This window comes from Cervus elaphus, chromosome 18, assembly GCF_910594005.1.
Source record: "Cervus elaphus chromosome 18, mCerEla1.1, whole genome shotgun sequence".
Classification (NCBI taxonomy): Eukaryota; Metazoa; Chordata; class Mammalia; order Artiodactyla; family Cervidae; genus Cervus; species Cervus elaphus.
In genome coordinates this window covers 74891249-75467964 of record NC_057832.1, presented here as the reverse complement: position 1 = coordinate 75467964, position 576716 = coordinate 74891249, and the positions used below count along the sequence as shown (strand labels likewise).

At 40.6% G+C, this 576716-nt stretch overlaps 1 protein-coding gene and 2 pseudogenes across 4 annotated transcripts; 2 read left to right on the top strand and 1 right to left on the bottom strand.

The window, feature by feature from the left end:
• Positions 1-100547: 100547 nt before the first annotated feature.
• On the top strand, positions 100548-531488 carry CREB5 (cAMP responsive element binding protein 5). 4 transcript variants are annotated; one of them, XM_043872729.1, is made up of 11 exons: positions 100548-100674; positions 177273-177344; positions 183240-183333; positions 195627-195748; positions 267842-268014; positions 424378-424504; positions 430648-430758; positions 511253-511576; positions 516020-516250; positions 523970-524078; positions 524974-531488. In XM_043872729.1, the coding sequence occupies exons 2-11, from the start codon at positions 177291-177293 to the stop codon at positions 525135-525137; spliced, it is 1509 nt and encodes a 502-aa protein (XP_043728664.1). In that variant the 5' UTR covers positions 100548-100674; positions 177273-177290; the 3' UTR covers positions 525138-531488. The 4 variants fall into 4 exon arrangements, with proteins under 4 accessions (XP_043728664.1, XP_043728663.1, XP_043728662.1 ...); XM_043872728.1 differs by lacking the exon at positions 100548-100674 and adding an exon at positions 159471-159593 and having other exon boundaries at positions 516023-516250; XM_043872727.1 differs by lacking the exon at positions 100548-100674 and adding an exon at positions 159471-159593.
• LOC122674425 lies at positions 267889-324883 on the top strand (annotated as a pseudogene).
• On the bottom strand, positions 322479-323798 carry LOC122674639 (annotated as a pseudogene).
• Positions 531489-576716: the final 45228 nt, after the last annotated feature.

Genomic DNA, 576716 nt, shown 5'->3' with positions numbered 1-576716 from the left:
TTCTCTGAGTGTCCTCAGACAACATTCCAAAAAAACATGCTTTCCCTCTACTGAACAAAATCTGGAAGACAACCCTGTGCTTCTTTTAATATCAGGGCAGATATCAAAGTAACCAGCTGCAACCTGCGAATTTCCTTTGTAGTTCAGTGAAGCTGCCCAAGCAGTTTTGAGAAGGCATGGGTACTCAACCCAAAGCTGTTGTCTTCCCTTCGGGCTTTCTTGGTGTGATGCAGGGGAGAGTATAACCACAGGAATGGACTTGCTGACACTTCAAGGCCTCCTGAAGTGACGTCATTGAATTTTTGGTGACTCATTCATTCATATCTTCCAATAGCAACACTTTCCCATCCTTTACTGACTTCTTTAGTGTTAGCCTTCATGGTGAATATCACCTATTTCTTGACTTATTTTAAAACTTCATTATTTTATTCATATATGAAATCACACTATCACAATGAAAAAGTCAATTAAAACAAAATAATGAAATTATTATGTATATAGATACACACACACACCTAGGGGTCTTCATCATTTTTCTGGCACAGAGCTCCCAAAACTCTTGGAATTTTCTAAGTGGTGAGAGTGATAAGAGAGTCTTCTGTAATACTAATGACATGACCTTTGGAAAGTCCCTAGATCACCTGAGGGTGGGCCTGGCTGTCAGAGGAGCCAATCTTGTGATAGAAATTTGGGACTTCCAGTCCCATCTCCTGACCTCCAAGGAGGAAAGAGGGGTTTCCTCCAATGACCAGTAATTTAATCAATGCCTAAGTAATGAAGCCTCCTTGTTTATTTGTTGTTGTTCGGCTGCTAAGTCGTGTCCCACTCTTTGCAACCCCATGGACTGTAGCCTGCCAGGCTCCTCTGCCCATGGGATTCTCCAGGCAAGAATACTGGAATGGGTTGTCATTCCCTTCTTCAGGGGATCTTCCTGACCCAGGGATCAGATCTGTCACCTGCTTTGGCAGGTGGATTCTTTATCACTAAGCCACCAGGGAAGCCTATAATGAAGCCTCTATAAAAGCCCAAATAAACGTGGTTCAGAGAGTTTCTGGGTTAGTGAGCAGGTGGAGATTTGGGGAGGCTCATCCAATCGGAGGGAACATGGAAGCTCAGGGCCTTTTCCCCATTCGTTGCCCCATTCGTATCTCTTCTATCTGGATCTTCCTGAGTGATACTCTTTTATAGTAAACTGGCAATCTAGTAAATACAATACTTCTTTGAGTTCTGTGAGCCAGTCTAGCAAATTAATTGAACTCAAGGAGGGGTTGTTGGAACTTCCAGTCTATAGTCTGCAGGTCAAAAAAGCACAAGCAACAACCAGACTTGCAATTGGAATCTTAAGGGTGGGGGCTGTCTTGTAGGATTGATCCCTTAACCTATGGGATCTGAAGATATATCTAGGTAGATAGTTTCATATTTGAGTTGAATAGTAGAACACCTAGCTGGTGTTGGAGAATTGCTTGGTGGTGTGGGAAAAAACATTGGAATTGGGTGCAGAACCATTATTCATTCATTCATTCATTTATTGGTTGATTGACTGATGAGGTAATATGCTACTTTTTCAACTAATTTAAATGATACAAAAGTATATAAGCTTTTCTTAGAAGACACAATTAACGTTATGTGGGAATCTGTCTAGATATTTGTCTGCACATCCAAAACACTATATATGTATGCATGTTTTCCTGAATTTTTGCATAAATGGACACAATTTTTTTCAAAAAAAATTTTTTTTCTTGATCCTTTTGTTTTTCTATAACTTGCTTTTATTTAGTCATTCTGGTGCTGATAGCAATATAGGTTAACTGCAGTTTCTCATTATTACAAGTAATGTTGTAGTGAATATCCCTATATGATACTTTTGTGCCACCTGTTTGAGAAAGCCAGATTCCTTTCTAGGGTCTGGGTATAGCCAGTCAAAGTGTAATAAACTGTAGCTGTTGCTGTTTATACCTATAGACAGCAGAAACCCACCATCTGTCAAACTGGATAGCAGTAGTAGTAGTGTAAGTCGCTCAGTCGTGTCTTACTCTTTGCGACACCATGGACTGTAGCCCACCAGGCTCCTCTGTCCATGAAATTCTCCAGGCAAGAATACTGGAGTGGATTTCCATTCCCTTCATGGAATCTTCCCCACCCAGGTATTAAACCGGTATCTCTTGCATTGGCAAGCGGATGTTTTACCATCTGAGTCATCAGGGAAGCCTGTCAAACTGGATACTAGTTATCACATAGTTATCATTTACTAAGTGGTTTATATGTGCCTACTCTTATTCTTTTGTATGTCCTCATTTTTCAGAAAAAGACACTGAGGCTGGGAAGGGATATGAGCTGGCCCTTATAGGTATCCTCAGGCCCAGCCCCACCAGCTCCTGGGTTAATTCTCTCCTAACCATGGCAGGAATCACATCATAACCTGCATCTTCATCCAAATGTAAGGCCTATCATTAGTTTTCCAGTTCCTGAAGTTAGCTGAGACTTTTTCTTAATCTTCAAAGTCGTTTAGATGGTTAATTTTATGAGTCAACTTGGGTTGACTGCTGCTGCTGCTGCTAAGTTGCTTCAGTCGTGTCCGACTCTGTGCGACCCCACAGATGGTAGGCTGACTGGGGCCCCAAATATCTGGGGCTACCAGATATTTGGTTAACCATTATTCTGGATATTCCTTTGAGTGTGTTTTGAGGTGAGATTAACATTTAAATCAGTGGACTTTGAGTAAAAAAAAAAATGCCCTCTGTAATTGGATGAGTGGGCTTCACCCAATACGTTGAAGACCTGAATAGAACAGTAACAAAAAACTAGAACTCTGAGCAAGAGGGAATCTTACAGTGTCTAGACTGCCTTGGACTCAGACTGGAATATCAGATCTCTCGAGTCTGCAGACTGCCAGCCTGTGGTGCAGGTTTTGGACTTGCAGCCTCCACAACTGTGTGAGTCAATTCCGTATAATAAATCTTCCTCTCTCTATATACACACATCCTATGGTTCTATTCTTCTGGAGAAGGGAGGCGAATACATGCCTAGCATTTGCTCAGAGTACACGTTCAATAAATATTAGTGGCATTAACAAGCTTGGGGGTGCCTGCCCATAGAGCCTTAGCCTCCAGGTATCCTCTTTTCTGCTAGTTCCACCACACATGCCTACCTTGTTTGCCTGGCCTTGGGCCTTGTGTTCCTAATTCACGCCTAATGCCTTCTGCCAGGGTAGAGGCTTGTCCTCTCCCAGGCCTCTTAGCTGGCATCCTGTTTAACCCTCTCCAACTTCTCTGGCCTGGTTGGTATTGCCCTGGCACCCAATCACTGAGCTACCCGATTGGATTTTGCCAATGCCACAAGAGCCCACGGGCAAGCCTTTCTAGTTCTGAGGCTGGCTCCTCTTGGATCCTGACTCTTCATGTTAAGAAACATTCAGGCTTCCTTATACCCATTGGAAATCACATTTGGATTTTGGGCCAAAGCTCTACCTCCTTTGTGTGCCACTTCTAGAGCAAGCCATACTCCTGGTGATCGTTTCTGGCTCTATGTGGACCTCTTTGGTCCTGGCTCCTTCCTTTCCCCTCTGACTTCTGCCACTTCAGTCTCATATGCCTGACCTGAGGCCATAGAAGAGTAGGATATACATGTACCTAACCAGGAAGAAGGAAGGCCATGCGGACTACAACAGAGGCTCAGACCAATGACTGAGGGTATCCAGAACACTTTCCACTGGAGAAGGGAGAAGGACTTTATGGAAGTGGCTGAATTCTGCTGGGCTTCCTAAACCAGATTTCAACAGGATGAGCTAGACCATGGAGATTGGACACAGACACCTCAACAATGGAGCATGAGCTCAGAGCAACAAAGGATGCAAAGAGGCTGGACAATAGAGAGCCCTGGGGAATGAGGAAAGGATGGAACAGAGAGAGGGGTGAGTAAGTCTAGGAAGAATGTTAGAGGCTCATTTAATACAAAATTTTACCCAGAACAAGAAAGGAAGTGTTCCTTTGTCTCCTGACCAGATTCACTTCTGCAAAATAATCACAGCAAGGTAACTTGTCCCAGTGTTTATAACACAAAGACTTGAAAGCAATGTTTTCACAGTTTTGGGGATGGCTGTTTGGTGTAGGAGCTTTGGCCTGAGAGTCTGAAGGACCAGATTCCAGTCCTGACAGAACCACTAAAGAATTGGAAGAACTTTGGAGGGATCTCAGCTCCCTCATCTGGGAAACAGGGATGGGTGGAGTGAACTGGATAAGGTCTAACATTTTTTTCATAATTGAAACTTTAAGAGTTTGATATAAATTTTTGCTCTCAGGAGTAATTATGAGAGCAGAGTTACATGTTTACATATATATTTGTATAAGGATTTTTTAATTATAAAGTTTCCAACATACACAAAAGTATATTTACCCAGTTGTTAAGATCTTACTATATTTTCTTCATCTATTCCTCCCCCAATTCCTTTCTTTTTGGTTGAATTACTTTAAAACACTGACATCATATCATTTCACCTCCAGACCCAGATGCTTCTAAAATATTTAGACATTAAAAAACTACAAAGTCATTATAACATTTAGCAAAAAGAAAAAACTTTGTATCATGTAAAATTCAGATCATAAAAAAATTTTCCCATTGTCTTAAAAATAAATGTTTACTGTTGTTTTATTTGAATCAGGATACACAGGTGACATTTGGTTGCTACATCTCTTTAACCTGTTTTAAAGAACAGATATTTTAAAATGCAGACAAAAGTATTCTTGTGAAAAGATCCCAAATAGCCAAAGCAATCTTGAGAAAGAAAAATGGAGCTGGAGGAATCATGCTCCCTGACTTCAGACTATATAACAAAGCTTCAGTAATCAAAGCAGTATAATTCTGGCACAGAAAAGGACACATAGATCAATCAAACAGGATAGAAAGCCCAGAAATAAACCCATACACCTACAGTCAATTAATTTACAACAAAGGAGGTAAGAATATACAATGGAGAATAAACAGTCTCTTCAACAAGTTGTGCTGGGAAAATTGGACAGCTACATGTAAAAGAATGAAATTAGAACATTTTCTAACACCATATATAAAAATAAACTCAAAATGGATCAAAGACATAAAACTAAGACCAGACACCATAAAACTCCCAGGGGAAAACATAGGCAGACTCTTTGACATAAATTGCAGTAATATCTTTTTGCATCAGTCTCCTAGAGTAACAGAAATAAAAACAAAACAAACAAATGGGACCTAATTAAACTTAAAAGCTTTGGCATAGCAAAGGAAACCACAAACAAAATGAAAAGACCATCTACAGAATTGTAAATGATGTGACTGATGAGATTAATTTCCAAAATATCCAAACGGCTCATATAGCTCAATATAAAAAAAAAAACAACAACAACAACCCAATGAAAAAATGGGCAGAAGATCTAAATACACTTTTCTCCAAAGAAGACACACAGATGGCCAAGAGGCACATGAAAAAGTGCTTAACATCACTAATTATTAGAGAAATGCAAATGAAAACTACAATGAAGTATTACCTCACACTGTCAGTTATGATCATCATCAAAAAGTGTACAAATAATAAAGGCTGGAGAGGGTGTGGAGAAAAGGGAACCCTCCTACACTGTTGGTGGGAATGTAAACTGGTGTAGCCAATATTGAGAACAGTATGAAGGTTCCTTAAAAAACAAAAAAGTAGAGTTACCATATGATCCAACAAATCCACTCCTAGGTATATAATTCAAAAAGATACACATACACAATGTTCACTGTAGTACTATTTATAATAGCCAAGACATAGAAACAACCTACACGTCCTTAGACATATGAACAGATGAGGAAGATGTTGTGTGTGTGTGTGTATAATAGATATTACTCAGCCATAAAAAAGAACGAAATAATGCTGTTTGCAGCAACATGGATGGATCTGGAGAGTATCATACTTGGTGAAGTAAGCCAGATAAATATCAAATGAAACTGCTTATATGTAGAATCTGAAAAAAAATGATACCAATGAACTTATCTACAAAATAGAAAAAGACCCATAGAAAACAAACTTATTGTTACCAAAGGGGAAAGTGGGGAGGGATAAACTAGGAGTTTGGGATTAACATATACACACTCCCCATAAAACACGCAAACTAGGCAGCCTGGTGGTCTCCCGCTCCCGGGCAGTCACCATATTGATGCTGAACTTAGTGCAGACACCCGATTGGCATAATGCACTGCAGCCCAGAACTCCTGAGCTCAAGTGATCCTCCAAACTCAGCCTCCGGAGTAGCTGAGATTATAGGTGCGCCACCATGCCCTGCACTGCATATAAAATGCATAAACAACAAAGACCTACTGTATAGCACATGGAACTATACTCAATATCTTGTAGTAACCTATAATGGAAAGGAATCTGAATTGCTTTGTTGTACACCTGAAACTAACACGACATAGGAAATCAACTATAGTTAAAAAAACAAAAAGTGTTCTTTTTAAAATAAAAAAGTGAGATCAGTGAGGGTGAGGTTAAGCAGCATTTAAGGAGACACTACACATAGCATTGTGACCAGGCACTCCTCGGTTGGTTTCCCACCTGTGGAAGGCAGGTACAGATTCTCTCTCTCGGTTCTTTTTCATGGGCTCGTGGGCCCTTAGGACTTATTTGCAAAGAAATATACAGAGTTTTAGCTGTGGCTACATCTAAATCAAGCAGTTAAAACGTCATGCAGTTCTTTGAAAATATCTCTGTGGTCCTCTTGTCACTCGTCTTTGGAACAGTGATAAGAAACAGTGCTTTGGAACTGTCTTCCTTTTAAATTAAACATTTTTTTTCATTATCACATAGAATGCACTTTATATTCTACTCCAGTAAATGGGTGTAGACACTGAAATGCTTGTTCTCTTTCTTAAATTTTCTTCAGTTTCCCACTGACTCTGACTCAGTTCCATGTCAAAGCACATTCCTTTAGAAAAACAGGAGGTCAGGAGCCCTGGGGGCTGGTTCTAGCTCTGACATACCTGCTCAGCATGATCTTGGGTAAGTTACATCACCTATCTGGACTTTCGCTGCTTGTAATTAAAGATCCTGACTCAAACAACCAAAGCAGGTTGGAACTGACCAGAACCCTCTCCTTAGCAAAGTCCTGGAGTGGCAGGCTTTGCCTTTGCTGTCCTCACCTTTCCCATTTCAGTGACGGTTTTCTTTCTTGTGTGGTCCTTCCACAGGCCTTCTGTACTTCCTTTGGGGTTCTGGGCTGTTTTCTCCATCCTTCCACCTCCTTCAAAGCCAGTCCTACTTGGAAGGACTCAGTGCTCTGTACCTCTTTCTTCCTCTACCTCACACAGAGACCTCTTTAAGGTTGAAAAGATCTATTTAGTGAATTTAGACTCTGAGATGTCACTGACTGTTTACCAACTTAATGTGCTCCTCCTTGGGGCCACTTTCATTTTAGGAGATGAAAATATGTATAATTAAGAGAATAGGAGAATTTTAGTTACCAGTGTCCAGTTGGTTTATAAGAGCCTTCTGGTCACCCTCATATCACAACCCAAAGGCAGTCTCTTATTTTACTCATGGAGGGTGGGTTTGAGGGCAGCCAACTGAAAGCATCTTTGTGAGGGAATAAAACACCCAGCACCAGAATTTCATACAGGGCAGGGTACGGAGAGCTGCAAGACATGGTGGGCGTGAGTTGGGGGCTGCTGTGATAAGACCTGTGCACCCAGCGGGCAGCATGGTGGCTTGGCGGACTACCTGCACCTGGAAGGTCTCTGAAGTGGGAAGGGGGAGTAAAGTGCATGAGAGAGAAAGAATGTGTGTGTTGAGACTCGGGCTTGAATCCCAGTTCAGGCATTTCACCCTGGAGGAGGGCATGGCAACCCACTCCAGTATTCTTGCCTGGAGACAGAGGAGCCTGACGGGCCTACAGTCCATGAGGTTGCAAAGAGTCGGACACAACTGAGCAACTTTCACTTTCAGACATTTCATGGCTCTGTGAAAATGGACAAGTCACTTAACCACTTCAAGCCTCAGTTTTCATCTGTAAAAATGAGGATGTGAGCAATACATATCTCATAAGATTTTTGAGGTCTAAATTAGATAATTATATGAAAGTACCTGGTAAAAGGTAGGTCTGGGACCCTATCTCTAGAGATTCTGGGTGGTATTTAAAAAAGCTCCTTGGCCATTTGAATGTCAGGATTTACAACAGCTGTGATAATACATTTCAGCTCTTTTACATAATTCAGAGTGTTGCCCAGGGGTCAGGCATGAGTGTTGGTAGACCTTTGGTTCCTCATTTCCAAAAAGGAAATAGTGCAGTCCAAAGGAACTTATTAGACTCATGAAATTACAGGGTTGAATGGCCATCCAGTCTAGTCAGTCATCTGCCAGTTGTATCCTCTATGTATTATTCTTGCCAAACCGTAGTTTAGGCTAGTTTTTACAACTGTAGCAGGTATCAGAGTTATCTGGAAGGTCTGTTAAAACTCAGACTTCTGAGCTTCAAGACAAGAGTCTCTGATTCCATAGGTCTGGATGGGTCCTGGGAATTTTCACCTCTGAAATATTCCCAGGTGATGGTGATGTTGCTGGTCTGGGGGCCACACTTTTGAGAACTGCTGATCTAGACAATACTTGAAAATCTCCAGGGACAAAGAACTTCCTACCTCATGAACTTGTTCACCTATCTTTTGATAGACTGTTAACACTGACACACAATCTGCTAGAAAGTTCTTTCTGATATTAACCTGAAATCTGTCTTCCTGTCCTTATACTGAAAGGCTTTTTGTTTTGCCTCTTTGACAGAGTTTAAAATGATTTATTTTAGACTTAACAAAAAGTTTTTTTTTATTAGTTTTGGTTTGTGATTCACTATTCTGAGGGTAAAAAAGAACCTGACTGTATTGATATTCTGGAGACATGGTAAAAGCTTTCAGCCATTTGAAGGGGAAAAATAACTGGTCTTCTATTTCTGGGATAACAATTTCAATTGAACAAACATATTTTGAGTGCCCAGTGTTTCACGGAGAAGGCAATGGCACCCCACTCCAGTACTCTTGCCTGGAAAATCCCATGGACAGAGGAGCCTGGTAGGCTGCAGTCCATGGGGTCGCTAGGAGTCAGACACGACGGAGCGACTTCACTTTCGCTTTTCACTTTCATGCACTGGAGAAGGAAATGGCAACCCACTCCAGTGTTCCTGCCTGGAGGATCCCAGGGACGGGGGAGCCTGGTGGGATGCCATCTATGGGGTCACACAGAGTCGGACACGACTCAAGCGACTTAGCAGCAATGTGTTTCAGGAGCAGGAGATACACAGGTGAACCGCCACTTCAGGACTTCCTTTGGAAGGCTGGAATAGCTACTCCCAAGTGATGGATATAGATTTTCAGTGATGGACAAATCAGTGCTCCTTGATGGTTCTACCACAGCTTTGTGGACTTATGACCATCCTAGCAATTAAATGCATAGTTTGGCACCCATGCAACTTGCTCAAGAAATAAAATTTTAATAGACATATATTTGAAAGTTTCTAGCACTTGAGGGAGATTTTGAGATTTATTTTAGCATACCATACAATGAGTTTTATTGGAAACTGCAAAAATATATAATTTTAATAGGAATAGGTAAGCACAAAACCTTGACACCACTGAAAAAATACTGACCAAGCCAGAGCAACCCCCATAAAAGTTTGCAGAATGTTTCAGAAAAGAATTATTAGGGGTTGATTTTTTTTAGTGGAGCTTCAACCAGGGACTTATTTTTAAGGAAACACCTATGTCTCCAAGGAAAGAGTAGGTATTTGCTGTCTTTGAAGTGAGACTATCTATCCTGCTGCTTCTTGCAGATATGTGATGAAAGACCATAGATTGTTTCATGCTTATTTGGTGAAAAATCCTAATTAATAATTAGATGTACAATAGCTTTGTTAGACATGTTTTAGGAAAATACTTTAAGGTGAAATGACAGTGCTCTTTTGCATTCAAAGGATGGAAATTTAAGTATCAGGCAACTAGGCATTTTTCTCTTGGACATGGAGCTGTCCTCACTTCTCATTGTGACACTTGGCCCAAGATGGTTGATTTCTTGTCGTTGATTGTAGGGTGTGAATCTTTGTCCTTTAGGTATAAAGCTCTGAAGCACCACTCCTTTGAGACCTTAACATCTCTGAGCTTCATTTTCATTGTTCTTCAAAATCGGCAAGTAATAACTGCCCCAAAGATTATGAGATATAATGTGATGCTATACTTTACACACTCAGCATACTCAGCCTGGTGACCAACAAACGGCTCTGTAGCAGTTCATGCACTTTGAGGGAAGGGTCAATGAGCAGGGATATATTTTCCCAAGGAAAAGAGAAGTAGATAATCACTTTCTGAAAAGGTATTTTGTTCCAGGTCTCCACCATCTCTTCACTAAGAGCCAATAGCAGTTCTTCCCAAACTCCATTTCCTGGATCACTGGGGTCCAAGTAAATCTTAAGAAGTATGTTGTGAAGAAAAAGGGCTCTAGGGTAGATACATTTGGCAATTGCTGCTAACGAGCATATTAGCATATTAAGGTTTGTGAAGAGCCCAACAGTAATGAAACCTGTTCCACTTTGTTTAAGGAAGCATTTTCTAAACTTATTCCAGTGGTAGGAACTTATTTTCTTGAGGAAATTATTAACACTTTGTGTGACACTTGTACCCCTCAGGGCACAGTTTGGGAGCTGCTTATAAAAACTAAGATCATGCATCCGGTCCCATCACTTCATGGCAAATAGATGGGGAAACAATGGAAATAGTGACAGACTTTATTTTCTTTGGCTCCAAAATTACTGCAGATGGTGGCTGCAGCCATGAAATTAAAAGATGCTTGCTCCTTGGAAGAAAAGCTATGACCAACCTAGACATCATATTATAAAGCAGAGACATTACTTTGCTGACAAATGTCTGTCTAGTCAAAGCTATGATTTTTCCAGTAGTCATGTATGGATGTGAGAGTTGGACTATAAAAAAAGCTAAGTGCCGAAGAATTGATGCTTTTGAACTGTGGTGTTGGAGAAGACTTCTGAGAGTCCCTTGGACTGCAAGGAGATCCAACCAGTCAATCCCAAAGGAAATCAGTCCTGAATATTCATTGGAAGGACTGATGCTGAAGCTGAAACTCCAATACTTTGGCTACCTGATGTGAAAAACTGACTCACTGGAAAAGACCGTGATGCTGGGAAAGATTGAAGGTGGGAGGAGGAGGGGACAACAGAGGATGAGGTGGTTGGATGGCTTCTCTCTCGATGGACATGAGTTTGAGCAATTTCTGGGAGTTGACGATGGACAGGGAAGCCTGGCATGCTGCAGTCCGTGGGGTTGCAAAGAGTTGGATACAACTGAGCAACTGAACTGAACTGAACTATAGAAGATAGGAAAAACTTTGTCTTGGTGCATTGCGAGGTCCCAGTCCCTAGTAGATATGGAAATATGTGGTTTGTATGTATATGTCAATTTACTGATGATTCTTGCCAAAACAGTGACTTCCTGGGCCACAATTTGTTTGCCCTGTCACCATGAACAAGGAGTACAATGCAAATCTCCCCCCATAAGCTCCTGTTCTTACAATGCTGCCAGGTAAAAGAACTTCATTGAACAAACTTTGGGCTCACCAGGGTCTCAATCTGACCAATCCTTCTGCAGAAGTCACTACAAGGGCTGTTCAACCCAGTTGTCCAAACCTGAGGTGACTGCCTTTTGTTTATCACTCCCCTAGGTCAGACCTGAGTGGTATCCGGGTGCCAGAGAATAATGATGAACAAGATGCTTCCAGTGGGGCTCTGCAAAGAAATTGTTCACCAAAGGCAGACAGGAGACACTGAATAAAGAGTTCTGTTCTCCAACAACAGATTTCATCACTGCGAGGTTCACATGGGGTGTGTTTTTATTTTATTTTCCCCTGCAGTTTCAATCCTGTTTCCTTTGAGAAAGGAATCTTTTGTGTTTGGCCTTGTCTGGAGGCTTTGGTAAACTTCCTGCCTTTGCCAGCTCCTGATTCACGTTCATGTGTGGACTTGACATGGCAAGGGCAAGCTCACGAGTTTTCCCTCCCTGGGCTCTGCACATCGCCCGGCTACACATCTTCAAACATGTTCCCTTCTGAGGAGAAATGGGCTGTTGCCAGAGACGGGCTCTGTGACATGGAGGGCTGGCTAATTGGCTGGCTGCCCCGAATGATAATCTGGAAGTGATCAGTGGAGGAAAAAGATAACACAGCTGTGATTTTCAGGGAGACAGGTCCCGGTTTTTCTACCTGCCAACCACGTTTCCTCTGAGGAGTTTTTCCGAGAGTGCTATAAAAGAGACCTTTTAATCTTGTTTCAAAAGCCGGGAGACCCAACTCTTTCCAGATCTTGGGAAGAAAGCAGGCCAGGGAAACGTGTGTTGCTGAGGAGTCCGGGTTTATAAGGAAACATAGTGGAGGGAGGGCAGTCCGGCAGGATGCCATTGCAATTCTGTGTCTTAGCTCATGCATGTGCACGAGAGGACTTGGTGCACTTGGCCTCCAAGTGCTTTCACCCACAAGCACTACATGGTTTTGGGGTGGGGGTGGAGGGTGGTTTAGAGGTTGATGAACATAAATCTGTCAGTGGGTGATTTTCAGACATCTGCCTGGAGCAGTGGAAGACAAATACAAGAGTTAATGGAACCACGGATAAGCCGGATAATGCCTGGAAAAACCTGAACTGAACAGATCACCTGGGAGACTGCTGGACTGGGGAATAAAGGCTGTCAGTAATATATAGTTTATTATTTAACTTTGAATCTCAAAGCTGAGAAAAATAAGGGTGGGGGAGAGGAAAATCAATCAGGATCAGGAGCTTGAGAGTTAAATACTGCTTTTATCAGCAGTCAATGAATGTTACAGAGACACAGAGCCAGATTCCAGCAGTGTTTGTGTACACGGGGCATCTCAAATTGCTCCTGCCACACCAGGCTGGCTTCAGCTTAGCAACAAGACCTGAGAAGTGCCCAGGATGTGGTTTCATAGGTTTCCTCATCTAGGGCATTTCACTGTTCTTAGGAGGTAACTGGCAGAATTACTTACTATTTTATAGCAGACATTTCTGCTGCTTAGTACAGCATGGATGATTCAACAGCTGTTGCTGTGGTTACATTTAAAAATACTTTAAAATTCTTGTTGATTCACAGTGTAGAATGCTTGTGGTAGAAGGCAGCTGGGTGCCTGGGGCTTCTCCAAGCCTCAATACCCTAATCTTCAAAATGGGGATAAAAATACTTGTCTTGCAAAGTTGTTGAAAGAGCTGGCCCACAGTAGGGCCAGCAATAAATTATGATTTTGCCTCTCATCTAGTGCCAACTTTTCATTCTGAAGATCAGCCATGATTTAAGAGGCTGGCATGCTTATGGAGTTGACATCTATATAGGTATTTGGTAGGAACATAAGAAGACCTCGTGTTTTAATAAGACCCACTCCTTCTTCTCCTTTGACAGTATTTATCTGGTGATTATCTGGTCTCTGCCACTTATGTCTATGCTTCAGTTTTCCCCTCCCTGTCGTTGCATAGTGCTAAATTGCCATCTCACAGGAAGATTGAGAAATGCTGTGAGCAGGGTTCAGATTATCCTATGAGACTGTCACGTGGAGAAATCCCCACCAGCATGAAACCAGAGTGGGCACGGCAGTGATGACCTTTGAATCAGAGATGGATTTCTGCTGTTTCCCATGTGTCAGAGAGCAAACAGCTCGCTCCTCCCTTATTCCACTTGGGGCATCCCATAAACTTCAAATTTTAAAACACAAAACTTCAAACTTCAAAACACACTTTGGGTGGGCAAGGGGAAGAGGCATCTTCCTAATATCCTTGACTTCCTGCCTCTTTGAACTTCTGCAGCACTGACAGTTTATGCTGCGCTATGTGTGTTAGGGGGCAGAACACAGGAGCTAAAAGCAATGGCTTTGTTCTTATTCAGGCAGACATGTTCAAAGCTCAGCTTTACAAGCAACAGGGATGTGGTGTGGGGCATATTCATTTACTTTCCTTCTTACGAGTTTCCTTATCCTAGTTAGTTCAGTTCAGTTGCTCAGTCGTGTCCGACTCTTTGCGACCCCATGAGTTGCAGTGCTCCAGGCCTCCCTGTCCATCACCAACTCCCGGAGTCCACCCAAACCCATGTCTATCGAGTCGGTGATGCCATCCAGTCATCTCATCCTCTGTCATCCCCTTCTCTTCCTGCCCCCAATCCCTCCCAACATTAGGGTATTTTCCATTGAGTCAACTCTTTGCATGAGGTGGCCAAAGTATTGGAGTTTCAGCTTCAACATCAGTCCTTCCAATGAACACCCAGGACTGATCTCCTTTAGGATGGACTGGTTGGATCTTCTTGCAGTCCAAGGGACTCTCAAGAGTCTTCTCCAACACCACAGTTCAAAAGCATCAATTTTTCAGCTCTCAGCTTTCTTCACAGTCCAACTCTCACATCCATACATGACCATTGGAAAAACCATAGCCTTGACTAGATGGACCTTTGTTGGCAAAGTAATGTCTCTGCTTTTTAATATGCTATCTAGGTTGGTCATAACTTTCCTTCCAAGGAGTAAGCGTCTTAATTTCATGGCTGCAGTCACCATCTGCAGTGATTTTGGAGCCCCCCAAAATAAAGTCTGACACTGTTTCCACTGTTTCCCCATCTATTTGCCATGAAGTGATGGGACCGGATGCCGTGATCTTAGTTTTCTGAATGTCAAGCTTTAAGCCAACTTTTTCACTCTCCTTCACTTTCATCAAGAGGCTTTTCAGTTCATCTTCAGTACATGTAAATATTTTGCACAGTGCATTGCAGATTAGTAACTCTTTGATACATGTCTATTAGTAATAATGTACAGTGTGTTTTAGATCATTGTTTGGTATATGTCACATTAATTTCTTTGTTTCAGTTTTAAGTACCTTTAAGGGAATTTCATCTCAGATTTCTTGAGTCCCACATGGGGTTACCGTAGCACTGACTGAACACACAATGTAGATGGTCATTTAACCTTTGGTCTCTAATGACAAGGCAAAGTCAACCATTAGCAAAGAAAGATGCACCCAGAACCTACTTAAGACTTTTTAAGCCATTTTTTTGAAACTGGAGCCTATTATACAGAGTGAAGTAAGCCAGAAAGAAAAACACCAATACAGTATACTAACACATATATATGGAATTTAGAAAGATGGTAACGATAACCCTGTATGTGAGACAGCAAAAGAGACACAGTTGCATTGAACAGTCTTTTGGACTCTGTGGGAGAGGGCGTGGGCAGGATGATATGGGAGAGTGGCATTGAAACATGTAAATTATCATATGTGAAACGAATCGCCAGTCCAGGTTCGATGCAACCGGATGCTCGGGGCTGGTGCACTGGGATGACCCAGAGGGATGGGATAGGGAGGGAAGTGGGGGGGGGGGGCGTTCAGGATGGGGAATACATGTACACCCATGGCAGATTCAAGTCAATGTATGGCAAAACCAATACAATGTTGTAAAGTAAAATAAATTAATTAATTAATTTAAAAAAAGAAAATAAAAAAGTTAAAACCTAAAAAAAAAAATTCCGAACACATTTCTGGAATTTGCCAGTGATACTGTAACAGTGGCATTTTCTAGTAAATCCTTAATATTTCCAGCCAATTTTTCCAGATAAATGAAGTTATCTCGTTTTAAAACCTGCCAGACATTCCTAGTATTTATCCCTAGGATTTTAAAGTTTGGAATGGTTCTGACATTTGCAATTACCACAGTCTAGGTTTATTTTCTATAAATTCTTATATTAAGCTCACTCCCGCAGTTCAGAACCACAGAGGGGTGTTCAATATGAAACATAAAGGTTGTTTCACTGATAGAGCCAATCTGCAATCTATTGGTTCCAAGAACAGGCGGCAATAATGATGCCACAGTAAACAAGGTACAGATGTTCTAGCAAAAGCTGTTCCAGCAAAAAGTGAATTGCAAAAATAAGCACTATTTGTAGGAGTATGTGAAATGTCTTTCTAAGTCTAAAACTAGACATATTGCACACCTTGAGGTATCAGTGGGATAAAAAGAAAATGGAGGTACTATTTACTTTAAAAAATGTATTATTAACAATACACACATTTTTCAACCCTACTGACTCTCTGTAAGGCTTCATTTTCAGACTTGCCCCAGAGAAGAGCTGGACCACTTGACTTGGCCCTAGGGGGCATGTGTGGCTGGAAGAGACTGAGAGGCAGGGCCAGTTTCTGTTCCAGGGATTGTACCAAAAAATGTCCTGTATTTAATTGCACAGAGTTAAATATTAGACTCTTAGAAGAGACACATGATACCATTCTAAATTCTAAGCTGCTATGTTGGAAAGGGGGCAATTTCGTAGTTCATGAAAATCTAATTGCTTTGGTTTTTGCAGATTGATAATATAACATCTTGAAATGATTATGTGGGGAAGAAAACTGAAAAGTGTGAGACAAGTCCTCCCAGTTGGAATCCTCTACTCAATTGATTCCAATTCTGGGCTGATATTCTTATCTGCAGTATTTCAATCAATTCAACTAAAGGAAGCAGCTTATCTGTGTGAAAAAATGTGCTAATTCAGATGGTGGACTGACAGATAAGGTCACTCCTATTCTCTTTTTCTAGTTTCTTTGAAATCAGGGGCTAGAACATACTCCAAGACCTGGGCTCTAACTTGGGAACGACAAGGAGCCATAGGCTAAAAGCTCAGAGGAGAAAAGGGAAAAAAGGCACCCCTGTTAAGTCTGCCATATTATCTGAACCATAGAGAAGGCAAAGGGCAACTGAACAACGAATCATTGGATTTTGCTCATTATTGAGGCAAAGGTGGCTTGTGTCTCTTACAGATTAATCCCTCTATGCCTTATGTATTCTTCTCTTTTACACTCATTTCATAGGATACTGCTGCTGCTAAATCGCTTCAGCTGTGTCTGACTCTGTGTGACCCCATAGACGGCAGCCCACCAGGCTCCCCCATCCTTGGGATTCTCCAAGCAAGAACACTGGAGTGGGTTGCCATTTCCTTCTCCAATGCATGAAAGTGAAAAGTGAAAGTGAAGTCGCTCAGTCGTGTCCAACTCTTAGTGACCCCATGGACTGCAGCCTACCAGGCTCCTCTGTCCATGGGAGTTTCTAGGCAAGAGCACTGGAGTAGGTTGCCATTGCCTTCTCCACATTTCATAGGATACCTTTACCCATAAGTTGGAAAGTTGGAGTATTTTTACCAATATTAGTAAGTTACCGGGTAGTCTTGGATAATGAAGGTATGTTACCTTGTGATTCTCAATATTCCTAGTGGAAGGTGCATGGCATTTATTTATTTATTTATTTTTAAATTTTTGTTGCTCTCTGGACAAAGGACAAAGAGGAAGCTGGACTTTTAGTCCTTCATAGGAATGCCACTTTCACCTCGATCTGAGTATCCATTTGGAGTTAACAGAGGTGGATATGGTTGAAGCCTCTATCTGATCCTTTTCCACTGCCCAACCCACCCTACTTAGAAACACCCCACAATTTCCTCACCAAGCCCAGGATTAGCCCCATAAAGGTAGAAGTGAGCACACTGTTTGCTTCTTCATTTATTACTTACATAGTCTGCTTCAAGTATTATTCCATGTGTTTGGAGATTTAACTGGTCATAGTTTTTGGGTGGCAGGGGCCTAGTAATATATTAATAGCTATATTTTAAAATATTTATTCTAATGGAAATAATTCCCCTCTATAAGTTTTTACTACATTTTTTCTCTTTAATCTCAATGTAACACCAACCTCATATTATAGAGATTATGGAGAGTGTCATGTGTCATGTCTGATGAGGAAATGATTCTCTTCTCAAAGAGAAGGAAATTCCATAACAGGAAATCCAGAGACCTAAACCCTAGAGGGTCCCAGGAAAGCTGGTGGTTGCAGAGATAAAAGCTAGTAGTCCGGGAAAAAACATACAAAAACATTGGCCACAAAGGAGTCTATTACCATGGACTTCCTTGTCAGGGTTCCCTTCCCCTCTGCTGAATTAGAGCTCCAGATCCTGTCCGAGTCCTAATGGCCTGATTTGCATAAAGGTCCTGTCTCATGTGAATAACTAGTTCCAGAATTTAGTTAACATGGTGGCTACTGTTCTACATTAAGGTTTCAGGACAACTGTAGGCCCATATCCTCAGCAGATATAATTTATTGGTGAGTGAATAAAATATGCATGCCTATACTTGCAAAGATAACATTTGAAATATCAGAACTCTCACTTCACATTAGAGTCAAGATTATTTAACACTTGAATTTGTGTGGGTTACTATAGCTGAAGACAATCCTTACATTAAGTAGTAAATAATTAAATAAGGTTTTGTGTGTAAGAGGGGAAACAGAAGCAAAGTGAATTTATATTCTGAAAGTTCTAATAAAAATAACATCTTTCAAGGTTAATAAAGATACAAGTATAAGTATATATAATTGATAAAAAATACAGAGAGGTGGAATGGGAAAGGTTTGGAGAATACAGACTCTGGAGCAAGACTAGTTGGGTATGAATCCTCACATTGCCACTTACCACCTGGGAGACCTGGGGCAAATTACTTAACCTCTCTGGGCCTCACTTTCACCTCATCTGTAAAATGTAGCAACTATGCCTCTTGAGAAATCTATATGCAGGTCAGGAAACAACAGTTAGAACTGGACATGGAACAACAGACTGGTTCCAAATAGGAAAAGGAGTACGTCAAGGCTGTATATTGTCACCCTGCTTGTTTAACTTATATGCAGAGTACATCATGAGAAACGCTGGGCTGGAAGAAGCACAAGCTGGAAGCAAGACTGCCAGGAGAAATATCAATAACCTCAGATATGTAGATGACACCACCCTTATGGCAGAAAGTGAAGAGGAACTAAAGGGCCTCTTGATGAAAGTGAAAGAGGAGAGTGAAAAAGTTGGCTTAAAGCTCAACATTCAGAAAACTAAGATCATGGCATCCAGTCCCATCACTTCATGGCAAATAGATGGAGAAACAGTGGAAACAGTAGCTGACTTTATTTTTTTGGGCTCCAAAATCACTGCAGATGGCAACTGTAGCCAAGAAATTAAAAGACACTTACTCTTTGGAGGGAAAGTTATGACCAACCTAGATAGCATATTAAAAAGGAGAGACATTACTTTGCCAACAAAGGTCTGTCTAGTCAAGGCTATGGTTTTTCCAGTAGTCATGTATGGATGTGAGAGTTGGACTGTGAAGAAAGCTGAGTACCGAAAAATTGATGTTTTTGAACTGTGGTGTTGGAGAAGACTCTTGAGAGTCCCTTGGACTGCAAGGAGATCCAACCAGTCCATCCTAAAGGAGATCAGTCCTGGGTGTTCATTGGAAGGACTGATGCTGAAGCTGAAACTCCAATACTTTGGCCACCTCATGCGAAGAGTTGCCTCATTTGAAAAGACCCTGATGCTGGGAGGGATTGCAGGCAGGAGGACAAGGGGACGACAGAGGATGTCGTATCACTGGCTCGATGGACATGAGTTTGAGTAAACTCTGGGAGTTGGTGATGGACAGGGAGGCCTGGTGTGCTGCGATTCATGGGGTTGCAAAGAGTCGGACACGACTGAGCAACGGAACTGAACTGATAGTACTTATCTTGAAGGACTATTGAGAGCTTTAAATAAAGTGCTTGGAACACTGCCTTACGGTTAGTGCTATAAAAGTATTAACTTTTTAGTAAAAGCACTCTTTTTGTCTTCCTCTTTTTTTCTTGTCCCTTCCCTTCCCTTTTTCTTTTTCTTCAGTATCATTATCATCCATATGAAATGGCAAGGGCTGCCATTTAATTTGCAGGAACAGTATAAAATGAAATTTCAGGGTCTCTTGTCCAAAATCAGGAAAAAAGCTTTTTCCTTTCTTTCGTGGTCTCTCTCTCTCACCTATCATGGTGCTGTTTATTCACCACCTAATGACATAGCTCTTTTCAAGAACAAGGCTATTCCTATGGTCAGTGCAGACCCTCACAAAAGCCTGGGGATCCTCCCTATAACCTAGTGACTAACCCTTATGCTTGTGTCCAGCCTCTCCCCAGGGGTGGCAGTTGACAGAGGTCACTGGGCAGGAGTGGGGGAGTGAGATGGAATAGATCCTTTTCTGAGGAGGCAGGGAGGTGGTAGGAGGAGGGACTACACAGAAGCAGAGGCCCAAAACCCTGGCAAATGCATCATTGTCTCATTGGCCTTCACCTATAAAAAACACATTCAAGGATAAAATTATTAAGAAATTTCAGGACAGGGATCACAGAACATTAAAGCCGTAAGTGTGGGCCCCATTCTGAACATGGGTCCCTGTGTGACATGTCCATGAAGTCAGCCCAGAGGATAACTGAACAGATGTGAAATTCCTTAGCAGTCAATTAAAACTCCATTTTGATTATCAAGAGATTGGTTTAAGATGGACAAAGTGGAATTTGTTCCCAGTTTTGGTAAGGCCAACACAAACAGTTCAATCAATTTATCCATTTATGAAACTTATGGTGAAGGGGCAAAAGGTATGTATGTATGTATTAACCAACTGGTCTGCTACAGAGATCTAGTTATAAAGTAAATTTTACAAAAATCTCTGTGCTTTCCTAACCAAAAGCATTAGGTCAGCATTTTCCAACATGTAATACCTGAGAAAACGGTTCTGAAGGGAAAAATTGAGTTACTGGGTAACACAAAATTAATTGAGTTTAAAAATAAAATCGTATCAACACTTCTTACTTAATAGGACTAAATGTGTTTTGCCTTTTCATTGTGTTCATGGGGTTCTCAAGGCATAGAAAAAGCAAGGAAATTTTAAAAAAATCTACTTCTGCTGCATTGACTATGCTAAAGCCTTTGACTGTGTGGATCACAACAAGCTATGGAAAACTCTTAAAGAGATGGGAATACCAGACCATCTTATCTGTCTCCTGAAAAACCTGTGCACAGGACGAGAAGCAACAGTTAGAACCAGACATGGAACAATAGACAAGTTCAAAATTGGGAAAGGAGTACATCAAGGCTGTATATTGCCATCCTGCTTATTTAACTTCTATGCAGAGTACATCATGCAAAATGGCAGGCTGGATGACTCAGAAGCTGGAATAAAGATTGCCAGGAGAAATACCAACAATCTCAGGTATGCAGATGATACCATTTTAATGGCAGAAAGTGAAGAGGAACTAAAGAGACTCTTGATGAAGGTGAAAGAGGAGAGTGAAATTAAAAAAAAATGAAGCTCATGTCATCTGGTCCCATCAATTCATAGCAAATAGATGGGGAAAAAGTGGAAACAATGACAGACTTAAATTTCTTGGTCTCCAAAATCACTGCAGACAACAGTGACTACAGCCGTGAAATTAAAAGACGATTGCTTCTTGGAAGAAAAGCTATGACCAACCTAGACAGCATTTTAAAAAGCAGAGACATCACTTTGCCAATAAAGATCCATATAGTCAAAGCTATGGTTTTGCCAGTGGTCATATATGGATGTGAGAGCTGGACCATGAAGAAGGCTGAACGCCGAAGAAATGATGTTTTCAAACTGTGGTATTGGAAAAGATTCTTGAGAGTCCCTTGGACAGCAAGGAGATCAAACCAGCCAATTATAAAGGAAATCAATCCTGAATATTCATTGAAAGGATTGATGCTGAAGCTCCAATACTCTGGCCAGCTGATTTGAAGAGCCAACTCATTAGAAAACACCCTGAGGCTGGGAAAGATTGAGCAAGAGGAGAAGGGGGTGACAGAGGATGAGCTAGTTGGATGGCATCACTGACTCACTGGACATGAGTTAGAGCAAACTCTGGGAGATGGTGAAGGACAGGGAAGCCTGGTATGCTGCAGTTCATAGGGTCACAAAGTGTCCGACACGACTTAGCGGCTGCACACCAACTTTTTATTTTTACCTTATGTTTTCTATTTTACCTGATTATTTACCTTATATTTTACTCTTTTCTAATTATTATTTTTAGACTTTGGAAGGAGCAGAGAAACATGAAAAAAAAAAAAAGAAGCAGTCCATTTAGAAGACAGATGTTATCAAATTTAAGAACGAATTTATCTTATAATTAAACTTGGTCTCACAGTTATTCAACCAATGATCTATTCTTTCACCTTCCATGGCTATTCACTGCCAAGACTATATTTCTGACCCTCCCCTTTCTTCTCCTTGGCTCAGCGGTAAAGAATTCACCTGCAGTGCAGGAGACAAAGGAGACCCAGGTTTGATCCCTGGGTCATGGCAACCCACTCCAGTATTCTTGCCTGGAGAATCCCATGGACAGAGGAGTCTGGTGGACTACAGGGTCACAAAGAGTTGGACTTGATGAAGGGATTGAATACTTTAGTATTCACTAGAAATTTATTGACCTTGCTGAGTTTTCTAAACCATTGACTATCACTTTGAATCACCTCCACTATTGCCCTCACTTCCCTCCATCTCCAGGTTAAATGTCATATTTCATCATTATGGATATTACTAATATCCTTAATTCTTGCATACTCAACCCCCCTGAGTAATCCTGGTTAAAACTGTTAGAACCTACTGTGTGCTGGCACTTGGCTGGAGAAAACTCACATCTGTGCTGTTTTCACTTTGAATTCTTGGTCTCAAATTGTAAATGGACATTTAGCAAAGCAGCAATCATATTTATTTTGCTTTCCCAGTCTTCTAAGTTACTATTTTATGCCTTCTCCTCACCCACTCCCTATTCTTATCTTGTGATCCTGTCTCACTCTTCATTGGGAAAATATCAATAGAAGTGGCCAGGTAGGAATTCTTTTTTTTTTTTTTTTCATCAGTTAATATATACATCCTCTTTCCCTTCCCACCTTTTATCATAATAGTGTCCTTGCTTCATCTTATCTGAGACTGATTTGTACTCTGTAGCTGTCCCCTTACTTTTCAATTAACTCTTGCAAATCTCTTCTTCTGTATCACTGTGTCACAAATGTTCCTACTCTCTAGGGGGTACACAACTAGCACCAAAAAAAAAAAAAAAAAAGGAATACCTCCCAATATCTCCCATCTAAATAACAAAATGAAAAAAAACAACCCTCCTTGGTTTCATTTATCTTTCTAGTCTGCTGCACTTCTCTGCTTCCCCTCCTAGCAAATCTTTTTCTTAAAGAGTTGCCTACAACTTTTGTCTCCACTTTCTTGTCTCACATTCTTTGCTTGACTCACTCCAACTGGGTTTCTGTCCCTATTACTCCTACTGACATGCTCTTGTCAAGGGCACCATTATTTCCAAGTTACCAAACCCAGTGGTCTTACATGATATGATAGCTCTTAATTTTTTAAATCACTTAAAAAAATCTTGACTTCTATGATGCTACATACTCCTGGTCTTCCTCTTCATTTCAGTTCAGTTCAGTCACTCAGTCATTTCTGATTCTTTGCGACCCCATGAATTGTAGCACGCCAGGCCTCCCTGTCCATCACCAACTCCAGGAGTTTACTCAAACTCATGTCCATCGAGTCAGTGATGCCATCCAACCATCCCATCCTCTTGTCGTCCCATTCTCCTCCTGCCCCCAATCCCTCCCAGCATCAGGGTCTTTTCCAGTGAGTCAACTCTTCTTGTCAGGTGGCCAAAGTATTGGAGTTTCAGCTTCAGCATCAGTCCTTCCAATGAACACCCAGGACTGATCTCCTTTAGGATGGACTGGTTGGATCTTCTTGCAGTCCAAAGGACTCTCAAGAGTATATTCCAACACCACAGTTCAAAAGCATCAATTTTTTGGCACTCAGCCTTCTTCACAGTCCAACTCTCACATCCATAAATGACCACTGGAAAAACCATAGCCTTGACTAGATGGACCTTTGCTGGCAAAGTTCCTCTTACCTTGTTGGCTATTCTTTCTCTGTCTCCTTTGCTGTCTCCTCTTCCCTGCTAGATTGATGATCTCTAAGAGCTGGAGATTTCTGGAGTAGTTTCTTGGATCCTCGTTTAATCTTAAGCAATATTTTTTTTTCCTGTGGGTGATCTCATCTAACTTTAAGGTCTTCAATCTAACCTACATTTCAATTATTACCAAAACTGTATCAGTAGCCCTGACCTTTACTTAGAATTTCAGATTTTCTATAATGAACTGTCTATATGACATCATCACATGGATATTTGATAAAAAGCTATCATGTCCATTGGAACTGTTGATATTTTTCTTACTCCCCCAATCTGCTTCTCTCTAAATCATTCCATGTCAGTTTTGACATTCACTTAGCTGCTGAAGCCAAAAATCTAGGAATTATCTTGATTTTCTCTTTTCTTTACTATTCCATGTCAAATCTATCAGCAAGAACTGTCAACACTTTCTTTAGAATACATCCCTAAACTGCCCACTTTTTCCACTTCCAATACCAACACTCTAACTCATGCCATCATCATCTCTAGACTGATAAACTGCAATAACTCCCCAGTTAATTTTTTTGCCCCCACTCTTATACCATTATAATCCTTTCTCTGTATAGCAATCAGAGAGATGTCTTCTTAAAAAATCTAAATCAGAGCATGCTTAAAACATGTTGAAGTCTTCCTATGACACTGGGAATAAAACTCAACTTTCTTGTGCTGGTTATAAACTCTATCTGCTCTAGAGCCTATCAATGCCTCCATCTATCTCATATAACTCTTTATGTGCCCACTATCTATACTTCAGCCATGCTGGCCTTCTCTGTTCCTCAAATGTGCCAAGGTCATATTAGTCAAGAAATCCTTCTCGTAGTTGTTCCCACTACCCAGAATTCTTATGACTCTTTTCATTCAGAGGTTTCTTTTTTTCACTCAAATATTAGCTTAAGTATCACTTGTTATTTATATCACTATGGAATCACAAATTCCTATCTTATTCAATGTGCTATAATCAATTACTAGAATTTTTCATTGTGCTGCTCAAATTGTTCTAGACTTGACCATTAAGAATCCCTTCAAATTGCCTCCTGTGACCTTTTGAGAAGTCTCTGTTCTTCTTTGAGTACTTTATTATGTGCTGGCACAAAAGGGTATTTCAGGCTCATTTTATACTTTCTTTTGAATCAGCCATTTCTCTGAGGAAATTTGATTGTTTTTAGTGGAGATTGATATTTAGTAGCCAAGATATGGGCTCTAGGTATGTTCATTGTTATTCATGTATTATTATTATTAAGCCTTCTCTGTAGACAGACCTAGGATATACATATATCTATCTATCATCTATTTATCTAATCATGAGTTCACATTGATACCCACAATTCCAGTCTAACACTACATACTTTATTCTAGCCAATCCCTTTTCTTTATTTGAAGTTCTCTTTTTCAACAATGAGAAACCCATTGTGTTTGATATAGTTACTTGCTCAATCCTACTGTACGTAGTTACTACTACTAGGTAGCTACTAATAGGTAGCTAATACCTACTGTATTTTCTTCAAGAAAATTAGAGATACCAAGGGAATATTTCATGCAAAGGTGGGCACAATAAAGGACACAAATGGTATGGACCTAACAGAAGCAGAAGATATTAAGAAGAGGTGGTAAGAATACACAGAACTATACAAAAAAGATCTTCATGACCCAGATAACTATGATGGTGTGATCACTCACCTAGAGCCAGACATCCTGGAATGTGAAGTCAAGTGGGCTGTAGGAAGCATCACTGTGAACAAAGCTAGTGGAGGTGATGGAATTCCAGTTGAGGTATTTCAAATCCTAAAAGATCATGTTGTTAAAGTGCTCCACTCAATATGCCAGCAGATTTGGAAAACTCAGCAGTTGCCACAGGACTGGAAAAGGTCAGTTTTCATTCCAATCCCAAAGAAAGGCAATGCCAAAGAAGTTCAGACTACCGCACAATTGCGCTCATTTCACACACTAGCAAAGTAATCCTCAAAATTCTCCAGGCCAGGCTTCAATAGTACAAGAATTGTGAACTTCCAGATGTTCAAGCTGGTTTTAGAAAAGGCAGAGGAACCAGAGATCAAATTGCCAACATCCACTGGATCATACAAAAAGCAAGAGAATTCCAGAAAAACATCTACTTCTGCTTTATTGATTACACCAAAGCCTTTGACTGTATGGATCACAACAAACTGTGGAAAATTCTTCAAGAGATGGGAATACCAGACCACCTGACTGGCCTCCTGAGAAATCTGGATGCAGATCAAAAAACAACAGTTAGAACCAGACATAGAACAATAGACAGGTTCAAAATTGGGAAAGGAGTACATCAAGGCTATATATTGTCACCCTGTCTATTTAACTTATATGCAAAGTACATCATGTGAAACTCAGGCTGGATGAAGCACAAGCTGGAATGAAGATTGCAGGGAGAAATTTTCAATAACCTCAGACATGCAGATGACACCACCCTTATGACAGAAAGTAAAGAAGAACTAAAGAGCCTCTTGATGAAAGTGAAAGAAGAGAGTGAAAAAGTTGGCTTAAAACTCAACATTCAAAATACTAAGATCATGGCATCCGGTCCCATCACTCCACAGCAAATAGATGGAAAAACAATGGAAACAGTGACAGACTTTATTTTCTTGGGCTTCAAAATCACTGCAGATGGTGACTGCAGCCATGAAATTAAAAGACTCTTGTTCCTTGGATGAAAAGCTATGACCAACCTAGACACCTTATTAAAAAGCAGAGACATTGCTGACAAAGGTCCGTCTAGTCAAAGCTATGGTTTCTCAATTAGTCATGTGTGGATTGGAGAGTTGGATTATAAAGAAAGCTGAATGCTGAAGAAGTGATGCTTTTGAACTGTGGCATTGGAGAAGATTCTTGAGAGTCCCTTGGATTTCAAGGACATCAAACCAGTCAATCCTAAAGGAAATCAGTCCCGAATATTCATTGGAAGGACTGCCGCTGAAGCTGCAACTCCAATACTCTGGCCACCTGATGTGAAGAACTGACTCATTGGAAAAGACCCTGATGCTGGAGGAAAAGATTGAAGGCAGGAGGAGAAAGGAACCATGGAGGATGTCATGGTTGGATGGCATCACTGACTCGATGGACATGAGTTTGAGCAAGCTCTGGGAGTTGGTGATGTACTGGGAAGCCTGGTGTGCTGCAGTTCATGGGTTGCAAAGAGTTGGACACGACTGAGCCACTGAACTGAACTGTATGTAGCTAATCTTCTGGCACACAGACTCTCCCCTTGATCACATTAAAATTCATGCAAGTTGAGAACCCATGCTCCTAGCCCTACTGTTGTTATAAATTACTCACTTATAACTTTCCAGTATGTATTTATTCATTCAGTCATTTTTTCATTTGTCCATTTAGCAAATGTTTACTGAGTATCTAGCCTATGTTAGGCACGATGTTGAATGCTGTATATACCACAATGACCAAGGCAGCCAGAATATTTGACCTCATGGCTATTACCCTAGACTGTGTGTCTCTGCTCTAAACATATTTGCTTTTATTGAACTTAAAGTTTGTTGTACATAAGTGTACCAATATACCTATATTATGTTTAATTCTTATTCTAGAATTAGGGCTCAGCCATGCTGCATATATCTTTTTGCAGCCTCCATGCAGTCCCAAGTTAAAGAACGTTCTAGGTAGATACATGTGAATAAACATATGGACATCTTATTTGGTAATCTTTACCTGACCCTGATTCTGAAACACAGAATAGGCATAACCAAGTAAGCAATGCTTATTCCTCCCTCGTATGTTATGTGTTAACCACACCCAAGAGTTTATACATTTTGGCTCCAAGAAATGCTACAAATCTGTAAATCTGCATTTTGTCACATGTCTCAGAGTTACTTAATGACCTGTTTCATTATAATTAAAAAAATATGCTTTTAAAAAGGAAATGAAATTTAAACATATGACCCTAAAACTCATCTGAAAGTCATTAGTGTCCCTTGAACATAGTAGGTTTTTTTTTTAAATAACAACTAGTTACCTTAATTATAAGTTTTATATATAGGGAATTCCCTGGTGGTCCAGTGGTTAAGACTCAATGGTTCCAATGCAAGGGGACTGGGTTCCATCCCTGGTCACAGAGCTAGATTCCACATGATGCAACTAAAAGAACCCTTATGGCACAATTAAGACCCAACACTGCCAAATAAATAAATACATATTTTTAAAAAGCTTTGTTTTATATATATAATGTATGTGTTGATTATGACACATTAACAGTTATTTCTTCCTCATTTCCTCCTTTCCCGCTTCTCCCACAGTTTAGCATTTCTGCTGCTTTGTAATCCAACCCTTCGAGAACTTTTAACTATTTCTTCCATTTTTCTATTTTCTGTGGGCACACATCCTGCTGAAGAGTCTTGGCAAAAATATTCTTCCAATTTAACATCTGTTAATATAGGTTTTCAGAATTTCAGTGGAATAATTTGTATATTTCCCCTTGAGAGAGAAAATGCTAACACAGATATTAGAAATTGTTTATGAGGCCAGATTTGTGGAAGATAAGATGGCTTCTTAGAGACTCGATTTGGGGATAAGTGAGTTACTTTAGATCTCATTTCCTTTAAAAAAAAAAAAACCAACAAATCTGGTTTTGTTCAGACCCCTTATTACATCTAGCTTCTGTTCTCATAATCCATCAAAATTACCAGCTGAAAGATCAAAAAATAAATATAAGCATTTCTGTTTTAAAGCATACTGTTTAAATAACTGCAACACCCCTCAAACATGTGGGCCCATCTCCTATTTGCTTCTTGGATTTCCTGTAAACTAGAGTTAGTCGTCTGCTACATCCAGCAAACTCTGAGGAGTGGATGAGAGCAAGCCACTCATTTTGGATGGCAGCTCTCTGTAACTGTATTCAATCTGAGCCTGAAGTCCTCATTGGTTTCAGCTTCCCTTTTTAGTAAAATTCAATTTATCAACTTTATTTTCATTACATGTTATGCGTGTGGTTGTTAGCCACAAAAAAGGAACTAAGAAACACAGCAACTGAGACAGACAGACGTGAAGACTGTGCGACCACTGTCATTTTTGGTGAGGTACAGACCTCACTTTCAAATGGTTTCAGTATCTTCAGCAAGAGAAAAGTCTTCAACCAAGGTCTGAGAATACCCGAGTGCTCTATACTTTCAAGGTGTGGCTGGGTTTCCACCTGGCATTTTTTCTAATGCATGAAGATGCCCTTACTGTCAAAAGGCTCCTAAATGCTCATTTGAAATGATGATAGCAAAAAGATTTGCTGAGCACTTATTGTCTATACAGCTTCCCAGGTAGCTCAAACAGTAAAGAATCTGTCTGCAATGCAGGCGATCTGGATTCAATCCCTGGGCTGGGAAGATCCAATGGAGAAGGGAATGACTAACCATTCCAGTATTCTTGCCTGGAGAATTCCATGGACAGAAGGGTCTGGGCTACAGTTCATGGGTCTCAAAGAGTCTGACACAACTGAGCAACTAACACTTTCACTGTATTGTCTGTATAGATTCTTCCAAATTGAGATGGAGTCCCTCTAAATGTACCACATATACTACCAGCAGAGGTTCTGCTTTTGGAAGTGCTCCTCAAAGTTTACCAAAATTAATCACTTGGGAGAGTGCTTAAAATGCAGATCCAGGTCACCACCAGATGGTTTGCGTGTTTAGAATGGGGCTCAGTAATTTGCATTTTTCACAAGCTCTGTTGTATATGGTATAATTCTGTTGTGATGGACCTTACCTAGAAAAACATTGTTTAGGGTATTGAGGGGACTCTTGGCTGTCACCATCTGCATCTTCATGTGACAAATAACATCCCTGGAAAGCTATCTGCAAATACATTCTTGGTAAAGCTAGTAGAATTCTGTCTGTGACTGACATTATCCTTTCTGTGAAGCATCTCTGATTTGATGTTTGTTAACAGCGGTTGAATATAAACAGCAAAGCTCTCTATTCAAAGCAGTATCTTAGTGGTTTATTCTGTATGGTTAAGAATACATTTCTTACCTGAATACATAATCACCCTCTAATGAATTCATATAGATTAGCAAATGCGAGATTTCTCGGAAAGGGAGCAATCATTCTCTTATCACAAGACAATGACAACTGCTGGATTCTACCAGTCGAAATCACCGTCTCCCATTTTCCTGTGTTACTTTCTGTTCTTCATCATAAATATGGTTACAGTTGTGCTGCTAATGGGTCATAGCTGGGGTGGGGGCTGTGTTTGTGTTAGTGTTTCCAGAAGCCTTGGTCTATGGGGAGTTCACCCTTATACTTGCCTTCCAGCTACAAGATGGGGGTGACACTGGGGAGAAGAGTCTTTGAATTGGGGCTGTTGATTTTCAGGCTGGCTCTGGGCCCAAGGCGCTTGCACTCAGAAAACAAACCCAGATTCAAATTTTAAACATTCATAAAAATCAGAATGGTGATATTTTTGACCTGCTGCCAACATGTTTAACCTTTTTTCTTTCTTCCTTTTCTTTTTTTAAATCAAATTGCTAGAATATGGTGTGTGAGATTTTTAGAGCCAACATTTTTTCCTTTCTCCTGCTGGAAAAAAAGTTCCTCAGAGTGAGAAATTTTGTGTCAGGTGTTAGTCATGAAAGGGTGCAGCTCTTTCTTTGTCAATGATAAAACTGCAATTCTCTGTACATAATGGGACGATTTATGCCCTTGGCATCCTATGGTGTTAACAGGGCTGAGGGGTATAAATTCTCCCCAGGTTAAGACAGGAGTAGACCTCACAACTTTGGCTGTGCCATCCCATGTGGCCCTGGTCAGAGAAGTAAAACCAAACCAAACACATTCAATAAGAGCAGATGCTTAAGTACTTTTTAAACCGATGGCTTTGTGGAACTGTTTTCGCTTAAGGAAAGAATAATTTGAAACACCTTTCCCACTAGTTCATCCATTCAGGCAGCGGCTAAGCAGCTCCATGGGGCCTCTCCTGTTCTCAGCGCCGGCAAGGTTAGGTCCAGTGAAGGGCTAGCGTGGCCTAAGCCGCCCTCACTTGGCCACAGGTTTCAGAAGACATCTGCAAATCATTGTGCAAAACCAAAAAGTACAAATTCACCACAGCCCGACTCTCTCGAGTTGAGTCTGATATTTCCTGTTTTGAAGGTTTCCTTGGTATCTTACATATTGACTGTGAAACACCAGCTGCTTTAAGTGACTTGAATTTATAAACCCTTTGATCAATTATCTTACCAGTTCCTGGATAATTGAGAAGAGGGTTGAACCATCCCCTTAAGTAAATACAAGACTTAATTTAAAAACATCCAGCCTTTAGGAAGTGCTATAGATAGAGCCTAGCCTTTGTTTTTCTTATTTAATTTACTTTAGCAGTGGAGTCTTATCTCTCTGATGATATTAACCCCCTCGCTAGTGCTTTGTCGCTAAAGCAAACTGGAAAAGTTGCCAATGGCAGGCTGAAAACAATATAGTGTGCCTATCTCAGACTCTCACTCTTTGCTAATTCACTGAATTTGTAGTATCTTTAGAATCGAGTTTTTTTTCCCCCCCAAAATAGAATAATGAAAGTAAAGTAGCAAAAGAAAAGAAACAACCCCAGATGATGAGCTAGGTCTCCCAGCTGAAGAGCAAGTTGAAAGCAGCACAACCAGTTTTCATTAGGCTGCTGTACTTTCCTTCTTGGTAGAAATTTTAAAGTGATGGTTAGGGCTTACATATGGTCATCAACATTCAGACTAGCAGTAATTGGACTTGGTTTGTCTAGAAGCCAAAGCAGCTGAGCAAATACACAATGGGGTTCATGGTATTGTTACATTTTTGTGTCAGTACTGATGAAGCTTAGCAAATATTTCTGTACCAGTTTTGACATTTATCAACTGAAAATCCTCACTTGGCCACGACTTTACTATTTCTAAGGATATGGGCAGACCTAGTTCACTAATAGCCAGTTATGTTTGTAGAATTCTTCTCCTCACCAGTGAGGCCAAATTTGTCTCCTTAAAGCCTCGTTCATCTGGTCATTTAATGAATTAGCAGTCACTTCTTCTACACGTTGATGGTTATGAGGTGGTCTTTGGTTTTGAGGAGGTTCTGTTCAACTCTTTTTCATTATTATTCCTTCAGAATCCCTTTTAGACATTTTTTCCTAGTTGCCATCCCCTCATGAAATTTCATTTTTTTAATTTGTCAAACTATTTTATTTCATTTATTGCAAACATAAACTAATGAAATTTTAATATTACAGATATACTGTATATCTGATTATACACTATATGTATATTTGTGTTTTTGCAATAAAAAGTAATGGGTTTTTTGCTCTTCAAGAATGAATTTCTGCTCCATGAGGGGAACAGCACCCCAACTAAGAATGTATAGTCTGAGTTGGTATAGAATGTATAGTCTTAGGCCAAACAGTTCCATATTTTACATTTTCATATTTAGAAACATGCATTTTAAAAAAGTAAAATGACCTTGTGGAGACTGCAGATATACGAGCAAATAGCTAAACCCTAATTTATCCACCAAAGCATGCTCTCCTCTGCCTTATTTTCTGCCCTCTCTTGTACTCACACCTTGCACAGACTTCTAGAAAGACTGTATATTTCATTTTAAGTATGTGTTTAACCATTCCTAGTGGGTTGGATAATTACTTCCCCCTGCTCAACACAAAAGGATGAACCTACCAGAAACCTGTGAATGTAACCTTATTTGGAAAAAAGGGTCTTTGCAGATGTAATTAAGTTCAGGATTTCAGGATGAGATCATCCAAGATCGTTTGGATGGGCCCTAAATCCAATGATAAGTGTCCTTATGAGAGAAAGGCAGACAGATTTGACCCAGGCACACAACAGAAGGCCACAGCAGATGGAGACAGATACTGGAGTGATGTAGCTACAAACCCAGGAATGCCACCAGCCACAAGAAGCTGGGAAAGAGTCTGCCCTCAAGCCTCTGCAGGGGGTATGACCTGTCCAAAACTTGGACTTTCGACTTCTGGCCCTCAGAACTTGAGAGAATAAATTTCTGTTGTTTGTACCCTCAGCAAACAAATAAGCCATCTTTCCTCCTCCTCCAGGCATACACACAGTCTTGCTCACCTGTGTGGTCCTAGTGCATAGGCTGGTGATGGACACAGAGCTTGTGCTCAGCTCATATTGCATGGTAGGAACAGTGAGTGCCAAGCAACTCCAAGCTCACTGCTTCCTCTGCCAGATGGAAGTTCTGGAGGGCTACAGCGACGCATTCCCTCCCTTCCTCCTGCTTTCCCCAACAATCTTGTCCTGTGTAGGCCAAACAGTCCCATATCTTACATTTACATGCATTTAAAAAATGTAAAAATGGGACTTTCCTGGTAGTTTGGTGGTTAAGAATCTGCCTGCCAGTGCAGGGAACGTGAGTTTGATCCCTGGCCTGGGAAGATTCCATGTGCCTCAGAGCCACTAAGCCATCGCACCACAACTACTGCAGCCCTAAGGTAGTTAGGACACTCTAAGGTCCGCGAGCCACAGCTACAGAGCCTGTGCACCACCACTGCTGAGCCCACACACCCAGAGCTTGTGCTGTGCAACAAGAGAAGCTACTGCAATGAGAGGCTCGCACACCACAATTAGAGAGTCGCCTCCGCTTGCCACAATTAGGAAAACGCTGCACGCAGTAACGAAGACCCAGCGCAGCCAAAAATAAAACAAATTTTAAAATGTAAAAATGTTAAAAAATATAGACACACATAGCTTCATATAAACTGGATAATATTATACAGGTTCTCCTGTAACTGCCTTTTCTTCTCGTTAAATAACATGTCATGGGCATCTTTCCATGTTAGTAAATGTAGCTACCCATTTTAATAGCTACCTGGGTTTCCATTGTATGGATTACTATAATTTATTTAAGCAATCTCCTATTGATGGATGCTAATGTCTCTTAAAATGGAATGTCTGTTTTGACATAGGGTACTGTAAATCTGGCGATACTAATAGAGTGGAACCATTATTGCTTTTGACTTAAACATTACACTTATTCTAATGTGGCAGATCGTTTCATTAGCTTTGTGAGCTAGTTGCTACTTTTTTTTTTTTGATAACATATTGCTATCTTCTTTTGACCCTGTGATTAATTAAAGTCCCTATGTCTTTCAACCTAAATAGTTATGAAGTGAAGTGTTCCTAAATTTGTATTTGAGCAATTGATTATATATATTTTAAAATAATCCATGTGGGAGTTTTACATACACTTAATCATAGTCCTTTGGACAGCAAGGAGATCAAATCAGTCAATTTTAAAGGAAATCAATCCTGAATATTCATTGGAAAGACTGATGCTGAAGTTGAAGCTCCAACACTTTGCCCACTTCAGCAAAGAGCCTACTCATTGGAAAAGACTCTGATGTTGGGAAAGATTGAAGGTAAAAGAAGAAGGGGAAGGCAGAGGATGAGATGGTTAGATGGCACTGATGACTCAAGAATTTGAGAAAACTCCAGGAGATAGTGGAGGACAGAGGAGATTGGTGTGCTATAGTTCAGGGGCTGCAAAATGTTGGATACAACTTAGCAACTGAACAACAACAACAAATCATAGTTTATGCATGGTCTTATTTCTTCTTTTATTTTTTATTTTTATTTTTTTCGTTTATTTTTATTAGTTGGAGGCTAATTACTTCACAACATTGCAGTGGGTTTTGTCATACATTGACATGAATCAGCCATGGAGTTACATGTATTCCCCATCCCGATCCCCCCTCCCACCTCCCTCTCCACCCTATTTCTTCTTTTAAATTGAACTCTATGTTGCAAACATTTTTTAATACACTACTGACTTTAAATTTTTGAAGATTTTACATTTCTGTTTATTATTGAGAAAAACAGATTTTATCCTATCATTTCAGACCACTGAGATAACTCTGGAGCAACATTTTGTGCTCCATTATACCAGTGATTCCATCCCCAGTAGCACTAGCGGTAAGAATTCGACTGCCAGTGCAGAAGACATAAGAGATGCAGGTTCAATTCCTGGGTCAGGAAGATCCCCTGGAGGTGGGCATGGCAACCCAATCCAGTATTCTTGCCTTGAGAATCCCCATAGACAGAGGAGGTTGGTGGGCTACAGTCCATAGGGTTGCAAAGAGTTGGATACAACTGAAGTGGCTGAGCACACACATACACACACACTCATCATTCACACATAATAAGCAGGTACAGGCATACCTCTGAGATATTTTGGATTTAGTTTCAGATCATTGCAATAAAGCAAATATCATAATGAAGTGAGTCACATAAATTTTTTTGGTTTCCCAGTGCATATAAAATTATGTTTATACTGTACTACAGTCTATTAGATCAAATTGTCAATATCCCTTGGATCATAGAAAAGGCAAGAGAATTCCAGGAAAACATTTGCTTCTGCTTCATTGACTACAGTAAAGCCTTTGACTGTGTGGATCACAACAAACTGTGGAAAATTCTTAGAGAGATAGGAATACCAATCATCTTACCTGCTTCCTGCGAAACCTACATGCAGGTCAAGAAGCAACAGTTAGAACCAGACATGGAACAATGGACTGGTTACAAATTGGGAAAGGAGTATGACAAGGCTGTATATTGTCACCCTGCTTATTTAACTTATATGCAGAGTACATCATGAGAAATGCTGGGCTGGATGAAGCACAAGCTGGAATCAAGATTGCTGGGAGAAATACCAATAACCTCAGATATGCAGATGACACCACCCTTATGTCAGAAAGCAAAGAGGAACTAAAGAGCCTCTTGATGAAGGTGAAAGAGGAGAGTGAAAAAGCTGGCTTAAGACTCAACATTTATAAAACGAAGATCATGGCATCTGGTCCTATCACTTCATGGCAAATCAAAGGGGAAAAGGTGGAAGCAGTAACAGATTTTATTTCCTTGGGGTCCAAAATCACTGTGGACCAAGACTGGAGTCATGAAAGTAAAAGATGTCTGCATCTTAGAAAGAAAGCTCTGACAAACCTAGATAGCATATTAAAAAGCAGACATATCACTTTGCCAACAAAGGTCTGTATAGTCAGAGCTATGGTTTTTCCAGTAGTAATGTACAAATATGAGTGTTGGGCCATAAAGAAGGCTGAGTGTTGAAGAACTGATGCTTTTGAGCTGTGATGTTGGAAAAGACTCTTGAGAGGCCCTTGAATTACAAAGGAGATCAAACCAATCAATTCAAGAGACGAAGACCCTGATGAGCTGCCTCAATAAAAAAGACCCCGATGCTGGGAAAGATAGAAGTCAGAAGGAGAAGGGGATGACAGAGGATGTGATGGTTGGATGGCATCTCTGATTCAACAGACATGAGTTTGAGTAAGCTCTGGGAGATAGTAAAGGACAGGGAAGGTTGGTGTGCTGTAGTCCATGGGGTTGCAAAGAATCGGACATGACTGAGTGACTGAACAACAACAAATATTCTATTGAGGTCTATTAAGTGTGCAATAGCATTATGTCTTTAAAAAACAATGTATATAACTTAATTTTAAAATATTTTAATGCTAAAAAATGCTAACCATCATAGGAAACTTCAACAAAATTGATAGCAGCATCAAAGGTAACTGATCACAGATCACTACAATAAATATAGTAGAAAAGTTTGAATGATTGTAGGAATTACCAAAATGTGACACAGAGGCGTGAGCAAATGCTGTTAGAAGAATGTCACTGACAGGCCTGCTTGACGTGCTGTGCACTTAGTGGCTCGGTCGTGTCCACCTCTTTGTGATCATATGGACTGCAGCCCGTCAGGCGCCTCTGTCCATGGAGTTTCTTCAGGCAAGAATCCTGGAGTGGGTTGCCATGCCCTCCTCCACAGGATCTTCCCAACCCAGGAATCAAACCCAGGCCTCTTGCATTGGAGGCAGATTCTTTACCATGTGAGCCACAAACTTGACATGGGGTGGCCACAAAACTTAAATTTGTAAAAAATGCAGTACCTCCTAAGTGCAATAAAATGAGGTATACCTGTATTTTATTTTTTCCTCTATCTTTGGGATTGCAGTGTTGAGTAGTACTAGGTAAGAGGCAGAACTTTGACTCTTCCCTCAAAAGGCTTCCTTCCTAGTTGTTATTCAACTCCTAGTGAACATCTTGTCTTCCATTATTCTCCTCCCTTACAATATCTCTATAAGATTATAGGGGCTTTAGTCTTCGCCCATTCAGGACAGGACTTGCGTCTCTTTGTCTTGCATTTTCTATAATACTTAGTACAGGGCCTGATGTGGAACATAAGAGATGTCCATTAACATTTGTTGTTTTAAACTGAATGGTCCCCAAGATTATAATGAATTCCATGTGGTGGATCCATACAGCCTCCTAGCAATCAGCACTTTCTCTTGCACTTGCTCATTAATCATCTATTCAATAATCCATTTCTGGAATTCACAAGGGATTGATGCCAAGCTCACTGGATTATATCCACTTTTACTCCTTTCTTGAAAGTCAGGAGCTGGGAAAGCTTTATGCAGGAAGTGGGGCTTCAAGTTGGCGTTGACGGACAGGTATGATATGAGTAGAGGGAAGAGAAGGAGAGGCCATTTGGAGATCAGAGTCTCTACGTGGTAAATGTGGTTGGAAGACAGAATTGTTCACAGACACAGAATATAGTTTTATGTTAGGGAAATCTTGGTTAAGATAGCACTAGGATAACCTTGAAAAAGTGAATGTAGTTGTGGAAGCAAAGAATGGCCTATGCCCCCAGGGACCTAGATGGAGAGGCAGTGGGAGCCCAGTCATTCTCTGCTTCCTGTACCACACTCCCTTTGCAAGGTGGTTCTGATGCTTTCTCAGCCAAAATTTCACTAATCCCATCATCTTTAAAAGTAAAACCTCTGTGAAACAGATCACCAGCCCAGGTGGGATGCATGAGACAAGTGCTCGGGCCTGGTGCACTGGGAAGACCCAGAGGAATCGGGTGGAGAGGGAGGTGGGAGGGGGGATCGGGATGGGGAATACGTGTAAATCTATGGCTGATTCATATCAATGTATGACAAAACCCACTGGAAAAAAAAAAAAAAGTAAAACCTCAAATATGCAAAATATACTTATTATTACCATTGTATCCTATTTCATTTCTAGATGCGGTGCCTAGCCATGATGTAAAATGATAGAAGGGGGTGAATAGGAAGACCAACGTGGTACCCTTTTTGTCATGAGCTGGGAGTGATTAAGAAAGTAACTATTTTGGAGATAAAGCTCACTGATTCAGACTAATTAGTGCTAATACAAGTAGAAGTGCAAAGTATGAATTACTGAATCCTTAGGAAAAGAAAAGTGAGTTGTAGGTATTGAGTCACTCTAAAATGCTTGCCTCTGCAACACTGCTCATTATGCGGCATTGGAGGTGCTGAGCTAAAATGGCAAGGTCACAAAATTTAAGATTTCTTGAGTTTCAAACTTCTATAAAGTTGTAAGGGCCAAAAAAGAACTGCTCATTACTGCTCAATATCACCCCATGTATATATCTGCAACCTCTCTCCCTGTCCTTTCTTCTGCCAGGCCTGTGAGCCCTGGCAGTCACAGGTTATAGCAGGAACCAAACAGTATCTGAGTTTCAGTTTTCACTTTTAAGGTTGCATTGAGCTCTCAGTGTCACTTGTTGCGTAACAGGGTTTGTTGTGATGGGTCAAGTGGTGCTGGAAGGAGGTAGGCTTGGTCTCAGCTCATTCTTTAGAGTAGAACAGGCCCTTGCGAGGGGAGGTGTTGGGGGGGCGTGTCCTGCTCATTGCAGAGGCTCAGCCCAGTGGTTGAACTAAATACACATAGTGGTTCAAGGGGACAGGAGGTAGAAGTAGCCTGTCTTGAACTGGGCGGATGCTCAGCAAGGGGTCAGTGGGGAAGTGAAGGAGTTGCCAATTGGCAGGTGGGAACCACTGATGTGCCACATATATCTAGCAATTGACCAAGGGCTGCTGAAGCAGTGGAACACAGACCATCTCAGTATGGTGCTCCAAGCAGAAGACCAGCCATGCAAACTGCAAACTCAAGATTTAGATACAGACAACACCTTACCAGAAGGGGGCCTCTGAGGAATGCATGTCACAGGGTGACTTCCCCAGGAAGCAGATTCTGAGACTAAAATCAGCTTGCAGGCATTAATTTGAAAATGCTCTCGGGATCAACATCTGTGGAAGGACAGGATGGGAACTGGGATTGAAAGGAGAGAGAGATTAGCTGAGATGATGTCCCAGTAAAGGCCTTGGCTGACCTCATGGGAAAACTTGGGGGAACTCCTCGGCCTGGGTTGGAGGGAGAGACCCAAGGGGGTCAGGCCTTTCTACTCCCACACTGCTCAGTCATTAGGTGCCAGCTGCCACTGGGAGGAGGTGTGGTTTGGGCCACTTTTCTTCAACAGAAGCAATTCTTAGAAATGGCTAACAGCTGACGGCCATCTTCTGGCTACACTCCCAGCAACTGGGGGAATAAGTCCTTCCTTCCTCCTTTTGGGGGGCACATCATAACATCCATCTCAGTAAGTTACAGCCTGGGGGATAACAGTGCCCAATAGCCATGAATGATAGAATGGGGATATTCGAACTTTGATCAGCATGAAAGGAAAACCTTACATTAAATCTCATTAAATTGACGCTGATGGGAGGCCAGGGTAAGGGAGGGGTTATGAAAGATGAGAGGGACTGTCCTTTACTATTTGCATACTTACCGTCTCTGCACCCAGTTGCTCTGGACCCTGGGATGGGATGTAGGGGAGAGGAGGGCAATGGTGGCCAAGTTTATATAGGTTAAGGGCTCAGTGATTCCAGCTATGAGAAGCTGAGGAAGACAGAGATGGGGAAATAAAAGGGGCCTCTGTGGATATCTGTGGGACATCTCTCCCCATTAATTCTAGCAAATCTTGTACATCATGACCCTGGGGCTTATAATGCCATAAAAATGTCCAAATAGTCAAATCCAGTCACCATGTGCAAACATGCAATTTTAATTTTAAGAAGTATTTGTCAAAGCATCAATGCAATTCTCTTCCTTAGACCCAAATTAATATTCTCTTATTGTTAGATTTCCATTGTGTTGTTCCAGTCATTTTGTGTTTCAAGAGCAGAGCAGGAGATTTTCTATTAATTAATTTATTTTTAGAGAGACTCATCTCCTCCCTGCAGAGCTCAGAGTAGTCTTTGATTTAATACCACTTGGAAAGTAGGGCTGAGGGAAAAATTGTTTAGATTGAGTCCAAGAATAGAAAATTCTTATACCAAAAAAACTTTCCCCTTAAAAAAAAAATGAAGTGAGTAAGCAGTGGGGAACTCATATTAGAGCATGTTTCAGTGTCAGTATTTCATGTGTCACAACATTTGGCTCATCTTGGCAAATTACGAAATTTTTCTAATTCCTAAGGTATCTTTAAACAGCTGTTGTTTCTTTTCTAAATAATATTAACTCTGCCCCCTCCCCAAGCAGGATGGTCTAGGTTTCAATAGCCTGAATTTTCAATGCAATGGTGTCAATTTCACTTTGGAATCTTGTCACAGATTATGGACGTCCACTTCTTATGTGGGGGTGTGACTCCACAAGAAATGGTCAGGAGTCTGCTCTTCGTGAAAAGGCTCAGCTGCAGCGGCATCTGGACAACACACTTTTAAAATGGGGTTATTTCATAATTGCATCAACTCTGTCCAAGAAAAGAGAACACATTCAAATTCCCTTTAATTCAAACCATTTGTGAGTGAAGCTCTCTGTCTTGAGCTAGAGAGGACTGGTATCCTTGAAGACTGTTGTGTTCCAAACTGTCCACATCCACCTGGTTTAAAAATCTCATTTTGGACTTGGTGCTCTGACTAGGGAAGTTATTTGAAGGGATGCTTTGCAAGTGAGAAGGGAAGAAATACTGTCCTGGATTGGGCACAGACTGTCCATGTGCTGAGATTTGTGTTAGTCATCCAAACACTCTCACTGGTCAGTCCAGAAGTTTTGTGCTCATAGGATCACCAGTTATTTGTGTGACTTCCTATTGCACATGGGCAGAAGTTGGCGGTGTCAGGAGACAGTGTGACTTAGGGAGAAAAACAAGAACTTCGGGGCCTGAAGGAAGCTAGGTCTGTGTCTCATTGCTGGCACATTTCTAGCCTTAAGCAAGCCATTTAATTTCTCTGAACATCAGCTTCCTTGTTTATAAAATGATCAAACACACACACACTCTCATTCACCTTACATAGTAATGGTAAGAATTAGAGACAATATATCTAAGATGCTCAGCATACTACCTGGCCCATAATAGATACCCAATACCTAGAAATTAGGGCTTCCCTCATAACTTAGTTGGTAAATCATCTGCCTGCAATGCAGGAGACCCACATTCAATTCCTGGGTTGGGAAGATCCCCTGGAGAAGGAAACGCAACCCACTCCAGTATTATCCCATGGACAGAGAAGCGTGACAGGCTACAGTCCACGGGATTACAAGAGTCAGACACGACCTAGTGACCAAACCACCACCACCTAGAAATTATTATAATTGATAGCTATAACTAAATAAAATCTATGAAAAGGCTCTTTCTGTATAATCTAAATCCCCATTATGATCATCTTATGCCCAATCTGGCAGTAAAAAAGGGCATGCTGACACCATCCATCTTTCCATTCCCAAGACACATGAAATATATGGCTTTCTTCCTAATGGGTTCCCAAAGGTCTGCTAGGTTTCCTGGCAATGAGTCAGCAATTCAAGCCGGTCCAGGTACAGAATAAAGCTGTGCCAATAGCCACATTCCATGCACAGAACACTCCCCAACTGGGCCTTACACACAGCGGCCGCATATGCCAGCCTCTCAGGCCTGGCTCACCAGGCAGCTGCATAAATTGCTTCGAACATGAGATTATTTATGGCCTAACCAACTCTGCCTTTGGCCTAGCTCTTGTTCTCATTTTTTAAATGATAGTATTAGTGCCGGGGTAAGACACACAGTGTAGGAAACTGAATTCCACAGACAAACGTTGCCAGGTGCAGACTCACTCACTCTGATTGTGCCGGACCTTGTCAGTTTATTGCTGGCTCTACAATTCCCAGCTCCAGGGTGGCAAGAACTGCCCTAAGTGAAGACAGTCCATAGCACATCAGTGACAGCTAGGCAGAGAGCAACAATCTGACTTTTCTATAATTTTTAAGCTGTGAGCACTCTCAGCAGGGTACCCTGACAGTGGTTATAACCTTAGAAGTAAAGCGAAAAGAAAAAAAAATATATACAGGAGTACCTAGGACTATTTCCAGTTTTTTGGCCTCTTATTTCACCCTTCATCTGAAGAAACTTAGATAAAATGATCTTTTTATTCTTATCTTTCCCCAATTTTCAAGTCAAATTCACAACATATTGGAGCCACACTTCAAATGTAATGGGTTTTACAGATTATTCTGATCCAAATTCTCCCCATCCCTAGTCTATCTAGTATCTTTTTGTGGTAGGAAAAGGGAGAGAGGGGTGTAAGTCTTGGCATTGATTTTGGGAGAAAGGGCCAATAGGAAAGGTGTGAACTTTTACAATTTTGCTTTTGCTCCAAGTCCTTACCCCTTATGGACCAACTGAGAAAGTAGGCCCATAATTGGCTCAGTGGGACTTAAATCAAATATTATTTAAAGCCGTGTCAGTGTGATGGTCATCTGCTTCATCAGGGACTGTAAGCTCAGGGATGGAGGGATGCCAGGAGATGATGTACAGCCTGGGACTCTGACCAAGTCCCTTTTTACTTTGATACCTGCATTTGTACCTTAATCATTCATTCAAGTAAAGAAATATCTGTTCCAATATTTGTTCACATTCTACTATGTGACATACACTGTACCAAACACTGGAGAAATAGCTGTGAATTTTGTTTCCCGTGTGGTGGCTCTGGAGCAGGGTGCTGTGATGCCCACCAAAAAATCGTCAGTTCTTATTTTATTTGCAGGTGAATCACCTAATGAAATTATTGCTGTTGGCTCTAGTCAAGGCCTTTTAAATCATATACTGGATGTTATACAGAGGCAATAAGAGAGGAAAGTTAACACCCTTGAATTTCCCTTATGGATACCAGCATTCAACCATCGATGGTGGGTTGCAGGACAAGTGCTGACTTTTGTCCTCCATAGTCACAAAGGTTAATCTAAGGAGTATACTACTATATCTATATCCATCTTCATATCCATATGTAATATATATATCTACATCTTTTTAAGGATACTTCATTGTCTTCTTATCTGACACCCTCCAAAGTGTTACATTGTATTATATCTCTGAGATGGAAAACAGTAGCTACTTGTTGAGTGTAAGCTACCCAAGTAGATGTAATGTTACTGCTTAACACACTTTGCTTCTCCTCCTGGTTTAGAGTCCTTCAAATTTCCTTTGAGAAAGGTCCCTTCCATTTCTGCCATGTGATGTGGGTGGCATTTAAACTCCCTTAAAATTCCATGGGAGGGGACTTCCCTGGTGGTCCAGTGGTTAAGAATCTGCCTTCCAATGCAAGGGACACAGGTTCAATCCCTGGTCACGGAACTAAGATCCCATATGCCATGAGGCAACTAGAAAGCCTGCATGCTGCAACTACTGAAGCTTTGCACTCTAGAGCCCTTGCGCTGCAACAAAGTGCCCGCACACCACAACAGAGATCCAGCTCAAAGTAAATTACTTCTAAAATTTCATAGGATTGTCTTAATTGGCTTAAAGCAATCACTCTGTTTCTTCACAATATTGCTTCAGGGAGAGACCATTAATCCAGTAATATCCATTGAGATGAGAGAAAACCTTTGCTAGAATTTTCTAGAAAAGAGAGATTGGATTCCTTTCTTTCCTCCATAGAATCCACTAGATTGTATGGTGTAGTTTGTAAGAATGGAGACATTTATTTTGCCATCCCAGGGAAAGCCCTTAGCTTCAGGGGTGACACAGGGAGAAAAGGACACTGTGGAGAGGTTGAGGGTATAGAAGGAATAGCTGAAAAATGGAGAGAAGCCTAATCCTTTGTGATATTGGTTGTTTTAAAATTGAAGAACAGTTGATTTACAACATTATATTAACTTCAAGTTTACAACCCAGTGATTCGATTATTTTTATAGATTATACTCAATTTAAAGTTATTAAAAAATAATGATTAATCACAAGCTAGGATCAAGATTTCCAGGAGAAATATCAACAACCTCAGATACACAGATGATACTACTCTAATGGCAGAAAGTGAAGAGGAACTAAAGAGCCTCTTAATCCAAGTGAAAGAGGAGAGTGAAAAAGCTGGCTTAAAAATTCAGCATTGAGAAAACTAAGATCATGGCATCTGGTCCCATCACTTCATGGCAAATAGATAAGGAAAAAGTGGAAATAGTGACAGATATCTTTTCCCCCTTGGGTTCCAAAATCACTGCAAATGGTGACTGCAGTCATGAATTTAAAAGACACTTGCTCCTTGGAAGGAAAGCTATGCCAAACTTAGTGTATTAAAAAGCAGAGATATCACTTTGCTGACAAAGTCCCATATAGTCAAAGCTGTGGTTTCCAATAGTTGTGTATGGATGTGAGAGTTGGACCATAAAGAAGGCCGAGAACCAAAGACTTAATGCTTTCAAATTGTGGTGCTGGAGAAGATTCTTGAGAGTCCTTTGGAAAGCAAGGAGATCAAACCTGTCAATCCTAAAGGAAATCAAACCTGAATATTCATTGGAAGGACTGAAGCTGAAGCTCCAAAACTTTGGCCACCTGATGTGAAGCACTGACTCACTGGAAAAGACCTTGATGCTGGGACAGATTGAAGGCAGAGGAGAAGAGGAAGACAGGATGAGATGGTTGGATGGCATCACTGACTCAATGGACATGAGTTTGAGCAAGCTCTGGGAGTTGGTGATGGGCAGGGAGGCATGGCATGCTGCAGTTCATGGGGTTGCAAAGAGTGGGACGTGACTGAGAGATTGAACTTAACTGAGGTGATATCTCGTTGTGGTTTTGATTTGTATTTCTCTGTTAATTAGCAATGTTGAGCATGTTTCACGTGCCTGTTAGCCATTAATTCTGTTTGAGTTTCTAGACCAAGCCTTACCCCAGTTAGAATTATCACTGGACTTTCCAATCACATGAGCCAATACATTTCCTTTTTCGCTTTTATCCATTTGAATTGGACTCTGTATCAGTTATGACACTTCAGTTCAGTTCAGTTCAGTCACTCAGTTGTGTCCAGCTCTTTTAGACCCCATGGACTGCAGCAAGTCTGGCCTCCCTGTCCATCACCAACTCCTGGAGTTTACTCAAACTCATGTCCATTGAGTCAGTGATGCCATCTATGACACATGGACACACACATGACATAAAGAGTCCCAATAGGTACCATGGATTTTGAACTCTTCCTGAATTTCCATCAGATAACTTTATATAATGATAGAAGTAAAGTGCATTCCCTAGGCATTCATAAATGCAATCCAGAAGTAGATTATATACATCTCTGCTCATACAAATTAAGAGCTAACTGTGATAAGTGGCTGGGGTGGCAGGGAGAAGTAGGAACATTTGGGATTGTTCAAAGCATTTGAGATTTGGGGAGGTGGGTAACATGATTTTCTGGAATAGCCTCCACCCTCCTAAATATGTTCATGAAACATATCTCCTAGAAGAACAATCCCAGGACTAGACAGTTACTAATATTACGTTTCTCAATGTGTTTCATGCTCTTTCCCACTCATAGGAATTAGGTCCCTTTCAGGACACACCTCCAAGGAGGTGCAGGTCCCCTGCTGGGGTGCATGATGGAGGAAGAAAGATGTTTATGAAGGAGTCAGGAAGAAGACAGGTTGCCTGTGCCAAGAATGGAGTGTCTTTTATGTTCTTTGATAACTCTGAGATTTCCCTTTCCTATTCCTTTCTCCTCATCTATTAATGAGCATGAACTACATCCTGGCCTTTAATCATTGATATCATTTCATATACACTTTTTCATTATCCTCATCTCTTTTTTGCTCCTTCGAACATCTGTTTCCCAGACCCACTCTTTAGAATTGAGTGTATACATGGCAGCTTTCCCCATCTCTGAGCCATTGAGCTAAATTTCCTATGCACCTTCAAGCATTAAATTGAAAATTAAGCTAAATGTACCATATTTTGTTATAATTACAGTTTAGAAGAAAATCCTTGTTAATTAGGTATCCAAGAAAGTTATGTGGTCCATATGCTATGTAGGAATTTATAGTCCAGAGTAATAAAGTTTGGTAATAAAGGAATAGTGATGAGTGAAAGGGACAAATGTAAATTAACATTCCCCCAAATAAATCAAACAGTTTAGAGAACTGGGCCATTCATGGCAACCACATGCAACTAGTTATAATTGCTAGTTTCCAAGTGTCTGATTTTAGTTTCCTTAAAAAAATTTTTTTTAAAAAAAAAACAAATAGACATGATTTGAAGCTTAACATTCTGGTATCATTTGACAGTCACAGAGCTGCTGAGACTGCTGCAAAAATTATTCTAATTATTCGAATAGAGTCTTTGGCACTGGCCTAGATAATGATAGGAATTAGTGAGTTTTACCCAGACAAGGTCCCTTCCTTTGAGGAATTTATCCTCTACAACTATCTGCCCTGGCCTGAGCTACACTGGGATCAGTTTCTCTTCACTGACCCAGAAGAGTCCCTTGGCTGATGATGATGACTGACATCATGTTTCAAGAGCTTTTTCTGAGCCAGGTCCTACACTGAGTTCTTTATATGCATTCTTTTCATTCTCATAGTCTTTAAAGGGAGGGTATATCATAAGTTTTTTTTCAGTTGTAAGGACAAAAAATGTCAACCAGAAATGACCTCCTAAGTGATTTAAAAAACAAAAACCAATAAATTGTCTCTAGGGAAAAAAGTTCTAAAGGTAGAGCAGCTTAAGGATTGGTGAATTTATCACTTGACACCATTAAGAATCTGGATTCTTGTCTCTGCTCAACTGCTTGCAGTGTGTGACACTGTCTTTGGGTTGGCCCCCTTCAGGGTCACGAGATGACTACCACAATCTCAGGGGTTGCATTCTTCATGTCAACTCTCAGAGGAATCAGAAAAGACCCAGTTTTCCTTGCATCTCATTTATTTAGAGCCAGCTTCTGCCTTTTGCAGAAGATTTTTATGGTATGGCATGGACGGGGGTGGAGACAAATGTTGAGTAGACAGTCGATTATATATACTATAGGTAGACCTTACCATTATCCCCGTTTTATGGATAAGGAAACTGAAACAGAAAAGTTATGTAACACACCTAGCCTCTCTCTGCTAATAAGTGGTAAAACTGGGGTTTGAACTAAGACAGTTTGACTTTATAGTACATGTTCTTACCCACTGCACTAAACTGCTTGGCCATGGTAAATAGTTTCCTAACTCTGAATGGGGACTTGGAGTCGGTTTAAGTGAAAGAAATAGGTAAAAGCTGTTTTTCATTTTTCTCATTTTTATTTTTTCCCTTAGAAGTGCCTCTCCTCAGGGTCCAGTCCTGGATCCCACGTGTACAGGACTCTAGGAGAGTCTATGAAAGGGTCAATGAACTTGCCCTTGGAGCCAGGGTAGCTTCCCAGAAGTGTTACAGGATTTCTATTGAGATCTGAAGAACACAGAAGATTAACTTTATAAAATAACTCATGGGGTTGTAATGTACAGTATTGTGAACTACAGTTTATAATACTGTATTGTATATTTAAAAGTTGCTAAGGGAATAGATCTTAAAAGTTCTCACGAGATTAAAAAAAAGTGTAACTGTGTGTGGTGATGAATGTTTATAAGATTTATTTCATAATATATGCATATATTGAATCATTATGTTGTATACTGTAAACTAATGTAATATTTTATGTCAATTATATCTTAAAAAAGAAAAATTATCTGGGTGGAAAAGTATGTGTGTGCATATCTGTTGGATAAAGTGTTTCAGGGAGAGGGAGCAGCATAAAAAATGGGAGAATGGGGCACAATTGGAAAACTTAAAGTATTGGGTTGGCCAAAAAGTTCATTTGGGCTTTTAGTGGGAAAACCCAAATAAACTTTTGGCCAACCTAATAGCTCAGAATAACCTGTGTCAAACACAAAGCCTGGTATAGTTGAGAGATAAGACTCTAGAGGTAAAAAGAAGTGAACCATTAAAGATATTATTAAGCACATTAAGGAGTTTGAACTATATCCTGATCTCAATGGTGACTGATTAAGAATTTTTATCAGAAGAAGGACTTTATCAGAATAAAATTTTGGCAAGATCTCACTGACTGCAGGGTGGAGAGTGGATTCCTCTAGTTATTAAGGTGGTGTTAACACAGGAGGAGGAAGGCCAATAGTTGGCTAATTTAAGTACCCCACCCTTGAGTACTACCTGGGGCCCTACTGTGGCTGACTCTGTTGGCTGAGTCATCAGCCATTCCCAGTTCCCTTGTCCACCTCCCACTTTAGAGATTGAAAAATTCAGATGCTTACTTTTCCAGCCATTCATCTACAGGTGGTCATGTGACCCAGTTTGACTATGGGATTCTGGAAGAGTTTACCTTCTTGCCTGGAGACATCTTTTGAATTCTGAAGAGACATGACTAAGGATGAATGCCTACACTAAGCAGAAGGATGGAAGGGGCCTAGGGCCTTGATAACATCACAAATTCTTCAAACCAAAGAGGCTACCTTGTTCAGCAAGCAATTAATGTGCTTATGGCTTAAGTCACTTTTGGCGACCTCTTCTATTACCCACGGCAAAAATCATTCCTAGGAAAGTGGCACGCATTAACCCAGTACAATGGATTTTCAATTCTCTATTTCATTTTGATTGTGTATACACTTTTTGAATTCTTTACTCAAGAGAAAGAAGTTTCAAGAGTGTGCTCATTACACTGATAGTTTGGAAGTTAGAAGTCTACAACACTTGCACTCCCTTTAGGATAAAACGTGCGTGTGCAGTGCAGTACCTGTTGGCCAGTTTGGAGAAGGCCCAGTCAGCTCCTTCAGCTGTGGCTCCATTTCTTGCTGCCCACTGTTGGCATGGCACTGCAATGAAGGCCATTTGGCCTGTGACTGGACCTAAGGGACCACGAGCAATAGTAGTGAGGATCATGAAGTTTTTTTTTTTTTCAAAGCATCTTGAAATTTTAATAAGGCTTTGTGTTTGGAAAAAAATATTACTTACAACATGCTTTTCCTTTAAGCAATTTATGTTAATAGAAAAGTGTCCTAAAGAAAAATTAGACACAGCGGTGGGGCATGTTATATTTTTCTCAAACAGACACAGCACTTTTATTAGAATCCTAATGAAATGTATACCCATAAAAAGTGCGTTCCCTGCCCCCCACCCCCACAAGTTAAATATGGCTGACAGTCATGTATAGAGAATACCCGAGCCAACTCCACTGAATAACGTGTCGTCTGAGGTCTGCCATCACCTGACAGGATAAAGCTAATCCGAATCGACTGCATGCCATGTTTTTATGACATGGAGCTATTGAAAAGTACAGGAATAATTAACTGGAAATGTAATGGAGGAAGCGCTCTCTGAGCTTGGGCTGTCACAGAGCGTAACACCTGATATGGCTTCCCTGAACACCAGACCCACTGCAATAACACTTTTTATGCTACTTTCTAAAGAAACTGGTGACTCAAGTCGTCCATCAGTGCAATTTGTTCTGAAGAGAGCATGACAGCTGTGGCAGGTACCAAACAGAGGTGCCTTGTTCCTCTGAGTGACACTAATTATGGGTAAGGGCTTTGTAAACATGCCTCTCTGTTCCAGGGAAGTGAACAACATACAGTAAAGCACCAGCATAACCAAAATGACGTCCATAAATAAATAGAAAATAACGGCACTTTTCTAATTGAATGCAGATAGGTAAATAAATCAGGGGGCACTTAAGCCTGCTTTGGATACAATGAGTCATTTTCTACTCCTTGACAAAGTGAAAAAGGCAATTGGCTCTTGGAGTTTACCCAGATGTGGCATGCTGGAAAGAAGGCTTTCCACCTCTACAGCTGCTATCTCAATGAAAAGTGTGTATATGGTTACAACATACATAGCTGTGTGCTTATATGGGTTTGTGTGCAAGTCTCCCTCAACTTATCAATAAATTTTACATTACGACATTCTTTTTGTCAATGGGTTGACATTCTGGCATTTAACTAGAGAAGTGATAAACATGATGATTATTTACCTAGCCTACCAAAGCTAGCCTACCAAAGATAAGCTGAACTTGAACACAAATAAACCCAATGGGCAATTAATAGGCTTGTGGACATTAGTTAACCTGAGAAGATACACTCATCTATTGTAGGTAGTTAGACTTGCATTCAGCTGTGAGAGAAAAACCAAGATAACAGCTTGGACTGATAAAAATTCCTTCCTCTCTCCTGTGAAAATACAGGCAGATGGTTCAGGGCACCTATGATGCTCAGGGGGTCAGGTAGCCAGACTTTCTGTCCTGTGGTGTGTCACCACGGATGGTCCACACCCCAGGGTCATCACAGTGAGTGCTGTGTTTCAGCAACAGGATGGAGAACTCCTGACAAGGGCACACCTGCATGTTTCTTGGTCAGATTCCTGGAAGCTGCCACGTGACACTTGGCCAGAGCCAAGTCATACGGCTATATCTAGCTGCAAAGGGCTAATGATGTGTCTCTATCCCTGGAGGCAAAGAATGTTACTACTATAAAGAAATGAACATGGATACTGAGAGAACTACTGGTAAGCTCTGCATCCATGTTCCTAGTGAGGAAGAAAGCTGTTTTGTAGCTTGTAATAGATAAAACCTCCTGCTTCCCTGGAACATTCCCATTTTCCTCATTCTTTCCCTAAATCCCACACTAAAACCACAGAAACAGATACTTGATGCCGGCCAAGAAACAAATTCTAAATGGAAGAATTTTTCTTACTCTCCAGAGAGGGGTGATGGGAAGGCTGCACTGCTAGTTCTTTCTTTCCAAACCTTACTTTGCTGATGTCCAAATTCCATCACACGCCTCTCTTCAGTGTGAGTCTAGATCAAAAAGCAATTTCCTCTAGGAATAATTTTCAATGTCTATCAGCTTTTTACACTTTAATTTGAATGGGTTTTCCGAGTTTCCTATCTATTCTTGAGAGCAGAAGTCTTTACTAGTAGAAAATGAGGTTGGGACTGCCTATCTAATTTATTGGAGATGAAGGGAGGTATATTAAATTTGATATTTGTATGAATTTTTTTAGGATTTGGTTATTCGCAGTCTTTGGTTAAGAATTTTATTAACCTGGATTTTTTTCTTTTTTTAAGGAACACTTTTTTCCATGGGGTCTTTTTTCACTTAAGCAATTAAATGATAAAGTAGAAAATATTACCCTAAACCTTCTCTTCCTTTCCTGCGGAGTTTTTCTTTCTCTGTTTAGAGATGCATGAGTTTGTTTGTGTGAGTATATATCAGTTAGGAAATGCACTTTGAGGGCATGGAGTGTATGCATTAGAATTATTCTATGTATGACAAGAGCTAAGTAAATACAGTATTGTGCCAGGAGTTCATTGCGGAAGCAATTGCTTGGAACAGCATTTAGTGCCACTCTATCCAAGTCAGAGCTTTCATTGAAGAATTCTCGGAAGCGTCTATAGCTCATAAAAGGGAGGAAAGATTTCTAAAATGAAAGGAGAGGGCATTTTGGGGAGTGATGAGCTGAGCAGGGTGGATGAGCAGAATTCAAGCTCACATTACCATATTCAGTGTGTGCTGACTGACAGCAGAGGAAGCCAGGTGAAGGAAACCCATGTTGGATTCTACAGTAAAGGAACTGATAGCCTTTTACTGAACACCTGCTGTATGGCATATATTCTCCTAGGTGTCTCAGAAACAGACCTTCATTTAGGCTTCACACAAGCACAATTATCTAGTTTCACAGATGAAAAAACTGAGACTAAAAGAAATGAGAGAGAAAGTAAAAACTGGGGCTTGAAAACAGTCTGCTGACTTCACAGGCTCTGTCTACTATACCTCACAGGGTTTGACACAAGAGAGGCAGAAAAGACGAGCTGGTCAAGTGGTTTAATGTAGGGCTCCTGCTCACAGCCCTCACATCTCCCACTCCCAGGAGTTACACTTTGAACAAAACTGGACCAGCTGCTGTGTCTCCAGGACTTGACATGGCCTTTAGCAGCTGGGGAGGCCAGTGATGATGCATGGCAAGCGGCAGGATCTTTAGTGGTTCTTGGATATCAATGCTGGTCACCACTTCCTAGCAGATGGGACAAGGCCTAGGAGCTCTAGTGGTTAACCAAGGCCTGTCATTTTCTTTTTAGGCATTGTCTTGGTTCCCAATTAGCCAGGAGATTTGTTTTGCTTTTAAGTCACGAACATACCAGCTGTCAAAGTCTTTCCTTACCAAACATCTGCAGCCATCCTGCCTTGGGCCATGAACTCATCTGATCTCTTACTCCAAGCTGCCTCAAATTTGACCTGGACTTGGCCATGAGAACTTCAATGAAAGGCTAAGTGGTAAAGTGGTATTTGTGAGTCAGTCTTCCCTCTGAGTCAGAAATAAAACAATGCCTCAGCATGTTAGAGGGAATATGGGGCCAACCTGTGATGAAACCCAAAGGACTCTTCCCCCTTCATTCTTCTGGGATCTGAAGTGACTTGTAATGTATATTGAGAGTCTGTTTTTGGTGAGAGTAAGAATGAAACTCCGGAGCAGCCAGATAAAGTCATTTTCCCTTCTTTCTTCCCTCGCTCCCTTCTTCCTTTCTTTCCTTCCTTCATTCTTTTTGACTTTTCACTTGTTCCAAAATAGTAAAACTTAATCATTCAAGAAGAATTTATATTTCTCCTTAACAGTTTGATCAAGGAACTTTTTCCTAATATCAATTCTATTGTTTAGTAAAACTGGGTAGAATGGAAAAAAAATACTGGGTTAGAAGCAAATAAACTGAAAACCAAACAAACCAAAAACCAAACAAACTCAAAAGGTTTTTGAGTGGTGACTTGACAAATGGAGAACTGAAAGCTCTCAGGCAAGTCACAAAGTTGATGAAACTTCATTTCCCCAAAGGAAACACAAAGACAGCTGAACTTGTTGCACCTCCTCTATAGGAGTGTTATCAGACACTTGTGAAATAATCTGTGTGAAAATACTTGGTAAACTAAAGTGTGCCAAGAGCATGGTTGGCAGCTTAGGTTCTGCCTTCAGACGGGTCTGGGAGCAATCCTTATGTGGCGTGACTTGGGAAACTGATCTTAGTGGTTCTCAATTTGGGGCAATTTTATGCTGTCCCAGCTATCTTTAGCTACGTCTGGAGACATTTTTGGTTGTTGCACCTTGGAAGGCAGGATGCTGTAGCATCTAATGTGCAGAGGCTAGGATTGCTGCTGGACATACTACAGTGCCCAGGACAGCCTCCATAACAAAGATTATCTGACTTCAATATCAACAGTGCCCACATTAAAAAAAAAAACAACCCTACTTTCTCCTTAAAAACCTCAGTTTTTATTTCATCTTAAAGTAAGACAGAAATAATAGAGTATTTATTGCACAGAGTTGTCATGCAAGTTGAATAAAGTAACACAACTAAATCATAGCTGAGTGCCTAGCATATGTTAAGTGCTCATGGAAGCTATTCTGTGCTCAAAGTCCCTGTAGTTGCTCTCCCCAGAATCTTTTCTCCTTGTTTGCAACCCTTAACTATCGATCCTTCCTAAACTTACATCAGTGAATTTTCATATAGCTGTGGCTGCCTAGTATTCATCGCCCCTCTTTAAGACCACACTACTTTCCTTTTCGAGAACTTCTTTTTCTCAATTATACGAGTTCCTGGTGGGAATATTAAACTAGACATTTCTCTCCTAAAGATGTGAAAGAGGCTATATTCTTCTCCCTGTCCTTGCACAGCTGGAGAGTGGTCATGTGACCTGACCTTGGCCAATCAACCAATCTCTTCCAGTTTGACTCCTAAGCTTAAGAAGTGATGAAAAACTGTAGCAGTATGCTGGTCTTGGGGTTTCTGCTGCTATACGTATGTCTGCTTCCCCATTCCAGAGTCCCTTGGTTCCTGTCTTTTCCAGTGACTGTTCTTCAGCCTCTGGGGGACCCACTAGTGTTCCCACAGCCTTCCAATACATTTCCAGAACTGGTTCTTTTTGTGACTGATCACTTATCCACCAATGACCCAATGAAGAGAACCATAGGAGTGTATGTATTATGTCTGTTGGTAGAGGAGATAAGGATGGGGGCATGGGTCAGAAGCCTAGATGGTAGCAAAACAGGGAAGAGCTTCTAAATGTAATTTCCCAGTAGCATTGTAACAATACTCAGTTTCAAGTTCTAGAGCTCACATTCTTTATCAAAGTAAAAGCTGAATCTTCCTCCTTCAGCCAAGCCCTTATCAATAAACATAAATTAGCAAAGTGTATTAACTCTGTCCTGTGGTGAACCCTTTACATTTGGCTGTAAGAATTGGGCAACAATATGACTTAAAATATTGATTTAAGCAAATTCTCAGAAGTACATGGTACATTTATTGTAAAATACACATTTGAAACTGTCCTTTTTCTTCCCCATTTTATCTTTTGTGTTTGCCAGACCCTATTTTAATATCTGTATAGAACTGAGACTTACATTTTGTGTCCATTTGGGAATAGTGCAGCCAAGCAATGACACTGGCTAGTGATAAGTATTAGGAAGAACAATTAACATATTCATTAACTGTTGTCCTTAGGTTGTTTGTCTGGACTAGAAGTGTGACTGTTTGAGAAAAAAAAAATCCAATGAGCTTAATTTTCTGTTTTGAAACAATAGCTTAACAGCTTATATTTGTTCAGTGGTTTAAAATTTGTAAGGCTTTTTTTTTTTAAAGAAAGAAATAGAAAATTTTATTTGAGTCAATCTGAGGACTGAGCATTTTTCAGTTTGCAAAAAATATTGTGCATGTATATCTTTTCTCATTGGAAATTCGAATGAGAAGTCTAAGGAGCTTTGATTTTCTTATGGTAGAAAAGACAATATTTGAAACAAAAATTCAGAGCTGCAGTTCTTGAATTTGTCATTCATCCTCAGTACTAACAGTTATTCCAAGTTTAGGTTGGATAGCAAGATCATATTTATATGTATTTGTAAAGTCAAATTATGCATTTACATATGCCCATGGTAGCAGTTTCCATCTGCATGATCACTGAGTAGAGGCATAAAAATGAAAACTGGATAAATAAACTTCACAAATTTTTAAAAATTTACATTTTTAATTGAAGTAAAGAAGGTTTATAATGTGTTATTTTCAGGTGCACAGCAAAGTGATTCAGTTATATATACATATATAACTATGTTATATGTTATATATATGTGTTATATATATATGTTGTGTTATATGTTATATATATGTTATATACATAACATATATACATATACACACACATATATATCTCTTTTTCAAATTCTTTCCCTTATAGATAATCACAAGATATTGAGTACAGTTCTCTTCATGCAAATTAGAAAATAAGATCATTAAGTCTCTGAGGAAGCCAGTTAGAAGTTCAACTGAGCCCTGAGGCTCAGTTTTCCTGTCTCTAAAGTGGGGACAATAATAGTAATTATTTCAGCTGGTTGTTTGATTAAATGAGACCATGTGTGTAAGGAGTTTCAAATTTATTTGAAAGGTTTGGTTATAGACAATGATTTTATAATTTCTGATACTGGGGGAGAAGGTATTTTGTCAGTTAAGACGCTTTGCTAAGAAAAAACTCAACTAAGCATTAGAAACAACCACTGTATATCACTCTGGGTCAATTAAAAGAGAAAACATGTTATGAATAACAACTTAGAGTAGCCACATATTTCAGAAGGAAATCAAAGACTGGAGAGACCTTGGTCTTTGCCAATATTCATAGCATAATGAAGACATCTAGCTCTTTCCACTTCTCTATCCCCTCTCTCTCCCTCCCCAACATGGCAACACAAAGCAGATGCTTTTGGTTTTAGGATATGAAAGCAAACACATAATTTTCCATCAATCAGCTTGGATGCAGTCAAAGAAAACTGGCTAGTGGCCTAAGTTTGGGCTACTGTGCATGCATGCTAAGTCGCTTCAGTCATGTCCAACTCTTTGCGACCCCATGGACTGTAGCCGGCCAGGCTCCTCTGACTGTGGGATTCTCCAGGCAAGAATACTGGAGTGGGTTGCCATTTCCTTCTACATTGGGCTACTGTAGTCTTTTCTAATTCTCCAAGAAGCTTTGAACTCATCCATAGGAGAATGGGTTTAAGGTTCTTTTATGGAACTTACAGTGGGTCTGAACTTCCACTAGGTTATAAACACCCAGATGATGTGAACCATGCCATACTTATTTTCATATCCTCTCTATTCTCAACATAATGTCTCACACAGAGTAGCACTGTGGCATTGAAGGAAGAAGAGCCCGGACTTTGGAGGCCACAAAAGCTGGCATCTTACTGTTTAGTCATGTTACCCCCAGAATGTTATTTACTCTCTCTAAATGCCTTTTTTTAATCTGTGAAAAAAAAGCTTATCTAACAGGATTTCAAAGTAAGAATTATTCTAGGTCTCAAATATTAATTTTTTTCCTTCATATTCCCTTGATATGCATTATTTCTGATTTAACTGATTTGCACAAAAAAGGTTTTGACTCTATATTTAAAAGAACAGGGTTTGTAGTAAAGGCATAAAAAAAGTAAAAGGCATGAAAAACTGTGAACCAAATGAGGCTTAGCTCTAAAGTTTAAGTAAGTTGAATGGAAAAGTGGAAATCTATCTAACTGCTTATTTCTCTAATATTTGCTTTCAGTCTCAATAATGAATGGTTTAATGATTGGTATTTTTAGTTTATCTCATAGTGAATTTGTTGTTGATGCTCAGTTGCTCAGTCATGTCCGACTATTTGAGACTCTATGAACTTTAGACCACCAGGCTTCTCTGTACATGGAATTCTCTAGGAAAGAATACTAGAGTGGGTATCCATTCATTTCTCCAGGGGAGCTTCCCAACCTAGGAACTTCTGCATTGCAGGCAGATTCTTTACCATCTAAGCCACCAGGGAAGCCTACAAGTACTTGAAACTCAACATTAAAAACTAAGAACATAGCATCTGGGCCCATCACTTCATGGCAAATAGAAGGGGAAAAAATGAAAACAGTTGCAGATTTTATTTTTTTGGGCTCCAAAATCATGGTGGACAGTGACTGCAGCCATGAAATTAAAAGATACTCCTTAGAAGGAGAGCTATGACACAGCATATTAAAAAGCAGAGACATCACTTTGTGGACAAAAGTCCATATAATCAAAGCTATGGTTTTTCCAGTAGTCATGTATGGATGTGAGAGCTGGACCATAAAGATGGCTGAGTAACGAATAATTGATGCCTTCAAACTGTGGTGCTGGAGAAGACTCTTGAGAGTCCTGTGGACAGCAGGGAGATCACACTAGCCAATCCTAAAGGAAATCAACCCTGAATATTCACTGGAAGGACTGAAGCTGAAGCTCCAATACTTGGCCACCTGATGTGAAGAGCTGACTTATTGGAAAAGACCCTGATGCTGGGAAGGATTGAAGAAAAGAGAAGAAGGGGGTGGCAGAGGATGAGATGGTTAAATAGCATCACCAACTCAATGGACATCAATTTGAGCAAACTCCAGGAGACAGTGAAGGACAGAGGAACCTGGTGTACTGCAGTCCATGGGGTCACAGAGGGTCACATGCAACTTAGTGATTGAATAAGAACAACAAATAGCTTCACAGCTTTCTATATGGGAAATATGGAAGGATTTGAGTGTATACTTGCCCTTGCATCTTCTAGCTAAGTCCTCTGGACTTCAGAATGCACTGATAGCATGCTTTGCCAAGAGGGAAAATTCCATCCCTGGTATTTCCAGCAGAAGCACAAATTTCCCCAGCCATCCATCATCATTCAGATTCCTTCCTAAGTCCTTGTATTGCTCATGCTCCTGCTCTCAGTCTGTCATCAGCAAACTTCCTTGAATCCTCAACCTCTTCACTGAATCACCCTTGGCCCTCTTGCTGTACCTGCATCTACCTCCCTGACATTTTTCTCAAGTGGTGGTTACTTTCTTTCTCAAGTTCCATATACTTTGGGGCATTGACATAAGACAGATGTTCTGTTCTATTTACCCATTACTCACTAGAAACTATTTGTCTTCCTTAAGCTTTCAGAAACCATAATCTTATAAAGCTCATAACATATTACTATTCTATCCAACATTCTATTACAGCCTTCTTTTTTTAGCCTCCCAGTTAATCCCTTGTTTATAAGACTGGCACCTGATTCACTGTCTTCTTCATTCTACTTCTGTTCTTCTCGATGACTTTGATATCCATGTGAGTGATATATCCAATATCCTGGGTCTTCAATGACTTAACTCTATCACCCCTAATTACCCTTTCCTCTACTCGACCTCGTCATCAATTCCCTTGATCAAACCAGTAACTGTTATCTCTTCTAAAATATCGGTTTCAAACACCCTTCTCTCCAGTGCTTCCTATTCTTCTATCTCATTTATTCTATTATCTTCACTCCAATAATTTTTTGGCCTTATCAACATACCCAATCCCTTGATGCAATAGCATTTTTCACATCTGTCACCCTCTTCATCTATAAATATAACAGCACTGACTTCTATCCCCATCTCTTCTGCCTTCTTTGCTATGACAGAGGAAGTTATATCGGTGTTTCACTGTGCTCCAGAATTCTCTCACATTTGCTTCTAGTATCTCCTTCCTCTCATGCACTATCAGTTTTTTCTTCTCTACTTGATTCTTCCCATCTGCATTCAAACACATTCTAGTATCTCCTTTCTATAGCTATCTTCTCTCAATTCCCCCTCCTCCTTCCAGTTTACTAATCCCTTTCTCTGCTCTCCTTCACAGGAACACTTATTCACAGTTGTCTTTATTTGCAGTCTCTATTTCCTCACCTTCCATTCTCATTTCAACCCACCCCAACTAGGATTCTAGCTCCTTCTCTATACTGAACCTGCTCCAGTCAAGGTGGTCAGTGTCTGTGGCCAGTCCAGTTGCATTTTCATGTTATTCCCCAGAGCATTCATACAGCTGACCACTCCCTCTCTGAACTCTTTTTTCTCTTGGATTACACGTATCATTTTCAAACACTTTTATTCATATAGCCCCTAAACATTTTCAGTAAAATTTTGTAGACCCTTGTACTTTTTAGAATTGACATCTATATTTTTCATCATAAGTTAAAACAGTTGCTAGAGAGACTGCCTAGTATGCTATAAATATTGACATCTTAAAATAAAACTGTTATATTGCTCTTATTGAATGTGTCCAGTAGAATCTAAATCCCATAGAAATTTGATATTCACTATCAACCATTTAGAAAATACATAAGCTTTTTTTTTTAAAAGTTGCTGTGTTGTGCTAAGTCACTTCAGTCATATCCAACTCTTTGTGACACTATGGACTGTAGCCTGACAGGCTCCTCTGTCCAAGGGATTCTCCAGGCACAAATACTGGAGTGGGTTACCATGCCCTTCTCCAGGGAATCTTCCTGACCCAGGGATAGAACCTGCATCTCTTACATCTCGTGTATTGGTGGGCGGATTCTTTACCATTAGTGCCATCTGGGAAGCCCTTTTAACAAATATTTTACATTGTTCCCATTTCCTTTTGAATTTACATTTCCATTAAGCTTGCTGCACAAAAAGTTTTCCCAATATATTTTATCACTCTATCAATTTTGTAACTAAATTATGTATATAAATTGATAATAAAGAACTTTAAAATTTTACTACTATAAGTTCTAAAAAATAAAACATTTCTTTTAGATTCAGTTGTCATTACAATTATTTATTTATACACTTGATAAAAATAATGTAAGCATTGTATATTACATGTTTTGATGAAAAAGTATTAACCTAAAAAGAAAATTTTATTATAAACATAAATTTTTATGAGTTGACTAGGGCTTATTTTTTCCAATTAGTTCATATTTCCAGAGATACTACAACTTAGTGTTATAATGAAACATAATTCAACATGCCCATGTTTTAAGATCTGGGAGAGAAAGGAGAGGGAGACAAGTGACTGAAAGGAAATGGCTGGAGAAGCTTTTACTTTCAGTTGGCACATTCTCAGGCAGGTGAATTTTTGGAGAGAGTGAATATGAAGTTAAGGATCTGGAAATCACTTTCCACAGAACTATCTATGCTTGTATTCCCCTTAAATATTTGCATACTCCAAAGACCTATGGTTTTCCTCCTAACTCAGTAGCCTTGCCTTCTCAGTCCCTTGGCTGGCTGTTTCTCCTCTGCTTACCTCCAGATGTTTGAGGGCCCTGGCCATCATTCCTGGGCTCCCTTCATTCCCTGCTGCAGGCATGTCTTCCCTTAATGATCTTAGCCCCAGTGCTTCCAGTGCTGTCAATAAACTGAAGCTCCTAAACATACATCTCTGATCCTGATTCCTTCATGCCCTATCAGTTTTTCTTAGAAAAACTTTTTTCTTGGAGTAAACTCTGGGAGTTGGTGATGGACAGGGATGCCTGGCATGCTGCAGTCCATGGGGTCGCAAAGAGTCGGACACGACTGAGTGACTGAACTGAACTGAACTCAATGCCTCAAAAAGTAACATGTGCATGAATCTACATCTCAAGCTCTGTTTCTATGGAACTTGGTTAGGGCAGTGGTTATCACCTTTTGTTCTATGAGAAGGTATTTATGGAGTTTATAACCTGGTAGCTAATTTTTTTATAGTAATGCCAAGTCCATTAGTTATATTTACTTGCTCATAGTAGGAGCCTTATTTAAAACAGAATTATCATGATGTCTTTACATTAGTCTAATGATGATTGGAGGAGCCACTCAGTTTTAGAATAAGAAAGAATAAAAAGGAGAAGTCATTACATTTCTCATTAAAGGAGTACTAGGCAAAGCCTGAGAGCTGAAAAGTTAGGCCTTTCTATTTTCTAATGAGCTATGGTTTTTCCAGTAGTCATGTATGATGTGAGAGTTGGACTATAAAGAAAGCTGAGCGCTGAAGAATTGATGCTTTTGAACGGTGATGTTGCAGAAGACTCTTGAGAGTCCCTTGGACTGCAAGGAGACCCAACCAATCCATCCTAAAGGAAATCAGCCCTGAATATTCATTGGAAGGACTGATGCTGAAGCTGAAGCTTCAATACTTTGGCCACCTGATTCGAAGAACTGACTCACTGGCAAAGACCCTGATGCTGGGACAGATTGAAGGCGGGAGGAGAAGGGGATGACAGAGGATGAGATGGTTGGATGGCATCACCGACTTGATGGACATGAGTTTGAGCAAGCTCTGGAAATTGGTGATGGACAGGGAAGCCTGGCGTGCTGCAGTCCATGGGGTTGCAAAGAGTCAGACACAACCGAGTGACTGAACTGAACTGATCTTCAAATGACATCTAAGGTAGCAGGAGGCAGATCTTCTGGAAAAGGGAATGGCAGCCCACTCCAGTACTCTTGCCTGGAGAATTCCAGGGACAGAGGGGTCTGGTGGGCTACAGTTCATGGGGTCACAAAAGAGTCAGATACGACTGAGCAACTAAACAACAACAACAAGAAAGTGCCATAGTCTGAGCCTCAGAAATCCTGCATTAAAGAGGCTACTGCCACTCAGAGCTAGACTGTGAGGCCTGGGGAGAAATACTCAACGTCTCCTGCCTCATTTTTGTCAATTGTAAAATGAGGGGAAAAAAAAAATACAGAGCTGTTGAAAGAAGTAAACGAAATCTCGTATGTGAAAGAGCTTGGTAATTATAAAACACATCATAAAGGTAGGGTGTTTGAGGTTGAAAAGTGACATTCTGGTTAGTTCAGGAATTGCAAGTGAAGGCATTGTGATACTGCACAAATGAGAGCCTCTTTAAGTGTGTAGAAACAGGGTGAAATGTGTTGGTCATATGCATTGTGTTTTAAAGAATTACTTTTGTGGAAAACATATTTCTCATACTCAAAAACAGTAAGATAGAAGTACTTTGTAAATGATAAAATACACAGATATACTACAGCTCCTGTGACTTCGGAGAACTATTTAGTGGTGTTAAATTAACAATATTACGTAGAATTTATTAGCCATAAAAAGTCCCCCAGAGCTGCCTACATAAGGCTTTAATTATTCAAAGGCTGCACTTTGGCACCTCAAACATCATCAAACCCAGAAATAAGAAAAATGAACACTTTTCTTGGTGGCAACAAGAGACATTTTGTACAGGAGGCAGTCATGAAATTGGGAACCCCAGAGTTCAAGGAACCCACAACTTGAAGGTAACTTAGAACCTTGGGAATGAGTTATTCCCCAGAGAAAAGGAAGGAAGCACTTTGAAGAGATTGGGGCAAAGCCAAGAAGCCAAAAACAAAAACCAAAAAATGACGGGGGACAGAAAAGATAAGAAAAGCAAAGAAAGCAGGAGCAGAAAGGTTAAGAAAGTGGCAGTGATAACTGAGGAAACGAGAAGAGGCAGAGGGAGCTGGCAAGAGCAAAACATTCAATAAAAACCAAGAAATGAAAAAAAACAAAAAAACAAAAAAACCAAGAAATGCTGAGACCAGGCGGGAAGCTGGTACAGGTCCTCCATTTCTGTAGACCACACACTCCTCAGCGCCCCCTGCAGGCAGCATGGTGCCGGTAAAATGTCTTCTGCTCTCACCCTCTCCAGGTGCCACACATGGTAATAGCCCGGTTTCTCTATTTTCATTAGAGAAAATAAAAGGTTTATTATCATTACTTTGCGTCTGGGACTTGGAACAGCCTCCCCAGGCACAGTCTTCAACATTCAGAGCAAAGGGTGCTATTTCCAGTACCTTTGCTGGCCTCCAGACAGAGTTGTAAGTCCCTCTTCTCTGCATCTGCACTTGTCTCCTCACTCTGGTCCTAAGACACGGTACTCAAGTGTTCCTCCAGTATTCACTGATGGGCTCTTTGAGGGAAGGCCATCTTTTCAAACTCAGTGCTTAAGGCTTGGTCTGGGATACACCATTTCTAACTAAAATCTGCTTAAGAAGGTAGGGAGAATCTTCCTCTGAGACTGTACAATTTTAATGGCTCAGTACTTAGATGATTAAGACAACAGATATTTCAAGGACCCACACTTCCATCTGTTTTTGAGTGTGCCAAACTCTGTTCTGGGCAGTGGTGAGCATTTAAAGTCAATATCAAAGATGATGCTAACAAAGGGTTCTATCAGGTCATGACTGCTCTGTGCCAGGAGCTGTGCCAAGTGCCTTACATATATTGTTAGTTAATCCTCACAGCAAACTCTGCCCTTAAGAAAGTCAGATGAATGATTTAATGAGAAGCAGATAAACATATTACTAATAAACAATAAATACATTATAATACAATGCAGCAGGTAATACTAAGTATGGGAATTGGGGGTTAGGGGATAACATTTCTGCATATGGTAAGGAACAGCTAGGCTCTTCTAGCGGCTCAGATGGTAGAGTATCTGCCTGAAATATGGGAAGACCCGAGTTCGATCCCTGGGTCAGGAAGATCCCCTGGAGAAGGAAATAGCAGCCCATTCCAGTATTCTTGCCTGGAGAATTCCATAGACAAAGGAACCTGGTAGGTTCCATGGGGTCACAAACAGTAGGACATGATTTAGCAACTAACATTCTCTCATATATTCCTATTATTTTAAAGTTATTTCTTTCTTAAGGATACAAATAGTCCAAATAGACCAGGAAAAGTCCTTCCCTGAGTGTTAGCCTTGCACAAAGAAAAAACAAACAAACAAAATAAAGCTCAGCAATATATTTTATCCCATTGAAAAGCAAAAGCTCCACATTACAATCTTATTATTTGGGAAGGATATATGAATTGCTTAAAAGTGTAAATATTATTTATGGTGCTTATATTTAACTAGGACGATAGTAAGTATTATTGCTCTTATTTCTCCTGCTTATTATAGATTGGTATTAAGGCATGACTATAAAGCTCTTTGAATAAATCATTTTAATTGCCTAGTAATATGAGTGTTCATGTTGATTAAGCAGATATTTTGCACATGGCTAAGAGAATTCTTCTGAGCTTTTTCTTTGGAAAGACAGCCTCATAAAGTGCCCTTTGTGGAATAAATGACTTTCCCATTATCAAGCTGAGTACCATGCAACTATTTTAAAAATTGTATCTAAGCATTTGATCTTCATATAGAGAGATGCCTAGCAGAAAGTGGGCTCCAAAGTAGCTAGAATATATAAGGTTGAATTATGCTCCATGAAGCAGCATGGTGAAGTGAGAGGTGCTTATGTGGGGTAAAGATTCACCAACTTTTAAGTCCTGCTGAATAGTTGGTTGTAGGAATTGGTCTGTTCTCTGGGCTCCAGTTTCCCCAGTTGTTAATTCCAGGATTGGGGCTCTAACTAGGACCTGATTCCTATTTTCTATCATAGAGTCAGTCTAGACTCATGATTTCCCTTCTGAATGGATCATCATGATAGTAGAGGTATGCTCCTCCTAAGACAGTCAAGATAGTAGGAAAAAAGACATGACTTCAGAGATTTCAACAGGAAAGTTACTCTTTGTTATCTTGGAACTTAGAAGCATATTAGAAAGTGATGTTTTTAGAAAGCTGTATTTTTAAAAAATGATGCCCATTATGTTAAAAAAAAATGTACAGAAGTGCTGCTGCTAAGTCGCTTCAATCATGTCCGACTCTGTGCAACCCCATAGACGGCAGCTCACCAGGCTCCCCATCCCTGGTATTCTCCAGGCAAGAACAGTGGAGCAGGTTGCCATTTCCTTCTCCAATGCATGAAAGTGAAAAGTGAAAGTGAAGTTGCTCAGTCATGTCCGACTCTTAGCGACTCTTAGTGATCCCATGGACTGCCGCCTACCAGGCTCCTCTGTCCTTGGGATTTTCCAAGCAAGAGTACTGGAGTGGGGTGCCATTGCCTTCTCCAGTACAGAAGTGATCAAATGTTAAAAGGTGATTTGCTCTGGGTAGTAAGACAATGGTTCATTCAAATTTTCTTCTAAGTACTTTATATATTTTCCAAACTTTTTGTTCGTAATGAATATATATCATATGCATATACATAGTCATATATTCACAAAAAATAAAAGCACATAAAAATAGTGTCCCTAACGTTTATAAAGTGTCATCAGTGAACCAAACTCTACCAAAACCTTGTGTTTTCATTCTATGCATAATTTTAATTTTATTGACACTAAAATAATTGACAGGAACAGATCAGCACCTCAGGTAAAAAGAGTGAATTCCAGGCTACCAGGGTTACTGTTTGTTATTCATCCAACTAGTGAGAGGCATAACTGTGGCCTGAATTCAAGAAGTCAGCCCCAGAGCTCATCCTCTCTCCCCATCCCTTTTCTAGCTTCTCTAGATTGCAGTTGTACATGGATTACAAAAACCCTGGGGCAGGCTCCTTGAACACTGGTTGATTATTCAATTTGGTTCAGAGTGCCAGTCATCAGCTGTTGCAGACCTTGAGGACTGGCACTGTGACTGGTTAAATGTAAGTAAATGGCCTTTCTTTGTGGATTGCTTTCTCTTTTGAATAGCACCTTGAGATTCTCTTCAGAGAAGTACCTTTATGTTCTTAACATAGTTAATACTTGATTTTTCTGTTAATGAGCTTAATGCAGAACTAGAACTAAGGTGAACTAGGTGCATGAGCACAAAAATTAAGTGAGTATGTTAGACACATGTTTGGGTGGGTTATTTCCAGACTGAGCTTAGCTCAGTGATGTGATAATAGTCTTTCTTCAGCTGCATATCAGAGCCTGAGCCAGGCATATGGGCTGTCTTCATGGATAACTTAGGCTGCAGCTCCACAACAGAAGGGGCAGAGGCAAATTAGCTCTGTAGCTATGACCTGGCATGTATTTGCATAACTATATTGGCAAGATCTTCTTAGGAAAGGCTGGCTGCCCACTTGTCCCAGAATATCATAAAATTGGTGGTTCAAATTGGGTGGTTCAATGCCCAAACCTGACAGTCATAGAATTATAGCCTCAGAATGAGAATGAACTTCAGTATTATCCATCCCAGCTCCTGCCCTGTGTAAAAATGCCTAAATAACCCCTGACAGGTGGTCACCTAGTTTGAGTTAGAACATACCCAATGACACAGACCTCAGCATTCTATGAGAGGACTCATTCCATTTGGAGGGCAGTACTATTAGAAAGACCTCCCTCTGTGACATCTCTTAACTGACTGTCATCTGCCCTGGGAAGCTAAAGAGTTGTGCAGTCCAAAATAGTAGCCACTAGTCACATATGGCGATGGAGAACTTGAAATGTGGCCTATGCTAATTGAAATGTGCTGTAAATGTAAAATATACATATTTCAAAAATTCAATATGAAAAAGTTTTACACTGATTACACATCAAAATGATAGTGTCTTAGAATATTGGGTTAAATATAACACATTATTAAAATTAACTTCACCTGTTTCTTTTTACTTTTTTACTTTAAAATGTGGTGATTAGAAAATTTGCAATTACATATGTGATGAACATTTTATTTCTACTGGATAGCACTGCTGTCGAGTATTTTAAGTCTGTAGCCTCTTACTAAAAGGCAGCCTTCAGATTTTCGAAAACTGCTATTATGTTTCCTCTATTTTTTTTTTTTAAGTAAATGTCTCAAGCTCCTTCAGTGCTCTTTACTTAAGATAATTTCTAGACCTTTCACCATTTATATATTCCAGTTTTTTGGTTTCTACATTCAGTGGAATACTGTAAACTGAAGACTATTAAGTAGGATGTAACAAGCCCTTTGGGGCTGTTATCTCCATTGTTTTGATGTTACACTTTTCACACAGCTTGCTGAAGTTTTTGTGTGGCCCAATTATGCTATTCAAGGATTCTTAAGTCTGTGACCCCTGGTGGTCACAGATGGACTCCAACTGAAATTGTAAACAAAATTTTATGACCAAGGGCATTCATCTATGAGACAGTCTTTAGCGTTCACTGACTGGAAAAAAAAACAAAACAAAAAACTACACAAGCTAAAAGTTGCAAGTTATATTTTATTCAGGGAGTTAACTGAGTAGTACAGCCTGGGAAACAGCCTCTCAGATAGCCCCGAGATACTGTTCCAAAGAGGTAAGGGAGGAGCCAGAACATATAGAAGTTTCTGTTGAAAACAAATAAACACGTATTTGAACATCACAAGAGTACAGCTCATCACAAAAAAGACATCTTGAGTTAATGACTTTAGTGCTTTTCTATGTATGAAAAGATGCAAAAAGTCTGAGCCCATTGAAATTATTCCTTAGATATGTATCTTAACTATCTAGGGCCAGTATTCTGTTTTTCTACATCCTGAGTTCCTCTGAGGGTGCACCATCTGGGTGGGGGGCGGTCAGCTGCAGTGGTTGATGGCTTGATGATAGGCAACATTTCTTGTTTACTGAAATGGCAGGCAACACTTTTTTTTGTCCATGCTTTTGTAGATTTTCCAGAGATCTAAGATCTACTGGCAGGTGTTAAGGCTATAAACAATTAAAAGTCCTGGGATGTCTTCTCACAAAACCACTTTTTATCACAACCTTCCATACTCCCATATTTTGCATTTGAATTTTTTAATGGATGATTTTACATTTATCCCTATTAAGTTTATTCTTATTCATGTCAGCCTGTTCTTTTAGTTTATTAAGACCTTTTGTCTCTCTTGGTTTCATTTGACATTTAGTGAATTAGGCTTCTCTCTCAGCTTTGTCACACCTGCAGTTTTGATAAGCATGTCTTTTGTGTCTTCATCCATCATTAACTGAAATTTTGGACTGGATAAACTATAGATAGCACTTGGGAGTCTGTCACTGTGACTTCCTTTCGAGTAGGCAGTGATTCATTAAGCTGCCGACATTCTTTGGATGAAGTTGTTCAATCAGCTACAAATCTACTCAACTGTACTGTCATTCACGTCATTCCTGTCCACAGGATGTCACATTCTTTGCTGAAATTAAGATATATATTTTTGTCTGTGATATTCCCGTGATCTCCATGACCTGTAAGTGTGTCAAAAAGGGAAATGTGACTGGTTTGGTGAAAGACTGATTTGGGGAACCTTTACTGGTTCCCAGCAATTAGTTCTCACAAGTTTTAAAATAGTTTGTTGGAGAATTTTGCTAGAGGTTTGACATCAAACCCACAGGGCTGTAGTTCTTGGAAGCTACATCCCTCATTCTCTAACATCTTTCTGAAAATTGGAACAATTGTCTTAACTAAAGTATGCTTGAAAATTAAGCTTACATTGGATTGAAAATGAGAAATAACAGGTTTTTAAGTAAGCTGAGCCACAGTAATAAAAGGTGATGATGAATAATGATGCATGAAGTTAAAGGATAAATTTGTGTGATGCCAGGGGCCTGGATAAAGACATAATCTACCCCTTAAATATGTTCTGTCCACCAATTTAAGCCATTTGCTCCCCCAAAGCAACGGAATTTGTTTATTACATTTTGTTCTCTGTTGACTCTTAATGTTCTGTAAGGTTCTGGAAGCTATTATCTTTGAGATATCCACAGTTTATTTTGTCTTCAAGTCTAGAACTTAATGCGTTTCCACTAAGAATCATAAATATTTTCTCTTCTGTTAGGAAAAGCAGATGTCAGAATGCTTCCTCTGCTCAACCCTTAGGGGTTATCAAGCAGGACAAGGCTTGGCTCTCAAAGATCCCAAGCCAATGGCTCCCAAGCTGGAATTACCTGTAAGTTTTAAAACCCTGGTCTCCAGATCACGTCCTCAGAAATTTGGATTACTGGCTTGGGTGTGGATGGGTGTCAGTATTTTTTAAAGCTCTACAGGGGATTCTAATATATAGCCAATAATTCTGAAAGTGGAGTTCAGCAGCATCAGTATCACCTGGAACTTGTTAAAATGCAAATTTTCACTCCACTTCCCCCAATCCTGCTGCCTCCAATCTGCTGCAATCCACAGAATCAGAAACTGCAAAGGAGGAGCTCAGGAAACTGTTTTAACAAGCCCTCCAGGTGAATTGGATATATACCAAGATTTGAGAACTTAGGTTGAAAGCCTGTTCTAGGCTTTCCTTTCTCCTGGAAAAAAGATTGCCCTGTCAAGTGCTATTGACCCTGAAAACGTCTGGTCTGAGGCCAATTAAAGCTCTCTAAAGCTGCAGGAGCTGGCAGGTAAGCTACACAGAAAGCTTTGAGCTCTCTATTCTGTCTTAGCCATGAAATCACAGTTTTGTCTTTAGTTAATGAGGCCTTAGCAAAACTATGGAGCAGAATGTTTGTTTGTAGAGCCTCATCTGATCCTGGTTCTAGAAACTTCCTTTTTCCCCCATGGCATCCTTCTCCTTTACCTAAAATCTTGGTCTCTTTTTACTCTTTTGATATTCATTTCTACTTACCAATCAGTTGGAAGAGAGGAACAAGCTAATCAAGATTAGGGTGTACATGTCTTAGAACTCCTTCATGTGTTAGAGTTTTCAGAATGAGATGCAATTTAACAGTACTGGAAGATCCATTAACCCTCAGGAAGAAAGGGAACTTACACATATTAAGTGCCTTCAGAAAGGCAGTTTACTTTCCTCTTAATGTTCATTTAATCCTCAGAAGAGGTGCTGCTATCACTCCATTTTAAGGATAAGGAAATCAATGGTGGAATTTAAGAAATTCTGTCTGACTGAAGGGAAGGGGAATATTTTTCCCAGAGCCCCCCTTAACATCACATAGAAAAAAAAGAAGAAAAACATCACATAGGTTTCAGACTTTGATTTCCCATAGAATTATATAGATTCTCAGCAGAATTGAACAGAAAAAAAAAAATGTTTGTTTTCAAATCCATGCTCTCTGCCTAGTTGCAGGGCCATACAACTATTGGGACCATTTCTCTACTCATGGTTGAAAAAAAACATAAATACCACAGCAGGGTGAGCCACATGGGTCTGCTGACTGGTCAATCCCTAATAAAATTTGACATTTTAAAAGCTGCCAATAACCTATTATTAAATAATAATTACTCCTAAGTACAAAACAGAAGTGTATGGAGGTGGGTATTTTCTCCCAGGAGGAAGTCAGTAGTGGTTAAATTTGCTTACCTCTTGTCACAGGCGAAGCCCACTGAGGCCTCCAGGAAAAATAAGACAGAATCCAGGTGATAACGTAAAACACCAAGTTTCACTTGCTCACAGGGTGCTGCGTGCAGAGGCCTCGCGCAAAGCCCTTCAGACCATAGTTCCTGGCATCAAACAGCACCACTTGACACCTCCGCTTGGGGACTGTGTGCAGAAGCTTCTCACAAGATGCTGTGATTCAAGATGGCAGCGGTTTGGAGACGCTGCGTTCAGCCTGTCCGTCTCGCGAGAACTCTACCCTCTTTCCCCAGAAGGGGAACTCTAAGAAGCCGCACCAACCACAACCTGTCCTGGAGGGGAGAGAGTGTGTGCTCTTGTGTGTGAGTCCATACCTCTTCATCCTCTGACCAAAGAACAAAACATGGTTTTGCTTCTGAACTAACTTGGTCTCATTCTATTGGTGCAAGTGACACAGGGCGGGAGGATCTTTGTTAGGGCCTGACTTGAAAGGGTGGATAACATTATCACGTTATCTGCATGAACATTAATAGAGTCTACATCACATATTGTTCTAGAAAACAGCTCTCCGACTTCCCCAGTGGTTCAGTGGTGAAGACTCCACACTCCCACTACAGGGGGGCACAGGTTCAATCCCTGGTTTGGGAACTAAGATCCCACACACCTCATAGCAAAATGAAAAAAACAAAAAGAAATGTCTGTACTCAAAATGACAACTCATTTTTCTATTATCTCCTACTCACCAAAGCCTTTCCTATCGTGCCCTCACCTGAAGATCTTTTAGCCCCTTCTTGGCATGTTCACAGAACTCATTTGCAATCGTATCTAAAACCCCAGCTAGCTTTTGTATTTGTCTCCCCATCCCCCATCCCCACAAAGCTATATATTTGTCAAAGGGGTCAGTGTCTGATTCAGTTTTGTTCCTTTCTCCTGAGTTACCAAGAAAAGAGGAAATTGAATTTTATGAATCCATGGAAATTGCCTGGCCATCTGAAAGAAGGAGGGAATGTGGAGAGGCGTGGGGAGTGAAGCTGGATAGTCAGGCCTTGAAAACTAAGTAGAAGGATTTACGCTTGTGGTGGAAGCAACAGGGAGCTGTGTAGAGGTAGAGTGAGTGGTGTGGAAGTGTAAGCAGAAAGAGATGCAGACTGGATAGAATGAATCTACGCTCCAACCTGTGAGCCAGCCGCTGCAGACAGAGCTGTGTTAGGCGCATGCATATTAATGCTGAGAAACAGGGGCCCCAAAGAAAACGCGGATGAGATGAGAATGTCTTCTAAGGGCTGAATCAGAGGGAGGAAAAATATCACTCCAAAGCTTATAGATCAGATAATTAGCAGAAGAATGGAAAAGTTAATTGGAAGAGGGTAGCAATCTGGGGAGTAGAGAAGCTGGAAGGATGTTAGGATACATTTCATTAGCTGAATTTCTCTTTCTTTGAAGGGTCAAGTGGGCACACAGATCTCTTTAAGATTTAAATTCTGCTTTTTCCTAGAAATATAACTTAAGGGTGAAATAACCTCATCACTCTTCACATTTTAAAGCATTTTTGTTTTATATGCTATCAATGTAGGTTTTAATTCTCTTTGGAAAATGAATACTTTTCTGGGTCCCATGGGAGCTTTCCTTGTGGCACTTGCACAGACGACCATCTGAGTTGAGTGCTTGTTAGATGGGATGAAATATCGTCTAGGGTTAGCAGGGAGACATCACAGGCCACCCACTGGACACCCTGGGAATGAAAAAGAGGCCAAAGGTCTCATGTCTTTAACGGGAAAAGTACAATTTCAAGATTAACAATGGCAACCCCAGTGTGCATTACTGCTAGTGGAAACAAGCGTATGATATCATAACAGAGGAAGAAAAGGCAGCAAATCTGCTTTCAAAGCCCACAGTGTGACAGCTTTACAATCATCTTTTGAATGGTGTCTGTATTGGTTTCCTATTGCTGCTATAACAGATTACCACAAATTTAGTGGTTTAAAATTATGCTGCCTATCCAAGTATTCCAGCATTATGCTTCCAATCAGAGCTTTCATCCTTACCCTACAGATAACGAGGTATGAACAAGCATTAGGATCTTCATACTCGCAAACAGATAATTTCATTTTAAAAAGAACCCGAACTCAGAGTAGTTACCTCTCCTAACCTCAAAAACAAAAGATTAATTGAATAATTATTCATTTAATAATTATATCAGGAACATAAGAATGAACATCTGTTCTGTTTACTAGTTGCAGTGTAACAAGGAGTTACATTTAGCAATCACTGGAGTGACACAACATATTTAATGCAAACAGAAAAGCAGGACATTAAAACAAGCCCAGTTCAGAAGTACTTTCAGCTTTTTATTTTTCCTACTGAAGTAAATTAAAAGAATTAATCTGAGTTCCTGTGAAACCCTTTGCCATTGAATGCTGTGATTGACTGAAACACAAATATTGTTAACTTCTTTATTAAAACTAAAATAATTATATATGAAAGACTCAAATTGTACCTCTTTTTATCTTAATTGAGATCTCTTTTAATTGGCAAGTATAACTGACATAAAATAAAAAAAAAACATGCTTACACTTGGTAAGTTTGATATAATATAAATTCGGCACATTGACTTATGAAATCATCACCATGATCAAGATAACAAATGTGTGTACTGTCTCCAAAAGTTTCATTTGACTTAAAATATTATTGGAGTGTAGTTGCTTTACAATGTTGTGTGAGTTTCTGCTGAATAGCAAAGTGAATCAACCATACATATACATATATCCCCTCTTTTTTGGATTTCCTTCCCACTAATCTAGAGATCTTTAATATTTCAAATTTATTGAAAAATACAAAACCAGAGCTTATGTAATGAAGATTTCTCTTTAAAAAAAAAAAAAACAAAAGTAGGAACATTAGTTTTCTTTGAGGAGATGGGTCTTTCACTGATTATATGCACCTGTATTTTTAAAAATAAATATAACTCAGAGTTTAGAAGAAACAATGATAAAATAGCACTACAGCAAATACACACACACTTAGTTCACTTTTAAACTGCATTATCTGTTAAATAGTTGAAAGATAAAGAGTATTGATGTTCTCTGAAAGAAATTCTTGCCTGGCAGCAGAGTTGTGTTTTTAAGTCAGACTTAAAAAAAAAAAATCAAGAATCTTGCTCATGGATCATTGCCTTTCCTAGTGAACCCAGTGACCACATACACAATTCCCGTGAAGCTCTGTTAAACTAAATTGTCCTCCTTTAAAGTCAATGGTAGAAGCCCTGTGCATGAGGATGAAAAAAGAGTTAGAGTAGATGGTTTTTAATAACCATTTTTAGAATAAAAATATGAATATTACAAAAACCAAAATAACAGATACAGAATGGTATCTGTAACAATGTTCTCCCATAACAGATACAGAATGTAGCACTGCAACAGATATAATACAGTCTACTGAGTTTCCAGCTCATTCTTTAGAGCCCTGTGTCTTCATGGTCAAAGCTCCTGGGTGAACCCTAGCTGGTAGGAATCACCTGCCTTCACATCCACCAGAAGAGCTCCATTCAAAATGATTTATAGTACATTTATATATCTGTGTATCTGCTTACTCTGATCATTCCCCTTGTATCTAATAATACTGTTGTCCACTATTTTGGGGCCACCTTTTTCTAGTATTCTGACTTAAACATGGGGCTTCCTCAGTGGCTCAGTGGTAAAGAATCCTCCTGCCAACACAGGAGACCCAGGTTTGATTCCTGGTCTAAGAAGATCCCCTGGAGAAGGAAATGGCAACCCACTTCAGTATTCTTGCCTGGGAAGTCCCATGGACAGAGGAGCCTGATGGGCTACAAGTCCATGGGGTTGCAAAAGAGTTGGACAGGACTTAGCAACTAAATAACAACAACAAGTACAGAAATCTCTTACATATTAATATTATACAGTCAATGTTTATTTAGATTCATCCCATTTATTTGCATTCTCTTTCTCTATCTTCTTTTCTCAGAGCCTATCTCAGAACTTCCTCCTATGTTCATTATCATTTCTGGAGTTTAACCTTCAAATTTCCTCGATTGAGGGTCTCCCAGACACACATGGCATCACTTTTAGAAATGTCTTTATTTCACTCTTACATTTTTGCTATATGTAAAATTCTAGGTTGATTGTTTCTCTAAACATTTTGTAGATTTTATTTCACTGTAGTCTGGTTGTTGTTGTAGCTGTTGAAAAGTCTGCTGCTAGTTTAACTATCCTTTGATGGATAATCTGTCTTTTTTCCTTTAAATGTTTTCAATATTGTCTTTATGTCTTTGGTGGTTTGTATCTTTACTGTGATGGGTCTTCATATGAGTTTTTTAAAAATTATATATCCTCCTTGGGATTTGTGCTTTCTGAATCTGAACATTCACGTCTTGCATCTATTCTAAAAAATTCTATGCCATTATTACTGGCATTTTCTTTGAAAACATCATGAACTTCAGTTACATATTTATCAAGTGTCTTATTCTACCCTCACTTCTCATAAATATCCTTTCTCAGTTACCATTTCTTTGCCCCTCTCTCTTTCCTGTGTTTTGGTTAATTTCCTGAGTGTTATCATCCATTTTGCCAATTAGTTTTTCAATTATGACTAACCTCATGAAGTTATCCATTGTGCTTTTAAATTACATTTTTAGTTCTTTTAGATAAATGACTCTTTTCCAAATCGGCCTAGTGTTTTAAAGTATCACTACTTTCTTGAGTTTATTTCATTCATTTCATTCTGTATTTATTTCATTAATACTTTATGCCTGGTTATTTTATGTTCTGTATTATCCATTCCAATATTCAAAATTCTTGGTGGTCTAAGTCAGCTTTTATTGTTTCTTCTGACTCTCATCCATGAGACATGTTTCCTCATATACTTCATAATTTCGGATTTTGACTGCCTTTCAGCTTTATCTGTATGAAACCTGCAAGACCTGAGTTGAGGGTGAGGCCCTCATAGGGAATCTGTGTTTATCTCTGCCAGGTACTGCAGCTTACTACTCACCTGGGTTCACACTGGGTTAACCTCTTGAACTCAGGTTTTCTGGATTCCATTGCTGCTGCTGACAAGTCCTCAGTCATGTCCAACTCTTTGCAACCCCATGGACTGTAGCCGGCCAGGCTCCTTCTATAGAATTTTTCTAGGCAAGAATACTGGATTGGGTTACCATTTCCTACTCCAGGGGATCTTCCTGACTATCAATTTAACCCCAAACCTTCATGGGACTGGCTTGGGGTTACACATTTTCAGGGAAAATATATTATTCCAACCTGGAGCCTAGGCTGAGAGAGAAGACTTCCTTGTTATTTCCCTTCACATAGTTAACTTTGGAAGGTGCATCTCTTTATTATTCTGGCTTTACATGAGGGCTCAGTTCCAATTCCTCATCTTACTTAGGTCCCGTGTGGCCACTAAAATCTAAGCCTCTTGCTTATAAAGATTGGCAGGATAGCCTCAGATTCAGCTAACACCTGTTTTCTAGCTCTCTTCAATTCAACTATTTGTTTACCCTTCCTTACTTAATAGTTAACTATTAAAGAGATATTCACACTATTTCATCAAGCACTTCTAGGTATCCAGTTATAAATATTTCTCCAGACAGGAGTTTCTTATTTTTTCTGATGGAGAAACTAAGACCTGGAGAAGTTCATTGACTATAAAAAGGTGCAGCCAAGTGGAAACTCAAACTGATTCTCCAACCTCCTTTTTCACGTCTTCATGGGTCACACAAAATACAGTATCTCTCCACTCTTAAAGCTGACATTTGTGGTGTCACTCCTAGTAACTCTCGAAATAACTCTGAAATCAGAAGTCCATTTTCCCCAAATTGTGATAACTTGCTAAAATAAGGTGAGATTAAATCACTGTCAAATTCATTTGATGTATTACAACTGTGAGATAAGAAGCCTATGTGTCTGACTTCCAAGGCTATAGTAACAAGAGTAGAAATTTTAGTTGTAACAATTTCTTAAACCAAGTTCTAGCTTCTAAATCTGGATTTGAAACCAGCTTTGAAACTGGAGGGAAAGGATCCATAGTTATGAAACAGGTACATTTTTAGGATCCATACAGGTATCTCGTCTTCCTAGACAAAACTGGCCCACTGGAGAAGGGAATGGCAAACCACTCCAGTATTCTTGCCTCAAGAACCCCATGAACAGTATGAAAAGGCAAAAAGATATGACACTGGAAGATGAGCCTCCCAGGTCAGTAGGTGTCCAATATGCGGCTGCAGAAGAGCAGAAAATTGGTTCAGAAAGAAGGAAGAGCCTGAGCCAAAGTGGAAACGATGCTCAGTTGTGGTTATATCTGGTGGTGAAAGTAAAGTCTGATGCTATAAAGAACAATATTGCATAGGAATCTGTAACATTAGGTCCATGGTAAACTGGATGTAGTCAAGCAGGAGAAGGCAAGAGTGAACATTGACATTTTAGGAATCAGTGAACTAAAATGGACAGGAATGGGTGGATTCAATTCAGATGACCATTATATCTATTACCCTGGACAAGAATCCCTTAGAAGAAACGGAGTAGCCCTCATGGTCACAAAAGAGTCTGAAATGCAGTACTTGGGTACAGTCTCAAAAATGACAGAATGATCTCAGTTTGTTTTCAAGGCAAACCATTTGATATCATAGTAATCCAAGACTATGTCCCAACCACTAATGCTGAGGAAGCTGAAGTTGAACATTCTGTGAAGACCTACAAGACCTTCTAGAGCAAACACCTAAAAAAAAAAAGATGTTCTTTTTATCATAGGGGATTGGAATGCAAAAGTAGGCAGTCAAGAGATACCTGGAGTAACAGGCAAGTTTGGCCTTGGAGAACAAAATGAAGTAGGACAACAGCTAACAGAGTTTTGCCAAGAGAGCATGCTAGTTAAAGCAAACACCCTTCAATGAGAGATGACTCTACACATGGACATAACCAGATAATACCCAAATCAGAGTATATTCTTTTGCAGCTGAAGGTGGAGAAGCTCTATACAGTCAGCAAAAACAAGACCTGAAGCTGACTGTGACTCAGATCATCAACTCCTTATTGCAAAATTCAGGCTTAAATTGAAGAAAGGAGGGAAAACCACTAGGCCATTCAAGTATAACCTAAATCAAATCCCTTATGATTATATAGTGGAAGTGACAAATAGATTCAAGGGATTAGATCTGGTAGACAGGGTGCCTGAAGAATTATGAGGTTCATAACGGTGTACAGGAGGTGGTGACAAAAACTATCCCAAAGAAAAACAAGTGTAAGCAGGCAAAGTGGTTGTCTGAGGAGGCTTTACAAGTAACTGAGAAAAGAAGAGAAGCCAAAGGCAAAGGAGAAAGAAAAAGATACACTGAACTGAATGCAGAGTTCCACAGAATAGCAAGGAGAGATAAGAAAGCCTTCTTAAGTGATCAGTGCAAAGAAACAGAGGGAAACAATAGAATGGGAAAGACTAGTGATCGCTTCAAGAAAACTGGAGATTCTAAGGGAACATTTCATGCAAAGGTGGGCACAATAAAGGACAGAAACAGCCAGGACCTAACAGAAGCAGATGAGATTAAGAAGAGCTGGCAAGAATACACAGAAGAATTATACAAAAAGTCAACGGGGCCTTAGGAGGTATTACTATGAACAAAGCTAGTGGAGGTGATGGAATTCCAGCTGAGCTATTTCAAATCCTTAAAAGATGATGCTGGGAAAGTGCTGCACTCAATATGCCAGCAAATTTGGGAAATTCACCAGTGGCCACACTACTGGAAAAGGTCAACAGTTTTCATTCCAGTCCCAAAGAAGGGCAATGTTAAAGAATGTTCAAACTACTGCACAATTGCGCTCATTTCACATGCTAGCAAGGTAATGCTAAAAATCCTTCAAGCTAGGCTTCCGCAGTACATCAACCAAAAACTTCCAGATGTACAAGCTGGATTTAGAAAAGGCAGAGGAACCAGAGATCAACGTACCAACATCTGTTGGATCATAGAAAAGCAAGGGAATTCCAGGAAAATCATCTACTTCCGATTCACTGACCAGGGAAAAGCCTTCGACTGTGTGGATCACAACAAACCGTGGAAAATTTAGAGACAGGAATACCAGACCACCTTACCTATCTTTTGAGAAACCTGTATGCTGGTCAAGAAGCAACAGTTAGAACCAGACGTGGAACAACAGACTGGTTCCAAATCGGGAAAGGAGTACGTCAAGGCTGTATATTGTCACCCTGCTTATTTAACTTATATGCAGAATACATCATGTGAAATGCCGGGCTGGATGAATCATAAGCGGGAATCAAGATTTTCAGGAGAAATATCAACAACCTCAGATATGCAGATGATACCACTCAAATAGCAGGAAGTGAAGAGCAAATAAAAAACACTTGATAATGGTGAATAGGAGAGTGAAAAAACTGACTTAAAATTCAACATTCAAAACACAAAGATCATGGCATCTGGTCCCATTACTTCATGGCAAATAGATGGGGAAAAAGTGGAAACAGTGACAGATTTTATTCTCTTGGGCTCCAAAATCACTGTGGACCGTGACTGCAACCATGAACTTTAAAAGACACTTGCTCCATGGAAGAAAAGCTATGACAAACGTAGACAGCATATTAAAAAGCAGAGACATCACTTTGCTGACAAAGGTCCATATAGTCAGAGCTATGGTTTTTCCAGTAGTCATGTATGGCTGTGAGAGTTGGATCATAGAAAAGGCTGAGCACAAAAGACTTGATGCTTTCAAATTGTGGTGCTGGAGAAGACTCTTGAGAGTCCCTTGGACAGCAAGGACATCAAACCAGTCAATCCTAAAGGAAATCAACCCTTAAAATTCATTGGAAGATCTGATGCTGAAGCTGAAGCTCCAATACTTTGGCCACCTGATGCAAAGAGTTAACTCTCTGGAAAAGACCCTGATGATGGGAAAGATTGAGGGCAAGAGGAGAAGGGGCATCACAGAATAAGATGGATGAATGGCATCACTGACTCAATGGACATGAGTGTGAGCAAACTCTGGGATATAGTGAAGGACAGGGAAGCCTGGCATGCTGTAGTTCATGGGGTTGCCGAGAGTTGGACACAACTTAGCGATTGAACAACCACATCAACAACAGGCATATCTTATAAGTATCAGGACTTTCTCACATGTGAAATCCCAAGTGAAGCATCTTTACTTCGTATTAAGAAAATAAGCATATTTTGAAAGATATGTACATTATTTATGCATTCTCAAAAAAGTAAACTCTATTAAATTGAATCTGAGTAATACTGTAGAATACTGTAACTAGCAAATCTTTGAATAGGGAAAGCAATATGTTTCTGAAGTGAAGTGAAAGTCACTCGGTCATGTCTGACTCTGGGATCCCATGGACTATACAGTCCATGGAATTCTCCAGGCCAGAATACTGGAGTGGGTAGCCTTTCCCTTCTCCAGGGGATCTTCCCAACCCAGGGATCAAACTCACGTCTCCCGCATTGCAGGTGGATTCTTTACCAGCTGAGCCACTAGGGAAGCCCAAGAATACTGGAGAGGGTAACCTATCCCTTCTCCAGTGAATCTCCCCAGCCCAGGAATTGAACCGGGGTCTCCTGCATTGCAGGCAGATTCTTTATCAGCTGAGCTACCAGAGGATCCCCAATGTTTTTGAAGAAATGGCATTCAGAATTTCAGTGTTCCTGTCTCAAATGACTGCATGTTAACAAACCACCACCACCACCACTGCCAAAAAATATATATGCACACACCAAGATAAAATGACCTACAGCTATCAGCTGTGGTTTTGCATTGTTTCATGCCAAATTCATAAATCTCCATGAAATGGAGATGCCATCCAAATTTCACATTTTTCTTAAATTTTATCAATTTTATTCAATTTTCATCTTGTTCTCAGATGGTGTTTACCTTGCTTAGCCTTTTTTAAAATTTAGGAAAACTTGTTGAGGTTTTGAAACTTCCTGTAGAGGGCGCTATTGATATGGTCAACTATACTAAACATTTAAAAAAAAAAAAAAAGTACATGGTTAATAAACTATAGACTCTGCTTAGAAGTCATTAGGTTGATATTTGGGAGAGTTGAATTAAACCAAAACCGTAAGCAGACTAATAACTCTTAAGCTGTTTAATACTTGTGAAACCGGGCATTCCTCTGGCTTTTAACGCTGGAGTCTGAAGTTTCTCTCCCCTCCCCCTTTATTATTTAATGAACAATTCCTCTTCTGGTCTGTATTAACAATGGTGCTTGGAACTCGGCATCGATAACACACTGTATGCCCTGTTGTGCTACATGTTGAATGATTTGTGTGTCTTTGAGAAAGTCCAGCTTCTCTTCTTAATCTGGTATCGTGGAGGCTCTGTAATTTACTCCCACAGTTCCCTGCCATAACATATTTCATGTCAAGGGGGAGGTTTCTTTTCCTTTTTTTTTTCTTTAAAAACTCTTAATAGAGATACTTCCAAACAAAGACAGAGGGCAAAGAGGATCCTCTTCAGATATTAAATGAGAACATAACCATAGCTTATTTTTCTTTTGTATTATTATGAGGCAATTGATGATTGCCTGGGGCTTTGTGGATGAATCAGACTTTTAATAAGTTTCAGTGAGAACAGTGTTCACAGAGATAAGTTAATTAATTGCTCTGCTGTGTGAAAGCTCATGCAGATAGAGTTTTATTCTACTATGAGAATTTTCTTAAAAAGGCACACAATTTTTACATGAATGCTTATCAGCCAACCTTCACAGAAAATATTACTTTGCTCTTCTTTTTTAAAAAAAGAAATTGTTAATAACCTTATTAAACTGAAATAAAAGACATTACTGATCATTCTCCAGAACGGGAACTGAAAAGACATCTTTTCTTTCCGAGGTTCTGATGTCTTGCATCTATTGTTTACAAAACTCTTCTGGATGCTGACAGATACCTCTCTCTTGGTTACTTTTAATCTTGGAATTTTTGGCAAAGTGCTTCTTTTTTCCTCTGCATCACTTGGGTGATTTCAAACCAGAAGAATTCTTTGTCCTATCTTTACCCTGTCTCTGTGGCAGCAATGTAAGGGACTGTAAGAAAATGACTCTGAAAGCATCACTGGCTAATACAGTGAGTTTTTCTCCTGATGGCTACAATTTACATGCCAGGGGCCCCCTAAGCCCTCCAGCGTTTTCCTGATGCTAGGAAGAGGAAAAAAAAAATCAAAGTTTCTTAGAGTCTGGAATGCTTTCCCTGGCAATTGACAACAGAGTTCAAGTCAAGTTTATGATTTGGATTCTAACTTAGACTTTCCTTATGCATTTTTAACTCTTTGAAAGATGGGTTGAAGATTACATAGTATGTGTTACATGCCTCCTGCTATATTTGTTTTATTATTGATTGAATTTTTAAAAGTCTTTGTTGATAATTTTGTTTTTTAGATTTTTTTTTTTAAATAGAAGAAAGCAATCCACTTAGAGTCTCATCTATCACCTTAATGCCTTTGCTGTTAATCTTTTTCAGGTAAAAATTATATACTGGATAGAAGTATATTTGTATTATCACTGTTTTCTGTTCTACTTTGATAGTCTGTTCAAATTTAGTATTATATCATAATTTTATCAAAACATTTTTCATAACTGTCGGTGTGGTCTTCAGACCTCTTACAGATTTCTGTAAGTGCAATTTACACATGGCCTCAGGAATTAGGCACTGTTTTCTCATGTAAGAACAATCACACCTGTCTCAAAGGACAATGCCAAGATTAAATAACTCCATCTGAATAGCCTAGCAGAGTGCCTGACATATAAGCCCTCAACAGTGTTTCTCCTTTTTCTCCCTCTTCTTTCCCTGATCTTGATTGGCTTTCATTTGTCACCACTAATATGCCATTACATGTTGTAGAATGAATCTCTTGGAACATAATTAAAGTATTTTCATGCTTTCCAATATAATTACAACATGAAAAAAATCAAGTCAGATCAACTGGCCATTGAAGAATTGCCCAGAGAAGGCTCTGTGCCATCCGGAGCTTTGCTGTGCTCCAATTCCGATGGGCCATCAGCTGGTGGCCCGCAGTGCCCTCCTTGGTGACAGCTGCCTAAAGACACTCTTTTACCTCACCAAGTATTTCTGTGGCCTCAGGAGTGATTGACTGTGGTTTTTCTAACACCAGAACAACAAATGAATCTCCCATCTCTGTTTCCTTTAAGTTTTTCTACTTCTGTATCTCTACTCTGGTGTTCTTAGCACTCACCTTCCCTGTCCTAGGGAGCAATTTTATTTTCTGTCTTTTTGGGGTGTGTTGTTCAGTAACCTTTGCATTTCTAGCCAGGGTCCATCCAGGAGGTATGCTTCTTTTCCTAAAGTGGCTGTTTTAGGAATATCCAGAGAACTCTCTTGTTCTTCCCATTCTCCATCAGAGGGACTGCGCTGAGGTTCAGGAGATTCTGGCTTCTGGGACTCCCTGCTGGAGTTGCCTCTTTGATTCTTGAGTGGAGGGTTTATTCTACACACCATGCCCTTGCTTTTGGTAGCCTTGGGTTACATGTGACTGTATTTGGTGGGTTATGTAATATTTCTCTTGCAAGGTTTCACCCTTGGGTCTTTTTAAAACACTCTTGTCCTTTATTGATTAGAGATTGATATTTCCACTGTGCATCTAACCCTTCATAGACTCTTAGAATTTCAGTACAGAGCAATCTTATAGTTTATCTAGTCATATCCTCATCTTCAAAGGTGCAGGAAAGGAGGCTAGGAGTGGCCAAGACATTTTCTAAACGCAGGTGACACTTAGCTCATAACTCAGACTTTGTCTGTCTCATGACACTATTTCAGCTTCGGTGAGTTTGGGCTTGATGCTGTTTCTTTTTTTTCATTTGTTCTTTTTAAGTACAAAAATCTTCCTCAACCCATAAAGTAGCCAGGCTTTTTAGCCAAGAAGCATCAAATATTTCTACTGGATCTAACTCTCCTCTCAGAAACCTTATTTCCTCAGACTCTGTATTTCATAAAGAAAGCAACAAAGTTTTAGATTTTCAAACATCTCTCCTCCTTTCCCTTCTCTCTGCTACATTTCCACCCATCTCCCTACTTGTTTCAACTTTTCTTGGTTACTTTGATATTCTGATGATGGACCATGGATTCTGGTCTCATTACCTTGCCTGTTAGATCTTAATGACCCTTTTTCTGGTCTCTTCTGGTCTTGTAAATGTGATATAAATTAAGGTCAACTTTCAGCTTCCAATCCAGTATATGAAGAGATTGGAAGTCATCAGTCTCTTCCTAACAACTGAAAATGAACAATCATCTAACAGAAAATAATTTGTTCAAAATAATAATAGCAACAACACATTGAGTAATTATAGCTTATGGTTGAGAGAAAGGAAAAGAAAGTTATAAGGAATGGGAAGGAGGAATTTTCTATTATAACATGCCTGGACTATGACTACCCATGAAGCAGTATAATGTTAACACAGACTTGAATTAAGATGTAAATGTATATTGCAAATTCTAGGGAAGCTACTAAAATTTTATTTTAAAAGTATAATTGATATGCTAAAGAGAAAAGAGAAAATGGGATCATAAAATTCTCAATTAAAAGCAGAAAAAGCAGGAAGAGTGGAAGACCAAAAAATAAACAAAGAACAAGCAACAAATATAAAATAGTTGCAAATATGGTAGATAGAATTCCAACTACATCAATAATCACTTTAAATGTGAATGGCCCAATTAAAAGACAGAGACTGTCAGAGCAGATAAAAGAGATAAGACCTCACCCTATTTTGTCTACAAGAAATGTATGTTAAATATAAGGACAGATATAGATTAAAAATAAGGAGATCGGGGAAAGATGTATCATGCTGTGTGTGTGCTCAGTTGCTTGAGTCATGCCTGACTCTTTCCAACTCAGTGGACTGTAGCCCTCCAGGCTCCTCTGTCCCTGGGATTCTCCAGGCAAGAATACTGGAGTGGGTAGCCATTTCCTTCTCCAGGGATCTTCCCGACCCAGGGATCAAACCTGGGTCTCCTGCATTGCAGGTGGATTTCTTACCGACTGAGCCACAAGGGAAGCCCCCATATCATGCTAACACTAGTTAAAAGAAAAGAGTGGAGTAGGTATTTCAGATAAATTAGTTCTTAACATAAGTAATGAAGTCAGGTATGCTTTAGAAGTCTTCGTTTTCTTCTCATAGAATTCATATTAAGAGAGAGTCCCCCATCTTTCAACATTCGACACAAGTTCCACCTGCATTTGATTGTGTCCTTTGGGCTTCACTGGTGGCTCAGACGGTAAAGAATCTGCCTGCAATGTGGGACCTGGGCTCGATGCCCGGGTTGGGAAGATCCCCTGGAGGAGGGCATGGCAACGCACTCCAGCTTTCTTGCCTGGAGAATTCTATGGACAGAGGAACCTTGGCAATTACAGGAGTAAGAATAATTCTTTTGGCTTCCCTGGTGGCTCAGACAGTAAAGAGTCTTCCTGCAGTGTTGGAGATCCAGGTTCAATCCCTGGGTCAGGAAAATCCCTTGGAGAAGGAAATGGCAACCCACTCCAGTATTCTTGCCTGGAAAATTCCATGGACAGAGGAGCCTGACAGGCTACAGTCCATGGGGTTGCAGAGTTGGACCCGATTGAACAACTTCACTTTCTTTCTGTAATTCAGTGATATACCATGTATGTTGAGTGTTCTGGTCTGATTTGGCTTCATGATGGATCAAGCATTATTGCTCAAAATTTTATCATGAAAAGAAGCCTTTTGAATATTCATCTTCTAACCCATGCACTTTGATTTAGGTAGAGAAAGAATAAAAGAATTATCATCCATTCCTGTTTTGTTTTAGCATACTTGTTGGTTTTATGTCTTCTTTGAATTGGAATGACTTTTATGTATTTGGAAATGTTCATCAAAGTTATCTGCCTTCCTATTTTGAAAGGCTAGAGATTTTCTCTCTTTGAAAGAGTAAAAGGACCGCAATTACTTCCCTGGGGAGACGGTGTTAAGAGGAAACCATTTGGAGGCTTTTAGGTGAAATTCACCATGTACCTGGGAACATTGTCTAAATTTTCTTTGGCAAAGGGCCTATATTAGGCTTTTCTCATGGAAGATAAACACAAACCCTTTTAAATGATGTCTGTTGATCTCATCATAATCTCAGATTCCAAGATTCAACTATCTTGTGGGTACTCACCTCCTCTCCAGGGGAACAAGCCCACTCTGAGGCAGGATATAACCATTTCCATTAGTGGTCAAGGGCAGTTTCTCTCCACACTGGCTGTGCAGTATGAACTTCCCTTTTATATAGTCTTCAGTCAAGTGACATGATTTAGAGTGGGTGAACATGAACATTTGTTAGGAACAAAGTAAAGAGAGAAGGAGAGGCCCTGTCTTCTTACTGATCTTCCTGATGTTTTTGTTTTCAGTTTTCCTTCATGCTATAGCCCTGGTGCGTGTCAGGACAAGGTTGATGTTAACCCAGGTTCCCCCCACCCTTTTCTTTTTCCAACTGGCTCCGTTGGGTAGCAAATATCTGACTTGCACTCCAGGTTGCAACAGGTTGGTCGACATTGTACACTACATGCAGTGGGATGTGCTCCAATTACAGAGAACATCCTAAACAACACTTCATTTCAATAAAGACATAAAATCCCTTTTCCTTACTGGGGCCAAGAATGTCAAGCCAAAGGAGGTATTCTATGAAATGGTCTGTAAAGTAGGGCGAGGAGTTCCTTTCCCATTTTTTCTTTTTTCCTGTAACAACTCTAGGCAAATTCCTCAGAAATCAGATTGGCAAGGGCAGACAAGGGGTGGGCTGGAACTCCGGAATCTGGGCTTGCTGAATGCATGCCATTCCCTTGCCATGTAGCACAAATTGATGCCAACTGCAGAAAATAAAGACCTAAGTCAGAAGAGCAATACAGGCACAAGGCAATCATCAGCTCAATTAAACTGGTTATTCCACAAATAACCTAGAAACAGCAGGATTGCCAAACAATCTCCAGCCCCTGAAACATTTGCAAATGAGCATGACAACTGAGATTTTTTTCTTTCTTTGTAGCCATACACTGTCACATTTTAATGATGGATTATAGACATGGGCTTTTGGCAGCAGACTGTAGCAAACATGATTCTACACTTATTTTCTTTTAATCAGAAGATACAAAGGCTTATAGATCCATGGCACTGTGCCAGAGTTAGATAAAGCCCTAGAAAGAGAAATGTAGGATGATGGGAATATACATACACTTTCCCTTCTTTTCGGATACAAGGCAGATATGTTTTTCTTGTCATAAGATACATTATCTTTTGTTTTACTTTAGGTGGTATTTTTGCACCTATTGGAGATGTTTATATTAAAATATATAACTAGATAGTATAGCATATGTATCTAATCCTATAAAATATATTAATCCATATCAGTATCATTTAAAAATGGCAAGTTGAACATATTTTTTCATAAACTAGTAATATAATCTCTTGATGTCATAAATATGAAAGTAACATGTTATTTCTATAGGCATGATGTCAGGAAGATATTATTTAAGCATTTAATGGGATCAGAGTCTTAGTGTACAAAAAATATACTGTTTCTATAGGTTTCCTGTTTCTGTTCTACTTAGTTCAATCATTTTAACTGCATTTTCTTTTTATTTTTAAAACAGGACCGTAACTCTTGGATGCTATTGATTCTTTTTATTTTGGTAAGCTGAAGAATACCAGGTAACATTGTAAGAATGAAGCCACAACTTCTGTATTCTTTTATTTTGTCCCTGTCTTGGTCTATACCTGTCTCCTTTTTCCTTTTCCTCTTCTTTATATTCTTGATTATTTACCTTTATTCATTTCACTGGGCTGTGAGTACAAAAAGAGGAAAAACTCTGGGTCTTATATATATATATATTTGAAGAATTTTCTTGTTTGGGAGACTGCCTTGGATCAGAGGGTTAAATAATATATGGAACATGGTTTCCTAAAAATAACTCATTCTTAAACAGTAATGTAATAAATTGAAAATATAGAGAAAAATCTAAAATGTGGATTGGAAAAAAGTCCTTAGCTTTGATTTAGGTCCCGTATGTGTAGATGTGTGACATCCATCAATGGGTAAACAGTACCTGGTGGTTGATTTACAGAGTGGGATTCCTCTCCAAAAAGGCACCCATTTACCCCTTGACAATACTCTGAGTGATGGATGTTGTATTCCAGATGGATCTATTTGGAGAAGCAAAATTTAGGCTAGGGTGGGACCAATATAACGAGATGGGGGAAGACATAAGGACTGCATCTGTCTGGACCTCTTGGGTTGGAGCCAGCCTCTGGAGGATTCATCAGCTCCTTCTTCCAGTTTGTGAGATATTGAGGATCTGCACCAAGGAGACCCATACCTGCCACAACTGCCCCTTTGGCCCGTCTATTTGGATTAGTGAATTAGAGTAGAAATGGTTCCTTTCTTTTTTGGTTTAAGTTCATTCATCAGCCTCACACAAGACCCTGGTCTTCATGTTTAGCAATTAGAATGACCAAGGGTGGGTTCAGTACTGGCAAGTCGGCAATGCTAAGGCTTGACTCAGGCCCTCACAATCCCATCTTGGCCATAGAGCCTCCCCTTATTCTGGAAAGGGTCTACGTCTGCAACTCCTGTACCATACAAGACCTTACTTAGGACAAGAAAACACTACAATCTGGGTTTGCTTCAAAATCGCAGAACCAGTTAAAGCAGTTAGACTCTGGTATATAAGCCTTGGACTTTAACCTCAGGTTTCATGAATTGAAATTCCAGTTCCAGGGTAAGAGGAAATGAGGACTTATTGTCTAGTATATACCGAGTTTCCATTTAGGATGGTGAAACAGTTCTGAAAATAGATAAACAGTGGTGATCATTATACAGTGTGAATGTACTTAGTGACATCAAATTGAAAACTTAAAAATTACTAAAAAGGTAATTTATTTTATGTTCTATATATTTACCACAATAAATGTTGGCAAGGATGTGGAGAAAAGGGAATCCTCCTACACTGTTAGTGGAAATGTAAATTGGTGCAGCCACTATGGAAAACAAAATGGAGATTTCTTGAAGAACTGAAAACAGAACTACCATAAGATCCAGCAATTCCACTTTTAAGTATTTATTCAACCCACCTCCAAAACCAGAAACACTAATTTGAAAAGGTACATGACCCCAAAATTCATAGCAGCATTGTCTACACTTGTCAAAATATGGAAGCAATGTACATGTCCATCAGCAGATAAATGGATAAAGAAGATTATATATTTACACACATATACACAGAGGAATATTACTCAGCCATAACAATGAAAAATTGCCATTTTAAATAACATGGGTGGACTTTGAGGGTATTATACTAAGTGAAATACATCAGACAGAGACAGACAAATACCATATGTTATCACTTATAGGTGGAATCTAAAAAATAAAACAAACTAGTGAATATAAAAAAAACAGAAACAGACTCACAGATATAGAGAACAAATTAGTGGTTACTAGTGGGGAGACCGCGGCAGGGAGAGGCGAGACAAAGGTAGGGAATTAAAAGGTACAAACTACTAGGTTTAAAATAAAGAAGCTACAAGGATATATAGTACAACATAGGAAACAGAGTCAAAATTTTATAATAACTATAAATGGAGTATAAAACCTTACAAATTGTGAATCTGTTTTGTACACCTGAAACATATATTATTACACATCAACTATATATCAATTAAGGGCTTCCCTCATAGCTCAGTTGGTAAATCATCTGCCTGCAATGCAGGAGACCTGGGTTCAAATCCTAGGTCAAGAAGATCCCCTGGAGAAGGAAATGGCAACCCACTCCAGTATTCTTGCCTGGGGAATCCCATGGACAGAGGAGCCTGGCAGGCTATAGTCCACAGGATTGCAAGGGTCGGACACAACTTAGTGACTAAACCACCACCACCATATATCAATTAACAAAATGAAAAAAATGAATCCCAGTTTCCCCTCTTGTCAGACATTTAGGCAAGTTGCTATACCTCTATATAATCCAGTTTCCTCCAGAATGGAAGAGGAGGATAGAAATGATACTAGCTGGGTTATCTTAAATGAATGAGATGTGTGGGAAAGACTTACACTAATTCCTAACAATCAAAGTTAGCTGTTGTTTGATGATTTACAAGTGTGAATTCCGTTGTCAAAATGTCTTGCATTTGGATTCTCTGTAGAAACCACCAATTTCAATTTTGCTTATAAGACAGACTAACATCTGTTTGAGATCTCAGGTAAGACTTTACTCTTAAAAGATGCCCCTGCTGATAAGAATGTGGGGACAGGGGGCACTCTTGCTTCTTGTAGGCTGGACGCTAATTGGTGCTACCATTCTGAAGGGCTATCAAGCAATATGTAACAACATTTAAAACAGGCATAACCTGTGGCCCTACAATACCATTTCTATGAAAATTAATCACAATATGTATGCACAAGTAACAGGTATTCACTGTAGCACTGTTTATAATAGCAGTAAATTGGAAACTATATAGATATCCATTCACAGTGAATGGATTAACTAAACCCAAAAGATAAAATCTTACATAACCATGAAAAAGGATGATGCCATATTATAACATTCCTGGACAGATGTCACAATAAATTGTAAAATTTAAAACTAAATTGTAGGAAAAGGCAGTCTGAGAACAATTTATGTTTACATGTATAGTACAATTTCTAGAAGCATATTCATCCAACTTTTACAGTAGTTATCTCCAGATGGGATTGTATGGAGAAATTTACTTTCTATTTTAAACACTTTTTTGTTACTTGAGGCTTTTACAAGTATGTATTACTTTTCTAACCTGCAGAAACAATAAAAATATTTTCATTAAAAAAAAATTGAGAGAGAGACCATAAGGGATATGCTTGGATCACCCACGATAGCCAGGATCTTGCTAGTCCAGGGTCCTCTGTTCTTCATCTAACAGGTCTACTGCTTCCTGAACACAGGATTCAGCCTCTGAAAGGATTCAGCTTCCACAAAATGATCACGGAGAGACAGAGCAGCTTTCAACCTTTTGCGTGAGTGTGTGTGTGTGTGTGTGAGGGGGGTGGGTTGCTCAACAAAACAAAATAATGTTAAGCAAGAGAGTGAAAGGAGAGATGGAACATCTCGAAATAAAAGCCACTGCAGAAGGATGCAATGGGCAATGGGGATTCTGGAGTCAGAACTAGGTTCAAAACCCAGCTGTCTTACTTATTCGCTGTGTGACCTTGGTGAAATTACTTAGCCTCTCTGAGTTTTAATACACCCATCAATAAAACAGGAGTAGCAACATCTTCCACCCAGAGTTGTCAGGATTCAATGAGATAAAATATATAACTTGAACCACAGTTAGTGCTCACAAATAATCCTCTTCTCTCCTTCCCCTCAGACTTTAGCATTGCACTGAACAGACATAGCAGTCTTGAAAATAGATGGTTTTTCTAAACAGCACAATGTTCCAGTGTACTGCTTGTACTGCATTCTCTTTAAGTGTCAAGTTAGGGCACTGTTGTGAAAGCTATAGACAGAATATTTTAAAACTAGCATGAGGAAGGGGGATGGGGAAGTTTTATATTTTCTGACCCCTTCAGTGGGCAATTTTCATGATTCAAGTGAGGTTGAAAATAACTTTCCAGGTTTTAAATATTCTGTATCATGTAAGAATGAGGAGGAATCACTGATCAATTAGGTTTAAAAGCTACTGAAATTCTCTAGAACCATTTAAATAAGGTACTTATAAATAAATGCCCCTGAAGAGATGAGAGTAACCTTCCACGTCAGCAGTACATGAGTTAAACATGTGGTTAACGATAATATAAAAAGAGGTGGTATGTGAAATATCAGTTCATGTGAGGCGACACTCAATATTAATTTATGTGATATCAATACTGTTTTAGTCTAAATGAACCTTCCCCATATAAAACACTCCTAATTATTGTAAAACCGTTACTTTCCACTTACCATTGATCTTAAGGAAATGACTAAAACTTTTCCAGTGTGCTGACACAGCACTATTATTCTGGGTCATTATTCAGAGCAGGTGTCAATCTCTGTCACTTAATCCCAATGCAGGGGAAAAAAAGGAAGAGTAGTTTTTCATTTAATCAAGTCTCTCTTTTAAAAGATAAAAGAGGAACACATTAAGTTAAGTGTAACTTTCATAGGGATGTTAACACTCTAATGATACTCTTTAGGACAAGTGAACACTTTTGATTTTCAGCCCAGTTCAAGAGAAAATATTAAATTTTATAATATGGGGGATACAGTAATTCCCTAAAGGAATAGGTCAAGGCAATCAGTAACTGATACTCTTCCAAATGAAGTCGTCCAAGCTTGAACCAAGTGACCAGGCTGTCCTTTGTTAAACAACATTTCAGAGTTGACACGCACACCCACCTCCAATGCAAGAGTATGGTATCTTTTGAGCTACACCTTTTAGGATTTTAAGAAGTGATTACAGAAAATCTAAACCACACAAGAGTTAATAATTGTAAAACTGGTGGTTTAAGAAGGCATTTGTATGTTAAGGAAGGGAAAATTGTGATGGTTTCAATCAGAACATCAGCCTGTGTAAAATTGCTCTGTTGCCCACAAACTCAAGGCAGATTTGTTCATCTAACTACCCTTCAAATACAAGTGGCTTATCTGAAGGCCATTAATTTGAGGACGAATGGGATTGATTCCTCCATTCTAATCCATAGAACTTCAGGATTAGAGTTTACATGCAATTTTATGTAATGAACATTTGCTGAGCATATTCTAAATTACATAACTAGTTGCTAAGCACTTGACATGGATCATTTTATGAAATTCTTCACCAAATCTTGTTAGGGCATAAGGGTTTCGAACATTTTTCCAGTAATTATTATGTGCCAGGCATTGTTTTATGCACCTTATGTACATTAAGTCTTTGAATCCTTGCAATATCCTGAGAGATAGATGCTAACATTAGCTCCACTTTACAGATGAAGGATCTGAAGTTTAGAGAGGTTAAAAAACAGCCAGGGCCACACATTAAGTGACAGAAGGCTGTGAGACTCCTGATTTGCTTGCCCTTACTCTGCACATGGGGAGCATGGGTCTGGGGGCACAGCAGATTGCTTCCATCATTTTTCTGTAGGTAGTTGGTTACAGGGCTTCCCAGGTGGTGCTAGTGGTAAAGAACCCACCTGCCAATGCAGGAGACATAAGAGATGTGAGTTCGATCCCTGGGTTGGGAAGATCCCCTGGAGGAGGGCATGGCAAACCACTCCAATATTCTTGCCTGGAGAATCCCCATGGAAAGAGGAGACTGGCGGGCTACGGTCCATGGGGTTGGAAAGAGTCAGACATGACTTAAGCAATTTAGAGCACTTGCAGGTCTGGCTACATAATTCTTGGACCCAGCCTAACTGAAAATGCAGGGCCCCTTGTTCAAAAGACTGGGGAAAAATGTCATTAAAGTTATTAAATAGAAAGGTTTTCCTCTCTCCCATAGTCAGTCTCTCCACTTGTCATGGTGTTTTTAATCTGCTATTTAATGTCATTCAAAGTAACAAAAAATTAAAATATTAAATTATTAACACTCATTTTACCATTTATATTATACAATGCCAGTTTTGAATGTAATATGTTCACTTGTATATGGAATCACTGAATTCACACAATTCCTATGTGTATATGAATTTTGTTCTTACCTGCACAGTGGAAATGCTGCATAAAAATGAAGTCAACTGTATTTCACTTCTTGAAGTGTACACATTCTGCAAATATTCTGCCTTCTGTTTACTTATAAGGAAAGACTGAAGAGAAGAGAAGTAAGGGCAGCTCTGTCTTTCCCTTTCCATCTATGTCATCATTTTCAGTGTAAGAGATTAGTTGCCCAACACAGAGACTAACAGAAGTTAAGACAGTCTTCCTAAGTCTTTTGGGGTGTCTTAGAGAGCCTTTGGGCTTCCCAGGTGGCATGAGTGATAAAGAACCCACCTGCCAGTGCAGAAGATGTAAGAAAGAAGGGTTCAGATCCCTGGGTCGGGAAGATTCCCTGGAGGAGGGCATGGCAACCCACTCCAGTATTCTTGCCTGGAGAATCCCAGGGACAGAGGAGCCTGGAGGGCTATAGTCCATAGGGTCACAGAGAGTCGGACACAACGAAGTGACTTAGCACAGCACAAAGCACCTTTGCCTTTTTTCTGAGTTCCAAGAAAGTTCCAGTTTGAAAGGAAAACATGCCCTCTCAGGGCCGACAGTGTCCACTTCACCCCCATTCCACCGACAGCAAAGGAAAAAGGCTTACCTGCTGGTTACTTAGCGTCTCACAGACTCCCATGCACCACAGGTCCACCAGAATTGTGCGCATGAGCAGTGCTCCATGCAAATGAAGTGGGAGGGAACAGTGGACACTGGACAGCCCGAGAGCCTGTGTTCTGGCGCATGCTCTGTGGTCCAAGGGTCTTCCCGGAGGCGCTTGTACTAGCTCTAAAGTGGTCTGGGTCCCTCATTTCTCTTGGCCTTGACCCAGCTGCATAATCTTTGGCAAGGTGCTCACTGCTTTAAGATTTGATCTCTTCACTGCAAATGAGAACGGGTTCAACAACCTCGTAGGATTATTGTGAGGAGTAACTGAAAGAACGCACATAAAGCTCTGAGCATAAGCCTTGGCAAAGAGTAAATGCTTGGTGTTAGCCAGCAGTTCTGTGGTTATTTCTGTCTTTGGATGAATTTTCCAGTTCTGTTTATTTGAACATCTTTATCCCTTCAAATAAGATAGTGAAGATTCATCTTAAAAGAGATGGAAACTTCCCACTGGTTCATAGCAAGGTGTTGAACCACAAAGCCAGCCACAATCTTCCTATTACCACTGTTAATACTGTTAAGAAAAGACTTGAATGCAAAAAGAAACGGTAAAACTCCCTCTGAGTGGTGTATGTGGAAGGGACAAGAGGAATCCTTCTCTAGGATTATGGGAAGCAGTAGAGGATTGATTTTAAGCAAGAGCCTGTTTTGTTTTGTTTTTAATTTTAAAATTTTTTTAGTGCTGCAGGCTGCAGACTCTTCTTGTTTCATCCCTGGCGTTTTCCCAGGTAACTGCCTATCTATGAATTCACTAGACAAGAATCACTCGAAGTGGGGTCTCCAGAAACTTGCATTGGAATCACAAATGCAGAATCCTGGGCCCAATGCCAGATCCTTGAACAGAAATCCTCTGGGGATGCCTGACCCAAGAAACTGTCTTTAACAAGTTACCTAAGTGCTGCTTATGCCATTAAGTTTGAGAACTTCTGTTGGAGTCTAGGAGAGAGCTGACACTATTTTCCTCCCCAGTACTGGGCAGACGTATTGTCTTTGTTGAATGTTGGAGAAATGACTGAATCCAAAAAATCCAAAGCATGCACAAAAGGGCTTCTTACCCTCTGAGGACCCTCATGATGGTTCTACTCTGACCTCATATTCAGTGCATAAGTACTGGTAAGGCTGTAAGTTTGTTAAGATATTGAAATTCTTCCCTCAGTTCAGTTCAGTCGCTCAGTCGTGTTCAACTCTTTGTGACCCCATGAACCACAGCACACCAGGCCTCCCTGTCCATCACCAAGTCCTAGAGTCCACCCAAACCCATGTTCATATAGTTGGTGATGCCATCCAACCATCTTATCCTCTGTCATCCCCTTCTCCTCCTGCCCTCAATCTTTCCAAGCATCAGGGTCTTTTCCAATGAGTCAGCTCTTCACATCAGGTGGCCAATGTATTGGAGTTTCAGCTTCAACATCAGTCCTTCCAATGAACACCCAGAACTGATCTCCCTTAGAATGGACTGGTTGGATCTCCTTGCAGTCCAAGGGACTCTCGGGACCAACACCACAGTTCAAAAGCATCAATTCTTCGGTCCTCAGCTTTCTTTCTAGTCCAACTCTCACATCTATACATGACTACTGGAAAAACCATAGCCTTGAAGCACAAGCTGGAATCAAGATTGCTGGGAGAAATATCAATAACCTCAGATATGCAGATGATACCACCCTTATGGCAGAAAGTGAAGAGAAACTAAAAAGCCTCTTGATGAAAGTGAAAGAGGAGAGTGAAAAAGTTGGCTTACAGCTCAACATTCAGAAAACTAAGATCATGGCATCTGGTCCCATCACTTCATGGGAAATAGATGGGGAAACAGCAGAAACAGTGTCAGACTTTATTTTTGGGGGGCTCCAAAATCACTGCAGATGGTGATTGCAGCCATGAAATTAAAAGACGCTTACTCCTTGGAAGGAAAGTTATGACCAACCTAGACAGCATATTAAAAAGCAGAGACATTACTTTGCCAACAAAGGTCTGTCTAGTCAAGGCTATGGTTTTTCCAATGGTCATGTATGGATGTGAGAGTTGGACTGTGAAGAAAGCTGAGTGCTGAAGAACTGATGCTTTTGAACTGTGGTGTTGGAGAAGACTCTTGAGAGTCCCTTGGACTGCAAGGAGATCCAACCAGTCCATCCTAAAGGAGATCAGTCCTGGGTGTTCATTGGAAGGACTGACACTGGAGCTGAAACTCCAATACTTTGGCCACCTCATGCGAAGAGTTGACTCATTGGAAAAGACCCTAATGCTGGGAGGGATTGGGGGCAGGAGGAGAAGGGAATGACAGAGGATGAGATGGCTGGATGGCATCACTGACTCGATGGACATGAGTTTGAGTAAACTCCGGGAGTTGGTGATGGACAGGGAGGCCTGGTGTGCTGCGATTCATGGGGTCGCAAAGAGTCAGACACGACTGAGTGACTGAACTGAACTGAACTGACTAGATGGACCTTTGTTGGCAAGTAATGTCTCTGCTTTTTAATATGCTGTCTAGGTTGGTCATAACTTTCCTTCCAAGGAGTAAGCATCTTTTAATTTCATGGCTGCAATCACCATCTACAGTGATTTTGGAGCCCAAAAAAATAAAGTCTGACACTGTTTCCCCATCTATTTGCATGAAGTGATGGGACCAGATGCCATGATCTTAGTTTTCTGAATGTTGAGCTTTAAGCCAACTTTTTCACTCTCCTCTTTCACTTTCATCAAGAGGCTTTTTAGTTCTTCTTCACTTTCTGCCATAAGGGTGGTATCATCTGCATATCTGCATATCTGAGGTTATCGATATTTCTCCCGGCAATCTTGATTCCAGCTTGTGCTTCTTCCAGACCAGCATTTCTCATGATGTGCTCTGTGTATAAGTTAAATAAGCAGAGTGACAATATACAGCCTTGACGTACTCCTTTCCCTATTTGGAACCAGTCTGTTGTCCCATGCCCAGTTCTAACTGTTGCTTCCTGACCTGCATACAGGTTTCTCAAGAGGCAGGTCAGGTGGTCTGGTATTCCCATCTCTTGAAGAATTTTCTACAGTTTATTGTGATCCACAGAGTCAAAGGCTTTGGCATAGTCAATAAAGCAGAAATAGATGTTTTTCTGGAAATCTCTTGCTTTTTTGATGATCCAGTGGATGTTGGCAATTTGTTCTCTGGTTCCTCTGCCTTTTCTAAAACCAGCCTGAACATCTGGAAGTTCACGGTTCATGTATTGCTGAAGCCTGACTTGGGGAGAATTTTGAGCATTACTTTACTAGCGTGTGAGATGAGTGCAATTGTGCAGTAGTCTGAGCATTCTTTGGCATTGCCTTTCTTTGGGACTAGAATGAAAACTGACCTTCTCCAGTCCTGTGGCCACTGCTGAGTTTTCCAAATTTGCTGGCATGTTGAGTGCAGCACTTTCACAGCATCATCTTTGAGGATTTCAAATAGCTCAACTGGAATTCCATCACCTCCACTAGCTTTGTTTGTAGTGATGCTTCCTAAGGCCCACTTAACTTCACATTCCAGAATGTCTGGCTCTAGGTGAGTGATCACACACACCATTGTGATTATCTGGGTTGTGCACATCTTTTTTTTGTACAATTCTTCTGTGTATTCTTGCCACCTCTTCTTAATATCTTCTGCTTCTGTTAGGTCCCTATCATTTCTGTCCTTTATTGAGCCCATCTTTGCATGAAATGTTCCCTTGGTATCTCTAATTTTCTTGAAGAGATCTCTAGTCTTTCCCATTCTATTGTTTTCCTCTATTTCTTTGCATTGATCCCTGAGGAAGGCTAGTAAATACCCACTGCTCTGACCTCTGTGCTACCCCCACTGACCCAGCTGCCCAGGCCTCATTCTTGAACTGCCCTGTGATCCAGCAACTAAAGGGTTAACCTGTGGTCTAACAGGCATCTCCTCTATTCTCATTGGTCAGTGTAGGTGCCGAGCCAGCTTTTCATAGGTTCAGTGAATGTGGGGATGTGGTGCCTTATGGGCAGAACTGTGCCCTGCCTATGCCCCTACCCTTGGAGGTTGTGGGGGAGGACCCTGGGTGGGTAGTACCTCAGCCAATTTACCTTGACTCTAGTGTAAGGGTCCTTGTCTCCACATATCTCCTAGGCCATAATGGGTAGAGTCCTAGCAGGTGAAGTGGCATTCTTGAAGGTGGTGGTGGCACCCCAGCAGGAGATTGCCACAGGTTATGGCTGTCACCAGTGGAGGGACCCCTAGAGATGCTCTTGCATGGCTGCTTCTGGGAACTGCAGCCTCCATGGGACTGTGGCTCTGATAGATCCTGAAAGAGATAGGGTGAGCACAAGGCGTGTAGAAATTTGAGTCCATAAACACAAGGGCTCTGTTGGCATGCTTTGACACAGGAGAGCCTGCTTGGTATAGATGGTGGGTGCAGGGGTTAATGTGGGGCTGGGAAAAGTATGGGGAGACAGGGTGTCCTTTCACTTGTTTGGTCAAGTTTGCCAAAATCACTGAATATCTTCCTGTCATGGCATTAGTGGCATTATTTTTGCTAATAAAAATGAGGGCGAATATTTATGTAGTATTTGTCCTGTGCCAAACACAATTCTTAACTCATTTGAGTTATTATAATTATCACCACCAGTCCCATTACATGGATGAGGAAACTAAGACCCAAAGATTAAAGTTCAAGTAGCAGAGCCACAATCTGAACTCTGCCAGCCTGACATTAGAGTCCACACTTATAAACACTACTTCTCTTCTTCAGTTTACATTAAAAATAATTGTGTGTGTGTGTGTGACTTACTTGGTCACAGAGATCTATAATATATAGAAAACTGCAATGCAATGGCTTAGAAATATTGTGAGTGAAATTGCTATCAGTTCAGCAGAAGCAGAGATATGAGTCAGCACCATGAACAATATTGCTGATGTGGAGAAATTATCTGCCCATTGAAATTCCAATTAACCTAATGATTATTAAGTTATTGGAGAGAGCATTGGAAAAGTTCCATGTGTATTTCTATGTCAACCATGGCTTGGAGGGGGGCAGGCATTGTTTACCTGGTAACAGCATATTAAACAAAGGATCAGCAACAATTTTTAAAGACTGACAACTGATTTAAATAGTATTAGAAACTGATGAAATACCTGCTTAAAACTCACATAATATGCTTCTGATTAGAGAATACTGTTTAGAGAATACTGGGAAGTAAATGTTTTAAATTTAGATGATGATTAATTACTTACAAGTTTTTAAATATTTTGGTTATCATCTCAGCTTTGCTTATTCAATTCTCCATCATGTACCTTTGATCCACACCTATTAGCTGGGAAAAAAGATGAGCTCTCAGACTTAGTACTGCTTTGTCAAGCTGCATCCCTTTCCTGCCTCAAGTTTGCTCCTGATCTGGCTCACGCCTTTTCTTTTGAGAGAGGAGGTAGATACCTGCTTTACTGGTAAAGGATGTCCTGATAATTGAGTGGGAATGTGGGCAAGGTGGCTGTTTCTTCCTTCTGTCAACCCAAGTAATTGAGCTGTCATATTTAAAGTTTTATTGGTTAAGATTCAAGTTAGGACTGGAGCCTTTCTTTTGCAATTCCTTTAGGGCCACATGTGGAAGACAGCAAATAGGAAACTCAGTTAAGAGTTCTGAATAAGGCTGTGAGAAACAAAGTCAGCAGTCCCTGTGGTCTCAAGAAACACTAAAGGGAAGAGAGTTAAACACTTAAAACCAGAGAGGAAACACAAAGTTCTTCCATTTAGTGTATCAAAACCAGTTCAGAAGTATGTGACAATCCAGGCAAAGCATTACAATTTCTAGCCAGTCCAGTCACGATTCTCTCGCAAACTCCACAGTCATGGTTGTGATGCATTGGGATGAGAGGTGCTATATAAATGTCAGATGTTACATAAATGTCAGGAATGATTATTGTTTGTTGTGTGTGTGTTAGTTACTCAGTCCTGTCCGACTCTTTGTGACCCCATGGACTCTTTCATTCATTTCTTTCGCTCTCCAGGCTCTTTCATTCATGGGATTTTCCAGGCAAGAAAACTGGAGTGGGTTGCCATTTCCTTCTCCAGGAGATCTTCCCAATCCAGGGATTGAACCTGGGTCTCCCACATTGCAGGCAGACTCTTTACCTCTGAGCCACCAGGGAAGCTCAATTGTTTGTTAATGGGGGCTAAATTGTTCCTAAGCAAAGCTCCAATCCTTAGCAAAGGCTCTAACCACCAATAACCCGTGATAAGGGAAAACAGCCTTGGCTCTAGAAAGAGCCCAGTTGGGATCTGAGGTTTGAAAACAGGGGTTGGGGTGGGGCCAGTGCCACCACTTACTCAAGCAGCTTCAGGCCAGCTCCCTAACCTTCTGGAGTTTGCCTTAGCTCACCTATAAAATGGGGATAATGATAACGCCTGCCCTCCTTGTGCTGGTTGTTGTGAGAATCAAGAGAGTTCCACGTGGGTGTGAAAGCTTTGTACAGCGTGAGCTGCTGCAGGGATGACAGTGGTGGTCTGGGATGGCTAAGATCCGCTGGAAATTACTCTATGCCTTCCCTTTGAGTCCGGCTCACTGAGAGAACATCTGAAAGGAAGTCCAGCCGAGGATAGTGATGGTGACGGTGTCTCGGCTGATGCTGAAAGCTTCAGGCTCCTTCTCTCACGGAGCTGTGAGGAAGACGCTGCAGACCAGGGGCTCCTACCCTACCACTTGTCAGCCGGGAGCTTGGGCGAGTTACAGACGAGGCTCTGGAAGTGATCGCCAATGGCCCTTCCGGCTCTGACGCTGAGTCTAAATCAGGCTCATCACTTGGCTCTAGCCGTGATACACCTTTCCCTTCCAGGAGCAACTCTTTTTCCAGCTCTCAGACTCGAGAAGCAGGGGTCTTGGAAAGGGTGGGGGCAGTGTATTCCACATGAGTGTGCACAATAAAGAAGTTATTCCCTTGGAAGTGAGCTGGAGAGGGGCGGGGGCGGGAGGTGAAAGGGGGTGTCCAGTGAGTGCTCTGAGAAGCCAGGATGCAGGGAACACTGTAATGAGGTCACGACTGTCGCAGCAAAACGGAGCTGGACATCTGCTGGTGGGGGAAGGGGGAGCGTCCCGCATTTCTGTTTGGAGAAAGTCTTCCCTGCACTCTTTGGCACCCCTCCCCACCTCGCCCCATCCCCACACCTTTTAAATGCTACCAGACCCTACTCACGGGAGAGCCTAGGTCCCTGCCTCCTCCGTGGTCCTGTCTGAAACCATGAGGATTGTTTCCAAGCTGACTCACACCACTCATGTCAGGGAGCCGTGGCACACGGCGCTGGGCTCTGCAAGCTGTTGCTTGCGCGGTCGCCGCTGCCGCCGCCGATTCCCCGCGGGTGCACCGGGGTCCGCTCGTGGGGCGGGGATGGGGCGGGGCCGGGGCGGAGCCCGCCCCCTCGGCGCGACGGCCCCGCCCCTCCCTTCCTCCCTCCCCCCACGGACCGCAATGATTTAGAAGTTCAGGAATCCCACGTGACGTCACCGGGGGGGTGATGTAATGCACTCTAAATAGAATGTATTGTAATCTTTGCTCAGTCCAACGTGGTCCCTTCACCCGGGCTCCGCTCTTGCCTTCTCCACACTTGTTTGGTAAGTTCCTAAAAATACGGCTAGGCCACTTCTGGGGCTTTTGCATTTAGTCACTTTTGTTGCACTTGCCGCGGGAGCCGTCTCGGGAGCGTACTTGTTTGCAGGGGTTGGTTCTCGGCAGCAGCCGCGAGGTTACTTGGTCCAGTGGGCAGGTCGCAGGGCAAGGAGTAGGGAAGATGCGATGCATTTTCTTTTTGGAGGATGATCTGTGTTTGTAAACACTTTGACGGACCAGAGGGAAGTCAGGCCCCAAATACTGGTGGACTGTGGAATCGGCCGTGTCCTGAGGCTACCCCAGAGACCCCACGCCGTGTCCGTCCCGGAGCGCGTCTTGGTGGCCGCCGCGCCGTGCGACTGGAGGGATGCTAACGTGGAGCGAGCGCCGTGTCCGCCCCAGCGTGCGTGCGTGTGTAGGAGCGCGCGTGTGTTTCCCTGACACGGGGAACAGTTATGAATCGGGGGTGTGTGTTTGCCTCCAGAGACCTGGCAAGGTGCGGAACCCTCCAGAAGTGCGGTCAAGCGGCGGCAGAGGCGGCAGCAGCGGAGACGGCGAGACAGGAACCTCCCCCCCGCGTCCCCAACTTCCCGGTGATGCGGCGGAACCCCCGGAGAAAGTTTGCAAACTTCCAGCGGGCGCGGCGAGGACGCCGGGTCACCTAGGGGGCGGACGGGCGGGCGCACTGGGGGCTAGCTCCCTCCCGGGCCCCAAGCCTGCTGCTGCCACCTCTTGCAGGGCTGCCCACCGCAGGTGGTGGGCGCGCGCGCCAGGGAATGAGGGGGCATCGCCCTCGGAGGGCACTTGGCTTTCACTGCAGGCGTGGAAGGCTCGACAGTGGCGAGGCTCTCCTCGTCTTCACTCCTGCAGCCGCCTCTTGCCTCCGTCCGGTTTTCGCTGGCATCATTACCTCTTCCCCACCGCTGCCCCAAATGACAGCTCCCGCCTTCGTCGAGGCTGCAGTTCTCAGGACACGGCGGCGGAGCCTTCCTCTCCACCAGATTCTCCACGGAATAGCTCAAAACTTTTCAGGACGTTCTTAGAGGGGCAAGACTCACGAAGGAACCAAGGAGATGTTTTCTCCTGGCGGCTGCATCCCGTTTTTCCTTTGCCATAGATTTATTTCGGGGGTGGGGAGGGGGTGAGTATCTGGTAGATAAAGATCTTGTCCACCCCAACTTTCCCTGAACAAGTGCCGCCCCCACTTGAGACTTGTTCAAGGCCGGGAACTGAAGTGGGCTACTTGTATATTTCGTTGTCAGAGTCTACAGAGTGTTTGATTTTTATTTTTCCCTCCTTCTCTGACATGTGTCAAGGAATAAAGGCTGGATACAGGTCCATTACGTCATTCTGCAGACCAATAAGTGTTTGATTAACAGCTTCAGATACTCAAGGGTTGGGGGCCTTAGAAGTGCTGACAAGGCAAGGCTTTCCATCTCCAACCCCCAACATACTCGTACAATCGCCGATTCCCTGGGCATCGTTATTGCCCTCTCCTCCCGGATCCCTCTTTCTCCACCCGCTCTACCGCCCACACCGTTATCACTCTGGCCCCGCCTCCGCCTTTGACTGCTTTCCCTGGGGCGATCACAGTCCCTGGAGTGTGGGTAAGAGCTTCTGGTGGCTGAGGGAGCGCAGTACCTGATGGACGCACACACAATCTGCTCTTCTCTATTATTTAAGAAAGGCACCAGTGAACCCTCTTCTCCAGGGCAAACTGCTCAACTCTGATAGAAAAGGCGTCTCAGGAAATGTTCAGAGACACTGTGATAGTACTTTGTCCCTGTGGTGACTTAGGAAAACAACACACTCCCTGCAAGCAAAGTACTTAACTTTACACAGCGCCTTCCTCAGACGGTTATCCGAAGAGGGAAGGCTGAGGATGCTGACTAAATCAAATTTAGCTGGAAGGCTCGAGATTAAACGTTTCATTTCCAAAGTGAGGGAATGTAAGTCATTGAAAGCAAAATATCTTACAATAAAGTGGTGCGTGTGTTAACTTTTTTTCTCTTAACATTAACTTTCTGTATTTAAACAGAAAGTTAAATACGTAAGTCATTGAATTGAGTCAGAATCCCCATATCTGGCAGTTGAATAAAAATACTGTATATGACATGTTAAAGGGATAAAAGTAAAAAGAACTCCGGGTGGGGGGGTGGGGGTGGGGCTGCAGTGTGTAGCAGAAATTAAATAAAAGATTTCTTAACAGGCTTTTGAATAGAGGGGGTGCAGAAGAGCTGAGTGCTCTCTGATTTGAAACTGGTGAAAGCTAAATAAAGGAAAATTTATATTCTGAGTATGTGGGAATTTCTTGAAGAACACATGTTTTGTTATAATCAGATCTACTTTCTTCAGAGTGAAAGCCATGCTGTAGAGTAGGCATTTGTGAAACTCATGTCTGGGGTCTAATTGACATCATTCCCCAAGTTTGTGGCAGTATTTATTATTTATTCACATCTAGAGATGAAATAGTATGACCCCACACACAATACATGTGCATCTGAAATGTGAAAACTTCTTGTTTGTGATGCATACGTAGACCTAAAGGGGAAAATGGCCCAGGTCACCAGCACTGGAGAGTGTGATTAATGATCAGTGATTTAGTGATCAGTGATTAGTGGTTTTATTCAAACTGTTACCTCTGACCAGAAGCACACATCAGAGGATTAACAGGCTCTTTAGATAAATGCTCATTAGTGGAAGGGGAAAAGCACAGATAATAGGCATGCACCCAGGGACAACTTTCGAAGAAAATCATTCCCCGTCTTCAGAATAATAAGCTCTATTAACAGAAAGCCCTTTTAATTTAAAACTTGCTTTTATCTTGTAAATCAAAGTTAGATGTAAAAGTTTGTAGTGCCATTATAACCTAAATTTTCCCATATCCACTAGATGTGGATTATCTCAGTAGCGATATTTTTTTTTTATTTAAATAAACAATTGGACCTTTAGAGCAGCTGAACCCTGACAAGTCCTTAAGTCCCAGAGTTTGAAGGTGTCCCCCCTTTTAGAATGGAGAGTGCAGCTTGCTAACTAGATGGCGCAGTGTTATTTGGTCTTCTGTGCTGTGTCGTGCAGGAGTCTAAAGGAGCAAGTAGCTGCTTGCGAAGTGTTCTTCAACACTTACAACAAAGTTGATTCTGTGTAGGGTTGGAGGCTAGACAGTTCTACAAGTTTTTAGTCACATTTTCCATGTCAGTTAAATCTGGGGAGTTCAAGGCTTCTGGAAAAATTAGTCTCATTACTAAAAGAAACTTAGAACCAGAAAGGAGAGGAGGTACGGGAGTCCAGGAGGTACCTGTGGATTGCAGAAGTGATTGTAAAATACCAGACCTGTTCTTTTTTTTTTCTTTTTTTTCTTTTACTAAGAGCTGGTTTCTCAGTGTTGTGGTCTGAATTACTGAAGCAAATACTTAAAGCTTAATTTTCTTCCTAATCTTGCTGGTGAGAAAGAATTTACTAGAAAGAAAGGAAGGAAAAACTTGATTTGGTGGCTGCAGGAAGCAACACGTTGTTGATTTTATTCTACAGATAATGGTAAGATGATGTTTATTACGCTATTAAGGAGAAAGGGAACTTTGTAGTTGGTTCCAGGAGAACCATCTTGTATTTTCATAGATGAGATTTGTAAGTGGAATTCTTATTTTACACTGACTTTTAATGTTGCTGTTGTAGTTTCCTGAGACTTGATAACATTTGATTGGAAGGTTTTGTGTGTGTTTGTGTGTGTGAATAAGACCATTATTTCCTGGGTAAAATAATGTTCGTGAGCATGGGAACTGCAGTAGGGGAGCTACGAGACATGTGAAATGATATGCCAGGTAAGAATTCTCTTTTCCCCCAAGCTTTCGTGAATCACTTCAGTAGCTACTTAAGTTTTGATTAAAAAAGAAACCTAAAAATTAGAAATAGAAAAAAAAAAATCCTAGATGAGTATTCCCTGAAGAAGGATGCTGTTGATGGAATATCAGTTATTACTTTAGTTATAAAACTTAAAAAGAAAGCAATTAAAGAACTCCTTTCTTTATTGTGCTTCCCTATAAGTTTTCTCATTTTCTTTTGCTTGTAGCATGTTATATAAATGTTATATTTAAATCCTGTCTGATTCATAGTGATTTTTATTTTTTAACTTTACCCAGACTAAACATGTTTACTCAGTTGATCATATCTTGAAGCCAACTGGTTTTGAATTTAAATGGCTGATACCCCCATATTGCCTATCAATGAAAAGTCAGTTGTGACCTTATATAGTTTATATATGAGCAGATAGTTAATTAGGACATTCCCACAAAAAAATAAACAGTGCTTTTATTTTTATGTCTTTCTGGTGTCGCAGCTTTTATTTGAACAAGAGGTTCAGTGAATGGTAGGTTGTTAGATTTTTCTTGTATGACTTTTCAGTTACAGTAAGTTGAAGATTTTGGTTACAGTTATTTGTCAGTTTCCCACACCTGTGGATTCAAAACCAATCAATCGTGGACTTTCCATGGCTGTTTGTACTAATGTCAGGTTCTTGGTCTCCTGATTTCTTACTATAATTTGCTTTTTTGGCAATGATGCATCGTCATCCTATAGTGTTCCCTTTAGCTTTCCTTTACTTTTTATTAAGCTGAAAATTATTTTGTGGGGGTGTGATGTTTGCTGGATCACCAAGATGTGAACTTTGTGTCTGTAGTTGGTTTTCTTCCGGTTATGCTATTAGAATAAATTGGGGATTTGAGTAGACTTATTATTTTTGTCATCTTTTTTCCCCCTTCTTCTTTACTTCAAAGCAGTGCTGTTAGCCACAAAATTAATGTGATCATGGCTGGTGTTTCCCATCTATATGCTTCTTTTGCTTCTTACAAATTGGATTTCCACAGCAATTTAAGATCTTTTTTTAGAGGCAGCTTTCTTGGATGAAGATGGAACAATGATCTCAGTCAATTCATTATCTTGTCCAGTTTGACTACCAGCTGTATTATGGGAATCAACCCATGCTTTTATAAATTAGTGTTTAAAAATTTAAATCTGGGACTATTTCTCTGAATCCTATTTAAGAAAATTATACAGTTGAGATAAGGTAATAAACTTGGAGAGGGGGGCAATGGCCACACATATTTAAAGGTGAGAAAGAAGCACTTTCAGATATGCTAAGCAGACTTAAAGAACTTTTTTGTATTGCTATTTGTAAACTATATAAGCTATCTACTTTATGGCATTGCTTTAAATAGAAACTCTGGCACTTTAAAAATGACATCATGTTTAATGTTTTCAATAAAGGGTTCTTACATTTTGTAATTAGGAAAAAAATGGACAATTAGTGCTTTTTGAGGATCCATTAGTATTCCATTGTTGGGAATCGCAAATCATGGATTTAATGTAAGAAAAGAGAAGAGAGAGAAGGCTTCTGGAAGTTTCCAGGTAATACTGATGATACTATTATAGAAACAAAAGTAAAAATTTTGAAACTCTTATTGAGACTCTGGGAGCTTCAAAATAAAACTTTAAAAGTTTAGGATAAATTCCTGAATGTATACTATTTACAGTGACATTTCCATATTTCTTACCTCCAAGCTCACTCTGTTGCCCATTTAGGTTTTCTGAGAAATAGATCAGAATCAACTTTAACATTTTAAAAATACATATTTTAGTTGCTTCCTTCTACTTCCTCTAGGTTCACATTTGTAATCTCTACCCTAAAATTAACAAGGATTGAAAACTGCCATGTTGGCATTTGGCTTCCCACTCCAGTATTCTTGCCTGGAGAATCCACATGGACAGAGGAGCCTGGCAGGCCTCAGTCCATGGGTTTGCAAAGAACCAGATACAACTGAGCGACTAAGCGCACACAAAAGTTCCTTTTGGCTTAGGTGTTCAGATGTGAGAAAGGCTTTCATGATAGCATTTGGCAGAGCTGGAACTGGTGGGGCAGGGGGTGTCTTCTCGCTGATGGACCAACTTCATCCCTTTGCAGAAGACGGCCTCCGGCCTGGTGGTTCTTCTGACTTATCCAAGGCCCAGAGTTGGAGAGTGCCAAACCCAGCCTAGAAGCAGGGTCCTTACCTCCAGGTCAGGTGGTCTTTCCATGCGTCAAGCTGCCATAAATGCCCTTGTCCCGTGGCTTCGAATGCTTTGCTCTTTTCCAGCCTTTTGATTACTAACCTTTCAAATTTTTATCAGATCTTTTGAATGAATACCTTGACCATGTAAACTGTAGTTTTTGTTCTGGTTATTCTTATATATATCTGCAGTGTTAATTTTTCTGATATTGATTTCGTTATTTGAAGGCCACTCATCTTCACCATTGTAATTAGACATGCCCTGTAAAACTACATCATCCAGACTTCATTTGAGACTAAAAACCAGGCATAACTAAAAACGGTCTATAGGATCATCTCAGTAAAGGCAGTAACTTTCTTTACTTTCTTGTCCTTTTCCTTTCATAAATTTCCTGTCCTTTCTTTTTCATCTCTGAGGAAGGAATCCCAAAAAATTTCTTAAATTTAAAATACCTTTGTCTTTCTTTTTGTTGAATAGAGTAACAAGTGCTATTTTCACTCTGGCAGATACATTTTTGCCTAAGATCTGTCTGTAATATATTATCTTTACAGGATGGTGTATTTGAGATTGTTTATAGGTGAATATTACTACACAAGGAGTGAGTTGGACCTGGAAGTATGATCTTTGAGGTTTGACTGGCAAAATTTCACTGATCACAGCAAATAGAAATCATGCATGCAACATAGGGGGCTCCAGAGCACCAAACATTTGATTTAAGATGATGTTTTGGTTTTGCTGTATTTAGGATGGAGCACAAGAATATCTCAACAGAAATCTTGAATGCATCTACTGTATGTGTTGTTTGGCTTGACCCATAGTTTTCCTTTCCAGCTCTTTGCATGAACACTTTATATCAGAATTCAGGTCTCTTTTATTCTTTGATTACACTGAGGAGCCCCTGTGTTGCACGATTTCTCAAATATAACACATTTCAGCCAGTTTTATGCAATTCTCTCTCTGTTGGCTTCCCAAGGGGGGAAAACCACATGGAACCAAAAACATCTCTGTTTTTGTTTGAATTAGCTGATTATTAGAAGAAATACATTTTATCTCCTTTTGCCAAATCTGGTGGGACCACTTTACGTTATCAAAACAAGATTTTCTTCTTTAAGTCAACTGCGATGCTATTTGACTTTGGAATGACCAAGTACTAATCCATGCAGCAGAGATAGAAGGTTTTGAGGATAAAGTCCACTTCTAGAAAGGTACCTAGGTGTGATGAGGTGTGCCATTAGGAAGAGCCTGATTTGCCTCACTGAGTACCAACAGAGTCCAGAAAAACATTGCCTTTGAGAGGAAAGAAAATATTACAGGCTCAGGCTTCTACATTCTGAGCAGAGACTGGGATGCTGTGCTGAGGATGAACTTTGCAATGCTGAGGGTCTCCAGGGTTATTTATTAAACTGCAACAGGGTAAAACATTCACGGGATAGCACTTGACCATCTACATCTTAAAAGCCTTAATAGTCTTCTTCATTTATTTTCTTCATTTCCCTTATGCTAATGTTTTTCTAGATTTATTTTTAACATCCATTCTTGTGACTGGGCTTTCATGAGTAACCCTACAATAACAAATCACAAGTGTGTGCACAGCAGAGAGGGGACGTTTTTTCATAAGGGAAATAGATTTCCATATCAAATCTTAGAGGAAACAACCAGCAAGATAAAAGAAAGAAAGGTTTGAAATCCCAATGGTGGCTTCCTGGGCTCTGCCATTCCTAGCTCTGCAACAGTGAGCTTTAAGGTAACGGGACAAGCCTGAGGCCAGAAGAGAATTTAAGATTCCAAAGTGCTGCCTTGAACTCATTATGCTCTCTGCCTCAGTTTCTTCTTTTGTAATTAGAGTGTTGGTCTTGACCAGCACAGTCCAATGGCAGGAACCACAAATGCAAGCTGCATATGTAATTTAAAGTGGTCCAATAGCCACATTAAAAATATTTTTTAAAAGGTGATGTCAATTTTAATAATTTTATTTAACCCAGTATATCTGAAATACTATCAGTATACAATCAATATTAAAATGTTGATGAGATACTTTGTGATTTGGGGAGGTAGTAGATCTTTGAAATCCTGTATGTGTTTACAATTATGCCATATTTCAATTCAGATTAGTCAGATTTCAAATGCTCACATGTCACATTTCATGTACCGGTGACTATGGTATTGGGCAATGTAAATCTATAGGCTATATCAATGGTTCTAATCCTGGCAGCCCTATAAAACCACCTATGGAGTTTATTTTTTAAAAACTGCTAATACTTATCCTGTCCCCTCCGTTCTGACTTAATTTGTTTGGGGTGGGGACCTGGGCCTCTATATTTTTTAAAATTTCCAGAAATGCTTGTAAACTTTAGCCAGGGTTGAGAACGGCAATTCTAACTGATCGCTGAGGAATCTTCTACTCTAATATTCCATGATTCTATTTAAGGAAAGAGATTGCAGTGGAGCATTCAGAGTTCAAAGGGCAGCAAGTGGTTTTATTGGTGTGCTGCTGCACGCTACAAAACATGTTTAAGAAGATGTCATTAATACAAATTAAAACGTGAAGATTTTAGAAGATAATTCTTTGAACCACAGATGAGTTAGCTCCTTTTTGTGTAAGTTTCGGTGCGGATTGTTTTAAGTGGTTGGCTTCCAGAGAAATCTTAAGGTAGGATTTGGTTTCCACGCAGACTCTCAGAAAGCTTCCATTTTGGAAAAGGGCAAGATCACCACATTTCAGGTATTTTGCTAGCTTGCTTCTTTGCCCTAGATGCTCCCTGCTTTTAGCTGGTTTTGAAGAGATGCTCTGACTGTTTGAGACATCTGGATACCCTTGTGTTTCTGCCCTCTAAACTTTTAACAAGCTTTGTGTCAGACCAAACTTGCTCTCTGCTCATGTCAAAGTGTCAGTTACAAACCCCTAGAGTTAAAGTGTTCATTCTATTTGTCATCCTTTAAGTATTAGAAAAATCAGTATTTCTAAGTACACATCAGAATGTTTTCCTTTAATGATTTTTTGAACAACATTCCAGCCTGTACTTTTGGTAAATGATGTGACGAATCCCCCAAAACAAAAAATAATAATTTCCAAACTCCTCACCCATCTTCTTTTGAAGTCAACACACTGTATTGTTTGTGGAGGGGAGGAGAGACCTCAGGGACAGTCCTTTGTGACTTCATGTTGCCTAGAGCCCCTGCATTCCCGAGTTCGTGAGTCATTTCACCCTGAATCTCTCTCCTTATCCCCTGCATAGCAACTTGGTTCCAAGTACATGTTTCTCTGGCCGTGTTCTTTCAAAACGTGACTTTAAACTGCTTTTAGGTTCAAAACTATACCTTTCTCTAAATTTCATGGTGATAACATTTGTGTTTTCTGTAATTTCATTCACTGGGAGAATTTTAACCTCCACTCATTAACACACAGCACGATTTCCTATTGTATAGGTGGGGAAACTGAGAGATTGACACTGTGTTCCTTAATTAGGAGGGTGGTCAGTGTGAGCAAAAAGCTCACATTTATTAGTGCCTAAATATAAGCATTCCGGATGACTTCCAGGTGGGGCATTCCCAATTGTGTATATTATTGCATTCGTCTTTGAATTTATAAATAATATTGTTTCTGATACTTTTCCATGCATTATTTGCACATCAGTTAGTGCCTAAATAAAAGCACTGGTCTGGATGGCTTCCAGGTGGGGAGTTCCCAATTGTGTATATTATTGCATTTGTCTTTGAATTTATAAATAATGTTTTTCTGATACTTTTTCATGCATTATTTGCACATCGATGACTTCTCTGCTAATAACTCTTACTTCCCAGCTTCAGGCTGCATGTACAGACCTGGATTGATTAACAAATACATATGGGTTTATCAGCCTCTTAACATGGAATCTGTTCTGAAAGTTTCATGGAGACATCTGTTGCAGACCTGTGTTTTTGGTGGTATCTAGGGAAACTTTCTTCAGGCTCCTTTGTGATGGACTGTCAGAGAACTTTGTGGAGAGACAATGAGATTAAAAATGTGAGTTGTTTTAGGTATTCATTTGTTGAGCAAGACAGACTCTAGTCCTAGCTCCTAAATTGTCTTTAATAAAACATTTTAACTCTTGTTTTACCAATGTTCTGTCTTCACACTTGACCTGGAGTCATCTTCTTTGGAGTATTTGGTTTTTGTTTTCTCCTAGTAATGACTAGAGTTGGATTTAGTCATTTGTAGTCTTTGCCTACACCTCTGTTTCTTCAATGGGGGAGATACAAGCTGGGATTAATAGCACGATCTGTTACCAGTGCCAGGGAGGGGTCACTTTGGTTCCTTTTCCAAGCATTATACTAACGTTAAAGCAATCTTAATATCTACACAAATATGTGGTTAAACATATATAAACAAGAACCTCAGCCAATGAAGACCAGACTGTTACTAACATATATGCTTGTAAATGTGATTATCTTTTTTAGGATGCCTGTGGATAATTATTCCTCCTTTTGAGCAAGTATCTATTTGTCACATTGATTTAGATACACAATTGGTGATTAAGGGTTTTCTAGGCATTGCTAGGAGTAAAGAACCCACCTGCCAATGCAGGAGATGCAGGTTTGATCCCTGGGTCAGGAAGATCCCCTGTGGGAGGGCATGGCAACCCACTCCAGTATTCTTGTCTGGAGAATCCCATGGACAGAGGAACCTGGAAAGCTACAGTCTATAGGGTCACAAAGAGTTGGACACAACTGAAACAACTTAGCAAGCACACATGCCTTGATGATTAAAAGATATTGCTAGATTAGAAAAAAACTGAAATTATCTTTTAGACACTCTTCTAATAAGGCCTGTCTAAGCACACATTGTTTACAATTTCATCTTCCAGTTTTTAAAGGCAAGATGACTAACAACCACCATTCTTAGTACTGTGTTGGTAGACGTCATCAAAGATGATGGTGCAGTGTTTTGGCACCACAAAGCAGCGTGTAATTTGAAATTGTACTTTTTGCTAAATACCCGTGCTAATCTCCAAACCATTCAAGATGTTAAAAAAAAAAAAAAATAGAACGGTGATGTCTCTCCATCGGATGGATAGAGCCCTGGCAAAGAAGCACAATTCTTTTTTCATGGGCCTCAGAAGCACTCGCAAAAATCAGGGAGGAAAAAAATTACATGGAATTGCTTGATCTGCCCTTAGGAAGGGACATTCTTAGGACAGACAAGTTAACCCTTTAATCCAAGATTCATTTTTACTTCTTCCAGGAAATAAACTTTTTTTTAAATCCTTAAGCACAAAAATGATACTATCTTTAAAAAGAAGGCTATAAATGGATGCTTAATCTTTTTTTAAGTTAATTTGTTTTTTAATTGAAGGATAATTGCTTTACAGAATTTTGTTGTTTTCTGTCAAACCTCAACATGAATCAACCATAGGTATATATATATCCTCTCCCTCTTGCTTAATCTTTATTTAACATTTAGCAGGTATTTAAGGAGGTATATTTAGGAACTTTTACATTCCTTTACATAGTTCTAGTTATTTAATGTTTGTTGAAAAAATAGGTGATTCTGGAGATTGGTTGCACAACTGTGACTACATGGAACACTACTGAACTATGTACTTAAAAATTGTTAACATAGGGAATTTTATTATGTGTAATTTATAATTTTTTCTTTAAAAAGGAGGGATAAAAGTTGCTCATACCCATTTGGAGGATGGAGAAATAGAATGCATAAACCACTTGTTCTAAGCTGTTGTGAACACTAAGCCTTAGTGTGTTAATGGGAGGAACAAAAGTATAAAGAGGACTTTTGAATTTCAGGCAAATGAAGAGAGGTGACGGGTGTGTAATGTGATTCTGACATGTTGGATGATCCAGGGAGGACAGCAGCTGGGCACAGGGCGCAAAGTGCCTCTTTTCTGGAGACCAGCTCAGATCTAGATGGATTCTGTGGATAGAAAGTTGTGTCATGTAATTTGAAAATCACATACCATTTGGCATTATTTGAATATCTTTGTTTGTACTGACTTGATTGCTTTTCTCAGTGCAAGGATGTGCTCAACTGAGAGCAAGGAAGAACCATGGCCTTTAGTTTATGAAGTGAAGTGAAGTGAAAGTCGTTTAGAGGTCCAACTCTTTGCGACCTCATGGAGAATCCAGTCCATGGAATTCTATAGGCCAGAATCCTGGAGTGGGTAGCCTTTCCCTTCTCTTGGGGATCTTCCCAACCCAGGGATTGAACCCAGGTCTCCCGAATTGCAGGCGAATTCTTTACCAGCTGAACCACAAGGGAAGCCCAAGAATACTGGAGTGGGTAGCCTATCCATTCTTTGGTGGATCTTCCCAACCCAGGAATTGAACCAGGGTCTTCCACATTGCAGGTGGATTCTTTACCAACTGAGCTATCAAGGGAAATAGTTTATGAAAGGGAGTAAAACCTACATATCACTTCCACCTCCCCCTCCTTTCCTTCCTTCCTTCGTCAGCCATTTGTCAAGCATCTATGTGCCCGGTAGCAGGGATACATGATCAAAAACCAACACAGTCCCTCTCCTCCCAGATCTTACTGGTAGGAGAGACACCAGATAGGTCATTGCAACAGAATGTTGTGGGAGGGTGAGGGAGTGTAGGTCTGGAGGTGGAAAGTCCAGTGAGGGTGCTAGTGTGGTTGTCCAGGCAAGAGATGATAGTGGCTTGGGCTATGGTGGTGCCAGATTCAAAAGCCATTTAAGAAGTAGGATTAATACGACTGGAGGATTGATTAACTGAAGATAAGAAAGGGAGAGGATTTACTCATTGTCAGGGAAGAGGGAGCTAGGCAGGAGAAGCCTGACCCAGTTAGGAGGTCTGGATTGTCCTTTGTGGTGGTATAAGAGGGGAGGGTTTCTGGCCCAGTGCCCCATGCACGGGCTTGTGTCAGAATCCTTGGAAGAGAACAGAAAATGACTGTGAACAAAAACTCAAAGAGCAGCTATAACTAAAAACTGCAAGTGTAGTTGTTGGGTTGCAAGGCAATGCAGTTTTGGTCTTTCGTGTCAGAGGGAGAGGCACTCACCTCCAAAGGCAGCCACAGCTCTGGCACTCAGGAGGAAGTCCACTGCCAGACGTGTTAGTTTCCTAGGGCTGCTGTAATCAAGTACCATACACTTGGTGGCTTAAGCAACAGAAACTTATTTTCTCACAGTTTTGGAGGCTGAAACCAAAAAGTGTTAGTCACTCAGCTGTGTCCGACTCTTTGTGACCCTAAGGATTATAGCCCTCCAGGCTCCTCTGTCTATGAAATTCTCAGGCAAGAATGCTGGAGTGGGTTGCCATTCCCTTCTCCAGGGCTCTTCCTGACCTAAGGACTGAACCTGGGTCTCCCACATTGTAGGCAGATTCATTACCAACTGAGCAACCAGGGAAACCCTAGAAGTCCCAGATCAAGGTGTCAGCAGGGTTAGTTCCTTCTAAGGTCTGTGAGGGAAAATTGTTCCATGTCTCTCTCTTTAGCTTTTAAATGGCTGTCTTCTCCCTGTGTCTCTCTTCTCCATGTCTTCCTTCTGTATGAGTTTGTCTCTGTGTTCAAAGTTCCCCTTTTTATAAAGACACCAGTCATACTAGATTAGGGTCCACCCTAAGGACCTCATCTTACTCTGACCACCTCTGTAATAGGTGGTCCTATTAAAGTCACATTCTAGAGTGCTGAAGATTTGGGAGATGCAGTTCAGCCCATAACAATAAGTATGCCCATACTACTAGCCCCAGGACAAGTAGTATGGGACCCTATAGGAGCTGGCAGGTTGGGAGTTGTGTGAATCATAACCTGACAATTTTTAAAGCAGGTGTTTAAAATAAACTTTTATGGACCCCCAGAAAAATTCAGAACAAGTCTTCAGAGATGGGGATCTATACGTTATCAGGAATGGACAAAACCAACAAAACAAGTCTATACATTAAAATAGATGTATATATATTACACTGGTGAGTGAATTTGCTGATGTAGTCATTGTCCTTGGTTTGGCCTTGAATTTGTCTTCAGAGTTTGTGAAAAAGAAATGTCAAAAGGGCAGCACCAACTTTTGACCTTGAGAACAAAGAATGAAATGCAGCTGTAGTTTGTCACCCTGCCAGGCTTAACAGCCATTGTTTTGATGTGCTAATATTTATTGACAAGGACAAAAGCCATCAGTTCCTATAAACAACAGACACACCAAGTTGAACATAGATGTTTCAAGCAGGAAGAAAAGTAATTCTGCTTTTCTAATAGTTGATGGATAATTTATGCCTATGTGCTACCTCTGTTTTACACAGTGTTTAGATCACAGTTCTGTGATCTAAAAACGTATCATCATAAAAAGACAAATAGCCAATTTAAAAATGGGCAAAGAATCTGAATAGACAGTTTTACAAAGATGATATACAAATGGCCAATAAGCACATGAAAAGATGTCCAGCCTCACTAGCTATCAGGGAAATGCAAATCAAAACCACAGTGAGATTCTACTTCATACCTATTAGGATGACTATAAAAAAGAAGACCGACAGTAGCCAGTGTCGATGAGGATTGAAGAAGTAGGAGCCCTCATACATTGCTGGTGGGACTGTCAAATGCTATAGTCACTTTGGAACACAGTCTGGCAGTTCCTCAAAAAATTAAACATAAACATTATGACCCATCAATTCCACTCCTCAGTACACATCCAAGAGATTTGAAAACATGTCCACACAAAAGCTTGAATATAAATGCCCACAGCAGGGTTATTCACAATAGCGCAAACATGGAAGTAACCCAAAGTCCATCTACTGATGAGTGGATAAGCAAAATGTGGTATATCTATATATTGGAAAATTATTTGGCCCTAAAAGTAAATGAAATAATGCTGCATACTACAGCATACATGAATCTTGAAAACATTGTGCTGAGAAACAGAAGCCAGATACAAAGAACTCTATATTGTATGATTAATTTATATGGAAGGTCCAGAATAGCCAAATCTATGGAGAGAAAATGTAGATTAGTGGTTGCCTAAGACTTAGGGTGGGGCTGGGGACTTGGGAGTGACTACTGAGGGAAAAAGGTGTTTTCTTCTTTAGATGATGAAAATCTTCCAAAATTGATTGTGGTGATGGTTGTACAGATCTGTGAATATTCTAAGGCCATTGAATTATAAACTTTAAGTGGGTGAATTGTATGGCATGTGAATTATGTACTTCTAAGCTGTTAAAAAAAAACACATCATGGAGAAAACTATACAATGCTAAATTTAGTTAGAATATATGCCAAGTAGGGTTTTTGGTCCAGCAACTTCTCTGTACATTTGGGCTATATAAAGATGAGCTGTAGAGAAGGGTAGATAGGAGCATTATAGACATTGGTAATAGGAACAGTCAACTACTAAAAATCTTACAGTGTATACCATGGGTCTCCAGCCCATACTTTTTTTTTTTTTTTTCCAGCCCATACTTTTATCCCAGGCCATCAATCTTGACTTCCAACTTCACCTTGGCTATTTTTGCTAGATGGACTGCTGCTGTTCCTTAGTTTTTAAATTGTTCAAACACAAACCAAGTCCATACCATTTCTCCTTCTGTCTTACCCATTTCACTGGGGGCCATGATCATCCCCTGAGCTCTTGGCTTGAACCTTCATGACAGTTGCTGACTTTGCCTTTTCCCTTGGCCATCATGATCATGTCACTGCCCAGTCTGCTAGGTCCCATATGAACCATGTCCTGTGATCTGCATCCTTTTGCTCTGTTTTCTCTATCAGTTCCTTCTCGGAACTGGAAATTGAGAGGGACAAAATGATTTATTGAGTCTTTACGGAAGCTCCTCTCTTGTTCTACCATGTAAACCTTCCTAACAAGCCTATCAAGGAGCTGGAGTTATCCCTTTTTATAGATAAGGAAAGTGAAGCTCAGAGGTTAGGTGACAAACCAGATAATGTGGCAAAACCAGTACATGGAGGAGTTGGAGTTTGGAACCATTTTGTTTGTCCCTGAGCTCGGACTCTTTCCGGCTACTAAACGAATTTTTCTACTCTATGGCTCTGAACTTCTCATTTTTCTGCTCAAGAGCCTTTATGAGCGTTTGTTCTAAGGCCTTTCGGCCAACCCTAGCCACAATCCCTGTGAGTATACCCAATATTTACGCCAGGTGGTAGTGGGTGGTTTAGTCACTAAGTCGTGTCCAACTCTTGCAACCCCATGGACTGTAGCCTGCCAGGCTTCTCTGTCTATGGAATTCTCAAGGAAAGAATCCTGGAGTGGGTTTCTGTTCCCTTCTCCAGGGGGTCTTCCTGACCCAGGGATCATACCCGAGTCTCCTGAATAGCAGGTAGATTCTTCCCTACCAGGGAAGCCCTATTTAAGCCACACCCATAATCAGCCCTTATTTTGTTGAGTACCTCTCTGCCATGTTCAGAGTCTCATCTTCCTGGAACATCTGCTCTTGTCCCCTAAGTCCTCACCTGTGGAAACACTCATCTCTGGATCTCTCAAAGCAAAGACTGAATGCAAAACTAGTTAATTCCTCAGTGCTATGTTAATATTTTTTCCTCAGGATTAAAAGTCTTATATTGTGGTTGTTTGGAGTTTGTCATAAATTCCTTCTCCTGGATCATCAGCCCCATCACAGCAAGAGTTGACTCTTGCTCAGTTTTGATTTCCCTCATAGAACCTAGCATATAGTCCCTTATATAGAGTTAGTTAATCCTGAGTCAATTGATTATAGGGATACTCAAGCATTGTTCTTTGTCATGAATTTCCTGTTACCAGCATGAGATGTTTGATGTCTGGGAGTGTCTTTGGGAGGATCAGCATAGGGAGGTTCTTTAGGTATATTGATGGATGTTCCCATGGGGCTTCCCCAGTGGCTCAGACAGTAAAGAATCTGCCTGCAATGTAGGAGACCTGGTTCGATCCGTGGATTGGGAAGATCCCCTGAAGAAGGGTATGGCTCCAGTATTCTTGCCTAGAGAATTCCATGGACAGAGAAGGGTGACAGACTACAGCTCATGGAGTTGCAAGCAGTCAGAAACGATTGAGCGACTAATGTGCCCATAACTTGAAAACTGAAATAGTATTTTGAACTCCAAAAATGTAAGGAGATGAGTAAATCAGTGAGGTTTTCACCACTCTAGGGAATCACTGATTTTTCATTTGTCCAGAAATTAACATAATTTTAAAATAGTTTGAATCAGAACATAGACATAGTTTAAAATTCTGCTTCCTTCACTTAAAACTATACCACAGACATTTTTTCATGTTGCTACATAGTTTTCAAAACTATGATTATGCATCATATTCCATTGAGTTGCTATACCATAATTTCCAAACCATCCCCTATTGTTTGCCATTTAAGTTTGCTGTGGATTTTTTTTTTTTCATGATTTTAAAAAAACACATGAGTAATCTTTTGGCAAGAGAAATATGTGCTCAGAAGACCTTAATCTCCTTCCCCTTATGCTGGTTGAAAACTCAGTTGCGCATAGGCAAGATTCTGGAGAAGGATATGGCAACCCGCTCCAGTATTCTTGTTTGGAGAATTCCATGGACAGAGGAGCCTGGCAAGCTGCAGTCCATGGTATTGCAAAGAGTCTGACACGACTGAAGTGACTGAGCACGCACGCACATAGGCAAGATGATGACATAGGCCTTCTCTTCTTTCTCTAGAACCTCGATCTTAGTGAGATATTAGACACAATCAATTTCCTAAGAGTTTGTAATTTTATGTGATCTAGAAATGACCATGTGGTAGCCCAGCAAAGTACATCATTAAAGCTACCTTCTTTAACTGGAACTCTTCAAGTTCTAAGGGCATGGCAGTGCATCAACAGACAACATTTCTTTAGAAGTAGAGATGCATCATACAGCATTTAAGTGCTAAAAAGAAAGTTGGTGGGTATGGTGTGCTCTTTTATCTCTCCAGATGGAATAGTCAGGGAATGCCATTTTGAGAGCTTTTGACACGAGCGAGCAATTCCTGGGGGGATCTAGAGAAAAATCTTTCAGGCAGAGGGAGCTGCTCATACTAAGGCCCTGGTGTATAAGCAGGGATGGAGACAGTAAGGAGGTAGTGGGTGGCTAGATCATGTAGGGCTTGCAAACCATGTTCTGAATGTTGGGTATTAATCTCAGCAATAAAGCAAGCCATTGGAGAGTTCTGAGAAGAGAATTCATCACTTCTAAAAACCTCCCTTGTTATGGTTGAAGAACAGACTATCTAGCAGGTGGGGGGCAGCAGGGAGACCTGTTAGAAGGAACAGACCATGGTGGCTTGAACTAGATGATTGAGAGAAGGAGTTTGGCTTATTTTAGAGGTTAAGGCTGAAATGATTTGCTGATAGATTGGGTGTGTGGCTAAGCAGGAAGTCAGGGAGGTTGCTGAGGTTTTTGACCTGAGACCCTGGGAGGATGGATTTGCCATCAACTGAAATGGAGAAGATGACACGTGGAACGTTTGGTGGGAAAGACAAAGAACTTGACTTTGAGCTTTGATGGTATGTGTGAGGAGACGTCTAGGAGTCAGTGGGATGATGCCTCTCAGAGAAGGGTTTGGGGCTACAGATAAGGAGTCAGGATTGGCATCATCTAGGCCAGCCTCCTCTTAACAACACACAACCCCAAACACACTGGAATTTCAGGTGCTTAAAAGCACCAAGTCCTGTTAACTCCGGGGCTTTTGCATGTGCTGTGCCCTCTGCCTAGATCATTCTAAACTGGATAACTGCTACTTTTCCCTTGTTCCCTAATCTAAATCACGTGTCTGACTCTTTGTGACCCCATGGACTATAGACATCCAGGCTCCTCTGTCTGTGGGATTTTCCAGTCAAAAATATTGCAGTAGGTTGCTATCTCCTTCTCCTGGGGATCTTCCAGAACCAGGGATTGAACCCATGTCTCCTGCATTGCCAGGCAGATTCTTTACCACCTAGCTATCCAGGAACCTCAATCTAAATTAGGTCCACCAATGAAATATTCAGGTTACCCTGAACTTTTCCTTCATTCATCCATTTTCAAATGTATATTTCTTTAAGTGATTTTTAAATTTTAAAACATAAAAATCTATATGTCTCACTGGAATCTAAATTCTGAAATGTCGAGGGTTATGCATGATTAGTTCATCAACATTTTCCCCACATCTAGTGCTGGCACATTGCAGGCACTTACTCAAAATTTGCTGAATGAGTGGATAACTATTACTACTTTATTATCTTATATGTGATATGTTGGAGTTCCTCCATTTGTAATCAAACAATTCCAAGGGTAATTGTACCTAATGATTTTATCTTCTTAAAATGTAGACTAATTTATTATTTAATGGCTCCGTGTGTTTTTTGTGAGCAAGCACTTTTTTATCAGGTGGTACTGAGTAGAGATTGGCCTGTGATTGAAAACTGAATGGGTAACTTGACTGTGAACGTTTGAAAAGAAAAGGAATTTAAGGCTTATACAAACTTCCCAATTGAAATCCCTCCACCTCCTGTTTCCTTGTCAGCATTTTTGTTGCATTTCTATGGACTCCTCTATCCAGCATTGCCTGAGGTTATTTTATAGTGACCTTTGACAAGACCTATTACTTCCTACTCACCATGTTTATGGGGGGACAGAGGCCAGGCATGGCCAGGAAGGGGTGAGAGTGTTGTGGGAGATGACGGGGTCTGAGTTGGCTGATGACCTCCTTTGGTGACTCTCAGAAAGGTCTGTTATTTCCAGCCTCATCCTGGAAGATTATAGGAAATGATATGTGAGGGAAGAGATTTGATTTACCAAGAAAGGGTTGTTTGCTCTGAGTTTCTGTTTTTGGTGGTGTCAAACTGTATGAAAAACAGGACTAAATTGGGGATTTATCTCTTTATTGTCTTTAAAGCTAGAGTGAACTTTCAGAGGAGCCTGTGTTGTTTGGGAAACACATATATTGGTTCCATGAATATATATTTGTGTGTTACACAGATATACATAGAAATTGATTGGTTGATTGATTAATATATGTCCATTGGAGTACTTCATGAAAAAAGTCACTATCTTTATCTATAATATTGTTGTGGGAGACATCTACCCAACAAATACATGTTGAGTGCTAGACCTTGGAAAAAAGTGCTGAACAAGTTAGACAAGGTCCTTGCCTTCATGCAAGTCATGAAATCTACTGAGTCTCATTCTCCTCATCCGTAAGATAGAGATCATATTAATACCTACTTCAAAACCTTTTTAAGAGGAGTAAATGCCCCTGAATATGAAAATACCAGTTGAATTTTAAAATGCTGTGTAAATTATGAGTGTCAACTATGATTGATATACCAAATATAGTTATTATTACCTTTCAGAACAAATCTGGATTAATTGTTGACACTTCTGAATATCTTACATCCCCATACAACCTAATTTTTTCCTTATAATTTGGGGAGCTAAATTTCCTTTCATTACAGTCCTAACTATAAGAAAAGAAAATGTCACAATATAGTTTGTGTTTTAAACTGTTGTATTAGTTAGCTATTGCTGTGTAACAAACTAACTCCCCCCGCCACCCTGCCACATACTTATGAAGTCAGAGTTTCTGTGCGTCAAGAATCTGGGTATGGCTTAGCTGGGTCCTCTGGCTTAAGGTCTCACAAGGCTGTAATCAAGATGTTGACCAGGGCTGCAGTCATCTTGAGTCTCAGCTGAGAGAGGATCTACTTCTAAATTCACATGTCTGTTACATGCTTCTGAAACTCCACATGCAGGCTTATTTATCTGACTTTTGGCAGGGTAAGAGTAAACAAGGGTTCTAAGAGTGAGAAAGTGAGAGATGGAAATCACAGTCCTTTTTGGCAATCTAACTTTAGATATAACATCCCATTAAGTTTGCCATATTCTTTTAAAAATATTTATTTATTTGTTTTTGGTTCTTCCACATGACTTGTAGGATCTTAGTTCCATGAGCAGGAATTGAACGTGGGCCTCCAGCAGTGAAAACAAGACCCAGCCACTGGATTGCCAGGGAATTCTAACATTTTCCATATTCCCTTTGTTAGAAACAAGTTAGTAGGCCTCTTCTGTACTTAGGGGATGAGATTACACATGTGTATACAAGATTGCGTTGATTAGGAGACATCTCAAAGACTGACTGAAATAGTGGTACTTGTAAATAATGCTATGAGTTAATGCTAGAGCTATGGTATTAAAAATCTTACACCTTTTTAAAGGAAAGAAATAGGAACATAAGCACTATCATTTCCTTAAGGCACAATAATTAGGACGAATAGGGGAGATTGATGTTGGAGCCTTCTAGATTTTGAATTGTGACCAGTAACAAATCCTGGTTCATTCATTTGCTTCTGCCTTTAGCTCATGCCTAGACATTTATAACCTCTGTGTTTTTTAGGAAAGCATTTGAAAGGTACCAGGTAAATACTGGATGAAAACAAAGGTCAGTCTTTCCTAAGCAAGAATACCAAATTAAAAAATGTTATTTGCCATTTCACATGATTAAGTCACGCATTCACTTGATTACTTTTTAGAAGATTAATTTATTAACGTATAGGTGATTTACAATGTTGTGTTAATTTCTGCTGTATAGCAAAGTAACTCAGTTATACATATATATATCCTTTTTCATAGTCTTTTCCATTATGGTTTATCACAGGATATTGAATATAGCTCCCTGTGCTCTACCGTAGGACCTTCCTGTTTCCATTCTATAGAAATAATTTGTAGCTGCTGGTCCCAGTCTCCCAGTCCATCCCTCCTATATGCCTGCTCCCTCTTGGCCGCCACCAGTCTGTTCTCTATGTCTGTGGGTCTGCTTCTACTTCATAGTTAAGTTCACTTGTGTCATATATTAGATTCCACATGTAAGTGATATCATGTGATATTTGTTTTTCTGACTTACTTAATATGATAATCTCTGGGTCCATCCATATTACTGCAAATGGCACTATTTCATTCTTTTTTATGGTGAGTAGTATTCCATTGTATATATGTACCACATCTTCTTTATCCATTGATCTGTCAATGGACATTTTAGATGTTTCCATTGTTTACTTGTTTACTGTTAACCCTGACTTGAAAACAAAGCTGGTCTAATCATTTGGAGATTATAAAAAAGAATATTCTCTTAAGATGTAGACAAGACCTAGTGCTATGGAAGTAAGCTTGCCAGGATTGAGAAACAGAATAAAAGACTAGTATGTCCACAATATAGTAAGCAAGGGATTAAATGCTACAAGATGACCCAGGAGGTGAGGTGTATTAAGCCAGGTTAGGAGTTTGGATTATAATCTAAATGCAGTGGAGAGCCTTTGCAGAGTTTGGGAGGATGGCAAACAGCAATAATTTCGTGTGTGTGTGATTTTAGCTGTTTTAGAAAGAAAGATTCTGAAATCTATTAACTAAAAGCCATGCTTGGGCAAAGATAAAACAAGCACTGAAACTTTATAATAGGATGTTTGAATTAGGCAATGTGTTTAACACAGAGTTGAAGTGTTGTGTATTTCAACCAGCCAATGGCAAAATCAACGTGGTAGATGCATTTGGAATGAGGTCCTCGTATCATAGGGATTCCTAGTATTACATTAGTTTCATGTGACAGAACCTACAAGAAATTCATTCAGAAAAACATGCAGTGTAGGAGTCCTTTTGGCATATTCTGTGCATATTTTCTCAAACAAGCAGCAATCATTTTTCGGTTGTGTCATTTATGGCTGGTGCCTGTATGTAGTCCCGGGGCTCTTTTCTAAGCCGGCAGGCACCGTGAGGCAGCTTGGCAATGTCATCTGGAACTGTAAAATTAGAGCACTCTGTTTAAAATAGTGGTCTCGCTAACTTCTCTTTCCTCCAAATTTCCCCTGAAGCTGGCCTTGTGAGAAAAATACCCTGAAGAGGAACAATGGGGCATCTTTTTTTCCTGAAAGGGTAACTAGGAAAGGAAAGTTTCAAAGTTTTAACATTGGAAATCAGCCCATCCTAATGCTAGAATCTACTTACTAGTGTGCTCCTTTCTGAGTCAAGACAAATTTTAGCTGGCTTGAAAAAAAATGGTGAAAAAATTTCAATTAGATCTGAAGTTCAAAGATTCTCTTACTTGGCTTTTAAAAAAAATTTAGAGATAAATGTGCTGTTTTCTGATTTAAGAAAAAAACAGAAAAGACAAAAACATGTAAAGAAGAAAATTCTAACTGAAAATAATCACTGTTGGTGATTTTGATGTGTATCCTTCATATAATCTGTGTCTATCCATCCGTATCTGATAGCTATAATTCATAAAGTATTTGCATTTTTGTGTTTGGGTTTGTTTTCTATATTATATTTTTTTGTGGTCATTTCCCCAAAGTCATGATATATTTTTTGAAAATATGATTTTAATGACTGTACTGTCTTCTGTTTTCCTTAATTTACTTAAGCTATTCTACTTATTATTAGGTGCTCAGTCCATTTGGAATTTTTCCTTGGTAATGCATAGTATTTTATGACTCTTCTTACACATAACTCTTCATCTGCATCTCTCATTTTCCCAAAGGAATTAATCCAACAAATGGATTCTGATACATTTTATTAAATTGCTTTCAAACAGCCTGGACCAATTGCCTCATCATCATCAAGGCTATGCAGAGTGCCTATCAAACTTGACCTCTAACCAGCATTTAGATAGTCACTAAAAAAAAAGAGATATTTGCCAGTTTATTAGGTCAAAATTGTTTTAATTTGCTTTTATTTGATTAAAAGGGATGTTGAGCATTATTTCCGTTTATTTGCTGGCAGTTTGTCAATTGTCTGTTGGTGTCTGTCTGGGCCTTTTGGCCATTTTTCTTTTAGACTATTACTGTTTTTGCTTATTGAAATTTACATTTATTAATATGGCAAGGGTATGCACTCTTTTATCTTAAAAATTTAGAGACATAAATATAGCCATAGACATCTAGCGTATAAAAAGGTTTAAAAAATTTTTTGTGGTTTTTAATTCCTGCTACAGTGGTTTATATATGAGTTGGTAAAATATGTAAACAGTTTACTTTTAGAATAATGTTACTTCTGCTTGTTATATGTTCAGTTACATGAATCTTCCTTATATATTTCTGCCTGTTTCCCTCTCCCTTCTCCTGTAATAAATTTTTTTTTTTTTTTTTTTTAAGATTCAGACTTCTACTTATCTCACTTTATTCAACTACACTTTTAGGTGGCAGCTTGCCAAGGAAACCAAATCTGAAAAGAATCTCACGGGAGTACTGAAGGGGGTCCGGGGTCGGTAGCTCTAGCGAGAGGAATAGTCCATGAGAGAGAAAAGACAGCTTCTTGTTTATGCCATGGACAGAATGAACTTCCTGATGCCAGCTCAGAATGAGCAGGCTTAGTGCGGAGGCCTCCGGGCTCAGGAATTTCAGGTATCTGTCAGCCCGCTCTCTTTTTCTGCCTGTGGCCAGAGGCAACCGGTTCATCCCGGCTCCATCTCCGCTCCTCGTTTTATAATGGAGATAATAATACCTCAAAGGTATGCTCTAATTAATTCTTCTTAGAGCCTCTGAAAATATAATTGCTAATTATGACAACTATTAGATCATTAATTCTTCATTCCTTTTATGGAATTTCAATCAAATGCCCAAAATTCAACACCCAGATTTAGTTAGCGGTGACTTTTGTTGCCTTGCTGTTTCAGGGCTTCTTTATGTTTATTTTGCCCTATGCTAAATGAAGTCTTCAAAATGTAGCAATTTGAAAGGCTGTTGAAAATATTTAGAAATTTTGAAGTTCCTAGGAGAGGGAATGCCAAAAAATTTTATGAAATTAAAAAATTTAAATTACAAAGTTTTATATTAGTATCCCCACAGATCATTGTAACTCACTAATAAAAATATTAAGAACTAAATATTTGAGACTGTTGTTTTTAAACCATGTTAAATTCTTTTTTCTTCAAGGTGAGACATTTTAACCTGGTCATTGGTAAATAATTGTATCTAAGACTATTACAGTTACCTAGATATTGAAGAAGAGAATCATGTGGGCATAAATAATTTAACAAATGACATATTCTGACCAGTGGCCCTGGTTCTTACTGTGCAGCTTCAAGTTTGAAACTTTGTGTTGACTGATTAAGAATCTTTTTGTTAATTCCGTAAATTCAGAAAATGAATGTGGTTTTGAGTTGGAAAGGGTGAAAAGGGTATATGCTTAGCATTGGCGATTTTTCTTCAATTGCCCTGTTTGATTTAGTGTGTAATCGTCTTATTTTTCTAATTAAGTCATATGCACCTTAAGAGTAGAGACCATGTGTTGTACTTCCTCTGAAAGCAGAGGGATTGAATGAATGCTGGAATTATCACCTGGGCCACCTGGCTTTTTTCACCCAACTCAACCTGTCATCAGCTGTGAGTCTTTGAACACTTGGGTAACTGCTTGCCGCCTCAGTTTCCCAATGTCTAAATTGGAAAATCATACCTTCTTTAATTTACAAGGCTGTTGTGAAGTGATCAGGAGCTTTGTGTGGGCTAGTAAAAAATCAGTGTCATTTTGTAAGGTTGTTTTATTTCCAGATGTATGATTGTCAGTGGAGACATGTGTTTTGACCTCTTCCCCTCCATTTCTGCCTGAGAGATTTTTGCATACTGATAAGAGCTGAGAGTTGATTTAGCAGAGTTATTATCTGATGTTTCCGGCTCTCATGGCCTCTAGCTTCTCCTGGGCTGGCCTTCATATGAACGAGGGCCGTACAATCAGCCTCTTAAATTTATGTGTCAGCGGCATCGTCTTCGTCAGGAGAAACATCTCAAACATTTATTTTCATTGCAGAAAGCGAGTTTTAGTGGGGGAGCCAATTTATTTCTGAAACGATCTCATTTACCTGAATGAGGAGTGCATATTTATTTTCAGGGTAAGTGGCGAGGGTGTATAATTCTCCTGTGACAGATGATCCAAACACTCTGCTGTAAATTACATTTGGCTGGAAGAAGATGCTCTGGTATGAAACCACATTTCTGCCTTGCTTTCTTGCTCTTCTTGGGTTGGGGCTGAGAGCTGGAAGATGGGTGAGTCTTTACCTAGAAAATGGAAACTGTTCTTTAGAGAAACCTGAAAGGGGTGAGTAATCCCATCTATACTTATTTATATGAAAAAGAGGATTTGTGAATGTGACCTGAGTCCAGCCTTTCTCTTGCCAAGAGACTAAAAGTGTCACAGAACATGTCTAAAGGGCTTGTGGCATTACAGTTTATTTTCAAAGGCCTTTTGATAACACAATTAAGCCTTTCCCTTTGTTTCATTTTTTTAATTACTGTAGCCAGTGTGTTGCCCTTACCGGCTACATTAATGTGCCACAAAGTGGGAATTTTTTCCTTGTTGTTTCTGTGAGCCTTCAGTCTCATAAAAATTAAATGTGTGCATTCCTGTAACCCGATATGCCCTCTCCAGTGAAAATCAATGCTTCGTGCCCTTGCTGCTCAAGCTGCAGAGGTCTTATTATGTAGCCTGTGTCCGCTGTATGCATTTGCACATTTGGCCTTTCATCACCCCATGTTTTCTGATGTTTCTGAAACATATCAGATCATACTGAGATCTCAACCCCACTACAAACAATCTGTCTGCTTATGTTTAGCCTCTCTGTGTATATGATCAGAACAGCAGAGGGTGGTTTTTTTTTTTTTTCTCCTAGTATTTGCCCTGGGGAGTGGGTGCAGAAAAGCACCGCTTTGTTACTCATCTATGTATTATTTTGGTTCAGGGTAGCAAGAACATCTGAAGAAGATGGATTTCTGGAGGGATAGCAGCATTGAAAACCATTTAGTTCGCCTTCAGACTTGAATTATGTTTTTTTGAATAGGCCAAGTACAAAGAGTCTGAGACTCGTGATGGCCAATTATTTGCCTTTGCTTCGATGCGCTTATTTTTCTTTGCCCAGTGGAGTTTCCATTGCAGGTTTCTTCTAGGAAATAATCAAATGTTGAATTTTAGGATTAGGCTCCAAAGTGGAGGAAAGATTCTGGAAGTCTCAGATTCTCCTTGAACTAATCATTGCCTTGGATAAATGGGATCAACCTTGCTGGTCACAGCATTTGACTGTGGAATTTAAGGATGTGTTACCAAAATGATGGCATTTGGGGAAAGAGACTGCATTTATTCTGCTCTGTAAAAGTCCCTGAGTTGAATTGTATACTATGCTGGTGAGGTATAGTGATAGTGTTAGAGCAGATGGTGAACTGTCCCCAGTTGCCCTTCCCCCAGTTTTAAAAGGAGAGCAAGCATCAGAAGGTCTTTGGTTTGGTGCAGTCCAGTTATGATTTTGTCTGATGTCACTGAATCAGTAGGACAGCATCCCTCAGAGGTCTCAGCTCTTACTCACAAGGTCCCACTTGTATGATCAATAGAAAGGATTCTTAGGGGCATGGCTAAAGACTTATTACTACTTTTGTTATTCATCAATTAATATGATCAGTGCCTACTATATGCTAAGCATTGTGTTCAATACTTTACTTACATTGTTTTATTTAGTAGGTGTTACTGTTATCTCTGTTTTGATGAAAAAACTGAAGTTCAGTGAGACTGAAAATTTACCCAAAATCACAAAGCTATTAAGTGGCAGAGCCAGCATTCACTGTCTGTCGTGGGTGCTTCCTTTCCTTGTATAGTATTAGAGGCATAAGGAAAGGTTTGTAAAGCTTCCCCAGAGAGATCACCATTCCATTTTCTTCAGATGAAGCTCTCTGTACAGCCAAAATACCACTGATGTTTTGAATCCACAGATCTTCCTTCCATCACCTTCTACCAATACAACATGCTTTTTAGTTCTGTCACCAAATATTTTACTGAGTGCCTACAGAATCTTAACTTTAAGTGGTCATTGATTTAAAAAAATACAATAAAATCATAGTTCATGTCATCTAACAACACAAAAATTAAGGTGCAGTTGGTATTACAGTCTAAGTGAAATTGCAAGCGATGTTACTAGTATCTTAATAGTTGTGTTTAAAGATATACTCCTGTTAACTATGATCAATGTAATATCATGCCACTGCTTAAATGCAGTCACTCAATGATTAATAAGTTCAGTAGTCTTTGTATGACTGTTTTTGGAATTATGGTCCTAAATCTGTTCTGGAACAGAGAGTATAGACATTTATGGGATTAGAATCTGGTAACTTTCAGGCCCAGGGCGAATTTACACACACTGGCATTCATCCCTGCATGATATTTCCCAGTTATCCAAAAAGGCTTTTATTCAGGAACCATTTGTGGTCAGGATGCATTGTGATGCATCATTTATGCAGTGCCTTAAGTGTTTACTGAGTAGAGTGTGCAACAGACAAAGCATCAGAACCCTGCCTAAAGCCCTAACTAACTAGAGACACATTTACTGTTATGTAATAAAATTTCATCGGTGAGTAGATATTGTTTAACTCATTCATTTCCTGAGAGTTGAAGTTCAGGGTTTCCTTTCACATTTAGATAACCCCCAACATGCTGCTTACTATTTTCCCTTCCAAGAGACAGTCATGCCAAAGAGTATGTTTTGCACTTTAAAGATGAGCAGGAGGTGGGATGGGAAAGAAGGTGTTAACAGAACCAGCAAGTTATTGTTAAGAGGGTGTTGGGAGAGGGTAGCTGAGGGTGGACTAGAGATCTCTGATCCCCAGCTTTACACCATAAAGGGTCTCTTTGTTTTTTCTTACTTTTATATTTGAAAGTTTTTTTCCTACTCCATAAGTATTAATTAATCAGTTTTCTTTAAAACTAAGGACTTTCACAGTTGTCAGTCCAAAACTGTAATAATCATCAGCTGACTGATGTTACCACACTGAATCAAAGAGTTTCCAGCGAGAAGTAAAACTGGTATTTTTTTCCTTGGCATGTAAGAGCTTTTTTGGTAAATTACTAAATGTTTAAATACATGTTAAGCTTTTGGATATTCTGGAAAAAGAAGTCATCTCTGTTACTACTTTCATAGACTCCTTAGGAATCCAGAGACCCCCAAGTGGGGAGCAATTGTATTTAGTAGTTGTTGTAAATTCTCTTCAACTTCTCACATTCTGTGATTTGGGAACACCATTAGAGCTAACAAAATAGACTAGTTGCAAATGTAATCCCAACAACGTTTCGAAATCCAGGTCTGACATTTTGTGGGGTGGAGGGTGAAGAGAAATTAGGTGTGCCCCACCCCCCCGAATTTGGAGAGCAAGGTAAATATGTGTCAATGGCTATGCTTTGGGTGTGCCCCACAGTTTTCCTTGGTAAGCAACCAGAAATAGCAGTGTCTACTTTGTCACCCTCGACCACAGTCAGTTCTACTTGTGATTGAAACAAACAACCAAACAAAACCAAACCCTTTACATCTGGAGTGGACCTTACACAATTCTTTAGCCCAGGCCCCACAATGCGGACAGAATGATGTGGAAAACCAAAGCCGACTACATCAAAACCCCTGTTGGGTCTCGACTACCCATGGAGATAAAATCTAACCTCCTTAGCTTGATGTAGAAGGTCTTTGACAATATGACCCTAATCTATCCCTGGTTCATCTCCACACAGGCATTATGAACCTGCTAATGCTGAATTTTTCATCATACTTGCAACTACCAGATCTTTCATTAACCATTACCTTTACACATGCTATTTGGCTAACTGGAAGATTTTTTTGCTGCTCAATCTTTGTTGAATAAGTTCCTACAATATCTGGCTCAGATAACAGTAATTATTATGTGCCAGTCACTCATTTAATCTTTACAATGAGGTGGTTGACATTATCAGTACTCTTTTGCAGAGGAGGAACCTGGCCCAGAGAGGTTAAGTAAACTTCCCAAAGTCACATAGCCAATATGTGGTGGAGCCAGGATTTGAACCTGTACAGCCCATCACTTCTGTACCTGTACCCTCAACCCCTGTACCACACTCCCCCTTCTCTAAGCTGCATGTACAAAGTTGACAATGTTCCTAAATTCCTCAAGTGGAGTAACCTCTTTCATTCTTAGGATTTCCAAAGTGCTTTCTAAAGCAGTCTAGTAGTAGAATCTAGCAAGTTGAATTATTATTTTGGTTTTTCTGTGCCTTTGTGATTTGTGAGTAATTCTGAGCGTCATTCAGTTTTGTGTGCCCAGGGCCTGGCAAATTGCCTGCCACCAGGTAAACACTTAATAGATTTATTTCTTCAATGAAAGAATGAAGAGTGAATGAACAAACACAGAAGTACTTGTATGTACTCAGGTGGGTCAGGATTGTCTTTCCTTCTGTGACATGCTTCTGGGATATCAGTTGAAAAACACTTTCTTCCAACAGACTTTACCTGTCTCATGGGTGTAGAACATTCCAACAGGAAAACTTAGAGCTGTCATCTTCACATGACAGTAAATCATTTCCAAATCCTGCAAAGATGCCCATGAATTCTGCTGAGCAGCCATGTAGCACTCCAGTCTGACAACGTTGATTTATTTAAGTATAGGTTTGGTGCTCTGTGAGAGCTCACCATCTGCTTAAGTTGTGTTTACTTTAAGTACCAGTCAGCGTTTTCCTGATGCATTATAGAAAAATGGTAGTTCGACTTAATTTTTAAGCGAAGTCTGTTTAGGAATAATTTGTTAATTACTAGTTGGTTGATCTCGTTTCCTTAAATTAAGGGCTTCAGTTAATATCACATGTTTATTGCCAGCTTGCTAGAAGCTGCTACAGTGATGCCCATAGTTGCATGATATACCCTAGTCCTGTTTCTCTGTGCCATCCTCTGTCCCAGCTTTTAAATTCATCTTTAGCTAATTTTACAAACCTGGAGAGTAAGCTGATGGTTTCCTAGCTTTAGGGTTGCAAGTTGGAAGCTTAATTTAATAGCCACTTATAAAACCGTTTAGGCAGAAATTGGTTATTAGGCCTTCAATATGATAGGCACACAGAGCCATTTCATCAAGGCTGATAATTCGAAATACAGGAGAATTGGAGTTCACAGTATTTGGGCTGAAGGTGTTTCATCAACCACACACAAGACAGGATCCAAACCTTGCTGTGGGTTGATTTGGAGTCCAGAGAACTTTTTGGCAAGAAAGGAAATATTTGGCAGCCTGTTACTGGGGAGGTCCAGGGAGGCTGGCCCTGGCTATTAAAGAGAACACACTGAGGTTGGGTGAATCTGGATGTGTAATGGTTTTGTAAATGTTTTGGTTTCAATAAAATCCCAAATGTATTTTATCAATGCATTTCCCCCTGTAATTTTCAGACCTTTGTGTATTTCAAGGGAAATTTCGTCCATATGTTTTTGATTCATTTATACTTAACTCATCAAAATGTTGTTCTCTAAGAGTTATTTGATGTTCAAGAAGATTTTAGAGCTTGATTTAAGTACCTTCTAGTGTTTTTTCCCTTTCTTTTTTAAAAATAGAAAGTCATCTACTTTTGGCAAAACCTAAATGCACACACACCAAAAGGCTGCATTTGGTTGAAAGCTCGAAGCCCGTAAGGCTGTTAAGCTGGGCCAAATGAATTCTCCAGCTACTAGTAATGTGTGAGCTCTGTTCCTCAAGAGTATAAAGAGATCTTTACCTTTTGATAATCTCTGGTGGCTGTGCACATGGAAAGAAACTCTAAAAAATAAAATGCCTGATATTTGCTAGCTCTTTGAACTTGGGAAAGCCACTTCACCTCCCTTCACTTTACTTTCCCCATCTGTAAAGTTGTCATCTTTGTCCTGCTTCCCTCCCAGAATTACTGAGAGGATTAAAAGAGCTCATATGAAAATACTTTGGAAAACACAAATAGCTCCACAAGTAGAATCACATCTCTTTTCTTGATGTTATTATTCCTTGAATAAAATAATAGATACTCAACCTTTAGTCAGTGTTGATCATGTGCCAGGTACTGTTAGATATTTTACAAATTGCTATATTGTTTAATCTTCATAGTATCTGGTAAAGAGCAGATACTTTACATTTCTACATTTTGGAGGGTAAAACTCTTCTACATCATTTACCCAAGGTCTTATAGTTTGTGAAAGAGCTGGAATGTAAATCTAGCCCTTTATGAGTTTTAGCCATTAAGTTGTACAGTATATGGTTTAAGTCATATTAATCATTGTCATGTTGACGTAATGTCAAAGTTTATCTTGAATTATAACTAAGCCTGTCCATGTGGTTGGACTTCCCAGGTGGCTCACTGGTAAAGAATCTGCCTGTCAATATGGGAGACATAGGAGACACAGGTTCAATTCCTGTGTTGGGATGATCCCCTGGAGGAAGAAATGGCAATCTGCTCTAGTATTCTTGCCTAGAAAATTCCATGGACAGAGGAGTCTGGCAGGCTACAGTCCACAAGGTCACAGAGAGGCGGATACGACTGAGTGATGGGAACACGCACAGACATACACTCACACACGTAGTTGAGGCCACTTATATTTTCTGTTACATTCTCTTATTGAATAGAGTGAGTGCATATATATAATATGCTGTTTGATTAGGTACATATTAAATGATCATTCATTACATGGTTTAGCAGAGAAGCTAATTTTAACTGAATACCAACTTTGGACTAGACACTGCAGAGTTCTTTATGTGTTCGTTGCCTTTATCCTCACAACAACTCTTTGAGGTAGAGACTGTTATTATCAAGAGCTGTGAAGATCTGAGATTTTACCCTACTTGCAGGCTAGCAAACTAGCCTCCTGTTTCATGGATGCTGGAAGAAGTTATGAAACTCCTGAATCAGAAATGAAGTTATTACTAACAGCCAGCAGACAGCATCAGCCTCATCTCTGCATCAGTTTCCCCTGGCCCCCAGGTCCTACTAGGCTGATGTGCATTGGCCCATGTGGGTCAATATTATGGCTGAGGAGATAACCCCAAGCTCAGAAGTCCATCTCTTTTAATACTGTGGTAAGAAACCTTGCCTGACCCTTGCCCCAGACACAGACATTATCTTTATTATATTGGACAGTAAGCAGACCTGCCCTGTGCTCCAGATGGACATGCTGCATCTGTCTCACTGTTCCCTATACAAATATGTTAGAAAGGTACCAGCCATCAGTGCCTCTGCTTCTAAGACATACATTATCTCAAGAGACTTATCTCCATTTCACAGACAAGGAATCTGGGCTTAGAGAGCTTTAGTCATTCATTCATTCCTGAAATATGTATTGAGCACCTGTATGTGTTAAGGTGACACAGCCAAAAAATGGAGGAGGGGGGCAGCCAACACAGGCTCTAAGTCATTAACTTGTCCCCTGACCCACTTACTTCTCACCTTCTCAGTCATTATCCATTTTGCCTCCCCACCTAATGACCAATGATATAAAATGGTGATTAACATAAGGTGATAATGACCCTTTGGGACACATATGTTTCCTGCCATCAGATGCTCCCTCTGCAGCTTGACCCAACCCTAGATACCCAGATGTAGCAGGGTTGCCTAAGATGTGAGCATGGTATTAGCAACCCCCAAGGAAGCCAGAGGTCATATTTAGCATCACATGAAAGTCAATGGTGCTAGGTGATTAGACAGTTAAATTTGAATCATTTTGTAATGAAAAATTTAGTTTTGAAACTTTTGAATAATTTGGTCTCTGTATAAAATTGAGAAGGTTCTTTTTCCTTATTGCTCCCTCTCCCAGTTCATCAGCATTATTTTATGTTTGTATAATGATGCCATGAAATGACTCCATGTTTTGGTAGTGCCCATGCTAGCTTGTGGGATTCCTCTTGCCATGTTTCTGAATCAATCCTTCAGGAAATATTAAGTGATTATGAAATTGGAATCTGGGGAGAAGAAAAAAGTCTTGACAATAATCTGACCAGAAGCATCATTTCCAAACAAAGAGGTCTCCACTCCATGGGAAGGTGTCCCAGGGTGTTACTTTTCTATAACAGGCTCCCCTAAGATAGCTAGTTTGCCAGTTTTCCTAGGAAAAGAATGTGGGATGGGCCCAAGTGGGGAAAAGAGGGGTAAGAAGAATTAGAAGGTTGGGGTTGACATATGTACTGTTGATACTATCTATAAAACATAACTAATGAGAACCTACTGTAAGCACAGGGAACTCTCCTCAGTACTCCGTGTGTGTGTGTGCTCAGATGTGCAGTCATATCCGACTCTTTGTGACCCTGTGGACTGTATGTGGCCAGGCTCCTCTGACCATGGGATTCTCCAGGCAAGAATACTGGAGTGGCTTGCCATTTCCTCCTCCAGGGGATCTTCCCTGACCCAGGGATCGAACCCACATCTCCTGCGTTTCCTGAATTAGCAGGTGGATTCTTTACCACTGAGCCACCTGGGAAGCCCACTCAGGTTCTGAGGTGACATAAATGGGAAGGAAATCCAAAACAGGGGGGGATATATGTATACATATAGCTGATTCGCTTTCCTGTGCAGCTGAAACTAACACAACGTTGTAAAGCAAATATGTTGTTGTTGTTCAGTCGCTAAGTCGTGTCCAACTCTTTGGGACACCAGGACTGTAGCCCGCCAGGATCCTCTGTCTGTGAGATTTCCCAGGCAAGAATGCTGGAGTGGCTTGCCATTTCCTTCTCCAAGGGATCTTCCTGACCCAAGGATCGAACCTGTGTCTCCTACATTGGCAGGCAGTTTCTTTACCACTGAGCCACCAGGGAAGTCTAAAGCAACTACACTCCGCTAAAAATTAAAAATGAAAAAGAATGGTGGGCACTGGACAATGAAGAGGGCTGGTGTTGAACAAATAAAGTGAAACTGAACTGGTCAACCTTTGCCTCTTTCAACCAAGAGACCTTAGGGCAAGCATTCTTCTGCTGGCATCTCTCCACCAGAGGGGAAACTGTACCTTAAATAAAAATGAAAGAAAGATGCCTGCCTTGATGTTCACTTAGCCCTGCCACTGTGTTCATGGATTAGCATAACACAGTGAGCAATTCTCTCCTGCTGGCCTACTCCTCAGCACCTGAAGCTATTGGCCCTGTTTCCTGAGCTTGTTTCAACTCCCTTTGATGCCAGAGAAAATCTAATTAGTGAAGAATTTGAAAGAAGGAATTTTGGAGAGAACTCTGCCACCTCAAAACCTCAGCAGAGTGGGACCATGACTTCCTTGTGAGACCCTCACTGTCAGGGGTCACTTCCTAATCTTAAAAGTTAAGAAAGAAAGTTTATGCACAGACTCTGTGATGGAGCTGGGCCTCGTTCTGAGCAGAGGATTCTAGAACCACTTATTTTGCAAATGGAGTCTCTCCTTCAGACAGACTCTATCTGATTCTAGACTAGGCTTGCAGAGAGAGGAAATTACCTTATGCACCTCAGCAGCAAAGTCAATTGGAAGAGAAAAATAGGAATCTTTGGAACTGAGTTTTGCTTAAGAATGAAAGTGGGCCTCAGGAGCTAATGTTCTCTAAGTATATGTGATGGGGGTGAAGAAAAAAAAAATGTTTGTTGCTTTGCTCCGAATAGCTGAGGCCTGTTCAAGGCAGTGGCAAAACAACCTTAATAAAGAAAACCAGACAAAAGCTCAACAATGGCTGACGTGTTACTTTCCTAATTACTTGATTCTGCTCCTTCCTCCCCCAACCCCAGCCCCTTAGAGCAGCCAGGCCACCTTTCCTTGATGGAGCCATGCAAGATGTCCTTGCATTGGCTCCAAGGGAACCTTCAGTGCAGACCATCTTCCCTGCCTCCTTTGTTTCTGTTGATAGGCCCACCCACAGTTTCCTTGTTGTTGTTTTTGGTTGATCTGTTTGTTTTGGGTCCCTCCCCCCACCCCCCAGCTCCAGGAATCTGTACACACACTGGAGCATTTGGAGCTGACTTGGCAGGATAACGTGACTGCTGGCAGCTTCTAAAATATGACACCAGAGAAAATATGAAGCAAATGTTTCTTGTGCACTGGGGTGTGAAGTCTTCATCACGCCTCGCTCTGAGAGCAGAGAGCACGAAAGAACCAGACCGTTTTGGGTCTTGATCTGGCTGTGTCTCTTAATTGCTGGGTGGTATCTTTGAACACAATTCTTTATTATAAAATAGCAGTTGACTTACTTGCTTCATAAAGGTGCCATTGGGATCAAACAAAGTCATTTATTGAGTGCCTATTACATGGCAGAGAGTGTGGTGAAGTAGCACCTCTACTGAAACCTGAGTTCCTCAAAGGCAGGACCATTTCTTACTCCCACTGGGCTGGATGTGTCGAGTCTGACCCACTGGGCTTGGATCCTGATGCTGTCCCTTGCTGGTTCTGTGACTTTGGGTAAGTTACTAACCTTTCACCTGGAAAGCACCTACCTCAGAGAGTTCTCTTAGGAACTAAACAGGCTTTTATGCATAGTCCAAGGCTTGGCAGTCGCTCTGTGAATGTCAGCAATGGTTGTTACTTGTAAGCCCAGTGCCTGGCACATATCTGTCTTTTGAAATATAGTAAACAGTAAGTGCTCAGCAAATGCTAGTTCCATTTTCCACAATCCGTCTTCAGCAAGTCTTTCCTTTCACATCTGGCAGATTACCATGGTGTGTCTCATTGGGGTTGATCCCAAGACAGGAAGATAGGAGTTTTCCAGAGGGAGTTTAATGGTGAAGGTTCTCTTCATACGCATTTGTTATTTCAGCCATTATAAACCTATGAAGGGAGAAATAATGGACCAACTAACTCAGTGTCTTAGGGCGTTTGTCCCTTCATATAGCCATTTGTTTCAGTTGAGCCCAGGCTCAGTGATCCTTAGCCATATTGGTGGTAGAGAGAAAGCAGAGAATGTTCACTCAGCAAATCACTGGGACAGGGACCCCCCACCGGCACCTGCTGGGGGAGGGAGTGGTGGTTATGTGTGTTTGTGGCAGAGGTTGGGGGTGATTGCTGGGTTTACAGCTTGGAGAGCTAAATGAAGAAGTTAATGATTCAAGGGGCTTTTCTTATCACAAGCATTTCTGAAAGGTGGCTTCTGATTATGTAAATAGTCCGCATTTCTTGCCAACTTGAGGTACACCTCAGGCCTTCTCTTCTTCCCACTGGCTTCTTCCTTTGACTTGGAGCAGATGTTTATAAAGATCAGAATCTACTTCCACTTTTACAAGGTGCCTAAAATAGTCAAATTCATAGAGTGAGAAAAGACATTAGTAGAAACCAGGGGCTGGGGTGGGGAGAGGAATTGGGGACTTAGTGTTTAATGGGGACTTAGCTTCAGTTTAGGAAGGTGAAAAATTTGGGAGATGGTGAGAGTCATACAACAGTGTGAATGTACTCAGTACCACTGAAATGTACAGTTAAAATAATGGTTAAAATAGTGTATTTTATTATTATGTGACTTTCACCAAAATAAAAACATTAAAAAAATTGGAATCTACTAAAGAAAGAGACAAGAAGCAGGAAGAAACCACTTCAGTGAGTGAACTTTTTTTTTGGAGGGGTCTATATGTGTGGTTTCATTCTTACTGCTTGCAATTTCTTTTTTTAGATCTTAATTTATCATTGGACACCTCAGAGTTCATTTGGCTCTGACAAGGTCTCTAATCCCAACAACTTCATTATCCAAACTACACTTTGCTTCAAGACCCAAGAACCCTCATTGTTAGTGGCATGGTGCTGGTGGGTTTATCTGCCGGATTTTGCCACCATCTTTGTGTGTCTTCTGGGGGACTTCTCAGATACTGAAGTGAGCCTTTAACCTGCTAAATTCTTTGGATGGCTTGACGGGTTGCTGGCTGTGACTTCCAAATCATGCGTTCCCTGAAATCTTTAGTCCCTGGGGGTTGACAGATCTGGGTGTAGAGGTGGGGCGGGGGAAGAATTGGTAAATCAGTAGGGCTTATTGCTGCATTTACGCTCAAATAAACAAAACAAAACAAACTTCCAACAAACAACGTGTGAAGTGCTACTTTCATAATTATTTGGGTTTTGTTTTCAGGATTCGAACGCAAATCCAGTTATATGGACCCCGTGAGCAGGGAGCATTTGAGATGATTCAGTCTAACCTTCCCATTTTACAGATGTGGGAACTGAGGCCCAAGTGGGGGTCACATAACTTGCTTCTGGTCACAGTGCCAGGAGCAGAGTCACAGCTGGGTTTCAGGCCTTGTGATGCCTTCTTTCAGGGTTCTTTCTTTTCTCTTCCACGTGCATACCTATCCTTGACTGAGGTAGAAACTCTGACTTCTTATCCAATTTTTTTAACCATTTGTCAAACCCTCTTACTTTTTAAAAATTGAGTTTTACAGTTCTTCCTCTTGGCTAAGTTTCTTCTCCTTCTCCTCTTACTTGTCCTATGTGCACATGGAAGCAAAGTAAATCACATGCAAAAAAAACCTTAAGTTGAAAAAGCATCATTTTCCCTGGTCACTCACCAGAGGTGATTTTTACTAACTGGTTCTGTTTTTGTTTTTTTCTGGAAGTGACTGCCAAACTTTAAATAATACACTCATATCTATGTTTCTTTCTTTATCATATTTTTACAGCATCTATTGTTTGAAAATGGGGATTGAGCTCTGTTGTCCTGCTTCTTCTCTACCCCACTTTCTCTCAATGTTCCATGATGACTTTTACTCCTTTTGGTCAGCAGTACTTTTGAATTGTAACTTGCACCTTCACTTTGCCTTGTCAAATTTCAACCAGTTTTCCTAAGATGGAGTTCTAAGCCCTTCGGAGACTCACTCCTTACCCTACCCCCTTCCACACACCACCTTTTGTCAGCTCCAGGTTTCTCTTACCTTGTTCAGATGATTTTCCTTTCCATTCTTTCTTGTAACCACAGTCATGGCTTCTATGCTTTGGTTAACTCTAAAAATGACCCTGAGGCTGAAAAGGACTGAAGGCAAAAGAAGAAGGTGGCAGAGGATGAGATGGTTAGATAACATCACTGACTCTATGGACATAAATTGGAGCAAACTCCAGGAGATAGTGAAGGACACTATCTAAAAATAGAATATAGATCTAGAGGTGATTCTTAGGGGAAAACTAGAGCTAGCTGCAAATGGCTGTGAGGGTGTGCATTCAAGATGTTGTTTGATGAAAAAGAGAATGTAAGCTGTGATGTTGAGTTCAAGTGGGCTTCCCAGGTGGTGCTAGTGGTAAAGAACCCGCCTGCCAGTCTTGGAGATTGAGTCTTGACCTGCCTTGAGTCTTGGAGACTCAAGAGACATGGGTTTGATCCCTGGGTTGGGAGGATCCCCTGGAGGAGAGCATGGCAACCCACTCCAGTATTCTTGCCTGAAGAATCCCATGGACAGATGAGCCTGGCATACTACAGTCCATGAGCTTGGAAAGAGTTGGACATGACTTAGTGACTGAGTGACAACAAAAGCAAGAAAAGTGGAAAACCAATGAATAGCATTTGTATATTGAGACTATGCAATTGCTCTTTGTTGCTTGGGCAAATAATGTATTACAATTTTCTCGAGAGGACTTAATGTCATAACTTGAGGGCTTGTCAAAGAAGAATATTCCTAACATCATGGTCATGACTGGCTTTTTTTTTTTTTTGAATAAAATGTATCATTGGTTGCTTAAAATCATTAAACCAAGATTGATACCTCTGTCAATGTCCTCTGAGAAGGTCCCTGTAAGGTTTTCCTCCAGTGTTTTCCCTGCTTCTTTCTTCTAGCTCCCTCTCACACTTCACAGAAAATAGAGTCAAGTACTGTTCAGTTTTCTTAGGCTTAGAATCTCAGAATTTGAAGATGTGATCTATGAGGTTTGCTCAGTCAGTGATGACATTGATTCTTTGGCCTTCTTTCGGACAACTAGAATGGAACCATGTGTGCCCTGTAATAGTAAGAGAAGCTGTTATTTTGGAGAATCAATTGATATTGCTGATGAGTTTAATTTTCTTTGACTATTTATTTATTTTTGGTGTTTTCTTCCCAAAGGAGGATGTCAATATAATAGATGCTGTTTGTTTGATGGATCCTGTTGTGATTGATAATAGTGATTCTGATGCTTTCTGTTGGATTAAGATAATAAAAAGCCCAAGGGTATTTATAATATGCCTAACTGGGTTTTAGATCAATTAGTGGGTATCTGGGGGCTTTATATAATACATCACTAGAAACAGCTACTTGAGGAATAGCCTGGAAATTCTCAAAAATTATCCCTGTTTGAAAGTGTGATACCTGCTGCTCTAAATGACCATTCTGATACTTGATTTGTATATTATGTAGAATACTGAAATAGATAATTTACCAAGCATGCAATTTCTCATGCTGAAGAAAATATGCAATTAGGAAACACCCAACATAGATTTAGAAAAAAGTATTTGCAGCAACTCAAATGGTTGATGTTAAACCATAATTTTCCCCAGATAATGGATTGCCACAGGAGCTGAATCTGCTTGGCCAGATTCTCCACCTCATCCTGGCTTTTATCCCTTTCTGTCTCTCTCTGTATGGATCTTTCATAGAAGAAGACAATGTGGGGTAGCAGGAGATGAAAACCGGCTCTCTACATTTTTCTCATGTTTTGGCAAAATGTTGAAGCTGGGTCTTAACATGTATCCCCCACAGTTCATAAATCCTTTTTACTCACTCTAAATAGTTCTTTTTAAATTTTTTTTGAATTTTTATTGAAGTAGAGTTGATTTGTAATGTGTCAGTTTCAAGTGTACAGCAAATTGACTCAGACATACTTTCATCAGATTCTTTTCCATTATAGGTTATTACAAGATATTGAATATAGTTCCCTGTGTTGTATAGTAGGTCCTTGTTGTTTATCTATTTTGTATATAGTAGTGTGTATCTGTTAATCCCATACTCCTAATTTATCCCTCCATTCCTTTCCTCTTTGGTAATTATAAATTTGTTTTCTATGTCTATGAGTCTATTTCTGTTTTGTAAATAAATTAATTTGTTCATCATTTTAGATTCCACGTATAAACAATATCATGTATTTGTCTTTGAGTTACTTCACTAGGTGTGATAATCTCTGGGTCTATGCATGTTGCCGCAAATGGGACTATTTAATTCTTTTTTATGGGTGAGTAATATTCCATTGTGTATATACACCACATCTTCTTTATCCATTCATCTGTCGATCGGCATATAGGTTGCTTGCTCATAAGTCCTTTTGAAACTGATTTTCTTTTTGATGTGATGGGGTGTTTAAAGCTGTTGATGATGAAGTGGTGATTTGGGCAAAAAAATCTTCTAATGGGCTTCATAAGTACCCTAGCACTAGTTACAATCTGGAAAACTATAGGAGTCTGTGGTCTGTGTGTGGAGTGGGTGAGGATGTGCAAAGAGAGCAGAAGTGAGAATGTGATTGGGAGGGTCTCTTCTGGGGAATCCCTCTCCCGAGAGAAATGTTATTGGAAAGAAGCTAGTCTCTGTTGCAACTGGCATCTAACGTTCCTCAGACCTAAAGTTAGCACCATCTGTGTTCAGCTTTCGGTAAGCCTTTCTGTGGTTTGGGCCTAACAAGTAGAGCCCAGGCCATTCTGGTCTTTTACACTTGATCTAGACTCCAATCACTTTCCTGGGATGCCATTTTGTCTTTTTGCCAAGTGTGTGTCTGTGTCTGTGTCTGTGTATTTCTCCCCCTGGAAAATTAGTCTCAGGTGAAGCTGGTTGTGGGGCTGTAGCTTAAAAGGAATGGTATCTGAATTTACCTAGAAGTGGCAAGGTATGTATGTGTGTGTGTGTGTGTGTGTGTGTGCTGTGGATATACAGTGAGGTGGGACAAGGGAGATCAAAGTTGTGTGTGCACAGAAGTACAGTGTTCCTACAGGAGCCATCCCTACTTGGGAACCACTCTTGAGAGAGTGTTGCTAACCTGGTCTTTCTATCCTGGGTCCTGGGAACTTGAATGTAAATGTGGTTTGGGTTTATATGCAGTACAGTTGGCTTACTTTTTAAAAAGCTGATGGATTTTGTGAGGATCCCTGAGCTCACATTCTTGACTAACATCCATAGGGTTTCCCAGACTTGTATTTTAAAGTGTATACATATAGAATAGACATACACTTACAGCAATTGCAAGTTGTGTGTAGGTGTCACTGCTGCATGCTCTGGCACCAGCTGCCAGCTCCTCTTGGCAAGGAAACAGGGCCCTGCTCCCACCCTCTGTTCTTCCTGCCTCATCTGTCAGTTCATCTCTGAGCCACTCCAGCCCATCTTGGACTGGTGATTTCTTTCTATCATGGATATTAACATCACTCCACAACCTCGGCTCTTGGCCTGCAGTTACTCAAAGTTATGTTTCCCCATTTCTGTGTCTTCATCATCTCTAGCCTTATCGGGTAAAATAATACCTCTTTATGACAAATATTTTATAATAAACTGCTATAATTTTACAGTACACCTTATAGATCAGAAATCTCCTGTAGACACCTGATTACCAAAACTACCCTAAATATAATAAAGAAATAAACGGAAGATAATTTTAATAAAATTAAAAAAAAATTTTTATTGATCAAGGTCCTGACAGGAAAGAACAGAGTTAACAAGAGCTGTTTTTAAACTGAAAAGACTTCAGTGAATGTGAGGTTCAGGGTTAAGGTAACCAACCAACCAGAGGGAGGGACTCAGAGACCAGGAACAGCTGGAAGCACTTACCAACCCCTAGGCCTGCAGGAGCCTCATGAGCGAGTGGAATCTGGAGCTGGAAAGTGGGAGACAGACATACCTTCACTCTTAGGGTTAGGAAGGAGGGAGGCGGTGAGTGAATACCCTAGTCTCTCCCACCTCTCACCCTGGGATCTGCCTCTACCTCTCATTGGCTGAATGCTAGAGGCCCAAGGGTCAGGAAGCCTGGGGGATGAACTCCCCAGAGCTCAGCCTCCTAATGGAAAAAAGAGAGAAAAGCAGAGAATGGATCCAGGTGGGGTGGGGCACATGTATAAGCTAGCACATTGTTTCAGTATGCACCTGCCAGTCGCCTTGACACTGGAGGATTTAATGAAGGGTCAAGTTCTCGAACTTTGGTGTAGGATTTCTCAGGGAATACGGGAATGTGACAAATGTTTTGCGTTGTGTTTGGAGCTCTGATGGTCTCAAATGGCAAACAACTTTTGGTAAAGTTCTCAATTAAACCAAATCCAATTTTCTCTTTCCAGGTTGCTTTTCTAAAAAAATAACTTCAGCATATATTAAATCATGCAAAAATACATTTTGTTTATACCTATAAAATTGAGTTAGTTTCTCAGATAATTTTAAGTCTGTTTTTTTTCTTCTACATTAATGGCATTTGAGTTGCCTGTGGGGGTGCAGGGCAAGTATCTGCTCAGCATGAGTATCTTGTCTATTATAGGATGGTTGTCCCCTACCCTCTAAGTAAAGGCTCACAGCACCCCTCCAGTCACAGTAAGAAAAAAAAAGGAAGCGCCCAACAGTGTTCAAAATGCCCCCAGGCTGGGGTCTATCCTGTTACCCGCCACTGCTTTAGCTATTCCCAGATGGCCCCAGTGGTAAAGAACCCACCTCCCTATGCAGGGGACATAAAGAGATGTGGGTTCCATCCCTGAGTCAGGAAGATCCCCTGGGGGAGGGCGCAGCAACCCACTCCAGTATTCTTGCCTGGAGAATCCCATGGACAGAGGAGCCTGCTGGACTGCGGTTCATGGGGTCACATTACTATGTCATCACCCACAAAATTGCTTGAGGTGCAAGTTTCCTCCAGTGCAGTTGGCATAAAACAAAGGAAAATGTCGATAAATTAAAATGCTGCCTTCTTCACCTTGCTGGGTTGAGCAGGTTCTGTAAACCTTTTTTCTGGGAGAGGATGCGGTCCAGGCTAGTTGTTATCTGAAAGAGACTCTCTTCCAATTCTTATTCCTGTAGAGGTTTCCTCATCACTTTTCTCCTAATGTGTGCCTAATGAACACATCCTCCTCCACCAAAGCAGTGTGCATGTCACTCAGTTGTTCAGTGGTGTCTGACTCTGTGCGACCCCAAGGACTGTAGCCCATCAGGCTCCTCTGTCCATGGAATTCTCCAGACAAGAATACCGGAGTGAGTTGCCATTTCCTCCTCCAGGGGATCTTCCTGACCCAGGGATTGAATGCGCATCTCTTGCACTGGCACACGGATTCTTTACCACTGAGCCACCTGGGAAACCCTGTCAAAGCTGTGTATCCGTAGCTAAATTGGCTGAGCTACTGCTTTCTAGAACATCAGATCAGCCTGAATGTGGGCTTTTGAGGCACCTGTGATAACAGGTGCCAGCATCTGAGTCTCTGCTGCTCTGCCACCCATCAGCATTTCTCAGTCTTCTCCCAGGACTTTTCACTTCCAGTTTCCCTTCTCATCTGTGTTGGCTGTGCTGCCTCTCCCTCTTAGCATCTATGGGTACCATACCTCCACCTGAGCTTAATAATCTGGACCACTGTTTATGTCATGACATAAGACATAATTGGTCTACCAATCATGATTGGTCTACCTGTGGCTCTACCCTCCCCTTATTACTATGACGTTTCTCAGTATCTGTGTCTCAGGGTCCCAAGTCCCACTGGAGTGTATATTATTCTTAGGGTGTGCTATTAAGTGGGCTTGCCAGTCACTTAGTGGCTTAGTGGTAAAGAATTCACCTGCCAATGACACAGGAGATGTGAGTTTGATCCCTGGGCCAGGAAGATCCCTGAAGGAGGACATGGCAACCCACACCAGTATTCTTGCCTGGAGAATCCCATGGACAGAGGAGCCTGGTAGTTTTTGGTCCATAGGGTTGCAAAGAGTTGGGTAAGACTGAAGCGACTTAGCACATACTGTGCATGCTATTAAGCACCTAAAATTCCTTTCTAAATGGCTGAGATGCTAGTAGGCCAATGCTGTTTTAGAATTTGAAATAACTGATATGCCATTTCCACAGTATATCTTCATCACATGGAGAATCTGGCCAATTATAATGGAATGTGCTTTAATTAACATAGCCATAGTCAGCTATGGAGGGTTGTGTGTACTGATACCTACTTCCCCTTCCCTTTATGTCATGGATGCTGAAGTGATAACCTTAATGTGGTTTTGGCACACCACCTCAATTGTCTTTGAATGAGGCTCCCTTATAATTCTGCAGTGGCATCTGATCACCCCCTCAATGTACATTAAGACAGTGCTTCTTTCACCTTTGGTTCTCGTAATTAGATGATGAGCGAAAGCTTTAAACATAGCATTTGGCAGAAGTGGGATGGGAGATAAAGCTGCACATGAAGCCTGTTCAAGTCATCAGTTACATGTGTTGAAGTATTAAAATTGTTCATTTATTAGTAGTCATATGTCAATCCCCAGACATATTTTGCCATGCAAAATATGGAACACTCTAGGCTAAACACCACAGAACTGTAGAGATGGACAAGATTGAGAGTGTTTACTGTCTGGGACAAATCAGGCTAACAGACAGAGCAGATCAGAATGATTTGGAAGTTGACTGAGGGGAGAGAGGGGATAGACCTTTTTTTAATTGGGGCACTTGAATCAAGTCTTGAAGGTAGTACAAGATTTTGATAAAGAAGGGAGAAAGGGTGCTGCAACTGAAAGGGTGCTGCTGACTTAACATGAGAAAAATGCTATTTGTAAATTAATTGCTAAAATTTTGTGGTTGACCCAGGTAGTGGCAAGAGTTTCAGGATGGCAGATATGTAGGATTTATGCAACTCTGACCCTGGCAGGGGATAAAAGTTGGGGACAACTTTGGACAGCAAAGCGCCTTCACCAACCTGTCAAGGAGCATAGATTGAATTTTGGGGCTTTGATGCTTCAGATGGGCACTGAGGAGGGGGCAAACACACTAAAACCAGAATTCTAGGAAGATCACCCTTGTGCAGTGTGAAGGAGGGATTAGAGAGTTAAGGAAGCAGGAAAGAAATGGTTAATGGGCTACTTAATAGCTCTGACCAAGATGATGTGAGCAGAAAGTCTATGTGTGCTCATGGCAGATATGAGTGGAGAGCTACATGCATTTTCCTTCTCAGTAATATTGGCGGAATGACCAATACCTTTATTTCTTTTCTTACTGTGTGAGAAGTGTTACTGTCCTGGTCAACTTTTCACCTCTCAGTCTCACTGAGCCCAGGCCACAGAGGGGATGATCAAATTTTTTTTTTTCTGTGCTCTCACTGGTGCTGGGAAGATAAGGTGATATAATCTGTTAGTGTGAAATCATAAATGGAATTCAGATTATTCTTAGGCAGGCCGCTGACTTAATGCTTCTAAGCAATAGCTAGAGTTTACATCCTCATCTTGAGAGGGGAAAAAAAAATGTTCCCTCTGAAGCATGTACTAAAGAGAAAGGCTGAGAGGATTGATTTTTTTCCCAAAGAATCCATAAGTATTTACATAAGTGCAAGTTACAAATCTGTGGCTTGGAGATTATCGAATTTCACTGCTTTTACACTCACAGCATATAAATTTCCAGCAGGCATTTGCTGGTTGTGAATGTTGGGTCTTTGGAGAATTGTCTCCTAGTTTGTTTCCTTTGCTCTTGGCAAACACATCTCTCATGTGCTGTTTTTAATACTGTCACTTATGGGTATGGATTGGTCACTGGCAGCCATGTGACAATGGTCCTTGGCCGAGGGGGCTTCACCATGATGGACTGCCTGCCGGTGGGAGCATTGCACCCTGAACCAAAGTGCGGCTTTTAAAGATCCTTTCAGTGACGCCATCATTCTCTCCAGAAGAGAGCCCTAGATGGTGGTATAGTTCCAAAGTCTTTATGGACTTCTTAGGTAAATGAAAAAACCCCTGAAGATCATGTCCCTTTAGCAGAGAGACACGTCAGCAAGTCTTCATTAAATATGACTGTTGCATTCACCATTTTGCATGTGGACAGACCTCAGCGATTTTATTATTTTTTATTCTCTTTACAGAATTGGGCCTAAGGCATGCTCTTTTCTTGTTTGGCTTGTCAGAACAATCGCTGCCCAGTAAAACTTGTCACTAAGATTCTGAATAGATTTTGGACTAGTCTACTAATCCCATGGGATTAGTATACACCGAATGGCATATTTCTTCAATATACCAGGGACAAGGTCCTCGCCTGTGTCCTGCCTGTGACAGACAGCTAACACACATTTGTGGAATTCGGGAGTACTTGACCTGAAAGTAGTTCACGTCTGTCTTCTTTCAAAATCATTTTAACATTTGTTTTTAAGTTTGAGAAGGTGCTGCACAAAAAATAAACAAAACGAATTTAAAATTCCTTCCAGTGGACCATGCGAGGGTGCCAGAAGAACTTAAGTCTGTAAAAGATGGGCTCTCACACAGAGAAACAAAGGGGCCATTTCTGTCTTGTATCGGGACTCAGCTGAATACAGCTCGGTCGCTTGCAAAGGTGAGATTGGTGATAGGTGGGCTTAAAACTGGGTTTACCGCCAGCCTCAGAACAGACTCTCTGGTCAGCTTGCCTGATTAAAGGTTTAGCCTAGCGTCCACGGCAGTAACTGGTGTGGTCCTGATGAGATGTTTGCAGTGGGAACCCAGCAGAGGGGATGAGGCTTCTCAGCAAGCAGACAGAGAGAATGAATGGTGCCTTTGGATTCTGTGATTCTCAGATTCTGTGCCTTTGGACAGGACTCCAGGCCTGGAAGGGGGACTTAGAAGAGCATGGTCAGACCCTTGCCTCTAGTCACTTGACTGGAAGATGGAACCAATATGGAACCCTTAAGAAGAAATCTAAAGTTGGGAGTCTTGCTCTCTGGGCATATAGAAGCCCAGGTTTTTAACTGGAGTATCAGATTAGGACACATTAGCTGTGAGGCAATAATTCATGTCTTAAATTCAGGCAATCACTCCTTAAAGAACCCCTCCAAGAGATCAGGCTTAGCTTTGGGTCTTGGAGGAAGGCCTGAGACTGTGTTTCATTCATTGTATATCTTCTTGTGTCTAGCAAGATGCCTGACAGTATAGTACTCACTAAGTAATGGATTGCAATATGAGTGGCCTGGGTGGTATTTTAAGAATGTTAAAAAGCAATGAAAGCTTATCTAAAGTTGAATTTAAGTTTACAGTAACATTTAAAAAAAATCCTTTAACTAATATTGAGGTTATGTAATACACAAAATAGGCTGAAAAGAAATGGCTATGTCAAGAACAGGGTCCTGAACTTTCTCTGGAAGCTATGTATTCTGGTGAAAAAAGAAAAAACAAAACAAAATGAAACATGGGCTGTAACTTCAGATAGATCTGGGTTTGAATCTCAACTTCGCTAAATACTAATTACGTGATCATGGCCCATAACTTCACCTCTCTGAGCCCAACTTAATCACCAGTAAAATATGGATACTGTTTCATTCCTGGAAGGGGTGTTGCAGGAATGTAATGTTTTAATATAAGTTAAATACTTAGGTGGTGCCTGAGACCTAGTAGGCCATGGGAATGGCAATTCCCATACAGAGTGCCGAAAGAACTAATTGTGAAGGAGGGAGGCAAAAGGCTTTTAATGCCTTGCTCTGGGATTTGATGACCCTGATGGGCCTCATCCTTGTGCTCCCTGAGTGATGCTATTCTTGCTGATGTAATGGGCTGGGTCAATGTCGTGGAGATCTGATGACAGAACACCCACACCCTGTCACCCTCAGTGCCAAGACGGACCGTACTTGTTGGAGCTGACCCCTCCACAGGAACCAGGCTTTACTCACGTCCTCTTGGAAAATTCAGCCTGTTGCTCTGAAGTGGTCATGTTCTTAGCAAGGGAGCACCTCCCAACCACTTCTGCAAACGCCAGCGCTCTCATCCTTCACCCAGACATCCAGGTTCCTGTTTCATCAGGCAGAATTCATTTACATCTTGACCATTCTTTCTTCTGATTTGGAGGAGTAGGAGAGCACAGGAAGTGAAAATCAGGAAAAGAGGCCTTTTTTCCCTGTTGCCTAGACCCTCAGGAAAGTGAGACTAGGCTGTTGGATTAGAGTCATGTAGCTCTGATGCTTCTCATGGTGAGGTTTTAAGTTTTGGAATTGCGTCATCATGAGATGCATTAAATCCCATCTTCTACACTTTTGCCCTCACCAAAGTCCCTTATTTTTCTTCCAGGTGAAGCAGAGGGCAGGCAGGATACACATTTAGGGGCTGACTCATTCTGCTGAAAATGTGACCAGGCTCTGTGCATGTGGAAAGGTGGGCTGTCACACTGGAAATTGTGGAGTCCAACTTGGGTTTATGCCACCCTCGCCTTTGACTGGCAGTGACTTTGCCCGTCAAGTACAGTTGTCATTGTCTAATGTTTACTATCTAGTATTACATAGTAAACATAATGTTTACTGTGTTCCTAGCATGGAACAGATGCTTCATATATGTTATCTGGTTTAATCCTCACTACAAATCTTATAAAGTATGTGTCACTATCCTCATTTTATACACGAGGCTCAGAGAAGTTGATGAGTGGCATGAATAGAACTTTGAAACCAATGATTCTCCTCCCACTGTGGTTCCTGCCACTGTCATTGTGTCTTCTACAGCCCTTGCCCTTATCAAACCTCACCATCTGACCCTTACAACTGCCCCACTGCATTCATTTATGAAGACATTTGATGTCTCTATAAAATAATTTGTCCTGCTTACTTCACAAAATTGCCTGAGGACTTAGAATTGAGGAACTGCTGAAGGAAAAAAAATTGGAAAAGAACTAAGTCCTTTATAAATGTTAGGAAACTCACTAATATGATATTGTTTTTTAAAATTAATTAATTAATTAATTTTTCTGCCCTGAATATTAGTTGCAGCACACAAGATCTTTGTGGCATCACAAAGGATCTTTCTTTGCTGCGCTCGGACTCTCTAGTTATGGCATGTGGGCTTAGTTGCTCCATGGCATGTAGGAGCTTAGTTCCCCAACCAGGAATTGAACCCACATGCCCTGCATTCCAAGGCAAACTCTTAAACCCTGGACCATCAGGGAAGTCCCACTAATATAAAATTTTATATAAAGGAAATGAAAGTTGGCAGAAGTAGCAGAGATAAATAAAAATGGATAATAGAGAAACAGTTAAAAAGGAAAACTTTACATATGAATATATATGTGCTTATATAGATATCTAATTGCTTCACATGTGTTACTTTATTTATAAAATAACAAGTCAATGAAGTCCATGCAGGTGCAATTATTATCCGTAATTTAGAGATGAGGAAACTGAGGCACAGAAAAGTTCAGTGCATTGCACAAGATCACATTCCTGGTAAGCAGCAGACCTGATCAGCAACAGTCTAACTCTGCAATTTTAACTCTGATTATTTGATGTTCTGCCTTCCAATGGCTTTCACAGAGGTGAGGGCAAGGGGCTAGGAAACCCATGAAAGGGTCTCCCAGCTAATTTTTCAGATGTGGTGTCTATCATGGAAGTGGTGACAGCCAAGGTGATTTTTAAAGGACTCTTGGGAATTGGCAATAAGTAAGACAGGAGGGTTAAGAAGAACAACACCAGGCAGAACCTTATTAAGGAGTCTGTAATTTACCCTAGAGGGCAATGAAGGGTTGTATGCAGGGGAGGACCATGTTCAGCTTTGAGTTTTAGAAATATCATCCAGACAGCCACATGGCCATATGGCAGGATGGGATGATGGGAGAGGATGAAGGCTGTGGAGTTGGACAGACTCAACTGTCAATACCTGTCTGAGTTTATATTTTCTTATCTTAAAAACAAAGAATAATGACAAGATGTACTTAGGAAGGTTACCCTGAGGATGAAATGAGAGCTGTTTTGCCCAGTATGTGCTTCATAGAGGCCAGCAGTGCATACTATGAGCTGCTTCAAGAAAATAGTTAAGGATGAACATGGTTTACCTGGGATGGTGGCCATGGAAATGGAGAAAAGTGGACAGGTTTAAGAGAAGTCGAATTGAGAAGATTTGACCATTAATCAGAGGGGGCTTCCCTAGTGGCTCCACGGGGTTGCAAAGAGTCGGACACGACTGAGCGACTTTCACTTTCCCTAGTGGCTCAGTGGTAAAGAACCTACCTGCAGTGCAGGAGACGCAGGAAATGTAGGTTCTGTCGCTGGGTCAGGAAGATTCCCTGGAGGAGGAAATGCAACCCACTCTAGCATTCTTGTCCAGAGAATCACATGGACAAGGAACCTGGCGGGACACAGTCCATGGGGTTGCAAAGAGCCGGATACGACTGGGTGCCTGACACTGACCATTGATCCGATGTTGTGGTTTAGAGAGGAGAGAAAGAGAGAGCTGTGAGGAGAGAGGTGTCATAGAAAAAGGAGAAGAAAGCGTGAAAAGGGAAGGAGTAGCGGAAGGGGTATCAAAGAGATGTAGAGCCTGTAAAAATACCCAGTGTTAGCAAAGATGTAATCACAGGAGGAGATAGACAAAGGAAATACTCCAGCGAGAAAGAACACTTGTGATTTGATGAGGGAACAATCCACTTATTCGTTCAACCATTGCTTGTTTATGCAGTACCTTTTATACTAGACATCAATCAACAATGCAAGATAGTCTGATTATTGCATTTTTTTGGATGGGCGTTTGTTTTAGCTTTGGTGGTCTTTAAATGTTCATACTTTGAGTTTAGAGTAGAAAATGAGTGATACTTTCCTACATAAATACCTTTTTGTAGTCACAATTTTCCATGAACTCATCATGGTTAGAGTTTAGTAATTAGTGGTGTTTTTTGAATAGTGGATTATGTATATTTCATGTGGACTGATGACTGATAGATGAGGCCACTCTAGAATTTTCTGTGACAGCTCCATTTCCGTGTCATTGTAACACTTTCCTGACAGATGACTTGTAAAATGATTCATTGTGATTGAATGGGTAGGCCTTTTCATTTAAATAAATTAAAAAGCAGAAACTTCTTACGTCAGAAGGTATCCTGATTTTCGGAAGATATGGGCCTTATAGCCTTTTCAGCTTAACTTGTAAATCCATTGCCAGTTTTCAAATTGAACCCACTTGTAGACTTTAAAATGTATATAAAACAGCTTTATTGAGATATAATTCACATATAATAAAACTCCCCCTTTTAAAGTATATAGTTTAGTGTTTTTTCAATATATTCACAGACTTGTGTAACCATCACGCTGCCTAATTTTAGAACATTTCATCACCGTAAAAAGAAACCCTGTGTCCGTTAGCAGTTACTGCATGTTATTCCCTACCTCCCAGCTCCTGGCGACCATGAACCTACTTTCTCTCAATATGGTATTTGCCCATTCTGGATATTTCATGTAGATGGAATCATACAATATGTGGCCTTTTGTGTCTGGGTTCTTTCACTTAGTATATTTTTGAGGTTCATTTATGTTGCAGCATGTATCAGTACTTTCTTCCTTTTTTATGGCCAAATAATATTTAAACATGAGAATAGACAACGTTCTGTTTATCCAGTCATTAGCTGATAGAAATTTAGATCGTTTCCACTTTGTGGTATTACCAAGAATGCTACTGTGAACATTCATGTACAAGCATACAAGTTTCTATGTGGACGTATAGTTTCATTTTTCTTAGGTGTAGACCCAAGAGTGGAACTGCTAAATCATGTGGTAACTCTATGTTTAACATTTTGGGAAACTAGCAAACTATTTTCCAAAGTAGCTGCCTTATTTTATAGGCCCACTGCCAGTGTTTGGGGGTTTGCAGTCTCTCTACCTTACCAACATTTGTTTGTGTCTTTTTGGTTTTAGCTATGCTAGTGGGTATGATGTGATTTCTCACTCTGCTTTTTGTGTTTGTTTGTTTGTTTTTATTTATTTATTTATTAGTTGGAGGCTAATTACTTCACAACATTTCAGTGGGTTTTGTCATACATTGATATGAATCAGCCATAGAGTTACACGTATTCCCCATCCCGATCCCCCCTCCCACCTCCCTCTCCACCCGATTCCTCTGGGTCTTCCCAGTGCACCAGCCCCGAGCACTTGTCTCATGCATCCCACCTGGGCTGGTGATCTGTTTCACCATAGATAGTATACATGCTGTTCTTTCGAAACATCCCACCCTCACCTTCTCCCACAGAGTTCAAAAGTCTGTTCTGTACTTCTGTGTCTCTTTTTCTGTTTTGCATATAGGGTTATCGTTACCATCTTTCTAAATTCCATATATATGTGTTAGTATGCTGTAATGTTCTTTATCTTTCTGGCTTACTTCACTCTGTATAATGGGCTCCAGTTTCATCCATCTCATTTCGGAGAAGGCAATGGCACCCCACTCCAGTACTCTTGCCTGGAAAAGCCCATGGACAGAGGAGCCTGGTAGGCTGCAGTCCACGGGGTTGCTAAGAGTCAGACATGACTGGGCGACCTCACTTTCACCTTTTACTTTCATGCATTGGAGAAGGAAATGGCACCCCACTCCAGTGTTCTTGCCTGGAGAATCCCAGAGATGACGGAGCCTGGTGGGCTGCTGTCTGTGGGGTCGCACAGAGTCGGACACACTGAGGCGACTTAGCAGCAGCAGCAGGGACAAACGATGTTGAACATTTTTTCATGTGTTTTTGCTTCATTTGGATATCTTCTTTAGAGAAATGCATATTCATATCATTTGTCCTCTTTCTAATTCGTTTATCTGTCTTTTTATTGTTGCATTCTAAGTGTTCTTTATGTATTTTGGATACTTGACCCTTATTGAGAATATGACTTGCAAATGTCTTCTCCCATCGTATGGGTTGTGTTCACTTTCTTGATGGTGTCCCTTGAAACACAAAAGTTGTAAATTTTGACAAAGTCCAGTTTATTTTCTGTTTTGTTGCTTATGCTTTTGGTGTCATATCTAAAAATTTATTGTCTAATTCAAGGTCATGAAGATCTATATCTGTGTTTTCTTGTCAGTTTTATAGTTTTAGTTCCTATATTCAGTTTTATGATCCATTTTGAGTTAGGTTTTGTATATGGGGTGAAGTAGGAGTCCAACCTTATTGTTTTCCATGTGAATATCCAGTTGTCCTAGTACCTTTTGTTGAAAAGACTTCTTTCTCTATTGAATGTTTTGATATCCTTCCCGAAAAGCAACTAACCATAAATGTAATGGTTTATTTCTAAACTCTTTATTTCATTGATCTGTGTGTCTTGATTACAGCTGCTTTGTAGTAAGTTCTGAAATCAGGATGTGTGAATCCTTCAGCTTTGTTCTTCTTTTTTCAAGATTGTTTTCGCTACACTGGGTTTCTTGAATTTCCATATGAATTTTAGGATCAACTTGTCAATATTGGCAAAAAAGGCATCTGGGATCATGACTTGAATTGCCATGAAGATGCCATGAAGATAAACTTGCCATTTAACAAGTTTGCAATTCATAAACTTGAAATATCTTTCCATATATTTATTTATCCTTTAATTTCTTTCAATGGTATATTGATGTTTTTAGTATACTCGTCTTGTACCTCTTGTTAAATTTATTACTATTTTATTATTTTGATGCTATTGTAAGTTATATTGTTTTCTTAATTTTATTTTCTGATCAGAGCATACAGAAATACAAATGAGTTTATATATTGACTTGTATCATACAAACTTGTTGAACATGTTTATTAGTTCTAATAGGTTTTTTAAATTGACAGGTTCCTTAATATTTTCTTTATACAAGATTATGTCATCTGTGACTAGAGATCATTTTATTTCTTTCTTTCAAATCTGGATGACTTCAATTTTGCTTTCTTGCCTAAATATCCTGGCTAGACCTCTAGTGAAATAGAAGTGATAAGATCCTATATCATTTTTCTTGATCCTGGGGTAAAATCTTTAATCTTTCACCATCACATATGATATCAGCTATAGGGTTTTGGGGGTAAATTTCCTTTATCATGTTGAGGAAGTCACCCTCTATTCCTAAGTTTTTGAATGTTTTATCATGGAAGAGTTGGATTTTGTCAAATGCTTTTTCTTTGTCTCTGGAGATAATCTTTTTTTTTTTTTTTTTTCTGTTTTTCTGTTAATTTGATGTTATTGTGATTGTTTTTCAGAAGATAAACCAACTTTGCATTTCAGATAAATTCCACTTGGTCATGGTATATAATACTTTTGTATGTTGCTAGATTTGATTGACTTGCATTTTGTTGAGGATTTTTGCATCTATATAAGAAATATTGTTGCATTTTTTTCCCCTTCTTGTGATGTCCTTGTCTGTTTTGGTATCAGGATAATAAGAGCTTCATAGAATAAGTTGGAGAATGTCCCTTTTTCTTTATTTTTTTGGAAGACTTTGAGAAGAGCTGGTGTTAGTTCTTGAAACATTTGGTAAAATTGACCACTGAATCCATGTAAGCTTGAGCTTTTCTTTGTGGAAAGTTTCTGTTTGTTTGTTAAATGACCAGTTTAGTCTCTTTATTTGTTGTAGGTTTAGGCAGATTTTCTATTTTCTTTTGAGTCATCTTTGGTAGTTTGAGTCTTTCTAGGAATTTGTCCATTTCATCTAGGTTATCTAACTTGTTCACATACAGTTTTTTTATAACACATTTACTTTTGCTTCAATTTATTATGACAAAATTAAATTTTTTGAAAATAAGAGCTTCTACAAGACATATCTATGTAGCTCTGGACACAGGCCTGTGATAATAACTATTATAGAGTGCTTACTATGTGCTGGATAGTTTGCTAAGTACTTTATACTTTTACTTTCATGTGTTACAACAACATTTTGAGGTAGGTAGTATGTTATCTGGAAATGGAGGCTCACATTGGTTATGCAATTGGTATGTAGTGGAACTGGTAACTGTACCCAGATAACCTGGACACTTAGAGCAGAATTCTTTAGAAAGAGGTACTGAGTCCCATCCTATCCAAGTGTTAGCTTGGGAGAAGAGGAATTTCAAAGTCAGCTCTTCATATAGAATGTCTTAAGGTCCCAAGTACAGGATGCTGAGTGGAGAGATGTCTAGACTTCTGAAGTTTCAGGAGAGTTCCAGGAACCATGAGACTGTGGTAGGTACTGCAGAGGTAGAGAGTAGGACAGGAGGATGTTTTGAATTTACCCAGATTATTCTCTATAGTCTGCCTTAAGCTTAGGTCTCAGGGTTATGCTAGGAACATGGACTGGGGATACAGCACAGAAGGTTTTGCAGCTTGATCCAGGGCAAAGGGTGCTGGAAAGGTGCTTGATATAGTTTCTTCAGCTTCCAAGGTAAGAGCGCAACCTCCTCCCCATCTTTGGAAACACCCCATAGGGCCTAGAGCTTTCTTGAGTAACACTTGTATAATTGTATCATAAATGTATTTTCAGGAGCCACTGGTGTGTAATTGCCCCAAGGGTAGAATCACTGGCAAATTGGTTGCTCTGCTCTGTTGTAAGAATAGCCTAGAATTTAGGGGCAGAGGGCCCGAATTCAAGTCCTAACTTTGCTTTTCACTCATGGTGTGACCTTAGTCATATTACTTTCCCTGTCTAAATCTCAGTTTCATCATCTGCAAAGTGAGAAAAAAAATACATCTCATAAATCATTCTAAGTTCCAAATTAAATTAATGTATGGAAAGTGGCTTTGTAAACTGTTAAACCTTACAAAAGTTAACGAATGGCTCTTTTTCTCCCCCATATGGAAAAAGCCACTGAATGAATAATCTCTTACTTGAGTGTCCATTTATGTCAGCCTGCTGAGGTCATATGGTGTGGCTTTGAAGTGGAGAAAGTGTGACTGTCAGGTTTTAAAAAGGAAGCAGAGAGACTGTATTTCTCTTGCCTCTCTGCAAAGTAGCAAGCACAGCTGTAAAGGCAATGATTTCACAAAACCTGCAGCACCTTCCTGGGGCAGAAACAGTCAAAATAAGGACAACTGAGAAACCAGACTTGGACAAGTTGGAAAAATGAAATAAAAACAGACCTGGAGGGCATAAAAAGCAACTGCATTGATAAAAAGCATTCTTAAAATAAATAGGTTCTTATGTTTCTTTTGTGGCCTTTCTAGAAAATTCCATCTAGTTATTACCTGATCACTTTTATCTTAAGTGTATGACTGAAAAACAAGAGCTCTGAGGTTTTTAGCTTGGTACTTTGTTAAAATTGAGAATGATGATGTTTCTCAAGATAATGTCATATCTAGTATCTGTTATGGCTACTATGGTTCACCAATGATTTTGGGAAAGTTTCAATCAGGCTCAAAAGAAAAAAGCAGTTAGGATGGAGAAAAGACGGCTGGTATTGGGGTTGGCAGATGATACGTTTGTGTTTGGTTCCTGGACCTTTTCTCTTAGCTGGGTCCTTGGGGAAGTTGTTTTTCTCAGATTTTCTCATCTGTAAAGTAGGGAGAATAAAATACTTTTTCAGTAAGGTTGTGATGAAGACTAAATAAACAGCAATAAATATTTGTTGCCTTCCCTGCCTTCTTTTTGATTTAGCTTTTCGTATTGTAAGACCGACATCACTTACTGAGAAAACATTTCCAAACCAGTTTTTCTGTCTCATTCTAAATGTGTCTCAAGTGTCTGACTTTTCTTCATCTGGAATTCTGAGAGCTGCCCTTCCAGGGTGGTCAAACAACATCTCTCTGGTCTATTGACTTCTCCAGAGAATTCTGAAATCCTCTGAGTCTCTAGGTCAAGGCCTTGCAAATCTAGGCTCTGATCTAGGAGAATTCATGGTCACAGTAGTTCTAGGCATGAGAACATGATTAAGCAGTCCTCAGACAGAGACCACTATATCTGCTAGGGTCGCTGTGGGAACAGATGGCACTCTCTGGGGGATAATGAAAGGAAGTGTAGTGAGGGGACTACTTCACAGCTGTGGGCAGGCTACCAGGGAACCTGGAGGGGCCAGGGGGCCAAGGGAAGAACCCACAGAGGAGGCCTTGGCTCTGGGAAGGGGCTGCCTGCCATATGTGGAGAACACCATCACCGCCACCCAAACCCCAGAAGAGAGGCAACGCCGTGAGTGGGCCCTTGACTCCTCTCCTGTTCCTCCCTCCAGTTAAGAAGATTTGGGGGCAGTTGGCAAAGGGTGGCCTTCTAGGACACAGGGTGGGGGTGCAGAGAATGGATCTGGAGGGGGAGAGGAAGAGAAGAACCGTCTTCTCAGTGAGGGAGGGTCCTTAGGGCTGATGCTGGCATTATGCAGATTGACTCCAGTCCTGGAACCATGGGCAAGGGTAGCACACACAAGTACAACCTTTTATCCCACCCCCACCCCCTTTTTTCCCCCTGTCCTTTTACACATCTAGAAAGGAAAAGATTTAATACTATCCAGGTTTGAATCTGAGAAATCCTGTCTTCTGCTTCCTTGCATTCTTGGCCACAACTCTGGCAGTACATAGTTCAGATGCAGCGCCTGTTTTCCAAGACCTCTTTGAGAATTTATGAAAATGGGTTACTGCTCCTGGTAACACTTGCAATTTTTTATTTTCCTACTGTAGACAGACGAGGAATTGCTCTTGTGGGCTAATATGAAGTGTATAGAAGTCACCCTAGATCACATCAGCAGCCTACCTGCCCATCAGCCAGAATTTCCCACATTGCCGACTTTTGGGGGCCACTGTGTTGAAGTTACTGCAGAGGTTCCTTAGGATTGATGGCAGAGAAAAGCTGCTCATGTGAAGTTGGTCAGGCTGCATCCTAGGAAGGAGGTTGGGTTAAAGCAGGAACATCTTAAAGGCCAGCACCACAAGCAACTTGGAGCTGTTTGGTCCTCCTAAGAGAAGTAGGGAGTGGCAGGCAGTCTTGATTGGCCCGAAGATATTTGAAACTCTGCCACGTGAAAAAAAAGATTATACTTCAGGATGGGCCCCTGGGATGGGATGAGCCCAGTAACTGCAAGTTACTGGGAGATGGAGTTTTGATCCCTAGGATGAGGAAGCCCTTAAACCATGAGAACATATGAAGATTGGCAGGTGGCCTTATGCGGTCATTACATGCTTCTGCAAGGAACAGTTTGATTCAAAGGTCAGAACTCAAGAAGCTGTGGCAGAGAGTAGATCTGGGCATAGAGCCTGGGAACAGAGTGACACAGTGTCCGGTGCCCTGAACAGAAGTCATGAGTGTCTGAGCAGCAGATCTTACCTTAGAATAGACATGAGGTTCTGAACTGCTGTGGCTGATAAGCTAAGGGCACGGGGTGCTAAGCTCATTTCTGGGATGGATTTTATTTGTCTCAGGTTGCTTCAGAGGCCTGAATTGAGACCTATGTGCTGACGCTGCTCAACATCTTAAAGATGGTGTCTAATCCTTCATGGGAGCATGGTCACCATCACTGCAGGTCCTCCATCTGCATCTGGTTGGTGAGTTCTTTGGAATGTTGTTAGATGGAATCAAGCATGACTTGTGTAGTTGGACAAGATAAGCTTGATCTTATTAGATGAGGATGAGAGTAAGCTTTGATTGGGTCTCGGATTAGAGACAAGGAGGATGGGGTCTTACTTGTCTGAGGCAAGGGCAGATCTGCCTAACCAATCTGTAATTTATTAGGCTTCTGGTAAAAATTGTGTTTGATATGTAATGCCTGACTTGAGGGGCTTTCCAGGTGGCTCAGTGGAAAGAATCTGCCTGCCAATGACACAGGTTTGATCCCTGGGTCAGGAAGATCCCCTGGGGGAGGAAATGGCAACTCCCTCCAGTACTCTTGCCTGGAGAATCCCATGGACAGAAGAGACTGATGGGATACAGTCCATGGGGTTGAAAATAGTCAGACATGGCTTAGCGACTAGGCACGCACACACCAACAATCTGAGTCCCTCTTGTGCTTGCCATGCGGTGTGACTACATACATCAACAAACACACATGGAGATTTACTGAATTCTGTTCTACCCTGGAGGAATAACAAAAAGAATGAAGACAAAGAAAATTCTCATTGGAGAAATTAACTTAGGCAATTAAGTTGGCTGGGTAGTCCTGAAATTATAGCTTGTGTTTAATATATGGAAACAAATAAGGAATTAGGACTTTGATTTTTCCTTGTCACATAAACATAACAAGTTTATACATGAATAAAAATTAATGTCTGTGCCAATGAGTGATACTAAAATGCCATGCTATTCTTGCTTGTTATTTTTGTCACCATAAAATAAACCATATTTACATGATTATGTAACCATATGCTTTTCAGAAGTTTTAGATTTAGATTTCATAATAGTAATGAGAACTGGCAGTTACATAGCATTTACCATGTGCCAGGCACTGTTCCAAATTGTTTACATATGTTAACTCCTTTAATCCTCATATACTCTTATATCCATATAAGGAAAGTGCCATTATTATAAAATATGAGGAAATTGAGGCACAGAGAGGTTAAGTGACTTATCTAAGGTCATGCAGATAATTAATGAAAGAAAATATTTGAAGCCAAATACTCTTAAGCACTACAGAGTACTATGGAGCTATGATTTATTAATAGTCACTATTTGCCTCATTCAGTCTTTACCAGAGTGCTGTATGAAAAGAATTGTTTTGTTCATCTAACAAGTTAATAAACCCTAAAATTTAGGGATGCTTAGAAATTTGCTGAGGATGGAACTTGCCTGCAAAAGTCAAGGCAAATTCATGGACTCTTAGAGTTTTCTTGATGAACTTTCAATGGATAAATTTTCTGTACATTTGAAATAATCAACTCTGTAAAAATGAAACCAAACCAAAATAAATCTGACCTATTGAGAAACTAAAATTGTATTTGATGCACTTTCTCTATCTTAATGAAAATGATCTTTTCTAAAAAAGTATTTTTATTGAGTTTACATCGATTTATAATACTACATAAGTTCAAGTGAGCACCATATGTATTTCTACTTCTATATATGCTATAGCATGCTTACCACCAAATTTTTAGTTTTCATCTGTCTCCATACAGTTGACCCTCTTTACTCCTTTTGCTCTACCTCTGCCCCTTCCCCTCTGGTAACAACTACTCTATTCTCAGTATCTATGTGTTTGTTTTTGCTTGGTTTGGTTTGTTTATTTTATTTATTTATTTTGTATTCTACATATTAGTGAAATCTTACAGTATTTGTCTTTCTGTACCTGACTTATTCCAGTTAGGATAAAGCCCTCAAGGTCCATCCATGTGGTTGCAAATGGTGAGATATCATCTTTTATGCATGAGTGTATTCCATTTTGTGTGTATGCATATTTGTATGTATATGTATCACTAGGTATGTGTATGTATAAATCTATATATATATATTTATCTATCTCACATCTTTATTTATTCATTGATTGACACTTAGGCTGTTTCCTTATCTTAGCTATTGTAAATAATGCTTCAATGAGCATAGGGGTGCATATATCTTTTTGAATTAGTGTTTTCATATTCGTTGGGTAAGTACCCAGAAGTGGAGTTTTTGAATCATATGGTAGTTCTTAATTTTTTGAGGAATCTCCATACTATTTTCCATAGTGGCTGTACTAATTTACTTTCCCACCAACAATGTATAAGGATTCCATTTTCTCCATATCCTTACCAACCCTTGTATTTCTTGCCCTTTTGGCAATAGTCATTCTAGCAGGTATGGGGTGGTAACTCTGTGGTTTTGATTTGCATTTCCCTAATAATTAGTGGTGTTAAACACCTTTTCATGTGCCTGTTGGTCATATGTATGTCTTCTTTGGAAAAATATCTTTTCATCTTTGACAGTTTTTAATTGGGTTGTTTTTTGTTGTTCAGTTGTATGAAGTCATAATATGTTTTGAATATTTATTAACAAAACCTTATCTGATATGTGATTTTCAAATATTTTCTTCCATTCAGTAGGTTGTCTTTTCATTTTGTTGATAGTGTCCTTCGCTGTGCAGATGCTTTTTAGTTTTATGTAGCCCCACTTGTTATTTTTGCTTCAGAAATGTTCTTTCAGTCCACCTTTTTCTCTATCACATTACCCTCTTTCTCTCTCTCAATGAACTTTCTAAAATGTGCAGCTGTTTTTCTTGGTCACTTCCTTGATTTGTGAGCTGATGGTGTTCCCTTACTTTCTGTAGTGTTTGCTTACTTTCTTTTTTATTCTCCATGAGAACCAGGACCTCATCTATCTCCTTTCCTACTCTTTCCCTCATGCTTACCTACTGATGTCCTCCAGAGACATTGGCTGGAAGACTGACAAGTCTTCTGAAGGCAGACAGAGAATATAAGGGAAGAAAGTGACTCTTCAGTCCCCTTAAAACCTGAACCCTGCACTGGGCTTGGATGAGTGAGATCTGTGCTCAAAGCAACCAGCCCCAGGACAGGAATCTGAGGTCAGCAGATTAGTGAAGACACAGGCAACTGTCCACCGCTAGGAAAGGCCTCGAGCCTGGCTTATTTGGCCAGATGTTCTTGGGAGTGTCTCGTTGTCACCTCTGGGTCCTTGACCGTGGCCTGTGACTTTGTACTTTGAAGATTTCTGATGAGTGTTGTGGGGTGTGCCTTAAAGTGGCTTGTGTGCACTGTGGAATTTGGCTCCTGAAAGCCTCATTTTAGGGCTTCCCTAGTGACTCAGCAGGAGAAGGCAATGGCAACCCACTCCAGTACTCTTGCCTGGAAAAATCCCATTGACGGAGGAGCCTGGTAGGCTGCAGTCCATGGGGTCCCTAAGAGTAGGACACGACTGAGCGACTTCACTTTCACTTTTCAGTTTCATGCACTGGAGAAGGAAATGGCAACCCACTCCAGTGTTCTTGCCTGGAGAATCCCAGGGATGGCGGAGCCTGGTGGGCTGCCATCTATGGGGTCACATAGAGTCGGACATGACTAAAGCAACTTAGCAGCAGCAGCAGTGACTCAGCTGGTAAAGAACCCCCTTGTCAATGCAGGAGGCATAAGAGATGCGAGTTTGATCTTGGGTTGAGAAGATCCCCTACAGGAGGGAATGGCTACCCACTCCACTATTCTTGCCTGTGAAATCCCAGGGACAGAAGAGCCTGGAGGGCTACAGTCCATGGGGTCCACCCAGTCCATGGGGTCACAAAGAGTCAGACAGGACTGAGTGACTAACACTTTCGCATTCAGTCTCATTTTTAAGGGATTATCTAAAGCCTGGTTTTGTTGTTGTTTTGCTTTCCTTTTCTTATCTTAGCTCACTGAATTGCCTGGGATATCAAGATACCACCTTGACTCACTGTCCAGCACTGACATGGAGCAATTTCTCTCATTCTGAGAGAAATCTCAGAGGTCTGCTGGGTTTTAAGGGGCTGGGGGATGAGGCTCTGTGGAGAGAAGCTCTCTCGTCTGCTACTCCTTTTTAAGCTTTCTTTGCGTGTTATTAGCAAGAGAAGCCTTGCAGTGATAGCTTAGATGTGAGTACTGGTCTGGGTAAGAAATCTTGAGAATCAGTGAGCTTGGACTTTGGGTACTTGCTCGTGAATCCTGACCTCAGTTTCCGCAGGTGTTGACAGGTAACTATTGGTTTCCAGTGAGAGAGGGGGAGCCTTAATCTCACCATGTGTGGGATGTGCCCCGTGGGGCCGTGTTTTGTAGGCAGTGAAGTTAAGGCTTGCCCAAAAAAATAACATGTTTTCCTTGCCTGGTGCTTGAGGTGTTTGCCCGGTGACTGGCTGATTGGCGGTTAGGGAAGAGAGGAGACATTGGTTAACTTGGGTGTCCGGAAGATTTGTGTATGTGTGTTTGTGTAAGTGGTTGTTTCTGTTTCTTTGGAAACAGTAGAGGACAGATGGAGAAATAACAAAGATATTACTACTTTCAACTTGTGTTTGAGTTCCTTGAAGCATCTTACCAACATTAGCTTGATGTCATTATTTAAATAATCCCATCACTTCAAGAGTACCAGGAATCTTTTGATGTGGGTGTCATAAAGGTGGATAGGAAAACTGAAGATTTTGGAAACTACTGAGAATTTTGCCATCCTAACTCATATTTGAACAGCTTTATCTGGTTGTATTTCCTACAGAGGCACTTAGTGGAGAAGATAAATCAAAGCTGTATCTCATCAAGGTTTTCTTTCAGCCTTGATGCAAAATGCTTTCCTGAGATTAAAAATGGTTGACAATTTAGGATGTGGTGGTACATGGAAGAGATATTTTCATTAAGTAAAATTCTCACTACTCTCAAGCATTAAGAAAAAAAAAAAACCCTCAAAATTTTTCAGTCTTTCCTTACATACTGACCTTTCTGCTAGTATGAGGCTGGAGCCAGTTGGAGGGCCAGTGATCTGCTTTCAGGGACAGAGGTCTAATCATCTTGAACAACCCAGTGTCCTGGGTTAGGAAGTGTTTCTATTATTGAGATGTCATCTCCCCATTTTCCCAAGTGGTTGAATTGACTAGATTTTTGATTTGTGCTGTGACTTTTTTTTCCTACATCTGACTCTTGCTGCCTTATTCAAAGTTCAGTTCAGTTCAGTCACTCAGTCGTGTCTGACTCTTTGCGACCCCATGGACTGCAGCACACCAGGCTTCCTTGTCATTAACCCCCGAAGCTTGCTCAAACTCATGTCCATAGAGTCAGTGATGCCATCCAACCATCTCATCCTCTGTCGTCACCTTCTCCTCCTGCCTTCAATCTTTCCCAGCATCAGAATCTTTTCCAATGAGTCAGTTCTTTGCATCAGGTGGCTAAAGTATTGGAGTTTCAGCTTCAGCATCAGTCCTTCCAATGAATATTCAGGACTGATTTCCTTTAGGATTGACTGGTTGGATCTCTTTGCCATCTAAAGTATTTTTATTAAATATCACCTGGGATATTTTGGGAATTAAAAAAAAGAGAGAAGAAAAGAAAAAATAAGAAGAGCAAAACAAGAATAGGCAATAAGATAATGAAGGAAAATATAATTTGCTGAAGAAAATTTAATGATAAAAGGAGGGTTCGATTTCTTCTTTGGTAGCCCAAGTGGAGAGCGCATGTAAACATTGTCATAATCTGTATTACTCTTATTTTTTTCAGACTTTATTTTAGCACATATATAAACATATATATATATAATTAATATTTTAAAAATTTGTGTCTGTTTTACATCAACTGCATTTTTTAACCTTTTGACCCCGTTTACCCTTTAGTCTTATATTAATCTTTTTAGTCTGTATTAGTCTTATTTCTGATGACTCCAGGTGAGCCTAAAAGCACCCACTGATAAGAAGACACTGAGTTTCTCAGTTTATCCCAAGTGCCTTCCAGATTCCACTCTTTTCCTACCATGAGTATGACTGGAGTCTGGATGGTAAGGACAGCGTGGCCAGGCTCTAGCGGTGGGCTTGCCTAGCAAGGAGCCTTCCCTTCATGTCTGTGTTTGGGAGCAGGACTCCAGGAAAGTAAACAAATTCATCTGCCTCTCTAGCTCTGGCTCCTCCAAGCCCAGGCCGAGGTATCTGATGCTCCCGGGCTTGCTCAGCCAGCAATAGCCAAGTTTATCCCAGGGTCAAGTGACCCATTACCCAAGCTTATAGGTCAGCTGGCATGTCACAGAGCTGGGGTTTGAACACTGACCAGACTCCACAGCATTTCTTGACACTGCATCTCAATTAGAAGACCAAGAAGGTAAATCTACTTGGGGGCCTACAAGTAAAAAGCTGATATATAGTTAAGGTTTGGCTTGGTAGTTGCTAGATTATCTGAGAAGCATAAAAGCTCAGGCTCTCTTTGACGGTCATCCCCTCCAACATCTTTTAGAATCCTTCATCTCTCTGCACATGCTGTCAAGTGTAGATATAACTCTTTGCACCATCTATTACCTCAGCAATTCCATGTGCTTACTACAAGGTGACTGAGAAAAACAGTAGCCAACATTTCATAGCACTTTACAGTTTATGTAGTTCTTTTGAAATATCATCCATTTGATCACCTCAATATCCCCAGAGGCACTTGATGCCAATATTGTCTATAGTCCATTTTTTAGTGAGAAAAGTAATGTTCAGAGAAGTTAAATAATTTGCCCAGGATCACACAGCTAGTAAGCAAGGGAACTGAGATTCAATTATTGATTTCCTAACATATATCTGGTCCCCTGGCCACAGTGTTAGGCCTATGGTAAATAATGTAGTCTTGAAAAAACAAAAGTTGTAAGTTAATCTCACAGTTGTGTCTGACTCTTTGTGATTCCATGGACTGTAGCCTGCTTGACTCCTCTGTTCATGGAGTTCTCCAGGCAAGGGAGTGTTGGAGTGGGTTGCCATTTCCTTCTCCAGGGAATCTTCCCAACCCAGGGATTGAACCCAGGTCTCTTGCATTACAAGCAGATTCCTTACCACCTGAGCCACCAAGAAAGCCCAATGTAGCCTTACTTATCAGAATTAAAAGCAAAATAAAGCCCAAATTAAAATGAACAAAAAACCCTTACTTCTAGTACAGTTAAAAGATTGCTTCAAGGTGTATGTGTGTGCTTGTGTGTGTATATTTGTTCCTTGAATTAATATCTTATCAAGAGGAATGTTTAGCTGTAGTTGATGTAGTTAATGAAATAGCCTTGCTTTCTACTCTGACCTCTCATAGCGCTTTGCTAAAACTAATTTATGGCCTTTAAAATTCTGCCTTCTTCTATAGACATCTGTACATGCGTCCCCTCCCTACCGTATGGTCGCTGCTCCAAGGGCAGGGGCTCTTTTTGTGGAGCCTTCCTGTTCTTAGCATGGAGCTTAGTGCTTGCTAGGTGCCTAGTAACTGTGCAAGGAAAGAATGAGTGAATGAGACCAGTGTCCTTGGTTTCTGATCCTGTCCCACTGCTTGCCAAGGTTGAATCACTTTGGAACAAGTTCAGGGTGACAGGTAATCAATCACTGTTCACACGCCACTTTCCCTGAAGCGCTGTGAACAAAGCCTTATGACAATCCTCAAATTGGATCGTTGAAGATCTGGAGTTCACCCATGTGGGCCTGGGGGCTTCTCCTTCCTCTTTACCAAGCCTTTCAATGGAAATGTCTGACAGGCCCCCCTCTAGATTCCTTCTGGATGCCACTTGCACCCTGCCTCCCTCACTCTCCCTCTCTGAAGAGTCGAGGTTTAGGCTGTTTCCCAGGACTCGACCTCCACCCCCTTAGCGAAGAGCCCACAGTCAAGCTGGGGGGAAAGGTCCCAGGTTTGAGAGAGCAGGGGCATTAAAAAAAAAAGTCCTTTCCCTTTCCCGTGCTAATTTGGAGTGTTGACTGAAAAATGGAGCTGTTGTCTGGGGGCGAGCCCTGGGGAGAGAGGGAGTTGGCCCCTCTTTGTTTGTTAATGACTCGGACCTTTTGATGAATTGGAGTCTGGTACAGTGTAACCTCTCGTGGGTGGTGGTTCAAGGAAAAGGCCTTTTTTTTCCGTGTCCTTTTTTCCAGGTTGTTGCAGTGGGTTTATAGGCTTCAGTGAGTGGCTCTTTTGTTTAAAAGGACATTGAGAAAGACATGAAGGACTTTTCTAGTCGGTGGAACTGACTTACTGATTCTCAGAAATACATCTGATTTCTGCACTTTTAAAATACAAGTTTAATGAGCCTTAACTGTGGTGAACTTATGCTGTGAGGCAGACCTGACTTTTCTTCGTCTGCCTCCTTGGAGCTCAGTGGCCTCCTTGGAGTTACGTTTAGGGCTCGGCCTCTGTTTTGAGGCTTGAGCTAGTTAGATTAAATAATCTCTGTAATATGTGTGTGAGTATATATATATACCCACACATACGCACTCCTGCTTATCACTAAGTAAACTTAGACCAAAAGAGAAAAAGATTATGTGTATGTGTGTTTATTTATATATGTATGTATTTGTATGTATGTGTGTATATATATATATGCACACACATATACATATATACATATATATATGAAAAAAAGTGAAAAGTGAAAGTTGCTCAGTTGTATCTGACTCTTTGCGACCCCATGGACTATAGCCCACCAGGCTCCTCTGTCCATGGAATTCTGTAGGCAAGAATACTGGAATGGGTAGCTGTTCCCTTCTTCAAGAGATCTTCCCGACCCAGGGATGAAACCCAGGTCTCCCTCATTGCAGACAGACTCTTTACCGTCTAAGTCACCAGGGAATATGCATCAATGAACATGTTTTTGGCCTATTAATAAGTATTGAAGTTGGTTAGGAGGCCAGTGTTCCCCTAGTATGTATTCTATGAGCTGATGGCTGACGATAACTACTAACATGAAAACAATTTAGAAGCTTAAGACACTCTCTACTTAAAAGGAAAAGAAAATCAAAACCAAACAAAACACGGTCTTTTTGATGACACTGTCCTCAGCAATAATATAAAATAAACAAGGCAATTATCAAGAGTGAAAGGGCATCTGAACAAGAGCCATCTCCACCTTGAGCCAAGGCTTTTTTCGCTACTGTTGAGTCAGTACTGCTTAGAACGATGTGGTGAGTGGATGGGAGAGTGGGGCTGTAGGTAACCAAGCGAGGTAATTCACTTAAAAAGTCTCCTCTAGCGTACTCATCTGTCTCTGCTCTGGATTGAACCTGAAAGTGTATGCTTATGCTTAGTTAAATTTTGGCAAAAGCCCCAGTCCTCCTTCACACTGAGAGGGAATGATAATTTCACATACTTTTTTGAATATTCATAAAGTTTTTATTGGCATAGAATCTAGCCTCATCCTAAGCTTAACTCAGCCTGCGTTTTCCAGAGCTGTTTGCAAAGTATAAAGAGGTGGGTATGCGTCTAGTCTCTTTATTTTCATTTCCTCTGCTGTATGTTGACTTTGTTTTCATTGTCTCCTTCTTACTATTTTCTTATCTTATCTGCTGTTTACCTCTAAACCAGAGGGCAGCAGGACTCATATTATGATTTACTCTCGCAAAAGCTGCACTGTTCGTGTTGCACAGGGCTACCCATTCTGCACATCACAGAATGTTTTGTATCCCTGACCCCCACCTATTAAATGATAGGAGTGACCCCCAGAAACAGCAGCAATTAAAACTTGGCTTCCCATGTCCTCTTGCTGGGCCATGCAAGAAAATTATGCCTTCTCTAGGAAGGCAGATGAGCAAGTGCCTTTTGCCTGTATTTAGAGAGGGAACTTTATTAGAATGATGACAAACTCTTCAGATGACTAAAGATTTTTGCCATAACGTGGCCTTTAAGTGACCTGCTAGTCCTGTCAAATGTTGATATGCTTGACATTTGACACACAGACTGGTGTGAGTCTGAATCAAGTCTTTTGAGTGTATTTTTACCTTGTGTTTAACTGACACAGTGAGATGGGGTAGGCTCTGAACATAACTGCTGGCTATTTTGGGTAGGACTTGGGAATGCCTTGCTTTATTCTAGAGTCAAGGAAAAAAAGCATTTGGTTTGATACCATAACTCTGAAATGTCTTTTCCTAGTAAGTCAGCAATGGTAATCATAAGATTTGATACTCAGATGAAATAGGCCTTGCCGAAAGCAGATAGGTCTGGTGTGATCAGCGCTGTTTTTCATGCACAGTGTCACATTCTGTAGCCTTGATTCATGCACAAGAAGGAAACTTCTCAGATGTTTTGTTAAAGAATTCTTCAGCCCATGCATTAGATGGACCAAGCATATATTGTTGCTGGAGGTGTAAGGGTAGTTATATAGAATAAAGATATAAAGAAAACAGTTCTAGTCAATAAAAATCATTTGAATCTGTGAAAAGCAAGCCAAGACTAGAGAGCTGTGATTTTTCAGAATATTTAAAAATAATCATTTTAAATGAAAACAGTTTAAAAACCACATGCACTCAAAATGTCTGAAAAATTACCCAGAGACAGAGTAATCCCATTTGGGAATGGGTTACAATTTTAAAGTCAAATTTTACTGTAGTAGAGCAAGAAAGGAAAAGAAAGAACTTTTTCTTTCTACTGCTGATTTTTTCTTGAATTTCTAAAGGCAAGTTGCTTTGGACCAGAATGAAGAATATAGCCAGTTTTGCATTTAATTTCTTTACTATCATAGTTTGTCCTCAGAGTTTCATAGGGCAATTATTTTATTTTTTAGGTCAATTATTTTATTTCTTAGGTCAATTATTTTAAATCGCAGGGGAAGACTCTTTGGGAAGGTACAGATGACAAGGTCAGCTGAACCCTCAATCACTTCTTGTTCCAATTTTTTTTTCTTCTTTTCTCATCAGTTTGTTCATATTGGGAGTAGGGAAAAAGGAAGAGTTTGGATTTCAGCCTGCCTTCGGATGTTGGGTTCAGTCTCATTAGAAACAAAGCAGGTGATTTGGTTACATTCAGTATTTCCTTCAAAACTTGAGAATCTCTAAGCTAGTGTTTAGTTAACCACCTGCATGTCGAATAAACTTTTCATCAAAATGGGGTGTGTCCTGCCAAAAATGTATTGTGCTAGGTGAGGGCAGGAAGAGCAACAGGGACTTAGATATATGGCCTTGGGCCCAGACACACACCCTGTGAAGACTAACGCCTCTAAGGCCCCACACTATTGCTTAGCAAGTATGTTCTGAACTTCTGAACCCATAGGTAGGAGAGCTATGAGACAGGACTGTGTGAAGCATAAGTGGAAATTAGCCGGTAACTTTGAAAAGAGCTCATATCCAAAGAAACATATGGAAAACTCAAGAAAAAAAGAGGAATCTAACATATGAAAACCCAATCCCACTGGAATGTTTTTTCATACACAGTATAAACGCCACATAAATAAAACCACAAACCTCTGTTAAAGTACACGAGAGGACGCGAGCCCCCAGCTCTCTCTCCTGTGAGGACCGGTTGTCCTTACAACCGTGAGTTTCTAGAGACAAAAGCTGTAAAGAAATCCTCCTCCTGGGAACCGTGGGCTTGGTTCGAAAGGACTTTTGGACAGTCCCTTCAGAGTGATGCAGCCTGTGAAACAACCCTAAAGAGGTCTGTGATCGAGGCTGTGGGACTCTGAACTTTTGAGATACCAGTGGATGGTGGAAATCTCTTAAGGACAATGATATTCTGGTTGGAATGAGATGGCTGCAAGTGGTATGTTTAAAGCTGAGGACTCCTGGGGATGTTAACTGCCCAACAACACACCCCATTGTCGCCAAGTTCTGTTGAAATTTTTGCTTAGAAGGTAGAGTCCCACCCTTGGTCTTGTTCCCCGTGTAAATCTCTGGTTTCAAAACTTTGCAGCATTCAAGGCGTTTCAAGCTTGAGGGCTGAAATGTCACTTTAAAAGCAGGGTTAAAAAGGTCACACAGCTGCAAATAATAATAGCCCAATGAAATTCAGATTCTAGCTGCAGCCCACTTCAAGAATAACGCTGAAACAGGAAACAAGCATACCAGATCTTTTTACCAGTAAAGCTAGTAAGAGCGCATCTGATAAAATGTGTGTGTGTGTGCGTCAGACAGACAGACAAAGACATATATAACAAGATGAAGACACAGAGAAACAGACATAGAGACATAGAATTTTCAAGAGAGAAGATACACACAGTAAAACAAAGAGACACACACACACATGCAGACGGATACAAAGGCACACTCACAAAGTAATTGATTTTCTTGGGCTGAGATTCAAGTGTATTTATTTTTCTATTTGAAGATATGATATTAAAATAATATTAAGTAATATTAAAATACTTTCAAATTTTTATTTTTTCAATTAATATCTCTATAAATGGTCCTATTTTACAATGTTTTACTAAAACGGTCCTGTTTTACAGATGAGCAAATAAAACAGTGAGAGTTACCATATCCTTCAAAATAATGTCAACCTCAAATTAAATATGTAATTCTTTTCCAATAGCGAGCCACATGTTGGAAGAATCATCCTGCACCCTGGCTTTTAGAGTAGAATCAGGCATCTTAGAATAAAATACTTTAGTGTGTGCATTTAGTGAATTTGTGTTAGGTTACTATTGGGTGTGGATCTTTGCCTTTCTAACCAAAACATTGAGAGACATATTTGCTTTTTTTTAGAAACATAAAGTATAAATTGGCTATGCCATTAACTAATTTAGTTTTAATAAATATCCTTTGTTTGCAGAAACAAAGTAAGACTGGTATGGACTCTCACACAGTGTGAGGAACTCAAGACGTTTGTCCTGTGACCTTGGCATTTTAGGAAGGACCTGTTTCCTCCTCAAGAACCCTTTCTACAGTCCTCAGTGGGGTAGAGAAGGTCTGCTTCAGGAGTCTTGCCTAGACGACTCATTCCAGGCTCATCGTAGGGCAATAAAGGCTGATGGAGGTTGTTAACATCACTATTAAAATGCAAGCCCCCTTTCAGATGTCTAAATGCATTCATGTCCAGATTAAGAATACCAGAGCTGATGAGGTTGTATCAGTATTATCCGTACTTATTTATATTTACCGTTTGTGGCTTTGGAGTTCCCAGAACTTTTGATGTTGATAAAAGCACATGCCAGATTTGCAGATTAAAACAACATTTTTAGTGTCTTACTATTCCACATCCCATATCACTGTATGAATCTATTTGCTGTTATTGGGGAAATTTGGGCCGTTCCACTGAGATTGAAGTTTTCTGTGAACTAAGAATCAGTAATGGCCTACCATGATTTAGATGGAGAGGCGTCACTCTTAGCTGATTCCAGCAAAACAGATGATGTGGGTTTTCCCTTTTGGGCTGAGTTGTGACTTGTAAGTTTTAAAAGACATATTGACAGTATTTTGTATAGAGTATACAAGTTTTTTTTTTTATAGCATTTGTGTTTTGCAGTGCTTGCGCTCCACGAAGTGGTAATTCCAAGTATATCCCTAAATGCCTGGCAAAGCATTTGAATGGATTGCATCAGCCATTGTGGAAGATTTCTCATTTTAGACCAGGAGGAATTTGTGGGGTCAAACACTGAACAATGAAAGAGTTTCTTGCTCATTGAGAGGCCAGCGGAATCCAGTGGCAGTTTAGGGTTTGAATTGTAAATCAAACCTGTCGTCTCCTTGTCGACTGTGAAAAGCCTCTACTCGCTGCTTTATACAACATTAGGGTTTGTTATTAGGGTTTTGTATTGTTTTCCAAAAATTTGAAGGGAAATTAGACTCTTGAGGCATTTGTTCACTGAAGCTGAACTTTGGAAAAGAGGAACAAAAAAGTAGTACTATTCATAAAGAAACTCTTAAATGATTAGACAGCTCCCTCCACAATTATTACTGTATTTAACCAAAGATATGGGCTCACTCAGTATTACTCAAAAGACCCTCTCTGGGTGCCATACACAATCCTCACATGGTTAATAGACTGGACTCCAGTGGTTTCAGTGTCTATGACAGTATTAATAGACTGAGTTCATAATGAATTCATAATTTACATGTGCAATTTAATGAGAACTAGCCTGTTATTTTCACCAAAAGCAACTTTGACTTTTTTTTCCATTGAATCTGGTGAGATTTTTTTCTCTGGTCATAACTGGGAACAGGTGGAATTATTGGCCTGCACAACCTCTTGCCTTGCTGAAAACTTGGCTATGGGCCAAAAAGTTTGAGGACCACTGCCTTAAGGAGCAGGAAAATAGCAAGCTGTTTGAGACGGTTTACTGTGATGATTCAAGATTCATTATCCATTCCACAAATATTTATTGAACGCCTACTATGGCAGCTTTATGCAAGTGAAGCCTGGAGTATGGCAGTTGCCAAGCAAAACCTGGTTCATTAAAACATCCCAGCTAGTAAAACAACCGAATGGGAAATGAGAAGATGAGGCCTGACTTCTGAGGACCAAATGCGGAACAACCTGGCTAAAATCATGTCTGAGTAATTTGCCCCCCACTTGATGTATGATAAAAGAATATACACAGGGCTTTAGTAGAAGTCTGTTTGAGAGAATAATTATTACAATATGTGCTTGAAAAGAACCATAATGATAGCCCATAAAAATAGATCACGGCTCTTGACTAATACATCAGACCAGATCATGCTGGTTGATAAAAGTAATGAAGCCTGTGTGGTAGAGTGCTACTATTTAGTAAAACTTTTACTGACACCCACACAGAATGGAATGAGCAAGGGTGTGCTGTTTACAGAGGGTAAATGTGGGAACGCAGAGCATCAGAAAAAAGAAGTTGGGGTTCACACACACACATACATATATCTATATACACCCACTCAGACCCTATTAATCACTGAAAACTTGTTTAATTTTAACAATTGCCATTCTACCTTAGGACTATTATTCCAGTACTACATTGCCAAAACCTTTTTTTCGTAGATCCATAGCATGTAATAAATTGACACAGATTCATTTATGTTTTAATAATATAATACAATGACTGGTAACTCTGTTGAACATGATGAACTGAACTCTATTTGAAGGCAGACTCAGCAGTCCTCTAATCAGTCCTATTCCTCTAAATGTGGTGTTCAGATGATGAAGTCTTGATAAGACAGGGTAAATCTATCGGGCTGAACTTTTTAAAAAAAACTTAACCTTGTTCTAGTCTCCTACTACTGGCATCATTTGACCATGATATTTACTGCAGTTCATATGCAAATTATACACAATAATTAAAATAGGGTAGGTCATGTTGACATAAAGCAGAATTGCTTAACTATACTGTTAAGGGCCTGAATTTATGGGAGAAGTCAGCATTTAGGTGGACTAAGGTTTGGGATAGAGTTGTGAATATAGTTGAAAAATACTTCTTTGTCATACTGATGTGACAAGGCCTGGTCAGTCTCTTTCTTCACTTTAGTTTGTTAATTAATCCCTTTAACCTCCAGCAGTAGCACTTCAATCTTGACCACTTCTATTAGCTGGACATTAATTATCATCATTACTTCTTTCAAATGTAAGCCATACCTGTATTTATATGGCACCTTTTCAGAACTTTTTCATTTTACTGTCATGTAATCTTAATATTGGTTAATAAGTTGACTAATACTGGCATTCTTTGGTTACCTTAGCAGCTGAAGTTCTTAAATGATGTCCAAGAAAGACTTACCTTATAGCAACTTCTGTTTTATATGTAAGGAATAGTTAATATTAGAGTGAGGTTGCATAATACTTGTCCACAGAATCTCCTCCCACCACTTCCAAACACACACACTTAAATACACAGACCTTTCTCCATAACTTGTAAAAGGATCCCTAACTGGTCTATGTGACACAGGGATGAAGGAGCTGAAGACTGATACTCACATTCCCATTATAAGGACAGGAAATTGAGGTATGAAACAGTTGAGTGACCTGATAATGGTCAGGCAGATCATGGACACAGAGATAGAAACATTCCAAGAAAGTGTTTTAAAAAATTCACTAGAAAACCAAGGCATATTTAATGTTAATGGATAACCCAATTACCTTGCTGTTAGTTTTATCTTGGATCAAAATCATTTTCTCAGTGTTAAAGTCCCTCTTTATTTGGAGGCTTAGAAGTAAGTTGTCAGCACTCACAGGGGCGAGGAGGGATGTTCTAGGATAAGTGATGGCAAAATCTTTGAACAATGAGATGTGAGAAGTCATTTTAGTTGCTCATGACTTTGCTCAGACAAGAACAAGTGGAAATCTTCTAAAGATATTTGTATTTTTTCTTCATCTAAATATAATAGGGTAAAAAGCTTACATAATATGCATAAAATAATAAAGCTATAAAATTATGCTACATTACTGCCTTGGTAGGTGACTGGTTATTTCAAATGGAGAGTGGAAAGGGTATTACTTGCTGAAAGTTGTATGATGAGGATGAATAGTGATGAGAAGAGAGTTTACATTGTAAAATTTGTTTTCTATTTAATATCTGACTGGGATTGTTATCTAAGGCAAGTCTTTTTCCCTTTGTGTTTCAGAAAAGTGAAAGTATGCCTCTATTTCCCAAAGAATATATGTGGATATGTTAGTGTTTGGGAAAGGGTGTAATGATGTACAAATTAAAATTGTTTTTTTGCAAGATGATAGATAGAGTTTTCTTGGATGAAGGGTAACTATTCCATGAGTGAAGCCGAGTTTCCTCTGTCAAGAGTGAAGGTGACTTGAGACTCTTGGAATCACTTACAAGTAGCATTTTAAGGAAGCACATCATTTCCTTTGTTCAGAGACAAAACAGTAGGTGTTAGTTCTGTAATAAAGCCGTGTCCCACCAGCAGCACGTGGAGCTTATTTAAACTCAGTTCCAAATTGGCAAAAAGAAAATTATGAGTTAGAAAACTATTTAAATTGTGGAACTTCAACTGCATAGTACTTCTTATGATATATTAAAAAAAATCATGTTGCTATATAGATTAGTAACTATACAATCATGTATACTGTACTTTTATTGGTTTGGGGGGGATTTGCAAAGATAATTTTGATTATACTCGATTTTTGCCTAATGAACTTACCTTAGAACCTAAGCCCTACTTAAGAAAAGACCCCACTATAATTTAACATATGTCTGTGATCATAACATAAGGTTTTTCCCTGCAAAGCTACCTTATTCCAGACAACTTATGTAGATCAGGGAGGCAGTCCCTTTAATCTAATTTTAATTTTAAATCAGCCTGTAAAACCAAATTAACGGAATATTTAAGGTAATGCTTTTTGTATTTTCTGATTTCACCCTTGCACAACTTGGATAGTTTTTGTTGAGGTATCATCAAATGCCTGAAATGAAAGGGAATTAAAAAAATAATAATAAAAAAATAAAAAAAAAAGAAAGGGAGTTTAAGGCCGTGGCTCCCCACCCATACTTAGCTCAGTGGGGTGATCATGGGAGAATCATTTGACTTGATGTTCAGGGTTGGTCCTCACACTGATGATTGCCCAGTAACTACCCTCCTCCTGCTCTCTTAAGCAGCCAACCCCAAAGGACTCATGCAATCTTTGCCTAGGAATCTTCCTGCACAGGTGAGGGGTCTTACCTGGAAATAACACCTGGTGGGTGTTATTACAGACAGAATTTCTGCCGTAACAGACATTTTTAGAGTTGCATTTTGTTGGCAATTTTCCCCTCAAAGTGCAGTAAATATGCATTTGAGAAAATATAATAGGAACTCAGACTTCAGGGAGCCTAATAAACCTCAGCCAGGCAGGACCTATTGTTTGTGTTCATGTTTTCCTCATCTAATGTGGGAATTAGCAGAGGAGAGGGCTCTGAACCACTGCTTTTCTCATGTTTCTCAGGTAGAAGCAGGAGATATTCATGAATTTCTGTTTTCCTTCCTCCCTTTCTCCCTGACCCTTCAGATTTATGAGGAATCCAAGATGAATTTGGAGCAGGAGAGGCCGTTTGTCTGCAGTGCCCCAGGCTGCTCCCAGGTGAGTGTGGGGGGTCCTCTGCTCTGCCCGCAGGGGACGCAGTACCTTCCCACAGGGAGGCACCTCTCACTTGGCCATCATGCCTGCTGCTGGCTTTCCTTCTTATACCGAGATATTCTCACCACCACCACCACCACCACCATCATCGTCATTTTCCACTTTGAATAGTTTGAACTACTTCCCGCCCAGCCTCTGTGATACATTGGTGTTGGCTATTTCCCCCCATAACTTTCCCCGGGAAGTAAGCCAGCCGAATCCTGCCCACCAGATGTTCAGGATTGATATTTCAGACTGGGGGAAAGAGGGTGCCTGCTTTGACAATAGCTGCTTAAATTCTGGGCCATTGGATTACTGGTGAAATAGCTCACCATCAGAGACTGAATCTGGTTTTCTTTTGTTTTCCCACTTGAGTAAAATAAAACTCCTAGACTCTTCTAGAACCCACAGTTTTTCTACTTATCTTTAAGAGAGGAAGTTGGCCTGCTGTGCTGGATTAACCCTCTTTTGGCCTCCAGTGGTTCCTATCAAGTGGGTTAGATGTGAGGTTTAGATGAGGTTCTATGTGTAGAGTGTTTAGTGAAGGACCAGCACATTGTTCTCAATTAAGATCCACTGTTGCTATGAAGACTTCAGCTATTACTATACTAGAACCCCTGTCTTTGAAAGAAAGTGGAAACATCCATCATCTAAAATCAGAGTTTGGCATTTTCCTTTTGGAACTTGATGGAGACTTTTTCTACCCTTGACCCTTTGGATGTCTCCAAGTTCTAGTCATTGGAAAATGACTACACATGGTGCTCTCACACCAAGATCTTCACTTTATGGGATAAATAGCAAGCTTAGAACTCAGAGCACAGGCATGTGGGTAGCTATGCTCTTCTTTCTCTAAAATGCCCAGTAGTTTCAAGTGGAATCAAGCCCCATATTTTTGTCTGTTTATATTGTGGGATTGGTGACACAGTATGGAACCATGTCTGTGAGTCAATGAGAGGCTTCGTCCATTAAGGACCCTTTCATTTTCTCTCCCCAGAGAGTGTGAGGAGGGTTCTGGAAGCTTCCTGGGGGGAAGATGCCATGGGAACATGAAATGTTATTGCCCTGTGATGCTGCTGGTGACATCAGACACTGGCTAAGAAACCAGCATCCTTTGCTTGGGTTCTAGTAGATTCTGCAAGGGCTTTTGTGTGAATGCTGGTTTTTACTCTACAAATAAGGAAAGCAGCAGAGAGAATTCTTTTGAAATTCAACTATTTGGGGCTGGTTTTGAAGGTCCCTTTGAAATAGGAAACACTGGGAAGACACAGATAGGTTGTTGTAGTGGATAAAATTCTGCTAGACCATGACTCTCCACTGTGAATGTAGAAAGTTCCCTTATCTAAGTTAAAACTGATTTCCACCTAGTTTTCTTAAGGAGGAGTTTTGATAGCCAGAAAAAATCCAGTTATTTGAGTAGTTTGCTTTGCTTTGGCTGTGAAAATGTGTCATTAAGTTTTGTTCAATTTGAGACACTCAACACAGTTTCCAGGGGTCGGCTGTGTAAATAAAACACATGCATCCTGCCCCCACAGAGCTTCTAGCCTAACTGTCATCTGTGGAACACATGATCACATAATCAATTAATTAATGAACTGCAATTTTCCATGAAAGGAGAGCACAGGTCGCCCTGAAAAATATCATAGGGGGTTTTACTTTACTTGGGGGAGGAGAATGGGGTTTCCTCTGCCGAAGGGGCATTTAAGGGAAAGGGATGCTTGAGAGATTTACCAAAAGCCAAAGAAGATTCATGGAGAGTTAGGGTTCCAGGATATTCCAGGGTTGTGAATGGTGGTAGAGAGAGCCTTTAAGGAAGGTTTAGCTGCATCCAGTGTTTGGATAAGTCAGAAAAGTGCACAGTGGCCGTTGGACAGTGTGGTGGAAATTTCCCATTTTCGACCCTACCGACATTTGGGGCTGAATGATTCTTCGTTGTGGTGGTGTTAGGGGGCTTCCCTATGCACTGTTGTGTTCTTGTTTAGTCGCTAAGTTGCTGCCTTTGCGAACTACTTGTTAGTGAAAGAAAGTTTCCATTTGTCCTTGGCCTGGAAAGGCTCAAATAGTGTCTGTGAGTGATAACAAGCTCAATCTCAGTCACAATTCTGCCTTTGTGATGGTGGTAACTAAGAAAATGCGCTTTTAAAGGATTGCTGTTGTTTTAGACACTAATTTGTATCTGACTCTTTGCGACCCCCTGGACTGTAGCCCGCCCGGCTTCTCTGTCTATGGGATTTTCCAAGCAAGGATACTGGAGTGGATTGCCATTTCCTTCTTCAGGGGCTCGTTCTGATTCAGGGATTGAACCCATGGCTCCTGCCGTGTCTCCTGCATGGTAGGCAGATTCTTTAACCACCTAGCTGCTGGGGAAGCCCTCCCTGTGCACTATAGGATACTTAGCAACATTGTTGACCTCTACTTGTTAGATCCCATGGGCACTCCTCACTTGTAACAACCAGAAATGTTTCCAGACATTACTAAATGTCCCCTTGGGGGCTAAGGTGACCCTGTTGAGAGCACACCCCAATGCTTTGCATTTCGGCTTTAACCTTGTTTCTTTCTGGATCTGTTTCCTTTTGGGGGATCACCTACTTCTTGTGATGCTCTCCCTTTCTATTTTAGGTATTGCTACAAGCCATCTTTTCTCCTTCTTGGAATCAGGCAGGGTATAAATAAACAAATGTTACAGACGTGTAGTCACTGGTGTCAGATGCTGCTAGAGCTGGGATAGCGAGAGGCCTGAGCAGGGGCTGTTGGGTTTGGCAGTTGGGTGCCTGCCGGCGACCTATGAGAGAGGAGTCCGGTTGGGGGCCAGATTGGAAGGGATTACCGAGCGAGTGGGTGGTGAGGAAGTGGAGGTGGCCAGCATAGAGGAGTCTTTCAAGAGTGCTAGGGAGTGACGGAAAGCAGAGTGATATAATGGCAGCCAGAGAAGGAGGCAGCTTGAGAAAGGTTCTTTTTAAAGTCAGGGCTCTCCAGGCTGGATTTTGTCAAGGGCAAGGAGGAGTGAGTGTGCTGACTTGAAGGATCACAGCTTGACTGTCCATCCTCAGAAGATAGGGGTGTAGAGGATCCTGTGAAGGAGATGGGGGTGCTCATTTCTCTGAGACAGGAGAGAACGGAAATAGAACCCATGAAGTTAATGCAGATTCTCAGATGGAGGTGATAATAAAGGTTGAAGGGGTGCATTTCAAATGATCTTCAGCTTCAGTGAAAGCAGGTCATTTCCTTGAGAAGGCTGAGTGAACTGACGAAATAGTCGGACAAACATGAGAAATGAGAATTTGCACAGTTTCTTGGTTTTAAGGTAAAATTCCAAGCCTCTTCTTTCAACACCCTCTAAATTTGAATGTGAAGATAAACCTACAACTTGATGTCTCTCTTTAATGTGGAAGTGTTTTTTCTTGACAAGCTGTTATAAAAATATTAGCATCTTTCAATTGAAAAGAAATTAGAATTAAGAATATATAGTGGTTGGTCAGTGATACCAAGGGCCTCCTGGTCGGGTGTTAGGGAATCAGTCTATCATGACATTTACTTTAGCCTCATTCCATAGTCTGGGAACCTGCATGGAGAAGAAAGGATGGCTGGGAATTGGAAATGGAAGTAAGAATGGATTATTAGTGCTTGCACTGTGTTGGAGGTGATGGATGGATTCCCCCACCCTTTTCCCTAATTGGAAAGAACCTTTGCTGTATTAGGAATAGCTCGTAATATCTGGGAGATTTTTGTGTATGTGTTAAATTAACTGTGTATGTGTTAAATTAACTGTGTCCCACAAGTGAGGAGAGACAAGTTTCTTGTGCTCCTTCTAATCTCACAAAGTCCAATGTTAATTTCAGTGTTCCTTTGCTCTCTGCATTAACCATGTTTTAAGTTCCAGTGGCCTCACTCATCTCTGTGTCTGTTGCAGTCTGTACATTTTGGCTATTTACAATTTGCTGCTCTTTTCCTACCAAACATAAAAAAATTCAAGACGTCCTATATCATCTCTTTTGGAAGATTATTATAGTTAATATGAGATATTATGGAAAGGCTCAAATGGTAAAGAATCTGCCTATAATTCAGGAGACCTGGGTTCCATCCCTGGGTTGGGAAAATCCCCTGGAGAAGGGAATAGCTACCTACTTCAGTATTGTGTCTGGAGAATTCTATGGAATGAGGGGCTTGGTGGGCTACAATCCATGGGGTTGTAAAGAGTCAGACACAACTGAGCAACTAACACTTTAACTTTCATTTTTCTTTCCTACAAAATGTAAAAAGAAAATCCAAGATATCCTATATTGTCTCTTTTGGAAGATAATTATAGTTACTATGATATATTATGGAAATTATTTTTAGTATATAATAAGTTTATATTCTATTTTTTCTGTTTATATTCTATTTTAGGCTATTATTTTATGGAGCCAAAAATGGCTGCCCAAATGGCTGCAAATGAAGCCTACTACCATGTGGTTTTTTGGTTATATATTATAGAAAAATTATGATAAGGCTTTTGACAGAAAGACTTTAAGAATTTTAATCTATGTGTCTAAGTCACACATGGTATTGTAACATATTTGATGCAGTCATTCTACTGTGGTGTTAGAGGACCAAGAAAATAGATGATCCTGCAGGAAAAACCCACATGTCATGGAGACTTCTGTGTATTCAGAAATCTGGCATTATCACCATGCTTTGCACCTTCTATACTCTCCAATTTATGTTATACAAATGACAAAGAAATGAATGATATTTAGTTGAAGAACTACTTTTGAAATATTCCAATGAATTTAGCCTAGTGAATCCTCTCATTCCCTTGAATACAAATTATATTATTTGCAGAAAAGATTTCTATTCTAGTATACAATGGTAATTGAAATTTGTAGCCACTATCCTATGGAGCTGGGATGCTCTGAAAGATTTTCTAAATTGTCAAAGCCTAAGAAATATTTAGCAGGCCTAATTGTCTTTTGTTGTATTTTCATTTGACTTTGATAAGTCAAATACTTAGTTAATTTTAGTTATTAAAATGTACCAGTCTGAGTCAGGATAAGCTAGGATCTGTTGCAATAACAAATCAGCTCAAAGCTTCAGTGACTTGACACAGTAAAGACTGATTTCAGTTGCCCAAGCACACATTTCAATTATAGATTGACAGGACATTTGTCATAATTTTTTAGAATTTGGAAATGCTCTTCATAATCCTCCAGAGATTTAGGATGATTGAGGGGCCACTGTGAATGGCCATGCTAAAAGGGAAAGGATCTTGCCCCAGGAAGTTGATGCTCACATCTGGGTGACGTGTCACTTCCATTCATGACTCAATGGGCAGAACCACTCACATGGCCCCACCCAACCACAAGAGGGCCAGGAAATCTAATCCCATCATATGACCTGAAGCCAGCCAATTGAATACACTTGGGCACAGCATTTTGACAATCATAGTGTCATTCTCTGAAAATTAAAACTAAAGTGTTGGTTTACTACACTGTAGGGATTATAGAACATTAAAAGCAATTTGTCTTGTTACTATATATCATATATATAATTATGATTACTGAGATAATCAGTGTTCAGAGTCTTCATATACAGAAACATAGTATGCAAATGTCATGGGGTACATTTGTAGATATAGAGCAAATAATTAGGCATGACATGTAATTCTTTCCCAAAGAAAGAATGTGACATAAATGCACATGTGCTTGCATAAAATAATTTGTCATTTTACTTACCAACCATGCTTTCACACTTTTTCAGAACTAAGCTTTTGTTTTGCCTGTCACGTTTACAATGCTGAATAAATCTTTTTCTCTGTGATGGCAAATATTTATTATAAAACTGAATGGCTCCTCTCCTCTCTCCCTTTTTTATTTTGTCTGACAGCGCTTCCCAACAGAGGACCATCTGATGATTCATAGGCACAAGCATGAAATGACTTTGAAGTTTCCCTCAATAAAAACAGACAATATGTTATCAGGTAAGGAGCCATCAGGCAAAGAGGCTTGGGTGAGCAGATCGCCACACAAGAGATACTTGTTGTGCATAGCAGAATGATTTTCCAATGGCAAATTCTGAGCCTTGAAAATATACATTTCTAAGGTATAGCTGAGACTTAAAATAATGGTAAGAAGAAATGTAATCAGCTAATGTAGTGTTTACTAAAATAATTGGAGCTCTGTGACTTCTCATTTTTCTGTAATGTGAAATATTTATTGCTATGAAACTTGGATCCATGTATTTTTTCAAAAAAATCACATACCTGTAATTACTCAAGCAACAAATATTAATTGAGCATTGGTAATGCACTCTGCATAAAAAGCAGAGACATTACTTTGTCAACAAAGGTCTGTCTGGTCGAGGCTATGGTTTTTCCAGTGGTCATGGATGGATGTGAGAGTTGGACTGTGAAGAAAGCTGAGTGCCGAAGAATTGATGCTTTTGAACTGTGGTGTTGGAGAAGACTCTTGAGAGTCCCTTGGACTGCAAGGAGATCCAACCAGTCCATCCTGAAGGAGATCAGTCCTGGGTGTTCATTGGAAGGACTGATGTTGAAACTGAAACTCCAATACTTTGGCCACCTGATGCGAAGAGCTGACTCATTGGAAAAGATCCTGATGCTGGGAAAGATTGAGGGCAGGAGGAGAAGGGGACGACAGAGGATGAGATGGCTGAATGGCATCACCGACTCAATGGACATGAGTTTGGGTAAACTCTGACAGTTGGTGATGGACAGGGAGGCCTGGCGTGCTGCGATTCATGGGGTCTCAGAGTCAGACATGACTGAGTGACTGAACTGAACTGAACTGAATGCATTCTGCACCATTCTGAGTGCCATGGAGCCTCAAAGATTGATATGATTGATTACTATTTTTAAGGACATCATAATGTAGTGTGTATGTGTGTGTGAAAACTTAGCTAAAACAGAAGACTGTCCATGATAGGTATCAAAAGAGCCTTGTAAGGGAGAATGCCATGTGACTTTAGTAGAAGGAGCTCTCTTTCTGGTTGAACTAATCAGTGAAAGTTTCCTTAAGAAACAGTACCTGCTTCATAATTAGGAAATTAAATGAGATAATGATGGAAATATAGCGAGTACTCAACACATGTGAGCAGAAATAAATAAGGCTAATCTATCAATTAATTGCCTTTCTGTCCCATTTTGACAAAAGAGTGCCAGGAGTAAGGAAAAAGTGCAAGGAGTGAGAAAACTTGAATTCTAGTCTGGCCAGATGACCTTGAGTAAGTTGGTGAACACTTCTGGGCTTCAGTTTCCTTTTCTATAAAATGGGAATGATTTTATCTGCCCAGATACAATGAAAGTATTAAGTGAAAGTATTTCATGAGCCCAACCAGGGTAATTAAAGCATTTCCTATTGCCCTTCTTAGGCTAGAAATAATTTGTTCAAGCCACTGACTCCCTGGCATTGTGAAAAGAGTCACACCCATGAACATGTTTTAAAAAGATTTCAGAAGAGAAACTGACTGCCCAGGCAAAACTGGCTCCAATAATTGAGCATTTCTATGGCACTTAAATTTTACAAGTATTTTATTATCACTATTATCAGTAAACCCTCTAAGAGTTTTGTCAGACAGGTTATTATTACAACCCACATTTTACTGAAGAGGTGGAGGGACGTGGGAGAGGGAGCAGCTCTCCCAAACTCCCCAGTTCAGTTCAGTCGCTCAGTCCTGTCAGACTGCAATCCCAAGGACTACAGCATGCCAGGCCTCCCAGCAGGGCAGAAATAGAGCCCCTGATCCTGCACTTCTAACCCTCTGACCCGCACCAGCTACTGCACTGTCAGGCTTCCTCAGCAGATACACATGATCAAATACGTTCAGTGACGGGGCCGTCCACCATGTTCGCAGTCCGGCCCGTACTTGTTAATAGCACAGATGTACTGCAGTTTGGAAGACTCTTGAGTTCAAAGGCAACCTTTTCCCTCAACCATCCCCCCACACCCTTCCCAATACCTCTCTCAGTCTGTTTGTTTTCATTGAACTAGCTGGCTCTTCAGAAACAGCTTTGTCTTTCCTTAAGTCTAGAAACAGAGATGCAGAAACTCAAATTTCTAAGAATTATGAAAGCTTAGAAGGATTAGGAAGGGTGGTCTGTTCTTTTGTTTTGATCATTTGTTAAGTTCTGTAGAGTCACATGTGGTGTTACCTTACAGTTCGACAATGAACATATATATGCAAATAACAAGGCATTAGACTTTGGAATCCCCAGTATTTTAAAATAATAAGTTCACCCTTTATTTTAACCCAAACAGGATCCTTAAAGTAGGCTGCCTTGGGGTAGGGAGTGGTAGGTGAGTGTGAGGGTGCTGTGCTTAGTCGCTCAGTCATGTCCGACTCTTTGCAACCCTGTGGACTGTAGCCCGCCAGGCTCCTTTGTCCTTGGGATTCTCCAGGCAAGAATACTGGAGTGGGTTGCCATGCCCTCCTCCAGGGAATCTTCCCAACCCAGGGATCGAACGCAGGTCTGCCACATTGCAGGCAGATTCTTTACCATCTTTTGCTCTCTCAGGTTTTATGTTGAAGCTGGTAGGAGGCCACTTCATACTCCCAATGAAATTGAGTGCTAAATTTTAAAACGTGCTCCCCACGCTGCATGTTTGTAATCGTGCAGAATTTTCTTGCTGGAACAGAATGCAAAGCTATCCAGTGCAACTCCAGGGGTTGAGGTCAACTACACATCATATGTCAATTTGTCCACAGTGAATTGTAATAGGCTATTTACTGGGTATTTTTGCCTTGCTATTTTTTCTCAAGAAAGTCTTTATACATATTTATCTCAAACACAGTTTTAGCATACTAGATTATGATTGTAAAAATGATTGAAATTTTACTTGTGTATATCTTGATTACTTGGATTTGAATTTATCAAAAGTTTCAGAATATATTTTTATTAAAATATGTTCATTAAGATTTTATTTCTTAATGTCCCTTAAGCCTATTTTGTGGCCTCTCATAAAGATTAATAATTTTGTATAGCTTGAAATATAGTAAAAATAAAAATAGTATAAATCAAATCTTATATCAGTGAGCATCATCAGGGCAAAAATATTTAAGTTCCTCCTGGGTTATTTTTTTTCAAGCAATATTCAATTATACAAAATTTTATTTCAAATGAATGAATTGGAGTTTGACATATATTAAGGAGATAATGTATGGTAGGTATGTTTATCACTGATTTCAGGATATCTGGCTAACCTAAATTTTTGTAAAATCACTTCATCCTTCATTAATTGCAAATATTGCAGTTAAGGAAGTTATTAAGATACCACAGATATATTCTTCATGGATAAATACCCAAAGAATTGTAAGATTTGAAATAATTTCATAGCTTTGCCATAGAGCCATTTTATTTAGGGCAGGTAGAATTTACTACTCAAAATGACTGTAAACAATCTTTGACACACCACAAGTCAGGATAATAGCAGTGGCAGTCCTGGTGTTTTATTAAGGTGAGTCTGCTCTTATGGATGGAGAGTAAACATAAAGCCTTTCTTTCTAAGGGGACAGTACTAGTAAGGACAGGAATAGGGGTGGTGATGTTGGATTCTGAGGGCAAAGACTTCCATCCCCTCCCACCTTGGTCCTTCCACCCTTATTTGGGCCATATGATACATGTTCAGAGTTCCTGATGTGATCAGGGGCATGAATCATTCCCTTTAGCTGTTCTTAATCTGATAGGTGATAATTTCTTCATGAGGGAAGTAGTGATATTGATGGTTTTTAGGTGCCAAGTTTGAGATGGGAATCTACTGAGGACAGTACACTTCCACACACAGGTTGCAAAACTACCAACTACCACATCACATCAGATCTATCTGGTTTGCAAATGATGATCAAATTTCGGTATTAAAGATACTGAAGCATTAGAAATATGTGTTTGGGTCTACGTTAATGGTTTTATGGCTTTCCCCCATCTTGCCCTATCAAACATCCCCACCTTCATTTTTTACAGGGTTCCCAGGTTCCGCACAGGGGAAAAACAGAATAGGAATCAAAGTGCAACTTTGTAGCTGATCAAATAATAAGCAGATAATACTCTAGATGAGAACTCTGTGTGTATGTGTTGTGTGTTGTGGAAATAGGGTAGAAATATTGACCTAGAAGATGATTGGTTTTGTTTCATTAAAGGGAAGGTGAAGTTCAAGAGTATCACAGACCTTTCCCAAAAGGTAAAGCCCTATCAACACTCAGGTGGGAAACCTGAGAAAGAGACACAGAGACTGCCTTTAAATGTCCAGTCAGTTCCCCCACTAGACATCTTAATCCGATTAATGCTGCAGGCAAAGGGGCTGTGCTTGCAGAGAAGTTAGGACAGGCACCCGCTGAGGTGTAGAAAGAGGATCTGAAGCTGCCCCTTCACCACCATTCATTTATTTAACAAACATGTGATGAGTGCCTGCAAGGATCCTATTGTGTTGGGTGCTGGGAATGTGGCATTGAACCAGAGAGATGAAGTTGCTCTTCCCTAAAGCTGACTTTACGCTATTGAGAGTGGGGAGGAAGAGAGAGAATAGACAAACAAGACAAAAACCCCCCTGCCCCCAGATAAATAAATACGAAAATATCCGTTAGGGACAAGTACTCTGATGAAGATGAAAACATGATGGTGTGACAGTGGCCAGCAGGCAGGCTATCTGAAGGGAGGTCAGGAAATGCCTTTTCTGGATGGGTATGGCATTTCAGCCGAGACCTGGTGTTCAGTACTCCAGGCTCAGGGATTCTTTCTCCCTGACCTCTGAGTGTGGTGGGGCTGGGAGTGGTAAAACCCCAACACCAGCTGACTGTCTTGCCCTGATGCACAGAAGAGAGGTGAGAGAGACTGGCTTCTTCATCTCATCTTCCTTGTAAAAAGGACACTATAACCCTTCAGGACCCAGCTGAGATCTGGATTAGGTCTAGAAGTACAGCCTAGTTCCAGACTCAGAACCTAATTCTTACTGTGGAGAAAGCAAAATGTTTTCAATGAAGTAGAACAGTTGTTTCCAAGAGGCTGTAATCAACCAGACAGTCTCAGAATCCGAATCTACTGCCCATGGCTCTTTGCTGTAAACCCTATTTAATAATCCAAGAACATTCTAATAGAGAAGTCAGAGGAAAGGTGACATATCACTGCAAATTCTTTTTGGAATGAACTGGGATATAAAAAGTAAATAAATCACACACATGCAAACACACACACATGCACACACACATGGCCCATACTTCCCTTCTTTCTTTTCCATCAGTGGTAATTCACTATGGAAATCAATCAGATCTTCATGGAACAGAGGGTGGTGGAGATGGCTTGCACCAGAGGGCAGCATGATAATAGCAATAGCTACCATTTATTGCCGTATTTTATGCCAGTAATTGTGGCCTGCCCCTGCTTTATATACACTGTCATTTAATCCTGGCCACTTTTTTTTTTTCCCCCATATGAGTGAAAAACATCAAGAGGATGAGCAATTTGTCCAAAGTCCCTATCTATATTTTTCTTACTATATATCTAGATTTGGTGAGATATACATATTATTTTTAGCATATTTCAGCCTGAGATTTATGTTTGGATATAAGTCTATGAACTGCTTTTTATTATTGATTTATCTCTTCAGTAGTCATCAAATGGAAAGAAGAGTCAAACATTTTTAGAAGGAAATTATAACAATGCATTAGCATTTAGAGGAGTGAAGAGTTGTGTTTTTGAATCAGATTTTCTCATCCACTGTGATAAGTTGCTACTGGCATCTAGGCCATGTCAGCTTGTTATTCATGTTTTTAATTGGTCGAGCAAAGTAGAATTTTAAAAATTCACCTGAATATGTCAGAGGCCTGATTGAAAGTCTCCTTTTATATATGAAAAATTGACTTCTAGTCTATTTAATCTGGAACCCAACCCCTTTTGACAAACAGTGTAGGAGAACTCGGGCAATTAGTGACTAAGTGCAAGCATTAAGCTTTGGATTCCACTATGCAGGGCAGCTTTTGACCCCTTCATTTACGTGGCCAGCAAAGACGTGGTTTCACAGTGTTAGTAACACTTTTTAGTGGCTTAGCTTCTCTAAATGGAATTAAAATTGTGACTTAATGGCTGTTGGAACACTTAGGGTTAGGCCATGGCTGATAGTATGCAGTTGTGGAAAATATACTTGTATTTTTGAATCCATACTGCTGTCTTCTGGAATCATGTGTTGTAAGAGATGCCTTTATCAGAGCGTGCTCTGGTTGACTCATACCCTCTCTAAGGGTGTCTAGTCCACCAGCTCTCTACCTTGACAGTAAATGGATTGCAGCATATGAGCCAAGAGTGTCAGAGTGTGTCTTACCTCTTACTGATCTGGATCACCCCAGTCCAGGTCAGTTTTTAAGTATCCCACAGCTATTGTTAAAAGCCAGAGTTGCTTTGGTTTGTCCCATGGGAGCACTGCCTCTTGGGACAGATGTCAGTGTCACCAAGAGGACCCTATTGCTCCTATTGTATATTCACACTCAATAAAAGGCACATTTATTGCAAAGAAGCCTGTCTAGAATTCTGTGGGATTCTGTCAGTTGTTACTGATTATTGCTCTTATGAAGGATTATGTATTTTAAGATTCATTTAATGTAAACTTTCTTAACTAGAACTCTATTAAAATGCAGGTAAGGGATAAGAATATTTCAAAGAAAGCATTGGTTGAAAAATTAGAGGGATAAATCTGATTATAAAAAGAATATTAAAAATCTCTAAGAGAGATGCCTTTTTTGAGAACCCTCTTACCAAAATAGATAGGCTACTTCTAATATTTTTTTCTATTGATTTGAGCAGCATTCTTAAGGAATTCCATTAAGCCACATTTTGTTGGCTGAAATTGAGTCACGTAAATTATAAAAATGCATTGGCTTTAAAAAAATACCCTACAGTTAGAATGGTCACTAATTCAAACTGATCTTTCTTATAACTGGTCTGAATAAGTGAGGCTTTTATAGTATCAATTTAATACAGAATGATATAAAATTACTTTATAGAGTCCTTTAGTAATACAGTCACTGAGACTATCAGACCAATAGGAAAAAAATTTTGCTTAGGTGACTCACATTTTTTCTCTTCTGGTATATGATGGGAAACCTGCTTTTCCTTTCTTCTTAAATTGATGACTTGTCACCTTGCCTTTTTTATCATTAAAAAAATGAAGCATAGACAGACATATAACTCAAACATAGCTCTGAAACTGAATAATGTAGCAACCTATTATTAAATGTAAAGCAAACTAAACACTTTTTTAAAAGAAGAATTGGGTTTCATGCTTTAGCTTTGTGCTTGTCATTTAGGCTTTGGAATAATCATACTTGCTGGGACTGAAGCACCTGATGGTAGGCAGGCTATGGATTGATTGAAAACTTAGTGAGTTGCTTTTTTCCCTAATAGTTCTAGCCATACCCTTGTGGTCCTTCCCAGATGAGATGTAATGTGATGCGGGATTTTTTATCATAGAAATGATGGGTAAATTCCTAACTCATAATGCCACATTTGTGGTCCTTTTCCTGGCAGATAGGCAAATAGAGCCTCTGCTCTATTGGCAAATGTCCTTTACCGAGCTATTTACAGAGGCAGTGATTTTATGAGAAGATGCTCCATTTTCAAGAAATAGACTCATCATTGCAGGAAGGGAACTAGATACTGAAATATGACAAACTTTGCAAAAGATATTTTATCCCTTTTGGTGCAAATCTTTCTTGTCTGGTTGGTAAATATATCCCCAAGTATGCTTGAGAGGAGTGGAAGAGGCTAAGATTTCTTGCTTGCACTGGCCCTGGGTGTCTAGGTCTCCTGAGACCTTGGCTTGATGTGCTCTTTGTAGACTGAGAAGGTGGCACACAAGCTTCAGCTCCAACGCGGATTTACAAAGGTTATAGCTACAACTCAGGAGCACTCAGACTCAAAAACTATGAACTTTTAGTTTGAGATTTGGGATTGAGAGTCTCCATCTTTCATTCAGATGGTCCCCACTGGAGTGAAAGCACTAAGAGAAAGGAGAGCAGAAGTCCTTAAAAGATCATGTCAACTCTGAGTTCCGAGTGGAACCAGTTCCTGGAGGTCCTTGGAGTGTAACTCATCACTACTGAACACACCTTCGATATTATCCACAGATAGAGCATCAGTCCCGGTTATTCAGGACGTAGAAACTGCTGCTGCTATAGATAACTGGTGCATGCTCTTGGTTCTAAATAAGGCATAGATTACAGGAATTTTAACTTTGGCCATGGATATTACTCACTTATTTCTGGTCTGATCTCAGCTGGAATAGTTACTTGACAAGGCATTCATGTGGCCGAGAAACTCTGCCTCTTTTATTTAAGCTGCTGATAGATTTAGCTGTTCCCTCTTTTGAAGATTTGCACATTTCCTGGCTTACTTGGAACTGGTACCATGTGGGATCAAAGATGACTTGAGACCCTGTATTAATTCTAATAAATGTTAAAACAAAAGTTAAGCTCCATTTTCTGGTTCCTGTTGTAACTGGAAAGAATAGCTCATTCACAAGAAGAGAATGAATTAAATATTCAGAACAGTGTGCCTTATCTATTCCAAATGTGGATATAGATAAACGTTTTGCCTTCCCGTCACTCTTATCACACAGCAAAGAAAGTCACATTTGGTAACAACTCTGGGGCCCTCCTCTGGGCCTTTGGTTCCGGGGAGGAGGGGGCCACTTTTACTGCCCATGACCCCTCTTGTTCCACAGCTTTGTCTCCCTATTGCTGCAGAGATGTTCATCATGATGGATGTGCTGTTGCTACCCGTGCCATGCTCCTTCAGTCTCCTTTGTTGATGTATGTGGGTGAATGTGGGTATCTGGGAATAATTTTGCTTTAGCGAAGATAGAAAACATCCCTCAACTTTGCTTGGGGCTTGGGTCCCCAAATGCCAACCTGAATTCAATTTTATGGACCATCTCATGAACTTATCTCAGAGTTCAGGAGTCTTATAGCGCTTCTAGGATTACTATTCTCTCTACCTAGAATCATGGCCCTCAACTTGTAAATCTCCAACATAGGAGCTTAGAGAAATAAAAGGAAAAATAAAACCTGGCAAACTAAATTCCTATTGATGACAAGTGGTCTAATATTTCAGTTCTGTGATACTTTCTCAGGTTTTTTTAGTCACAAAAATGTTTTTGCTGGATAGTGAAAAGTCTGTAGGCTTTTAGTGTGGTAGTGTAGTTCTATTGCGTGAAGGATATAAACGATTCCAAGATATTTCAGAAGAACCAAGGATTGTTAGCATTGTTCATTACCAATACAATTATATGACTCCATTTCTAAATGGGGTCCAAGGTGAGTTTCAGTTTCCTTGTAAGTAAAATGGAGGAAGTAATTTTTACCTAATATGGTTGGTGTGAAAATTAATGAGATGATGCAACAAAATACTTAGCAGTATGTTTGGCATGGAACAGTGTGAAAGGATTAGTTACTCAGTCTTTTCCGACTCTTTGCGACCCCATGGACTATAACCTACCAGGCTCCTCTATCCATGGAATTCTCTAAGCAAGAATACTGGAGTGTATTGCAATTCCCTTCTCCATGGGATCTTCCTGACCCAGGGATCGAAACTGGGTCTCCTGCATGGTAGGCAGATTATTTACAGTTTGGAATGGAATAAGCACCTGATAAAGGTATAGCCATACACACGAACACACACACACACACACACACACACACACACACACACACACACTTTTATTTCCGCTCTCAGTTCTTGTCCACTTACACCCTCTGTTTATAAAACTCTGTCTAGCCCTTACTCTGGCCCAATTTCTAGTATTTAACCAGTTGTTACTGATGTTCCTGTCCTACTCTTCTTTACATGGTCATATGTATCTTTGACCTACTACACTGACTTTCGAAGGGAACCCAGTTATGGTGGTGATTTTATGATTCAAACCTTGTTTGAAAGATGATGAACATGTCCAGAGAATGTAGGTAATTTTCCCTAAATCACACGAGTATCAAATCTAGATTTCTGAGTTGTCAATGTTGTCTTTTACTCGTGTCCCCAAGACCTTTGGACCTATGAGGAGAGTCTGGACAAAGCATGGGATTTAGATTGAGAAAGGATTATGGTCATAGGTAGGAGAGGACTTAATAGTGATAAGATGGTTATAAATCATGTGACCTTGTGCAAAGTACTTATTTCTCCTGTTTTAAAATAATATGTACCCTGCTTACCTCATAGGATCTTGTGAGATCTGGTTTCTAGACAATGTGGGTGAAAATGTTTGTAAACTGCAAAAAGCTGCATAAATACCAATTTTATTATAAACACATAACACTGTGTGGTATATATAACTGTTATAGATATGTATGAATATGTAGGTATATGTGTGCATGCGTGCTAAGTTGCTTCAGTTGTTGCTAAGTTCCTCTTTGTGACCCTATGGACTGTAACCTGCCAGGCTCCTCTGTCCCTGGGATTCTCCAGACAACAATATTGGAGTGGATTGCTATGCCCTCCTCCAGGGGATCTTCGCAACCCAGGAATCAAACCTGCATCTCTTATGTCTCCTGCATTGGCAGGAAGATTCTTTGATGCTAGCACCACTAGGGAAGCCCATGTAGGAATATATGTATAGCTTAATAAATGAATGTACATTTAATAAAAACCATTTTTAGCAAAACCCAATCCTTTGCATATCTTTTATCTGTGCTGTCCAGTTTATAATCATCTGTGGTAGGCTCTCCATGTACTGCAAAGGGAGCTCAATATCTTGGAGGCTAGACTAAGAATGGGGAAAAATGCAGGTAGATATTTTGTTGGCATTTGAATCCAAGTCAACCATTTGGGTCCCTAACAGGTAGGAAAGCCCCATGCCCATAGTGTATCAGGAGACATTGCCTTGGCAAGGCTCATTAAATGGAAATATCAAGTCTTTTTCAGCTTCATAGATAATAAGATTATTCTTTGACTTTCAGTGGATAATTTACTAAAATTAACTACTCTCTTTATGATTTAGAAAATGAAATAGGATTCTAGTTTCTGGTCATATAGGAATATATAAACAGAATGCTGAAACTGCAATTTCATTGCAACTTGGGGACCTTCTGCAGTTGACTGGTGTTGATGACTTAGAGGACTGTCCAGAAAGAGATTTGAGGCTGAATGTAGATCGTCAGACAAGTGTTGTAATCCATCTAGCAGTGTCTGCCATAGATTCAGACGGGAATAATGCATGTACATAATGGAAATAGCACCAAGCCCTTGGTTATAATGCCAGGTTATAATGCACCTACCTGGAAGATCTTGAATAAGACCCTTAATCACTCAGAACTTCAGTTTTCTTCACTTGCCAAACAATCGACATGGCCAGACTTCCCACTGGGAAGTGGTCCTCTCTGGTTTTTTTAATCTTCTGTTACTGAGAGAAGTGCAGTTAACACAATTTTATTCTTGTTCATGCAAGTATACTTTTACTAGGAATATAACTATCTTTAATAATTAGAAAAGTGTGATTCTACCCTGCTTACCTGTAGGATCTTGTGAGACCTAGAGTCTAGAGAATGTGTACATAATGTTAAGACACAAATAGTGGCTTCAGATCCTCCAGTTTTTGAAGTAGTAAACTCTTCAGACCATCAAGAATATGAAAGAAATTCTATTCCTTTTAAAATGTCTTCTCTGAACATTCTTTTGGCTATAGCAGAGGAAAATAAAATTAATAATTATATTTTTGAGGGATGGAAGCTGAATGTGTTTGTCTTGGAACCATTCATCATCCTTCTGTGACTCTCAAAATGAGAGAGAGAATTGCTAAATCTTTATTCTCCATTAAGAAAAAGGAATCAAATGCGTACTTCCCTCCTTTCATTTAATATAAACATTTATTAAATATTTTATCCTCCCAGCTTTCTAAAGTCAGGCTTAACCTTGACTCTAGATTTTTTTTTTGCCTTATTTTAGCAAAATTGTTTTTTCCAATTAAAAAATTCTACACATTGCAGCATGTATTCAAATGATATGAACCCCAGAAAGTCAACAGTGGCATCTCCTCACCTGAAGTTTTCCAGAGGGAATCCCTCATGTGCTGCAGGCTTCTTCTACACATCATTTTCTTTCTCTGGGCTTTATGGTTTTATTTTATTCCATATTCTAATTTTATGTAAAGGGCTGGAAAGTTACGGATGGCCACTCGGCATCATCATTAAGGCTAGTGGAGGGGATTAGTGAATTTAGGTCGTGCTTGCCATTGGCTTTTGAGGAAAAGATCCCCTGTCTAATCACTTGGTCTTTGTTTTCAGATCAAACTCCAACCCCAACGAGATTCCTGAAGAACTGCGAGGAGGTGGGGCTCTTCAATGAGTTGGACTGCTCCCTAGAGCAGGAGTTCAGGAAGGCTCAGGAGGAAGAGAGCAGCAAGCGGGTAGGTTCACCTGGATAGATGCCTGGACAAATGTCTCCTCTAGCACCTGCTAGACACGTCTGTGTTGAAACTAGGTGGCATTGCGTGTTGGGTGATGTGGCTCTAAAACAGCATTTTATCCATTTGCAAGTGCTTTACGTGTTTTTTTTTTTAATGGATGAATCTCTGGTTGTGGTAGAAAAATCATGGGAAAAGTAGATTATATGAAATATGGAATTCAAGCTAAAAAATTATCCTGATTTTTTTTTTTAATTGGAGGATAATTGCTTTACAGTGTTTTGGTGGTCTCTGGCATACATCAGCACGGATCGTGATTATTCTTGACTTGAGTCAGATAAACTCATGGAATTTTCCATTCAAAACTAGTTGTTTTACTTTGCTGAATAATAGCAAGATTTCCATGGGTGGTAAGTGCAGAAGACAAGGACCAGAGGGTAAGATGACAAGTGAAGGATCATAGCAGTAGGAGAGAGGATTTCATCTGATCTTGACCCAGGCTATAACTGTCTGATTTCTGTCATCTTCCTGGTGTCTGTCTACCACATTTCACGGTTCCTTCTTGGTCATATTATCGTGTATTTGTTGTTGTTGAAATAACAACAATAAGTGAAATAGGTTCACTGTAAGTGTGCATTATTTGTTCTTACAAATGTAGAAAATCTACTTTATGAATCCCTCCAGAATATACTGTTTTTTTTATTGTAATGTTGTGCCTGCATTTAAAAATCACTGTATCAGATTAAGGAAAAGAAATGGAGGCACAAGTAAATAAGATAATGAGGCTTTTTAGTATTTTTTAGTTTGTTTTTATAGACCATTATTGAATGCCCACAATGTACTAAACAACAAATTAGACATATCCCATGACCAGAGACTTAAACTGTGAAAGCTGGTTGAAAGGAGGTACCAGCTACACTGTAATAGATTCTGAATTTCCAGCTGTTCCATCCGGAGAAGAAATTTTAAAAGGCTCTGATATTTCTCTAAGTGTTTTAAAACCTTTGAATCTCCCCCTATGTGAAATTATAATAATCCCTCTCCACCAGATTTTTCATGTCACTTTCTCTCATCACAATAGCCGAGGGTCTATATTCAGTCTGTACTGCTTTAGGAAAAGTCCTGAAAATAGGTTATAAGAGGGATATAAAATCTCAAGCAACTCATTTTATTTATGATTAGTTATTCATACTTGACCATCTCCTACCTCCCCAGCCCCAACCCAATGAAGGGCCTTTTTTTTTTTTTTTTCTTTTTTTAAAACAAACACTTATTTAGCACTTATTTGCCAGATGCTGTTCTGAGTACTTAAAATTTTTAAAATAAAAATAGAAGGCATGCATTCTATATTTCATTGCAATAGAAATAGATTTTTAAAAACCATAAAAATAGCAAGGAAAAGAGGAACCAAAAAGTCTAGTAAATTTACTCTGGTTGAGTAATAAATTTAGCTCTCCTGATGGACATGACATATGTAGACAACTGGGAGATTAAGTTCATTCATTCTTTGAGATAAGATTGGCTTCTTCCAAACTATAAGTAAGGTGTATACTTGGTCCACATTGTCTTCATTTCTGGCAGGAGGGTTTTAGTCAAGGCGTATGCCCTTGATTTTCCTGAAGATATTTACCAAGAACAGCAGTTTTAGAAGCCCATGATTGGGTTGTGGTTTTAGATCTTCTTTGCATAGTACTCACCATCTCCTATATGAAGCCCCAGGAGAGGAAATTCTTACAGATCTGAATTCCAGGAAATGGTCTGCTTCCCCTGAGGAACTGAAATATTTTCTCCTTGTGGACATGAGAATTCTGTAACCAGTTCTGTTTCTCTTTTTGCTTTGACTGCTTGATTAACACGAAGCCAAACTGACTATTTAACTTTGAGAACTTTTTAGAACACGGTAATGAGCATTTTACTTCCCCACAGACTAGACTTTCAGTTCCAGTTTATATTTCCTCTGGTCCCAATTTTTAATGTAGAATGACATTTTCGTGATCTACATTTTCTTTGTGTGTGTGAGTTGCTTTTGATTCTCTGTGGGTTGAGTACAAAAAAAGTGTTAAAATATTCAGGCAAGCAAAGTTGAGGAGGACTATTGCCATTGAAGAAATATGTTTTTCTTCTCTTTCAAATGTTGCTCTTAGCAACATTAGTCATGTGATGACTTTGAGAAGGGTATGTGGGTGGGGGATCCTGCAGCCAGCTTCCCCCATGGTTTTGGGGTGGGCCCCTCAGGAGACCAGTGTCTCACACCCCAACTTCACTTGCACGCACTGGAAGTTGGACAGCATTCCCACTGTTGAAGTTTCCTCTTCCACTGCCTTGTTCAAACCAGTGGGCCAAATCCAGCCTCAGTGGCCATGACTACACAAGTAGGCACTTTGTTGAGGCTTAAGACAGGGTGACTCATCCAACGGCCAAATGAGCTGTGTTGTGACTTCTTGTGTATGCTGGTGTGTTGGTGATTTCCTTGGAAGCCACATGATGGGGAAATGAGGAGTAGGAGATGCTCTCTCATCTGCCAACATATTTCTACTCATCCCTTCAACCACATTTCTCCAGCTCCCAACATCCTTGGAACACTGTCACCACCAGCTCCTACTTCATTTATTTGTTCCCTGCTTGAATAGTAGGAATACAAGTTCTTTTTTTTTAAAAAATCTTTCGGTTGGGAGGCATGTGGGATCTTAGTCCCCTGACCAGGGGGTGAACCTGTGCTCCCAGTATTGGAAGCATGGAGTCTTAAACACTGAACCCCCAGGGAAGTCCTGGAATACAAGTTCTTTATTCAGGGCATACCTTGTCATCATTAAGTTCTGTCTCCTCCTTCATCCCTTTTGCTGCACATTCAGATAACAATTCCTTTTTAATTCTATACTCCAACTCTCTTCTAATTTATTTTCCTCTGAGACTGTTAATAGAAAATTTGCATTAGTTCCCTCATGCTAAATCACTTCAGTCATGTCTGAGTCTTTGTAATCCTATGGACCATAGGCTGCCAGGCTCCTCTGTCCATGGATTTCCCAGGCAAGAATGGAGTGGGTTGCCATGCCCTCTTCCAGGGGATCCTCCCAACCCAGGGATCAAACCCATGTCTCTTATGTCTTCTGCATTGGCAGGTGGGTTCTTTACCACTAGCACCACTTAGGAAGCCGATTAGTTCCCTCAGCAAGTTTTATTTTGTAAAGTGGGAGATGGATTTATTTATATGAAAAATTTAGTTTAAAAAGATTTTTGCTTGAACTTGCTAAATACTTTATACAGAAATGTTAGAAAGACTGAGCTGGTCCTTTCCTCCGCCTTTAAAATTCTAGCTGAAGTTTGGTCTAGAAAATTCTATCAAAGAGCAAATAGTGAGTTGATCATTGTTTAGCCTGTGTGGCTGTCTGTTGGGGAAAATTCTGTTCAACAGACTATCTTTAATCCTGATACCATTTCCGAAAGCATCCCAATATGTGTACAGAGTGAGGACAGGCTAGAGGCCTGGTAATGAACAGGTAATGACCAATGGAAAAAGCCCCAGTGTGTATCCACAGCATGTATTATATAGCAGATGACGCATTCCATAATTGCCTCAACCTTCCACCTTAGCATAAACCCATAGCTTCAAAACTCTTTAATTAGAGATATATTTTTTTCTCTTGAAAAAGCATTCCTCACTAGCAGTATCAGGATCTCAACTTGCCTAGTCAGGCTAGTGCATGTCGTGAAACAGATGAGAAACTTTTGTTCATCATTTATTCATGCAATAAATATTTTTGAGAGCCCATCACGTGCCAGGCACTGTCCAAGGCACTGGTGAATATACTATGGACTAAAGCTGATTTTAAAACAGAAAACAAAAATCCCTGACTTCAGGTTGCTTACTTCTCATGGGCAAGACAAACAGTAAACAAGTAAAAACAATAGAATATATAACATGTCCGAAGGTGATAAGTGCTGTAGAGAAAAATATTGCAGGGAAGGGCCACGGGGAGTGCTGGGGTGATCTAGGGGGCATCACTGGTGAGCGGACATGCAGCTGTGACCTGAAGGAGGAAGAAGTCTGAAGCAGGTGTATAGTGGGGAGGAGAGTAGAGAGAGCAGTAAGTGCAATGCCCTGAGGCTGGAGGGTGCTCTTTGCTGGAGGGACAGCAAAGAGCAGGGTGTGCAGTGATGGGCAGAGTGGTCATGCAGGGTCATATCCTAGAAGGCTGAGTAGGATTCAGGCTGAGTGAGATGGAGAACCATGGGACAACTGTAAGGAGAGGTATCATAGCATCTGACTAACAAACAGCAGATCTCCTATATACGAACGAGTTCCATTCCCAGAGAGCATAAGTCCCATTTGTTTCTAAGTCCAATAAAGTTAGCCTAGATACCCAACTAACACAATCACTTATATAGTACTGTACTATAATAGGTTTCACACAATAATACATAAAAAACAAACCCCCCAAATAAAGAAAATATTTTAAATCTTCTAGTACAGTACCTTGAGAAGTTCAGTAGTAGAGTACAACAGCTGGTACTTCTTAGCAGTGCCAGCTATATCACCACTGCTTTTATACATGTTTGTGGACATCCTGGGCTTGAAATAAAGATACTGCAGTACTGAAGTCTATATAGTACTCTGCAGTCTATATAGTACTCTGCTCTACACCTAGAGAAGATGCACATGCGTGACAGTATTACCCCAGACATGTGAACTAACCTACATGATTGGACATGTGAATACATGTTCGAATCTTTGAAATTTCACAACCTGAAGGTTTGTATATAGGGGACTTACTGTGTAAGAAAGTTTACTTGGCTGCCAAGTTGAAAGTAAACTGTTGGAAGGAAATAGCAAAGTGAGACCAGTTAGGAGGGTATTCAAAGAATCTAGGTTAAAGATGGTGGCAGATTGGTCCAAGGTGCAGATGGAAGGGGTGGTTAGATTCTGTATTAATTTGAAGATAGAGCCAATAGGAACTGGTGATGGATTAGGTCTGGGAAGTAACAGATGGAATTCAGGATAAAACCAGGTTTTTGACCTCAGCAACTGAAAGGATGGAGTTGCCTGTGGGAGAAACAAGTTTGAAGGGCAAATTGAGGAGATTGTTTGCAGACTTGGTAAGTGGAAATATCTACCTGGCAGATGAATATATAGATATGGAATACAGGACCTGTCTAAAGATGTACATTGTTGGTTCATTGGCATGTTGTTATTGTTTAGTCGCTAATTCGTGTCCAGCTACTTTGCAACCCCATGGACTGTAGCTTGCCAGGCTCCTCTATCCATGGGATTTCCCAGAAGAATCCTGGAGTGGGTTGCCTTTTTCTTCTCCAATGGATCTTCCTGACTCAGGGAATCTTCCCGACTCAGGGATCAAACCCATGTCTCCTGCACTGGCAGGCAGATTCTTTACCACTGAGCCACCTGGGAGGTGGTGTTTAAATGCATGAGACTCAATGGAATGACCTAGGCTAGGAGTGAATGGGGATGAGGTAGGGAAGAGGTCTGAGTATGGAACTTGACAAAGTCTTCCAGAATCCTCCAAGACAGAGTCTTCAACTCTCCTCAGTGGTCAGAGATGACACAGAAGTACGAGACACGAAGAGTCAAGTATGGGAACCCAGGAAGTAATACTGAATAGACACCAGTAACTGACAATCTGCATGCTGATCTCATGTTCCACATTAGTGGAAAAAACAAAACAAAAGATTTTTTAAAAGGATGAATTGACCTTTCACATTTGATTTCTTTTTTACAAAAGAGATCCAACAGTGCCTATCTAGGAGGAGAGAGATAGCTTCATCATGTGATAACAGTTGTGTGTGAGTGTGTGTGTGTGTGTGTGTGTGTGTGTAAGAAAGGAAGAAGAGTTGAAAGTACTAGAAATGAGCTCCTGTATCTTGCTGAGAGAAATATAACATTACAGCCTAACATAGTGAAGGACCCTGAAGATGAAAAGCACGGTATATAAGTGCTAAGTGTTGTTATTCTCCCCTAGGACCTAAATCTGACTCATTATGCTGATGCAGCAATAGCAAATTGGGACATTTCCATGCTCTAAAATTCCTACCCAAATGATGAAAAGTGCAGTCTATTCCCAGAGGGTGTTGACTGTTTAACACATGGGAACAGGGGACAAGCTACAATCTTAAGATCTTGGATCCCAGCTCCACAGGAGTCATGGAACAGGGCATGGCCAGGTCAGCCTCAGCTCAGAAAAGTCAGCTGATCAATCTGATTAAATTCTGTACCTGGAAATCATGTTACCCGACACCACCAGTTACTTGGGGAGAGAGGGCGCAGAGAGGGAGGTGCTTCGCCTTCTTAACAGTCTTGCTGTATCAGCTGCTAGTGGGCAACCTTGCTCTCTGGGGAAGGTGTGAGTGGCAACGTGTGGGTGGCACTAGGTGAAAAACAAAAGATAGCAAATTGAGCAAACTTGCAACAGCTGTATATTTCCAGTTTTGTTAACATGTTGCTTCTATATTTGTGCAATACAGCCCCCTCCCCGCCTTTTCTCCCCAGCCCCTTCCTTATAGTCTGGAGAAAAAGAAAATTCTGAAACCTAAACTTGGTTTTATCCTAGTTTTGAAAATGCCACCACGTTCTCTAAATTCTAGTAGATGAGATTATTTTTAAGGCATCTCTTTGTGCCTTAAAAAAAAAAAATCAGCATAACTGAAAGGAAACACCCATTGGGAACATTATGAGAGATGATGGCCTATTTCTTCCCCCCCACCCCAATAACTAGAAAATCTAACCCTTATATCTTAAGGATTCTCTTGTCCTCCCCCTCCATTTCAGCACACTGGTCATGTAAGCACTTTACACTTTCTCCTTATAGATTTAAATTTTGCCCTCAGCTTAGATGGAATTTGATGCTGGAAGAGAAGTTGGCTTGGTCTTTGCATCCCACTCAGGGGAATGACTAAACCAGTGGATGAACTGGAAGCTATTTCATGAGTTTTGGTTCCCTGGGATTTAGGATTAATGAGCACGATCTCAACAGAGATTATTAGGAGTTGGTGTCCACTTCCACATATGTCAATGAATCATGAGGTGATCTCAGGCTCAGCCTCAATTTAAAATGGAGTGGAAATGAAAAATAACTCATAGAGTTGTTTTTGTGAGGTTTTTTTTTTTGTTTTTGGTGGAAAGTCATGGTATCCTCAGAGTTGCAAAATCCGTCGTCTTTGCCTTACAAAGAGTGAGCACATAAAATCAAGTCCCTTTTACATGAATGATGAGGAAGGCCCATGGCTTGGAGGAGAACTGACCCAGACGAGTACTGGGGGTTTGCTCGTCTCCTCCATTAGATAGTTTGTGTGTTTGTCTAACTTGGACCTTAATGGATGAGTCTTCACAACATAACCTTCACATTATAGACGAAACATCTCTTGAGGCTGAGGGTTTACTTTCTAATGCAAAATCATCTGGCCATTCATGGTCCCACCTTTAGCCAGTGTTGGAGCCAAATTATTAGGGAATGGTGGTAGTTATAATGGCAAATAAATGTCTCTTAGCCTGTGAATGGCAGGTTTTATTGTCCTTGAGTTCATTTTCTTTTTTGTCATGGGTCTTATTTATATTTGCTATCACATGACATTTGTTCTGGCAAGATTGAGGTATCTGCCTGAGTCTTTCTGAGAACCAATGAGGTTTTCAGAGGCTTAAGTTTGATTGGAAAGGTTTGTATTCATTCTATGCAGAAATGGGTATTCTCCTAAGAGGTGCTGATGTTGTCATTTGAAGGTGAGGAGTAGAAGAGATTTGGAAGTTTGAATTATAAGATACGGCATGAAGATTGCTAGTGGAAACTTGGCATTGATTTTGGGAACCTCTATTTGTGTTGGAAATGTTGAGGAATACAGCAGTATTTTCTCACACCAGGATTTCCTGTTCAGTTGTGACTAGGTATGGTAATAATCAAAGTATTTCTATATCTTTGAAGCATATCTGACACATCTGACATTTTGAACATGTTGTTAATGATAAGTTTGATTTTGGTCCCTTTTGTTAACAGGGAATAATTATAGGTGGTTATGGCAGTGTTATGTTCCCCATGTTAAATACAGAAGAATAAACTACTTAGAGAGAAGAGTTGATAGGTGCTCATTAAGGGGGGGCAGCGGTAGGGATGATGTATTCTGGCTTTTCTCCTACCTTCTCTGTCCCCTCTCTGCTTCCTTGAATTTTGCTGTATCCACTTCCAGGTGGTTTTTGTTTACATCTTCTCTTCAGAAAACTCATGCGGTCTTATAACCCAACCATCAACTCTACCCAACAGTTCCTTTATCTGTGCATCTAGTCCTCACCATCTCTACTCTCCAGCTGTTACTAGCATTTTCATTTGAATATGCCCCTGGTGTTTATAACTCATCATGCCCAGAACTGTGCTCAAAGCCTTCCTGTACAAACTCACTGCCACAGTAAGCCCCACCCTCTGCCTGGGTCTGTCAGGGGCACAGTTCATCCACCTTGTGTGTGCATGCTAAGTCACTTCAGTCGTGTCTGACTCTGCAACCCTATGGACTACAGGCTGCCAGGCTCCTCTGTCCAAGGGATTCTCCAGGCAAGACTACTGGAGCAGGTTCCCATGCCCTCCTCCAGGGAATCTTTCTGACCCAGGGATCAAACCTGTGTCTCTTAGGACCCCTGCATTGGCAGGCGGATTCTTTACCACTAGCACCACCTGGGAAGCCCTCATCCACCTTAGGGGACAGCTTTATCTCCCCTCTGTCCTTTGCCCCCCTCACTGGGTCCCTTCAACTTCCTTAGGCCAGAGTCCTCATGTCTTCTCTTTATTTTCCATTTCTATCACCTCAAGTCTAGCCCATCATCACTTCCTACTGAGTTATCCCCGAGCATTCTAAGATGTTTTAACTCTTAACCCAACTTTAAAGAGATACCTAGATTTAAGTATTCTCACAAAATTAGATGTATTTTTTAACAAGTGAAAACAAACTGAAATCTTTATCTGTTAAAAAAAATTGCTGTTGAAAGTGTTTGCCTCTTACTTGTGGTTAAGTTGAAAGTTCCTCCAGGTATTGTCTTTGTTAACAGGTAGAGGGGTTGGTGTAGGATGTCATCAGTATAAAAGGGAGTGCACTGGGACCTGTTAAACACCGTTTTGATTCTACAAGACTCTATGCATGGAATGCATCTAAAAGTTCCTAAGCAGAGATGGGCTTCCCAGGTGGCAGTAGTGGCAAAGAATCTCCCTGCCAGTGCAGGAGAAGCAAGGGACGTGCGTTTGGTCACTGGGTCGGGAAGATCCCCTTGAGTAAGAAATGGCAACCTGCTCCAGTATTCTTGCTTGGAGAATCCCATGGGCTGAGGAGACTGTTGGGCTACAGTCCATGGGTCCTCAAAGAGTTGGACATAACTGAGCGATCAAACGCACGCGCGCGCGCGCACACACACACACACACAAGCAGCGATGGGGTGGGATAGGAAGAGGCACTTAAAAAATGACTAAGAAAAGAAGCTGAAAATGGCCCCAAACACAATGGAGCCCTGAAGCTCCCCAGGCAACCCAGACTCGGGCTGTGCAGATGGCTTGTTTGGTCTGCCTTCCCATCAGGATGCCTGACTGCAGCTGAAAATTAGCCCGATTGAATTATTTGTCTGGGAGGCTACTCACTAAAATAATTATAAATCTCAGCTTTAAGAGTCGAGAAAAGGACAGCTTTTCCCAGCTGGAGACTTTCTCATGGGGTAGTTTTCCCATCGAGGTTTGGTTGGGATCTCAGCTGGTTATAGTCACTACTTACCTGTTTAGAAGGTAGTAAAGCCAGACTGGGATTTCAAAGTACTAACCCAAATGGAATCACAATGGCGAATGGACACTCTCCTCTGAAGGAATCTATTTGTAGCTGAGTAATTCCAAACTTGAAACCCACCAGACGGGTTGGCGGGTGTGTACCTGGGGCAGGAGGCTTTGCATTTACTGAGGGAGTGAGTCTTGTCCTCCACGAGGCCCTGCATTCATGCTTCTGAAAGCAAGCAGGGAAACAGACCTGTTTTCTGGGCTGGATTAAAACAAAATGACTAAAAGATGAAGCTTCCGTTCTAGGCAAAAAAAACACTCACATTTAGAAAATTGGGCCACATGTTAGTTGGTGCTGAGTGTCTGCAGCTAAGAATCACTTACCTGGGCCCCTCACAGAGACATGAGAAAAAAATTGACCCTGTGAAAGAGAAAAGGAAAAGAATGTAGTAGTTGTGAGAGTCTCTGCTTCCATCATCTCATAAATCCAGGTGAACATTAAGTGTGGTTAGGAGCAGGTATGGGAGTGATTTACTCTGGGAACCCTGTTTAGCATTTGTGTGCTGTTAAGTTATTTCCATATTGATAAGGCTGAGGCCAGGAACTGAGATTCCATACATTCTTCCTGTCCATATTCCCAGCACATTGACTGTCAACTCAGACCTGGGGTATTGACTGATTTTAGCACCAGAACCCTGGAGGGACATTTTCCTTGTTTAAACCAACTACCACCGAAACCCGAAAGCCTAGAGGAGTTTATGAAATGGTGGATTTTCTCCCCTGGAAACACCTTCCTACACTTTGAGGAACTGGCTGTCCTGCTGACCCAGAGGGGCTCATAAGCTATTTGGATTGGAACTGGGTCAGGACATTCCCTGGGTAGCCAGGCACAGTGTCACCTGCTGGTGCTTCGCTCTAGGACTAGGATGATCCTCGCATCCCAGGGATATCGACTTCAGTCTTCCCCAGAACACTGCTGGGCTTCCCTTTGTTCTCTGCTTTCTGGGAGATGAAAGTCTATTTTTAGCCCAGGTGAACTTGGGGCTCTTCTATCTGATGGGGCCAGTTTCTCATTCTCTAGAGTGAAATGAAGTGCTGAAAGGTCTTTACATTCAGTGTCTCTTCTAAGGACACATTTTCTAATAAAACTCACTAGCATTGGCAGAATCAGACTCTTGTGTACATAGTTCTGCCTTTTGACCTGAAGGTGAATGTGAGTTGTTTTATTGGACAGCTTTGGTGCTAGAAGGATGGATCTTCCCACCTGCAAGCTTTCCCTTCTTCGTCTGGTTTGGTGGGTGCTTCCCCAGTCTTCTTCGCGCATTGGGGTGAACCCTGCATTTGGGTTCCATGTGGCTTCAGCCCAAGCATCCCTGGGATCTGAGTCACGGGCAGAGCACACCATCTGTTACATGAAAACTTTGAAAGCTGATTACAGTGCTGACTGCTCCTGCCAGAGCTGGTGCCAGGTGCCTCTGTTCCTTGTGGCTTTATGTTTGGGTGGGGACTTATTTGGGCTCTACAGACAGTCCAGTCCCCAAAGAAGAAAAGCAGTCATGTTTTTTGTGCGCCTGTCCAGGTGATTGACTACAGATGATGCAGTGCCCGGCATTTTGAATCACAGCTGCTCTCAAAGAAGTCATCCCCTTCCTGACTTCTCTTGGAATTTCTTGTTATACACAGAGCTTAGAAACTTTCCCAGAGGATTTATGAACGTGAGCAATTGCTGGATTCACTGGCACAGTTGGTTCAGGCATTCCTGTAGTTTCCAGGGCAAGCCTGGGATCTGCAGTGCTCTCCGATGCAGAGTGCCTACGAACCCCACTCTTCCAGCCCCGTGTGATTGGTCCCCAAGTGACAGAAAGGGAACAAGACAGTCCAAAATCCTGGCAGGCTCTCTTTTGGTGTGCTGTGCCAAAATGTGACTTGCACCGTGCTATCTCTGTGCGGTTGCTCCCCCTGAAAACAGCTTCCCGGCTCCTCCTGTGCTCACGGCAACAGCCCCGGTGTGGATTGTGGAGAAGTAAGGTGGAGTGTTGTCCAAATTTAGGATGAGAGCAAGAAATCCAGACTCCATCCCATTACTCTCTAAAAGTCATTTGTGACTTTATTTTCTCCCCAGTAAACTGGACTTCTTCGCTACCTTGGAGTTATAAACATACGTAGTTCAAATATATTGAGATTTGGAGCATAGAAAATAAAGCTAATTCTTAAGTAGATGGTGTTAGATTCACATACTATGATAGCGTCTCACCTTGTACTTTTTTTCTGCTGTTGCCTGAAAGAAGTGTCCTGAAAGGGGTTCTGGGCCAGAAATCCAAGTGTGCTTTCTTGGAGTCAGTTCAGCAGTAGTGATATCAGAGCCTCAAAGAGAGTCTCTCCCCTGCAGTGGGAGGAGGGGGACAGCTCCTTGTTCCAGATTTCTGCTAGACGTTTTTATTTGTATTGTAGTAAGGCATACATTCACGAGTACATGTGTTAGGCAAAGTGGGCCATCAGGCTTTGTGAATAAGTCCTTGCTTTTCTGACTACTACCTTGGATTGCTCCGTGTGTCCAGTTCAACACCAGATAAAAGAGACTTTTGATGTCCCAAGTACAGCTGCCTGCTGCCCTCTGGTTTTGAAGGCAGCATGCCTGATCTGTCCCTTAACTGGGTGTGAACTTAGGAGTGATTTCCCATTAATGGTGATGGATGTGCACAGATACAAACACACACGTGTGCACACACACACACACACACACACACACACACACACTCCCTCCCATGGACCCCCTTGTGACCAGAAGCACATATTGCCAGACAGCTGGCCAGGGCCAGGGGTGCAGTCTGCGATCACAGGAGAGAGGAGCTGCTTTGACCTCATTAGTGCCGTTCTCCTAATTGAGTCTAACATTCACAGACTACAGCTACCCAGGTGCATTTTACAGAGAAAAATCTGTTAATAACATTGATTGAAGAGTCCAAGCGCTATTTTCTCTTGTGAGATTTTAGGCATTGCACCTCCTAATGTCTACTGCCTTTCGGCAGAATCTGATGATATTACAACAAACATGCCTGAATCAACAGTGGTTTGTGGCTGTCAGAGAACACGGAAATCACACATTTCTATCTCAGTCAAACTGAAAGTGTAAAGAAAAGCCCGAGAAACACTTACAGAACAGGGGACATCTGGTATGTCTCTGATCTGAGCCTACAGGTGGGTGTTAGAAGGGAGAGAATTTGACAGGGGCTTTGTGAATATGTTAGGAATGGCTTGAAAGGACATTTGCCAGTCAAATACTTTACTTGGACTCTTTGTGGGATTTATTCATCCTCCGGACTTACTGGCTTTTAATTAAAGAGTAAATTCCACTCCAATAGAACCATGCCCTGTGCATATGGAATGGTTGATTCTCTATAGTTCTCAAGCATTCGTTGATGGCTTACTCTGCTCACAAGTCTTTCAGCCAGTTCCTGCTCCTTCGTTTGGAAGTCCTAGCCCTTACTTCCTCATCCCCTGCCAGGGGTGGGGGATGTTTGTGAAGGCCTTTTCATGGGTGACCCTGAGACCATCTGACATTTTAGCCAGCCGGAGAATGAGGTCTAGACCAAGATAGCTAATATTTGCATTTGTCTTTCCATTCCATAGAAAAGACTTAAGAGACCAATTCTGATTCTTCAAGTGGTCTGCATTTTCCGTATTCCCCCCAACCCCCCAACAGAGGTAACCTGCTCCCTGTGCCAAATGCCTTTCCCAACAGCTGTTTGGTGATTCTGTGTCGCTGGGCTCACTGTAAAATCAGGCATATCCTTCTAATTACCTGTTCATATTTCAGCCATGCCGAGCTCCATGGCACTGAGAGAGGGGATAAACCTTCATTGTAATGGATTTTTAGTAAGACTATCTCAGAGATAAGAGTCCTAAATCTTGGCAGTCTCTTTAGAGCACACACTTTGTGATTGCACACAAATTCTTGGCTCCCCAGAGCCGTGTTGTAAGTGGAGTGCACTGTGCAGGGCTAGGTAATAAGATACTGCAGATACATTTGAGAGCAAGGTACACTTCTGCTTTATTTATGAAGATAGACATGCTGGTTGAGGGCTTAATCACAGCTGATAAATCATTTTAAGAAAGCCTATTAGAACCATATGCTGATTTTTTTGCATTAATATAGTGTGTCTGTTTCTAGTCTAATGAGACAGGATTTTCTCTCATGCTCTCTGTGTCTCTCCAGTGTGGACTATTTATCTGTTTAAGTGGTATCACTTGTGTGGGAGCATTTATCTCTTTAAGAGGTACCATTAATAAAAGAAGGTGAAAGGGGGAAGGGAAACATGAGTGAAGGGGCCCATTGCACAATGCCTCTGTGTGTGTGTGTGTGTGTATGTATGTTTATGGTATTACAAAGGAAAGAGTCAAAAAGCTGAGAACAGGAAACATCTCAATTAGAGTTTCGGAAGACCGTGGATTGGTCTTCACTCAGCATAAGGTAGTCATTTCAGTCCAGGTGGTTATAATACTGTAGTAAAAGATTATCTGAATACAGGGGAGTGTGCACTGACATTTTGGTTACCTCACTTCTCCCCAAGCTAGCAGAGGTCTGCCCCAGGAACAGGTCCCAGGGCTCTTTAATGAGAGACATATTGGGGCTCCAACTTGGAGCCAAGTTCTGTTTATCACTAATTGCAGGGGTGCCTTGCAGATCTTTTCTATTATTTCCTGATTATACCCCTGCTCTTTTTATTATCTTGCCAAAATTCAAACAGTAATAATTGCATGATTTGTTTATTTATAACCCCTTCTACTGTGCCAATCTACTTAATAGATTTTTAAAACACTGATAGCCTTTACCAAATTAATGGATGTCTTTTACCTTCCACAGAGAAGCCATGTATTGGTGAATCTAACTTGGCATTCTTCAGAGTGTCTCCATGACCCTCCCTCCCCAGAATCTTGTGTTTTTGATCATATGAATTAGGGCTGATTTTGGGTGCACAGAGAGAGCTTGCATGCCAGGAAGATGTTTTAGGAAAGGATATTAATTTATCCTTTAGGAGTACATCTACGTTGGGTTCTATGACTCCTGAGTTTCTTTGCAACTCAGTTTTCATTATTTCTCTGAAAACTGAGTTTAGAGATAAAGATACATGAAAAGCCCATTTTATACAAATTTAGACATAGTGGGGAAACCTGACACCAAATGAACAGGAATTGAGATTATGAACTAGTAATCATAAAATCCACTACCATTTATTTATGAGTCCCTATTATTTGTCAAGCATAATGATAGAAGTTTTGTTTGCATTATTCCCTGATCATTACAACAATACTATGAGTGTTTTTACCTTCATTTAACATAATAAGAAGCTAAAGCTTAAGAGTTTAACTTACTGAAAGTGACCAAGCTCAAAGTTGCAGATCCAGTATTTGTACATAGGTCTGTCTGCTGGATGGAGAAGGAAGTGGTAACCCACTCCAGGATTCTTGTCTAGAGAATCCCATGGACAGAGGAACCTAGTGGGCTACAGTCCACAGGGTTGCAGAGATTTGGACATGACTAACACACACACACACACACACACACACAGTCAGCTGGAAAATTCCTGTGCTTCCCATTACTTCAGATCACCTCTATTGCCTCATCTTCATTCCCTTATGGTACATGTGTGTTTTAACATACATGCTAATTTACTTTAAAAAATGCTCTGTAGAAGCTTTGCAAAGCATCACACTCTGCTTGATCTGCACAAATACATGAAAAAATCTTGAGTGCACCCACCCACTCTATCCTGGTCTTTAAAAATTCTCCTATAGGCCTCCAATCTCAGCCCCAAATTCTTCCATGTTCTGTAGCAGTGGCTGCAGCAGCACAGTTGACACTGAAACCTCAGGGGAAAAAAAGGCTGCTTCGCTCCATAATACATTTATCAATGTCACTGAGGTCACACAGTCCGGCACCACTGCCCTGCTCACCAAAATACATAATTCCCCGTCTAAACCAGACCTGGGACAATCTTCTCATCTCTAGTGTTTTGTAACATGCTCCTGCTGTGGGATATTTCCTTCCACGCCTGGTCCCGATGACCTCTGTTTTCCTGGAATAAAATGAACATTTGCTGAGTGGGGCTGTATTTGGAGTTTACATTAGATTCTAATAGAGTTATACTTGGGGGAATGACTGCCCCCGAGGGGAGAGCACACTAAAGAGAATGTTGCTGTGTTCTCTTAGGACATTGCTTTGAATTGGGCAATGGGGGTTGCTACACCATTATTTCTGGGTGTGATAGGAATTGGGACAGCAGGATAGAGTAATTTCTGATACATAAGCTGTGGTCAGTGTTATATTTATATTTAACCGTTGGATTTTAAAGGAAAGCTTTGCCACGAACCTCCCTCCAACTTCAACTTCCTCCACTGGAAATATTTCTATTCTGTCCTCCCGATTCAATCCAACAAACTTTTATTGAAGGCTTAATATGTCCCAGGTGTTGTACTAGGTGGGCCAGGTGCCAAGGCTATGTTCTAGTAGGGGAGCTGCTAGTCTAAGGGTCTGGGGGGTGGGTTTGGCTTTCTTGATGGGTCCTAAGTTCCTGTGGAGTCAGGAGTACAATGGAAATAACAGTGACTGTGGCAGCTCAGTTTAGCTGCAGACTCTTCATGACCTGACCCTGACTTAATTTACCAGTTTTCTTTTTTGTGTTATTTTCTCTCTTATGTGTTTTATGCTCCAGAAAAGTGGAATAAGACCTCCCTTCCCTAAATTCCTAGTAGCTCAGACAGTAAACAATCTGCCTGCAATGCAGGAGACCCAGACTCGATCCCTGGGTCAGGAAGATCCCCCGGAGGAGGGAATGGCAACCCACTCCAGTATTCTTGCTTAGAGAATTCCATGGAGAGAGAAGCCTGGCAGGCTACAGTCCACAGGGTCGCAAGGAGTTGGATACAACTGAGCAACTGTCACTTACTCCCTAAATCTATCTGTGGCTTCCCCACCTCATTGTGCTTATGTACACAGTTATTTTCACCTGGAAGGTTTTCCCCTCCACTCATCTTTGACCAAATCTAACCTATCTGTGAAAGATTATGTCAGATGCAACCCCCATGAAGCCTTCTCTAATTCCTCCTCACCTGATGCGACCTTGGCCTTCTCTGAATTCCCATATTGCTTTTCAAGCACTTCTTATGGCACTTCTCCCTGCCTATCTCATGTTCTCATATTTACTGCATTTTCCCATCTCCCCTGGACTGTAAGCCATGTTGTTGCAAGGTGCTGCCTACCCCTTCCCTCACTCCCAGCATCATTGCCTCACTTGTGGAAGAAGCTTCATGAAGAATTATTAAAATGAGTGAATAAATGAACATGAATGAGTGCATGAATGAATGTCTTCATGCAGCAAGATTACCTGGTTTATCTGAGGCAAGGAGAGCTGAAGTGCCTTCTATAGCATTTTGAGAGAACTCTTAAAGAGTTTCAGTATCCATTTTCCTTTTAAGAAATTTGCTAATTCATGAAAGAGCTAGGGATGACTGAGGATGAAAAATATCCAAGAACATAGTTATGGGTTAATAGCAATACTGTGTAGAGAATCTTGAATTGAAAGCAAGAAGGCTGTGAATGAGAAATTTATCTGTTCATTCAGCAGTGTTTTATACCTGTCAGTCATTGGGATATATAAGGTATCATTTAAGATGTAAGCATTTATAATCAAGTGTTTTGTGCTGTAGTAGTAAAATAGGCCAAAGCTAAAGATTTCTTAGTGCAGTATTGTGTGTATGTGTGTGTCAGGTAGAGTGGTAGGTTAGGTAGGTTAAGTAAGCTAACATTGTGAGCCTTGGTCTTCTCAACTGTAAGATGGTGTACTAATTATTTGTCTCATATGGTGTTCTTGATGATGAATGAACTTGCTGTGTAAAGCACTGTAATGTGTATGCAGTGGTGCTCAATAATTCTTATTTTTTCCCCTTCATTATACATATACCTAAGGATCAGAGGCTGCTGAGGCTTTAGTGCCAAATCTATGATGGAAATTAAGCACATACTCTGTTCCCAAAATTTTTACTGGATTTTAAGTGGTAGTTGTGACTCAGAAGTGCCTTTCATCACTGCACTGGGCCAAGAGACTAAAACCTTCCAAAGGCTTTAGTCACAACTCAGAGGTGGGTTTGGTGTCTATGATCCATACCCAGCAGGAGATAGTTTCTTGTTGTTATAGGTGATTCTTATATAAATCCAGAGTCTCAGAGCTTACCGCAAATTTCCTTTCACTACTCAGGTACTGAATATACCCACTATTTATTTTTAGGAAGGTTTAGCAGATATTGGCTAGGCTGACTTCCAGGTCAGAAGAATTGTTCAAGGATGCTTTCTTCTGAGCAATGTAATAGAAGTTCCCATGGGACAGATTGAAGTGAAACTTTATCATCTCTAGAACACAGTCACCTGTTCCTCAGTTACTTATCCATAGAATTGCTGATCCCACAGATACCATCTTACTTTGTCTTATTAGGCATTTAAGTAGCTTCCTGGAATGATGTGTTTCTTCCAGTGTCTGGGTGTTGAGGACCACCAGAATTTTGGTTACTGTAGAACATTGCTGGTAGGGAAAAATAAACCTTCCTTGCAGCAGATCTACCATCAAGGTTGATCTTGCCATACTATGAGTCCATAGTTTAGGCAAGTTTGGCCTGATTTGAAAAAACAGTCTACATGGCCATGTAGCCTCGGCATGCTGGACATTTCAAAGCCAGCTACACACTAGAGAGGTGCTGCTTGGCTGCCAGTCCTGGTCCTTCTGGGGAAGTGGTCCAGGGGAGAATATGGATATGTTCACAGGTCCACACCAGCTTGGAGCACAGGCATGAACCATGCAGTTCATTCATTCTTGTTTTCTCTTTTGTCTTGAATATTATGGACCCAGTGAGGCCCTCTACTCTCTACATGTGGTATTTAATTTATCCACACTTTAGGACCCAGACTCTAACCTTGGTGGCACAGATGGTAAAGCGTCTGCCTGCAATGCAGGAGACCTGGGTTCAATCCCTGGGTTGGGAAGATCCCCTGGGGAAGGAAATGGCTACCCACTCCAGTACTCTTGCCTGGAAATTCCCATGGATGAAGGAGCCTGGTAGGCTACAGTCCACGGGATTGCAAAGAGTCAGACACGACTGAGTGCCTTCTCTTTCTTTTTCTTAGGACCCAGACTCTACACCCCTTACCAAGAATGAGAAAACTGGGAAATATTAAATCCATCATGGTGGCAGAATGTTTACTCTTTCACCTTGTATCAAAGGAGGGCAATTCCATCAGGGAATTAGAGCTGAGACATGACATGCACCCTGACCAGTTGCAGTGATTCTTGCTAAAATGGGCTTTTCCAGTTTTAAAGAACTAGTTTGGAACCACCACAACCATGATTACTATTATCCCTCCCTAATTAAGAGCTGAAATACCAGCCTTCTGCTCCAGTAAAAGCCTGTCCTTGGGACTTCTTTTGCAGTTCAGTGGTTAAGATTTCACCTTCCAACGCAAGGGGTCCAGGTTCGATCCCTGGTTGGGGAGCTAAGATTCCATACACTTCATGGCCAAAAAACCAAAACATGAAACAGAAGCAGTATTGTAACAAATTCAATAAAGACTTTAAAAATGGTCCACATTAAAAAAAAAAAATCTTAAAAGCAAAAAGAGCCTGCCCCCCTTTCTTTCTTTTTGCTGCTAGAACCAAATACCAAGGTCACTGCCGCATAGTACTTCTATTTTATGGTTTACCAAAATGCCTTCCCTGGAAAACTACTCCTGAGAAATAGGCTGTGTCAGAATCACCAGCATCACCAATATCACCTGGGAACTTGCTGAAAGGACAAAATCTGGGGCCCACTCCAGACCAATTCTCTGAGCATGGCAAGACCAAAGGGTGATACCACTGGTCTGGAGGCTGTACTTTGAAAACCACTCTTGTAAGGAACTTCTGCTCTATGCAGTCCTTTGTAAAGAGGTTCACTATTTGTTTAACTTCATCCTTCTCTTAGGGGTTCACAATGTACATTGGTACTTTAAGGGCTTGAAGAGGTCTTGAATGAAAGAAGCCTTGTTCAACCCACCATTTTTCTAGCTTCTTATTTGACCACAGAACCCTTTTCTTTCTGTGGAATAGCCCTTAATATCCCATGGAGCTATCATCCTTTGAAACCAACTTTGCATGACTGTCATGGAAAGAGCTTGAGATATTCTGACTTACTGGTTTTGGGGCCTTACCAAGTCACCTGTCTTTTCTGAGCCTCTATTCCTATCTACCTCATAAAGTTATGGTGAAGTTTAGGCATAATTATATGTAAAGGGTCTAGCAAATAGCTTGGCATGTAGAATATACTTAATAAGTGGAAAGTATGTTTTGCCTAGCCCATGTCAGGGCTATGTTGACATTTGTTCCACCCACACTCTCTTTTAATGTATGGCCACTCTGGGACATCTTGAATGTGTCATGTGTCCAAAGATTTCTTGAAATGTGGGCCCTTAGTGTCAGTCTTCAGGTGAGCAGATCTTCTTGATGTGGGCTCTAACTCTGTGTGTGCTAAGTTGCTTCAGTCGCGTCTGCTCTTTGCGACTCTATAGACTGTAGCCCACCAGGCTCCTCTGTCCATGGGATTCTCCAGGCAAGAATACTGGAGTGGGTTGCCATGCCTGCCTTCGAGAGAATCTTCCCAACCCAGGGATCGAACCCACATCTTTTACGTCTCCTGCATCAGCAGGTGGGTTCTTTACCACTGGCACCACCTGGGAAGCCCGGGCTATAATTGAGTCAGCACCAACTGTTCTGTAATTGTCAAGGGAAATATTTTCATGAGGAAGAAAAATAGCCAGCAGGATGGTTTCTGAGAATGCTGTGACATTAAGTGTAAATAGCATTTTGATTCTAAATTATGTGAAAGAAATGTGTACGCTTCAGTGTGCTATAAAAATGAGTGATTGTGGTTATAATTATTATTACCTTAACAAATGTTCTAGGTTCAAAAAAAGGCTTGTCATCGCAGAATTGGTGTGTTTCTCTGGAAGGGAAGAACATGATATTTTCAAGGAAGAATATGGTATTTCTTCCCCTTCTTTGGCCATCCTCTGACTATTGTCTGTCTCAGAATATCTTTGAAGGGAACCTCTACAACTTTCTGGGCTATCTGTGGGCCTGTCACTTCAAGAGTGGACCTCACACAGGCAGTGAGAGGGTAGAGCGTCAGGTGACCCTCCAATAAGTCCCCACGACCAGGGTCACAGCCCAGTCCTCCTGACGCAACAAACTTGGAGACCGGGGAATGTGATTTATGAGGAAAGGCAACCGATTTTTGGTTCTTCTCTGGGAGCAACTGGGGAGCTATGGTCTGGAGCATTCAACAGGTTTCCATAAATTAACTGTGTGACCTGCTGGCCCCCTGGAAGGAGATGGGCTCCAGTGTTCCCAGAATACAGGGAAGAGGATGATTGACTGTGAGACCTGAGGCCCAGGGAGTAGATGCTGAGGGAGGGAAGGGAGCCTTCTCAGTATGGGTCCCTGCAGGGAGCCCTCTTGGCAGGCAGAAGAGGGTGGATCAGGAAAGTAGGAAAGGAGTGAGGCAAGGGGGAAAAAAAAAATCACAGATGTCCCAAGTTTCCACAATTTTATCAAAAAATTTTCCATGACTCATCTTGTGCCTTTCCCCCAAATTTAATATGATAAAACCACTGCCCCAAGTATAATTAAATTGCAATTATCCGAGACCAAGAGGGTGGTGCATTTTAATCAACCTCTTCAGTCCCTCCACCACCCAATCCAAGGTGGCAAAAATAAAGGCACAAACCATCTGTCTCCCTTCTCCCATACTGATTCCCTTGCTCCATGGCCTTCTCAGAAGGGGAGCAAAACAGAAGGCATTCCAGAGTAATTTCCTCCCACTCAAAAGTAGTAAAATAAAGTGAAAGCCGCAGAGGGGGAGCTGGAAGAATATGGTTTTTGCTTATTTGTTTACTCAGCCCAACTTCAGGATATTTTCGGCTCCAGCACACTTTGCATTACCTCTCAATACGGTAATCTGCCAGGGAAGTTGCTTTGATGGTGGAGCAGGGGCAGGGTTTAGGACACTTGATCCCAGCACTAGCTACTTCTTGCGTGGCACCTACAATCTGCCAGGTGTCTTCCAAATATTATCTCTTACCCCGATAAGAGGTCTATAAGACAGGTTTTATAACTTAAAATTTTACTGATAAGAAAGGAAGCTTAGAAAGTTAGTTACTTGCTCTTAGTCACCCAGTGGGCAGAGCAAGGATTTAAAAATTCAAAACGGTCCAATTCTAAAAGTCCTTTCTGATCCTGGGAAGGAGCAGCTATGAATGGAACAGGAACAAAAGCAGTTCAGAGTTGCTGTTCTTGCTTTTGAATGCCTCCAGACTGTTTGTCACAGGCTCCCCATCCACCCAACTCGTGTTTGCCTCACTACAACTGGCTCAGGAGGGTCACGCTTGACCCGGAAGGTGCTGAAAGACCTGGCACTGAGTGCAGCCCATCGAAGGGGACGGGTTCGCCATCGCTGTGACCCGGGAAGGTGCTGTGGTCCAGCTGGACCCCTCTCTAGCTGCTCGGAGGTGGCTTGGGCTGCCGTCCAGAGTGCACTAAGCCATGGCCAATGTCAAGGGCTCCTCACATCCAAGCAGGAAACTGTGACTGAAAAGCTGAAAAAACATATGATCCCATAAAAAGCCGCCTCTGGGGAAACAAGCCATTAGTCAGCCTTATTTATTTATTTTTCCTTCTTGCTGCAAAGTTCAATACCAGCGAAAGGGCTGTGATTATCATATAAAAGGCTATGCAAAATCGCCCTCCTTGTACAATGTTGAAGAAAACCTCACCCTGGCCCTTCCTTTACCCTGGCCCTTCGCCACGGTTAGCTTTGTTTGTGTTCTTCAGATTCCTAATGCTTTGACCACAATTGTGATGGGCCACGTTGGAGCACAAGTGTGTCTCAAAATAAACAAGCAGAGTTGGAACTCTCCAGAGCCCCCTCTCATCTCCACCCGCACTTCAGCCTTTTATCCTGCCTGATGACGGAGGCTGGAGGAATGGGGTGTCAGTGGCCTTATTAAGACAAGATCTTGCTCAGGAAAAATGTGCTTAATGAGCTTAGGAAATACCTTGTGGTCATGAAACAGTAATAAAATATCCGCTTTCTTGGGCAAGATCAGGAAACCTTGACTGTCCATTCAGAGTTTTTGCCAGTTTTACTCAGGAACGTGCTTTTGGAAGGTCAAATGGTTTTTTTCTTTTAATGGGTGGCAGGAAAGAGACACAATATAATCTTTTGAGGAAAGCCCCATGGTCAATCCACACCTCCTATCCTTTAGAGATCTCTTCTAGAGATGTCAAGTTTTTTGTTTTTTTTTTTTCCTCACCATCTGTATTAGCTTCCTAGGGCTTCTGTAACAAAGTACCATGAACTAGGTGGCTTAGAACAACAGATATATATTGTCTAACAGTTCTGAAGCCTGGAAGTCCAAGATCAAGATGTCAACAGGGTTGATTCCTTCTGAGAGTTGTGAAGGAGACTCTGTTCCATGTCCTTCTCCTAGGTTCTGATGATTTGTTCCAGTTTGGGGGTGTTCCTTGGCCTGTATGTCCACCTTCATATTCATATGGTGTTCACCATGTGGATATTTCTCTATTCAGCTATCCCCTTTTTATAAGGACACTAATCATATTGGATTAGGGGCTTATCCTACTCTATCTTAACTAATCATATCTGTAACGACCCTGTTCCCAAATAAGGTCACAGGGATATTAGGGCTTAGAATATCAGCAAATGAATTTGGGGAAGAGTACAATTCAACACTGCTTCCCTGGTGGTTCAGACTATAAAGAATCTGTCTGCAATGTAGGATACCTGGGCTCAATCCTTGGATTGGGAAGAGCCTGGAGGGCTATAGTCCACGGGGTCACAAAGTGTCAGACACGACTGAGCAACTAACACTTTTTTTCACTTCACAATTCAACACATAACATCATCAGATGGACTTATCCAAGTTCTCTTTTACTTAGGAATTTTGAAATTCAGCCAATAGAGGAGTGTGGAGAGCCCAACTAAAAACTGAAGTTGAAATTTTATCAATGTAAAATTACTCATTGTGTTTGAGACTTTAATATTTGCTCATGAAGCAGAGTTTTGTAGGGCTTGAGGGAAGCATATCATGAGGACACTCTAAAAGTCCTGTGGAGAGGCCCATGTGGCCAGGACATGAGGCCTCCTGTTAAGACAACTCTGAGTGAACCGTCTTGAAAACTGCCCCTCCAACTCCAGTCAAACCTTTAGATGAGAACAGTCCCAGCTAACGTCTTGCCTGTAATCTCACAAGAGATCCTGAGCCAGAATCATTCAGCTACACTGCTACCAAATTCCTAATCTAGAGAAACTACTGCTGCTGCTGCTAAGTCGCTTCAGTCGTGCCCGACTCTGTGCGACCCCATAGACAGCAGCCCACCAGGCTCCCCCATCCCTGGGATCCTCCAGGCAAGAATACCAGAGTGGGTTACCATTTCCTTCTCCAGTGCATGAAAGTGAAAAGTGAAAGTGAAGCCACTCAGTCATGTCCGACTCTTAGCGACCCCATGACTGCAGCATACCAGGTTCCTCCCATGGGATTTTCTAGGCAAGAGTATTGGAGTGGGTTGCCATTGCCTTTTCCTATGAAATTCTAAATGTTTATTGTTTTCAGAAACTGAGTTTTGGGGTTAACTTGTTATGTAGCAACAGAGATCTAATAGAGCTTTCCTGTTACCCTCAACCCTGGAAAACCAAATCTGTATCTACTTTGTGAATGGTGTTATCCTGACAACACTGAGGAGGTAAGTTAAACCGACAGTGACACAGGCCTGAGGGGTAAGAAATTTTTCTGGTTGTATTTATTTGCTTTTCTTTTTTTAAGGAAATGGAGCAAATGTACTTCCAAAACAATTAAAAATAAATATAGTTTATTAACTACAAGCAATTTTGGCCAAAAATGGCAGTTTTGTTCACTTCAGCTGCAGGATAGTAAAAAGGGAAGAGTACAGAGCTCTGAATCAAGCTGTCTGTACTCAAATCCCAACTTTTACCAGCTATGTGATCCTGGGGTAATTGCTGTACTTCCCAGTTTTAGTTTTCTCATCTGTAAAATGAAATAATTATAATAGTATCCACCTCATAGAAAATAGTGGCAATAACTTAGAACTGTGTTTGGCACACAGTAAGATTAAGTTCCTAATTTTGAGAACACAGGGGAGGGAAGATAACATGAAATGTCCCATATTTGAGTTATGACACATGTTGAAAGAGGCAACTTCGCAGGAAATGGGAACTCAGAACTTGTGTGATGAAGCTAAGACCGTGCTTTCATAACCTAGCTTCCTCAACCTTTAGATATGTGTGAACATAATACACTTCAGGAGGAAAGGCAGCTGTCTGTAAGTTACAGAAGGGACACTAACAGCAGGTGACTTGTTCAGGGCTGTGAGCCTCATGGAAACCCTGATTGCCACATCACTCCCAGCAGAATTGCCGTTTTTCTTTCCTTTCATTGGAGAAGGAAATGGCAACCCACTCCAGAACTCTTGCCTGGAGAATTCCATGGACAGAGGAGCAGGACAGGCTACAGTCCATGGAATCGCAAAGAGTCGGACACAGCTCTGCAACTAACTTTCCTTTCATTTATACCTACATTTTACATGGAGATGGTGACCTATGATATATTGTCAAGAAATCATATCAGAAAGTGCCACAAGGATTTCCTGAAGGACACAGTGTTTTAAACTCTGCTTGATAAGAAATTCATAATGTCTGAAAGGCTAAAGGACATGTTGATAGGATTTTGCGCTCTGCATTTTATTTGACACTTTCTGAGAAGCCTTCAGTGGACTTAGTCTTGTATTAGGTAGAGACAGCCTCCTTTTTTGTTCTAAAGGAGCTTGAAATTCCTGTGCCGGTTTTTACTTCCTGGTACAGTAACCACACCTGAGCATATTGTGGGGTGCCCATCCTGAACCAACGCCCTGAGAGGCTGGTCCTTGTCCTCCTCTCCGTCCTCTCCTCCCTCTCTTCTTCTTCCTCCTCATCCCCCTACCTCCCCTCCTTCTCTTAGATGATACTACACAGGCCGAGTCAATATCTTTAAAATTAAACCCAGTGTCAAAGTTTAGGTATCACAATGACAAGTCAAATTTGGGATTCCAGCATTTGCTTTTGTCGCTGGGTTTTTCAGTTACATTCCGGGAACTCAGATCCTGTCACTCAACCCTGGAAAAGCAAATCTGTATTATCCTGACCACTTCTGGTGAAAAGACATCCAGATCAACAGTGCCTCAGGGCTCAGGGATAGGAAGTTCTAGAAGAGAAAAAAAAAAACAACAAAGTAGAAAGAGAGAGAGGCATTTTGATCCAGTTGCCCTTCATATGTGTTCCTGTCCAATTTGCTAGAAAATTTCCCACTGGCTGTTGGCTCATTCTTTTAGAGATTACTCTGTACACGGAGAGACAAGGAGCTCTTTATTACACAGAATGGGGAGGCCCTGGCTTTTAGGAAGGGTAGATGGAAGGCTACCCTCTGGCCTCAGTGTCTTAGCCCCGCCTTTCCTTCCAGGGCTCCTTCCTTTCCCAGTGGAGGGAGAAAGACCATGGTGACCCCTTGACTACTTAGGCTAGAAGGGGAATGAGATTTAAACTAAGTAACAACTAAAGCAGTCCTTCCCCTGACCAGGGGGCCTCTTACACAACTATCACTGTAGCAGGAGACTTCCAGGAGAGAGTTCCAGTGGGAGGGGCCACTCCTTGTTTACCCACTTTTCTCAAAATGTGAGAATTTTCAAACAAGGGGAGAAGTCTCAATTTTCTTCTCTTCATGTCCACCTTGTCTTTCATTTATCTTGCCTTCCTTCACTTCTGCTCGTTTAAAAGGCCTGGATTTTCAGATAGCCACCTTCCTTGTTTTCATAGCAAACATTTATGGAGTGCTTCCATGTTAATTCATTTAGACTTCACGACAGCCCCATGAGACAAGTGCTACTGTTTTCCCCTTTTCTTTGGTTGTTCAGTTGCCAAGTCATGTCCGACTCTCCATGACCCCATGGACTACAGCATGCCAGGCTTCCCTGTCCCCTACCATCTCCCGGGATTTGCCCAAGTTCATGTCCATTGAATTGGTGATGCCATCCAACCAGCTCATCTCATCTCCCCGCTTTAGAGATTAGAAAACCGACGCACAGAGAGGTGAAGTGACTTTCCCAGGGTCACAAAGCCCAGAGTGGACCCCAACTGGTTAGACTGTGGAATCTGAGTTCTCCTACCTCTGGTGACCCACATTGCTCCCCTCTTATTATTTTTTTTCCCTCTTATTATTTATTTCTCTTTGGAAATTCATTCTTTCCTAATAATCTGTTCTTTTACTGAGGGGCTTGTGTGTCACAGCTCCCATTTCAGGTTCCTCCCAATTCTGGGTGAATTACTCGGTGAAATAAGGTGAAGGTTTTGCCAACAGCAAAATCCCCCCTCATCTATGTATACTAAGGTCCAACACAGCCCCTCAGGGACAGCCCTGCTAGGAATGCTAGGTCAGGCCTGATTTGATAACAGATTCATACTTTTTGCAGGAATACAGCCCTTCCTCAGTATCTGTAGGTGTTTGGTTCCAGAAGCCCTGAAGGTACCAGAATCTGAGGCTCCTCAAGTCCCTTATATATAGACTGTATTTGCATAAAACCTAAGCACTTCCTCCACGTTCTTTAAATCATCTTGAGATTACTTGTAACACCTCATACAATGTAAATGTGGTGTAAAGTTGTAAATAGAACATAAATGCTATGTAAGTAGTTTGCTGCTGCTGCTGCTGCTAAGTCGCTTCAGTCGTGTCAGACTCTGTGTGACCCCGTAGACGGCAGCCCACCAGGCTCCGCCATCCCTGGGATTCTCCAGGCAAGAGCAGTGGAGCGGGTTGCCATTTCCTTCTCCAATGCATGAAAGTGAAAAGTGAAAGTGGAGTTGCTCAGTCATGTCTGACTCTTCGCGACCCCATGGACTGCAGTCCACCAGGCTCCTCTGCCCATGGGATTTTCCAGGCAAGAGTACTGGAGTGGGTTGCCATTGCCTTCTGCGAAGTAGTTGGCAGTATGTGGCAAATCCAAGATTCAAGGTTGTATTTTTTGGAACTTTTGATGTCCCCTCCCTCCAGTCTTCATCTACAGTTGGTTGAATCCATGGATGCGAATCTAAGATACAGAAGTGGAGGCTTTGTTCCCTTCTGGCTGCAAATATCAAAGTCCTCCGGAGTTAAGCTTAGTTTCTTTAGGAAAAATGGATGGAGGGAATGAGGAAGGAAGGAGAAGGGAGGGAGGGAAGGGGAAAGGAAGGAGAAAAGAAGGGAAGAAGGATGGAAGGAAGGATAAATAGAAAGAAGGGAGGGAGAGAGAGAAGGGGAAAGGGAGGAAGGGGTGGAGGGAGAGAGAGAAAAAGGAGAAGAGAAAAAAGGAGGGTAAAAGGGAGGGAATGAACGGGAAGGAAGGAAGAAGGCAGAATAGAATATTCATTGTCTTGGTTACCATGAATTTTTCAGGGAAGATATTCTTTCAGGCCTCCTAAACCTGACCATTCCGGCAGCACGCTTCTGATCCTCCTGGACTGGGACATGCTAACTTCTGCCACACTAAGGCTTTACATTTGCAAGCCTGGTTATGTTCTCCAGATTTCCTCTCTAGAAAGAAGGAATGGAAAATAATGTAGCAACTTAAGTGAAACACATCGGACCAATTTAAGGTTCTGAGCCCAGAGCTGTAAAGGGGCCCTTGGAGACCCTGAGACTTTCTTGGGACTGCCAAAATGTTTAGTGTCTAAAGTCATTCCTTGTGGAGTGTCTGATTTCCTTGTAGGATAACACATAACCTGCCTGGGACACGAGCAGAACAGTGCCCAAAAAGCCCCTGACCTGGAGGGCACATGAGGGGGCCTTTTTCTGGCTTCCTCTACTTCAAAGACAGAATCATTTCAAGAGAACAGTAGGGGATGTGCGCCTATAGAGTTTGCAGAGGTTCTATGCCTTGGCATCTGTATTTCTCCATCCCTTCTTGGCCTTTGTTTCTCCTTTTGCTTCTTCTCTTCTTTTCCATTGTGAGGTGCATCTCCATGGAATGTTGTCTTTGCTGCCTGCCAAGTACTGAATTTCCTTCCAGCCCCAAAACTCAGTGATTCTCCCAGTGATGGGCATGCTGTCTCTGCTGTTTCTAGGGCCTGATCCAGCTCAGATCTCGAGTCCCTTGCAGTAAGATTTGACACCTTCAGGAGGCAGCAGTGGGCTGGCCTGACCAGCCAGGGGTTTGTGGAATCACTTACTGAATAAGGCTCAGTTCCAGCGTTCCAGTCCAGAGACAGTCATCAGTCTTAAATTATTCACATTATTTATAACGTCAGTACCATTTCAAGTAATATCTCCCACTGGTTACTGAACATCCATCAGATGCTGCGAACATACTAATTGCTTGTGAGTGTTACCTGTTGCCTGTTCAGTAGTACTTATGCACACAATCTTATGTAGTTTCACTTAATCCTCACACAACCCTAAAAAGGAGCTATTTAATGCCCATTTTACAGATGAGGAGACTGAACCCCGGGGTGATTAAGTAACTTGCTTAAGGTCACTCTACCAGTACTTGGGGGCATCGGAAGTCTAACTGACCCTGGTTTGTTTTCCTCCATCGTTATACCTCCAACAGTACTAGCTACCAAGTATTACACATGTACCATGTCCCATAACTGTGCCGGAAGTTTAATGTGTGTTTGATTTAATCCTCATAATCATCTTGCAAGATGGGAGGATTGACTCCATTTTTCAGGTAAGGAAACTGAGGGTTAGAGGTGGAAAATGACCACTCTGGTATATCCACTGAAGCCCAATAAATGTTTAGAACATCTCTGAACTTCACCACCAAAACACAAAAGAAGTTTCTATAACATGCATTTAAAGACTTTCTGTTTTTCAGGATAGCAGAGTGTCTGCATTTATTTTGAGCACATGGTCGTTTAAAATTATACCCTGAGGCAAACGCACCTGATGTGGATGCCTGGGAATGGACTTAGGGAAGGTGCAGGCTGCTAGGGTTACTGGAGAAAGTGGAAACATCATCTATTTTGATGAATACAGGGGAAGCTAAGCGAGTCAGAAATGAGTGGTTGCTTGATGTTCCTGTGAGTGCAAAAGAGGGAAAGATTCCGGAGAAGAGCATGAACTCCCAATAAGATTTCCAGATTTGTTTACAGATCTTGCAAATTCATAACTGATTTGTCAGAGGCCCAAAATAAGGTCAGTAGTCTGTCATGAGAAAGGAGAACTGAATCTCAGTTTAAATCCCTCCACATCATACTTGATATATGGACATCCTTCTTTTTCTGATTCAATCTTGCTTTTATATTAAGCAGTTTTGGGTGAAGTTTGTGTTTCTAACCGTGTACCTACTGGTCATTCCCTACCTTATATACCTTTCACTAATAAATCTCTGTAAATGATATGACCAAATTCTAGTGAAATATTTTTAAATGTCACTTACAGAAATACGGGGTGGGGGGGATGGAAATCTATATGTTGCCTCCATGGTTTCTTAACTCCTTTCAACTAGGCACATGGACCCAGCCCTACACTGAAGTCTTCCACATTGCCTGCCATTCCCTGAAAGTATTTTTAGTGCAGCTAGCATCATTTCTCAGCTGTAAATCCACTATTCTGGGCACCATGTAAGTATTCAGAGGGACATTTTGGTTCAAATGCCAATATTTTGCTTTAAAGAACAGTGAGTAAAAATAGACTTTTGTTTTTAAAGTTGAAAGCCAAGGTAAAGTGAGAAGTGGTGATGGACTGGAAGAAGATAGGTATATACCTTGTTTTATTGAGAGCTTAACTGTGTGCTAGTTATTGTTCTAGGTGCCTTTGTATTTCTTCTCATTAAAAAAAAACCACCAAAAACATAAAACAGAGAATACCTATAAGACAGGTGCTATTGTCATTCCCATTTTACAGATAAGAAAACTGAGGAAGATTAAGCAGCATGCTCAAATTCATATAATTGGTTAATGGCAGAATGAGGATTTGAACCCAGGTGAGCCTAACTCCAGACTAGACACTGTCTTTATGCTATACTGTGCTATGAAGGGAATAATGCTCCTGTATTATTCTGGGGCACCAATCACTGAAGAAAATTTTGTTTGCAGAAAGCCATAGAAAACACTAATCCTGAGAACCAGCTTCCTACAGCCCCAGCTGACAGATGGCTATACTTACACCAACACTCTAATTCACTTTGTGCCAGCTCTGAGTTGGTTGAAAATTCATAGAATAATCTGGCTGTGTTTTGGCTCCTGTAGCAATGTGTCAGTGACTCTGGAGTCTGAAGGTCTGTGTTCCAGTCCTAGCTCCATTAATCAGTGGGCACTGGAACCTTGGACAAATTGCTTAAGTTGTTAAGTATTGATAAAATGGGCAACAGTAATACTTTTGTCTATTTAAACTCTAAAGACTCTCTTATGATCTACAGAGATTGAGAGAAAAGAGTAACATCCAACATCATAATTTTAAGACCTATAAACTTTAGATTAAAGGGATGTAGGTGCCACGTCTTTTTTGGACATGTGAGGAATGAGATTAAAATGATTTTAGACTCACTGGGACTAAGGAGAAAACTTGACTTGGATTTTAATTTCCTTTTAAGTAAAACCCTAGTATTCAAAGCTAGGTGATTTTTGCCACAGATAATGGCATGGCAAGTGATTTGGCCTGTCTGAAAATGCTTACAACTACTTCAGATGTGATTCTGTAATAATATTTTGGCAGTGGTCAAGATACAGTTACACCCTTCCTTTGCGGAACAGCATTTTAAAAGACTGGGGGTAGAAAATGTCTTCCGTCTCCATCTATCAAGATGTTCTATATCTTTTGGTGTCAATTTTATAAACTAATATTATTTAGAAACTTATCCTCTAAAGTAAAATTCCGAATTTATTGGCATAAAGTTTAGAAAATACCCTCTTTATCTTTTCATTTTCCATGGCATATACAGCATTAGGCTGTTTTCATTCCTTGATGTAAGGCATGCCTCTTTTTTTTTCCCTTGATTGGTTTTGATGGGAGCTGATCAGTTTTGTCAGTATTTCCCAAGAATCAAGCTTTAGCTTTGTCAGTTTTCTTCACTGTATGTGTTTCTTATTTCCTTGATTACTACTTTTATTTTTCATAATTTTATTGTACTTTCTTTGAGTATAATTTGCCCTTCTTTTTGTAACTGCTTGAGATGGATACTTAGATCAATTGTGATTTCAGCCATTCTTCCCTTCTAACATATACAGTTAAACCAATACATTTACATCTAAACACACATTTAGCTATCTTCCACAAGTTTTGATATATTGTTTTTTTATCATTCAATGAAAAATATTTTCTAATTTTCATTGTGCTTTCCTTTTTAACCCATTAGTTATTTTGAAGCAATATTGTTTCAATACCAAACATTTGGGAATTTTCTAGTCATCCTTCTGTTGCCTATTCTAGCTTGATTTCATTGTGCTCAGAGAACATATTCAGTATGATTTTAATTCTTCACAACTTGCTAAGACGTGATTGTATGCAACACTGGCAAGTTGCTTAACTTCTCTGTACCTCAATTTCTTGTCTATAAAATGGAGATAATAATAATATTTTTCTCAAAGAAATCTTGTGAGCATTAAGTTTGGTAACATATTAAAACCAGTACCTGAGACATAAGTACTTGGCACCATCAATAAATGTTAGCTATTATTAACTAATTTTCTTATTGGTTCTTGTGTTGGCTCTCATATAAGCATCATGGTCTATCACTAGCCCATCCTGGGTTGGGAAGATCTCCTGGAGGAGGGCATGGCAACTCACTCCAGTATTCTTGCCTGGAGATTCCCAGGGAGAGGGGAGCCTGACGGACCACACTCCATAGGGTTGCAAAGAGTCGGACATGACTGAAACGACTTAGCACACACACAGTCAGGCAGTCCACTTTGCCTGTCTGCTTTCATTTGCTGTTAAACTGTAAGGAATGGGTCTTAAATATCACCAAAGTCTCATAGCATTCCCAAGAGGTAATTACTATTAATATCTGTGTTCTACGAATATGGGGGTTAACATACAAACTAGTCTTGAATGGAAGACTCTGTTTCTTAAGATATTAGCAACATCCTGTCCTTAGTTCACATCTATATTCCGGTCTCATATTTTATTCCATACAAATAAATAAGTAATAATTCTGTGATCAAGTAGTATTGTGGTTAAAGTTTTTGTTGGGTATTCCCTGTGGATATATGCATCCTCAGGCCAGTCTGTTCCCTAATTTGTAGGTTTGTCTCACCTCAGCCACTCAATTTCAGTCTGAAAAAAGGCAGAGTCCCAGAGAGCTGAAAATACTTCTAGGTTCCCAGCCCTTAAAACCCTCCAAAGACAAAATCCAGCGTCATCACCTTGTGGGAACTCAACAAATAGTGGCTGATAGACCGTCATGGTATCAGTTTTGAAAATAAGCACAGACATTTTTGATTACCAGCCCACCATCACCTAAGTCATAAAGCAAGTGAAATCACCATTCTTTCCCACTCATTGGGCATAAATTGTTATGGCTGTTTCCAAGGATGCATGGTACACGTGTAATGTGGGGGTCTTTCAGGGAGATTTGACATCAAGCCTACAGTCTTGAGAGACCAGTTTGTATTTTCAAGGAACATTGAAGACTTTACCATATTTCATAGATGGCATTTCCAAAACCATATTGGTACTAGTTTCTCAATGTATTTTATGACTTGCAGCACCTGGCCTCTTGTTTAGTGTGACTTCAGGGGGGCTGGTATAATTCTTCTGCATATCCTAAATCTCCCTGGATGTCCTATAATTGCACAATTTTATTCCCTATTCCTTTAACATGTCACCTTGCTACTTTGTTTATTAGTTCTAGTATACAATCCATTGAAAAAGATAACATTAAATTTCATTAATTGTTCATACCATGGATGAGTGGGTTTATTATATTGTCTACAGAGAGCTTGTTTAGGTTCAAATGGAGGAGGGGCAGGGGAGAGGGAAGAGGATTTAGGTACAATGGGCATCTGAGCTTGGGGATGCTAGGTGAAAGAACCCTGTCTACTGAGGCTGGGCATGTGATAGCTGAGGAAGCTTCATGTTTTGCTTGAGTCTGCCTCTGCCCACATCCTCTAACTGCACAGCCAAATGCCACTTAATTGGATAATTACCGTAAACCTTTAGCAGTAACGTCTTTACTGTCATGTCACAATATTCTGAGTTTATATTAAAAACTGCTCTTTTTCTGGTTTGTATATTCATCCCTGGTCTTAGAGAGCTTTGGGGGTTGTATCTAGTATTGATGACAAGGAAAAGTTGAGAATAGGAAAGTGAGGGAATTTTAAGAATGCCTTTTAGAACTATCACTGTGGAAGACACCTAGGGCTCTTTCAGCTCATTGCCTCTTTCTGCTTGATACTGAGGAACACGTGGCAGAACTTCTCTTTGTGGAACCTGCCCTGCTCCTACCTGATAGATTAACTAATGCTGTTTATTCTGTAGGTAAAACAAAGCTGCTGATGCCCATGATACTTTGAATGCTAATAACTGCGAGTTCTTTACTGCTTACCAATTGGCCATTGTATTTATTTCTAAGTGGTCAATGCTGATTATACCTATTGTGGTAATCCCATAACTTAAAAGTAATGTATACATGAATAAAATAAGAGCATGAAAGGCAAGACCTAATTTGAATGTTGGCAAAGACTTAGGAGAATCTCCTAGAAATGTTATCAAATTAAGTATGGGCAAGAATGATTAGGAATGTATTTGTGGAAATACAGAGAAGTTCTGCACTCAGATTGCTTCTCTGTGATCTTTAAGTTCTTGCTCTGCTGTAAAAGATCTAAAACTGGAAGCCATTGACTATACATTCAGGGTGTGGTTTATGCCAGAAAGAGCATGCAGATCTCCACCAGCACACCCACACTCAGAAAAGGCACTGGTCCTCTATCAGGTCAGCAGTGCATTTGCGTTTATATATTTTAAGTTAACAGGATGCTTAAAGTATACTATTGTGTTTATTGTGTTTATACTCCTCTCTTTATTTAGTTTTTTAGTTAATCAACTAGCTACTTTGTCTCAATGGCTTTTACTGTATTAAAAAAGTCCCTGTTGTTCTTCTTTATGTGGAACTCCAAGGGCTTACTTTGTACCCAGACTCTTTACTAATTAACAAGCATTATCTCACTCCATCCTCACAACAACCAAAAGAGTAGGCTTCATTACTGTCCCCATTTTCTAGGCCATTGAGACACAGAAAGGGAAAGTGTGTTGTCCAAAGTAACACAGTAGATGATAGAACTAGATTCTAACCCAGACTGACCCTGTGCTCATAGCCATCGTGAAACTTATTTTTTTAAATATCTTAAGTCATTTTATGGCTTATTTATATGGCTCCTTTTGGGGGACAGGGATGCTGGGGAGCAAAATTGACTACCTGCCTATATTCCTTTATGTCCAGAAGGTGATAAAATGCTGATTGTTTCAGACACCGTGTTATCTGAGAACAATGCTGTTAAATCTTGCCTTTCAAAAGGCAAAGTGGAATATGCAGGACTTTCCACCTCAGACCAATAATCATTAATGCAGATGGACGGGGCTCTGCGTGCACGTGTGTGTGTGGTGTGTGTGCACATGCACCCATGTGTCTTGCTTCCCTGCGGCTCACTAATGAGGAACTGGTATTTTAGTGCCCTTTGGTGCCACGGTGCTTTTAACTGCTATTCAGATAAGGAGTAATGTCCCTCCAGCTGTACATAATAGTGTTGTAATTCCATCAAGGGGCTTTGATAACTTCATAAACCCTGACAGAAAAGCTTGAGTGGATTTTCATGTCACCATAACACCAAGATGGAATTACAGCCTTAATTTACTGGGTGTATGTTTTGGGGGGTACATTACTTAATGTTAAATCCTGTTAAAAACAAGTTGGCTGATACCATCTGGCTCTATTTCGTAGTGGCATCCCGGCCTCCCCACAATTTTGGATCTTCAGTTATCATTTTCTTTTTCCTAATTACCCTGCTCATCCTCATGATGAGTGTCTTATATCCATAGACCTTTAGGTTAGGTTACAAAATGCTCTTTCCTCTCATTTATGATCCTGGTAGCCTCATAAGAACCTTAACACTTCCTTTTTTCTTTCTCCTGGAACATCTGAACTTTAGTTATTTGTGTTATATGGAACAAATGTCCATAGGCCGTCTTTTAAGAAGAAAAACAATGTGTGCACATTGGAACTTTTCAGACAGTGCAGGAAGGCATAAAATGAAAAGTAAAGTTTCTTTTCCTTTTGCCTTCCTAGTGTGTCTCTCCCCACAGGTGATCCCTGTTAATAGTTTCTTTTATATCATTCCAAAAAATTATTCACATACCATAATTTATAGCTCCTAGAAAAACAGTATGCATTTCTTTGCTTGTCTGTTCATTTATCTGTCCATCTCTCCTTTTCTGTTTATCCAAATGAGAGATGATTTGCCCCATTTTGTTTTAAAATACTTAATTATGTATCCTAGATATCTTTACACATCATTACACATAGCTTCCCTCATTTTTGTAGCCATCACATAATAGTCTGTCTCCCATATATTATTTTAGGTTATAAAATGTGAGTCAAAGTTACCTCAGGTTGAAGAGATAGGCTTACATTAGCCAGACCTTGCCAGGACAGATCTCAATCCATTCTACTGGGGAAAAAAGGAAATTGATTTTTTGTTTTGTAAGTGATTTCCTATATTCTGGGTTAAAGTGAAACCTCCTGAAAATGTCATGCAATGCCACATTCCTATGTGGCTGGGCGGAGTTGAGACAGGGAGTAGGCATGATGTTATGGGAGGCATTCTGGACCAGGTGTCTGCAGACTAGCCATATAACCTTGAGCCTTTCTGGGCCTCTGTTTCATTTTTGAGGGTGTGGGCAAGTACTTTTATCTAGATCTCAGTTTCTCCGTCTGCAGAATAGAGTAGTTCAATAGATCTAATAGAGGCTGAATGAATGTTAAAAACATGGGCCCATCTTCACTTCCAGCTCTGTCACTGATTCACAATGTTGGGCAAGTTACTTAACCCCTCTGAGCTCAGTTTTCTCACCTGTAAAATGGGATTAATTATATCTACCTCATATGAGTGCTGTGGTCATTAAAAGAGATGCTTATTTTTGTCTTGATAAATGGTTTTATGAGTATTCTAAGGCTACTTCACCATTTGTATCTGATGAAGTATCTTTCTTTAGAGGAGGCAGAATTTTTCACAGCTGTTGTTGTTCCATAATTTAACATTTTTTGCTGTCCCATAGATTGCAAACTTCTAATGTAATGAAACTGATTTTGAAATGTGACTTACAGGAGCTGTTCTTCTTGCTTTATCTTATTATGTGTTATTTTCTCTCTCAAAGCCCAGCACATGTAGTTGCTTTGTAAGCCTGGTTGATTCAGAGATTTGTGAAATTTGGATGTTGTGTTGGGATGCTACAGGAAGATTTCCAAGAATTCCTCACTCTTGGAGAAAAGTCTACATGTTCCAACCCACTTTCCAAACTCTCGTCCCTTCTCTTTTCTAACAGAGAACAGTCTAATATGGATTTCCTTGTATGCAGGACATTTTAATTTACCTTTTGCTTTGATAGACTTTCTTTGAATGAATATGTGTAATCCATAAAATACCGAATCAGCAGGCTGACACATTTACCTAGTAGTTTGCATTATGTTGTCTTTTTTTAAGCAGCAATATATTTTCTTAGAAAACAAGTTTTTCCAGAGGACAGGTCTCCTAAGATAAACAGTGTGTTCTGGAGAGATGTACAGGATAAGGCCTGGGCTCGCTCCTGCATAGGCCTGAGTCTGCAGAACTGCCATCACTGTTGTCTCCGGAAGATACTGACACGCATCCCAAGCTGGAAGCAGAGAAGGGAGTGTGGGGGCGGGGTGGAGAGCTCCGTTAACCCGGGTGGTGTGCAGGGGCGGCCAGAGACAATATAAATCTGGGAACTGCTCTGAGTGCTGAATGCCCCTGCAGGAGTTAGAGTTAACAGACAAATTAGCATAATGTAATTGGCTGGCAGGGTCAGCCTGGCTCTGTGAGTGCAAGCCGTGGGGATGGTCGGGAGAAGCAGATAAAGGATGGGGGGGGGCAGCATTTTGTTTGTCATTTCACCACTGCATAGATCAATTACAGCTCCAGAGACAGCCCTCTCCAAGTGAGTAAAATTTCCATTTTTGAAAAATTCCTTCCTTCAAAACAAAATATCAAAAGTCTACTTCACTCCCCTTCCCCCCAACCCAAAGCAAACAAAATAAAATAAGTAGAAAAGAAGAGAAGAAGGTTTTCTTTTTTTCTTCACTCACCTACTCTCACCACTGACTTTTGGAAACTCCTTCTGGAACCTTGAGGACTGTGTGTTATCTTTTGACTGGTGTGTCTCTGGGTGATTCATTTCTCTAAATGACTTCACTCTGCCTACTTGTTGTGCAAGCACTACTGTATCCATTCTGTGGAGAAGCTAAGATAGATGTCTTTTCTTCTGACCTAAGCACTATACTCGCCTATACAGAAAAGGATGCTACAACGAGAATGTTTTCCCTGGGCTATTTTGCTGCTTGTGTAATTTTCAGAAACTTAGGAGACAACCATCCTCTGTGGTTACCATATTTTTTTTTAAAGCTCTTTTTTTCTTTGCTTTATCTTTCTTAAATTTTCCTTCAAACTTCAGTTGCTGAGTTGCATTAGTCAACATTATTATAACTTTTCTAGTCAAGTTGATTATCATCACTGTCTGGGACAATCCCTACTCTTGCCATGTCTGTATTCTCCCCTCTGGAACCTCTTGCACTGTTGGTGGGAATGTTAACTGATACAACTACTGTGGAGAACGGTATGGAGGTTCCTTAAAAAAGTAAAAACAGAGCTACCATATGACCCAGCAATCCCACTACTGGGCATGTACCCTGAGAAAACCAAAACTCAAAAAAACATGTGCACTCCGATGTTCATTGCAGCATTGTTTACCATAGACAGGGCATGGCTAAATGTTCATCAACAAATAAATGGATAAAGAAGATATGGTACATACTTACAATGGAACATTACTCACCCATAGAAAGGAATGAAATTGGGTCATTTGTGGAGACATAGATGGAACTAGAGACTAACATACAGAGTGAAGTAAGTCAGAAAGAGAAAAACAAATATCGTATCTTCTCCTCTCTGTCTTCAGGTCCCATTCCTCTCTTGCTCCCCACTGCAGTGTACTCATTATATATTCTTAAGTCCTCATGTATCCTTGTAAAAATATAGTTGTATGTATCTGTGTGTGTGTGTGTGTGTGTGTGTGTTGAGTGGCAATGTGCTATTAATCTTCTGTTGTTACATTTTTCATGCAACATTCTTATAAAGATTTATCCCTGTTGCATAGTTCTTCATTTCTTCTGTTACATAGCATTTCATGGTGTGAATCCACTCATTTTATTTATCTATTACCACAATCAATTTTAGAACATTTCCTCACCCTAGAAGGAAGCCTCATGCCTATTAGACATTCCTCCCCATCCTCCATCTGTCCTGTTCTAGGTAACCATAATCTACTTTCTGTCTATGGATTTGTCTTTTCTGGACATTGCATATCAATGGAATCATATAATACAGGGGATTTTGAGACTGACTTCTTTCATTTACCATAATGTTTTCAAGGTCCATCTATTTTGTATCATGTTATCAGTACTTTTTTTTTTTATCAGTACTTTTTATATCCAAATAATAGTCCATTGTATGGATATACCACATTTTGTTCATTCATGAGACAATGAACATTTGTGTTGTTTCCACTTTTCACTTATTATGAATTATGCTGGTATGAACATTTTGACACACATTTTTGTATGGGCATACATTATTTTGCATCTCTTGAGAGTATACCGAGGAGTGGAATTTCTGGGTTCTATGGTAACTCTTGGAGAAGGCAATGGCACCCCACTCCAGAACTCTTGCCTGGAAAATCCCATGGATGGAGGAGCCTGGTAGGCTGCAGTCCATGGAGTCGCGAAGAGTCAGACACAACTGGGTGACTTCACTTTCACTTTTCACTTTCATGCATTGGAGAAGGAAATGGCAACCCACTCCAGTGTTCTTGCCTGGAGAATCCCAGGGACGGGGAGCCTGGTGGGCTGCCGTCTATGGGGTCCCACAGAGTCGGACACGACTGAAGTGACTTAGCAGCAGCACTAGCACCATGGTAACGCTATGTTTAACTTTTTGATGAACTTCCAGACTATTTTCCAAAGTGGCTGCACCATTTTATAATCCAAATAGTCTGAGGGTTTCAATTAGGGTTCATTCTTGCAAGGACAAACTGTCCTGGCCTGATAGGTGGCCAAGACCTTGTTTTTTAAGGGGAAAGGGAGGATATGCATGGAGTTTATGTGTTATATGTAGGCTGAAGTCTCTTTATGGCAGTGACTATCATCTCAGGTCACCCAAGTCATCTCAATAGCTCAATTTTAGGATTACTTAATAAGCAGTTCATTTTGTTCACTGAAAATAACTAAGCTATGCAGGATTGGAGTAAGGAAACCTGAATTCAAGCTATAATTCTGTCACTCACTCTGTGATCTTGAGTAAATTGGTTTCCTCATTGATAAGGTACATGCATACATATGGGGCCTCTCTGGGTGTGGATAGAGCTGAGGGTAGAAAGAAAAAGGGCCCAGGGAGTTCCAAACCTGCAGAGGCTGAGAACCTCAGGAAGTTGAGAATTATTCACTCAAATGTAAATTTACATTATGATGTGAATTATACATTTATCAAGATAGGAGGTAGAACATGTCTGTATGTTGATTTGTAACTTTAATTTAGTCAGGTAGGATGTAGACCTCCATTTGTATTCTTGCCATGCATCCCACACATAGAAAGGGACTAGTCATGACCCATGATCCTTGTATGGACCTACATGAGAATATAGAGACATATAGCCTATGCACACTTAATTTCCCTGAGTTGATACAGGTTGATTTCTAGAAATCAGTCACAGAAAATTTACACTGTGATAGCATATGGTTCCCAGATCCCCATATCAACACCAACACTTGTAATTATTCACCTTTCTATTTTATACTGCTCTCATTTTAATTTATATTTTTATGGTTATTTGTAAAGTTGGACATTTTCCCATATGCCTTTTGAACATGCAGGCTTTTATCTTTTTTGAATCCCTGTTTATATTTTGTTTCTATTTTCTCATGGGTTTGTTATCTCTTTTTTTGTTTGTTCTCAGGATGTATGTGTGTGTGTGTGTATTTGTATAGAATGAGAGAAAGAAAAAGGCCAATGACTCTAAAATTGCAACAGAGCCAGAAAAAAACAGTAGTCTTTGATAAATTTCAGTGTTTATTACCTTAAAAAAACTATATACATACCCACACGTGTATATATATGAGAGACATATATGGTGAATCATCTCCAACATGGATCCCCAGGAGTCTAGACCTTACAGTTACATACATTCAGAATGTGTCTTTCTAGATTGCTGCCTTTCAGTTAAGATCATGCTTTTTTCTTCTTAGGAATAAGCTGGGAAACAGTCTTGCCTGAAATGCATGTGAATGTGAAGGAGAGCTCCCCTTCCACCTGCTCCTTCCTCCCCTTCATCCCTGTTGCTTAGGAAACAGTGTTTGCAAGGGATGGCAAAGATGTATCAATACTGCTGGGTGTTGCTTTGCTCGCATTTGGTAGAAGGGTTGTGAAGGCTTTATTGAAAGCTTCTTGTTGTGGCCATGTCACACTGGGCCAGAACTGGAAGAAGGATTGAGGCATCACTAGGTTCTCTTTAGCTAACATGATTTCCTCAATCTTCCCTTTTGGAATAGCATCCATTTATATGTGTTATCTCTTCTATTTTGCTTTCTGTGTAGGTCAGGAGGGCACACCTTGGTCTCATTTGTATTGTTTTAACCCTTAACAGTGAGTATGACAGAGGAGAAGCCCTCTCATCCAAATATAATTCAAAATATATCTTTAGTTCTGTATTGAAGTGCTCCATAACTGTGCCAGTCAGCAATCACCATTTTATCCTTTAGTATTAGCCAGAGTTTCAACTCGTGAAAAAGCTGGCTTGAAACTCAGCATTCAAAAAACTAAGATCATGGCATCCAGTCCTATCACTTCATGGCAAATAGATGGGGAAACAATGGAAACAGTGATAGACTTTATCTTCTTGGGCTCCAAAATCACTGCTGATGGTGACTGCAGCCATGAAATTAAAGGATGCTTGCTCCTTGGAAGAAAAGCTATGACAAGCCTATGACAAGCGTATTAAAAAGCAGAGACCTTACTTTGCTGACAAAGGTCCATCTAGTCAAAAACTATGGTTTTCCCAGTAATCATATGAATGTGAGAGTTGGACCATAAAGAAAGCTGAGCACTGAAAAATTGATGCTTCTGAACTGTGATGTTGGAGAAGACTCTTGAGAGTCCTTTGGTCTACAAGGACATCAAACCAGTCAATCCTAAAGGAAGTCAGTCAATGGAAGGACTGATGCTGAAGTTGTAACTCTGATTCTTTGGCCACCTGATGTGAAGAACTGGCTCATTGGAAAAGACCCTGATGCTGGGAAAGACTGAAGGCAGGAGGGGAAGGGGATAACAGAGGATGAGATGGTTAGATGACATCACTGACTCAATGGACATGAGTTTGAACAAGCTCCGGGAGTTGGTGATAGACAGGGGAGCCTGGTATGCTGCAGTCCATGGGGTTGCAAAGAGTCGGACACGACTGAGCGACTGAACTGAGTATTAGTCAGGGTTCTCCAGAGAAACAGAACCAGTAGGAGATATCTCTCTCTCTCTCTATCTCCATTTCTATCTCTAGATCTATAGCAAGAGGAGACATAAGAGAGAAAGAGAGAAAAGAAAAGTAGAATGATTAGAAAATCTGAATTTTCCAGGTTGGCAGCCTGGAAATTCGGATAAGAGTTGATGTTGACCTTGAGTCCAAAATCTATACACTGGAAACTCAGACAGAATTTCCATATTGTAGTTTTGAGGCAGAATTACTTCTTCTTTGGGGAACCTGAGTTTTTAAGGCCTTCAACTGATTTCATGAGTCCCACCCCCATTATGGAGGGTAATCTGCTTTACTCAAAGTCTGTTGATTTTAGTGTTCATTAAAAAAAATATATTATTACCTCCACAGCAACATCTGGACTGATATTGGACCAAACAACTGGTCATTAAAGCCCAAGATAGTTGACACACAGAGTTTACCATCATACCTCTGGACTCTTGAACTAGTCACTTGGCCTGTAATCATATGCAGACTAATGACATCTGGCATCATCTCTTTTGACATTTAACTTTATCTAAGTGTGTATGGTTTGTCTTGCCAACTTCTTGAGGGCAGGGATCATATCTTATACTTCCAGTGGGTTCCCCAGAATGCCTACTGGGGTAATTTACATGTCATGCTTAGTAAACAGTTGTCCAAAAATGAATGCACAGAAGAAGGGACTTTTTGAAAATATTTCAAAGTAAATATTTGGAGTTAAGAATTGATCTTTGGTATTTTGCATCCATTTCTTTTTACCCTCTCAGTTACCAACAAAAGATTTCAACAAACTCTCCAGATGTTGGAAGCTTAGTTGGGACAGATTTTTTGGCCAGGCGGGCATTTCAGTTCCCTTCTCTGGTATCAACTTGAGTTTAAACTCTGAAACAAACCTGTGAATTTGATGATCTTACAGTCTTTTTCACACCTGAAGTACCTGGTTATTGGTGGGACATTTTGTGTCTTGAAAGTTCCTTCTGATTCTTTTGACTCCATCTTGTCTAGCCATTTCTAGCTTCCTTTTCCATATCCTAGACAATTAAATTCATGATACCGCTGTATATTTGGAGGTGTTGGATCTCATCTTTGGTGAAAGGCAGTATACTGGAGCAAGCTCTGTGGTTCTCCTAGTTATTGGCAAAATGTCTTCTATGATGTATTAAACTGTATCCAGCTTACACAATAGAATGACTGTTGTCAGTGACAGATGACATTTGTGGTACCCCCTTAAAGCAAAGAATAATTGCAGTCAGAGAGTTTTGAGTGCCAGGGCATTAATGGGGCAGAATGATGGTAGGGAGATTAAGTATACAGAAACTTATGACTCTAGGTTTTAAGTGTGTTGGGAACTTTCCACAATTCAGAGCCTAGAACTTCCCACTCATGATGCTAGCTAGCTTAGTAAAGTTTCCAGAACATCTGACTCTTTGCTGTCCTTTGTAAAACATAGCAGATTCTTCTTTTACCCACAAGGCCAACTGTCCTAAGGGCTAATTCACCCAAACCATGTTTTTTTTTTTTCCTAGTTACTTCTTTGTTGAATATTACCACATATTATTTTCTCTATCAGTTTCCCCTAGACCAGGGGAACCCACGCTTTCTCAGGATCAGGCACTCTTAGTGTTTCAGTAATTACTGAAAAAATTTTTTCATGGCACATCTTGGCCAAAAGAAGTACCATGTCATTCTACTTTTAGGTGCTTACGTCTAAATGACACCATAAGTGTACAAACATCTCAGAAGCTATTTTAAATAAATAATACATAGATGTGCTATGCTTAGTCATGCAGTCTTGTCCGACTCTTTGTGACCCCATGGACTGTAGCCCACCAGTCTCCTCTGTCCATGGAATTCTCCAGACAAGAATACTGGAGTGGGTTGCCATGCCCTCTTATTGGAAGTAAAAAAGGCTTTTTATTCCATTCTTAAATAACTGTCATTATTAATGGGGTGTTTGTACCTGTTGGACTTCCCACAAGTTCTCAAACTTTAGAGTCAGACTGGCTATCACTACCCTTGTTTTCTGTTCCACATTTATTTTTACCTGATATTTGCTTTTTATCACGGCAATCAACCGAAATCCACCTTTGCAAAGATGTGATATAATCAAAGGAATGTAGCAGGATCTAATGTGGAAACATCAATGGCTTCAAGTTTGTGCATTGTCCAGCAGATCGCCACCTTTCCCTCAAACTTTTCAAGATCCTGCAGCAACACTGTGAGTTCAGTGTGGGGCCCTGGGCCAGCTCAGCACGTGGTTTGGGAAATGTAACCCTAGGCATTAAATGTGAATTATTAGCGAGAACATTAAAAGTCTGTTAAATCTAGGAGGAATGGGACTTTCTGATTTGTCCTTAAGACTAAAATTTCTCGTCCATTAAAAGTCTGTTAAATCTAGGAGGAATGGGACTTTCTGATTTGTCCTTAAGACTGAAATTTCTCGTCAAGGAGTCATATTCTGAGATTCATACCTATACACCTAGCTGTTTTTCATTTTCATAGGAAGTTAGATGCTTATGTGCAGGGTAGCATTTCTCTCACTTTTCCTTTTCATTCTCTAGTTTTTGAAAGATGTGCAACTTGCGATGTCCCACCCTTATTCCTTGTCAACACTCATATGAGCCAAAACAGCCTGGGCAGCACTGTTGTTTATTTTATTGAGTGCCTGTTATTTTTGCACTGTCCACTTTCTGTTTTATTTTGGTTAGTAATTATTAAGTATCCTAAGCATGAGAAACCTTGTACAGAAGCTACATATGGGGAAAGAGAAAACACTGTTTTCTCACAGAGGTTACACACTTGTCATTTCTGCTGCTTTGCTTCAAACCCTTAGCCATTTGTGAACTAGAAGATGTCACATGAACTAAGACCCCAGAGAGTATCAGCCACTCTCTTGCTTTCATGAGCCTGTGCTCTTGCCTCTACACTGGATTTTAATGCCATGGCCTTTGGCTGCTCTTCTGAAGTCGGCTCATGACATCACTAAGTCTCAGGCTCAGTGATATTTTAGCCTTACTTTATGTCTCTCTTTATTCTAATAAAGATTCTGCTCCTGCTGCCTCTGCGGTTACTGCTGCTGCTCTTGTTTCTCCTTCACATCCTTTTCTGTTTTCCTCCTCCTTCTCTGCCCCCTTCTTTACCACCACCTTCTCCTCGTTTTTCTAACAAATGTGTCCAATATTCTCCTTGCAATATCTGAGCCTTGAAGGGCTCTAAGCCCTAAGCCTGTTGGATGAGTGGCTACAGCAACTGGAGGTCCATGGTGTCTCCCAGGTCCCTGGACACAGAACGTCTTTCCAACAGACAGGGGGGCTGGGAATAGGAACAGTCTCCAGTTGTGAAGGTAGTTTAAAACAAAGCTGGAATCAAAATGGCCTTTGTTGGCAATTTGTTTTGCCTTGCAACCAAACAAATGACTCTCTCGGATGCTGACCCCTGCTTGCCTCCATCCTTCCTGCCTTTCCTAACTCCTTCCCCACTGCATTGCCCCCACCCCAGCCTCCATCTCTCTCATCTGTCTTTTACGCTCTCAACTTCTCCACTCAAATTCTGCATTCCACCTTTGACTCCAGCCTGTAAAATGTTCTCACCACTGTCCTGGTCAGGTGGAGGCTGCCGTAACTCCTGTGTGATATCAGTAAGCCATGCTGGCAAAGCCAATGAGATAATTTTCCCCGAAGCTCTAAATATAATTTAACAAGTTAAACACTGTAGCATTGTGGTGGATGCACTCTTCAGGGACTGTAAATTGCTTACATAGCATCAATAAACACGGTGCCCTAAAGCGAGGGGCTGTTAAGACTTTATAATCTAAAGCAGCACTAGGAGTATCACCCCAAGGCTTTAACTTCATGTCAGATAAAAACAAAGCGGCTGAAGTCTTTAGTTGATGCCAAATGTACCCAGGAACACAACAAGCTTCAGGGGGTAATTACTTTCTGAGTGCTTGATGTGGATTCACTGAGAAACACATCTGTTATCAGATTTGCCAATGATTAATTTGATTCTTCCATTTGCACAGAAAATGAGGGAAGTAAAGTTGATGGTTACAAGTGCCAAGCCAATTGGTATATGGCCCCCAGAGGATAATGTATCATTTTCTTGGGATAAGAACAAAAGTTTCAGTGTAATCTACTCTCACACTTGGTATTATACCCCACAGGATTATGTGTATAGAAAAAGATTTTGTGGAATTACATTATCTTTGGTGTTGTTGAAAGGGTGCAGAGTTTTAAAAGTTAATGGCCTCTTTTGGAAGTAGAATAATTTGTGTTTCAGGTTTTGAAACCCTAAAGCTTTCCCCCGCTTTTTTTCTCTTCCCCCTGATGTGCACCCAGCCCTAGTCAAAGCCTTGCACAAAACACACTCCTTCTGCCATTCCTTCCCAGGTTCATATCCTCAGCCAACTGGTGACTAAACCTTTTTGTGTTTTAACTATTATCCAGAGTATTTGGTCAAAAGTATTCGCAGTTGAGTTCTGGAAAGCTCTTAGCATTTTACAAATGTTACCTCATTAATCACTGCAACCATCAGACTGACAGTGTTTGCCTTATATTAAAAGCAGTGGAAAAAAGAAAGCTCCGAGTGGCCTGGGGACCTGACCAAGGATGCTTGGTGAGTCACGGCAGAGAGAGGGAGAGGGCCTGCCATCTCAGGCACTATTCCAACCCCCAGACCTTGCACCTTCTCATGGAGGAACACCCCTAAAACTCTCTGGGGTAGGGCCTTTGGGTCTGCAGGATCTCAGGGTCACCTTTGTGATTTCTGAGTATTTTGTTCTCTATAGGAATTCTGAATAGGATTAAAAGGTTACCTTTCTTTCATTACAATCAGGGCCATCTTAAGATGGTGGGAACTTTTCACCTCATGCCTCTAGGTTCTAGTACAACATACCAATCCCTGGAGGACGAGCAATAACTGTGAGAGAAGGAAGCATCACTGGGGTTTGTGAGAACAGGCAAAATGCCCTCTGCTCATTTAACACCATCAGCAGTAGCCATCACCTCTCAACTGGATGGTCCTCAGGTTGCCCCTCTGCCTTTTCAGCCCCATCCTTTGGGCTGCACGTTGTGTTGCATTGGGGTGCATCAGGGTTCCTGCTAACTGGGTTCATCAGCAGAAAGATGGTCGAGGGGGGCTTTACCTGGACCTCACAGTCCACCTGGGATGGCTTTGGCTCTGGAGCTGGGTTGAAATTCATTTTCTGTTGTGAAGGCAGGCAAGATCTGGGAGATACGTTTTGCACGTAGATGACTTAAACTGCTTCCAGCTGGTCCAGGCATCTCTGCTGGGAAATAGGCCACTCTCCAGGAGAGGTTTCCATTGATGCCAGTCTGCCAGGCTCACTACACACCTATCACTAAGTTTGGGGTGGTGGTGGGGGGTGGGGGACATGATTCAGTTTTCTCTCCCAGCTTTTCTTATGCCAAGGAGCTATACTCCAAGGGCGCCTCTTATGCCTTAATGATAAATTATAAAAATCCTAAGATCAAAAATTTGACAGACAAGTACAACTTCATCTTACTTCTGAGTGGCTTTAGTTAATTTCCAAATTCTGTGGTACCATAGGACTACCCTTCCTCACCCATTCCTAATTCATTTCTTAAAACACCAGCTAAATATATCACTTTCAAGTAATGCATTTCTGTGTAAACATGTTGTTTATGATGGAACCTTTTACGGATGCTTTGTGTTGCCCTTTGCTCAAGAAAATACATTTTAAAAGAATTCTCCACAGCCTGGCATGTAACGTTTCATTAGCCAACATAACCTTGTTTATTTGCTTTTTAAAATTTTATTTGGGAAAGGAAATCAATCTGCACCCCTGACATGCCGCCAGGTTCCTGTTTATAAGCACACAATAGGCAGCTTGGAGGGGGCAAAAACAGATAGTTTATGATTTCAGCATTAAGTATGACACAATCTGTATCTGAAACCATGGAGGCAATAGTGTTTTCCTGTCCCTGCAGCCATGCTCTGCAGTTTAAGCGCTTTTTTTTTTTTAATCAGCACATTATCGAAGTGTGCACAGAATGCATGTTCCTAATTGTGCCGGGCACTTCAGGTGTGAGGAAGAATGCTCAGAACAAAAGGAGGTCTTTGCTGGGTTTTTGGTTTTGTTTTGTTGTTTTTTTAGAAAGCATTTGAAGCAACTAGCTGAGACTCAGCCCTATAAATGTGCTGTGCTCTGGGGAGGCTCACAGAGGCCTGGCAACATAATTAAGAGTGTCCTGAGGCCCTTTGCTGTCAGAGATTCTGAGGGGCTGGGGGATGACGAGCAGGACCTAAGGGTCCATCATCAGAGAGAACCCCTTCCCTTTTGCTCTAGACCCCCAGTGGTGATGTGAGGAGGTGGCCATCCTCCAAACTTGACTCTCACTCCTCCCTTTTTTGAGTGTCCATCTGCTTTTCTCTTCCCCAAGATGTCCAACATATTCAAGTCCAAAGGTGACCCCGAGATAAAGTTTCTCTCTGTGCTATCAAAAATGCTATCTATCTCTCAGAGATATCAAAAATGATATCTCTGCAGTCCTCCACTATAGCAAAAAGAGCCCTAGAAGGCAAGAGATCTAGATCCTAGTCCTGTTTCTACCTTCATTTAGATGTGGGCTTCTGGTCTGCTTGCATCTCCTTCCCTGACCTTCATTTTTTCTCTGTAAAATCAAGGAGTCAGATTCCAGGCTCTCTATGGTATGTTTCAAAGCCCAGGGTCTGAGAGCAGGTACTTATCAGCACCATAAAATCTCCTCAAAGGAGAGGGTGGGATGAATTGAAAGAGCAGCGCTGAAACATATTTACTACCATATGTAAAAGAGATAGCTAGAGGGAGGTTTCTGTGTAACACAGAGAGCTGAACCTGGTGCTCTGTGACAACCTAGAGGGGTCAGATGGGGTGGGGGGCTGGTGGGAGGAAGGTTCAAGAGGGGGGAGACAAATGTATAGTTATGGCTGATTCATATTGTAAGGCAGAAACTCTGGGTCAAGAGGATCCCCTGGAGGAGGAAATGGCAACGAACAATCTCATGGACAGAGGAGCCTGGCAGGCTACAGTCATGGGTTGCAAGGAGTCAGACATGACTGAATGACTAAGTGCATCCACACGCACAAACACACATACACACACACAGGGCAGAAACCAACATAACATTGTAAAGCAATTATCCACCAATTAAAAAAACAGTCTTCTCCTCTAACCAGGAGTTTCTTCTTTCCTGTCTTCCCAGCCTACATCTAAGCTGGATCTCCTGTTTTAGGTTTATTCATCTGTCATTCTGTTTCTGTGGCTGATGAGTGGACCTTAACTTCACCCCTCCTTTTCACTGCCGCAGTTTCCACTATTTCAGTAATGATTTTGACTGCCGCAGATCTGCGTTTTCCTTGTTCCTTTTCATCTTCCTAAATTACCATTGAAACCTAACAATTAAATCCTGCATGATTCTGCTGGCCAACTAATTCTGGTTATAGAACTGTGCCTGGAGGCAGGATAGGGTCCCTTTCCCGTCCCATCCTGCCATGTGCAGGGTCAGCCTGTAGTCATAGCCTCTTATTGAAGCCTTGAAGTTTTTTGCAATGTTTTTTGAGTGACTTTATTTTGCTGAGCATGCTGCAAGCTCTTGGGATACTCTGTGTTTAAATCTGGAATGTTCACATGATGAGTCAAGGAAGGAACCTGACTTGGTGGGGCAGGGGTACCGTAAATACATGGGGAATCTTTCATTATTCATCTCTGCTAGTAATTAGGGGGTCCTATTGGATAGGGCAGTGGCCTGCCACAGGGGCGGGGGCTCTTGGTGCAGCAGACCTGAGTGTGGCATAAGCCCTCTTGGAGGAGATAGCCATTAACCCCACCATAGAGCCACCAGAACTTACACAGGACTGGGGAAACAGACTCTTGGAGGGGACAAACAAAATCTTGTGTGCACCAGGACCCAGGAGAAGGGAGCAGTGATCCCACAAGAGACTGACCCAGACTTGCCTGTGAATGTCCAGGAGTTTCCAGCAGAGGCGTGGGTTGGCAGTGGCCTCCTGCAGAGTCAGGGGCACTGAGTGTGGCAGTGCGTGCAGGAGATCTTTTGAAGGAGGTCATCATTATCTTCATTGCCTCCACCATAGTTTGGTCTTGGGTCAAAGAACAGGGAAGGAACACAGCTCCACCCATCAACAGAAAATTGAATCAAAGATTTACTGACCATGACTCTGCCCATAAGAACAAGACCTAGTTTCCCCCACAGTCATTCTCTCCCATCAGGAAGCTTCCATAAGTCTCTTATCCTTATCCCTCAGAGGGCAGACAGATTGAAAACCACGAACACAGAAAATGAATCAAACTGATCACATGGACCACAGCCTTGTCTAATTCAATGAAACTATGAACCATGGCATGTAGGGCCACCCAAGACAGATGGGTCATGGGGGAGAGTTCTGACAAAATGTGGTCTACTAAAGAAGGGAATGGCAAACCAGTTTAGCATTCTTGCCTTGAGAAACCCATGAACAGTATGAATAGGCAAAAAGATGATGCTGAAAGATGAACTCCCCAGGTCAGTATGTGCCCAATATGCTACTGGAGAAGAGTGGAGAAATAACTCCAGAAAGAATGAAGAGACAGAGCCAAAGCAAAAACAATGCCCAGTTGTGGATGTGACTAGTGATGGAAGTAAAGTCTGATGCTGTAAAGAACAATATTGCATAGGAACCTGGAATGTTAGGTCCATGAACCAAGGTAAATTGAAAGTGGTCAAACAGGAGATGGCAAGAGTGAACATTGACATTTTAGGAATCAGTGAACTAAAGTGGACTGGGATGGGTGAATTTAACTCAGATGAGCATTATATCTACTACTGTGGGCAAGAATCTCTTAGAAGAAATGGAATGGCCCTCATAGTCAACAAAAGAGTCCAAAATGCAGTACTTGGGTGCAATCTCAAAAATGACAGAATGATCTTTGTTCATTTCCAAGGCAAACCATTCATTATCACAGTAATCCAAGTCTATGCCCCAACTAGTAATGCTGAAGAATCTGAACGATTCTATGAAGACCTTCTAGAACTATCACCCCCAAAATATGCCCTTTTCATTATAGGGGACTGGAATGCAAAAGTAGGAAGTCAATAGATACCTGGAGTAACAGGCAAATTTGGCCCTGGAGTACAAAATGAAGCATGGCAAAGGCCAACAGAGTTTTGACAAGAGAATGCACTGGTCATAGCAAACACCCTCTTCCAACAACACAAGAGAAGACTCTACACATGGACATCACCAGATGGTCAATAGTGAAATCAGACTGATTATATTCTTTGCAGCCAAAGATGGAGACGCTCTATACAGTCAGCAAAAACAAGACTGGGAGTTGACTGTGGCTCAGATCATGAACTCATTGCAAAATTCAGACTTAAATTGAAGAAAATAGGGAAAACCACTAGAACATTCATGGAATGACCTAAATCACATCCCTAATGATTATACAGTGGAAGTGACTAATAGAGTCAAGGGATTAGATCTGATAGACAGAGTGCCTGAAGAACTATGGACAGAGGTTCATGACATTGTACAGAAGGCAGTAATCAAGACTATCCCCAAGGGAAAAAAATGCAAAAAGGCAAGATGGTTGTCTGAGGAGACCTTACAAATAGCTGTGAAAAGAAGAGATGCTAAAAGCAAAGGAGAAAAGGAAAGATATACACATTTGAATGCAGAGTTCCAAAGAATGGCAAGGAGAGATAAAAAAGCCTTCCTCAGTGATCAGTGCAAAGAGAGGAAAACAATAGAATGGGAAAGACTAGAGATCTCTTCAAGAAAATTAGAGATACCAAGGGAACATTTCATGCCAAGATGGGCACAATAAAGGACAGAAATGGTATGGCCCTAACAGTAGCAGAAGATATTAAGAAGAGGTGGCAAGAATACACAGAATGTACAAGAAAGATCTTCATGACCCAGATAATTACAATGGTGTGATCACTCACCTGGGGCCAGACACCCTGAAGTTTGAAGTCAAATGAGCCTTAGGAAGCATCACTACTAACCAAGCTAGTGGAGGTGATGGAATTCCAGTTGAAATATTTCAAATCCTAAAAGATGATGCTGTGAAAGTGATGCACTCAATATGCCAGCAAATTTGGAAAACTCAGCAGTGGCCACAGGACTGGAAAAGGTCAGTTTTCATTCCAATCCCAAAGAAAGGCAATGCCAAAAAATGCTCAAACTACTGCACAATTGCACTCACTCATCTCACGTGCTTGCTCTTCGGAAGAAAAGCTACGACCAACCTAGACAGAATATTAAAAAGCAGAGACGTTACTCTGCCAAAAAAGGTCCGTCTAGTCAAAGCTATGGTTTTTCCAGTAGTCATGTATGGGTGTGAGGATTGGACCATAAAGAAGGCTGAGTGCCGAAGAATTGATGCTTTTGAACTGTGGTGTTGGAGAAGGCTCTTGAGAGTCCCTTGAACTGCAAGGAGATCAAACCAGTAAATATTCATTCATTTATCCTAAATATTCATTTGAAGGACTGATGCTGAAACTCCAATACTTTGGCCACCTGATGCAAAGAACTGACTCATTGGAAAAGATCCTGATGCTGGGAAAGATCAAAGGCAGGAGGAAAAGGGACGACAGAGGATGAGATGGTTAGATGGCATCACCAACTCAATGGACATGAGTTTGAGCAAGCTCTGGGAGTTGGTGATGGATTGGGAAACCTGGCGTGCTGCGGTCCATGGGGTCACAGAGTTGGACACAACTGAGCGACTGAATTAAACTGAGCTGAACGGCTTGGATAGATATCATTGGATCATATCACAAAAATTAAGATAAAAGACTGTAAACATTTCACCCTCCTCCTTCCAACATTGTCTGAGAACCCATCTGCCCCCAACACACACTCTTCAGCCTCCACTTGAATTTTGTTCAACCTATGCTGGAGCTCAGTGTACTAGAGTTGTCTTGGGAAGAGTAGGCAGCACTATGTGTGTGTGTGTGTGTGTGTGTGTGTGTGTGTGTGTGTGTGTGTGTAGGAAGCTTCCCCAAAGCTTGCATGTACTGGAAAGATAGGGTTTCTGAATTCTCTCTACACATAGAGAAGACCTCAATGTCTGTTAGGTCTTTTCCCCAAGCTCCCACTGAAACAGCACTAAAAAGACCTTTAAGAAGAATTCTTGATGGTTCTCATCCCAGTAAATGAGAGAGAAGAGAGAAAAGGGACCATGTTAGCGCTTTTTCAGACATTGGAGCCTAAACCTCCATCAGATGTTGGAGATGTGAAAGAATGTTGGCATAAATGGAGCGACATGCAGGACAAGGCTTGGGGGAGTGGTCTCTTCTGTCAGCAGATGATTAGATTTGATGCCTAAATGTTGTTGTTCCATTGAAAATGGGATGGAGAATTATCTACCCAGAGAAACTGGTATTATGTATGAATGCAGAACTTACTTGTAGTCAAAGCTGCTTAATCAGGGTGAAGGTCATGCAAGCAATTAAAATAATATTTCTTTTATCTTTTGCCCTGGATGTGCCTTTTGTGCTGTCATTCAGTCATGTTCACCTCTGTGACCCCATGGATTGTAACACAGCAGGCTCCTCTGTCCATGGGATTTTTCCAGGCAAGAATACTGGAATGGGTAGCCATTTCCTTCTCCAGGGGATCTTCCCGACCCAGGGTTTGAACCTGCATCTCCTGTGTGTCCTGCATTGGCAGGCAGATTCTCTACCACTATGCCACCTGAGAAGCCCCAGTGAATATGCCTTTTACTAATTATTATAAACCTTTAAAGTGGCTTTGTATACTGAGATTCTATTTACATTTCTGAATTTGTCTATAAGGGTTTGAAACTATTTCATAAAGTGACTAGTAAACAACATAGGTATGAAAATACATGTGAAAATTATATGTATTTTTTAATACTTAAGCCTATAATTGGGTTTCTTTCAAAGTAATCAGACAATAGTCATATATATGTGTACAATATGCACACATAGACATATATGTACACATTGGCTTAAAGCTCAACATTCAGAAAACTAAGATCATGGCATCTGGTCCCATCACTTCATGGGAAATAGATGGGAAAACAGTGGAAACAGTGTCAGACTTTATTTTTTGGGGCTCCCAAATCACTGCAGCTGGTGATTGCAGCCATGAAATTAAAAGATGCTTACTCCTTGGAAGGAAAGTTGTGACCAACCTAGATAGCATATTAAAAAGCAGAGACATTACTTTGCCAAGAAAGGTCCATCTGGTCAAGGCTATGGTTTTTCCAGTGGTCATGTATGGATGTGAGAGTTGGACTGTGAGGAAAGCTGAGCACCAAAATCTTGATGCTTTTTAACTATGGTGTTGGAGAAGACTCTTGAGAGTCCCTTGGACTGCAAGGAGCTCCAACCAGTCCATCCTAAAGGAGATCAGCCCTGGATGTTCATTAGAAGGACTGATGCTGAAGCTGAAACTCCAATACTTTGGCTACCTCATGCGAAGAGTTTACTCATTGGAAAAGACCCTGATGCTGGGAGGGATTGGGGGCAGGAGGAGAAGAGGACGACAGAGGTTGAGATGGCTGGATGGCATCACCGACTCGATGGACATGAGTTTGAGTAAACTCCGGGAGTTGGTGATGGACAGGGAGACCTGGCGTGCTGCGATTCATGGGGTCACAAAGAGTTGGACATGACTGAGTGACTGAACTGAACTGAACTGATACATATATATTTGTGGGGCAAAAAATGAACAAACATATGTATCATCAGCTTGAGGATATGAGCATCAATGCAAAGGGAAAGATGTAGGCCTTTTGTCCAAGGACTCACTAAAAACTCCTACAATCTGTGTGTGTACCTTTTCTTTTTTTTTCGCATGGGCTTAGTATTGAACCCAGTGTCCCAAGTGACAAGTGAGAATTCTACCACTGAACCACCCACATACCCGGGTGTGTTTCTCATGTGGGTCTCTGACTCCCCTGAGATCTCATCTTTGTTTTAGGTTTTGAAATACTGCTTCTTAGCCTATCAACTAATCAGCACATTTATTCCACCTTAAACCTGTCAGTGGTGAAATGGCACAATAGGACAAAAATGAATCCAAGATGGCAAATTATAGAATGTTCGAGTTGCTGAAGATGAAGGCCCTGAAGATTTGATGTCCTGACACAAAAATAAGAGGTTGCTGGGGAGATCATCTAAGTACAAATATTTCATTGGCTTTTAGTGCTTACTTAGCAAGCCAGCGCATAAATCCTGACTGTCTAGGGTAGAAAAATGCAGCTTCTAAATGTACTTACTTTCCTCCCATCCAATAGCTGGCAGAAGGAGAGTTGAGCTCAGCCCGGTAATGGCTTTATGGTACATATACACCAGGTGCCAAATTCTTCCTTCTGTGACTCCCACACAGAAAGCTGTTCTTATTCCAAACTCGATTGTTTTACCAGGAGGAATGTAGACGAATCGGAAGCTGTGGCCTAAAAGTAAGACCTTGTGTTGAAGGTGTGTAACTGGGTTCAGAGGAGCCGTGCTTGTCCCGGCTCATCGTTGTGGGGTGGAGCTGGGTTACCTGAGCATATGTGAGATAGCTGCGTCTTAGCTCTGCCTTCTGTTGTTTTTATCAGTCAAATCATGGTTTGTTAGGCACTTGGGTAAATGCAGAGCAAGTTCAGTTAGTGAAGTCCTGCCCTTAGATGGTTCACATCAAAGGAAAGGAAATAAGGATACAGATAACTCTGTTTTTTTTAAAAATTATAGTGGGTGGGATGGAGTGAAAAATGTCATGGGTTCCAAACTGGGGTTTCCGATCTTTTAGGTCCCTTGGATATCATAATGTACATATAAATATATCTTATTCATAATAGTATATATATGTGCAAACATAAAATAATGCAAATTTAATCAGAACATAATTGAGCTGCATATTTTCTGATTGTCTATCCAGGCCCATTTCCTGCTTTTCCACGCCAGTGTCTTCCTTGCAAGACTGACCTGTTTACACTACATGAACGAACACCTTTAACCTGTGTTTTCCCACTGATCTGGGCCTACGGCCATAGGAGCACTATGACAGGTTTCCGGAGAGGGAGGAAGGAGAGCCCGTGGGTCTGTTCTTCCAGCTCCTTCGGTTAGTTGCCTCCTTTGACTGAGGGTCGCAGTTCTGGCCAGGTGCCCTCTCCACACAGCTCTCTCCTCCCCTGGCCCTGCTAACCTCTTCTCTCCTCTGATCACAGTAGCCTGTCCTTTCTCTCACTCCTGGAAGCCTGGGGATGCTAACAGCTCCCCGCTGAAACTGGCCCCAGGGCACTACACTGTGGCTTGTGCTTTTCTGCATTCTGCCTACAGCTTTGCAACTAGTTCCTTTATTGTGGGTGTATGCTAAGTCGCTTCAGTTGTGTCCAACTCTTGTGCCCCTATGGACTGTAGCTTGTCAGGCTCCTCTATCCATGGGATTCTCCAGGCAAGAATATTGCAGTGGGTTGCCTTGCCCTCTTCCAGGACATCTTCCCAATCCAAGGGTCGAACCCATGTCTCCTGCAGGTGGGTTCTTTACCACTAGTGCCACCTGGGAAGCCAGATTCCTTTATTAATCACTCCTAAAATTACCCGTTTTGAGCACGCCATTTCTGTTTGCTACTGGGACCTCAAGTGATGCAGAGGTCCAACATTCTAATTGAAATTGTGCTTTTATCTGTAGTAAGTCTGCCAGATAACCTAAAGCATGAGCCTCCTTCTGTTTGACTAGAATTTTATCAACATTGTGAAATAGTATCTGATGGTGCAATGGAGTGAAATGGGATTTTAATAATCAAGGGATGTAAAAGCTTCAAAAGACAAGTTATATAGAAAAATGAACTCAGACTTTTAAGGAAGTGTTTTAGAAGCATGAGATCCAAGGGAGGAAAGTCATAAAAGAGATTCTTGGTGGTCAAAAATAAATAAATAAGTAAAGTCATTGGATTTTTTTTGTGTATTTTTCTTTTCTTGAGTTCTTGTTTTAAGAATTAGGATCTGACATCTGCTTTTGGATTGAAATGAGTGAGAGAGGAATGGGTGTTATGAATGGGAATGAATGGATGAAGTAAGGGAAATATGGACTCAAGGAGGCAGAGTTGTAATAGCAAACAGTGTGGCCAGGCCTCAGACATAGGCTTCACTGGGAGGTAATGTTTGAGCAGACATTTGGAAGAGGTGAGGGAGGTAGCTATGAGAATAATGTAAAGACGCCTCCAGCCTGTGGGGGTGGTGGCGTCGAGGCTCCCATGTGCTGGCAGAGCATCAGGGAGGTCAGTGCAAGTCTGGAACAGAGTGAATAAGGTGAGAGGTGGTAGGAAATGCGGTCACAGTGGTGGGTGATGTCTCGTAGGTTTGGGGATGTACCTTGCGGACTCTGTAAACATGGAAACCATCTCACTGACCCCCATGGTGCTCCTCTGGACACCTGAGGGTCCAGAGAACCCAAGTTCCCACTAGAACATTTTTAAGAAATTGGCCTCTTAATATTCAGACAGGATTTCCAGAAGCTTCTTTGGGGACTGTCACATCCTTCTGTGGCCAGTTTCCCTGCACTACACAAGTGCTATTTGGTTCACTGTCATCAAGAGAGAAATGTTATCTCTTTATATCAGGATTCCATCAAATAAGATAAACTGCATCTCTCACCAATTTCTCCTGTTGGATGATGGCATTTGGGTTTTGTCTTAAGATTTGAAACACTGGTAGCTATGATTCAGCTTCCTTGGAAGCAGTGGCGATTCAAAAGGTACTTATCCAAGAGCCACTTCCCAGGATAGAAATATGCTGCTTTATTAATATTGATCCTTAGAACAGCCTCGCAGAAACTTAGGTTTGTGAAGCACTAAACAATTTACAAAGCAAGTTCATTCACGGAGAGTCACCTGACAGGTTCCACCAGCAGCAGCATGAAGTGGGAGCCTCTTCATTCTCTATTGTTTCACAGGAGGAAGTCTATCTTGTACTACTTTTTCCTCCCCGCTGAAGATCACATTTCTATGTTATGTTCAGAGCATAATGTTGCCAAATACTCAGGAATGCAGATGCCCAACCAGTGCTCCAGGCAGGGGAGTTTTCAGGCAAATTCATTTTAGTGGCCAGCCCTACCTTCTGTCTCTTTTGGCTGTGAGAGAACTGAGTGATGTGCGGCCTGGGAAAGGCTAGGGAGAGTTTCTACTTAGACCTGTGCTAGAGAGTGCCACCTTTATATTTCTGGCCATTAAGCAAGTATTTGATTTTCTTAGAAATGCTGAAGGGAACCTCCCTGGTAGGCCAGTGGTTAAGACTTCACCTTCCAATGCAGAGGGTGTGGGTTCGATCCTAGTTAGGGAGATAAGATTCCCCCATGCCTCGCAGCCTAAAAAAAAACAAAACAAAACAAAACAAAAAAAAACGTAAAACAAAAGCAATATTATAACAAATTCGATAAAGACTTTAAAAATGGTCCACATCAGAAAAAAGATCTTAAAAAAAAAAAAAAAAACAAAGAAATGCTGAAGAAATAGACCTTTATCATCCCTGTAGGAGTTTTACATACACTTATTTTTAGTAATTTTACTTTTTCAATAAGACAGGGAGAGAAATTTGTTTAGTGATTCTAAAATGAACCACTTGCCTCCTGCACAGCCAAACCAGGTGCTCAGGATGACTTCTCAGAATTTTCCTGTGTATTTAGTGTTGCTTTCATATTAAAGCCCCCTTTCAAAAATTCCCCAGGCCACACAGAAGCATGAGCCTGGCCATACCATTGGTGCCATCTGCTTACCTTTTCTTACCTGTCCCAGGACCCCAGGGTTTCACTTGTTTTTAATCACTTAGCTCTGACTTTGGGGCCCTGTTTCCTAGTTGCTAAGGATGGCCAGTCTTCAACCAGGGTGCTCTCGTTTGAGTTGACCAGACACATGGCAGTTTCAGGAGAATGTTGACTGTTGTGTCCTGGCCTCTGTGTGTTAAGGACTTATGAGGACCCAAATTCACAAGTGTTCTCTCTTTATATCTCAGGCTACGACAGCCGTGTGCCCAACATAGATGAGGGAATTACAGACTGATTGCTCTTTATTTCCATGTCATCACCTCAGAAATCATAATTCATTCATCCATTCAGTCACTGGTCATCTAGTTCTGTGCCAGGCATGGAGCTGGCATGTGTGCATGCTCAGTTGCTTCAACTGTGTCTGACTCTTTGTGACCCCATGGACTGTAGCCCACCAGGCTCCTCTGTCCATGGGATTCTCCAGGCAAGAATACTGGAGTGGGTTGCCATACCCTCCTCCAGGGGACCTTCCCCACCCAGGGAGTGAACCTGGGTCTCCTGCATTGGCAGGCAGGTTCTTTACCACTAGCACTACCTGGGAAGCCCAGGTAGCCCAGGCATGGAGCTTAGGCACTAGCAATAGAAGAGAAAGGGAGACAGGCACTGTCCTTGCTTCCTGGAATTTATAATATGATGCACTGGAAATAGGAAGTTACTATGTGATCAGGATAGGTGATGATGAAGTTCTGGAGCTGGTGGGAAAGCAAAGCAAACAGCTGTGGGTATCATTATGGCGACAGAATCAACAGACTGAAGAAGTTAAGCAAGATCACGTGCTTAATGGTAGATCAGATGGAAACTCAGACCTGTTGACTAGCCCTTTGCCCTCCATACTGTGATCTAATCAGCTCTAGATGATGTGTCTTTCCTTCTTTCTTGTATGTATGTGTATAAAGGTATTTTTCTGACTCATTTATTTTTCATCCCCTTCTTTCCCTAAATTTACATATTTTCTCTAAACTGTAGGTCCTCTAAAAGAGCACTTACTTTTTTTCCTCTTTCCTCAACATTGGCTATACTTACTATTTACTCACTCAGCAAGCATCTATGTGATAGCCATTGTATTAGGCCCTGAGGACAATGATATGAAATCAGACCTGTTCCTGTCACTAGACTGTTCATAGCTGGAAGGGGAAACTGACCTGAATTATAGATGTAAATATACCTGTGTGTTATAGGAACTTTGAAAGAAGTACGTATGGGATAAGATGGAGGACAAAGGAGTGGTCAGTTGATTATAATATGGTGACCTGGAAATAGTGATTATCACAGTTGCTCATTGAGACAGGCTAAAAGGAAAAGATCTGTGCACTGAGGAAGAAAATAACAGGGGGCATATCTTTAGTTAGGGAGGTAGTGTTAGCATTGTAGTAATCATGATAATAATAATGATAATTATAATAATGACTACTAACTTTTATTGGACATTTAATGTATCCAACATTTCACTCAGCTCTGTATTTATATTACCTAACTTAATCTTTATAAAAATCCTACAAGGCAGGGCTGTTCCTGTGTAATGACTGAGAAAACTAAAGCAAAGAGAAGCTATAAACTTGCTCAAGATCACACATTGTTCCTTTATTCACTGAATAATTGAATTTATTGCACATCTATGAAGTTCATGACACTGGCGGTTCTCAGATGAACATGAAACATTCCCTTCTCCAAGTTTCCTGGAGGAAGCATTTGTAAAAATAAGTCAGACTTTCTGATGGAGGTGTGGATAAGGCACTATGGGGGAGCAGAGCAGGGAATTAACAGAGCCAGAAGTGGTGGAAGGCTCCACAGAGGAGGGAGCATTGGAGCTGGACCTTGATTCTTGGGTTGACTTCAGAGAGGAAATGTTATGTGCAAAGGCAGAAAAGAGATATGAAATGATCTAGGATAGTCAAAAAACATCAAAGTCTGTGTGTGCCAGTGGTAGGGGAGAGGATGGGGAAGATGGGTTGGCAGGAGGTGGGCAAGATTGATGGCAACCAGAATGTAAAATGCTGAAATTAACTTGAAGGTGCACATAGGAGGTCATGGATGGCCGGTGGAAGTGTTTAAGTAGGCTGATGCCATGATGGAATGAATGTGCAGCTTTCTGGAATAAGTTCCTTGAGAAAGGAGGAACCTTACCAAAGAGCAGTGCTGACAATATCATTTTCAGTGATGTTAGATGAGTTTCTAACTTCCAGGATAATCTGTAGATACAGAAACACCAGAAATTTGCTCCACTGTGATTCTAGTAAGCTGAATGAAGTCCTAATGCCATTTCATTCCTTCTTTTCCATATGATTGCATTTAGCAGGTGCAACCAAGACAGTAACATGGGAGATGAGAGCAGAGACGTGAACAGTTCAAGGCCCTGAGAAGCTGAACAGGAAGGAGCAGGATCTTTGAGACAGACCCAAAAACTGTTTCTCACAGTCAAGGGTGGCTTCTGAGAAGAGGTTTATTGTCTTAAGCATTTTACAACAATATTAAATGAATAGCTATAAAATGCTTATAGGGATGCTCCAGGGCTCCGTTGCCTGAAACCCAGTATTAGAAAGGATGACAGAGGTCTGGGATTGGAGGAGAGTGTGGACCAGTCAGATGGATCAGATCTTGCTGCTGTGTGTCTTGCAGGCTGACATCTAGAGCCCCAGTTGGGAGGTGCTGCCTGCTTCCTGGAAATGTGGGAGTGGGCTAAGACCACTGAGGGTTACATCACTGTGTGAGCTGCCTTTCTACCCATTGCAAGAGCAGTTGCTTTAGAAGTTGAACTTGATCCAAGCATCAGAAACATTATCTCTTTCTCAGGCTTTCCCTGAGCTCTGGGAAACTTTTAAGGAAGGTGAACTCTCATCATAGAGTGAGCTAGTCATGATTGATTGTTTGTTTCGATAATTTGGTGAAAGTATTGATCAATGCTTTTTGAACTACAGTCTTCCCTCCCTAATTCTAATCTGTACTCTTCATAGTAATCAGTTTAGAAATGCCTATGCATTAGCCATCTGTATGTCTTCTTTGGAGAAATGTCTGTTTAGTTCTCTGGCCCATTTTTTGATTGGGTCATTTATTTTTCTGGAATTGAGCTGCAGGAGTTGCTTGTATATTTTTGAGATTAATCCTTTGTCTGTTTCTTCATTTGCTATTATTTTCTCCCAATCTGACGGCTGTCTTTTCACCTTACTTATAGTTTCCTTTGTAGTGCAAAAGCTTTTAAGTTTCATTAGATCCCATTTGTTTAGTTTTGCTTTTATTTCCAATATTCTGGGAGGTGGGTCATAGAGGATCTTGCTGTGATTTATGTCGGAGATTGTTTTGCCTATGTTCTCCTCTAGGAGTTTTATAGTTTCTGGTCTGACATTTAGATCTTTGATCCATTTTGAGTTTATTTTTGTGTATGGTGTTAGAAAGTGTTCTAGTTTCATTCTTTTGCAATTGGTTGACCAGTTTTCCCAGCACCACTTGTTAAAGAGGTTGTCTTTTTTCCATTGTATATCCTTGCCTCCTTTGTCAAAGATAAGGTGTCCATAGGTTCGTGGATTTATCTCTGGGCTTTCTATTCTGTTCCATTGGTCTATATTTCTGTCTTTGTGCCAGTACCACACTGTCTTGATGACTGTGGCTTTGTAGTAGAGTCTGAAGTCAGGCAGGTTGATTCCTCCAGTTCCATTCTTCTTTCTCAAGATTACTTTGGCTATTCGAGGTTTTTTGTATTTCCATACAAATTGTGAAATTCTTTGGTCTAGTTCTGTGAAAAATACCGTTGGTAGCTTGATAGGGATTGCATTGAATCTATAGATTGCTTTGGGTAGAATAGCCATTTTGACAATATTGATTCTTCCAATCCATGAACACGGTATGTTTCTCCATCTGTTTGTGTCCTCTTTGATTTCTTTCATCAGTGTTTTATAGTTTTCTATGTATAGGTCTTTTGTTTCTTTAGGTAGATATACTCCTAAGTATTTTATTCTTTTTGTTGCAATGGTGAATGGTATTGTTTCCTTAATTTCTCTTTCTGTTTTTTCATTGTTAGTATATAGGAATGCAAGGGATTTCTGTGTGTTAATTTTATATCCTGCAACTTTACTATATTCATTGATTAGTTCTAGTAATTTTCTGGTAGAGTCTTTAGGGTTTTCTATGTAGAGGATCATGTCATCTGCAAACAGTGAGAGTTTCACTTCTTCTTTTCCTATCTAACACATGAAAAGGTGCTCAACATCACTCATTATTAGAGAAATGCAAATCAAAACCACAATGAGGTACCATTACACACCAGTCAGGATGGCTGCTATCCAAAAGTCTACAAGCAATAAATGCTGGAGAGGCTGTGGAGAAAAGGGAACCCTCTTACACTGTTGGTGGGAATGCAAACTAGTACAGCCACTATGGAAAACAGTGTGGAGATTCCTTAAAAAACTGGAAATAGAACTGCCATATGACCCAGCAATACCACTTCTGGGCATACACACTGAGGAAACCAGATCTGAAAGAGACACGTGCACCCCAATGTTCATCGCAGCACTGTTTATAATAGCCAGGACATGGAAGCAACCTAGATGCCCATCAGCAGATGAATGGATAAGGAAGCTGTGGTACATATACACCATGGAATATTACTCAGCCGTCAAAAAGAATTCATTTGAACCAGTCCTAATGAGATGGATGAAACTGGAGCCCCTTATACAGAGTGAAGTAAGCCAGAAAGATAAAGAACATTATAGCATACTAACACATATATATGGAATTTAGAAAGATGGTAACGATAACCCTATATGCAAAACAGAAAAAGAGACACAGAAATACAGAACAGACTTTTGAACTCTGTGGGAGAAGGTGAGGGTGGGATGTTTCAAAAGAACAGCATGTATACTATCTATGGTGAAACAGATCACCAGCCCAGGTGGGATGCATGAGACAAGTGCTCGGGCCTGGTACACTGGGAAGACCCAGAGGAATCGGGTGGAGAGGGAGGTGGGAGGGGGGATCGGGATGGGGAATAAGTGTAAATCTATGGCTGATTCATATCAATGTATGACAAAACCCACTGAAATGTTGTGAAGTAATTAGCCTCCAACTAATAAAAAAAAATAAAAAAAAAAAAAGAAAAAAAGTAAAAATAATGGCTAAAATCAGTAACTACTACTGACATTTAAATATAAGTGGGTTCATGACTTATTTTTACTCTAGTCATTTATATCAGCATTCTGAACCTTATTAATTTATTTCATTTGATACAAAAAAAAAAAAAAAAGAAATGCCTATGCAGCCAAAATGACCTTGAGACAAGTGTTACTGATCAATCACTTTGAAATGAATTAATGGTGTATTCCCAGGTTTTGCTAGGTGTGAAGGCTGTGGTGATGACATTGATCCAAATTAGTGGTATGACAGATAGACTCTAATTCTCAGGATCATATACTAGCATCAGTTGGTCACTTCTTTTAATGTCCATAGAAATGATATCAGATATACTTTATATTTTGCTGTGTCACTTTCCACTAGAAAATATTTTGAAAAGAGACTGTAGAGGCAGTGTGGATTCTGAAGCCAAGCTGCCTCATTCCAGCTTGTCCACTTACTCATTGTGTGACTTTGAGGACTCAACCTCTCTATGCCTCAATTTCCTCACCTGTAAAATGGAGGTAATAATCATACCAAGCTTCTAGATTGATGATAAGGATTAAATGAGATTTTGGACATATGTTCATGCTGTGTGTTAGCCATTACTTATAATATTTATTTTAATAATCAGCCATAGGGAGTAGCCACCTAGAATTAACCATTTACTGTCTGAGCCTCACATTCTGAACTTTACTGAAAGGAAAGAAGTGCACATTTGCTGTCAGGTACTATGATGGAGTATCTGTTACCTCATGTGAAACTCACTACAGTCCTGTCCACTAGATGATTATCTCAATTTTAAAGATGAAGAAGGTATGGCTCAGAAAACTTAAATAACATGTCCCAGATGATATAGAGCTGAAGCGAACTTGAGCTCAATGGCAGTGCTCATGTTTTCTTTGTGTAATTTGTTCCTCCTTAGAATTCTCCACGGGTAAGTGGCAAACTCTGACAAAGCAGAATTAAAGGTACACGTCAAAGCTGGAGTTTTCAGTGCCCTGTGCTCTCCTCTCCCTTCCTCTCCTGCAGAGGTTGCCTGAGATAATGTCTTATCTTTTGTGGTCCATCTTGCACTATGCAACTATGCTAAGGAGAGAGAGGCAGCCTGCATGGCCCCTGTTCTCCCCCAACCCCAGCCATGCCTCATATAATTCCACGCTGTCTCCTTTGTCGTGGAACAGCCCACCTACTCAGTAGGATTCAAAATACTCATACCGTTACAGCTCTCAAGAGCACCAGAAAGGAGTCAAGACCCTCTAGAGTCTCCAACACTTCCAGAGAGCCTAGAATCTTCCAGCAAGTTAGAACCTTTGTTATTCTGTCAAAGTCTCAGACATCTTTTGGATGCAGTTTATAGATGTTTACACCGGAGAAGTTCTGAAAATCTTCCTAACTGCCTGGGCATCATTAAGATGCAGACAATTCTAAGATTGCACAACTCAACTTGTAAACGCGTGTCGGGATGACCGTGGCTTATAAAGTCTCCACACCTTGGCAGTTGGGAAGAATATAGATTTGAAGATAACACTTGGGGACTTTATGGGAATCAACATCATTTTGTCTGTATGCTCCAACCTTCACTTTCATTTGTGGTCCACCTCCCTTCATCCTGCATTACCACACCCTGAAATTATAGTTATTTGTAAGAGTATGGACTTATATTCATATACATCAGGTTGTTTTTTCAATATTGGTTTCCAAGCCCATGCATGTAGAACAATTACCACTCTACCTCAAACTCACTGACTATGCAATCAAGACTCATTATTACCCCAGCTCTCATCCCATTCACACACCCTTTATGTTTCAGAACAACAGTAAATGGAGAGCAAGGTATATCGCAGGACATAAAGAAAAGAAGGCCAAGGACATGCAGAGAAATTTGAACTAAAGAGGGGGAAAATTTAGGTGAAAATGATTTCTTCTCAGAAGATTTTTCATCTTTGATGTTTGAGAAATTTTATTTTGTTAGGTCTGTTCCCTCAATCATGATCCTTTGGGTCTGGTGGAAAGCTATAATTTTTGGAAGGCTCATTTCTGCAAAAACTTATGGTTATGGAAGAAAATCAATGTTTGTAAGCCCTTGAATCGAGTCTAAAAAGTCTGTTTGGATATTTAGTGTCTCATAAAATGTAACATAGAAAGACATGTAGAGTAGCAGAGCTGGAAAAGATCATCAAACCATGTGGTCCACTGCACCCCTTTTAGTGATAGACTGTGAAGTCAAGGGGAGCCGAATGATTTATGCAGGTTATATGACTATAAGGAGGGGTAGAGAGACTGAAATGGAAGAGACCTCTTAACTCCTAAGGCAGTATATTTTCAAAATTATCACATTACTAATTATTTGGAAGCATCTGAGCCAAATTATGAACCATGTATTGTGAGAGAATCTTAGCAAGAAGAGACCTTAGAGATCATTTAGTGCCATCTCCCTCTGGCTGTAAGAATCCTCTTGGTGACATCCTTTACAGATGTCCACTAGTCCCTACCAGCTTAAATCTGATGCTTGGAAGCTCAGTACTTTATAAGGCAACTTGTTTTGTCTTTGGTTATCCCTACATATTGGTAAATTTATCCCAACTAAAGGTCAGATTTCTATTTTTAAAGTGCCAGTCCAGAAAGAGTGAGTGTGGCCAGAGGGAAATGGAATAGTATTAGCGATGGTGTAGAGTTTTACTCTTTTTCTCATCTTAAAATTACAATAGCAATGCCTATCTTACAGAGTCATTGTGAGGATTAGAGGAGCAGTTTATAAAGCATCTAATATAATAGCTGCTTCAATAGGTACTCAAATTGTAGTTATTGTTGGCTTTTATCATCTTGATCCCATTTTTTGAAATTATGCTCTCTGGAGCAACATAGACTATGTCTAATACCGCAAATATTTGAAGGCAGTTAGCATGGCCTCTAAGCCTTCTTTTCTTCAGACTAAATATTCCCTGATTCTTCTACCACTCTTCCTGTGATGTATTTTGGATGCCTCCAGTGCTTTCATTCCCGCCTATTTGTCAATTTCCCCCTTAAAATGTGGTGGCCAAATGTGGTCAGTCCAACGTGCTCGACAGTGAAATAATTACTTCCCTTGATCTGTACTTTGCTCTTCTCCTACAGCAACCTAGATTTATGTTAGCATTTTTGGAGGCCAGCTCACACAGTTGGCTCAAGTAAAACCATGTTCTACTATCCAGAATGTTAGTGATGCCTCCCAATATTGTGTCAACCACAGATTTGACAAGCATGAATTTACATCTTCATCCAAGCTGTTGATAAAAATGTTGAACAAGAAAAGGGCAAAGGTTGAACCCCCAGATTCTTCACTGTATATTGACATCCATCACTGGTTGGTGACGTTGTTTCACCAGCTCCAAGTCTACGCACCTATACTAACAAAAATAACTCAGCGAGATACAGTCACTCTTTGTGTTTTTGAAATTGGATATTTAATTCATCTAAAGATAAAATGCCATTCTTTTATCAAGGAAGACAGGTTTTGAACCCATAATTAGGAAAATGTGAATTCAGAAAGTAATTTCATGTTTGAGTTACTATGTAATGCTGAAAGAAAAAAAATCATCTTAATGCAAAATGATAATGCTTGCTTAAATTTGTTTATTTTTCCAAAATGTTTTGAAATTACTCTCTGGGTCTTGTGGGAGGAGGCTGGAGAATTTTCAGATTTCATATGTGGGGGAGAAAGGAGATTTTTGAAGAATAGCATAACTTTTAGGAGTTTTTTCCATCTCTGAAGGATATCACAGAGACAAAGAGATCTCTTAAAAATGTTGGTGGGGATGTGTGTGAAGTATATTCCTGGTAGTCTTTTTTATTCTTTTTAATGATTCTCAGACAACATTCCTAGACTTTTTGAGGGGAAAGGTATTTCTCTCTCTCATTTAACATGCTTCACTCTGAATAAATCAAACCAATTTCTTTGTACCAGATTTCAAAAACTTTGAACAAAGGTTTTCTTGGTTTTCATGGTGAAGGTAAAGAATTGATATGGACATATCATTTGAGCCAAAGTGCTCAAAGACTTGAAGTTCATTTCTTAGTACTTTCCTTCAAGGGCTCATTCAATGTCTTCTCAAAGACTTTGATTTCCAGTGTATGTTCCATGCTTGTGGCTTTCTTCTTAATTCTGATCCTATTTCTCCACCCCATAATCAAACAGTTACCTTAATACCTAACGTATCTTAACATCTCTTATTGTGAGCATACTTTGAGATTTTAAGGTAAACAGACAAGACAGCTCACATTCTCAAAATTCACCCAGGAAATAAAAGATAAAATTTCATCATACTGAATATTTTAGGAATGTCATTTTATAGTTTACTCATTCTCTATAGTTTACTGTGTGCCTACCTTATGCTGGGCACTGATCTGGGCAACAGAGACTCAGTGGGGAGTAAAGTCAAATTTAGTCCCTCCTCTCATCATGCTTATATTCTAGAGGGAGCAACAGATATTAATCAAATAATCAAAGACAATTGTGAACTTGTGTAAAGTGCCGTGAAGGAGTGGGAGATGGAGCTCATCCTTGGAGAGGTCAGGGAAGGTGTTCTCACGTGATGCTCAGTTTGTGATTTGAAGGTGCCGGTCGGGAAAGAGCACAGGTAGCAGAAACAGTAGGTTCAGCTCTGTACCGACATATGGAGCACATTCAGGATGAGAGCAGGAAAATTCCTGCAGGTGGAGTGAATCACAGACAGCGAGGGTGAAGGTGGTGTGAGACGAGCTGGGGAGGTCGGGAGGCTCTCATGCAGGCCTTGAAGGTCATGCAGAGAGTGCTGTTAGGGTCTTCTGAACCATGAGAAGCCATCTCAGCGGCCTGGAGAGGGTGGGCAATGTAGGGGGATCTGTATGTGATGTGCTAGGTTTTGCCTTTTGAAAAGATGACTGTGGCTGTAGTATGGGAAGGAGGAGGAGAGGAAGTCAAAGTGAGTGACGGGGGACCAGTCTGGAGAGCGCTTGTTGAATCCAGGAAAGATGATGGTGGTTGGGTGGAAGTTGGTGGAAGAAGAGATAGAAAGAAAAGAATGATGCTTGCATTGAATTTATGGTACTTAGGGACTCCATGTGGGGGTGATAGAAAAGAGATGCCAGAGGTAACTCAAGAAGGGTTTAGACATTTTATATTATTGTCATGAACTTAAAGAAGATTATTTTTAAAGTCATATGGCTCTGTTGATAACTTTCACTAGCACAACAGAAATAATAAAATGAAAGTCAGAAATCCTTCTGTGCCTGAGATCTCTTATTGACAAAATAGGTGACTGTGAACAAGATGAGAAAATTTGAATATCTTTAAGGATCTGAACAATGGAAAAATAATACTTGTAATGTTTACTTCATCACAACTTCACACGAAGACCTAGGAAAGTGAGTTTGTTGAGGTTCACTTTTGAAAGAAATAATGATTATCTTTATTTTCACTATTACTTTTCGTTTGATTCTCTACACCTCTAGATCCCATAAAAATAACTCAAGCATATCCCTGTGCTGCTGCCCCAATACAAATCACTGTTTCCTTTCATCTTACTTTAACCAACCACAATATTTTCCCATGTCAGAATAACCTTCCAGTATATAAGAGGAGCCTTTGGATCATGTGTGTGTGTGTGTAAGCTTGTTCATGCCTTTGGGAGCCCACGACAACCCAGTCAGCTCACAGTCTAAGCCAGGTGCCCAGCTGCCATCTGGACTCTGGACAGACTGTGTGGTCAGGATTTAGAAATCAGAAACCTGAAAAAGGTGCAAAGTGATGGACACAGCCAACCCCGCCACCATATATGTTAGCACCATCATTTAACACATAGTGCAGGAAATCCTGTTCTTTGCAGAAGAACTTCAAAGAACCACTTTCCGTTCTCCTGGGCACTGTTTATTTTCTTCTTTGCTAACCCCAAAGCACAGACAGATAGATATTTTTCCTCTAGTAAATTGCTAGTGACACTCCATTTCTTTCCTGTCATCCTCAGCCCACTGTCCAACTGACCTCTCAAATTTCCATACCCTTCTAGGCTGAAGAGCTGTACCTGGATGTTTTCAGTGGCCCGCTGACTTATGTAACTTTGTCCTGTACTTTCTTTTTCTTTTCTAGGTTCTGAATTTCTCACATTTGAGCCCTCTTATGCCTCAGTGTGAATCCTCTCTTGTTGCCCCAGTGACATTCTTTTCTAAGCATTGACTTACATACATTATCACATGTGAAATAGGTAACTAGCATAAAGCTGCTATATAGCACAGGAAGACCAGCCTGGCACTCTGTGATGACCTAGAGAGTTGGGATGGTGGGAGGAGGGGGGCTCAACAGGGAGGGGATATACATACACTGGTTTGCATTGGTGCATGGCAGAGCCCACTGTAACACTGTAAAGCAATTATCCTCCAATTAAAAAAAAATAAGCACTGTCTTTTAAGCCAGCTTTATCATGCATATTTTACCTTGGGTGCATACTAAGTCATTTCAGTCATGTGCAGCTCTTTGTGGCCCTATGGATTGTAGCCCTCCAGGCTCCTCTGTCCATGGGATTCTCCAGGTAAGAATAGTGGAGTGGGTTTCCCTCTTCCAGGGGATCTTCCCAACCCAGGGATTGAACCTGTGTCTCTTATGTCTCCTGAGTTGGCAGGCAGGTTCTTTACCACTAGTGCCACCTGAGAAGCCCATACTTTACCTTACTTTTGAATTTTAAACAAAGAAGCCTTCACTCAAGTCACCAGAAATAAAGACAAGATGTTAAGTCACTCAAGTGACTCGGTTGTGCCATTATTTTCTTCCCTACTTTATTCATGTACGTATGTATGTTTACTGAATGCCTACTCTGCTCCAATCCCCATGGGATAGAGTCATGAACACAAACACTGTATGTTCTAGAGGAAAAGACAATGAACAAGTAAACAGGTGAACAAGTGTTGTCAGTATTCCATGATTCAACCAAAGTATTAGAGATTTATCTTATGGAAAAACAATAGAGAGTTGTAACTCTCACTCTCGTCATTGAACGCCAGACACCCTGTTGTCTTTTACAGTCAGCATCCTCACTCCGTTGTTGAGCTTGGGTTATGTATACCCAGATTATGATTTAGAAAAGTAGTTTCCTGGGGGAAAAAAGAGGTAGTTACTCTTATAGGACTGAAAAAGAAAAAATAACAAGTGTGCTTGTCATTCAAAGCAGGGTGCTGAATGGCTTCTCACTAAATCATAATGTTATGCACTTACCACAGAAATCATTTTCAAATGGAATATATATCACCCCAAGTCAGAGCAGATATGCACTAAACCTCACGTGGGGAGGTGGCAGGGTGATTAGTGAACTTCCAGGTATTTTCTTATGTGCTTTACTCTTAAGGCGAATAGTTATTTTTCATCCCCTTGAAGCTGTAAGTTATAACGAAATAAATGGATCCACGGCTTGCCAGAAGCCATAACTCTGTATTTAGTTGACATGACCAGATTCCCCAGTTTGACCTTTGAGAGCCTGAGAGCAGAATAAAGCATTAACCTCTTCTGACCCTTTCCCCTCTGTCTTCTCTGGGCAGAATATCTCGATGCATAACCCTGTTGGTGGGGCCATGGCGGGGCCTGGAACTCACCAGCTCGGCAGCGCCCGGATGCCCAACCATGACACCAGCGTTGTGATTCAGCAAGCCATGCCGTCACCCCAGTCCAGCTCTGTCATCACGCAGGCCCCTTCCACCAACCGCCAGATCGGGTAAGGAGATCTCCTCGGTTGTCTCTGGGTCCTGGCTGGAGCTCAGGGAAGGTTCTGGACTTTCTTCTGGTTTCTGTTCTGCAGGTTGAATAAGACAGAGGTTGGCTTTCCTGGCTGGTGTGATACTGCCTAGAGTTCAGAGTTATGTTTTTGATGGGAGAAAGGTAGAGGCAGTCTCTGTTTGGTAGAAGCTCTTTGACCTTGACTCTGGAGAGAAAAGCAAGTCATTCTGTGTCATTGTTCTTTCAGAGAAGATTCTTGAACTTTAAGGTGACTGTAGGGAAACCCCTTGGATGTTGGGAGCAGAGTGTAGTTCTCAGGACAAATGCTTGAGGATGATGGAGGGAAGTGTCACTCACCCAGCTTCCTCACTAACAGAGTATGTGCCTCCATTCCTAAGAACAATGTCCAACACCCGTGTCTCTGGTGTATTTCCACAGTCCTCCTTCTCCCTGATGGTTCTTCTTTCTTCTTTCCCTTGTTAATATTAATACCTTCTCATTAGCTCACCTCTCTTTCTACACTGGTTCATATTCATTCCTGGAGAAGACAAAACAAAGAAGGCTATCCTTCTCATTTATGTAAAAAAGATAATACTGAGGCATTGAGAAAAATAGGTAGAATGCTCCCAGACACTGTATCATGTCATGGAACAAGCACTCACTCCTGAGTATCACGTGATAGCTCTCGGTCCTTGTTACTCAGAGTGTGGTCTGAGGACTGGCAGCATGGGTATTACCCAGGAGCTTCTTAGAAATGCAAACTTCTGGCCCTGCTTCCTGCTCTCCAGAATGAGGATGGTGTCTCTTCTCTCTACCCTCACAAGAGTAATGTGAAAAGGAAATAAAAGATTTAAGAGTGCTTGGGATCTTAGGAAGAAAAAGTAGTAACTTAAGCCAAAGAGCTATGATAAATTTATATTGCTGGATGCTGAGAACTGCTTGCTCCTTGTTCCTAGAATTCTCTGTTTAAAATAGGAAAGGGAGCTTGCTGTGTTTGGTGTGCACATCAGAATTTAAATATTCCACTGAATAGTAGATATGGTGATTTTAAGAAAACGTTAGAAGCTATCTCACTCTTTATCATTATGTCTTTTCCCTTCCTTGTTTTACGTGTGTATAAGAATTCCTTACCTAGAGGGAGCACTAAGGACAATGGCTGTCCCTTCTCAGAATACGCTAGAAAGGGTACCTTCTCTCTCACATTTTTCAGCTCATCAGGATGGGTTGTGAAATATGAAGACAAAATCTTAACAAATGAGAGTTGTGGGTAATAACTATGTTGCAAGTTTGCCATGGGAACCTTTGGTTTTCCATTCAAGAAACAGAAAATTAATCTGGCCATTTGAATGCTTGGCTTTGTTGGAATAAGCCAGTGCTAAAGTTGCAAGTGTGTCTGTGAAAGAATCCTTTTTTTCCTCAAATGTCTATGGGAGTAAATGCGTCTCCGTCCAAAGCAAGAACCTGTAACATACTAAGAAGGTGGGGTTGTTAAAAGACAGCATCTCAGTCTCAAGGGACTCCTTCACTCCAGTGGCTTGGCTTTGGGCAAACAATTCACAGTTAGGCGAGCTAATTATAATTATTTTATTTTTCTTTCAAGGGGAAAAAACATAAAATGTGCTAGATTTTATTAGCATTTTTACAGCATTCCTTCTCCCCTGGAGTTCTTCTGCCTCCTGCCCCCCAACTTCCCTCTTGGAGGCCCTTAGTATTTGGCCATTGTTAGTACAATGGTGGTTTTTGTGAAACAATCTTTTAAGGGTTAGCACTAAATTCTAAGATGGGTGTTGACTCTGTGAATAATATACCCAGCTGGCCCAGGGCTGTATAGTTGGATGGCATTTCTAGGCTGTGTCACTGGGCCCTGTTAGGTGGGGGTATGTGCCATCTCCTGACCCACTGTCTTCCCGTTTATTCCCAGTCCTGGGGTGTTATGTGTCTCTCCTGGTGTTTTCTAGGAGATAATTGTCACTTTAGGACTCTGTCTCATTGCCAAGCTTGAGGGAGGCTATTTCTTGCTTCAGATCCTTCCCTGTTGTGCTTGCCATGTTGATTCCAACCCCCACACCCTGTCATTTCCATTTTTCTCCATGTGACCCATCTAAAACCTTGCCCGGATGATCATGGGGGCTCAGCAGCCCATCTCACCAGTGGATTCAGAATGAAACTCTAGGTGGTAACATTTGGGGATGGCTGGCTCTTTTATTTCTCTCAGCAAAGAGGAAATGAGTACTTATTTTAAAACATGAGTTCCCTCTGGAGACTGTGTCTTTAAATGAGCATTTGAAACTGCAGATAGTTTTCTTTCTTTTTTTTTTCCTCTGAGGCTGCACAGAACCATATTGTAGTAATATTCTGATTTTTATCACAACCTCAAATATTTAAGTGTCAAAATCTGGCCAAGCCACCTGCAAATGTTTGCCATGGCTACCGGCCAACAAAAACAGCAAACAGCAATGAAAGTCTTCATTCAGGCTCTGCGCTTAAGCTGCACCCAGCCAGAGAGGCTGGGACCCACCTGTGCCCACGCACAGGGCTTTTTTGCTGTGGCCAGTGGGCGTGTTCACGGATAGAACTTTGCGGGAGAGAGAGGGGGCCGCCCATCTCCCGTTCCCCCCTTTTCTTCCCTTTGACCAGTGCTGGGTTTCTGTTGCCAATCCCGCTTTTATTCTCCTTTCTGCCACTGTCCCCCCTTCATGCTGTATTTAAACTTAGAGGTTTGAATGTATTGGGAGTGATATTGACAAGAAGGACTCAAATGGGGACAGTGCCTGCTCCTAAGGAGGATTTGGGGGACAAAGTGTAGGCATCCTTGTGAGCATTTGATTTTCATATTTTTGGAGCAGGCACTGAGTCAACGTAGGACCAAAGGGGTGGAAATGCAAAAGTCCGAGATAGACAAACCACGTGGGCAACCTCCAGTCTATCCTCTATCACCCCCTTCCATTGCCAATGCCCAGTTCTGTCCAAGTAGTGCTTTTTATCTCAATAGAAACTGGAGGTAAGTATAAATATCCCAAATTGCACTCGTGTGGTTAGGCAGGCTAGAAAAACACACAGTGTTGGAGAGTGTGGGAGGCATCCCCAAACTAGTGACTACTTGTGCTTAGTCAAACTGGCAGACACCTTGTCGAGAAGAGTGCCTTTGGCTGATTGATGGTAGCATTTTAGGAGATAAGTTTTCCAGATGGAAAAAGAAAAAGAGGGAGCCATGGGGTGTGGGGGAGACAAGCGAGACAGAAAACAAGCATGTGTTAAATACAGATGAAATCGATTCTGCCTTGGACCAAGTATGTGACAGATTCCAAGCAGTATCTCTCCTCTAGTCATTTTTTTTTTTATTAGAGATCATGTAACAGGCTCATTAATTCAGGATCAAGTCTGCAACTCCTGAGAGAATGGTGGAAGAGCAGGTATCAGTAGTATAAGTTCTCTTTCTCTCTAATTCTGTCTCTCTCACTCTTTTCTCATATGAGAAATTTTTGTAGGTACCAGCAATCAGTTTAGTAGGTGGCTACAATTTGAATAGATCCTAGCTTTCCTTGGTGGCTCAGTGGTTAAGAATCTGCCTGTCAAGCAGGAGACACAGGTTTGATTGCTGGATTAGGAAGATCTTCTAGAGAAGGAAATGGCAACCCACTCCAGTAGTCTTGTCTGGGATAATCCCATGGACAGAGGAGCCTGGCAGGCTACATTCCATGGGGTCGCAAAAGAGTTGGACACGACATAGCAACTGAACAACAGCAAATTCCTAGAGAAACCTATTTCTCTTTATGGACCAATGTTATTAGATAATTCATGCTTGGTAATTTTTTTAGGAAGACAATGAAAGTAATATGGAATGAGCTGATCTACAACAATGGATATCAGTACAGAGTTCTGGGAGGCACTTCCCAAATAGTCCACAAAATTTCTTCATGTATTCAGAATGTTCTATAGATTTAGTTCTCCCTATGGAATTGGCAAATGCATGAGCTTGTTAGATTATTGGTAAAAATATTATTTGCCAGTAATTGCTTACAGTGTGGATGTGCTATATCTAACATCAGGATATACAAATGTTCCTACCAAGGCTGATATTTGAAAAGAAGATATCTGGTCTTTTCTGGAATATTCTAGTTAGGATATCAAGAAATTTGAAAATATGTTCAACAGCATGTATATATAAAATCTCTCTCTGATTTTATGCCAGTTTTAGTCTTGGCACATGTATGTTTGTAGGTATATTAGCTATTTCATCATATACCCTATTTGCATGAAGCTGTATTTAGGCAATGTAGATCTAAGACTTGGCCAGAAATTTATAGAAAATATAGTAAATCTTGTAAAAATAAAAAGGAGCTGATACTCATCATAAATTGTATTTCTCTTGCCCTTTCTGAGTTTCTTTTTTAAAAAAATAGTAATAAAAGAAGAACTTATCACATCTCAGAACTTATTGATGTAAAAAACAATGCCACTTTGCTTGTTGGAGAGAGTCACGTGGTTTTTTGTATGAGTTGCTGTCGATGCTTGAGGTGTCCATTGAGATAGGAATGTTAATTGATTCAAGGATTTCTGTGTCTATCATTCTGAAAAAAGGGAGGGGAAAGGTCAGTAAATGATGCCATCACAAAAAGGCACTGCTGAAAGAAAACTTATGTAAAACATCAGCTTACAGTTGAATCAGACTATAAAGAATCTGCCTGCAATGCAGGAGACCTGGGTTCAACCCCTGGATTGGGAAGATCCCCTGGGGAAGGGAATGGCTACTCACTCCAGTGTTCTTGCCTGAAAGAGTTCATGGACAGAGGAGCCTAGTGGGCTACAGTCCATGGGGTCACAAAGAATTGGACATGACTAAGCAGCAAATGGCAACCCACTCCAGTACTCTTGCCTGGAAAATCCCATGGACGGAGGAGCGTTGTAGGCTACAGTCCATGGGGTCACAAAGAGTCGGACATGACTGAGCGACTTCACAAGTAACCAACACTTTCACTTTCACATTTCACAGTTTGAGTATGCTTGTTCTGTATATGCATAGGTATATACATCCATTATCGGAGAAGGCAATGGCAACCCTCTCCAGTGCTCTTGCCTGGAAAATCCCATGGACGAAGGAGCATGGTAGGCTGCAGTCCATGGGGTCGCTAGGAGTCGGATGTGACTGAGCGACTTCACTTTCGCTTTTCCCTTTCATGCACTGGAGAAGGAAATGGCAACCCACTCCAGTGTTCTTGCCTGGAGAATCCCAGGGATGGGGAAGCCTGGTGGGCTGCCGTCTATGGGGTCGCACAGAGTCAGACACGACTGAAGCGACTTAGCAGCAGCAGCATACATCCATTATGAAGAGCTTTATTAAACTCCACAAGTCAGCAGCATGAATCAGACTGTCACTGCCCACCACAGGCCAGTGCTAGCAGGGTGCAGGCCAACCGTCTTTCTCCTGGATGCAACAGCCAGCAGGTCCTGGCTTATCACTCCCTGCCCCCACCCCCACACCCCTCTCCAGGACAGCTTGAAGCCCCCTTTGAGTAATTCAGACCTGAAGCCATTATTTCCTGCTTTGTGTGTTGTGGAATATCATGGCTATGAACATTGCTTTATTGTTAGAAAGTTGCTGGGTCTTTCACAGCCCTGAGAACATTTATGAGGCCCTTCAGGGGAATGCTTTCTGGGAGGGTTGACGGACTTAACCATATGGCTCCCGTTAAATCCTGTGCAGAGCCTTGAGAAATTACCTCTGACAAGAGGGCCAGCAGCTTTCTACTCAAAGAGTTTTATGTGTGGAACGAAACATTAAGTACTGATACTTGAGGAAATATAAGGTTTCTTAACATTCAAAAGTTGTAATACCACAAGGTATTGTGGCCAGATGAAGGGGGCAGAGCCAGGATGCCAGAGCACATGGCTACATCTTCCAAGAAGCAGAAAAGCACCCCTGCTCTCCTCTCCTAGGCTGGTTCTTGCCCGTGATCCCTCAGGCCAGCTTTGTTGTGTCTTAATGTCTCAGCTCCTCACCTGGAACACAGCAAGGCAGGTATCTTTGCTTAAACAATAGATGTATACTTTCCACAGTTTTGGAGGCTGGAAAGTCCAAGGTCAAGGTGCTGGCAGATTTGGTTCTTGGTGAGGGCCCTCTTCCTGACTCACAGATGACTGTCTTCTCACTGTGTGCTCACCTGATTGCTTCTCTGTGCATACAAAGAGAGAGAGAGAGACAGACAGACAGACAGACAGACAGACAGATTGACAGAGAGAGGAGAGGGTTTCCCTGAAAGCTCAGTTGGTAAAGAATCCGCCAGCAATGCGCGAGACCCTGGTTCAATTCCTGAGTCGGGAGGATACGCTGGAGAAGGGATAGGCTACCCACTCCAGTATCCTTGGGCTTCCCTTATGGCTCAGTTGGTAAAGAATCTACTTGCATTGTGGGAGACGTGGGTTTGATCCTGGGTTAGGAAGATGCCCTGGAGAAGGGAACAACTACCCGCTCCAGTATTCTGGCCTGGAGATTTCCACGGACTGTATAGTCCGTGAGATAGCAGAGTCGGACACAACTGAGCAACTTTCACTTCTTCACTTCAGAGAGAGGAGAAAGAGACAGAGAGTGAGACCTCTGGTATCTCTTCCTCTGCTTAGGACACTAATCCTGTTATAGGGACTCATGACCTCATTCAAACCTGATTACCTGCAAAAGCCCCACCCCTAACTGTCACATGGAGTTAAAGCTTCAATATATGAATTTGGTGGAGAAGGGACTGGCAATCCACTCCAGTATTCTTACCTGGGGAATTCCATGGACAGAGAGTAGCCTGGTGGGCTACCAACCATGGGTTTGTGAAGAGTCAGATATGACTGAGTGACTAAAACAACATATGAATTTACAGGGAGACACATTCAGTTTGTAAAAGCTAGTCTTCTTGGGAAAGAAAATTGAAAGTCACTGTTAGTGGCTCAAGCTATTTGTTAGAGAAGTTTGAGATTAGCAGGCTGATAACTAAAAAGAAGAAAGGGAGCTAACATTTATCCAGCATCATCTATGTGCAGAGCACTGATTTATCTTTGCATATTGCTTTCTATCATTCTCCAAGAGTCTGGAGAGGCAGACATTATTTGCTCCAGTTTTACTGCTCAAGGAAAAGAAGTAACTTATCCAAAGTCGCTCAGCCAGTGAGATGAGCAGAGTTTTGAATGTGGTTCTGTTGGACTTCAAAGCACATGCTTTCCCTGTGCTCCAGCCTGTAGCAATCCCAGTGCCATGAAAGATACATGAGCATGCCTGACCATCTGGGAGAGTCATCTACCCACATGAGTTGGTTAATGCTTAGCCTCTGGTTACAGTGTGAAGTGCTTCCTTCACGTACCTACAGGCTGGTCAAGGGCAGAGGTAGACATACTGAGTTGCCAGCAGCTGCTTAAATCTTTCAGGAGAAAAATACAGGAGTTCCCTGGCTCTCAGAAAGGGAGTTTGCAGGTCATGAGAGCACATGGATATATATAGAGAGCCTGTACCTCGGAGATCTCTTGGCCAAATCCTCTCACTTTTAAGAAAACCAGATTCCTGCCTGAGAGTGGCTGTCCTTTCTCCAACCATTTGGTTGCTTTACATTTGGCTTCATGGTTTATAGGAAGAACCTGTCCCCTGACCAGATGAAGTGTGACTTCCAGGCTGTTCTGATTCCTGTGTGGATAGGTGACTTTGCCTGTGACGGCTTACAGGGTGAGAGTCTCAATTCTGGATCTTATAAACATAAGCCCTGCTCACAGAGTTCCAGAACCTTCCATATAAGTGTCTCTGTGTGTTTTGACTGTCTCCTCCCATTTTTAGAACAGATAGGCACACCAATGAGTCACCACACAAAGAGCTGACTCTTTGGAAAAGATCTGGATGCTGGGAAAGATTGAAAGCAGGAGGAGACGGGAATAACAGAGGATGAGATGGTTGGATGGCATCACCAACTCAAGGGACATGAGTTTAAACAAACTCCAGGAGATAGTGAAGGACAGGGAAGCCAGTATGCTGCAGTCCATGGGGTCAAAAAGAGTGGGACATGACTTAGCAACTGAACAACAAGGCACAGGTCTGCTTCTAGAGAAAATAGCCCAGGATCATTCAGTCTGTGTCTGTTGTAAATCTAGACACTTGTTCTTTTGTGTAGCATATTAAAAAGATATGCCTGGGAAAGACAAGCTTACTCAGAGCGAAACCAAGTCAGGTTAGAGGGGAGTCTTGCAAAAGTATTGACCACAGGTTCAGAGGTCATGGGTTTAGGCTCTGCCACTCAAAAAACTTTATAACCTTGGCCAAGTGCACAATTGCCCTGGGACCCCCTTCCTTCATCTACACTTTAAAAGTTTAACCAGCTGATTACAAGTCACTCTAAGCAGCACAATCCTCATTCATTGCTTCTTTTCTATTTCAAATTTCTTTTCTCTTTTGGTTTGTTTTCCTCTAGGAGCTGATTTTGGGGTTCTTGATTATCTGAGTTTCAGGAGGCATTCTCATACTCATATGTGTAAGAACAGAGTAAGGCTTGGGAATGTTTGGGAAGAGGAGACCAGTGCAGTCAAGAGAAGGGTCCTAACATCTGAAGACAGAGAGACTTGACTTCCAGGTTCAACTCCTAGGTGAATCACAACAAATTTATAATTCTGTTACATGGAGATTTTACACCCATTTTACAACTGAGTAAAGTGAGGTTCAGTGATTATGTGGCTTGCCCCAGGTTATATGGATAAAGGTAAGTGCTGGAACTGGAAGCCAAGCCACTGTCCGATGGGTCCAAATGAAGTTGACTTCTCCAAGTTTTGACTTCCTTACATGTAAAATGAGGAGGCATCACTAGAAAATTCTCAAACCTTATCCAGCACTAAGAGACTGATGGTTTTCATAATAAGTGTAATTTTGAAAACTACTTGGAAGGTAAGTTCCTTGGGGGCTCAGGACTGTATGCATGACTATGGAGTTTCCTCCCCTGAATTAATCCTATCAGCAAATTGTTCTTTTATTCTCATTTTACTAAAAGTGACTTATTGCTGAAGAGCTCACTAGAAAAACACCTAAACAACAGCACAACAGTGAAAGATATAATACAACAGTGAAAGATATAATACAAATGTAATACAAGAAATTGGAACAATTATATTGCCAGACATAGCTTAATGGAAAAATGCAGTCCACTGTCTTCTTTTTTGGATTTACTATTTAGGGGGTTACTTTATAGAAGACCTGAAACATAAAGGTCTAGCTTATATCAGTATTTAGTATTTTCCAAGGGGAAAGCCTTGGGTAAGGTGCCAAATAACTAAACATTGGAAATTGAGGATATATATTTATCTTAATATAAAATTCAATGATTAACTGCACCTTTCTATGTTTGTCATAGTTCCTACATGGGAATTGGCTCATTATGTTCTGTTTTCAGGGCCAGAACACCAAGTTGGCGCACCACTGTAGGTTTACATGAGTCCCAGTGTTGCGTTTAGAATGAGTCCCAGGACTAAGTGTAACCATTCCTTCAAGAACACCAAAAGGGATAGTAACATGGGGAAAGGACTGGTGTGTGCTGCACTCTCCAAGGTGAGCATGTTAGGAGAAATGAATCTGGTAACGCAGAGGTGCTCCTTTGTAACTGGGAGTACACTTTGCTTTTCTGAAGACTGAGCATGTACAGGTAACAGGCTGTATCCCAGTGGACATTTCTGACTATTTGTAACTTTCACATTCTTAAAGACTGTATGTTTCATGAAGTATAAATAACTCTTACCTGTACTGATTGACAAGCAGTTTCTGAGTTAAAAGAGAAGAACTGCAGATAGTCTGTGGTCCTCATTGCAATACTATGTAGTCATATAACTGGACATTTTAGGATTTAAAAGGTAAATGATTCAATAGGTCCTCTTATATGTATTTTTCAACAATATTAGACCAAACAGATTTTTTTCTACTGTTGTTTTTAATATTCTTTTTGTGGAGGATTTAGTTAAAGGAGATACACATTCTGTGGACCTTTTACCTTTGGTTGGATGAGAATATCACAGAAATAACCAATTTGGTCTTGGATTTTAGATATAAAGGGAATCCCTTATATCAAGTTTCAGTTACATACTGATGGAATCCTATTTCAGTGAGACCGTACGATGTCATTGCTAGAGATTGAGAGCCATTGCTAGTGGTTCTGACTCCATCACTCACAAGTTCTGGGACTTTGAACAGCCCCCTTGACCTCTCGGGGCCCTACTTTTCCATCTTATAAAATGAAGGAATGGAACTGGATTGTCTAACCAGTGCCCTTTTCTAGCTCTTATGAACATATTTGTTTCCTTATCAGGACTAACACTCTCTCACGATACTGCTTGGTTGGTAGGGATTATGGAAGAAGAAATTTCATAAAAACAGATATATCACATTTAGCAGACAATCCAGTAATCTGTTTACCAAGTATGTTGTGCTTTTGGTAAATATCAACTGTAAAATTTCTATAGAGCAATAAACATTCCTAATGGTACCAGACACATTTAAAAGAATTTGGAGTTTTATAGTTTTCCCCCCTTTGGCAAAGTGCATTCTGGCTGGTGAATAGGTCGGTAAAGTCTGTAAAATGATAGGACCCTTGTGGGGGGGGGGGGGTACAGACATGCCAGAATGTGCTTGGCTGGCTTTTGCAGAGGTGCAGGTCTTTGCAGAGAACAGATGGCCCCAGAAATCTTTGAAATGCCAGAAATGACTTCCTGAGTATACTCATCATATATTGGTTCAGATAGGGTAATTCATAAGCCAAATATACAGCAGTTTACCACTGACCTCCAATATATTATTTTCAGTCCATAAAATCCATAAACATTTCTACATAGACAATCATAATGATGACTGCTGCAACAAAAACCCATCCCCAAGTCAGTAAACCACTGAACACTGTCAAACGCACAATGGTGTTCTCAGTGTCTATAGGGGCTGGAGGCCAAGTGTTTGGCAGACTCTTGGGGATCACTGCTTAGTGTGACATTTTTTCCAACTTGAGAGTCTTGCTTCAAACTGAATGCCTAAAGAGATAAGCAATAAAGTGCTGGATTGAAGAGAACTAGGGTCTGCTTCCACTGCAGCAGTATTTGGGTAGTATGAGGGACTCCATTTTTGTTGAAGTTGCAAACTCAGTGAAGCTGGAGTCTACCCCTGAAGCTTCTTTAACCCTATATTGAGTCAGGGTGTATTTTTTAATGACAAAACAAAATTGCAAATTTATAGATGCTTATTTCAAATCCCAGCCTCTCTAAAATTTTGAAAGAATGAATTTAAAAATAATCTTAACTAAATTGTATATTAATAAAGGAGACTGGGGAATTTTAATGTCCAATTTCAGCCAAATGAAAATTGTGTATGTGTGACTGATGTACATGTATACACCTACTTCATAATAATTTGCTTTACTGGAACATCATTTAAGCCATTTGACATGTATATAACATTATTCAAAACCTTTGAAGAAATTTTCCAGGTATATTCTGTGTATTCCACATGGCATGTCCTAAATGCCCTTTAAAACCCCTTCTTACATGACAAAAAACTACACCAACCCCTTGCAACCACTTTTAAAGAATAGTCACAGTGATTAACAAGCATAATAAGTTTTAAAAGGAAAAAAAAAAAAACTCATATAGATTCGCATTAGACCCTTAACCTAGTTTTTCAGAAAATTGAAACAGTTCCTCATTATCTACAAAATGACCATTTGTTGATGGATTATGTTTTCAGGAGCAGCCACTTTTATTTCTCTGACACCTTGACATCATTGGTGTGTGGGGTGAGATACCTAAGTGCTAATGCGGATGTCCCTGGGAGGTGGTGACAGCCAGATCTAGAATGGGGGAGAGAGAGCCACAGCTCAGGGTGTAACTCCCTTCCTGGGAGAAGCAGGGTGAATGTCTCATAGAGAACTGGCTGTGGCACTAACCATAGGCTTGGGGCTTCACTATAGAAGGCTTTGATCTGTTGGGAGATTCTGATTCATAGCTGAGGTGGAGTGGGTATGGCAGGGCATTCATCTAGGACCCTGGCTTTCTTTTCTTCCTCTCTCCTTTCTTTCTCCCTCTCTCCTTCCCATCTCCCTTAGAAAGAAGGAGGAATACCTCTAATTATTCATCATGTCTGACATTTGGCCATGGCTCTCAGTAAAAGTCTGGAATTGGAGAAAGTTTAAAACTTAACTAAAAGGAAAATGGGAGACTTTGTGTGTGTGTGTGTGTGTGTGTGTGGTGTCAATTACTCAGCATGTCCCAATCCCCCCTCATGTGTGGATAGCCGCTATTTATTTAATTTAGGTCTGTAGTCAAGCACTTTGCAGGAAACCCGAGGAATGAGTTTGTCCAGATCTCTTTTGGCAAACGTGTATGTGTATTTGTGAGTGTGTGTGAGAGAGAGAGAGACAGAGACAGAGAGAGAGATTGATTTTTATAAAAACAGTGTGTGAAACTTTGGCTGCCCCACCAAAGCCACAGATAATCAACCTTATATTGGGTCTACCGCATTCCATAATTATTATTGCCATTAGGAGTAATTATTATTTGCCTTGTTGAGTTGGCAGTTTGGAGTCTGCCTGAGACCAAGGCTTCTCACAGGAGCAGAAGCACACACACAAAGGCCGAGATTCACCCACAAGTGCTTCAACATGTTTGGACGACATCCCTTGCTTGGTTCACTTCATTGAATTTCAGACACATTGAGCTTCAAATTGAATGAAAAGTTTATCAGATACAAAACCAGCGTGAACGAGAGCCTGCACTCCAAAAGCTTTTTTGAATGGATGCTGGAATTCTTGGCTTTTCTCAGTCTGGAGATAAGTTTTCTTTTCATGCCACTCTTTTCCTTGAATTAAAAGAGAAAAATAAATAATACGATGAGTCTTCAGTTAGAGACTGGGCTTGAAATGGTAGAAGAGGAAAAAGTAGAAGAAAGGTAGGAACACCCCAGGGCAAGGCAGCAAATTCATATAGGAGGCAGAATAATTACAACCTTAATTTGATTTTTTCCCCCTGATTTGTGTTGTCTCCTTGCCCACAGACCCTCCAGACTCCGGATTCTGTATTGTTTCCTTGTCCTTTTGCCTTATCATTTTGCAATAACTGTGCCACAGGTATCGCCTCTGCCCTCCTTGGGGACCTCAGGTAGGATGTGACCAAGTCTTTTGAATCCTGGAGTGCTCACAACAGAAGCTGTTCCCGGTGGAAGGGTTCACCAAATCATGAAAGAAGAAATAGCAGGAGAAGGTGTTCATCCCCCTGGAGAAGAAAATGGCAACCCACTCTAGTATTCTTGCCTGGGAAATCCCATGGGCAGAAGAGCCTGAAGGGCTCAGTCCATGGGGTCACAAAGAGTCATACACGACTTAATGACTGAACAACAAGATGTTCTTCCAGACGTTATTTTTCCCATAAGACTTTATTGGTTTCTTGCCAAAGTCTATACCAATCACAGACCTGCAAGTACTTAGAAGAGCCCACACTCTCTGTGTGGGGGGTCTGTCCTCTCCCCTTAACCTCCTCCTCCCAGAATGGAAATTTATAGCAAAATCTGCTGAATAAGACCCCTCGAGAGACTCCTCAAAACTGCTGAATCAGAAGAAGGAAAAAACTCAACAGCCTCCATTTGAAGGATCAGACCCAACACACCTGAGTGAATGTCAGCTTTGTCTTCAGACACCCAGAGGTCTGTCCTCCATTGTCAAACCAACTGTGATCCCCAGACAGGGTCAGAACTGGGAGGGAGGGGAGGCACCATGTCTGCAAAGTAAGCATTCCTCAGTCAGTCAAGGAATGGAGGCAACTGGTTACTCACCTTCTCCCAGATGTGGTGCCCAGATGGGGTGAGTGAAAGAAGCCCTCCCCTGTCCTAGGCCTTGAAAAGAGACTTCTTTTGTTATTATACTTCATTTAACAGGTTCCTTGGGTGAATCCCTCTGTACAAATGAGAAGCAAGTAGATGTTTCACTGTAGTGATTTCCAGGGGTTTGTGGTCCTGGATAACACGTGTATGAAGACTGTTTAGCGGGGAAAATATTACAAAGGAGCATTCCTGTCTGGGTTTTCATAAAAGATGGCAAAATCATGCTGTAGAGGAAAAGAAATCCAGCACTTTCTCAGTAGTGGTAAAAGCTTGTCTTCAGATAAGATTTCCTGAGAGTGTAGAATGGCTGCTTTTTCACTTTTCATTTGTTCTAGGAATTTAGGGGTAGAGAGAGGCCAGGGAAATGTCATCCATGTGCATGGAGTTTAATAAAGATGGAGACTTAACTTGTTCATTTTCAATGGTAATCTTCACAAGGAACCTTTTTTTTTTTTTTTTTTTACAAAACTCTAGAGTATGTTATTTATATCAGTCCTTAATACATGTCATTGTTACTTTTTTTCAAAGATCCTGTTGTACTGAGTCCTTTATTGTCTTAAAACAGTAAGTGCTTGTTTTAAGGATATTGCTTTCTATAGAAAGCATTTCGTCCTTCATGCTTTTGTCATGAATTTCTCTGGAGTTTCCCCAAATCTAATTGTCGTACATTGGTTTTCATAGTGATGAATCTGATCTTTCTTCTATTAAATGGTGTCTCTCTATCAATTGACTTAACTTTAAGTCCTTTTCTACAGTCGAGCAATGAAAAGAGCTTTCAAATTCTGTTGTTTGTTCCAAATGAGGTGCATGGTAAGTTTGAGGGAGCTTCCAAACAGAACTGGGTACTATCAGAGACAACAGTCACATTAGATGGCAGACCCCAAGGGAGAAGTGGTAACATCGCCAGGGAAACAGTTGTTTTCTCAGCTGCACAGAGATTTCTCCTGGTCTAAAAGATGAGCAGGTAGACACCGGCGCTTATCATGTGATGTCTGTGTACCACGTTATAAAGATGAATTGCAGTACTAAACAGAATCCACTGAACTGGGCTCCACAGTGCGTGTTCCGGTGCTGCCAAAGACAAGGGGTATGGAATCTGACCTCGTGGGCAGGTCACCCCGTCTCCCCATTACCCCCTCACCCAGAGCAGTTCCACATTCATTCATTTAGTTGAGTTTCTACATAAGTACTTCTTTGAATAAAGAGTTCTACAGCAAGAAAAACATTTGAAAACTATAGGGTTAGGAGATTCTTTTCTGTATATGTACAAGGAAAGAAAAAGGGAATTCTTGGGTATGCTGATGCAGACACCATCTTAAAGACCAATTCCCCGAAGAAACAGAGACAGCTTTGCCATTGTGGAGGTAGATGAGATTGGAGAAACAGTCTCTGGAGTGATGGGGGGTGGCGCAGAGAGGAGTAACACATGAAAGAACTAATAGCAACTGGATGGGAGGGGAGAAAACTATCAAAACGAAACATACAGACTTCACAGGAATCTATTCATTTGAATTCCATAGGAAAAGATGCAGTAACAGATGAAATTGTACTTTTTCAGTTCACTCTTTTAGACAGATGCTTGAACACTTGTGATCACAAGGTCTGAGGTGTTGCGACCCAATAGGGCTAGAGAGGCAGCACCGCTGAACCAGACTCCAGACGCCCTTGCATCACCCCATCCAACTTCAACCTGCAGACTTCTCTCTCTTTGACTTGGTTTAGGTCTCTAGGACTTCACTATGATTTTTTTCTCTCTTTCACAATGTTACCCCTTTCATCATCCAGCCTGACTTCTACCCCTCGGCATACCTGGAGGAATATAAAGGCAACTTCCTCGGATACCCCCCACCCCAGTGCTCAGCCCTTAGGACAATCCCTTACTCTTCGCAGACTCAGCATGGCCTATCTCACAGGCAAAACTCAGATATTTCCATCTTTAACTATGGTGCATCTGTTGTTTTGAGTCAGATTGCATCACTGCAAAAGATCTGTTGAAGTCCTAAGCCCGGGGTACCTCAGAATGTGACCTTATTTACAAATAGGATCTTTGCAGATGTAATCTAGTTAAGATGAGGTTATACCGACTTCTGAGGGGGCCCTAAGCCCAATGACTGGTGTCCTTATGAGCAGGCCATGAGAAGACACCTGGAGGACATCATGCAATGTCACAGGCAGAGACTGGAATGATGCAGCTGCAAGCCAAGGAGAGATAAGGTTTGTCCGCAACGGCTGCAGCCTGGAGAGAGTGGGGTGCACAGATTCTCCCTGAGAGCCCCCCAAAGAAACCAACCCTGTGACACCTTGACTTCTGATGTCTAATCTCCAGAACTGTTAGAGAATCAGTTTCTGTTGATTTTAAGCCACCCAGATTGTGGTGATTTGTTATGACAGCCCTTGGAAACTAATACATGTGTCTTCATGTAATTATGGACCTATTTGTTTTGCCAACAGTACTGTGGTTAAAAAAAAAATTCTTACTCCATTCTCTTCTCATTCAACTGTAACAGATGTATGGATAAAAACATTAAGAGAAAAAAGCTAACTGAGAATAAAAGTAAAGCTAGTCTCCAGAGAACTAGTATCTGGGAGTAAGGACCTGTTTGGTGGGACACCACCAAGTCTCCATTTGTCCAGAAAGGGAATGAAGAGGCCTGCTCTCCATCAAACAGTCCCCAGTTAATATCTTCTGATGAAAGATATTATTAGAGATGCACTTACCTGGGTTTCAAGCCTGCATTGCCATAAAAATCCACTTTGAGAGGAACAGGGGAGAGTTTTTCCTCAGCCATGCATTCTCTGCTCAGTGGTATCTGCTGGATTCCGAATTATACACTTTTTATTGTTTAAGCTATCTACTCTATAATTTGCAGTGGTGGGAACATCAGCATTGCACATAGGTATGGGGGCTTTTCTAGTGGTAAAGAACCCTCTTGCCAATGTAGAAGATGCCAAAGACAAGGCTTTGATCCCTGGGTTGGGGACGTCCCCTGGAGGAGGGCATGACAATCCACCCCGGTATTCTTGCCTGGAAAATCCCATGGACAGAGGAGCCTGGCAGACTATGGTTCACAGGGTCGCAACGAGTTGGACACGACTGAAGTGATTTAGCATGCATGCACATGGAGGCCTTTACATTCAACCTTCCAGAAGTTTTTAGCAGCTAATTATATTTCCTGAACCCTGAAGGCAAGACCCATGACTGATCTGAGGAAGGATAGTCCAGGGTGATGGATTTTTGGTTTTGTTTTCCTGTGTGTGTGTTTCTTCAGATAGTGAGCTTCATCACAAAGAGGTTTCTTGTAGGTGGCACCTAATTCCTTTCAGCCCTCCAGCCCACGGGCTGGTGCTCATTTTCATGACTGATCAGGGTTTTAGCTGCTGTTCTCCTAATACATGTTTTTGAAAAAGGAAGTAGCTTATGTGGCAGCACTGTTCTTTTGATCTGGTAACTTTTCTTAATTCTTTCTGAAGCATCCTCTGCCTCCATCTCTGGCTCTCAGTGATTTAAAGGAAAAATCCTGGAATTTATATGCTCCAAGAAACCTAATGCTCCGAGAAATCCAATAAAGCCCACCGCCAGAATTGTGTTGGGGGGCGAAGGGGTATGAGATGACCACCCAGAGCGAGAGCCCGGATAGGAGGGCATTAAAAGCAAGCAGACTGATACTTGCGTGAGTCTATCACTAAATAGGATTTGCCGGCTATGATCACTGTGAAGGTGGGGCTAGACTCTCACTCTCCATTCGCAGACTTTTTATTTGCAATTGGGAAAGTTTGTTCACCCCTCATTATTAAGATATATGGGCTCTTCTTGCCTTTCACACCACCCCACCACCGCAGCTTTGTTTGAATTGTCACGCCTTAGGAAGTTTGTGGGGTTTTTTTGGTCCTAGATGGATCCTGAGTTTTCTTTCTCTCAATGGGCTCAGTCAAATCACTGTGTTGCCTTGATTCGCTTATATTTGTAATAAACCTGATAACTGAAGCAGTTCCCCTGGCCAGTCCACTGAGTTGATGTGCTGTGACTCCTCCTCAAGTCCGTGGTGTTTGGGGTCTTCATCCTTATCAGTCAGAACTCTGCTTGGGTGTTTTCCAAACGTGGGTTCCTCTCTGGGTCTGATGAAATCCCCGTAGGTGAGCATGGTGGCTGCTGTGGCAGGGAGGACAGAGGAGAAAGCGGAGAGTTCGCTAGAGATGCTCAAAACGCTGGGACGGATCCAGGGTGTTCTGATAGTTTTTGTCAAATAATAACAACTGTGAAGATACTTCCTGCAGTTCAGACCAGCAAAAGCCATGGGGTGATTGTTGCCGTCCGCAATCGATGACTCCTGCTTCAGCTGAGATCTAACAATTGAACTCTTTGTGTGGCTTATTCTACCCGTTTGTGCTATATAACATCCATCAGAGTAGAGGGTGATAAGGGTGAAGAATGCAGATCAGGACAATTTGATCACTTTCACCAGCAAGCATTTTTCTCTGGCGTGATAAAGAGAAGCAGGAAGGCATCATGAATCTCAGACTTTGAAATGATTAGAAAAAAAAATCCAACCTAAATACAAAATAAGTTTTCGCTTTCTAAGTCTCCTAAAAAGTAGTTTTAAGCACAGCAGCAGTAATCACACTCTGGCTGGTGGCAACAAGTGGGAAAGAATGGGATAGCACAGAGTGGCCTCAGGGCATGTTTGTTCATCCCACAAAACTACCTTCTGGTCTGGCATCCTTTTTCTCACCTGGCAACTGCCTAGCTCAGAAGGGCTGCAGCCTGGCGTGTCCTGGCAGCACCCCACAGGGCATTTCTGATGGCAGAAAACCAGACCCAAAGTGGAGACAGTGGTCCAGCCTGGCTTCTGGCAGTGAGCCTCTTGCTATGTGACCAACCATACATAAGATCCGCTCAAATGTTATTGTAAAAGTTGAATTATTAAGTCCATAGGATTCTAAATAGTTCAGTTATTTATCTATGCTTGACTTTATTCCAAAAAAGGACTTAAGGAGACTTATACAAAGCACACTATGACAATATTAAAAACTAGCAAACACAAAATCTATGAAAGAAAGCAAAGCAGTATGAGAAAATTCTAAATGAGACAAAGACACTGAGATAGTTTGCTGCTAATGACATTTGTCTTGATTGCTACCATCTTTTAAGTAAAAAGCAGTGCCTGAGTCTGTCGGCACAGAGCTCTTCTTCAGCTTTTAGGAGAGAAATGGAGCTTGTTTTTGGCTCTGCAATGGGTTTTTTTAGGTGTATGTTCAACTTCTAACCACGGGTGCTACACACCGTCACTGTACTGTTTTGGAACATGTGTTTATGAGCACTGAAAGAGCAGGCTAGAGGTAGCAAGATTCTTTGGGAATTTAAAAAAAATAAGTTTTGTAAAACTAAGCAGGCCATTGTGGAGGTAGACTGAGGGGGTGGAAGGGAGGGCAGACTCGTATTAAAATCCTGATATAAAGTTCTAAGCAACGAATAAGAGGCTTAAATACATAAAGAGCGAGGCTAAATTTGGACCAATTTCCTGTGAAATCTCTTGTGTAATATTTTCAATTTGTGCTTGTTTAATGTGGTTTATTTTCCTAAGGTTCACGGTATAGGTTTTAAATTCAGCCTTGACTACACACATGTGTCGAGAGGTTATAAAACGAGAACCAGCTCAGACCAGTCTCCAACTGGATGCCCTTAGGTGGAAAACATTACCTCCTTTTCAATGCCTCAGGTTTCATCATGGGCACTGACTTCGTTTTTTTCCTATCCAGTTCCTGGCTACTTTTGCATCACCTGGTTTCAGCAACACCTGTCCAGTGACATTCGTTAGTGCACCTAAGGGTGCAACACGGCCTCTTCACTGCAGATCAGGACTCTAATAATACTGTCTTGGGCAGGCCTGAACCCTGTATGAAATTCTTGACACAAAGGGATAATTCCACCCTTCCGATTAAAATGGAGAAACCACCTCAGGCCCTTCTGAGGGCTCTAATTTGCAGTACTGAGTTCTAATGTTGGCTTCTGATGTCCTGGATCACACCTACTCTAGGATGGGATCATTTCCTGTATATATATCAATAGTGTTTTGATGACTTGAATACAGTATGTGGGACCTACTTTGTAAGACCTTAATAAAAGGACCGCTCTGTTACTTCTGGCACTTACTATATCAGACCTTGCCTTTTAAAAAAAAATGTGTTTGTTTATTTATTTGTCTGTGTCGGGTCTCAGTTGTAGCATATGGGACCTTCGTTGTGACATGTGGGATGCTTCACTGTGGCTTGTTGGCTTCTCTAGTTGCAGTGCTCGGGCTTAGTTGACCTGTGGCATGTTCCCTGACCTGGGATCAAACCTGCATCCTCTGCATTGGAAGGTGGATTCTTAACTGGACCACCAGGGAAGTCCCCAGACCTTGTCTTACTGTTACCTGCTATTTGTCTCTCCCACTAGGCTTTAAGTCCTTAAAACAAGGTTTGTGGTGTGTCTCCTACAACACTCAGAATGTTACATAATATGGAGGACTGTACCATTGAAGATGTGCTTATACCTGTGGATGTAAAGGGAAATGAAATGAGACATGTATATGCTGAGTGTCTTAATTTAACCAGTAAGAGATCAGCAGGGAGAGAGAATTAGTTGCCTGGGTGTTTTTATTTTCTTCACTACTATTCAACAAAACATGCATTGGTCATTCATTCAGCAAACATTTATCAGGGACCTTTTTTCTTTTCTTTTTCTTTTTTCCCTAAAGAAGCATAAGCCTTCCAAGTCTAGGTTGTAAAAACCAAAGAATATGGTTCCCAGTTCTGGTTTCATTTCCAGCTCTACCTGTGACATAGGATGCAGTGACATTGAAATCTGGCATCTTCTCTTTGCCGCCGCTGTATTTTCATACCTATTCTTTTGTTTTCTCTTGGCATGAAAGTCTTTCTCAAGGCTGTGAATCTGGGCTACGAGTGGTCAAAGAGTTATTCTTCAAGCCACCGTTTCCCTGGAAGGGGCAACCTGATTCTTAGCTGCTGATGGCTTTCTTCTTGGGGATGCAGTCTTTTGTCTTTTCACTTGACCACCTAGCTTTATAAATAACTCAAGTGTGATATCAGGAAACTAGCAGCCTGGAAATGTGATCCTCACTTTATGGTCCCTTTCTTCCTGACATTCTATTATGAGAATTTTCAAACTTAAAAATCTTCAAGAGTTGTTTATTTACCACCCAGATTCTATAATAGCCATTTCACTCTATTTACTTTTGCTTATAGATTTATCTGTCTATCCATCCATAAATCCATCTTATTTTTTTAATCTTTTTCAAAGTAAGTTGGAGACATCAGTCATTTTACCCCTAACTGCTTTGGCATCTGTATCACTAAATAGAATTAATTATTTAGTTATGGTTCTTTATTGTTGTTGAAGTTTATAAAGAGTGAAATGCACAGATCTCAAGTATATTAACAGCTACCTCTAATGTTGAATATTGTTTTCTTTTCTAGTTTTTCCTCATTGTCAGTAACTAATCATGAAGATTAAAAAAAAGATTCTGTAATAGCCAATGGTAGTATATTCAGGTGGTGAGTATTCCTATAACATTTTCTTACCTGGCAATATTTGTTCTAGTCAGGAAGGAGCAGGAAGAGAATAGGAGTGTGTGAGGCTTGTATGTTAAAGGCCTCACTTTGTAGACAGACTAGGAGTTCCTCTCCCTCCTCTGTGTTCACTTCCTTTGTCTTCAGTCCCTTGATGCTGCAATAGTAGGAGAGGCTGTGTGCATGGTGGTAAGGGACACAAGTTTGGGCATCACAGAGCCTAAATTCAAACTCTAGTTACACTGACCTCGGGCAAGTTATACTTAATCATTGTTCAGTTGCTGACAAAGGTCCATCTAGTCAAAGCTATGGTTTTTCCAGTAGTAATAAATGGATGTGAGAGTTGGACCATAAATAAGGCTGAGTGCCAGAGGATTGATGCTTTTGAACTGTGGTGCTGGAGAAGATTCTTGAGAGTCCCTTGGACAGCAAGGAGATCCAACCAGTCCATCCTAAAGGAAATCAGTCCTGAATATTCATTGGAGGGACTGATGCTGAAGTTGAAATGCCAATACTTTGGCCACCTGATGCGAAGAGCCACTCATTGGAAAAGACCCTGATGCTGGGAAAGACTGAGGGCAGGAGGAGAAGGGAGTGACAGATGAGATGGTTGGATGGCATCATTGATTCAGTGGACATGAGTTTGAGCAAATTCCAGGAGACAGTGCAGGACAGAGAAGCCTGGCGTGCTGCAGTCCATGGGGTCCCAAAGAATTGGACACAATTGAGTGACTGAACAACAACAAAACAACAGTGTGTCTGTTCCCTCTTCTGTTAAAATGAGGATAATGAGAGTGAAAGTGTTAGTCTTTCGTGTGTCTGACTCTTTGCAACCCCACGGACTGTAACCCGCCAGGCTCCTCTGTCTGTAGAAGTCTCCAGGCAAGAATACTGGAGTGGGTTGCTATTCCCTTCTCCAGGGGATCTTCCCAATCCAGGGATTGAACCTGGGTCTCCTGCATTGCAGGTGGATTCTTTACCATCTGCGTCACCTGGGAAGCTCAAAATGAGGATAATATTACCATCTAAGGTTGTGACAATTCAGTGAGATAATGGATGAAAGTTATCTGGTACATAGTGCATGTTCAATGATGTTCATTTGTATCAGTATTACCACCTAAATACCAGCTTGGTGTATGGTTAGAGATAAGTGCATATGTGTATAGTTAATTTAGAAAGACTTTAATTTGGTAATCTTCAGTTTTCAGATTACCAAAGTGAATCTTTTGTAATCAAGGAACTTTTGAGGAAATACTGAAAATGTATTTTCCCAGCTGTTTTAACGGAAATGAGCACAATTCAGTGTCAGCTGAGATGTCTACTTTGACTTCAGACAGGATAACCATTGGCTTTTCCTCATAGGATCACTATCTAGTGTCCCAGGGTCATGCATTACCCAGGAAGGACCGAGTAAGAGCCAAAGGGCATTACGTTTCCTCCACACAGTTCCCAGGCTTTCTTTGTAACCTGAAGTCACAAGGGGGTTTCTTTTGGGTACAGTAATACTCAGTCACTAAGTCATGTCTGACTCTTTTGTGACCTCATGGACTGCAGCCTGCCAGGCTCCTCTGTCCTTGGGATTTCCCAGGCAAGAATACTGGAGTGGGTTGCTAGTTCCTTCTCCTGAGGTTCTTTCTGACCCAGGGATTGAACCCACATCTGCTGCATTGGCAGATGGGTTCTTTACCACTGAGCCATCAGGGAAGCCTAGTATCTTTTGTCCTTCAAGCAGCCAGACTTAAATGCAGGAGTCCCCTGGCTTCTCTCCACTGCCCTCCATCTCCTATCAGCCACACATTCGACTGAATTTTCTCCCTATTTCCTGCCCAAGCCTCATGTATTTTGGTGGCTGGCATGGTAGCATTCAGAAAATGTCTGTCCATTTGCTTGTGTCCTGTGGCTATTTCTCAGAAACCTACATGGGGAAAGTGTAACTCTTTCTAGGAACTAAACCACAGTTACTTGCTGCTTCCACCTGCCTTCAGAGGTGATAAGGGGGGCCAGTTTAGGAAAACTTAGAAGCTGTGAAAGCTGTTCTAGAAGATGGACACTGTCCAAGGAAGACTGGCTATGGAGTGGCATCAAAAGACACACAGTGGGACAACCGGAGCCTTCTTTTCTATTGAGTCAGAAAAGCACAGATGTTGGGGATCACTGGGTGTGGACAGTGAAGGGAAGTGGCAATTCTGACATGTGACTAATACTGCATTAGCAATTTCCCAGCAATCTGTGTGTGGAACCTGTGTGCTCTGCGTGTGCCAGACACTTGCTAGCAGAGCAAGTGAAGATGCCCTGAGGGAGTATGCGGCAATTTCCAACCCAGCTGAGTTTAGAGAGTCATAAATGGGATGGAGCTGTAGTATGGGCCGTGTGGGTTCTGAAAGCAGAGCTGAAGCCATTCGGATCCTTCAGCCCCTTTAAGTTAGTCTTATCAGATCAGGCCGTCACGGAGCAGATAGACAGGTAAGTCTCAGAGACCTCTGAACCCAATTAAAGTTATACCACAAAGAAATCAAACTCATGTGGTTTGCATTTCAGAAAGCTACATTTGGTGGGCTGTTCCTGTTTTAATTCGGTAACCTAATGCAGACCATGTGAACATTTGAAACGCTTTTAACAGTTAAACCAGCTCAAATAACACAAAACCAGAGCAGCAATAAAGAATGAATTAAAGCTGATTGCAACTGTGGCCAACATAATTTTTTTTTCTCTTGCAAAGAACTTGGGGGGAATAGAATGCCGGACCCGTGGGGGAAGAGACTGGTATCTCCATTTTCAACCTTGAATAAAGCAGCAGGCACTTTGGCTTCTTTTATTTCTTAAGCAAATGTTTGAAACAGATCAACTTAGAAGCTATACTTAAATCTTGAAGAGATTTGGGATGAGGGAGCAAAGGGGCTTGACATCCTTTAGAACTGATACTTTGGTAGTCAATAGCTCTGCATTCCCTGTGCTAAGACAGTCAGTGGACAAGGGCACAGCTGTAAGCCTACAGAGGTCAAGAGTTCAATCCTGTGTGGGTCACTTAGCCTCATACTGGAGAAGGTGGGGAAGTGAAACCTGTTTGAGTGCTTGCTGTAGCCTCTACCTCCCAAGTGTCTACAGAGGGTCCCCCAGGAAAGAGAAGCAGAAATAACAGTAGTGATCAGTTGATATGTTCCATGTATCAGACACTATTCTGGGTGCATTCAAGGCCACATACCTAACCTGGCTACTGAATTCATCTGTGCCTCAGTTTTCTTATCTGTAAAATGGGGACAGAATTATGATTCTTATTTTACAGATGAGGAGATGAGGCACCGAAAAGTTTAATTACTTTCCTAAGTTTGCATACATAATGAATGGCAGGACCAGGATTCAGATGCTGGTAGTCTGGTATGAATAGCTGGAACTCGAAGGAACTCGAAGACAAATTCAGTTGTGGATCATGGGAGCAAATGTCCTAAGCCTCAACCTTGGTTATTGGCCTCTTGCTTGAAGACGATTGACTGCACGATAGCTACACCCAGACATCACGGTGTACCGTGCATGCTCCACAATAATTGCTGCATTTGTGATGGTTGAATTGGATTTTATACACACATAGAAGATGCCTCCTATGTGTGGTTGCCATGTTCCATCCGTGGATGGAAAAATTTCTTGAATAAAAATCTAAAAGAGATGGTGAACATGCTTTGGATTTATTTCCATGTAATCCTAGGCACTTGAAGGGAGAGCCATGGGGTGTGAGGAGGGCAGCTTGGGCCCAGCCCTGCGACAAGTGCCATAGGCACTGACTGCCTACCCCATTTCTCAGAGCATGCTGACTTTGTCAGAGATCCAAGGGAGCAAGGGAGAAAGGACCTGTAATTTCAGATCCATTAGCGACAGAAAGCCTGCCAAGTGGGAAAGAGTAAAACTACAGGAAGAAACTTTATTTGCAAACTCCTGAGGGGTTATCACCAGCAGCAGGGAGCCGAATAATCACTGGTGGGCAAAGGGGCTCCACTGACCTCCCCTGAGTTTGGGTTCCTTCCGGAGCAGTGGGAAGCTGGCTGTCAATCTCTTCTGCAGGCAGTGCCAAGTTCATCTGCCTGACCTTCACAAACACTCCTCCCCAGAGGATGAGAAATCTTCCTCCTTTCTTCTTTTAAAATGAAAACTGGTGTTAGATCCAGTTTTTCCAGTTAGATCCAGATCTAGCTAGATCCCCTGAACAAAATAGAATTATTAACTATAAATAAAAAGGTAAAAGCCTATCACTGGTTTCTTTTTCTTAACCTCATAGATAAAGTCAAATGGTTAATTAAAGTACTTTAACTAAGTATGTGTTAAGCAACTGCTTTCCCAGCCCCTGTTCTGTTATTCTGGAGGAAAGGGCATGGCAATCTGTTCGAGCATTCTTGCCTGGAGAATCCCACGGACAGAGGAGCCTGGTGGGCTACCGTCTATGGTGTTGCAGAGTCAGACATGACTGAAGCAACTTTGCACAGATGCACGTTCTGTTATTAGCAGAGGAGAGGATTCAGACGCTGATGAAAATGTTGCCTCTTTGACTTAAAGGTAAAGGAAATCCAGTTTGCCTCTCCCAACAACTCTGGTTTCAAGGATTACAGTCCACTTAACTTTCTTTAAGGCCTGGGTAAACATTGGCTGCCTAGTCTTCTAAACAATCCTCTGGCTGTTGGTTTAGTTACAATTAGCTTTCTAGAAAAGTCTCAGGTTCTCCCGATTCCTCCAGGTCGACCCTGCTCTCTTCCTGTGGCATACCTGTGTGACTTTTAGTAGGCCAGACACCCAGATGGATCGGTATATCACGTGCCTGGAGCTCCGTAGATGACGAAATAATCAGTGACATATACATGGTGATCAGAGCAGGCGGAAGAGAATCTTGATTCACATAAAGGATAAAAACCTATTTTCTTTCTAATAAGGATTTTTCGTTTAAAACTGTCTCAACACCTGTTTTCAGAGAGCCCAACCTGTGACAGGCTCCTTCATCTGTATATGGCCCAGATAACCAAATCCCTTGACTTTCAGACAGTTTTAAGTGAATTCTTCCTCCTCGTTCAGTCTTCTCTGCCAGAATTTAAAATTTCTCTTTAGCAGCCTCTATAAGCCACTCTAACTATACGAGGACATTTTCTGAAACTGCATGTTTCAGGAACACGAGTTATCAAAAGATCTCCTTACCCCCTACTTGAGTCCTTGAAAATGCTTAACTTATTTCTAACTCTAGTCATTCAGTAAATATTTCTTGAGCACTCCTGTCCCCCAGCCCTGCCACAATCCAGTGTCTGTGTTCTCCTCTATGAAAAAATATGTTTTACATATTATGCCTGTGTATTTTTCATATATATTTTATATATACAGTTGAACATTGAACAATGCTGGTGGTGGGAATGCCAATCTTCCCTCTCTCTACACAGTCAAAAATCCAAGTATAACTTTTGGCATGAAAAAAACTTAACAGCTAATAGCCTGCTGTTCACCAGAAGCCTGTTGACAGCATAAAACTGATTAACACAAATTCTGTATGTTATGCATATATCTACCTATATTTTATGCATTCATAACATTAACTTTCTCTTAATTTTTTTCCTTATTATATCTGCAACTTTTTTCAACTTGTGGCAAATCTCTAAAACATTTTCTAATAAATTTATTGAAAAATATCTCCATGTAAGTGGACCCATGCAGTCCAAACCTGTATTGTTCCAGGGTCAATTAAATAAATAACTAATAAAATAAATACTATATATTTTAACATATATATTTTATATTTGTATCATATTATGTGTCAGGTACTGTGCTAGACTCTGAACATAATGGAGAGAAAAATAAACAGACGTGTTCATGGAACACATAGTCTAGTGAGGATGATGGACATGAATTGAAGATTTATACAAATACCTCTGAATTGTCACCTTCTAAATTACAAATGCATGTTGATATGAAAACATCTAGTAGAAGAGCTTGGCTTTAATAGGAAGTTCAAGGAAGATTTTTCTGAGAAATTTTGAAAGTTGAAGGTATCACCATACCACAGTAAACTCACTCAAACTTTAAGAATAGTGTTGGATATATATATATACACACACACACACACATAAATTTGAAATAGTTTTAATAGTTCAATATTCCTTTCTGCTTCTACCTCAAGTCCCATGGTATACTACTTTCTTTCGTGGGTTCTATGTATGTCTCCCATTTTATACAGCAAGCACCCAGCTGTGCGTAAAGAATAAATCACTTTTAACTTTAGCTAAAGGCTGGACCAAAAGAGGCCCCCTCTTTCTACTTCTCAACCCTTCCCACCAACATGGTCTTAATTTCAAAGCTGGTGATGAAGATTGAACGTGCAAAAGGATCTGGCTTATGGCTCTTTCTTTTGGCAGCAGCAACCTTGGGAATAATTTAGAGATCACATTTCAGACCCATTTTGCACACCATCAAAGCAAAGGGGATAGGAACTGATGCTTTTGAAATTGGAGGGGCCAGGCCAGTTTTCATGTGACTGCAGTTGAAGTTCTCTGGCGTCACAAGTTCAGCAGACGGATATCATACGCCTACCTCTGGTATGGTATTCTGAGTTCCTTGGGAAATTTGATCCTTGGCCTCACTTTCATCATGCCTACCACGGCGCTTTAGGCCAAGACCGCCTCAATCTCAGCGTCACGCGACCGCCTCCATCCAGTGGGCCCAAATGTTGGGATTTCTAATGACACCTCCCAAAGAGACCACCTTTCTGCTGGGGAGATTCTTCTCTGAGACAGTATGGTGCAGTTTTTATGAGACTTTGGGGTATGTGGCAGCTCCATAGCAATAATGAGTAAATATTCCCCCACATCATACGTGATGAATGAAACCACCCCAAAATTGCTTTTACTAAATATTTGGGCAGCCAGGCCAATGGGGGACCGAGATAAAGGTGATCACATTAAGGTTAGAGATGCTTTAAATAAAACAAACTGAAATTTTCCTCTTCCCAAAGGGCAAAAAGGAGCCAGCTACCCTGCATATCTCAGAGCTGAATTTCTTGCATTGCATACATTAGAAGGAAAGTATGCTCTACCCTGCCCTTTATTTCACTAGCAATACTCCTGGGTCCAGAAGAAGTGAGTCACAGATGCTTAGAAGCATCTCAATTGCTCACTTTGAACAGTTTATATTGAACTGTTGAAAGAATGCACTAGAAATTAACTTTTCCTGTTTTTCTCTCCATATAAAGCAAGTTCTTTTTGACATATGTGAAGCCTTCTGAATGGATTAAGAGCACAAACTTACAGCTAGATAGGCCTGGGTCCAAGTCCTGGCCCAACTGCTCTGTGACCTTTGACATGCTTACCTTCTCCCTGCCTCGGTTACACCATCATTAGGGTGTGGATATCAGCAATCAACTCACATAGCTTCCACAGGAAATAAGTGAGATAACACATACATAGAGAATCTAGAATTGTGTTCATTATAAGAACACAACTGTGTCTGTGCTCAGTCGCTTCAGTCATGTCCAACTCTTTAAGTCCTTATGGACTGTAGCCTGCCAAGCTCCTTTATCCATGGGATTTTCCCAGCAAGAATACTGGAGTGGGTTGCCATTCCCTCCTCCAGGGGATCTTCCCAATCCAGGGATGGAACCTGTGTCTCCTGCATTGCAGGTGGTTTCTTTACTCTGAGCCACCAAGGAAACCCCTATAAGGACACAGAAGTATTTATTATTATTATTAGCACATGACAGTGATTTTCAGTAGCAAAAGGATCCCAATTTATTGGTGACTTGTGAGCCTTGGGGCTAGGATAGTGCCATATGATACTGGTCCTAGCACACCCACTGTTTAAATTTGCACTGGGACCATGTCCATGATATAGTATGAAACCCAAAATGCGTGATGTTTTAGCCTGAACACAGGAATGTGGTTAATGCATAGTTAAACCTTCCTGAGGCAAGCTCAGAAATTACTGGATTCATTATCTCCTTGGCAGGATCAGCAGTGCAGCTCTTTCCCTTCCCCAGCTACAAAATGCATGTTGACAGGACAGCCTGGAACCCGAGGGTTAGATAAGTATGGGTTGCATGAAGCCTTCCACTGGATCCTCTGTTATTGCTTTCTGATGAAATATAGACATTTGGCCACCAGGAGCAGATGTGCTCCCAGGAGCCAGGCAGAGGAGCATCCCTCTTTTCAAGTGGTAAGCTCATCTCTTGGTCCTGCTTATTCTTCCACAAGGGTTTTCAGAGGTCCACAGGGGACACTGAATGGTATGTCTTTTCTGGCACACTCTCAGCCAATAAAATGGGATAATAATACCCTGAGGAATGTTTCGATTGACATGATTCCAGATCAGGCAAGTGAAGCAGTGGACCTGGAGAGTCTGGTCTAGATGCAAGTCTTGTTTCATGCAAATAATTCTGGGAAGGATTCAACTTAGGTTTGGATGTTTCTTTTAATTTGGCATTGGACCAGGTTAAAGGGAGTGAATAGCTGTCCTTATTCCCATCCTGGGACCACATCAGCCCCTGCCTCAACTCTAGAACCTCCTCGTTCTCCTGACTTTGGGACCCTGATGAGCTGCAGCTTAACTGAGTCTTTCTGGTTCTGCTTTGGCAAGGATTCTCAGACTGTGTGGGAGGAAGGATGATCTCTAAGACATGGGAGAGGAAAATGGAGAGGAAAGAAACAGAATGCCTCGTTGGGGTGCCTTCCCTCATAGGGAAAAGAAACAATATGTGTTCACTACACTTGAGTTCTAAGAAGGTGGGAAAATGGAGCCAGAATAATACTTCTTTGGCAAATGGATGTTGATTTCTCTCTGAAGGAACAGGCAGGGAAGGGAGCTACAACTAAGATTTATCTATGAACTTGGCACTTTAGTGAGTTATCTCATGTAACAGAAGATGTGTGAAAAGGGTGAGTAACCATGCTGAGGGCTAGAAGGATCTTTTTTGTGTGGTGAAATGTTTTTAAAGCTACCCTCGAGCATCATCAGACACTTGGTCTGGTGAATTATTTCTCTGATCATTAGACTTAATTGAAGAATTATAACAACTTCTCATGATGCATTTGGCTATTCCTTGTGTCCCAGGTTAATTAGCACTGGCAAGTCCATTAAGCCCATGTAATATCGCTCACCCCTCACCCAGAACTTGTCATTGAGTATCTTGAGGGCCACACACCTTCTTTACCTCACTCTATCCATCATTGCTTTATCTGAATTCTGCTCCCTCTGTTGAATTGGCCTTGCTCAATTTGCATTCTGTGTGGTGACCTGATTGTGTGAAAAAGCTCAGCGTAGGTACAACTGTGGAATTTTCCCTAATGAATTTTATTTAAAGTAGGGCATAATTACCTTTATGCTCTATGGTATGTTTTAGTAGAAAGAAGTTTCTTTTTTTTTGATAAGTAAGGCATAGCTCACTTTTCTTTTTAGTATCTAGAGCCACTTAGAGGAGGCAAAATAAGACTCAGAGCTTTTCTAACAGTATGTTCTGATACACAACTTCAACTCTCCTCCTGTTTAACTGACAGATTTTGAAGAGACTTTTCTGTTAGATAAAGATGCTTGTTTTTGTCATTAAATTACAAGAGATTCGGAACATTCCCTTTTTTTCAGATTGTGTTGGCAATTTGATCTGTAGGAGGTGATTGAAGCTTCAGCTTTGACCTAATTTCTATAGCTTGAGTCTCTGTCTTTAAATTTCATTTTAATTTCATTTGAAGTATATGCAAGAAAGAAGAAAGAGAAAGAAAGAGAAGGATTGTAACAAAATGGTGTGGTGTATTATCTCAGATTTTATTTTATTTGAAATTTTCTTTCTCAAGTAATACTAATTATAGAAGATGTGAAAGTAAGCCCACAACCACATATTCTTGGGTTTTATTCTTTCCCACTACTTAAAACTGCAACCATTAGAATGCCTGGAAATATTAAGATTATATTTGCAAGCATTTTGGTCTGTTATTAACATGAGACTGTACCTGGTGTAGGAGAAGGAAATGGCACCCCGCTCCAGTGTTCTAGCCTGGAGAATCCCAGGGACAGGGGAGCCTGGTGGGCTACTGTCTATGGAGTTGCACAGAGTCGGACACGACTGAAGCGACTTAGCAGCAGCAGCAGCAGCAGTACCTGATGTATGTGGGGAATACATTAGAAGTTCTTTCACAGATAATTCATCCAGTCAAAGTCGGCATCCCATTTCATAGCCAAGTCTCTGTCAATGATGAATCCCTAAGTGTATAATGACAGGTGTCCCCAGGTCTGCACTATTGACAATTAGTAAAATCCTAAAGTCAATTTCTGTTTTATGAATAAGGAACTTTAGTTCTTAAGGTTGCAGGGCAGACCAGTTTTTCTTGCTTGCTTTACCTAGAACTTCATTCTTTGATCATCATATTGTCCTTATAAGTCATCTAACAGGTCAGTTGCCTGGATATGAGAATTGTTCCACAATGAACTTTAAGATACTTATCGTCCATCCTTTTTTGATATGCCTGTCTTGATAGAAGTGCCACCTATGATTTAATTACTGCTTCTTGTGAAGCTTACGGGGGATAAACGGACTTATTAAAAGGAACCATGCCATTTTGAGAGGCATTTGTGGTAGGAGTTTGTATGTAGGAAGGGGGCTTGAGGGATGGTATAAGTAGGTAGCGCATTATAAGTAGTGACTCCTTCTTCCTCCCAGTCCTCTCTCCCCACCCCCAATTCCACACCCCCACCTTTATATCCCTGGATGCCTAGACCCGTCTTGTATCCTCCATTCCTTAATACTCACTTCCCCCTGAGTTCCCTAGTGTGTGCCTTGGTGGTTTGAACCAGGAGTTGCTGAACAGGAAGTAGAGGTGCAGCACAGACATTCTGTCCATTTCCTCCATGTGCCCAGCCAAGCACCAGGGAAAGACTTGACATTCATCAGAGTGGCTGCATGAAGATCAGACAGCAGGCCTAATGAGTAATTTCATATACACCAAGATTTTCACATGGTTTTCCCAAGAATCCCTTTTTGTGATAAAACTCACTGTAACAGGCAAATGTCTGTGGTTGTTTGATTATATGAGAAGCAAGGATGGTAGGGAAGGAGTGGAGAAGAGAAGGAACTGGCTAGTGTGTGGTTTATGTGAGAGAAACATTTTGTAATCTAGATGGTCCTTCAAAGCTTTTTGTTTGCTTTAAGATTAGGTGTGAGGCAAAGGCAAGTGTTTCATATTATTCCTATTCTACTACAGATGATGGGTAAAATGTGAAAGACTTGAACCATGGGCACTGCCCCTGTTGTATAAAAGTCAAAGGTGTGAGGGACAGGAATGGGAGATGGCAAAAAATACTATCCATACCTATCCTAGGGTCTTTAAATATGTGTTCTCCTCTAGAGGAGTTGTGGGACTCAGTAACCACACAGATGGATAAATAGCTCTGCCCAAGTTAACACATTTCAGCTAATACTTATGATAGCCTTTTTGCTCCCCATGCCCCACCCCCACCCCACTAGAACTTCTGTAAAGGGTCATTTCAACTAACATGAGTTTCATGTTCTTTCTTTTTCCTCCATCCATTCTGGTATATTCAACCCAAAGTGAGAATCAATGGACCTATGAAAGGAGCATGTAAAATTCCCAAGAAAAGAATATCTCCCTTCAAAGAATCACCATGTTGGTCTTCATCTGGGGGATCTTTAGACCTTTTTATATCACTGTTTTTGGGGAAGGGGAGCTGATGTCTGGTTCTACGTAGTAAACTTCAGTGGACAGTGTCTATTGTAGCATATGGGGGGTGTAGGATAAAATAGGAATTATTCTAGAGACATAGAAGATAATAACAAGAAAAAATGCAAAGGTAGGAGCTATGTGAGATAAATACAGAAGGAGTAGGGAAATGAAAAGGGCATTAGGCAAACTGGACAAGCAAGGTTCCAGTTTTGGAAGGTGAGAAAGCAGTGGGGGCACCACATTAAAGAATCTTTAATAACAATGCATCGATATTCACTGAAGTCCATCTCTTTTGAGTTGGCTAGAGACTCCTGACACTAAGGGTTAATGTTCATTTTCCCTGGAGGTGTTCCACTGGAGCATTGCTGTATAATGACTTGATGTTGCCACATAGACTTCAACATATATGATATTTTGGAGATTTTGTGGATTGGCCTACGTTTTATTGCATAGTGTGAAATGTGTAAAGCTTGGTTAACCTGTGTATAGATAGGTTATTGTTGACTAGTTACAGTGTACTAGGATTGCCTGTAATATTTAAGCTTCTTACTACTGTGTGTGTTGGTAGGAACATATAATTTTTGCACATTATATTTTATAATGTACATTTTATTTTATAATCATTTTATTTTATTTACATCATTTATATTTTACAAATACTTTGGGATTCAAGTGTATTTTTTTACTTCTGTGAGGATTAATTTAGAAAGAGTTTTAATGAAATTCCACTGATTTTAGATTTTGCTTGAGACTGACTTCAACAAATTGTACTGTATTTTCCAAATTAAAAAAAAAAAGATGCAGGTGCTAGAACTAGATCGCTGGATTTGAAATCTGAGTACACAATTTGCCAAATGTTCCACTGGGAAAAACATACCTGGGCCCCTCTGGGTCTCAGTTTCCTCGTCTGTGAAATGGAAATAATAATGGACACAATTTTAAAGGGCATTTGTAATGTATGGAGGCATCAACCTACAAGGCCTGGGCCCATGGCAAGTGCTCATTCTAGGTTCACTATTATGAACAGTGTCTTAAGAGCTTTAAGTGACAGAAAAGCAAAGAGAGCTCTACACTCGGAACTTTTGTTGCATTGGGAATATTTCAGTGCATAACATGGTGGAGAAGTTAAGCAAGACAGATCAAAACCACTCAGAAATCTTGCAGATTGTTAATTCAATTCTTTGATCTGAAAAAAATAGATTATGTCTTAAAATTCTGGATGCTGTAGAGGCCTTTGAAGCATTACTGTAAAAATCTAGGACAAAAAAGGTGTCTGGGCAGTAAGTTTTTGCTTGAGCTTTTTTAAGCACAATAAAAATTGGGACATAAGGATGCCCAGGTGGCACTTAATGGTAAAGAACCTGTCTGCTAGTGCAGCAGACATGAGAGACATGAGTTCGATTCCTGGGTCTGAAAGGTCCCCTGGAGTTGGGCATGGCAACTCACTCTAGTATTCTTGCTGGGAAAATTCCATGGATAGAGGAACTTGGTAGGCTACAGTCTATAGGATTGCAAAGAATTGGACACAACTGAAGCAACCTAGCATGCACGCACACATTGAAAGTGTCGTATGGTTACCAAAAGGTAAAAGCCAAAAAGTTAATGTAAAATATTCATGTATAATCAATTTGTGAATAGGTTATTCTATGGCATAACTTCATCTAGTAAGTACAGATCTTTTTTCTTTATACAACTGGATTTGTGTCAGAGTTCACAAATTTGGGCTATTTTAAAATAAGAGTGTGTTTCCAAATGTCTTTCAGTGGTGAATGGTTAACCACATACTAGTACATCCATACCATGGAATATTACTCAGCAGTAAAAAGTAACAAACTATTGATACATGCAGTAACTGGGTGGATCTCAGGGGAATTATAGTTAATGATAAAAGCCAATCTCAAAGGATTACATGCTGTATGATTCCATTAATATAACAGTCTCGATATGACAGAAGTATAGAGATGGAGAACTGATTAGTGGTTGCCAAGAGCTAAGGTTGGTGGAGGGGCTGGAAGTGGCTATAAAGAGGTATCATGAGTAATCATTTTGGTGATGAAATAGTCTCTGTCTTGATTGTAGTGGTGACCGCACAAATTTACATGTATGTTAAATTTTAGAGAACTAGACACACACACACACAATGAGTGCATGTAAGTGGTGAAATAATCTCTGTAGATTGGACCAGTGTCAATTTCTTAATTTTACTGTTGCACTGTAATCATGCAAGATGTTACCACTGGAGGAAACTGAGTAAAGAGTACACTGGACCTCCCCATGCAATTGTATCCAACATTTTGTGAATCTATAATTATTCTTCCCCCCGCAAAATTGAAAAAATCAAAGATATATTTATTTCTCATTTGATTTTAAGTCAGTTGATTTACAGAATCCTGCCATGACAAAATAAGGTTCTCCCTTTTCAGGCACCCACAATAATCACTGAAAGATTGACTAACCAACTGCTTTTTGAATGTGAGCATCTTGGGGTCAGCATATTACCCTGAAATTCATAAATTCACTCTATTCCATGGTTGCCAGATGAAGATTCTGTGACAGAAACCTTTGTGTATCATTAGCTGGACTCTGAAAAATATGAAAAATAATTTGTCCAGAGCCTTTGGGAACTTAGCCAGTTTGAGCCTAAATATTTTGTTTTGATCATGACCTATCTATTGAGGTCTTTTGATCATATTTAAAGAGGAATTAGGAAGTCACTCATCTGAGTCCTTGTTCCATGTCGTACCAGCTCCCTTATCACTATGCCTGTAACCTTTCTATCTCAGCCAGATGGCCAAACAAGGAGGAGAGACATTTGGCTGCAATAGACTGTTCAGAACTGGGGCACCCCAACCAGGTGGAACTTGTCTCAAAGAAGGTCTTTGTTGGCTGTGGCCGCCACTGAGCAATGACTACAATCTGAGTGTGTGTGACATCCTGCTGTGGGAGTTTGTATTTAGCTTGTAGATCTTCCAAGGAGTGTGATGTTCTTGAGGAATAATAACTGATTTGTCTGGGCCCTTTTCTGCCCATATTTTGAACTTGGATTTTTTTTTTCCATTCCCATTTAAATCCGGTAAGCTTACTGAACATGTTGCTTAATGTCCCTAGGTTTTAGTTGGTTGGTTAGTCAGTTGAGCTTGCTGGTTAAGTTATAGCCAGCTGTGTTTTTAGTTTAGAAACCAAGAGTGTGGAAGGCTTTGCTGTAGTTTTGAGGGTCTTGAGGTAATTTGTGAATGTGATGGCTGATGTAAGAAGGAACATTTCCTCAGATCTGTGGCCAGAGCCAGAATGTTTCACAAATTTAAGGGTGGTGCTTATGTACAAGTGCGTGTAGCATACAGTATTTAGAGAGATGATGTGCATAAAAGAGTGATAGTCCTCTGCATTTGTACGACACTTAAGATGTTTTCAAACCAGTTCATGTGTGTCTTTTTGTTATCTCACTCCAGATGGAGCAGGAATATCAGACAACCTTCAACTACACTTTTTAAACAACTAAAGATAAAAAGAAGACTAGAAGGGCCATTACTTATTCAAAGCCCCTACTATAGTAAGGGAGGCATCAAGGACTAGTTATAAAATGTTTCTTTTGGTGCTCTTCTCTCTGGAACCCACTGCCTCTGCACATACTCTTCATGCCGAAGAACTATGAAAAATTCCGTTTCTCTTTTACATTGACTTTAGATATTGGAAAGAATTTATGGTGAGATATGGGTTTATTTTCTGCATCAGAGGCTTATGTGGATGAGAGATTGGCCTTGAGAAATGTCAGTGAAGGAATCATTTTTGTGATCATTGATCTTTTGAATATATGGTTAAAAGAGTTTATAAACCCTTTTTTTCCCTATAGAACTAGATAATGTAGGATCAGACTGCCTACTTAAGTAGTGCCTGATATTGACTTACAATTTAGAAGAATCAAAACTTTCTTCTCTTGAATATTCATTCTGTTTTAATGATTTGATTAACTTACTCCTTGGTTCTTTCATGGGTCAGATAATCTGTCTAATGGAGGAAGTATTGCTCTGTTTAGGGCAAGAATCCAACAGTCAGTTTATCACTGAAAGTGAAAAGTGAAAGTGTTAGTCACTCAGTTGTGTCTGACTCTTTGTGACCCCAAGGACTTAGCCCACCAGACTCTTCTGCCCATGGAATTCTCCAGGCAAGAGGACTGGAGTGGCCTGCTATTCCCTTCTCCAGGAGATCTTCCTGACCCAGGGATCAAACCCAGGTCTCCCGCGCTATAGACAATTCTTTACCATCTGAGCCCCCAGGGAAGTCCCAGTTTCTCACTAAATGATAAAATAATAAATATTAAATAAGTAATTAAATCATAAAATAGTTATGGGAAAAGCCCTCTCTATAATTCTTCTCAATATGCATCATGTTGGTTGTCTTCTGTTTTTGCCTAGTTTTTTCAACTATTACTATACCATAGATTAAAATAATCTCATCATTGGGGTCAAACTTGTTTCAATTGAAGTAGAAATGTTTTAATAACAAACATTACTCTTAAATAAATCATTTTAAACTAATTTATCCCTTTGCTTTATTTTAAAAAATGATGTAAATTGATTTATTGCTTGCATTATACCCCACAGCCCTGGAAGAATTAATATTTTCTCTTCTAATCATTATGGACAGCAGCTTGAAGGACAAATAGAACCCAGGAGCTGATGTTTATATAAAGACTTAGGACACAGAACAATTTATGCCTTTTCTTATTTGAAAAAAAAAAGTTGAGTCACACAGGAAGGTCTTAGAGGACGTCAGGAAACAGAATAGCCTAATGATTTTGATAATTAGGATTCTTCTGATGCTGGGATGGCATTTATATAGAGAGTATCAGGTCCATAGACAACTGGGTGTCTCACACAATGAAAACATCCTTGCTTAGTCCTAAGAACAAGAAGAAAGTATTTGTGTGGGGTGTTAAGTGGTGGTAAGTGAAAATTTCTAATTTGTAGACCCAGGAAAATTCTACTTAAAGTGAGAATTGCTTTGTACTTTAGTATTTCCCTGAATTCCTCTAGATATTATGAGAAAGCCCATCTCTTTCTCCTCTAGCTGGTGTCATCATCAAGCATTTATCCTGCATCTGTTTGGTCGGAGACCTAACATGTTAAGGCGCATGTGGGAAAGAGTATCAGAAGGGTCATCTTCTTCTCTATTTTTAGCCTTCAGGGTTGGAATCCCCTTATTCCAAAAATATCTTTTTGGGGAAACCCAAACAATGTGCTAAAGTTAATGCCCCAAAAGGAAACACACTGGAATTGACCTTTGCTACTTCCTGCTCCTTGTTTCCTGCGATTCTAGTGACTTTCTCAAAAATGGCACTCGTCCACCCCTGATCTGGTTATCAGAGTCAAAGCTGATTTCCTGCTCATGAGATGCAGAAGTGAGGGGAGTAGGGTTTTGAGTAAAATGTTGGGTTTGGTAAATTGAGATTAGAGACAGACACCAGACACAAAAGAATGCATTCGTCATGATTCTATTTCATGAAATTCTAGAATAGGCAAAATGCCCTTCAGAGGCAGAGAGTATGTCAGTGGTGGCCTGGCAGGAGATTGCCAGCAAAGGGACATGAGACAACTTTTTGGGTGACAAAAATACCTTGTATCTTGACTTGTGTTGGTGGTGACACAGATGTAGGCACTTGCCAACATTCTACGATTTGCCACATGAAATGGATAAATTTTATCATACATAATTTTTATCTCAGTAAATTTTTTTAAAATTGTGATTAGAATACAACTTGAAAATCATTACTGCCATCCCCCTGCTTGTCCTTTTAATATAGTCTTCAGGACAGAGGAAATGACAATATTTGGGGACAATATTTTGATAGCAAACACCACTTTTTATGTTTTATAAGATTAAAATGTCCATATAATACCACTGAAAGAGAACTTACCTCATCGAACAGGATCATTCTAACTAACTAGAAATATTAAAGTTCTGTTCCTCAAAGTATCCTATGCCTATGAAATATAGAAATATACCTATTTCTACCTATGGGTATAAATATTCGTTTGACTTTAAAATATTTGCATATTAATTTCATTATTGCTTTGCTAAGAGAGTGTGGATAATCACCCAATGATTTACCTTTGTGTCCCCTTGATTGAAATCACTCAACTTTGTATGGGCTTCCTGACACCTTCGTTGTCTCTGCCCAGCTTGGTAGGAGAACAGCCTCTCATCCCTAGAAAAGAGTCCTTGGCAAGCAGAAATGGTTCATATTCATTTGCCCTCTGCTTCTTGATTACAAAATGTTCCTAATCAGAACTGACTCTTGTTAAAGAAAGAAAGTGAAGTCGCTCAATCGTGTCCGACTCTCTGCGACCCCATGGATTGCAGCCTACCAGGCTCCTCCATCCATGGCAAGAGTATTGGAGTGGGTTGCCATTGCCTTCTCCAGGGTATATTCCCGCCCCAGGGATCAAACCCGGGTCTCCCGCATTGTAGGCAGATGCTTTTACTGGCTGAGCCAGCAGAGAAGTGATTCTTGTTAAGCCTTTGCCAATTTTGTTAGATACAGCAAAGCTTTTCCTTGTCACTATGTCCTTTTTTCTTTTTAACTGTCTCAGACATACCATCTACATTATTCATATAAGGTAGAAATGAATAAGAGATTTGTATGTGACAAATATAATGATCCCTTTGAAATACTAGATTGTAGTTGCTACAGTTAGACTTTAGAGGCAAATATAAAAGTTGTGATTTTCCCATTATTTCAGAGAGGTTCTAGGTAAATGGCAACCCTTTAACTAGTATTTAAAAATATATGAATTTTGAAAAGATACATATGCTCCCATGTTTATTACAATAGCCAAGACATAGAAACAAACTAAGTGTCTAAGTGTCCATTGACAAATGAATAAATGAGATGTGGCACAAACACACACATACACACACACACACTGGGTCCTGAACAACTTGGATGTGAACTGCAGGGGTCCACTTGTATAGATTTTTTTCGATAGTAAATACTGCTGTACCACTTGATCCACAGTTGGTTGAATCCATGGATGCAAAAGGTTGAATATGAAGGAACCACAGGTAAGGAGGGCCAGCTAAAAGTTATAGCTGATTTTCAATCATATGGAGGGTTGACAATGCCCCCAACCCCACATTGTTCAGGGGTCAACTATACAATGAAGAATAATTCAGCCATAACAAAGAAGGAAATCTTGCCACTTGTAACAATGAAGAGAGACTTAAAAAACTAACCCATAGATAGAGAGAATGAACTGATGGTTGCCAGAGTGGAGACAGGAGTTGGGGAGATGAAGGGAACAAATTAATGAAGGTGCTCAAAAAACATCCAATATATGTGTATTGGAGCTGGAGGATAAATCTACTCCAGTAATGTGTAAAGGACTTCCTTCATAGCTCAGTTGGTAAAGAATCCGCCTACTGTGCAGGAGACCCAGGTTCAATTCCTGGGTTGGGAAGATCCCCTGGAGAAGGCAATGGCAACCCACTCCAGTATTCTTGGCTGGGAAATCCCATGGACAGAGGAGCCTGGTGGGCTACAGTCCATGGGGTTGCAAGAGTCAGACATGACTTAGCGAGTAAAACACCACCAATGTGTAAAACGTGGAACCGTGTGACTGATGTAAGAAGCAGGAAGAAGAAAGACCCTGTGTAGTATGTCCTGGGAGTGGGAGCGAAGCAGGGTGTATGTACATGTGCTAGGGGCATGTGAAGCCTACCAGGCACTGGAAAATGCAAACTCATCTAGCACACTCATTGCCAGGAGGATCCAATCCATAAAGACAGGCTGGATTCACTTTGCTGCCTGCCATGTGAGAAAATTGTCCCATATTTCAACTGCTGCCTTATGGATCTGTAAAACCTTAAGCCAGGGAGGATCTTAAGTTTTTAATGAAGTACACAACTCTGCATTAGTTATGGGACCAAACTCTGGACATGTGATGCATTGGAAGAGAAGTGGTTTAATGCTTTTTATTTGTTAAGCTACAAAATGATAAAGACCTCTGACTTACCCGCCAAAAAGGAACAGTGCCTATAGGGTTTTTTTTTTTTTTTAATCATGCACATACTTGAAAAGATTTTCTCCTAACAAAATAAAAAAAGCAGGCTAGGGATTTGACTTGCTTTTAGAGCTCACAGCAGTACAGTTAAACTAAATTTTTTTTCCTCCCTCTAGCTTCCTTTGTTTTCCTCCAGACTTAGCCCTTTGAAACAAACACTGAACAGCACAGGACCTGGTATTTCCTGGGAAATGTCATTGGCTGTGAGCTTTGTTTAGTAAGCATGACATTAGGGCACTGAGAGATCTTATACGGCTTCCTCTTGTGCCATACAGATTACACACACAAACACACACACACTCAAGCTCCTTTTGCCCTTCATTTTTATTGTATTTCCTCACTCTTTAGGAAAAAGCAGGGCAAGGAATATTTCCCCCTTATGTGTGTTCACAAGTTTCACATTTTTCTGTTTTCTTTTTTCTTTCAGTTATCATTTCTTAATGGTGAAGGGTGAGGGAGGTCAAGGAATGTAGGTAAAAAGATAGGACTTTAGCAGTAAAATGCCAGAAAGATCCTTTTGGAAGTAAAATTAAAAGTTATGTTTTAAAATATGAAAGAATGTTAAAGAGAGAAATGTTAAAGAGGAAATACTATGTAATTGAAGCTGCTAACTAGCCTGTGGTTAGAGCCAGGCAGAATTTGGCTGTCAAGGATGCTGCTTTAAAATGTCATTTTATATCAATCCCAGTCTTCCTGCCTCCCTGGCTCCTGCTTTCCTCCATCCCCATGGAACAGATCACAAGCATGTTAAAAGCCAGAATGTAAGGACTTAGATCAGTGACCCTAAAAGTATTTTAGAAAATCAGATTTCATTGTTTACTCCTGCAGAAATCATTACTGCTTTTCTTAAAACCAGGGCTCTGAAATTCCTGAGGGTGTGGGGCATCTTGGGCTTCCTCAGTGGCTCAGCAGTAAAGAATCCTCTTGCAATGCAGGAGGTGCAGGAGATGTGTGTTCGATCCCTGAGTCAGGAAGATACCCTGGAGGAGGGCATGGCTACTTACTCCAGTATTCTTGCTTGGAGAATCCCATGGACAGACAAGCCTGGCGGTCTATAGTCCACAGAGTTGCAAAGAGTTGGACAAAACTGAAGCACTGAGCATGCACACACGCATGAGGCAACTTGATGGTTTGATATGGATTGATGCATGAGTAATCTTAGGTCGATAAAAGTTGATGATAGGGATGGTTGGTTATATGTAAGCTTAAGTATTGCCTGGCTCAAATGTGAAAAGAATAGGATCTCTACATTTCTTCTTAAATTACCTTAATTTAAAAGAGGAAATTTTGTAGTTATTGGCATAAATATTAATCAATGGTAATTACTCATCTTTGTTCATTTATAATCTATGACCTATCTGTATATCATGCAGTAACTATGGTTATAACAAGAAAGTCAAATAACTCCTCCTGGAGCTTACCATTTAAAGCAGGATGTCAGAAGTATAACTTAATTTTTTTCAATATGTGAAGTGAAAGTTGCTCAGTTGTGTCCAACTCTTTGTGACCCCATGGACTATAGTCCATGGAATTCTCCAGGCCAGAATACTGGAGTGGGTAGCCTTTCCCTTCTCCAGGGGACCTTCCTAACCCAGGGATCAAACCCAGGTCTCCCGCATTGCAGGTGGATTCTTTGATAGCTGAGCCACAAGGGAAGCCCAAGAATGCTGGAGTGGGTAGCCTATCTCTTCTCCAGTGGATCTTCCCTACCCAGGAACTAAATCTGGGTCTCCTGCATTGCAGGCAAATTCTTTACCAACTGAGCTATCAGGTTTCAATATGTACTTTTATTTAGCTTTATTGGGCCTCTTCTACGCTGAAAATATTATAAAATTTATTTAATTGATGGGGAAGAGGAACTGTTATTTTAATTTATTTATTTAATAAATAAATTGGAGGATAATTGCTTTACAATTTTGTGTTGATTTCTGCCTTACATCAACATGAATCAGCTATAGATATATATATGTCTTTTCCCTCTTGAACCTCCCTGCCATTTCCCACCCCTCTAGGTTATCACAGAGCACCAGGCTGAGCTCCCTGTGCTGTGGAGCAACTTCCATTTTATACATGGTAATATATATATTTCAATGCTACTCTCTCAGTTTGTCCCATTCTCTCCTTTCTCTGCTGTGTCCATAAGTCTGTTCTCTATGTCTGAGTATCTATTCCTGCCCTGCAAATAGGTTCATCAGTACCATTTTTCTAGATTCCATATATATGCCTTAATATACGAGACTTATTCTTCTCTTCTGGCTTATTTCACTCTGTATAACAGGCTCTAGGTTCATCTACCTCACTAGAACTAATTTAAATTCATTCCTTGTATCAGTTCAGTTCAGTCGCTCAGTCATGTCCAACTCTTTGCAATCCCTTGAACAGCAGCACACCAGGCCTCCCTGTCCATCCCCAACTCCCCGAGTCCACCCAAACCCATGTCCATTGAGTCGGTGATACCATCCAACCATCTTATCCTCTGTCGTCCCCTTCTCCTCCTGCCCTTAATCTTTCCCAGCATCAGGGTCTTTTCAAATGAGTCAGCTCTTCGCATCAGGTGGCCAAAGTATTGGAGTTTCAGCTTCAGCATCAGTCCTTCCAATGAACACCCAGGACTGATCTCCTTTAGGATGGACTGGTTGGATCTCCTTGCAGTTCAAGGGACTCTCAAGTGTCTTCTCCAACACCACAGTTCAAAAGCATCAATTCCTAGGCACTCAGCTTTCTTTATAGTCCAACTCTCACATCCATACATGACCACTGGAAAAACCATAGCCTGTGAGTAATATTTCATTGTATATGTGTATCACAACTTCTTTATCCATTCTTCTGTTGATGGACATATAGCTTGCTTCCATGTCCTGGCTATTATAAACAGTGCTGCAGTGAATATTGGGGTTCAGTTCAGTTCAGTCACTCAGTTGTGTTCGACTCTTTGTGACCCCATGAACTGCAGCACACCAGGCCTCCCTGTCCATCACCAACTCCCGGAGTTCACCCAATCTCATGTCCATTGAGTTGATGATGCCATCTAACCATCTCATCCTCTGTCATCCCCTTCTCCTGTCCTCAATCTCTCCCAGTATCAGGGTCTTTTCAAATGAGTCAGTTCTTCGCATCAGGTGCCAAAGTATTGGAGTTTCAGCTTCAACATCAGTCCTTCCAGTGAACACCCAGGACTGATCTCCTTTAGGATGGACTGGTTGGATCTCCTTGCAGTCCAAGGGACTCTCAAGAGTCTTCTCCAACACCACAGTTCAGAAGCATCAATTCTTCTGTACTCAGGTTTCTTTATACTCCAACTCTAACATCTGCATATGACTACTGGAAAAACCATAGCCTTGACTAGACGGACCTTTGTTGGCAAAGTAATGTCTCTGCTTTTTAATATGCTGTCTATGTTGGTCATAACTTTCCTTCCAAGGAGAAAGTGTCTTTTAATTTGATGGCTGAAGTCACTTTCTGCACTGATTTTGGAGCCCCAAAAAATAAAGTCAGTCACTGTTTCTACTGTTTCCCTATCTATTTCCCATGAAGTGATGGGACCAGATGCCACGATCTTAGTTTTCTGAATGTTGAGTTTAAGCCAACTTTTTCACTCTCCTCTTTCACTTTCATCAAGAGGCTTTTTAGTTCTTCTTCGGAGAAGGCAATGGCACCCCACTCCAGTACTCTTTCCTGGAAAATCCCATGGACGGAGGAGCCTGGTAGGCTGCAGTCCATGGGGTCACGAAGAGTCAGACATGACTAAGTGACTTCACTTTCACTTTTCACTTTTATGCATTGGAGAAGGAAATGGCAACCCACTCCAGTGTTCTTGCCTGGAGAATCCCAGGGATGGGGTCGCACAGAGTCGGACACGACTGAAGTGACTTAGCAGTCACTTTCTGCCATAAGGGTGGTGTCATCTGCATATCTGAGGTTATTGATATTTCTCCCAGCAATCTTGATTCCAGCTTGTGCTTCATCCAGCCCAGCGTTTCTCATGATGTACTCTGCATATAAGTTAAATAAGCAGGGTGACAATACACTTAATCCTTTTCTCTGTTTGAAACCAGTCAGTTGTTCCGTGTCCAGTTCTAACTGTTGCTTCCTGATCTGCATACAGGTTTCTCAAGAGGCAGGTCAGATGGTCTGGTACTCCCATCTCTTTCAGAATTTTCCACAGTTTATTGTGATCCACAAGGTCAAAGGCTTTGGCATAGTCAATAAAGCAGAAATAGATGTTTTCTGGAATTCTCTTGCTTTTTCGATGATCCAGTGGATGTTGGCAATTTGATCTCTGGTTCCTCTACCTTTTCTAAAACCAGCTTGAACATCTGGAAGTTCACAGTTCATGTACTATTGAAGCCTGGCTTGGAGAATTTTGAGCATTACTTTACTAGCGTGTGAGATAAGTGCAATTGTGTGGTAGTTTGAGCATTCTTTGGCATTGCTTTTCTTTGGGATTGGAATGAAGACTGATCTTTTCCAGTCCTGTGGCCACTGCTGAGTTTTTCAAATTTGCTGGCATATTGAATGCAGCACTTCCACAGCATCATATTTTAGGATTTGAAATAGCTCAACTGGAATTCTATCACCTCCACTAGCATTGTTCATAGTGATGCTTGCTAATGCCCACTTGACTTCACATTTCAGGATGTCTAGCTCTAGGTGAGTGATCTCACCATCATAATTATCTGGGTCATGAAGATCTTTTTTGTACAGTTCTTCTGTGTATTCTTGCCAACTCTTTTTAATATCTTCTGCTGCTGTTAGGTCCATACCATTTCTGACCTTTATTGAGCCCATCTTTGCATGAAACATTCTCTTGGTATCTCTAATTTTCTTGAAGAGACCTCTAGTCTTTCCCATTCTATTGTCTTCCTCTGTTTCTTTGCATTGATCGCTGAGGGAGGCTTTTTTATCTCTCCTTGCTATTCTTTGGAACTCTGCATTCAGATGCATGTATCTTACCTTTTCTCCTTTGCTTTTCACTTCTCTTCTTTTAATAGCTTTTTGTTAGGCCTCCTCAGACAGCCATTTTGCCTTTTTGCATTTCTTTTTCTTGGGGATGGTCTTGGTTCCTGTTTCTTGTACAATGTCACGAACCTCTGTCCATAGTTCATCAGGCACTCTGTCTATCAGATCTAGTCCCTTAAATCTATTTCTCACTTCCACTGTAAAATCATAAGCGATTTGATTTAGGTCATACCTGAATGGTCTAGTGGTTTTCTCCACTTTCTTCAATTTAAGTCTGAATTTGGCAATAAGGAGTTCGTGATCTGAGCCATAGTGAACTCCTGATCTTGTTTTTGCTGACTGTATAGAGCTTCTCTATCTTTGGCTGCAAAAAATATAATCAATCTGATTTTGCTTATTGAACATCTGGTGATGTCCATGTGTAGAGTCTTCTTTTGTGTTGTTGGAAGAGGATACTTGCTATGACCAGCATTCTCTTGGCAAAACTCTATTAGCCTTTGACCTGCTTCATTCTGTACTCCAAGGCCAAATTTGCCTATTACTCCAGATTTTTCTTGACTTCCTACTTTTGCATTCCAGTCCCCTATAATGAAAAGGACATCTTTTTTGGGGTGTTAATTCTAAAAGTTCTTGTAGGTTTTCGTAGAACCGTTCAACTTCAGCTTCTTCCACGTTACTGGTCAGGGCATAGACTTGGATTACCGTTATATTGAATGGTTTGCCTGGGAAACGAACAGAGATTATTCTGTCGTTTTTGAGATTGCATCCAAGTACTGCACTTTGGACTCTTTTGTTGACTATGATGGCTACTCCATTTCTTCTAAGGGATTTCCGCCCACAGTAGTAGATATAATGGTCATCTGAGTTAAATTGACCCATTCCAGTCCATTTTAGTGGCCTTTCAGATGTACCTGAGATAGTTACACAACCACTGTCAGCAGGAAGGAGCAATAATTTGAACTAGCACAGTAGTTCTTGAGTAGTAGGTTGTGTGTTTACCTTTTGAGAAATGAGTGCTCTTCTGACTCATGCATTTTAGACATAGATTTCTTTTTGGTTTGAGTTCTATGAGCTGCTTTGTCCTTTGCTGCGAAGCCATTTGTGCTAGACCACCTGTAGTTTCCCTCTTGACCAATTTCTAGGCCCTGAGCTCACCTGCTGCTAGGCTCCTTAGCTCTAGGAGCACATTTTCTCCAGTATTTACTCTAGAATGGTAGTTGAGTCCAAAGTGCTTTTTCAGTGTTTTACACGGTACATGGGATGGACTTATGCACCCAAAGAACCCAGGCACTATTGTTACATTTAAGAAGTGCCCATTTATTTGTTGAATGAGCACAGTGCCTAGAGGGGATAGGAAATATCGAGCCTAATGAAAAAGGTAGTTTTTATTTTTATTTATTTCTATTAAAAGGTTGTTTTTTAAAAGTCCATTTTCCCCCCATTTCTTTATTATTATTATTTTTGTCACACCAAGTGGTTTATAGGATCTTAGTTCCCCAGCCAGGGTTCAAACCCAGGCCTACAGCAGTGAAAGCACATGTTTTAGCCACTAGACTGCCAGGGAATTCCCTAAAAGACAGTTTTTAAGTAGAAAAATCCTCTTATGTGTGTTTTGATAGTGATTAGTTTCTGTGTTTAGGTAAGGGAGAGTTGTATGGCAGGATTTTTTCTTTTCTCCTGTCACAGCTCTGAGCAGTGAGCGGGTTTTCTCCTTTTGGTTCATATCTGTCATGGCCCAAGGCCACCTGGTTGAGTTGGGTGCACTAGGGTGTGTGGTGGTCACTTGGTCTCCTGCCAACAGCAACAGTGGTAGCTGAGTGAGAAGCCTTCATGCTTGTCATGGTCAGAGCCCACAGCTTCTGAACCCAGCCTGGTGGACTAGGCTCTGCCACGAGAGCTGGGGAGGGGGAAGGCAGAGAGGTGAGCATGTAGGGTCAGAGAAGGAAGGAGCAAATATCAACTAATGGACTATAGGTCCCCCAAGGTTACCATTGTGAGGGCAACCTTCGGAGGGGGCTGGAATCTGTGCCCTAGTGTCAGATAATGTTGATTCGAGTGGCCAAAGGTTAGTGTTATTCTCAAGCAAGAACTGAAAGCTGGAAGGGCATCTTCGAGGACCTTTGTCGTTTTCCTTTTCTTGAGCAGCTTCTCCGTCACTGGCCTTCCAAGTGTTGCAACTCATGCCATCAGGTCTTCAGTTCTGTCCTTTCAGACCTGGAACCCATCTTTTCTAGTACATGTTTAAAGACAGTAGCAGTGTGTCCTATTTGTTCACCTTGGGCTTCTTTCTGTGTCCCACTCTGCCAGCTGGGTGATCGGGGGAGCTGGCGGCAAGGAAAGGAGCTGGAGGGAAGGTGGTGAAAGGAGTGCTCAGAGCTATCTGGCTTTGGGTTTTTCCAGAAGTTGATAGCATTCAGCTTAGTGACCACAATTCAATTATAAGCACCGCACAGCCATCCTGAGTGACTATATTCTTGCCAAAACGGCTGTGTAAAGGAGGCTGCATTTTTGTTAGCCTTGCCTGATGGATTTTTAAGTATATTAACCACATACATTTACACAAAGGGGAAAATTTACTACTTAAACAGAGGGACCTAAATCCCCTAGGCTAAATAAACCCAATGAAAACACAAGAACTGCATTTACAGGCCTCCCAAAGATAAGAATTCAACCTTTAAAAAAGGTTCCTTCAAATGAAAAATGGATGGCGGAGCTGCTAATGGCCCGGTAACCTAGGAATGTAACTCTTCCCTAATGTGCAAGACCTTCGGATCAGTTCCAGCTTCTCGGGGTAGAGGATTTTCACCCCAGGCTTCTGCATGGGTCTGGGCCCAGAAGGTCCCCTTGTGGCCTTAGAGATTTAACGACCACCTTGGAAGACAGACTGTCTTGGCAGGTTTTTTTTTTGTTGTTGCGTCTGTTGTGTGTGTGTGTAAAAGAGAGAGAGAGAGTTGCCTGTGTGTGTCAGCCTCTGGGAGGAGAGGCCGGGGCCAAGGCTGGGGAGAATGTATATATCCCCAGCTTTTTCCAGTTAGACTTTGGTGGGAGACTGAAGGGACCTTAGTCTTCTGAAATTTATGGGAAGAAGAGTTAGGAAGCTTAGAAATCTCCTAGTCGAGTCACTGCTGCAGGTGTTTTTCTGCAGAAATAGGTTATTCATTAGGGCCACTGTGAGGCAGTAGGTTTCGCCCAGCACATTCTCAGACTTCCAGTGGGATGGAGGGTCCCTGAAGCTCGTTACCAGTAAATCTTGCCACTACATTAAGGACAAATTACAACATGCAGGTGAATTCGTGTCTCTGTTGTAAATCATCTGAATATTCTCTTTAAATAAATATGGTGACTGGGGAAAGGGGTCAGCTACTAAAGGGGCAAGGGAATTTTTTGAGGTGATGAAGTTCTTCTTCATCTTGGTTGTGGTAGTAGTTACATGACTATATGAATTGCAGTATTAAGAAGGGTGAATTTTAGCATTTGTAAATTATAACTCAATACACCTGGCCTCCCTAAAACTACAGATGAATAAGTAAAGAATGAATGGATGGATGAATGAGTGAATTTTTTTCACTTGTCTCCTTGCTGCTTTGCCAGCCAGCGAGCCATTTAGACAACGTTTCCCTTTCAAAGGAAGGACACTACATAATCAGCTCTGGCCTGTGAGCTCATGATACCAGTAAAGCTGTTGCAGAAAAAGCAAAGATGGTGTGTGTTTCCTTCTGGGGCAGATGACCTAACCTTCCAGGTAGCAATGCCCTTGTATGGTTAGCACAGGTAGGGAAATACCTAGCTCATGCTGACTCACCAGGTAAAAAATCATTTCTCTGGATGAGTCAGAATCACAAATGTGTTCTGAACAGTCTCACATGTCCTGCATTGTGAAAGGCTGAAAGCACCAATGAGGGCAGACACTTGCAGGTCTCACTGGCCCTATATGGACATCAGCCTGTCTGCCGCGCTCCCAGTCCCCAGCATAGTCCTGCTGAAGTCAAGCTCTCGCTCACTCAATCACATACCCAGTTAGGTACAGGAGAAACTGATTCAAATTTATGTTACTAATGTTGTTTATTTACTTATAGGTAAATCTAATAATGGTAGAAGAAATGTTTCAATGTTAAGTATATTTCTGTACGTATTTCTGAAGAGTAGGGGTGTGTCTGTGTGTATATAAGGATACAGAGTTAAAACAGACTTGGGCAATGTAAAATACCACAGAAAATAGGGGTTTCCAAGGAAAACATGGGGAAACGCTGTAGGAGAATCTAACGCATGCTATAGCTTTTAAAAGGAAACATTAATAGTGAAACATGCCCTCCAAGGGCAAGTCAGTAATAAATCTCATGTCAGAAATTACCTGTCAGTAGGATTATGTTAAATAATGTTGAATTGTTATTAGTCGGAGGGGAAAGAGCAGAGTAACTTTCTCAAAAGTGTTCAAAGAGTGTCATGTTTCACACACAAATCCCATTATTGTTTAACAGGATTTTTGTGCTTAACCCTTCTCAAAGATGTATTGAAAATTTTGACCATTTTAGTTCATACTCCAAATGCAGTCATTAAGGAAAAGAAGCCAAACTTTCTCTGCAGGAATTTGGAATTACCCAGAGGACTAGTGTATCTGATTAGATATCCATTGTAGAGTGTCCCAATTGATAAATGTCTGCCTGCTTACTGGAGCCACAAAGAAAAATGTCTTCACTTCTTTGCCTCAGCAACGCAGTAATGAAATAGAGGAGTGGGGGCCTCCCTGTTTCAACATTTTGAGCATTTTGCTTGTTTTGGCCAAATGACTGAAAATGTATTTTCCCCTTGAAGAAAGTCTCATAGCAAATGTGTGAATTTTTAAGGTTCATTGCAATATATTTGGTCTGAAACTGAGTCCACTCATTGAGCCAGGGCCCAGAACCCTACCCCAGATGCAATGAAGATGGGGACTACTGGGAACAGAGTGGGAAACATAACTAAGGTTTAAATGTGAGCTAACACATTGTCACGGGGCTTTTTCACTAAGGGCTGCTTATGACTCATAGGTGTCAAATCATCAAGTCATTACCCCTAGAATAAAAGATCATTTCGACTTTATGTGAACTGAATGAAGCGTGATCGCCACATTGGATTTGGGTTTGTAAAAGACAAAGTCAGAGGTAAGCTTTGGAATCCCTCCATACACTTTGATTTCACAGCTTGATGACCATTAGCTGTCCTGGGTCCCTTTTGGAAATTGTCATATTTAATGACATATTTGACTTCATGACATTCAAACAAGATCTTGCCAGTGAGTGACTGCCTGAGCACAGTAAGCATTAGTGGAAATCTTTATTTCTTCAGGTCATCAAATCTCAATATTTGTAAATTACTCAAGCAATAATTTACAAATGGTCTTGGGAGTGGCTTAGGGTCATAGTTAAATTTTCCAATGTGCAAGCCACTGCATCCTTTGGGGGCTACTTAGAATCCAGAAGGGCTGATTGCCAGCCTGGAGCATTCTGATCTGCTTCAGGAATGCTGCATTGGGGGTAAGCAAAATGACATTTTAAGAAAATTTATTTATTTATTTAAATTGGAGGACACAACACTGTGGTGGCCCCTGCCACACATCTACATGGATCAGCCATGGGTGCACATGCACCGCCCCATCCTGAGCGCCCTTCCCACCTCCCTCCCTACCCCATCCCTCTGGGTTGTCCCAGAGCATCAGCTTTCAGTGCTCTGCTTCATGCGTTGAACTCACGCTGGTCATCTATTTTACATTTGGTAATATACATGTTTCAGTGCTATTCTCTCAAATCATCCCACCCTCGCCTTCTCCCACACAGTCCAAAAGTCTGTTCTTCACATCGGTGTCTCTTTTGCTGCCTCGCTTACAGGATCGTCATTACCATCTTTCTAAATTCCATATATATGCGTTATTATACTGTATTGGTGTTTCTCCTTCTGACCTACTTCACTCTGTATAATAGACTCCAATTTCATGCACCTCATTAGAGGTGACTCAAATGCATCCTTTTTTATAGCTGAAAAATATCCCATTGTGTATATGTACCACAACTTCCTTATCCATTTGTCTGCCGATGGACATTTAGGTTGCTTCCATGTCCTGGCTATTGTAAACCATGCTGCAGTGAACATTGGGATACCTGTGTCTCTTTCAGTTCTGGTTTCCTTGGTGTGTATGCCCAGCAGCGGGATTTCTGGGTCATATGGCAGTTCTATTTCCAGTATTTTAAGGAATTTTCACACTGTTCTCCATAGTGGCTGTACCAGTTTGCATTCCCACCATCAGTATAGAGGATTCCCTTTTCTTCACACCCTCTCCAGCATTTATTGCTTGTAGCCTTTTTGATGGGCAGCCATTCTGACTGCTGCGAGATGATACCTCACTGTGGTTTTGATTTGCATTTCTCTGATATGAGTGAGGTTGAGCATCTTTTCATGAGTTTATTAACCATCTATATGTCTTCTTTGAAGAAATGTTTGTTTAGTTCTTTGGCCCCGAGGAGGATACCATAATGATTCCACTGGAACTTTGGCCCACTTTTTGATTGGGTTGTTTATTTTTCTGGTAGTGAGCTACATGAGCTGCTTGTATATTTTGGAGATTAATTGTCAGTTGCTTCATTTGCTATTATTTTCTCCCATTCTGAAGGCTGCCTTGCTTATAGTTTCCATCATTGTGTAAAAACTTTTAAGTTTAATTAGGTCCCGTTTGTTTATTTTTGCTTTTATTTCCATTACTCTGGGAAGAAGGTGGGTCATAGAAGATCTTGCTGTGATTTATGTCAGAGAGTGTTCTGCTTATGTGTTCCTCTAAGAGTTTTATAGTTTCTGATCTTACATTTAGATCTTTAATTCATTTTGAGTTTATTTTCATGTATGGTGTTAGAAGGTATTTTAGTTTCATTCTTTTACACGTGGTTGACCAGTTTTCCCAGCACCACTTGTTAAAGATTGTCTTTTCTCCATTGTCTATTTTTGCCTTCTTTGTCAAAGATAAGGTGTATGAATTTATAGGTGCATGAATTTATCTCTGGGCTTTCCATTTTGTTCCATCGATCATACTGTTTTGATGACTATCACTTTATAGTATGGTCCGAAGTCAGGAAAGTTGATTCCTCCAGTTCCAGTCTTCTTTCTCAAGATTGTTTTGGCTATTTGGGGTTTTATATGTTTCCATACAAAATGTGAAATTATTTGTTCTAGTTCTATGAAAAATACCATTGGTACTTGATAGGGATTGTGTTGAATCTATAGATTGCTTTGGGTAGTATGGCAGTTATTTGTGCTGTCCATTTGAGATTTGATCTTGCTGTTATCGAATGATTTCTTAATTACATTGTAAAATATATAGCTTATTAATATCCTGTTGTGAGTTAGTTGTAACAGAAGCTAGGCTACTGTCATCACCCACAACATATATAGTGAGATCAAGACCTAGTAAGTGAGACCATGCCTTTTTCATGAGATAACCACCTTCACCAGCAGATTGCCTGTCCTGGTCTAGTCAAGCTTCAGTCAAAACAGATTGGATACTCTTGTTATCACTTCTGAGAGATTCCTCATGCTTCAGTCATAATGAGAAACCCATCCATTTCCAAAAACCTTCTTACCTTCATGTGAAATCCTTTCCTTCCATTCCTGGCCTAAAATCCTCTCTCTCTCTCTCTTTTTTTTTTTTTAACAATTAGGAAGAACTACCTTTTGTTCTAATTATGAACAAAACTTCTTAAATATTTTAATCACAAACATTTCAGACATTATAGAAGTACAAAAGTCATGATAATGACCCAACATGGACCTACCGCACAACTTAAACAGTTATCAGCCCAAAACTGGTCACATTTCATCGGTGTATCTACCCATTCCCAGCCACTCCCAAGGTTATTAGAAGCAATATCCTGTATATCATAGCATTTTATCCATAAGTATTTGGAATATAAGTATGAAAGACAAGTTCATTAAAGTTTTTTAAAGAGAAGTAACCATGATACCAGGCTTCCCAGGTGATGCTAATGGTAAAAAAATAAAATAAAAAAAACCTGCCTGCCAATGCAGGCGAAGCAAGTTCAATCCCTGAGTCAAGAAGATCCCTGGAAGAGTGCATGGCAACTCACTCCAGTATCTTTGCCTGGAGAATCCTATGGACAGAGGAGCCTGGCGAGCTATAGTGCAGGGGGTCACAAAGAATCAGACACAACTGAAGCAACTTGGCACAGAATAGCACACGACCATGATACCATACTTTCACCTGAAAATTTACCCAAAGTTTAGTATTTTTAAACATCTTTCAGACTTCCTTATTTGTTCCATAGGATTTTTGCCCTTTATTTTTTATTAATTAATTCACTTTATATTTCTTGTATAGAATTGCAGCAGTGGTGGGCATAGATGGAGCCTGAGTTCTCTGCAGGGAAACTCTGGTGTGAATCTATAGGAGATGGTCATTGGATTCCTGACAGGGAGCTTGGTGATCAGTCTCTTTTCAGAGGTCAGGGTGAAAGAGCTGTAAGTCTTGGAGATGGCATCATAATGGTCAAGAGTGGCAGCGCAGCCCCCAGCCGAGGTATGGCAGTCATCCATACTGGCCATCAGTAGTGACTTCTTGAGTGCAGAGGCCAAGATGATGCCAGTGTCTCTGGGGTGGAAAGAGAAACTCACCATGGAGTGGGGTCTTGCAGGGATAGTGTGGTGCTTGCCTGTCTTGTTCTTCCAGGAGCACTGCCACACTGGGACAATGGAGAGCTTGAGCAGGATGATGTCCCCTAGGATGGCCGTGATTACTTCTTTGGAGCACTTAACACTCAGACTGACATGCCCATTGTAGTCCAGATGGCAACAGATACCTTGAACCTGGTCCAATGGCTAGCATAGGTCTGCTTTTGTGTGGATATTATCTTCAATACCTCATCCTTGAGGCACATCCCTAGGAGAAAGTTGGTGATTTCAGATTCTGTGATGGGCATGGAGAAGAGAGAAATCTCCTCCAGGGATTTGGTCTTCCTGTCCTTGACCAGGAGCCCAGCTTGGCCTTGATTTCTCCACCTTGGTGATGTGGACTGGTCTGCTGCTTCCCACTGCAGGGCCCCATGAACACCAGTATGTCCATTCCATTTGGTGTTTTCCCAGATAACAAGTACACTTTATTTTAATTGGGACAGAAATACTCTCTATATATTGAAATTGGTTGACCTGTCTTTCATGATGCTTTTACATCACATTCTGCTCCCTTCCCCTCCTTGTTTTGTTTTGCCTTGAAATTTGTTTGCTAAAGAGTTTGTAGAGTTTTGCAGACTGTGAATATTGTTGATTCCATTCCTATGCTTTCAGTTTAACAAGTTCCTTTGTTTCTTATATTTCCCATAAATTGGTGATTTAGACTTTCTCGGCTTGATTTAGCATCAAGTTCATTTTTTTGGAAGGAGTACTTCATAGACAATGTGGCGTACTTCTGTCAGGAGGCACCAAATTCTTTAGGAATCTGACAATCATTGACAGTCCTTGCCTAGATCCATTACTTTGGAAATTGCAAAATAGTGAAGTAAGTTCTATCATCTCTGCTTCATTTTTTAGCTGGAATACATCTGTAAGGAAGACCTACCTTCAACTATGTGACTACCTTGAAGCCCAGTTCAAAACTTCCTTTAACTCTTTCCACCATCTTTCCTTGCTGCCATTATGGTGCACATGAATGTCCTGGCTGATGCTCTCAAGAGTGTCCACAATGCTGAAAAGAGAGGCAAATGCCAGTTGTTTATTAAGCCATGTTCCAAAGTCATCATCAGGTTTCTAACTATGATAATGAAGCACGGTTGCACTGGTGAATTTGATATCATTGATTATCACATGGCTGGGAAAATTGTGAACCTCACTGGCAGGCTAAATAAGTGTGGAGTGATCAGCCCCAGATTTGATGTGCAATTCAAAGATCCAGAAAAATGGCAGAATAGCCTGCTCCCATCCCTTCAGTTTGGTTGCATTGTACTGACAACCTCAGCTGGCATCAGGGCCCATGAAGAAGCAAGACGAAAGACACAGAAGGGAAAATCCTTGGATTCTTTTTCTAGGAATGTAATATGTACAAATAAAATGTTTCAGAGGACAGAGGCAAAACAACAGCAACAAAAAAAACTTCCTGTAACCTATGGCTCTTTTGTTTTAGGGACAGAGAGATGTCCTTTTTTCCAGTAAGTATCCAGAAACAACACTTTACCCATAAAAGGAGGTAGCATGTAGCAGGAAAAACCAAGCCAGGGGCTCAGGAGTCATGGCTCTATCTCTGGGATCTGTATTGATATTGGACAAACTGTGTCATTTCTTAGAGGTGGAGGTTCCAAGCCCCTACCTACACTTCAACCAGAGAAGCAGTTTTTCCCTAATTTCATTTGAACAAATCAGCCCATGACTTTTAAAATAATTTTATTAATATTTTATTGAAATATAGTTGATTTATAATGTCATGTTAATTTCTACTGTACAGCAAAATGATTCAGAATGCATATGCTTTCTTTTTCATATTCTTTTCCAGTGTGGTTTATCACAGGATATTAAATATAGTTCCCTGTGCTACATAGGAGGACTTTATTGTTTATCCATTCTATACGTAATAATTAGCATCTCTTAACTCCCAGTTCATCCCTCCCCTACCCCCACTTTCCCTTGGCAACCACAAGTTTGTTCTCTATGTCTGTGAATCTGTTCCTGTTTCATAGATAAGTTCATTTGTGAGGCCATGGCTTTCTATCACTGAAGTCTCTTTCAGTGAAGACTTTTTTTTTTTTTTTTTTTCAGTGAAGACTTTTTATGATTTTCATTTAGGATAAAACAAAATCTGTAAGTTCACATCAGGATATTTAGGAGCCAAGGACCAAGAAGAGCTAAGTATTATTTCTAAGAATGTGTTACTACTTTATTCATCCATTAATTCAGTAGTTCATTTATATTTTTAGTCTTTAAGCAGAGCTTTATGCTAAGTCTCTTTAACATCTAGAGCTTGAAAGTGGGTTTTGTGAGCAGTAACCTTTAGGGGATTTCCTGGGGGTACTATCCTCGAAGCCTCAGCCTGCGGATCAGAGAGCTGAGGAAAGGATGCTGGGATTCTTGGAAGTCTTTACTGATATCATCCATAAGAACGAGTCCATGTACTTGACAGCTGAGTTTGGAATTTTCCTCATGGAAAGACTCCATGGAGGAGCCAGTGTAGAGGGTATTTAACAATATTCCTTAGAGGGAAAGCAATTTAGCAGAACATCTGAAGAACTCTCACTAATTGTTTACGTGATTAAGTTAATCACAAATCATAGAGAAAAAATATGATCAATGATCCTACTTCCAAACTCCTCATCCAACTGTCCTTCAGTTCTTTGTGAAGAGAACTCTCATCCACACAGCTAAAGAGTGAATATAGATTACAAGCATTAAGTTTGGTTTTAGCACAGTCTCAGGTTCCAGGTAGGAAATATAGACTCTGCTTTCTCATTACTGCCCCTGAAATTTTGCTCTGGGTATGTGTATTCAAAGTGGTTCATGTTGATGGGGACTTCCCTGAAGGTTCAGTGGTAGAGACTCCACACTTCCACTGCAGGGGACACCAGTTTGATCCCTGTTTGGAAACTAGGATCCCTCACGCTGTGCACTGTAGCCAAAAAAAGAAAAGAGAAAACAGAAACTCTTTTCTCAATAAAGTGAAGAAAATATTTAAAATAAATAAAGAAACCAAAGTGGCTCATGTCAAGGGGGTGAGTGGAGGAAAGCAGAAAACACAATCCCAGAATCCATCATTGGAATCACACTGGCTTGTGACAGAGGCAGCACAAAAATAAACTTGACAGTTCTCACCTCTGAAACTAGGCGCAATGGGGGCTTCCCTTCCTCACAGTTTCACTCAGTACTTAATCATAGAAGGTGCTGCTGCTTCCCTGGCACTTAATAATTTAATAATGGGAGCAGTTCCTGGCAGGAGATATTATGAAACAACCTGGAGAGTAAGAAGGGCACAAAAAAAGAGAAGTGCTTCACTTCACAAATTCAGAGCCTTTCTTGGAGGCCATGAAGTTCTCAGTTCAAGTAAATTATCGCCAACAAATATTTATTTATTCCCTTGATGAATATTTATCAAGTGGCTCCTTTGAGCAGCATGCGGTGTTGGTGTCACCCTGACACGGAGATGACAAGAAGCAGTCTCTTATAAGCAAAAGGCTGAGACGGTTTGCACAACTCATTATGAAACGAGGTAAACTTTGATAGCTCTGTGTGAAAGGGGTACAATTGAAAGTTTTATGAGGACATGGTCGGAAGAGATTAGCTCTAGGTGGAGATTGAGAGGCAGCCTAGTAAAGGAGATGGCATTGAGACCAAACATGGAAAACTGGGGAGAATTCTAGCAGGAGAAGGCAGCAGGGAGGAGGCAGGAGGCATTGAGGACGGAGCATCCACAGTGAGCCAGGGTAAGGCATGGGGAACAGCTTCCCCACTTGGCATCCGTGAATTCCTAAAGACGTTTGAGCTTGGAATCCTTGCCTGTGCCGCTAGTTGAGACCACAATGCTATATGAAAAGGAGATGTGCTTTATGTTTCCCTCATTTGTGTCAACTGCACTCCTTCTGATCTTGTCAGAAATCACATTCATCTTAGATTCTGGAAACACACACACACACACACACACACACACACAACTCCATTTCATTCTATTTTTTACCCTGCATCAACACATCTGCTTCTCCGTCAGATGCAGCTCTGATTTTAGGACTGGTGTTGCCCTAGGCTCCCCTGAGTAGCCACCCACGTGGTGAACAGTTGTCCTACTTTTCAGGGTTCCAGGTCTCCTGTGCCTTTGCCCAGGTAATCCTGTAGGACCGGTAGGGCTCTGGGATTCTAGATCTCTACACTGGTACAGCCACTCACAGAGGGGGCAGGCCTCCCACCCCAGCCTTCCCTGAGATATGGCAACTCACCAGATTGTGGGTAAACACTGCCCCACCCAACTGGCTAAACACTAACTTTAACAATTTGATTCCTGCTTCACAAACTACCAGTGGGGATAGGCTCGGGATCACAATGTCAATCACTTTCTTTCTCAATTTGAGAAGAAAGGGGAAATTCCTTGCAAAAGGAATACAGGTATAATTCAGACATTGTAACATTCTCTTTAAGACAACAGCAGTCACTCTCTAGATGCACAGAACATTTTATGATTTATCAGAAACTTTCAAAGACAGGATCCACTTTGATTCTTGTTACAGGATTTATCATTATTCCCACCTTATATATAAAGAAATCAAGAGGCCCATTCATTAACATAATAAAAATCATGGCTCTCATCTGGGCACATCTCCATATTTTGTCCAAAGCACTTTACATTTTTTTTTTAGCACTTAACATTTAACTCATTGAAGCCCCTGAATTGTTCTGTGAGGTAGATGGTTGTTGTCCTCATTTTGCTCCTGAAGGAAACAGGCACAGAGGAGTTCTATAGTTTGCTCAAAGGCCCACAGCTAGTATCTGGGGGAAGACTTGCCCAGTGTGGCTCTAAGGGAGCACTAGGTGGCCCATAGCCTGGGTCTGAAAGACAATGCTTATCCAGATCTACCACTCACCCAGCCAAGAGGATTCCTGAATATCGTGTGTCCCCATGGCAAATGTTTCTGCTAGACAAACACCTTCCAAGACCTTCAAACACCTTCTCTATCCTTGTTGTTGTTCAGCCGCTCAGGTGTGTCTGACTCTTTGCGACCCCGTGGACTGCAGCACACCAGGCTATCCTGTCCTTCACCATCTCCCGGAGTTTGCTCAAACTCATGTCAAGTGAGTTGGTGATGCCATCCAACCATCTCATCTCTGTCCTCTTCTTCTCCTGCCTTCAATCTTCCCCAGCATCAGGGTCTTTTCCAGTGAGTTGACTGTGCATCAGGTGGCCAGAGTACTTTAACTTGGGTAGATTTTGTTTGTTTGGCTGTCCTGGGTCTTCATTGCTGTGCAGAAGCTTCTTTAGTTGCACTGGGAAGGCTTCTCATTATGGTGGCTTCTCCTGTTGCAGAGCACAATGTCTAGAGTGTGTGGGCTTCAGTAGTTGCAGCACATGGGATCAGTAATTGTGGCTCCTGGACTCTAGAGCACAGGCTCAGTAGTTGTGGCTTGTGGGCTTAGTTGCTCCTCGGCGTGTGGGATCTTCCCGGATCAGGAATCACACCCTTGTCTCCTGCATTGGCAGGTGGATTCTTCACCACTAAGCCACCAGGGAAGGCCCTAACTTGGGTAAATTTTGAGATAACTCTAAAGGAGAAAATTGCTTGGTGCCTGCTTATTTTCCCCTGTCATTTGACATTGAGATACACACCATTTCCAGTGAGAAAACCACACATCTAAGCCCTTCCCTGTTTCTCCAAGATGACAATGAAGCATTCTCTGGGAATAAGAGGATGTTTCCATGTTTTGTGCAGAGCAGAGGCACATGGGGAAACAGCAGTGGACTCAGCACTAGAAAACCTGGATTGTGCTCATGGGCTAAAGGTGTGACCTTGGACTAGTTGTTGTACCTCTCTGAGTCTCAACTGTTATCAAGTAGTGATTCTTCTGCCTGTATCATGTTAAAAAAAAAAAAAGAAGATTATAAGAATTAGTATGAAATCGGTAGCATACCATACAAATGTGGTGAACTACTATTGTCCTTTACAGTTTCTAGCCATAGTTTGCTTTTTTTTTCCCCTCAAAACTTATTGTTGTACTTCAGTGCAAGAGATTTTTTTTTTAAAAAGAGATTCCAAAACAGTTTGTAAGTTTCTGCACAATTCAGGCATTATTATAATGAAATGAGCTTGATTTATTAAAAATTCTCAAAACAATAACTTTTAGGCTGGTACAATAATTCATCCCTTATTGGTTTGAGCCAAGGATATATTTAATCTGTATAGAGGAGAGAAACAACTTTTGTGATTTTCTCATGTATTCTTCTAGAAAATTCAGAGTAAGTCAAATTTTTAAAATTTGAAAAGATTTCAGCTTTGAAAAGATTTGCTTTTGAGTTAAATAAATCTTGATGAATGGAAACAATATTGCATGGTAGTGAAGAGTGGGCTTCAGGGAGAAGTAGAACTTATCACTAATCAGAAGAGTTGGTCTTGAGTTCTGGCTCCACCACTTACTGTTCTGAGACATTAGGCAGATTTTTGAGCTGCACTTGGTCTCTTTTCCTCACCTGAAAATGAGTACATAATAATAATTAACTATATAGGTGTTTATGAGGATTAAATAAAATAATATATGTGAGCATTTAGCATGGTAAGTGCTCAAAAATTGTTAGCTTTTTCTGAAAAAAATTGCATACTACAGAATTCCTTCTTTCAGCCTGAATACACCATATTTTCTTTATTCATTTGTCTATCAGTGGACATTTAGGTTGTTTACATGTCATAGCTGCTATGAATAATACTTCTATGATTATGGGTGTGCTACTGATGGAATTCTAGTTGAGCTATTTCAAATCCTGAAAGATGATGCTGTGAAAGCGCTGCACTCAATATGCCAGCAAATTTGGAAAACTCAGCAGTGGCCACAGGACTGGTAAAGGTCAGTTTTCATTCCAATCCCAAAGAAAGGCAATCCCAAAGAATGCTCAAACTACCACACAATTGCACTCATCTCACATTCTAATAAAGTAATGCTCAAAATTCTCCAAGCCAGGCTTCAGCAATACGTGAACCGTGAACTTCCAGATGTTCAAGCTGGTTTTCGAAAAGGCAGAGGAACCAGAGATCAAATTGCCAACATCTGCTGGATCATCAAAAAAGCAAGAGAATTCCAGAAAAACATCTATTTCTGCTTTATTGACTATGCCAAAGCCTTCGACTGTGTGGATCACAATAAACTGTGGAAAATTCTGAAAGAGATGGAAATACCAGACCACCTGACCTGCCTCTTGAGAAATCTGTATGCAGGTCAGGAAGCAACAGTTAGACCTGGACATGGAACAACAGACTGGTTCCAAATAGGAAAAGGAGTACGTCAAGGCTGTCTATTGTCTCCATGCTTATTTAACTTATATGCAGAGTACATCATGAGAAACGCTGGGCTGGATGAAGCACAAGCTGGAATCAAGATTGCTGGGAGAAATATCAATAACCTCAGATATGCAGATGGCAGAAAGTGAAGAGGAACTAAAGAGCCTCTTGATGAAAGTGAAAGAGAAGAGTGAAAAAGTTGGCTTAAAGCTTAACATTCAGAAAACTAAGATCATGGCATCTGGTCCCATCACTTCATGGGAAATAGATGGGGAAACAGTGGAAATAGTGTCAAACTTTATTTTTCTGGGCTCCAAAATCACTGCAGATGGTAATTGCAGTCATGAAATTAAAAGACGCTTACTCCTTGGAAGGAAAGTTATGACCAACCTAGATAGCATATTAAAAAGCAGAGACATTACTTTGCCAACAAAGTTCTGTCTAGTCAAGGCCATGATTTTTCCAGTGGTCATGTATGGATGTGAGAGTTGGACTGTGAAGAAAGCTGAGAGCCGAAAAATTGATGCTTTTGAACTATGGTGTTGGAGAAGACTCTTGAGTGTCCCTTGGACTGCAAAGAGATCCAACTAGTCCATCCTAAAGGAGATCAGTCCTGGGTGTTCATTGGAAGGACTGATGTTGAAGCTGAAACTCCAATACTTTGGCCACCTCATGCGAAGAGTTGACTCATTGGAAAAGACCCTGATGCTGGGAAGGATTGGGGGCAGGAGGACAAGGGGATGACAGAGGATGAGATGGCTGGATGGCATCACTGACTCTATGGACATGAGTTTGGGTAAACTCCGGGAGTTGGTGATGGACAGGGTGGCCTGGCGTTCTGCGATTCATGGGGTCACAAGGAGTCAGACACGACTGAGCGACTGAACTGAACTGAACTGAAAATCTCTTCGAGATCTGAGATCTTGATTCTCATTCTTTTAAATAAATACCCAGCAGTGGAATTCGGGGATCATATTGTAGATAAATGTATAAATCTTCCCAACCCAAGGGTCAAACCACTTGTCTTGCGTCATTTGCATTGGTAGGTGGGTTCTTTACTACTGGTGCCGCCTGGGAAGCCCCAAATATGTGTGTGTGTGTGGGTATTTTTGAAACTTCTGTACATTTTTAGGGCTTCCCTGTAGCTCAAGTGGTAAAGAATCTGCCTGAAATGCAGGAGACCCAGGTTCAATCCCTGGGGTGGGGAAATCCTCTAGAGAAGGGAATGGCAATCCACGCCAGTATTCTTGCCTGGAGAATCCCATGGACAGAGGAGCCTGGCAAGCTACAGTCCATTGGGTCGCAAAGAGTTGGACATGACTGAGCAAACAACTACTACTACTACTCTATACTGTTTTCTATCAAGCTTCACCATTCTGTATCCCCACCAACAATATACAGGTATTTCAACTTCTCCACAGCCTCGTCAGTACTAACCTTTGGTTTTTCTTTGATACTAGCCATCATGAATGGTGTGAGATGTTAACCCCATTGTGGTTCTGATTTGCATTTCTCTGATGATAAGTGATATTGAGCATCTTTTTCATATACATGCTGGCCATAAAGTTATTATGTTAAGTGAAATGAGCCAGTCACAAAAAGACAAATACAACGTGATTCTCTTAATATGAAGTACCTAAAATCGTTGAATTTATAGAATCAGAGTGGAGTGATGGTTGCTAGGAGCTCAGAGGAAAAGGAAATGGGGAGTTAGTTATTAGTCAACCAGCATGCAGTGTCAGTTAAGAAAGATGAATAAGCTCTGGAGACCTGCTGTACAACATTATACCAATAGTCGACAATAATGTATAAAGTGTAATAATAATATGTAATAAAGTATATAAAATGTAACAATATACTCAAAAGTTTGTTAAGAGGTTATATCTTGTGTTAAATATTCTCACAACAAGAAAGTATTTTTTTTTAATTCTAAAGTAAAAATGGTCCTAAAAGTTGAGAATGTCTGACACAGTTTATAAATTTATGAAAAAATAGGTTCCAATGTGGCTATTCAGATCATCCTCACAGAACTGATCAGTTCTTAAGGTTGGTATGATATAAGCCTAATAATGCCTTTTTAAATTAGATCTAGTATTGGCTCATGACCTTTTGATAATGCTAAAATAAGAGATTCATCAATAAGAAGTAATTGGATAGGAAGAAGAAAAGGCATTGACCTGATAAATTATTTTGTACAGATTGATCAATAACAGAACCCTGGTACCTTCCTAGGTAAGCACCCAAACAGTCTTCTGACATCATTTCTGGAATAGGATGGTCTCACTAAACCCAAGATTTGGCTCTCCAGGAAGCTTCTATCTTAAACTAAATCCTACTCAATAGTAAATAGATTTTGATTTAATATCCTTGAACTGATGAGTTTGCTTGGATTATTGTATGACTTAAACAATAAATAAAAGTTATCTCCATCATACATATAGTTGGAACTGAATCAGTAAAAGACTTAAAATTAATAGCTCAGTGGAGTTGTAAATGCCAAGTCTCTGATTTATACTCTGTTATTGAAGTAGCAGAAATAGAAGGGAACTTTTCTTTGGAAATGCCCAAAATCACAATTCCTGAACCATTTATGCTAATATTGTTGAGGTCTTTGTTTTGGAGCCATCTAATGAGAAAAGCTACCTTGGAAGGAATTTCTTTAATTTCTTCAATGACTAATTTCATTTGAAAGAAGTAGTTTCATTTATACCAAATGTATTAGTGAACAGTGTTACAAAAGAATTCTACTATTAAAGGGAGCATTTTAGAGCCCACTTTTCCTATGATGTCACACCCATCAAGATCATGTCTTGATATCTCTAGATTTTCACACAGGCCTGGTACCTAATAAAGATCATGATTGTCTCCAGAAGGAATCATCTTTAGATGATGAAGGTGTTCACAGGGTAAAAGTTTCTAACTACAATTTATATTTCATCTTATGGAGATACTAAGAACCATATGGGCTTCCCTGGTGGCTCAGATAGCAAAGAATCTGCCTGCAATGCAGGAGACAAGGGTTCCATCCCTGGCTTGGGAAGGTCCCCTGAAGAAGGGAATAGAAACCCCCTCCAGTATTCTTGCCTAGAAAATCCCATGGACAGAGGAACCTAGTGGGCTACAGTCCATGGGGTCACAAAGGGTCAGCTATAACTGACAAACACACATAAACAAACCATACATCTAGAAAATGCCTATACCATTCGCTTTTCCATACCTGGCCCCAGGCTCCTCCCTTGTGACCCCCTTGTTGGCATCCAGAGCCATCATGGTGAAGAGAAAGGAGGCCACAGATTAACCTGCATTTAAGAATGTGCCTATCTAGTCAGCCACTTTCGAGTCAAGATATGTCTGTAAAATATTGCCTGCCCTCTGCCGTAGAATTGCTGTTAACCAAAGAGAGAATCAAATAAAAAAAGGGAGAATGAAATGAAAATCTATGATCCAGTTGCTTTTGAAGATGAAGGAATGCTTGCTGGCATTAACATTTTACAAAACCAATGAGAAGTCCCTAGAATTAATTTTATCTAAAATCTAGTCCCAAATTTGGAATTGAATGCTAATCAAAAAAGTTATATTAAATCTCTATTTCCAAAATAATTTCAGAATGACGTGGACATTTCCACATGCCTAATATGGCAGCACCTCCCGAGGGCCCTCAGAGCTGAGTGGCCTTGGAATTGTGTAGTGAGACTAGAGCAGCCCCTAGAGATGTCCAGACTAGGATTAGTCAGAATCTAATCCAGTCTTGGCTGGCCCTGGAGATTCAGAGGGGTCACAGGGAATCCTGCATCTCTGGTAGAATAATGTTTGCCTTGTCAGGCAGTGTGTAAAAAACTATTGGCATGCAGGGTTACTGATAAATGCCAAGAGCCAGAAAGTTTGGGTTATGATGGTTATGAACAAAGGAAAGTATTTACAATATCCCTTTTGCCCCAAAATAGATTCTAAACACTCTACAAGCACAATGGAATGCATCCATTCATTTCTAAATGGGTCGTCTCCTACCCCCATGTTTAGGTCATAGCTATTTCTAGACTTTCATGTGACAAGACCTTCACAGACCAAATTCAGTAGTGTCACCTTCTGAACCAAGTAGCCACATACGCTGCGGTTTTCCCTTGTTTATTTTGCCTTGTTTTGTTTTACACAGCCTGTATCACTAGCGTCCCAATCAAGGTCAGCAGATTGAATTCAACCCCATTCATTTAAACGAGAGATAAATTCATGCCAGCACCATGATCTCACCCCCCTGAGTAGCAGAATGTGGCCATGCAGTGCTCTGAAGTCAATCTTCCAGACGCAAGTGTTCAGTGTGACCCTGAAACCACACCTGAAAGACAGGATGGTGTCGTCATACCAACATGCATTCTGACTTCAGCTTCATTTATTAAGGGCAACATGTATCCGGAGGTGAAAGGAAAACTTGAAATGGTTGATGTATTGTTATAATTGAGGAAGTGCCGGTAATTCAGATAAATGATATCAATGGAGAAGATTCATCCAAACACCAGCGTGGAATTTCCTAATATTTGCTGCCAATTTGCTATCAAGTAGATGGTTAGGAAGTCTCAGGTGGATGCTAATTGCACAAGGGCCAAAGAGAATCTTATTACCAGGGTGGAGGTCAGTGATGAACATTGCGATATGAAGTCATATGCCTTGCAATGCAGCTCTTTGCAGTTTTCCAGGTTGGAGATCAGTGTGCAGGCAATGTTGAATGTTCCCTGTGAGTGAAACTTGGAGGAGGAGAGAGTGGCAAGTTCCTCTTGTCGCCAGGTGAACTCTGATACACATAGACAGATTCTCTCTCTCTCTCTCACACACACACACACACATACACACAGCCTTCCTCTCTCCAATTATATATCCCCTTAAAGATGTTCGTTACACCAGTCACATAAGAAGGAAAAGGTAACTCTTGCCAACTCGTAGCCATCAGACCTGCCTGCTACTGCAGCTGTTTATAAGACTATGATGGTGTACTCTAGCAATGAAGGGGCACCCAAAGAAGAAGGAGACTGTACCATCCTGTAACAACTAGGGCTAAGAGAGCAGAATTTTAACTGGCACTTCTTAAAATTGTATTATGTCTGCTGAGTGTTTTATATACATTTTCTCAGTTAATTATGATATCAATGTCTTAAGGTAGAGACTGTATTTCCATTTTACGGATGAAGAAACTGAGGCTCAGAGATGTTTAATGACACTTACGTTCACACAAATCCACTGTAAACCACTGTGCAATGCAAGCCAAAATAGGAGTGTATAGAATGGCAACTTGTTGTTCTGTACCAAATGCAGTCTCTACTTATGTCTATATGTATGAATATGAATGACTTATCGTATGTTTAGGCCCGAGCATGCCCAAGATCCCATAGATGGACACTTGCACACTCTTACACTGGTGGTCCTGTTACCAAATGTTTGACCTTGTGGTAGCCTCTGGTCATATTCTAATATTTTTAGTCAAAGTTATAATAAAGAAATCTTTCTACTTCAAAATAGCCTTGCAGATCAAACTCTGGACAATCTGAAATGCCACTTCCCTGTTTGGCGAGGGTTAAATGGTTGTCTCAGGCCAGTGTTTAGTTCACAGTCTATAAATGGCTCTTACTCCTTGATCTGAGTCACTGTATGTATTAAAGCAAAGTCACTTACAGATCAATTTATTTTTAGCATCTTAAAGAAACAGATTCAACAGGGAGTGTTTGTCAGACCACAGGCTAACTTGAAGGAAAACTTATCTTGGTGCGGAACTTTCTTTCTTCTTGATTCCTCTGCCTACAGCTCTCTGCTTGTGCTAGGTCTTTGCATATTGTATTAAAATGTTTTGAATTATTTAAATAGCAGACTGGCAGAACTTTATGCCAATATCTTACATAGTAGAGAAGTTTTGTGGTGTGCAAGTGGCAGAGCCTTTTGCATTTTAAGTAAAAGAATGTTGGGGAATAAAGAGTACAATTACCTACCTTTCAACTTTGTAATAGAAATTTTCTCTAAGATGAAAACCCAGGAATATGATTAAGCACAATGATGATAATGATAATGGGATGATGCTGGTGATGGTGATGAGGGTAGTGAGCGATGACGTTGATAAGCACCACCATTAGAAGAGATTCCGGATCCATCCGTTAAATGAATATGGCATGCTGCCCTCTACAGGTATGCAGTCTAAACCGTATAGTATTAAAATTGCACAAATAGGTAAAGCAATCTCAATTACACAGACCAATGTATAAATGCAAGTTGAATATTAAAGCCAGTTAAATAAGTAAAACCTTTACACTCTACAGGTCTAATTTGTATAAATTCTGAAGCCAAAGAAGAAGCAAGGATTTAGTAACTCATTTATTTTACATTTCTCTTCTGAGTTTTTGAACGTGTATATTTGAGGCCAATGACAGAAGCAAGAAAGACCAGCTGGGAGTTCATGGATACTTGAAAAAGTGTCTGCTATCATAATTTTCTGCTGACAGTTGAAAAAGCTAATTGTCCTCTGGTTTGGTTAAGACCTGTTATTTATGGATAAGGTATTTAATGGTATTTAATGAACAATTAATGAATAACAATAGGGCTAAAAACATTACATTTGTTTGTATTTCAAAAAGGTTGGCTTTTATATCACATTCAACCAACATTTTTAGAAACTAAACTAACAGGCTTTGGAAAAAAAAAAAAGAGGGTCTGCCTGGCTCCATCTCTACCCTTCTACTTCTGCCACACCCCAGTCAATAGTCTTGTTATTTCAGTAACTGAATTGAACGTTTTCTTCAATTTACCCTTTACTGTTCCTTGCTGGGGATACGAACCAACAGAAGAAAAACTGCTAGGCAAAGAATCTTTAGAACTGATTTCTTATACTCATGTTCCACTCTTGAGTTTAGTTTAAGTTTGTTCATTCTGATCACTGAGCTGTTTTTAATGTTATTTCTTTCCTCTAAAAGGAACGGCTGTTTCAATGGGGCTGAGAACCCATGAGTCTGGACTTTTTGGGATTTTGCCATGCAAGCCAATGAGTGCATAGAGCAGTGGTAATGAGCACCAGCTTTAGAACAATCCTGGGCTCGTGTCTAGCTTCCTCCACTTACCTGCTGGGTGATTGTGGGGCCAGTTATAGAATGTCTCTGAGCCTCAATTTCCCATCCGCAAATGAGTACAATAATATCTACCTCAGAGGAGTTGGGGGAGGATTTTAAAATACACTACAGGATGAAGCATTTTTGTAAGTACCATCATTTTTCATTCCCATGACCACCTTGTAAGGAAGAGGCTACTATCACCCCAACTTACAGAATGAGGAAATACAGCTTAAGGAGGTTATGAATGAGGTTAAGTAAATGAATCCCAGTTACAGGTCTGGTAGGTGTGGAGCTGGATTCAAGCCCAGGTCGAGACCGTGTTTTTGACCTCTGTGTCAATTCTATCAGATATCTGTATCCGTTTTCCCCACACATGTTACTAGGATGCTAAAAAGAGTGAGTTTCCCTTCACTCTTGGAGTCAGTCCTCTCCCCCATCATTCTGATTTCTTGCCAGGCTCTGGTCTCTCCAACAGCAAGCGGTACAGATGAGAAGAGTCTCTGCCACCTCCAGTCTCAGTGCTTGGTAGACATGGAAGAAGCTACTAAAAAATTCACTCTACCCTGTGACTCTCAGAGTTGACTTATATAGTCAAAAAGAAGGGGATCCTTGTTAGTGGCTAGCATTAAAATCCCAGAGCGCAGTCAGCCAAAACCTTATCCAGATGCGAGTGTGTGGTCACTGGTCATGCATTTCTGTTTGCTGAATTCCATACAACCCAGGCAACTGCCTTGCCTCGCTGAAGATCCACTGGGGAAAAAAGTTATGTGCACTAGTATGAAAAAACATGCAAGCAGAGTTCTCCATCGTTGTCAGGAATGTTTGGTACAGCCGTGTTTATTCCATGGCCTCCATCCATGGTAAATGTGCCATCAGTTCTCATGGGGGAAAATCCAACCCAGAGCTTCCTTATTGGCTGCTCATTTTGTTAAAATGACGTCGCTTTGTAGAGGATCATCTATTACAATCAAAACAATTTTGTGAAATGATTAAAGTACATGCATTTTAGTGAAATAACTGCTACTAGAGTCTTTTGGACTGTTGTTAGATTGAAAATGAATATAAATTGTCCTTAAGTACCATATACTCCTTTTCTTCACCTAATTTCTCACATACTCTGTGGAAATTTTACAATACTGATATTCTAACAGATCATTGTCTTTCTTCATTATGGCACACTCACTTTATTAGTTCATCCTTTGTGGGTGCATTTTTGTATATTTAAAATTTGTATTAGCCATTTTACGATAGTACAAAGTCACTATTTTCTGTATGTTCTTATCATAGATTACTAGAATAAGTGATCTTTGATGTATATGAAAAATGACACTCAGTTCTATCACTTGTTTTCAAACGCTCCAGTGGCTTTACCAGTTTTGAGTTGAATGATTTTTAATATAAAGTACTTGGAATTGTTGAAGTATGGAAGAATTCAAATCTAAAATTAAAATTTTCTGGTGGTCTCCTTGGTACGAGCACTAGCTAATGCTGATTGATGACTTACTATACACCAGGCTTTGTCCCAAGCTTTATCTGTATTAACCCATCAGCTCTCATAACCGTCCTATGACATGCCCATTTTACAAACAGGAAAATTGAGGCATGAGAAATTAAGTAACTTGCCCTTGGTGACACAGCTACTAAATGCTGTTTTTGGGATTCAAACCCAAGGGGATCGGGCCCTTACTCCGCTCCTTTTGTGCAATTTCAACTGTGGGGTGATCCAATCCATTTTATTACTTTTAATGAACATTTACTTACTCTCTTAAATGACTACAAATAGATTGTTATCTTTAGCCAGAGAGAGAAGCAAGAGCTTATTTATGAAGGTATCTAAACAATAAGCAAGAATTTGTTCTTTCTCATGCTGTATTGAAAGGCCTGGTAAAGGTCGACTATGTGTTACTCCCCCTGGTGTTCAGAAAGGGTGCCTATGGGGGCCCTTCATCAGATGTAGGGAAAGCAACCCTGGAAATGCTTCATTTTCTTTTTGTTCCTGAGCTTGAGAAAAGAAAAGCAGCTAGAATGTGCTACAGGAGTTTCTTTTCTGATCTGTTTTCGCTGTCAAGGCTTGCAATAAGGTAGGAACAGTTCAGTATCTAATTGCAGCCCTTGATGGCCGAAGTTATTCAAATTTCTAATTTCCTAAAATTTCTCCTGCCCTCCACCCCTATCCGTTCTGCCACACCCCTGGCCTCCTGCCAGGGAGTCTGGTTTTCCATAATTAGCATGGTGATTCTGATAATCTTTCCCTGTCTTCAGCCGTGGCTGCTGGGCACTTTCTTCCCCAGATCTCCATCACAGTTTTCCCTGTTATTGTCTGTTTGGAGTTTCTGATAATCAATATTCCAAAGAGAATATTGTAATTTGTAAGATCACCTTGAATTGCCACGTCAACCTGAGCTTCAGTTGTTTGTTTTAGATGAAACAACACCTGGTTCCTTAAAGTGTGGCTCACTGCTGGCCACCTGTGACTCTCACTTAGGGAGCTTTAAAAAATACCAGTACTTGGACTCCACCCCCAGAATGTTTGAATCATTTCTTCTGGGGTGGAGCCCCAGGCATCAGCTTTTCTATTCTTTTTTTTTTTTTCAATGAGGTCATGGTTGAGAAACACTGGACTAAATTAATCTTTTGGCTTAAATTTGAATACCAAGGCCCTGAAAGGCCTTGGCTCAAAAATATATTCAACTCATTTAAATGGACAATTGTAGTTCCTGTCTGTTTTAACATACCTACTAACATGTGAAAAGGGAGTTTTTGCTATTCAGCATGGTCATCCCCAGATTAAAGGGAAAGGATGAAGTTCATGCCAAAGTGTCCCCCCAACCCTAGGCATCTCTGGCTACATCCTTTACAATAGGCCCAAGTATTCCATGGCTGAGATGTTTCAGCATATCTTCAGCACCAAAACAAATTGGCACAATCACCAGAAGTCATTTTCATGTTAGTGCCTGGTCATTCTGGGTGTTCAAGAAATCAAAATTTGTCCGTGGCTTAGTACATAATGCAAGGGCTACTGTTACTATATGAAACTGGAGATGAATCTGGTTCCTCATATATAAAATCATATATATAAAAAAGCAAGATTTACTGATGCTTGCCTTACAGAATTGTTTACAAATTAAATGACAGAATTTATTCAAAAGCTTTTGATCTACCTGCTTGGACTTTTTTCCCACTTACCTAGTTGATAGTGGTTAAGAGCCTAGACTTCTAAATGAGAGTATCTATTTAAATGATGGATTTGCCAGTTGCTGTGTGATTTGAGGCTAAATGATACTTCACTTTACTTCTCTGAAAATTGGCATCATAAAAATATTTACAGATTGTTGTGGAGATTGAATGAGATAATACATGCAAAATCCTTAGAAAAGTGTTTAGCACATAGTAAGCACTCAACATAGCTTAGATTGTTAGTATTAATCCACTGGACCATGTTAAGAAAGAGAGTGTGAGGATGGACACATGGAGGCGGGCCCTATAGGGAAATCCAAATGACTAATTTATTGCCCCATTCTCCTTCCATCTCCTCCCTTCCCTCAGAGAGTTGTTCTGGAATCACGCACCCGGTGTACAGGTCAGCCAAGCTGCTCAGCTGTTGCTGGCCCCTGAACTCTTCTTTCTGGCCTCAGTAGACAGATCAGAGAGGCTCTGGGGCAGCCAGCAAACAACTCTGTATTCGCTGTTGAGCAGGCAGCTGGCAAGTGGGGAGTTTCTTTGCTCCAAAAGATAGTGGGACAGTCAGGGGTTGAACGGTCTGTGCTGCTTTCAGAAAACTCACTGGCCTTTCAGAGTCAGTCATGACCCTGACACAAAGGGCCACAACACTCTCCTTTACCTCTGTGGTGTCTCAAGTCTTCCCAAGGCTGTGACCCTCCCTGATTCAGTTATTCTGACAGCTTGTCTCAGCTTTATGTAAGGAATATGATATCTAATAAATTCTGAAAGTTAATTTTTGTTTATCAGAAACATTAACATGTAAAAGCTCTTTGCCAAGTTGAGTTGACTCTACCATCAGAGAATATCATCAGTATTGGTTATGTTTCTATAAACATAGAACTTTGACCAATGCTGAATTAAGGAGCTTTAGAAAGATGGATTTCTGTGTCACATTCAGAAAATATGAACTTCTAAGGTTGATAGGATCCTCAGAGGTCTCCTAGTCCAAGCTGTCCATTCAATAGATAACTTCCAAGCAGCCCTTAGAGGTAGCTGCCTAGCTTCTGCCCAGGCCATTCTATGAGGCCCTGAACTCACTAGCTCCTACAACACCCTCCTCCTGTGATAGCTAATTGGACAGCTTAAATGTTAGAAAGTACCACTTCTATGGAGGCAATTATGTTTTCCTGGATTTCTACCCATAAGACTAAGCGCTACTCATTTGACATAACACCAAATCCATGTATCTCTTCTCTGAAATGTTGCTCATTTCTAATACCAGCTGAATATTTACCTATTCCTAATAGCAACTTTGGGAACAACTGGATATCTACATTTCAGTATAGTCTGTTTGAAATTCTTCTTCTCAAATCTGTGTTTTTTGGAAACCTAATAACACTTGAAACCAAGTCCTGAAAAAACATGTGTTTTTCATTTTCACCTGACATATTGCATCTTAAGGCATCATGCTGGGTGTGCAGCAGCTGAAAATGTTTGAAAAAAAATACGCAAAACTAGAGTGATACAGGGACACATGGTAGAGAAAATGGTCAGTGCATAAAGCAGCTTGGTGCGGGCATGTGGGTTGGAATCATCCTGATTGTATAGATTACCATATAAAAGGACAATAGTGTGGTTAAAAGTCTGGCAGATTCATGTTGAGGTTTGACAGAAAACAGCAAAATTCTGTAAAGCAATTATCCTTCAATAAAAAATAAAAATTTTTAAAAGTCTCAAAAATTTCCAAAAACATTTTTTAAATTATTTTTTTTTGTGATGTGGACATTTTTAAAAGTCTTTATTATATTTGTTACAATATTGCTTATGTTTTTATGTTTTGGTTTTTTTTGGCTGCGAGGCATGTGGGATCTTAGCTCCCCAAGCAGGGATTGAATCCGCACCCCCAGCTTTGGAAGGCGAAGTCTTAACCACTGGGCTGCCAGGGAAGTCTCCCAAATACATTTTTAACCATTTTTCACCTTGTTCACCACCCTGCTAGCCAAGACAGTGACTTTTTGTACACAGAACAGATATGTCTGTAAGTGCCTTCAGTATTAATTCGACATTTATGTATTAAGTACCTCTCTTAATTCCAGGCAGAGTATCAACACTAGGAGGTATACATGACTATCGTCTTGTTACAGAGGAGAAAATTAGGTACAAACATTAATAACTTATCCAAAGTTATGCACCTAGTAGATGGTTGCACTGGGTTAGAACCAGAGATCTGGTCACAAAATAAATACATGGTCTCAACGGCCACCCAGCACCAACAGAGGGATGAGCAGATATGAAAACCTTTCAACCCTGAGCTGCTGACTGTAGGAGCATCATTGAGGAGGATCATTTGTTCTTCTTCTCTGTTGGAAAGATTTCAGGATGCAGATTCTAGAGCATCATTGGTTTTTTCTGCCTCTAAAATTTCTGCATGTCAATTCCAAAGAATAGGATTTCCCACCAGGCATCCAAAGCATTTCTCCAGCACCCACTGGGTATCCTACAATTCACTCAGTTCTGACACTCTACACAAAGATAGCATCAGATCCTGTGGGTTCAGTCCCACAAGATAGACCTCCAGCCCCATCAGACAACAGTTGCTAATCCTGATTGTCCCTTCTGCTCCTGACTGACCAGCTATGGGTCAGAGATCTCCGTGATCCCCTCTTTGGCTTCAGTTAATTAGTTGGAGTGGCTTATAGAACTCAGCAAAACATTTTACTTACTAGATCACTGGCTTATTATATAAGAATATAACTCAAGAACACCCAGATGGAAGAGATGCACCAGGCAAGCCTGTGAGAAGGGGCTTGGAGCTTCCCCACCCTCTCCAGGTATGCCACTCTCTCCAAACCTCCAACCCAGCAGCTCTCTGAAACCTGTCCTTTTGGGTTTCCCTGGAAGCCTCCTTACATAAGCATGATTGTCATTGGCAATTGGCAACTGATTCAGTCTTCAACTCCTTTATCCTCCAGGGAAGTCTGGAGGTCAGACTGAAAGTTTCAACCCTCTAAGCCCTTGGTTTGTTGTCATGGTTACCATCCATATCCTCAGGTCCAAAAGTCACCTCATTAACAGAACGAAAGACACCTTAGGAAATTCCAAGGGCTTTAAAAGCTCTGTGTCAGAACCCAGGGGTGAAGACTAAATACATGTTCCTTTTCCTTAAATCGCAGAATCGCAGCTTCCCAATGGGATACCTGAAAATCCCATATTGTTCTCTCAAGCCCTGACAGTCATGTGGCACTGCTTTCTGTGCAGTGTGTAGTAGTGCATTCATGCTGAGTCACTTCAGTCATGTCCAACTCTGCAACCCTATGGACTGTAGCCCGCCAGGCTCCTCTGTCCATGGGATTCTTCAGGCAAGAATACAGGAGTGGGTTGCCATGCCTTCTTCCAAGGGATCTTCCCGACCCAGAGATCAAACCAGCATCTCTTACCTCACCTGCATTGGCAGGTGGGTTTTTTTACCACTAGCGCCACCTGGAAAGCAGCTGTGTAATAGAAAGAACTCTAAAACAGTATCAGAATTCCTGAGTCAGAGTGCTAGCTCCATCAGAGAAGAGCTGTGTAACTCTGAACAAGGCAGTTCATCCCTTGAAATTCAGTTTCTTCTTTGGTAAAAATACCCACCTTCCAAGTTCATGGTAAGGATTCTATGACTTTAACAAATGTTGACCATGTTGGATGTGCCAAGCACTTGGTGAAGTTTGGGATATAAATTATTAGATAAAATAGTGTGGCTCTTGCCTTTTTATAGAACCTGCAGCCACGTGGGGCAGCTAGACAAGAAGTAGGCAAGCACTTGAATAACTGAAAATTGGGATGAGGGTTCTTGAGGAAGTGAAAGAGCTCAACATTGGAAAATTGAGTGGGCAGGAGCTCCCACTTAGTTAAGGCAGCAAGGGATGGTCTCTCTGGAAAAATGTGTCCAGAAGTTGAGGAGATGCCTGCCAAGTGAAGAACAGGGAGAATTTCAGATCTAGGAATGGCATCTTTACAGGCTCAGAGCTGGGAAATAGGAGTAAATAAACATTCACCATATTTGTGTCTGAAGGCACTGTTTAAATCAAATTAGGATAAACCCATGTAAAAAGCTTTAATTGCAAATGAAAATATAGCATTGGCCACCTGCAAAATCCAGCTCAGACTGTATTCTTCCCACAAGAGTCAAGATTAACATTCCAACCCAGGGAAGTTTGTTCCATTTCCACAAGATAACGGCCTTTATCCCCCCACACCAAAATTTTAGGTGCCTAGACTGAAAAAACACAAGCACTAATGTTTTCCTTGATTTCCATCATCTACCAAGGAGCAGAACTTCCTCCCTCTCTCACTTTTCCATTTCCTCCACCTCCTGTCCTTGCAGATTGGGCAACAATTTCTAAAAATTTCCTGCAGTTGACTGATGACAGGACATGGGTGTCTGGAGTCTGAACTGCCTGACTAGAGCTAGGACAAGATGTTGAAAAAGAAGCCAGGAGGGTTCCTGTCTGATCCTCTGCTCCCTCTCTCCTGTTGGCGCCTGGAATTGGGGGTGACTGTCAGTAGCGCTGAGCTCCTACACTTTTTCCCAAATGTTTTGATGTTGAAATATTTTGTGCACCATCCTTAAATATATCTATGGTATGTAAGGAACACTGGTAATGCTAATACAGGAAGGACCTATTATAAGGGAATCCTTGGAAAAGAGAGAATGCTACGGTTTTTTCTACCGAATGTCCCTTACATGGGAGATGTAACTGAAGTCTCAGCAAAATATTTTTCTGCCCACCCCCTTGAAAGTTATCCAGTGTCTGACCTTAGTCATCCTCTATGACATTGTCACATTCCTTACAGCATTTATCAGTCTCTGAAATGTAATTGTTTATTTTTTCTATTTATTGTCTATCTCCCCCACTACAACATAAGCATCCTAAATTCCAGGCACTCACCATCCTGTTCACCATGTGTCCAGCTTTTAAAACAGTGTCTATCATATAATGGTTAATCAGTGGCTGACTGATGAATGTACCTATAGATCAAGTTATAATAATGACAGTGATCACTTCCATAGCTCTCATCAATTTCTAGGCACTCCTCCAAGTGCTTTAAACATCTTAATTCACTTAATCCTTTTGATAAACACAGGAGGTAGGCATTAGTATTATTCCTACTTGTAGATGATAAACTAAGGCACAGAGAAATGGTGTGTTTTGCCCAAGCTGACATAATAAGTGCCAGAACTAGGATTCAAACTCAGTCTGTCTGGCTCTAGAATCTACACTTTAATCCACTACACTGATATTCCATAGAACATGTTGTTGTTCCAAAAGAAATATCCATGATACCAAAACAAAATAAAACTCTTTGAAACAAAATTATTTTCCACAAATAAGATGCTTCATCAGTTTAACAAAAAGAAAATTCAAGTGTATGTGTGTGTGTGTGAAGGAAAGAGAATAGAAAATTTGGTACTGTGAATTTTTTTTTAGGGATTTCTTGGTGGTAAAAGATCCACCGGCCAATGCAGGAGACATAGCTTCAATCCCTGGATCAGGAAGATCTCCTGTAGAAGGAAATGGCAACCCACTCCAGTATTCTTGCCTGGGAAATCCCATGGACAGAGGAACCTGGAAGGCTATAGTCCATGAGGTCACAAAAGAGTCAAACACGACTTAGTGAGTGAACAACGATGTACATTGTTTTAGCCTAAACTCTTGGATTATCAGAAATCACCTTTGTTTCTTCCTACATCTCACACTTAGAAAAATACTTTTGAGAACATCTGAAGGAAAACTAAAGGAAGTGTCTCTTCTATAACAAATACCATGTCTACCCTGTGCAGGGTGCTCATACAATCATCAAACCAGGCCAAGAATGGTTTCAGGAACTTCCTGGCATCTTTTGATTTGCTGGTCACTTGGTGTATGGATCTAACAGTGATGGTGGCAATGGTGAGGACTCAGGCTGGTGGAATGGGGAAGGAGGATTACAAATGTATGGGTGTCATGGGCTTGTCCAAAGAAATAAATACAGAGGCAGTGGTCCTGCATCTCTCTTTGAGTCCCTTTGGTCTTGCATCTTCAAATCTAAAAGATAATGATCTAGCCTGTCTCCAGTTATTGGACAGCACAAATTCCATGCTGCCTATAAAATGAGATCAAATCTCTAAATCACTGTTATCTGAAGCCAGGAGTCTGGCTCTTAAACAAAAGAGTGAAAAGAAAATCGATGAGTCTGAAACCTTAGCCTGTCTTCTTGGCTATCTGATCAGTTAAGATTCCCAGAAAAAAAATGTAAAATGAAGGTAATTGATGACAATTTTGTGCTCCATCTTCTTCTCAGAGGTTGGCAGTGTTTTTAAAGTATGATCTTGGTTTATCCCATGATGGCCTTATAAAATGGTGTACAGATTTCCACATGAGTTTCATTTGAACTTTAGTCTACACATCCAGCCTGACTCTGAACAGCCACTGGAGTCTTTTGGCTCCAAAGGAGTTTCTTGAAAAAAGAAAAACTATTTTCAACCAAAGCTTTAATCATACCATTTCCCTTTCAGACCAGTTGAACAGATAAATGCATACTCATGAATTAAAACTGGTATTTTTAGGAAGGGCAAAAAAAAAAAAAAAGCCCAGATCTTCTCATTATGTGCTTCACTCTTTCCTTAAGGAAAAATATTTACTACTCTACAATCATTTTGATGATTATAATTTTAAAAGTTTTATGAGCTGTACATCACAGAACTACTTTTTCATTGTATTGTTCACTGCTTAAAAAATGTGCATGGCCTGATGCCTAAGGACCTTGCAAGCCCTCCCATGTGTATCTTACCTTATTTCTTCAGTTGTCAGACTGGTTCTCCTCAGTGACTCACACATAGAGTTTCAGTTATATAGTTCTCTCTTTTTTTCTATAAGCCAAAATCCTACCACCTATCCTTCAAATTCTGCCTTTTTCCCTCACTTTCTAACTCTAGTTCATGTTACTTTCTGAACTCTTAGAGGAATTTATATCTCTAGTATCCTCCTTTGGTTTTATATTTTGACCTTTAAAAAATGTTTTCTACTATTACAATTGCCTTTTCAAGGAGATATAAGCCACTTAAGGGTAGAGCACTCTCTCAGTTAGTAATACATTTACCTTCAAGTAAGAAAAACTAGGAAAAGAGGTTTATTGTTCTCGTGGAACAAGAAACATTTAACCCCCAAATAGCCAAAGCAATCTTGAGCAAAAGGAACAAAAGTGGAAGTGTCATGCTCCCTGACTTCTGACTATACTACAAAGCTACAGTAATCAACACAGTATGATCCTGGCACAAAAGAGACACAGAGCGATGGAACAGAACAGAAAGCCCAGAAATAAAGCCACACACCAAAATAAATTAATTCATGACAAAGGAAGCAAGAAATTATAAACAGAAAAGATAATTTCTCTAGTATGTGATGCTGGGGAAACTGGACAGCTGCTTATAAAAGAATAAAATCAGAACATTCTCTCACACCGTATATAAAAATAAACTCAACATGGATTAAAGGCCTACATGTAGACCAAAGACAATAAAACTCCTAGGAAAAAACAGGCAGACCAGTGTTTGTCATAAATCATAGCTATATTTTCTGTATTTGTCTTCTAAGGCAAAGAAAATAAAAGCAAAAATAAATAAATTGGACTTAAATTTAAAAACTTTTACATAGCAAAAGAAACCATTGATGAAACAAAAAAACAACCACTGAATGGGAGAAAGTATTTGCAGTTGGTATGACAGATAAGGGGTTAATACCCAAAATATATAAACAGGTTATGCAGCTCAGTATCAAAAACATAACTCAATTAAAAATAGGCAGAAGACCTGTATAGGTATTTTTTCCAAAGAAGATATATAGATGTCCAACAAATGCATGAAAAAAATGCTCAACATCACTTATCATCAAAATTAAAATGAAATATTACCTCACACCTGTCAGCGTGTTACTGCTACTGCTAAGTCACTTCAGTCGTGTCTGACTCTGTGCGACCCCATCCCTGGGATTCTTCAGGCAAGAACACTGGAGTGGGTTGCCATTTCCTTCTCCAATGCATAAAAGTGAAAAGTGAACGTGAAGTCGCTCAGCCATGTCCGACTCCTCGAAACCCCATGGACTGCAGCCTACTAGGCTCCTCCGTCCATGGGATTTTCCAGGCAAGGAGTGGGGTGCCATTGCCTTCTCCACCTGTCAGCATGGCTATTGTCAAAAATCCACAAATAACAAATGTTGACAAGGACATGGAAAAAAGGAAGCCCTGTACACTGTTGGCAGAGATGTAAATTGTTGCAGCCAGTATGGAAAACAGTATGGAGGTTCCTCAAAAAACTAAAAACAGAACGGCTGTGATCCAGTAATTGTACTCTTGAGTATATACCCAATGAAAACAAAAATACTAGTTCAAAAAGATACATTCAGCCCAATGTTTATAGCAGCATTAATTACAATGGCTGAGATAGGGGAGCAACCTAAGTGTCCATCAACAGGTGAGTGGATAAAGATGTGGTGTATATACAATTGAATACTACTCAGCCATAAAAAAGAGTGAAATTCTGTCATTTGCAACAACATGGATGGACCTAAGGAGTATTATACCTAGTGAAAGGAGTCAGACAGAGAAAGGCAAATACTGTCTGTTATTATTTGTATGTAGAATCTAAAAAATAAAGCAAATGAATACGATAAGACAGAAATAGACTCACAGATGTAGAGAACAAATTAGTGGTTACTGATGGGGAGAGGGAAGGAAGGAGGGGCAAAATAGGGGTAGTGGATTAAGAGGCACAAACTACTATGTGTCAATATAAAATAAATAAGCTATCAGGGTAGAGCTTCCCTGGTGACTCAGATGATAAAGGACCTGCCTGCAATGCAGGAGATCCGGGTTTGATCCCTGGGTTGGGAAGATCCCCTAGAGAAGGAAATGGCTACCCACTCCAGTATTCTTGCCTGAAGAATCCCAAGGACAGGGGAGCCTGGCAGGCTGCAGTCCATGGAATTGCAAAGAGTGAGACATGACTGTGCAACTAAGACTTTTAAGCTATAAGAGTATAATGCACAGCACAGGGAATATAGCCAATGTTTCATGATAACTTTAAATGGAGTATAATCTGTAAAAATATTGAGTCACTGTGTTGTACACTTGAAACTAATAGAATATTTAAATCAACTATACTTCAATTTTAAATGTTTTAAATTAAATAACAACAAAAAAGAAGCACTTAACATGTACTTAAATCAATAGACCAATCTTGACAGATGCAGTCTTTCTTTGTCATCATGAAAGAGTTATTAGAATGTTTGACTCAACTGACAAACTGCTGAAGCAGGACCATAAACTCCCAAACTTAGTCAATAATATTCTAACTTTATACTTCTTCTGTGCACTATTTGTGCCCTCTCCTAGACAATAAACTCCATGATGACTGGAATAATGCCTCCCTGTTATATTTCTAATTATTTGTTAAATAAACCACCATAGTCACCCAAAACTCTTGTATATAACACAACCTGGTAGTTTGTGTTCTACATGTTATTTTCTGACTTTGAAAGTCTCCATCATCTATGTATATTTATTTTGGTTTAGGGTTGCTAATTTTTAGATCAACAGATTTTAGTTTTCTACTTTACAAGATCTCTGTTGATTCTTTCCTTCCTTCACTCATGTTGTCTTCTGGGTCCAGTTACTTTCCAGAAAGGCATATGCAATTAACATGGTACATCCCAAACTCTTGGCAGCCCACCTGAACATTCTCAATTGCTCCTAGGCCGTGCCATTATTGCATGTAGCTCAGACCCGTGTGCCAGACTTTCTGAAGAGATGAACAAAGCATATCCAGCCACTGGTCAACTGAGCATGCCAAAGGAATCAAACAAAATCAACAAATAGTTATTGAGCAACAAAAATGTAGGATTGCAGACTTGGATGAAACCTGAGAGATCATCTGTTCCAACTTCCTCTTTTCTAAAAAGTATTATAAGTTGTTTTTCTCTTTTCATATAATGAATTCACAAAATACCCTTCATTTAACAAAAGAGGAAAATGAAGGGCAAGATCACATAGATAGTGAGTGATCAGAAGCCATTTTTGTGCTTCTGGTTCATGCCCTATACTCTTTAGAGGGACCATGGGTGGGGTTCTCTGCTGGGGAGATAAAGGACACAGAGGAGTCATAGTAACAGGCTTCGTCTGTGGAATATGTTTAGTGCTTTAGCACATGTGACCATCACATTTTAATGGATTGGCAAGGATTTTTAACACCACATTACTTTTAAGCTTTCATCTTCTTCCTCTGGATTTGCATCTCTTTCTGCGTTGCCTGATTCAGCGAGAGCCATACCATATACCTGGTCAGCTTCTTTCTGTGTGACTCTTCAGCTATGATAAAATTATTTACATATAATTATTTATTTTAAGCCCCCTCTCCTAAATTATAAACTCCATGAGAACAGATATAATGCCTGCCTCTTATATCACCAGTTATTTGTGGAATGGCTAAATCACCATGGTCATCTAAACCTCTTCTACATAACCTACAGCCTGATAGTTTGTATTCTATATAGTATTTACTGATTTTGAAAGTCTAATGTTTGTTCTTTTGTCTTTATTCCTACCATAATTGCCTTAGTTCAGCCCCTCATCACCCTCTCTCTAGTCTCCTAAGTGATCTCCCTTACCCAGCCTCCATGCTCTTCAGCTGGAGCTACTTTTTTCAAACACAAACTTGATCACATGATACTTCTGAGTTTATAATATCACCAGCTTCATGGTGCCCTGTGATTTTCATTCATTCATTCATTCACCCCAGAAATGGTTTTTGAGAGGCTATCATTTGGTAGGCACTGTATGAGAGGCTTTCTATGTAGAGGTTAATATAATAGTTGTTCTCAAGGAGCTTGTAGAATAGTGAGGATGACTGATGATAAGCAGATGTAAAACACTTAAATATCTAATCACCATTTGTGATGACATTCAGTACAAAGGAAACAACTAAGGTGATAAAAAGGAGACTAATAAGGAGGACAAAGGACAAGGGAGAGAGAGAGAGACTCAGATTGTGTGGGTGGCACTAGTGGTAAAGAACCCTCCTGCCAATGCAGGAGACATAAGAGATGTGGGTTTGATCCCTGGGTCTGGAAGATCCCCTGGAGGGAGGGCATGGCAATCCACTCCAGTGTTCTTGCCTGGAGAATCCCATGGACAGAGAAACCTGGCAGGCTATGGTCCATACCATCACAAAGAGTCAGACATGACTAAAGGAACTTAGCATGCACACACGCATGTAGGAAACACTTATCTGAAATGTGACGTTTCAGATAGAGACCCTTTGGAATAGAAAGAGCTGTCCATATGAAAGTGCAGAGAGAAAAGGATTTGTACAAAAGGAGCATACAAGGGATGAATGCCCTTTGGTGGAAAAGAACTTGCATTCTTGTCTGTGAATTGAGGGTGTCGCTATAGATACTGAATCCTTCTAGTTCTACAAGTCAATCACTTAAGAGCTTATGTTTAAATGTAAAGTATTAGGTGATTTACAATTTTTATTTTTTACTGTGCCACTGTGTTTTTCCAACAACACTTGGTAAATAGTTTGACCAAGGAAGACTAACAGATCCTAGGTCGGAAGTTAAGAATTCAAATAGCTCAGTGCCTCAGACTGCATGTGTGTGTTTAGTCATTCAGTTGTGACCCCATGGATTGTTGCCTGTTTAGTCACTCTTTGTGACTCCATGGATTGTTGCCCGTCAGGCTCCTCTGTCCATGGGGATTCTCAAGGCAAGAATACTGGAGTGGATTGCTATGCCATCCTCCAAGGGATCTTCCCAGCCCAGGGATCGAATGCAGGTCTCCCGCATTGTAGGTGGATTCTTTACTGTCTGAGCCACCAAGGAGGAAGCTCTCAGACTGCATGGTCTTATCCATGGTCTTATCCACTTATAGCTTGGCACATTTTCTTTTGAAAATTTCCATACATCTTTTGGAATCTTTCCTATTTATTCCTTAGCCACAGGACTCCCTTCCCTTAGTATAATCATTGACTTAAGATATTTAATCAATGGCTTTGCTGTATTTTTCCAGTGTTTGTCAAATTTCTGGGCTTGTGTATTCTGATGTAAGGGTTCTTGTGCAGTATATCAGCAAAGAAACAGACTAAACACCTAGAGTATGTAACAGTCCCTAAGTGTTGGTCAAGAAAATCTTGGTTCAGTCTTCATTTGACTTACTGTCTTCAATAAAGAGATCTAAAATATATGTATCATATACAACATATATAACACATAAAGGCAAACTGCTTGTTGGCAGGATATACATGTTCTTTCTCTCTTAATCTTAAACAGACTATTTTAATTCAATTGCTCCTATTACAACTTATATCAATAATAATGTACTTCACATAGCCTTTAAAAATCAATCCATTTTGTGTATGAGAAACTGAGACTGGTCACCAGCCAATGTTTTTTTTCCGATTCACATAGCAAATTGCATAACCAAACATGGACATTTTGTCTCCTTTGAACATGAGGTTAGATGGTAAGTAGGGAACACTTTATGTACATCCCAAATTTCAGAGAGGTAAAATGTCTACATTCTTTTGTTTTCACCCTGATTAGGTATTGCATAAGAGGAAAATTATCACCTCTACTTATTTGTATAAGTATATACTTTTTTGAAAAACTAATAATGGAATATATTGGACTGAGAATGTGCAATGCCCACACCTAGCCCAGTAGCCTCCCTGCTCAACTTGAAGAATGCTTCATAGCATTTGCTTCTCTGGAACAACTGAGTAATGACTCAGCATAATTATTTCAATCTCTCCTGATACTCAACTAGGGTCTGATAAGTTTCTTGGCCTAGTCTTATCTTTATTTGGCTTTGAGCATTTTCTAGAATAAGTTCAACATTCTAATGCAAGCATGAGTCTCAACCCGTTCTTAAATCAGAGTACAACAAAACAAAATTCCTTAAAACAAATATACTGCACTAAAATGTTAACAGACACTTAGCTCTAGAAAAGGGAGTAAGCATTTCAGTATGTTTAATTTTTATGTCTCAAGAGATTTGAACTAAAAAACAAATACAGTTTTCTGTGGTATTTATTAAGTTCTACCTCAACTTTATACTTTTTATGTCTGAAAAGTGAGCAATGAACATATTTTTAAATTCAATAAAAGGAATCCGTGTTTCAGTTTTTTAGTATGTGAGAAAATTCAAAACAAAGTATCCATCATTTCTTCTGTTGGCTTCTCACTGGAATTTGAATGATGCAACTGAGCATTAAACATGGACTCAAAGACCACACAAAACCTTATGTGAAGCTCACCCAGAGCAGATAAGAAGAGATCCTGATGTTCTGTCTTACCTGCTATGTAAGAGAACCCAGTTCTTCACCAAGTTTGGACTAGGACAGGCTAGAGTTAGTTATAAAGGAGGTTTATTTGACCCTTAAAAGAATTTCAACCCTGAGGCCAGCAGTGGTGCTGTCTAGTCAAAATAGATGCCTCTCAAACCTTCAGAAGACTGCAGCAACTCACAACTGGTCATATTTGTAATCTTCCATGTACTCACTGCTGCAAAAACTTGACAATGCACCCACACACGTGCACGCACGCGCGCGCACATACACACACACACACAAAGCAATTGGGTATAACAGAGAAGTATAATCCCTCTGTATCCACTGCATACAGGATAAAACTTGGCTGCACAGTCTCAGATCTGGTTAGAATTTGGTTGAAAATGCCAACATGATTGATTACCTGCACTAGAGCATCAGAGGGAAATGAGCAGGATACGCTGTTCTGTTAGCTTAGCACCAAACTGTGAAGTTATAGGTAGTAAATCAAGAGCCTGAACCACAGAGCCTAATTCTTCACCAATCTACCTGCACCAAGAAAAAATGTGATGAGCAACCTTCACCTAACTGATACTACTTAGACATTTTCCATTTTTAGCACATAAACTCAATGATAACACCTCTGGGGTATTATGACTGTGATCACATATGGCCTAAAAGAATGCCAAAATCCTGTGTTGTTGGTAAACAGTTGATCAGATATCTTTCAAAGCAACAACAACCATGCAGAAATAGCAATTTCAGCAACTACTTTTGGTATGACACTCACCAACCATTTGGAGAAAACTAACATTCTGAAAGGAACCCCAGCTGTGCCAATGATTTAGAATTGGAAAAAGCAGTAAGATGTGTTCATTTCACCATTTGGGGAAAAAAATGCTTCTTTTATATTGTTTCCGTCAACTAATTTCTTGTGACAAAATTGGGTTAAAAATTGAGAGCATTTAAAAAAAATTTTTTACAGAGATCTTAGGAAGAACTGTGAAAGTAACTTTCATACAGTGAGCTCCATAATTAAAAGGGATTAGAAAATATGAGCTGGCCACATGCTGGAAGAAAATGAGCCTTGACATTGGGACTGTGACAAGAGAGTGTTTTAAAATTATATACCCCCTGTAAAGGCATGAAACTCATGTCTTCCCCTCTTCAAACTGATAATTCCTACCTAGCTCCCCAGAGTGAGAGACCCCCACCCCTAGTGTACTGAGAGAGAATTATTTCCTCACCTTCAGTTCATTGGTCATTGTGGCAGCATGACCCTGAGAAGGAATTTTAATATCTAGTTCTGCTTTTCCTCAGGGCTTCATTGATAGTGCTTTAAAATCCATTCTGAAACATATCGTACTGCTTTTTCCAATTCTAAATCATTGGCACAGCTGGGGTTCCTTTCATATATAAGTTTTCTCCAAATGATTGGTGAGTGTCATATGAAAAGACATCACCCAAAACTACTTCTCCCCTTCACCTCAAGTCACGAGCCAAAATTTCTTTATTAGAGAAGGCACATTCTGGCCTCTATGAATCCCTAGTGGAAACATAGTGTTCCTGGGGGCTAAGAACCTCAGGTCAATGTTAGTTAATACCCTGGCAGAGATTATTTGTCCCAGGCAGCTCCGATACAACTCAGGACTTGACAGTTAGTAAGTTCTAAGGGAATAATCCAGAAGCTAGATTAGAAGGGCCATGACAATGAGCCCCCATCAGATGATAGCTGGAGGGACTGTTTTTGAGTTATGGAAGTTGGGGCTACATATTCAAAGAGGAAAGCATGGACCCAGTAAATATTGAACCAGAGAAGGGCCTTAGAAAGGTCATTGTTCAGGTACAAAAACACTGGGATGAAAGAGTTTGGTGATTTGCCAGAATCGAGGTAGCAAATTAGTGATGAGCCAGAACAGCACCTCAGTCTCCTGACTTCCAATCCATGCTCTTTCCATTCTGCCAGAAGGAACTTAACCTCAAGCATGGCACAGGTAGAGGAGTACAGTTCAGTTCAGTTCAGTCACTCAGTCGTGTCGACTCTTTGCGACCCCATGGACTGCAGCACACCAGGCTTCTCTGTCCATCACCAACTGCTGGAGTTTACTCAAACTCATGTCCATTGAGTCGGTGATGCCATCTAACCATCTCATCCTCTGTCGCCCCTTCTCCTCCCACCTTCAATCTTTCCCAGCATCAGGGTCTTTTCTAATGAGTCAGCTCTTCACATCAGGTGGCCAAAGTATTGGAGTTTCAGCTTCAACATCAGTCCTTCCAATGAACACTCAGGACTGCTTTCCTTCAGGATGGACTGGTTGGATCTTCTTGCAGTCCAAGGGACTCTCAAGAGTCTTCTCCAACACCACAGTTCAAAAGCATCAATTCCTCGGCACTCAGCTTTCTTTATAGTCCAACTCTCCCATCCATACGTGACTACTGGAAAAACCATAGCCTTGACTAGATGGACCTTTGTTGGCAAACCTTTGCTGTTTAATATGCTGTCTAGTTTGGTCATAACTTTCCTTCCAAGGAGTAAGCATCTTTTTATTTCATGGCTGCAATCACCATTTGCAGTGATTTTGGAGCCCAAAAAATAATAAAGTCTGCCACTGTTTCCACTGTTTCCCCATTTATTTCCTGTGAAGTGATGGGACCGGATGCTGTGATCTTTGTTATCTGAATGTTGAGCTTTAAGCCAACTTCTTCACTCTTCTCTTTCACTTTCATCAAGAGGCTCTTTAGTTCTTCTTCACTTTCTGCCATAAGGGTGATGTCATCTGCATATCTGAGGTTATTGACATTTCTCCCGGCAATCTTGATTCCAGCTTGTGCTTCTTCCAGCCCAGCATTTCTCATGATGTGTTCTGCATATAAGTTAATAAGCAGGGTGACAATATACAGCCTTGATGTACTCCTTTTCCTATTTGGAACCAGTCTGTTGTTCCGTGTCCAGTTCTAACTGTTGCTTCCTGATCTGCATACAGGTTTCTCAAGAGGCAGGTCAGGTGGTCTGGTATTCCCATTGCTTTTGAAATTTTCCACAGTTTATTGTGATCCACACAGTCAAAGTCTTTGGCATAGTCAATAAAGCAGAAATAGATGTTTTTCTGGAACTTTATTGCTTTTGTGATGATCCAGCAGATGTTGGCAATTTGATCTCTGGTTCCTCTGCCTTTTCTAAAACCAGCTTGAACATCTGGAAATTCACGGTTCACGTATTGTTGAAGCCTGGCTTGGAGAATTTTGAACGTTACTTTACTAGTGTGTGAGATGAGTGCAATAGTGTGGTAGTTTGAGCATTCTTTGGGATTGCTTTTCTTTGGGATTGGAATGAAAACTGATCTTTTCCAGTCGTGTGGCCACTGCTGAGTTTTCCAAGTTTGCTGGCATATTGAATGCAGCACTTTCACAGCATCATCTTTGAGGATTTCAAATAGCTCAACTGGAATTCCATCACTTCCACTAGCTTTGTTGGTCTCCTTTGATGCTGCCTAAGGCCCACTTGACTTCACATTCCAGGATGTCTGGCTCTAGGTGAGTGATCACACCATCGTGATTATCTGGGTCATGAAGATCATTTTTGTACAGTTCTTCTGTGTATTCTTGCCACCTCTACTTAATATCTTCTGCTGCTGTTAGGTCCATACCATTTCTGACCTTTATTGAGCCCATCTTTGCATGAAACGTTCTCTTGGTATCTCTGATTTTCTTGAAGAGATCTCTAGTCTTTCCCATTCTATTGTTTTCCTCTGTTTCTTTGCATTGATTGCTGAGGGAGGCTTTCTTATCTCTCCTTGCTATTCTTTGGAACTCTGCATTCAGATGGGTATATCTTTCCTTTTCCCCTTTGCTTTTGGCTTCTCTTCTTTTCACAGCTATTTGTAAGGCTTCCTCAGACAGCCATTTTGCTTTTTTGCATTTCTTTTTCTTGGGGATGATCTTGCTCCCTGCCTCCTGTACAATGTCATGAACCTCTGTCCATAGTTCATCAGGCACTGTGTCTATCAGATCTAGCCCCTTAAATCTGTTTCTCACTTCCACTGTATAATCGTTAGGGATTGGATTTAGGTCACACCTGAATGAGTTCATGATCTGAGACACAGTCAGTTCCTGGTCTTGTTTTGCTGACTGACTGTATAGAGCTTCTCCATCTTTGGCTGCAAAGAATATAATCAATCTGATTTCGGTGTTGACCATCTGGTGATGTCCATGTGTAGAGTCTTCTCTTGTGTTGTTGGAAGAGGGTGTTTGCTATGACCAGTGCATTCTCTTGGCAGAACTCTATTAGCCTTTGCCCTGCTTCATTCTGTATTCCAAGGCCAAATTTGCCTGTTACTCCAGGTATCTATTGACTTCCTACTTTTGCATTCCAGTCCCCTATAATGAAAAAGGACATCTTTTTTGGGTGTTAATTCTAGAAGGTCTTGTAGGTCTTCATAGAACCGTTCAACTTCAGCTTCTTTAGCATTACTGGTCAGGGCATAGACTTGGATTACTGTGATATTGAATGGTTTGCCTTGGAAATGAAGAGATCATTCTGTCATTTTTGAGACTGCTTCCAAGTATTGCATTTCTTTTGTTGACTATGATGGCTACTCCGTTTCTTCTAAGGGATTCTTGCCCACCATAGTAGATATAATGGGCATCTGAGTTAAATTCACCCATTTCAGTCCATTTTAGTTCGCTGATTCCTAAAATGTTGATGTTCACTCTTGCCATCTCCTGTTTGATCACTTCCAATTTGCCTAGATTCATGGACCTAACATTCCAGGTTCCTATGCAATATTGCTCTTTACAGCATCAGGCCTTGCTTCTGCATCCACAACTGGGTGTTGTTTTTGCTTTGGCGCCGTCTCTTCATTCTTTCTGGAGTTATTTCTCTCCATTGATTTCCAGTAGCATATTGGGGACCTACCAACCTGGGGAGTTCATCTTTCAGTGTCCTACCTTTTTGCCTTTTCATACTGTTCATGGGGTTCTCAAGGCAGGAATGCTGAAGTGGTTTGCCATTCCCTTCTCCAGTGGACCACATTTTGTCAGAACTCTTCACCATGACCCATTTGTCTTGGGTGGCCCTACATGGCATGGCTCATAGTTTCATTGAGTTAGACAAGGCTGTGGTCCATGTGATTAAATTAGTTAGTTTTCTGTGATTATGGTTTTCATTATGTCTGCCCCCTGATGGAGAAGGATAAGAGGCTTATGGGAGCTTCCAAATGGGATAGACTGACTGAGGGGGATACTGGGTCTTGTTCTATGTAAGGGGCCTTGCTCAGTAAATCTTTAATCCAATTTTCTGTTGATGGGTGGAGCTGTGTTCCCTCCCTGCTATTTACCTGGGGCCAAACTATGGTGGAGGTAATGAAGATAATGGTATCCTCCCTCAAAAGATCCCATGGTGTACTGCTACAGACTGTGCCCCCAACCCTGCAGCAGGCCACCACCAACCCACCGCTTCACCAGAGACTCCTGGATACCATTGATTTCTGGAAAAGTGAAAGTGAAAGTTGCTCAGTCATGTCTGACTCTTTGTGACCTAATGGATGTACAGTCCATGGAATTCTCCAGGCCGGAATACTGGAGTGGGTAGCCTTTCCCTTCTCCAGGGGATCTTCCCAACTGAGGGATTGAACCCAGGTCTCCCACATTGTGGGCAGATTCTTTACCATCTGAGCCACCAGGGAAGCCCAACAATACTGGAGTGGGTAGTCTATCCCTTCTCCAGCAGATCTTCCCAACCCAGGAATCAAAGCGGGGTCTCCTGCCTTGCAGGCAGATTGTTTACCAACTATCAGGGCTATCAGGGAAACCCTTAAAAAGTGAAAGTGAAAGTCACTCAGTTGTGTCCAACTCTTTGTGATCCCATGGACTGTATAGTTCATGGAATTCTCCAGGCCAGAATACTGGAGTGGGTAGCCTTTCCCTTCTCCAGGGGATCTTCCCAACCCAGGGATCAAACCCAGGTCTCCAGCATTGCAGGCAGATTCTTTACCCCAGGGAAGCCCTGGAAAAATAAACCCAAATTTGTGCTTTAAGTTTCCCACATTCCTAGCAACCTCATTCTCTCCAGGGGAAAGGAAAAGGTGAGTTAGACTGAAATAAGGAAAGATTTTATAAAGCTAGCTTAATGAGGAGTGTTGTCACCTCTTGTTTTTGTCCCAGACAAAATATTCTAAGTCTTTTAAGATTTCTCTTTTGTTCTTTACTTGCTGCTTCTCCGATCTCCAGTCCCTGTCCCATTTGTTTTTAGGAATGGATCATGGAGATCGGAAACACACACACAGCAGACACATCTGCCCATTGGGTAAAAAGAAAAGCATGTGTGTACATGAGTAAGTCTGTGTTCATGTGTGTGCAGGCCATGATGTGTAGCAACTTCAAGAGGAGCCCCAAAATTAATGAGTCCTCCTCAAATAACTGGGTGCAAGGTGGCCTGTATTCAACCCAGCAATTGTGCTGGAACCCGAAATTAGAGTCTGAATTGTTCTTTGTTGCCTTTGTTTCAAGCTCAGCACCAACTTTTTTTTTTTTTTTTGCTATAAAAAAATAAATCTGAAAACAATAAGTCTTGTTCATTGACATAAACCGGCTGTCGGTTCCTTGTGGGACCCATGCTGATAAAAACCAGGGAAAAACTATTTTATTTGCAATGTAAAGAATTTTAGCCTGTGGAGATTTTTTTTTTTTTTTTAGTTCAATAGCAGTAAAGGTAGGGACAGCAACCAAATAAGCTGTTAAAATCTGTATCCCCCGCCCTCACCCTTCTTCCAGTCCCAAGAGACATAATTAAAACTCCAGAAAGTGAGAAGCTGTTACTAATACTAACATAACTATTTAGTGCAACAGAATCATGCATTTGCCAACTTCATTTTTTTTAAATAGTGCAAGCTGAACTTTATTTTGCTATTTCACATACAAAGGCCTTTTCTCGATGTAAGTGCTTTCATATGATTTGCCAATCGGCCTGTTAATAGTTGTTAAGGAGTAGACATGTTGGCCAGCCGTGGGGCCATACTTCTCAGGACCGCTGTGTACACTTCAGATGTGTACTTCACTCCTTCTGCTGGAAATGGTCTAGTTGATGGCTTATATATTAGCCTCAGGCTTCCCTGGTGCTCAAACAGTAAAGAATCCGCCGGCAATGCAGGGGACCCGGGTTTGATCCCTGGGTCAGGAAGATTCTCTGCAGAAAGGAATGGCTATGCACTCCAGTGTTCTTGCCTGGAGAACCCCATGGACAGCTGGTGGGCTACAGTCCATGGGGTGGCAAAGAGTCAGACATGACTGAGCGACTAAGTACTTTACACTGGTTTTTTACATATTAGCCTCATCCCAGATCTGTCTAGAAAGAGACTTGCAACTCTAGTTGACTAAACTGTCCTCTGTAAGATTTTTTATGCAATCAGAATAAAGATTGAAGCAGATGGAAATACGCATATATAATAACTAGCATTTTTGTTAAAGTGAATAAAAGTAAGCATGCCTAAGCCTCGGCCCAGAGTTTATATAGACATTGTTCAAAATTTGCAGAAAGCGACTGGAAGGGGAGTAGATTTTAACCTTGTTTTTCATGTTGGGGCACTACTGTTGAGGGGTCAACTTCCTCCTACACACACACACACACACACACACACACACACATACACCCTGGTCTGGCTGACTTCCAAAGTTCCAGACACCTCATGAGGAAGAAACTTTTCTCAAGATTAAATTCTCACTTGTCAGGTTCTGAAGGTACTCGACAGCAACTGCATTGAACTTTAAGACTTTATGAACTCCTCCCTCAGTAAACTGATATAATAATGTGAGTGTATCTAAGAATCCAGCAGAGTCCTAGATCTGCCCCTGGAACCAGTTGTCCTGGGAATTTCTAAAAACACTTATGAATTCCCCAAGGGAATCTTCCAGCTAATTTTAGGGCTATGCATCCAAGGTCACTGAAAGAGTTGGAGTGTTTGGGTCGAATTTCTAGGTGGCTTTGTGTATTTGGCACTTCTGTTCCATTCCTAACCAGCTAGAGTGGAACTTTTCATTCTCCATTCACTTGTGGTGCACACCCTGCTCCCATGGAGACCTTTGGCCACTCCCTCCTCAACACACACTTAAAATCTCAGGCACATATTCTCTCTGAATTGAATGGAAGGTTAAGTCCATTAAGGTTAACCTTAGGAAGGTTAAGTCTTCTCTGTCTGTGTCTGAGTATCTATAATGGGAGATAAGTAATGACTTCCACAGGTGTTGTGAGACTAAGTGAGATAATACAGGTAAGGAGTCTGGACAGGGGCTTCATGGGTGACTCAAGCGGTAAGGAATCTGCCTGCAATGCAGGAGACCTGGGTTCAATCCCTGGGTTGGGAATGGCAACCTGCTCCAATAGTCTTGCCTGGAGTGTTCCATGGGCAGAGGAGCCTGGTGGGCTTCAGTCCATGGGGTGTCAGAGTTGGACATGACTGAGCAACTAACACTACCACTACTAACAAGTCTGGAAAGTGACAAGCACATAGGAGGAGTCAGTGCATCAGGTTTTACCATCATTATCATCACAGCTTTGAGCTAGAGGCACCAAAATGCCTTCCATCAATCTAGGACAGTCGTTGATAAACTATAGCTCTGGGCCACATTCAGCCTGCCACTTGCTTTTATATGGCTCATGAACTTGGAATTGCTTTTACATTTTTAAATGATTAGAAAAATCAAAAAATTCTATTTCATGATATGGAAAACTTATATGAAATTCAAACTTTAGGTCTACAAGTAAAGTTTTATTGGGACACATCCCAGTTCATTTCATCAGCAAACTGTCTACTGCTTCAGTGTAGAATGGTTGCAATAGAAACCATGTGTCTGGCAAAGATGGCACTTTTTTCATCAAGATTTTACCAATTCCTCACCTTGGAGATGATGTAAAGTGTGGGTCATCCTCCAAACCACCAGAGGATATTCAACCCACTTGGAAGATGTTTGAATCAGGATCAGAAAAGATAATTTTGCCTTTTCATTTGAGACTGTTTTCCACCATTCTCCCACTAAATTGATAGTAACCCTTTGGAGGAATAGACCATGTCTTATTAGACCTTATGTCCTCTGTGGAGCCTCACAAATAGAAGGTAATCGATTATTACTTGATGAATGATGGAATGAATGAAAATATAAAGATATATGATAGATACATACATGCATATACACATAGTGTTTTAGAACAAATTACCTATTTTTTATTACCACATATGAAATATCAGAATTATTATAGTCTTGAAGTAGTGATCTAATAAGCCAGCTAATTAGTAGAAAACAGGACAATATCAAGAATAGTAAAGTGTAACAGAAGAAGCCCTCTGAATTGAAAATCAGCTAACTGTTGACTTTGAAAATGTGCTGACTGATGGCCATGTCCCACAAAATACGCAAAATCAGTAGGTAGCTCTTTGGGTTCCATTTACACCTGTTTCCATGAGCCGAGTTGTGTACTTAACAATAATCTGCAATATCTGCTTTTGACAGTGGTACTTGATCCTGAAAACACATAATCAATCAAATACTTGAAAAAATATCGTGACCAGAATAAAGTGGGGGAAAGTAATATTCACATACCTTCTCTGAGCCAGATGCTGACTGGGGCACCTAGAAATCTAGATTCTCTGGAGCAAGGTTTTCTGTACACATTCTTTGTAAATTGTATCTACTTGCAGCCACTGAATGGGACCATAGCCCAGCAGATCTGCTCATGTTTTGCTATCTCCATAAGCAGTATTGATTGCCCTGGTCAAATCAATTGTGTGGTCATTTCCATTTACACATCATTTAGCTTCTTCAATTGATTGCTTCTGCCAGGCCACAGTCATGCTGTTTCGATCACATAGACCCAGGTAGTCTCAACCCCTTCAAATGGAACACTACAACATCAAAACACCAGGCTCTAAAGAATTAACCCAGTATTTTTTAATTTCATAGCAAATTAATGTTAAGATTAATAGGAAACAAATCATCAGAAGGTTATGTTGTTCAGTATATACAAAATCAGACATTTCTGGAATACATATTTCTTTTTTTTTTTTAAGTGTCAGAAATTCAGGGTTTTTTTTTTCTCTCTTTTTTTTCTTTTATTTTTATTAGTTGGAGGCTAATTACTTTACAATATTGTAGTGGTTTTTGCCATACATTGACATGAAACAGCCATGGATTTACATGTGTTCCCCATCCTGAAGCCCCCTCCCACCTCCCTCCCCATCCCATCCCTCTGGGTCTTCCCAGTGCACCAGCCCTGAACACTTGTCTCATGCATCCAACCTGGGCTGGCGATCTGTTTCACCCTTGATAATATACATGTTTCGATGCTGTTCTCTCAGATCATCCCACCCTTGCCTTCTCCCATAGAGTCCAAATATTTTTTTAAAAAATTTCTTCTATTTATTTTTAGCTGTGCTGGGTCTTTGCTGCCTGGGTTTGTTCTAGTTGTGAGCAGGGGCTACTCTTTAGTTTCAGTGCACAGGCTTCTCACTGCAGTGGCTTCTCTTGTTGGGGAGCTTGGGCTCTAGGGTGCACGGGCTTCAGTAGTTGCCGCTCTCAGGCGCTGGAGCACAGGATCAATAGTTGTGGTGCATGGACTTAGTTGCTCTGAAGCATGTGGGATCTTCTCAAATCAGGGATTGGACCAGTGTCTCCTGCATTGGCAAGCGGATTCTTTACCACGGAGCCATCAGGGGAGCCCCATATTTCTTAATAACGATGAAATAGAATATCACCGGTTGTTTTCCAAACCAAGTATGCATTCACCAGCATTGGTAAAATACCTTTGGTAGCAGGTAGCTCTTTAGGTCTCAAATTCAATGATCTTTTTTTAAAAAAGAGAAAATAAATGATGATTTTAATCATCTTTGGTTATTAGATAGTATATTGAACTGAAGTTTTCTGATGTGTTTACTTGGGTCACATAAAGATAGCCTGGAAAATCAAAGATCCATGCTTAATGGGAACAAAACCCCCTATCCAGGTTACTTGCAGTGGTGGCAGCAATAAAGGAGGAATGGGAATATAAAGACAGCTCGTTGCTGGAGGACATGATTTTGCTTTCGCTGTTTTTTTTTTTTTTTTTCAGTTATTAGGAAAAGCAGATTTGCACCTCCTGGCAAAATAACCTGTTAAACAAATATATGCTTTAACAAATAGACTTTAATATGGGCCAGGTAAATTTTATTGAAAATTACAGTAGTGACCAGAGGCCGATTTACTGTTGCTGTCTTTTTAGATGGTGGTAGAGACTGTGCTAAAAATAACACAAAAGACTGTATTCTTGGGGGAAGGGGCAAATGGAGACAAAGCATGTTTCTCAGCGAATACATTAAAAAAGTGGCCTCACCAGATGCCTTATTAATTTTGTAGCAGTGGACGTGTAGCAACATATAGAACAAGCCTTAAATGACCTTGAATCACAGGTTTAGAAAGACTTCAGGGACTTTCTTATTTCTGTTTCAACTTTTTCTGGTCCACTTTCATCTACCAGGCTGGATACCAGCCTGGTACTGGATACCAACCTGTGCCAGACCTAAGATTTTGCTTAACTTTCTCTCCTTCCATCACAACTTACCTGTTCAATGTGCCATTTGCATTATGAACATTGCAGGTTAATTTTGAGCTGGAATTGTTGTTCTTTCATAAGCAGTGCTACACCTGTCTCTAGGGCTTTCACTGTTTAAAACTTTTCTAAGTTTGCTATTCTGTGTGATATATGGAGAAAGCACTGGATGAGAATCTTAAGAAGTGACTTTCAATCCGCTCTGCTAGTACCCCTGCTGCTGCTGCTATTCCTTCTTTGTAAAATAAGATGAATGACATTTGATCTACTTGCTTTTCGTGGTTAAAAGTGAAAGACATTGATGATGTTATTATGCAAATTTGTAAAAATAGCCAAATAGTGTACTTCGTCTGTGGAGTAATCTTTTGCTCCCCAAATAATTAATAAACAAGTTTTTTTTTAAAGTTAAACTTATAGCAAGCCCTATTGCAAATTATATGTTAATTTCTCATATATACTGTTTTAAATAATGACTTCTATACTCTTAATAGTAGTTATTACAGTTAGAAAAATCAGATGACATTTCATAATTCACAATTTCGCTCCTAGTGTGAAAACTCCCATTTAAAAATTGCTTTACAGATCTAATGGAAATGTTTTCACATTATGGTTTCAGAGAAGTTTATTCTAGTACCCTAAACTCTTAATGGATCTAATTTTATGAATATCAAAACATGCCTATTTATGAAAAACAGATATAGAAGGGAGAGGACTATTCTGTGATCCAGTTAAAACAACATTATATTGAGAAGGGTGGTATAGAGGAAAAAAGCTAACTAGAGCAGGTCTGAATTCTGTTTCCTATACTTTCCATTTGGTCCCTCTACTTTCTTAGAGCCATTAATTTCCCCATCTATAAAAAGGATCTAATAACTTGAGCAATGTTGTAAAGGTCAGAGAGAATGCATACAGGATGCTTTGTACACAGAATAGATGCTCAGTAAACTGTTATTACATAAATATCCCCCCACACACATCTGCTCTCTTAGGTGCTGTTTGCTAATGTGATGCTCATGATGGGTTCCTATGATGCTACCCAAACATATAGTTTCATTGTAGGCTGTCATGTAAGTTCAGGGAATATCCAATTCGATAAAAGATGATTGGTGTCCAACTGCCTTTGCACAAATGCCCCCAAAGTGAAAAATGTGGGGACAGATATCCAAATTCAGTCTTATTTCTTCTCTCTATGACAAGTCTTTTCCAGTGAAACTTGGTAGGACATTGAGCCCTTTACCCCTAGACATGAATGAAACAAAATTTAGGAAGGAACCAAAATTGGGAAGAAACTAAAATTAGGAAAATAAGTAACCCAATGTGTTTGATTTGGCAGAGAGTTGGAATAATTACCTTGGACAATTTCCATGCAAAATACTAACATTGAATAAAAAATATTTATTTTAATCAAAAGATGTGAAGGTACCACCTGGACAGTGACTTTTGTTCTGGAAGAGCCATCCATAAATAATTAGTTGCCATTTGAAAAGTAGAACTGGGCGATTTCACTAAACATCTATGAACCTTTTCCCTTTGAGACATTTGGGTTGATAAAATATTGAGGTGCCGGTGATTTTCTTGGGAACAAAATTAATTCTGTAACTTGTCAGTGTGTTGACAGGACATGCCCTTTCCAATTTCCAGCATGAAGGCAAATAGTGTTTTATTGAGCCTGACTGAATGTGGGTGAAAACATTCATTATACATTTATTTTATTTCTTTAGAAGAAGCTATTTCCATGATCGCCATTTCCTGGTTTACACTTTGGGAAAATATGAGTTTTCCTCTCATCCAAGAGAACATGGGAGACATCACATCATATTATTTGCCAGTCAGGCACAACAATATTAACCCATAACAACTATCTAGGAATGAATCTATAGGCTATTCCAGAGACTCATTTCAGAATCCAGTAAAAATTAAGGTCAAGTGCAAACTCCACCACCCAAAGGATGTTTAGAAGCAGTGGTGTGATGGTAAATCAGCTTCCTGCAGGGAATAGTCCTGATCTGTAGGGTTTACAAATTAATGTGCTCCTAATGGATTGTCCATTTCAACATACCAACAGTTTAGGAAGCGTTTACAGGATTCCTGAATATTTAACAACTGGCTCCCCCAAAGCACATCACAGCCTTTACAGTGAGTTTTAAAATCTCACACCCTGACTATTGAAAAAATTTTTGGCTCCAAAGGCACTTTAAAGAAACTGACAGCTGCCTGTTCCTCAAGACTGCATATAAGAACATGTCGGTTTTTCCCATGTACCTGCCTTTCCTGCATGGGTTAAAACAGTCTTTCTTTTCCAGTAGTCAATATCCATTACACTTCTGAAGTTTCTGACACAACGGACCTCTAATGAAAACATCGATTTATGCAAATAAAAGATTTTCTCTGTATCCAGCCAGTTAAAAATATAAGATATACTAGCACGTGTTTCCTCTGCAATTAGCCAAGATTTGCTACTTACAGGAGTCAATGCAACTCACTCCTCTCCTGGTTCTCAGCTTGCCTTAGAGTTTTGCTAATACCCGTCTACTAGTCAAGTACTGCCTACCTGTCAGTGACTGGCAGAGTGATTTGATCCTTTTATGTAGTAAAGCGCTTTGAGGCTTGCAAATGGCACTGTTTTAAATCAATACATAATGATTTATTACATATGTGGAGTGCTTATAAATATATTATGAAGCACTAGAGCACAACAGCACCCTAGACTAGTGGGAGGCATGGGTGGGAGGCCTCCATACTGTTTTCTCCTTCATTCTGCTACTGAGATGTCGTGTGACCCTGGGTAATTCATTTCCCTTTGCTATAATTTGTTTTATATGTTTGGAGAATGGGTCACCAGTGATAGGATTGCAGATGGTTTGAAGACATGGGGTGGTGTATGAGCAATATTGTTTCAAACTAAAAAGTAACTATTTTAATATCTCCCAATGAACCAAACATCACAATGAATACCAAATAGGTATCCTGGCTGAAAAGCGAGAGATTCAAAGTTGTCAGTCACTCAGTCATGTCCAGCTCTTTGCGACCCCATAAATGGCAGCACACCAGGCTTCCCTGCCCGTCACCAACTTTCGGAGCTTGCTCAAACTCATCTCCATCCAGTTGGTGATGCCATTCAACTGTCTCATCCTCTGTCATCCCCTTCTCTTCCTGCCTTCAATCTTTCTGCAGATTTTAAATGTTTGTTCAAAGTACAAACATTTGAAGTAAATGTATAGTGGTAAACATAGGATGGGCTTCCCGGAGGGCTCAGTGGTAAAGAATCTGCCTGCCAACGCAGGAGATGTGGGTTCGACCCCTGGATCGGAAAGATCCCCTGGAGAAGGAAATGGCAATTCACTCCAGTATTCTGGAATCCCGTGGACAGAGAAACCTGGAAGGTTACAGTCCAGGAGGATCGCAAGAGTTAGACATGACTTAGTGACTAAACAACAACAAGACATAGGATGCTCATCATCAGACCCAAGAGCCTATGACCATTATAGGTTGAGGAGAGGAGTGATTAGGACTTGGGAGGGGGTTATGGGTGAAAATCCAATCCTATTTGTAGCATTTTATTTCTCATGTTCAGTGGTGGGTACTCAGGTTTTTGTTGTATACTTTTTAAAACTTCTTTCTGAAAATTTATACCAAGAAGTCCTTAAATAAAATAAAAATGTAGGGACTTCCTTGGCAGTCCAGTGGTTAAGACTCTGCACTTCCAATGCAGGGGGCATGGGGCTCAGTACCTGGTTGGGGAACTAAGATCCCACATGCCACATGGCAAAAAAAAAAAAAAAGATTTCTGTTAGTCATGATATGGGTGAGCTAAGCTTTTATAATGGTGTCATATTTTCCAATGAATGAACAGGAGTTTTTGCTTGTGTCTTTGCTTTCTACAGTCACACAGTTTGGGGAGCTCTAAATGTCCTGTCAACTGGACTTTGTGCAAAGACCATAACAGGAATAACAGCCAGGGTTTAATTAATACCCATCAAAGCCAACAGCTCATTAACATGTTTCATTAAAATGTTCATTAAAACATTTTTGAAATGTAGGAAATTGAGCCTATGTTATAACATTTCTATTGACTAAAAGACAAAAGAAATAGAGATGTATTTGGGAACTTGTCTAAAATTCAACCCAGCTATGCCTCTCTGTGGGCTGGTCATATAACAGTATCATTGCAGTTTCTCATAGCAATCACTGGTAAGGCACTAGTGACAAAAATTGGACTCTAACTGGACTTTCTATTGGACTCTAAAATATATCTTTATTTTAAAGTTCAGTCAGTTCAGTTCAGTCGCTCAGTCATGTCCGACTCTTTGCGACCCCATGGACTGCAGCACACCAGGCTTCCCTGTCCATCACCAACTCCTGGAGCTTACTCAAACTCATGTCCATTGAGTTGGTGATGCCATCCAGCTATCTCATCCTCCATCGTTCACTTCTGAAAATGAAAGCAATAAAGAAAATATTTTATGGAGATGAGGATAGGGAGAGGGTTTTATTGAGATAACTCTTTATGCCTAAAAAAATGTGTTCCCTCATTGGCATAGCATTCCTCATTCCCAGAATCAGTATGATCATGTGGTTTAGGCTCTTGGATGAAGTCACTAGGTGCAGCGTTCTTATGAACTAAAAAGAAATCACTCTCATTTATTTGTACCTAATGATTTCTTCCATTGCTCTAAGTAAGGCGGTATTCTTAATTAAAATCAGATGATTTTGACAGAAGCATGATGTATACATGATTTGAACTCCAGATTCAAAGAGTAAGATTGTGAATACTAATGTCCCAACTAGGCTCACTGGGATTTGAATGACACAAAATTTGTCAGTACAGGCTACAGTCTTCTCTCTGAGGAGGAGGGACCCAGGGAATGAATGAACAGGAGAGACCTGAGAAAGTGTGTCTCTACTCTGTCAGCACTCTCACGCATCCTGGGGTTTAAAGAGGGAAATTGCCAATTATTCTAGGACACTTCATTTTAATGCATTCCTCCTTGATTGTAACAAGCTAGTTTCCTTACACTGTACATCTGCATTTAAGAAGAGTTTAACACTATTTTAGTATCCTTTTTTGAAAAATATTGCAAAATAGCCAACTCATGGGACAATCTCCTACTACATGAGATTATGTAGAGGAAAGAAAAGTAGAGGAAAAAGAGCTTTTCTAGAGAGTTTCAAATCATGGGATGCACAGGATATGTTTCCAGGCAGACATCATCCCAAACACACATAATCCCTTCTGAAAGCACACCTGTCCCATCTGTAAGTCACCAACATTATCACACACATCTGCCACACTGACAAAAGGTCTTAAAGGTATGGTGGATATGGTTGTAAAATAGAATTTCTATGCCATGTGAAGTGGGTGACCAATTCAAAGTTCCAAAGAGAGGTCTCTGGACAACTGGTTTCCAAACAACCTTTCAGGTTGGGAGGAATTCCGGACGAAGCCAGAGTCTGCTTTGACAGCTCCCTCATGGCATGAGAGGTGAATTGAGCCTCAGCCCCCATGGTTTCTGCAATTCTACTCCTCATCACCCCTTCTTAACCCCACCCGTTGGCTACACTTAAAAAAAATACTCCAAAGCTCTCTATTCTAGTCATTGCGTCTCCTTTGTAAAGTAGTGGAACCAATCAGCTATCCTAAGCCAGCTGCTTAGATATATGCCGGCATGGCTCATTAGAGTGCAGTCATAAACTCATTCATAGAAATATTCTGAAGGATGTTTTTATTGCTTTATTGTGTGTATAAATCTCTGCACACAGAGAACACTGAACAAAATAATGAACTGCGTGTTCTCTTTCTTGTCTGCTCACTGAGTAAGCACATCATGGTCTATCTTGGGCTATTCTTCTGTAAACAGTGTTGGTGACCATGAGCATCATTCACTCAACACCTTTGTCCTTAATACAGAGTATACAGTATGAACAAAAGCACTGATAAGGGTGGAACATGACTTGCACATGAGGGATAACTATGGCTCCAGACAAATGATAGGATTTTTCAATTGCTTTTTGGGGACCATTTCTCTCATGCATGGCCCAGACTTTTCTTTTCCAAAGAAGGGTAGAAGTTCCAAAGTCAAAGAGTAAAAATTCATTTTATGACAAGTTCCGTGGTTGGGTGAACCCAGAAATAAACAGAATTAGGGTCAAAACAATGCCTCCTCTCTACCTCTGCCCCTGAACTGATTGGAGTGTTTGTTTTTGTTTTAAAGGCTTCTTTTGTTAGATTGACTCTCATTTAGGGTTTCACACAGGCTTGAGATGCTTCACATTGGTGGTGGAAGCAAGAGTCTCTATTCTGTGCTTACAGCAATTATCTTCATTTCGGAGAAGTCATTCCTTGCAGCTGCACCAGGGAGCTCAGGCATCCTTGAATAAAGCACGTTTGCACTCATGCACAGAGAAACGTGAGAGACACTATCATATAGACGGCTCGCTGAGGTCTGGCCAAGTGGCCCACCAGCAGTTCCCGGCGTTCCCAGGAGGATGTAGCCTGGCTTTCTCAGACTTTGAGCTGATTAAAGCAAGGGGTGATGGGAAGGCCATGTTGAGTCTCTAGTTTGGGGAGGGGGATAAGTAAAGGGCTGACAGCTGCTGCACAACTGGAGACAGACATGGGTAGAGATAGCAGCCTCCTGTTGTAAGAAAAACAGCAAAGAGATATGCTCTAGACCAGCGGTCCTCAACCTTTTTGGCACCAGGGACTGTTCTCATGGAAGACAGTTTTTCCATGGACCAGGGTGGTGACTGTGGTTTGGGGATGATTCAAGCATGTTACATTTATTGTGCACTTTATTTCTATGATTATTACATTAATTCCATCTCAGATTATCAGGCATTAGACCCTGGAGACTTGGGACCCCTGCTCTAGACTATTGTCATAGATGCCTGTTTTCTTGATAGTCCCTCAATTGACTAGATTTCTCACTGGTGGCTCAGATGGTAAAGAATCTACCTGCAATACGGGAGTCCCAGGTTCAATCCCTGGATCGGGAAGATCCCCTGCAGAAGGCAATGGGTGTCCACTCTAGTATTCTTTCTCAAGAATTCTGGAGAATCCCTTGGACAGAGGAGCCTGGCAGGCTACAGTCCCTGGGGTTGCTAAGAGTCAGCCATGACTGAGCAATAACACTAACTAACTCACCTGTAAATCTCACTGTTTACCCAGTATGCATACATAGGCACTAAAAATGACTTCTATGAGATAATTTATAATAAGCCTTCAGGTGGAGGGAACTCCAACATGAGACTGAGCATGTTATTTGGTCCTCTGCCGCAGGATGGTGACCTCCTGACTCATCCCCTTCACAAATGTGCAAGAGAATCAGTGTTCTACACACACTACTGAGTAAGTGTGCTGGGCGGATGGAGTTTTTCCTGTTTATTAGGCACGCATGAGGAAAGCCTTCGCAGGCGATTATTTAATATCTGGAAAGTCCCCCAGCAGCTGGATTCGGTTCCTGTGGCACTTTAGAAGATGGAAATGGTGTTTAGAGTCAAATGCCTTATAGGATGTCAGATATTTTAAGCAAAGGAGGGCAACTCAGGCTCCAAAAGAGGCAACAGGCACTTTTTTTCACTGAGGAGGAAGTTCAGGATATCAGCTGCACACTCTTCCTAAACCCATTTCAGCAGTTGTTTGTTTTTTTTTAAGTCTTCTTTCTGTATGCCATGACGCTGTCCTGTAGTCCCACATGCCTAGCGTACAAGGAGCCCAAAGCCTTTGACCAACAGTTTATTGTTAATTCTCATGGTCTCCTTTGGCAGAAGGAGCTGGAAACCAAGTCACAGAAATACATGTCATTTTGTGACAACATATTTTACAATTATTTTTCATTTTTAAGCTGCTTCCTAATCTACACACACACAAGAAAATCTGTTTCAGTATGGATTAAATTAAATTGAATTAAATTTAAGTATGATTTGGTATCTCTGATAAGTGATGTGTTTAAAAACAAAAATGGAATACAAATACAGTGGTTCAAGACAGCAAACCAAGTGCATATGCCTACCTCCTCTTGAAATAAGAAAAAACTACATATAGACAATATGATCAGACCAGAGGGAAAAATGTCACACGTTGTCTTCTTCACTGCTATCTTCACTGTCTGAATGCCTTTCAATACCCATTCACCTAGTACCAATTGAGCTTTTGCTAGTTGGGGGGTGGGATTGAGCTGTTGAAAATGAAACCATGGTCCTTTATTCAATGATCGTATTGACTCCTGATTCTGGTATTGTTCTCCCTGGCTTCCAAACTCCAGTTCAGATGTTGCCTCCTCAGTATAGCCTTCTTTAATTGCCTCTTTCCTCCTCAACCCCTATTCCCAGTGGTCTTTACAATGACACGTCATTGTATGCTCCCATAGCATTTATTGTCATAATTATTTATAACTTATGTATCACTTTTGCTGAATGCTCAATGTTTCTTCAATTAATATACTGAATGGGCATAAAGATTTTCCCCTGAATATTCTCTCTTCTTTTCCCCACATTTCTCCCCCTAACTTCCACAGAACCCAGTCTCCGTGTCATTAGAAACTACTTCTCCCTCTATCTGCATGAAATTAAAAAAAAATTTTTTTTCTCAACTGTTTATCTGTTTTCTCTTGGCTGTTTGCATATCTGTCAGCATAAATTACTTGCTAGGTTTAGAGAGACTAAACTTCATAAATGAAACTCCCTGTCTTTATTGAAGTAGAGTCACAGAATTCATTAAAGCTCTGATAGTTTCTGAATTTTATTTCTCTCTTAAGTAAACCACAGATGATTTTTCAAGTTCATTCTGACTCTTTCCAGCTTTAAGGCATACTCATTCTCCTGTCCTTGTCAGGAGGATCCTGCTCAGGTCACAACCCTTCTATACAGGATTTGAAATGAAATACATTATTTTAAGGGGAGGATAATGAGGACTGAACATGAAAGCTGCAGAGAAATTGTAAACTATATAAGTGACCACTGCTTTTCCTGTCATAATAGGCAAACACACCAGCTGTGGAGGAAACTGACATGCTGTACTTGGGCAGAAACATCATGTCACAGACAAACACAGTTCTTTGTTTGGATCCACTTCCTATGAGTGTGTTTCACATTAGGTCTGTGCATGCCAGCCCCTGGGACAACGTGGCTGCCCCGTAGTGAACAGCAGGGAAATAGGCTGCCCTTTCAGGTGGCCGATCACCTAGAGAATATAGTCACATCACAATGGGGGAAACTAAAGCAAGCAAGTGGAAGAGAAGCCTGGTCATTCCTCTGACGGTCTTGGAGGTTAAACAAGCTGTCTTATGGCTCCAGTCAGCCACTAACTTTCATTAAAGAGGTGAGAAGAAAACCTAAGATGATATTCCAGGGGGCCCGGCTTTTATGAGGCAGGGAACCCTCTAAGTACTGACCAAGCTCTCATGGTGGGTGACTTCACCAGGTGGCTTCACCGCAGCTCAGAATTTTACGCCACCAGCGAGAGGTGTGCCAAACACGATGTGGGTAAGCGTGCTCTCGTGCCGGCCCCCAGCAGGAAATGGTGGTGGTTAAACTTGGCCCGCTGAAACCTGCACGGCGCAGCGTTGTTGATCTTTTGCTCCCCGCAGCAAGTCTTTGGGGGCCAAACCATAAAGCTGACTTGTCATCTCTCCCTGAGGTTTGATTTAAGCACTTACCTGCGAATGATGACCCTTCCACACACATGGCACGTGCAACACACACTGGCACACACACACACCAGCCCTGAGGTGCTGACCCATGAATATGCTGTGAGATGTGCGAGCAAGCGTCTCTGGAGCCTTCTGCCCTGGACAAGTTCTGTTTCTGCTTCTCCCAAAGAAGATAATGAAAGGACGATAAGAGTCTTTGCTTCATGAGTTAACAATTATTTGCCCATTTGGTTTCACTATCAGGTTTACTAGTTAATACTGACTGCTGCGGAGAAATATATATGTGAGGGCATGAGTATAGTTGAAAGATCACAGTTTCCACTATTATTAATAGTAAAATCCACTTCTGATATGTGTCTATATAATGGATAGGATGTCACCTGGAAGAATATCTCCCCTCTGGTGTGTGAAGCCTCAAGGAGTCTCTTAAGTCAAGATGGGATCATAAGTCTTTGGTTTAAGATTCCATATTTATGTTTTCCATTTGGAACCATCTCTGGTTTCTAGGCCGAGGTATCAAAGACAGAAAGCTTGTTCTCATGTAGTGATTTGATTTTTCTCCCCATATATTTGTGGTATTTATTTTTCTTCTAGGAATTTAATGATTCTAATCTTCTCTGTATTTGTATGTGTGTGTTTGCCCATTTATTCTATCATCTTATCTCCTTTGCTCATAAGAAATGATTTTTTTTTCATTTTTTAAATTGAAGTGTAGTTTATTTACAATGTTGTGCTAATTTTTGTTGTACAGCAAAGTAACTCAGTTATACACATATATACATTCTTTTTAATATTGTTTTCCACTGTAGTTTATCCCAGAAGATTGGATATAGTTCCCTGTGCTATACAGGAGGACCTTGCTGTTTATCCATTCTAAATGTAATAGTTTGCACCTACTAATCCCCAATTCCCAGTGTATCCCTCGCCCTCTTCACCTCCCCGTTGGGGAAAAGCATTCTTCTACACGTGGTCTTCTATTCTGTCTTGCACTTTAGTACTACTACAGTTTCATCAAACAAGGGCTGATAATTACTATTCCTTCCCAAGTTCAGGCTAAAGTCTTTGGGGGGAAGGGCATTTACAGTGCCTCTCAAACAGCCTGCAGAAGAATTACCTGGAAGGCAATTACACAGATTCCTGGGCCCCACCCTTACAGATCCCAATTCATGGTTCTGGAGTGGGACCCAAGAATTTGCATTTCTAACAAGTTCTCAGGTGCTGATGCTACTGGTCCCAGGACCTCAATTAAGAGCTGTACAGGACTTTTCTGCTTACTTAGTTTCTAATATCTTTCCTTCTGAGAGCCATCAAACCTTGTCATGAAAAACAAGCTGAACCAGTCTTCTTGTTGATAGAGGTGGAATCCACATTCTTGTCTCCCAGCTATGTGTCAAATCAAGGAACATTGAACTAATTCAGCCCAAGTACAATTTAATATCTCAGATTCCAAGTTATTTTCCAGTTTCAATTCCTTATAGGACTTTAAAGATAGTTTTTGTCTATGGAAAGAAAAAAATGCAAGTTGTTTTTTTTCCTTCCTCCTCACCTCCTTTTATTCCTCTTTGCCTCCATCTCTCCTACCTCCCTCCCTCCTTCCCCTCTTCCTTCCTTCCTTCTGTCCTCTGAAAGTAAGGGTTTAAGTAAATGATTTTTCCTATTTCATTCTTCTGATTCCTCTTGTGCCTGCCATTTTTCCGTCATCCTCCTTTCTGTGTTCCTAGGCAAAGAGTAGCAGTTGAATTGGAAAACATGATGCCTGTATATTTAACATTTTCTCAAATGTGATAATTGGTGATTTTCCTGAGGCTTGCCACAGAGTCTATTTCGGCATGCAGTTTGTTTTTATATCCCAAAGATTCACCAAGAGGCATAAAAGATTAGAAACAGAACCCTCTTAGTCTATATTAATGTTTTTCCATAGCAAAATGGGCAGCTTTTTCAGGAGAGTGGGTGGGGAGGTGGGGGTGATTAATACTGGAAGAGCAAAAAAGAAAGGAGAAGAGAGTTTTTGAGGTAGTATATTCTCTCCACAAGTCATAGAACATGTACAAATAATGAGAGTTCTGAAAGAAAGACAGACCTGGCTAAGTGTGGTGTCAGGGAAGTCTGTGATCTCAAGCTATTAAATATTACCCAGCTCTTTCTGGCTGTCATAATTCAAAACTGCAGTGACACTGTGGTAGCTATAAGTGGAAATCTTGCCTTTGCCCAGAAGACTACGAAGAAGACAAAAGCTAAGAAAGATCAGAGAGCATATTGGGTTGAGATAAGGAGGTTATCTCATTTTTCTGTGGAAGCTTCATGAAATACTCAGTTTGACCTCTGCTCTGAGGTAATAAATTTCAGTGATGGGAAAAGGGGGAGGAGTGAAAGGTATGGGTGGGGGGTGTTGTAGGGTGGAAGAGAATGGGAGCCAATGGTCATCGTTTCCTGAATCTCTGGTAACCCAGCTAAAAGGGACTGGGCTGAGCTGCCTTAAACCTTATTGGGAAACTCTGCTTAATACATTAAAGAAACAACTTGCAGAAACATCTACCTCCCTTCCTTCCTCCCCCAAATAGTAATGAGTCCAAATTGCTAATAAAACATGAAAACTCAAAGATGTTGTCCATGGGCCATTTTTCTAAGCTGGTTATTTTTTATGTTAGTTTTCCCACAGCTGTGAGCATGCTATAACTATCAACTTACCAAATGCCTCAGTTTAAATGAAACTTGAAAGAATGTATTTAGGAACTTTATAAAGAAGGTGGCGGGGGTGGTGGGGAACAGACAAGCAAGCTCTATCAATTTTTTTTTTCTTTTGGTAAGAAAGGAATTTGGGGGAATGGTTTAAACTGATAAGTCTCAGCAAATAGTTGAGAAACATATTTCTTCCACTCCTTACTAAGCTATTATTCAGAGGTTGCCTTCAATCTGAATGGAGAGCAAGACAGAGGTATCTGATAGAATCTCATGCACATTACTGTGGACCTGATCTAACTTCTGAGATTAACTTACCCAAGTAGAATTAAGAGGCAAGTCTAAAGCACAAGGAAGAACAAAGAATGTTTCTTACAACTTAAACGTATACAAAATCCCACGTCAAGGGCATTCCACCCATGATGGATCAAATGGTCTAAGCTGTCTAAGGAAATGTACTTTGTGTTCTCTTTTTTCATGTCCATCTCACACACAAAAAAAATAGTAAACATTCTTATTTGGAATTGTGTGAACGTCGTTATAAGGGGCAATTGCCGAAAGTTTAGGTCATAAATAAAAAACGTGTGTGGCCAAGATGAAGCGTGCATGTTAGACACAGAACTAGCAGTTGAGCTTCATCACTGTGGCTCAGCAGCATCAGTCCAGCTGCAAACACCTTAGGGATATTTAATGTTCTATGCCCACCCTTTATAAATGTATATGACTCAATATCCCCAATGAGTAATGTGGCTGGCGGCCATACCACCTTCAGCTAAGCTCTCATAAGCTGAACAGGGCCGGGTTAGGTCGGTGTTCTTATGGGAGACCTCCAAAGAAACCCTGGAGGTGTCAGTGATGATTCAGTGGGTAGTGCTCTGACTTGAGTCAGTCCCAAATCACTTTCCTTTCCTGGTGTTAACGGGTCCTTTACATACGCAGGTGCAGCTTTTTTGAGAATTGGTACAAAGCCTCGGTTTTTTTGCTTAAAAATTTTTTTTTTAAATTTTAAAGGAAAAGTCAGGGCAGGGGGTGAGCCAAATAAAGGGAAGAGGAAAAGGGAAGGGAGTGGCAGAAGCTGGAGAAAAGTTATCCCTTCCATGCCAAATACCATTTGAAGAAACTCACAAGGATGCCCCGAATCATTTGACTGTACTAGGGCCTGGTTGTCATCAATTTTTCTTGAATTGAATGCGCCACCAGCAACAAGATTTCAGGATCTGCTTTGATGTGGAGAGAGAAACAAGGATTGGTGCTCTTGGGATCCTGTAGAAAGTTCTGACTTCCCCCTGACTGATCTACTCTAGACAAACCCAGATGATATGCACAGCCAGATTTAAAAGTTCCCAGAAGTATGCTGTCAATGGGGTGAACCTGACTGGTCCCAGGGTGACCAACACCAGTTAGAGTCATCAAGGATACTAGTCCTGGGTGTGTGTCCTTGTAAGCACATCCCCTGCCCTTCTAGTTGCTTGAAACTACCATCAGGCTTTGTTGTTGGCAATTAAAATTCTACTGTGCCCCTCTCTAGGAGCTGCTGTTTTCAGGATGTTTAAATTCTTAAAGATATAGAATGTTCTGAGCCTTTTGGAGTAGTGTAATATGTTAATATGTAAGAGGAACTGTAAATATATTTCCTTTCTTCAATGAAATATGCTTAGGCTACTTCTATCCTATCTAAAGCCAGGATTTGAATAAATCTGCCTAAATATTTTCTTTGGGCTAGGAATCATTTTCTAAGTAAATCCCATTGGACGATATAAAACAATAATAAAAGGAAAAAAAGATGAAACAGTAAAAAAAAAAACCCTCAGTGTTGCATAAGACAAGAATTTGTTCTGTTTATTTGTAAACTTGCAAAATATTTCTAAGTTTGCAAATAAAATAAACATTTTTCTATACAGTTGTTTTTGAAGTCACATCCAGCCTGTCTTCTTAAGATGACAAAGCCCAGGAAACAAAAACAAATATCTGTTCAATGGAGTTGAAATTAGTCCATGTTTATACTTTTATTTGAAGGATGTGTTAGATTTTTAAAAAGCTAAAAGTGTTACTCAATTATTACTAATAGATTTTTCTAAACTTTTGCTTTGCCTTTAAAAAGACATTGTAGTGAATAAGATAATTAAAGGCTTAAAAACTTCATGTCTGCTTTTTAGTCACATTAAGTTAATCATATGTCTTCTTGCCTAATTTCCCCAACCTTGAATATTGCAGTTATATACAAAAATCAAACTTTTTCATAAAATGCTCTACAGTCAGGTTATATCATATTTTAATCTCTGTTAAACTCTATTTGTTTCAGCGTTCATTGTGAGAATATGTAAAGAAAATTCATGAAGTTTCCCTTTCTAGGTCTAATGCATAATCTCTGTTTATGCTGTTCAGTTTTTATTAAATTTCTTTGCTAACTTAATGCTAAAAAATATAAAAAAAAATAAAAAGCATATCACATCTTTTCATTTGCAGAAAAAAATTAGTGTTCTGCATTCCAATATGAGGGGTCATGTCATACATTCCCTTCCATTGTCTGGGTTTTGGAAACATCACTGGCTATGTCAAACTTTATTTTTTAGTAATCATATTTATTATATATTGATGACTATACAAAATTCTATTGTAATTATGCAAATATAAATGTAGGATCATAGAGGTATGAAACTGTTGCTATAGTTAGTGATACTTATATGTTTTCCCCTAAAGCATGGCTACAGAAGAAAAAATTATCTATTATAATCTTTAATATCATAAGGAAAGGAGGACCAAATGCAAAAATTGGAACAAAAAAGTTTACAGACTTAGGTTTTCCTTTAAACAGAGTTTGGGTGAAAACAGGCTTTATTCCAGTTTAAGTAATGGAATGTAGTAAATACTCTGCCCTTTTTGTATTATTTTTATGGTATGATTTCAGTCTATATTGGAACCACAGTCTGTTGTTATGCCTCAATCACTCTAAGGCACTGGATTTTACTGGTGGGTGAGAGTGTGAAGTTTTGTTTTTGTTTTTTTCAAATTCACAGCAATACTTACGTTGAGGGACTCCTGTTCCCTCCCTCTTCCAGGGGTCAAGGTCTCCTTTCTTACTGACCTCAGCTGCCCAGGCCTTGACCTTCCACCCTGCCCTGCTCTGATGTCCCATTTAGTGGGACCCTTCCCAGTACATAGCACAAGAAATGTACCAGTGCCTCCCCCATCCAGAGATCCTTAGGCCAGAAAGAACACATATGACTTGAGGCACCAGGAGTGCTTAAAGTAGAAAGTACTTGATTTGAGCCTTGAAGAAAGGATAGAACCATGAGCCCTGGAAGATGTGTCAAGTGGAGGGAACTGCGTGAGCAAAGTGGTGAATCTAAGAAAGGTTAGGATGGACCGTGTTGAGAGAAATCAAGCATGTCCAATTTGACTCTAACCAAAACATAGAATATATGTTGCTGAACAGTGGCAGATGAAAATATGGACTGCAACAGAATAACAGAACTGTTTACTTCAATTAGCAATTGAGAGCTTGTTTTTGAGCAAAGAAATAAAATTATGAAAGCCCCATTATGATGGTATCCTGGAAAAGATGAGAAATTAGTAAAAAAAAAAAAAAAACAGAAAAACAAAACTGATGAAGTCTATAGTTGAGTTAATAGTATCACATCGGTGTTAGTTTCTTAGTTTTGATAAATATGCTAGGGTTAAATAAGGTGCGAATATTTGGGAGAGCTCCATATGGGAAGTACAGGAAGGCTCTGTATTATTTTTGCGACTCCTCTGAAAACTGGAAATTATTTCAAAATAAAAAGAAACGACAGGGACTTCCTGGTAGTCTAGTGGTTAAGATTCCATGCTTCCAATGCAGAAGGTGTGCGTTTGATTTCTCGTTGGCCAACTAAGATCCAACATGCGATGCAATGCAGTAAAAATATTAAAAAAGAAGAAGAAGAAAGAAACAATAATAAAACATCATTATGGGACTTTATCTCCATCACAGGACCCTCACATTAGGGCTGTCAGGGGATGGGTTGGTTGTGGCTCCAAGCCAAGCTCCTAGAACAGAAGCAAAGCATTTGTTGTTTTGCTCTAAGCTCTGGAAGTCTGTTTCCTGCGTCAAGAGTCTTTGTTTCTGTAATTTCACCTGCTGCTTGGGTCTGCTTCTTCCTGTGCCATCCATCAGGATGTACCTCTCAGCTGGAAGGCTCTGGGGACCCAGGCATCAGATCCAGGGTGGACTCCTAGCTCCCTGGGGCTTTCTTTTCTTGCTTTCTGTGCCTCGTGTCCCCCACCCCCTTCCCTTGATGTCACTCTGAATATTCTTGCTGCATATGATAGAAAGTAAAATGTTTTGAAGACCAGTTAGCACATAATTTGAAAACTGCTTGAGTTCACTGCCTTTTAATAGGTGATTTTAAGTGTACATCTCCGTTAAGACCATGTACCTGGGACTCTAGGTTGGGACTCTAAAGGTTACTGTGTTTCTGTCACTGGAAATATTTTTTTATAGTAATTAATGCAGATTGAGAAGCTGAAAGTTTGTCCAAACATAATATAAACATATTTCATACATGAACAATTGTATTCAGGGTAGCATATATGAAGTTACTGTCTAGAGTTTGTTTTTCATTCCCCCTATCTCCTATGTGCCATCTAAAAAGCCTGAAAGGACAGATCAATACAAGTCAAGACAACAGAAGTTCGCTCATAGAAATGTACAGGTGTGTGTATATTTATACAGTGTGTGTGTATGCTTTCCCCCAGTCTATAGAAGTCTGCTTTGTTGATGAAGTTATAATTACATTTCCTACAACAGTCTCTTAGCCAAAAGTGTATACTCAATTGCTTGAGTTATTTAGTGACATTTATTGCAAAATGAATACAGACACTTCCTATTTAGAAATATGTTTCCTGCTTTCCATGATCTCTTCTCAAAAAACTGAGGCTCTCTTACAATTAGCTTTAGCATAAGCATACTTGGGTATCCTGGGCCAGTCTTAGATGTTGCTAGCTTCAATTAGAAGAGAGCAATCCCCCACTCCAGTACTCTTGCCTGGAAAATATCATGGACAGGGGAGCCTGGTAGGCTACAGTTCATGGGGTCGCAAAGAGTCGGACACGACTGAGCGAATTCACTTTCACTTTCACTTTAATCCTAATTTTGCAGATTGTCAGGAGATAAGCAAGAGACTTTTGGTCTTCTTCCCTGTCTCCAGTACTTCTTAAATTCTAGCAATACTTGGGTTACTCAGTTGCCAATCTTCCTGTGAGGGTTCAAACCAGATAGCAAAGCCAAGAAAGGAGAATTGAGCCTTTCAAGTCTTCTTTGTTTTGTTTGACAGTGGTCCCAAAGAAAAAGCCACAAGGTATGCTGAATTAGAGTGAGAATACATCAGTCAACTGCCGGGGCTTGGGACTTGACTCTGTCACATGCCAGCTATGTGATCTTGAGCAAGTTACTTAACCTCTCTGAACTTTTGTTTCTTCATCTGTGAAAGAAGGATGAAAGTTGTAGCAAGGTTTCATTTATTTAGTGAGAAATTGTAGATTATCTCTTAGCACATTAGTGGCATGTAGTAAGGATTTATTGATCAGTTTTTATGTTTATAATAATTATTATTACACTTTCCTATGCTTTCCTACCTCCAAAATTCAACCATGTACCTCATGCCACTGAACTGTACAACTTAAAACAATTAAAATAAATAAAAATGACCATGAATCAAATAAATCAAAGCAGCCAGGGCCCAGGACCAGGTTCTACAAACTAATATCTCCTCTTCTCAGTCACTTCACTGTCCGACTCTTTGTGACCCCATGGACTTTAGCCTACCAAGCTCCTCTGTCCATGGAATTGTCCAGGCAAGAATACTGGAGTAGGGTGCCATTTCCTTCTCCAATGTCTCCTCTACAGGGTGCTTAACATTTTTGTGTATATGGTTTGTCTATCTCAACAGAGTTGATTTAATCTCCCTACATGTAGCCTCCCACAAAAAAAATGTTTTTTCATGCTTCTCAAAAAAAAAGTTAAAATCGTAAATTTTATGTCTATTTTATCATAAAATATGTCTATTTTATCACAATTTGAAAAAACAAAACATGGTGACTGGGGAAAAAAAAGAAAGAGTTCCAACCACCCCAGCCAACCAAAAGCAAATTCACTTTTCAGAATTAAAGAACACGTATTCAGGAGGTTAGACAAGAATAAAAATTATATTATGGGAAAACCATCAGATTATGGCATAGCAACCCACTCTAGTATTTTCGCCTGAAGAATCCCAGGGACAGAGGGGCCTGGTGGGCTATAGTCTATAGGATCACAGAGAGTCAGACACGATGGAGGCGACCAAGCACAGGCACAAGATGTCAGAAGACCCGGACTCTGTTTAGTAACTCTGCCCATGGCCTGGTCCTTACACCATTCTGACCACAGCTTTTTCCTTGGGAAAAGTCCTAGGAGGATTAAATGAGGTAAGAGATTGCTTTGCCACACATATAAATTGGCATGATTGTGGCCAGAGTCCCTATTGCTTTTTATTCACTTCTATGAACAGAGCCAGGATGTTGTACAGAACTGCAGGAAAAGTGTCCTGTTTGTAATGCATTTATTTGGTTACCAAAACATCAGGGCATTTAATAATGTGCTATGAAGTAGGCCCTGACAAATTCTGATTGACAGAGACTGGCCATCTTGACTCAGTTAAGGGGAAATGCCCTGGATCCCAGCTGTTGATTCAGTGGGCCATTACCAATGCCCCTCAGCTGACATTGTGTTCAGAGCACAGCCTCCATTCCCAAGAGCCCAAAGCCAAGAACAAATTAAGGAAAATGACCCAGTGAGACTCTTGCTCTACAACCCAGAGATACCAGGCCTTCTGCCCAGGGTGCAGTAGAAAGAGCTCTGAAACAGGGGTTTGGGGTGGCTTTGAGCTCCTGACCTTTTTCTGGACTTCAGTTTTCTCACCTACAAAATGAGAAAAGTAGGGCTTTGGAATCTTCATGGTCTAACAACCCTATGAGGTTGTGTTAACAAATACTTTGAAAACTTGAGGATGTGTTCTTGCATTTCCCCCATATTTAAACATTGTAGCACTTAGCCTCACAATTACCTTGGCTTTCTGAACCCCAGTACTGACCACCCCCATCCCTCTCCTCCATTGCCCTTTCTAAATCACTACAGGCCATCTTCAGAGGAGGCACTGTTCAGGGAAATTTGGATTTGCCTGGAACAACTTAAGGATTTTCATAAAAACATCCACAATTTAGCTCTCAAATTTTAAGACGTTTCATTTGATTTTGGAAATTTGGGGTAGTAAATTTCTCAAGTTTCTCCATAAAAAAAAAAAAAAAATCTAGGTCCTCTCAGTCTAATAGAAAGGATAACATCACACATTCCAAAAAGACCCTCCCCCCCCCCATTAAAAAATGTATCCCAGGCTACCTGTTTTCTTCAGAAAATGTCTGTTGGAAAGCAGCTCTTACACCCTATTGGGCAGCTTATATTCCCAAACCATTCTGGGACCATCTCCAAGTGAGAAAAGTCTTAGAGGTCTTAAAATCACATACATTAGTAAAGTTTGTTGTTTAAAAACACGTTTTAGGATTTTCTTTTTAATCTTGCTCCCTGGCTTTTGAGACAAAAGAAGTTCTCCATCTAAAAGCCCATGGATAATTTCAATTTTACCATTTCTGCTAAGTCTCAAACATGGTAATGGATAAAGCAGAAACCTCTGTTGACAGGAAGTTTATCTCTCACTAATAAAAATTGCGCATATTTATCTGGGTGTTAGAACCATGTTTTAGCTCCCTCAGGAACAGTGAATTGTGAAGGGTAAGGTACAGAGGCAGAGAGTATCTAAAAGCTTTGACCCCAGATAGAATTTGTTTAATCTCCTTATCTTTTGTTGCTTGCAAATAAAACCCTCAAATTCTCTGCATTACAGTAATTTCTTGATGTTCACAAGTGTGGGGAGACAGGGCAGAGTGCTTGCAAGAAAGGTGATAGGGCGTTGGAAGGACTGTTCTATCAGCTGACTCTGTTGCCTGTTCATCTTTTCGTAGGCAGAGCACAGCCACAGGAGGACTGGATAGGTGATTCTCAATAAATTCATCCTTTTTGGTCATCTGAAGTAACTATTGTACTTACACTGACTTTAGGACTCTCCCCTGCCCCTTTCCTGGTTCTTCTCCCACCTCACTAACTGATCTTCCTTTTACTGTAAGAGCGGCCTTTATGACTCACTTCTGAGACTCACCCGTCTGTGGCTTTGAAGACAGTCCATCAGAATTGATTCCCAATGGATGTCTTAGCCATAACTGCCCTGCTGAGCTCAGACATTCCTACCCCTCTGCCTTCCTGATTTTTCCATCTGTATGTCACTAGCCATCTCAGATTTAACTTGTCCAGAGCAAAAGCCTACCCCTCCCCAAGTCTTCTGCAATACCAGTCTTGTTCATCAAGGTTGATGGAAACAGCATTTACCCACCTGATCGGGTCGGAAGTGGGAGTCACCCTTGCCTCCTCTTCCCTGCTCCTGTGACTATCCAGGTGCTGCTGGCTCAGTTTCTGGCTCTGCCCTCTTCTCACCTGTTTTCTGCTACCAGCCTGGAGCAAGTCTCCATCGCTGCTCCTCCAGACTATTGAAAAATCTCTCTACTGTTCCCCAAACTTGAATTCTCCCCCTCTGACAGTCCATTTCCCATATAGCCATTAATACAAATCAGATAATGGCAGTCCCTTCTTTAGACTTGGCAATGGCTCCTCTCTGCCTTACAATAAATGAGAACACTTTTGCTATAGTCTGCAAGACCCCTCCCTGCCTGTCTCAGGTTCTCTCTTTCCGTTCTCCTTCCCACATGACATTCTTCCTCTTTGTGCAGGAAACACACGCCCATCAATCCAGTTTGTTTCCTCTGCACACTTTCTCTCCCATGTCTGTACCTACACCCCTGTATGTCATTAGATTTCCAGGTAAGATGTCAACTCTTTGGAGCAATATTCTCCAAATGCTTTATGTGAAAGATTTCACCACACCCAACATCCCATCTCATCACCAGGTTTTATTTACTTTGTAGCAGTTGTCACTATCTGTCGTTATTTGCTTGCTCCTTTACTTGTTTATCATCTCTTTCCATTCATTAGAATGCTGTCTCCCTGAGGTCTGAGACCTTGTTGGTTTTGCTTTCTGCTATGTCTCTGAAATCTAGAACCTAAGACTCAGCAGCATCCTTCGACAAATACACTTCCCTCTCATTTTCTGTACTGGTGCCTCTGCTACTCTCCTGAGACCTCATGGCTTTGCATTTCCTTGACTTTCCAGCATATACTGTACAGTGAATTTGCCTTTATCTGCTAAAGTCTTTTGTGAAATGACTTGAAACCAGTTAAGAACAAAAGGGCGTCAAGAAATATAGACAGAGATATTGAAAGGGGAGACGAGAGAGAAACAAAAGGATCTTAATTTTGCTGAGGTTTGGCCAGGCCAAGAGATATCAGATAACATCAAATAGCCTTTGTTAAAATAACAGAAACTTTGACAAATTAAAATGTAACTGTCCCAGACTGAGTTATGGGGCCTTCCAGACTCGAAACCATCTAACTTTGTAAAAGTATGCTACCCTATGCAACCTAGCATTGAGGATACGGTTTCAGTGTGGGATAAGGTACACATGCACGCTAATACACAAAGACATCTCAGATTTGAGACAGAGAAGACTCTGGGTTGGACTATAAGAAATCAACAAGAATAATTTTTTTTTCACCACGATGAAAAGGCAGTTTGCTGACAGTGATTATATTCATTATATTATAAAAGGCACCATATTCATAAATGATTATGAATTCTGGAGAAGGAAATGGCAACCCACTCCAGTATTCTCACCTGGAGAATCCTGTGGACAGAGGAGCCTGGAGGGCTGCTGTCCATAGCGTCGCACAGAGTCAGACACGACTGAAGTGACTTAGCATGCATGCATGCATTGGAGAAGGAAATGGCAACCCACCTCAGTTTTCTTGCCTGGGGAATCCCAGGGACAGAGGAGCCTGGTGGACTGCTGTCTATGGGGTCGCAGAGTTGGACACGACTGAAACGACTTAGTAGCAGCAGCAGCACATTCATTTCTGAAAGTATCCAGAACTTTAGGAAAACAGCTACCCCCAAACTATTTCATTCAAAGATGAGAGTCATTAATAATGACTAATATCTCTTCATTCCCTAAATCTTGGAGGTCTTTCTTTTCTGTCAGAAAGCTTGTCTGAGTAAATGTATGTAAAAAGCTTAAAAAGTGTCAGAATGAAAGGGGCACGATGGTCCCTGACTGGAAGGGTAATAAGTGAGCAAAGACTTAAGAGACCTCTTTGCTTTGGGTATAGTGCATCACTATTTTTGATGTTCACTACTCTTTATCTTTGAGAACATTGCCATCTCCATTGCAGCATTATTTCCCAGACATTCAGCACCTTCCAAGGTTTTTCCTTTTGTCTGTCCCATGCTCAGGTGTGTGGTGTCTCTTTCAGTAGCTGTTTCAGTGGTGCTATGACCATATTAATGTGAAAGAGTTGATGCAACAGAAATTACAAGGAGCATCATTGTAATTCAGACACTTAATTCCCACTTAACAGTAGATGCATCCATTGATGACTCACAGGTCATGATCCTCATTCCCCTTCATCGGTCACTCTTGTTTTTGGGTCTGTGGATGGATAGGCACTTTACAAGGTAAAAATGAAAGACTTGTGAAAAACTTTGATACATCCTTTAGAAAGAAATGGGTAAAGAACCCTGGAGAAGGTGCAGAAATCTGTAGCATTCTGTAGCATATCTGAACCAAGACCACCGTTGGATGTTCAGTTGAAGTTCTAGAAGATAACCACCAGAGTTGTGGTGAACTGGTGTCATGCAGTAGACTTGTCAGTTACCACCAATATTCCCCTCCTCTCCCTGAGGTACCCTCCCTGTGATAGTCATTAGGAGACTGGGAATATTGCAAAGTAAACATCTGGAAGTATTGATAGTAAACATAGGAGAGAAATGCCTTGCTGAGCCAGCCACAGGTCAGGAAACCCTAATCTTATCGGGGTCTTGGAGACCATAGTTCCATAGACTGTTTGGATGGTGTTATGTTACTGTGAACACATATGTTTTCTTTTTATCCTTTTTTTTAGGCATCCTGTTTTGGAAAAGCTGGTTTTTAAAGGCTTGATCATTTTAGGGCAGACTATTCTATTTTTTACCTTTAAAAAAGGTGAAGGAAAATATGGCTCCTTTAGAGCCTGAACAATGGGAAAATACAGATTTATTTCTATTTGTTTTACTTATTTAGTTTATTTGCTTGTAATATTTCTGTGGACTTCTCTGGTGGGTCAGACAGTAAAGAATCCGCCTGCAATGCAGGATACCTGGGTTCGATCCTTGGGTTGGAAAGATCCCCTGGAGAAGGAAATGGCTACTCACTCCAGCATTCTGGTCTGGAGAATTCCATAAACAGAGAAACCTGGTGGACTACTATCCATGGGGTTTGCAAAGAGTTGGACATGACTGAGTGACTTTCACTTTCACTTTCAATATTTCTGTGACTGAGGATGACCACCTAGAATTCACTCTTTCTTGAAGTGTAGTGTATGGATCACTAGCATCAAAATATCTAGGGAGTTTTGCTTAAAAATATACTTAGGCCCCACAATGGCTTTTGGAATCTTTGGGGCAGCACCTGGGAATCTGCATGTTAGTCTGTTCTCAGGTACACTAAATCTGAAAACCACTGAGCTAGAAAAAGGCCGTGGTCTGCTGGTTGGTTATAGTGCCTGACTGGGAGTTAGCCTTCAAAGCTTTGAGATTCATCTGTGCATACCTGCTTTTCTTTTCCTGTAAAAGGGTATAGCTTAAGTTTAATGCAAAGAGAACATGCTTTTTTCTTGGGAATTTTTAACCTGGGGTCTATGGTTAAAAGGAGAGTTTCCAGTTTTTATGAGATTCTCAAGGAGGATCATTACTCAGGAAAGGCATGTTCCAACACCAACTTAAAAGCATGCTTTCCAGTTTGGGTGGGAACACTGGGCACTCAGATTGGCCCAGATGGTACTTGAATCTCTCATTCTTTCCTTTTTCTATTCATGTCAGAGGAAATTCTAAAGTTTATGAATAATGAGAAATTTAGAATTTTTTTACCTCCAAACCTGTACACCTCTTGGGCTTCATAACATCTACTTTCTCTCTCAGATGAATGGAGAGGCTAAGACTAAGTTATTTATGAATCATACAGCGCTACATATCTAGAAAGACAAAAACACATAGCCATGCATATGGAAGTGTTACTATGATCGTTTCCTTAAAGGTCTAGGTCTGAATTTCAGCATAAGGCAGGATTAACTGCACCTTTCTCTCTGGGATTTCTGATGTAAATACCGACACCAGAGTCATGTACAGGCCTGAGAGGGACAGTAGAATGTGGAAGTGGGTTTGGAAACCAAAATATTATGTCAGCAGTTTTCTCTTCCATTTATTCTTACTTATCAAAACCAACTTTTTAACTCAGGGGCTTTGCTAATAAAAACATAGATAATTTCATTTGGAAGGCCCAAGAGTTTCATATTCAGGGTTAAAAAAAATTCATCTCATCCCCTCCAGGCAAAAGTATTGGGGGGTTGATTCTTCTTGCAGAACCCTCTGAATAAATTAGTGCTGGTGAACTTCTCTGCTCAGAGTAGGGGGAGGTCAGTTATTAAATACACACAGAGTATGGAATCTCTGTGAAATGAAAAACAAGCACAAATACAATTTCCGAGTTTAAACCTTCCTTTTTTATTCCTAGTACCCTCAAAACTTCTTCAAATCCATTATTACTTTTGCAGAGTTTTTTTGTTTTTGTTTTCATTTTAACATGTTTTACAATGAAAACAGCTAATAGGGTATAGTTTCAGGGCTAATATCCAAACAAGTTAAGTCATCTTTTTCAGAAAGCCTTTTTGTGAACTGCAAAGTATACTTTGGGGGTAACTATTTAGAAAGTAGACACCCAGTTTTTGAATTAAAACTATGCAAAGGGGTAACATTCCAGATAGGAATTTGCAGCAAACGATGGTCAGGTTCTAGTGGGCACACATTTTGCTCCCCATGAACTTGGAAGACCTAGCATGTTCTGCTGGTTAGAAATAATATCACCCAAGCACTCCACAATGCATGTGAATCAAACCCTCATGCTGTCTCAAACCTTTTCAGTAATATATGTCAATTCCTTCTCAATTAAACAATAAAACTGGAAAAAAAGAAAAAAAACTAACACACCACCATTTTGGGGAATGAGTAAGTCCTGGGGGCAGTCTTCCTTCCTTTAGGACACCCCAGCAACCACACAAGAAACGCCCCAACCAATAGGAGAATGCCAGTTCATTTCACCTAGAGTTTCAATTCCCCTGGATGCTTTATATAAGAAATTGGCGGAAATAGTCTAATGTCAGCTGCTCTGATCATAAAAACCTCAGGGTGCTCATTCTGGCACTGATGCCATATGGGTTCTGGGAAAGGGGAGCAAGAGGAATCTGAGTCCCCTTGAGAAAAAAGTGGCCTAGTGCAGAGATGGACAAGGCCAACCAGTGTATTTTCCAGGATTTATTATGATGATGATTTTTCCAGGTCTTCTAGAATGTCCAGATCTTAAAGAAGCCACAGAAGAGTTGTGAGTAAGAATACAAAAGGGGAAAAGGACTTTTAGGAGGGGAAATATTCAGGGAAGGGGAAAAGGACTTTTAGGAGGGGAAATATTCAGGGAAGACTGAGAAGCCTGTCGTGCCATAGCTCTGTTCAGTCACATTTTTTGAGAACCTACTGTGTGGGAGTCAATTGCTTGCTAAGTGCTAGGGGCACTCAGATGGATCTGCCCAGCCTCTGCCCTGAAGAAGCTCACAGTTCCTGCGGAGGTAACTGGCTTATTGTTGGCATAGAATCTGATCTATGATACCTCGGGAGCCCAGAGAAAGGGACACTCCTACCCCAGCCTGGTAATCCAGCATGCTGTTCATGGAAAAGGTAATGCCTGAATTCAGGAGTTCATTCATTCATTCAATTATCCAACAAATACTCACTGAATCAACTGCTTTTCAGACTCTGCGATGGGTTTGAGTGATAAAATGACATACACATTTTTAAAATGGAGAAGTTAGGGGAAAAGTACATGTTGAGTAGGCAAAGATAATAATATTTTACAGCTGATCAAAGGGATCTCATAACCTCCCAATACCTACCTATTCCCAAGGTTTCCTGATGCTTCCATCATTAGAAATTCATTCCTTTGTCTGTCACATTCAATATCACCACTTCAGAACATCAGAAATAGACTTTGACACAAGGAAGGCCAGCAAGTTGCCTGAGGGTACTTGTAGCTAGACCTGGGATGTTGGAATTACAGTAGGTAGAAGACAGAAGTAACCAAGGGACTGACCACTCTCTTACTTTCTCCCTGGGAGTGCCAGGAGCTGGCTGTAGCAGACCCAGCCGTCTAAACAGTGAATCCCGCTTGCACACAGTTTAGAAGCATGCTGCACAGGTTGACCCAGACAGCCTCTCAGCCTCTGTCCACTGTGAAAACACAGCACACCCAAGTTGAAGGGAATGCTGAATGACACCACGTGGGTGTGCAGTGGTCTGTGACCGGAAGGTTCGCTGGAAGCAATTTGCAAAGGAGGCCTTAGAAAACCACCTGGATGGTTATTGTAAATTAAAAAAGGAAGAGATGCCACTTTTTTCTGAATAATTTTTAATACTAGGTTTATGACTGGGTACATGTGATAGTCATTAGAGCTTATTTAACTCTGAAATTATCTGGCCCCTCAAAGTCCACTGGGACTGTAGGAATCGTGGGCTAAATTTTAAGATACAATGTCTGAAAGAAGATGATATACTTTTCCTTGAAGAGAATAAATTCAGACTTTTAAAAAAATCAGCCCTGTCTAGAAAGGATCGTTATCATTTCTTACATTTGTTGTGTGTTTCCATAATGTGTTTGAGCTTAGAAATTCACCCAGCACACACAATTTACTTGAGTTGGCTGTTGTGCCCTTCAATCCTGCAGTCCAAGTTGTGCTTTTCTAGTGGGTTGATTTGGAGATAGTCCAAATGTGTTCTGAACTCTGAGCTCAAATCTCAGAGGTTTTCACTTGTTCGGAGCCGAACATTTCATCGGGAGCTGAGAGTATGTGAGTTACACTGAACAGCTGTGAGGTACCCACCACCCTCTCCCCAAGGATGACACGTTCTGAAAGGAGGGTGTTGTAAGCATTCCTGAGCAAGCCAGCTAATCTGAGGCCTAGCCGATTGGCCAGGGCCTACTTCTAAGAAGGCTCCCGCTGGAATTACAGCATCTTACAACCCTGATCTGCAAAGTCCCCAGTCTTCAGAAGAGCAGCTAGGACATGGAGGGGGCTGGGAGAGGGGGGGAGTGGCGACGAGAGGGCCAAATGGGTGAAAAAGGAAGCTCTTGAGTCGGAAGGGAATTTTCTTTTGGGAACAGGATATTCTCTATCATTAGCTGCTCACAGGAAGGGAAATAGGAAAGCAGGGTTTCTTTTCAAGTGGGGGAAACCCAACAGCCAGTGAAAATGCCAGATTTGGAATGGTGGGGAACATGGGTACTTATGTTTGGAAGGCAAATGTAAATACTCAGACCCCTTTGAACTCTGAAATTGATTCTGACTCCAGCCAGCCGTCCAAAGAAGTTTCATTACGGCGTCAGTGTGTCCTGCGCGTTGTTGGCCTGGTGGCATCACCACCATCAGGTACGGAGCCCTCGAAGTTTGGCTGGGACCACTGAACCCACTGGCCACGACACCCCTGATCAGAGGCATCCTCTCCGTCTTGGAACTTTAGGCCTCTTCCTCCTCCTGGCAGGAGCAAAGATGCTTGTGTGTCTCATGAGAGGTCTGTGTCTGTCTTTGCCCAAAACTGCCATCGCCTCTGTTACTTTCCAAGGAAGGCACAAGAAAGATACCTTTAAATAATCTTTACTACAGCAGAAGGTCCCTTTCAATTATTTCAGTGGGAAAAAAAAAAAAAATAGGGTGTACTACCTAGCAGCTTAATCCAGCCCCTGGGACATGGTCTAAAAATCCTATAGAGAGTGTTTCTCCTTGTGGTTACAGGAAGGCTGCACTTTGGAAACTGACACCACATATCCACGACTCAGCAGGTAAAGAATCCACGTGCAGTGCAGGAGACTAGGAGACGTGGGTTCAATCCCTGGGTCAGGAAGATCCCTTGGAGAAGGAAATGGCAACCCACTCCAGTATTCTTGCCCAAAAAACCCTGTGGGCAGAGCAGCCAGGCAGGCTATAGAGCTATAGTCCAAAGGGTCGCAAAGAGTTGGATATGACTGAACACAAAATAGTATTTAAATACAAAATCAAGGTGAGTTGTAGGGAGCAGAGAAGGAAAAGTGGAAGTCCTTAGCTTTATATTAACCAGTATGATCAATGGCTTGTATAAAAAGGAGAAAGTCCTTGATATAAAATCTTATCATCCTGCCCTAAAGTGGAAAGACTGGTAGGAGCCTGAAGATTTTGTTTTATTTATTCCCTGCATCAGAAGAAAAATCAATAGCTGCCTGGCAAGTCAGACATAAGTGAGTTATACAGGCCACTGACATGGTGGACCAAACTTTATAACAACCATATTTGCCGCTGTCAGGCCACAGGCTTCAGTGGCGCCAGCTGTAATTACGGCTGATCACCTCTAATTCAGAGCTGCCTGCCTTGATAAAGGTGTCACTGGAGCAACTGTGGCATCAGTGTCGATTAGGGGTGTCATGCTCCAGGCAAACTGCTGGGGAAAGCTCTTCCCCTCTCCAGCCCCCAGGGTCAGGAGACTTCTGGGCAACCCTTGCTTTTTAACTTTTCACCCTGAGTTTGGCGATAGTCCCTAACACTCTGATTTAAACTCCAAGGGACTCAGATGAACAGCCGTGTCCCCTGGCAGCAGATACCTTTAATAAACTAAGAGATCTCTCTGAAAACAGAGTTTAGAAGTTGGGGTCTACTCTACTTGATAACATAAGGAGAAACAAAATGTTTGTACCACCTATTCAAATCACTTATCTCAAAAAGCGATGAGAGGCAATAGGCTTGGGCAAAAGCTACAAATATTTTTGAAAAAAAGAAAAAATTGCAACCCCATGCCTTTCTTCTGCTTTTGTGGTATTTCAAAAAAAAAAAAAAATTCTAGCAAACTTCCCATTTTTTAAAATTACTATTTTTTTTTTTTTTCCTTTTTGAAGGAGACATTAGGGTGAGGGGCCGAGAAAATGGAGAGAAGATAGAGTTAAAATGCTGTGCTAACAAAGTGGCCAAGTGTCTGGCTGTTCTAGGTAGAATCCTGAGCAGGAGAGGTGTGCAGTGAGGGGTGGAATTCTGCAATTAAAAAAGGGCTTCACTGTCATTTGTGAAGGATAATGTTTGACTCCCCCCCTCAACCACCCCAGGCTGTTATTCCTCCCTCTGTAATTAAGAAAGAGACACACACACTGTTCTCCGTGTATCCTTTAAAACTCGCAGACAGCCCCACCCGCACCATTGCTCCCCCAGCCAGTGGCGGAACCCACAGATTGTCTTCACTTGGGGGGGTGAAGCTCTTCTAACTCCCTCTTCTTCTGACGACGACTCACCTGAGAGTGGAGTGCTAATCTCGGGAAGACAAGCTCTGTCTTTTACAACGAGGGTCCTTCTGTCTTCTGCACAAAAAAATGAGTGATCAGCGGGGGCCACGGGAGTAGGGGCCACGATTCCCGCTTCTGGATGGCTCCTCAGGCAGGCAAGTGTTTGGCCCAGAAGTAGGTCTGCCCTTGCTGACAGGGAGGTCAGACGTGACAGATCTCTGGTGGAGAGCTGATGGTTGACCCTGCACGACAGAAAACCCTATCCAGCTCCAGGACACAGAGGGGCAGTGGGGCCCTGGAAACGGATCATCTGGTTCTGAAGAAAGCCTGGGCTGGTGACCTGTCTTAGTTATTCTTGCTCATCTTTCCAACCTGCTGTTTCATCTCCATCTCTGCCTGCATCTCCACTGTTGTCCTTTCTCCAAACTCAGGGACTTTTTTTTTTTTTTTTAATGCTGATTAAAAAAAAAAAAAATCAGAACCAGTGGACCCCTGCCCACAGAACTCGGGGTCCCTCTCTGAGTCCCAGGCAGCTGGGCCATCCCCAGGCGGTACTGTTTCCCACTGTGTTTACTCGTTTCTAAGGGCAATTGCACCACTAAGGCTCCCTGAGCCTGGAACTCGGCCTGGGGCTGTTTTGGTTACATTGAAGTTTTTGCTTCAGTTCTGCCAGATTTAAATGGTGACTTCACCAGCACTGAGCTAAAAAGAAGAAGGGGGAGGAGGGCGAACCCAGGAGAAAGAGAGCGAGCGAGCGAGCCGGAGGGAGAGAGCCAGAGCCGGGCGCTAGAGAAGGGCCAGCACATTACATCATCGCTTGGCCTGGAATCAAGTGGGAAGGATGTGAGTCACTCAGGCTAGTTAAGCTTTGGCTCAAATTCTACACACACTCATTCCAGAGCGCTCATGTTCTGCACCTCAGGAGGGAATTCAGCCTCAGTGATGTCCATGAGGTTTGTTTTTCATTTTATTTTCTTTTTTTCCCGATTTTATATATTTTTTTTTTTTTTGGGGCCCCTACCGCCTTCTTTTCTTGAGTCTTTATCCTCCTCCTCCTCCTCCTCCTCTTTCTCTCTCCCCATCTCCCCTTTCTGCCGGCTTTGTTTCTCTTCTTCCTTCTTCTCTTTCCCCGGCCCCTCTGCTGGGCTCCTCTTCTGGTCCCGAAGAGGCATTTCTTTTCACTTGGATCAGAGTTTTTGTTCTAGTACAGCGACCTGAATGAGTTGAACCGAGGCTGGGTTGGGCACAATTTTTTTTTTTAAAGCAGAGGGAGCCAGAGAGATTGGAGCAAAAGAGCCACGAATAAAAAGCGAAGCGAGAAAGAGCAAACTCAGGCGAAGTTTCTCTGCCTGCAGTGTCGCTGCTAATCGGAGGAGACAGGGAGAGAGTTAAAATGCAGGAACCAATCGCTTGAATGGTGATGTAATGCAAGAACCGCAGGGTAGTTAAGTAATGTGAGAGCAAGGGGGTCAGGGTTGCAAAGCATTTACCTGCTCTCAAGGGGTTTTCAGTTTATTATCAATTGCAGTGACTGTAACTGGCTTCAGACTGCAATCTCTAATTATTCACAGACGCCCCTTTTTTATCTTTTATTATTAAAAGTAAAACTATGTTATGGTATTAAAAAAAAACATGATATTATCACAGCTGTGTATTATTTTCCACCAGGATTCTCTCTCCCTTTTCTCTTAAATGGATCAAAACTGTTGTCTTTTCATAAAAGGTTGAAGTGAAGTGACGGTGGGAGAGGGGGTGGCTTTTTGAGTGTAACCAGTGAATTGTAAATGCCTGGTGAAATCTTTGGTGTGTCCTGCTGAGCGGGAAGAGTTGTACTATTGCATTTATTATTAAGAATGTACTGTTGGTTTTTAAAGTCATAGATGATGATCCTCAAAAGTGACTATAGTCTCTCACCTATTATTTCAGCTAATGCTTAACAGCAGTTAATTTTAACTTCCTGCTCTTTCACGTGACAATTAACTTAATCCGGGTGCTAACTTTAAAACCTGTATGCTCTTCAATTATTTTTAAGATAGATTCTGTGGTCGTGGGGGAGATGATGAAAACTTCCAGATTGATTTGTCTAAAAGCAGCTAGCTAATATTTGCGAGTAAGGAATGAACACAGAATAAATGGAGAGAGGGACAGTTGATGGTGTTCTTAATGTTCTAAGGATCCAGGGTACCCAGAGAGAGAGACTTTGATGTTTTGAAAATTATTACCTCGTTTCTGTGCGTTTCATAAAATACATTTAGTGCTGTGATGCTTGGCCTGGGCTGAATGCTTTCTAAAACCAGCCAGCTTTATTAGATAGTTCTCAGCTGAAGCCCTCCACAACTAGATAGCCAGCCCAGTGAAAGATCCTTGACTCTTGGCTACTTCAAAACTTCTCTGGCTCAGTTAGTCTGGACCATCATAGAGCTGGATGCATATCGAGGCATGGGGCACATACCAGAAAGGTGTTTATGTTTATTTAATGCATGTTTGGGGTATAATTAATCACGACTTTTTATGGGTCTTCTCCCCTCTCTCCTTTTTGGGGCAGAGACGGAAGGGAAAGGGAAGGAGGAAGTAATTTTTGGAAGAAACAGTATGATGTGGTAGAGGTCAGGAGGCCTGAGTGCTAATCCTGGTGACCTTGAGCAAGTCCCTTAAAGCATCTGGGCTTCATTTGGAAATGAGGGAGCAGACAAGGTGGGAGACAAGGCCCTCCTCCCTGTGTGGAACCGATCTAAGTTGATCTCTGAAGTCCCTTCCAACTCAAAAGCTCTGCGTCTGTGTCCGAGTTCTTTAAAAGTTTTGCTAAAAGGTATTTGGCATAGCTTTTCAGAGAAAAGTACATTTGAATTCAAAATGAATTAGTGCATTGAAAGAAATGAATGGAGGAGGGTGAAGGGGAACATGTCTTTTCTCACTTTAAAAGTTGGTTTTTGTTTCTTTTGCTTTTTGGCATGAATGTGCCTCTTGTGATATTCTGTTTCCACTTGTAGCCTGTAAGGAGTCCTCAATGAGAGATAATTACTTAGGTGAGTCTGTCAAAAAGAATGGTGGAGAAATCCATCAATAGAGTAAACTTTTCTGAAAGACCCCACAAGTCCCTCAAATGCATAAAATGGTGCTAAAAATACAGGAGCCGTATATGTTTCATCCACTCATATTCATATTCAAAATGGTATTTTTAGTGAATTCCACCCCCCCAAACTGTACAACTTCTTGATAGGTTTCTGTAATTTCAACATAAATTCAAGTTTTTAGATGAGATTGAAGGCTATTTAAAATACTCAAAAACTTGAAAGGCAAAACTATATGTGCTTGTAAGAAATATAATTTTACCAAACAATATCCCTATTCTTCTGCCAAATTCCAGGATAGTAGCCTTATTGTAAAGTATGTATTTATGGACCTAGTTTAATTGTGCACGGGGAAAATTGTGCCTGTTGCGGGTGGTGGGGGGAGGTCGATTACCCAGAACTGAAACGAAACCCCTGGTGAAGTTATTAGTCATTATGCAGAGATTGATGAGTGCCAAATACGTGCTTGAGACTCTTCAGGAATAAAGAGAGCATGATTTCTTTTTTTAGAGCAGTACCATTTGTGTCGATTTGGCTCCAAGGTGTTCACCTGTAATCAGAAAGGTCCTGAAATGACTGACAGAGAGTCAGGGCTAGGAGTGTGAACCTCACTGTGATCCTCAGTCAGACTTTTATTATCTCACTTTCTCCCCATGATAACCCAGAAGAATAGGAATCATTAGCTCTGCTGTTTGGTAATTGTTTTGTTTGGAGTTTTTGTTTTGATTATTGTTGTTTTCTAATTGAAATGCGTATTGAGGTACTTGTTGACATGCATGGATTTGTATGGAATAATACAGAGATCCCATGTACCCCTTACCCAGTTTCCCCCACTGGTGACATCTGACAAAACTCTAGTAAATATCACAACCTGGATATTGGCAATGATTACAATTGGCTGATGTTATTTAGTGTTCTTATTTACTTGTGCTTATTTGTGTGTGTGTGTTGCTTTTATGAATGTGAAAACTGAGAGTTAGACTTGCCACAGTTCACACAAGCTTTAACGCCTCGAGTCCAATCCACTCAAAGTTTAGCTTGCCATCACTGACAAATTTTCTCCACCCTCAGGACCATCAGGGGCCTCGTGACTGTGCTTGACAATGAGCTATCTTGGTGACATTGCCCTTGTTTTACATTTCCTTGAGGCGTGGTCTGAGTGGCAGCTTTGCCCTCCATGGGGGTCCCTACTGCCTTGCTTCACATATTAGCAAGTGAAGGAGGAGGCAGGGCTTTGATGGCATAAAAGGAGAGGTATAAATATATTCCATCTGTATTCCAGGCACAGAGCAGAGGGATATCCACTGTCTACCTCTGTGCTAAGTTAGTGCTGAACTCAGCCTTCTTCCTCTTCCCCTGCCATTTTTCCCCTGGCAGACACGTCTACAACATGAAGGAAGGCGATGACATCAGAAGACCAGACAGTTACTGATCGGAGAAGGACTGTGGTCTTTTGAAAAGAGCATGGAGTTGGGGGTCAAAAGACTTGGGTTCAAGTCAGTCACTCCTCCAGTTACTGGTTGTATAACTTTGGCAAGTCACCTAACCTCACTGTGCCATAGCTTCTATCTTTGTAAAGTGAGGAGAGCCGTACCTACCATGTGGAGTAGTCAGGGTTGGAGACATTCTTTAAGGGCCCCAGCACTCAGTGAGATCACAGGAATCGTGTTTCAGCTGCTGCCTTCATGAGGATGCAGGAAAGGGTCCTCCCAGGTATCTTTGTGGGTGACTGACTGCAGATTCTAACTGATCATCCTATTCCCAGTATCACTCAGGCTGCTTCCTTTGGCAGCCTCTCTTCCCTTATGCCTTCTTTTTATTCAGAAAAACCAAGCAGGTCTGAGATCAAGTCAGGTACTTGAAACAGAAGTAAATGTACCATTCGGATTAAAGTGAGGTGAGGACTAGTGCTGATAAAATCTGCCAAATTCCCAGTGACCTGAGTGGAGGGAGAGATGAGAACAATGCAGGTTGGAAAAAAGACTTGCCTCCCCATTCATGCTCAGCTGTGGCTTTGTGAATGGGAAAATGGAGTGAAATGGAGAAGAGCAAATTCAGTCATGAGAACTGGATTCCACTCTGGACTTGACTAAGAGAATTTCTATTTGCAATAGTTTATGCGAGTAATGCATATCTATAGTCAGGTGAGACTACCTTTTTTTTTTTTTCCATTTATTTTTATTAGTTGGAGGCCAATCACCCCACAATACTGTAGTGGTTCCTGTCGTACATTGACACGAACCAGCCATGGATTTACATGTATTCCCCATCCCGAACCCCCCTCCCACCTCCCTCTCTACCCGATCCCTCTGGGTCCTCCCAGTGCACCAGGCCCGAGCACTTGGAGACTACCTTTTAAGCTTGTTACTTCCTTTTGTGTCTTTTCTGGTGGCAAAAATGATGTTTTGGAGATTGAAAAGGAGTTTTCCAAGGTGACAAGGGACTTGACTTAGCAACTGAACAACAACAAAAGAATGATAGTGAACTTGGTGGGTTTCTATTACAGCAATGGAGCCCAAGACTTATATCAAGGGTTTCATTCTAGGGGCCCCAAATCTCTGCTGGAAACAGACTTCAGGATGTCTCAAGCTGCATGATAAAAATGTCTCCGATTTACTAAGTCCATGTTGGTCAGGGAGGCCAGGTCAACATTCAGAGGCAGAAATTAGTGTGGACTTGAGACAGACTGCTGTCATGAGCCTGATGGAAAGTAGGGTGGTCACTTCTGAAATTGCACAGAAAAAAAGTTGAAGCAGTGGGTTGAATGCAGGCTGCTTCTTTCTGCTCTCTTTCTGTTTGGTCTGCGTGGGCTTCTGATCTTTGAAGGGAAACTCCTTTTGCATTGGAGTTTTGAAGGATGTGTGTACAAATACCTGTGCCGGGGCCATGGTCATCACACAGGGATGTGGGGAATAGCTGAGAGAAGGAAGGAACATGGGTGGCATTGATAAATGGGGTAGTTGTTGTTGCTCAGCCACCAAGCTCTTTGCCATCTCATGGACTATACCACTCCAGGCCTCCCTGTCCCTCATCATCTCCTGGAATTTGCCCAAGTTCATGTCCATTGAATCAGTGATGCCATACAAACATCTCATCCTCTGTCACCCTCTTCTCCTTCTGCCTTCAGTCTTTCCCAGCATCGGGGTCTTTTCCAATGAGTCAGGCCACGTCAATAAAAATTCTGTGGTCCAAATTTAAGTTTACAAAATTTTTCCTATGTTTTGGCTGTGCCATGCAGCATGCGGGATCTTAGTTCCCCAATCAGGGATTGAACCTGTGCCATCTGCAGTGGAAGCTCAGTGTCTTAACCACTGGACCTCTGGGGAAGTCCTTAAGTTTATAATTTTTAAACAGACTTTGCTAGTCTGATCACACTATAGTAAAGCTTGGTGCTCTCAGCAATGTGTATTTCATGAATTTTGGTTGCAACCACAGCAGTTCCTTGACTACTTATATCCTTGAAACCTGAAATTGACTTGACTGAGCACTCCAAAGTCCATGATGCAGTACACATACACTTTATAACAAGTCCATACATCTTTTCTTCCTGTGCCTACCCTGGCAGGAGAGCTTATTTAATGATTGATGAAGCAACGCTACACCCAAGAAGAATTAATCAATAGTTCGCAATCGTTATGGAGAGTGCAACAGTAGTTATACAATAGCCAAGACCCGTCTAGCTATCAGCAGAGTCTTCCTTTCCTCCACATGATACCCAAAATTGAATTCTACCTTATATTTTTTTTTCCTTGTTGTCTTTAATGACTGAAATAGAACTGGATGTGTCAAAAACAGCAAAGCCTAGAAAAAAACAGTAAGGCTTCAAAGGAATGCCAAGCTATCTATTAATGTGTAGACTCATCACTCATCTTAATGGGAGATGGGAAATGGGGCCAAGAGGCAGTCTTCTATAAGCTGGAATGCCTATCATCAATTACTGTGCCTTAGGAGCCTATGAACTTTTAAAATCAGAGATCTTTAAAGGCTTAAAGTCATGTGGAGTTGGGTAAGTATGCTAACATGGCAGAGGGGCCAGCTGGGCCTCTTGTAGCCTCGTGAACCTGGCTGCCCGTTTGGCTCTGCCCCTCTGCCCTCAGTGGAATCTATAGCACTGCTAAGGAGAGGCTGCAAAGCGAGCTTTTTTGCAGAAGTGGAGCCTCTTTATTTGAAATCATTATGTCCCATGTAATCGTGTCCTTTGCATTGCTTTGGATTCAGACAGATCTGTGTTCAAACTCTGGCTTTACCACATGTAGCTGTGTGATTTTTGATCTGTTGAATGCTTCTGATCCTTGGTTACTTCATCTGTGAAGTAGAATCCATGAGATAATGACTATAATGCACTTAGCATGGAATTAATAAATGTTCCATAGGTGTTAGTTATTTAATGATGAGACTGGCTGACTTTGTTTGGAAGTCTGGGTAATGGTCTTTTGGGGGCATCAATAGTATAGAGAGAAACACCGTTATTTAGTAGTTCCTTTCCAGAAAGGTAAACTGAGTCATGGAAGGCCAGGGAGGCTGTGAAGAGGACAGGTGAAGAGAGAAATGTAACACTGACTGTGTACTTTGTGATCATTTCTTCACTAGCCAGAAAAGAAGGCTTAAAATCTCACTTTAAAACAATTTATTTCAGAGTTAAGAAGCTCTGGGTCTCCCCCACCCCACATCTTTTAGTTAAGTAGTAGATAGGAGATATAAGAGACACAGGTTCAGTCTCTGGATCAGGAATATCCCCTGGAGAAGAAATGGCTACCCACTCTAGTATTCTTGCCTGGGAAATCCCATGGGCAGAGGAGCCTGGCGGGCTATAGTCCATAAGGTCACAAAGAGTCAGATACGACAGAAGCGACTTAGCATGCACAAATTTCTTTTTTAGATGGCATAAAGCAATTTTTCTTCTGCATCTGCCTCTTCTTTACCCTCTTATTTATCATAATACTTCAGTCAGCTCAGCAACACTCTGCAAAAAAGGGCTGATCTCCTTTAATTCCTCTGGAATTAATCATAATAACAGCAATTATGATAAACCCATTTAGTATAAATGTACATGTAAATTACTCTCGTGTTGCATTTTCACCTTTAGTTTTGCTTTCACCAGCACCCACCCTAATATGGTTTATGAAGTGGCCTCTCGCTAGCTGAATTATTTTTCTTAAGTCAGACCTTCCCCTCGCTCACTGTGAGGTTGCTTGTTGCCATTTCCTTCCACCGAGGGTAAAGAGGAAGCTCTTATGTACAGGTCACAAGAGATGGCATTTGCTTTGCCTTTATGCTCAGCATCTAGAGCTTCCTTAGCTATAGAATAATAATTCTATCATTCTAATGCCTTGATGAGGCAGAAGTTTTAAAAACCTGTAAACCCAGCCCACTCACCTTACCGATTCAGAAATTAAGGCCTCTCCAAAATGTGACAAAGTATCTGATATTCTAAAGCTATTGGATGCCAGTGCCAGAACCCGGCTCCAAGGCAGTGAGGAGCACATTTTCACCCTGCCAGGCTCTTGGACTTCCTGGACCCAGGAGTTGCATTTTCTAGCTCAAACATATGCTTCTAGTTCCCCTTTTGAGTTCTGGCTCTTGGGATGGTGCAGTGGGGAGAGTGCAAAGAAAGATTCTGAGGTGCAGGGGCACAGAAGAGCCGCTGGCAGGCTGGGAGAAACTGGGAGTCATTCAGGCACCTGGCTGGGCAAACACTCCACCCTCTGGTCTGGAGGGAGGGGTGGAGAAGCAGACAGATAGTCTGCTTTCTGCCTCCAGCCAAAAGCTCCCCGGTGTCTAGTTAGTGGGTGGGGCGTCCCTTCGTCCCTGTCTGTAGGTGAGATGGGGTAACCGTGCAGGACCCAGGCTCTCTCTGCTTCCCACTGCTCTCTCTCTTCCTCCCTCTCTGGCCAGCCCTCACCACACCGAGTGCCTGTCCGTGTCCAGTGAGGACAGAGCTTGGAAAACACCCCAGAAACAGCACCCACCCACCTGCAGGATGTGACCTCTGGGCTCTGAAACTCGCTGCTTCCTCCCTCTTCCTCCCCACCTAGGGAACTGTTTTAGACCACAATTCCCAATCCAGTCTCACTTTGCACTTTAATCCCAAAGAGACTCTGGCACTTTGTGACCACAGAAAACTTGTCACTTCATTAGGATTCTGAAAAAGAAAAAAAAAAGAGCAAAGGGTAATTCATAGTTGTTTTAATGACTTTGCATCCTTTCCCATGGAAGCAACTTTCAGCTGTTAGGCACAAAAGACACCAATGCTGACATCTCAGAGTGCACAGGGGGGCAGCATTTTTCATAATGCTGTATCACAAGATCCTTCACAGCCAGTTAACCCAATTAATCTTTCCACAGTAATTATCCAGGTGCTGTTTTATTCAGCTTCCCTGAAGTCTCCAAAGCTCCATGGTGTGGAGATGAACTATTGTGCCTCCCGACCTTGGAAGGATGTTTCTAACTAATTAATAATTGTTAAGTGCTTGGAAGATGCACTTTGGAAATATGCTGGTGCTAATACGTCTGGATTTTGCCCTGTGCAGCTGGCCGGTATGCGAGTCGAACATCATTCTTGCCGTTTGTAAATCGTACAAAGATGAGTATGATGCCTTCTTTTCTCAGCTAGGTATCTGTCCCCACATCCCTCCCCCATCACACGTTTGTTCTTTGCTCCGTTCTCCCAATCTGTATTAAGTTGCCTTCAGTGAGATAGCCTGGTGAGTCTGAGGATTTCTCCCATGAAGTGAGAAGGCTCATCATGCCACTTCTTCTAGCCACGTGGTCTTTAATGAGGCAAATTGAAAATTGCTATTGGCTGAACTGCCAGGAAAAGGAACACAGTTTTCTGTATGGTAAAGGGGTTTCAAAACTTTTTTGATATGGACAACAGTAAGGGATATATTTTATATTGCAGCCCAATAGATTCAACATGTGTATGTTTACATATGTGTGTGTATGTATAGTTTGATAAATCAATACTTAATCTTTACTGTGTCTAACTTCTTGGAGATCATATCCTAAAAAATACTAGTCATGTTGGATTAAACTGATTTCACCAGTTCCTCACTAATACCTCACTAGTACCCTCTAATGAACCTCAGCCAGAGTTCAGAAAGCACTGGTATAGTGGACGGGTGCTGAACTAGGGTCAGGAGACCTGGGTTATATCGCCACCTCTGTCCCAACTCCAAGATTCTGTCCTCATATAAAGACCTCAGTGTCCTCATATAAAATTAAGGTATTTGTTTTCAAACTGAATTTACCCTCGGAGAACTTACCAAAAGTCTTCTTATGTAGAAACCCAGTATGGAAAATAGGGCTTCCGACTGGCCCACGGCTCTTCCCTCAACTCATGTCCCCACCTCCACCCAGAAGTCCGTGGAACACAATCTAAATATTACTAGGCCAGAAATCTCCTAAGTTTCTTCTTGTTCTGTCATTCATTGATTATTTTATTCTCTTGGTAACAGATTTATCTAATAAAACACACCTGGTTTACTTCTACTGATGCTCAGCTAGGAATTTTCAGTTGGTCATCTCCAGAATCAAAAGGAATTTTTGCCGTAGGACCAGCGTTCTTTCTCGCTTTAGCTTTGCGACTTGTTCTCAAGCCTCATGGGATAGGCTTCTTCAGGGGAAAATGAGTTTGAAAGGCCTTTGGTGGAAGTGTAAGCAGGCAGATGTGAGGACGCTTATTTATGTCATTGTGTCTATTTTCTTGCCTCCTAAATTCAGCAGGTTCTTAACTCTTAATACAGCTCAAATCATTTGGCTTACAGCTGGTAAAATACAATTTTCTGGTTCTCCAAAAGAAAGGCCTTTCAGACTTAGAAAAAGAGAAGCTCATAAGACTTCTTGAACATCAAACAGCTCTTACAAAACACCATTTTGATGAGTTAAGTGTAAATGAATCAGAAACATACGGATTAAATTTCCCTTGAAAGACACATGGGTTTAAGAATTAAGGGGGGAAAGTGCTTGGTAAGATGGATTTCAGGTTTTTGCCAAACCTCAAAATGTTTGAAAAATGGTTTGAGATGTTTTTAACTGAACACAAAATGCCATGGAGTTCACCCATCCCAGACATAATAGCGAATCTTTTTGACAACAACTTTATGACAAGAAAAAAGGCCTGTGGGGCTTTAGCCATTTTGTCAGTTCTCTTTTGATAAGCCCCCTCCCTTTACCAAAAAGCCCCACATTTCTAGGAGAGCTGTCTGATTGACAAGCTAAAGTTTCAAGTCAAGCAATTACCAGAAAATAACCCCACCACTCAGAAATCTTGGATTTTTTTCTCCCATACTACCCAAAGTCAATTATACCATTTTCTAAGTAGAATAATATACTCTAGGGATGTGGAGTATTTGATATATTTTATTCACTTGTGTCTAGAGCAGTGCACAGTTATTCTAGTCATTTGTCTGACATTAGTGTGCCAGCTTCTTTGGGGATGGAAGAAAAAAGCCCACTAAAAGCAAACAGATTGGAGGAAAATAGTCACTGGTTTATTAAAACGGCCGTGCTGTGGAAATGCTATATATTAGAGAGGCAGGGCATGGGTTGAGGTTTTCAAGTTGCTGGGAATGGTCTTGGAAACTTGAATTCTGTTGTAAGAACTTCTCCACACTTGAATTTTTACTGGCACGAGGAAACTCAGGTGCAACATGGGAAGGACTCATGGACTGGTATCTTAAAAGAGCTGTGCATTCCATGCCCTCTCATTCTTTTTTACTGGCTACTGCTGACAGATAACGGCTGACACTTTTACAGTCTCTTGTTTTTCACGTGCAAAAGCCCAGACAGAGTGGGTTTAGGGTAAGCTGCACACAGCGAGTGAGGGAAGAAGCCCGGGTGAGAACGCTTGGACCAGGCCATTTGCTCCACGTAGCTATGTTGTCTTCGGTCCCTGTTTCATTTTCCTGTTTAAGCCAGGATGACCAAGGTTTGCTTGCCTGCTTCCTTCCTTCCTTTCTTTTCCTTTGAAAGAAAGGATGCATTCAGTGACTGCCAATATCGATTTAGAAACTAGAGGACAACAATGTACTTTTCAAAAGGTTTCAAGTCAATGTAGACCACAAAAAAAGCTGTGCTATCTTAAAATCTATATGTTTTAACTCTGTGCTGGAAGGAATGGGGAATCTATTTATTATCTTGTTGGTACAGCATCTGACACCATGTTTGGAGGTACGACCTTCCTCTCAAGGAAAATGAAAATTAATTTGTTGCAAAAAGAGCACCAAAAGGAGAATAACAGTCACAGAAAACACAGAAAACCGTCTTCAGGGCCTCCAATGAGAATACCTCATAGCAGTGATTGTTAAAATATACACCCCCTCCCGATCTCATGCCTATTTATATTTATTGAGCTCAAAGTGAGAAATAAATGAAAACTAGGAATGCTGGAGAGAAATTCAATGATACCAGCTTTCTGGTATCTGAAATCTTGGAGGACTTCAGAACAGAAAAAGCAGGGCCCGTCTGGCTCCATTTTTACCTTTTCTGAAGCAGCTTCATATGGGATAATAGGACCAAGAAGGGCTTCATTGACTCTGGAAAATGCTGAAGCCATGTCCACAGCTCCGTGCCTCCCTGCCACTTACCCTAAATCTCTCTCTCCCTTTATTGTGCTGCCCTCTAATTCAAAAAGGGTCAGATTCATGCAGTATAGTCTATCAAATGGTTCTTTTCATTTGTAACTCAGACACCTACATGAAATACTGGAGAATTCATTTTAAAAAAGTCTAAATGTACGTAGTCATCCTACAGACCCAATTTGTTTTACAGATCAGGCAGAATGGACACACATCAGGGAGCATGTGTTCCTGGATAGGGATGGTTATCACTCAAGGAGATTGTTCTCATCTCACATTAAGCTATGAACAACAATAATTACTTAACGTCTTCTCAGTTTGTGTTGATGTACTTTAACAACCTGCTTTGCTCAGAGTTAACTCGGGTTGGAGGCCCTACCACCAATATCCCCTCTCTTTCACTCTCACACACACATATGTACATGAGCCACACACACGTGTGCACATGCCATGAGCGGGCTAACTTCTCATCTTCCCTGGAACAGTTCATGTGTCACCTTTCCTGGGACCTCTCCCTCGAAACCGCTAGGATGTCAGATATCCGGTGGGGGATTCTCCCATTATGCCTGTGCTGACTTGCGTGGCTTGTTCGTTTTTCTTACGACAGGATGGATTTCTTAAGGGCAGGGATGATCTTTTATTCACTCTGGGCTCCTAGCACAGTTCTTGAAACATCTCAGGAACTGAGTAAAATGTTTTAAAAAAAGTAAACTTAAAAAATAATTTTAGTTGTGTTTCTGTTGGAATGTATTTTTACCAAAGCCACAAAAAGTAGGTGGGACTGAAATTTCCCCTCCACAGGTCCTCTTGGGTTCTTGGTCCTCGCAGAAAATGCAAGCAGTAAAATACAGTGGAGTTTTTGCTCAGATGATGAGCTCCCTGCTTCATTTCAACTTTCTCTCCTAACCTATGTTTATCTTCAGGGTCTTATTTATATCTATTTCCTTTCGATAAAAATAGAAGCTCAAAAAAGTGAATTTACCACACGAAGGATGATACCTTTGACTTGAGCCTGAGTTCACAGATACAGCTAAGATGCTGCCCTGTGTGTGGACGTCCAGCTAGATGTTCATTTTCTGAGTCATCTGACTTCTGAGTTTTCACTTTTTTAAGAGTGTAATTAAGATAGGTTCCCAGGGATTTAAAAAAGTGAGTAAAGCAGACAGTCTATATGTTGAGACCCATATAAGGAGATTTGTGGGCACCTGCCCAAATTGAGAGAAGCATTACAAGCTATTCAAAACCTACTGAAATGTCAACACACTTTTGAAAAGGGTCCATTAGGGATGCAAATGTGTGGTTCCCTGATTATGATAAGCACTGGAAAGAAAACAGTGAAACCCATTAGGAGGCTTTGAGAACTTGGTTTTGAAGAGTGGGGAAGACAACTCTAGTTTCTGCTGAGGTCTAGGCTTCATTTCTTTCCCTAGCCCATCCTTGCATTCTGAACTACCGATTCTCATGATTTAAATGGTCCTGAAAGTTTCTCTGCTTTCAGATAAAGCCAATTAACTCATCTGTAAATGGGCCAACTTTGAAATTCTATCCACGTCAGATAAAGTTCATTTTAATAAGGTTCATTCTCTGGATTACAAACTGTAACTTGTTTGTGTAAAGAATCTGACATCAGAAGCTCACATCAGGCTTCTGATGTATTTCTGTTTATTCTTGCATGGATTTTTCTTATAAAAGGTTCATTCTAATTTAAAATCTATAATTCTAACTGTGTAGTCTTTTTCTAAATCAACTCACAGTAGGGGTATATTTCTATTTAATAATCATTTAGGGCTTTTCTGTGAAAATAACTGATTCATCTAATCAGAAAGACACCTTCAATTCTGGCAGTCTTGAGTTGTTCACACATGACGTCAAATGATATTCAGAGTAATGGATAAATTAAATTGGGGCCTAATTTTTGTGTAATCTCTCTAAATGTAAAAAAAAAATGTAATTGATTTTTCCATCTTCCTTGATCTGGAAGGAATTGTATCAATTTCCAGGACGTCATAAAACAAAATATTTAAAGTATGTTTCAAATAATAAAAAAAAGAAATTCTTAACTTAATAAAGATGTGGAATTCATTTATGAAAAAAAAACACTGGCTGTGGACCAATAGGCCAGAGAGTCTGCCAGAAGTCTGCAGTAGACAGTCATTCTTGAATGTCCACTCTCCCTCATCACTCCTGAGCCCACTCCATATTAAGAAAATGAATTCTCTCAGCTGCACTGGACTTGGAAATCACTGATTTTGTTTACTTTGTTTTTGAGTGAAAAACCAGAAGATCTTTTTTCAGTTTTCTGCCTTATAAGGAAAGCAGTTCACAGCACTTATAACTATAGTTCTTCTTGTCTTATTTTAACTAAGCAAGTTTGCTTGGCATATATATTTGATGCTTCGGAACCTTACATAGAAGTTATGGCTTTTGACCCTCTGGAGAACTTCAATAATTGAAATCATTGGCCAAAATGGAAAATATCTAACTATCATAAGAAAACTTCAACATTAACCTAAAGCAAAACTTAGAAGCCCTGGAATGAGCATCCCCATTAGGCTTTTGTGCTTTTTAAAAGAAATAGCCTCAAGCATCAGAAAGTCAGAAAGATCTATTACTAAGAGCATGTAGGTGAATATCCTGATACTCACTTACTTTGGATCAATCATCTTAACTTCTTGAAACCTTTCCAGCTATATTATGGTATTCTCTTTTCTCTTCCCTCTAAATGGAGTGGAACATTCCAGAAAGTTAGAACATAGTTTCTCAATGGTTTAAAAAAAAAAGTCAGAATCACTTTACCTTTGACAGTCAAAAGATACATAGCCCCTGCCATCAGGAAGCTAGGGCCTAATGGAAAAGATTGACACTAAATAATCATACCTGTAAAAATATTGTTAGACATAGCACAAAGGAAAAGCACATGGACATATGCAACCTTTTAAATTAGAGGCACCTGGAATTTGAGGGTCAGGGAAAAGTTTAAGAAAGTGATATTTAAACTGAGATTGAAAAGATAAGTAAGAGCTGGTCAATAAAAGAGCAGATGGATAAGCACTCCAGGTAAAGGCATTAGGATGTATTAAGGTTGTTGGGTAGGAAAGAGCTTGACACATTCTAGGAAATGAATGAAAGCCAGAATGGGTGAAATGTATCAAGTCAGGTTGGAGAGTAGTGCTGCAGATATAAAAGAGGTAGAATGCTTAGAGGATGGTTTTATTAAATTCTAAATGCTGAGCAAAGTCACAGAAGAATGTTGAGGAGGGAAATGTCTTGATTAGATCATTCTGGCTGTGATGCCGAGGTTGGAGTGGAGAGGAGTAAAACTGGAGGTGGAACATGTGGGAAGAACCAAATGAGAGAAGATGGTATTTTGGACTGGGATCTTGGTAGTGGGGACAGAGCCAAGTGGATGGAGTCCAGGTCTATTTTGAGAGTGGAGAGAATAGAACTTGGTGAATGACTTGAAGTAGAGGGTGAGGGATGTGAAAGTTAATGCCTGGATTTCATGAATTCACTGCTATCAAGTATATTTAAGAAAATATAGGACACTTTCTAGGGAAAAGGTTCTAAAGAGGATACATTGTATTATTTAGGAGTCTCTAGGAAAAAAGAACCAATAGGCAATATGCTATGAGAATATATATGACATTATAAAAAAACTGGCTTACAACAATCATAGAGGCCGAGAAGTCCTTGCTAGCTGAAGCTGGTAGTGCAAATTTCAGTCCAAATTCAAAGCCCTGAGAATCAGGAACACTGATAAGGTCAGTGTCAGTCCAGGGGCTGGAAAAGGCTGATGTCCCAGCTCAAGCAGTCCGACAGAGGGGTGGGGGAAGGAGGTATAGTCAGCCTTTTCATTTTTGGTTTTTTTAAGGCCTTTAGCAGGTTGAATGATGCTTACATACCACAAGGAGGGCAATCTGCTTTACTCATTCACCAATTCAAATGCTAGTTTCTTCCAGAAACACCTTCACAGACACACTCAGAAATAATGTTTAATCAGATATTTGCCCATCCATGGACCAGTCAAGTTGACCCATAAAATTACCGTCGCAGGCACCATGGACAGGGTGCCATAGGGCTCAACCTAGGCATTTAGAGAATACTATCTTAGCTCTTAAATGGGTAGGGTCAGATAGCATTTACTCCTCAGTAGTGAAAATGTTTTTCCTAGCAAGTCACAGACTTGAAGGATTTTTGTAATTCTCCAAACTGTCCTGTTGAGTCCCAGGCCCCAAGGGCCTCATGCACCCCCCAATGAAAAGACAGAACTGCTTATTTGGGGACCTGGCCTACCTTTCTCAAAGAATATTATTCTGAGTAATAATAACTGACTAATTCTAGTGTATAGAAGAGTGAAACCTTTGTTTTATGCTGATTAAAATGATCATTTTTCATATGCAAGAAGGAACTACCCCCTCACCTGCCCCTCAGGACTTGTGGTTCCTGCCCTCCTTGGCTAAACAGTACCCACACCCAGGCATCTTTGGAGCCTGCCTCTTGTTCAGCAAAAGGAGTGCACAGAAAAGGCTAGTGTTGAATTACCCATTTGTCCCCTGCTTTGAGGAAAAGTCCCTCACAGCTGATGCACTGCGTCCCTGAAATAAACAGTTCTGGGCCTCTCGATAAGCCAGGTTACGCACTCTTGATCATATCTGACCATATACTTTTAGAGCCAAAATGTCCTTGAAGATTGTTGGCTCAGCCACTTTATTTTATCCATGAAGAAATGGAAACTCAGATTCTTGAGGACACAGCCCGTGATCCCCAGACAAACCGGTAGCTGAGAAAGTGGCATGCTTTCTGGCATATTCAGATTCAAAGGACTCAGTTACCTCACTGCATCTTTTTATCATCTTTAGATTGACACATTCTGTTCTGGTGAGCCACTGGTTTCCCAGGGCCTGAGGAGAAACCAAGCTGTAGTCACAGGTCACTGCAGGGATTTCTTGGGAGAACAGTGAACTCCTGTAAGCAAGCGTCCTGTGGCACGTGTCCCTTAAATGCACTGACAGTCACTTTCTATTTCTGTTTCTAGTAGGGACTGACTGTCGATAGCTAAAATTGACGTTTACTGTGACTATAACCCTACCACAAATTAAAATCAGATCCATGTCCCTCTGGGGAAGATGTTTATTAAGCTGTAAGAAGACATCTGAAATGATACCAAATTACATTTAAACTTGAAACCCCAAATACCACATTTGTTTGGTAGTATGAATAGGACTGTCTGGGGAATAATATGGGAAACTGAGCAAGTCACTCTCTTTGGCAAAGTGGAAGGCCACCGGGGAAGGGAAAAGTGCCTTAGAAGAGACGCTTTATACATAAACCCCTGTGTGGCTTTTAACTAATCATTTAAGCCTAAACAAAATTTCCTCCGGAATGAACTTAAAGGAAAAGTAAGCCCTTTAAAACTTCCATGCTTTTAAAGAACAGACACAGATGTTCCAATTGTTTTTATAAATACACTGAGAAGGGGGTTGAAAGAAATATCACAATAAAACAAGCCTACCAAAATGCAAGCCTGAGTTCCAGAGTTTGACCCGGCTATTACAGACAAAAGCATGCTTGGGACCGAAAGTCTTTATATCACTTTTGCCTTTTAACATGTAGTTGTCTGCCGTCTGTGGGTGTTTGTGTGCAGTGGATGTGTTTATGCACATAATATGGTCACAATCTCAATCTCTGAGTTTAGAATCAACTCTGTCCAAAGGGAAGCTATAACTCAGTGGCTTCTTTGCCTGTGTCCAGTCCATGTGTAGCTTTGAAAACAGCAAAAGCCCAGTTGCAAGGCTCTTTGAGATCCTTGGATGCAAAGTGCAAAGTGCATGCCAAGTGTCATTATTAAGAACTTTATTGCTACTATTTTATTAAGTGTTTTAGACTAATATCAATTTAGCTTCCTGTTAAGTGCTACAAAGTGGGAGAACTTGAAAGGAGGCTTGGGAAAGATTGCCCAAGGAGGACACACAAGTTTCCTAGAAACTCTACCCCTCCCCCAGTCCTCCTTTTTCAGGTCAATGATAAGTTGCCTGTCCCTTCAGGATAGTATTTCAAGTCATCACGATCCTTAAAAAGAAGGCCTGTCATGGATGTGTCATGGGGCTACTGCTGCCAGGAAGTGAAACACCCTATACAGGGAGGTCACCTCATTAAGTCATTCAACAAACTTCCACAAGGCTCCTACTGTGTGCCGGCTCTGTCCTAGATGACCCTCTCTCTCCAGTTTAAGGGAGAAACTGAGACATGCTTTGAGAGCACATAGCAGAGACTAGCCTGGGCTGGAGAACGCAGTAGGTTTCTCTAAGAAGATGATCCAGCAGGATACACCAGGACTCACAGTAATGTAAAAGACATTCAGCCACCTCGAGAATATAGCTTTACTTTGTGTATTAAAATGACACTAGCAATAATTTTATTTTCTAAAATAGACAAATCATTTCTTGAATAGGATATACACTGACCATCCTCCAAGGGCCAAGCACACACACAATACTATCTCATATATGATTGTCAGATCATCCTCCCACCACACCTGTGAAGTGGGGATGCTCACCCTCTTTTGCCTCTGAAAAAGTAAAGAGACTAAAGGCTTTGTGCAGAACGCACACTTGTGGTCCATGGCAGGGCCAGCAGGCGACACAGAGCCTGTGCCTTTTCAGCCTCACAAGGCTGCTTTATGCGATTTACTGGTTAATGATGGCAGCCAACATTATCTCTATCATTTCTGTCAGCCACTCTGACTGAAATAAGTGAAAATAATAGACCTAATTTAGGACTAGGAGAGGCCTGCCAGTTCTTCCACCTCCTCCCTAGAAACCCTGCCAGATGGGGACAAATCTATTTTTTAAGAGTCTAATAAGAGGAAATTCCAAAACCTCAGTAAGCCATTTAATTGTTTTCCACTGTTTATTCTCAGGAAATATTCTGTCTTTTGACTTAAATCCCATGTGCTGCTGTCTTATTATTGTTATTCTGCTTCAGTTGGATTTGAAAGTAACTGGTTACCATCCTCTAATACAGTCATTTAAAAACTTGACGATCTTTATCATCATCTCCCTGTAGTCTTGTTCCTTTTACTTTTCCATGTAGGTCTTCCCTTCTGAACCTCCAGTATTTGTCAGTGTTTCTTTGGAACTTTCTCCAAGTCCTCCTTCACCTTCTCCCTCCCCCAACACCCTCACACCCTATCCTATGTATTTTTCTTATTTGATTACAGCCTAGGTTTAGAATTTGCAGCTGTGAGTTAGCATATAACCTAGTGAGGAGTTTGCCAAACCTAAGGCAATGTCTCTTTCCTTGTCTGTGTTTCCCTAGAGAACCGGTAAGTTACCCTGGAGCATTGCAGGTACTTTATCACTGAGAACAGAACTTGAGAAATCAAGCTTGTAGCAGCCTAAGGTTGCAGCGTCTGCGTGTGTCACAGAGTCTCTGGGTGTCATCTCAGCTGCCCAAAGCCATTCCTACATCGTTGACACATCCTCTCTCCTGCTAGTATATCTGTGGAGTTAATCATTTCTATCACCTCCTCCTAAAGAACTGAAATCACCCTGGCAAGTGGCTGTGGGGAGTTGGGGGGAAGGGCTGTCATAAATTTGGTTTCCCAGGAGAGGTATTTGAAAACTGCCTAAGAGACTATGCCTCACAATCCGAGAAGGGGTTAGATAAAGGCATTGGTAAGGGTGACCTAGTGGGGAGGCTTGCAAAATGCAAGGATGAGTACAGGTTGCCCATATGATCTTTTAAAGGGCTCTTCTGTTTTCTCTGGCTGAAATTTTTTGCAGCTGGAGCTTCTGTCATTCAGCAGCAAGACTAAGCAGTCTGTTTGGAACATAGGTATTGGGGGATTGTGTTGGGTGTGGATTCCACTACAAATTATTCATTGAACTATTGTAACCGACATGCTAAGAGTCCAGAAGAAATCAAAACCAAATTGCTGACTTAGAGTTGGGGGAAGGAGATATCTCTAAGCAAAGAGAGCTCTCTGCCTCTACACAACATCCGAGCAAGTGTGTTAGTGAATGTTTTCATGAATTATTCATTTATGGTGAATGAATGCAAGCAGCAGTCCCTTGTAAACGACAAGGCTCACAATCAGAGGGCTACTTATTTGTCCTTAGGAAGCAAGGAGGAAGCTTATTAACATCTCACAAACAGGAAGAAATTTTACTTAGAGATATGTTTCTATGGAGAAAAAATTTCCCTCCAGCCCGCCAAAGAGATATATATCATTTATTTGAGCCTGCATTCAAAACCATCTTTTATTTTATGTCTTTTGAGCTGCATTTACTTGCCTTTTCTAAGTGTAACTTTATGAATAATTGATAACAACTGACAGGTTATTGGCTAATTGAAAAAACATCCCTTCATGTCTTTAAGTCTGATCCATGGTTAAAGCCAAACTGTTCAGGCATTTAGGATATTTTATAAAGGATCTTTATAAAGAAAAGAGCCTTTAGCTCTTTACAAAGAAAAAAATATCAGAATTTGAAAATGAATTTTTTTTTTTTTACAAAAGTACTTCAGAAACCAATCCAACCGTGTTTTTGGTTAACTTAAATTAATCAGGCTGACTGCATGACTAATTCAGATTAATGGTGCAGAAATCAATCATTAAAGAAGAAAAAAAAAGATTGATCTACTAGTCTCAGCAGAATGGCCATAAATTCACCTCTCCCCTTCTAGTATTACTTTCTCTGTTTAAAACATTTGAAAGCACTAGTAAACACCTCTTCTGCCTGAGAGGATGCAGCATGCATGCTGTAAAACCCAGCAAAGGCTCCAGCAGAATACAGCTCTGTTAGCTATATGACAATGTATTACCGCTGCTGACTCTCTTGCAGTCAGGCTTTCATTGAAAGAAAAAGAAGTTACATTTCCAAGTATCAGATACTACATCTTTGATATAATACAGTGCATATATTGCAGTAATACCAAATTGATTTTTCTAAAAGAAAAATGGTAAATGCATGGTAAATTTAATTTAATTTAATAAAATTTAATTTCCAACACCCCTGGTGGTAATGATTACAAAAGTGTTCTTGTCTGTATTGATAAGTGAGTGCAAAGCAGAGATGTTCAGTTGACCACGGTGTGGGTATCACTGGTACCTCTGAGCCCAGAGCTCTGAACATTATAAAGTGCAACCTTATTGCAGAGCAGGCATCCAGTTTTTAAAATATTGTATAGATTAGGGACAGATGAGTGTTCCTGAATTATTCATAGCCTTTTCTTATGAAATGCCCCAAATGTAATTTCAAATGGAAGTTAATTTAATTCAGGCAAAAATAAATGGGTCTAGAGATCACCTGAAAGCTTGAGTTTAATCGAAGGGACACTGATCAAAAGTCCTTACCTTGGAGGTAAGTAGTTATGCTGTTCAAGAACAGGAATGGGTTATATTAAGTTGCTAATGTAAGTTGGAGTTTCTCAATTTGTAAATCAATTAAGTTCATATTAATTAGCAGAGATAATTTACTGAACACTATTCTTGCCATGTCTTTTGCTAGTCAAAGAGATCCTTAATATCTATGTTTGCATTAATTTGAGAAATATTTATTAAACATCTATTTAGTATCATGTACTTTCTTAAATTTCAGATGTGTCTGCACAGGTAAACAAAGCAGATACAATCTCTGATTTATGAAGTACATGGTCTAATTGGGAGCAGAGACATTTAAAAAAATTCACGCAAAATTTTTAATGAATTGTAATGGAGAAGCAGAGATGGTAAACTCCAAAAGGCCATGAAATACATCTGTTTGTCCACCATCCTATTGTTGCCAATTGAACATATGTAAATGAATTCTTATGCAAGTGATCTGATTTACCAAACAAGTTTTCCCCTCTGAAATTAAAGTGTTTAGGGTCCAAAATGTATTAGGTGCTCAGTTGATTTTTTGATGATTGATTGAATAAATGGGGGTAAATATTACTAGGGAAAAGTACACTAAAGAGCACTCCAAAAAGGTGCTTGTTTTCCCAGGTACTGCTTCACGCATCCTGGTGTAATCGCCCAGAGAAGATTGTAGGATTACTTATGTCAATGGTCTGTGGCAGGAAGAAAGTCGGTGCTTTCATAAAGCTGGAAGAAGATCATTATGGCAGATGTGTGGAGCCTGTGGCCCTGAGCTGGGGAGACAGCGAGAGACCAGAGGATTCGGGGCCGTGGAGCTGTGTTGAGTTCTGTCACAAGGATATGGACTTACTAGCATCTCTGATGAGCCAGAGCGTTTGCCGTTTTGCTTTGGCAAGTGTACTAGCTTTTCAAGACACGGTGGAGGCGAGGGGCTGGGTCAGGATAAGATGAAAATACTAAGGCAGGATTCTCTTCTTGGACACCCAAATGTTGTGTCACCAAAGGAAAAAGGACAGAGGGACAGTTCTCTCAGGGAGATTCCCGATCTTTATCAGAGGTCCTCTCTTGAGCCTGAGGAAGCTTAAAAAGGGAAATATATTTTAATTGAATTCTGCTGATACTTTGGTGCCTTTTCTCAAGCTAACTATTTCTACTTCTTTGTAGAATTTCTACTTTCAAATTCCTCATTTGTTAAAAGGGGAAATACTGTATTTGCCAGCCAGCTTCAGGAGCTTGGCCATAAGACCTGGTACAGAGCATGAGCTCATTCTAAAAGATACAAGTAATATGATGTCTTTGAGAATGGGGGCCAGATAGCTTTCTTGTTTCCCCAGTTATTACTTCTGTTGGATTTCTGTCATTGTTTTCAGGAAAAACAAGATAGTGAGGACTAATCTCTCGGGAACTAGTTTGGTTCCATTTTGAGGAAATATTTTCAAGGATCCTTTCTGAGAAATACTGTGAAGTCATTTTGCAGTTCTGTAAAATCATTGGTGGGAAGAATCCATTTGCCTTCATAGAAGAGTTTGGGATTCTAAAGTTAATGCATTTTAAAACAAGTATATATGTATGGAGTTTGGGACATTTTTACATTTGTTAGATTGTAGTTCTTCAGTTAAAGCTAAGGATTGATGTTCTTTAAGATTTCAGCCTTACTCATCGTTTTCACTGCTGTGGGTCTGGATTCAATCCCTGGTAGGGGAACTAAGATCTCCCCCCAACACATATAAACACAACAGAAGATTCTAGCCTTAAGCCACAGTTTCTTGATTTCTGTTGTTTCAGTAGTGTTTCAGAATAATATTAACAAAAATAACCACAACTACTTTTTAAGCATATTCAATATATTTAACATATGATAACTCATTTAATGCCATGAGATAAATATCTCTATCACCCCATTTTACAGTTGAGAAAACAGAGGCACAGAGAAGTCAAGTAACACTGCCCAAGGTTTCATAGCTAATACGTGGCAGAGCTGAGATTCCAATTTTGACAGACTAGCTCCTAAGCCCATGTTCTTCAGTGGGCTTATGAAGCCCACCCCATTTTATAATATAGTTAGTACCTAGGGAAGAAATCAACTATACCGTCTTTGCATTTCACATTCTATTTGATTATCCTGGCAGTTTGCTTTCTTTACAAAACAGGAATTTATATTTCTTTAAAAATTTTCACTTAGGAGAAGAATAAATATTTCTCACTACAAACTGCCTTCTCTCTAGATTTAAGAGTTTTGCATTCCCCTCTTTAACTCTTCAGTCTCTGTATCCCAGACAGAAATTAGTGTGGTAAAATAGGCCACAACAGTTCATTTAAGAAGATTCAAAATAAAGACACCTTTCTTTTCATAAGCAAATACAAAGATAGTGGGCAACAAACTTTCTCTAATCTGTGTATGAACTCATGTTATATTTAAATGAGAATGAAGTGTGGGCTCCATAGAATGGATTGGGTCCATTTTCAAGAATTTCTCTCACTTTTTAGGGACACCTTCTATTTGGAATTTGAGAACTAAGCACTGTATGCCTCAATTTCATTTAATATGGATACACTGACCACCTGCCTTGTGCCAGGTGCCAGGCTAAGGGCTGTGGACTTACCAGCAAGCAGTAAAGAATACCCTTATCATAATAAAACGTGTAGCCTCACTAGATGAAGAACATGTCACTTTCAGTTTGAGTCCTAGAATCTGAATTTTAGAGCTTTAGGGGATTTCCAGATGGCCTGTAGTCTGATCCATTCATTAAACAGATGATGAGATGGAAAGCCTAAAAGTTAATCAAGAAAGTTTCTTCTCCAGAATCGGAAACTCTAATAGCAATGGCATCTGTATCTCCTGCTCCTTGCCCACCATTCCTGCCATTTTATTGCGTTCAAGTTTTTGTGTTTTTTTTTTTTTACAGTCTGCTCCCCACCCCCAACACCAGGTTCTTTTGTTGTTGTTGTTTTGTTTTGTTTTTTATCTGCTCAAGATTTCTTAGATGGCTGTGCCCTGACTTTGATGCTGATATTGCTCTTCCAATTTCCCAACCTAATTTTTTTCATCATTTATTTTTTCCCTTTGCCTGTCCAAATACCTGGCCTATCTGCCTGTCTTAAGAGTTTAATAACTGATTCCAGGAGGTAATGGATCTGGTGAAGAACTGGGAAAGAAGAGCAGTCTGCTGTGACTCCCCTGAGATCTTGCAAACACAAACAATGGCCCTTAGCTCCTTAAAGATAGTGGGCTTGCACAAGGGCAGGGAAGACCAGCAGACTTTACTGACACTCCTAGACTGGATAACATCCTTTGGAGGGAAAAACAAGTACAGAAATCTCTTGCTGTGGTACCTATCATTCTGCTAAGGACAATGAAAACAGTCTGTCATCCCTGACATCTTAATTGAAAGAAAATTTTACATAGATTTCAACCGTAAGCAGTATGTTTATACAAGTGTATAAAAGAGGAATAATCTGTCAAGTTGGAAAACTCTTAATGCTACAGGACTCAGTTTCATAATTGAACAATCCAACATGAGCTCACACATCTTACCTTGTTCCATGCCTCAATAATTTTTAGTAGAAATTCTTTACCTAGAGGCATATGCTTATTAAAAAGGAGGCTCGGCTTGCTCAAAGTCTAGAATTATTAGCTCATGGCAACAAGCCTGCACTGGAGCAAAACTGTTGAGTCTTTGTTTTCACAACTTTACCACAATTTGCCATCTTATTTTCAGAGACTTGCTGATGCGTTGTTTGGGAAGTTTTTTTTTTTAAAGGAATAAAACAAAATTTCACATGGATGAGTGACTTCTCATGTTAGCATAATTTTACTACTTCACTGGAAAGTTCAGGGAGCAGTGTGAATATCAAAGGAAATGGGCCATGGATTTATTTTAGTATAAAAAAATCAATAATACCTTAGTTATGGGAGGCATCAAGGTGTGATGGAGGAAGCCCTCTATTGTAAGTTGAGTGTAAGTCATACTTTTTTTCATGACCCATATGACCTTGGACAAACTTAAATGTTTCTGAATTCATCTTACTCCTGAGTAACATGGGAGTAATAGGACCTACCTACCACATCGCATTGTTTCAAGTCCCATGAAGGTGAAAATATTTAGAAAAACATGAAGCAATGTATAAGTGCAATATAAAAATTTCATGACTGTATTAAATAATAACTATTTTTATATGTATGAAGGGACTTAAGCAATGCAAGTATTCCAATACCACTTTTGCTTCAGTCATCTAAATATTCTGGACAAATGATTATTTCTCAGGCCAAGCTACATAATTAACTCATTCTAGGCCTTTGCATAGCTAGTGATTGGGTAGGCATAGGGGTTTTTCTTGTTGCTGTTGCAGTTTCTTTAGTTTTAAAAGCCTATGTAAGAAGTCTAGGAAATTCTATTGGTTTTGTCGGTGGGGTTGGGGAAGTTACTTACAGAATCTGTGTAAAACAGTAATTCAAAATTATGCAAAATTCAAACATACAGGCTTCCCAAACAATCATTTTCCCTTCCACTGTACTTTGCCAATTTGTCTGACTGGTATCTTTGGTAATTATAGTCCCAGGGGAACCTTGTACCCTGAAAATTTTTCTTAATTAATGAAGGAATATTTAATATTTAAAATCTAGGAGATTTATGCATGGTGTGGAAATAACTGACATAATAAAAACACTGAATTAAATGAAACATACTATTTCCCAATTATTCTATACAACTGGGAGTTTCCCATAGTTTGGGAGAAGAATGAAAACTTGTTTTAAATTTAACTGCTTTTGCATATTCATTTTCATCACCATTAAGTTGTTTAATTGATTTCTTTAAAAAACAGACCATCAATAAAAGCTGATAACCAGGATTATCATTAATATGTTGGAAACAAAATGTAAATGATGATAATATGTTGCCCTTACTTATAAGGATGATACTTCACATCGACATAATCAAATATTTTTAGTTGTTTTTGATAACGGTTTTCAAGTAGCCCTAACTGTCTATGCTCAAATTCTTACCCTGGTGACTAGAGGGGCAGATATATGGTTGAAGACTGTATGTATGTATATATAGATTTATGTATGATATGTATCCATGTATATAGATATCTATATCTATCTATCTGGATATTTTTAAATGAATGGATGGATATATATTTAACTATCTGTAGGGTCTCATTATGAAACTGAGGAGTTCAGATTATTAATCTTGTACTTAGAAGAAGTGACCATTATTAAACATGCTATAATTTGATATATAGCTGTTTTCTTTTTAGCAAAGGTCCCAAACAAAACATTAAAACTGGAGAATATAAAACAAAAGTTGTCTGTTGATCAAGCAGCATTTTATACTTCTCTGACTTGAACTCTGAGTATCAGAGACTTTAAGACCCAGTGATATTACAACTATAGAAATTTGGAGCAATTGAAGCAGCCATTTCCTAGACTTATAAAAGCTGAAGGGCCGTCAGAGGCCTTACTAACCCTTACTGTGCATCTGTGCTACAGAGGTCCCCAGTGTACATGTCAAGAAGTATCCACAGTACTTCATTTGCTTTTCAGAAAACACCCATGTCATTGTTACAGGCTTCTCACCTTAGCCTATCTATGTAACCACTCACACCCATCCTGTTAATAGAACTGGTTGTAATTTGTGTACATCTCCATAAACTCTGTGTAAAACTTTTATATTTTCTTATATTTTCATACACACAACTTCCTAAACATATAAATCTAGGACTAACTTAGGACTAATCCTTCTATGATATGTGTGACTGTGATAGCTAGCTGTGTTTCCAAGGGAGATTTCAGACGAAAAGAATGGAAAACTTAATCTTCTCTGGAATCGTAACAGCAATGTGAAGGAAGAATATCTTGGCATTCTCTCCCCCAGTTCAGGCTGTGTGAGTCACCCATGGGAGGCACATGCGCTCCGAAGAAGAGGTTCGTCACGCTGTCCTTCCCTGAAACACAGGAAGGCTTTGCCCTTCAGAGAACATCTCTCTGCAATCTTTACCCAGCTCTTAGCTCAAGAGATTTTTTTTTTTTTTTTAAGAAAATACATCAATTTGGGAAGCACTGTTTTTCTATCATGGCATTCAGGATAAGATGCTGTAACATGGAAGACTCAGAGGTTCTGAGGGGTGTTTGTTTATTTGTTTGTTTTGCTTGTTAAGTCATTACTTCAATGGTTTGACATTTATATGGCTCCCCAGAGTAAGAGCATCAGGAGATTGAGAATTGAGCCAAGGAGGTTATTTGTTTGCCATTTTTAATAAACACAAATAATTCCCCTTTTCCCTCAGCCCCACATTCCCTGGCTCATTAAATCAATTTAAGGCTCTTAAAATTTTTTCTGGCAAATTGAAGCAGAAGAACTATGTACTCCCCCAAGGAAAGCTTACCCAAGACCTGCAGATCAGGCTGAAATCAATTTCTGTCAAAGAGTCTAACACCTTGAGTTATTACAAAATGAGGGGTCAGTAATTGGGGGCTGGGCCCCAGACTCGCCCCAAGAAAGACTTGTTGCATCTTGCGAACCGCGACCTAGCTACTTTGGTTTGTGACCTGGCTTTGTGTTTTTTTCCCACTCAAAGTGGAGAATTATGAAAAAGTCAAAACAGATTTCTATTGGGAAATTATGAATGAAGTTGGCTCTGCAAATCCAAATAGTGAAAGTATATCCAGAGGAAAGCCAGGCAGGCTTCCAGGCAGAAGTATGGGAGAATGTTATAAAACAAATGTACACAGATCTCAGGCTCTAAGATCCTCCAGAGGGCAGAGACCTCAGAGTAAACATGCAGGATTTCACTACCAGGTCCCTTCTCTTTCCTAAGATGCAAGGGTTGTAGGAGATTTACTGGCTTGTTGTCTATTGAATATCAGTTAGATAACAGAGGTCAGGAAATGAAGTGGAATTTGATGTATTAACTAGGAAGCAGCAAAGGAAGCCAGGCTTGTATTTTATTTGTTATTATTTCCCTAATATCCTCAATTATGTGGTTCCCATCAGGGAATCTGATCTGCTGCTCATGTAATGGTGTTGTCCCCACTGGTTCTGGACTTGAAAAACTGGCAGTGAATCCCCTGCCTAGAGTATCAGGAATAATGTTTGCTATTTTTTCTTTTCTTTTCTTTTTTTTTTGTTCCCAGGCCTGTCCCAGGCTCTCTATCTTCTCTGCTCCATCTTCACAACAGACAGAGACAGCCCATGCCAGCCTCCATGCCTGGGACCCTGCCCAACCCTACAATGCCGGGCTCTTCCGCCGTCTTGATGCCAGTAAGTGCTTCTTTCTGCTGAGGCTTGCCCCATTTGGAAAAGTACAGAAAGTGTGCAGATCCTAGCTGATGGGCAAGAAAAGAGCTTCTTATGGATGGAGAGTTGAGCTGGGTGCCAGTTTGCTCTAAGTGCCTAGTTGTGTATCCTTGGTCATCTTGCTGGCTTCTCCATCCTTCAGTGCTTCCATAATGAGGCATGGTTTCATCTTCTTGCTGGTGACAAGTGAGTTTGTAATACTCAGGGAATGGGATTTGTCCAGGGACATAGGAGTGTATGATTACTCCAAAGTCTACAGCTTGGGCTGCATATAGTGTCCTTAAATTGCCAGTGAGCGGTCTAGCTGGGACTCAGAGTGATCATGACAATAATAACAATAATAATTCATGGTATATAATAAGTGCTAACATGTATGCATGCATATTATGTTTTATTAATAATGCTAGCAGCATTTACTGAATGCTGACCTTGTGCCGATCACTCTCTAACCACTTCATTAACCTGTGAAACAACCCTCTCAGGTACGTACTATTACCATCCCCATTTTTGAATGAAGAAAGTAAGGCAGGAAATGAGGTTGGCTGAGAAGCAGAGCCATTGAGTTTCAAACCTAGAGGTTCTCTCTCAACCACTACGTGATCCATACGTTCTCTCCTATCACTCTCACAACAAACCTCTGAGGTATGCACTGTTCTTACCCTACTTTGCAGAAGAAGAAACCAAGGCACAAGAGCCTGAAACTTGGTTAAGTGACTAAGTCAGTAAGAGCTTATTGTTCATTCATTAAGTTGTGTCCGATTCTTTGTGACCCCATGAACTGCAGCACGCCGGGTTTCCCTGTCCTTCACTATCTCCCTGAGTTTGCTCAAACTCATGTCCATTGAGTCAGTGATGCCATCCAACCATCTCATCCTCTGTGACCCCCTTCTCCTCTCACCCTCAATCTTTCCCAGCATCAGGGCCTTTTCCAGTGAGTCAGCTCTTCGCATCAGGTGGCCAAAGTGTTGGCACTTCAGTTGCAGCATCAATAAGAGCAAGTGAGTGACAGAATCGAGTTTTAGATCTCGGTGGTCTGACTTCCAAGTTATTACACTACACCTCCCTGAAAACAATAGACTCACACAGAACGAAGATTCAGACTGTTTTAGAGCTAACCAGCTCTCCTGCCATGGGATCCCCACTGTGGACATCTTCATCCTCCCTGGCATTGTGCCTCAGTGCATAGTGTTACCATTTTCAGGGCCACAAGGGTTCTCAAAAGCCCTAGAGGTGATATGACAATTCAATTAAAAACCTCCCACAAGAATATTGGGAATATTTTGCAGAATGTTTTTAGCATTCTAAGGAACTGTCTACATTTGCTATTTCATTTTGTTCTCACAGCAGTCCTGTGGGAATATGATTGCAGTCATTATCAATATACTTACTTTACCAATATACTTACTTTACTTTGGAGGGATTTGTCTAATGTCACACAGCTTGTAACGGAAATGTTACAAGTTACAAGTGACAGGATACACATCTCTCCTCATGTTTTGCAGCCCAGATCATCCCAGAATGAGGAATATGCTCGTTTATCTGGAAGCAGGGAGATAGATAAAGGCTTGATGGCCCAATTCTAGAGACTTAGGTCTTCCCACTGTAAGTGTCAGGTAGTTCAGGCTAGAAAGATTCTTTGCAAAATTTTGTCAGAAGCACAGGTGAGCTGGCTGACTACCTGCCTCACTCACCTTAAACATTTTTTTTTTCTTTCATAATAGAGCTGAGCTTGACTTTTTATTTATTTGGCTATTTTTTTTCCATTTATTTTTATTAGTTGGAGGCTAATTACTTTACAATATTGTAGTGGTTTTTGCCATACATTGACATGAATCAGCCATGGATTTACATGTATGTGTTCCCCATCCCGATAGCCCCTCCCGCCTCCCTCCCCATCCCATCCCTCTGGGTCTTCCCACCTTAAACATTTTGGATAAAGGAAAGCAGCACCACCATACTGCAATCCTGGATTTCATTCCACCTCACTAATTACAAGAGACTTCTACCACAAGCCGTTTTCATCCAGGCTTTAAATCCTTCTCATTTAAAATCATTTCCTTTCAGAAATTCTATGCATTGTCCAGAAAAATGTCACTGCAGTGACCTTTTTTCCCCATTTGAATAAACTGTGTACCATTCCCAGGGGCAAAGGTGGGGCATTTAGGCTGCAAAGACCCAGAGAAAAGGGTGCCTGGCCCTGGTTTCCACCATATCACTTCATTGTACAGCTTAATTGCACAATAGAAGAGTAGAACAGAAAAAGAGTCTTTAAAGTTTTAACAGCGAAGTCATGTACTTGAAATTTTTTAAAAATGTTGTTGCTTCAGAATAGAAGCAAAGGATCAGGTACATGGTAAAGAGCCAGTGTAGATAATGGAGTCAGAAGTTCAAACCCATGTCAGTGATGTGTACAGCTATCGTGAAAATAGTGTCCATCTAGAGTGGTGATTCTTAACTGGAATCAGTTTTGTCTTCCAAAGACATATGGATGTTTGGCAATAACTGAAGATACTGTTCATTGTCACAACTTGGGGAAAGTGCTATGGGCATCTAGTGGGTTGAGGTCGGGAATGCTAAACATTGTACAATGCATAGGACAGTTACCAGGACAAAGAATTATTTGGCTCAAAATGTCAGTAGTGCCAAGATTGGGAAACCATGATCTGGAGTGACACTAATGTAACTAATGAAAATAAATGCAAGGTATCTAAAAGCACATACTAAGAGTTTTAGGCCCTAGAAATCTGGGCCCTTTCTTCCACATTATCAAGTTGCCAGCCCTTGCGCTATATTTTAGCTTGTCAAGCATGGACTTTCTGTGGAGTTCTTATGTCCCCTGGTGTAAAAGATTATTTTATATCTGTAGGTGAAGCTGAGATTCTTAATTGTTTTGTGGTACATGTTGTTAGGCTACATATTTCACAAAGCCCTAGGTCTGAAATAAATGATGAATCTGTTCATTCATTCATTTATTTTGTAAACTTTTGTTGAGCTCCTTCTAAGGGCCAAGCTCTGTGCTAGATGCTGAAAATGTGGTGAAGGAGAAAATAGTCATTGCCTTCCAGGAGTTCACTGGGTCGGGATTTCTGATCTTGATAGTCAAAAGCTGAAATTATTTGGGAATATAAGCACCCATTTATGATTACAAAGGCCCAGTGGACTGCAGACATTTTTGGCTCCTATTTTCTAACTTATTTCAAGGGAAAAGAAGAAGCTCAAAAAAGATGATATCCTTTATCTGGATATTTTACGTACAGTGCTCAGTATTGCTTAGTATTCAGCAAAGCCACTCCCGTCTTCTGACCTCTTCATTCTAGTCCACTCATTAAAGCCACACTCATAGGCAGAGCGTTTATTAGCACAAAGCACCAAATAGTTGTTTTGAAGAGGCTCTTGGTAACCCCATATAATTACTTAGGTGGAAAAATGCAATTTTTTTAAGATAGAGAAACCAGCCTGTTTTTAGTATTCTGTTTAATTTGTGAGTCATAAGGTAGAAACAGTCATAGCCTGTAACTTTTCCAAAAAGTAGGCAGCATGGCTGACTCTGAATCCAGAGGCAGAAAGCAGGCTACTCTCACTTCTTTGTAAAATGGTGGCTCCAAAGCATGATGGAAAACCCTGGACAATCATGTGTCCTTCTGAACAATCCTCCTTCCGAAAACTGAAAGCAGAAACTCCTTTGGACTTTATTTCTCTTTGGGAGAAGGTCACTAATTGGAATAAAGGGTCAAATGCTAATCCCACTCTCCTACCCCCCAGCCTCTGGAAAGTGGAAGTTATAAGTAATAAGCATTTTTTAGAGAAATCTCCATGACTTAACAATTCAAGTACACAAATGTACTTAATGGCACTGAACTGTACACTTAAAAAGAGTTAACCTGGTAACTTTTAGGTTATGTATATTTTACCATGATTTAAAAAATAATTTTAAAAATTAGAATACCCAGGCTGCTTGAATATTTAGGGAAATATGAGAGTGAATGCAGCCAGCTTTCCATACCTGTGGGTTCCACATCTGCAGATTCAACCAACCATAGATTGAAAAAAAAAATATATATATATATATATGTATTAATTCCAGACAATTCCAAAAAACATCGTTTGGATTTGCAAAGTATTTACATTGTATTAGGTGTTTTAGGGGATCTAGAGATGATTTAAAGTATAGGGAAGGGTGTGTATAAGTTTTATGCAATTACTATGCCCTTTTTATGAGACTTGGGCACCTTGGAATTTAATGTCGTGGGGGGGGGTGGTCCTGGAACCAATCCCTGGGGAATATTGAGGGACAACTCTATTTTATTTTGCTGAACTGGTGTGTGCAAAAGGTTTTTCTAGAGTGGTCTAGAAAGTTCACCATCATTAAATAGCTCCTTTTGCAACAGTTTCACAAAGCCATACACTGCTAGATAACTGATAAACTAATTCTGGCTAAGGTATGGCTGATGGTACTTCACTGTGACATGATAGGAAATGTGCCCCAATCATTCATGACAAGGCTTTTAGTGAGTACTCTGCTCATCCACACATTGGTCATTGGTATCCTAATAACAACCCCACCCTTGGGGTCACACAGCAGAAATTGCAGTGATCATCTCAACAATGGAAGGGACCTCAAAGGGTCATTTTGTTCAACTATTACTCTCAACTCTTATCTGTGAGGTTTCTATCCTCCACTGTTTGATGAGCTCCTTTGATAAGGAACTCTGTTTTCTAAGACTACCTGGGCTAACTTTGAGCAGAAACCTGGTTCCCTAAAATTTCTGACCATTATTTCCATTTTCATCCTTTGGCAAATGGAAAAACTTTTGCATTGAAGAAACTATTTCTCTCTTGAGGAAAGTCTAATTATTTTCCATATGATTTCAGTATTAAGTACACTTGCATTATTCCTGTTCTTCAAAAAGTGTTAGTTTTCTGCTGCTGCTGCTGCTGCTAAGTCGCTTCAGTCATTCTGCTAAATGGAAAATGTTTGTTAGACACAGTCTTTCTGACTGAAATAGAGATTTTTTTTACTATATTCATTTTTTAACAGGGACACCCTGGAAACAAAAGCCAGAACTCAATTCAGATATTGATAATCAAATGTTAATTCTAGACACAAGGACAGGCCAGCAGGACAGTGGGGGGTGTTGATCACATGTCTTCAGTACCCACACTGCTTTCTTTACCTTCCAGAGCTCTAACCCTTCTGTGAGGCCTAAAACTGCCACTGTATAGAGTCAGACAAGGTTAACAGGGAAGAGAAGATGTGCCAGGAGGAGCATCTCAAATACCTCTGCTGGACCATTTTGATGGTGGTCATGAGTTAGAGTGACAGAAAGACACATCATCTTTAAGAGGGTGGCTTTTAAAATGAATTTTTTCTTACTGCTAAAATGATTCACATTGCAGTATAAAATTTGAGGAGAACACAAAAGCCACAGATAACTTGAGATAACCATTTGATATATTCTATATCCTTCCAGCATTTTTCTAAGCATGTGTTATTCTCTTTATAGCTATGAAATGGAAAATCCTATGGACAGAGGAGCCTGGTAGGCTGCAGTCCACGGGATCGCTAAGAGTCAGACACGACTGAGTGACTTCACTTTCACTTTTCACTTTCATGCATTGGAGAAGGAAATGGCAACCCACTCCAGTGTTCTTGCCTGGAGAATCTCAGGGATGATGGAGCTTGGTGGGCTGCTGTCTATGGGGTTGCACAGATTTGGACATGACTGAAGCGACTTAGCAGCAGCAGCAGCTATGAAAATAAACTTGATGAGCAGTATTCAGAGTGTTCACAAAGTGAACGCTTTGTGGACGTGTTGCATGCTTTTGTGGAAGTATTGTCTGCTTTTGTTTGGAAATGATTTCCCATCACAATGTCATTCTCTTTGGCATTGGGCTTATTCTCTAGAACACGAGGCTTTGGATGATTCTTTGCTGTGCCTGAGTTCAAGACTTAGGAGTACCTTGCTTACCCTTTACCAAACCGCAGGTTTTCCCTGGATTTATTCACAGAAATTCTACACAGTTCATTTGAAAGAGAAATGCAGCTTTGTCTATGATCTCAACTGCCTTTCTCAGACTTCTGATTCTGTTACTTTCCTTTCTCTTAGATGGAGAGACAAATGTCAGTGAACTCCAACCTCCTGGGAATGCAAGGTCCAAATCTCAGCAACCCCTGTGCTTCTCCCCAAGTCCAGCCAATGCATTCAGAAGCTAAGATGGTAAATAACAATTATAATCATCCTTTTCTTACTGCATGACTTTTTCTTTTGATTTCTGCTCTGACTTCCAAACTCCAGTTAAATGAGGTAGATGGCTCCGTCTTTGTTTTCAATGAATAGGTCTTTCTGTGGAAAAGCAGTGCAGAACTTGGCCCTCTTTTTGAGGCTATTAGTTACTGAACCTTGGCGTGGGATGCTCATGTAACAGGCACTGGATCAGTGTGTGGCCTTAGTGAAAGGGACTTTTAGGAGTTTGGGGAGATCCATAAGAGTTGAGGTGGGATACACCCAAATATGTGTATATTTGTTCAGGAACTGAAATTAACAAAAACAATCCAGAGTTTCTCTCCTTCAAGGTACTCACCATTTCAGTGCCACTCTTCCTGTCCCCATAGCCACCAAAACAGATGTAATTTTTAAGCACACAAGTAGTATGAAAATATTTTCATTTTTTGTGTTATAGTCATCAGATGTGACATTGATTTGAAAAGACCAGAGTCTTGTTTTCTCATGGGGTAACTGCAGTTCACATTGAAATGTGCGATTTCAGGTGACATTTAGTGACTTTTAACATATGAGATTGATGTGCACTGAAGTCATTCTTTCCAATCAAGGTGATAGATTCATGTATTTATATCCTACTAAATACTAATAAAAGCAATGCCTGTTGGTCTTGGCCATATAAGGTCAACTTACTCATTACATTTAGCAAAATTACTTGAAGGAATAATTCAGTTTTTATATACATTCTGACACCACAGTTGGTAAGGTGTCAGATGCCAACAGAATACATAGCAGCAAATTTCTTGTATCTGATATTGGGTAAAGATAGCTTTTGCTAGAAGTTAGAAATTTTTTTGGTTTGCTGTGTGACAGCATAGGGACCGTGTCGGAAGGCTGAGGTGAGGATGTTATTGACATCTCTGAAAATTAGCCATCAAAACCCAGGGACTTTGTCTTTAATGGCAGCAAGTGTTTTGGACGCTGGCTTTGGTCACTTTCTCTTGGAAATTTCTCTCATTTGACTTGCACCTTCTTAACCCAAGGAAGCAACTGAACTCCCAGTGTTGGCTACCCCGGGCGCATAAAGTCTGTGGTTGGGAGAGGTCTCTTTGCTGGGCCACAGTCCCTGTGACATGCCAAATGGCACCAGCATCTTCAGCAAAGCTCGTTAAATCTTTTTGGAATCGGCAAATATTTTTTCAACTCAAGCCCTGCTGAGCCAAACCAAATAATTGCTGGCAGGGTAAAATCCAAACTGGCATGTGTTTTGGAGACCAGAGTAATGCCATTTACATTTTTTTAGAGGAAAATAAAAAATGAACTGTGAAGGTACTTAAGAAAGAAACAAAATTAAGTTATTCATGTGTATGAATAAGTGTTCTGGGTCTAAAGCATTAAATGCTACTCCAGCCGGATTATTACTGAATCATCTAGTTGAGTTCAGGGTCTGTATCTCTTTTGAGAGACCCCACCAGACAAACTTGAAGGAGATTCTAAAACACAATTCCAAATGAAATTTCCCTGCCAGTTGAATTTTCCTGGACTGTATGCCACCGTTCGACTCAGAAGTGTCCTATCCCTCTTCTTGCTGGCAAAGAAAGAAAATGCTTCCAAAGGGAGTCCAGATTTACAGTTATTTATATGTATGAAATAAGAACATATGATAGGGCAGGTTAATAGTGAATAATAGCAGCAGGAGACAAAAGGGAATTGGGCTGTGCTTATAAAAATAGTGTTACCCTGCAAATGTTTGTCAAGTTAAATTTTGAGCAGGCATACTCCTCTGCTGATTCATGTTCTAAGTGAATGAATATTTCCAGATCCATGATGTCTGGGCAAATGAACTGTATCATGGAGTTGATACAGCTTTTCCCTCTGCTCCAGACTCCCACCCCTAACCCCGTTATTGCCAATACAAATTTGGATTCCTGTTCATCCAAAGGGAAAAATTGTAATATTGGCCACTTATATTTTGGAAGAATAGCATTTACCTAGTAGCTTGGAAAAACGTTAAGTAAATGACTTTTAATACATTACTCAGCATCCCTATTCTGATTTCTGCTCACTTTATTCACTGGAGAAACTAGTTACTGTTACCTACTGACTGTACAATATTTTCTAGCAGGTTTGGGTTGCTTAGACGAAAAGTTTTTGTGAAATACAAAGTAGAAAAGAAAAAAAAAAATCTTCCACGATATTAATGTCAGCCAGAGCCTCCACAGGTTTCTCAGAACTATGGGCTTTGTTGTTCTATGCCTAATTTTCTTCCTGTGTAAAAGCTGGAATGGATTCCAGATTTCAACTAAGACTCTTGCTTCACTGTTTTCAAGGACTTTTCCAGAGGTCACACATGGGCTATTGTGAGGAAGGCACTCTGTGGGGTGTGTGCTCAGAGCACACGAGCGACCAGAGAGCCGCGTCGGAGGTATTGCTCACCCCACAAGGCTGCGACCTCTTCTCCTGGGGCCAGGGGGTCCATTTTACAGTCCCCTTTGGCCACTGACAGATGTCATCGTCCTGAATCCCTGGTGAAACTCAGAGGTCCTGGAGGTGGACAGAAGCGTGAGGCAGGATTGCTTTCCATGTACAGCTTTGTTAGAAGCTGATAACTGATTGTTCGATAGAATGCATCCATTCTCCTTGCCCTGAATGGGTCATTTCTCCTGTGGGAGAAAGCAAACCAGTTTCCCTAGTAAACTCCCCAGTGCATTAATCTGCAACATCCTAAATTGAAATCACACGTGTTCTTCTTTTGATTTAATGTGTATTAGTATCAAGCCATGCACTTCAGTGAACTGTAGTCACATCTGTTCAAGCTGATTTTATCATAAGTCTGGCGAATGATAATTTAGTGTTACGGATCTTTCTTCTGAAGAATTAAGCCAACAAACACATGGCTTCACAATAGTGCAAGTGGTTATGTGCATACTGGATTTTGTCGGGGTCAGAGCAGATTCAGAGGTGTGAGAGCATCCCACCTTTCTAACTACACAGGATGGTAGGCTCTTCCTCCCAGATTCCTAGGATCAGCGGGTGTCTTTCATGAAAACAAGGTCTGCTAGAAGGAAATTTTCACTGGATATCTGGTAGACAGTTTTAACACTCAAAGGGGAAAGGGAGAGAAGGAGGGGGATGAGCAGAGAGAAAGGGAAGGAAGAAGGAGACAGAACAGGTAAGAAATGCAAACCAGACTGGGGTCCTGTTTCCAGCCTCTGCTGGGTGTGCGTGGTTCTGTAATGATGTAGATGTGGTGCTCTCAGTTCTGTAGATTTGTGCTCATTCATATTTATGAGAATTAGACCAATTCTATCTAATTTTTTCAAAGGCTTTCCTTTTCTTTTTTAAAGAAGTCAGTAATAGGGTTGGAAAATAAATAAAGCGTGGGGAGAACTTGTCCGAATATCTGTCTGGAGTCTCATTAATGATGAGATGACAACTATTATATTGAAACTGATGATGAGGACGGCATATAAAGAGCCTTTCATAGAGGGCACTGGCCACTTTGCCAAGCAGTCACCATCAGTTTGGATAGGGGTAGGAAGCCTAGGAAATAGTGATACCAAGGAGAAGTTATGTATAGCTCTGACCTGATTTTATTCTCAGGACGGCCCCATAACAGGGATATTGTCCCCATTTTATAACTGAGACTGAGCTTTAACTAGTTAAAAAAACTGGCCCAATGACATATCACTTAGCAAAAGCTAAAGTCTCAGACTCTAATGGCAAAGCATTTTCATCACAACACTGATCCTTTAGATAAAAATGTACATCTTCCAGGTGTTGGTAAGCAGCAGATTAAATCAAATTCGTTTTAGGTTAATTTATATGTACAAACAAATGGGAGACAAAGATGGCTAGGACAGTGTAGACCTCTAGATAACCTGTAAAAATGTGGAGTGGTTGGTTAGTATGGACCTTACTGCTTAGTTTAACCAGAGCTCTGTGGCTGCACTAACTGGTCCAACCTCACTGCCTCTTATTCCAACTCATTTTAATTGTGAGATTTCTTGTTTTACATGTGTGTCTCCCCGACTTGATTGATTAGAAGCTCCTTGAAAATAATCCTTGCATTGTATAAGCTCTGTGTACTGAGAAAGGCCCCATGAATGAGAACTGAATTTAATTGACTTGAATTAAAATTATGAGAAGGAACCAAACCCTAGCCCTGGAAATGAGAATGGGATGAAGTGGGTAGGGGGCAATGGTGGGACTAAGAAGGAGAGGAAAACATTGTTAAAATGCTTAGCTAAGTATTCAGGTTGTAAAGTGTAGCTATCTACATTTGATTTGTTTGAAAGACATCTAGAAACAATAGCCATCTTATTTTTTTCCTTGAGAGGAAAGCAATACATCTGTTCCTTAGAAACAGAACTGGGAATATCATTGCCCTCCGAGGAATTGAGAGCAATCAATACTAAAGGCTGTTTCTTCCATTGTGATGGACTGACTGTGCTGTATTTTGGTCACCAACAGTCAATACCTCATCCACAGTTAGGCTTACTGTTCATTGAATGAACACATAAATATATGCATTAATGAATGAATGAAAGAAACCAATAGGATTGGAGCGTCAAGTCCTTTTAGAGATAGAGGGCACTTAGTGAAGACCTTGCCCCAATCCTCATTTCATAATGAGGACAGAAAAACCTGGCAAAGACTTCAGAAGATCAAGCTATCATTTAAACACAAAGCTGGGCCCCAACTCAGGCCTTCACCCTTCTACACAGAATTGTGCTTTTGCCATCAGCTGTACCAATAAATTATTAACAGTGCTTCTTTTTTTGGCTAATAGTTTCTTCCTGGCAGATTGGCAGATGAGAACCGGGGTGGCATAGTGAGCAATCCATGGTTAAATCTCCACTTTGTTTTGAATGTCAACCTGGGTGTGTTTGTGTTTGCCTTTTCCCTCCCTAATTATCGAGCTGGATAACTGTTTGCCTACGGTGCCCTTTGGCCACCCACTGTCCAATAGATAAATCACAGAGAAGTCTGGCTCCATATGGAGTTGCCTGGAAAATTTATACACATGAAAAGACAGTCTCCAGGTAACATCTTTCTGGCACTCTTGAGAAATGCAGTCCTTCGATTTGCCTATTTGCTTTAATCATCCCCAGCTTCACTTCCTAAATGTCTAGGAATAAAAAACCAGGTAATAAATGTTCTGTCTGCTTCTCAAAAGCTTTGTGGCAAGGCAGGAAATGCTGTTGACTTGAAAGACACTCTTCACTTGCTAGCAGTCATGTGGCCCTGTAGCCAGTGATCAAAATGTGGTGATAGGCTAATACAAGGAGACCACTCTTTTCAGAATCCTGCTCCCTTGGTGCTATGAAAAACCACTGTCCAGTATGGAGTTGAATAGGAATTAGGTAAGATTCTATGACAAAAACAGCAAAAATCTGAACTCTTAATGGATATCATTTTAAGGGCAGTATAAAACACCACAGTAGAAAACAATAATTGTTAACATTAATTAATCACTTGTTATGTGGTGGTAGAAATTATGTTAAGCATCTTACAGTACATTATTTCATTTAATTCTTGAAACAATCCCCTGAGGGAGGTACTATTCTTAATCTCATTTTATAAATGAATAAATTGAGAGACTGAGTAACTTGTGAAGAACATACAAGCAGATTAAAAAGAAAAAAATGGTGTTGGGATGTTAACCCAGGTATTGGGCTCTTGCTCCTGACCTTGAACAATAATGTTTTGCCAGCAGTGGGAATGTTCATCTTATGAATTTATATTAGTAGAGCACTTTCCAAATTGTAAAGTGTTGCCATATACATAGTAACCCCCTCATAGCAACCCCTATAAGGTCAACAGGGAAGTATTACTATCTTCATTTTATAGGTACGGAGAGGTTTCTAAGTGACTTTCCATCATGATCCAGTGGCATAACCAGGCCCTGAGCCCAAGTCTTTGATTTTTGTCCTGTTTCTACTATGTCATTGCTGACCCTAGAGTCCTCATGATAACTTATTCTGAACCAAAGCAAGTTCTTATATAAGTAAAACTCAGTGGTATTAAAGGAAGATGAGACTCAAATTAATTGCTAGACCTGGTAACCTATTAACTTCTCTAGTCCCGATCATCTAAACACTGGAGAGAAGGCTGATTCATATTTCTGTCTGGCCAGGACAAGTGCTGAATTCAAGGATTAAAAGCAACAACACAACTCTGAGAGCTCATAGAAGCCCTGAGTCCTTTTTCTTGGCTGAAATATAACCTTTCACATGCTATTACCACTTTACCCATTTAAACTGTAGAAAGCTTAGTTGGGGAATATATCATCCTTTTTGGTACAATGTAAATGGTTAGATTGTGAGATCATTGATAGGTGCTAACAACCATTTAGTTATATTGCCATAGAACAGAATAAATTCCTACAGTGTTTACATTCCATGTGCTGATCAGGATCCTAAATATACGGGATTATACATTTGATTGTATTTGTTTTGAAAATGAGAATTTGAGAGATGATCAATTGCTTATGAATCACTAAATTCCAAAGCAGGAAAGGAGCTCAGGGATTATTTTAGCAAAATTCTTTCCTTTGAGAAACAACAATCTGAAGTTCCATTTAATACCTGGTCTAAGGTCAAATAGCTAATTAGCAAAAGAAGGGGAATTAGAACCCGGATTCCAGGTTTTCAGTTTATAGTACTTCACTCTCTATGTGCTAGTCAGGAATTGACAGAGAAAGCCATCTGCTGGTTGCTGGGATAGTGAACTTTTTAAGGAAGTCTTTCCTGAAGCATTGTCTGTAGAGTTTGGTTAGTGAGGCAAAGTACTTGGGAGAAGAGGATCAGCCAGCTTTTCCTTTTTATATCATATGGGAGTTGAAGTTCGTCATCCAAATGCCTGAAGGAATGGGTTCAGTTTTCTATAATTATTCCTGAGACTTGGGGGGTCTCGACACGAGACCACTAAGCTTTTCTTCTTGGTCACCCAGTGTGTGGATTCACAATGAGTATTGCATCTCTTGGTACTCAGTCTAAACTGCCTTGATTTTGCCTGCCACTGAGCAAAAGTAAAGTTCCCACATCTCATTGCTGTGTTTTTTGGGACTGAGTGGATCTCACCTGGGCTTTTGGAGATGTGTTTCCCCTTGGTGTGGAGCAGTGACAGAGCTCTCCAAGCACCCAGCACAAAGCGGTATTGAAATGTCCCTTCCCATCGACTCTCTCTGGGCTCTCCCTTCCTCCACCCTCAGTAGAGTCTTCACATACACACATGCAGACAGTCTCCTAGGACTCATTGTCTTCCCAGTTTTCTTTCTTTCTCTTTCTGCAAGTATCCACCCTGTTTTGGTAACCATGGCAACAGGTGAAACACAATCCCAATATTTGCTAGCTGCCTCTGTCACCCAGCCCAGCACGCGCATCGCCGGCTCTTGTTTTTGTGTTTGTTTAACGTTCCCAAGCCTGAAGTCAAATGCATCTGGGCAAGGACGCGGTGCACGGTCGGTCTGGTTCGGAACACCCCCTCTCAGACAGTCTTCAGGCACGTCTTCTTTGTGTATTTGTGTACGTGTGCGCGCGCGTGTTTCCTTGTCTGCTTTGCAACGCTGTACAAATAAGTTCAGCTTGTGTCAGAATAGCCGAGGGGGAAAAAAGGATATTTTATAAACCTTGTTACAGGGAGTTCTGCTTTGCAGTGATATATTTTGGTCTTTTTCTTGGACTTAATGTTGCTTACACTTTCCAAGATTTTTGCCAGCACAACTAATAACGAAAGTTTGCTTTGCACTTTGGGATGATGGTTCTGCCTTGATTTGGTTTTTCATGTGGCAAATACAGCAGATCTGTCAGAAAAGTTGTGCCTTGAGGGGGGATGGAAAGCAGAGCATAGGGGCAGATAGGGGAGGCAAAGTTTTCTTAAAGGTTTGGGATTTTTCTTTTGTTAAAAAAAGAAAGTAAAGGAGAGTATCCCGTCTTCAAATCCAAAACTAACCAGGAGTATATTTTTCCTTTTGGTATCCTTTAGAATGGTCTTTCTATCACTGTTTGTTGGAAAATCTAGCTGTACTATAGTACTCCATATTTTACATATTTTATTTGCCTTAGTACAAATAAGGTGAATCATTAGGTTCTCAGAATCGGTGAATCCCAACAATAAGAATAAATACATTAAGTATTTTTTACTTTGAAATGCTATTTACAGTCACCAGACAGAAGTTGTGTTTAAGGACTAGATTTTCATCCAACTGTGGCCTTGGATTCTAGCGATTAAAAGTGCAGAGACAAGGCAGTAACCTGATTTCAGTAGCAAGCCACCATCTGAGGAAAAAGAGGGGAGAGGAGCGCACTTGGGTAGAATTTCAGAGCTGGCAAGTGTTTCACTTGCACCCTTTCCTGGAATGTCCTTCTTCTCCCTTTTGGCACCTCTACATGGGAACGTGCCCACGTTTCCAGGGTGCCAGTCCCTCCCAGCCTCTCCTGTTCCACTCAGCTCCAAGTATCATGGTCACTCTCTGAAAGGCCCTCCCAGGAGCCTGGCGATGTTCTGAAGGCTTCTGGCTCTCTCTGGCTGCCTTGCCTCTCCTATCCTATTTCCTTTGCTCTGCAAACAGCACTCCACTCTTTTTTAATAAGACTTAGTTCAAATGTACATTTCCAGCAAAGTCTTCTCAACTTCCTCAGGTAGGCAGAAGCCACACCTTCTGCTGGGGTAGACTCCATTTGGACCCTGTTTATCTCTTCCTTGTAGAGGCTTTATTGCCTATGTCCCTCCCTCACTGCCAGCCTAATTCCTTGAGTATAGAGGCCAACGTCATGCCATGTCCTAGGGCTGGCATCTTTCTTGTGTGTTCTAGGTGCCCAGTAAAAACGTTTATTGATAAAATGAAGGAAAGAAATTCTGATAAACCAATTTAGATGGAAATGTTACTGTGACTTACTATGCTGCCCAGTACACTTGGGCTTTTTTTTTTTTTTAATAAGTTCCAGGGATAAGGTAGGACTTAACTCAGATGATTGATTCACCAGTGGTAGAATTTCAGGACCCATGACAAGTGGTGGGAGAGAGATATTTGAGCAGGTGAGAATCCTTCCCACAATTTCCCAAATCCCTGCATTGGTATCTGGGGTTCTTCCAACCATGGCCAAGTGCAGCTTTGCAGAGAAGCCCTACCTGTGACTTCTGGTGTGTGTCCTGCTTTTAAAAAATTTCACATGCTATTATGAGCATTTGCCCATATCATCCAATATCTTTTGAAAACATCTTATTAATTATACTATTTATCCTATGGCTATCACATAAAAAATTCACTTTATTTCTATTTCTGGGTATTTATATTTAATCTACTAGAATTAACCTTTTGATTAGAAAAATAAATCAAACAAAAAGCTGATCTGAAATTATTTAGTTGCATCTTTGATTATTTCCTTAGAATAGATTCCCAGAATTAGGATTACCAAGTCAAAAGGAATATGCATTTTAAAGATTTGGTGTATATATGTATGTATATATATATATACACACACACATACCAAATTTCTTAAAATTTACACTAATTTTCATTAATTCCTGTCACATAGGAGGATATCTGTCTTACAGCATTTTCAGAAGTATTAAACATTCTCATTTTAAACAAAATCTTAGCCAGTTTTTATTTGCATTTCTTACATTATAATAAGCTTACACATCTTTTTCTATATTTGTTTGCCACTTGATTTTTCTCTTTTGTTACATTTCTCTACTTTCAGGCAATTTTTCTTCATTGGGGTGAGTATTGGAATGCAGGGAACAAATGATAGAGCAGGTTATCCTTTCTCTGCTGCATTTTTCAAGTTCTTAATAGTTAACTGACTTTACCACCTTACTTTACTAATTATATTTTTGTTTCTAAAGCTCAATGCATGTCTGAAAATATTTAGTAGTTTTGTTTATATGACTTTTTTGCTTGGATGCACAGTGTTTTGAGGGTTTAAGAAATCTCCTTAAGCTTTCTGATTTTTATAGTTATTTGACTTATTTATTGCAAAAGTGTTGGCTCCCCTGGGAATATAAATGTATTTCTTCCACATTTTCTGTGTTTATCTAACCAAGCCTTTGCTTATTTAAATATAAACCTGAGTACCTTAAATAAACTGAAGTTACATTTGTGTCTCTCACATTTACCTGAGATAGGATTATATGGATCCTACTCTTATCCCCTTTAAGAGACATCCACCTCTGTCTATTTTTATTTCACCCACATGATGGAAGTATATGGATTGATATTGATTGAATTTTATCATTACCGCTGGATATATGTTACTACTGGATGGTTAAATGTCACTGAATCTATTCTCAAGCAAGAAAGTTAAACTGAAAATATAAAGTAGCTTAATTCTCATGGGGTGATATTAATAGAGTATTATTTTAAGGTTGAGTGAGTCCTGTGTTAACCAGACTGTAACCTCCTTCCCAGTGCCTAGACTCCCTCAGGGGAAGAATCTGACTACCTGACACAGAGTTGGCACAAAATGTGTCTTTGTCAAATCAATGAATGTGAGTAACTAATTATGTAATAATATCAAACAGGCATTGAATGCTGATTATGGGCCGTGTGACCATGTGATTTTTATGTTGTAAAGATTCAGTGAGGAACTGCACATAAAGCTCTCAGAGTAGGCATTTACATGTATTCTCAGCTTATTCCATCCTCACAACTGTCCTATGAGGTAGTATCTATGTTTTGTTGTTTGCTTGTGTGTTTATTGAAGTATAGTTGATTTACAGTGTTGTGTTAGTTTCAGGTATATAGCACAGTGATTCAGGTGTATACATATGTGGGTATCAGATTTCGGATATGTACATTTGAGATATATATCAGAGCTCCTGCATAGGCCATCAGTGTGTATGTGCTCAGTTATGTCTGACTCTTTGCAGCCCTATAGACTGCCAGGCTCTCTTGTCCATGGAATTTTCCAGGCAAGAATACTGGAGTAGGTTGCCATTTCCTACTCCAGGGGATCTTCCTGACCCAGGGACTGAACCCATGTCTCTTATTTCCTTCATTGGAGGGCAGATTCTTTACCACTAGCACCACCTGGGAAGCCCATACCTAGCATGCTAGGTTGCTTCAGTTGGGTCTGACTCTGTGACCCTACCGACTGTAGCCTGCCAGGCTCCTCTGTCCATGGGATTCTCTAGGCAAGAATACTGGAGGGGGTTGCCATGCCCTCCTAATGTCAGAGAACAGTGCCCAAGATCACTAAGCCAACCCAAGACAGACTGAGAATTTGAATCCTGCTCTGAAATCTGACCCTCATGCTGGATCTCTGCTTTAGCAATCTAAAAACAACATGTTGACTATTCTAGTAGGGGTAGAAGCCATGTTAATTACTGGCAAATATTTATTATTAGTGTCAACTATGCTCTAAGCCTCCTTTCTTTTTCTTTTCTTTTTCAAGCAGTAGACCCCTGACATTTCTGAGAGTTTTGCCTCAGTTTGGCATTGTTTTGAATCCCCAAACCCATGGAGGTAGCAAGTCACCTCCCTGTACCCAGGAAAACAGCCAGAGAAAACCACATCAGATGGAGGGTCCTTCCCAGAGCTATGGAGCAAATGTAGTTTAAATCTGCACCCCAACAAAAGTTCAAACTACTTTAGGTCTTGGAATTTGAGGGTTATTTTTTAATATTTGAAACCTTGGATGCTAATTTAGATAATACCAGGTCTTTGTGTCTTTAACAGTAATGTTAATAATGATTGATAGCTCATAATTTAAGATCTGTAGAACATCTTCCCACCTTTCACACAGATGATCAATCAAGCTAGCCTCTTATGGGAGTTACAGCTCTCAACTGGAGCTAAGAACAAGATGAGTTTGCTTTTTGTCTTTTCTTTGAGAAGTAGAATAAACCATTGGTTGAGAACAAAGACCCTCCAATCAGATTGCCTGGCTCTAAATCCCAGTTTTAGATTGCTTAACTCTCTGTTCCTCATTTTCTCTTCTATAAATGGGGATAATGGTAGGGACTCGCTTATAGAGTTATTTTCAGGATTATGTGAGGTACTACAGGGAAATCGTCTGACACAATCCCTGGCACACAGTAATTTCTCTTTATATATTATTTTCTTTCCTATTTTACCCCTGCTTCAAAGGATCCTCCTCTTTCTTTTACTGGTTTAATTCATGATATTTAAAACATACTTGTACAAAGTCCATAGTCTCATAAAAGAGAAAACCGAGACTAAGAGAGATTAAGTACCTTACCTTTGATCATTCAGCAAAGTCGTGGTAAACTCAGTTATAGAATTCAACTCCTAGTTTTGATTAATGCACTAAATTACTCTGCTCCTTAAAGGGACTTAGATATGGAAACCCATGAGAGTTACACAGCTGTTGCTTTGAATTCACCAATTAATTGAAATATGTAAAAATAAAAATGACTTATAAAAAGGTTTTTAAATAGTTAAAAGCTTATTTTAGAAAGCAGAGTTCAATGCAGCATATTTTTGAATCTCAAACACATGTTCTTGTTTTATGGTTTGGAGGTTCACAAACATATGAATATGAAAACATTTTTGTAACATTAAATATTTTCATGTTAAAATATTAGGGCTAAAATTACACAAAAGATGAAAGGCTCACCAAGAAATATATATTAAATTCCACTGCCTAAAATAGACTTTTAGTATGTCTGTACAAATTACTTGAAATTATACAAATATTTGGAATATGTCTAGCCACGAGACTCAACTATGTACCCTAAAATGACATGAGCAGTACCATGCCAACTTTCAGCATTTATTTTCTTCCAAAACACCAAGGATCATTATTGGTTTAAATGAGAATTTCCCTTTTGCTCTGCAAATTGGTTTGGAAGAAATGCTGGGGAAGGAGAGCTCCCCAGTCAGTCACTTGGATGGAGGTGGTTGAGTCTCTAGTATGTGGTTAAGAAGGCGCTTTGCCAACATACCCTTTGGAACAACCATACCCGTGATAACAGAGTGTGAAGACCTGATTATTTTAAAATCTGATGAATGATCCCAGCTGTTCTATAGATCAGTATGGGGTATGTGAGAACTTGGGATCACAGCAAAAGCGTGTTTATCTCACTCCATCATTGCAGTGAACTTTATCTCCTGGGAATTTTCTTAGAGAGCAAGTCTGGACAGAGTCATGGCTTAATGACCAGGAGCTCTACAAGCACTGTTCCTCAGCTCCAGTGATGCAGAAGACAGGGCCTGCATTTGTAAGGAAAGATAAGCTAAAGAGCCATGCATGTTCCTTAGACAAAGATAATTTGTCACATCACCACCATTAATCTCTTAGTTCCCAACTCACTTGGTTCCAAGAGACTGGCTCTGTAGATTTGTTATATATGTAGATGTGTCTCTACCAGTCCACTGAGCCATTAGTTCTTTTATTCATCCTTTCATTCAAAATACTATGGAGCCCCTCCAAAATTCCAATGTTATATTTGGTTTTTGGAGATAAAACTGTGAATAAGGCTTAACTATAGGAACTTATAGTCCAATGAGGAAGTCCGATAAACATATAGATAGCTAAGTATATTGTGATATATATTATGATAAAGTAAAGTACAAAGTGTGTGTCAAATCCACCTTCACAGTGATGGTGCTGAGAACTCCAGAGTGGCTCTCCAGGAGGACCTCTTGAATGAATCAAGCTACTGTGCTCTTCAGCACAGTGGCCTCTAGCTACAAGTGGCTATTTAAATTTTAAATTCATTAAAATAAAAACTCCAGTTCTAAGTTTCACTAGCCGCATTTTATGTGTTTAGTAGCCATATGTGGCCAGTGACTACCATAATAGACGATACAAATAAGGAACATTTCCATCATCACAGAAATTTCTACCCAATAGCACTGGTCTAAGCAAATCAGAAGAGCTTCCCTGGTGGCTCAGAAGATAAAGCATCTTCCCACAATGCGAGAGAACCCTGCAATGCCTGAGACCCAGGTTCATTCCTTCGGTCAGGAAGATCTGCTGGAGTAGGAAAAGGCAACCCACTCCAGTATTCTTGCCTGGACAAGAATAGAGGAGCCTGAGGGGTTACAGTCCATGAAGTTGCAAAGGGTCGAACACAACTGAGCAACTAGTACTTAAGCAAATCAGAAGAGTGAGAAGGAAGGGTTTTGCAGGGAGAATAAACAGAGTGACCAAAGTCCTGGAGGTGCTAAAAAATAAACAGCATTAGGAAAATAAAATTACCTAAAGCATGTGTGTATGTATATATGTATGTATGTACTCAGGAAGCAAGTACTGTTTAAGCCACAGTTACAGATTTTGCAAAGACACAGTGCCAGCCTCTAAATAACATGTATTGAGCATGGTTGGGGAGAGGAGTCATAAAAAAAAAAAAAATTACCAAAACCTGTATTTGAGGTCAAAAGAGAGACTGATTATTGGGTGTCAAGAAGGAGACTTGGAGGGTCAGGCCGGTTTAGTCTTCATGAAGTTGTTGCTTTGATCTGGGTCTTGAAGAGCTATTAGGATTCAGACAGGGAGGTAGACTTAAATTCCTTACCTTGGTTAAAAAAACATTCAAGTTTCTTCCAGAGTTAGGGTCCAGCAAGCAACTGAGTAGCTGAGGACTCTGCCCACTGGCATATTCATTAATGTCTTTCTCCTAAGACTGCCGTTTATACAATGGGGAGCTTATTCAGCTGTGCCAACTTACACGGAATAGTCTCCCTTCTAAATGGTGTTAGCACGGATTAGTTTAGGGAAGCTTGAACCAGATCTTGTTTGCAGCCGGTGGCTGAAAAAAGGACTTGGGGGGTGGGTATTAAGGATTATGCAAATCACTGGCTGATATGGAGGCTGGAAACTGGAGACTTTTGTAAAAGCAGATTTTACATGCCACTCGGTGAGGGAACTTGGATGCAGTTCTAGGCATGATGACTTAGGCAGATCCAATGAAAATATCAGTAATTGATTATGTACATATATAAATTCTATTCTCTGAATGGTACAATCAGATCTCATAAAACTCACCCCTGGCCACTTACTCCCTGAAGCTACAGACAATGAGCACTTCCCTTTTCCTTTTTTTCTCTGAGGTCTTGCTTATCACAAAAGCCACTTGGCCTTCCATTTCTAAGATGGTGATGTACTTTGTTGTTTGGGAAACCCAAATAACATCTCTTCCTTCAAACACAGAAATCTGTTTGAAGGAAGAGATGGATTCAAGGGATCGACAAATGAAGATTTCCTTAACAAAAACTATTCTAAAGTGTGTGAAATTCATGTGGAGATCCAGTCTTTAGAAATTGTGTGAAATGATGAATAAGAAAAAGGTAAAACAGTTTTGCAGATCATTATTTAAAATCCCCTTGCTTTTTAAGTCCTTTTTCAGTTGAAAACCCTTTTATACGTCTAACTCTTAAGAAAACAAAAACCTAATTGGAAAAATGGCGTGACTGTTTGGGGAGAAAACAAGAAATTTTTTTTTTTCCCATTATCACTTGGCAGGTAATTTCTAAAATTTAATTAAGTGTAGTTTGATATTTATTCAAGCAAATAAAATTTAAAAGAACAAAATTCTGTCTGGATTTTAGGCTTTGAGCTTCTCAAGACCAAGAACACATTATGATGAACACATTACTTGGCCACCAGTGGATTTTCTACACACTTGTTAAGCTAATAGATTTCTATCTGACTGAAGGTTGTTGAGTTACCCAAAGTGCTGTGGGGTTGAGCACCTTTCAAAAGTTTGTAGTGTTGCCTTTGGAACTCCAAGGTGGATCTTCTGCAAGCAGTTCTGCTTTCAAACCATTCCTGACTCTCACACAGAACTGGAGTTCCCAAAGTGTGTTTAAAAGTCAGTCATTCAGAACTCAAAACACTTCTTTTTTTTTTTTTCGTAAGAAATGCCAGAGATGGTTGCTTTCCCAGGACAGACCACAAAAGCCTTTTATTCCATAATGTATCTGAAAGAGTTCATCCACATGTGTTGAGAGAAGAGTGGGGTAGTATGAACAAGAGTCCCCTCCCACCATCCCTGGAGACAGCACTTTTTACTTGCTGTAGAGGCAGCCACCTGGGCTTCACTGTGAAGGAAAGGAAACACATTTCTTTCTGAGTGGGACATATCCCTGGAACCATCCCTAGTATAGGCATTTATAGAGTGAACCTCTACAAAGTCAAGATGTATTGGGTTCACCAAAAATAGAACAACTCAAATGAACTTTTTGGCCAACCCAATATTACTTTTTTAAGAGACACTTCAATAATCTCTGAAGTGAAGTTTGTTTTGAACTTTCTCTTCTTTTATTACTGTGAGCTCCATTATGACTACTTCACACCACTACTAGATTTAGAAACCAGAGGAATGATGATCACATGACCATAGAAATCAGTGTCCCTAGGATTCATCATGAGCAAAGACAGGCATCTCTTACTGGCTTGATACTGACATATTCATAGCCCTTAAAAATAGCCACAGTGCGCCAGTCTCACATTTGATTGATATATTGTGATTTTTTGATGTCGGAGCAATTGGTTGATTCTTTTTAGCACCAAAACCAAAGACAGGAGTGATGGAGATGACCTAGACAAAGAAGAAATCTTACCCTGTCAGGGCTGAAATAATTGAAGTGATTCTATATTCTTGTTTCGTCTCAGAGAACAAGCCCTTCACCTCCTCCTCATCGTTAATAACACTACCATTTTCTAACATTTTTGTCCACCTAGAAATTATGTCTATGAGTTCTTGAAACATAAATTACTACCCCACTAGCTGTCATTCATCTATAATGATATACTTGGGAAGTTTTCAACCAGTATCACAGACTATTGCTTTTTCTTGCTTTGCTTTCACTATCTGAGTGAAAGTTGAGGGCTTCCCAACTGGTGCTAGTGGTAAAGTATCTACCTGTCAATGGAGGAAATGCAAGAGACACAGGTTTGATCCCTGGGTGGGAAAGATTCCCTGGAGTAAGAAGTGGCAACCCACTTCAGTATTCTTGCCTGGGAAATCCCATGGACAGAGAAACCTGGTGGTCTATAGTCCATGGAACCACAAAGACTCAGACACAGCTGAGGGACTGAGCACATCAGAGAGTTGAGACTTGGATGAAAGTTTAGACCCCAAAAGACTATGTCTAGTTGTCCTTAGTGAATCAAGGCTATTTTTGAAAGAAGAAAGAAAAACTGGACATTAGAACACTTAGGAAACAGTTTCTCTATTGGTTTCTTAGAGCTGCCATAACACAGTACCAGACTGGGTAATTTAAACAAGAGAAGTATATTGTCTCTCAGTGCTGAAGGGTAGACGTTCATGATCAAGGTGTCAGCAGGCCTGGTTCCTCCTGAAGGATGTGAAAGAACGCTCTGTTCCAGGCCTTTGTTTTTGGCTTATAGGCGGTCACCTTCTTCCTGTGTTTTCACATGGTATTCCTCTGTGTGTCTGTATCCTAATCTCCTCTCCTTATAAGGATGTCAATCATATTAGATTTTAGAGCCCACTCATAGGACTTCATTTTACCTTAATTACCTCTTTAAAGGTCCCATCTCCAAATATAGTCACTTTCAGAGGTATTGAGCATTTGGACTTCAATGTATATATTATCTGCACAATTCAGCCCATATTGGTTTCCAGAAGTTTGCTGCTGCTGCTGCTGCTGCTAAGTCACTTCAGTCATGTCCGACTCTGTGCGACCCCATAGACATCAGCCCACCAGGCTCCCCCGTCCCTGGGATTCTCCAGGCAAGAACATTGGAGTGGGTTGCCATTTCCTTCTCCAATGCATGAAAGTGAAAAGTGAAAGTGAAGTCGCTCAGTCGTGTCCAACTCTTAGTGACCCCATGGACTGCAACCTACCAGGCTCCTCCATCCATGGGATTTTCCAGGCAAGAGTACTGGAGTGGGGTGCCATTGCCTTCTCCGGAGGTTATCTGAGGATTATCTAAATCTTAGAATCTTAAACAAAACTCTGACTACAACCCCATGATTGACCCTTGCAAAATCAAATTCCAGCGGAACTTCTTGGGAACCTGTAAAGCCCTGCAGTATTAGGTTGGCTTCTCCAATGAAGAGCTCTCTCTTGGTAAACACAGAAGCTTGCAGATTGGTTCACTTTTGTAACTTGAAAGCAGAGCTAGGATTGTGATGGTGAAACAAGAAGGGTGCCCAGGGTACTAATTTGAGAAAGCACTCACTCTCTGGGTTGTAAAAGTGATGATTTTGCACTGATGCATTTACACAATTTTGAGGGTGAGTATCCCCTTCAGAGTGGTGTCCTGAGTACCTTCCCTTCCTCATCTTAGTCCCAGCACTGGAGGAAGCTGTCCTTGTGTCACATTTCACACAGCTCTTTTAGCTATGTCCTGGCAAGCACCTAGTGCTTTAAGTGTTCTCAGAAGCAACTGAAAGTGTGATTAACAGTGGTGGGGGGAGGGAATACAGATCCTGAGTCCTCACCTTGTTGTTAGTGACAGCCACTGAACCAGGAATAGATTTTGAGGTTCTTGTGCCATGTCTCCACATCTGTGATCCAGTGGCAAACCTGCTCTTGTTTGGCCATATTCTCAGCCACGTCCTCAGTGGCCTAGAGAACCACACAGAATTTGGGAAGATTCATTATCCCTTTGGGGCTTCCCTGATGGCTCAAATGGTAAAGTATCTATCTGCAGTAAGAAGACCTGGGTTCGATCCCTAGATAGGGAAATTCCCCTGGAGAAGGGCACGGCTACCCACTCCAGTATTCTTGCCTGGAGAATTCCATAGACAGAGCAGCCTGGTGGGCTACAGTCCACGGGTAGCCGCAAACAGCCGCAAACAAACATGACTGAATGACTAATACACTATTACCCTTGCGTGCATCTATGCCCAGGCTCAGAATGTGCTGAGGGTTTGGGGATTGTATCAGCTGTGTTTTGAGAGCTGAGAAAGAGCAGAGGCACCCTCATCTCTGCCCCTGGCTGTTGCCTTGACCTTGAACTTGAGAAACCTCTCTGCCGCCACGTTTCTGGCATGGCAGAGCAGAGCCCCCCGAGGCATGGAACAGATGTGGCCACATTGCCACAGCCAGCTGCTGCTCTAGCAATTGGCTTGGAGCTGTCTAGACAGGAGGGAGGTTTCCTTCTTGCCCCCTGCAGTGACTGACCTGACCACTGAAGCAATGCTGATGTTCTTCAAGAAGTGGCATGATCAGCGAGGCAGTGAACGCTGCTGTTTTCTAAGAGACCAGCAAGAACAGCTCAGTCCAAGGGTTTCAGGATTAACATTTTCATGCTACACAGGACCCTTCAGCTCCAGCCTAAGAACCCATACTTCCTTTTAGAGCCCACAAGAGTGCTCCTGGAGGAAACCCAGCTCCATGCTAGCTCAGTGCCTTGATGGGAATTTGTGGAGCCTAAGTGTTTCCTTTTTCTGAGGCGAAAATAAAAACTATCTCTGCCCTCCCATCTAACTATTAAAAATGTGCTATAGAATTTCCTTTAGAAGTTGATCTCAAAGATACAAAGCTTTACAACAAGCCCCTTCTATTTTAGTGTTAACGTGAATGTTTCACCGATAATATTAGTGAAGATAAATTCTCTAGAAACATGAAGAAGAGATTTCAGTATAAGGGCAATCTGCTGTAACTTTTTCATTCTATCTTGCCACATGGAACAGCAAGAAAAAGTAGGTTCAACGTGGCATCTGCCTGTTGCTATTGTTGTTGTTTATTCGCCCAGTCATGTCCGACTCTCTGCGACCCCATGGGCTGTAGCCCACGAGGCTCCTCTGTTCATGGGATTTTCCAGGCAATAATACTGGAGTGTGGTTGCCATTTCCTTCTTCAGGAGATATTCCTGATCCAGGGCTCAAACCTGTGTCTCCTGCATTGCAGGTGGATTCTTTACCGCTAAGCCAACAGGGAAGCCCTATTATAACACCATGAAAGCTACTTGAATTGTGTCCTGGGGCTATATTATCTGAGACCTTGCTGCTCACAATGGTGTTTCTGAACCCACAGCATTAGCCTCACCTGAGAACTGGTTGGAGAGTCAGGATTTCAGACCTCACCTCCAACTAACTAAATGCAAACGTGCATTTAAATAAGATCCCCAGGCAGGTCAGAGGCCTGTTAAGGTGATCTAGGAACTATTGAACCTGAGGAGATTCTGGCCCAAGACAGGAATATTTTGAATTATCCACTCTACCCAAAAGCTGCTGATTAACTTTAGCAAGTCTGTTACAGAAGATGTTTGTTTTCCTGTCAAGTCCTTTTGTAGTTGGTCCCTGACTTATCCAATCTTAGTAAGACCCCTTCAGTTTCTAATGAAGCTTAATTGATTAGCTCTATTTGTGAAACGCTCAGGCCCTGGTAAGTACACACTCCCACTGGGTACACAACTAAATAGTTTATGAGGTAATTCGTATTTTAATGTCTTTCCTAATGAGCCCTTTCAGTAATGAAATCCCATGAGAAAATGTTACTGGTTTACAGACATTTCTTAGGATTCTACGGAGGGGAAGCTGATGGAACTCGAGGCTAGAAGCTTTAGACTTCAATGTAGAAAATAGTTTCAGTTCAAAATAGGTCTGATTTTTTTTCTCACCAAAAAATGTTATGCCTTATTTTTTGTACCTTATTTATAAGCTTTTTTTACACTTTATTTTCTAAGCTCCTATCTTCTCAATCATTTTCCATATTAGAAATAAGACTCTTTCCTGAGGCAGTTCTGAAACTCCTTACTTTTGCTGTAAGTAAATAATATGAGGGTTGTCAATCTGTATTGTCTTACATGAAAAAGAAGGGTAGATGGAGAGGATGAGGAAAAGGGACATGCATGCACGTGTGCGTGTGTGTACATAGATGCACACAGAGTACCTGCTTGATGATTTGATGGTCTTCATTCTCAGCAGCATAATTTCTATAATAGATGACAGATGCATCCATCATTAGTCATTAAGGCTAAAGCCAGAATGAATCCCACAATGAGAAAGAAGCATTTAGAACGGCAGAGTGGTTGAACAACAAGACGGCTACCTGCAATGAGGCAGAATTCTATCCAAGGCAAGTTTCCCTTTAAGTGAGGGAGGCAGCAATATCATTTGGGTTTGCTGGCAGCTGTTGGAAACCTGTGGTGGTGAAGGGACTCACCTTCCTGTTTCTATGGCCGAGCAGAGAGAAGACATAACACACACTCTTGAACCCTAACTTGAAGCTAGATACTCAGGCAAGGAGATGCCCACTCAAGCTAGATGTCCATCCTAGCACATTATTCCCAGTTTCATCCTCTGAGGATGATTCAGAGACGGACTGGGCTAGCTGCTGACATGACACCTGTGGCCTGTCCTGTAATTGATCAGGAGGCCTTGACCTTATTTTGTTTGACACAAAGATCAAAGCCCTGTTAGCAGTACTGGATGATGAAAAGCAACCGTTGTTTACCAGTTTTGCCCTTTCATTTGTCAATGGTGCCCCTTCATAAAGAAATAAGCTTTTTAAACTGGTTTTAGGAGATAGAGAAGATCCTGGAAGGTATGGGAAAAGCCCTTCTAGAATCGCTGATCCAGATGGTGTGGTGTTGTCTGTTCCTCTAGGAGAAAAGCCAGTACAATATGACAAGGTCAATGGATGTATTCCAGTTGGGCCTGTGGCCATGTGGCTGGCTTCAGATGATGGCTTGTTACCTGATGGCATTGGATAAGCGGATAAAAAATAATGACTTAATAGACCATGTTTTAATAACATGTCTGTAGGTCACTTGGAACAGGGACAGTGAAGAGCTAAAGTGGAGTGTTTTGTTTTCCTACAGGCTGGGCTGCCTTCATGGTAATCTAAGCAAGTCAGAGTCTATACGAGACACATGTATGCTAAGTCGCTTCAGTCATGTCCAGCTCTTTGTGACCCTATGGACCATACCCCTCCAGGCGCCTCTATCCATGGGATTCTCCAGGAAAGAATACTAGAGTGGGTTGCCACGTCCTCCTTCAGGGAATCTTCCCAAAACAGTGAATGAACCCCTGTCTCTTATGCCTCCTGCATTGGCAGGTGGATTCTTTACCACTTTTGCCACCTGAGAAATCCCTCTACAAGACACATTTAGCGGTAAATCCCTAGATCTTTGGGTATCTTGGCTTTTTATGAATGAGGCAGGCAAATAGATGCGTAGGGCTGCTTTGAAATCCAAGTTATAACTGGCTGTCATCATGAGAAAGAACAATGTGCAGGTAGGGGAAACCTCTTTACTCAAAAACAGAGACTTCACTTTGAGCATGATGCTATTTCAATGAGAGAACACATGTCCTAGTCATGGAGGATGAGTTACTAGAGCTCAATGTCATGAATCAAGAAGAATCTCAGAGTTCTGAGAAGACTCTTCAAATGCCTTGAGCAGCTTTGTAGAGGCTACTTCATTCTTGAGAAGTGAGACTTCATTATCTGTGGAGGATACTGTTGGACAAGGAAGCCTCTTCACTTGACTTGCTATGGACAGCATGCCAGGGAGGTAAAGAAGCCTGTTTATGTCCCAGCATGTAATTAGAATTTTAGAATGGCTTATAGGTGTTGGCTCTTGTAGACAGTAGGCTTGTCTATATCTCTGTAGATGCTGCCTGGAAAGGAACAAAGTGAAAGAGGGGAAGAAAATCTCAATGCTATTTTTCTTTCCATGACACAGCTGCCTTTGTGCAGAGACAGAGAAAGCAACCAAAGAGCAGGTGGCTGTGATTTTTAAAATTTGTTTTATGTAACAATCAAGAAAGCTGTACTGCTCTGGAAAATCTCATGCTTCTACTGAAGCTATCTTGAGCCAGTTGCAACTATCCTTGAGGAAAAAAATAGCAAGGGGCGATCTGTGAGCAGAATTCAAGCATGGCTTTATAAGGTGCATGCTCCAGCCCCCTATTCTCTAGATATTTCAGCATCTGTGAGAGCCAAAGCCTCAATACAGAATGGTAATTTCAACAACTTCTCTGAAGAGTATTCTGGGTGAGACAAGTCAGTTCCTTCCCATTTACTTATGAGTTAATTGGCATTTAAACTCAAGTCTCCAGGCCAGTGATTTATTTTAATAATAAGTTAGCCCCATGGCAGGCCCATGACTTCATGACTGCAGCAATGGAGAAAGGGTACACCACCCTGATGGGTGTCCCAGCGCTACATGTGGCTGACTTACAAGGCTATCCTCTGATCTGAGTCACTCTTGCCTCTTCTGCCTCAGGCCCCATTGGGTGGCACCCAGCTATTAGAAAGTCTACCTGCTTAAAGGGACAGTGAAAGAAGTGGGTTGGGTATAAGTAACTGGGAGGAAATTCTTTTTGAACAAGGAAATCACTGGATATTACAAATTATGAGGGCAATTTGTACATGGGCCAAATCTGATCAGTTTCCATATGTTCATTTATGTTGCCTTTATTAAAACAAAAGCCCATAGATGCTGGTATTAATTCAGACTTTAAATTATTGTTTTGAGTTCTGTCGAATGTCATCTGCATTTTATAGGTCTTATGACAACAATGTCCATGATGATAGAATCAGCTGATTTTTCAAGGCAATCTTTAGGGTTATTTCATGTTTGTTAGGTTGCTACGGGTACCTAATACATCAGTATGAGTAGAAGAAGTGTTTAATGCAGTTGCCAGATTTTTCTGCAAGATAAATAGTTTTACATGTCTCAGAAGTAGAATCCAATTGGCCAAGAAGTTGGCTAAGGATTGAAATTTGACATCATTCTTGGCAGCTAATCCTTTTTTTTAATGTGCATAATATAAAAAGTACATTGTATCTTTTCTAGATATAATACTAAGCCCAAAATGTAACTTTTAATAATAAATCTATATATGCAAATGATCAAGTACTTTTCCTAACTGCTGGTCATAGTAATAGACAGCATTTCAAATGGAATAATTTTTTTTCTTTTTTCCCCTTAATATTCTTTTTTTTCCCCTTAGTATTCTTAAAATGAGAGTATATGCCATATACATGTATGTTACAAAGCAAAAATGATATAACAAATACCTGTGAACCTACCACCCAGCCCCAGAACTAGATCACCACTCATTTGTAACTACCTATATGCTCTTCCACATCCCATTCTCCTGCCTCACCCTAGGACACTACTGTTCTGAGATTTGTGCTCATTATTCCTTAGTGTCTAACAAAATACTGTTATCATGCGTATGTGAATTTATTAGCAGTAATGTTTAATTTTGCCTATCTTTAAGCTTTATTTGGAATGGTTCTTACATAGAGCTATCTGGACTTGCTTTTTCATTTAACATAACAAATTTCTAATAAGAAAACTCATGAATATCATTTTAAAGAATTGCTTGGCTGTATGTTAAACATTTTAAACCCATATCATAGGTATCTGACATACAAGAAATATAAGAAATACATTTTAAGCCTAATGTAAGGTATGTAATTCTTCCCTATTAGAGTTGGAGATGCTTATAGTTTCCATACTTATTATATTTTAATTAGTAAAAGGTGATTAAAACATATGAGTTAAGTTTTATTTTGATGTTTTTGCAATGTGGTAATTAAACCCAGAGAAGATATATTTTCCACGATATACCTAATTAGCATGTAATAATTATCAAATTAAATACTCATTTTAAATATGTAATTGAAGTGTCAGGAGTTGAATATAATTTTTTGGAATGAATTTATCAGGTGATGAAATTTCAGGCTTCCATCAGCTTTCAGGACTGTTCTAAACATAGGCATCATTATCCCTATGTAATCTTTCAGTTATCCATCTGGTTGAATACAAATTCTAAAAATGTTTTTAAGGGCTGAAATAGAATAGTTGATAATCTCATCAAGAATTAAATGGCACATCCCTGGATGAAATGTTTCCGTTTACATTCTCTAGGCTTTCCCTAAATATCAAGGCATTGTTTTCCTTCCTCATTAGCCAACAAAGGAAACAATTCTGCTGCCCACACACCTGGGAAGTGTCAGGTAGCACAAGCAGACTGAGCCTGGGTCAGTGGGATGGAGTGGAGGGAAGAGATGCTCCTTCTTCTCTCTATATATTTGTTCACTATGATGCCATTCTCAGTGTTCTAGGAAAACCACAACCCTGTTGAAAGGAATAGCCATGATAACCATTTTTTCAGAAAATAAAAACTGACACATTTGGAATTTACATCGTGTCCATGTGAAAATCCAATGGCTTTTGTCTATAACATGTTCTCAGGTTTCTATAGACAAGGTTAAATTAGCCATTTCAGAACTGAGGGTGATTTTTCTACTCAGTCATGGAGTTACTCGTAGTCTGCAAATATGCAGGAGGATTCAATGCCATCCAGAGAGGACTTGCCTTTTTATGTGAAATGTGTGTGTTAGAGGTGCATTTAGTGTTTTTTATTTTCTTTTCATTGTTAATGTCATAATTTTTTAAGGTTTCTTCTTTTCACTTTGAAATAATTTTAGACTTACAGGAAAGTTGCAAGAATATGCAGAGTTTCCAAATACCCTTCATCAAACTTTCCCCAATGTTAACATCTTCTAAAACTATGGTATAATGACCCAAATCAGAAAATTAACATTGGTACAATGATACTGGCTAAACTATAGACTATATTCATATTTTTCCACCCCCTCCCCACCTGCATCTTATTTCTGTTCCAGCCCCTGAAGATCTCACACTGCAGTTCGTTGTCATATCTCCTTGGTCTCTCTACCCTCTGACAGTTTCTCTGTCTTCAGTCTTGTAGGAACCTGATATTTTTGAGTCAGTTACATTATAAAATGCCACCCAATATGTGTTTGTCTGGGACTCCCCTGATTGTCAAAGTTAAGTATGTTTGAGGGACACCTGGGAGGTGATGCTGTATCCTTTTCAGTGTCACATCAGGGGTACATCATGATGATAAATCCTATTACTGGTGAACCTTGAGCATTTGATTAAGGTGATATCTGTCAGGTTCCTCCACCATAAAGTTACTATCTTTCCCTTTGCAAATAATGTTTGTCTCCACAGAATATTTTGAGACTAAGGTACTCCCAGTGTTGAGGAAAATCTTCACATAGAAATCTGAACTTGCGAAATAAATACTTATGTAATTTTTTTCATTAATGAAGGATTCTTCACTTTTCTAATGGATTCACCCCAAGATTTCATATTAAATAGTGATCTCAGTTCTACTACTTTTAAAATATGTCTCATCTAATAAGCATTGAATTATACATCTCTTTGAGACAGTGTCTACTACAGTGTCTTCCTTTAGGATAATATATATCTTCTCCAATGATGCATGAATATATTCTCATCTCCTTATATGATTAGAAAGATAAGTAGAATTTCTCATACCTGGTACATCGTTGAAAGAAGAAACTAGAGTTTATCTTCCATTTTTATCCTTTTCTGGAGTTTTTTCTTTGTCAGAAATAAGAGGTTAAAAAATATATATATTTTGGGATGGAGCATGTTTTAAGAGATGCTCTTTTGCAACATGCCTTATACAAAGTAAACAGGCTAAGAGAATATTAATTATATGCCACACATGATTCTATTCTCTGGAAATTGAATTGGTAAAATGTACCAAGTCCTACCTAAAAAAAAATCAATTCAACAAAATAATTGCAGAACTAGGCAGAGATTTATGTTCAGGAATAAATCATGCAGTGCTATGGAAGTGACCAGGTAAATTGGAAATAATATAAGTGCTCTCAAATAAGGAAATAGTTTAATGCTGTACAACAATTAAAATCATGTTTTTAAGAAACAATGTCGGGAGAAAATGCCTGGTGACCACAGTAATGCACTATGTAGAAAGATAGAAATATTACTATTTATGCAGTATATCTCTAATCTCTGTCTTTCTTTCCCTCTCTCTCTCTCTCTCACACATACACACACATACACATATACACACACCCACCTGGTAGGAATATACTAGAATGTTATCTTTAGGTGTTAGAATCATGAGTGATATCCATTTTCTTCTTTATGCTTTTTTTTTTCAGCTCTTTTACTCTGTTTCTTTTATTAAAAAGAAAAATATATTTTTGAAAAATTAAAACTAGCAATAATTCCACAGGTGCCATTTGGGGGACTGGATTCTTAGAAATCTCTTTCCAAGTCCTCTTTTCAACCCTATGTAGATCACAGTTTTGAAAGCAACTAAATCCACTTTCTGAGTTTATTCTTAATATTTAATTGCATGCATTTTCATATGCACATTCAGAGACTTATATGAACTTCTTGGTTAAATAAAGTCAATGAAAGCTTAAAAATGACATTTGCCTTTCAAGAAAAAATTTCATTGTCTATATTTTCTATGGTTGACTTTCTAACAGTACCCAGAAAAATCTGTGGGATCTAGGGACTGTGATACAAAAAAGGATGAGAGAAGGGTAATCCTACCAGGCAGTAGAGCTCACGCCCACACACCCCACCCCAGATAAGGTGGAGGGGGTGCTGGATATTTTTTCTATTATTTTTTTCAAGGGTAGTATTTAAAATTAAACTTATTTTTTAAAAAAAAAACACTTATTTAACCCCATCAAATTGCAGAAAGCCAAATATCTAGCTTTCATTTTTAACCAAACAGGCTAAATATTCATGTTGATGTGACTAAATGAAACTTTTGTATGCAGTGTTTCACTGCATCTGCATGAATAGTAGCATTGTGGCAGGCTGAGGTCACTGCAGAAGGGAGAGTGAGGTAAGAACACAGCTGAGTCTACAGGCTTTTCTGCTGCAGGGCGCACCAGCTCCTTCTTAAAGCCGCAGAACTGCCATTCTCACACCAAAGACCCTCAGTTTGTTTGCCCTGGGCTTGCGCGGCTTGCCTGTGTGCAGGGATGTGCCATGTGTCCTGAATAATTCAAGTGTTCCAAGAGAGAGCCAGAGGTGCAAGGAGTAGCCTGTGGCCAAAACTACAGTGGTGTGTAGTTTGTGTCCTTTGAACATCCATGTTGGCCACCTGCTTGGGAGGGAAAAAAAGGTCTCTTCCATTTCCTACTGTGCACTCACCAGACCTAGGAGGAATCTCTGCTGTAGTTATGCTATCCCACTGTGATGTGTCGCCCTCCCAAGCAGTTGCAGGCTGACATCTCAAGTCTAAGCCACCAGAAGTTTGGTTAAAGATGTGTGTCTGTTCATAAATTACCTATAGTTCCTACTAACTTAGAGGAATAAGTCAGTTGCCAAGAGTATACTGGCAAGCAGTCCCTTGCCAAAACCATCTTATTAGAGATGTGAGAACTTGAAAAAAAACCCACTCCTTTTTGCCCCCAATAAGCTCTCCAAAATTTTTACCTCCTGCTTTATAATGGAGAGGAATCTTTCACTCTCCGCTTGACATTGAGCAGCATCCAATTTAAATAATAAGATATTTTGAAGATATGGATACCAAGCCTTTGCTTGTACCTGCCTCAGTAGGTGCTGCTGCGGCTGCTGCTAAGTCACTTCAGTTGTGTCTGACTCTGTGTGACCCCATAGGCGGCAGCCCACCAGGCTGCCCATTCCTGGGATTCTCCAGGCAAGAACACTGGAGTGGGTTGCCATTTCCTTTTCCAATGCATGAAAGTGAAAAGTGAAAGTGAAGTCGCCCAGTCTAGTCATGTCCGACTCTTAGCAACCCCATGGACTGCAACCTACCAGGCTCTGCCATCCATGGGATTTTCCAGGCAAGAGTACTGGAGTGGGTCGCCATTGCCTTCTCCATCAGTAGGTACTATGATACCAAAATTAATGACAGCTTTTAACAGCTCTCCAGAAAAACTCTCTCATCTGAGGTCTAAGCTTATAAACCCCCAACACATAAAATGTTAGCCCTCTCTGAATCTAAACTGTGAGAGTGGGTAAGGTTGATTCTTTAAAATTACCATGTCCTGTAGATCGCATCCAGAATTCAGTGCCGAGGATAAATGAAAGCTTAAGGTTGACCAGGACAGGCAATATGAGGGTTACATGATCCATGTCCCTGATAAGGTTTTAGCCCCACTGAAGTGGAGGATCAGGAAGTTAAATAATGCAGAACAGTTTTGTGATCACTGTGCCATAGACATGCAATCAGGAGGAAGTGATATAGAAATTCAGGGAAGGAAAATGTACTTCTGGACTTTGTGGACTTTCGGAGAGAAGACCTGCTCAAGGAAGCAGGCAATGTATAAGGCATTGAAGGGGGAAACAGGCTTTGACTTCTCCAGTTGATAAAACCAGTATGGAGAGAGAGGTGGTGATGCTTTATCCCTAACAGCTGCTCAAGATAGCATAGACACATGTATATGTATAACTGAATCACTTTGCTATACACCTGAAACTAACACAGCATTGTAAATCAAATATACCCCAATATAAAGTAAAAATTAGATTTAAAAAGATACACATTCCCCAGATAGATGAATCAACTGACCGCTGACCAACTGTGTTCTGGGATGAGGGCATAGGTACCCCTGTTGAGCTGAGAAGTTGCTGTCTGTGAGAAAGATGGGAGATCTTGTTGACAAGGCATGCTGGGTGCCAGCAAGTCCCTAGAGGCTCTGGAATGCCAGCCTCAGGGAATGGTCATTATCTTTTAGGCAAGAATGAGTCACTGAGGATTAGGAATAGGGAGGGACACAATGAAATCAGCTTTTCTGAGAGATGAATCTAGCAATGATATGCAAGAAACATATCAGCTAATAGTAATAAGGAAACCACCACACTGAGTTAGGAGTATTATAGGTTCCATGCTAGACAGCGTTAGATCATGCTTAAATGATTAATTCTTGCTCATTTCTGGTGGTGGCTCTAGAACTTTGATCCAGGCAGCTGCTCACTATGAGAACTAAATGGATGGTGCCAGCCAGATACCCAACTACCACTCAGGTAGCCTCTAAAATCTGTATCTCTAAGGGGCTAAAGTATATTTCCAAAGTGTTTCTAAGATCTTCAAGTCCATTCATTCATTCATTCAATTATTAAACATTCGTAAGTTCAAACCTACTGTGTGCTGTGTGCCATGAGAGGCCCTGGAAGTTGAAAGAAAAACAAAACTATATCTAATTATTATGAATTTTTAGTGCAGAACGTTCGAAGGTACAGAAGCTCAGAATTTGCAGCAGATGTATTCCCACTGTATGTAAGCCTTTTTCCCTTGAGTGACTTACCCACCTGTCAGTAAGCACTCACTGGCCTTGCAGAACATCAGTTCCTCTGTAGCCCTGCATCTAAGAGAGAGAGAAGGGTGGTGGAAGGCAAGCCACAACCAGAGGAAGGGTCTTCTAGCTCCCTTCCTAGGGCAAAAGCAAATTGTGTCTAAGTAGCCCTTGCATTTCAGTGGATGGAGGCCTGTTTATTTTGCACTTAGAAAGGAATCTTTACCAGAAGTTTTAATTGAGAACCCAAACTTTCCTCACCAACATGTGTACCACTGGTGTTCTGTAAAGTGACCCCTCTTCCCTGGTTATTATTTTCAGCACAACCATATACTTTAAAGTGTATAACTGATCTTCAGAGATGTTTGTTGGAAGCTAAGGGCAGTTTTCAGAGAGGTGGAGAGAGAGGTCAATTGGCTATCCTTGCATCATATTTAAATCACTGGTTATAAGTCAATGGTTTTATGGATAATTGGTTCAGGCACTCACCTTTCGAAGACTGTACGATCAACCATTAATAAATGAGTTTTGACAATCTGCAGTATGTTGTTTACAGGTCTCATGTTAAACATAGTTAGTGCCCATCACGTTGCATTATTGCCAGTTATCAATTACTCATGCTAATTTTGTTAGCATACTGTTAAATAGTGTTTTTCTCTGGGTTTCCCTGGTGACTCAGACAGTAAAGAATCCACCTGCCAATGCAGAGACCAGGTCCGATCCCTAGGTCAGGAAGATCCTCTGGAGAAGGAAATGGCTACTCACTCCAGTATTCTTGCCTAGAGAATTCTGTAGACAGAGGAGACTGGAGGCTATAGTCCATGCAGTGACAAAGAGTCAGACACAACTGAGGGATTAACACTTACACTTTTCACTGTTCTCTGAGCCAGGCACAGTTCTGGATACTTCATAAATATTAGCACCTTGCATCCTTATAACAATCCCTATGAAATATTTACTAATACCATCCTTATTTTATAGAAGAGGAAACTGAGGCATCAGTTCAGTTCAGTTCAGTTGCTCAGTCGTGTCTGACTCTTTGCGACCCCATGAACCACAGTACGCCAGGCCTCCCTGTCCCTCACCAACTCCTGGAGTCCACTCAAACCCATGTCCATTGATTGAGTGATGCCATCTAACCATTTCATCCTCTGTCGCCCTTTCTCCTCCTGCCCTCAATCTTCCCCAGCATCAGGGTCTTTTCCAATGAGTCAGCTCTTCACATCAGGTGGCCAAAGTATTGGAGTTTCGGCTTCAGCATCAGTCCTTCCAATGAACACCCAGGACTGATCTCCTTTAGGATGGACTGGTTGGATCTCCTTGCAGTCCAAGGGACTCTCAAGAGTCTTCTCCAACACCACAGTTCAAAAGCATCAATTTTTCGGTGCTCAGCTTTCTTCACAGTCCAACTCTCACATCCATACATGACCACTGGAGACACCATAACCTTGACTAGATGGACCTTTTTTGGCAAAGTGATGTCTCTGCTTTTTAATATGCTGTCTAGGTTGGTCATAACTTTCCTTCCAGGTTAAATAGCTTATTCAAAGTCATGCAGTCACACAAAGTCACGGTCAGTAGCAGAATTGACATTTAAACCCAGGAGTCCACTGCTAGAGCTTATGCCTTTAGCCCTGTGCTGCCATAACAATAGGAAGCAGTATGAGTAAAGAAATACAGAGAGTAATAATATTAACAGTGCTATTCAGAGTAGTTTTATAGCAGTGGTAGCAGTATTGTAGTAATAGTATTTGCATATTGCAGTCATAGTGTTATAGTCATCATAGTGTAGCAGCTGTAACATCAATAGTGGTAGTAGTAGCATTGTAGTAGTTGTGTTGTAGTATTATGATATCAGTAATATTGTACCAGTGGTATAGCAGTAGCAGCTGGTTGTAGTAGTAGCAGCTGGTTGTAATAGTGGTGGTAATGGTGGCCAAAGTATTGTAGCAGTACTGCTGTAGTAGTGGTGATGGTGGTGATGTTAGTAATGGTAGTTAGTAGTACAGCTGTAGTAGTGGTGGTGGTGGTAGTGGTAGTGTTAGTAGTGGTAGTAGTAGCACTGCTCTAGTAGTAGTGATGGTTGTGGTATTGGTAGTAGTAGTAGTACTGCTGTAGTGGTAGTGGTAGTGGTGGTGTTAGTAGTAGTGAGTAGTACTACTGTGGTGGTGGTGGTGATGGTAGTGGTGTTAGTAGTGGTAGTAGTAGTACTGCTGTAGTAGTAGTGATGATTGTGGTATTAGTAGTAGTAGTAGTACTGCTGTAGTAGTAGTGGTGGTGGTAGTGGTATTAGTAGTGGCAGTTAGTAGTCCTGCTGTAGTGGTGGTGCTGCTGATGGTAGTGGTGTTAGTAGTGGCAGTTAGTAGTACTGCTGTAGTAATAGTAGTGGTGGTGGTGGTGTTAGTAGTACTGCTGTGGTAGTAGTGGTGGTGGTACTGGTATTAGTAGTAGTAGTAGTACTGCTGTACTGATAGTGGTGGTGGTGGTATTAGTAGTGGCAGTTAGTAGTCCTGCTGTAGTGGTGGTGCTGCTGATGGTAGTGGTGTTAGTAGTGGCAGTTAGTAGTACTGCTGTAGTAATAGTAGTGGTGGAGGTGGTGTTAGTAGTACTGCTGTGGTAATAGTGATGATTGTGGTATTAGTAGTAGTAGTAGTACTGCTGTAGTAGTGGTGGTGGTAGTGGTATTAGTAGCAGCAGTTAGTAGTCCTGCTGTAGTGGTGGTGGTGCTGATGGTAGTGGTGTTAGTAGTGGCAGTTAGTAGTCCTGCTGTGGTAGTAGTAGTGGTGGTGGTATTAGTAGTGGCAGTTAGTAGTCCTGCTGTAGTGGTGGTGGTGGTGTTAGTAGTACTGCTGTGGTGGTGGTGGTGGTGGTAGTGGTATTAGTAGTGGCAGTTAGTAGTACTGCTGTAGTAATAGTAGTGGTGGTGGTGGTGGTGGTGGTGGTAGTGGCAGTTAGTAGTCCTGCTGTGGTAGTAGTAGTGGTGGTGGTATTAGTAGTGGCAGTTAGTAGTCATGCTGTAGTGGTGGTGGTGGTGTTAGTAGTACTGCTGTGGTGGTGGTGGTGGTGGTGGTAGTGGTATTAGTAGTGGCAGTTAGTAGTCCTGCTGTGGTAGTAGTAGTGGTGGTGGTATTAGTAGCAGCAGTTAGTAGTCCTGCTGTAGTGGTGATGGTGGCAGCGGTAATATTGTCATGTTGTAGAAGTAGCAGTATCATGGTTGCAGCCATCATAGTCTCTGCCATCCTAGTTACTACATTCTCCTTTCAGAGACAAGGATATGGTGGCTTAGAAAAGTCTAATAACTAGCAAGTTCAGGACAGGGCTTATGCCCACATGTATCTGCGTCCTTTGCTATCTCTTTGGATGAACAGATGAGAAACAGCTGTTTCTGTAGCCTGTAGAAATCACTGCTCAGATACGCTCATACCAAGTACTCAACGGCAATTGCTTTGGCGATGCCACCCTGACCTCTGTGGTGTTTGAATGGTTTGTCATGGTTGTTATTCTTGGTTGAATCTCTGTCTTATTTAAGCTACCAGTTTGCTGGGGTGTTGCTGGTGAATTGGAGGGCTGGTACGTGAAGGGGTGGGAGTACTTTAGGAAAAGCCAGCCAAATTAGTTGTGACTGAACTGCCTAACTTGTGGATTCAGTGACACCGATCAACCCAGTAGCCTCATGTAGACCCCGCCGGGGTCTGTGCCACCAGTCTATAGGTCACCAAGTCAAGCCCCTGTGAAGTACCCCCACCCCCCCCACCACTTAGAGCGGTAAAGACTGATTAAGCATGTTTATATGTAACTTGAAAATGGCTCTTTCAGGAAATGTGTGGTTCTTAAAAGTCATTTTAAAACCTGAGATTTTACTTTTGTTTATTTACATTCTAGCCAAAAAGAGTCCAAGGTTGAGCACCAAGTCTCATGATGTATGGAGTCCTCCAGGAGAATTGTCAGAGCAGTTTTATATATTTTTACTCTATCAATATAGCCTTTCACAGTTCCTAATTAGTTTTGTTAGTTGACTTACAGAAAAGTGTGTTTAAAGTGAGACGTCAGTAATTCCACTGAGGGAACAGCATTAATGAAAAGCACACACTGTCAGGAGGCCAATGGGAGAGCAAATGGTCTGTCCTGAGCACCCCTAATTTGTACTGGAGGTGATTAACTCGACTGCTTCCATTGTAAGAACACACTTCAGTAGAAACCTCTGGAGATTATTCAAGCTGTGGATGTGTGTGTTTGTGTGAACGTGTACCAGCACACACAGGCACACATGAACGTATTATATTTTCTTAAAACAAGGAAAACAAAGATTAATCGAGCTTTTGGAATACCCACCCAGTGTACTTCTGTGAACATCTTTGTCACTGAGATTGTATTGGAAACTCCACTGGGTTTGGGCTAAGGTACTGTATATCTTGCCAAGGAGAAGGGAAATAGCTCCAAAATAAAGAAAAGGAGCAGTAAAATATAGATTTACTCTATTCTGACAAGTACTTTTGCCAGATATGTGAAGTCTGACTTGGGTTGTTTATACTTACATGGGATTTCTTAGAATATTGTATTTGAAGAATGTTATCTCAGAATTTCAATAGCCAGAGCAGCTGCATAGTAAACTTTTGAGGTTTTTTATAGTAGGTATGTGTGTGCAGTCTATCAGAAATTAAAGATGCACAAGTAGATTTTTTACAGTGTACATAATCATGTCAATCAAACTTTGTTCCTTAAATGAGAGCTCAGTTTACTTTATTTCCTGCTGAGTTTACCAAGTAGAGCATTGACTGCCAGCACTTTTAGCTAAGTAATTTTGCTGCAAAACTGTTTCCGTTCATTTGTGCTTGGGCCAGGATGGAGGGTCACTTGCCTTTGTATAGAAGATGCAAAATAGGAGGGTCATGTGTCATCACTCTAAATTGTCTCTGCTTCTGCAGCCCTGGCAGTGGGAACTGCTGGGAATGTACATACCACGCAATTTTTCAGAATGCATGACATGGTCAAGTTTATGTTTTTCTGTGGTGTGTCGTGGTTGTTTATTATGTGGAAGAAGCGGAAAGCTTGCCAATCCACATCACTAATGCAAGTCTGAGTAATGACATCAGCAGTAAACCGGAATTTAGCTTCTAACCACATACAAATAGGTCTCAGGCTGCTGGTTATGCTATGATGTCAACCCAGTGCCCCCTTCATTAGCTGATGTGCTTTTCAAGGTAAATGCCAAGAGAAAGAATTTGGTTTTGTTTTCCCAACGCACAAAACATGTTTTGAACAATAGAAATACTTCTCTATCAACAGTTTTCTGGCTTGTTGATTTCCCAACTCTGTTAATTACACCCTCTGAGTCTGTATTTCCAGGTCTTTATTAGAACACAGAATTACCTACAGGAGAGTTGATTTCTAAATCAGATTGAGTTTCCACACACACACCTCTCTTTCCTCTCCCTGGAGACTCTGTTGGGTATCTACACGTGGCAGCAAAACCAGACCAACCAAATTATTCTGCATTTCTGGTGCATCCTGACAGGTTAAGACAGTAGCCTAACCAGTGGGGAAAGATGTTTACAAGGTCCTACTGATGATACCACCTCGAAGATCCGAGGGGATGATTCAGACCCGCCAAAGTTTTAGCTTCCACCAATGCTGCCTCTGCATGTCTGTGTTCATCTGATGGGCAGCCTTGCCGTAGTTTATGTGGGGCGTATATTATCATTTGTGGCCGTCTCTTTGTGAATCAGCATTTACCTTGGAAGTAGCCTGTTTCACCACACACAACAACACTGTTTATTAGAAGGCCTTTCACTCCAAAATTGGACTTCCCTGGTAGCTCAGACGGTTAAGAATCTGCCTGCAGTGCAGAGACCCAGGTTTGGTTCCTGCATCAGGAAGATCACCCAGAGAAGGGAATGGCTACCCACTCCAATATTTTTGCCTGAAGAATTCCATGGACAGAGGAGCTTGGTGGGCTAGCATCCATGGAGTTGCAAAGAGTCAGACACAACTGAGCGACTTTCCCTCTCCAAAATATAGCATTGACTTATGAATATGTGTCCTTTCAGGGCAGATCTGTGTCTAGAAAGAAGAAAAAGTGATAAAAGAACAGAAATTTTTAAAAAGAAGAGAGAACCAAAAGCTACATTTGACTGTTTTTCATATTCATGCCTGTGTAAAGCCTACACAGCTACTTTCTTGGCACAGAAACAAATACAAATGAAACTGTTGCTGAATATAGAAGAGAGAAATTTAATTAGGTGTAATAATAGCACTTTTCATTTTCAAAGCACTTTACAAATGCTAACTAATTAATCTGTAATATTTCTAAGAGGCAGGAATGTCCACTCCTCGACTTGTGCTGAGAGGAGCACATATAGGGTGCTCCTCTCCAGGAATATTCTGGGGGGCGGTCTCTGTCTATGTACACTTCCCCCTGCTTCCACGCATTAAACCTCAGTGAATATTGTCAGGTGGGGAACTATGACGTGATACAGCTAACAGTGTTAGAAATAGACAAAAAAAAAGAAACGGATTCTGATATCCAGAAATTCCAAATAAATCAGTGTATGTCTGATGACCTCATATTCAAGAAGAGAAAAATTACCAATAGAAAATATATATATATATTTTTAAGTATTTGTTTGCTTAGGTGTAAAATGGCTTCCTGAGAGCAGGGAAGAGATTGTAGATAGAGTTCCATGTTCTCAGTTACCCAGCAGTGGGCCCTCAGGCAAGTTATTACCTGCTCTAGAAGTTTCCTTGCCTATAAAATTGTGAACGTCAGACAAGATCTCTGAGGTCCGTTTTCCCCTCAAATTCATGGGTTTCTACTTGACGTAAATGGTGAGTCAGCAGGCAGGTCTCCATTCCTCAGAAGGTTCTTGGCAGAATGTTTTCTATGTGGCTACCTCTTTAGCCACTGCGCTGCAACATGGTATAAATCTCCAGGCGGTACGTTTATCTAATTACATTTAGACTCAACTCTTAATTAAAGATTTCTCTCCAATGGTACAGTCTCAAGATGCAAATAGGGTTGGGGCTTTTTCAGCTGGAGAAAGTCATGTGGCTAACATTTAATATGATGGAGAGAGGTGCATATGTTCTCCTATATGTAGTTCTTTGAAACATGTGTGATGTGTGTATATGTGTGTTTATCATTTGTCTTATGGAAATATTTGTGTGTGGAATAAAAATGATAATTTCAGGAAAATAAGCCAATTGTATATGCCAAGAGTTGAGATTTCAGTGATTCTTTAAGTATTTGTCATTTTTTTTTAAGCGTGTGATCCTCGTTGTTTTTGGAAGCAGACTAATTTTTAGAAATGAATTTGTGACATAATATGAAATAGTGAGAAACATCTGTGTCTAAACTATAACATAATTGGTTGAGGATAAAACTGACCTCATTTTCAGACTTCTTGAGGAAGAAAGTTTGTAGTGAGGAGAAATGTAAGCTTGCCAGCCAAAACATTTAAATTAAAGCTTTAGAGATTTTCCCCAAATAATCCATGTACCTTTGCAATGATGCAACACAAATTTATTTGTTTTTCTTTTTTATTACCAAATTTGGCATAAACTATTGTTTTGGTAGTCAATTTGGGTCAGTTATCTTAAACACCTCACAGGTCAAATAAAATCCTAAGGAAAAAGTAAAGAATAATTTTACCAAAAATAGAGTGTCAGGATGGGGAACACATGTACACCCATGGCTGATTCACATGAATGTATGGCAAAAAACACCACAATATTGTAAAGTAATTAGCCTCCAATTAAAATAAATTTTTAAAAAATGAAAAAAAAATTTTACCAAAAATATTTAGTATGAACAAAATTTTACAGATTTAAATGTCAGAATGATGTGCTCAAAATTTCCAGTCAGGTAGATTAAATTACTTTTAATTTTAAAGGAATTTTCAGTCCATTGTGTTTGGTAGCTTGAATTTTCTGGTCAAAACGTACTATCTTTTGTTGTTATTATCAATGTTGACAAGGACTTGAAATTGCATATATAGCATTAAATGCAAATATCCTGCTGAAACGTGACTAATGCAATGGAACTTAAAGCAAAATAATACTGTGACATAATTTTTGGGATCATTTTAAAATTGTCTTTCACTCCACGCTCAGAATTGAGAACACTCTGTGTCTTGAACCCTCCATCCTGCTCAACACAAAAGAAAATAAAACAAAAACTTGGTAAAACCTAAGTAGATTTTTCTTTCTTTCAGCCAGTTATCTATCCTAAATTTAAATTCGTGACCATTTTCTTAGACTCTCAGATGACCTCTAGGCAGTATGTAACTAAGAGATAGCACATTTCTTTTCATTCACTTTACTTCCTCATGCTACTTTAGAATTTCATTTGCCTTGGAACTGAGAGATGTAATAAATCTGCTAGAAATTCTTGGCTTAATCATTAGTTCATATAAATGCAGACTCCCAGAGGATCTTATTTATTAAAGTGTTCAACTGAAATATGGGGCTCGTTTCTTAACTTTGCAGAGGGTATCTTTCCTTACCCAGGGAAGATACAGATTGTCAGGAGTTTCAGATAAAGCTGAAATTGTAATGGAGCCCTAACCTTGCTTAGAGCATCATTCAGCATCTTCATCAGCCCCAGAGCTTCTTGAGAGTGATCAGATCAGAAGTTCTCTTGCTTTCCCTGTGAGTTTTTCCTGATGATCTGTTCTCCTCTTTAATATGAAAACATGCTGACTCTCACAACCAAGAACAGCTTTTCCATGGTCTTCTGTATGCTTAGTACTTTGCCAACAGATACTTACATTCTGCAATGTATATCCATTGGGTAAACATATCTGTCTTTATTCAGGAATGTGATAGGTGCTATTTCAAAGGGAGTCCCCTTTTCTTTCTATAATTTGTTTTTCAAGACAGGTCACTATTTCTTAATGAACTTAGGATGAGGAGAAAATTTTACTCTTTGAGAATAGGAAAGTCTTGGACTTCTTAAGCTTTAATATTGTCAAGAAATCTCTGAACTTCCCCTTACAGCTAATTAAACACTCTCCACTCCCAACCCCCATTATCCTGCCAAACTTTAGCCTTTAACATTGGCACTGATGCAAGGCACAACTTTTCTTTCTCCTGTGCTTAGCCACAGCAGAAGCCAGACAGTAAGAAGGGCCCTTGAGGATATTTTCAGTGGATTCTTAATATCACTATGAATTATCCTGCTCTTATTCTGGGGGTTTCATGATTAATAATAGACATATTTCTATTAGAAATGTTTTTTGACACTTTTTCCTTATTCGTAAGATTTGAAAGCAGGAAATAGCCAGAAATGTAGAGATTATTTTATTTGGTGAAAGTAGTATAGAAATACATTCATGGAGCTAGAGATGTGTCCTTACTCAATCAATTTAAACCCCCCCCCCACCATTTTTTTAGTTGACCTGAATTTACCCTAAGTTCTCTATCATTTTCTCATGTCACTCATAATTTTTAAAAACCTCAACCAAACTATGGATGATATAATGTTAACATTATAACAAATTGCACAGTGTTATAAGCAGAGCAAAATGCAAAGACAGCCCTGATTTTCCTTTAAGAAGAGTGACCTAGAAGTTGACACTTTTAGTCTACCACTAGCCATCTGGCCTTTGGATGGCAAACATAACACTTTGCCAAGCTGTAAAATTCATGATGTTTAAGAGAAAGATCAAAACTAAAACGAGAGGGTTTATATGTACAAATATTTGCTTAGTGCAAATATTCCTGTTGGATAGTCTTAGAACATTGGATTCCAGTGCGTTAAAAGAAAGTCTGGGCCATAATTTATTTGTTTTCTATTTTCATAGTATGCTTTTCCACTTTTTAAAACTCTTTGCAAATATTACTGATTTGTAAAACTGTTATCTTCCTGTGAGAAATAAAATCCCTTACCATGGATTGACTATTACATTTTAAAATTTGGATCAGTTTTACATGTTTTAAAAAATAATTGAGGATTTCTCTTATTCTGTTTCTTAGCAGCTAGATATAAATGTCATTGGTAATTTCTGTTTCTCATGTTGTGAAGAATTTGTTTCTGAGGATGACAAGATATAGAAGGGTCACTTCTACTATTGATAAATCATCTTTAGTCACTTCAGTGTCTTATATGACCAAACACAATGTTGCCTTCAAGGATCTTTCATAGATCTATACATGAAGTTTACACTTAAATTCTCTGCTTACGTAGCCATGAAATAACTAAAACATTGTCATCAAAATGGTGGCAAAGATGAGCTGATTATCTCATTGTTATTTATGTAACATTTTTATTATTTTGAATTATAAAATACCTGATAGTAGAGTTTATTGCAAATTAGCCTTTGAATATTTCACCTGTTTTTGGTGAAATATTGTCACTTCTTGTCATGGTAGAAATTGTAAAAAGTGGCGGCAGTGGTAGACATGTTTACATTTCCTGTGGTCTGCTCCTATTTTCTGCAATGCAATCTGAGTTTTTGGTAGCAATCCGTAATTGCTCTAGAGTCAGTATTTCCTAGATGTTTTACTCTTGTACAAACTGGCACTTTACAGTGTAAAAACATTTATTCAAGATTCTGTGTAAACTTTTCATTCAAAGAACTATGACTGCATTTTGCATGTGCAGTTACATATTTGTTGTTTCTTCCTTTGGTGTTCTTCTCTCTCAGTAGAGCAAATGCCACAAAATCACATTTGTCTTACCCATATCTTTGCGTATACATCTATTTTTAAATCTTTCTTGCAGAGATGAGTTGGTGATGGACAGGGAAGCTTGGCATACTGCAGTCCATGGGGTCACAAAGAGTCAGACATGACTGAGTGACTGAACTGAATGGAATGACTTAACTGGATAGGAAAGGATAAAAGAAAGGAAGGATAAAAACAGAAAAACAATCACAAAAATGAGTCAGCACTAGTAATAAAAAGAGAGAAAAATATTGGTCAAGACATGAGTGGCTGAAGAAAAGGAATCTCTTCTTTGCCTCTTGGAATCTACAGCAAAAAATCTGTTTCTCATACATTTCACCAGATCTCAAACCCAGTAATATTTATGATGGGCATTTAATAATGTGTCCTTAGAGAGTAAATGGGGTAACAGATGGAGAGTGTTTCCAAATGTGGCCGTCACTGTGCTTCAGACTCTTCTCTGTACCAAGTTGGTGGCACACTGCTGCAGCCAATGCTTACATGCAAGTCGTTTTGAGAATTAACCCCAAGTCATCACTGATTCTAATCTCAGAAGTTTTCTTGGGTGGTACAGTGGGAAAGAGCAATGGCTTTGAAATCAGACAAACATGAGTTTACCAGCTTGGAAAACTGACTTAGACTTGGAGCTACAGTTTTCCAGAGAGTAAACTAGAACTCCTAATTGTTGTTGTTGTTTTTTAGTTGCTCAGCCATGTCTGATTCTTTGCAACCCTATGAATTGTAGCCCACCAGGCTCCTCTGTGCATGGGATTTCCCAGGCAAGAATAATGGAATAGGTTGCCATATCCTTCTCAAGTGGATATTCCCAACTTGGGGAACCAACCCAAGTCTCCTGCATTGGCAAGTGGATTCTTTATTGCTGAGCTGTTGGGGAAGCCCATAAGTCCTAATTGCATACCCAGTGAAAAAATCGTATGAGATATTATTTGTAGGTTCCTTAGCAAGTGCCTAGTGCATAAGAACTCATTTTCTTTCTTACACATTACCTCTTTAAAGTTACTTAAAAATGATTTGATTAAATAAATGAGAAATAAAACACTTTCTAGTGAAAATAAGAAGTGGTGCTTCATGTCCCAAGATTTTGCTAAATTCTCCATTTGGTTCTTGGTAAGGGTTTTAAGCAGACTCCTTGAATCCTTTGTAATTGTTGTTTAGCTTCCTCTGGAAAATGCAGGAGAAGCTGAATTGGTGAGAGTACAGCAAACTTGGAAATTTAGGTGGGGATGTCAAGTTTTCAGCCTGAAGATTGAAGATGGTCCATCATCTGTGGCTATTTGTTGAGATGAAGACCTGGGAATGGCTTTCATGAGTAATTAAGCTTTAAATAACAATGAGAAAGACCTTTCCTTAGGCTCCAGGCCAGCCAGACTTGGTAAACCTGAACTTTCAGTCCCCTTGCCTACTAATCTCCACTGGAAGCCATAGGGACGACCATGCCACCTGAGCAATGTTTAATTTACAAGGTAACTCTTGGAGTCGGGGTGATAGAATGTTTTGAACCGTAATAAATATGAAGCATGTGCAAGTCACTTGTGCCCCAATTTAAATACCAATCCTGAACATTATTTCTATACTGATGACTAGGTGTGCTTCTTTTGTGTATTTGTTTTAACAAAGAGTAATACACACTTGGTTTTAAACTACATGCTAGGAGAAAAATTCTGGAAGGAGAATTTCTCTGGACCCTATGTTTTGTCTTCATATCATGATGTAATTTTTAAAAAATCAAAATGACTTTCTTCGAGATTTATGTACCCAAGTAACTTAGTCCATTTTAAAATTCTTTTTCTGCCCTCCTCTGTGTGTGAATTTTTTTATTTCTTTTCATTGTGACTGTGTGTACCAGACTCAACTCAGGCAGTATGACACTGAAAAGTCAGAAATCATATCAAAGGGAGAGAGAGTAGACATTCTGAGATGGGTTAGCCAGGCTCTCTTCCATTGCTGTATTCACATTGCTTTCTTTGGTTGAGCTTTGCTCTGTCCTTTCAGGAATCGTCCTATTAGTAAATATTTTAACAAATGTGCGTTCATTTTGAACTTGGCAGTAGTCCTGATTAGAGATGTTGCAAAATAACCATTCAGCTCAACATGGCTCTAAAGACTCAGAGTTTCCAGGATGAATCAGGACAGACATAGCATAGACTAATGAACATTTTTAACCTTTAACCTGGGAGTGGGGAGAGAAGAGACACGCTGAATTGACAAACACCCTTTCTACCAACCTTGATTTTATTTCTGTGGCTTTTTCCATGTGGCAGTTTCTTTTAAAATTATAAAGCTGCAAAGCATCTATATCTATCCCAGCCCCTGGTTCAATGTTCCTAACTTGGGGACAGAAGCAGCCCATGCTGTCTAAAGCCTTTTCAAGCAAGAGCAGTTTCCTATAGCGCCATCTATTCATGCTGCTGCTAAGTTGCTTCAGTTGTGTCCGATTCTGTGCGACCCCATAGTCGGCAGCCCGCCAGGCTCCCCCACCCCTGGGATTTTCCAGGCAAGTATACTGGAGTGGGTTGCCATTTCCTTCTCCAATGCATGAAAGTGAAAAGTGAAAGTGAAGTCCCTCAGTTTTATCTGACTCTTAGTGACCCCATGGACTGCAGCCTACCAGGCTCCTCCGCCCATGGGATTTTCCAGGCAAGAGTATTGGAGTGGTTGCCATTGCCTTCTCCGATCTATTCATGACCCATCTAAATTTAACTCCTCTGTAAGGGATTTTACATTTATTCAAGATGGTCTACAAGTATGTTAAATTTTAGTATAAAAAGGAAAAATTAAAATGCAAAAAACTCTCCGAATATCCTTAAAGTATATTTGAAAGTTGGTCAATTGAAAAAGATCCCCATCAGGATAGAAAACAGTACTGTCATTTGTAAAATCTTTGGGTATTGCACATATTAGACTCATTTGGTTAAAGATTTAGAATTAAGTCTGAATTGGATGTATCATGAGAGAGGGGCTGTGGGAAGGGAGCAGGAGTCAGAGGGAGCAGATTCCAGAGTGTGGAGGGAAACATGTGGAGGTGAAGACAGGGACACTTCCTCCCTTTCCTTGGAAAAGAAAGAAGAAAAGGCAGTGAAGAAAAAGACTCCTTAGGAGCAGGCACTTGGGGAAGAATGGATACATGTATATGTATGGCTTCACTGTTCACCTAAAATTATCACAACTTTGTTAATCGACTATACCCCAATACAAAATAAATAGTTTTTAAAAAGAAAGAAAGTTAGTGTCATTTTTAGTCATTTAGTTAGAGTTAGTGTCATTTTCTTTGAATAAATACCCAGAAGTAGAAGAGCTGAGTTATATGGTAGTTCTATTTTTGATTTTTTGAGAAACCTCTGTACTGTTTTCCTCCCACCTCTGGTGGGAGGTGAGAGGGTGTGAATATAGAGAAATTTGAAGTAGATGACCAAGGACAGTTGAAGGCTCTTACATCCCATGCATTAGTCTCACAGATATAGAAGGGCAGTGAAGTTCTGGGGGGAAGCTTCAGCTCACCTGCATGGGTAGAGAATCTGAAAACCATGCTGCCTGAAGAAGGGTTGAAAGGTTCCCGATCCCTAATCTGAGATGTGATAGTTATCTTTACATATTTGAAATTCTTCAGTGTGAAGGAGGAGTTAGAGTTTCAGGAAGACAGATATTACCTCAGGGCGGAATAAGTTGCTTCATGGTCAGTGAGATTTTCCTTTCTAGATCAAGGATAAAATGGCAGCCTTCTGAGGGTACTGTGTGTGTGTTTGGGGGGAAAGGATGCCTGAATAGAGTCTCTTCTAGTTCTAGTTCTTTATGAACAAGTTAAGGTTTCAACCACTCACTTCTGGATGGAGAGCAAGAGAGTCCTACAAACACTGAAATTTGGCCAGGAGCCCCAATCTTGTCCCACCATTTTTGATATCGCATAGAGAAATTCCTCCTACCCAAAAGAATTAACCATGTGGGCCATATTCCCAGAAGAAAGCAATTTCAACCAGTTGATAAGATCTGAGTTGAACATTTTTCACTGAGGATAACCTTTGATCAGTCTCAACTCAACCTTCTTCTCAGGAAGCCACCTGGGCAAAGCAAGACAGTTCTCATTCTTCCAAACTATTCTTAAGGCTGTTCTGTGAGTGAGCAGAGACCTCTGACCATGAATGCTTGGGTGGGAATTCAGTTCTTCCATACTCTAAAGAGGACTGAATGACCAAGCATTAACATGCAGAGTTACAGAGCTTAAAAAAGGGGGCATTTATCTTCATTCCTTAAAGTACTCAATTTAAAATAAAAAACAATTCATCCATTTTTCCCTCCGCCTTGCACTTCTAGCAAACCACCAATCCATTCTTTGTATATGTGAGCTTGATTTGTTTTGTTTTGTTGGTTTGTTTTTTTAGATTCCACATATAAGAGAGATCATACAGTATTTGACATTTCACTTAACATAATGCTCTTGAGGTCCACTTATGTTGTTGCAAATGGCAAGATTTCATTCTTTTTTATGGCTGAGTAATATTTCATTTTGTATATATCCACCACAATTTCTTTATCCATTCATCTCTTACTGAACACTTATGTTGTCTCCATATCTTGGTTATTTTCAATAATGCTGTAATGAACATGGGAGTGCATACTTCTTTTTGAGTTAGTGTCATTTTCTTTGAATAAACACCCAGAAGTAGAATAGCTGAGTTATATGGTGGTTCTATTTTTAGTTTTTTTGAGACACCTCTGTACTGTTTTCCATAGTAACTGCACCAATTTACAGTTCCACCAACAGTGCACAAGGGTTCCCTTTTCTCCACATCCTCACCAAAGCTTGTTATTTCTAGTCTTTTTGATGACAACCATTCTGACAGGTGTGAGGTGGTTTCTCATTGTGGTTTTGATTTGCATTTCCCTGCTGATTAGTGATGTTGAGCATCTTTTCATATACCAGTTGGCCATCTGTGTGTCTTCTTTGGAAAAATGTCTATTCAGATCTTTTGTCATTTTTTAATCCGATTATTTGGGGTTTTTTTTGCCAAACTTCCTGAATACAGTATGGAAATGAGAAAATAATTTTTATTGGCTATGAAGGGATACATTTTAGACTTTTCATCATGATTCATTTTTTTCTCTCAGTAGTCCACTTACAATTTGGCTTTTATAATCACAAAAATAACTAAGATAGAAGAGAAGAAATCCAATATGGTAATGACAGTCACATCAATGAAGATACTTTGAGTTGATAATCTACTGATAGGTTTTGCCAGTAAGCAAAATGTGGTAGACCTTCCATTTTGACTCCCAACACTGCCAGTGCTGTTTTCTTTCTCCTACTAATGGGGGAGTTCTCCCATACGTTTAAAAAAGTTTTGCAGTAGTAACAGGGCCAAAAAGAAGAGCTTTGTCATCTATTAGTTTCAATCTTTTACTAAATCACCCTACATCTCTATACCTCAATTTCTATCTTTGTTGTGTGAAGGGGTTTGAGTGAACTGAACTCTTAAGGCTTCAGTGGTTCTGTAAGCAAAAAGAAAAAAAGGATCTTCTTTTAGTGTGCTGTGCTTAGTCACTCTAATCATGTCCTACTCTTTTGTGAACCCCATAAACTATAGCCTGCCAGGCTCCTCTGCCCATGGAATTCTCCAGGCAAGAATATTGAAATGGGTTGCCATGCCCTCCTCCAGTGAATCTTCCTGATCCAGGGTTCGAATTCATGTCTCCTGCATCTTCTGCATTGTAGGTAGATTCTTTACCCATTGAGCCACCTGGGAACCCCTTTTCCTTTAGGGAAGGAATAAAAGGGTTGAAATTCCATGGTCATAATTCTGAGAATTTTTCAGGGAAAATGGTTAGTCAATTAATGTTGCCTTGTCATGGGGCTAGAATACAAGGATTCTACTCAAGTGAGCCTGAGCATGTTCCTTCTCCTCTTAGCCCCCCGCTTCATCTTTGATAAGAAGATAATGATATCCACCTCAGAGAGTTGTGTAAGTGCACAAAAGGATTCTTATTAGGCTCCTGGCACATATTAGAAGCAGGGCATCCTTCTCATATCATGCTCTCTCTGTGTGGGCATTACATCTATAGCTCTACCCCTTCCAGAAGCTTCCAAGTATATTTTTAAGTGGCAAGTGCTTAAAAAAGTATCTGTATTTAGGCCCAGATCTGGCACTGCATAATGTTTAAAGCATTGACTGGCAATTTGCTATGTCTGTAACATGATTATAGTTCCCCGTGGGTAGGTGTGTGGGTACATGGGTGAGTGGGAGATTGGGAGATTGGGGTCCAGTTTCTCAGGAGAAGACATCTTTCGTGCTTGTAACCTTTTTCTTTGGTCATTTCAAAAAAGGTTGACTGCCTGTCCTCTGCAGAGTCTGAACATTCCAGGCCTCTGCATGGCTGGTGTGTGAGCTTCTTTTCCCCAGACAATACATTTCTCAGGGCAGGCAGGTCGCCTCTTTTTTCCTTGCCTGGTAGAAACCAGACTGCAAAGGGCAGTTCACATGGCTGAAATTTGCCCACTTTCTTGGGCAGCCACTGACCTTTAACTGCCTAGCCTGGGCTTTAAGGGACATGTAGTAGTTTTACTTATAAAATCCACTTCCTCAGAGAGCGACTCTGGTGGAGTTTTCTGAATTTGTCAGAATCTCTCATTAGGGAGATGCCACTTCAGGCTGCCGGACACGAGGAAGTGTGGGCTCAGGATTAGAAAATGCTCAGGTTAATGGCCAAAAAGTGTTGGAAGCTGGTACAGCAGAGAGATGAAGGCAGCAGGGTGACGTGGGTGGGCAGACGCAGGTAACTGCTGGGGAAAAACTGAATTGGGGGGGGGGGCAGGATGCCTATGAGGGCCCTGGCGGATGTGAAGATAAACTCATCATCAGAGGCTGTGAGATGAGATCCCACGAACCCTGACTTCCCAGGAGCAGCAGAAAGTAAAGAGAGGTGGGGGCTAGTCTGTCCACCACCAACTCACCCCAGGCATGAAACTACTAATGTATCCAGCCAAATAGTTGAGAAAAGAGTTAAGAATTGTTATGAACAAATGGAACACAGTAAGGTAAATTCTCTTTTAGAGACCTACTAAAAAAAACTACATACAGTAAAATTCTCAATTATGATTTTTCATAGAGCAAAGCAGTAAAGCGGTAAAGAACATGATCACTCATTTTTTGATAAAGTAACTGAGAACTGGAGGGACTGAAAGACTTGTCCAAGCTCACTCAGATTTAAGATAAAAGAACTCAGCTTTCCAAAACAAGCTCTCCTTCTAAGATTCACTGCCTGGCAGGGCACTGTGGAGAATGGAAAGCATTTGGATTTGAAAATAAGTCTTATGATATGGGTCTGCTTTAACATTTTTTGCTCTAAAACTTAAGCATAAATACCTAAAGGCTGTGCCCAGTTAGATAATCATTCTGATAAGTTGTCCCTCTAAAAGATTTTAACAACTGAAGCTATTTCAGATAACTGGTAAATTGAAACAGAGGTGAGTAAACTGTTTCAGAAAAGGGCCAGATAATCAATATTTTGGCTTCATGGGTGCCTGAAACTTCCTATATCTACTATATCTCAAAAGCAGTCATCCACAATATATGAATAAATGGGTATGGCTGTGTTCCAATAAAGCTTTATTTACAAAATCAGACAGCTGGCAGATTTGGCCAAAGGGCAGTTGTTTGCCAACCCCTGTCTTAAAGAAACCCATATCTCTTCCTGACTTCCCTGTTTGGAATGGTTTTAATTGATACCTTGAGCTCACACAATTTTACCTAGTATGGCTCCACCCTAGTGAATGGCTTGAGGGACTTAGGGAACACTTTAATTCAGGGCTAATTTTTAGTGAATGTAGTCAGCCTGTAAGAGCCTTAGTCACCTAATCTGTTCCTAGCATCTTTCATTTCAGTTCCCATGCCAGGGCTTTACAATATAGGGGTGGATGGAGAGTTGTTTTCCAACATGAAGATTTAAGCTGGAATATTGCCCAGGTCATTTCTCTCATATTTCCATCTACTTCAGAGGTTGTTCATTAACTGATAGACAGAGGGGAGAGTTTCATGCTCTTGACCACTGAGGAATTCTTTCATCTTTCTTTCTTTTTTTTAACTGAAAGTTATCCAGTATGAGGATTTTTTGGTTTGGTTTGGTTTGGTTGTTTCCATTTCATAGTTGCTCTCAAAACTTGAGGAGTTTTCTGTTTTCTATCAATAAGTTGCTTCACACTTTCAGAATTTTAACTGATAGATAAAACCAATGACTTCTGCAGGTAGTAGTTGAGCCTGAGCTGAGATAATAAATGACTGGAATTTTGTCCCATTTTGGGGGCGATTCATTTCAGGGCCATGTCACTTCACTTACTTGGACCTTTATTTCCTGGACCATGAGAGCATTATCAGAGGCCAAATATCATTCACAAAGTTGTCTCTGGGTCCTTTTTAAAAGGCAATTTTTTCCCCGGCTTCTTTTCAAAGACCCTGCGTGTTCTTCCCAGAATTCTACATTTACAGTATGGACATTTGTTATTCTGAGACTTACTCTTGCCATAAGGTATTACATAATTATTTTCCCTTTAGGTATAATTACAGAATTGCCAGCCCTAAGACTCTGTTTTGCATTATTTCACACGTATTTTTGAGTTTTGATTTAAGTCTCTGCGTGCATTGCCATAAATCAGCAGAGTGGGGGTGGGTAACGAAAGGACATCAAAACACAGCCCCCATTGCTATAGAATGTTACTCAAGTGACACTCCATAATTCAAATTCTGCAAACCACGGGGTAGCCAAAGCAGGGCACTGCAACAGTATGAGTTGTTTTTGTTAATAGAGATGAAATTATGGGTGTAACTAGCTGGCAGTCCTCAAACAGACTTCAGCAAACTGTTTACTCAGCTGTCCTCAGGCAACAACTTAATACTTGTGGATAAAATTATTCTCCCACCATCTCCCAAGTGGTATATTCCAGGGATCCCAACTTGTTCTCACTATTAAAAAGAAAAAACAAGTTTGCCACTCTCCAAACACAGTTTGAGATTCTAGTTAGGTTTCGTTTTTAATGTATTCATGAAAATCTCCTTTTCTTTTGTGTTCTGAGGTTGAAAAATCTATAAGAAGCTAGAGATCTAAAATGCTTTGTGTAGCTTAAGGAAACCTTGTGGTCCCTAACTTCAAAACTTTGTTATTTTTCCCTTTGCTTACACTGTTCACTTCATCCACAATGCCTTCCCTTCCTCTCTGCCGGTGAAAATCATGCATCCTTTTTGGTCTAGTTCAAGCACCTCCTCCTAGTCTTTCCCTATCCCCTAGTTTCACCCACTAGACACTGACCTATAAATTTTTCTCTAATCCAGGTTTTTAAAAATTTCATGCCATGTTTATGATACACAAAACCGTACAAGAAATAATACGATCATCACCAATTTGCCCACCACCCATGGGGTAGAAACCCCCTGAGTACTAAAAGAACCACTATCTGATTTTAGTATTTATTATTCCCATGGATGTTCTCATATAATGATATATTTTATATAATATAAATATAATATATATGATATTTATATATAGTATATAAGTATATGTTCTATATAAAAACATTATCAGATTTTTATATTAAGGGATAGATATGATGTTAATAATACAGTATTTTAGTATATTTTAAGCTTTACATAAATGGTTTTATGCTGTATGTATTCTTTTCAAACTTGATTATTAGGAAGAGGAGGCTCACATTTAGGTTTATCACATTTATCATGTTGATTTTCATAGTTTATTCATTTCTACTGCTATATGGTATTCCATCATCAAAATGTATTTATCTCTGTTGGTGCACATTTAAGGTGTTTTCACCTGAGCCCATGAAATTTTTTAAATCACTATTATAACACTACTAGTGTAATTTAAGATTATTTATCTATATATTTTTTTATCCTCTGTGAGATTAAAGTTTTCTTGAGGGCAAAGACCTTGTTTTCTTCATCTTTATATTTGTTGCGATGCCTGCTACAATCCTATGAAGCCAGTCTATGAGCCATGTGTGTTTGTTCTTTTGAATCAAATCCCTACAAAAGAGCCAGAAGGTATCACTTTTTTTTTTTATAAGTGAGGAGACTAACACCATATAACTGTCCCATGAGCTTAGACATTAGATCCTGCAGTCCCCTTGGCTAGAAAGTTAAACAGTGCTGTCTTAAAAACCATTCTCATTTACTAGAGAAGACCAGAATTGTTTTTAATCCTATATTTTTATCAAAATATATTCATAAGACTGAATTTTTTAGTCTAGACTTTGAAACTTCTTTGAAAAAAATGGAAAAATCACTTTATCTCTGCTTTTCATTTGAAGGAACTGCATCTCATAATAATAAAATGTGATTGAATTAAAAACAGTTTTTTTAACTGAGCTGTAATTCATATACCATAAAGTTTACCTGTTAAAAAAGTACAGTTCAGTGGTTTTTTAGTATATTTACAGAGTTGTGCATCAATACTATCTAATTTTGGAACATTTTCATCACCCAAAAAGAAAGCCTTTATCCAGTAGCAGTCATTCCTTCTTCTCCCATTTTCATCTCCTGGAAACCACTAATGTACTTACTGTCTCTGAAGACTTGCTTGTTTTGGTTATCTCACATCAGTGGAAACAAACAGTATGTGGCCTTGTGTGACTGGCTCCTTCCACCTCGTATAATGTTTTCAGGGTTCATCCATGAACCTTTTAAAGGTTGTATCATTTGTCAGCACTTTTTTCTTTTTTACTGCAAATGATATTCCATTATATTTATACCCCACTTTATACATCGGTTGGTCAACTGATGGACATTTGGCTTATTTCTATTTTTTTACTACTATGAATAATGCTGCTTTGAACCTACATGTTCAAGTTTTTGTGTAAATATATATTTTCACCTCTCTTGGGTATATACCTGTGAGTAGAATTGCTGGGTCATATTGTAACACTATGTTTAATTTTCTGAAGATTTGCCAAACTGTTTTCCAGAGGAGCTGTACCATTTTACATAGTAGATCCTTATACGGAAACTCAACACTCCAAAGACATTTCTGGCTTATTTGTTATCAATGTGGTCCCCCATTGGATGTTCTACATTTTAAAACAATGTCTGACCTCACTGTATTATCCCATGGTGTCACTGTGCTTGTATTTCTCTAAATTAATTTCTCATTCTTACCCTTCCAGTTGTGAATGAAGCAGTCTCATTCCAGGTTGCATTTATATATTAACCTCAATTTGGCATAGTTTCACTGTAATGAAAAATCCTCATAGTAATTTCCCTCCCAAGTTTGTTTTATCTAGCAAACTTGAACGACTCTGGTATAAAAAGATTAGCACAAAAATACCCCCTGGTTTTAAAATACAGAATTTTCCATGTAACTGCATCACAGTTAACAGTGTAGGCAATTCATATTTGAATGAAAACAAAAAATATGACAGTGGGAAGTGTGAAGTCCTGCAAATACCACCACAAAACAATCAGAACAAGAACAAATTAATCTGCTCTCCAGATGTTTGTCCATCAAAAGTTCTGGAACTTGTGACTCATCTCTGTTTTGGAGGCTTTTTTTAATTGCACAAATATAAGCCTTCACACTGTTTCTTTTAAATTTTTTGATGCTTGGTGAATTTTTTAAATTGTGTTTATTTTTTCTGATTGAAAGATACGTGTTAATGCCAAAAATTTTTTTTTAGGAAATGCAGAAAAAATATATAGAAAAAAAGTGAAAAATAAACAAAAGTAAAACCTATAACCCAGTTACTCAGAGATGACTACTCTCAACAGAGTATTTTCTTTCAGTTTCTTGTCTATGCTTAAATATTCTTTGAAAATATGGTTTCTCTGGCTTAATGACATGTATTCGTATAAATGTATTATGATTTATGGGGCCATCCCTCTGATGGAGGACAGCTTGTTGATCTTTTCTGTATTGTTTGTTGATGTTTCCATGCTGAATTGTGAATGCCTTTAACTTGTTTTCACATTTTGGTGGGAAAGATGACCCAGGCATACAGAACTTACCTAGTCTTCTCATGGAAAGAATAGGAAACAAGAAATTTTCATAAGAAAATACTGAAACTTGTAGAAACGAGAAAAAACATCTTCATGTAAACAGAGTTTTCCAGTAGTACTTTGTAATTTAATTGCAATTAATTAAAAAGCTGCCTAATACTTATGTGTAATAGTGACAAACCAATAGGTTTTAATTTAAAAGCAGAGGATTATGGTAGCTGTGCATAGAAAGAGGCCAAATAACACTTTAAGGACTTTGGGTATTAACATATTAAAGATATAATCCCTCCTGTTCCTTTTAGAATGTCACTAATGGTTATCATTAGAACTGATTATTGTTATAAATCTGTGATTCTTGATCATGTTGGAGATGTAACACTAGTTAAATTTAATAAAAATCTTCATGCTTTCCTTCATGAAAACCACTTACAGATACAGGGACAATTTCCATGGGCATATAAGTAATAAGGAGTATGAGTATGAAATGAATTCAAATTACATTTATCATTATTATTTTTGGAAACTCCTTAAGGAAATGGAAAATGTCCTAGTGGATTGCCAAAAACAATAACCAAAAAATGACTGGGAGTAGAGAATAAAGATCATTTTTATAATTAATTAATATGATCCAGAATAATAAATATCACTTGGGTAATTAAACAAGACTGAAGAAAAAAGTTAGCAAAATAAACTTACTTCAAATGCTGACTACTTTTCCCCTTCAGTTCTTCCCCATGAGTCAAATATATCAAATATATCTTGATTTTATGTTAAGATTTAATAGCATACTCTTATAGATTTTAAAGCTCATCTCATTCATTCTCTCCTGAAACATTTTTACTGTTGTTGTGAAATACTAGCCATGCCAAGAAAGAGTTTTTCCTTCTCACTGCATTTGCAATCTTATGAGGAGCTTCTGGTGACTCAGAAAATCCCATGCATCAATTTTCCAAATTGGACTTGATGTGATTAAAAATAAATTTAAATCAAACAGAGACTTTGGTGTGCTTCTGAGAATTCCCATGTCAGGAGTTGGCAAGTGTCAACCATGTGTAGGTGTATGTGTGCTCACTAACACTGTATGAGCCTTTAGGACCTTATTTGAAATGTTCTTTCCTGGAAGAAGAGTAAAGGGTACTGTTTTGAAATGCAGCCTGCCATATCCTGCTCTGCTTCAGAGGAAAAGAAAGGGGGTTGGGTAGACATCAAAAAAAATTTTTTTAAAAAGTCCGCAGTTTAAAAATCAAAGAAACAGGCTCACCAGACTTGTTATCCTGGGATATTTATTAACTGGAATTAATTTCTGCATAACCTGTCTTAGGTAAAGGAGAAGGGAGAAAAATGAGTATTCTTATGACACAAATAAAGGCATTTTTCTAAATTATTCTGATTCCCTCGTCCAAGCCTGCTTACCATGACTGACACCAGTTGGTGGCTGTGTCCAGGTTTTTCTGTTTGTAGGTGAAATTGACCAAAGGCATAACCTGCTTTTAGTTAGTGAAAGAGATGGGTAAACCTACATAGGTAGTCAACATCTGGAGTCACTAAATGAGTGTTGTTAATGAATAGAGGAAGCAAAGGGGATTCCTCCAAGAAGAAGACCTTAGATAAGGTCTCTAAGCCTTGTTAGAAACTTAGATTTCGTCCTCCTCAGAGCATCCTGTAAGATCCAACTGAAAACTGTTCAGCTCTGACTCACCTTCCTGCCACCACCGATGCTGTTAGCTCTCTGACTATTATTTTCTGTCCCTTCCACTAATCTGGTACTTAAGATGCTTGGGCTTTGATATGTACACTCTTTATTCTTCCAACTAGACAGCAGTAAGTTTCTTGAAGGTAGGAGCCAGGTCTTTGGCTTTTCTTAACTGCCTGCCGTCTTTCCCACGCCGCCAGCCTGTTGGTTTGGTTCCTGTGTCTCGGGCAACGAAACTGCAGTCTACAGGATAACACTTTTGCCTTGATATGAGAGGAAGAAACTGAACGTCAATTGAACCATCCAGACAATCCCCTGATGGCCATGCTCTATAGCACACAGAACACAACTTTCCCATCCTAAATGAAGGCAGTAACCTTTAATTGAGTAATAGAAAAGGCATAATTAATGCCATATTAGAATTATTCAAAATCAAACCTGTTTAGAGCACCAGTACTTTGATTCTTAGTGGTTCTTTCCACTGCTGTTCTTTGAAATATACTGAAGCATGTCTCCAATATATAAGACAATGTTTTTTTTTTTTTTCCAGCATTCAGTAGCTACAGCCTACTTTTTCCCCTTTTGCACTATGGTTTACATTTGTGATGGCAGAAGAATAACACATATTCAAACTGTTTTAGTCAACATAGGGCTAGATTCTGAATGCATATTAAATTGAAACTTGAGGATTAGAATTACTTTTGTAACATTGAACTCTGAGGGGAGGGATATTCATGCATGTCAAACATTTTACATCCTAAAAGGCCAAACATCTTTACTCCAAAGTGCCAAACACTTTCCATCCTAAAAGAGGATGGATGTGCTGTACTATAATGTATGGGAGGCCCGAGTATAGCCACGGTGACCTTCCTAGGGGCAGCTACCCTATAGGATCTGGGGACAGTAATGAATGAAGCCATTTGGAGAGATCAGTGCCCTTTGATTATCTTCCATGCAGCAACACAGATGGGATACCCATTCTCTAGGGAAACTATGAAGAGAAATCCTGAAAAATCCCTCACTTGCCTGATTTAGATGGAGATTATGTCTTATTTGCACAGGGCCATTAAACAGACTATGATGGGTAAAGGAATTTCTGAAATGTTGATATGTGGTCTTAATAAATCTCCATGAATGGAATTATCTCCCAGTGTTTCCATTTCCAAAAGGAATTGAATTTGAAATGTAAAATTTGTCTTTAGTCATAAGAACCTTCTGGAAGTAAAGTCTAGAAGTTAATCTGAGAAATACCTTTGTGGAAGTTTAAGCAGTGCTCTGGGATAAGTTGTCCACAGCCTTTCTAACCCAGCATGACAGATCTTCAGCACTAAAGTGGCTTCCACACAATATAAAGATATTTTCCTCATTTTTAGGGTATTTCTCTCACCTTTGTAAAAGTGTAATGTCATCTTTTGAAATAAATTGAGACGTCAGACAAGATAGTTACCAAGAGTAGCTATGAATTCTTCCATGAAATTTTTATGGTTTATTGTTTTATACAACATATTTACTTTTTTAGAAGTAGTGTATTTGGTGCTTAAACTGTGCTGAGGCAGAGGGTTTGGGCCTTTGTACAATTTTAAAAATGAACTTTAGAAAACTGACTTTTACTAGAGACATTGCTGAACCCAAAAAAGACGTGAAACTTCAACAATGTGAAACTTTAAATTGAGCAATTTTTCCTGTATATGAATAAACTCAACTAAAAATAGATGTGAATGCATACATGTATAGCTGTTATTTTGGTGGAAATATAGCAAGAATGTTTTTGACTAAGCCTGCTGAAGAAATTTTTGGAAAGTTTAACATAGCATCTTTTAAGATATAAAAATTAAGGGATTTCTGTGTGTTAATTTTATATCCTGCAACCTTACTAATATTCATTGATTAGCTCTAGTAATTTTCTGGTAGAGTCTTTAGGGTTTTCTATGTAGAGGATCATGTCATCTGCAAACAGCGAGAGTTTCACTCCCTTCTTTTCCTATCTGGATTCCTTTTACTTCTTTTTCTGCTCTGATTGCTGTGGCCAAAACTTCCAAAACTATGTTGAATAGTAGTGGTGAGAGTGGGCACCCTTGTCTTGTTCCTGATTTCAGGGGAAATGCTTTCAATTTTTCACCATTGAGGGTGATGCTTGCTGTGGGTTTGTCATATATAGCTTTTATTATGTTGAGGTATGTTCATTCTATGCCTGCTTTCTGGAGAGTTTTAATCATAAATGAGTGTTGAATTTTGTCAAAGGCTTTCTCTGCATCTATTGAGATAATCATATGGTTTTTATCTTTCAATTTGTTAATGTGGTGTATTACATTGATTGATTTGTGGATATTAAAGAATCCTTGCATTCCTGGGATAAAGCCCACTTGGTCATGGAAGCAACCTAGATGCCCATCAGCAGATGAATGGATAAGGAAGCTGTGGTACATATACACCATGGAATATTACTCAGCCGTTAAAAAGAATTCATTTGAATCAGTTCTAATGACATGGATTAAACTGGAGCCCATTATACAGAGTGAAGTAAGCCAGAAAGATAAAGAACATTACAGCATACTAACACATATATATGGAATTTAGAAAAATGGTAATGATAACCCTATATGCAAAACAGAAAAAGAGATATAGATGTACAGAACAGACTTTTGGACTCTGTGGGAGAAGGCGAGGGTGGGATGTTTCGAGAGAACAGCATGTATTTTATCTATGGTGAAACAGATCACCAGCCCAGGTGGGATGCATGAGACAAGTGCTCGGGCTTGGTGCACTGGGAAGACCCAGAGGAATCGGGTGGAGAGGGAGATGGGAGGGGGGATCGGGATTGGGAATGCATGTAACTCCATGGCTGATTCATGTCAATGTATGACAAAACCCACTGCAATGTTGTGAAGTAATTAGCCTCCAACTAATAAAAATAAATTAAAAAAAAAAGAAAAGATAAAGTATATATGGAAATCTGAACACCTGGAATATCTAAAATCATATGAATAAAGATGGAGGACTAATGCTAAAAAAATAAAATAAAAATAAAAATTAAGGAAATGCCGCCAGGATGATCGTTATGTTGTCCTCACCATCTCAAGATACAACTATCATATAAAATTTGTAAAGTCTCATATTGGTACACCATCAGCAGCAGAAATTGAGACTGGCATGCTTAACTGGAAAATCCAAACATGTATGAAAACTAGACTGTCCAAATTTAGGTAAATTATATCAGTTTTTTTTAATTGTTTTTACTTAATTTAATCTGAAAATAAAAAGAAGAAATGAAAGAAACACTGGTGCACCATCACATAAACTTCCTTCCCATTTTTGAAAGAACCAACTCCCAACCAGTCACAGCTAAAGAGACAAAAGATGTTAATAAGAAGATTGGATTTAATTCCACTTGATTTTATCCAACTCAATAGACATTTTGGTGGGAGCAGTTAATGCTGGAAGATAAGTGTTAAAAATATCAAGAAGAGTTTGAATTAAGGATTTGGTATTCCTTGGGGAATTTTAGAAATGAGCAAATTGTTGATGGAGAAGTCAAGTTCAACGAGCCACAGACTGAGTTAGCCAGTGGCAGGATTTGGGGGTGGTACCTTAGGCTCTTTCACAGACGGTATGGAATAGAGGAGCCAGTGGAGTCATAGTGATACTGCTATGAGGTCTCGCAGACCTCACTGGTGCACCCGAGGTTTTGTTTCACTTGGCACTTCAAGTGAAGGAAAGAAGGAGGGATGGGGGAAAGAAAGAAAAGATAAGGATGATTTGTCATTTCCAAAAGTTAGGGGGAAACCCTTGCCCCCATATAATTAGTGGTTGATATGAACAGTGAAGAGGTTCTAACTCTTAGCATGGGACAGCAAAGCTAGCAATAACAGACCTCCAGAATCCTCACTCTCCGTGGAGTCCTCAAGTGTCTCCTTTATTTCACGCTCAGGCCTAGCCTTCATTATATAGGCTGACAGATCACATTTCCCCTTAGTATGCAATGTCCCCACTAAAGGGGCTGACTTGGTCTTATCACTGGTACCATCTTCATGTCACATTTACTATGTTGATTAACTAGCTGATGAACCAGCATTATTTATCACATCCTTCTATTATGGTTCCTCTTTCCTAGTTTTTATCTAAGATATCACTTTTTCTAAATTAAATTAGTAGACATATATATTGGAACTAAAGTCATCTTCCTTCAAATTTGTAAAACACTTTATTTGTAAGGCTGATTTCATTCTGAATGAAAGCAAAATCAAATGGATACTTTTAAAATATATATATTTATTTATTTGGCTGCCCTGGGTCTTAGTTGTGGCACACTGGATCTTTGATCTTCCCTGGGGTCTGCAGGATCTTTAGTTGTGGCATGTGGGATCTAGTTCCCTGACCAGGTATCAAACCTGGGCCCCTTGCATGGGGAGCCTGGAGTCTTAGGCACTGGACCACCAGGGAAGTCCCCAAATGTATACCTTATGACCATTTGTTATGATTAGGTTATTTTGAAATAAAATTGTTGACATCTCTTCCTTTTCCCCCTTCTTTTCTACTTGCCACCCACCAGATCCACAGAAAGTGTGCCCTCTGGGCCACCACATAGACATTTGGCATAGACTGGCCAAGAACAGGGTCAAGAGTATGGACAGCCGCTATAAATGAGGGGGACCTTGAGGAACACCTGGTTTCAGAGCATTGAGGGAAACCTTGGGTGAATCAGTTAAAATCTCTGCCATAGCCGGTTCATGGTAAAACGGGGCTCAAATCTTATCCACCACATGAAGATCCAATTTAACCAGTAACTTCAGAAAAAGCACCACAAGCAGAGCTTGGCACAAGGTAGCTTACTTACTTGGGTTTTCTTTAATAAGCCACTTATTGAATGAATGAATGATTCCTCTGATCCTGGGCCATGCTGGTCTGGACACACTGCTGATACACTGGCAGCCTTGGGTATGAATATCCACCAGTGAATGGGAGAACAAAAGCAACCACCAATGTGAGCACAGAAAGGACTCCATATTGTCTCTGAAAATGGCCCCTGAATGGGCGATAAATTCTAATGACTGTCATCACTCAGATGACTTTGTCCTGTTCTGAGCATCTTCCCACCTCCATATTTCATTACAATTGATGGGCATTCTTGTTGCACACCAAGCATTCAGGGTAAACACAGCGACACTCCGAGTCCTGCAGGGTAAGAATGTGTGTCTGCATTTGCCTGCAGGGCCTGCAAGAGACAGCTTGACACGGACATCCCTTGGCCTTCTCACCGCTCCTGCTAACCTAGCCCTGATAAATAAGCCAGCTAATTGAATTAATAAACAACTCTTTCTTTTCTTTTTTTTTTAACAGCCAGCTGGCATGCAATCAAAATGTGTGATAAATTATCTGTCACTGCTTTAACCACAGCAGGGGGGAAGGGAAGGAGGGGGTGCTTGGAAAAATTAGCCACTTTAAGCCTTTCTTGCTGCTCCCAGCCTCCCTGCTTCGTTTGCTTTGCTATAGGATTTTCCCCCATCCCTGATCTTCTCACTTTGGCTTTGGTCCAGGACAGAGTTGCTATGGGTGGAGAAGCATATTTGGCTGCCCTTGATGATGGATCCTTAAGCCCAGGCACTGTGGTGGGATGCTAAAATGCCGAGGCAGCCTGTGGGAAAGAAAGATTTGTCTGCTGCCCTGGCAGGGAAGGTTTGGTTATGAGCCTGTGGTTTGAGCCACAAGATTCTCGTTAAGGGAGGGGAGTGTGATGTGGTTCGCGAGCAAAGTGTTGTGATGTCTGCTTTTTCTTGCCCACCTCTAATGCTAAACAGCTCTGGGGACTTTCTGGAATGAATGCAAAGGGCTCGCCAGAAACTTCAGGAATGTAAGCAGTGATAATCACTTTTCACCCTTTTTTGTACCTTGGCAGTTTTCTTTGGTATCTCCTTGCATCCTCTTTTCTTTGTATCCTAAGACCTAGTATCAAGTCACTCCTGTTAAAGGTATTGACGTTCAGAAGCCACTCTTCAGAATTAAAGATTCTGTACAATTTAAGAGGACTTTTCCTTATTCATTTTTCGGCTGGTCCCCAGTGAAGTTTCTCAAAGTCAGATAAATAAACAGTCCCCATCAGGCTAAATCCATGTGGAGGCATCATTAGGGCTTTTCTGCTACGTCTCATTCTGTCCGGGGCGGAGACCTCCTGTGGTTCACCGGTGTTGGAAAACGTCTGGATTGTATATCCCAGTTTAACACCATAATTCTCTTAGCGGTGCTTTCATTTTAGGACATTGCCTTGTGTAATAATATACAAGTCATCCGCAGAGAATGGTCTGGAACTGGCAACAGATGTAGACTGGGTGAATGCAGGGGTTCTTGATCTATTTGATTCATGGGCTTCCAAACACACTTCCAAAGAACTTTTTCCAGAGCATATGTGCTTTATTGTCTGTATAGAACAGAACCTTAATCCACTACCTTTTAAATGAGATTGCATGAAGACAAGATAAAATGATGCCTTTTTTTTTTTTTCATCCTTTAGAAAAACAAAGCTTTTTTGGTAAACTTCATGGAGTTGCTAAAGTCATACCTTGATCATTATCAGGCAAAAAATGAACAAAAATTTGATTATAACCTTACACTAGAATGTTTACTACAAGGTCTTTTTCTTGCTTTCACTGGTATTTTCAACCCTGACTATGCTGGACTTCTCTGTGGATCCAACAGTCTCTTAATGGGGATGGGGGTGGGGTGGTGGAAAGAGAAATTAAAGTAATTCTGAACCAACAATGTGAAGTATTGTGCTTGTGAAACTCCAGGACATTCACACCTCTGTGGAACAGTAACTGGCTGCCCTGAAGAATGCACTTGAACTCCATGGGACAGAATCCAAAAATTCCAACAAGGATCCTGTTTAAAGGGCCATAGGAAAATCTGCAAGCAGACTTGTGCATTATTTCTGGGGCCTGATCACATACCATCGTATCCTCCCTCTCCCCTTACCCCATCTTCATGCCCTACACACACACACACACACACACACACACACACACACACACACACACACACACACACACACATATACAACTACCCCCTGCTTTGTTCCATTTCCTTGGTCGTAAGGCAGATTCCGATGGTATAGAGAGACAGATGGTGATAGTTTCAAGGAGCATATTAGTGATTGTGTCAAAAAGCTGAAAGAGGAGTCAGCTAACTTACATGAAGCCTCGTGACCACCCATGTTACATGCTTCGTCTCCAACACTTCAAAGAAAAAATGAGATAGAAAATTCAAGCTTCCATTTTTCTTTAACATACTTAGTTTTATTTTACAGAAGACCCGAAAGAAGAAAAGAAGGGGCAGTTATGTACATACTTCAATTTCCATATTTCCAGGCTCCCCTCTTAAAATTCTTTATAGACACAAAGTAGGATGCCGGTGGGAGGGAAGTCCTCCTCCCAACTCTTAATGATTAAGTCAAGGTGGACTGTACTAAAAAGGCTTATGAGAATGTTTATTGGAATCTCTGGATTTTGGTTAATTATTTGAAAGTAGAAGTATTAAATTCACTATTGAATTCAGAGTCGACTAGGATTAGTTTTCTGCAGACAAATAGAGTATATATCTCTTCTCCCACCCTGCACACCAAATTCCATGTGCAAACCCAAGAAGTTACTGAAAGGAGAATGTCAGGGCTAAAACTTTACATAATTCTCTTTAAAGACCTTTGAAAAAAGTGAAGTATGTTAAGATACTCAGTGGTTTCTGACTCTTTGTGACCCCGTGGACTGTAAATCGCTAGGCTCCTCTGTCCTTGGAATTCTCCTGGCAGGAAGACTGGAATGGGTAGCCATTCCCTTCTCCAGGGGATCTTCCCAATACAGGGATCTTCCCAACCCCAGGCTCAAACTCGAGTCTCTGGCATTACAGGCAGATTCTTTAGCACATTTACCTGAGCCACATTTGAAAGATAACAGAATACAATTCAATAACCATTTTAGCCAGAGGGAGAAAACTGGGAGAAGCAACCCCAGCTGCTAGTGGGAAAGGAGAATATTGCTAGGCCTTACTAACACTCCCCAGAAAGTCTTGGGATCTGCCCTTGCCTATTAGTGTGGCAGATCCTACCAAGGGTACCCGCCTCCAGCTGAGGAGATGCAGATGCCTGCCAGTTTAACAAACTCTACTCCTAGGTTCCCCCAGATCACAGTGGCTAACACCATCGCTGTGGCTCCTGACAAGAAGTAGCCAGCCTCAGAACGCGTTGTCTCAGCACCACGGAAAATACACAGCACATGGGCTGTTAGTGTTTTCAGATGTCATCTCTGTTTCTTATTTAAGTTCGAGGCACAGCTGAATCCCATATTAGTCTCCAGAGGAAGTTTGAATTAGCAGTCAGGAGGCTTGGGTTTGAATTTACCTTCAACCTTGAACTTGTAGTGGAACCACAATGGCTTTTTAATCTCACTAAGCCTCAGTTTTTTAATCTGTGAAAGAAATCATAATGGAGAAATAAATAAAGTGTAATCTGTGTTTTGGTCCAGATGGGCCTCCAAACTCTTCCAGTTATTAGGGCCAATGGTTATAGAAAGTAATTCTCCATGTCGCTCTCATCACGGCCATTCCTGAGCCAGAGTGAGTTGATGAATTTCATTAAGGACAGAGAGGAAATATCACATACAGGGTATTTTGTTATTAGCTTGGATTTTACCAGCAGCTCATTTTAATATCCACATCACTATGGTCTTTTAGTGCCTCCTTCAATATAATAAAATAAATAACTGGTTGGTAAATGACACTGAGTTCTGGTTTAGTTAACCTAGCAGTCAGGTTAGGCAGTGTTTCTCAACTTCAGCATTATTGTTATTTGGGGCTGGAGCATTCTTTGTTGTGACAGACTGTCCTGTGTATTGTTAAATGTTCAGTAGTGTATCTAGGCTGTACCCCTCCAAGTGGTAACAGTCAAAAATGTCTCCAGATATTGCCAAGTGTCCCCCAGGGGGCAAAATTACCCTCCGTTGAGAACCACTGAATTGAATCATGACTGAAAGTCCCAGTTTAGGTCAGGTTTAACTATATTTGATATGCTGCAATCTGAAAATGCTAGTTAGCCCTAGAACACCAGCAGTATCTATTAGGTTCATGTTAGAACAATCTAATCTTGATCTGAAATATCACTAGAACGAGCTCATTTAATCCATAATGTCCCAGGACCTCAGAATAAAGGAATCTGCTAGATTTCAATCTTTTTGGAAATGAGCAGAATCATTTTTTTATATCTTACTGTGCACATAATAATTGCTCATTAAACATAAGCTGAAAGAATAAACAACTTTCCCCCAAACAGTGGGGGATGGAGGAGCTGCACTTATGCCCAGCCAGTCATTCTGGGTGATCTTTATTCTGCAGGAGAAAATGAATCAAGTGTTGGCCAGTTGGACGGGTAGAAGGAATCTTTGGGAGGGAGTCTTTGCCATTACCCCAGCTGAAATGGAGCCAGGTTAAAACTCTGTTCTGATTAAACAAAAAAATGTCATGGAACATTTAATGACCAGTCACAGTGCATCAGAGCCCGAGCTATGAATATCCCCCGTGCTCCCCAAGAGCATATAAGAGTGAAGGATTCAGTTACTTTTAGTCTTCATATTCCTAAATCGGCATATATTTTGGCAGTGTGGGATGTGCAGATCTCATAGGTGCATCTAACATGTTAACCTTCTTCTTAAAATGTTAACCTCACTGTTTTTCCTAATGCACTTTGAGTATGACCTTAAATTGCATTTGAAATGTCTCACTCAGTTGTCCTGACAACTTTCTTTTCTCAGAGTAAACAGAATTCACCTGAGTCTGTCTCCAGAGACATAAGTTTGTTTTCATGTTTGATGTTTTGAGGGTGTTCTTTGAACCAGCCTTCAAATTCTGAGCAATATTAAATCTAAATTCACACATTATTTAATGCAATCATCTGATCTGATTCTTGAGATTTGTTGTTGTTGGTGTTCAGTCGCTCAGTCATGTCCAACTCTTTGTGACCCTGTGGACTGCAGCACAGCAGGCCTCCCTGTCCTTCACCATCTCCTGGAGCTTGCTCAAACTCATGTTCATTAAGTCGGTGAAGCCATCCAACCATCTCATCCTTTGTTGCCCACTTCTTCTGCCTTCTATCTTTCTCAGCATTAAGGTCTTTTCCAATGAGTCAACTCTTTGCATCAGGTGGCCAGAGTATTGGAGTTTCAGCTTCAGCATCAGTCCTTCCCATGAATATTCAGGGTTGATTTCCTTCAGGATGGACTGGTTTGATCTCCTGGCAGTCCAAGGGTCTCTCAAGAGTCTTCTCCAACACCGCAGTTTGAAAGCATCAATTCTTCAGTGCTCAGCCTTCTTTATAGTCCAATTCTCACATCCATACATGACTACTGGAAAAACCATAGCTTTGACTATACGGACCTTTGTCAGCAAAGTAATGTCTCTTCTTTTTCATACACTGTCTAAGTTTGTCATAGCTTTTCTTCTAAGGAGCAAGCATCTTTTAATTTCATGTAGATTTTAGTTAATATTATTTTGTAACCATTAAGTTCAGAAATGGTCAAAATTGACTTAATATGAGGAGTTTTGCCTCTTACCTGGGTAATTATTGTCATTCAGAAGAAAATCAACCAGGCTGATAATCTTACAGCCCCATCTCCACACTTCACTGTGGAGTGTCTGTTTCAAAATTCTAATGGCAAGTGCTTTGGAAAAACATTACCTAATTAGCACTGGGTGAGAAGTTCTCTGCTGAGGTGTCTTTTTGATAATATACTTAATTGGCAACTAATGTTATGAGATCTGAATTTTATCTGAGATCAAAACTAAGCAAAGAGCAGTGGGATGGAAAAAGTGCTTTCAGAGGGTTTACCTGCACATGAAGAGTGTGCAAAATTAGGATTCAGAAAGAGGGACAATTGTTATTTCAGAAGGTAGTTTAATATAGTAGTAAGTACCAGTGTGCTCAGCATGTGTCTTGAATACATGTTTGTTGAGTCCCTGATTCTTATCCTGTGATACATGCTCTATCTTTAAGTGAAAAAACAGAGACTAATTTAAAAAGTTTAAACTTGGGATGATAAAAGAAAGACTTAAAAGAATGAATATATGCTTCTTTCCATTCATTTTCCCTCTGTCTATATCTGCCCAGTCTTCCATCCAAGAACATTAAGGGAGACAATATCGTGTATCCAGAGGGAGTTTAAGATTTGGAATATTTTTTCTTCTTTGAATCTGATTTAAAGATTCCATACCCCAACCCCGGAGAAAATAGTTGGGGTTGGTTGCAAAGAATATAATATTTATTTGTTTATAAAATGAATTTTAGTACATATCCCTCCTACTTCTAGAAAGGATTCGAAGCTGCTAAATAATGAAATCAGCTCATCTGTAAAACAGTCCTATTCTAAATAGCAAATGTTACACAACTGAAATAAGTTGAGTGTTTTAACTATTGACAATTGTCCTTTATGATAAGGTGTACAATATGTAATATCTGACTAAGGGAGCCTAATAGTGAAGTACTTCCTGTAATGAATGGGTTTTGGAAGGAAATCAAAGGATACTTTTGAACAGAAGGAAGAAAGGAAGTGAAAATGTAGCAGCAGTCTATATCCTTTATTTTTTAATATGAACATGGATTTGATTTCATGTTTAATTGGAGGATAATTGCTTTACAATGTTGTGTTGGTTTCTGCTATAAAGCAACGTGAATCAGCCATAGCTATACACATGTTCCCTCCCTCTTGAGTGTCACCCTCTCCCTTCTACTTCATCAGGGAGCACCAGATTGAGCGCCCTGCGTTATACAGAAACTTCCCACTAGGTATCTCTTTTACATATGGTGATATATATGTTTCAATGCTGCTTTCTCCAGTCATCCATCCTCTCTTTCCCCTGCTGTGTCCACAAGTCTGTCTTCTTTATGTCTGAATGTCTATTCCTGCCGTGTAAATAGGTTCATCAATACCATTTTTCTGGATTCTATATATAAGCATTAACATATGATATTTGTTTTTCTGGTTTACTTCACTCAGTATAACAGGCTCTAGGTTCATCCACCTCTCTTCAACTGACTCAAATTCATTCCCTTTTATGGCTGAGTAATATTCCATTGCATATATATATATACCACAATTTTTTTATCCATTCATCTATGGGTGAACATCTAGATTCCCACTTGATGGGCTTGATCCCAGCAGTTGCACTTACATAATGTGGAAACTTTGGAACAAATCCTCAATCTATACCCAGAGCTGCAACATTGGGTGAAAGGTTATCTGCTGTGGTATCTTTTTGATAATATACTTAATTAATTAACAACTGATGTGAGCAAGATCTGAATTTTACCTGAGATCAAAATTAAGCCAAGAGTAGTGGAATGGAGAAAGTCCTTTTAGAGGGCTTACCATCTCTGCAGATGAAACGTGTGCAAAATTAAGCCTACTCTCTGGCATGAGCAATAGTCTGTAAATGTAGATGACCCTTCCCCTGATCAGCTGGGCTTGCAGCCTCCAATATGCTCTTCAAAGCATGATGCCATTCTTGGAAGTCAGGCTGGATGCTGGGTGGAATGTGTCACGGAAGTGGAAGAACAGCTCCCCGTTGCTGGAGCTGCCATCACTGTTTCCACTGGGCTTAGTGGGTGACACGCTTGGTTAACCGTTTTGTTAGCCTTTGGTTAACCACGCGTGGTTTGAAAACCTTACGGAAGTGGGAAAATGTCTATATATAGTGTTATTCATATAAAAAACAACCCTACAACATGCGATTCTTTCCTTATCTGCCATACCAAATCCAGACTATCTTCAGTTGGCATTTGGTGAAAGGAAGAAAGTCTTGAAAAACATCCTTTGGTGATTAACTTATCTGGAAAGTAGGGTGGAGTGGACAATTCTCTAAAAGGGGGAATTGAGCTTGTTTGAGTTTGGAGTCCTTTGACTCAATCTTGTATCCACTTCTCTTTTACAATGATCCTGCTTTATCATTGTATGTTAATAAATCCAAATATCAGAGCCCTTGGGTAGAGCCTGTTTTCCACCTCCATTTGAACTGACTCGCTTTCCCTCCTGCTTTCCTCTTATATATCTTTTTTCCTTCCCTCTGACTTTTTGCCTCTTTCCTTCCTTTTTGCCTCTTCTACTTGCTTTTTATTTTATCCACCATCATCTTCTAACTACGCAGCCTGTCAGGCTGCACCACAAAGACCAGCATCATGTTCAATGCCTTGTCTACACTAGCTCTCAAGGTGACTTAGCACTTATTTCTTCAGAGGAATTTCCTGCACCTTCAAAACGTAGGGAATGATCTTCATCACCTACTTCAGAGGTTTAATATCTGCAGAGAACTTTGCTGTCTAAAAGGAAGGCACTGATTTAGGGCAAGCTACTATATTATTGTCAGTCGCTGGTGAGCAGTTGCTTAAGACGAAATTGGGAGTCAGAAAAGAAATTGCTTAAGCTAAGAAAGAAGACAGATCATGAAAATGATATCTTAAGCTTGTTAGAAGATAAATTCTTAGGCCATTTTCAATGAATAAATCAACCAGAAAGCTTTCTATTTGGTGGTTCTAGAATGGTACTCAGTTGTGACAATGTGATTTAAAGAGATGGTTCCACATTTCCCCACCCCACCAACCCCATTACTTGGGTTGTAGGCAGTAAAATAGTAGATTTAGATCTCCAGTCTATTAACTTGTACACCGTGGAGACAATAGAAATGAAAAGGTAAAAAGATAGCTTAGCAAAGGACTGTAATTTTACTCTTAAAAATGCGCCAAATAGTTAATGTATTCTGTTGGTCATACCTCCTGAAACAAAAAGAAAAATTAGAAAAGAGTACAGAAAACTTATTCTTCAACAACCAGTTATCAATGGGATTTTTAAAATGCACGTGAGAATCAACATGATTTGGAGGCACATTGCTCAGAAAAAAAAGAGAAAAGTTGTTCCTCATTTTTGGCTGGACTCATCATCTTCTTGGGCATAATTCAAAAGCTTTCCTTAGGCATAACTTTTTATAAACACACAAGCAACCAGAATCTTCATAAATTATAGATGGTTTCTCTTGAAAATGCCTTAAATGTAGACATTCATTATTAAAAAATATTTGCCTTAAATGTAGACACAGAACCAAAAAAAAAAAAAAAGATTTTGCGTTCTGTTTGTTTCCCCATGCAGTTTTATTCTCCCTGTATGGTTTGCCTAAAACACCAAAGATTGTGTTATGACAAGTTTTTATTAATGATGGTGCTCCTTCATCTTGAGTCTCTCCTGGGTTATTGCTGATCCTCTTGCTCAATGAGAACAGGCCATTGACAAATGGCATCACTGATTCTGTGTGCTCAGAGCCCAAAGGCTATTGGTGGGTGTGCTGGTTGTGTTGTCCCAGGGCAGCAGAGTTGAGCACCGTCAGATCCAGACCACCCACAGGCAGACCTGGAACTCTCTTTTAGGAGAATGGCAGAGCCATTACAACAAGCTGATTGGGCTATTAGTCCAGAGGCTTTGGATCACAAACACTTACAAAGCATCCCAAAATAAGCGGCACTTAATATTCAGAGTTTATTATACTCTCTCTCTTCCCCACCACCCCCCCACCACACTCCTCCCATATATTTGTTGACATGTTTGGGGAAACTCAAGCAGGGATCAGGCCAGAGGTAAAGGAGAGCATGGAGAACAGAACATACTGCACCATTTTACCAGGAAGAGAAACAGAACTGGACATACACCACATGATAGTTGGGTGTGGATATTGATACCAAGGGGCAGGATAACTTATACTTGCATACAATCTACTACCCACAGTTTAAGAGAAATACATGGACACTTTTTACCTATAATGAGCTTGAGGCCCCCTGGGCAGACGACTAATGTCTCCACCCAGAATAGTGCACGTCTCGCCATCTCCCAACAAGTGGAATAAAGCTAGAAGACAGCAATCTGGAACAGCCGTCCTGAGAAGCCTTCCCAGGACCAGACAGAGGTGTGTCTAGGAAAGCCCTTTAGTCAGACATTCAGATGCAGGAATTTGAGCATCTGAGTAACTGAGAGGTGTCCTCTGGGGATGGCGTGGGGGTGAAAGGGCAGTGCCCATGGAACACAGCTGCTCTCAGAAGGGTGTGGGGAAGGATCTGATGGAGGACTGGTGATGGGGTGACTGGCTACTCCACCCAAACAGCACACCACCACGTCGTGGACCTCCCTGCTCCGGCGCTGCAGAGTGATGACTCTTCATGATGGTCACCAGGCACACACCCAAGCACGTCTGTGCATTAAAAACAGCGCAGTTGATGTAGCTAATGTTGCCTGTCATCCATCTTTCTTGGGATGATGGGAAGTGTAGCAGTGAGGAGAAATTATTTCCATCACTTTTCATTTTATAACTTTTTTGGCCAAATAATTAGGTTACCCCACTCAGGAAGGTCCCTTGGATGTACATATGGAGTCAAGTTTGCTGTGGGAACTTGAATCCGAATTTCCTGACTTCTGTGCAATTAAAACCCCAAATTTAGTGTTGCTTTAACATGGATTTTCCATAGTGAGTTATAAATGCAAAGTTCTATGTTTCATATGTCCTTTTCTAGCATATGTTACTGCCTGTGTTTCTGATTAAAAGCTCGTCCAAAATAAAATAACAAAGGATTACTTTTTTTTCCAATAGAACTTTCTTCTATAAAAGCTGGAAATAAGCCCTCACCTAAAATTACCCAGGCTTGCAGGTGCTGGGTCTTTGGGAGGTGTGGAGTGTTCATGAGCAAGACAAAGGGCATTATTCTCCCTGCATCCACCACCAGAAGGTGTTCTTTCTGTGAGGAAAATACAGGCCGGTGCTTCAAAGACATTCTACGGCTAGGCACCACTCCTGGAGACTTGCAGGCGGCAGGCAGGCAGGCAATCAACAAACGTTTATTCTAAGGCCACTGTGTATTCAACACCTTTAAAATTGCCAGGGAAACTAGCCAAGAGCATGTAATATCTGCTAGGGCGTTTCCCTGGAGGCTCAGTGGTAAAGAATCCTCCTCCAATGCAGGTTCAATCCCTGGTTTGAAAAGATCCCCTGGAGAAGGAATGGCAACCCACTTAAGTATTCTTACCTGGAAAATCCCATGGACAGGGGAACCTGGTGGACTACAGTCAATGGGGTCGCAAAGGAGTCAGACACAACTTAGCAACTTAAAATAGGGTCAAGTTAATACCCAAAGTCATTCCATAGTGCTTAAAGAGCTCAGTAATCTGAAAGGAGCAGGGGGCCCTAATGATATAATATGGCAATGTCTCACCTGGGTATGGGGATATTGATAGAATAGGAAAATAAGACCCAGAAAAGGATCATTAACTAAAACTGATTCTTAACAGTTGCCTCCACCCCCATCTTTTCCTTTTACATCTCCCTTAATACCGAGATACCATTCCCTGCACATAACACACAGATACATATGTACATTAACAGACATGTACACACTGCTAACACACAGACATGCAATATTCCTATCATTCATCACCATCATCACCTCTTCCCAGAAGTTGAACCCAACAGGATGGATCAGGTCATCAGTTTTTTAAAAAATTATGAACATTTAGAAGTATCTGGGCAACTATGCCAAGATGTGCAAACACAAGGATGTTCATCATAGTGTCACTGTGAAAGTTGCTCAGTCGTGTCCGACTCTTTGCAAACCCATGGATTATACAGTCCATTGAATTCTCCAGGCCAGAATACTGGAGTGGGTAGCCTTTCCCTTCTCTAGGGGATCTTCCCAACCCAGGTATCAAACCCAGGTCTCCCACATTGCACGTGGATTCATTACCAGTTGAACCACAAGGGAAGCCCAAAAATACTGGAGTGGGTAGCCTATCCCTTCTCCAGCAGATCTTCCCAACCCAGGAATCAAACCAGGGTCCCCTGCCTTGCCGGCAGATTCTTTACCTACTGAGCTATCAGGGAAGTCCACAGTGTCATTAGAAATGGAAAAATGATAATGGCATGTTTGGAATACCAACTGAAAGCTGGGATACTCCCTTAGAGAAAATCCAACACCTATGACACATGATGTGAGATCTTTTGGGTGGGGGCAGAGATACAGGGACATGGGCTTACACAGTGCACATTCTGGCCTGTGCAGAGGTGAACAGGACTATCACCCTCTTGGATTAAATTCTCTAATCTAGTTTTGCTGATGCAACTGAAAAGCCACGTTAGTTGTTTTCATGTATGCTTTACATAGCTGTGCTTTACAAAGTCACATGAAATCCCTGCATCCTCTGATATATATGTAACTGACAAGCTACATCTCCCCTGAATTTTCACTGGACAGTGCTGGTGTGTTTTTTTTGTGCTTTGCTTTTGTTTATGTTAACCAAGCATAATATGTTACACTGACCCCTCATTAAATTTCTCTTATTGGATTCCTTGATGCTAGTCTGCCAAGATTTTTTTGGATACTGGGTCTTCATCCAGTGTATTAATACTCTCTGCTAGCTTTGTATCATACCAGTTGGCAGCTGTGGCTTCTGCATTTTCTCTTTAGTTCTAAGCCAACTAGAAGATGATTGTTGCTGTTGTTTAGTTGATAAGTTGTATCTGACTCTTCTAAGACCCCATGGACTGTAGCCTGCCAGGCTCCTCTGTCCATGGGATTTCCAAGGCAAGAATACTGGAGTGGGTTGCCACTTCCTTCTCCAAGGGATCTTCTCGATCCAGGGATTGAACCCACATCTCCTGCATCAGCAGATGGGTTCTTTACTACTGAGCCACTAGGGAAGCTCCAGGAGATGATAGAATTGTTTAAAAAAAAGAGAGAGAGTACCAGTGTTTTGCAGAGGAGTCAGATTCCATGAGATATACTGAAAACCTGACTTTGACCTCATGCATTCTATGGTAAAGTATCTTTTTGTTTTCTTTTGTTCCCAATACAGTGTTCTACTTAAGGTGACATCATAATGAACATCAGTCTTTCTCAGATAAAGTCAAGAGTTTCTATTAGCACCCTCTTAAAAGATAAGAGATTCTTATTTTGACGAATTTGAAGCTTAAGGTGACTGGCCAAGGTGGTAGAGCCAGGTTTTTAAACCTAGATTTCTCAATCCAAGTCCTCTGCTCTTCTTCTGAAGTTCTCTGAAACAATGATTTTTCTTTCTTTATTTTAGACATGCATACAACTCACTTCTCCAATAGATTCCTATCTCTTAGCAGATATCAACTCAGACCCCTTTCTCATGGAATAGGGAATTCAGGATCTTGCCTCATTTGTTCAGTAGATTAGAACATGTAGAGCCAAGCAGTTTACTTATCTAAGTGCTTATTTAAAGCCATCTTACAACAAAATGAAGACTAACTCCTGCTCTCAGAACAGCGATTGGTTCTGAAATTCTCTAAAATGCACAGCCTCTTAAAATGCTTATCAGCCCGCTGAATTGTAAAGGACAGACCCTGAGCCGAAGAGATTCAGGGAAGTGGTATCTGAAATAAAACAATTCTATCAATGTGCATTCGTTAATTTCTTCAGCTACCAAGAGTAAATCAAAGGCTCTGTCTTGCAGAACTATAATTAATATGTGATTTACATATTAATATAAAAAGACTGGCAGGGAAATTGATTAAGATCTGTCTCTGGGGTTTGATTGGCTTTTTTTAACCACCAAAGTTTAGCATGTCACCTAGCACCTAGGTCTACGTTACCTCACTTTAGCAGTTATACCCATAAATAGACAATGAGAGAGTGAAATCAGACATCGAATTCTTTTCCTTGGTTACTTTGGAACTGCTGAAGTTCCACTTTTCTGAGGTACCATCCATATTTTTGAGATTTCCTCACATCATTTTCCAATGGACTGGAGTATTGATGGATAATACAATTCGTTTGTGTTTTTTTTTTATTAGTTATATCATTTCTACTATGTTCAAAATTAATACTTTTTAATGACAAATGACAGAGGGTGAATATTTTTCCTCCCAGATCCTATGGCATCCTCCCCTTTCCCTGGTAATCTCTACTCCCAACCTGTAGGATTATTTGAGATTTTGCTATCAAACCAAAATCTAAAGAAGAATACTTAAATTGTGAAATCATCAGAGCTGAGTTACATTATGAAAGTTTTGAAAGGAGCATATTTTATTCCAAGTAATTAAGCCAAATGTGATTTTAATTAATTGTCTTAACAGTGATTCTGAAATAGATGTGGATTTTAAGATCCACTATGCTATTAGAATTGTACGATCATTCTCAACAGACATCCTGAAGCTGAGATGTGAATCTGGGCATTAAAACTATACTTGCCTTAGGGACTTCCCTGGTGGTCAAGTCGTTAAGACTTCACCCTTCTAATGCAGGGGGCGCGGGTTTGAGCCCTGGTCAAGGAACTGAGATCCCACATGCAGCTTGGCCAAACAAGCAAACAATTTCTACTTTGACAGAATTAAGGTCAAAGTTGGTATAACTTCTCCATGGCACCCTCTCATCCCTACCTCTCTCCAACTTTGGGAAGGATTTTGGGATCCAAACTGACCATGTATAGTCATAAAATTCAGTGGATAAATATCAATTTTTTTTGCGAATTCAGAGACAATTTCAGAAGTTCTTGATACCTACAGCAAGTCAGTAATCATCGATATTGCAGCCCTCCTTCAGTGAAAATTTCTGTGGTGTCACACCACTGACCATTTGGACCATTCAGAAGCCTGTGTTACACCTCAGCCAATTTGCTGTGTTTGAGAAGGAGAAAGGATGAAGACATTACATTTACAGAAATACCTTTGGGTGGCCACTGATGGTAATTGTTTTGTATTCAAAAGGAAATACAAAGATGGGTTTTATCTTATTTTCATATAGATAGTCTCTTACTTGTGGTCAACTCAGCAACACTACATTTTGATGTTACCACATTCTCTTCGGGAAGAAAACCCAGAGCTGTTTTTAATTAAAACTGCCCCCACACCCCACCCAACTGAATTTCAAATAATTGTTTAATTTGGTTTGGCTTTCAGAGTCTGTAAAGCATAAGCAATCTGCTGAGCTGAAGATGGAGAAGAAATGTTTTTACAGTTTCACAAATGTTTCTAATTGGCAAGAGTGAGTTGTTAATGGGAGATAAATTGCCTGGGGTGGGTGTGGGTGGGTGCGTCGTGCGTGCGAGCTCACGCAGGCCTACACGCGTGCACTCATGTGGAGGTGATAACGTTTGCGTATACCTGGTCCTCACAAGACATGCTGTGATACAAAGCTGAGCTGAGCTGGAGGGGCGCTGGCCCTGGGCCATCATGGCAGCAGTTGTGCAGGGTATGGGATGAAGTAGATAGCTAGTTTCTCACCAGGACTCAGATCCCAGGCAGCAGGCCCACCCTTCCATCAGGAACAGTGTACAAGGAGCTTATAAAATACACAGACTGAATGAAAATGACCCCTGTTGACTGAAACCAGCTGTGTCAGGCTTCTTGCTGTCTCTCCTGATTTGCTCTTTCAAATAAATGGATATGGTAGAGGACGAGAGAAAGTAAACAGAATCTTTTTTTTTTTTTCCTTTCTTGCCGTCGCACCTCCGTAATAGCCTTGGTTTTTATAGTTGAAAAATATATGTTTATTTGCTCATTAATTTCCCTCTCTCTCCCTTGCCTTTTCTTGGCATTGGGTAGAATGTTATTTAAAATAAGACACAGTTCAGTTTCAAAAAGAAAGAATCATTCTGCAAAATACAGCTTGGACTCATTTGCTGGTCATTTATCATCCCTAAGAGAGAGGGATACAAATATCTTTATTTGGTATTTTTTAATGATTTACAGGGCGATGACTCTTGTTGGCACCAGGATACAGAGAAGCAGCAGGCTCTTTAGGACTTTGAGAAGTGCCCCACACTGTTTAGAAATGACATGGAGAATATTAAATGTAGCATATGCAGAGCAGCTCTATAGTCATTTCTTTTTAAAGATGATGCTGGCTGCTGCTCTGGGAGTGGGCTCAACCCACAGGCCTGGGATTCTCTAAGCCAGGGGTTCTCACCTCCAGGATCTAATGCCCCATGCTCTGAGTGGAGTTGATGTAATAATAGAAATGAAGTGTACAATAAATATGTTGTTGGCTTCCCTGGTGACTCAGCTGGTGAAGAAGCCACCTGCAATGCAGAAGACCTGGGTTCAATCCCTGGATTGGGAAGATCCACTGGTGAAGGGCAGTATTCTGGCCTGGAGAATTCCATGGAGTATATAGTCCATGGAGTCACAAAGAGTTGGACACGACTGAGTGACTTTCACTTTCATTTTGTTGTTTAGTCACTAAGTCGTGTCCAACTCTTTGTGACCTTCTGGACTGCAGCACGCCAGGCCTCCCTGTCCCTTACCATCTCCCAGAGTTTGCCGAAGTTCATGCCCATTGAGTCAGTGATGCTATGCAATCATCTCATCCTCTGCTTCATGGATCACAGCCTTGTCGGGGCAAACAGGCTTGCATAACTCAATGAAGCTATAAGCCATGTTGTGCAGGGCCACCCAAGATGGATGGGCCATAGTGGAGAGTTCGGACAAAATGTGGTCCACTGGAGGAGGGAATGACCAACCACTCCAGTAGTCTTGCCCCAAGAATCCCATGAACAGTATAAAAAAGGCACAATAAATATAATGTGCTTGAAATCTTCCCGAAACCATCCCTCCCACCCCTGGTCTGTGGAAAAATTGTCTTCCACAAAACCAGGCCCTGGCACCCAAAGGGTTGGGGACCACTGCTCTAAGGGATTCTTAAGAAGTCTTCATTTCCACACTCGAGCATGTGTGTTTTCTTTCCAGGGCTTTGGGAAAAGCTTTGGTTTTTATACATCTCCGATTTCCTTCAGGTAGTGGGCAAATAATAATGTGCCTAACATTAGTGCCCAGTAAATATTTGTTGAATGAATAGTTAAATGGAATGTTATAAGCCTCATTAGTATTATGGCCTTGGCATGAAACCTGCAAGAATAGACTTGAGGCAATCAAGTAATTTCCCTTAACAGTACAAGCTAATTATTTGGGAGATGAAGATCTGGTGCATAGTATTTATTTGTCAGGCAACATTTGCACCTAATTAAAGGTGAAAAAGTTGTTTGTAGCATTGAAAGGATAATATAGTGACCCACTGTTTAACAGCTTTTCAATTTTCCTTGCCACTCTTTCAGGGAAAATATACCAAGATGAAGTTAATGCACATTCCTTTTGTGTTGTGTGTTTTCTTTTCTTCTTTTTTTTTTCTGTTATCATTTTTAGAGGGCAGACTGGGGATGGAGCAGGGAGGTCTTTTGACAGTACTTTTATAGCCCATCTGCCTGTATGACTTCTGCAGTCATTCTCTTGACCTTCGATGACTGGTAAAATTATCCTTTCTTACGAATACCACCACCAAGGATCCAAAATGAAAATGCTACATTCTTATCATAAGCCTCACAAAGTTTCATTCATTCATTGATTCATTCCAGAAATATGAATTGAGTGCCCCAATATGTATACCAGGTTCTGTGCTAAAGTTATAAGTTTAATACCAAGCAAAATCCAGTGTGGTTCCTGCTGTCATGATGCTTATCATCTGGAATGGTTGGTGGATGTTAATTGAATGATCATACTAAAAACTACAACTACACACTGAGTTTTACAAAGAGGAATATGGTTCTGCTGGGACCTTGTAACAATAGGAATTGGTTTAGAGCAGAGACCAGGGAGAATTTTACTAAAGAGGGTCCTGCTGCTTAAAGCTCTAGAGTGTCTGCGGAAAAGGAAAGATCATCCTAGGCAAGAAGACAATCAAATGGAAGCACTGGTGGGAATGCCAGGCCACACTCCTCAGTGCCTATGCATAGGCTGTATTAAGGGCTTGAACTTCATCCTCTGAACATTGAAAAGACCTAGAACAGTCATATACCTGAAGGTTAGGAAGTGGGGCCAGGGAGAAGATATACCTGGACCTTGTCAGATCTGTGTTTGGGGGTGGAATACAAGTACCTATTCTTAATAAATATAACAAGAGAGATGATGATGCTAAGCTCTGGTTGGTCCTTTTCTGCAGCTGAGCTGCTTGGAGATTGTTACCTCCCACCCTTACCTCTGCCAAGTTTTGGAACAAGCAGGATACACTGGGTTTCCACTTGTGTGCTACACTGTGCAGAAATAATCTTATTGCTTTCTGGGCACTGCTCTTCTTTTTGTGTTTCCTTTTGATGATGGGGAGGTGGCACAATATAGTTTATTCCTGTTTTTGACAAAGTGTGCACGGCAAGCCTTCCAGCTCCTTCTGTCCTGGCGTAGAGAACAGGTCTGAAGGTAGCTCACCTCTGCTCCTCTCCAGTGGCAAGAGCTTGGGCACATGGATTAGTCTGTCTTTGTGCCTTGCTGGATTGTTCGGAGGATTAAGTGAGTTAATACTCATAAAACACAGAATGAGGAGTGTCATGGAGTGAGCGCTCAATTGATGCCAGACATTATTATTAGCTATTATTGATAGGGCATGTTGTCAAAGATATATATTGTTGAAGTAGAAAAAAACAAGATACAAAATCATATATCATTATAAAGAGTTTGCACAACATGTTCTGATAAATGCTGAGGATATGTCAGCAGATACTTTGTAGTTACATCTGAGGAATGGGGCTAAGAAGGAAGAAGGTAGGCAGGTGGCTTTTACTTTTTCACCACATAGTCTTGTAGTAGTTTGTTTTTTTACTATGCAGCTGTATATTTTATAATAATAAAATTATAAAGAATAGTATAGAAAATCCATCAATACTATGTGGTATGTCAGTTTCAAAATAATGATCTCAATATATCTTTTCATAATTTTCTTCACTTTTAAGTTTGAATATATCACTTACAAAGTTTTCTTGGATTTAAGAAGCATATATCCAAAGTCCAGCAATTCATCCAATTTTTGCTTCTTTTGCTCATGTTCTCTTCAAACAAGAGTTTTCTGACACCATGTGCCATGGTGATCGCACTGTTATGAAATGACTCTACTTGTTGTTCCATCTCTACAGAGAGAGCTGTCTGGAATATTGTTCACCCACCAAATTTAAGCAATGCACTTGGTTCACTGGTTACTGACTTCACTGTACTTTTAAGCATCATTTAAATTTTTTATAATGAGCATTTTTATAAAAACAATGAACTCATTTCTAAAACTTGGAGGTGAGGAGTATCTGTTCACTTTTCTGTTTAGTAATAAACACAATATGCAGCACCTAATCTTTCCCAGGGATTCAGGAAGCTTGACTTCTTCAGGATACTGATGCAGTTCAGTAGCTCACGTGTAGTAGATGTTGTATAATAGATGTTTCTCGTGAAGGAGGAGGCAGTTGGGCTCAGTGGTTGCTGCATCAGGATGCAGGAACTGTATTCAATGATTATTGAATATTAACATATGGTTTGTCAACCTCTACCTGCCCCCAACCCACCCACCAGCCTATTTGTAATCTTTTTGTTTTTTGTTTTTAAACAAGTGGAGGCTCTTTATATTTAACTAAAGATTTTTATGGATTGAATTTATTCTTATCAATAGTTTACTCTGACCAGTTGAGAATCATTAATATTGTATAGGGCTGGCACATGGTAGCTTTGATCATCATTTAAATACCACTCTTCCATTTGCAGTGATTATACATTATCATCATCAATCAGATAAGAATGCAAATCAGAAGAGAACTTTGAGTTCCCTAGTAAATACTTTATGAAGCCAACATAAGCTTGCCAACTAGACTATCATCTCTGCAGAAGATACATTTCCAAGGAGTAACTGTATTATACAGTACCTAGTACACTGTGTCCCTCAGGGTATGATGATAATTGTCTGTGTATAAGAAACTGCAAACAACTTGACTACCAACTGATTCTTTACCACTGCCTAATTTTGCACAGCACAGGGGCTAAAAATGTTTGGACATTTTAAAATGATTGAAAAAAGTCAAAAGTAGCATGATATTTTGTGACATGTGGAAGTTATATGAAATTCAGATATCCTGTCCCTAAGTAAAATTTTGTTGAAACACGGCATGGTCATTTGTTTACAGAATGTCTGTATCTGTTTTTGTGCTGAAAGGGCTGAGCTGAGTAGTTGTGAGAGACCTTAAGGCATTCAATGATGGAAATATTTACTATCTGACTTCTTTACTGAAAAGCTTGCTGACCCCTGCTTAGGGGTTAGATTCAGGGAGAATTTAATTGTGTATATGTCTGTTTGCTTGTTGATGGTTGATGATTTTGTACCTGCTCTGTGGTGTAGTCATCAAAGAAGCTGTAGAAGTGCAATGGTCCATATTCTTCAACTTTAAAGTCAGAAGAACATTATTGTGTGAGAAAATTAGATTATCAGAGGGATTATGATATGAGAAGTGTCATAGGAACAAATGGAAAGATCTACACTGCCTCCCAAAGTTATGGATTTCTAATCTAATTTGAAGACTGAAAATAATATTAAAATTGTTCCTAGATTCTGAAATTTGAAGTTCTTTTCTCTTTGGGTCTGAGAAATCTTTTGAAAAGCAAAAATCTTTTATTCTTGTGACTCATTATCTTGTGACAGTGCCATTTCATATGGGCTTTTTGTTCAGTGACGTTGTCATATTGAATGATTCCATTGGGTTTATACTTGCAGTTGGCTGTCAATATGATATGGTAAACAATTGGATAGTAGGAAATACCTTTTAGTAAAGTGTCTAGGGTATCCTGCTCATTTGCAGTGTCAGCTGAATTAATTAACATTCATGGCTGACATTGACACGCCTACCTACTCTAATACATATGAAAATTTGAAATTTATATAAAAGCCATACTGCTACCCAGTAAGAAAAAAATGTTAATAATAGTACCATTACATGTTCATGCTGAGTCACCTCAGTTGTGACTCTTTGCAACCCCATGGACTGTAGCCCAGTAGGCTCCTCTGTCCATGGAGATTGTCCAGGCAAGAATACTGGAATGGGTTTCCATTTTCTCCTCCAGGGGATCTTCCTGACCCAGAGATCAAACTTGCATCTCCTATGCCTCCTGCATTGGCAAGCATATTCTTTTACCACTTGAGCCACCCGGGAAGCTGCTAAATATTATAAAATTGAAACTATGAGTCGTTTTGATTCAAAATCCCTGTTGTGTACACAGCTGGCCTCATTTGTCCCCTCTTCTTTTGCTCTGTTTCAGAGGTTGAAGGCTGCATTGACTCACCACCCTGCCGCCATGTCAAATGGGAATATGAACACCATGGGACACATGATGGAAATGATGGGCTCCCGGCAGGACCAGGCGCCACACCATCACATGCACTCACACCCGCATCAGCACCAGGCACTGCCGGCCCATCACCCCTACCCGCACCAGCACCAGCACCCAGCACACCATCCTCACCCTCAACCCCATCACCAGCAGAACCACCCGCATCATCACTCCCACTCCCACCTTCATGCACACCCAGCACACCACCAGACCTCGCCACACCCACCCCTGCACTCCGGCAACCAAGCACAGGTAGACCTTTTTCATGATCTCTTTCCCCTTTCTCATTAACAGTGCCGGCTCTAATGAGGGGCTCCTTGGCAGCAACCTTACTTGACAAGCCCACGTGTTCTGACACTCTGAGGGGCTTTGTTCATTTCCTAGGAGGTAATCATTACCCATAGGACCCTCCCAGATCGCAGTTTCTATAACTAATATGATAAATATCAAGTCTAGTTTCTAAAGGAAAAGGTAAACTTCAAGTTCTCCAAAATCTATTTTTGTAGTATATTACAAAGTTAACCCTAAAAATGTAACACCAATGGAGGATTAAGAATTTAAGCATGTAATGAAAGAAGTGAATAAAGAACGAGAAAGGTAAGTTCGTCCTAACCATGGTTCTAGCTGCAGTGCTTTATAACATCTTAGAGACCCGCTTGTGTCACCTGTAAAACGGAAATTAAATACAATGGGCAATCTTCTAAATAAGAGTAAATGTTAAAAATATAAAGAGTAACAATTTCAGGCAGACAAAGGTTCGGTGATGGATGTTAGGGTGTAAGGTGCTTTGTGAATGTTGAAGAGAGATGACTCATCCCACCCAATGAGAAATGCGTTGGAGGGAGCAGACAGAGAGCCAAGCCCTGTAGCCAATCAGTTCAAGAGAAAGGCCAAATCCCAGAGGTGGAAAGTCACCAGCAGTGGCTAGAAAGAAAGCCAGCATTTAGACACACTGGAAGGGGGTCGGGGGACCAGGCAGACATTATGTCACCCAGCCCAAGAAGAGAGGCGGGTCCACGTACCCGAGTGAGTTTCAGTAAGTGGATGAAGGGCATGTCTAGGAGCATGGCTCGCCCTGGGCACTTTGACCCTTCAAGTGAAATGACCTTTGTCAGTTCCTTCCACCCACCCAGGTTTCAACCAGTTGGGTCAGAATGATGTTGGAAACTTGGGATCGCCAAATGACACTTATTCACTGTCTCTTCCATCGTCTGACTCTGTACCTCTCATCAGGCAGCTTCTAGAGCTTGTACATTCCTGCCTCCTCCAACATACACCAAACCTAGAAAGCCACCCACAAAATGAGTTATCCATAAGCAGCTTTCTAATCTGTTCAATAGTTAAGATTATTTGTTAGGTAAGCTTACTTTTGCAAAGATTCTTAGAAGTATTCTACATAGCAAATAAGAATCAGGCTTTGGAATGAGAAAACTTTCATCCTTTTCCCACCTTACTTGTGTGACTGAGGTCAGTAGATGAACCTCCCTAAGCATCAGTTTTTCCATCTGCAAAATGGGGCATTAATAGACTAAGCCCATAGACTTAGGAGTATTAAATAAGAGGATGTTTAGCCCTTGGCACAGTTTTCAATACATGTTAGCCAGGATTAATTTCAAACTGAAATAATGTGATAGAAGCTTAACACATAGTTTAGCAATCAATAAAATGCTATCCAAAGCACCTTTTTAATCATGTGCCAATGTAGGTCATATATTTAGAAGGGGAAAAAGAAAACTACAAGGTCAAAGATAGATTCACATGTGTACTTTCTTTCTTTTTTCTTTTTAAATGGATAGCGAAAGTTTTGCTTATATTTATGGGCAGGTTACTTCATAGACAAGTTTAACAGTTCATTAAATATAAAAGACATTCATTAGCTAATTACCAATTAGCCAATTGGCCTCCATTTCAAGTCAATAAGTGGCCAATTGTATATGCAGTCAGTTAATTGCTTTTATAATTGGCTACATAAAGTTGCTTTTTTCAACAAAACCAGGTTGGTCTTGTTGAAATTTGAACAAAATTATTTAGAGCATATTCAAAATGCTCCTCTTAAAATGTATAAACTTGGTTGATGAAATGAAATTCAGATTGTCAGAACACCAGGAGTAGAAGTTTATTAAGGTCATCCAACTCTGAGATTCTAAGATGACTTGGAATAAATTCTTTTTGAAATTACAATTAATTGTTTTTGATCAAAATTTTCAGAGAATCTGTGTCAACATAATGCCATTCTATTTATTTATTTATTACTGAAGTATAGTTGATTTACAATATTGTGTTAGTTTCAGGTGTCCAACAAGGTAATTCAGTTGTACATATATATGTATATACCTATATTCTTTCTTATTCTTTTCCATTATAATTCATTATAAGAACTATGAACATAGTTTCCTGTGGTATACAGTAAATCTTTCTTGGTAATCTATTTTATATATGGCAGTATGCATGTGTTAATCCCATATTCCCAATTTATCCCTCCCACTCTACCCCCAACAGAATGCCGTTTTAAGACCCAGAGGGATCCGGTAGAGAGGGAGGTGGGAGGGGGGATCGGGATGGGGAATACATGTAAATCCATGGCTAATTCATGTCAATGTATGACAAAAACCACTACAATATTGTAAAGTAATTAGCCTCCAACTAATAAAAATAAATGAAAAAATAAATAAATAAATAAATAAAATAAAAAGATAATGCTAAGTAACAATAATTATCAGAGACATAAATTCTGGTCTTAGGGTTGCATTTGCAATTTCTCCTGGCTTCTTGTGATCCACCTGCATATCAGGATATAATTTCAGAGTCCTGGTATCACTCCTAGGTCACCAGGAATTTCACTTATCCAAGCCACACCTTGACCCTGAACCTGGACAAAGCCTGAAATCACCATGTACCTTACCCATTTGGGTTAAGGCAGAGGAAAAATATCAAGGGATAAACGTTGGTTAAAGTTAGCATGGGAGAATACCGAATTGAAAGAGAGGTCTCCATAATGAAGGTTAAACCCCAGTTTTGCCTACTTGAGAGTCTTGTCTAGGGCTGGCAATGAGAGATTGTTAATTCACACAAAGAAATGATAAAGGCAAAAATAGCCAGGTTAGCGCATTCTTTCCTACTGCTTTGCTTTGCAGTGGTTAGCTCAGAGGTTATTGCATCTGAAATGACTAGTGCTAAACATTTGCCAATAACAAGGATTAAATCTTCAGCAGCAGCGCTAGTGAGTAAGATCTTAGACAGTTTATTTTGTTATTCCTTTATGATCGTCAGGAGAGGAATTGCCAATAAACAGTTTTAGAAAATGTCTTTGCTTTAAAAAAAAAATTACTGAGATGCAATCCAATTTCAGTCCTAAGCCTAATTCTTTAGTAATGTATGGTTTGGTAGAGTTTAGGATTAAAATATATAGTTAGTCAGCTGATGGGCAACCAGGAGCCATTATTAGTACAAGTATAGTGGTTCTGATTGGTTTCAATCATAGGGTTGGAATGTGGTAGAAAAGGTGGCTGGGTTTCATTTTTAAAACTTTTTGCCTGTTATTTCTGCAGGTTAAATGCCTCTTGTAAAACAAATTTATAGGTATTACACCATAAGCCTGAGTGACTGAGCAATGAGAGGGAAGGAAAAAAAAAAAAAACCTTTATTGAGAATGAAGAAAGGGGAAGGAGTGAAGTGCATTAGGGAAGCATTAGGTGTTCAGACACATAAAGAGTCAGTCATAGAAATTTCACTAGGTGCTGAGTGTCTGCTATATGAAGGGAAATAAAGCTATACGTGTGGGGGTCCCTGAAACCCTACATGTTGCTGAACCTCTTGCAGACCTTACAAGGAACTTAGAAGCATAGTAAAACTTTTTAATAAAGTGCTTTGCCACTCCTGGGATTTCCTTATAATATAATAGATGATGCTATACAACCATCCGTCCGTGTCAGTAGACACCATGTGTTAACAGGGCTCAGTGCTGCTTCAGGATGGACTTTCAGAGGTCACGCTTCCCAGTCACCTAGAAATTCACCCAGTCACCATCTCCTGTAATCCCATCAGCCTTGGTCAGGCTCGGAGGAGGAGAGAGACCCAAATGGAGTTTGGTCCCACAAGACCTTTGCATTAAGAAGTGTGATGTAGTGACAGAAGGATTTCAGGTGCTTTCCAGGCTTCACAGGGTTCTTTTGATAAGAGTCACAGTGGTGATGCCACCCCTGAGGTGTACTCTAGGAACAGGGTTTTGACACCATTAGAATGAACGGCATTCACAACCTGCCCTGGAGGAGATTTCTGCAGATGACAGCAGACCCATCAATACAGTGGCAGTCACCCCTACCTCTCTGTTTTCATCCATCACCATACATGGGCACTTTCAAACTTTACAAAGCACCTTAAATAAAACATTTTTAACTTCTAAGGAGGAAGAAAAGTGTTTCTTTCATCATGATTCAGCCAAATGCCAGTCGGGGGGTGGGGGGAGTCTACTTGACTCTCTTTTCACGCGTCATCCCTGTATCTTGCCAAAATATCATAGGAGATAGCTGGGTGATGCTTTTCCTCTTCATGAGTGTGACTTCACTGTTGACTTCATTCTTAGCAAAACAAGTTTGATGTGCTAACTAAAGCAAGGGGCTGCCTGTACTTCACATTTCAACACCTTACCCAACCATCCCTTCTCTCTCCCCATCACCTCCTCCCTCTCTTCCCCAGCAGGTTTCACCAGCAACGCAACAGATGCAGCCCACCCAGACAATACAGCCGCCCCAGCCCACAGGGGGGCGCCGGCGAAGGGTGGTGGATGAGGATCCTGATGAGAGGCGGCGGAAATTTTTGGAACGGAACCGGGCGGCCGCCACCCGCTGCAGACAGAAGAGGAAGGTCTGGGTGATGTCACTGGAAAAGAAAGCAGAAGAGCTCACCCAGACAAACATGCAGCTTCAGGTGCAGGCCTCTGTCTCTTTCCCGGGACTCAAAGGCCCTGTGTACCATTGGCATTTCCTGGCCCGGCAGGCACTTGTTGACCTAAGCCACAGAGCGACTGCAGGCTTACTTCTCAGGCTTGATTAATTCTTCGACGCTCTGCAAAACAAAACCACCATTCAGTTTTCAGTGCATCTGCTCTGAGGAGGGAGACCCTGACCAAGTTATAGGGCTGAGAGCAGAAGCTTTGGTCAGACAGAGGTTGAAACTCTTGTCCAGCACCTACTTGCAGTGTTAAATCTCTCTGGCTCTCAGTTTCCTCATCTGTAAAATGGGAATAATAATTTCATAAAGTTGTTAGGAGGAATAAATGAACTAATGGTCTGCAAAACTGTTTGCCCAATGCCTGGCACATAGTAAGTCTTCAACTGGAAGGCAGCCCTTTCTGTTCCCTGGGTGAGGCGGTTGCTTCAGCTTACACTAGATTGTCTGTATTGTTGTTTAATGGAAGAAAAGTTTGTGTAAATTATTTTGCTTCATAAGAAAAGGCACATTTCTATCTCATTTTCAGACTTGACAAGATTTGAATCTTGCGTTATTTTTGCTTTCTCATGGGTGGCTCCATGAGGGGCATTTCATATCAAGGCCAATTCTAGGAGCATTTGAGAAACTCTGGTACCTGGGGTTTTTCCAGCAGGCTTCATGTCATACAAAAGATGAAATTCAGGGCATTTGTTCTCACACAGAAAGGAGGACACTGTTCACCAGCAGAAGAAAAAACCAAGTATTAGTTATGTGACAAGCAGTCCAAGGATAAGAGTAAAATTGTAGATTAGAGCCCAGTGCTTCCAGGAGTAAAGATAACAGCTAAAGATGGAGAGAAGAGGGGAAAAAAATGCCCAAAAGAGAGAGAGTCTGCTCCTCGGGAGTATCATAGGTCACCTTCACCCACTCCTACATCCTCTGTGGATCCTTAGAAAGGAGCAGTTAAGGGTGCCAAACCTCCAAAGCCTTTGCATGTTTAATTCCATTCAATGGAAATGACCTTAGGGCATCCAGTGTACAAATTGAAAGTGTACAAGAAAGTTTAGGTTATTCATGGACTGACTCGTAATTTATGGATGTTCACTCTCCGCACCCACCTCAAATTTATCGTTCTTTTAATGATGGACGTGAAAAAGAAACTGGGAAACATACACAGTAGATGTGGGGGAAGTCCCACGAGCTCGTACAAATCTTGGGTAAAGGTGGAGACTCTATTCTTACCCTCTTCCCGGACCACCTACCCCCTTTTTCTAGTGTTAGGTCTGGCCTGAAGAGTTCCTGAGTGTCTGTACTCAATATTTGTTTGTTGAATAAATGAATGAGCTCCCCATCACTGGAGTGTCCAAGAACTAGCTGCCTGACTACTTGGCAAAGATGTGATTTAAGGGAATCAAGCCACAGAGTTTGGCTGAACACAGACATCTCTGAAGCCACTCTGACTTGAAAGTCTGTAATTCTAGAATCTGGCAGGCATAGTCATATGTGAGAAGCTTTTAGGTGGAATGTGGGTAGGCACTTTTAACATTAATAATCATCTTTTAATTTTTATGTGTATTGAAAAATGTAATCAGAACATCAAAACTTCAATTTCACAGATTATTTTTGGTCAGAGCCAGGCTAATCATTAAAAAAAAATGAGTTAATTTGTACAACCATGTTAAGTAAATAAAAGTTCTGGTGAATGTGACCTAGCAAATATCACAGCAGTGGTTTTCTAATGACTGAAATGTGAGCATCCCTGGAATTTGCTACCAGTTCTGAGGTCTGCAAGAGGACTGTGAACGGGTGCAGGTTTTCTCAGTCTTGGCACTATTACCGAGAATAATAATAATCAATAATTCTTTGTTATCTCCTGTATATTGTACATATTTACCAATACCCTTGACCTCTACCCACTAGATATTAGTAGCACCCTCCACCCCACCCCTAAATTTTGACAACCAAAAAGCCTCTAGACATTGTCAACTATCCTCTGTGGGGGATTAAAATTACCCCTGATTGAGACCCACTGAGCTAGATGGAGGAGCCCTGAGTAGCCAGCTGACATGTAATTAGATGCTGAGAAATTTTATATCAATTTTAACTAAAATGAGTTCTTGCAGAATTTCTCCAGGGTACTGACTGTCACCCTAGAGCCTGAAGACATGGGGCAGGGGGTTCATAGCAGAGAGCCAGGAAGAGGAAGGATGCTGGTTACTTTGAGGTCAGATGGGTTCACACCTTGACATAGGCATATATGTTTTAGCATTTACTTAACCTATAAGGTATTAACATATAAGGTAAACATATCCCTTATGAGAACAGAATCTATTAATTATCACATTCTAAGAGCCAAAATGGCTAAGGATAAAAGATATTAGAAATCTAATCTCTGAAAACCAGAAAAAAGTCTCATTCAACAGGCACCAATATTTTTGGCTGTTAAAGCAGTGCCTGAGAAAGGACAGTCTCTGAAAAGGCTGAGTTGTTGGTGTTTTCCAACCACTGCTTTGCTTCAGAGGGACAGAAACCACAAGAGTTCCATGTCTTCGGGGATGCTGAGAGCTCTGTATCAGGCCATGTGATGCTGGAGAGGAGATGCAGATTCTGCTACCTTTGAATGACCCCTCTCCCTCTCACTGGACCTTTGTCAAAAGAAAAAGGTGTCTCTCTTGAGGCTGATGCAGTGAGTCAAATTTTAAGTAAACAGAAATGGAAGGTGCTAAACAAACAAACTCTCGCCAAAAGGAATATCCAAGGTCTGGATGGCCAGCTGCCATCTTTGAGTTGTTTTCCAGCATAGAACCTTCTGGTTAGGCTGCAGAGCTTCAGATTGGAAAAATCAGAGCTGAGCAAACAAAATCAACTCCCAAACTTCATTTCCCTGTGTCACAACAAATCTCTGCCCAAGAGGTCAATGCAAGTAAAGGAATTGAGGGGAATATTAAAAACCACCAATTTTACATTTTATTTAGGAAGAAACTGAGGCTTGGAGGACATGAGAAGTCTTCCCGAAAGTCACACAACAAGCAAGCAGTAGGATGAAGACCCAAGCAAGGTTTATTGACCTAACCCATTGCTCTGTGATCTTTCATTCTAGAAAGTTCTTAAACTATGAAAGAATCCACATTCTTTTCACTGAGAGAGTGGCTAAGATCAGTTCTAACTTCACCAACTGCTAATGTGGTACTCAGTGGATTGCTTGTGTTCAGTAGATGATATGGAAATCATCTGGTCGCCCATGGAAATAATTGCTTTTCTTTTTCAGTGCAAAGACACATGGCCTAAGTCGCTGCTGAAATTTTCGACACACAAGCCCGGGTTTGGGACTTGGCAAGAGAAAAGGCCAGATGGGAACTGTTGCTGTACAAATTGAAAGTCCTTTGGTTTAATGAACAAAACCTGACCTCAGTTAATCTATAAGAAAAAAAAAAAAAAAAACAATGGGGCAGGGGGACTATTTTGTAGGGATCATTTTGATAATTATGTTTTTGGCATGGACTACTGCTTGCATCAAAAAGCATTCTGAGTTTATCATATTAACAAAATGACATCCCCCAAAGCCAAAAACTGAAAATGTAGTTACTAGGGACTTCTTGGAGTCCTTGTTTCAAGTACGTTACTATAGTGTTGAATGTCTCTATAGGGGTGCTACTTCATCCCAAGGCAACTTTATGGATTTAAGAACAGATTAATCTAGCCACATCTATACTCTCACAGTCCCTATTTAAATAGCTAACCTTTTAAGTAACAAACCCAAACTGGTTTAGAAAAAAGACAAAAAAATTTAAAGGCTGATTTCAGCAGGAGAATCAATAATTAAAAAAGAAAGTGTTAGTCTCTCAGTCATGTCTGACTCTTTGTGACCCCATGGACTATAGCCCGCCAGGCTCCTCTGTCCATGGAATTCTCCAGGCAAGAATACTAAAGTGGGTAGCCTTTCCCTTCTCCAGGGGATATTCCCAACCCAGGGATCAAACCCAGGTCTCCCGCGTTGCAGGCAGATTCTTTACTTTTGAGCCACCTGGGAAGCCCCTCAATACTTATTATTAATATTTGCTCTTGCAAAGTGCTTATTTATGAAGACCTATAGTTATAACCTACACAGGGGAGTAAAAAAATTGGTGATTTGCCTCAGTTCATAAAGCAAGGTAATTCAGAATAAGAAAATGCCTGCAGAAGTCTTGTGTGTTTTTTTTTCTTAATTTCTGTACCAGAACTGTAGGCCACGTTTGATTTCTTTCATGCATTTTGAAACATTTGCTGTCTGATTGTTCTCTTCCAAAATGTATTCAAGGTGATTTCTAGTAATGTTACCTTGAAAAGAATTTTTGTTTAAAATGTAGTCTAGTGTTTGTGTATTTCCTACGTCATTTGGTCTATCAGTATAGAATATCTATCAGTATCTATCAATATGGAATGATGATGCGTGTGCACAGTGAACTCTGCTTCCTCTAGGGCAGTGATTCTCAACCTTTCTTAACTCAGAGGCTCCCTTATGGAATCTGAGGAAGGCTCTAATAGACTCTCACAATGTACATGTGAGATATGGACTTGAAATTTTCCACAAAAGTGAAACCATAAATATTCCTTTGGAATCTGACCTAATAAGAATTGGAAGTAAAGGGGATGCTAGAACTGGCTCCCTTAGGAAATATAAGACTTGATGTCTAATCCTATTTGAGAATACCAAAAGCAGTTAATTAGTGAATTAAAAATCAAGATGGAGACCTTCATTAGATTATTAGGTAATTAGCATTCTCAATAGAAAGCAACACAGAAACATGGAATAAAAAACTGGGACTTCCCTAGAGATAAGTGGTTAAGGCTCCATGCTTCCACTGCAGGGGACACAGGTTCAATCCCAGGTCTGGGAAATAAGAATAAAAAACTATCTTACAGAAAGTAACTAGAGAACTAGTCCAACCACCTTGCTTTACACTAGGTTGGTGTAGCAATTGGGGAAGCCAAACCTTGTTATTCTCAACCCTCATTTGAGAGTTCCTTTTTCTGCTGGAAGTTCCCCCATGAATTTCTGTTGTTTTTATGGCCATTAGACTTTTATTTAGTCCTTCTCAGCATCATATTTATGTGTGCATGATATAAATGAGACAGAGGCTGATAGTTCTGTCTATGGAGAATATTAAGTGACATTCATTTTCCAATTATAACATAGCTAAATGATTATATATTACATGAAGAAATATGTCCATATTCACATATATCTTTAAATGATGGTCAGTCACCACAGTGATTTTAAATAATGGCTAGTCATCTCCAGGTTGCTATATTTTTACAGACTGTCACTACCCCCAGGGCTTCAGTTTCTATACTTACAACATATTGGTTTATTAATAAAGTGCTTTGCTATCCATAGACAAAAATGCCTCTAAAATCATCACACTTCATTTTGAGGCCAAGTATATACACATTCATACATCTTAGTTTTCTTTTTCTCATTTTTTGTTCAGTTTTTGTCTGTTTTGTTTTTAACCAAGGGTTGCCTTCTATTTGATGGTCTAAAAGTACCTTTCTTTTACACAGGCTATTTTAAGCAGAAGGAGACCTGGGAAAAGCAAGGAAGACTGTCTGAATTTAAATGAGCATAAAATCAGAGGGAAAAAAAAATCATCTTTAAGGCTGAAATAAATTGTCCTATAAATAAAGTTGTTCTATTGACCCCCAAAGTGACAAGGGTCACTTTTGACTTTGACAGGGCCCATTATCAATCACATTTATTTGGAGGTGGAAGTACAGCTCACCTTCCTGAATGTTCTCAAATTCAAGAGCAATTTTCCTGTGAAATTAAGTGATGTGTTCATCATTCATGCTAACTTATCAGATAGACATTCTTTTAAAATTTTTATTATAGTTACTTTACAATGTTGTTAGTGTCACGTGTACGGCAGTGACTGTATTATACATATATGTATATCCATTCATTGTTAGATTCTTTTCCCGTGTAGGTTTTTACAGAATATTGAGTAGAGTTCCCTGTGCTATAAAGTAGGTCCTTATTAGTTATTTTGTATATAGTAGTGTATTTATGTTTATTCCAGTCTCCTAGTTGATTCCTCCCTCCACCCTTTCATCTGATAGACATTTCTATTTTGTTTAGTTCAGAAGAGAAAGAGAAAAGCCTTTGTAGATGAGATTTTTATTATTTTTTTATTAATGCTGGTCAACATCTGATTGCTTATAATGTATTTTGCAAATGAATTTGGAAATAGGAAGTATTCTTTGAAACAAGTTTCCAAAAAAAATTTTAATTAACTTCTAGAATTCCAAACTTACTTTCCTAGGTGATAAATACATGCCTGAAAAGCCAAGTTCATATTGAAAGTGTAGATACAACTTAATGACAGCAATGTTAAAACACCTTTTTCTGTGTGCATGCTTTTTTAAAGTCTCTTTCATGTGGCATATAATGCCTGGCAGCCACAAAGAACACTGGTCAAAGAGAGGGTAGTATTTATCACAACTGTAAAACGGCTTAGGTGAGCTAGTGCTACATTTACAGTTTACTTTTACCAAGTGGAAGCACCTTGGAACAGTCTATCCTACATTTATACAGTTGTCTCTGGGTATCAGCAGGGTATTGGCTAGCCTCATAATCCAATTATGCTCAAGTCCCATAGTCAGCCCTCTGTATCTGTGGTTCTGCATCCTCAGATTCAGTCAACTGCTAATCATTTCTCACTCTATCTATGGAAAAATCCCCATAGTAGTAGACAACTGTGCTTGTAAACAATGGTGCCATGTACATTATTCCACAAATTATGAGCCCTGAACCTGTCTTTTAAAATTACTACATAAATAAATAAATAAATAAAATTACCACATAAAGTGGAGGTGTGAGACACTTACCTAAGTCAATTTTTAAGATGCACACACAATCCACAATACCCTGATATTGAGGGGGAAAGGAGTTTATAGACTGAAATTAGCCAAACTAATTAATGAACCAATCAAATTAATTCCATCATGGTCCTAAACTCTATTGTCCTTTGCCTGCCTGGACTAACCCGATTCCACTAGTAAAGGACCACCATTTGCGCCATATCCTTCCATGCCTTCTCCTAAGTGGCATCAGGCATAGGGACATGCTCTGTTGAATTGTAGCCTATTAAGAAATTATTTGAGGGAATCAGCTTATTCTGAGGGCATTTAAGTTTGAAGTCACTCATCCTGCCACACAATTCTTCCCAGTGTCTCACCTTCACTTTCTACTCATGATCAGTGTTAGCCTGTAAGGTAGCGTGAAGATGATTGCTATGAGAGCTAAATTTACTGAATGCATAGTATATGCTTGACATTGCTCTGCGTATTTGCTTCTATTACCTCATTTAATCCCCACAACAACTCAAAGAACTTTCTACTATTTTCATCCCCATCCAAAGTTGTTGGAACTTAGCTGGGTTATGTTACCTGCCTAGAGTCACCCAGTCAGTGTAGAATGAAGAGTTCCCACCCAAGAAACTTTTCATAGAATTCAGCTCTTGATTGAAAACCTAGTCTCTTCAGAAAGCCCCTGGTAAACCTGAGGGACAAATTGAAGGCAAGCTACACATTTTCAGGTGAATCCTGTTGTATAATAATGGTATTAATGTCATTCAGATGTAGCAGAAGTGTACCAGTTCACTGTTGAAACTGCATGGGGCCCTTGGTTTGTCTTCTCTGGTCTTCTTAACATGATGCCGATCTGTCTCTTTCCAGAACGAAGTGTCCATGTTGAAGAATGAGGTGGCACAGCTGAAGCAGCTGTTGTTAACGCATAAAGACTGCCCCATAACAGCCATGCAGAAAGAATCACAAGGATATCTCAGTAAGTCATTGACTTTTTTGCCTTTTTTTAAGTGTCCAGGTTTTTGCCACTAATTTCACATTGGATTTATTGAAAAAACAAAAGTAAAGCCGAGACTGCACACCTAGGTGGATAAGGTGCTAAAATTCTTGAGCGGCTGCCAGACTACTGCACCAGGCGGAATCCTTCTTTTCTGACCCCTGTTCATCACCACGCCCACCACCTCTTGATCACTTATGGCTAGACGTTCCCTGGCATTTCATGTTGTAAAAATTCCACCAAATTCCAATTTTGCAGCCAGTAGGAGCCCAATTACCAGTGGGCTAGCAGTTTTTTATGGGCTGGGAAATAGGCTTCAGATGAATCATATCCAGTGCCCTAGGATACACTGCATGTTATTCACTGGGCTGAAAAGCAAGTGAGCTTGTCTCAGTTTACCAGTAGGTAAAGTGGATCCCTTTATCTAGATCCCAAAATCAGCACCTGGAATATCAGTAGGTTCAATGCTAATTCAGTAGGGAACAGTGGGAGGAGCGGGGATTTACAGCTGAAGGTCATTTTCTTTTCAAATAATTTTTTAGATTGAGCAGCACAGATTCTCCCAGCACATGTGAGTATTTTTCCACATTTGATATATGTATGGCTCTTTGAAAAGACAAGATAAGGACTTCACAGGCTATGACTCAAACACATACAGTCACGTTGCTGACCTGGAAGGCATGGCTTTATTGGTAGCTGTAAACTATGGGAAGGCATAGCTTTGCGACCGACAGTTGAAAGTTTTGAAATTAACCTCCCAGAGAAAATGCGTGAAACACTTCTATTTCTAGCAAACACCTAGCAATATTTTTGAATAGTCTCCAAGTCCACCCCAGGAAAGAGCTATATTGGTGTGTGTGTGTATGCTTTTTCCTAGGTCCAGAGAGTAGCCCTCCTGCAAGTCCCGCCCCCACATGCTCGCAGCAGCAGGTCATCCAGCATAACACCATCACCACTTCCTCGGCAGTCAGCGAGGTGGTAGGAAGCTCCACCCTCAGCCAGCTCACCACTCACAGAACAGACCTGAACCCCATCCTCTAAAATCTGTGGGTCACACCTTGCCTTCAAGAAGAGCTGTTGCATATCCTGCGTCCTTTCTTTTAAGGGCATTTTTAGAATTAACTCAGACCTGGAAGACTCCTCAGCCCTTCAAAGACTGGCTTTCATTTTTATAGTTATTATGGAAATGTTGTCTTTTATACTTAGTTATATAAGAAAAAAGGGAGTTATGCAATTAATAATCTATCAGCTTGGGAAATGCTTTGGTGCTTTTCTCCAATTTTCTGGTACCAGTTACTTGTTTATAAACTGAACTCTTTCTGTACATAGTCATGGTTTCATTCTTATCAGTCCAACCCTTTGCCTGAAGTGTTGAATCTTGTTAAACCGCAGCTTTTAGCCAAAATGAAGCGTACACAGATGTCCAGTAAACAGATTGCAAGGCAACTGGGGGGTGGAGTCTGATGACATCATAACTCGTGTTGAGTTTGTGTTATGATGTCACCAGAATGCCAGGTTAACATAGAACCTTTTCCACAACTGTTTCTCTTACTATTAAATAAGTATTAATAGAAGCTCCATTGATGTCCAAATAAAATCAGCAAGGATCTTGCCGCTCCTCCTCCTCCTCTTGGTCCACTTCCTTGACTGCCCAATTTTCCTTTCCATTTCCACTTTTACCTGGGCTCCCTGTTGACTTTTTATTGTTACTTTCTTCTGTTTTATTTTTTCCCTTTAGCATTGCATGTAAAGAAGAAAATAACGTTTAAAGGAAAAAAAAAAAAGCTAATGTGGACCTAGCCATGGCTTCCCTTGCATGTGACCCACAGCTGGAGTTCATTCAACTCTTTCTTTTTACACAAGAGTAACCAGGAGATGTTTAATGTGCCTGATTTAATGTTTTTAATAATCAGAACAAATAAAAGGTGGCTTAGCCATAGGTGAAGCACTGTTGAATGCCAGCTGCGGAGACACTAGGGAAGGGAGCTTTATAAGCCTCAATTGTGAAAGTCCAAATTACGATGCAAGGCTATAACATCACACCCTCGAATTACAACTGGTTTATATGGCCTGTCTATAATGTTGAAAATCCATGTACTATGTAATAATGCAGAAGGGCTCTATTCACTACACGGATTACATTGTTCAGTCATCAGCTGCTAATAGCCTAAGATTTATTATTGTTTTTTTCCTTAAGCCTATGGAACCATCTTTGCTGTTCTGGTGGGTGAAAGTAGACAAACTGCTGGAGGAACAAAGAGAGAAAGAAAACCTCATGTTTCCATAGAGCTGCTCTCAGCCCTTCTACCCCACTCTTTAGCTATTGAAAGAATCCCCTGGATATGGCTATTCCACTCTTCTGCATAATCCTGGTTTATATTTTCAGCAACTTTTCTGGACTTTCCCATTATAAAAAGCAGACAGTTGTGCCTCCTTGAAGCAAGCCATTTTACTTGGTGAAGGTTTTCATATCACAACTCACAAGTAATGGGGCTAATGTTTCTCTCTAGTGGTTAGGCAGGTGCTGGTGTTTCATCTCTATGTGAATGCTTGACCTCCAAACGAGTGTGTGTGTGTGTGTGTGTGTGTGTGAGACAGAGAGAGAGAGAGAGAGAGAGAGGGAGACAGAGACAGAGACAGAGAGAGGGGAAGATTATGGGATTTAAAAGAACAGTATTTTACAAAAGGTGTAGCTTTTTTAAGAGTTCAGAATAGGGAAGGATGTGATTTTTTTTCTCTCACTATAGTATAATAATCTATTTTGGAGAAAAAAAAGAAAATATAAGGGTCATGAAGCATGGTTTTTATAACTAGTTTTAGTTTTATCTAATAACTTGCTTTTTAAATCAATATTTATCAACAATCTTTTCATGTATGCAGTGCTTTCAAAAAGAAAGTTTTGAGTTTCCAGGAAAACTCATAACTTGGATATATGATCTAAAAAAAATCAAAACAAAAACAAAAGCAAAAAAAAAGAGAGAAAAGAGAAAAAAAGAAAAAAATGCAAATGAGAAAAGGATTTTCTATTATATTTTAGACAAACATATCATTTTTAAGTATTTTAAATACTGAATTCATGGTTGTTTTATTTTGTTTTGAATCCCAGCAGGAACAGCTGAATGGTTTAACCAAACTGGCTTCCTAAGAAGTTTAAGATTTAGCTCAAAAAGCAGTTAATATCCTTATGTCTATTTTGAAATCAAAAATAATTTTTTTCTAAACTCCTTCCTAGGACCATTTAGGTGTCCCCCTAAAAAGGAGAAAGAGCTCATTGAAATATTTGTTTGGGTTTTTTAATTTTTATTTTATTTTTGTTTTGCTTTAAGTGAAAAATATTTTCTTTCTTTCCTGCATGCATAGCACTTAATGAAATGGATTTTTAAAAAATCCACTGGTGATATCAGAATGTCCAAGGAGTGGGCTGTCACTAAAATTATGGTTTATTTTACTTCTGTTCCACCTCTTAATTGAAATATTTAGTTGTGAAACCGAAAGCCTCTGCAGTTAAGAACTTGCCTGAGTTTTCTTAATTCAGCAACTTGACAGTTTGACTGATGTGCATTATGTATAGCTCAATTATGTCTGTTTTTTATGCTAAGTAGGCAAACCAACCACACACGCGTTAGCAAACGGGCCTCAACGTATAATTAGAATACACTGTCTTCTTGTTATACTCAGGGCCTTTAGGTGTGTTCATTAGCAGTGTGGAAATAGATTAAATGGAAGATGCCAGCGAGTCGTCAGCGCTTCTTGAAATCCTGAGCAGAAAGGCTCACTGGTCAAATCTAGCACTCAGCTTATCAATATGAAATATTTCACCTGAAGGCCTGGCTTTCACCAGACCATCATAGAATCATTGGTCTGCCTGAACATCTTTCCTTCTTGCCCCACACTTTTTGCCAATCTGAGGAAACATTCTGCCCTCTTCTCCCCTCCCACCCAGCTACTGGGTCATCCGCTCATATTGTCATAGATGGGTTGCAGTGACCTTCAGAGCACCCGTGCTAAGGGGGGAGGGCTGGCAGCGATGCACTGCCTCTCCTTGTTCCCAGGTGGGTTGTTATCAGCAGGATCTGCCTTTGAAGTCACTAAAAACTTGGCCTGGAAACTTCCACAGCACCTCCGCTGCCTCCTGTGATGGAAACTAGCTTCCAAGATAGGGACACCTGATAGTGTTTCTTCCAGGTTGGCTGTCACCTACTCTGAGCTATTCCCATCTCAACTGTTTCTCCTGAAGACATTTTTCAACATATATGGGGACAGTAGAGTGGAAATCCTCCCTGTGGATGAATGCCCTCATTTTAACGCCTGGTGTGAGGTTGAATGTTTTCCCCTTTCCCTTCCCCTCAGCCCTCTCCTGTCTCCACATCAGTGTTTACCAGTCGGAGTCTTGACACGGCCTGTGGGGATGAGCAATTTGTATGCTGTCACTGCCTGCGTCCTTATCACAAGGGTTACTTACTTGGAGCAGTTGCTGTTTGGAGCCTGCCGGGTTCAAGAAATCAAATGCAGTGCATGTTCTGAGCGGAGGGGCATCCATGGTAAATGTTCGGGTAGTTGTGCTCTGTTAGTTCAGTAAATCATCGTGTGTCAGTTGAGTTTGTCATTAAAATCAACCAGCTGTGAGAAAAGACCAGCCATTGGCTGGAGGGGTTTAAGCATCTATAACTGCTATAAACCTAGCCATCCAGTTAGGATAGAATGTGCTTCTTTCTGGTTAATAAAAACCATCTAAGAAAATATATATGTATGTATGTGTGTATACAGTGGAATTCAAGGACCAAAGCAAAATTTGAACAGGAATCTATTAATTTAGAATTTTATAAGATATTTATTAATAAATGTTATTTTTAAACATTCCATTTGAACAATATTCTTCTGTAGGATCTACTTGTTTTTAAAGGATTAGTTCATAATTAACTACTCTAGATGTGTGTATCTTCTTTTTTCAGGGTTTCAAATGGCTATTCTCCATCATCTGGTGGAAATGTCTGTTTAGATCTCTGTGCATAGAAATTTCAAGGATTTTTATTGCTCTGTGAGTTGTTTTTTAATCTATGTTCGGAACAGTTTTAAATCATCTATTTCTTTTTTTTTTTTTCACTTGTAAAGTAAGCTCTTTCCTTTAGGAAGCAGAGTTCAGCTAAAGGGAATCTGTAACTATAACTGGAACAGCTCTCTTGTTAAAGTGTAAAAACAGCTTCATCTCTGCTTCTCCCCACTGCACTCCAACTTCCTAGAATGCCTTGCACTATTTAGCTTTGTTGGTGCTTTTCTTGTCCCTTCGCAAACCGTGTGCAGTAGCTTTAAGCCATTCAAGTTCCATTATGCAGTGTATCTGAGAAGGGAAAGGAAACGACATGTTTAAATTGGAATAAAAATGTGCCTATGCGAACAGTAGCGACTTAGAATCTCTCTTCTGCTTTTAAAATAATTTATATTTTAAAATTGCACTTTAGCGTTTGTAATCCCTGTCAGTTTCTCTCATTCTCTTTCGAACCTCCTCCCTGTCCTCAAACTTGCCTTCACTCTTTCCTTCCCAGCCCCCCACCTCCCCCAAGCTTCCTCTAAGGCTCTGAACTGCATCATTTAAAATACTTTATGGAATATGTGTCCCAGGTACATTTGCGTGCATTCACCAGTAGCATAGCCAAGACGCGTTACTCACATCCGCCTAGATGAAGCCTGCTACGAGAATGCCAAGGAAAAGAGCCAGTTTATACTCTTTATCCCTTTATTCATAGCATGATTTTTTCAAATGTTATGTAACAGATGTGAAGCAGCAACTATGCTATACTTAAGAATTTTCTATCTCATCCTGCAAACCAAAGTGTCCTGAAGGAGCCAGGAGACTTATTCTTTTGTGCATCACTGTGCAGGTTGGACTGTGGTCCTCGCCATCGTCTCTCTGGGCTGCTGAAAAAACTGTGGCCCTATTTCATTCTTGGTTTCAAAAATACAGTGTTGCCTTGTACCGTAATTAGGGACAGCACCTCTTTTTTTACAATTATAATCTAAAGAAGGACAAGAAGACACTGAAGCAATAAACTTACAAGTAAAATCCAATACCAAAACAAAGAAAAGAAACAAAAAAACCCCCTTACTCATCATGTTGTGAAATTGAAGAAGTGTATGTCCATTCAAAATATTTTACTATTTCTTGTGGAGTTTTTCAGTGATGTAATGCTTATAGCCAAATTGCTTAAAGAGCATTTATATATTTTTTTTCTTATAAATTGTCTATTTTTTAAAAAAAAAAAAACCTATTTAACCACAGTTGAAGAGGGTGGGGGTAAGGCCAAATCGCCAGCATTTGTTAAAAGATTAATACTCTTAAGTGGCACTCTGATACCTTTCCAAGTTTATCATCACAGGGGGATCAATAATTATCAGCTGTTCTATTTAGACCAACTTACAATATCTAGCTCATTAGAAGCCAGGATTTGGAAAGCTCTTCCGAAGCCATTGAAGATTTTCTTACATTGAGTTTCATTTTATAGAACTTTCTAGGATTTTTTTTTAACAGAATCATTTTAGCCTCAGGACTGAGAATGTGGAGAGCCTGAATAAATTAGCTTTAAATACATCATTAAAATCTTATGCACAATAAGCTCATTAGAATCTAGTTTGCTCCTTTAGAATACCAAGTCTATAGATGCTATAGGACATGATGAAAGGTATCAACCATGCTGAAGTGGTGGGGCTTTCAGAGAAAGGGCCCTTCCCCACCAGCCAACCAGTAGAATAGAAGACCTACTCACCCTTTTTCCTTCTTCGTTCTGCTAAATCCACACCTGCCTCATAGAGAAAGGAGTTCTGCCTTTGAGGTTTGTCTTGGAGAAAAGATAAGCTTGAAATGTTCTCCCTAGAGAGGACATGGGATTTGGGATCTTCCGAAAAGCCCCAGGAAAAAAAAATGGATCAGTTCGAACACAGTGTTCCAGGACAATTGGAATATAAATATTGTCCAAAAATAGAACTAAAAGAAGAAAACAAAGTCAGCATTGTCCTAAGTGTTAACTAAGGAAGTCCTCACAAAACGGTGCTGTCACCTGGGGTGGGTGGGATTGTTTGGAATTGTAAACAGCAAAGCATTTGTGTTTGTTTGTCTATTTGTAAAACAACCACCTTCCTTATTGGAAGGAGAAAAAATTGGGGGTACATACATGTAAATACTTGCAGCAGCATTTAATATGTTTAATTTTATGTTAAGCTTTTTGTTGCATCGTGAAGACATTTATTGTTACCAATGGACAATGAGTTCATTAAGACTGTTCAACTAGGTCAGATTTTTACATCTCTTTCTAGCAAGAAGAGACAAGATTTTGTGCATTTGTACAAATGTTAATATCACTGCAATTCCAATATAATAAAGCACTTAAATGCAAATAATAAATGTACCCTTTGTATGATGAAATTTGCATTGGGGGATAATGACATGTGTCCTCACAAGATCTTATCCATGCCTTGGAAACCAAGGCTTAGGCTCCAGGGTCACCAGCAGGTGAGATTTTCTCCTTCCCAAATCATCACTGCTCTCCTACTGCTTCTCCCATCCAACTTCCCAACTGAGGCCACTAGTCTAACACATTTACAGTGGGTACCCTAACCCTAACCCTAACCCTAACCACACAACTACACTTCAGGATCAGCAGATTTTAACACTCAAGAAATACAGCCACGTGTAAATTTGTGTTTCAGTTATGTCTAGAAACCAAGAATCACATGCTGGCACTCAAGTCCTGGCATTCTTTACTTGACCTCCAGAGAAGTCCTAAGGACGTGTTAGTTAGCCCCTGAATACATGCATTCGTACATAGAGCCCCTACCCCCAATCTTCCTCCTCTTCCTGCCTTTCTTCCTCTCCTTTATTCTCATTATTTTTTTATTCACACTCCTTTTCTTACACTCCATCTGATCTATCAGCATGACAGAATCCAACCATCTTTATCACCAATGTTACTGTTGCAATTCTGTCCAGACTACCAACATCTCTCACCTGGATTATCTCAGTGCTCTTTTAACTGGCAACCACAGGGAGCCTCTGAAAATGGAAATCATTCCTCTACCACTTAAAACCCTGCAAGGACTTCTCTACTCATTCAGAGCAAAAGCCAAATTCTTTACTCTCAGGTTCTGACCTCATTCTGTTCATTCTCTGAACTTGTCTCTTACCATTTTCTTTCCCCACTCACACCTACCCAGCTCCATTAATATCTTTGAGATCTCTCAAACATTCTCACACTTCTACTGGAGAACCTTTTCACAAATTGTTCATTCCCTCCATCCAGAATATTCTTCCCCCAGATGTCAACCTAGCTCAATTTTTCATCCGTTTCCTTCTCAGTCAAGCCTTTCCATCTTATCTAAAATTATATCACCCCCACTCCTCATTCTCATTTGTCTTCTTCAGACTAAATGTTCTATAGCATTTACCGCCACCTAACATAATTTATATGGCTTCCCAGGTGGTGCTAGTGGTAAAGAACCCACCAACCAATGAAGGAGATGTAAGAGACATGGGTTCGATCCCTGGGTTGAGAAGACCCCCTGGAGGAGGGCATGCCAACCCACTCCAGTATTCTTGCCTAGAGAATCTCATGGACAGAGGAATCTGGCAGGTTTTGGCCCATAGGGTTGCAAAGAGTCAGACACAACTGAAGTGACTTAGCACACACGCACAACATAATTTATATTTAGTTATTATTTTTTATTGTCAGTCTCTGTCCACCCCCTGCCCAGTAGAATGTAAGCTCCACAAGAGCAAGGGCATTTTCTCTTTTCTTCACCTTTATGATCCAAGACCTAGAACAGTGGCTACTCAATGGGCACACCATAAACATTTGCAAGATAGATGATCTGTTATTTCCTTTGTGCCTGTTCCCTTGTTGTCAGAACGCTCCAACCCAGCCACCTAATTCTGCAGCCACAGCAGTCAGATTTTAAAATCAAGTTCCAGAGCATGTCATCTGACACCTAGCCTGACATTGGGACAGGATATTTGAAATTGGGACAAAAACAATTTGGGATATGGGGGATGGCTGCTGTTCTAATGGCAATCCCATCTGTTACGTTTGCATTAAGACCACTCAGCACACTCATAGTTCCCAAGAGAGGCTTTGTAATACCCATCCCACACTTATTTGCAATTTTCAAGCCATTACTATTGGTTAAAAAAATTGTTATGATCCCACGTTTATACTTTGAGGATAGACGACTCTAATCTCCACCCCCGCCTTTCATCCCTCTGTGTCTCTGGGGCTTCATAATGTCCTTTTATCTCACACTTGCTATTGTGGTTGATTATTAGTTGGTTGGATCACATTTTAATTTTGTGTTCCATATTTTCTTATCTGAGAAAAATAGTTTTTTAGCAAGACGACCTTCCACGTGACTTGGTACCTAAGTATCTTCATTATGAGATCATAAAATCCTGGAGCACAGTGGGCTTCCTTTTAAAATAATTGAAAACAAGGTACTTTGTGAGACCCGTTCCCATGGTAGTAACATCAATTTTAGCAGAACAGGTATGAAAATTTGGATGCAAAAGAGAAAATATACTGATTTTTAGAAATATAAAGTTTGGGTTTAGATTTGCCCACTTCAGAAGTTACTGCCTTTTGGCAACTGTAGATGATTTTTCAAAATGACTGAAAAGTTGGATAAATAATAACATCTAAAAAATATCTAAATAAATAAATAATAAAAACATCTAAATAACATCTAAAAAATATGTTATTATTTATAAATAATAAATTATAAATTATAAAATAGTCTTTTAGCTGGTAGATCTAGCAAAACTATTATTGCTGTTGTTATTATTGAAAATGGTTATATTTAAACCTGGAAATTAAGTCATAAAACCTCTAGTAATCACTAAGTTTCATTCTATGCTGTGTCTTTGCTTACATCATATTTCCTTGAACCAATTGGAGGCTGAACTGCAACAATTATCAGTGATCTTCCACAAATTTCTTGAAACAAGTATGACTACAACATAGACACAGTGGGCTATAAAATTTCTCCCATAAGTCACTTTCACCTTCTCAGAAAGAGAAAGTTCCTTTCTATATGTTCCCTTAAATGAATTTAAAAAGGGAAGATCCTACATTTGCAATATGGTCTAATTCCTCAGTATCCTTACAGCAAGAAAATTGTTCTGAGATTCTAAACATGACCATTTGTATAGCATTTGCACAGGGTAAGTCCTTGGTCTATTATTATTACGTTCGAGTTACCTTCGATGGAGCACTTTCTATTTAAATCAGCTCACTGATTCTGAGTCTGGCAGGCTACAGTCCATGGGGTTGCAGAGTCTGACAAGACTGAGCACACACATACACACACACACATTGACTGACCTTCATCCAGTGAACTCCTGGTCAGAGGAGATTTGCTTAAAGAAAGAAACACCCTGTCAAGCAGGCTTGAGTGAAGGCAAAATCCTTAGAAGGGTGTAAGAGGTAGCTCATGGAGCCCAACCAGCTATGGTAACAACTGTGACAACGAATCTGGAAAGTCATTAAATAGCTAATCTCTCGGCTTGTCTTTGTCTCTGAGGCCAGATGTCTTCTCATTCTGCTCCATCTCTCTCTCCCTCTCTCTGTCTCTCTCTCTCTCTTTTTTCCAAACTAGTTTGTATACTCACTTAATTGCTTCTGTGAGGACCCATCATTTCTGCTCCAAAATGACAGCCTCAGCCTCCAGCATATCTATGGTCTTTCAGTTCTAACACCTAACACCAACTCAATTTCTGTATTTCTATTCCAATTCCTCAGGAGAGAGAATCTGATTTACCATATCGGGTCAGGCTTTATCCCTGGTACAATCAACGATGCCTGGGGTAGCAAGGTTAAGTGAATTTAAAGTTCCTGCTTCTGGGGGCTTCCCAGCTTGGCTTCACAGGTGGCACAAGTGGTAAAGAATCCTCTTGCCAATACAAGAGACACAGATTCAATCCCTGGGCCGGGAATATTCCTTGGAATAGGAAATGGCAACCCACTCCAGTATTCTTGGCCAGAAGATTACATGTGCAGAGGAGCTACAGCCCATGGGGCCACAAAGCGTTGGACGCAACTGAGCACGCAAACTTCTGGGGGCAGACCAGGATTTCCAAATAGGGAGTGGGGAGAAGATGATTGCTAAAGAAAAAGAGTTGTTATTTCTAAAACTACCTCGAAGAAATGTAGCCATTTACCCTAAAAACTTACCAAGAGGAAAAAGTGCAGTGAGGAGATAGGGCAAAGGTGGGCACAGAGCTATGTTAACAAGTGTGTGTTGACTGAATGAATGGTTAATAAATCCATGTGTTATTGGAAGCTTGAAATGAAAACAAATTGAATGTTCATGAAACAATAAAAAATAATTCTACAAAGCTAAGAATTTTTCTGGATACTATGCATGGCTCAGCTTGTAAGGCCATAATATCCAAAATATATAAAAACAAGAGTGAGAAAGGGTTTGCTTGTCATGTTTTACAACTTCCCACTCTTGCTTTAAACTGACTGATTACACTTACACTTTCCCAGCAAGTGTATAGTAAGCTCTATTTTTATTATATTCTCCATAGGTGATTCCAGTGTGTCTGTATTTGTAAGGATGTTGGCATAACATCTCCAGAATGAGGTTAGGAAACACTCTTCTTCTAAAACTCCCACCAGGTATGATAGTAACTCTCTAAAGAAAGTCTTGTGACAAGGAAATAGGGCAATCCTTATCAATAAGCCTCCAAGAAAGCAATGAGAATTACACAAAAAAGGCTAGAATAAGTGAACATAACAGCCTAAGAATGAGTAAGAATGAATAGTTCTTCATTTTCATTCTAAACTGTTTATTGATTTCCTGAATGACGCTACACCAACACAGTTGTCTTTTCCTTATCTCTGTGGTCAGTATAAATATACACAGAGTGAAGTGGAGATTATTTCTGTGCTGGCTGCAGAGGAAACTCTGCTCAATACTGCTACCATACTTTTCTCTGGAAATTTCTCTTCCCTTTACTGCATCCATCTGGATTTGGCAGGAAACTGATGGCCTAACCCTCCAGCCATGGCTCCTTGATCTAATACTCTGCTCCTGGTGACCTATGAACAATGAGTTCCAGCAAGTAGGCTTCCTTGGTGGCTCAGATGGTAAAGAATCTGCCTGCAATACAGGAGATGGGAGTTCAATCCCTGGGTGGGGAAGATCCCCTGGAGGAGGAAACGGCAACCCATTCCAGTATTCTTGCCAGGAAAATCCCGTGGACAGAGGAGCCTAGTGGGCTACAGCCCATGCGGTCGCAAAGAGTCAGACATGACTGAGCAACTAACACTTGGGTTAAAGGGACAGGGGACCTAGAGAGTCATCCCACCACCCCCCTCACCACCCCCCCACCACCCCCACCCCCCGCCACTTCACATTTAAAAGATGTAAACTTGGAAGCTACCAGGAGTCAAGTTTCTGCCAGGTAAGGAAACTAGTCCTTAGCAAGACAGAGAAATAAAACCAAAACTACAGAAGGAAGAGGGCAGAAAGTGAGCTCTGGAGGTGATCATTTCCTCTTGAAGTGATCCTTAATGGCTCACGGCAACCACATCCCTCCCTACTGCATGGTTTTACTGCAAATAAGTTGAAGGTCCCTTGGATAAATCTATCCTTTCGCTTAAGCTAGGTGGGTTTCTTGGAAGCAGTGGAGGTTGAATTAATGCTCTATCCCCAGAAGCCATGCAAAGGGCTTCTCCAGCCATTCAAGGCTCTGCTGTACAACACAGGAAAGAAGATGTACATTCCTGACCACCGCGAGCAGTCGCAGCTCATTCGAACTGCCACACTTGAATATGCATCACAGGTGGCTCCATAGACCTGCAAGTGCTGAAAGACATTCACACCTATGTCACAGAGGATAAGTCGATTTCAAGTTCTTCTTCTTAAGGAATGTTTGCAAAACTAACATTATACTTGCCAAGGAAGCAATTGTTTCCAATATTTTGTCAGACAGATAAAGAACTCTAATGTCCTTCATTCCCTCTGTGTCTTTAGGTGCATAGTAAAATAAACATGTAAACAATACCTTTGACAACCATTTATGGATGACTTGGGCTTCCCTAGGGGCTCAGTGGTAAAGAATCGGCCTGCCATGCAGGAGACACAGGAGATGCTAGGTCATCCCTGGCTTGGGAAGGTCCCCTGGAGGCGGGCACAGCAACCTACTCCAGTATTCTTGCCTGGAGCATCCTATGGACACAAGAGCCTGGCAAGCTATAGTCCATGGGGGTCTCAAAGAATCAGACACAACTGAAGTGACTGAGCATGCACATGATAGATGACTCAACTTCCAGTGGCTTAAACAAACAGGGATTTCGTTTCCTTTTGTAATAGGAAATCTGGAGATAGTGCTCTTGGCATTGATCTGGAAATGAGAGCAGTACCAGCAACCCCCAGTACTTCTGGCCCCTCCCAGATGCCTCTCACCTCTTAGCCACAAGAGGGCTCCTGAAGTTCTGGAGTCCAGAAGCTCTCCCCTGTCCAGAAAGAAAGGATGGGAGGAGGATCAGTACCAGGCACATTCATTTTTGTTCTCTTTTACTTAGAAAACAAAACCTGTCCCTGAACTACTCCTATTCCCAGCAAAACCACTTGTGTTTCCTTGGCCAAACTAGGTCATTTAGCCTCTCTTAGCTTTCAAAGACAGCTAAGACGACAGAGGATGACAGAGGGGATGACAGAGTATAAGATAATTGGATGGCATCACCGACTCAATGGACATGAGTTTGAGCAAGCTCTGGGAGTTGGTGATGGACAGGGAAGCCTGGCATGCTGCAATCCATGGAGTCGCAAAGAGTCGGACATGACTGAGCGAATGAACTGAACTGAGCTTTCACAGAGGCTACAATAGTGGGGAACCAGGTCATCAGGCTTGCTTAGACCCATGCTTGCCAACTAGTGCACTTGTTGTGTAAGGCCTATGGGTTAGAGTAAAGCCATGTAAAACTGATCCCCTCATTTCTTGGTGTGGCAGAAGCCTTCTGGCTGGTTGTCTTTGGCTGTTTATTAGCATGGTCTTTCAGAACTTCTTACAGGGTGGGCACCTGAAGGGTGCTCTCTTCACAAAGTGTGATATCTGGTGCTTGCTGAAAACAGATGAGCATGGCTACAAAGGTGCTGCCCCACCTAGCATGTACTGGAGAAGCCAGGTGCAGAGTCTGCAACGGTGCAAGGAAGAAGGAGCCTGTGGGCCACTGGACAGGTTTCTAAGGGACAAGGGGTTTCCAAGAGGCACCTATATCAGGCATCCAAGGAGGAGATTGCATAGCCCAAGGTGTGGTCATTAGAGGCTGGGGATCAAGGAAGTCAAATATGAGCTCTCAGTTGGCCCCACTCTGGTTGACCACCCCTAATCTCAGCCTTTACCTCTATTAGGAACTTCTGTCCTTGGGCAATTGATGTATTATATTAATAACATCCAACCTACCTACAGGCCAGCTATACATTCTCCAGATTAGAACTTCATCATAATTTTTTGGCACTTGATATGGAATGTTTTCCTGGATTTGAAGTATATTCACATTATCACATAAAACTTTAAAACTATATTTTTTCAAAGAAACATTAGGTTTTAAATTTTTTTTCAATGATTACAATTTTGAATGGTTGTAAATATGGTTTTAATATTTTTTAGTTGCCAATTTGTGTAAGCAGAAATTGTGATGATGATCAAGAACTTGAAAAGAAAATCTAGAAGAGAAATTACAGTATGACTAATGTTTTAAAGCCCAAAATCTGATTATTAAATTTTAGGTTTGTGGAAATAAGATTGAGTTTCTTATTTAAAAAATTAGGAAATATCTTATTTGGAAATATCATTCAAATTTAATAATTTGTCTCTCTAAATATTTATATTTCATTTTTCTTATCATAATTACATAATATGAAAAGAATATAATAGATTTGCCTTCCTTCAAGCCTCATATTGATGTCTCCAAATTTCCTCCAGGTCAGCACAGCGTATTGTGCAAATTTAATCATTTTCTATGTATCAAGTCATGAAAAACATTTGGAAGCATTGGCTGAGATCCCCAGACGTGAGCACACCATCCCAAACATGCTGAGGTCGCTTTTGTAATGAAGACTTAGTGGATAAAGGCAATTGGGCAGCAAAGAGCATCTGCCACAATAGGTTATAAGTTTCCATTGTTGAATTCAGAGCATCAAATAGCTGTATAGGCTTATTTCCTCAGCTCTCACTTAAAGATAAGCTAAGACTTGGCCTCTTGTACAAAGCGATTAAATGAGGTCGCTCTGTGCATAGGTTTTTCCTCCAGGTATATCTCAGACTATGGTTCAATTACCTTAATACCAACATTACAACCTAACTCTATTTTGAATAGAATATTTTTCTAGACATAAGTGAAGCTTTCTGGCTGAACTGAGATGGCTACCCTGTTTCTTGTTCCTTTGCCATCTTCCAGCCTCTGAGAACAATGTCTTGTGCAACGACATTTTATCTGCATCTCAAGGAGGGGGGTGGGGGGGGGCGGGCGGCGTTGGTGCTGAGTCTGCCTTGATCACCTTAAATCTTGTACCTGTGGCTCTTCCTTCCTCTCACTTGTCTACCTTTTTCTACTTGTCGAATGAATCATATTAAGTATACAAAATCCATGAGTCAGTACAATGGACTTGAAGTCAGCATTTCCAGGCCTGAATGCTGACTCTGTTATCAGCTGCTTTACCTGACAGATTAACTTCTCAAGACCTCAGTTACTGTATCTGTGAAATCAAGACAACAATATACATTTCATGAGGTGTCCATGGGCTTCCCAGCCAGCGCTAGTGGTAAAGAATCTGTCTGCCAATGCAGGAGATGGGGGAGAAGCGAGTTCGATTCCTGGGTGGGGAATATCCCCTGGAGGAGGAAAAGGCAACCCACTCCAGTATTCTTGCCTGAAAACTTCCATGGACAGAGGACCCTGGCAGGCTATAGTCCTTGGGGCTGCAAAGAGTTGGACATGACTTGAGCATGCACGAGGTGTCCATGAGACATTGCATGAAGGCCAGCACAGTGCTTAGGAAATGAGAGCCTTCAGACTAGGAAGTAGCGGCTAGTTACAAAACATAATCACTGAATATGTTGACTATAGAAAAAGTTTATAAAAATTGCAAATCCCAAGGAAGTAGCCAAATCTATTTTGCCTAAAATGAATGCTGAAAACTGGAGGGTTGGGAGGCTTCTGAAGGTTTCAGGAGGAAGAATCCTGATTCTTACAAAGCCCTTGTCATTACACCAGTAATGTGTCCTTACTTGCTGGTTTGTTGCTTAATAGAACAAACTTTCTCAATCTTCATCTAAAGTAATTCCCCTTCCATCCAAGTTTTTCTCCTGGGTTATAACCAACTGAAAACCTAGACTTGGGATCCCATCAGTGCCTCAAATAAATAAGGGCTATATGCTCAGTCATGTCTAACTCTTTGTGACACCATGGACTATAGCCTGCCAGGATCTTCTGCCCATGGATTTTTCCAGGAAAGAATACTGGAGTGGGTTGCCATTTCCTCCTCAGGGGATCTTCCCAACCAGGGATTGAACTCATGTTTCCTGCACTGGCAGGCAGATTCTTTACCACTAGTGCCACTTGGGAAACCCTCAAATATATAAGGTGCTCAATAAAAGTATATTAAACCATCCTGACATTGGATACACATCAGGCATTGAAAAGGGTTGGAATTGTGCAAATGAAGAAAGCAGGCATGTCATGTAAAAAGAATCACCAGATATCATGAGATTTTTAGGCTAGCGACAACTAGTGATTCAAAGAGAGCCATGAAGATCACCACCTGCTTTGTTCTGTTTCACCTTTGTGGCCCAGAATCAAGGGGAAGATTCAGGAAGCTAGAGTTGATTTCAAAACCCAGAATAATAAGATTCATTTGAATAATGAAGTCAGGCTAAAATTTAGCCTAAGAAAAAGGTACATCTCTTAGAGAGTTGAAAAACAGTGAATGAGAGCATTTGCTAAGCCATCTCAAGATACAAAGTAGGCAGTATCAGGATCATTTAAATAAATAGGGACTTCCCTGGTGGCTCTGTAGTAAAGAATTCGCCTGCAATGCAGGAGACCTGGGTTCAATCCCTGGGTTGGGAAGATCCTCTGGAGAAGGGAATGGGTACCCACTCCAGTATTCTTGCCTGGAGAATTCCATGGACAGAGGACCCTGGCAGGCTATCATCCATGGGGTTGCAAAGAGTCGGACATGACTGAGATACCAAACAAAAGGAGAGAAGCATAACTCCCCAGCTTGGTATGTGGCAGCAGTCATGCAAGCCAACCAACATTTGATGGCAGGGCTTGTAAGCTAAGAAGGTAAATCAGAAGAAAGTAATGTGATGCTTTAAGGCTTCACCTGAAATGAAGGGATTCACCACATGATGCACTGATGCATGCCCAAGATCAAGGAACAGCCACATTGGAATCACCTGGAGCTGGTTAGAAATGCAGAATCTAAAAAAAAAAAGAAAGAAATGCAGAATCTCAGGGCTCACCTCAGACCTAATGAACCAGAATCTTCATTTTGATAAGAACCTCAGGTCATTGACAGAGTAGTTAAAGTTTGAAAAGTGCTCCTTAAAGTAAACCTATTCCAGCTGGTAGCTTTGATTTGGAGACCTTGGTCATGAAAGAAAGTAAAAGAAAAGGAACCAAAGTGTCTAAGAAGACCACATATACTCATTGGTGCTGATACAGGTTTCTTTCACTTGTAAACACATAGCCTCCACTGCTTATTTTCAATTCGGCTTTTTTCTGCTTCTTTTCTGCTATACTCCAACACTTGCCTCAGACTTTCCTTTCATACAATAATACCATTTAGATCTACCTTAGGCCCCCAGTCTACATAAAAGGGAAATATTATCAATATTGATCACTGACTTTACATTTTTGGTAAAGCAGCAACCTCATTCTGTTGATAAACAAAACTTACAAGTAAGAAGTTCAACAGTTAGTCAGCATTTTTCTTGGGAATAAAGCCAACATTTGAAGTTATATCACTCTACGCTTTCTTTTTTACTTTTAAAATGTTTATTTATTTATAACTAAAATATGTTTGACTTATTACATTGTATAAATTTAAGGTAAATACCATGTTGATTTGGAATGACTATATATTGTAGTGTGACTGCCATTGTTCTGGTTGTCAGCTCCTCTATCCCATTACATTTTTTTTCTGTGGTTGGACTAATTAAGATCTAGTCTCTTAGCAAGTTTGATGATTATAATACAGTATTATTGTCTCTGACCACTATGCAAGGGACGTCCCTGGTGGTCCAGTGGTTAAGAATCCACCTTCCAGCGCAGGGGAGGCAGGTTCAATCCCTGGTCAAGGACCTAAGATCCCACATGCCGAGAGGCAGCTAAGTTCATGCACCACAACTAGAGAGAAGACCAAGGGCCACAACAAAAGATCCTGAATGCCGCAGTTGAAACATGAAGCAGCCAAAAAAATAAATATTTAAAAATTAAAATAATCACTATGCAGTGCATTAGATCTTTAGGAATTTTTTATGTGAGTATGTTATAAGTTTATACCCTTAAATCACATCTCTCCTTTACTCCCACTGACCCCCAATTCATAGTAACCACCACTTACTCTCTGTCTTTATGTTCTTCATTTTTCAGTTGCTAAGTTGTTGTCTGACTCTTTGCAACCTCATGGATTGCAACATGCCAGGCTTCCCTGTCTTTCACTATATCCTGGAGTTTGTTCAAACTCATGTCCATTGAGTCGATGATGCCATCCAACCATCTCATCCTCTACTGACTTCTTCTCCTCCTGCTCTCAATCTTTCCCAGCATCAGGATTCTTTCCAATGAGCTGGCTGTTTGCATCAGATGGCCAAACTATTGGCGCTTCAGCTGTCTTTATGAGTTTGGTTTATTGGGATTTCACCTATAAGTGAGATGATATGGAATTCATATTTCTCTGCCAGGTTTATCTCATGAAAATAATGCCCTGAAAGTCCATCCATATTGTCACAAACATTCCACCACTTATTCTACACAAATGCACTTGTGAAAAATCTACTTTCTAGTTGAGATCAGATAGTTTTCTGATTAACAGGAAATCAGGAAAGGTTTCATTATTTTTAATTGATCAGTTATCATGACAGAAAAGCATCCTCTGAGTTCACTGAATTTTTCAGAGCCAATGAGAGATCTGCTGCTGCTGCTGCTGCTAAGTCACTTCAGTCATGTCCGACTCTGTGCGACCCCATAGACGGCAGCCTACCAGGCTCCCCCGTCCCTGGGATTCTCCAGGCAAGAATACTGGAGCGGGTTGCCATTTCCTCCTCCAATTCATGAAAGTGAAAAGTGAAAGTGGAGTGGGGTGCCATTGCCTTCTCCGACTGAGAGATCTAGGAAACACCAAATTCAGTGGTTCTCAAAGTGTGGTCCTGGCATTAGCTCAACAACATCACCTGGGAACCTGTAAGAAACACAAAATCTCAGGCCTCACCTTAGACTTTTTAAACCAGAAACTCTGGGAGTGAGGTCCGGTTGATATGTGTCTTTAAAAGTCCTCCAGGTGATTCTGATGCCCACTTGAATTTTAAAATTACTAATATAATTCAAGAACAGATAAACCCATCAGGAAGACAGATCAGGCAAAACAAAACCCAAGGAGCTTTCACAGAAAAAAAATGAAAACATACTCACAGCAACTATTTCCATTTCCAACTATGAGCATGGCTGTCATCCTCAGAGCCGGCTTTAGTCAAAGGCAAAACATGAGGGATTCCATAGAGTCAAGTAGAAAACCTGTTTTCTAGGGTGATTTTAATTGGTGGCAAACATTCAAATATTCATTTATATGAGAATATTTTTCAAAGTGGGCACAGTTTCATAACCAGCTAGCAGCCTAGAAGAGACTGAAAAGGATCCTGGCAATTTCTCTGGTGGTGCTGTTTGTCTGCTTTTAACATTTATAAAAAGTCTGCTCCTCGGTCACATCACTTTACTCTCATTAACGTATACTTTCAGATTACTAAACACTTAATAATCGAAGAAAGAGGCTCTTCTGTATCCTATAGGGCATTCAGTTTTTTCAGCTAATGGATAAATTTCCACCCCACCTTCCAAGTGTTCAATTGTCAAAAGAAGCATTTCAACTTCACTTTGGTTTGCAACAACCAATCCTGCAGTTAGCTCATGCTCAGTTCTCCTAAACTAGGGGTAGCCTAGACACAGGTCAAGACTACATGATTTTTATGTTCAGGAGTTGATTACACTAGTTAAGAGAGAGGCACTTAAGTAAAGTGCACTATATTATAGTATCTGTCTTTATGATACAGGGAAAACCAACATTTAATACCTGTAGTCCTGTTATAAGTTAATCAAATTATTAATATCAGAATGCATGTTAAAAGTAGGTCACTGAAGACATGCCAAGACCCTTCATCCTCCCCGCTCGTCTGTTCCGCAGGTCACACAATGCTGTGTTATGAAAACTACCCTTTAAACCTGATGAAATATTTAAGACATGTGTCCTGACAGTGTTATGTAAGCAAATACCAAGAAGAGTGCAGCCATTAGTGAACCTGATCAGGTCCAGTCTCCAAGGATGAGGAAAATAATCCAACGATGACTGTGGACCTGACCTGCATGGAGAGATTCCAAAGTGTGGGCTCTTGCAAGTTCAGAGCCCAAACACCCCAGACCCTTCTTGAAAAGTGATTCTTTAACTGACTCTTGTTCATTTAATTAGAGTCAAGCAGCATTGAACCTAGGTAACTTTACTTAAGAAAGAATAAATATTTATGCCTATAGCATTGAAATCATAAATCACACTAAATGAAACTTTGAGGATTGCAGGATCAGATAATTTTATAAGACCTTCTTCTCACTGGTGAACTTCCTCCTTGATTCAGTCCCTTGGCTGGATTAAGGACAATTCCTAAGTCTATAACAGAGAACCTAATTACTGTCATGATTCCCTGACCCCAATTCCTAGTGCCATCGGAGCTCCATCACTGTCTTAGTCCATTGTATCCCAGTCCCTCACTCATATAGACGTGCTCTATAACAATTTATTTGTGCATTAATAAATGGATACGCAAATATACAAATATGCAAATATGCAGATAGGCAAAGGGTTCCTTCTTCTCTTTCCCCATCCCAGGCCAGCGTGATGCCATAGAGCCCCTGTACACATTTTGTATGCCTACACTCCCTTCTCTAATCCCCAGTTCTAATTATTTGGCAAACCCTGCTTACTTTGCCTTCATAATAAAACTTGAATCTACCTCCTCTTCACCATGCCCACTTGCCTCCTGCAGAACTCCAGCTTCTCTGAGCAGGGTCACTGCGATGCCCTGCTAACTGGCCTTCTCTGCCTCCATCCACGTCCTTGCATGACCCCAATTGCCAACCCACTTCCTTTTTAAACCACAGATTGCCTCTGCCCTTCCTTCATGCATGCAGATACACACACACACACACACACACACACACACACTCCTGCCCCAACTCCTACACCTCCAACAGCTCTTCACTGTGAAATAAGCCAAGTCCAGATTTAGTAACTTGATGCACCTAGATAGGGTTCCCCAGTGTCACTTTAAACTACGCTTTCCTTCTATCTTTCCACATCCTCCTCCCCACTCCCACAGGGCTCACATCACCTTTCCCCACACAGAGTCTGCACCTTCTCCTGGATGACCATGCAGACAGTTTCCTCTGCTAGGAATCCTTCCCCTCCAGCTCGAGGGAGCCTGCCCAGCTCACTCCTCCTCTGAGCCCGGGCTGCTCCTGCCATGCCTCCACAAAGCCTTTCCCAGATGCTGCAACTAGAGTGCACCCACCCCACTACCCTGCTCTCACTGCTTTCGTCTTATTCTGATCACAGTGCACTGTGCCTCATATCAATATTTACACGTGCTGTCTCTCCCACTAAATGATGGCATTATCAGTATCATGTTTTACTCCTTTCTATAATCCCATATGGCTTGGTACTCAGTTAATTAGCACTGAGGCAGAGCTGGGAAATGTATTTGCATATATGCCATGACATCTATATAGTGTCAGAAATAAACACATTCTCTCTCTCTCTCATGCACACACACACACTCATGCACACATTTGGCCCCAAATCAAAATAAAAATTTTACCTACAACTCTGATATCCATATATCAGAATATTTTGTCAAATGATGTGCAGCCCATGGCCTTTATTTTTCTCATGTAACTTCCTCAGGCAATTAATAAATTAGTCACAGGAAGAGCATAAAACTTGCAAGCTCCCTGAAAAGCACACAGAGATGGAAATGCACAGCACAGCTCCTCATCGTGTCCCTGGTGAAGGGCGCTGATTCCGAGTTGGGAGAGCCATTCCAGGAGCCCAGCAGAGCTCTCTACCCCAGTCCACATGGGTATGCTCCTTCTGTTACAGGGAAGAACTGACTCCATGTTGAATCTGTTTCTTTAACTTTAACCTTTGCTTCAGGTTGCCTTTGTTCACTAAAAGGATACTGTCTTAGCACAATTTCCTGCCTCAGGGAAAGCTGCTCCTCTGCCTAAATGTTAAACCAAAAGGCTTTTGTTCAGGTTCCTGCCCACCTGTGGGTGGCTACAGGAAGGAAGAAATTAACACATTCCTCTCCTCCCTGAGGCCTGCCATTCTAGGAGATATTTGTAAGATTAGTGGCCATTTTTACTGCCTCACCTACCCCCCACTCAGTTCTATAAAAGAACCTGGCATCCAGACTCTAATAAGATGGTTATTTACAGATATTTGTTGCTGTTGTGCAGTCGCTCAGTCATGTTCCACTCTTTGTGACCCCGTGGATTGCAGCACACCAGGTTTCCCATCGTTCACCATCTCCCAGAGTTTTCTCAAACTCAGGTTCATTGAGTCAATGATGCCCTCTAACCAACTCATTCTCTGTCACCCCCTTCTCCTGCCCTCAATCTTTCCCAGAATCAGGGTCTTTTCCAATGAGTCAGCTCTTCACATCAGGTGGCCAAAGTATTGGAGCTTCAGCTTCAGCATCAAGGAATATTCAGGGTTGATTTTGTCTGCCATATTCTTGATTAGCTGGCTTTCCAGATAAAGTTGTATTCCTTGCCTCAACACCTCATCTCTCAGATTTATTGTCCTGTCGTGCAGTGTGCAGAGAGAGCTTGGAATTGATAATGCTTCTTCCAGTCAAATTGGGTTCCCAGGTTTGCATTTCAACCCTAACCGTGATTTCATCTTTGATTCAGTGAGTGGCTTTCTCCCAAACCAGCCATTTTCTGATTCCTACACAACAGCTGGCCTCGGTATAACAATCTTTGCCAGATTAGCCCATGAATTGTTGTTCAAGTTGGGAATAGCTTCCAAAGTCTCCCCTTGGGTTGACCCTCTTGAATTCCCACAGATGTGGCTGCAGAGCCCTGCTCAGAGCAGACTACCAACATGCCCTTGTGATCTGGACATCCTAATCTGTTTACCAACGAGCAAGTACAAACATTTGTCTACATTTCCCTCAATTTAGCAAATAAACTCTTCATTCTAGACGCTGAGCAAAGCTCCAAGGTGATAAACGGCAGAAATGTGATTAAAACACCCCAAAAATTACATTAAAACCCACTGAGTAAACATGACATTCAGTCTAAAGGAAAGAAATAGACACTGGAGAGCTGAGTATGGAATTTTAAAATTACTAAATATAAGACTGAAAATATTTATTTTCATATTTTTCCTACTCCTATTTTTGAGGTGGAGAAAATTATTTTTCTTCCAGACCATTTCCTCTGTAGAGCTTGTGCTTGGCAACCAGAACAGATCTAATCCTTTGATTGGTAAGAGCTGTTGAAGAGAATGTGTTTAATTAAAATCCTATTTTCTGGAAATAAACATGCTAGTTAGCTGCTATTCACAGCTCTTCAATTTCTCTCATCAGTGGTGGTAGAAGTTAAAGAAGGTGTGGACTTGGTTCACCCCAGATTCCAAATAGGAAGAAGTCTTCTTGGCCATAGTCCCAGGTTTTTCTTTTATTGGTTCTTTCAGTCAACCTACAAGCCCAAGTTCCTGGAATCAGGGTGACATTTATTCATTTATTAAGTCAATCAACATAGTTCAACTGAGCTAAAATTTTAAAAGCATAGAAATCGTAATGTGGAGGTCATGCCTCAATTCACAGGCCATCCATGAGGATGGATAGGTAGCAGGAGAAGAGGCTCAGAGGTGACATTACAGAGATGAACCCAGTGCTGCAGCCCTGAAGAGGCATGGCAATCTGCCTGCTGGGCTTCACACAAGGCAGGGAGGCTTGAGTAGAGATGACCTGCATGGAGACGCCACTTGGCCACAGAGTCCAAAGCAGTAGAATTTATGATAGAAATTGAACTCTGGATATTGGCACGTAAAATGAAAACTTTATAGGTCATGACTTAACAACAACAAAACTTTATTTTTTTCAGTTTAAAAACATAGATATATTTGTTTAATCATTCTGAGGGGATAAAATCAGTAATACAAAAGTACGTGAGCAATCATTGAAGTTCCAACAAAAAAAGTTTCTGAAGCATAGCTTTAGGCTTTTGTTTTCTACTGTGACAGATTATGGGGTGTCACTGGTGGCTCAGATGGTAAAGAATCTGCCTGTCAATGCAAGAGATGAAAGAGACACAGGTTTGATTCCTGGGGTGGGGAGATCCTCTGGAATAGGAAATGGCACCCCATTTCAGTACTCATGCCTGGAAAATTCCACGGGCAGAGGAGCTTGGTGGGTTACAGTCCATGGGGTCGCAAAGAGTTGGGCACAACTGAGTTACTGAGCAAACGCGCACACACACACACACACACCTGTGACAGATTATAGTTTCTAAAAGTGACAACAGTGTGTCCTGTTCCACATACCCCTCTGCAACGTGATCTTGGCCATCTCTAATTAAGAAGAGGAGTCTTTATCTACAATCCTTGAATGCAGATAAGCCTTGGGACTGCTTTCGCCAGCAGAACTGCACTGAAGTAACCTGAGGTTGTTCCAAGTGTAGGACTTCACTGGCTTGGTTTCTTTCACATCTTACCTTTTGAAAGCCAACTCCCATGTAAGAGGTGTGACTCTCCAAGAGTCCACCACATCATGAAAAGGTCAAGCCACATCCAGTTGGAGAGACCCTGGAGGATAAGATGCCAGAGGAAAGAGAAAGAGGGAGAGAAAAAGAGAGAGAGAGAGGAAAAAGAAGATAGAAGAGGAGGAGAAGGAGGGGTGGGGAGAGGCCCAGGGTTCCACCCATGAGTGAAGACGCCATCTTGGAAAAGATCCTTCAGTCCCAGCAGCCCCAGCTGACTTCATGTAGATCAGAGATGAATGGCCCAGCCAGTCCTTTTCTGAATGCTAACTCACAAAGCTGTGGAGCAAAATAAAATGGTTGGTTTAAGCCACTAGGTTCAGGGATCACTTACTGAAATACAGAGGTTCTGAGGTGGGTATATGATGCTCAGGGAAACAGAATTCTGACATGACTTAGGTTATCATCTTGTGAGCCCATAAATATCGAGATAAAAGAGAAACTCAAGTCCCTTTGTGTTCTCTACTGTTTCGTGTGTGCTTCCATTCCACTCTGGGACTGATCGCCTCCCTTTATGTAGGTCAATGGCAAATAATACAACAATTTGTAACATTCCTTCCTAATGTGTAAATGATCTTCTGTGGAAGCTACTTGGGTATTGTCTTCCCAGTGTCCAACCTCGAAATAAGGAGCTGTTTAAGTGTTAGCCTGTCAAACAATGGAGAAAACCCTTTTTGTTCATTTTCATCTTTGCCATAAACTCCAAAGGTATACTTGCACACAGATTAATAGCAACTTGGGTATTCATCGCGCATGTGACCCCAGAAGCATGATTACCTGCTTTGAAGGCTTTTAAAATCTCCCAGAGAACACTGTAATATTTCACTGCACTGCAGGGAAAGAGTCACAAGTTTTTATGCACGGTTAATATGAAAGAGGAAAAAAATCAGCTAAGGGCATTGAGTTTTACATTAAGCGGGGACTAGTTTCCTTTTAGAAATAGCGGAATAAATTAGAAATACTTGCTGTGTGACTATGGGTCCACACCTCCCACCAAACACTGAGGTGCTCCCCAGAGCTTTCCAAAATGCAATGAAATCACTCCAAATGAGAGGAAGGTGGGAACACAGACCAAAGAGTTCAGCCTTCTGTCTTCTTTCTCTGCCCCCATCCGGCCCCAGCCCTAGCCCCAGCTTTGAGTCCTGGATTCAAGGAGTCTGATTTCACTCCTCTTGGAAATTAGCAAATGGCAAGACTGACCAAAAAACTTGTCATCAGGCAGGACCTTTGTGAAATGGCTCTCTAATTAGCCATTTCATATTTTTGTTATTTCTTTCGCGATTCATGTTAAAAATATGTTCCACGGATGCCAGCCTGCTAGGACCCAAGGAGCCCTTGTCACTCAGCAATAACTCAGTGAAATAATAAATAAGCACCTCAGCAGCCCCACCGCTCACACCAGCACTTCCCCTCAGGCCCTCAGGCCAGGGGGCTGGGCTCCCCACACAAGTCACCATGTTCTGTGGGGGACATGAGTGGTCACCACAAACAAGGAGGGCATCCTGCCCTCCTAGGAGCCTGCTCTCGCCAAAAACAGAACTCCCGAATAGTCTCCCGAATCAGAGGTCACCCAAGGACTGGATGTAAAAAGCTGTCTTATCTGACACACCGTTATCACAAGCAGCATATCTCTTGAGTGAAATTTCAGGAACGGAGGTTCCTAAGGGAAAGATGCCATTTCATCCACTAAAGCCAGATCAGCTGGAACTGGGAGGCAACAGCTTACATGTGCGGAACAGCTTGGACCAGGACCTTCTGTTCCGTCAGATTTTAGGTGGGGTCCCCTCGCAGGTTCTCGCCAAGATTTCAGCTGGGTCCTCGCCCCACCCTGGCCCATATTCATCGTCCTCACTGAGCATCTCAGGAAAGAAACAGTAACTTCCCCTCAGAGGCTCACCCTTCCTCATCTGTGTTAGAAAAACAGTAGGGAACTATCAAAATATGACAGAGAAAGATGTTATTCAGGCTACCCTGGGGTGGAGTCATCATGCTTATGATGGTAAGCCAACTGTGGCCTGACACATCAGGCAGTTCGTCAGTGGAGGTGACAGAGGTAGAAAGCAATGAGGCAGGGAGAATTCAGCCTGCTTACCCTCCCCATTGAAGTCTGGAGCTTCACTTAAGGACAAGTTTTAATCCATCCTATCACTGCATATCAAAGAAATAAGAAAATTGCATAACAGGATCAGAATTTACATTCAATCTGGGACACTTAAAAACATCTTATTCTTTCTAGAACTTTCTGCACACAAGGAACAGAGCTCTGATGAGAGATTATCACTTCCGTTATTTTCTGTACCCTTCTTGGCACACCATCACCCACCCTAGGGAGTGGGTCTTGGATGCCCTTTACTTCGTAGATTGGTAGATAAGGTCAATCTTCTGATCAAGCAACCATAGGTGAACGGCTACAGAGACCACCACTGAAAACTCACATCTCCTGTGACAGGAAATGAGCAGAAAGGGGAGAGCGGAGGAAGGCAGCTCTGTTATTCCTCCACAGCTCTGTGGGATGAAATAAAAAATAAAGGCAATTAGTGAAATATTCTAGTCATCCAGTTTTCTTTTAGCTTTCTTGATTTTTTTAAGCAATCATTGTGTGACTTGGACATTTACAAAACATCAGCTCTTTCAAAAAGTCCTTTATATCCATCATGTATCATTTCTAAATAAAAAACAGGTTGTTTTTTTTTTTTTTTTTTTTAACTTTTCTTAACCTTCATCAGTGCTGCCTGGATAACAAGAAAATTGATTTTAGAAATAGATTTTTTTCTTATATCACCATGTGGTTTCACTGGAATCTTAAATTGTCAGTATTTTCTGATCCTTTGGGGAAAGTTTGCTGAGTGTGCTGCTCTCTGTACAGGCAGATTGATTCCCAGACTAACGAGGAAGGCTAGCAGAACTCATGCATTCCATGAGTTATTTTCTCGACACTCCAAATATTAAAGAAATTGAATTTACTTGAGAACTATAGACCTTCAGGAGAAGATCCTTGGAATAATCTAGGAACCTAAACGGAATAATGATGTGGCTACAAAAAGCCTCTTGATTGTTCACATGGGGTTTTTCAGACTGTCCTTCTGAGGAGAGATGAAACACAAAGTCACTGTTTTAAAATTGTATTTCATACCAAAAAAGACCTGAAAACAACATAAATGGTTAATTATGAAAAGTTCATTGAATTCCTTTTAATATATTTATATGGTGTAATGCTCAAAAGCCTTTTAAAATGGCAATGATTTCTGTTTTTGTCCATAGCAAAGAATGCTCATGATACATTGTTAAGTGAAAACGTAGATTAGACTGTATAACATAATGCATATTTTGATGATTTAAAGGGATGTGTAGAGCCACAGAAAAATGTCTGGACAAACATATGTCAAAATAGTGTTAAAAAAATTTTTAAAAATAGTGTTAAATGTCCAGGTAGCAGCTCTTATTCCTGAGTTTTGGGTGGAATTATCTCTTTTTTTTTTTACTCTCTTCTTTACACTTTATCGTGTGACTTTATTTTAACTCAGAATATCTATTACTTTGTAGTAAAAATTATATTTTCAATTAAAATGTTTCCTTAAAACGTGGATTCTTAACACATTTTTAAACTGTGTTAACTTATTCTGTCATTCAACACTGAAGAGTCTGGGCTGGCTAGGAAAGTATCTGCCCTCAGACACTTTTACAGGGGAAGGCAGGGCAGACAAATCTATAGGTGATAAAGAGAGATTCAAGAGATAAGGCTGGCAAGAAGCAGTGAACAGACCACATATCCAGGGTATTTTAAAATTTTCAACCTAAACAGTTTTTGGAACTGTTATAAAACATTTTATTAATTTAGATCCTACAGATTCAGAATTTGTAAAAAGTCTTTTGGAACTGAGTGGAAGTTATCTTTTGAAAGTTATTTATTAAGAAAGACATTAAACAACAAGTAATTCTTTAACTTTCTTAAAAGAGCCACTTGGATTGTGTCTTTCAGGAGACAAACCACATCCTTCTTAATTTTTAAGTAAGCCCATTCTGTGCAGTGCAAGACATGGTAGGTGCTCAACAAAAGGGTTTTATTATTATATTACATACTGCAGTAATGTAATGTAGTCACAGTACATTCCTTACATGCAAATAAGGCTGTTCCTTATAAATGGAAGTTATGAATAGCCATTTTGTCAAACTCATTTGGATGTAACACTGCAAAAAAAGTGGTTTTTTTTTTTAATACCAAAAAGTAATACAACTGCATTCTCTTCAGGCTTCAAACTAAATTTCTTACCCTGATTAACCTACAAGATTAATGGGTTATATAACTTTAGATTTGATTAACAAAATTTAAACTAGTAGAAAAACATCAAATGAATAGTAGTCAAATACATTTCACCTGAAAATTCAGATTCTTTTCCATATTTTGCTTCTTTTGACTGCTTACTATTTGATTAGAATACATTACCATTTTCTTTTCATCCCAATCAAATCAAATAATTCTAATTTGAAATGTCATTTTCCTGCAAAGTATTCTTATCATGCACAGCATTGTAACTGCTATTGTTTGCTGCTGTCATTGGATTACACTCATTTCAAATTTGCAAATAAAGAATATTGGGATGCAACAAAAAGTGAGATGTTATTCACAATTTCATTGTTAGCCAGCAGTGATGATATTCAAAGAGAAAGAAAAGTTGTGTGTGTGTGTGTGAGGCACACAGAATAAGCCATAGAATAGAAACATTACATCTGAACAATAATGAAACAGAATAGTCTTCTATTAACTGTGACCAATGTTGAAAAAGAAAGGAGAGATTTACTTCCCTAAAGAACATCCTTCTTTAAATTCATTGTGAATAAGATACTGGAAAAGAACCTGTAACATCCCAAAGCAGAGGCTTCTGCCTCCCCAGTGCGTCTTCTTCCTTACCCCCAGCGTCACTGTCTTGCCTGCCCCCTTTGCTTTCACCCACACACTCACATACACACAAACAGCATTACAGTGGCTAGGAAATTAGCAACACGTAACAAACAGGATATTTTTTTTTAAAAATTGAAGATATTCACACACTTAACTCTGAAGAATAGTCTGAAATGAGGTACCAGAAAAATCTAGATTCAGACCTCTGGCTGAAGCAGTGGGGCTTTTCCAGGCTTCATTATGTGAAGTCAGAGGTCTGTCATCTTCTGTGAAACACTAAATATCCAGTGGGGTAACTACTCCCATCTTGATTCTAGATTTAGACAAACAATTGAAGAGGAATGCAGTCCTTCTTGAAGAATCATAAGTGGGACAGGGGGACCAAAAATGCCCTTTCCAACATAAATCTTCTATTTCTGTTGTTAAATAAAGTCCAAATTGCTAACTAAACATTCAGTTCAGTTCAGTTAGAGAAAGATTAATCCCCAAATTCTGATCAATTTGTATTTATCAGAAAATTCTGTAAAATTGAACTTATATTACATTCTAATTTTGTTTATTATGAATATTTTCTTTTTTTTTTTTAATTAAAAGAAAATTGGCATTATCAAGTCAAGAAATTCCTGCATTAACACTCATTGTCCCCAAACGTTTCCTTAGGGTAGAACTCCATTTCTTTGTATTTGAGTTCATTTTTTTTGGATGGGGGAAGAAAGGGTGAGATTCTGATGTAAGAGAAGGCCGTGCTTTCCAGAGGCTTTCTGCCACGCTTTAGGGCAGCTTACTTTAAAATGTATGTGGGAGAGGTTTCTAGACTCTGCCTTTCCACACCTAATAATTCACCCTTCAAGCGTTCATGCCTGTACTTATCAGGGTTGGGAACGATTTTTTCATTATTATTTAAAAGTCTTCCTTGCAGTTACTTCCTCTGAAACAGACCACCTCTTTCATTAGGAGTATTTATGGGAAATAATATATTTGTACAGTTGAAAGCATCACCTGTTTTGCTAAGTTGGTTCTTGTCTGAATGCAAATAGACTGTTAGAGGGTTTACTCAATAACACTTGCTAATGGAAAGTACTAATCAAAACTTTTCTACAGCAGTAAATTTTTATATTTTTTAACCACTGGATTCCAATTAAATGTATTCAATATAGCAAGCTTTGATTTAAAAAAAATTTAAGAGATTATGTATACAGCACTGTGGAAAACAAGGCAGGCTAGGTATGCAGGCTCTTGTACATTTTTAATAGAAGTCTTTACCTGAAGGTAAAACCCAATAAAGTGCACCCTATAATGTGCTGTGGACTCTGTGTTGATTTACCTGGGTTACCCCGTCAGCAGAAATCAACTTAACCAGGTACACACTATGCTTATATATTTAGTGCATATAAAAATGCATATAAAAGATTCTTTTTCTTTTTAAAAGAAGTACTGAATTTCATTAGGGCACAACTTTTTCTTTGAAAAAGTTCTTTGTTAACCATGGGATATACTGATTGCAAATAAAGGAAATTATGGCACTATGCTGATGTTTATAAAGGGAGGGAAAAATTCTTAGCGTGAGCCCACAATTTCAAAAAAAACAACAAAAGCATAAATACAAGATTTGGCCTTACTCGAATATACATTAGCAACATCGTTCAAAGAATCTTATTGATTTCACTGATAAATATTTTCCTAAATGACTCAAATGATATTATTTTATTTAAGTCTATGAGGGAGTAGATGACTGAAAGTCTGGGAGTAGATGACTGAAAATCATTTGAGTTTGGGGGCAGGTGAGGGGATTGAAATTTTTTTTCTCATCTGAGGATATTTAAACACAACATCTTTGCACATTTCCTGTAAAAATTTCACAGACCTTTCCTATGCAGTTTCTTTCCCCTATATTTCAGTTTCAGGATTAGTTGCAGTCTTAAAAAAATATTTAATTCTCTTTGCTCTGTGACATGGCTTAATGAATCTAGGTTGAGTTTCTTGAGGAAACATAAGAAGCTTCTTGACAACTGAGAAGTCTCCCAGACACTCATTCCTGTCAGACTTTTCCAAAACCACACATAAGCTGAGGCCACAAGGTGCCTACATCAGACGAGAAGAGAAGGCCGCGGTTTCCCACCCTGACCTCGGTTATATTTGAGTGAGAAATGTGTTTATTGCTCAGTCTCGCTGAGTGTTTAAATGTCCCTATTGTGCGAATTATGAGTGCTTTGAGTGCAAATTATGAGTGCAGCAGCCACCCTTTATAATTTTCAACTGTCTGATCTACTGTTTGTCCTTGTTCACCATCCACCTTTGAGAGTCGCAAAAAGCCAGGCCCGTTATTATTTTTAATAATGCTGTTGTATTAAAACCTTGGTTGACGTCCTCTAGCGATTTTTCTTTCCCTCAAAATCTATATTGCTTTTAAAAGCATTTCATTAAGGCTGTGTTTTTAAGAGGGAAAGAGAAAGGAGAGACGGGTGGCATTAGTCAGCTGCGGCAAACATCCTTTTTAATCCTAAGATTACAGATAGAAGCTACAGGAAAGAACTGCCTCTTTGCCGTGGGCCCTGACTTTCAGCTGGGGTTGCCCGGCTGGTGAGAGCTGCTTTTCCGCGAGAGGCATGCATATCCCGCGGCAGCTCTCCATCTGCAGGCGCCGGGCTGTGCACTACGCGGGGCCGCCTGGCTGCGCCCAGGAGGGTCCGTGCGCACCCATGGGACAGGAACGGACGCCAGGTGCCTTCTCCTCGGGACAGCGGGCCTTCCGACGCCCGGAGCACCGAGACATTTTGCCCGCGGGTTGGTTTGACAAGTGAGGCAGGAAACATCTCCGGTCTCGGAGCCTCCCTTGTCCGGGCGCCGCGACCTCCCTCCCTTGCAAGCCCACCCTCCCGTCCCTCACAAAGGAAAGTGAATCTATTCGCTCTCCTTCGTCCCAGGAGTCTCGTATGCTCCTCTCTAAAAGGTGTACGTAAGTGTGGCAGTCTTGGTAGGGGTCCCGCGGAAGGACAGGTACTCCTGCCAGGGGTCGCCGCCCCAGAGTCGCCCGGGTCGGAGCTTGGGAGTCTTGGGGCATTTTCCTCAGCTCGCGCGCCCTCTGGCGGCCCTGAGGAGAATTCACCCGGCGCGGGGCGGGGTCGAGGGGACCTTCGGGGAAAGAAACGTAGCAAAATTGGGCGCGCTTCTGGTGGGCCGGCCGGCCACCTACTTAAGACGTCTGACTGGGCTCTTGCTCAGTGTGGCAAAGTGACAGAACCAAAGGTCATGGCTTCCCGGGGCTATATGTTAGTCACTAGTGAACTTCCCCAAACAGACATTCCTGGGACCCCAGATTTAAAAAGGAGAGCAAAAGATCCCACCATTTCTGGCTCCCCCATCTCCCTACCCGCCCCATGCCCCCAGTTCCATCTAAACACGCACACACACACCTATTTCCTTCACTCATCCACAGGATCTCCCAACACATTCTTAAACCCATATGTTAGCTTTTTTGATGTCAGTTTGGCTAAGCTAAAGTCCCTGTTATTCCAACCGGCACTAATCTAGACGTGACTGAGTAGGGGGTTTGCAGATGTCAGTAAAGTCACTAATAGATCTTCCCTGGAGCTCATATGGTAAAGAATCTGCCTGCAATGCAGGAGACCCGGGTTCGATCCCTGGGTCAGGAAGAGCCTCTGGAGAAGGGAATGGCAATCCACTCCAGTATTCTTGCCTGGAGAATCCCGTGGACAGAGGAGCCTGACGGGCCACAGTCCATGGGGTCACAAAGAGTCGGAAACGACTGAGTGACTAACACTACTATTACTACTACTAAAGTCACTAATGGGTTGGCCTTAAATAATAAACAATCTAGGTGGGCCTGGCTTAATCACTTGGAAGCCCTTAAAAGCAAGGCCAAGACTCCCTAGAGAGAGAGAGACAGAGACATGGAGAAGAAATGTCTCCTGTGGACAAGTGCTTCAGCCATGCCTACACAGCCCCACTCTGCTTGTGATCTTCTCTTCTTGATTGATGCCCTACAAATTTTGGAATTGCTCTGCCGGCTCCCACAGTAGTATAAGCTGATTCCTCATAATAAATCTCTTGATATATAAATGTATTGGTTCTGTGCTTGGTTGAATCCCAGATGATACAAATCACATGGCCCAAATGAGAAAAAAAAGTAGCAGGGAAATTCACAGTGCCAGAAAATTCCACTCCAGTTCCTCCCAACTGTCATCTAATAGACTGTTTCTGGAAATCTATTGGTGGTAGAGACAAGGTACTGTACTCTGGAGATGTGATCGAGAACAGAACTAACAAAGTTTTTTCCCTTACTTGTGCAGCTCGCTCTCTCTCTCATACACTCTCTGTCTCTGTCTCTGTCTCTCTCTCTGTCTCTCTCTCTCTCTCACACACACACACACAAATCCAGCTCCATATGGCAACTTCGGTCTTTTCAAACCTGGACCAGAAGCTAGCTTTAATTAATGGTTTGTTGTGGGTACCCATGGCATGCTTGGAGCTATACATAAACCTAGTAGGAGGAGGACGCCAATGAGGAGAACCAGACAGCAGTCTTTGCCTGTAGGGCCCTCCATCTATCACTACAAAAGGTAAAATGCTCATTTATCCTATTGCCAAACATCCTGAGTCATCCGCCCCCACAGTGCGTTTTCTTTGCCCTTACTGTTTCTATATATGGCAAAGGGGTGACACTTACTGATAATGGATCAGAGCTGCAGAATGTTGGCAAAAGCAAACTCAACTCAGGCTGGGAAAAAGAAGGCTCCTCTCTAGATTCATCAGCAGAACCTCTGGTCCTAAGCCAAACTGAAAAGCCCAGTAAAAGACCTCATTCCTCCTCTAGCATCTCCTGCCCCTGCCTCAAGGCTCAATGCCTATCCCATGATGGCAGGAACCCAGTGCATTTCAATCCAACAAATGTTTAATGAGTACCTTCCATGCTACAAGTTTACTTCTAGAATCTTGTGTCCTGAAATAGCTTTTGTAATCACCAGTGGCCTGCAAATGAATTGCTATATTTGCTGATAATTTCATGGATATCCTATTGACTTCTCTCTTTTTTTTTTCTTTTTTTACCTTTTGGGTGATTTTCTCTTTGATATTCATACCTTCCCTTGGGTTGGGTCGGAACTCTTTGCTGATTTTACCTCCTGTTTGCTTCGTCTCAGCCCTCTCTAGAAGGATTTCCTTCTCACCCTGTTATCGAGTTCAAGCTCATTCTTCCCACTGCACAACAGGCCAATAAATCCAAGAGATGAGGTGTTGAGGCAAGGAATGTGACTTTATTCAGAGAGCCGGCTGACCAAGAAGATGGCAGACTAATGTGTCTAAATAACCATCTTATCAGGGTCTGGATGCCAGTTTCTTTTATAGAACTGAGAGGGAAAGGAAGTGAGGACGTAAAACAAAAAGGCCATTTACTCAATAGCCATGAGTTTGTATAAACACCAGGGGATACTGAAGGACAGGGAAGCCTGAAGTGCTACAGTTCATTGGGTCACAAAGACACAACAACAATCTTGCAAAATAGGAGGGGATGTGTTAATTTCTTCTTCTCTGCAGCCATTCACAGATGGGCAGAGTCAGATTGTCTTTCTGTGCCCGGAACAAAGGCACTTTAGTTTAACAGTCAGGCAGAGGGGCAGGGTTCTAGGCAGGCCATTACATATGATTATAATAACGAAAGCAATGAAAAGCAAAGGTTAAAATCAAAGAAACAGATGCAACATGAAGACAGAATTGGCTCCTCCCTGCAACAATTCCACTTTTCATGATTATGAAGTAAGTGTATTCAAAACTCTGTACCAGTCACCTTGTTGTCTGAATCTATTTCCTCACCTCAAGAGATGAACCATATACTGATGATTCCATATCTCCATCTAGATGCATGCACCGCTCTCCTGAGCCCTTGTATTCTATTGCTGTGGACATTTTGGTATAACACGAGCACCAGTTTCCCAAAAGAACTCAGCATCTTCTTTCCTTCACTTCCAATCTGTTACCCATCCTGAAAGCCCTAGCTGAATTAATGGTGTCGAGAATTATGTCTACCCAAAAGCACACTCTAGGAACTCAAGAGGCATTCCAGCTTTCCTCTTGCTTACTTTGTACATTCAGTTGGTAAGCTGAGCTTTATCAGTCCATTGCAGAATGTCTCTGGTCCCTGCTCCTCCTTCCCATATGTACTGGAAGTGCCTTAGTTTAAACCTTACAAAGTTCACATCAGGAACAAATAGTCTTCTAATGATATCTTTGCCTCCATGTCTTTGCTTTCTCCTCCATTCATTTTTCTAGAATGCAAATCCTCTTGTGACATTTTCCCATTTAAGAAGGGTCAGTGGTTTCCTAAAAGGCTTCCATGACCCTCTCCCTTCCCTCCCACATTCACCCCCGGCTAGCTGATGGGTAGCGCCCTTGTCTGTAGTCGCTGCATTGTAATCTCCCCCTATTGTAGCACTTTACACAGTATCATTGTCTTCTTTGATGCACTATTTCAAGGAGAGAAAAGTGCCAAAAATAATATGAAAAATACCAACATACTCACCACCCAAATTGAACAAATCTTTGATGTATTGATTCTAACACTTCTTTTTCAAAGAAATTAGCCATGATAAAAATAGTTGAGATCAATTTGTGACTCATCTAGCATCAAAGTCGCTGCTGTTAAATAGTTTGGGGTTGATTTTTTTGCTTAGCTCTTACACTCAATTATTAACTTCCCAATGATGGTTTCCCTCTCTTGTTCATCTGTGAAACCCCAGGACTTGCCAGAGAGAAATAAAATAAAGGGACTGAGTAAACATTTGTTAAAAGATTGTATGAGTGGCTAGATCCACACTCATGAATCCTGTGGATCATTCCTCATTACAGTGAAATATTATCTCCTGAAAATTTACCAATTAATGTACAATGCTTTTAGGGGTATTTGATTCCACTAAGTTATCCCTGTTCTCCAGAGGCATTACCCTTAACTAGTGGCTCTCTATGTTGACTGCACGTTGGAATCCACTGGGGAGATATTAGAGGGCTAATATCTGGATTCCACCTCCAGCAACTCCTATTTAATGGGTGAGATACCTCCTAGGCAGTGAGTTGTTAAAAGCTCCTGGGTGCTTATAATATACAGATGAGGCTGAGAACCTCCATTACCTCCTACAAGGCATCATTATCATCAGCGTCATCATTATTACCAGTGTTGGCAATTGGCGAGTACTAACTGTATGCTATTTATGTACATTATCTTGTTTATTACTCACCACAAGCTAAGTATTTTTATTATCCTCAGTTTACAGATGAGGAAAGTGACACTGAAAAGGGTTAAGTAACATGCCCAAAGTCAAATAGCCCCTGGGCCATGCTGTTCTCACTGCATCACCAGTTCCCATCCCTTATTAGCTATGGCTCTTACAAAGCCCAGGATTAATAGAATTTCAAATACCCCTAAAGAAAGTCGTTGAAGCCTGGCATTACCAGTGCTCTCTAAAACCCTGAGCTTTCATTGCTAGCCTTGCTTCTTTCTTGAGTCATTTCCTGAAGTTGGCCATAAATTCTCTGCCTGAGCAGCTGCCAGAGACTCAACAAATGGAGTCCATCCAACATCTGGCCGCCACACCCTCTTTGACTATAGGAAGGATTCCTCTCAATTACACATTTTAGCACTCTGTTCCTGGCCTCCCCTCATCATGCTGGATGGCTTTTTCCATTGCTCTCCATCTCTTGCTCTTTCTCTGTTGGATTGACATGATATTGCTCCCCAAAATACACAAGACTTGCAATTCAAGACCACACTACTGCCCCTTTATTCTCCTGCTCGGTCTTTGTAAGGCAATCATAGAAGGAAAATACACATCAATATTTACTCTGTATACTGATTTCTTTATAGATGTACTGTATGTGCTTTCAATAGTGTTCAATAGTGTCATCAATAGTGTTCCAACAACAATTTACTGTTGCTGTTCCAACAACAGCAATTTACTGTGGGAGAGACCAAGGTGCATTGTCTTGGAATTTGGGAACATGATGGTTCGAAAGGATCTGGGAGATCAGCTAGTCTCTGTGCTGTCATTACAGAAGAACTCAAAATGGAAATCTGTGGCAGTGCCTCAACGGTTAAGCAGTGGACAGTGAGGAAACAAATGTGAAATCTGGGGGAAATGGTCCTCCGTGTTATGCAGTCTATTGGCTGCAATAACATAGGAGACAATCATGGGGGTCATTGCAAGGCACTGAGCCTCCCACTCCCAGAGAACAGGTTGCTGTCAACTCTGTGTGGCAAAGTGGTAGATCAAAGCAATGAGCTCAAGAAAGAACTGGCCATTTTACACACAGAAAAGAAACGAAATAACATTCCAGAAACTGGAGGCCTGATAAAGTTGATCAAGAGACTACTTCTGGATTCCTAATATTTCTGAGAAAACAGTCACACAAAAAAGACCCAAAGCAACTCATGGAAAAAATCAGACCAATGGTGTGGTCCTCAGTGAAACCTTTCTGTTGGATAAAAAAACTCAGGGTAAAGAGTCTATGAAAGGAGTAGCTTTCCAACCCAAAGCAGAAAAGTACCATGAAGTTGAGACATGAAGGACCACAGAGGTAAAAAAGCAAGGAAGGAAATAAAGATTATATCATTTCTCTTAAAGAGCAATGGGCATGACTGCTGGCTCATAGATTCGACTGGAAGCAGACAGAGGAGGAAACTCTATTGGGTTGAAAGAGGTTATTTGAAAGTTAATATTCTGGAGCAGAAAATAGGCTAAAAAAGCCATGTATCTCTCTAACAGGGCATGTTCCTTAACACTCACTTCATATTGGACCAAGAAAAATAATAAAAAATGAAAGAAACTTCCAGAGGTGGAGCCAAAGACTATGAAGAACCTGGACTCTGTTACTGACCAGATACTACAGTGTGTTTTACAATCTTCTCTTTTCCAGAAGCGAGGGTGCTTTGTGGTTGCCCTGACCGTGTACCACTATCGTATATTGAATGTAGAGAGGAGGGGAAGATAACTAGTCATTTTAGTTCACAGGTCTCCGACCACGATTGGTCATCCTGACCCAATAGAGATGCTACATAGAGCATGTCCTCTGGAGATCCAGGACTTAGAGCTGGATACAGTGACTAGGTGGGACTTTACATAATCTCCTTTGGACAGGTATGACTTGTTTCATGCATGTTCAAGTATAGTCTGTTGTACAGACATTTTCTTCACCAAATAGTCATCCACTCCTCCATTTTGCAAGCCCCCTTACAATAAGTCAGAGTCTCGTGGGCAGTTCTGGCTAATGGGCTACTGTGATCAGAAAGAGAGTTTTTTGTGTGAACTTCCAGCTCTCTTTTTGCCTGCTAGGAGACCAGAAAGCCATTTCCTGTCATGGCAGCATCATAGTATCAAAACAGTCTAGATAATGGAAATGCCCCATGGAGAAGAGGTGCCCTAGAGAGTGGCTCAGCCTACATGAGAGTTTGTGTGAATAAAAACCTTTTGCTGTATTTAGTTACTGAGGTTTTCAGGGCATTTGTTACTGTAGCTTTTTTTGGCCTAGCCTATCTAACAGGATGGCTATGACTTGTGGTGTGTCATTCTGTTACCCACATGATTGTCAAGCCCAGAGAGATTGACCCAATAATGGGCTGACCCTGAATGCCACTCCAAAAATCATTAACCAGGCACTAGGAATGGACTTACTGAGGGCCCAATACATAAATGTCAGTGTGTGAACCCTCTTTCATTCATTCACTCAATGGTGTTTACTGAGATTCTACCATGTAGAAACAAACAGGCCCTGGAAATACAGTGCCCAAAGGTCTCATGGAGCTGACATCCTGGTTGGAGATAACCAAGGAAATCAAAAGAACAAATAAGATTATTTCAGAGAGTAGATAACTTCTACTAAGAAAATAATCGGGGTGATATGGTAGAAAGTGAGTGGGTGGTCAGGGAAGGTCTCTATGAGAAGGTGACAGTTAAGCTAAGACCCTAAGACCAGGAACCAGCCAGGCAAAGGTCTGGAGGTGGAACTTCCAGGCAGAGGGAACAGTGGCTGCAAAGCCCTGAGATGGATGAGTTCTTATTTGGTGCGTTTGAGATTTCAGTTGGACAGAAGTCCAATTTGGCTGGAATGTTATGAATCAAGGATACAGAGGATGGAATCAGAGAATAAATAGGGGATCATCCAGGATCTTTAAAGACATCTTGAGGTGGCTGGATTTTATTTTAAGGACAGTGGGAAGCTGTTAGATGATTCAAAAGAGAGAAGTTACAAGATTTGATTGGAGACTGATTGGTAGGAACCTGTGGCAGCAGCTCAGGCAAGAAAGGATGGAGCTGCAAAGGAGGTGGATGACTGTGGATGTATTTTGGAGAAAAACAGCTCTTGCTGATAGTTTGGATGTTGCAAAGGAGAATAGGAGAGAAAGGAATAAAGGACAACTTCTAGGCTTTCAGCTTGAGTAACAAATAGTTCAGTACCAGTCAATAGTGGTGCTATTTACAGAGCTGAGAAGACTTGGAGAAGCCCGGATTCGGGGCATTGAAGAGAGTGCAAAATTCTCAGTTTGAGCTGCCGTGAGACATTCACATGACGATAGGAGGGAAGCAGGTGGAGTTTCAGGGCAAGGTTTGGCCTGGAGATATAAATTTGGGGCCCATCAGTTTATAAATGTTATTTAAAGCCAGGGAACAGAATGAGATCACTTAGACAGAGTGTGTAAATACAGAAGAGGTCCCAAGTCTGGGGTCTGGGATCCAACATCTATCTCGAGGTCAGCAAGAAGAGGAGTCGTTCCTCCAGAATATTGAGACCTTTTCCACTCCAAAGGGCGGCTTGCTTTTTAAAAGATGTTCTAAGACATATAGATTTTCCCACATATCTTAGTAATAAATGTTACATCAGAGTCTCCTGTGAGTTTTAAGTCACATGTGTCACTGTGGGGAAGCAGCTGTGGGTTAGTAGAAAATGCATGCATGAAGCTGAGGGTCAGAAAACCCTGGACGCTTTCAGCCACTTTGCCACTTACTAGCAATGTGATAAGTCACAGGTTTGGGTTGTCGTCAGAATCAAAGAAAGCAGTGGATGTGAATATATTCTGAACGTTCGCAACTGCCCTGTCTCTTATACTAGCTTCTAGCCATGTGTGGCTGTTTAAACTGAAATCAAATAAATACTCAGTCCTTTAAGACTAAGAAGACATGATGAGTAACTACAATATGGGATCCTGGATTGGATCTTAGGACAGAAAAAACAGACTCTAGTAGAAAAAACTGGTGATAACTGAATAAAGCTTGTAGGTGAGTTCATAGTATTAAATCAAGGTTGATTTCTTCATGTTGACAAGTGTAATGGGTTATGTAAGTTGTTGATGTCAGGAGAAGCTGGGAGAAGGATATAATGAACTGTCTGTGTTCACACAATAAAAAGTTAAAGAAAACTCAGTTTCTCAGCCATGCCAGCCACATTGCAAGTAGCCATGAGTCATATCAACATTGATTGTTGCCATCATGGCAGAAAAGTCTACAGGAGAGTGATGCCTACAGCAGTAAACAAATGTATGGTTTTACTAAATAGGGCACTGATCGCAGCACTGTGCCTTAAAATGATTTCTGTGGGAGAAAGTCAATGGCTTCAATGAAAACATGGAAGTCATGTCTAGAAATGAAAATACAGTTGGCCCTCTCACACACAAATCAACTGTGTTATTTTAGACTAGCTTCTGTTTTCTCCAAAATGTGACAGAGTTAAACCAAATGATGTCTAAGGTACACTTCCCACCTAACTTGCAATGGATCGTGAAGAATACAATGAGGGAATGGCTCATTATCTCAGTAGCCCATGGAGAAGATGCTCCTGTGGCTAAATTTAAGTGTGCAGTCGGGGAGGGAAGCAGCAGTTCCCCAATGCCCCCCAACCCCAGATCTGCTGCAGTGGCAGGTCATTCAGTCCCATTGATGGTGCAGGAAGGACTCTGAAACACACACCCCTTGACAGAGAGAGGCTACATTTGAAAAGAGTGAAAACACACAGGGTTTTGATGAGTAAACAATAGAGAAGAATAAATAGGAAGTATTTTTCTTAATGTTAGAAGCCCCTTACTTCATTGGTTACTTTTTTGGTTCATGACTGCCAGTTTTAAAAGGTGAAATAATTCAGCTTAGACTACATAGGGATTTAGAAAACACTATTGACTAAGGAGTGAAAGTCACTCAGTCGTGTCTGACTCTTTGTGACTCCATGGACTGTAGCCTGCCAGGCTCCTCTGTCCATGGGATTTTCCAGGCAAGAATACTGGAGTGGGTAGCCTATCCCTTCTCCAGGGGATCTTCCCAACCCAGGGATCAAACTCAGTCTCCCACATTGCAGGTGGATTCTTTACCAGCTGAGCTACCAGGGAAGCCCCTACAGACTAAGGAAGTTAGTGACTATTGATTTTTTTTTTTTCCATTCCTCATACTCCAGTGACTAGTCACTAATAGTAATCTGCTGTCCTAAGGAAGCACTTTCCATCCAGAGACATTTAAGACAAAGCCTGGATATTAGCCCATTTATTTCTATGATGTTCATTGACATTAACATATAATACCCTAATCATTGACAATAAGGTATGGCCTGAAATTCTGAGCAATATGTATTTCCTTCTTTTCCTTGTTCTTCATTAAGTATACATCAGCGGAGATTCTTGGCTAAAAGGAAGAGAAAATTCTGGCAAATTTAAACCAAAAGCATAAATCACAAAGACATAAATCACCACACATCTCCTGGGAGACTTGCCATGGGATTCCATAATATCCCCAAGGAAACCAGAATGCCAGTATGAAAGGGCAGCCACAATGGAAGAATGCCACCCATAGAGTTCAACCCATTCGTATGTTGTTTATTTTTTAATGCACATTCATTCATTTTGTAAATTAATCATAACCTAAATGCATAGATGTGGAATTTTATTACTTAAATTACTGTTATACTCTCGCTCTCTGTGTTCATCAGATAAAGTATATGTGGTCGTTAATACTCATTGTCTTCAGTTAAACAGCAAATAAAGATTCTAGTGCATATGTGTATATGTGTGGATGCGTGCACACAGGCCCAGTCACTCAGTCTTGTCCGTCTCTTTGCAACCCCCCAAAGGGTCCTTCATCTCTAAACACTATATTTTCAATAGAACAAATTAGATATATGAACAAAGGAATAGATATCAGTATAATGTATCATTTGCCAAGGTTTATTAAATTTTGTTTTGATGTATTACTAAGTCCTATTTAATAAAAAAACTCTTACTCGAATAATCATCTCTTAGGTTGAACAAATAAGTATTTAAAAAAAAGCACTTTCTATTAATAACTTGATAATTGATGACCACTAACTGTGGAACATAAACTATGGCTGGAAGAAAGATGATGAGAGGATTTTGCTATTCTTTTCAAATGTACTCTTACCTTATGTGCATATGGAATCCAAGTTTTCACCTGTAATTTAATAGCTGATGCTTATAAACTGGCTTCTGTAAGAACCTTTAAGCATTTAATTCTGTCTTATCCAAGCCTAGGATGTGATATTATTTTTCTTTGCTACAATATTTGAGTTTATTTTCACAGCATGTTAGGGCAATAATAAAGAACAATGGCCTCATGACTTTCTCCATCTACACCCTTGCTACCATTCTATCCATCGGCCATTAGAAATTATTAGTTGTATTTGTTAAAAGCCAGACTACCATGGAACTACATTTTTTATGTGTCTTGAGATTAACAGAGTCTTCTTAAAAGAAATGCAAACAATTGTTGAATTCCAGAGGAAAGACTGAAAGCAGCCAGTGAGATTCCAGATTGTCACTGAGCATTAAGGTATATTTCTAAGGGAGGGGTGGCATTTTTTCCACACACTTTTCTATAGATGTTTCAATCAGAACAGGCCTAGGGAGCCACTGTTGGCCTTGAATTCCTTCTCCTGGGAGAGACAGGACTGTCAATGACATTGAAGTTAATTGCAAAGTTCTAACAACATAGAGACTAGATCAGGGATGTGACTCAAGCATGCTAAGCAGAGAGGACCCCGCCCCCCCCCCCCGACCCTTACATTGCAATGTCTTCTGAACCCTTTTAAGAAGCATGTCTTTAGTTTTGGAAATTACTCAAATATTTTTGACAGTGATTCCTCTGCAGGACTAACAGTAAAAGTCTATCAGATAACACATTGGCAAGGATTGCTGATTGCTAAACTATGCTGGTTCTTCTCCAAGACCCTAATAAAATCTGAGGAAGCACCCCAGAGAGGGAGTCTGTGCCATGAAGAACCTGATCCCAGGTCAGGTCAACCTGGCAGCCCTGGGATTATTGTCACAGTCAAGAGATGGTAAGGGTGCTGCAGGCGATCAGGCATAAAGGGGGAGATGAAAACAACCCAAAGAGAAAGGTGGATGACCAATAAGTCAGAGAGAAAACAGAATCAGGTGCAAGGCTCCCCAAAGCTCCTGGTTGCTGGATAGCTTTCTATAGAAAACTGAGATTCCTCTTGGCTTAAAAAACACAGCCTTCCCTCACCAGGCCCAAGAGAACTTACCCAGAAAAGGCAGGAGAGCACCAATGGGTGAGCACTAAGATGAAACCCCCCACATCTGGGGAAGCCATTTGCATTCCTCTTAAACTGTTCCTCCACCAAGCATGCTGCTGCCTCAGGGCCTTTGAACTTGCTCTTCCTTCAGCCTGGGAGGCTGTTGCTCCAGGATTTACAAGGCTTCTCCCTTTCCTCATTCAAGTCCCTACCCATCAAAGAGGTCTTCCTAACCAGCCTATCTAAAACAGCACTTCCAGTACTGTCTCCCTCTCATCCTCCTTTACTTTTCTGCCCACACGCCCACACTAGTACCAGCTTAAATATTTATTTTCAAATACAGAACTCAAGCTCCCTGAAGGCAGGAATTTATAGTGGTTTGTCCATTGTTATGTCCTTAACAAGATTTGTGGAAGAAATATCGTCAACCTCAGATATATGGATAACACCACTCTAATAGTAGAAATTGAAGAGGAACTGAAGAGCCTCTTGATGAGGGTAAAAGAGGGGAGTGAAAATGCTGGCTTGAAATTCAATATTAAAAAAACTAAGCTTATGGCATCCACTCCCATCACTTCATGGCAAGTAAGTATAAGGGGGAAAAGTGGAAGCAGAGATAGATTTTATTTTCTTGGGCTCTGAAATAACTGTGGATGATGACGGCAGCCATGAATTTAAAAGATGCTTGCTACTTGGAAGGAAAGCTATGACAAACCTACACAGCTATTAAAAAGCAGAGATATCACTTTGCCAACAGAGTTTTTTAAGGTCATAGCTATGGTTTTTCCAGTAGTCATGTACAGATGTGAGAATTGGACCATAAAGAAGGCTGAGTGCCAAAGAATTGATGCTTTTGAATTGTGATGCTGGAGAAGACTCTTGAGAGTCTCTTGGACAGCAAGAAGATCCAACCAGTCAACCCTAAAGAAAACCCTGAATATTCCTTGAAAGGACTGATGCGGAAACTGAAGGTCCAATACTTTGGCCTGATAAGAAGAGCCAACTCATTGGAAAAGACCCTGATTTTGGGAAAGATGGAGGGCATGAGGAGAAGGGGAGGACAGAGGATGAGATGGTTGGATGGCATCACTGACTTGATGGACATGAGTTTGAGCAAACTCTGGGAAATAGGGAAGGACAGGGAGGCCTGTCATGCTGCAGTCCATGGGGTCTCAAAGAGTCAGACATGCCTGAGTGACTGAACAACAACAAAGCCAGAAAGTCCCATTGGCAGAATAAATGAAAATGTACATGGTACCAACAAATGATTCCTGGCCAAAGGCTCCAAAAAGTAGTTTTTTCACAAGGTAGCCTTCTTGAACTATCTTTCCAATGATCCCTGGATAGTCCCAAACTAATCTGTTGAACCCCATTATTCTCAAATAATAAAGGAACATTCTTCAATGATTAAAACTTTTCTGTGATTCTAAGATGGCAGATGGGGAAGAAACTCACCTGCTATCTTCCTCTTATAGGATCAGCTGTGCCTGAAGAGGTTTTGTAATGAAAGGCTCTGGGTTTATTTGAGCAGGACAAGCCCAGAGGCCAAGTTCATTGCTAGCATTAATTATTAATATAATAAAGGAAACTAACAATTTTACTCTAGAAGAATGAGGCAGTTAGTGCTTTCTATGTGAGGGTCATTATCCCTCTGTGAAATAGCTTGGGAAAATAAAAAATGTTATTTTGTGTCAGACAGTTCAGTTCAGTTCAGTCACTCAGTCATGTCCAACTCTCTGCAACACCGTGGACTGCAGCATACCAGGCTTCCCTGTCCATCACCAACTCCTGGAGCTTGCTCAAACTCATGTCCATCAAGTCAGTGATGCCATCCAACCATTTCATCCTCTGTCGTCCCCTTCTCCTCCCACCTTCAATCTTTCCCAGCATCAGGGTCTCTTCTAAAATGAGTCAGTTCTTTGCATCAGGTGGCCAAAGTATTGGAGTTTCAGTTTCAGCATCAGTCCTTCCAGTGAATATTCAGGACTGATTTCCTTTAGGATGGACTGGTTGGATCTCCTTGCAGTCCAAGGGACTCAAGAGTCTTCTCCAACACCACAGTTCAAGAGCATCAATTCTTCAGCACTCAGCTTTCTTCATAGTCCAACTCTCACATCCATACATGACTACTGGAAAATGTAAATTTATTTATTTGACTTTAAAGTTATTTGATTTTAAAGCTATTTAAGTGATAAAAAGGCTCATCTTTAAAGTTTCTTCCTGCTTTGGTGAAACATTATCAAATAAATCTGGAAGACAATAGTAGGCATGGTATAAAAGGAGGCAGAATTAAGATGTGAAAAGAGGATTGTGTCATGTGTGGTACATTTACAATATTTAAAAATTGGTTTCTTAATATGGTCTCAGACATACTTATGTTTATGTGCTTATGATATTATTTCTCCAGAAGTAAAAATGGGCTGAGTGTGGAGTTGTGGAGGCATGGGTAGGGAGACAATATAGTACACACTCTCCTCTTGGTGGGGAGTCTCTCTGTCACCTGAAATCTCATGTGCAAATATAAAGACATAAAGAGCATGACAATTGTAGTCCGAACAATCCCCACAGTGATGTGTGCTTTCTGTGGTGTTTGGCTTCATTTTAGTTACTTTTTAACATTTTCTTAGTCTGTACTGCCTTTTATCTGACATCCTGGAACATTTCCCTGTTTCTTCTTTATTATTTCCTTCCCTACTAATGATGTTTCTGGAACTGAAGTATCCTCTTGATATGGGTTCTCTTCATTAACAAAGGGAGCACTGGGTTTGATTTATCTGTAAAAACCCTTGGGATGACTTTTGTGCTTAGATGTCAAAGAAATTCTCCATCTCCTTCTCAACCATTAATTTTATCATTATGGAAATAGCTTCCATAATTGATAAAACATTGTCAACTGAGTTTGACAGACTATTAAAACACTTCTGAAGATTTGTAATCTCCAGCTCCTGTCTCTTGGGGCTTGTTTAAAACGTTCACACCCATATTTATATTCTCTCTTAAATGTCAATGGAAAAAAAGCTTTGTGATAAGGTCATTGTAATGCACACAGACAGTGATCAAGAATCATTTTCCCCCAGTCTCAGCCAAGTCATGTTATTATTAATAAAACAGGGTAAGTCATTCATCTTTTCCCACTAACTGAGAAAGTTGAAGCTTGGCCATGAAGAAGAAGAGGACCACCCTGTAAAAGGCATAGCCTGTTGTGAAGTCTGGGGTATCTATTTTTTTTAATTAAACATTTTAATTTGAAGTAACTGTAGATTCACATGAAGTTGTAAGAAATAACAGAGCTCCCATACACCCTGTACCTAGTTGCCCCTAAAAATAACATCTTGCAAAAACTATAGAACAATATTTCAATAAGATTATTGACACTGATATTATTCAGATTTATCAATTCACTTGTACTCATGTGTGTATGCATATTAAGTTCCACACAGCATTATTGCATGTGCATTTATTTGTGTATCTATCACCACAGTCAAGTTACAGAATGGTTTCAACACTAGCAGGATCCCCTGTGTTACTCTTTAATAATCACATCTACTCTTTTCTTCTCCCTTCCCTGTAGGGAATCTATTTTTCTTTGAGCTTTTATGCATAATAAGGAGAAATCAAATTATGAAAATTAGTTTCCTTCAATGAAAGCATTTGAGCTTTTAGAAAAAGGTGTCTCCTTGTGGTGGATGCAGCCAGAGCTTGATATCTAAAAACCTGGTTTCAGCCCCCACTCACCTACCTGGATGGGCAGATTTGTAAAGGGCCTACACAAATGTGTGTGTGCTTTGCATTCAACGCAACAACAGTGATAAGAAATGAGGCATTATGTGTTAGTAAGCTTTATTTTTTGTTGTTGTTGCAAATGCTACTGATAATATTCCACTGAAATGATGAATTTTTAGATAAATCAAGAAATTACTTCCAGTCTCAGAGGTTTCTTGGAAAGTTTTTAGCATCCAAGATGTACAATTAGCTTCTAATTAGGATGAGAATCATATGACATTCTGGAATTTTATACTTAGATGAACATGGGTCATGAGAATTTTCCAAAATTCTTTTTGAAAGGCATGTGGGAAGTCAGCTCCAATTTTTCTCCTTTGTTGCAAGCTGAGATTTTTTTTAAATATGAACTCCCAGGCAGACACTTTCCATCTGCTACTGTAGGCATTTTTGCCCATCTGATATAAAATACCAGCAAGTAAGTCCTCAAAGCTAGCTCAATGGCTCAATAAAATATGGTCTTCTTGTCACCCTTGGTGCTTAAATCATTTGTTGTCAAACTAGGTGGCTTTCAGAGTTGACATTTACTGCTGTTTGCTGCAAAAGAGATTGTAGCCCCAAGGAGAGGGCCAGAACTGTCATTAAGCACTGCCAGCTATGAGAACAAAGTCCTTGGTTAATTTTTTTGTGATTCTGTTGCTGTCCTATGGTTCTTAAGACAGATGGTTTTTAAATGATGAATTTTCAACAAGAGACACTCAAGAAGTGTTTACCCAGTGGTCCCAATGGCCTCATGCATATACAGACACTCAAACCCATACAAGGAAACATTAAAAGAGCCTTTATCTTCCTTCGCTCGACCCCCCACCTCTTGCTCTCTTTCACTCAGTTCTTTTTCCAAAATCTGCACATCAGATCCAACACGAATAGACCACATACATATGAGGAATTCATATTAGTAGTAGGAACGAATTTAAAGGAAGCTTTCAAAGGTTCATAAAAGATGTATCAAATGCCTTATATGTTTATGGCACTATAGTAATTGCTTTGGTGGAAACCAAAATGAGTTTCTTCCCTTAAAATGGAGGAAGCTAGTATTTATCAAGCACTCCTTTGAGCCAAGCATTTTGTCTTTGTCATTTCCTGACATTTTCATGATGACTCTGTGATACTATGGAGTTATGATTTTCCACATCAGGAAGCAGGAGCCCAGTCAGCTTCAGGAGTTGGCCCAGGGTCACAGATAGTAAGAGGCAGAACTGAGATTCAAGTCGGGTATATCTTTCCATAGGGTGTCCTTTAACTTGCAAAAAAGGGGATAATACAGGTTCGGAAATGCAAGTATACACAAAACTGTAAAACAGACCAGCTTATAGTAAATCATGTAAGAAATATCAAATCAAAGAGTTACAGAGAAATTCAACACATGGTTGATGAGGTGGACATTGTCATGATTCTCTTTCAACAGCAGACTCATCGTCTCAGCTGTTGGGAGCACTGATGACATAAAATCTTCAGCTGTCAGTCCCTTCAGCGACTGTCCCATCTAAAGAGAGATACCTTGTCCAAAGTTACATCTTTACGCAAGAAGCCACATCCATTGAATGTTTGATGTGGAAGCAAAAGCTTGGACATCTTGACTCAATTCGGGTAGTGCTTAAGGACAACTACGGCTCCAGAGCTCCCCATGTGTTGGCTGAATCTGTGATTGCACCTTCACAACAGCTCCTTTCATCCCCTCCCTTCTACAAGGGTTGACCCCAAAGACACTCCTTAATAAAATCCTACATGCTAAGCTCTGGCTCAGAGCTTCTTGCCAAAGAAGTCAACCCAGGGCAGTTGGGTAGATTTGAAAATTCCTCACAGAAAAATGGCCCATGAAATAGGTCTTGGGTGACAAGTATGATTCCAACAGGACAACGATGTAGTTATTGTTGGAAAGGCAACTGTGACTCTGCTATAGAAGGTCTTGAAAACTAGACAAGGAATTTGCACCCAGTTGAGAAATGGAATGCCATTGAAGGCTTTAGGAGAGATGCGACATGGAGCAGGCTGTAACTTATAAAGTGGTGTGGTCACTTATGAGGACAAATGCTGAAGACAATCACAGAAGTTTGGGGGTTCACAGAGGAGCTGGTGGTCCAGATAACCCTCATCAGCAGAGCATTAGATTGTTTGGCAGAAAACTTAGGTTTAAATCTTGGTTCTGCCACTTACTATCTCTGGGACTTTGAGTTTGGAGTCATGTAATCCCTCCAAATTCAATTTTTTCTTTTGCCAACTAAGATAATATTTGCAGTGTGGATTGACTGTGAATTTGCAAAGCATTACACACACACACACACACACACACACACACACACACAAAGCAATCTATAAATCCCTAAACAAATGCAGGTTTTAGCTGTGAAGAAAAAGAAAGTTAGCCAGAACAGGAGCTAGCAAGCTACAACCCACCATATTTAGTCAGCACTTTTTTTTTTTTTTTTTTGCAAATCAAGTGTTATTGGAACACAGCCCATGCATTTAGATATTGTTTATGGCTGCGTTCAGGCTACAGTGGCAGAGATGAGTGGTTGCTATAGAAATCTATGACCCTGCAAAACCTAAAATATCTACTATCTGTCCCTTTACATTTAAAGTTTGCTACCCCTGACCCAGAGCATCAGAAAGAAAAAGGAAGTGACTGATGTAAAAGACAGGACAGAGGTCAAATCTGTAAGACCACAGTAAATGCTTGGGCTTAGGGAAATAGAGAAAGAAAAGGCACCAATAACCTCGAGGTTCCTAGCCCAAATCCCAGCAAGATGATATCATGAACTACACTGAAGAAATCAGAACAGTTTCACTTAATTGTTGGTTTCATTCTGGACCTTCTGAGTTTTAAGTGCTGGTAAGAATGTCCAGCAGAAGGATGAAAATGTGGATTTGGTACTCTGGCAAAGGCTCAGAGATGAGGTTTTGGCTTTTGGAACAGTGTGCTTTGACATGAAAAAAAATGAAGGAAAATTGGGGATTCTGTAAGCAGTATAATTTTGACTTTAATCTTCCACAGTTCTGTCTTATATTTTAAAAGTTATCCAAAGACCGAGTCCTTAAATTAGATGGTTAAAGCAAGGCTTTGCTGACCATTATCATATTAAGCAGAAAATGAGAAAAGGACAGAAAAGTTTTACTGTTGCTAGAAAGGAAATATTTTAGAACCAGGCAAAGATTCCCCTGCGTGGAGGACATTTGACCTTGTTACTGGCCACTAAGCAACACTTGAAAACCAGTTCTCGTGTCCCAAGTGGTATGGGTTCTGAGAAATATTAAACGGTTTTCTGCAAATAAAAGGATTTCACGGTTAAAAAACTTTGGATAAAACCAGACTAAAGAAAGTTAAAGCTTTCTTTATTAAAGAACTTCTCAGAAACTTTATTGTGTTAAGAAGCATTGGAATCCCCAAGAGGTAGACAAAATAAGTAGATAAGAAAACTGGGGGTTTAAAGCAGTAACTTGCCCAGGATTACAGCACTATTAAGAAGCAGAACTAGGAATCAAACTTGGAAATTACTTCATGCTCATAGCAATTACTCTTTCCTAATAATGATGATGATAAAGGGATGGTGGTGGTGGTGATGGTGGTGAAGAGTGTGCCAAGAAGTCCCTGCAGTACTTGCTATCCCTTGGAAAGCTATGGTAATCCTTAGAACCAGTTTATCAGTCACCCGGTGACAAAGCAATGCTGTATTAACCACTCAAAATTCAGTGACATAGAACAGTAAGCATGTATTCTATCACATGCATCTGCAGGTTGACTGGGCAGCTTTGCTGATCTCATTTAGGCTTGGCTCCAGCCTGTGGTTTCAGATCAGGTCCTCCACAGGGAGCTTTTCTCTGTCTGAGATAAGCAGGCTGCCACCAGCAGAATCCTCTCATGGTGGAGGCAGAATGTTTCCCTGTGCATCACCGAGTTACATGCCTGCCCCCTACTCAAGAGGCGGAGATTCTCTCTCCATCTCTAGTGAGAACTGCAAAGTCAAATGGCAAAAATTTGGTTGATATCAGAAAGAATGAAGAAATGGAACCAATTAGTCACTATCCTGTGAGCCATGTGTAAAATTCAGGATTGGACCATACAATAAAAATTTTAATCTGTCTGTTCAAATAATTCACAGACCCCTGGCACCATGAATTCAGTTTCAGTCAATGCAGGATTGTGACAATAAAATTTTATTACCCTTATCCCTGCTTATTCAGAATCTGCCCAAGTCTGGGCTAAATAAAGGTTACACTCTTGAAGCATCTCTAAGGATTTACTAAATATATTAGCAAATGGTCTAAGAGTCCCCTTGTGCTCCTTTGCCCAGGGCATTAGGACTGTTCAGTCGGACT

Bases quoted from the DNA above. Each gene is read 5' to 3' on its own strand.
- CREB5 (XM_043872727.1), top strand. From the start codon at position 159,528: ATGGTGTCTAATCCTTCATGGGAGCATGGTCACCATCACTGCAGGTCC. The intron at 177,345-183,239 runs GTGAGTGTGGGG...TTTGTCTGACAG, and splicing joins GTGCCCCAGGCTGCTCCCAG to CGCTTCCCAACAGAGGACCA. The intron at 183,334-195,626 runs GTAAGGAGCCAT...CTTTGTTTTCAG, and splicing joins AACAGACAATATGTTATCAG to ATCAAACTCCAACCCCAACG.